This window comes from Homo sapiens, chromosome 7, assembly GCF_000001405.40.
Source record: "Homo sapiens chromosome 7, GRCh38.p14 Primary Assembly".
Lineage (NCBI taxonomy): Eukaryota > Metazoa > Chordata > Mammalia > Primates > Hominidae > Homo > Homo sapiens.
Genome location: NC_000007.14, coordinates 119,425,789 through 119,913,375, shown reverse-complemented (window position 1 = coordinate 119,913,375; position 487,587 = coordinate 119,425,789). Strand labels below are relative to the sequence as shown.

At 34.4% G+C, this 487,587-nt stretch overlaps 3 long non-coding RNA genes across 7 annotated transcripts, besides 6 other annotated features; 2 read left to right on the top strand and 1 right to left on the bottom strand.

Annotated features, from left to right (window-relative positions):
* Positions 1-6,000: 6,000 nt before the first annotated feature.
* Positions 6,001-293,946, top strand: LINC02476 (long intergenic non-protein coding RNA 2476). Of its 4 annotated transcripts, NR_131960.1 has the most exons (5): positions 6,001-6,083; positions 96,796-96,878; positions 112,502-112,560; positions 131,019-131,092; positions 292,622-293,946. It is a non-coding gene; the product is annotated as a long intergenic non-protein coding RNA 2476 (long non-coding RNA). The 4 variants fall into 4 exon arrangements; NR_131961.1 differs by lacking the exons at positions 96,796-96,878; positions 292,622-293,946 and adding an exon at positions 161,201-162,567; NR_131962.1 differs by lacking the exons at positions 96,796-96,878; positions 131,019-131,092; positions 292,622-293,946 and adding an exon at positions 208,404-208,820.
* LOC107986840 (uncharacterized) lies at positions 200,526-206,804 on the bottom strand. The gene is made up of 3 exons (XR_001745345.3): positions 206,699-206,804; positions 205,069-205,168; positions 200,526-200,611 (listed from the first exon to the last, which is right to left on the bottom strand). It is a non-coding gene; the product is annotated as an uncharacterized LOC107986840 (long non-coding RNA).
* Positions 292,105-292,650: an enhancer, noted in NCBI's record as "NANOG hESC enhancer chr7:119260780-119261325 (GRCh37/hg19 assembly coordinates)". NCBI's record gives its function as "activates a minimal SCP1, AML or CMV promoter by ChIP-STARR-seq in naive H9 embryonic stem cells {active_cell/tissue: H9 hESC(naive)}" and the evidence as "EXISTENCE:reporter gene assay evidence [ECO:0000049][PMID:30033119]".
* Positions 317,819-318,744: an enhancer, noted in NCBI's record as "OCT4-NANOG hESC enhancer chr7:119234686-119235611 (GRCh37/hg19 assembly coordinates)". NCBI's record gives its function as "activates a minimal SCP1, AML or CMV promoter by ChIP-STARR-seq in naive and primed H9 embryonic stem cells {active_cell/tissue: H9 hESC(naive and primed)}" and the evidence as "EXISTENCE:reporter gene assay evidence [ECO:0000049][PMID:30033119]".
* Positions 325,824-326,421: an enhancer, noted in NCBI's record as "NANOG-H3K27ac-H3K4me1 hESC enhancer chr7:119227009-119227606 (GRCh37/hg19 assembly coordinates)". NCBI's record gives its function as "activates a minimal SCP1, AML or CMV promoter by ChIP-STARR-seq in naive H9 embryonic stem cells {active_cell/tissue: H9 hESC(naive)}" and the evidence as "EXISTENCE:reporter gene assay evidence [ECO:0000049][PMID:30033119]".
* Positions 367,483-368,682: an enhancer, noted in NCBI's record as "CDK7 strongly-dependent group 2 enhancer chr7:119184748-119185947 (GRCh37/hg19 assembly coordinates)". NCBI's record gives its function as "activates an origin of replication core promoter dependent on BRD2, BRD4, P300/CBP, MED14 and CDK7 cofactors, with strong dependence on CDK7, by STARR-seq in HCT116 cells {active_cell/tissue: HCT116}" and the evidence as "EXISTENCE:reporter gene assay evidence [ECO:0000049][PMID:35650434]".
* LOC124901816 (uncharacterized) lies at positions 413,273-453,038 on the top strand. Of its 2 annotated transcripts, none has more exons than XR_007060648.1 (2): positions 413,273-413,402; positions 452,682-453,038. It is a non-coding gene; the product is annotated as an uncharacterized LOC124901816 (long non-coding RNA). The 2 variants fall into 2 exon arrangements; XR_007060647.1 differs by lacking the exon at positions 452,682-453,038 and adding an exon at positions 427,336-427,454.
* Positions 484,938-485,437: an enhancer, noted in NCBI's record as "H3K27ac hESC enhancer chr7:119067993-119068492 (GRCh37/hg19 assembly coordinates)". NCBI's record gives its function as "activates a minimal SCP1, AML or CMV promoter by ChIP-STARR-seq in primed H9 embryonic stem cells {active_cell/tissue: H9 hESC(primed)}" and the evidence as "EXISTENCE:reporter gene assay evidence [ECO:0000049][PMID:30033119]".
* Positions 485,438-485,939: an enhancer, noted in NCBI's record as "H3K27ac hESC enhancer chr7:119067491-119067992 (GRCh37/hg19 assembly coordinates)". NCBI's record gives its function as "activates a minimal SCP1, AML or CMV promoter by ChIP-STARR-seq in primed H9 embryonic stem cells {active_cell/tissue: H9 hESC(primed)}" and the evidence as "EXISTENCE:reporter gene assay evidence [ECO:0000049][PMID:30033119]".

Here is a 487,587-nt window from a genome sequence, read left to right as displayed (position 1 = left end):
GCTGAGGCAGGAGAATTGCTTGACTCTGGGAGGCGGAGGTTGCAGTGAGCTGAGATCACACCATTGCACTCCAGCCTGGGGACAGTGCGAGAGTCTGTCTAAAAAAAAAAAAAAAGAAAGCTCTTTTCATAGTGACATAGGGGTCAATTTACTAAGTGAATATGCAATTATAACAATTGATGCATCTAATCATGAAGTTTCAAACCATATGAAGAAAAAGTGAATCAAAAGGAAGGATAGGATACAAAGGAACTCCCAAATTTATAGTTGTGTGGGTTTCAGCACCCCCTTTCAATAATTAATAGAGCAAGTACATATAAAAATTAAGGATATAAAAGATTTGAAAGAATTATATTAAAAAGTGGACTCTAGATGCTCCTGGACTTATGATGGGGTTATGTCTTGATTAATCCATCACAAATGAAAAATATTGTAAGTGAAAAATGCATTTAATACATCCTAGCTATATAACATCATAGCCAACTGTATCATAAATATGCTCAGAAAAATTACGTCAGCTTACAGTTGGGCGAGATTATCTAACAAAAAGACTATTTATAATAAAATGTTGACTGTCTCATGTAATTTATTGAATGTTGCACTGAAGTTTGGTTTCTGCTGATGGATTTCACTTTCACACTGTCATAAAGTCAAAAAGTTGTAAGTCGAACCATTCTAAGTCTGGGGTCATCTGTAAAAGATCTTTAGAAAATACTCATCCAACCACAGCCGAATATTTATTACTTTTCAAGTGCATACAAAGCATTAACCAAAATAGATCATAATCTGGATGATAAAATAGATGATAATAATTATAGAAGTTTTTATATTATTACAAATGTGTTTCTTGGCTATGATTAAATTATAAATCTAGAAGAGAAAGAGATAAGACATCTCCTAAACATTTTGAAAGAAGCCAACATCTTTGTGTATAGCCCATGGGTTATAGAAGAAATAAAATGAAAAATAAAGCATTATGAACTAAAGAATAAAATAAAAACAGGATATATTAAATTATGTGAGATGCATGATAGTGCTTAGAAGAAAACTTATAGTGCTGAAATACTTACATTTAAAAGGAAAAAAAATTACATCAATGGTTTAAGTTTTCCCCAAAGAAAATGCAAATAGAGTAGTAAAATAAATCAAGAGGAGTATATAAAAATGGTAAGAAAAACAAAGGTCAATATCATTGACAATGAAATTTAATAAAATCAATAAAATTAAAAGTTATTTCTTAATAAGTTAAATAAAAATGAAAACTTCTTTCCAGGCCAATCAAGATAAAAATGGAAGTCAAAGATTATGATTATCATGAATACAAGAGCAGGCATCAGTACATGTTTTATATATATATATATATATACACACACACACACACACACACACACATATATACACACACATTTATATATATTACATATATATAATTGCCTTGAATTTTTAAAATGTCTGCTCTTAAAAAGGGAATGTTAAGATAATTAAAACACTGAACATATATTTGGATAAAACATTTCAAAAAATATGTTTGATAAAGTATTTACATCTAGAATATATACAGAATTTTCAAGCTTGATTATATAAACACAAATTATCAAAAAACATAGGCAAAGCATTCAATCATTCAATTTACTAAGAAAGTATCAAGATAAAGAAATAAGAAAAAGCAGCCTAATTTACAATGGTTACAAAAAATTAAAAAATGCCTGGGAATAAATGTAAATAAATAGGTGAAAGAGCTCTACAATGAAAACTACAAAACATTAATGAAAAAAATTGAAGGAACAAAAGAAGACATCAAATTCTCATGGATTAGAAGAATTACCATTGTTCAAATGACCATATTACTTAAAGTAGTCTAAAGATTCAATGTAATCCCTATAAAATATCAATGGCAGTCTTCACAGAAATAGAAAAAAAAATCCTAACATTTGTATAGAACTACAAAAGACCCTAATCAGCCAAAGCAATCTTGAGGGGGAAAAAGAAGCTGCAGATATTACACTACCTAACTTCAAAATATACTACAGAGGTATAGTAACCAAAACAACATGGTACTGGCATTAAAACAGACAAATAGACCATTGAAACACAATGGAGAACCCAGAAACAAATTCATATATTTACAGCCAATTGTTTTTTGTCAAAGTTGCTAAGAACATGCAATGGAGAAAGACACCCCCTTCAATAAACGGTGCTAGGAAAACTGGATATTTATATGCAAATAAATGAAACTAGATACCTATTTACCATCATACACAAGAATCAACCCAAAATGGATTCAAAACTTAAAAGTAATAACCCAAACTATAAAACTCCCAGAAGAAACTAGGAGAAATACTTCCAAAAGTCAATCTAGGTAAAAATGTTATAGCCAAGACTTCAAAAATCACAGGGGATTTTGAAGTCTTGGCTATAGATATATAGATATAGATAAATATAGATAAATGGGACTATATTAAATGAAAATGCTTCTGCCCAGAAAGGGACATAATCAACAGAGTGAAGAGATAACATTTGGATTCGGAGAAAATATTTGCAAACTATTTATCTGTGAAGACTCATATGCAAGATATAAAAGAAACTCAAGCAACTCAATACCAAAAAAAAAAAAAAAGAAATAAAAATACAAACAACCCCATTAAAAAATGGGCAAAGGACATGAACACTTTTCAAAAGAAGACACATGTGTGGCCAACAATCATATGAATAAAACCTCAAAATCACTGATCATTAGAGAAACGCAAATCAAAACAACAATGAGATACTGTCTCACACTACTCAGAATGGCTATCATTAAAAAGTCAAAAAACAACAGATGCTTGAGAGGTTGCGGAAGAAAAAGAATGCTTGTGTACTGTTGATGGGAGTATAAATTAGTTCAACCATTGAGAAAGACAGTGCGGCAATTCCTCAAAGACCTAAAGAAAGAAATACCATTCAACCCAGCAATCCCATTACTGGGTAAATACCCAGAGGAATATAAATCATTCTATTATAAAGACACATGCATGCATATATTCATTGCAGCCCTATTCACTATAGCAAAGACACGGAATCAACCTAAATGCCTATCGGTGATAGAATTGATAAAGAAACTGTGGTACATATATATCATGGACTACTATGCAGCCATAAAAATGAAGGCGATCATGTCCTTTGTGGAGACATGGTTGGAGCTGGAGGCCATTATCCTTAACAAATTAATGCAGCAATAGAAAACCAAATACTGCATGTCTCACTTATAAGTGGGAGTTAAATGATGAGAACACACAGACACAGAGAGAGGAACAACACCACTGGGGTCTTTGGAGGGTGGAGAGTGCGAGCAGGGAGAGGATCAGGAAAAGTAACTAATGGGTACTAGGCTGAATACCTGGGCGATGAAATAATCTGTACAACAAACTCACATGACACAAGTTAACCTATGTAACAAATCAGCATATGTACTCCTGAACTTAAAAGTGCAAAAAGTCATAAGAAATCATAAAAAATAAACCAGAAACTCCCAAACAAATAATCTAATAAAAAAGTGGGCAAAGAGTGAAATGTCTGAAGAGATATTTCTCAAGAGAAGACATACAAATGGCCAAAATATATCTGAAAAAATATTTGTCATCAATAATCATCAAGGAAATGCAAATCAAAACCTCAATGAAATAGCTCACCTCAGGTAAAATGGCTATTATAAAGAAGACAGAAAATAACTAATTCTGGCAATGGTGCAGAGAAAAGGGAGCTCACATTGTACATGGGAATGTAGATTAGTACAGCCATATAAAAAAACGTGTGAAGATTTCTCAAAAAATTAACAATAGAGCTACCATATGATCTAGCAATCCCACTACTGGATATTTATCCAGAGAAAAAGAAATCAGTATGTCAAATGGTCATCTGTAACCCCATATTTAATATAGTACTATTCACAATAGCTAAGATATGGGATTAACCCAAATTTCCATCAACAGATAAATGAATAATGTGTATATATAATATAAGAAACATATACATATATATGACAAAGAAATACACACACACACATTGATATGGTTTGGCTGTGTCCCCATCCCATTCTCAACTTGAATTGTATCTCCCAGAATTCCCACATGTTGTGGGAGGTACTCAGTGGGAGGTAATTGAATCATGGGGGCCAGTCTTTCCCGTGCTATTTTTGCAATAGTGAATGTCACATGAGATATGATGGGTTTATCAGGGGTTTTCACTTTTCTTCCTCATTTTCTGTTTCTGCTGTCATGGTTCTGAGGCCTCCCTAGCAATGTAGAACTGTAAGTCCAATTAAACTTCTTTTTCTTCCCAATCTTGAGTATGTCTTTATCAGCAACGTAAATACAGACCAGTACTGCAAATTGGTACCAGTAGAGTGGGACACTGCCGAAAAGATACCCAAAAATTTGGAAGTGACGTTGGAACTGGGTAACAGGCAGAGGTTGAAACAGTTTGGAGGGCTCAGAAGAAGACAGGAAAATGTGGGAAAGGTTGGAACTTCCTACATAATTATTGAATGGCTTTGCCCAAAAGTCTGATAGTGATATGGACAATAAGGTCCAGGCTGAGGTGGTCTCAGATGGAGGTGAGGAACTTATTGAGAATTGGAGCCAAGGTGACTCTTGTTATGTTTAAGCAAAGAGACTGGCAGCATTTTGCCCATGCCCTAGAGATTTGTGGAACTTTGAACTTGAGAGAGATGATTTAGGGTATCTGGCAGAAGCATTCTGCCAGATTTAGGGTATCTTGCAGAGGCAACAAAGCATTCAAGAGGTGACTTGGGTACTGTTAAAGATACTCAGTTTTATAAGGGAAGCAGAGCATAAAAGTTTGGAAAATTTGCAGCCTATTTGATAGAAAAGAAAAACCCATTTTCTGAGGAGAAATTTAAGCTGGCTTCAGAAATTTGTATAAGCAGCAAGGAGCCAAATGTGAATGAATTCCCAAGACCATGGGGAAAATGTCTCCAGGCCACGTCAGAGACCTTCATGGAAGCCCCTCCTGTAACAGGCCCAGAGGCCCAGGAGAAAAAAGTAATTTTGTGGGCCAGGCTCAGGGTCCCCATGCTGTGTGCAGCCTGAGGACTAGATGCCCTGTGTCCCAGCTGCTCCAGCACTGGCTGAAAAGGGCCAATGTCCAGCTCAGGCTGGCTTCAGAGGGTGGAAGCTGCCAAGCCTTGGCAGCTTCCACATGGTGTTGATCCTGAGGGTGCACAGAAGTCAAGAATTAAGGTTTGGGAATTTCTGCCTAGATTTCAGCAGATGTATGGAAATGCCTAGATTCCCAGGCAAAAGTTTGCTGCAGGGGCGGGGCGCTCATAGAGAACCTCTTCTAGGGCAATGTGAAAGGAAATGTGGGGTTGGATACCCCACGTAGAGTCCCTACTGCAGCACTGCCTAGTGGAGCTGTGAGAAGAGGACTACCGTCCTTCAGATCCCAGAATGGTAGATTCCCCGATAGCTTGCACTTTGCACCTGGAAAAGCTGCAGACACTCAAAGCCAGCCGTTAAAGCAGCCAGGAGGGAGACTGTACCCTGCAGAGCCACAGGGGCGGAGCTGCCCAAGACCGTGGGAACCCACCTCTTGCATCAGCGTGACCTGAATGTGAGACCTGGAGAAAAAGGAGATAATTTTGGAGCTTTAAAATTTGACTGCCCCACTGGATTTTGGACTTGCATGGGCCCTGTAACCCCTTTTTTGGGGCCAATTTCTCCCATTTGAAATGGCTGTTGTGTCTAGGAAGTAACTAGCTTGTTTTTGATTTTACAGGCTCATAGGTAGAAGGGACTTGCATCGTCTCAGAGACTTTGGACTTCAGGCTTTTGGGTTAATGCAGAAATGAGTTAAGACTTAACGGTGATTGTTGGGAAGGCAGTACCCCAGGGAGAGGTAATTGAATCATGAGGGCCGGTCTTTCCTGTGCTGTTCTCCTGATAGTGAATAAGTCTCGCGAGATCTGATGGGTTTATCAGGGGTTTCCGCTATTGTTTCGTCCTCATTTTCTCTTGCTGCTACCATGGAAGAAGCGACTTTCGCCTCCCGCCGTGATTCTGAGGCCTTTCCAGCCATGTCAAACTGTAAGTCAAGTTAAACCTCTTTTCCTTCCCAGTCTCAAGTACGTCTTTATTAGCAGCGTGAATATGGACTAATACACACACACACACACACACACACACACACACACACACACATCTGAGGCACAGAAAGAGAATAGCACATATTTTCACTAAAAATTAAAAAAAACAAACTTCAGCTCATGAAAGTACAGAGTAAGCCGGGCGCGGTGGCTCACGCCTGTAATCCCAGCACTTTGGGAGGCCGAGGCGGGCAGATCATGAGGTCAGGAGATCAAGACCATCCTGGCTAACACGGTGAAACCCCGTCTCTACTAAAAATACAAAAAATTAGCCGGGCGCGGTGGTGGGCGCCTGTAGTCCCAGCTACTCCGGAGGAGTATGGCGTGAACCTGGGCGGCAGAGCTTGCAGTGAGCTGAGATAGCGCCACTGCAGTCCGGCCTGGGCGAAAGAGCGACACTCCGTCTCAAAAAAAAAAAAAACAAAACAAAAAGAAAGTACAGAGTAAAATTGTGGGTTTTAGTAGCTGGGGAGGGTAGAGGGAGGGAAGAATGGGGAGAAGTTGTTTAACAGGTATCAAGTGTTAGGGGATTAGAAAGAAAGTAGTTCAGTTGTACTGCATCCCTGTAGGGTGAATATAGTTGACTACAATTTGTTGTTATGTTCTTAAAACTTAAAGGAGAGAATTTTAAATGTTCACAACACAAAGAAATAACCAAGGTTTGAGGTGATGGATATGCTAATTACCCTGATTTGATCAGTACACGTTGTACACAAAAATATCACCCTGTGTTCCATAAATGTGTACAATTAATACATATCAAGTAAAAATAAAAGGAAAGAAAACGTGCTCAACATCCTTAGTCCTTAAGGACATGTACGTTAAATCACAATTAGATACCACTGCATAGCTACTGGAATGGAAAACGAACAAAACAAGCAAATACCTGGAAATACAAATGCTAGTGAAGATGTGAATTAAATATTCATACACGATTGATGGGGATGCAAACTGATGCAGCCTCTTTAAAATGCATTTTGGAAGTTTGTTACCAAGTGAAACATATACTTATCACCTGAACCATCAATTCCACAACAAGCTGTTTATGGAAGATAATTGAAAACATATGTTTACCCAAAAACTTCTATGTAAATGTTTGCGTGTGTTTGTGTGTGTTTGATAAATATGGAAAAGAAAAAAATTAATGAACAAGAAACAAATAAATTTCAGACATGAATTTTGCATGAAGAAAGGGGTTGACAACAATGGGATATCGAGAAATTTTTTTTGCGATAGAAGGTTCTATATCTTTATTATTGCTTGGTGTACACGACTCTATATGCTTGTGAAAACTCATAGAACTGTACATTACATTAGGTGAATTTTATGTAAATTAAACCTCAAGGTTATTTTACATAAAAAATAAGTCTCAATTTTCCAAACATACGTTTCCCAAAGGTTTTTCTTTAACCTAGAAAACATACAAGTATACGTTTATATAATATGATAATTATGACATAAGATTTAGTAATTATTTTAGGGTTTACAGTATGTCTTAATGATCATATTCAATGTTCAGATAATATTGCATCACTTCATACATCGGATAAGTATACAACCATACGTGTCCCTCTCCCTTTACCTGGTATTTGCTTTTTGCCATACATTTCCCTTCTACATATGGTCACATATCTCTTGGGTAGATATCTGAAAATGATATGGTTGAGCTACAGTGCACATACATGTTTACCTTTTTGAGAAACTTCCAAATTCTTTTCCAAATGAACTGTACCATGTTACATTCTCATGACAGGTATGTGTAAATTCTAATTGCTCCAAATACTCACCAAAATGTGATATGGTCAGTGTTGTTGTTATTTAATTTGAGCTTTCTAGTCAATATGTGACCATTATGGAATATTCTGCATTTTTCCTAATCAATATTAATGTTCAGCACCTTCTTATATTGATTTTGCCATCAAAGATAGACTATTAGGAATAACAGTGAATTTGGCATCATCATACATGCAACACTGGTATAAAAATTTGCATTCTATGTACCAACAAAAGCACAAAGAATGAAAGACAAACTACGACAGATTTCATGTCTAATTATTAAATATAAACAAATCATTTATAAGAAAACAAATGAATGCTACTTCATAACTAAGACAGTTAAATATATCTTAAACAGAATTTTAATAGTGCTATTGATAATAAAGATGTGTTGAAATAAATTAATATTAAGAACTGCTTTTCATCAAATAATAGAAATAAAAGCATAAAGTACAAACCATATGAGAGATGTTTTCATAGTGTATCTAACATATAACTACTATATTTAGTATATTTTTAAAACTCCCACAAATCAGAAAGTCAGAGAAAACACAAAAGAAACATTTGCTAAGTATACGATCTTTTAAAAGCTTTTCGCATAAAATCATATTCAAGTGGCTGAATAACATGAAAAGTCACTCTATATAGACATCAAAGAAATGCAAATTAAAACTTCATTTGCTAGCACTACACACCCACCAGCCTGACTAAATTAAAAAATAGACAATAAATTCAAATGTTTTGATGATGTATACAAATTTAAATTCTCATACATTGCTGGTGAGATCATAAATTCTTCAAATAACTGTTGGCCAGTATCTAGTAAAGATGGACATGTGCACACTTTATAGTCTGGAAATTAAAATCCAGGTATATACTCAAAGAAATTTCCAAAGTAAAAATTGAAAAATCTGGTAAAATATCAAATCTTCATAGCAACATAATATGTTAATATCAACAATATATTAGACAAATTATGGCACATCTGTCTAGAATATAATGATATATAACAAATGGAATGGAAAATTCACTATGTGCAGCAATAGAATTGAATTTCATAAACATAATAATAAGTAAAAGAAGCCAGACATGAAACTACATTTTATGATCCCCTTTATATGAAGAGTACAATCAGGTAAACTAATCTATGTTAGAAATCAGAATAGTGATTATCCTAGTGGCTGGTGGTGAGAGAGGGAGGTACTCAAAAAGGAGGCACTTGAGGGATAGTAACATTCTTTTCTTAATCATGGGATGATTACATGGGTATGTTCAATATGAAAAATTCATTTTCTTCTTCTCCTCTTCCACTGTCTTTATCTTCTGTTAGCTAAAATGCAATGTAGTGTGCTGTGTACAAGGACATGCAATTTGGATTTCTAAAAGAGTATTTGGATCTTAGGCATGTTATCTAGGGGTGGATTAGTTGGGCTGTAGATGGACTCTTTGCTAATCCCTTGGGATATCAGCTGTGACTGTCTTTTGATGTAATTTAGTTCCTTTGCAGAACCATGGCTTTGATTAGTGACTCAACATCCACATGTGAATATTTGAGTGAGGGGAATCATTTTAAAGCTCTCAATTATTCATTGATAGCTCATTGTTCAGCTATCTAGGATTAAATTTCTTTCTTTGTCAAATGTGCTATTCCAGGTAGTACATTAAAAAGTAGTTCCATTATAAACCAATCAAAATTATACCAGACTCTGTGCATGTGAAGTACTGTACTAAGACTTTTAGTTATTTATTGAATAAGTAAATATCTGGTATAAAAGTCATTTATCATCACTACATTTTAAAATTATTGAATTTTTTGAACAAAGTATTATAGGCAATTAAAAAATTACAGAAATCCAGAGAAGCAAGATAAATTCTGTGGCCTCTATTACATGGAAATCTCTCTTGAAACTCTGTTTCATACTGGATTTGCAGAAATGTATACATTTCAGTATCATCCTTTATTACTCTCTGAAGTGCTCCTAGAAATTGATTGATTTTGAGCATCTAATAAATTTAATAAATAAAAAATATTGAGAGAAATACTGCTGTGGTAAGGAAATTTCCTATCTATATACCCATTAACTTGAGTTATGGAGTAATGGACTTTAGTTGAGTTCAAAGGCAAATCAATGTCATGCAGAATGGGGTAATAAAATTGTGCCCCATAAAGTTCTTGAATATCAGCCAAATCACAAAATATTTGGCAGAATTCCTAGAGTTTTCTTACAGAATATTGCTTCAGGATGTTTTAAAATGCTCATAAGCACATTTAATGTACATGTTGCCAGTAAACTAGGGAGCTATAATAGTGTTTCCTTATTCTGATAGACGCTAATCGCTGTATACTCTAGTAGTTCAAAATGTTTAAATCAGAAAATAAGTGGAATTTTTTAGAAAACTAAATTATTTATATCAAGATAATTCACTAATTTCTTATATTAATGGAATAGAAAGTACTCGGGTCTAGAGTATATGTATAGAAAGGGAAAATAAGGGGTTGAATCACTACTGAGGGACTAGAGAATGTCTAAATACTTCTGTCAGGCAGAAGACCACATATAGTTCTTATGGTCTGGTCTGAGAAGTTTGAATAGGATGTGGGAGTTATCCAGAGCAGTGAGTAGACTGAGACTGAAAAGAAGAGACAATTGAAAATTCAATGGGAGGACGTAAGTTGTTAAACTAAAGAGAAGGATTAAAGTGAAATGAAACCTTGGAGCATGTGAGATAGATATTTAGGCCTTGTGTCCAAATTTCAGAAGTATATAAGGCAGTAAGATACATATGAATAGAAGACTCTCAATGGCATATAAATTAAGGATATTAAACAAAAACTAAATAATTTTGGACAGGACGAGGACAGGTGTTTCTTAGCTATATGTGAGTTTTTCAGATAACTCTTTGATAAATAATTGGAAGTTAATATAAGAAGCATATATTGCTTATTTTCTATTCATATTTAGTGAATCATCTACTTTTCTATTAATGAGTAGTATGGGAGAAGCTATAATTAAAGAAACGTTCACTGTCTTCATGAAATGCGAAAGATAAGCTTTCTGACAAAGAGCCACAAATGTCATTATTGTGATGGCTCCAGTGCCCAGAACATACATATCTGTCAAGTGACACAGTGCTCACCCTTTATGAATGGTGCTCTTATAAAATATACTTCAATCAGAATATGATATATGTTGCCTTAATACAACTACTCTAGAAAGGATTACATGTCAGTATTTAATAACGGTGTTTTGGTTTTTTATAGTGGAAATGCATTATTTCTGTTTTCACAACTTTGCAGTTTCTTGTGAGGAAAGGATTATTTTTGTGTGCAGAGCGATTTTGATATTAGTAAAAAGTTGCCAGATGGGTGAGTCAATATGAAAAAGCTGGAGAAATAGATGAAGCTTCTTTAGTAAATGCTTAATTATTTATTGAACTCAGGACTATAACTCATCTCCACCATGAAAATGAACTGAGATATTGCCTCCTTAAAAATATCAAAATAAAGTATATGTTTTGAAAGAAAAAATAAGAAAATTTGCTTTTACCATTACAGGAAGATGTTTAGCCCTAGAAAATATTTTCAGAAATTATCAAGATAGACGTGGTTGATCTCAACTAAATTTCTAGTTAAGGGAAAGGTAACAGCTGAATAGAAGCCCTTACTTATTGTCCCCCAACCCCAAACAGGAACATCAAAGTTGATATCTAGACAAAAAAGCAATTTCATAAGAATAAAAAATCAAGTGAGCAATCACAGTCCTGGTTTTAACTTCATATCACTGAGAGAAGCACTGAAGACATTAGGAAAGACAGTCTTGAGTTGCTGACACTACCCCTTCTCCATGTTCTGGCAGTGGATGTGTGGCATGAAGAGGGAATCTCAGCTTTTCAGGGAGGAAGTGAGCAATGCCTGTGGGAATATGCATTGAACTCAGTGCTACCCTATCATAGTAGAAGGCAAAACCAGATGAATTCAGCTGACACCCACCCACAGAAGGAGTGTGTAGACTACCCCAAGCCAAAGGGGAATCACCCATCCCAGTGGTTTTTTATTCCAGAAAGCCTTGTTACCATAGGCTAAAGGGCTTTGGGGTTCTAAATAAACTTAAAAGGCAGTCTAAATCACAAGGACTGCAATTCCTAGGCAAGTTCTAGTGCTGTGCTGGGCTCAGAGCCAGTGGACATAGAGGACACATGACCTCGTGAAATGCCAGTCAGGGAGGCTAAGGGAGTGCTTGCACCGCCCCTCCACCCAGCCCCAGGCAACACAGCTTGTAGCACTGAAAAAAATGACTTATCTTCTGCTTGAGTAGAGGCGCGGGAAGAGTAAAGAGAGCTTTGTCTTGCATCTTGGATACCCGCTTAGCCACAGTAAGAGAAAGCACTAGGCAGAGTCTTGAGGCCCTTGTTCCAGGCCCTAGTTTCTGGATGACATTTCTAGACATACTGTGGGCCAGAAGGGAACTCGCTGTCTTGAAGGAAAAATCCAGTACTACAGACACGATTTATTACCTGCTGACTAAAGAGCCCTCAGGCTAAGGTGAGAGAACTCCATCTGCTTGAGAAAAGCAGAGAGAAAAGTAAAGAGGATTTTTTGCATCTTAGGTACCACCTTGGCCACAGCAGGGTAGAGCACCAAATGTGTTCTTGGGGCACTTAATTCCAGGCCTTGTCTCTTGAATGGCATTTCTGGACCTACACTGGGCCAGAGGGGATCCCACTTCCCTGAACGGGGAGACTCAAGCCTGGCAGCATTCACCATAAGCTGACTTAAATGCCCTTGGGCATTAAGGAAACATCAGGGGTAGCCTGGCAGTACTCTCTATAGTCCTGCTGTTGTGGCAGTCATGGGGGAGGCTCCTCTGCCTTTGGAAAGGGGATAGAAGAGTGGGAGGAACTTTTTCTTGTGATTTGAGTGTCAGCTTAGCCACAGTAGTATAAAGCACCATATGAATTTCTAAGACTTTTGACACCAGGCCCTTGCTCCAGCACAGCATCTCTGGAACTGCCTAGGGCCTGGGGAAACTTGCCACCTCTAAGGGAAGAACACAAGCCTGGCTGGCTTCACCACATGCTGACTGCAGAGCTTGAGGGCCTTGAGTATACATAGATGGCAGCCAGGGAGTGATTACAGTGGGCCTTGAGTGAGCCCAACTGCTGTGCTAGCTTCAGGTCTGACCCAACACATTACCAGTGGTAGTGGTTAAAGGGGTGCTTGTCTTACCGTACCCCCTGCTCTAGGTGGCTCAGCAGATAGAGAGTGAGAGAAAGACTCTTTTTGTTTGGGAGAAAATAAGGGAAGGGAATAAGAGTATCTGCCTGGTAAACCAGAGAATTATTTTGAATCTTACTCAATATCACAAAGGCAATACCTCTGTTAGTCCACAAAAACAACAGTGTTACTGGGCTTGAGGTACCGTCTAATGAAGATAAGGCATAGATCCTGATATATGGTTTGGTTCTGTTTCCCCACCAAAATCTCCTATTGAATTGTAGTTCCCAGTGTGGAGAAGGGGCCTAGTGGGAGGTGATCGCTATTTTTGTGATAGAGATCTGATGAGATCTGGTTGACTGAAAGTGTGTAGCACCTCCCCCATCTCTCTCTTTTTCTCCTGCAACAGTCATGTAGGATGTACTGGCTTCCCCTTCCACAATGATTGTAAATTTCCTAAGGCCTACCCAGCCATGCTTTCTGTACAGCTTGTGGAACTGTAAGTCAATTAAATCTCTTTTCTTCAAGAATTGCCCAGTGTCGGATATGTCTTTATACCAGTGTGAGAATGGACTAATACAGATTACACCCAAATCCCTTTGAATGCATGGGAAGCCTTTCTAAGAAAGAAGGGTACAAATAAGCCCAATCTGCAGAAACTATAGTCAATACCTAACTCTTAAATGCTCAGACAACGACAAACACCCACCAGCATCAAGAAAATCAGGAAAACATGATCTCACCAAATGAAATACATAAGGAAACAGGGACCAATTCTGGAGATAAAAAGATATACAACCTTTCAGACAGAGAATTCAAAATAGCTGTGTTGAGAAATTACAATGAAACTCAAGATAACACAGAGATGGAATTCAGAATCCTATCACATAAATTTTTAAATGAGATTAAAGTAATTAAACAGAAATTAGCAGAAATTTTAAAGTTGAAAAATGCAGTTGACAATACTGAAGAATGCATCAAAGTCTTTCAGTAGCAGAATGGATCAAGCGGAAAAAGACTTAGTGAGCTTGAAAACAGCCTGTTTGAAAATACATAGTCCAGGAGAAAAAAGAAAAAAAAATAAAACACACCTACAGGATCTCAAAAATAGCATGGGAAAGGACAAATCTAGCAGTTATTGGCCTTAAAGAGGAGGTAGCGAGAGAGACAGGGGCAGAAAGTTTATTCAAAGCTTTCTTTAACATTCTTTCATTTTGACCTTGGAAAATCTGATGATTATGTATCTTGGGGATAACCTTGTGTAGAGTCTGGCAGGAGTTCTCTGTATTTCCTGAATTTTACTGTTGGCCTCTCTAGCAAGGTTGGGGAAGTTTTCATAGACAATACTTTAAAATATGTTTTTCAAGTTGTTTGCTTTCTCCCCCTCCCTTTCAGGGATGCCAATGATTTGTAGGGTTGATCTCTATAAAATTCCATACTTCTTGGAGGTTTTGTTCATTCCTTTTTATTCTTATTTTCTTTAAATTCAAAATTTCTTTATTTTTGACTGACTGTTTTATTTCAAAGAGCCAGTCTTCAAGTTCTGAGATTCTTTCCCCAGTTTGATCTGTTCTATTGTTAAAACTTGTAATTGCATTGTGGAATTCTTGTGTTGTTCAGCTCTGTCAGCTCTGTAAGGTTCTTTTATACTGACTATTTTGTCCTTCAGCTCCTATACTGCTTTTTTGTAATTTTCAGTTTCCTTGGATTCATTTTTTTTTTACCTTCCTGAATTTTGATTATTTTTTTTTCTATCCATATTCTAAATTCTATTTCTGTCATTCCAGCCAGCTCAGCCTGGTTAAGAACTCTTGTTGGAAAACTGGTATGGTAATTTAGAAGACATGACACTCTGGACATTTGAGTTACCAGAGTTCTTTTGTTTGTTCTTTCTCATCTTTGCATGTGGGTGTTGCTGTAACTGATGAAGAAAACGTGGTACATATACACCATAGAATATACTATGCAGTCATAAAAAAGAATAAGATCATGTCCTTTGTGGGAACATGGATGAAGCTGGAGGCTACTATTCTTAGCAAACTTACACAGGAAAAGAAAACCAAATATTGTATGTTCTTACTTATAAATTGAAGCTAAATGATGAGAACCTATGAACACAAAAAAGGAAATAACAGATACTGGGGTCTTCTTGATGGAGGAGGCTGGGAAGGGGGAGAGAAGAAGAATAAATAACTATTGGCTACTGGGCTTAATACCTGGGTGATGAAATAATTTGTAGAACAACATGAATTTACCTATGTAACAAAATCTCACATGTACCCCCAAACCTAAAATAAAAGTTAAAAAAAGAGAGAAAAAACATTGATTAAAGAACTTAAAGAAGACACCAAAAATGGAAAACTATTCCATGTTCATGGATTGAAAAAAATCAATATTGTTAAAATGTCTGAACTACCCAAAGCAGTGTACAGATTCAATGCAATCTCTATCAAAATACCAACATTCTTCACAGAAATTAAACTATCCTAAAATGTGTATGGGGTACAAAAGTACCAGAAGAGCCCTAGCTATCCTGAGCAAAAAGAACAAAACTGGAGGAATCACATTACCTGACTTCAAATTATAGTACAGAGCTATAGTAACCAAAACAGCATGGTACTGACATAAAAACAGACACACCAACTAAAGGAACAGAATAGAGAACCAAGAAACAAATTCATACATCTACAGTAAACTCTTTCTTTTACAAAGATGCCATAAACATATATTGGAGAAGGAACAGTTTTTTTCAATAAATAGTGCTGGGAAAACTAGATGTTCATATGTGGTAGAATGAAACCTAGACTCCTCTCTTTTGCCATATACAAAAATCAAATAAAAATGGATTAAGAACTTAGATCTAAGACCTAAAATTATGAAACTACTAAACAGAAACATTGGCAAAACTCTCTAGGACACTGGATTTTGCTAAGGTTTCTTGGTAATATCCCCTGTAGCACAGGCAACAAGCAAAAATTGACACACGGGATCATATGAACTTAAAAACTTTCTGGAAAACAAAGGAAACTATCCACAAAGTGAAGAGACAACTCATAGAATGGGAGGAAATATTTGCAAACTACCTATCTGACAAGGGATCAATAAGCACAACATATAAGAAGCTCAAACAATTCAATAGCAAAAAATCTAATAATCCAATTATAAAAAGGGCAAAGGACCTGAGTATACATTTCTCAAAAGAAGACATGCAAATGGCAAACAGATATATGAAACGGTGCTCAATATCATTGATCATCAGAGAAATACAAATAAAAACTACAATGAGATATCATCTTACAACAGTTAAAATGGCATATATCCAAAAGACAGGCAACAACAAATGGTAGCAAGGATGTGGAGAAAGTGAAAACCTTGTACACTGTTGGTGGAAATGTAAATTACTGCATCCACTATGGAGAACAGTATAGAGGTTTTTCAAAAAGCTAAAAATAGAGCTACCATACTATCCAGCTATCCCACTGCTAGGTATATATCCAAAAGAAAGTAAATCAGCATATTGAAGATATATCTGTACTACTATGTTTATTGAAACACTTCACAATAGCCAAGATTTGAAAGCAACTTGTGTTCAGCAGAATAGATAAAGAAAATGTGGTACTTATAAACAATAGAGTACTATTCAGCCATAAAAACAGATCCATTCATATGCAATAGCATGTATGTAACTGGAGGTCATTAGGTTAAGGGAAATAATCCAGGCACAGAAAGACAAACTTCATATGTTCTTGCTTATTTGTGGGAGCCAAAAAAAATAAAACAGTTAATCTCATGGAGATAGACAGTAGAATGATAGTTACCAGAGGTTGGGAAGGGTAGTACAAGAATGGGAGAGAAGTGGGTATGGTTAATGGGCATAAACAATATAATTAGAAAGAATAAAAAAAAAACCTAGTATTTGATAGCAAAACAGTGTGACTGTAGTCAATAATTACATAGTATATTTTAACATAACTGTTTAAAACTTGATAGATTATAACACAAAGGATTAATACTTGAGGTGATAGATACCCCATTTACCATGATGTGATTACTAGGCATTGCATGTGTGTATCAATATGTCTCTTGTACTGTACCGCATGAATATATGCACCTACTGTGTGTCCAGAAAATTAAAAATTAAAAGCTAAATGGAATTTTTAAAAAATAATAAAAATATTACAATTCTACTTAAAGCCATATCAAAATAATCTAAAAAGAAAAATACTATTAAATTAAGCTTTAATAATTGCTTAATGAATCTTGTAGTTATACCTAACAAAGTAGGAGATGTGGATCAAGATCAGTCTAGAACTCTGTTAGTTCCCTTTCGTGTTGTACAGGAAAGAATAATAAAAATATTTACAAGGGAATTTTCTGTGTCCAGACACTCCTTTTAAACCAAATATATACAAATCTTCCAAATAGCCTATATCCACCAATATAAAAAATGAATTCATTTCTTATAGAAGTAATTTTAATTACAAATAAAAAAATAACTTTACACTGGAGAAACCTAGGAGTCCTTACCTTGTCATCAATTTGATCAAAGTTAGCATTACCATACATGAGACAAATAGACTATAAACCCAGATATGATGCACTAAGAAGAACACAGATTTACTTTTGTAGTATTCCTGCCCAAAATACAAAACTTTTCACCTTAAAGATCCATAATACTAAAATACACTACACCATTGATAATAATTAATAATTATTAATTAATTAATAATTGATAATAAATAACCTACTCTACACCATTAATAGTCCCCTTATATGATTTGGCTCTGTGTCCCACCCAAATCTCACCTGGAATTGTTATCTCCATGTTTTGCATTTTCCCCCATCTGTTCTCCTGATAGTGAGGGAATTCTCACAAGGTCTGGTGGTTTTAAAAGCGGCAGTTTCCCTGTGCACTCTCTCTCCTTTGGCCTTGTGAAGAAGCCATTTGCTTCTCCTTCATCTTTCGTCGTGATTGTATGTTCCTGGGGCCCCCCCAGCCAAGCAGAACTGTGAGTCAATTAAACCTCTTTTATTTATAAATTACACAGCCTCAGGTAGTATCTGTATAGCACTGTGAATATGGACTAATCCATTTCCCCTTATCGCAAGATTTTGCTTTTGTGGTTTCAGTTTTCCACCATCAACTGCGTTCTGAAAATAGATTACTACAGTACATAAAATAAAACATTTTGAGATGCAGAGAGAGAGACAGAGAAAGAGATCAAATTCATGTAACTTTTACTAAAACATATTGTTATAATTGTTCTAGTTTATTATAAGTTATTGTTAATCTTTTACTGTGACTAATTTATAAGTTAAAGTTTATTATAGTTATGTATGTATTGGAAAAAACATAAGATAGATGGAGTTCAATACTATCTGTGGTTTCAGGCATCCTTTTGGGTGTCTTGGAAAGTATTCCTTGTGGATAAGAATCCCAGGATGTTTGTTTGTACTTTACAAATTGCTTTGTGAAAGCAGCTCAGTAGAGGATCAGTAAAATAAAGTGAAATATACATTGGTAACAATGAGATAATCTAGACCTTAAAAGGTAGTCTATAATTTTGTAAATTCAAATACAGTTTTGGAACACCTACCTAACTGCTATGCAATCTTATCACAATTGGATAAACATACACAAAAGATGTCAAAAGGTTTCAACAGTGCCCTAGTTTAAGAATCTTCTAACACAATTAATTTAAGCAAAAACTAGAGTAAGTTGTTTATGGGACTGGCATCAATACAAAGGGGTTCAGTTTCTGTAGGAGATCAAGAGAAACATTGGGAAATTGAGCTGCAGATAGATATTAAGAGAAATATATTAAATTATTTCTATTGAGTGAACTTCAGAGTAATATTTGTACTAAGAAAATATTAGGAGTCAAGATATACATATTTAATACAAACAAGTATCAAACTTGGAAATCTTTATTGAATCTTCTAATAATAAGCATATAATTCAAAATGAAAGATTTTGGCTATGTTATTTTTTGATAACATCAGTTAATTTTTGTTGCTCAACTTTATGCTTTTTTCTATGACCTTTAAGGACAAGAAATCATCCTTATTCACCTTGAAGTCATCATAGTGACCTAGCACAGTTACCTATTTACTATTTTCCAATGACTGAGGAATTGAAATGAATTGAACATCTATTATCAAGTCCATTAAAAATAAGTTTAGCACTTTTTCTGTTTATAAGTGTAATAGGGAAATGTATAAGATCATGGACTATGCAATCACACTGCTATTGAATTTGCAGTGTAAACATATTGGAACATACTGTTTTTTGTATGTAAATTTTGTATCCTTCAACTTTTCTGAATTTGGTTGTCGGTTCTGATAGATATTGTTAGAGTCTTTAGGTTTTTCCGAATATAAGATCATATCACCTGCAAATAAACATAATTTGATTTCCTTCTTTCCAGTTTGAATGTCTTTTATGTCTTTATCTTGTCTGATTGCTTTAGCTAGGACTTCTGTTAATATGTTTACTAACAGTAGTAAATGTGGGCATCCTTGTTGTGATCCAGATCTCAGAGGCAGGCTTTCCATTTTTTAACATTCAGTATGATACTTGTTGTGGGTCTGTTGTATATGACTTTTATTGTGTTGAGTTATGTTCTTTCTCTATCCAGTTTCTTTTTGGGGGAAGTTTATCACAAAGGGATGTTGAATCTTATCAAATGCTTTTTTAGCAACAATTGAAATGATCATATTGTTTTTGTCCTTATTTCTGTTGATAGTTTGCTCTTTTTTGGATGTGTCTTTGCCTGATTTGATATTAGGCTAATAATGGTCTTATAGAATGAGATTGAAAATACTACAATACTACCTCCTAGTCTACTTCTTTTTTTTTTTTTTAATAGTTTCAGTAGGATTGGCATCAGTTCTTTTTTAAATGTTGCGTAAAATTCCGCTGTGAAGAAAATAAGTCCTGGGCCTTTCTATTGTGGAAGACATTTTATTAAAGCTTTGATTTTGTTTACTTGTTCATGGTTCAATCTTAGTGGGTTGTGTGTGTTTAGGAATTTCTCCATTTGTTGTAGGTTTTATAGTTTATTGGCATATGTATGGTCACAGTGATCTCTAATGATCCTTTGAATTTCTGTGATATCAGTTGTAACGACTCCTTTTTCATCCCTGATTTTATTTATTTGGATGTTCTGTCTTTTTTTTTTTAAGTTGGTCTGGCTAAAAGTTTCTGAATTTTGTTTATCTTTTCAAGAAACAAATTTTCAATTTTTTGATCTGTTGTAGCTTTGTCTTTGTTTCAATTTTATTTGTTTTTGCCTGGATCTTTACCATTTCTTTCCTTCTACTAATGTTGGGTTTCATTTTCTCTTGCTTTTCTAGCTCTTTAAGATGCATCATTAGGTTGTTTGAGGGTTTTTTCTTCTTTAATTTTTTGTTCTTCTTTTCCAAGGGCTATGCAGTAGAAGCTGAGGTCTTCGATTTAGGATCTTCCTTGTTTTCTAATATAGGAACTAAATACTATACATTTTCCTTTAGCTACTACTTTAGAATCATCGCTAAAATTTCAGTTAGTTTCTTATTTTCATTTTCTCTTCTAAAAATTCTTTCACATTTTTGTTTATATTTCTTTGACCCATGGGTTATTTAGAAGTTTGCTAATTTATAATTATTTGAAGTATTTCTAGATAGCTTTATGTTATTGATTTCTCATTTAATTGTGAACAGAGAAATACTTTGCATTCATTAAATGCTTTTAATTGTATGGAGGCTTATTTTATGGCTCAGAGAATTATCTATATTTGTCCCCTGTACCCTTAAAAAATATATTTTCTTTTTGTGAGTGGCATGCTCAGGAATATCAATTAGGTCAACTTGGTGGATACTGCTGTTCAAATATACATGCATACTTATACTGATTTTCTGTGTACTTGTTCTAACAATTATAAACATATAGATACTGATTTTTTTCACAGTATTGAACATTTCCTTACATGGTTTATTATTTATGTAAGTTATTGCTTCAAAAACTAAAATTTAGTTATGACGTACATAATCAGAATTTTTATGTTGTACTTATCAATTGATACCTTTTCATTCAAAACTGATGATCTCTATTTCTGGCAACATTTTTTGCATTAAAATCTATTTTGTCTAATATTAATATAGTCCTTCTAGCTTATTTTCAGTTAGTGTTAGTGTGGTATGCTTTTTCCATTATTTTACTTTGAATCTATTTCCTTCTTTAGATTTGAAGTGTGTTTCTTGCAGTCAACAGATAGATCATTTTGGTTTTTTGTTTTAATCTCATCTGACTTCTACCTTTAATTGGGGAAATTTGACCAATCACATCTAATGTTATTATTAACATGTGTGAATTCAATATCAATATATTGGTATTTGCTCTCTGTTTGCGTCACCTGTTTTTCTGTTTTTTGTAATTTTTCCTTTTTTTGCCTTCTGCTAGACTAATTGAATATCCATTATAATTATAATTTATTTCTTTTGTTGGCTTATTGGCTACAATTACTAATTTTATTATTTTAGCAATTTCTTTAAGGACTTTTATACCCTAATTTGTTATATTATAATTTCAAGAGATAATATACCACTTCACATATAAGAACTTTACTTCGTATATTTTGATTTTTCATCTTCTGAATTTTGGACCATTGATGTTACACATTTTATTTGTATATTTTCATAACACCAAGTTACATTGTTATATTTTTGCTTATTCCTCTATATTTAAAATGAATTTTAATATTAAGAAAAAATCTTGTGTATTTACCGCTGTATTTACCATCTCCTCTGCTCGTCACTCATATGGATAGAAATATATTCAATCTACTCTTAGGTTATCTTTGCCTAAAGATATTTCTTTAACATTTAATGCAGCTCAGGTCTGATAGTGATTACTTTTTTTTACCTTTTCTGGGTCCGAGAGTGTATTTTATCTTTGTTTCTGAAACATATTTTTGCTGAACATGTGTTTCTAGGTTGGCAGGCTGTTTTTTTTTCTTTTAGTAGTTGAAATAATTTGGTCTAGTCTCTTCTTTTTCATTGATTCCTACAATAATTTTACTGTAATATTGTTTTTCCCTGACTTGATGTCTCCCTTGCTTAGAGTTCAATAAACCTCCTGAATTTGTGAGTTAATCATGTTTTTCAGTTTTTAAAAATGTTTAAACATAGTTTTTCTTGTAACCACTTCCTATTTCTAATAAATGTCTAAAATATTCGGATATATATTTTTTGTAACCACTCCCTTTTCCTAGCTTTGTAAATATTAAGCTGATTGAAGTATTTCATAGTTCACTGATATCGTGGGGGATTTTTGTTTGTTTGTTTGCTTGTTTATTTGTTTTGAGGCAGAGTTTCACTCTTGTCGCCCCGGCTGGAGTGCAATGGCGCGATGTCGGCTCACCGCAACTTCTGCCTCCCAGGTTCAAGCAGTTCTGCTGCCTCAGCCTTCCGAGTAGCTGGAGCCTGCCACCATGGCCGGCTAAGTTTTTGTATTTTTAGTAGAGACGGGTTTTCACCATGTTGGCCAGGCTGGTCTCAAACTCCTGGCCTCAAGTAATCTGCCCGTCTCAGCCTCCCAAGGTGCTGGGATTACAAGTGTGAGCCAGGGCACCCAGCCGATATCCTGTTCATTTTATTCACCTGTTTTCCGTGTGTGTGTGTGTGTGTGTGTGTGTGTGTATGCGTATGTGTATTATTGCTATGGTGTAAAGTTCACTAATCTTTTCTTTGGAAATATATACTCTTCTATTAATTCCATCTATTGTATTCTTTATCAGACATATTGTATTCTTTATACTAGAAGTCTTTTTTTATATCTCCCACATCTCTCTAATTATTGAACCTATGGAATGAAGATATAATCATCTTTTTAATGTACTTGCCTACAAAATCCAACATCCAAGTAAGTTCTGTATTGGTTTCAACTGACTGATGTATTGCCTTATGAATTGTATTTTTCTGGTTTTTCTAGGCTAGATTCTTTTTATTGTTGTTGTTTGTTTTATTGTATGGCAGACATTATCAATATAATGTAGTTGTATGCTGATTATTTTTATATTTCTAAAAATGTTTCTTTAAAAATTACATATTTTCATTACTTGTAAATTATTTAAACCTATAGGTTATTGTTTTTAAGATTGATTGGGCAGGGCTGGAATAGTCCTCAAACTAGGGGAAATTATTCTTCAGTACTGAGTGCAAAAATAATGATCTTAGATTCTTTAATTGGGAAACAAGCTCTCTACTTGTTCCTAGCTACTCAAAAGAGAGGTGACAAACATTTTATATTAGTAATAATCGATTACTTTCAGTATCCTTTTCTTGTTAGGCTATATTTCCTATGGTTTATTTTTTAAATTACATTTTTTTCAGTTATATGTAATAAGAAAAATAACTGCCAGAAGTGGCAAAATCAATACAAAACTCAAATTAATCTCCTAATATCTGATAATATCAAAATCCATGACAGATTGCTATACCTGGACACAATAAATCTTGTGTTTGTTTGTTTGTTTTATTTTACACTATTGGCTAACAACAACATAAGATAATTATTACTTTAAAATCATCATTATGGAATAAATAGTTTCTGCTTTCTAAGAAAGACTTATTGTGGAAGTCTCTTTAATGGTTTGATTGAGTCTGTATTTAATCACAAAATTAATTATTGGTTCTTTTTTACCTGGTTGATTTAATAACACTGTCATTGACTATATTTAGAAATGGATGAAATTGATTAAGTTTAGTGATATTATGATATATTCTGTAATTGTTTAAAACATATGTTGAAGAGTAATTGATAACATGAGAAAGTGCTATTTTTTTTAAGTAAAAAGATAAGGCAGTGAAATGGGGTATTGTATCACCATGCATTGCCCAACATTCTTATTAATGCATGTTCCACATTTCAGTATCCCACATATAGATATATCATATTTACAGTAGTATCACAGTCAATAACCTTAATTGTCACTGGCTTGCTTATCAGAAAATACACACTTTGAGTAAACTTTCTCCTTATTTATTCTCTTTATGGGTTCCTTACACAAAGACAGCCATGAATGATTCCAGATGCTGACTGTCATTCTTCTGTTTTTCTGCCCTCATATTGGATACTTTTCTCTAACATGTTACGAGAGCATTCTCATAACAATGTTGATTCCCTAAAGATTGTTCATTTCTCTCTTGCATAAGCTTCAACTTTCTCAGAACCCATAACTTTCAGTGAGAATCGGGGAAGGTGGATTGAAAGAAGAGTAAGCCTGTCTCTCTGTACCTCTCAGGAGGCATTACAACTGATACCACAGAAATACCAAGGATCATTAGAGACTATTGTGAACAACTATGTACAAAACAAATTGGAACACCTAGAAGAAATGGATAAATTCCTGACATATACAGTCTACCAAGATTGAACCAAGAAGACATAGAAAACCTTAACAAACCAATTATGAATAAGGAGATTGAATCATTAATAAAAAGTCTCCTGTAAAAGAAAAGCCTAGGACCTGATGGCTTCACAAATTAATTTTACCAAACATTTCAAGAAGAGTTAATACCAAGTCTCAAATTCTTCCAGAAAATTGAAGAGGAAATAATTCTTCCAAATGCATTCTACAAGGCCATCATTACCCTGATGCCAAAACCAGACAAGGACAAAACAAAAATGGAAAACTATGGGCCAATGTCCTTAATGAACACAGATGCAAATATTTGCAACAACATGCGAGTAAACCATATGTTTGACATCTGGGCACACCATAGCCCAGTCAAGTTGACACATAAAGTTAATCATCACACTCTGTATCTGAAAACACTAGTGTTTCTTCTGGCACTTAACCAATGCTGTCCAGTTGGCCCTATTCTTCCCAAATCCCTAGTTAAGTACACTTTAGCCTCTCTCCTTCTGGATGGGTTTGCTGTAGTATAAATCCAGAGCATCAGAAAGATTTACATGTATGAACTACAGTTGCTAAGAGATGTCAAGTGCTCTTCAAAACAACTCATGGGTCTATGAAGATTAAGGGATATATAATAACAACTGGATCCTGATTCTTCTTTTATAGCAAAGAAGTTTCTCAGTTTTCAGTGGCTGTTAGAGGTCCAGTCATCCTGCCAAATGAATCCATACTCATACTCAAGGGAATTGTTTTGGTTAATAGAATAGTATACAAATACAACAAAATAAAACACGTGACATTAAGTGTGTAGCTGCCTATGTCTATGCCAAGTCTGGAAGATAATGTACTATTACAATGATGGAATAACTTTGATTTTCTTCTTTGCAGTGTTCTGTATCTTCTGCATTGTTTATGTGTAAAATTAGATAAGGTCTTTTCTGTATGCAGCATTCAAAGTCTAGACATATAAATATGTGTATCATAGTTCTTAAGCATGAACATTCTGAAGTTTCATGCCTGGGATCAAATTCTGGCTCCACCATTTAGAATCTATTTGATACCAGGAAAGTTTCTTACTGTCTCCAAACTCAGATGATTCCTCTATTAGGGGAGATCATTGTAAGCATTTCATACACATGTTGTGAGGATTAAATTTAAAAAAAAAGTAAGACACTCAGTACCTGGCAAAAAGTTATGACAAAGAAGAGGTTCATTATAATCACTACAATGATCAGTAATAAACTGATGTACAGCAATTAATGAGGCTGATGGTTCTCCAAGTATTTTGTATACATTAATATACTTAATCCTTCTTTTAAAACTATTAAAATAATTGGCAGTCTTATTCTTCCTATTTTACATTTGAAGAAACTGAGGCACATAGTGTTTGACTTGCTCAAGGTCATAAAAATAGAAGTTGGAACATACTGTTGTTTATATGTTAATTTTGTATCCTTCAGCTTTCCTGAATTTCACTGTTTCTATCTGCAAACAGTGAAAAATACAAAAGAAAAATTAAAAAGTAATCCCGTTTACAATAGCCACACATAAAATTAAATGCCTAGGAATAAACTTAACCAAAAAAGTAGTTTTCTAAAATAAGAACTATAAAACATAGATGTGGTTTGGCTATGTCCACTACCAAATTTCACCTAGAATTGTAGCTCCTCTACTTCCCATGTTTCATGGTAGGAACCCGGTGGGAGGTAATTGAATCATGGGGGCAAACTTTTTTCTGTGCTGTCCTCATGATATCTGAATAAGTCTCATGAGATTTGATGGTTTTATAAAGGGCAGTTCCCCTGAACACACTCTCTTGCTTGCCCCTGTAACACGTGCCTTTGCTTCTCTTTCACCTTCTGCCATGATTGTGAGGCCTTCCCAGCCATGTGGAACTGTGAGTGCATTAAACATATTTTTCTTTCTAAATTACCCAGTCTCAGGTATGTCTTTATTGGCAGCGTGAAAACAGACTAATAGAGCAAATAGGTACTGAGAGTGGGGTGCTGCTATAAAGACACCTGAAAATGTAGAAGCGACTTTGCAACTGGGTAACAGACAGAGATTCAACAGTTTGGAGGGCTCAGAAGAAGACAGGAAAATGTGGGAAAGTCTGGAACTTCCTAGAGACTTGGAGGGCTCAGAAGAAAGGAAGATGTGGGAAAGCTTGGAACTTCCTGCAGATTTGTTGAATAGCTTTGACCAAAATGCTGATAGTGATATGGGCAATAAAGTCTAGGCTGATGTGGTCTCAAATGGCGATGGAGAAATTCTTGGGAACTGGAGTAAAAGTTACTCTTGCTATGCAAAGGGACTGGCAGCATTTTGCCCCTGCCCTAGAGTTCTGTGGAACGTTGAACTTAAGAGATATTATTTAGGGTACCTGGCAGAAGAAATTTCTAAGTGGCAAAGTATTTTTAAAAAAAAAACAGTTTAAAAGTTTACAAAATTTACAGGCTGACAGTGCAGTATAAAAAAAGAAAAAAATCATTTTCTGGGGAATAATTCAAGCCTGCTGCAGAAATTTGCATAAGTAACGAGAAGCCAAATGTTAATCACCAAGACAATAGGGAAAATATCTTCAGGGCATGTCAGAGACCTTCATGGCAGCACCTCCCATCACAGGCCTCAGGCTTAGAAGGGAAATATAGTTTTCTGAGCCAGGCCCAGGGCCTTCCTGCTGTGTGCAGCCTAGGGAGTTTGTGCCGTCCATCCCAGCCACTCCAGCCATGGCTAAAAGTGGCCAACATGCAATCAGGCCATGGCTTCAAAGGGTAAGCCCCGAGCCTTGGCAGCTTCCATATGGTGTTGGTTCTGTGGATGTGCAGAAGACAAGAATTGAGAAGACAAGCATCTATCCTCTGCCTAGATTTCATAGGATGTATGCAAATGCCTGGATGTCCATGCGGGGTGTACTGCAGGAGTGAAGCTCTCATGGCGAACCCCTGCTAGGGCAGTACCAAACGAAAATGTGGGTTGGAGCCCCCCACACACAGATTCTCCACTGGGGAACTGCCTAGTGGAGCTATGAGAAGAGAGCCACCATCCTTCAGAATGCAGAATGGTAGCTCTTCCAACACCTTGTACCATGTGCGTGGGAAAGCCACAGTTACTCAATGCCAGCCTGTGAAAGCAGCCAGAAGGGTGGCTGTACCCTGGAAAGCCACAGGGGTGAAGCTGCCCAAGACCATGGGAACCCATTACTTGCATCAGCATGAGCTGGATGCGAGACATAGAGTCAAAGGAGATCATTTTGGAGCTTTAAGATTTGACTGCCCTACTGGATTTCAGATTTGCACGGGGCCTGTAGCCCCTTCATTTTGGCCATTTTTCTCATTTGGAATGAGTGTATTTATGCAGTATCTGTACCCCCCTTGTATCTAGGAAGTAACTAACTTGCTTTTGATTTAACAGGCTCATAGGCAGAAGGACTTGCCTTGTCTCAGATGAGAATTTGGACTGTGAACTTTTGAGTTAATGCTGAAATGAGTTAAGACATTGGGGGACTGTTGGGAAGGCATGACTGGTTTTGAAATGTGAGGACGTGGGATTTGGGAGGGGCCAAAAGTGGAATGATATGGTTTGGCTCTTTCCCAACCCAAATCTCATCTTGAATTTTAGCACCTGTAATCCCCACATGTCCTGAGAGGGACCTGGTGGGAGGTAATTGAATCATTGGAGTGTGTTTTTCCTGTGCTGTTCTCATGATAGTAAATAAGTCTATGAGATCTTATCATTTTATAAAGGGCAGTTCCCCTGCACATGCTCTCTTGCCTGCCACCATGTAAGACATGCCTTTGTTCCCCCTTTGCCTTCCAACATGATTGTTAGCCTCCTCAGCCATGTGGAACTGTGAGTCCATTAAACCTATATTTGTTTGTAAATCACCTAGTCTTGGATATTTCTTCATAGTAACATGAAAATGGACAAGTAGAAACATTGTTGGAAAAAATTGAAGAGGACACCAAAACATGGAAAGATACTCTATGTTCACAGATGGAAATAATCAATATTGCTAAAATGTTCATACTACTTAAAGAAATCTGTAGATTCAATGCAATGCCTATCAAAGTACCCATGACATTCTTCACAGAAATAAAATAAAAACTATCCTAAAATATACATGGAACCACAAAAGACCAGAAGTGCCAAAGCCATCATGAGCAAAAAGACAAAACTGCAGGAATCACGTTACCTGATTCATGTTATACTACAGAGCAATAGTAACCGAAACAGCATGGTAGTGGCAGAAAATAAAAAGCCACAGTCATACAGACCAAGGGAATAGAATGGAGAACCCAGAAACAAATCCATACATCTACAGTGAACTAAATTTTGACAAAGATGTCATGAATATACAATGGGGAAAGGACAGTTTCTTTAGTAAATGGTGCTGGGATAACTGGATATCTATATGCAGGAGAATGAAACTAGTCCCCTGTCTCTTGCCATATACAAATATCAAATCAAAATGGATTAGAGACAAATCTAAGACTTCAAACTATGAAACTAACCCAAAAAAATATTGGGGAAAGTCTCCAGGACTTTGGTGTGGGCAAATGTTTCCTGAGCAATACACTACAAGCACAGACAATCAAAACAAAAATTCATAAGTAGAATCACATCAAGTTTAAAAGCTTCTGTAAAGCAAAGATACAATAAACAAAGTGAAAAGACAACCCACAGAATGGAAGCAAATATTTGCAAACTACCCATCTCACAAGGGATTCATAACAAGAATATATGAGGAGTTCGAACAACTTTGTAGGAAAAAAATCTAATAATCCAATTACAAAGTAAGGAAAAGATCAGAATAGACATTTCTCAAAGAGAGACATACAAATGGCAAACAGTCATATGAAAAGGTACTCAACATCATTGATCATCAGATAAATGCAAATCAAACTACAATGAGATATTATCTCACCCCAGTTAAAATGGTTTTTATCCAAAAGACAGGGAATAACAAATGCTGGCAAGGTTGTGGAGAAAATGGAACCCTTATACATTGTTGGTAGAAATGTAAATTAGTACAACCACTATGAATAACAGCTTGAAGGTTTCTCAGAAAACTAAAAATAGAGCTACCCCATAATCCAACAATCCCACTACTATGTGCGTACTCAAAAGAAAGGAAATCAGTATGTCGAAGAGATAGCTGCACTTCCATGTTTGTTGCAGTATTGTTCATAACAGCCAAAATTTGGAAGCAATGTAAGTATCCATCAACAGATGAATGGACAAAGAAAATGTGGTTCATTTACACAACAGAGTATTATTCAGGCATAAGAAAGAATGAGATCCTGTTATTTGCAACAAAATGGATGGAACTGGTGATCATTATGTTAAGTGAAATAATCTAGGCAGAGAATGACAAACTTTGCCTGTTCCTACTTATTTTTGGGACTTAAAAAATTAAAACAATTGATCTCATGGAGATAGAAAGTAGAAGGATGGTTACCAGAGTCTGGGAAGGGTAATGCGGGAAGCGGGATGAGTGATGAGGGTTAATATGTACAAAAATAGAGTTAGAATGAATAAAATTTAGTATTTTATAACAGTAATAATTTTTCTACATTTTTAAGTAACTCAGAGTGCAACTGGATTGTTTGTAACAAAAAGAAAGGAAAAATGCTTGAGGTGATTAATTTCTCATTTACCGGGATGTGATTATTGCATATTGTGTATCTGTATCAAAATATCTCATGTACCCTATAAGTTTATACAGTTATTATGTACCCACAAAAATAAATATTTAAAAAATAAATAAGTAAGAAAAGGCTTCAGTAATGAACCTTTGTTATTCCAATCTTTAGAGATTGGGCAGTGAAGAATTTCCTAAAATGAAACTGTGACATTTCCAGTGAGTTAGGTGAAAAACTGAGACCATACAATAGCATCAGGTAACACATGACAATTCCATATTGAGAAAGAGAACATCATGTTTTGTAATGTTTGTAATGCTCCTAAGAACATAAAGGAAAAGTGAAAGTAGGTCAAGTCAGAGATTCTTTTCTTTTTAATTTTTTTATTATACTTTAAGTTCTAGCTTACATGTGCACACCGTGCAGGCTTGTTAATATGTATACATGTGCCATATTGTTGTGCTGCACCCAGTAACTCGTCATTTACATTAGGTATATCTCCTAATGCTATATCTCCCCCCTCCCCCCACCCCACAACAGACCCCGGTGTGTGATGTTCCCCTTCCTGTGTCCAAGTGTTCTCATTGTTCAATTGCCACCTATGAGTGAGAACATGCAGCGTTTGGTTTTTTGTCCTTGTGATAGTTTGCTGAGAATGATGGTTTCCAGCTTCATCCATGTCCCTACAAAGGACATGAACTCATCCTTTTTTAGGCTGCATAGTATTCCATGGTGTGTATGTGCCACATTTTCTTAATCCAGTTTATCATTGATGGACATTTGGGTTGGTTCCAAGTCTTTGCTATTGTGAATAGTGCCACAATGAACATACGTGTGCATGTGTCTTTATAGCAGCATGAGTTATAATCCTTTGGGTATATACCCAGTAATGGGATGGCTGGTTCAAATGGTATTTCTAGTTCTAGATCCTTGAGGAATCGCCACACTGACTTCCACAATAGTTGAACTAGTTTACGGTCCCACCAGCAGTGTAAAAGTGTTCCTATTTCTCCACATCCTCTCCAGTACCTGTTGTTTCCTGACTTTTTTATGATCGCCATTCTAACTGGTGTGAGATGGTATCTCACTGTGGTTTTGATTTGCATTTCTCTGATGACCAGTGATGATGAGCATTTTTTCATGTGTCTTTTGGCTGCATAAATGTCTTCTTTTGAGAAGTGTCTGTTCATATCCTTTGCCCACTTGTTGATGGGGTTGTTTGTTTTTTTCTTGTAAATTTGTTTGAGTTCTTTGTAGATTCTGGATTTTAACCCTTTGTCAGATGAGTAGATTGCAAAAATTTTATCCCATTCTGTACGTTGCCTGTTTACTCTTGATGGTAGTTTCTTTTGCTGTGTAGAAGCTCTTTAGTTTAATTAGATCCCATTTGTCAATTTTGGCTTTTGTTGCCATTGCTTTTGGTGTTTTAGACATGTAGAGATTCTTTTCTAACCTACCAACCAAGCAAAAACACACACAAAGAAGAAAATAAAAGAATTATTGCATATTTGGGCTTAGAAGCCCAATAGGAGTATCTTTGTTTTTTTTCTTTAACTTTATTTTAGGTTCGAGGTACATGTGTGGGTGTGTTGTGTCGGTAAATTGTTGGTCCTAGAGGTTTTGTGTGCAGATATTTTGTCACTTAGGTGATAAGTATAGCACCCCACAGGTAGTTTTTCAATCCAATAGAAGTATCTTTAAGAGAGAATGCAAGGTTTGAAAAAAATGGAGTCAGGCAGAGGAAATAAATTTCTATGTTTTGCTATGGATAAAGGTAGAAAGGTAAACATTTGGTTGGATTGGAATGTGGTGGGAAGGGATAAGTTTTTAGTTTTGAATTCCTTTATACCCTGTTTTATGCTGATATGAAACATGCAATTGAATGGAAGAAATCAATGATGTTTATCTAAAAATAATCAGTAGCTGATTTTAACATTTCACCCCCAAAAATTTATTGCCCTTTACAAAAACTTCCATTTCCCATTTTAAGCTTTGATATTACCTTACTTAGTTCTCAACACATATTGGACTTCAATATTTTTTAATATTATTATTTGGTTGTTATTACTTCTGGTATTGGATAATTTGCTCTTGAATTATTATATCTGTTTTCTTAAATATATCGTCTAGTAATTTTCCTCAGATATGAATTACATGTGCTAACCTTTATGAGACATGCTTTATCAAACAAACTTTTATTTTGCCCTTGGTTATTTGTTAGTTCATCAGGCTACAAAAGTTTGGGTTTTAAATAACTTCCTTTCAGAACAGTGAGCATATGTTGCTTCATCCATAGTTGTAATGAATTTTTTAATCCTTTCCAGTTTAAAAATATTATCATCATTCACCTATATGTTGTGTCTTGATTACTTAGTCCACTTAGTGCTTAGTTTAAACTTTTTTTTTTCATTTTTCCAATTGTGATTTCTTCTACTATCTTCTGTTTTTTTTGTATTTTTTTTCTGGAAGCTCCTATTATAAAAATATGTTGGAACTTCTGTACCCCCATATCAATGCCCCATATTCCTTGAGCTTTTTTTTTCTTACTTTTCATGGGTTGACTTTCACATTATAAATTATTAATAGGTTGAACTGTCTGTTGCAAATGGCAAGAAAATCACTCAAACTTTCTCAATCTAAAAGGGAATTTATGGGCTCATCTAGATGGAAAGTTAAGAGTAGTGCTGACTGCAGATTAACCTGATGCAGTTTCAAAATCCCACGTGTTGGTTCTTAGAGTCTCTTATCTCATCTAAGTTTTTCTGTGATGCCTTCCTCAGAAAATATTTCTCCTTTTCTCAAAAGGGCAGCAGTAGCAGTTCCCCAGTTCCCACTTCCCTAGACTCAGGAACTGAGAGAGGAAAGGTGGATTTTCAAAAGAAAGTAAAGATGTTGTTATCACAAGAAATGGACAGAGGGTAGGAATTCTGCTTTGAAAAATAACAAATAAATAACAAATAACTACAGAATGCACACCATAATTTGAAAGAATTCTTGAGCCTACTAATTTTTATATTTAGCTCTTCCCATTTTGTTATTTAGCTCTCATCACTACCTCTGATGTGGCAGAAGCTATCCTCTGGCTTAGAGGGCTTCCCTGTACTCCTAAATATGTCAGCCAGTCAGCCAGCTCTGTGTCTCTTTCCCTGTGTCTCACCCAACCCCCCTGCTTGGGAGTTGACAGCTCTACTACCCTGGTTGACATTGTTAACAAAATATTGATTTGCTTGTCAGATTCTGCAGTGACACTTCACACATTCACCCAAATGTTAACTTAGCTGGCAACTCTAGCAATTCATATTCATTATATTTTGCATTATTCTGTTTCTGCTCATTTGGAGTTATGGTTTCCTCTTTCGTTCAAATCTATGTATCTTTTCATATAAATATACCTTATTTTTTATATCTCTCACTCTTGGTTTGGAGCAATATGAAGAGGCTATAGTTCCATATACCAGTCTATCTTCACCTTTTGCTTCTATCCACAGCACTAAAAGAAACCCCATATTCTATTATCACCCATTCTGGCCACTATTACTCTCCAAAAAATACTGTGGATTTTCTTTTATAAAAATGAAACTTCTCTTCTTAAATACTTAGTGGTATGTATGTTACTAATTGTAAAACATTATTTTTCAGGATATCTTTCAGTTTATTGCCTCCTCTTACCAAGTTTGCTTCTTTACATACATGTGCTTTACTTCGAATATGGCTGTCATTTATATTGTAGGCTAAAATTAATTCTGTAGGAAGTTTGAAATTATAGTAAAGATCAATAAATGTTATTGTTAGATTTAAACTGATATGATTATGGGTTTTCAGGAAAGTAGTTTTACAACAAGGAACAATCATTTAGTTATAGAAACATAAATAATTGAATTTTGTATATTCTAACTTAATTATGTAAAGTATCTATGTATTAATAGTCATAGATGCCACAAAATAACTGCATGTAAATTGTTTTGGGAAAAGGGGAAATGTGTTTGTTCAATTGTTTTATAGCTGGCATTCTGTATTCTTCCTATGCTTGTTCATCTTTGGAATTCCAGAACAGCTCTTATATCTAGTATTGTGCTCCCACGGTAGGTGGGAATTCAGCTTATTCACAGGCTACATTTGTATGGTTTTTAAAGCTCAGCTGGTATAATTTACAGTGTTCTACAGAGTAGTTTCTCTCTTTATGTGTATAGTATATGAATAGAAGGTACTTGTGAGGGAGACTTAATAATCATACGAAATTACAAGCATAAGCAGCTCACAATACCACTGCAAGCAATTATAAAATTAACATACACTGACTAATCCACTTTGGCAAATCATCAAAGGTCAATAAATAAATAAATAATATATTGCACTATTTTAATGGAGGTAGAAAATTTTGCAAACGTCATTACTGCACTTACGTCCTTGTAGTTACAGTCACAACAACCAAAATATTTAATTATGGGAAATGTTTTAGATTAAGGCTATTAGATTCTCAAATAAGTTATTGACTCTTTTATTTACTGAAACTACTAGTTAATTCCAAATAAATACATTTCAGGAAGTAGTTTCTCCAAATCCCATGTGAAAAATAACTGAAGATTTAATTAACTGTAATTTCAATCTGGTGGTTAGGTAACAGGAGATTTCAAAGCAGAGCAAAGCCTTGGGTTCGTCTTCATGGCTTATTTACTCATTATAACTGGTATAAAACCATACCAAGTTTGCTTCCCATGAGTGAAATAATCACGATTACCTGATTTTTGTAGGAGGTAAGCATTTTTGCAATCCATTTTTCACCGGACAAATACGTTGTTCTTCTGTAAAAGACATGACAGTTTTTCAGTTATAAATGGCTCTTAACTGTCTTTTAACATTTTACTATTTTGGCCTTAGGAAATCAAATCTGTCTGTTGATAAATATAAGATTTTATAGGAATTATTTTTGAGAGCTTAGTAGTACCAAATTCCCATTTGCCCAACTGAGATCACCAGACTTTTACTTAGTTTGAACAAAGTTGAATAAGCCCAGCAGGGTGCTGGACTAGAATAACAGTACGAGAATATCTTATTAATGTATCAGACAAATGACTTCTTCTATGATAAAATAAGACACTCACATAAATTTTGCCATTTTGCCTTTGTCGTGCCATATATATAGGCAATGTAAAATGTGAACAATCTTATACCACTATTGTGATTACATGTCAGGAAACAGCTAGTTTTAATATCTTCTTCCGATCTTATTAACTAGAAGATTTTGGAAAAGACAACTTTAAAGTAGCAGCATAATAAAATATATACCTTCTAAACAGAAAGGATAAATGATGAGCAATGGAAGGCAACAAAATCAAGGAACTGAATAAAAACAGAATTTTCTGAAACCTATTGGGGAAAAAATACTGAGAAATAGAAGGAAGTACTGGTAAAATAACATGTGAGTATGGACAGTAATTCAGTTTGCTTGACAAACATCCTAGAGGAATGGATGAAAATGCTGAAGAATCTAAGTCCTTCTATGTGTTTACACAATTTAATGAAAATATATTATTCCTAGAGAAAATAGTAGCAGTACATTACTATCAAATATCATTTCATGAATGAAGAGCAAAGGAAAAAGAGAACAACCTGAACATCTTCAGAATATTTTCAGAACTTCTGTGGAAAAGAGATTAAAGACATAATAATCTAAAACCAATTAGTCCCTAACTAAAATGCATCTCTTTATTACGGGTTACTGAAAGACAATTATAGCTGATTTGACTATGAAATGGAACTCCTTGCAGGCTCTTTGAAATGTTTGTCAACACTTGAGAGTGAACTCCTCCCAAAAAACCATCTGCTTATAATTTACTTGAATTCCATTACCAGCAATTTGTACCGAATCTATACAAGAAGCGAAAGTATTTATGTGATCTTCCTAAGATATTGTTAACTAATATTTCTTAAACAAATAATCTTTTAATGATCACATAGCTTATTTTTATTGATGATATAGCTGTGCCTTTTTATCTAGAAAATCAGTATCATAGCACTATGGATTCGTATTATAAATTCATGCCATATTATGCAAAATGGTACATTATTTTCACTGTATGGTGCCCAGGTACATTTGAACTTTGTCAGCTGGTCCATTCTGAACCAGGATGACAATCCCCTTACCCATCTCATACTCTCTTAGCGTTTGTCTGGCATTTCCATATCTGTATTGACCAAGACCTTCATTGATGGCCATTCCTCAAAATTGATCATGAAGAAGGTCATCAGAGAAATGCAGATCAAAACCACAATGAGATACCATCTCATGCCAGTTAGAATGGCAATAATTAAAAAGTCAGGAAACAACAGATACTGGAGAGGATGTGGAGAAATAGGAATGCTTTTACACTGCTGGTGGGAGTATAGGTTAGTTCAACCATTGTGGAACACAGTGTAGTGATTCCTCAATGATCTAGAACTAGAAATACCATTTGACCCAGTGATCTTATTACTGGGTATATACCCAAAGGATTATAAATCATGCCACTATAAAGACACATGCACATGTATGTTTATTGTGGCACTATTCACAATAGCAAAGACTTGGAACCAACCCAAATATCCATGAAGAATACACTGGATAAAGAAAATGTGTCACATATACACCATGGAATACCATGCAGCTATAAAAAAGGATAAGTTAATGTCTTTTGCAGGGACATGGATGAAGCTGGAAACAATCATTCTCAGCAAAATATCACAAGGACAGAAAACCAAACACTGCATGTTCTCACTCATAAGTGGGAATTGAACAATGAGAACACATGGATACAGGGAGGGGAACATCACACACCAGGGCTTGTTAGGTGGTGGGGGACTGGGGGAGGGATAGCATTAGGGGAAATACCTAATGTAAATGACGAGTTGATGGGTGCAGCAAAAGAACATGGCACATGTATACCTATGTAACAAACCTGCATGTTGTGCACATGTACCCTAGAACTTAAAGTATAATAACAATAAAAAAAGATACAGGTGCTACCTTCTAGATGCATTTGGTAGTCTGCAAAGGAACATAGGTACATAAATGTGATATTGCAATACAATGAATTAAATCCATAAAGAACCTATTCAATCACATTATTTTATAAATTATTTTCTATTACTTTATCTCTTACTAGATCTTCCTTCTGTCATGTCCTCCATATTTCTATTTTTGTTTATCTCTTTTTCTTCCAGTAATATAGCTGTGGGAAGTGTTGCCATGCATTTAGAAACTGGGAGACAAGCATCTTTCCATAATGAAAATGGGATAAAAATATACTGGAAAGGTTGATTACAGCAAATAAGTATTTATAGCTGAAATAATGAATACATGTTGAAGACATAGAGGAGGAACCCTCCTCTATGCGCCCACAGGTGTTTCTTTCTGGTATCAGCTTTTCCTCAGTTATCGTCATTGCTAATGATGACAGAATATGAGATGGGTCATCTGGGATGTTGAGGTTCTGACAGTCAAACACTGCACCAAGAGATAGCTGCTGCATCTCTGGACCACTTGACCTGACTTTTTTCCATCCTCACTCAGCAACCTTGGCAAGACATTGAGCTCTTCTTCTAGCTTGAAAAGAAAAAAATCATACCAAAGCTATCTCACTTCTTTTTTTTCCTAAAGTCTATGAAACCATACAGAGAAATCAGATTGAACACGGTGCAACCTTGGGTAAATCTTCATTAAACTTCTATTTGTTCTCTCAAGTTCCTTCAGCCATAGGGTTTGTGCTCTCAACATCTCTCTCTGTTAAATGGCTAAGTTGTTTCTTCTTTCCCTTCCTTTTTAAATTAGTTTTTTTATCCAAATATTATCATAAAATAACAAATAGTACATTAATATAATAATGATAAAAATGTAGAAAAGATGTCATTTCATTGATGGCTTTGTAATACCAAATGATAAAATAATTCATTATCTACTCCAGATCCTTACAGGAGTAATCACAATAAACATATTGTATATTATTTCTAAATTGGCCACATAAAAACAACCATTTAGATGAACACATAATACACTTAAAATATATAATTAGGAACTTAGAATATCAATTGTTCTGCAGTTTTTAAATTATAAATGTAGACACACACCTAGGAATTCTTATAATATCAACTTATACAACTATATCATTAATTTAAATAGCTTCTTGGTGTATTTTTGTGTGGTATTAACATATGTGTGTGTCTGTGTGTTTAAATTGGTTACCTTCTAATGGACAGTGATAACATTTAGTCACTTTTCTGTCTACATGAAATTTTAGTGCCAACTTCTTGACTGGCTTATATCTATTAAAAACTCACCAATTACCTTTCTAATGTAGCCAATATTATTTTAAAATTAATTATGATAATTTACTATGTAACTTTCTCTATGTTAAAGAAGTGTCTTTAATTTTTATGGAATGGAATTGGGAAAAATATGGTTTACTGAATCAAAATGACAATAAACTAGAGACAGTGAAAGCATTGCTTTTTACCTGTACCAAAGTCAACTCACATTTACCTCCTAAGAGCATTGAGTTTGTTTGTATGGACATCTTTAAAATTTCTTTACTCTTTTCCTAATATTATATATCTTCGTCATTTTTTCCCATCAATCATTTGTCACTTGATTTGAATTTATAACCCACAAATTCACTTTTTTTGTTTTTTGGTTGAGACAGGGACATAGTATGTTGCCCAGGCTGGTCTTGAACTTCTGGGCTTAAGCAATCCTCACACTTTGACCTCACAAAACACTGAGATTGAACGCATAAGCTACTGTACCTGCTCCACTAGTTGAATTTTAAAAGTCTTAAAGGAAATAAAAATGAAAATGTATCCTCTATTTGTATTTTTCATGTAACAATAACTACATACATAAAATATTGCTAACAATGTTACATCAAATGTTAATAGTTGTTTAAAATTCCAACTGCAAGTGATAATTTATTATTTGATACTATATTTACCTCTATACTAACCAATACCAAGCAAGGCCAAAAATATATGGTTCTTAGGGCTCCCAGTTTAAGAAGGGCTTGGTAAATTAAATTATGATCAGAGGAGAAACTCTGGGATTAATAGACTTTAAAAATGTAAAATAAAACAAAATTATAAAAATTTTGTTCTTTAGCTTTAGAAATTGATTAATGTAAGTTTTAAAGTATTGGAAAATGGCCAGAGGCGTGTCTTTGTGCATACTCTTTTCCTTGTTAGACTGCCATCCCTCACCTTTTCCCTGTGATCTCTCATTCCTAACAGAGTTTAAAGCCCACTTTATAGCTTTCATTAACCTTCTCAAGCTTATCTAGGTGTCACTTGTTTTTCTATCCTACTACCCTATGCACATCATTGTATAGTACTTAGTCCATTGTATTTTAATGATGTTCTTATCTATCTCTCACATTACACCATTTAGAATATGGCTTATATCATGTACATTTCTATAATCTAATTGACATTTAATAAATGCTTACCTATTAAATTAGAAAAAAGTTTACATTTGTTCTGTGTGAGCTAAAGCAATTTGACAGCATTGAATAGAAACAATAAAAAAGTAAATTTTGACTTAATAGAAAACAACATTTAACAATTGTAGTTCATGATAGGAGAAGCCACTCTGAATGGTAATGAGTTCCAAATTACCATAGATATTCCACATACGAATAAATATGAGTAAGTCTGGAAAGGATTGATTCATCAGACAGAAGTGTGAAATTGATGCTCTCACTACTTACTTTCTCTTTAAAGGTCTAGCTCTTGATATACTAAAATCAATCTAAGTATACAATTTGTTCAAGTACATCTTGTATTAATTATAAAAGCAACTTATCAGTTAAATTGAAAGTCAGTTGGCTCCATTTTCTAGGCAAGGCGACTGAGGCATTAGCTGTATAAATGATATATTGGAGCTCAAAAACTTTTGGGGCAGAATGGGAAGGATGATCACTGTATTCAAAGTGCAGCATTCTTTCTTTTAGGCCACAGTCATTCAGCAGAAAGAATATAGAGAGATGACTGTATTCATGGGTGGACAGGTCATTCAAAGCCCTTGAACACAGGACAGCGCTTTTGGCACTAGAAATGAACATGCTGAATCCTCACAGGGACAGATGGATTTGATGACAGCAATACTGCATAAAGGCTTTTATTAATAGCCTTTATTTTTAGCCTAGCATATGCTATTCTTGTATAAATGTTTAATCGCTTTGGAAACTTACTAAGTATTTTTATCTCAGATAATATCTTGTTGGAAAAAATTCTAGTTAAATTATATATTGCTCTATAAAAGATCATAATGGTATAGTGACCTCTGTGTGTCCCAGATGAAAAAGTACTAGCTTGCATGTCAGCCTTAGTTTTCCTAATGCTATTATGGAGACTGTGGCTTATAATAGATAAGGTAGTAGAAAGGGAATTAAATCTGTAAATTTATCAATAAAATGTACATGAAATTAGATAACATATACTCAAAATAGACATAATAAAAATGCACTTGAAATACAAAATACTTCATTTCCGTTCGGCAAGCTTAACAAATCACCCAAGCTTCAGAATGTCATTTATACTCATGAAATTGATGACACCATTACATGGTAGCCCTGCAAAATCATATACAGTACTTCATGGCAACCCACAAAGTAAAAATTTCATATTATGGAGAATATAATTATCAAATATAAATTAAAATGAGCTTTAAACAACTAGAGATAATCATTTCAGATTGCATATCTCATATAATCTTTTACTTACCCTCTTTTGATGCCGTTTGTTTTTCTGAGCAAGTTTAATTGCAGAATGACCCAGTGATTATTTTTAAATACATCAAAAGAGAATTTTATTCAGTGAGCCAGTTTATGATTCTAGTTCTTTCTCTAATTAACTATAATCATTTCGTGTCACTTTTGCTCTTTTATATAATTTGGGCATTGAAAGAGATGACTCAATTGCATTCTGTCTTTATTATAAAAATATATACATTAAATACAATTATGTATATTAATATCTAGAAAACTTACATATTAAATATGATTAACAATGCTGTTTGTAAATTTTAAAATTCATAAAAGCTAAATATTCCATGGTGTAAATTGCAGATTACCCTCAAAATTCTTTTGACTTTTTTTTTTTAACTAAGCAATAAATGTAAAAGTCTTAATTGCACAACTTGGTGAATATTTACAAAGATTGAAAGACTATCTCCTACATAACAAACCCCCAGACAAAGAAACAGAACATTATCACCACCAGAAAATCCTCTCTTGTGCTGGCATGTGGTTATTTATCCTAAAATAATAGGTTGAAGAATAAATTAAAATATATTTGAATATGTAAAATAATAAAAGAAAATATGAAATCATTTTTTACCAAAATAGTAAATATTATGATAGATTAATAATAACAATCATAGTAAAGAAGGTGGAGTGTCTTTCACTTAGAATTTAGATGTGCATGTTTTGTATTAAGTTAATATCATGAAATCAATTGGATTGCTGATTTTAGCAACATTTCATGTTAAGAATTTTTATATTCACAAATACAATACAAATAAATTTAAAAGTAAAAAATTAAAAGGAACAGAGAGAAGAGAAAATTATATTTCTCATTAGTTTCTGTTTCAGCAGTCATGAGGATTCAACCATAAGTTGGGTACTCCCCATGAACTTGGGAGTTAGAAAAAATAATTTTGCACTGTATTTAAAAATTTAAAAATATGTCTTATAGAACTTGAATAACTTCCAGAGCAAGGCTATCAGTGCCTTAAGAATTTTAACAAATCAAATTGTAAATTTATATGTGTAGGGGAGGGGATAGAGTAATAATGTATATGAAAAAGGAGTTTATATGGCATATTTAATGTGTTCTTCATATGATTACAATACCATGAGTAAATAAAACTGAAAAAAACTCTAATCATTTAGTTTTCTAGGTAGCCTGTCTATGAGAAGAGAATGTGGTGGGCCAGTCTAGTGATCCACTTGATTGTGTTTTTCATTAAAAACTTATCAGGAGGCTGAGGCAGGAGAATCACTTCAACTTGGGAGGCGGAGGTTGCAGTGATCTGAGATTGCGCCATTGCACTACAGCCTGCGTGACAAGAGTGAGACTCTGTCTCAAAAACAAACAAACAAACAAAACCTTATATAAGTTTTTCCTAGGCTTATGCATTTACTTAATGAAATTTTTAAGCCTCACCACCAACACTCTCAAGATATTATTTATAAACATTTTTTAAAATGTAAACATTCAAGGATGATTGATAAACCTTGGACCAGCTTGATATCACAAAGTAAATGCCCTATTCTTGGACAATTTTGAGATACCTTTTAACATTCCAAAATTCCATCTGAAGTGCCTTAAATTTACATTCAAATTATGACTGCATAAAAAGCAGAGTGAAAGGAAGAAAATGAAAAATGAATGTTGTTTAAATACCCATACTATCCAAAGTGATCTACAGCTTCAATCCTATCCCCATCAAAATCCCAATGGTAGTTTTTACAGAAATAAAAACAAATCCTAAAATTCATATGGGATCACAAATCACCAAAGTGATTGTAGGAAAGAATAACAAAGATGGAGGCAGCACTCTTCCCAATTTCAAAATATATTAGAAACCTAGAGTGAGCAAAACAGTATGATACTAGCATAAATACAAATATATAGGCCAATGAAACAGAATAAGAGAGCCCAGAAATAAACCAACCCCATTTACTGTCAAATGATCTTTGACAAAGCTACTTGGAATATACAATGGGGAAAGACCATCACTTTAACAAATGGTGTTGGGAAAATTGGACATCCACATGGAAAATGAATAATTTGGACTCTTACCTTATAACATAACAAACAAATCAACTCAAAGTGGATTAAAACTTAAACATAGGATCTGAAGCTATAAAACTACTATAAGAAAACAGGGGAAAAGCTCCTTGATGTTTGTTTTAGGAATGAATGCTTAGCTATCATACGAAGAGCACAAGCGATAAAAGGAAAAATAGACAAGTATGGCTACATCAAACTAAAATGCTTCTGCACAGTGAAGGAACAATCAACAGAATGAAAAAAAAAACAAACTACAAAATGGGAGAAAATGTTTGCAAAGCATATATAAGGGACCTGATATAGTCCGTTCTCACACTGCTATAAAGAACTGCGTAAGACTGGGTAATTTATAAAGAGGCTTAATTGACTCATAGTTCCACATGGCTGGGGAGGCCTCAGGAAACTTAGACAATTGCGCCAGAAGGGGAAGAGGCACATCTTACATGGTGGCAGGTGAGGGAGAATTAGCAAGGGCAGGGAAATTTGCCTTTTAAAGCCATCAGATCTCACGAGAAGTCACTCATTATCATGAGAACAACATGGAGGAAATCGCCCCTATGATCCAATCACCTCCCATAGGGTTCCTCCCTTGACATGGTGGAGATTATGGGGATCACAATTCAAGATGAGATTTGGGTAGGGTCACAGAGCCAAACCATATCCCGGCTAAAATAAAAATATCCAAAATATGTAAAATACTCCTACAAATCAATATCAAAAACCAAAATCCAAAAAAAAAAAAAAAAAGCCTGGTTAAAAATGGGCAAAGTATTTAAACATTTCTCCAAAGAAGACATACAAATGGCCGACATGTATAGGACAATGTGCTCAACATCACTTGTCATGAAGGAAATGCCAACCTAACTAAAATGATATATTACCTCATACTTGCAGCACTTTGGGAGGCTGAGGAGGGGAGATCACGAGGTTGGGAGATTGAGACCATCCTGACTAACACGGTGAAACTCCGTCTCTACTAAAAATACAAAAAGTTAGCTGGGTATGGTGGTGGGCACCTGTAGTCCCAGCTACTCGGAAGGCTGAGGCAGGAAAATGTCGTGAACCCGGGAGGTGGAGCTTGCAGTGAGCCAAGATCATGCTACTGCATTCCAGCGTGGGTGACAGAGCAAGACTCCATCTCAAAAAAAAAAAAAAAATCAAAACATAAATAACAAATAAATAAATAAATAAATAGAAGAGTTGGTGAGGACGTGGAGAAAAGAGATCCCATATACATTGCTAGTGGGAATGCGAAATGGTATAGCTACTATGAAAAAGTAGTATGGACTTTCCCTCCAAAATTAAAAGTAGGACTACCATATGATCCACCATTCTCATTTCTAGGTATATTGCCAAAAGAATGGAAATCATCATCAAAAGAGATATTTGCATTCTTATGTTTATTGCAGCAGCATTCACAATAACCATGTTATGGAAACAACTCACATGTCCATGTTCAGAAGAAAGAATAAAGCAAATGTGATATATTCATACAATTGAATGTTATTTAGCCTTTACAAGAGGGAAATCCTGTCATTTGTAAAGCATAGATGAACCTGAAGGACATTATGCTAAATGGGTTAAGCCAGTCACAAAAGAACAATATTGCATAATTCCACTTTTATGAAGTATCTAAAATAGTCAAACTCACAGAAGCAGAGAATTTAATGGTGGTTGCCAGGGAATGAGAGGAGGGGGAAATTGGGAGTTGTTCAATGGATACAAAGTTTTTATTATAGAAGACGGGTAAGTTCTACAGATCTGCTGAACAACATTCTGCCTATAGTTAGCAATACTGTATTGTGCAACTTAGAATTTTGTTAATAAAGTTTCATGTTGAGTAACAAGGAAAATAAAAGAAAACAGGCACAAGAAAACTTTAAAGTGATAGATATGTCTGTTACCTCGACTATAGTTATGGTTTCATGGGTATATGCATATGTGCAAATTTATCAAATTGTATACATTAAATATATGCAGCTTTAAATACCAATTATGCCTTAATAAAATTGTTTAAAAAATTTTAAAAAGCAGAAAAACAATAGAAAAGACTATTTAAAATATAAGGCATATATCTAACACTATACCAATTATATTTTTAGTATAAATAATTTTTTAAGGTTAAAACAAAGGGCATGCAAAAGTACTAAAAATTATAGGAATCATGCCTTCTTGTCTAGGATACATAATATAAGAGGAAACGTCTTATATTATGATACCTCCAAGGTCAAAACGTCAGTAGGATCTTATAGTGAGAGTCAAAATAACTTAATTTCACATTAGGAAAGAAAGAAGAAACCTACTTACAGAATTGGAAAATAGTTGCTATATTAATTTGGGGATATCAACATTTCTTTATAATTCCTAATCATCAATGTTTTGGGATAATGACCAGGAATAAAATATCAGAGTCTGAAATACCAACAGCTGGAAAAGCAAAATAGAAGAAAAAGGGCTGTTTTCACTAGCCACTAAGATTTTTTAGAATGAAGTTTTTTATTTCCCCTAAGCCTCCTTTCCATTTACGCCTCCTTTCCATTAAGAATTGGTTAAGATTATTAACCAATTCTTCTACCTCTATTATTATTTTTATTTTATTTTATTATTAATATACTCTAAGTTTTAGGGTACATGTGCACAATGTGCAGGTTAGTTACATATGTATACATGTGCCATGCTGGTGTGCTGCACCCATTAACTCGTCATTTAGCATTAGGTATATCTCCTAATGCTATCCCTGCCCCCACCCCACAACAGTCCCCAGAGTGTGATGTTCCCCTTCCTGTGTCCATGTGTTCTCATTGTTCAATTCCCAACTATGAGTGAGAACATGCGGTGTTTGGTTTTTTGTCCTTGTGATAGTTTACTGAGAATGATGATTTCCAATTTCATCCATGTCCCTACAAAGGACATGAACTCATCATTTTTTATAGCTGCATAGTATTCCATGGTGTATATGTGCCACATTTTCTTAATCCAGTCTATCATTGTTGGACATTTTGGTTGGATCCAAGTCTTTGCTATTGTGAATAGTGCCGCAATAAACATACATGTGCATGTGTCTATATAGCAGCATGATTTATAGTCCTTTGGGTATATACCCAGTAATGGGATGGTTGGGTCAAATGTGATTTCTAGTTCTAGATCCCTGAGTAATCACCACACCAACTTCCACAATGGTTGAACTAGTTTACAGTCCCACCAACAGTGTAACAGTGTTCCTATTTCTCCACATCCTCTCCAGCACCTGTTGTTTCCTGACTTTTTAATGATCACCATTCTAACTGGTGTGAGATGGTATCTCATTGTGGTTTTGACTTGCATTTCTCTGATGGCCAGTGATGGTGAGCATTTTTTCATGTGTCTTTTGGCTGCATAAATGTCTTCTTTTGAGAAGTGTCTGTTCATATTCTTCGCCCACTTGTTGATGGGGTTGTTTGTTTTTTTCTTGTAAATTTGTTTGAGTTCATTGTAGATTCTGGATATTAGCCCTTTGTCAGATGAGTAGGTTGCAAAAATTTTCTCCCGTTTTGTAGGTTGCCTGTTCACTCTGATGGTAGTTTCTTTTGCTGTGCAGAAGCTCTTTAGTTTAATTAGATCCCATTTGTCAATTTTGGCTTTTGTTGCCATTGCTTTTGGTGTTTTAGACATGAAGTCCTTGCCCACGTGTATGTCCTGAATGGTAATGCCTAGGTTTTCTTCTAGGGTTTTTATGGTTTTAGGTCTAACATGTAAGTCTTTAATCCATCTTGAATTAATTTTTGTATAAGGTGTAAGGAAGGGATCCAGTTTCAGCTTCCTACATATGGCTAGCCAGTTTTCCCAGCACCATTTATTAAATAGGGAATCCTTTCCCCATTGCTTGTTTTTCTCAGGTTTGTCAAAGATCAGATAGTTGTAGATAAGTGGCGTTATTTCTGAGGGCTCTGTTCTGTTTCATTGATCTATATCTCTGTTTTGGTACCAGTACCATGCTGTTTTGGTTACTGTAGCCTTGTAGTATAGTTTGAAGTCAGGTAGCATGATGCCTCCAGCTTTGTTCTTTTGGATTAGGATTGACTGGGTGATGCGGGCTCTTTTTTGGTTCCATATGAACTTTAAAGTAGTTTTTTCCAATTTAAACAACATTTTAAAATAGTTTTAAAATTTCAGAAGATGTATTTTTCATCAGTACTTTAATTTTATGTACAATATTATTTATTTCTCATTATCATTATTATTATGGTATGTACTTGGAGTTTTGTTTGTTCAAAGGAAGTTTCAGTTAATCATTTAAAAAAATCAGCAATTCCATTTCAAGAAACATAAACTGATCTTTTGTAGCTTTGAAAATTTTCAAAATAAAAATTTGGGGACAACACTCCAAGGTGACTTATAGTGTAATATGACCAATTCCTCCTCTGGCAGCAGCTGCCCAGATAGAAATATTAGAGTGAGTCTAGAGATGCTCCATCTCTTTCTTATGGGGACAAGTGAGGAACATGCTTTTCCTTGCTTGTCCACATAATGTTTTAAGGTAGACTGTAACATTTGTTGGAAATAAAGTTCAGTTGTAGAGTTCAGAATCCAGAGTTGGAAGTGGGCTTAGAGTCATATACTTCAGTAGTTCCAGATTCTTGGATTTTATGGACCAATGTAAATTTAAAAGATACACACACAGTGGGAGAGAAAGAGAGAGAGAGAAAGACAGAATAAAACAAAACAAAAGATGGGAAACTGACAAAAGTTTGCTAACTTTGTCTACTAATGACTGACATACAAAATTAAAAACCCTGTCTATCATTCCATCTATTATCATACTTACATCAAAGAAAAAAGAAAATCTATGTCAAGAAAAATATCAATCTATTATCTAAGAGTAAAGTGTTTTAAATATTGGCTACATTTAACCATATAAATATACACCTTGTTCTTCCTGCCTTCCTTAGTTGACAAATAAAAATTGTGTGGTTACAGTGCAAAAAAAGAAAGAAAGAAACATGAGTTGAGTGCCTGCTAATACATGCCAAGTATGGTGTTAGTCACAGAGATGGGGTGGTTGTTAGGGGAGCAGCCGACTGCGAAAGAAGAATTGAACACACCACTCCACTAGACTTACAATCTAGTGATACATGCACACAAGCACATATATACAAATGCATAATGTTTTCATTTAAAAAGTAAGATAATTTAAATACTGGACTCATATAACAAAGTATATTGCGACTGTATAGGATCAAATATAACATGAAGCAAATTGCCATTTTTTAAAAACTTTACATTTAGTGTATTTATCTAGGGCAGGGATATACCTGACAAAATGATCATTAATGTTGACAATTACCTGTTTCACTGCATGAATTTTCCTGTACATCTTCTTGTTCTAATTAGAGTTTTAAGATAGGTTCTAAAAACCTGCATTTTTTTTTTGTTAACTTGTTTGATTAAGCACTTGTTTAACTGTCATGTATCTATGGAACATACATATTTGGGGTTACAATTTTAAGAAATTCCTTGTTTGATAAGCTATAACTAGAGTTGTGAGTTGCATATTACCATTAATATTCACAAAAAATTGTGGAAGAGTAGTAATATTGATATTATTTTTCTTGTTATTTACAGTATGTGGGAGATTTATTTATGTGCAGAACTAAATACCTAAATTTCTCTATAATTCAGAATAATAAGTATGATGACAACTAGACTATTTTAATATATATTTAGCATAATATACATATAAAATAATATACATATACTTGTGAATCTTACTGTGCTACTGAAGCTAAGTGGAATTAAAAAATATTCACCCATTCAAATACTACATTAAAAAAGGGGAAAAAAGGACATTTGGCTAGGCAATATCAGAATGACACAAAGGGAGAAATATAATAAGGACAAATAATAATGAGTATATTTTTAAGAAAAAGGAATAATACTCTTTTGCAATCAGGCATAATATTCCCATACACTGAAAGAATGCAGCCTTAGAAACAGGCTATCAATTCAAAGGTTTAGAGTGACAATTTTGCCATTTAGAAGTAAGCATAATAATATTCCTGCCTTGATCACTTATGGTGGTTATTAAAATAAAATGAAATAATTTTATATGAAATAACACATTGTAATATATAACAGTGAAAATAGGAGGATTTTGTAGTAATTAAAAACATTTTTTCCTTTCTCAAACACCATACTTCACACACACACACACAGAATCCTTTAAAGAACCACAGTTATATTTTAAGTAAGAAAATAATTAATTTTAATTTTGTTGTTACTACCAGGATTATAGACAGTCACTAACTGAAAAATCTTCAACTACTTTATTTGTCCATTGGGGCTGCTATAACACCATAGACTGGGTGACTTATAAAAATCAGAAATTTTTTTCTCATAGTTCTGGAGGCTGAAAGCCCAAGATCAAAGTGCCAGTAGTTTCTGTGTCCAGCGAAGGTGTATTTTTTGGTTCATAGACATCTTTTTTCTGTAACCTCACATGGCAGAAGGGGCAAGAGAGTTCTCTGAGGCCTCTTTTATAACAGCACTAATCCCATTCAGGAGGGCTCTACCTAATTAGCTCCTAAATGCCTCATTTCCTAATTCCATCACATTAGGGATTACGTTTTTATGTATGAATTTTGGGTAGAAAGCATTCAGTATGTGGCAGTTACTCCAGGTATATTACTTCCTGAAGAACACAAGGCATTCCCCAGGAAAAGACTTCCTGGGTTCCATGAGTTTACTTTCTTACATCTGTTAAGTCTTTACTAAAATATCAACATCTCTGTAAGATCTTTTTGGACTCCTCTATGTAATGCCATAAAAAACTACATACTTTGTAGCATTTTCTGTCCTCTAGCAATTTCATTAGTCACCACCTGACATTGATTTTACTTACTTTTATGTTTATTTTCTGTCCTTCTTCCTAAAAATAAGCTATAATTCAGCAGGAATTTTCATTTGTTTTTTTTTGACTTTTTTAGCAGCACCTATAACAATAAACGACATAGAATAGTTGTTAAATAAATATGTGTTGAATGAATGAATAATAACATTATATATTAAACTATGAAACTATACCAATGCAGAAGGTACAGTATTTTAAAATATAGACATCATTTGATTCAAAGTAGAGACATTTTACTGTCTTTGATAAACTGTTTCAATTCATATATAAATTCAAAGATAGAGGTGGAGTATAGGAAAGGCAGAGATGCAGAGATGCATAAAAATAGTGTTCAGACCTTCACGTCTGAACAAGATTGACTTACAGTGATTAAATTTACACTCCTTCCTGAAGCAACCATAAAACAGACAAAATAAATAAAATAATGGGTTGCAAGACACTGCACATCAGGCAACAAAACAGTGATCCCCAAGAGACAGGAAATAAATGAGGTTAAATCTTACAGTTGCCAAGATAATTGCTTCCTGAGAATTTTCAGACCTCAGCATTAGTAAAGGAAGCCCAATCAGAGCCTAGAAGATACCTTGACTTCAGGAGACAAGACTGAGCATCCATGGTGGCAAAGACTGCTGGAGCATCCAGGGAAGAGCACCAAACAAAAAAGTTTCATAGATAAACTTTTTAGGGACTGGTAGAACGAATCCCTCTAGTATTCACTGGAGTACTCATCAGTACATGAGTGTATGGAAAATACAGGGAAAAACAATAGTATGAATTCTCATGAAGCAAACACTGATAGAACTGCAAAAAATAGACAAATTCAGAATTATAGCAGGAAATTTTAATATCTCTTTTTCAATAAATGATGAATCATTTAAGGACAAGATCAGGAAGGAAATTCTGAAACCAACCAACTTTGACTAAATGACATCTATAAACACTACACCCAAAAACAACATAATATATATTTTTCAACAAAATTTATCAAGTTTTAGCGATAACAATCAGAAAAAAATACTTGATAATGATAGCCCAAATGTCAGAAGGGGAGAAAGTATACTGTTGTAAGCTTCTTACACAAGAAATAGAATGGTATAATTTAGCTTGAAGGTAGACTGTAATAAGTTAAAGAGGTATACTATAAACAATTAAGCAGCAAAGTAGAATAAAGTAATATTTGGTGTTAATAAATATGTTAATTTCCTTGATTATGATGATGGGTTCAAAGGTGTTACACATATGTCAAAATATATCAGATTGTATGATTTAATTGTGTACATTTTACTGTGTCTTTTTATGCCTCAAGAAATTTTTAACATTTTTACCTTTAAGAACTTACATGTCTATTGGAATAATAAATCTTTTTATATCTACACTTCTTCTTGCTTCAAAGTTAGTTTAGCCAGAGATCTTTCTTCTACTTTTCACACTCTAAATTACTAGACCTAAAGGCATGTCAACTGAGTAGATTCTAGAAATTTTTGTTTGGAAGAAGAGAATTTTCTGGACTTATTCTCAAAGGCCTTTGAAAAGGAAAAGACTTATGCTGTGAATGAATTTTGAACTTACAAACCTTCAAGCATTAAACTAAACTAAAATAAAACAATGAGTCAACTTGCCTTTCTATGTGACAGAAAAGTAAGTCTGAAAGTTAGTACTTTAGAATCTTCTTTACCAAGAAGAATTGCACTTGCTGAGGGAATTATTTCCCTTAATTATTTCTTCAAAGAGAAATTTATGTGCCAGTTAGTAGCTACCACCTAATTAATATACATGCATGCATACATATATAGTTATATACAGTATATGCATATAGGTTGTGTATGTGTTTGTGTGTATATGTATTTTGCTTTCATACCTGTCTATCTGTCTATCTATATCTATCTATCTATCTATCTATCTATCTATCTATCTATCTATCTATCTATCTTTGTGTATACATTTAAAACTAAAGAATTGAGAACTAAATGATTGTCCCAAGCTTGTCCTATCTCCCTTCTTGGGATAAACTGAGAAGTGGAAAATAGTGCCAATAGTGGCTTGTGCAATGAAACATACTTTTCACCAGCTGCTGGGAGTGTTGCCCACTGATGGTTTATAGCTGAGTGCTTCTTCCAGAGTTACTCTCTGTCAAAGGAAGCTACCTTCTAAAAGGTTATACTACCTGGGATAGACCATGTCAAATGACCTATTAATTTGATAAGTCTGGGCACCTTGTCTCCATTAGGTGCTTCTTTGAGGGCCATTTCATCCAAACTTCATAACGTATAAGATCCTGTAAGGCCAAAGTTTGAACTACATTGCACTGAAATCTCCTCCTTTAATTTTTTATGTTCTCCTTGTTTCTTACAGGAGTTGATCATGAGATTACTCCTCAATAAACTTCTTGTAGGAAAACGCGTTTATCTCGCCATATGTTTGACAGGACCAACAGAAGAAAATGCTCTGATTCATTATCTGTTAAATTATCTTCATCTGTTAGTATTCTTTAAATTTTAGGAATTATAACTTTAATTTCTTTTTTTTTTAAATTATATCAGTGTTCTTTTTTTATTATACTTTAAGTTTTAGGGTACATGTGCACAACGTGCAGGTTTGTTACATATGTATACATGTGCCAATTTGGTGTACTGCACCCATTAACTCGTCATTTAACATTAAGTATATCTCCTAATGCTATCCCTGCCCTCTCCCCCCACCCCACAACAGGCCTCCGTGTGTGATGTTCCCCTTCCTGTGTTCATGTATTCTCATTGTTTAATTCCCACCTATGAGTGAGAACATGTGGTGTTTGGTTTCTTGTCCTTGTGATAGTTTGCTGAGAATGATGGTTTCCAGCTTCATCCATGTCTCTACAAAGGACATGAACTCATCATTTTTTATGGCTGCATAGTATTTCATGGTGTATATGTGCCACATTTTCTTAATCCAGTCTATCATTGATGGACATTTGGGTTGGTTCCAAGTCTTTGCTATTGTGAATAGTGCTGCAATAAACATACGTGTGCATGTGCCTTTATAGCAGCATGTTCTATAATCCTTTGGGCATATACCCAGTAATGGGATGGCTGGGTCAAATGGTATTTCTAGTTCTAGATCCCTGAGGAATTGCCACACTGTCTTCCACAATGGTTGAACGAGTTTACAGTCCCACCAACAGTGTAAAAGTGTTCCCATTTCTCCACATCCTCTGCAGCACCTGTTGTTTCCTGACTTTTTAATGATCACCATTCTAACTGGTGTGAGATGGTATCTCATTGTGGTTTTGACTTGCATTTCTCTGATGGCCAGTGATGATAAGCATTTTTCATGTGTTTTTTGGCTGCATAAATGTCTTCTTTTGAGAAGTGTCTGTTCATATCCTTTGCCCACTTTTTGATGGGGTTGTTTGTTTTTTACTTGTAAATTTGTTTGAATTCATTGTAGATTCTGGATATTAGCCCTTTGTCAGATGAATAGGTTGCGAAAATTTTCTCCCATTTTGTAGGTTGCCTGTTCACTCTGATGGTAGTTTCTTTTGCTGTGCAGAAGCTCTTTAGTTTAATTAGATCCCATTTGTCAATTTTGGCTTTTGTTGCCATTGCTTTTGGTGTTTTAGACATGAAGTCCTTGCCCACACCTATGTCCTGAATGGTATTGCCTAGGTTTTCTTCTAGGGTTTTTATGGTTTTAGGTCTAACATGTAAGTCTTTAATCCATCTTGAATTAATTTTTGTATAAGGTGTAAGGAAGGGATCCAGTTTCAGCTTTCTACATATGGCTAGCCAGTTTTCCCAGCACCATTTATTAAATAGGGAATCCTTTCCCCATTGCTTGTTTTTCTCAGGTTTGTCAAAGATCAGACAGTTGTAGATATGCAGCATTATTTCTGAGGGCTCTGTTCTGTTCCATTGATCTATATCTCTGTTTTGGTACCAGTACCATGCTGTTTTGGTTACTGTAGCCTTGTAGTATAGTTTGAAGTCAGGTAACGTGATGCCTCCAGCTTTGTTCTTTTGGATTAGGATTGACTTGGCAATGCGGGCTCTTTTTTGGTTCCATATGAACTTTAAAGTAGTTTTTCCAATTCTGTGAAGAAAGTCATTGGTAGCTTGATGGGGATGGCATTGAATCTATAAATTACCTTAGTGAGTATGGCCATTTTCACGACATTGATTCTTCCTACCCATGAGCATGGGATGTTCTTCCATTTGTTTATATCCTCTTTTATTTCATTGAGCAGTGGTTTGTAGTTCTCCTTGAAGAGGTCCTTCACATCCCTTGTAAGTTGGATTCCTAGGTATTTTATTCTCTTTGAAGCAGTTGTGAATGGGAGTTCACTCATGATTTGGCTCTCTGTTTGTCTGTTATTGGTGTATAAGAATGCTTGTGATTTTTGTACATTGATTTTATGTCCTGAGACTTTGCTTAAGTTGTGTATCAGCTTAAGGAGATTTTGGGCTGAGACTATGGGGTTTTCTGGATATACAATCATGTCATCTGCAAACAGGGACAATTTGACTTCCTCTTTTCCTAATTGAATACCGTTTATTTCCTTCTCCTGCCTGATTGCCCTGGCCAGAACTTCCAACAATATGTTGAATAGGTGTGGTGAGAGAGGGCATCCCTGTCTTGTGCCAGTTTTCAAAGGGAATGCTTCCAGTTTTTGCCCATTCTGTATGATATTGGCTGTGGGTTTGTCATAGATAGCTTTTATTATTTTGAGATACGTCCCATCAATACCTAATTTATTGAGAGTTTTTAGCATGAAGGGTTGTTGAATTTTGTCAAAGGCCTTTTCTGCATCTATCGAGATAATCATGTGGTATTCGTCGTTGGTTCTGTTTATATGGTGGATTACATTTATTGATTTGCATGTGTTGAACCAGGCTTGCATCCCAGGGATGAAGCCCAGTTGATCATGGTGGATAAGCTTTTTGATGTGCTGCTGGATTCAGTTTGCCAGTATTTTATTGAGGATTTTTGCATCAATGTTCATCAGGGATAATGGTCTGAAATTCTCTTTTTTTGTTGTGTCTCTGCCCAGCTTTGGTATTAGGATGATGCTGCCCTCATAAAATGAGTTAGGGAGGATTCCCTCTTTTTCTATTGATTGGAATAGTTTCAGAAGGAATGGTACCAACTCCTCCTTGTACCTCTGGTAGAATTCAGCTGTGAATCCATCTGGTCCTGGACTTTTTTGGGTTGGTAAGCTGTTAATTATTGCATCAGTTTCAGAACCTGTTATTGGTCTATTCTGAGATTCAATTTCTTCCTGGTTTAGTCTTGGGAGGGTGTATGTGTCGAGGATTTTATCCATTTCTTCTAGATTTTCTAGTTTATTTGCGTAGAGTTGTTTATAGTATTCTGTGATGGTAGTTTGTATTTCTGTGGGATCAGTGGTGATATCCCCTTTATCATTTTTTATTGCGTCTATTTGATTCTTCTCTCTTTTCTTCTTTATTAGTCTAGCTAGCGGTCTATCAATTTTGTTGATCGTTTCAAAAAACCAGCTCCTGGATTCATTGATTTTTTTGAAGGGTTTTTTGTGTCTCTATTTCCTTCAGTTCTGCTCTGATCTTAGTTATTTCTTGCCTTCTGCTAGCTTTTGAATGTATTTGCTCTTGTTTCTCTAGTTCTTTTAATTGTGATATTAGGGTGTCAATTTTAGATCTTTCCTGCTTTCTCTTGTGGGCATTTAGTGCCATAAATTTCCCCCTACACGCTGCTTTGAATGTGTCCCAGAGATTCTGGTATGTTGTGTCTTTGTTCTCGTTGGTTTCAAAGAACGTCTTTATTTCTGCCTTCATTTTGTTATGTAGCCAGTAGTCATTCAGGAGCAGGTTGTTCAGTTTCCATGTAGTTGAGTGGTTTTGAGTTCGTTTCTTAATCCTGAGCTCTAGTTTGATTTCACTGTGGTCTGAGAGACAGTTTGTTATAATTTCTGTTCTTTTACGTTTGCTGAGGAGTGCTTTACTTCCAACTGTGTGGTCAGTTTTGGAATAAGTGCGGTGTGGTGCTGAGAAGAATGTATATTCTGTTGATTTGGGGTGGAGAGTTCTGTAGATGTCTATTAGGTCCACTTGGTGCAGAGCTGAGTTCAATTCCTGGATATCCTTGTTAACTTTCTGTTTTGTTGATCTGTCTAATGTTGACAGTGGGGTGTTAAAGTCTCCCATTATTATTGTGTGGGAGTCTAAGTCTCTTTGTAGGTGTCTAAGGACTTGCTTTATGAATCTGGGTGCTCCTGTATTGGTTGCATGTATATTTAGGATAGTTAGCTCTTCTTGTTGAATTGATCCCTTTACCATTATGTAATGGCCTTGTCTCTTTTGATCTTTGTTGGTTTAAAGTCTGTTTTATCTGACACTAGGATTGCAACCCCTGCCTTTGTTTCCATTTGCTTGGTAGATCTTCCTCCATCCCTTTATTTTGAGCCTATTATGTGTCTCTGCATGTGAGATGGGTGTCCTGAATACAGCACACTGATGGGTCTTGACTCTTTATCCAATTTGCCAGTCTGTGTCTTTTAACTGGAGCATTTAGCCCATTTACATTTAAGGTTAATATTGTTATGTGTGAATTTGATCTTATCATTATGTTGTTAGCTGGTTATTTTGCTTGTTAGTTGATGCAGTTTCTTCCTAGTCTCGATGGTCTTTACAATTTGGCATGTTTTTGCAGTGGCTGGTACCAGTTGTTCCTTTCCATGTTTAGTGCTTCCTTCAGGAGCTCTTTTAGGGCAGGCCTGCTGGTGACACAATCTCTCAGCATTTGCTTGTCTGTAAAGGATTTTATTTCTCCTTCACTTATGAAGCTTAGTTTGGCTGGATATGAAATTCTGGGTTGAAAATTCTTTTCTTTAAGAATGTTGAATATTGGCCCCCACTCTCTTCTGGCTTTTAGAGTTTCTGCTGAGAGATCCGCTGTTAGTCTGATGGGCTTCCTTTTGTGGGTAACCCGACCTTTCTCTCTGGCTGCCCTTAACGTTTTTTCCTTCATTTCAACTTTGGTGAATCTGACAATTATGTGTTTTGGAGTTGCTCTTCTCGAGGAGTATCTTTGTGGCGTTCTCTGTATTTCCTGAATTTGAATGTTGGCCTGCCTTGCTAGATTGGGGAAGTTCTCCTGCATAATATCCTGCAGAGTGTTTTCCAACTTGGTTCCATTCTCCCTGTCACTTTCAGGTACACCAATCAGATGTAGATTTGGTCTTTTCACATAGTTCCATATTTCTTGGAGGCTTTGTTCATTTCCTTTTATTCTTTTTTCTCTAAACTTCTCTTCTCACTCCATTTCATTCATTTCATCTTCCATCACTGATACCCTTTCTTCCAGTTGATCGAATCGGCTACTGAGGCTTGTGCATTTGTCAGGTAGTTCTCGTGCCATGGTTTTCAGCTCCATTAGGTCCTTTAAGGACTTCTCTGCATTGATTATTTCAGTTAGCCATTTGTCTAATTTTTTTCAAGGTTTTTAACTTCTTTGCCATGGGTTCGAACTTCCTCCTTTAGCTCGGAGTAGTTTGATCGTCTGAAGCCTTCTTCTCTCAACTCGACAAAGTCATTCTCCGTCCTGCTTTGTTCTGTTGCTGGTGAGGAACTGCGTTCCTTTGGAAGAGGAGAGGCACTCTGCTTTTTAGAGTTTCCAGTTTTTCTGCTCTGTATTTTCCCCATCTTTGTGGTTTTATCTACCTTTGGTCTTTGATGATGGTGATGTACAGATGGGGTTTTGGTGTGGATGTCCTTTCTGTTTGTTAGTTTTCCTTCTAACAGTCAGGACTGTCAGCTGCAGGTCTGTTGGAGTTTGCTGGATGTCCACTCCAGACACTGTTTGCCTCGGTATCAGCAACGGAGGCTGCAGAACAGCGGATATTGGTGAGCAGCAAATGTTGCTGCCTGATTGTTCCTCTGGAAGTTTTGTCTCAGAGGAGTACCCGGCCATGTGAGGTGTCAGTCTGCTCCTACTGGGGGGAGCCTCCCAGTTCGGCTACTCGGGGGTCAGGGACCCACTTGAGGAGGCAGTCTGTCCGTTCTCAGATCTCCAGCTGCGTGCTGGGAGAACCACTACTCTCTTCAAAGCTGTCAGACGGGACATTTAAGTCTGCAGAGGATTCTGCTGCCTTTTGTTTGGCTATGCCCTGCCCCCAGAGCTGGAGTCTACAGAGGCAGGCAGGCAGGCCTCCTTGCGCTGCAGTGGGCTCCACCCAGTTTGAGCTTCCTGGCCGCTTTGTTTACCTACTCAAGCCTGGGCAATGGCGGGCGCCCCTCCCCTAGCCTCACTGTCACCTTGCAGTTTGATCTCAGACTGCTGTGCTAGCAATGAGCGAGGCTCCATGGGCATAGGACCCTCCGAGCCAGGCGCAGGATATAATCTCCTGGTGTGCCGTTTGCTAAGACCATTGGAAAAGCACAGTGTTAGGGTGGGAGTGACCCGATTTTCCAAGTGCTGTCTGTCACCCCTTTCTTTGACTAGGAAAGGGAATTCCCTGACCCCTTGCGTTTCCCGGGTGAGGCGATGCCTCACCCTGCTTCCTCTCACACTCATGAGCTGCACCCATTGTTCTGCACCCACTTTCTGACACTCCCCAGTGAGATGAACCCAGTACCTCAGCTGGAAATGCAGAAATCACCCATCTTCTGCCTCGCTCATGCTGGGAGCTGTAGACTGGAGCTGTTCCTATTCGGCCATCTTCTATACCAGTCTATAACTTTAATTTCTAAAAGATATTTTTTATTATCCTATCACTTTTCACAATCACTTATTCTTAAGTTGTTAATTTCCACTTGTGTTTACCTGAGAATTTTCTGGACTTAACTCTCAAAGGCCTTTAAAAACGAAAAGACTTATGCTGTGAATAACCCCACCTTCCAAGTTTCCTTACTTTCTCTTGACCATAACTGAGCATATAAAAGAAACTTTTGTTGCATTGTATGAAATATTTTGTGGTGGTGTCTACAAATCTGTTCAGAGATATTGCAAAAAGCAAACATCTTTAAGAGATTAACGATTTTAATATGTGAGAAAATGTATAAATGCTATAACACTAAAGAAATTATTAATAAGACTTTTTGCATATAAATATACATTTATGTAAATAATATAATAACAGTTGTGTCCTTCAAGAAAAGAATGTGCCCAAAGATTTGTATTTTAATATTGCTTAAAATATTTTTTAAATTATAACTTTTTATAATTTTACGTTTTAAAATAACTCAGTTTTAAAATTTAATAGTTTTTAAAAACTATTAAATTTTTGCATTTTTTCTAAAAGTATTTGATTCAAAGGTTTAAATATCTCCATTTCCTCTAGTTATATTGTTAGAATTATAATTACTTGGTCAAAGTGTATGATTTGATTGACAGCTAGAATAATATAGGGTTCTTTGGTTCTGACATCTGACTAATATGGGTTGAGTCCCAGTTTTTTCAACAACTGTGTGAACTTAGACTTTTCTAACCTTCCATTTGTTAATCTGTAATATTTAGATAATAAGAGAACATGTATAATAGAATATTTGAGATTGCACAAAATAATGCAAGTAAATGTTTAGCAGAGTAAGTATGCAATGTGTACTATGATCATTACTACAACCTTTTATTTTGCATCTGTTGATGCAGGAGTGGTAAATTCATATGACTTTTATAGTGATGAAATTAAGTTGTTCCTTGTTCTTAATTAGTTACTTCCACATATACCTATAAACTATATTTTCAGAATTCTGTGATTCAATTTCAAAGATTTCAACTTTGATGTATTTTCAACTTTTTAAAAGATGAATCCCTCATTAATTTTTTTATTGTGTTTATGGAAGTCACCATTATTCAATTTTCTTTTCTTTCCTCTATGAAGCTTGCATTCATCAGTTGTAAAGAATTGTAAGAAATATGCTGAATATTTAAGGCAGTAGCATTCAATCACTTTCTGTTAACATTTGTGGAAGATCGAATTTAATTCTGTTGTGGATCAGTGACTTGGAAACTTTCCCTAATCCAGCAGCTAGAAGAAGTATAAGCTTTGTTAAACCTTTTACTGAGCCACAAGTTATTCTCAGTGTAATCACGCTATTTAATTCTTTAAAAATATTTGTGAGTTATTAGTCACTTCATACATTTATATGACAGATTTATTTTCTTAATGTTTCCAGTTGAAAAACAATTAGGTTGCATATATAAAAATTAAAACAGCACCTTTCATAAATGCCAAGAAAGTAACACATATCAAACATTGACAGAGGTTCACTATGAAGCTTTTGAGTGATGGGAGTAATATATTGCTAATGATACCAATGGCACTGGGAAAAGAAATTAGCTGGGCTTAGCCGAAGCAGCTGATCAATAGGCATGAATTAATAGACATGAATAATGCCTTTGATATCCATGAGGTCTGATGGATATCATTACGTAAATGATTTAGTTGTTATCAGCCACTAGCATTAATGTTTTCCAAATTGTGCATAAAGGTCAAAAAGCACCATTTAGCTTGATTCATTTTATTAACCAAAAGTTTTTATGATTTTTAAAGAGGTCCCTATCTGATATTGTTCTCATGAAACTTGATACAAATATAACACATGTTAAAATTAGGAGTTCCTGAAACACATATTCCTTCAGAGTTCTTGGCCTTTCTACATATTTGTTCCAGAAGGTCTATTTTAGTACCTGAAAATGACCTAAGAATTATGAATTAAACAAAATAAATAAATCATCAAATACTACATGAATGTTTCTACTAAAGATTTAGAATTTGAGAATATACTTGCTTTTCATAATTTGAGAATTTTTAAAAATACAGACGAAATGGTACAATTCGTTTCTAAAACATTGCTTTTTCAGAATTAAGCAGTTGCTAAAGGTGCCAAATTCATGTAAAATTCTAGTCCAGCATAGTGTTTTGAAATGAAACTTTCTACAATTTATTTTCACCCAAAGTGAATAGTTTGTGCAAAACTGTGATCAATATTCTTTTATCAGTTAGAAGTAGTCTGCTTACTAAAAGGATATATATTTTTTAAAGACCTGGTAAGTTTGTTAAATAAATATGATGCCTTTGGAAAAGTTTTATCTTTTATGAAGTATTCTTTGGGTTTGTGATTATTATCTAAATAATAAAATTTCTTCTAAAATAAAGAATTTATCTGGCATTTAAAATTATTTATTAAATAATCAATTATATATTTAATAAACTATATTTTTTATAGTTTGTAATGAAGCATATTTTTAAAAATAGTCTGTGTGATTGTTCTGAATCCAGTAATGACACAGTAGCATCTATCACATTCATACTCCTGAAGATTAAAACTTTAAACTCTAGGCAAAATTTTTAAAAGACTAAAAATGAAGAATCTGGAAGGTGACCAAAACAGGCATAAACTGTATGAGATTAAACCTTAGAAATAAATAATATCCATGTTTATCTGACTTTTCCTCAAAGGCAACACTGAAGTCTATGCAGTGAGAAATGGCTAAAACTTAAAAATAAAATGTCTCAAGTTGTATTAGAGGAAGACATCATGTTGTCAGAAGAGCTACTAATTGAGAAAGAAGATTCTTTGATGGAGAAATCCCAAAGGGAAGCCCCAAATTCTGCATATACACTCATCTCTCTTCCTGATCTGAATATTGAACTACATTTCAGCAGGTAGATTCTAAAGTCCCCAGAAAAGTGCAGTCTTGAAGAGTTGGAAAGAGCTGAATAAAGATTTAAACAGTTTCCCAAAATAGAAGAGATGTATTTTTGAAATGGAGTTCCACCAAACTTAGGCGTGGGTAGGGTGCTTCAAAAATTAATACCTTTGTCATTAATACACATATAGTCAAAGCTTTGCAAATTCAAAATAACCACCCAGTAATCTGTCTGCCTGGTAGATGAAGACTAACATTGTTTAGGGGCCAATATCAGAATTTAGATTTTCTGCAACATACCAGTCGCCGTATCTAGTATACAATGAATTGCTAACATGTAAGGAAATAGGGCATGTAATCCATAGCCAAAAGGGAACAGTTTTTAGCTGAAACCCAGATGACACAGAATTTGAAATGAGCAGACAAGGATTTTAAACTAGCTATTGAAAATATGCATGTGGACCAAAAAAAAAAAAAAAAAAAGGGTAAGAAAAAAAAAGAACATACGTAAACAAAACAAAGAAAAACAAAAATCCGGGATATTACAGAGGTTAAAATGTACAGCATCATAAAGAAAAATATTACTTGATGGAAATATTAGAAGATTAGAGATGCCAGAAGAAAGGTAAAGATTAGTAGCACAAGTTAAGTTAATCATGTTGAAGAATAGGTGGGAAAATATTATAAAAAAAGTGAAAAGAACCTTAATGTCTTATGAGACAATAAAAAGTAGCCCAACATACCAGTAACTGGAGTCCCAAAGTAAAAGAAATTAGAGATGTTATGAGAAAAAATATTTGAAGAAATAATGATTGCTGCATTTTAGATTCATTATTATAGATCTTACAGAAAAAATTAACATACAAATCCAAGAAGTCAACAAAATATAAGCAGAATAAATACAAAAGACCCACACCTAGTCACATCGTATTCATACAGCTGAAAGTCACATATATAGAGAAGATTTTATAAGCAACAATAGGAAATAAGGCATTAGATATGAGAAGATTTTATAAGCAACAATAGGAAATAAGAAGGCATTAGATATAAGAGAAAACAAACTATGTTTTACAAATCTTGAGCACATACTAGTTGATGTACACAAGAAATGATGATGAAAATATATCACATTCATGACTATAAGAGAAGTCTCAGTTCATTCTAAAATATTGATATTACATCAAGCATATTCTCTGACCACAGTAGAATTGAAATTATGAAGGATAAAATATCCAAAAATGCCAAATGTTTAAAATTAATCAGAATGTTTCTAAATAAGTGAAGAGTTAAAAAAGAAATCACAAGGAAATTATAAGGTCTATTGAACTGTATAATAATGATTTTACAAAATGTCAAAAGTTGTAAAGTGAGTCAATGTACTGGGTGAAACTTACTTATTTCAATCTATAACTTGAAAAAGAATAAAGATCTGAAATGAATGATACACATTTTAATCTTCAAAAAAAAGAGCAAATTAAATCCAAACTAAAAATAGGAAGGAAATAATTTATGTAAGATCACAACTCAATGCAATACAAAGAGACTAACAATAGAAAAAATAACGAGTAAAATTTCATTCCTTAAAACATCAATAAAATCTATAATCATCTAGTAAGTGTGAATCAAGACACTAAAGAGATAATACAAATTATGAAACTCAGGAATAAAAGAGGGATTCTATAGAAATTAAAAGGATAACTTGATAATATTATAAACAACTTTATGCTGATAAATTTGACAATTTAAAATGGATGAATTTCTTAAAAAACAAAACATAAAAACTGATACTAAAAGAAATTAAAAACCTGAATACATCTGTGTGTATCAATTACACTGAATTTGTAGTTTTCGCAAAGTATATAAATGCTTCATATTTTTACTGATAAATTTGAGAAATTGTTAGGAAGGAATAATCACAATCTTAGACTTTGTTTTAGAAAATAGAAGAAAAGAGAAAATACTTCTGTATTTTATGAGACTGTATATGTCTAGCATTGAAACATGAAAAAAAATTATGAGAAAAAATATTTTAAAAGATAAAAATCTGTCATTAACTCGAAGTATACATCCTTAAAATCTAAAATCAATACTATAAGACACACAACTCTCCTTGGACACAGTGTTTTAATACATTAATTATGGTTAGATACTAATTTTGTCAAATAATTTGCCTATCCCTATTTTGATGAGTTTGTGGTTTTACTTTGCAATATGGAAGACCGCATAGATTTTTTTTTCCCAAAAATTAACTGAAAGAAATGATAAAGCCTTATAGAAGAAATGATTGGCCAATTTATCTTAAATATATGCTTCCCTGATATTAGACCAGATAGATTGATCTAATAATTTCATATTTCTTATTATAACTTTAGTGAGTCTTACTTTCACTGAAAGTAGGCTTACTGGAAAGATTCTACAGTTATTTTTAAGCAAAGGTATATGATATATTCATTAAAATCAAAGGGGTTATGGTCAATGATAATCCATCAGAAGTTACATAAGCATAAACCATCCAAGATTACTGAAGTAACAGATTTAATTATTTTGCCTCACCTATGAGTTTAATATTGTGGTATAGTGACAGAGAGATGGTAGAAGGAGAGAGAGACATTTTTTGTAGAGAAAGCGTTCAAATTTGTTTGTAGATTGCATTAAAAATCTTGAATATTTTACTAACAATTTGAGTCATCTGATGTGGACATACATCACTTTAATTTTGTATTGTTTAGGTACCTTTTATCAAATCCACACTGATAACATTTACAGATGGTTTCTTTCCTTGAGGTTTTTAAATAATGGTCACTAAGAAATTAAGCCTACAAAATATCAGATTGTGTCTTTTTGCAATAGATACATGCAGTTCAGTATACCATGCTTCCCTAGTACAAGAGCTAATGGAAAAATAAAATGTGTATTTCAAAGAAGTAGTTGCTCATTCTTTATGAAAATCTTTGTTACATATTTGGCTGTGTTTGTTAGATATCTGCCTTTACCTAAACCCAGTATTTTTCTTCCACATTTGCTAATGAACTACTGAGGATATTAATAAAGTCCAATATAAAAATTGGCTACATTAATTATTAAGGATTGTTGTAAATATCCAAGTCTGACTGAAGAATCATTTACTTAAAGTGGGAAAATTTTAATAGGCTTACTTATACAAATTTACACATTTTAAAAGTTATTTAGGTCAAAATATTTAAATTAATTTTATTTTCAAATAAGGTATTACATTAAAAAATTTGGAAGACCTTGCAGTTGATTGAAAAGTTAAGATATAATTAGGTATTCTTTATTTAAAAATTACCTAAAGGATCATTAGATGTAAACATTTTAATCTTTATTTGTCAGCATTGAGAAATATAAAAATAGCGTATATATCCATGTAACGAGCCATATAGGAGTGTAGATGTGAGGAAATTAAACAATTTCTGTTGATACACGAGGTAGGTGAAAGTGTCAGCTTGAAGAGCTTAAAAATAGAAATAACATTAAAATATATAATAACAACGGCAACAGATGCAATATAAAATCTATACATAAATGTAATGCTCTTGATGTGCCATTATTACCATCTCTGGTTTCCCTAAATAGTAGCAGTTTTTAATTTTCAGTGAGAAATATTATTCATCCATCAGTCTCTTTCTAGGGCCACTCTGTGTTAGTGGACTCTGTAATTGGACAAATTCGTGAAACTTATTAAAGCTAATAGTATCTTTGGACACTTAGACACTGCTATCTCTGTACTTCCTAATATACATCTGTATTTTAGTTCCATAATACTCCATTCTTAGTGATCCAGAAAGTAAGCTTCCATTTTTTTGTGGTAAATTACTTATAAAATCTAACCTCTCAGTAAGTTTTTAAGTATACTTTATGGTATTGTCAACCATATGTATACTTTTTTACTGCAGATCTTTAGACATTTTCATCTTGCGTGACAAAAACTCTGTATCCATTGAAGAATAACACCTCATTTTCCTTCTTGGCAGACAATGGAAACCATCATTCTACTTTATATGAGTTTACTATTTTGGATATCTCATTTAACAGAACCATGCACTATCTGTCCTTCTGTCTGGTTTATTTCACCTAGTATAATGATGTCAGTTTCATCTGTGTAGTATATGGCAGGATTTTTGTTTATTTAGACTGAGTCTCGCTCTGTCACCCAGGATGGAGTGCAGTGGTGTGATCTCAGCTCACTGCAAACTCCACCTCCTGGATTCAAGCGATTCTCCTGCCTCAGCCTCCCGAGAAGCTGGGATTACAGGCACGCTCCACAACGCCTGGCTAATTTTTGTACTTTTAATAGAGAAGAGGTTTACCCATGTTGCCCAGGATGGTCGCGAATTCCTGACCTCAGACTGATGCGCCCTCCATGGCCTCCTAAAGTGCAGGGATTAAAGGTGTGAGCCACCACACCTGACCAGGATTTTATTTTTTAAGACTGAATAAAATTCCATTATATGTTATATACCACGTTTTGATAGGTATTGCATAGGATCTATAATTAGTTATTTTGGTTAGTATGGATATTTCAACAACATTAGGTCTTCCAATCCACAAACACAGGTTACATTTCCATTTACTTGCATCTTTAATTCCTTTCATCAGTGTTTTCGGTATGTATTTTACTTTCTCATTTAAGTTTGTTCCTAAGTATTATATTCCTTTGTTATTATTAAAAATTAGACTTTTAAAAAGATTTTCTTTGTGGATTGTTTGTTGTTATTTTACATAAACACTGGCTTTTGCATATACATTTTGTATGCTGCAATTGCTGAATTCATTTATTATCTTAACTGTGTGTGTGTGTGTGTGTGTGTTTGTGTGTAAGGTGTTGCTTTCTGATATATGGCCTTTTTATGTTGAGGTTATATCCTTTTATTCTTAGTTTGACTTCTTTTATCATAAAAGGATGTTGAATGTTTTTTTCAATGCTTCATTCTATGTCTACTGAGATGATCATGTAATTTTTAACCTTGGTGTATCACATTTATTTTTGTATGTTGAACCATTCTTGCATCCCAAGAATAAGTCCCACTTGATCATGGTATATGGCTATTTTAATGTGCTATTGACTATGGGTTTCTAATATTTTGTTGAACATTTTTGCATCTATATTTATAAGGGGTATTAGCCTGCAATTTTATTTTCTTATAATGTCTTTGCCAGGCTTTGGTATCAGGATAATGGTGGCCTCATAAAATGAGTAAGTATTCTTTCCTCTTCAGTTGTTTTGGAAGAAGTTGAGAAGGATTAGTATTAATTCTTCTGTAAATGTTTGCTTGACATATCCAGTGAAGACATGGTCCTAAGCTTTTCTTTGTCAGGAGATTTTTAATTACCAATTCAATCTCCTTACAAAAAAAAAAAAGATTAGAAATAAACGAAATATATAATAGAGTAACGATTTAAAAATAAAGAGAAATAAAACTTTGTTTTCTGAAAACATCAAGAAACTTGACAATAGCTTTTTTTTTTCCTTCCTACTCGTAACTTTGGATTTTGCTTGTTCCTTTTTTAGAGTTGCTTGAGGTATAAAATTAGGTGGTTTAAATAATATGCTTTCTTTTTCATGTAGAGTTTTACCAGTGTAAACTTTCCTCTTAGTACTGCATTTGCTGTATTTTATCAATTTTTATGCTATATTTTTTCTTTTCGTTTGTATCAAGATGTTGTCTAATTTTTTTAAATTTTTTCTTTGAAGTATTGCTTGTTCAGTACTGTGTTAATTTTCACATATTTCTGATTTTTTTAGTTTTCCTTCCTTTATTGATTTCTTTTTTTATTTTATTGTGGTCAAAAAAGATACTCAGTATAACCTCAATCTTCCTAAATGGGTTAACACTTGTTTTTTGACCTAATATGTGATCTATGCTTGGGAATGTTCTATGCATGCTTGAGAAGAATGTGCATTCTTCAGTTGTTTAATGGAATTTTCCATATATGCTTTTTAGTTCCATTTAATTTATTATGTCATTCAAGTTTTCTGTTTCCTTTTTTGGGTTTTGGTCTTGATATTTTATCCATTATTGAAAGTAGGGTATTAAAATCTTCTAATTTGTGTTGTCTATTTCTTCCTTCAATTCTGCCAATACTTGCTTTATATGTGTGTGTGCTCTGATGTTGGGTGCAAATATATTCATAATTTTATACATTCCTGGTATATTGATCATCTTATTATCATATAATGTTTCTTTATGTCTCTTGTGACAGTTGTTGACTTAGAGTCTATTTTGTCTGATGTAAGTATAGACATTTCTACCCTCTTTTGGTTACTAATTGCACGGAATATTTTTTTACATTCTTTCATTTTCAACCTATGCATGTCCTCAAATGAAAAGTGAATCTTTTATAGAGGGTATGTGGCTGGATCTTGTTTTTTATCCATTCAACCACTTAACGTTCTTTGATTAGGTTGTTTATTTACATTTAAAGTAATTATGGATAGGGAAAGACTTAATATTGCAATTTTCTTCATTGTACTCTCTGTGTCTTATAGGTTTTCTTGTTCCAGTCTTCCTCTTTTGCTGTCTCACATTAGGTTTAGTTGATTTTTATAGTGATATGCTCTGATTCCTTTCTCTTTATTTTTGTGTATCTGATATAAGTATTTTCCTTTTGATTACTATGAAGTTTTCATAAAACAGTTTTTAGTTATAACCAGCTAACTGATAACAATGTAGCATGAATCACATACAAAAACTACTTTTTTTACTCCCGCCAGTTTATTAATATCATAAATTTCATTTTTATATTGTGCATCCATTAAAATATTTATATAGTTATAGTTATTTGTATACTTTTATTTATTAACTTTCATACCAGAATTAAGTGATTTATACACACTTGTTACAGTATTGCAGTATTCTATTTTTATGTGTGTGTGTGTGTTTGTGTATGTGTGTGTGCTCATGTATATCTATCTTTATTGACATAGTTTGGATTATTTGTCCCCACTCAAATCTCATTTTGAAATATAATTCCCAATGTTGGAGGTGATCTCAGTCCTGGTGGGAGGTGTTTTGATCATGGGGGCAGATCTCTCCTGAATGGCTTGGGCCATCCCCTTGGTGATAAGTGAGCACTTTCTCTGAGTTCACACAACATCGGGTGTTTTAAAAGTGTGTAGCACCTCCGCCTTCCACCCACACACACACACTCTCTATTACTCCTGCTTTTGCCATGTGCCACCTTCTCTCTCTTCAACTTCTTTTATGATTGTAAGCTTCCTGAAGCCTCCCAGAAGCTGAGCAGATGTTGGTAACATGCTTCCTACAAAGCTTGCAGACTGTGAGCCAATTAAAGCTCTGTTCATTATAAATTACCCAGTCTTACGTATTTCTTATAGTAATGAAAGAATGATCTAACACAGAAAATTTATACCAAGGAGAGAGGCACTGCTGGAAAGATACTTGAAAATGTAGAAATTGCTTTGGAATTGGGTGAAAGGCATAGGTCTGAAGAGTTTGGAGGGCTCAGAAGAGGACACAAAGATCAAGGAAAGTTTGGAACTTCTTAAGGACTAATTATTAGGCCATTCTTGCATTGCTATAAAGAAATACCTGAGACTAGGTAATTTATGAGAAAACTGTAATTGGCTAACAATTCTACTGGTAACATAGGAAGCATAATGCTGGTATCCACTTCTGTGAAGGTCTCAGGAAGCTTTTCTCATGGCAGAAGGCAAAGCAGGAGCAGGCATATCACATGGCCAGAGCAGGAACAAGAGAGAAAAAGAAAATGGGAGAAGAGGTGCCATATAGTTTTAAATAACCAAATCTTGTGTGAACTCAAAGTAAGAACACATTTATCGTGAATGAGATGGCTCAAGCCATTTGTGAGGGATCCATCCTCATCATCTAAACACCTCTCACCAGGACCTATATCCAACAATGGAAATTGCATTTCAAAATAAGGTTTGGAAGGAGACATACAAACTATATCATCTGCTCCTCACCTCTCAAATAGTATGTCTTTCTCACATTTCAAAATAAAATCATCCCTTCTCAATAGCCTTCCAAAGTCTTAACTCATTCCAGCATTAACACAAAAGTCCAAAGTCTCATCTGAGACAAGGAAAGTTCTTCCACCTATGATCCTGTAAAATCAAAAACAAGTTATTTACTTTCTGTATACAATGGGAGTTTAGGCATTGGGTAAACATTATTATACTAAAAGAGAGAAATTGGACAAAAATAGAGGTTACAGTCCCCATGCAAGTGTGAAATCCAGCAGGGCAGTTATTAAATCTTAAAGTGCCAAAATAATCTCCTTTTACTTAATTTCCCACATCCAGGGCACACCGATGCAAGGGGTGGGCTGCAAAGGCCTTAGGAGCTCCATCACTGAGGCTTTGCAGGGTTCAGCCTCTGAGTCTGCTCTCGGAAGTTGTAAAGTGCCAGTGGCTATTCCAGGTTCAAGGTACAAGCTGCAGGTAGATCTACCATTTTGGGGTCTGGAGCATGGAAAACCCCTTTTCACAGCTATACTAAGCAGTGTCCCAGTGAGGACTCTGTGTGGGGACTCCAACCCCATATTTTCCCTTGGCACTGGCCTTGTAGGAATTCTCTGAGGCTGTTCCAATGCAGCAGGTTTCTGTCTGGACAGCCAGGGTTTTCCATATATTCACTATGAAATCTAGATAGAGGTAGAGGTTGCCAAGCCTCATTCACTCTTGCACTCTCTGTGCCTGCAGAATTAACATCACATGGAACCACCAAGGCTGAAGGAGTGGCCCAAGTTTTACCTGGGGGCCCTCTGAGCTGAAGCTGTAGCTGGAGCAGATTGGATGTAGCAAGCATTATCCCGAGGCTGTGCAGGGTAGCAGGACCTTGGGCCTAGCCCATGAAACCATTTTTACCTGCTAGGACTCTTGGTCTGTGAGGGGTGGGGCTGCCAAAAAGGTCTCTGACAGGCTTTCAAAGCCTTTTCCCATTGTCTTGGATATTAGCATTTGGCTCTTTTTTAGTTATGTAAATATCTCTAGAAGTGATTGCTCCACAGCCTGTTTGGATTCCTCTACCAAAAGAGCTTTTTATATATGGCCAGGATGCAAATTTTCCAAACTTTTGTACTCTGCTTCTCTTTTAAATATAAGTTCCAAATTTAAGTCATTCCTTTGATCCTAGATAAGAGCATAGGCTGTTAGAAGCAGCTGGGACACATCTTCAATGCATTGCTGGTTAGAAATTTCTTCCACCAGATACTCTAAATCGTCATCCTCAAATCCAAACTTCCACAGATCCTGAGGGCATGGATACAATGTAGCCAAATTCTTTGCAAAGGCATAACACAAGGCAGTTTTGCTCTAGTACAAAATAAGTACCTCATTTCCATCTGAGACTGTGTAAGCTTGGATTTTCACTTTCAGTATCACTATCAGCATTTTGGTCACAATTAACCAGTCTCTAAGAAGTTTCCAACTTTCCCTGATTTTCCTGCCTTCTTCTGAACCCTTCAAACTCTTCCAACATCTACCTGTTACCAGTTCCAAAGTTGATTTCACATTTTCAGGCATCTTTATAGAAATGCTCTACTCTCTGGTACCAATTTTTGTGTTAGGCCTTTTTTTAACTATATAGAAATACCTGAGAATAGATAATTTATAAATAAAAGAGGTTTAATTGGCTCATAGTTCTTTAAGCTTTACAGAACACATGGTGTCAATATCTGCTCAGCTTCTGGAGAGGCCTCAGGAATCTTACAGTTATGGCAGAAGTTGAAGAGTCACATGGCAAAAGCAGGTGTAAAAAAGAGAGTGAGGGAGGTGCCACACTATTTTAAATAACCCAACGTGTGAACTCAGAGCAAGTGCTCACTTAACACCACAGGGATGGCCCAAGCCATTAATGAGGGATCTGTCCCCATGATTAAGACACCTCCCAGCAGGCCTGAGCCAACCTCCCACTTTGGGAATTGCATCTCAACATGGTAGGGGCCAAACATCCAAACTGTGTCATTCTACCCCTGGACCCCCCAAATCTCATGTCCTTTTTACATTGCAAAATACAATCATCCCTCTCAACAGACCCCCAAAGTCATATATCATTCCAGCATTAGCTCAAAAGTCCCAAGTCTCATGTAAGAAAATGAAAGTCCTTTCCATTGATGAGCCTGTCAAATCCAAACAAGTTATTCACTTCTAAGATTCAATGAGGGTATAGGCACTGGGTAATCTTTCTCATTTTATTAGCCAAAAGAAAGGGGCTTTAGGGCCTGTGCAAGTTTGAAACCCAGTATTGTAGCTGTTAAATTTCAAAGCTCCAAAATAATCTCTTTCGACTCCACTTTCCACATTCAGGGCACACTGATGCAAGGGGTGGGCTCCCATGGCCTTGGGCAGCACTGCCTTTGTGGCTTTTCAGGGTTCAGCCCCCATGACTACTCTCACAATTTGAGTGCCTACAGCTTTTCCAGGTATAGGATGCAAGCTACCAGTGGATCTACCATTATGGGGTCTGGAGGATGGTGGCCCCATACTCATAGCTACACTAAGCTGTGCCACAGTGAGGACTCTGTGTGGGGTCTCCAATCCCACATTTCCCCCTGGGACTGCCCTAGTAGAGATTCCATGTGAGGGGTCTGTCTCTGCAGCATGCTTCTGCCTGGGCATCTGGGCTTTTTTATATATCCTGTGAAATCTAGGTGGAGGCTTCCATGCTTTTTTTACTCTTACACTCTGCATACCCACAGGCTTAACACCACTTGGAAGATGCCAAGGCTTTTGGCTTGCTTATACCTTCTTGAGCTGGAGCAGCTGCTCGAGCTGTACCTGGGACCCTTTGTACCACGGCTGGCATTGGAGTGGATGGAAAGTGAGGAGAAGAATCATGAGGCTGCTCAGGGCAGCTGGTCACTGGGCCTGGCCCACAAAACATTTTTTTTTTCTTCTAGGCTTTTGGTCCTGAAATGGGAGGGGATGACATAAAGGTCTATGAAATGCCTTTGAGATATTTTCCCCATTGTCTTGAATATTAGCTCTTGACTCTCTTTTAGCTATACAGAAATCTCTAGCAAATGGTTTCTCCACAGCCTACTTGAACTCCTCTCTCCCAAAAGCTTTATATTTCTCTGTCACATGGCCAGGATGCAAATTTTCCAAATGTCTCCCCTGTGCTTTCTATTTAAATAGAAATTCCAACTTTAAGTCATTTCTTTGCTTCCACATCTGAGTGTAGAGTATTAGAAGCAGACAGGCCACATCTTGAATGCTTTGCTGCATAGAAATTTCTTCCATCAGATATTCGAAGTCATTACTCTCAAGTTTAAACTTCCAGGGATCCCTGGGGCAAGGATAAAATATAGCCAAGTTCTTTACTAAGGCATAACATACATGACCTTTGCTCCAGTTCCAAATAAGTTCCTCATTTCCATTCAAGGCAGTGTCAGCCTGATCTTCACTATCCATATCACTATCAGCATTTTGGTCATGGCCTAATACACCTACGATGAAGCATTATACTGTTATATACTTTTGTATTGTCATCTAGTATTATTTCATTTCAACTTTAGAAACTGCCTTTAGCATTTTACTCCAGTAGTGATGAACTCCATCAGCATTTCTTTATCTGGAAGAGACATTATTTTTTCTTCAGTTAGGAGAGTAGGTTTGCCAGATACAGTATTCTTGGAGTGTATTTAGTTTTTTTCTTTTTTCTTTTTCTTCAATACTTTATATATCAACCCATTCCCTTTTGGCCTGCAAGTTTTCTGCTGAGAAATTTGCTGATAGTCTTATGGATGCTCCCTTTTATGTGACAGATTGCTTTTCTCTTGCACCCTTCAAAATTTTCTCTTTGTGTTTAACTTTTATCAATTTGACTGTAATGTGTCTTGGTGTAGAATTCTTTGGATTTATTCCAGTTGAAGTCCTTTGGGCTTTCTGAATCTGAAGATTAAATTTCCTTCCTAGATTTGAGTTCACTTTGTCATTATTTCTTTAAATAATCTGCATCTCTCTTTCTTTTTCTCTTCTTCTTCTGGAAACTTCATGAGTCTTTTAGGGTTTCTTTACTTTTTTAAATTAAAATATTTTTATCTGAATAATTTCAAATGACTTGTTCTTAAGTTTGCTAATCCTTTGTTCTGCTTGCTCTAGTCTGCTGTTGAATGTCTCTAGAAAACATTTTAGTTAGTTCTTACATATTTATGCACCAAAATATCCCTTTGGTTCTTTTTATATATTTTCTATCTCTATGTTGATATGACATTTGGTTTATATATTTTATTGAATTCATTGAGCATCATTATGGTAATTTTGAATTTTTGTCATGTAATTTACATAATTCAATTATGTTCCTTTAATTGAGCCATGTTTCTCTGATTTTTCATGTGTTTTATAAGTTAGTGTTGAGATCTGCACATTTGAAAGAACAGCCACCTCTGCCAGTCTTTATAACCTGACTTTTTATGGGTATAGACCTTTATCAATCAGAAAAAGTAGCACTTCTGGGGGCCTCTCAAACCCTTTTTGTGAATGCATCTTCTCTGGACTTGGGTTTGTTCTTTTCTTTTTGCAGAAGATCATAATTGTTTTTTCCCTCTGGTGTCTGTGGTCACGGTTCTCCAGAGCTGCTGCAATCTATCCAGCCCTCTTTTGGTTTCAGAACCTCCCAGGCTTCTAGAGTATTATGGATCTCATTAATGCTCTGACTTACGTGTGACAGAAACCATTTCCTTGGGAAGCTCCCTGAAAAGCAACATGGTTGCATGCATACTCTGTGTCAGGCCTCTGAGCCCAAGCTAAGCCATCATATCCCCTGTGACCTGTGTGTATACATCTAGATGGCCTGAAGCAACTGAAGATCCACAGAAGAAGTGAAAATAGCCAGGTCCTGCCTTAACTGATGACCTTCCACCATTGTGATTTGTTCTTGCCCCACCCTAACTGACCAATTGACCTTTTGACAGTATACCCTCCCCGCCCTTGTGATAATGTACTTTGTGATATTCCCCTGCCCTTAAGAAGGTACTTTGTAATATTCTCCCCACCCTTGAGAATGTACTTTGTAAGATCACCCCCTGTCCATAAAAAATTGCTCCTAACTCCACCGCCTATCTCAAACCTATAAGAACTAATGATAATCCCACCACCGTTTGATGACTCTCTTTTTGGACTCAGCCCACCTGCACCCAGGTGATTAAAAACTTTATTGTTCACACAAAGCCTGTTTGGTGGTCTCTTTACACGGACGCGTGTGACACTCTACCCTTTTCTTTTCCTGATAAATGAGAGATTGCGAAACTGTATTGGTCTCTGTGTGCTATATGTCAGGTCCTCTAGAACAGCAGTAAGGTGCTCAGCTCTCTTTTGTTCTCAGAGGCCCTCAGATATATATAATATGCCAGATCCACTTAGTGCTTTAAGACAGGTGAAACAGAAACAAGTTTTCTGGTCATCCCCCCAAAACTGAAACATTTGATGGAGAGTTTAGCTCTTTTCCTTTCCAAGGAGAATCTGGGAGATAGGGGTTTTCTCCTACTCATTCCACCCTGAACAAAGGGTAGTGCATTAGGTGAGTTGGTACATGCTAGTCCAAATTTTCACATGTGTTTTCATTGGCCCCTAATCTGATGCACTTTTCTATTGGTCCTTGATTCAGGCAAGATGGGAACCAATTTCTCTGGCAGACTCTCAAAAACTTTGCATCTTAGATATACATTTCAGGCTTTTCTATCCTTCCTTAGGGAGAAGCTCGGAGTTGGGAGTGTTTTCACCAATCACACCTGGCTGAACCAGGGAGAGTGACTGTGACTATGGTGAAATTCATGAATTTTTCTATCAGCTTTTGTGCAGCTTGCTTTATGGTTCAGGAACTTATTTTTTTTTTCTTTTTTTCTTTTCTATTTTTTTTTGAGACAGAGTCTCACTCTGTCATCCAGGCTGGAGTGCAATGGCACAATCTCAGGTCACTGCAACCTCCACCTCTCAGGTTCAGGCCATTCTTCCTGACTCAGCCTCCTGAGTAGCTGGGATTACAGGCACCCACCACCACGCCTGGCTAATTTTTGTATTTTTAGAAGAGATGGTGTTTCACCTGTTCGCCAGGCTGGTCTCGAACTCTGGTTCAGGAACTTCTTAACAGTTTTCTGGATTTTTCACACAGGGTCTTTTTTTCATGTATTGTTGAATTGAAGTGTTTGTTTTGTTTTGTTTTGTTTTTTGTTTTTGTGGGGAAGAAGGGTCTGGAACTTCCTATTTTGCCATTTTGCTGAAAGTAATTTTGCCATTTTAGAAAGTAATTATATAAGCTTTAGATTATTTTTATATGAGTGAGACTCAACTATTGTACGATTTTTTTTTCTTTTGTGACATTTATTTATCTGCAATTTGAAACTAAGGAAAGTAGCAGCTGACCCTCAAAGCTCCCAAGCAGATAATTTAAGTCTTTTTTTGACATTAGTTATGAACATCAGAGAGATGGAGGCTGAAGCTTAATTAAGTTTCCATATACTCACAGACTAGATGGAGTTTTCTTTGGTAAAATAAAAATGAAAGAAAAATTCATCTGTGGACTGATTTCCCTGTGCTCTCTTTCACTGCTCATGTTCAAAAGTTCCAAGGGCTAATTTTAAGATGGAAAAAAATAGAAAAGGAAAGTAATAAATATAAATGAGAAGTCCTTCAAAATTATGAAACTATAGTCATCTCTCCTTATCTGTGGTTTATTCATCATTTGAAACAGAAATGTTTCAAATCTAAAACATTTGAAAAAATAAAATTAATACAAATTTTAAAAAATGATATGACAACTATATAACATTTACATTGTATTAGGTATTATGTCATCTAGATATGATTTAAAGAACAGGAGAGAATTTGCTTTGTTTATATGCAAAGAATACATCATTTTATATCAAGGACTTGAGCATCCATATATTTGGATATGCACTGGTGAGTAGGAGGGCTAGGGAGGGTCCTGAAATCAATTTCCCACAGATATTGAGGAATGACTGTACAGTGTACATTTTCAGTCTGAAAGCAGCAGGTATTTTATGAATGTATGAAGAATACCAGATTACCAGAACAAAATTACATGCTTTCCATACCACTCCAATTTTTTAATCTCATTTTTTATAATAATTTTTTTAAAAGTTTGACTAAGTTTTTTGTTTTACCTCAGCCTTCACACGATACCCAGCATAAATTTACCATTACTAATTTGAATTTCCTGTAATTAATAATAATACATAATACTGGAAATGGATTCATCTTAATAAGAAAGCTGAACTACATCTGAAATTTTTATTCATGTTTTATGATACACAGAACAAAATGACACTTTTGTACCTAGCCACTTCTAAGTAAATGGTTTATTGTCTACTACAAAAAATTGAGACCTTTCTTACCGTTGTATGTTCTCAAACTAAGAGGGAGGTTTGAAGTTGGTGGATGTTTGTTATTCCAAGCAGTATATTGTAGTTTGTAATTCTGTTGCCTTCTGAGGTATTTATGAACTATCCCCTACTTGTTATTTAAGGAACTGATTTTCAGTTAATGGTCCTTAGATTAGCTGAGGCAGATACTGAACCACTGAAAATGGACAGTTAGCAAAAATTGGAAACTCTTAGAATCTCAGATCTCACTCTGGGTAAAAAATCACAGATAATATGTACTAATAGAGACACCTGAAGGTCTCCCATAGCTCTATGCCCTTTCAAGGTAATACATAAATAAATGAGACTTTGTAATCATTCTACTGATTTAATAAAGCCAATTTATGTATTTTGGAAAAAAATGATTAAAGCACCTTTTAATAAAATAATGTCCCAATTGCACATGATAGTTTATTCACTACTTAAGCTATAGTAAACTACTATTAAACAATATAAAATATATGTATGTTTATGTTTATTGAGTGCACTTAGTTGACATTTAGCTTGTCACCTAGAGAATTCATTGACAGGCTGTTATATGTATTCAATATCATCACTTTCTTTTCTTGCAATAAGCGAAAATAAGAAATGAAATGTCCTCATTAATGTTTAAATATCCCATAAATAATTTAATTTACGCCTTAATAAGTAAATGCAAGTGGATAAGAAGCTAAATCAATGGCATTTTCTACAACTTAGTCTCTTTCTTTCTTTAAGCAAACTTGTGCCAAATTAAGTGAATTATACTAAGAAGCATTTTATTGCTCTATTTCCCTGTTTACTTGGATTTTGGAGGGTTTAAAAAAACTAACATTGAATTTTAGATACAAATAAGATTTTTGCAAAGGCTCCTAGATTGTGGTGCATGCTCATGTTCTTTATACTAAGTAATAGAGCATTTGATATAGGTAGATTCCAATCACCTAATTCAGGTGAGCCTAAGTCTAATCATGGCTTTTGGTCATCTCTTCATCTCAAGAACTGGATAGTTAGCAAATTACTAGCTGCTTCCTTCTGGTGTCACCTTATTAATAAGAGAAATTTAGTTATTCTCACCATATTTCCTCTATTGATGAGCCATTGCCTTTAATACATTTCAAACCATGTGGTACAATGTAAAAAATGAGTGGAGGCATCACTCATTTATAAATAAATTTATAAATAATTAACATACTGCCTAAACCATGGCTTAGGTAGCTCTATCTCTATGGAACATTAGGAATCAGTTGTAGAAGTCTACACATTTCAGTCATGATATATTCGAAATGCAGTCCTTTTAAATGATTGTCCTTTTTTAGCATATTTATTTTATAGGTTATGCAACACAAATTATTTTTCCAAGAAGTCTATGTGTCCTCAAAAATTCAAATGGTAGATGCTTTGAGATGTGCAATGTACTTTAAAATATTTCAACATAGGCAGTATGGTATTGTGTATTCATTCATTAGTTTAAATTTCACTTAGGATTCTTCAGTTTCCCTAATCAGAAATTTACATCTAAGATGTGGTTCATTAGCATTATAATTAGAAAGTCTCACTCTGTAAGTGACTTCCAGAAGTGCTTCATTTATCTTTATATCTGTTCAAGTTTAGCAACTTTTTTATTAGAACAATAGATATTAGAAGTGTGTGTGTGTGTGTTTCTAACATACAAATGATGTGGATTTTCTAACATATCATTGAGTCAATCTTTCTCCTTGCAAGAATGGCATTTAAAACTCTTGAACATCATGTAGCTTGTATTCTTAGGGATAACACATGGACCTTGTTTTTTAAAGGTCTTAGGTTATCTGCAATTGAAGGATCATGGTTATGGTTGAATGAAGCCAATAAGGTTAACTGAACCTGCCTCCACAATATGGAAACGTTTACCTGAAATAAATTTTTATTGAAAAATGTGATTTGAGCAGTTAAACTATAGGCAGCTAAAACTTTATTCAGATGATGAAATAATTTGAATAACTTTTTATGCTTGTTTTATTACCTAAGTTTAGATTTAAGTTAGAATTTAATCTGATATGACATGCTTTTATTTTACCTGGTTGCTAGATCTTTAGTTAGTAGCTGATTTTAACCAAAAATTAGCGACTCTATACTCTCATTTGCCAACAATGATCTGTTAATTATACATGAAATGATATAGGCTACTTTGTAACGATACGAGACTCTTGTATGCAATACTTAAAATATTAGATTGAACACTTTTGTGTTCCATCTTTCTATTGTATGTACTTGCTCCACAAAGTCTTAGGCAAAATTTTAAGGTCTAAAATTTTTCTAATATTTATTATATAATCAATGATATTTTCTTCCTCATGGGAAATAAATAAACAATGTATTACAAACTTTCCATGAAGAAAGTCACCAAGTTATTTTCTCCTTTTCTAGCAAGATAAAATTTGCATTATTGCAACAAATAATATGTAAAATATGTAATGTTTCTCTGAGAAATCTGCCAAGAAATTGTGCCACTTTACTGTATAATTTAGTCCATTCAGGTTCTGGAGACAAAAAGGACAAGATCAAAAGTGCAGGAAGAATCCATGTTTGGTGACTACCCATTCCTTATAGATCGCGCCTTTTCTCGCATGCTCACATGGTAGAAAAAGCAAGGCAACCCTCTGGGCCTCTTTTATAAAGTCACTAATCCCATTAATGAGGGCTTTGCCTTCATCACCTAATCACTCCCAAAGTCCCCACCTCCCAATACCACCATCTTTAGGGTTAGGTTTTCGACACATTAATTTTGAGGAAACATAAACATTCAGACTATAGAAATAATATTGCTATTATAAATGACCCATCCATTGTACTGTCAACTGAAGAATGATGAGGTTCACAAATTTGGAAAGGAGAGCTTTTTTCTCATAAAGGGTTGTAGCTTGCAAGGTGGCCATGCTGACAGACTGGGCAGCATAGCCTCTGGTCAGAAGCTGGAAGCAGACATTTCAAATGAGGAGCAAAGGGAACAGGCATTTATGCTGAGCAGGATGGCCAAATACACATATTCATTAAGCCACAGGAGGAGTCATGGATATTTATGAAAGGAGAAATGTGTGCATGTGCAATGGCACTTCATGCCCCTTCATGGGTCTCATGTTCAAAAAATGACAGTGTTAGCAGGATCTGACAGTGAAGTTTTCCACCTTCTGACATTAAAGTGTGAAGCAAAGGACGTGAAAACCCTTACTGTGCATTCTCTTTAGACTGGCCAGAAACATCCCGTGATTGGTGGTCTCCTATCAAGTAAAAATGAAGGGGCAGCATAAGATGGTTGGCTGATATCCGTGGTAGAGTCTTTTGAAAAAGCTGGTTTCTGTTTGACCCTTAGGGAAGAAAGGCCAATTGTGGTTAGCAGGGGGAGGCAGTATAAGGAGGTATGTCTTACACCCCTTCCAATCATGTCCAAGAATTTAGTTTTCAAGATTGCTCTGGCATCCCCATGGCCAAGAGATGGTCTGCTTACAATTTTATCTTTAGTTTACAGTACCTATCTCAAAGGATAAAATAACTTTGTGAAGTTATGAATAGATTTCAAACTAGACAATGTATCAGAAGAGTGGTATCTAAGGACTAAAACATGCTGCTTTTCAATTTCAAGCAGAACTCAGACATTTCCCCACGTTCCTAAAAAACCATTAATAATTTAAGATGGTAAGAAATTAAAATAAAATTCTGAGCCCTTAAGTGACTGAAGAGGGCCCCTCTTGGCCATGAGGACCACAGGGAACCCTTGGAATCTGAGTTCCATGGCCGCCACGAAATGCTGGACAAGCCTCATCATACCCACTCCCTGACTAACCCTATTAGATTTTCATCCGTAAGGGGCCAAATATAACCCAAACCTTTCAAAGACTCCACAATGTTAAAATTGATTACTAGCATATTGTCCCAGGTACAGAACACAGACAAGATGAAATTAATCATTCTTTCACCCTTTCCTGAGATGTCTGCTTCCTCTATTCTCTTTTTCTTCAGATATTCACCTTATTCTTTGTAAAATGTAGATTCGTTGGGTGCTAACTACAGTCTCACAAGTGTGTAATCATGCATTGCATTCTTCCCCCTTTTAAAGGAAAATGTATAAGTACTAAATCTCCTCGCACCTCCATGGAAAAAAAAAAATCCCTGTGTGCCACAGATGTGTCTGTGACTTGCGTTTTTTTAAGGCACACCCTCAAACTGTCTCAATAAACATTGATGATTTGAGACTCAAGCCTCAGTCACTCATTTTGGTTGTCAGTGGCAATACAGGTAATAGTTGAATGTTGGTAATATTTTTTATAAGTCTAAAATGGATGTTTTTAACTGACTAGTGAAATTATTTTTGATATTTTAAAAAATCTACATTCTTTCATATTTAAAGAAACAAAAGTAAGCCACTTTGAAAGGATCACCTAAGTATTTTTAATCTCATGCTATAAAATGTTCCAGTATAAAAAAACTGAGAATTCATATGGGGGTTAATTTAGTGTACTTTGTATTTTAAAAGTTTCTAATGGACAAATTATTTAGGTTGTTGCAAACAATGAGGAAAGAGGAAGCCCACGTTGGCTTTTTAGGATTTGGCTTTGTACGTAGGTAAAATCCTAAAATAAAGACAACAGATATATTCATACATTATAGAGCATTGATGATACTGTATTTTAAAATTAAGCATTACAGTAAAAATATAATACAGTTTAAGTAGCCATAATTTCTGTTACTTTTGGGCCTGGTAGCCAATGTACCAAATATTCACTTTGTCAGTAGGCTGGAGTCATCCCACACAATATGTAATTTATCATTCTTTCTCTCAGAAGGAATTCAGTTGTCAAGGCAAGACCAACGTCTTGGCCTACTGGTATTCTATAAACTTAATATTCATACTGATTTCAGATCCATTTAGTTCATGGAAACAATCCGTATTTCATTTATTGACTCATAACAGAGTAACACAATTTATAAATCCTTAGAATAACTACTCTAGAGAAAGAGAGAAGGACAGAGAGATGGACACACACACACACACACACACACACACACACACACACACACACATACACACAGAGAGAGAGAGATAGAGAGAGAGAGAGAGAACAAATTACCAGAAGCAGAAGGAGGGAAACATAAAAATACTAAAAGGATGAGGCGATAAAATGACAATATCATGCCAATATCACTGACATCTTGGATGAAATAAGAAAATTCTTTGGCAAAGCATCCTACAGAAATTGACAAAAGAAGAAAATAGATCTGAATAGCCTTATATCTGCTTAGGAAATTAAATCTTTTATAGGAAACCTTATCTTATAAAAACAGATATAATTGTTTCCACCAGAAGAAATAATAATAATCTGAAACAGAATTTTTCAGGAAATGCATGGCGATGAAAAAAGTTTTTAACTCATTTTATGATCCCTGAATAACTCCAATATCAAAACTTGTAGGGACATTACAAGAAAAAAACTTATCAAAAGCAATGCCACTCATAAGCACAAGCACAAAATTTCTTTTAAAAAGCACAGCAGATGTTGAAATAAATAAAGAGAGTAATAAATAATGATCAAGTGAATTTACCTAAGGAATGTTAAGATTTGACATTCACAAATCAAACTTTGTATTTCACACTAATAGATGAAAGAAGAAAACAATATGATGGTCAAAGTAGACTCATTAAAAGCATTTGACAAAATCCAAAGCCTACTCACAGTAAAAGTTTCAGCAAACTTGAAATAAAAGGAAATTTCCTCAGTATGATAATGACATATACAGTGTAATATTTTAAATGGTTTCTATTTAAGACCAGAATAAAAAGTACCTGTTCTCATCATTTTTATTCAACATTGTTATGGAGTGAATTATGTTACCCCACAAATGTATATGTTGAAGCCCTATTTCCCAATGTGACTATAATTGGGAAGTAATTAATGTTAAATGAGATCATAAGGGTGGAGCCCTAAGGCAATATGACTGCGGTCCTCATCAGAAAAGAGACACAAGATACGCATGTACCCAGAGGAGAAGACCATGTGAGGACAGAGTAAAAATACAAGTATCTGTAAGCCAAAGAATGAGAGTCCTCAGGAGAAATCAAACCTGCTGGCAACTTATCTTGGAATGCCAGCCCCTAGAACGGTGAGAAAATCAGTTTCTGTTGTTTAAACAACCCAGTTAACCATTTTTTGTTATGGCAGTCCTAGCAGACTAATATAAGACATATATTATATCAAAGATTTTAGCCAGTGAAATAAAATAATAAATAAATCACAAACATTTTGGAATAGGAGACATATAACAGTTTTTACTTGCAGGACGTATAATCCAGTATTTAGACAATCTTAGGATATCTCAAAAAAATAAATAAAATAATAAATTTTTGTAAATCTTGAGATTCAGTACAAGCAAAAAAAAATTGCAAAATTAAGTACATATAAATAGAAGATGCATCAAAAGCATGAAAAGGAATAGGATCAAATGTAATAAAAGAGCTATAAAACTGCACCGCAAACCACAAAACAGTGTGGAAATAAGCAATACTAAAGTAAATAAATAAGCACTCTGTTCATGGATAGAACAACTAAAAATTAAGTTGTTAATTCTGCCCTAAATAAAAAATCCAATAATTGTAGAAATTGGGTAGGCTGATACTAAAATTTACTTGGGAATACAAATAACACAAATAAGCCACACCGGGTTTAAAAGGAGAGAATAAATGGGGCAAGGTTAATACATTTTTCTATTAAAAAAACTTACTATAGAGCTACTGAAATCAAGATATTAGAGATAAGAGCAGAAAACTAGATCAATGGAATAGAACACAAAGTCCAGGAAAAAGAAAAATAGGTGCAGTTAGATGATATTTGACTAAGACTTTAAAGCAATTCAGTAAAGAATAGTATTTTAACTGGTGATAATGGGCAAGTACACACACACACACACACACACACACACACACACACACACGTGGGGGAATGACCATCTCCAGCTGACAGTATACACAAACCTTAATTTGAGCTAGACAATACACTTAAAAGTTAAAAAAATTTTTCTAGAAAAAAACATAAGAGAATGGGTTTGTGGTCTTGCGGGTAGACATAATTTTTAGAGACAAAAAAGTTGACAAATTGAAATCAATTATTTTAAAACACACAACTTCTGCCCTTCATAAAAATTAGTTAAGAAAATTAAAGCACAAATGACAAACTGGGAATTGGCAGTTTCTTATAAAGGTAAACATGCACCTAACCTAAGACCTAGCAATTTACTGTTCAGTATTAATTAACTCAAGAGAAATAAAAATATGTATCTATGAAATGACTCATAAAATAATGTTTATAGTATATTTATTCATGATATCTACAACTGGGAACCACGTTAAGGTATATACTCACAGAAGAATAAATAAATTTGATAAATTCACTTGTTGGAATATTTCTCAGAAATGATAATGAATGAATAAATGCTATACAATTTGGCTAAATCATAAAAATGTAATGTTGAGCAATAAATTCAGAAATGAAATATAACATTCTCTATGTTTTCATTTATGTGCGTTTCAAGAATAGGCAAAACTAATCTCTGGTGATAAAAAAGTATCAGCACAGTGGTTATCTATTGGGTATAGAAGATGACTTCAAAAGAGAGAAATAGCTTTCTTTGTTCATGGAAATAGTCTATAGATTGATAAAGGAACTGGTTATATGGAGATATTTGCCAAAATTATCTACTTGAGTATTTAAGATTATGCATTTCACTAACATAAATTTTATATCAGTTAAAAAATAAAACAAGACTTTGGATTTGATCTATGTGCTTGAAAATTTGTCCTCTAGATATCTGGAGTCTAGAAGAGTTTACTGATTCTGATATTTCTTGCAACTTCCAAGGATACTCTAGCTAAATATTTACTGCATAATTTCCTAGGCATACCATAAGAAAATACTGTATATTGGGTGGCTTAAACAAGAGAAATATGTTTTCTCACAGTTCTTGAGGCTGGAAGCCTAAGATCAAGGTGTCAGAAGTTTTAGTTTCTCCCAAGTGCCCCCTCCATGGCTGCCTTCTCATTGCATCCTCACAGGGTCTGTTCTTTGTGTATACATCACTGGGATCTTCTTCAGCCTGTAAGTTCACCAAATATATGGTATTAGTAATAATTAAAGCCATACCACCCTTATGATCTTTTTGTTGAAAAAAAAAAAAAGCTTTGTTGAGATTCGATTCAGAAACCACACAATTCATCCACTTAAAACATACAATTAAATGGCTTTTATTTTGTTCACAGAGTTGTGCAACCGTCACCACAGTCGCTTTTAGAACATTTTCACCATCTTAAAAAAAACCCTGTATCCTCACACCATCACCCCCTACATCCTCCTACCCTCATCCTATCCCTCAGCAACCACTAATATACTTTCTATCACCATAGATTTGCCTATTCAGGACAATTCTTATGAGTAGAGTTATATAATTTGTGGCCTTTTGTGATAGGCATCATTCCCTTAGCATAATGTTTTCAAACTTGTAGCATATGTCAGTACTTTGATTCCTTTTAATGGCTGCATAGTATTCTACCATATGGATATATCACATTTTGTTCATTTATCACTTCTTAGATATTATGGTTATTTTAACATTTTGGTTCTTGTGAATAATGCTACAAGGTTTTTATGACGAATACTGCAAAAGCAACTGCAACAAAAACAAAAATTGGCAAGTGGGACCTAACTAAACTAAAGAACTTCTACACAGCAAAGGTAACCTTACTAAACTAAAGAATTTCTGCACAGCCAAGGTAACTATCAATAGAGTAAACAGACAATCTACAGAATGGGAGAAAATATTTGTAAACTACACATCTGACAAAAGTCTAAAATCCAGAATCTATAAGGAACTTAAATCAACAAGCAAAAAACCAACAATCCCACTAAAAATGGGAAGAAGATACGGACACATCTCAAAAGAAGACATACACATGGTCAATAAGCACATGAAAAAAATGCTCACCATCACTAATCATTAAGAAAATGTAAATCAAAACCACAATGAGATACCATCTCACACAGTCAGAATGGCTCTGAAAAAAAAGTCAAAAAATAACAGAAACTGACAATGTTTTGGAGAAAGGGGAACAGTTAGACACTGATGGTGGGAATTTAAATTAGTTCAGGCACTGTGGAAAGTAGTTTGGAGATTTCTCAAAGAACTTAAAATAGGACTACCATTCAACTCAGCCATTCCATTACTGAATATATATACCCAAAGGAATATAAATAGTTGTACTATAAAGACACATGCACACATATGTTCATTACAGCACTGTTCACCACAGCAAAGACATGGAAGAGTGTAAGAAGGTCATTGCTGTGCTAAAATAATTCATCTTTCAGAATACAACAGAGAAACTGATTAGTAGCACATAGCCTGAGATTCTTATTATTTTGATCTCCCTCTACATTTAATATGTCTTTTGGAAGAGTTATTTGTTGCTTTGTTGGTGCTGTTGTACAAAACAATAATCTGGCTGGAATTAGGCTCATATTGTGAAGAATATAATCATTGTAAGAAGAGGGTAAGAGTGAATTACTTTATGTGTTAAATCATAGAGGATTTTTGAACCTCTTGAATTTTGAACTTCAGTTTCTTAGGAATATTAATATTAGATTAATAAAAATATCAAGTATACCATAATAGAATAAAGTTTATATGCAAATTTCAAGTATTTCTACATTTCTAAAAATTGAAATATCAAAATATGTACATTTATTTCCATTGCGTAATCTCTGATGAGAACAATGCATAACATTGGTTGTAGGTTACACTATGGTCCTTTGGAGAGTAAAGTCAAAACTGCCTACCAGTGGTCTATGGAGTGTCTATGAAAGACTGGCAGCTGATTGTGAGTAGTCCCATGAAGGAAGGACACAGGGTCAATTCTAAATTGTAATATTTAAGAGATCAAAAACCTATGAAATATTCAGGAGGATGCTTATTATACCCTCTTATTTTCTTAAGGGGGGATTTTTTTCATGAATACTCTTGGTATCCTCCCCTTCCTTCTTATGTTTCTACTGGGGATTAGATGAGTCATGTAGTTGGTAGCTGTCTTAGTCTATTAGTATGGCTATAACAAAATACCTGAGACTAAATAATTTATAAGTAATATATATTTATTTCTTATAGTTCTAGAGGCTAGGAAGTCTAAAATAAGGCACTGAGAGTCTGGATGCCTGCTGAGGGTCTCTTCTAATCTCACAGATTAGGTGGCTCCTCTTCTGTTTCAGCACATGGTAGAACTAAGTTGTTCTCTTCTTTGATACCTCCCTAACACCTGGCACATGTTGGGTATATATTATAGAAAATTAATAAATATTTATTTGACTGACTTGTATTCAATTTGATTTAATTACTCAACTTCAATAATCATTGAAATAATGAATTTCTTTTAGGATTTTATTTAAATTAATTGTGTTATTTTAAACTAGGCATTTTTAAAATGTCCTTTTATTTATAAAATTTTTTTTCCTTTGAAACATATTTAAAATGTTTAAAAAACTGTCAGCAAGTACGTTTCATGTAAGTGCTGCACACTAACCAATTGCGCTACTGGAGCTCCAGTAAGTACATTTAAAATATTCAGTTGTTTTACTTTTTAATGGAATGGAGCACATTCTTATGGGTAAAGACAAGAGAAACACAATTTTATTTTTCTCATATTAGTTTGTTTGCATGCACAGATGGAGCTAATGAAAATGGTCTTTATTTCCCATTTGTATTTGTTATCTCCATAAATTGATGGACTACATAATAATTGGGCTATAAAATTGTTTCCATTCATTATAGGAGAATTGGGTAGAAGATATTTCAGGTTGCAGAGCACGGTACACAATATTTCTGTAAGGCTTTCTTTTCTGTTTTTAAGCTCTCTTCTATTTTTTTTTTCTTTCTAAGCTGTTCCAGGGCTCAGAAGCTAAGGCTAGTGCTATGTTCAGTCTGTTTTTTATACAAAGAATTGGAAAGTGAACAAAGAGTCAGAAACACTCTCCCCCACCTCTTCTCTGCATATAATATCATATAATTTCTGTTTAGGATGCCAGTGCTGCTTATGAATATAAACCAACCAATTAAAACAGATGGGAATCAGAAGTCCAAGTAAATCCTTTTATGTAGATGCCTAGAACGTAGATCCTACATTTAATAGAACAAACAAACCCAGTTTTCTTTCTATTCCTTTTGTTTGCCCCTCCACAGCTACAGTTTGTGAGTTTACACTTCAAATAAAAAACAATCAGACTGAAAATATAACTATGCCTTTTCAGCTTGCTTCCAATGTGAGATGAATACTAATATTTCACTCCCTTCAAACAGTGTGAAAAATTGGCCACTGAAAACACTGCGTATGTTAGTGGTGCTCTCACTGGGTCCACTGCTTCATTCATCCTTACTTTTCTTTAAATTGAATTTCAGCTCACAAAACAAAACACAAAAGCAAAAGAAAAAAATAGTGAAAATAATGAAAAGTGTAGAGAACAGTCAGTCAGCTTCCTTACATTCTACCAGAAAATATCAGAAATCAGATTGATTTTTTTTTTTGCAGTTATGCATTTGTCAGGAAATTTAAAAAATCAATTTGTGTTTTTTTGCAACCTAGAATGTCTTCTTGATTAAAAGAAAGTGTGTAAGAATTAGTTTCATTTCTCAGAATTGTGTTGGAGAAATAAATAAATGAAATTGATTTCATTTCCCAGAATTGTGTTTTGAAAGTGCTGAGGAAGTAAAAGTATCCTAGGTCAATGCTTAAATAAAATTTCAGTTTATTGAAAGATATAGGTGAATATTTTGATGTTATATGATTATATGACCTGTTGCTACACACTTTTGACCACTTCTGTGTTCTGAAAGCACTGTCTTCTATTGTCTATACTTCTACTAAATTCACTGGGTTTTTCTAACATTTCACTGGCTTCTACTTCTGCATGAACCTTGCAGACTTCATGTGCTTGGTGCATCCTTGATAGATGTTGGTGTTCCTTTTCAAATATTCTCACTCTCCAGGCATCTGAAACTATATTGGCTTCACTTACAATATATGTCTGATGGCTTTCACATTTATTTCTAGTAACTAGATAGATATGCCTCATATACATCCAACTGTTATTGGACATCTCCTCTTGAATACATCGCATCAACTTCATCCAAACCCGACTTACCAACTTGCTTCTCCTGTATACCTTCTCATTGAAAGTATTAAATAAAACTGATGGAGCCCGGGTCACCATCATTTATTCTCCCATATTTCTCCCTCTTCCTCATTCCTTAAAATCAATAAACAGAAACTACTGATCCTATATTCTAATTATTTTTCTCAAGTTGCTTTACTTTTCACAATACCCCCTACTTAGAATTTTATAGCTAATAGCCTCCTAACTGGTCCCACCACATAGAGTGGTATTTGTAATGTGTAAAACTGTGTTACTCCTAATCTTAAAATTGTCTGTTTTTCCATTGCTGAGCTAAGCTTTAAACATTCCACTGGCCCTTGTTACATCTCCAGATCCTTTTATCAGTCATTTAATAGTACACTCTGTATTCCTACCAAATTAAAATGTTTACTTGCTTCTTCTTTCTTGAAGCTTTATCATGTGTGACATTAAAGTCAACTTTTATCCATTTTCTATGTATTATTTATATCTCAAATTAGAAACTGCCACCTCCAAAATATTCTTCATGATCACTCCCATGTATCCGGATTGGTTGGCTCCCACAGACAACTCTATTTCTCTATCACATCACTTACCACATTTAAAGTAAATAACTATTTGCCTATCTGTCTTCCTGACATACTGGAATTTTTATTGCATAAGTAACTGATCTATCCTTACTGTTGTGCCTACATTAAATGGATAATTTTAAAATTTGTTCAACATGTGATATTCCAGGAGGAGGTTAATAAATATTTTATTAGTTAACATTAACTGAAAGGACACACTTTTCCCTATGTCCTTTGGACTTGACAGTAGGGTTCGGAAAGCACTGGGAATCTTCATATTGCCCTCCAGAGGCACAGAGAGAAGAGGCAAATGTTTAGATATATTTGGCTGCATGATGCCTAACCTTGCTGAAGAACACTCTACTATCTCCTAAGCATAGTAAGAATGACGCAGAGCTGCCAGATCCAGAAGAACCATGCAGCCCGGGGGTGAGAGTTTTATTGGTAACCAGTCAGGAATTATAAAGTGAGAGTTTGTCCCTAATGTTTGATTATTAGTTAGATGCTTGAGTAACTGAGGTTTATTGATCACCATTCTGTAATGGTATTGGAATGAGGGTGGGTGACACTGGAATTTTGTGGACTGTGATTCAAAATTGCCAAACATCTAAAAAAAGCCCAATTATTTCTGACTGTGCATACTGTTTATTAAAACATATTTTTTAAAGCTTAATATTTCCAGGTATGCTAGGTGCTGAAGAGCTGAAAAGACACAGTTCCTCTCTAAAGTAATGAAAAATATAGCAGAGGAGACAAACATATAAACAAATAATCATAATATAACAACCTAAGTACAATAATATGTGCAATTTATGGCAATGGAAGAAATCAACTCTGCTTGATTACTAGAGTAATATTTGTAAAGAAGAAAATGGCTTTGAATTTTGATAAATAAGGAGGAAATTGCAAAAAATAAAACATGAGAGATGGCATCCTGGGCAAAGGGTATATATACATATAGTTTAAAACAGCATACTATTTTTAGGGAATGATAAAGGGTCCTTATTTCCTATTTTCTTGACTCAAATAAACAGCATTCTCTGTGTTCATTCACATTTTGTTTATTGTTTTCTTGTTGTTTTGCAAGTCTTTAGTTCATTTTTCCTTTCTTGCTGTCTTGCTGTGTGATTTGATAATTTTTGTAGTGGTATGCTCTATTTTTTTTCCCTTTACCTAAGTAAAGTAAATACTTTAGTAGTGTATCTACTACTAAGTTTTTGCTTCATGGTTACCATGAGGCATACGTAAAAACCTCTTATAGTTATATCAGGTTAGCTGATAACTTGGTAAGTTTGAGCATATTTAAAAAACTAGATTACTTTACCCCCAATTATTATATGTTTTGTGTGTCATCCTTTATATCTTTTTATATTGTATATCTTTTAATAAATTATTATAGCTATAGTTATTTATAATCCTTCATCTATTAACTTTTATACTAGAGATATACGTGATTTCCCTTTATAGTGTTAGAGTATTCTGATTTCAGTTATATACTTTTACCAGTGAGTTTCATACTTTCTTATGTTTTTCAAGTTACTAATTAATATCCTTCATTTCAGGTGAAAGGACTCCCTTCAGTATTTCTTGTAAGACGGGTCTAGTGGTGAAGGATTCCCTCCGTTTTGTTTGAGTTTGACAGTTTTTATTTCGCCTTCATTTATGAAGAATATTTTTGCCAAGTATGGTATTACTTTTTGGCATAATTTTTTCCTTGGCACTTTGAATATATCATCTCACTGGCTCCTGGTCTGCAAATTTTCTGACAAGAAATCTGCTAAAAACCTTACTGGGACCAGGTGTGGTGGTCAGGCCTGAAATCTCAGCATTTTGGGAGGCTGAGGTGGGCAGATCACTTGAGGCCAGGAGTTTGAGACCAGCCCAGCCAACATAGTGAAACCCTGTCTCTAGTAAAAGTACACATATTAGCTGGGTGTGGAGATGCACCCCTGTAGTTCTAGCTACTCAGGAGGCTGAGGCAAGAGAATTGCTTAAAGCCAGGAGGCGGAGGTTGCAATGAGCCAAGATCATGCCACTGCACTCCAGACTGGGTGACAGAGAGAGATTCTGTTTCAAACAAATAAACAAAAAACAACCCCCCAAAAAAACCTTATTGGGGTTTCCTTGCATGTGAGGATTTTTTTTTTCTCCTGCTGCTTTCAAGGTTCTCTCTTTGTCTTTCATTTTTGTCCATTTGATTATAACACACCTTGGGGTAATCTTTGGGTTGAATCAGATTGGAGACCTTTGAGTTCTTTATACCTGGTTGTTTATATTTTTCCCAAAATTTGGGAAATTTTCAACCATTATTTCTTTAAGTAAGCTTTCTATTTCATTATCTTTCTCTTTTCCTTGTTTAGTACTTATAATGTTAATGTTAGCTCTCTTGCTATTCTCCTGTAAATCCCATAGGCTTTCTTCATTCATTTTCATTGTTTTTTTTAATTTTTTCTCTGACCTCGTATTTTCAAATAACCTATTCTGGAGTTCAAAGATAATTTCTTCTATTTGAACATTTCTACTGTTAATGTGCTCGACTGGATTTTTTATTTCATTTCTTGTATTATTCAGCTCCAGAATTTCTGCTTGGTTCTTTTATATAACTTTACTCTCTCAGTTAAAATTCTCATTTTGTTTGCTTATTATTTTTCTGATACCATTACATTTTCTCTCTATGTTTTCCTAAGTTCATTGAGCTTTATTTAAACAATTATTTTAAATTAGTTGTCAGGAAATTTATAGATCCATTTTTAGGGATCAGTTACTGGGAAATTATTGTGGTCTTTTTGTGGTGATGTTTCCTTTTATTTAAAAATATTTCTTATTGCATTTCATTAATGTCTGCTCATTTGATAAAGTAGTCATTTCTTCTAGACTTTCCAAGCTGTCTTTATTGGGAGAAGACCTCCCCTAATGAGTGAGTGTGAGGACACCCACTGGGTTGGTTGTGATGGTTCTGGCTATACACTTAAACTTGTAAAATATTGATGAAAAAAATTGAAGGAGAAAAATATGTGGAAAAATACTTTGCATTCATGAATTGGAAGAATTATAATTGTTAAAATATCCATACTACACAAATTGGTACAGACTAAATGCAATCCTTCTCAACATCCCAATGGCATTTTTCATAGAAATAGAAAAATAATTATAAAATATGTAGCCAACCACCAAACACTCTAACTAGCCAAAGTAATATTGAGTAAAAAAATAAAACTGGAGACATCACACTACCTCATCTCCAGATATACTGCAAAGCTATAGTCATAAAACAGCATGGGACTAGCATAAAAACAGACATATCTACCAGTTGAACAGGATAGAGAAGCCAGAAATAAATCCAGCATGTACGGTCAATTGATGTTTGAAAAAATTGCCAATACACACAATGGGGAAAGGATAGTCTCTTCAGTAAATGGTGTTGTGAAAACTAGATATTCACATGCAGAAGCATAATATTGGACCCATATCTCACATTATATATAAAAATCAACTCAAAATGAATAAAGACTTAAGCATAAGATGTAATACTCTAAAAGTACTAGAAGAAAAATAAAAAAAAAAAGCATCCTTACTGGGTGCTAATACACCCTTGCTGGGTGTATTAGTTCATTTTCACACTGCTGATAAAGACATACCTGAGCCTGTAATCCCAGCACTTTGGGAGGCCGAGGCGGGTGGATCATGAGGTCAGGAGATCGAGACCATCCTGGCTAACAAGGTGAAACCCCGTCTCTACTAAAAAAAATACAAAAAAAATTAGCCGGGCGCGGTGGCGGGCGCCTGTAGTCCCAGCTACTCGGGAGGCTGAGGCAGGAGAATGGCGTGAACCCGGGAAGCGGAGCTTGCAGTGAGCCGAGATTGCGCCACTGCAGTCCGCAGTCTGGCCTGGGCGACAGAGCGAGACTCCGTCTCAAAAAAAAAAAAAAAAAAAAAAAAAAAAAAAAAGACATACCTGAGACAAAGAAATTTACAAAAGAAAGAGGTTTAATAGACTCACAGTTCACATGGCTGGGGAATCCTCACAATCATGGCTAAAGGTGAAAGGCATGTCTCACATGGTGGAAGACAAGATAAGATAATGAGAGCCAAATAAAGGGTTTCTCCTTATAAAACCATCAAATCTCGTGAGACTTACTCACTACTACACAAACAGTATGGGGAAAACCATCCCCATGATTCCATCATTTCACACTGGGTCCCTCCGACAACATGAAAGAAGTATGGGAGCTACAATTCAAGGTGAGATTTGGGTGAGGACACAGCCAAACCATATCATTCTATACCTGGCCCCATCCAAATCTCATGTCCTCACATTCAAAACCAATCATGCCTTCCCAACGGTCCCCCAAAGTCTTAAGTTATTTCAGCATTAACTCAAAAATCCATAGTCCAAAGTCTTATCTGGGACAAGGCAAGTCCCTTCCACCTATGAGCCTGTAAAATCAAAAGCAAGTTAGTTACTTCCTAGATACAATGGGGGTACAGGCATTGGGTAAATATAGTCATTCCAAATAGGAGAAATTGGCCAAAACAAAGGGGCCTATAGCCCCTTTGAAATCCAGTGGAGGAGTCAAATATTAAAGCTTCAAAATGATCTCCTTTGATTCCATGGCTCACATCCAGGTCACACTGATGCAAGAGGTGGGTTCCCATGGTCTTGTGCAGCTCCACTCCTGTGATTTTGCAGGGTACAGCCTCCCCCATGGCTGCTGTCACAAGATGGTGTTGAATGTCTGGCTTTTCCAGGTGCACGGTGCAAGCTGTCTGTGGACGTATCATTCTGGGATCTGGAGGATGGTGGCCCTCTTCACAGCTCCACTGGGCAGCACCCCAGTGGGGACTCTGTGTGGGGCTTCAACCCCACACTTCCCTTCAGCACTGCCCTAGCAGACGTTCTCCGTGAGGGCCCTATCTCTGTATCAAACTTCTGCCTGGACGTCCAGGAATTTGTATACATGGTCTGAAATCTAGGCAGAGGTTCCCAAATGCCAATTCTTGACTTCTTTGCACTCAAAGACTCAACAGCATGTGGAAGCTGCCAATGCTTGGGGCTTGAACCCTCTGAAGCCACAGCCCAAGCTTTACATTGGCCCCCTTCAGCCCCAGCTGTAGCAGCTGGAAACAGGGCACCATATCTCTAGGCATTACACAGCAGGGGGACCCTGTACCCAGCCCACAAAACCATTTCTTTTTCCTAGGCCTCCAGGCCTTTGATGCGGGGGCCTGCCATGAAGACCTCTGACATGCCCTGGAGATATTTTTCTTACTGTCTTAGTGGTTAACATTTGTCTCCTCATTACTTACACAAATTTCTGCAGCTGGCTCAAATTTCTCCTCAGAAAATGGATTTTTCTTTTCTATAACATCATCAGGCTGCAAATTTTCTGAACTTCTGTGGATCATCTCCTTCAAGTTCAGAGTTCCACAAGTCTCTAGGGCAGGGGCAAAATTATGTCAGTCTCTTTGTTAAAACATAACAAGAGTTACCTTTGCTCAAGTTCCCAAAAAGTTCCTTATTTCCATCTGAGACCATCTCAGCCTGGATTTCATTGTCCAATCATTATCAGCATTCCATTCAAAGCCATTCAATAAGACTCTAGGAGGTTCTTAAGTTTCACTCATTTTCCTGTTTTCTTCTGAGCCCTTCAAACTGTTCCAACCTCCACCTGTTACCCAGTTGTAAAGTTGCTTTCACATTTTCGAGCCTCTTTTCAGCAGTGCCCCACTCTTCTGATACCAATGAACTTTATTAGTCTGTTTTCACATTGCTGATAAAGACATACCGGAGATTAGGCAACTTACAAAAGAAAGACGTTTAATGGACTCACAGTCCCACATGGTTGGGGAGGCCTTACAATCATGGCTAAAGGTGAAAGGCACTTCTCACATGGCGGCAGACAAGAGAAGAAAATGGGAGTCCAGCAATAGGGCTTTCCCCTTATAAAACCATCAGCTCTCATGAGACATTGACTACCACAAGAACAGTATGGTGGAAACTGCCCCCATGATTCAATCATCTCCCACTGGGTTCCTCCCACAATACATGGGAATTATGGGAGCTACAATTCAAGATGAGATTTGGGTGGGGATACAGCCAAACCATATCACTGGGAAAAGATTTCTTTGAACGTAACTGCTATAACACAGACAACAATTGTAAAAATAGACAAATGAGATTAGATCAACCAAAGTGCTTTTACACAGCAAAAGGAACTGGCATTAGTGTGAAAAAGCAACCTAATGTATGGAAAAAATATTTGCAAACAATTTGTTGGAAAAATGGTTAATAGTTAAAATACATTTAAAAATTCGACAGCTTACAACTCAATAGCAAAGACAAGATAATAACCCATCTTTAATCAACATTTTTTAAAAAATACAACATAAAAATGACTACCAGATTCATGAGAAAATCTAAAAATCATGGATCATCAGAAAAGTGTAACTCAAAACTAAATTAGATGTTTTATCACACCAGTTAGAATGTTCATTATAAAAATAAAATAACAAGTGCTGGTGAGGATGGGGAGAAAAAGGAACACTCATACATTGCATGTGTGAATGTAAATGAGTGCACTCATTATGAAAAAACAGTAAATAAATTTCTCAAAAAAATAAAATGGAATTACAATAGATCTCCACTCTTTCAGGTTTTTGCTTCCCTTGTCTCAGTTATCCCCAGTCAACCTCAGTTTTAAAATATTCAATATACAATTCCTGAAACAATTCATAAATTTTAAATTCAATGTTTTTCTGAGTAATGTAAGAAACTCTCATGCTGTCCCACTCTGTCCCTCCCAGAACATTAGTTATCCCTTTGTTTAGCATATGCATGCCGTATGTGCTATGTGCAATTAGTCACCTAGTAGCCATCTTGATTATCAGATCAACTGATGTGTTTTGCAGTGCTTGTGTTTAAGTGACCAGTATTTTACTTTAACAGCTGCAAAGCACAAAAGTAGTGATGCTGATAATTCAGTTATGCCAAAGAGAAGCCATAAAGTGCTCTCTTTAGTGAAAAAGTGAAAGTTCTCTACTTAATAAGGAAAAAATAAACATTCTGAGGTTGATGAGATATATGGTAAGACTGAATCTTCTGTGAAATTATGAAGAAGGAAAAAATAAATTTGTGCGTAGTATATATAGGGTTTAATACTATCTGCGGTTTCAGGCATCCACTGAAGGTCTTGGAATGTATACCTGATGGATAAGGAGGAACTACTATTGCATGTGATTCAACAATTCTACTTCTGAGTATGTATCTAGAGGAATCAAAATCAATATGCCAAAGAAATAGCTGCACCCCCAGGTTCATGGCAGCATTATTCATATTAAATTAAATTAAATTTGTCCTAAACCTTCCTTTATACACAGCAAACTGCAACCTAACAAAGTATGTTTTTGTAACAGATAGCTAAGTCATAGCCAATCACAGGCTGCCAATTGGTCACATAATGACCAAATAAGACAAATGTTGAGCTGTAACCAATCAAGTTGTTTTTGTATGTTACTTCCTTTTTCTGCCTATAAATGCTGCCTACTCACATTGCTGGGTATAGCTGTCTGAACCTCTCCTGTTTCTGAGTGTTGCCCTATTCATGAATCATTTTTTGTTGAAACAAACTCTACTAATTTTAATTTGTCTGGAGTTTTTCTTCTAACATTTACAATAGCCAAGATATGGAATCAATATAAGTGCCCATCAGTGGATGAATGGATGTGGAATATTTGGTGTGTGTGTGTGTTTGTGTGTGTGTGTGTGTGTGTGTGTGTGTGTGTGAGATGGAATACTATTCAGCCTTAAAGAAGAGGGAAATCCTGTCACTTGTAAAAAACATGATTAAACCTGGAGGACATTATTGTAAGTGAAATAAGCCAGGCACACAAAGATAAGTTCTGCATGAGCTTACTTTTAGGTGAAATCTGAAAATGTCAAACTTGTAAAAGCAGAAAATAGAACAGTGGTTGACATTGACTTGGAAGGGGAAAAAGAAGAAATGTGGTGAAGTTGGTCAAAGGCTAGAAAGTTTTAGTTAAACAGAATGAATACGTTTTGGAAATCTATTATACAGCATGGTGACTATAGTTAATAATAATGTATTTTTATTATAATAATTTATACCTGAAAATTGTTAAAAGAGTAGATGTTAAATGTTTTTACTACAGAAAATGATTAAGTATGTGAGGAGATGGATATGTTATTTAGCTTGACTTCTTCATTTTGTAATCTATACATATATCAAAACATCATGTTGTACACCAAAAATATATACATTTTAAAATTTGGCAATTATACCTTAATATAGCTTAAAAACATAACAGAAGTAAAAATAATCTCAAGCCTAAATAAATATAGAATGAGTATAGTCAACAACAGTAACATGACAGTCAGCTGATAAATGGAGATAAATTATGTAAAGTTCTAGTATTGTCTATCAATCAGTAAAAGTAATAACTTGTAGTGTAATAAATAAGTGATGCATGTTTTATTCCTTAGTGTAGCCACTAATGGAAAGTAAAACACAATAGGAATAATACATTCAATAATTTAGAAAAGAAGTAATTCAAAATAGATGTCCATGAAAGAGGTAAGAGAAACACACACACAAAAACATAGGGTAAGACAGTCATAGAAAACAGAACATGAATACATTAAATGGTAATGTACTAAGTAGAATAAGATCAGATTGGTTTTAGAGCAACGTTTTCTTCTTAAGATTAATGCTAAATCAAATTCATAAATTGGACAATTTAATTTTGATTTAAAGTTGAATTATATACATAAATTGAGTAACATAACATTTGAGACTATATTTGTTAGTGTATTAGTCAGGTTTCTCTAGAGAGACAGAACTAATGGAATACATTTTTACATATATGAGGACTGCATATATATATATATATATGAGTTTATTAAGTATTAACTCATATGATCACAAGGTCCTACAAAAGTCTGTCTGCAGGCTTAGGAGCAAGGAGAGCCATTCCAACTTTCAAAACTGAAGAACTTAGAGTTCCATGTTAGAGGGCAGGAAGCATCCAGCATGGGAGAACGATGTAGGCTGGGAAGCTAGCTCACTCTCCCTTTTCACATTTTTCTGCCTGCCTATATTCTAGCCGTACTGGCAACTGATTAGATCGTGCCCACCCAGATTAAGGGTGGGTCTGCCTTTCCCAGCTCACTGACTCAAATGTTAATCTCCTTTGGCAGCAACCTCACAGACACACCCAAGATCAGTATTTGTAACCTGCAATCCAATCAAATTGACAATCATTATTAACCATCACAGTTAGTAACTTCCTATTCAAATACTGTATGTATATATGTATACATGCAGAAAATTATAGTTCTCAAATATAAAGCATGATGAATTTGCAAAACTTAATATACCCATGTAAGAACTCATCCATAGCAGAATATTATTATAAAACTGAAAATGTAAATATAATGGTTTGAAATGTTTTTTATAATTTAAATTATAATTTCTTCCTTAACCCATAGATTATATAATAATTCTATATGCAATAGGAGACTTTTCAAATTTTTTTTTAAATCGTCTATGTCTAGTAGGATCTCTGTTGTATCAAATAATAACTTCTGAATGATTGAAAGCCTTTGATATTTTTTGCGGCTTTTCTTACTAACTAGCATATTGTTGACTTTGGTAAACAATCCATAGGCCCTTGAAAGCATTTGAATTCTGTAGAAATTGAATATATATTTTTATAGTGTCAGCTAGTTCAAGTTTCCCAATTGTGTTATCAGATCTTTTAAAACCTTAATTAATTGTTTTTATTTTTTTAAGAGAAGTCCATTTATAATTCATGATCATATTGTAGATTATTTAACTTTTTCTTTTAGTTCTGCCAAGTGATGATTAATATCCTTTGAAGCCATTTATTGTAAGCTTATAGATTGAATATTGTGATGTCTTACTGTAGGATTAACTTTCTTATCATTTTGAAATGCCAATCTTTCTCAATTAATTTTTTTTCCTAATTATTTACTGGGTCTACATTTGTATAGCTAAAAAGATAAACTTTGGTCAGAGTTTTCATTATAGTTTTTTAATGAACATTTGTGCTTATTCTTTCTACATCTTTATAGTTTGAGTGTGCCTTGTATTATGCATATAATTGTGATGCTGTTTTCCCAGACTCAAATCTTATTTTTTTTTATTTGGAATAGTTAGTCTACATATATTTTAATTACTAATATAGTTCGTTGTATATTTAGCATTTTTCTACTTGTTTTCTCCTTAACCCACCTATTTTCTGTTACTCTTTCTCCCTGTCATAGTATTAATCACATATTTTATTATCATATTTTTCTAGTAGTCCATTTGCTACTTGCACATTTTTGTTATGATTTAGTGGTTACCCTACAGCAGATTATTTCATTCTTGGTACTGTTGATATTTTAGTTGAATAATTCTTTGTTGTGTGGGTGCTATTGTGTTTTGTATGATGTTTAAAAGTATTCCTGACTTCTACTCACTAGATGCCTGTTAAGTACGCACTTCATCTCCCATTGTTCCATCCAAAAGAGAGTTTTACACATTACCAAATATCCCTTGGGGACAAAATTTCCCCTCAGCAAGAGCCACTACCTGAAAAATACAATATTCATTCTTGAATACTATAGTCAATGAAAATTATTTATTTTGACGATCCTATGATAAAATAGAATATTGAAACACTTCAAGTCCAATTACTCCTTTCAACTTTGCATTATATTTTCACGTATTTCAATAGCACACATATTTTAGTCTCTACTATGTACATAAATTGATGTTAAGTCAATATTAAGCCAATATTGATTTAAATCAATTTAAGTGAATATGGAGTTATCTATAGCTACACGCACACACACACACACATACACACACACACACATATATACAATGTCTACCTTTCTTTTATTTATTATACTCCTGAGTTTAGTTGGTTTGGACTGTTAAAATGTACCCTCTACCAGAAGAACTTCCTTGGATATGTTTTTAATGCAGAATCACTTATAACTTTTTTCAATTTTTGTTTGTCTGCAAATATCTTTATTATATCTTCATTTTTGAGAAAATTTCACTAGGTTTACAATTATAGCAGTTATTTTCCTTCAGTACTTTAAATGTGTTATTCCATTGTCTTCCAGCTGTCGTTGGTTGAGTTGTGCAGTCAGTGCAAGGCATCTTAAATCTCTAGGCTGCATTTAAGTTTTCCCATTTTTACTTTGGTTCTTGAAAGTTTTTCTATAATATTCCAAACCTCTCTGCATACCATGAGGTTGATGAATCTGTAGGTTGATGTCTTTTAGTTTTGGAAAAATCCTCTGCTGTTACATATTCTAACAATGCTTCTGTCCCAGATACCATCCTGGTCTTAGTATTTGAAGCCACACATTTCTTAGCCTATTGTGCATGTTCTACATATTTTTTACACATCATTTTTTTACATTATTTTGCTCATAGAGCATCAGGTGGTACCCTTTTTTTTTGGCTCATGTTTCTGATGACTAATCCTGTGTTTAGCTTTGATCAACTTACTTTAAGACATTGTTGAGTTGATAATATCAAATATTATAAGTTTTAGCTCTATAATGACTTTTCTGTAAATAAATGCTAATTGCTGGGTAAAATCATCCATCCTTTTATGTGTTTTATATATACTTTCCATTATGTTGTTTTTATTGTACAGGCATACCTCATTTTTTCACGCTTTTCTTTATTGTGCTTCACATACATCGTGACTTTTAAAAATTGAAGTTTTGTAGCAACCATGCATTGAATAAGTCTATTGGTGTCATTTTTCCAACAACATGTGCTCACTTTGTGTATGTATCATATTTTGATAATTCTCACAATATTTCCATTTTTGTTATTATATCTATTATGGTGATCTTTCATATTGCTATCGTAATTGTTTTGGGATGCTACAAACTGCACCCATATAAGATGGCAAACTTAATCAATAAATGTTGTATGTGTTCTGACTGCTCCAGTGACCAGCTGTTTCCCCATGTCTCTCTGGCACCTCAGGTCTTCCTATTCCCTAGACACAGCAATATTGGATTTAGGCCAGTTAGTAACTCTACAATAGTCTCTAAGTGTTCAAGTAAAGGGAAGAGTCACACATCTCTCTCTTTATGTCAAAGCTATAAATGATTAAGCTTAATGAGGAAGGCATGCCAAAATCCAAAATAGGTTGATATCTAGGCCTCTTGTGCCAAATAGCTAGCCATGCTGTGAATAAAAAAAGAAAATTGAAAGTGATGCCCCAGTGAAGACACAAATGATAAGAAAATGAAACAGCGTATTGTTGAAATAGAGGAAATTGTAGTGATCTGGATAGAAGATAAATCCAGCCACAACATTCCTATAAGCCAAAGCCTAACTTCAATGAAGACCCTAACTCTTTTCAATTCTATGAAGATTGGGAGAGGTAAGGAAGCTGCAGAAGGAAAGTTGAAAGCTAGCAAAGGTTGATTCATGAGGTTTTAAAAGAAAAATCCATCTGTATATCATAAAACTGCAAGGAGAACCAGCAAGTGCTGATGTAGAAATTGCAGCAAGTTATCCAGAAAACCTAGCTAAGATAATTTATGAAGGTAGCTACATCAAAGATTTATAATGTAGATAAAACAACCTTCTTTTGGAAGAATTTGTCATTTAGGACTTTCATAGCTAGAGAGGAGAAGTCAATGCTTAGTTTCAACCCTCAAAGCATATTCTGACTCACTTGTTAGGGGCTAACACAGCTGGTCAAATAAAGTTGAAGCCAGTGCTCATTTGTCATTCTAAAAATTTTAGGCCTCTTAAAAATTATGCTAATTTAACTTTAGCTGTGCTCTAGAAATGGAACAATAAATTCTGGATGACAACACATCTATTTACAGCATGGTTTACTGAATATATTAAGCACATTTTGGAGAGTACTTCTCAGAAACAAAGGTTTTTTTTTTTTCTTTTTTTTTCAAAATATTACTGTTCATTGACCATGCACGTAGACACCTGAGAGCTCTGATGAAGATGCACAAGGAGACTAATGTTGTTTTCATGCCTGATAGCACAACATCCATTCTGCAGCCCATGAATCAGGAGTAATTTCAACTTTAAAGTCCTTTTATTTAAGAAATACATTTGGTAAGATTATAGCTGCCATAGATAGTGATTTCTCTGGGGGATCTGGACAAAGTTAATATAAAACCTTCTAAAAAGGATTCAACCATTTTAGATGCCATTAAGAAAATTCATGATTCATGAGAGGAGGCCAAAATAACAATACTAACTGGAGCTTGGGATAAATTGATTTCAACTCCAATGGAAGACTTTAAGAGAATCAAGCCTTCAGTACAGAAATTAACTACAGATGTGTTGGAAATAAGAGAAGTAGAATTAGAAGTGGATCCTGAAGACGTGACTGAATTGCTGCAATCTCAAGATAAAGCTTTAATGCATCAGAAGATTCTTATGAATGAGCAAAAAAGGTGGTTTCTTGAGATAAATCTCCCAATGAAGATACTGTGAACATTGTTGAAATGACAACACAGATTTTGAATATTATATAAACTTTGTTGACTAAGCAGTGGTAGGGGTTGAGAGGATTCACTCCAATTTTCAAAGGAGTTCTACTGTGGGTAAAATGCTACCAAACAGCATTGCATGCTACAGAGGAACCTTTTGTGAAAGGAAGAGTCAATCAATGCTGCAAACTTCTTTGTTGTCTTATTTTTAAAAATTGCCACAACCACCCTCACTTTCAGTAGTGACCGCTTTGATCAATCAGGCACCATCATTGCAAGACCTTTAATCAGCAAAAAGATTACAATTTGCTGTAGGCTCAGATTTTTATTAGCATTTTCTAGCAATATACTATTTTTAAATTAAGGTATGTACATTTTTGACATAATGTGATTGCACACTTAATAGACAATACTATATTGTAAACACAGCATTATTTAAACTGGGAAGCCAAAAAAATGTGTGGCTCACTTTATTGTAGTATTAGCTTTATTGCAACGATCTGGAACTGAACACACAATATATCTGAGACATGCCTGTATATTATTTTTAGTTATTTCAAAGTCATTTTTTAACATTACTTCCTGCATTATTTGTTATGTTAATGATCCTGTATGTTTTTATACTTGGTAGTCAATATATCTTTGTTTCTTTGCATGTTTGACAATTCTTAACCATATCTATGCACCTTGTATAGAAGAACTATGGAGGCCCCAATAATGTTATCATCTACCAGGGAACATCCCTCTTTTCCTCCATTATACAAACACAATGAGAATCTGAGCACATTGATAAAGCTTCAGATTGAGCTAGGTCTTGGCAAAAATACAGCCTTGGTAAGTTTAGATTTTCTCCTCCTTATTTTTAAGAGGCTGGCAGGATCTGTTGTTTGTTTTTATTTGTTTGTTTGTTTTCCTTTGCTTTTCCTACTTGTTCCTGAAAGACTGTGGGAAATTCAGTTCTGCCCATTAGATATTTTCAGCTTAACTCTTTAGCTTTTGGGATTTTCAGCCTTTAAATTATAGCAAATAAATTAATGATAGGACTGATAGTGTATTTACTTGAGATTTCTTTCATATCCAGCGTTTTTTGCTCCATCTCTACAGAACCTCTAAGAGTTATTTCTTCTTGCTCTATCAGCTTACTTTCTCTACCAAAGCAAGAGTTTTAGCCCAAATCCAAGAAGCTCTGACACACTTATTTAAAATAGAAGTGGCTGCATGTTGCTTAGCTCACCTCAGAAGATATTTTCCCTTTCTGGAATTTTAGTTCATTTAACATTTTTTTTCATAGCTCTCTGGATGCCTTTAAATATGTCTTTAAGATAAAACCCATAGTTTTCTCTATAAGTCAGTATGAGTGTTTAACTGCTAGAACATTCTGTCTTGAAGCAGAGGTCTCTCATAAGTATTTTAAGATAGAAAAAAGACATAGATGAAGTCACCTGACCATGACCTCACAGTTAACACTATATTTCAGTGTAATGGTAAAGATCAACACAAGTCTTCAAAACTGAATTAAGTTCTGTTGACATTACAGCATGATTTGTGGAAAGTAAAATATACTGCTGACTACTAATTATTACTTGAAATAATGTTAATTAGCCTTACATGTAGAGAAACTCTAAATTTTAGAAAAGATTGACCTTTTTATGTTTTAATGTTTAATTATATTTTAAATATTATTTACTGTTGGTTTATTTAAATTACATTGCTGGTTTTATTTCTTACCCAAAAGATAGAATTTTAAGATAAAGCAAGTCATACATCTTACAAAACAATTTTGAAATTCATGTGGGTCACCAGATTCAATATGTTTTATGGCCATATATATATATGGAGAGAGAGAGAAAGAGAGAGAGAAAGTTGAACTTTTTAAATTATGCCTGCAAGATAAAATGTTTGTTTTAAATCATCTATAATGTTTACCAATTCTTTAGGTGTTGCAACAAGAGAAATGACTAAAATTGTAAAGGTGAAATTTGAAAAAACAAAAGATTTATGTATCATAGTGACAGAAAATAAAATTGGATAAATGTTGCCAAAATCAAAGTATTTCATATAATAACTCTTTTTCTTACTATAGGATAGAATTTGTGTTTATTTTATCTCAGGGTTTAATTCTATTACTATTGATCAAAGCTCAATTGTTAGCTGAGAGGACTGTAGAAATTGGAGTACTCAGCTTGCGAATAGTCGATAGGTAAAATATTTTGTTTTGCTCTTTACGTATTCTGTTCAAAAAATTACTTCATCATTAGTATAGGGTATATATATGAAAGAGAGGAAAATGACAAGATAAACATACCAAGGGTCACAGGAATTAATGTACAACCATAATAAGCTGGGATAGTTACTATTTACAAAATGTTAAACTGTGGCCTAAAATTGTAACTTATACTCAGTCTAAGAATACTGATTATTTAATGGCCATAGGTTAGAAAACAATACCCTTCCATATTAATTTTCCCAATGTTTGTTTCTAATTCAAGATTTGTCAATTAACTTAGAGTATAATAATAGTATCACAACGGATAGCAAGGAATGTTCTTCACATGAATGGCAACCGCTCTTCAACTGAAAAGCCTACTTTGAGGTTAAATGTGGGAAAATGAAAGATGTCTCTACGATTTGTTTATTTTTTTCTTGGGTTGAAAAACATTGAATTTAATTTGATGCCACCTTTGGTTGTACCTTTTGATCCAATATCTAATGTTCTGAAAATAATTCATATGTTTTTTATTTAACCTACATCTCTAGGATACTTTTATAATTTTCATTTATCATTTAAGGAATAGTATAGATTATCTGGAAATATTACTCACATATTTCTTACTTGCTTCTAGGTCTCTTCTCAATCCTGACTTCCTTTGCAATATTTAATTGAAACAGGGCACAAATATAACTTAAAATAAAATTTAATTAGAAAATACAGATAGTGGAATGAAGATATATTTCACTGGAACAGAATGTAATTAAGAGAGCCATGAGAGAATAAGCGGGACAGAGACAGAACAAAGAAAGGGGAAGAAAAGCCATGTAGAGTAGTCTGAAGAAATCAGGACAGCAGATTGAGTCAGTCCTCTTGTAAGTAGAATGATTCTTTAATTAGCAAGACCATGGATGAATAATCAGGGAATAGAAAAGGTGTTCTATGTTCCAATGATCCCAAGCGACATTTCTGAAATTGCTTGAATATATATAAATTATACCTGCTTGAAAATAGAAGTTTATTAAAGTTAATTAATTCAAAAAGTAAGAAAAATTTCCTTTTTGGTAGTTAGGCTTATACTTTGCAGAATCTTCTAATACCATTATAAAAGTCCCTTGTTTTGTGCACCGAGAGTTTGTTTTGACATATGTCTTTACTGTGGAGATACTTGAGTAATACAGTAAAAGATGATTTAAACACCCTTTGGGATATAAAATTATGCAGTGCTTTGTATACACGCTTAACACACATTTAATAATTTTAACAGTTTTATTTAACACACACCATTAGGGCAGATATGATGATAATCTTGATTTGTTTTATTATACAATTCAAATTTATAAATATGTTTTATTAATTTAAAAGTGATATAGTTTGTATTTTAATCAAACAGATAGTTAGTAAAAAGTGGCTGCCCCCTGAAAAACTTTTGAATATATCTATTTTTGTGTTTCAATATTTGCAAGCATATCCCTTTATAAAATGTCAATAATGTATGTTAAGGTAGAATTTACTTGAAATATACTCTGAGAAAATGTCTAAAGCCTTTAATTAGATGTAATTTTCTCACATTAGGTTTTTCTTTTAAATGAAGATCATTTGAAAATTGTATTTTGTAAATTATTTTTATATTTGTATTTATTTCAGTACAATTTTTATTTATTGTTAATATGTGTTAGCTTTCCATCAGATATTTTTTAACTGCATGATTGTCTTCAATGGGACAAACAGCTTTAGACAGTCTAATTATTTTAATCATCAAATTACAAACATATATATTTAAAAAGCATCTTAGTTATCAAAGACACAGTCTAGTAGACAACTGTAAAGAAGAAAGACACCATGGCAGGATCATGTTTTTGAAAAAGCCACTTTCTGGGCACTGTTTGCCAGAATCAGGACCACGTCACATTATTAAAGCCAACACACAGTACGATAGCTGGTGCATGACTAATATTAATACCATTGAAGAGGTAAAAATGGATAGTCACTTCTGCTAACTGGAAAGAATTTGTGTTTATATAGCATGAAAATCAATAAAGGCATTTAATGTTGGTAGATCATTTAATGTTGGTATATCAGTTAAGAATCTGTCTTTCTGGTACCACATTGCACCTTAACCATTTCCCATGAGCATATTAATAGAAACTTTGTTATAGACTAACTTACAGATAGGAATAAGCACATATTCCCAGAAAACTTCTGGGAAAATTGAAGGTGTATGCCAGTAAAAGATGCTTTTAAAAGACAGGCATGTCTTAAAGAGACTGTCTTCTAAACACATAGTTTTGGGAGATTTTTTAAAAAGGCAAAGTGAAAGAAATAGCCAATCTTCAGCAAAGAAAAAGAAAAACAAAAGTTGAAAACCACAAAATCAGAGCTAACCTCTCTGGTGTTGTGGGCAACCCATACCCACCACTAAATTAAAGAAGCAAACAAACAAAAATATTGCCAATAAAGTACTAAACTAACAGAAAAAGGTGCCAATAAACTAGAACTCTTGTAAAACACACTAATATAAAAATATTTTAAAATAAAAAAAAGTTGATGTAAGCAAGGAGACAATTTCACACATCAAATCCTGCCCCTTTCCACATTTGATAACAATGTATAAAACCTAGGTGAAAAAATATTTAAAATACTGTTAAAATGTTAAAAAATAATAACGGATTTGAACAAATGGAATAAACACTGTTCTTGGATAAGATTTTAGAATAAAGATATTAGGTGTCTCTAAATTAATTTATAAATACAACCTAACTCCAATAAAAATTCCAACCAGCTGTTTTTGGAGTTGAAGATGATGATTCTGGAGTTTATAAGGAAAACCAAACATTCAAATCAATAATAGCCAGGTAAATACTGGGGAAAATAAACAGACAAAACATAAAACTATGATGTGTTGGTGGTATTACGGGTTTAATTTTGTCTCTCATTAATATATATGAAATCGTAACCCTTTGGAACATCCATGTATGACATTTGGAAATAAGGTTATTGCACATATAATTAAATCATAATGGAATAGGTTGAACCCTTAATCTAATATGACTGGTGTCATTAAAAGAAAAGATACAGAGATAGACTCACAGGGAGAATACTATGTGTTGATGGAGGCAGAGATAGTAGTAGTATGTCTACAAGCTAAAGAGTGCCATGGATGTGTAGCTTCACCAGAAGCTAAGAGAAGGGCATGGAACAGTTTCTTCTCTAATACCCTCAAAGATAGCATGGTCCCTCCAACACTTTGATTTAGGACTTCTAGCTTACATTATTGTGAGAGAATAAATTTCTATTGTTTTAAGCTCCCCAGTTGGTGGTACTTTGTTACAGCCGCCCTAGGATCAAAAGCTCTACTAATACCAAAACACAGTATAAATATTTGCTGTAATGAAAACAGTGTACTACTGGCACATGGATACATATATGTCTATCACCTATCTATCTATCTATCTATGAAATTTGAGTAATTGACACAACAAACATTTGAAATCACTGGAGAAAGATGAGCTTTTAAATAAGTGGTACCATAACATCTGACTGCCTTTAGATAAAATGTCTCACACCATACATAAACTCCAGATGGATTAAGCCTCTAAATGCAAAAAAAATTTAAACCATAGAAGACTAGAATAATAGATGGGCAAATTCCTCTTTAAATGTGAAGCAGTACAAGTCTTTGTAATATGACTAAAAATCCAGACAATATGTGATTTACTGTGGCTACATAAATATTAAAACATTTGCATGACACAAATAAGTAAAGTCAAAAGGTAATTGACAAACTAGGACAAAACATTCAAAATATACAATAAACAAGGAGATTTTATTGCTAATAGATAAAGAACTCAAAAAGTGAAAGAATTAAAGATCAAAGATCCAGTAAGAACGTACATATCTTCAACCTTCTTGCATTTTGCCAATTATCTTAGTCTCACTTTTTTGGTGTGAAAAGAGTGTTTGCTGGTAAGGACTTTTTGCCACAGAAGACCATGTTTTAATATTGAATCAAAGTGAGAAATGAATTTGTCAAGAAAACTTTTGATAGAAATAAAGCCAAATAATTATAATAATGCTAATTGTAAATCACATTAGCTTAAGCAAGACAAGTCAGAGGTGCTTTAAAGAGCAGAGACAAATAGAGGGGTTGCTTGAGAAAACAGGAGTGTGAATTTAATATAGAAAACCAAAGCGTGTGTGTGTGTGTGTGTACACATCTGAAATGTTTACATCTGACAGCTTTTATAGATATGCATCGTATGTATCTTCTAATGGATAGTTATATAAATTATGAATTTATTAATCTAAGTGAGGATTTCAGTTATACTGACCAGCATCAATTTTAGGCCAAATGTAGAACATGTAGTGCATAGTGACTTTTGATGCTATCAATATTCCCTTAATCCCAACTATCAAATTCAATTCTTTTTTTCTACTCTTTAAAGTCTGTTGTAATATCAGTTCACACACACTAAATATTTCTTGACTGATTATGGCTTAGAAGACTGTCAGAAGGGCATTTTCATTATGCAAGGTATTTGAAGTATGAATATCTTGGGTCAGATATTTGAGGGACAATATGGAAGCTCTCAGATCTTCCCAGAGGTCTTGAGAACCATGTTATGGTATCCCCTTACCCCTGAGGGAAGATGCCCTGTGCACATTTAGTTTAGCCCAAAGGATGGTTATACATATCAACGGCTTTATTTCTCAATCTACTTGAAGAATGAACAGTTTCTGAGTCATGCTATCTTTCCTCCAACCACCTTTGCTCTATTTTAATTCAAAAATTCTAATTTTCCCTATAGTTTGTAGCTACTTAATTAGATTAAATAATATCCACTTACCCAGCTTTAATAAAAATGAATTTTGACAAGTGTCACATCATAAATGGAATATATTTCATTCTTCAACTTTCTATGCTAATTTGCTTCATAAGAAGCTTGTCTATGTAAATTGTCCCAGTCACTCTACTTCTGGCTAATTTTGTCAGACACAGGAAAGATCATCTCTAAAATCACACTTTAATAATGACATTTAAAGCTAGACTGTTATTCAGTGCTAGAATAACAAAAAGGCTATCAATTTCATTTCTCTATAGCATTTATATTTTTGGTTATTAAAATTATGCGAGGATGACAAGTATATTAAGAGAAACTACACATGCTTCTGATCCCATAAAACTTGTCTAAATGGCCAGAATTAAGACTAAAGGACTATATATAACGTCAACATAGGTGGTTTATTTTTTTTCTCCTGCCAAGCTTTTATTCACTTTATTGCTTATTCTCAGAACAGAAATAAGCTTAAAGAAAACAAGTTTAAAAAGTCCGCAGATATTTATAACAATGTAAGATTACTCTTAGACATGAGGAGATAGCACGTGTGTGTCTGTGTGTGTGTGTGCGTGCACATGTGAGTGTAATTAAAATTCATTTTACTTTTTAAGATCAAAATCTTTATTTGTAACTTATTCTCCAGTGGATATAAAGTATTAAGATAAGCAATTGACATTCCTTTTTCCTCTAATTTTTATTTATTGTGGTAAGGAAACGACGATTTATCCCTTTAAAATTTTAAGTGTATAATACAATATCATTAACTATAGGCACACTATTACACAGGAGATCTCTAGAGCTTACTCATCTTACATAAGTGGAACTACATTCCTGAACTCAGTGCGATGGAGGAAAAGCTTCTGGGAAATTCCACTGCTCTGTGTATGAGTGAATGTTTGCACTTACCTGAAAACGAGAATTGACTTTGGTATAATACGTATACTGGTGAGAGCAATGAGATTGCTTCTTTCCTGAATTTGAGTCTAAACATTGCAACGTACAAAATGTATGAAATTATGATTGCCTCCTACAATCTTTAAAATAGGCGTAATAGAAACTGACTCTCAGAATTATTGTGAGGAGAGAAAAGGTAATAAACATAAAGGTTTGGTTTTGTTTTTAAATGAGGATTACTAAACAAATGTAAGTTAATGTATTTCATCAGAATTATATCTGATGGTTTAGATGCATAATATTTTTATGATATTACAGTAGACAATTCAAACTTGACACTAAATGATTGCTTTTTCTAGTATTATGGTAACAATGTTGTTACTTGACAGAACAAGGAAGAATGATACTCATAAGGAGATTCAGACCAATGATACTAACTTAAAAATTAATACCTGTTTACATGAACATCCATAGATTGTATGTTAGACTGCATATCAGGAAACATTTTCAATTCCAGCTCTGTAACTTATTTGCGTATCACTGGACCTCGGTTTTCTTCAAATGTAAATATCCAAAGACACTAGTTTTATTCAAACTAAACAAGATAGTGACCAATGGACAAACAAGGAGGGCCAATATGAGAATGCAATGTAGGCTTCAGGGACCCCTGTCTATCTCACTTCAGTCAAAATGGTACTACTTTTATCCTCTTCAGTGTCACGAAGGATTTACTATATAAAAATCATTCAAAAGATAAAAATATAAGAATCCTCGTGGCTTTTATCTTCTATAATAAGAAAATTCTATATAAAGCTCTGATGTGGAAAACTGAAAATCCACACAGAAGTTTCACATAGACAAGTATAGTGATAGTATTACTTTCAACCAAAAAAATAAAAAATCTTAGTCTCTATGATTTACTATTGTGGTATGTTGAGCGTATATTCAGACAGATGATATCATGCTTATATCTCCTCAAGTGCTAGATTTTACATTGATGACAATGAGGCAGTTCTATTTAGAAAAAGTCTGAAATATTCTAAAGGCAAAGCAGTCAAGAAAGACCTACATGCATTAAAATATCAGTCAAATAAAAGGGAGCAGATAAATAACAAGACTACTAAGAAAAATATGGGGGTATCAGGTAATATAGATTTAAGTCAACAAGATTGGGAGTCCAGGTGGAAAGAGGATCAGTGACCTCTTTCAGAATCCCTGTAGCATGGAATCTAGTTGTAGCAGCTGTGATCTCGGAAAGGTAGAAGAAAAGGTGTTATTGGGTGGAGAAAGTAAGAGAAGTGAAATTTTTATTGGTGAATATGCTTTCTACTTTGCATTGGTATCTTTGACATTTCCTGAATGAGAAATACTGGTAAAATAGTGACTAATGTCTAAGGTAATTTTTTTTTTTTTTTAGCAAAATGTGACTGAAAAACAGAAGCATTTGGAATACGTAACAGAAGTCATTAAAAAGAGGTATGATGAATATGATGAACTTAGAATGATACTGATCTTCACAATGAAGCATAAAGTTAAAAGCAGATAAGTATTGAACCTTAAAAACTCCTTATATTATATAGATTTAATCCAAATGTGAGTATTTTGTGGACTTAAAGGAGGCAAAGTGATTTTTATAGTACGTAGCGAGTGTTTTACAAGTGTAAGGGGTGACTGGAGAGAAAAATAATTTAATAAAATTTAGAATTTTTAAAATGTTTCCTCTTTAATCATAAACTAAGTACCTAGTTATGCCAACCTCTGGAGTAGGGATAACATGATGAATAAAAGGTTTTACCTGCTCCTGAACAACAGAGTCTAAAGCAAGCTTGTCTAACCCATGGCCCACGGGCTGCCTGTTGCTCGGGACAGCTTTGAATGCTGCCCAACACAAATTCATAAACCTTCTTAAAACAGTATGAGCATTTTTTGCGATTTTTTAAAGCACATCAGCTGTCGTTGGTGTTAGTGCATTTTATGTGTGGTCCCCAACAATTCTTCATCTTCCAATGTGGCCCAGGGAAACCAAAAGATTAGACACCCCTGGTCTAAAGGATAGGAAAAGGAGATAAATGAAATTTAATATGTTAAGCTACACAATAAAAAATAACAAAATGCTGTGCTAGCATATATGGAAAATACTTTTCCCAGTATTCATCTGACATCATTTAAAATTTTACAGGTCAGAGGACTTTAAATGTTCATATTTAAATGTAGATAAGATTTCAGCTGGCCACTCTAAAGTGAAAAATCAATTGGACATAAATAAATGCCCTACCCTGTGACTGGTTTAACAGCATGATGTATGTTATATTGGAAAAAAGCCAACCTGAAGTTTTAAGATATCAGCATGTACTTTGGTGGAAGATGAACTGATTGCCCTGTCTTCAAACAAGTATAAATTCTACTGGAATTCATTATTTAAAAAAACAATAAATTTGAAATAATTTTAGGTAGTAACATAATAGAAATTCCTTATTTTGCTTTCTCTTTGAGTAATTAGTTGAATTTTCTTTTTTGTTCTTTTTTAAAAAAAATACAGAAAGCAAACTTTCTAGTAATTGGCATTTTATTGTAATAATAAATCCGTGTTTCTAATATAAAAATCACAGAAACAGTTTTGGGACATTAAGGTTAAGGATTTTTCAACTCTGATTTTTTAACACATGTGCCAGGATATCATTCTTCATTGGCAGAATTAGAAATCCTTGGCAGAGTACACTTTACCAATTAGAAAAACTACTACATTCCATCATATAGACCTATGTTGTTTAGTCATTTTCCTAATAAAACAATGAGGTTTGCAATATGATTGGGGTGAGGTATAACTCCATTAATATTCTGTGATTATGACTGCCTTTTAATCCCAATTTGTGGCATGGTAATAAAGGGCTTATTAGGAGATCAGTGATGCTCAAAATGACATGTAGTTTGAAAGTCAGGTGTGGCCACATATTCCTTGGATGTCACCAAAATTCGTATATTACATTACTTCCTCCAGCAGCAGACCACATATGAGATGGTACCTGTATATTTTTCCTTACTTGGTCCCTTCAGGTTGGAGAATTGAGATAACTTTATTTAATGTGCATCCTTAAATTGTGACTTCTTTGGAGATCATAGCAGGTAAATTATTAGCTTGCTAGCTTCTTCATTTGTAAATGAGAAAGAAAAAACTTCTGGAAGTAAAATCAGGACAATTTTTCTAAATGTACTTAAAATCCTCTATACTAAGGTTTTGTGAAATCGGAGAAACTGTAACTACTCTTAAAAAAAAGTATTTGTTTTTATATAATGTTTCTGTGTTTTGGACAGTGTCTTTAATTCAGTTATGAAGTTCAGTCTTTTAAATACAGCTATCCCTTAGTATGCCCATGGAATTGACTCCAGAACCTCTGTGTAGACTAAATTCCACACACACTCAAGTCCCACAGGTGACCCTATGGAGCCACTTAAGTGAAAATTTGCCCCTCTGCCTATGTGGGGTTTGCATCCCATGAACAGTATATTTTCAATCCCTCTTTGGTTAGAAAAAAATTCATGCATAATTGGACCCTTGAAGTTCAAACCCGTGTTGTCTACTTTGGTCATCTGTTCATGCAACAAAACAAAACAAAACAAGAAACAAAACATGGACATACACTTTTTTTTTTTTTCAAAATAACTGATTCACTTACCACCAACGCTTAGAAAGAATGAAAATGGAAGTATATCTGTGTACAAGTTAATAATGCACATGCTTTTAGTAAAATGCTATTATGATAACCATGATATTAAAGTATTTGTCATTAGGATTGTGCACATGTGGTAATAATAACTAGCATAATATGTTTGAAAAAAGTACCAAGCACACCTCTCTCAGTGGAGAGAAATCATCTTTGATTGGCTTTGTCATTTCCTATGATTTGCATACAGTCACCCCTGTATACTGGGGATTGGTTCCAGAACCCCTGTGGATACCAAAATCCATGGATAAGCAAGTCTCTTATAAAAAATGATGTAGGGATAGAGGTGGAGCAAGATGGGATAATAGAAAGCTCCATTTATCATGCCCTTCACAAGAACATCCAGTTAACAAGTATCTACACAGAAAAAAATAAAAATAAAGAAAACCACCTTCATAAGAACCAAAAATCAGGTGAGCACTCATAGTACCTGGTTTTAACTGCGTATCACCGAAAGAGGAACTGAAGAGGTGGAAAAAGCAGTCCTAAATCTCTGAGGCCACCCCTCCCTCACCCTTGGTAGCAGCAGTGGTGTGGTGTGGAGAGTTTCCCTGGATACTAGGAGAAATATAACACAGCAATTGTGAGGCATTGAACTCAATCCTGTCCTGTCCTGTTAGAGCAGATCCTGTCCTGTTACAGCAGAAGGGAAAACCAGACCAAACCCAGCTAACACCTGCCCACTGGGGGAGCACTGAATCCAGCCCTAGCCAGCGGGGAATCCCTGGTCGCAGTATTCCAAACTTGAGTGCCTGCAAACCCCATCACCGATAGTTACAGCACTCTGTGTCTCCAAGTAAACTTGAAAACCAGTCTAGTCCATAAAGACTGCAACTCCTAGGTCAGTCCTTGAGCTGAACTAGGCCCAGAAACAGTGGACTGAGGGGGTGCGTGACATAACTGAAACACCAGCTGGGGAAGCCAAGGGAGTGCTGGTACCACCCCTTCCCTAACTCCAGTTTACATAGATCAAGGCTCCAAAAGAGACCCTTCTGCTTGAGGACAGGAGAGGGAAGAGTGGGAAGGACCTTGTCTAGCATCTTCGATACTAGCTCAACCACAGCAGAATAGGGAACATGTCAGAACTTTGAGGCCCACACTTCAGGCCCTAGCTCCCAGACAACATTTCTAGACACACCTGGGCCAGAAAGTCACCTATTGTCTTGAAGGAAAGGACTCAGTCCTGGCAGCATTCATCACCTGCTGGCAGAAGAGCCCTTGGGCCCTGAGTAACCAGCAGCAATACTCAAGTGCTACATTGAGAACCTTGGATAAGCTTCTGAGACATGCTGGCTTCAGATGAGACTCAGTACATTACCAGCTGTGGTAACTATGGGGCAAAACTCCTTTTGCTTGAGAGAAACAGAGGGAAAATTAAAGGGGACTTAGTCTTGCACCTTAGGTGTCAACATAGCCACAGGGAGATAGAGAACCAAGTGGGCTTTAGGGGGCCCCAATTTTAGGACTTGACTCTTGAATGGCAGTTCTGGACCTGTTCTGAGCTAGAGGGGAGTCCACTGCCCAGGGTGAGTCCCAGGTCAGGCAGCATTCAATGACCAGCTGACTTAAGGACCTTGGGCATTAAGGAAACGTCTGTGGTAATCTGGCAGTACTCTCTGTACTGGGGTGGTGGTGGCTGCAAAGTGAAATGGTGCTGGGGAAACTGGCTAGCCGTATGTAGAAAGCTGAAACTGGATCCCTTCCTTACACCTTATACAAAAATTAATTCAAGATGGATTAAAGACTTAAATGTTAGACCTAAAACCATAAAAACCCTAGAAGAAAACCTAGGCAATACCATTCAGGACATAGGCATGGGCAAGGACTTCATGTCTAAAACACCAAAAGCAATGGCAGCAAAAGCCAAAATTGACAAATGGGATCTAATTAAACTAAAGAGCTTCTGCACAGCAAAAGAAACTACCATCAGAGTGAACAGGCAACCTACAGAATCGGAGAAAATTTTTGCAGTCTGCTCATCTGACAAAGGGCTAATATCCAGAATCTACAATGAACTCCAATAAATTTACAAGAAAAAAACAACCCCATCAAAAAGTGGGCAAAGGATATGAACAGACACTTCTCAAAAGAAGACATTTATGCAGCCAACAGACACATGAAAAAATGCTCATCATCACTGGCCATCAGAGAAATGCAAATCAAAACCACAATGAGATACCATCTCACACCAGTTAGAATGGCGATCATTTAAAAGTCAGGAAACAACAGGTACTGGAGAGGAGGTGGAGAAATAGAACACTTTTACACTGTTGGTGGGACTGTAAACTAGTTCATCCATTGTGGAAGTCAGTGTGGCGATTCCTCAGGGATCTAGAACTAGAAATACCATTTGACCCAGCCATCCCATTACTGGGTATATACCCAAAGGATTACAAATCATGCTGCTATGAAGACACATGCACACGTATGTTTATTGCAGCAGTATTCACAATAGCAAAGACTTGGAACCAACCCAAATGTCCAACAATGATAGACTGGATCAAGAACATTTGGCAAATACACCATGGAATACTATGCAGCCATAAAAAATGATGAGTTCATGTCCTTTGTAGGGACATGGATGAAGCTGGAAACCATCATTCTCAGCAAACTGTCGCAAGGACAAAAAACCAAACACCACATGTTCTCACTCATAGGTGGGAATTGAACAATGAGAACACATGGACACAGGAAGGGGAACATCACACACCGGGGCCTGTTGTGGGATAGGGGAGGGGGAGGGATAGCATTAGGAGATATACCTAATGTTAAATGACGAGTTAATGGGTGCAGCACACCAACATGGCACATGTATACATATGTAACTAACCTGCATGTTGTGCACATGTACCCTAAAACTTAAAGTATAATAAAAATAAAATAAAATATATCGGATACATAAAAAAAAATAAAAGGGAAGGGAAGATTAGGAAGGTCAGCGTCTTGTGACTTGAGTGCCAGCTCAGCTGGCATACAATAGAACATCAGGTAGACTTCTAAGGTTTTTGACCCTAGTCCCTGACTATCGGACAGCACCCCTAGGCCCACCCAGTGTCTAGGGACCATACTGTTCGGAAGGGAAGGCCCAGGTCTGGCTGGCTTTGCTCCCTAATTGCAGAGCCACAGGGCCTTGAGTGAACATAAGCAATAGCCAGGGAGGGGTTACAGTGGGCCTTGGGCAAGACACAGAATTGTGCTGGCTTCAGGTCTGACCCAGCAAAGTATTATCAAGAGTGGCCCTGAGGGTGCTTATGTCACTCCACCCGCAGTTTTAGGTGGCTAAGAACAGAGTGAGAGACTCTGTATGTCTGGGAGAAAGAAACAGGAAAGAACCACAGTCTCTGCCTGGTAATCCAGATAATTCTCCCAGATCGTGTCTAAGACCATCAAGATGGTCCTTCTATGAGTCTACAAGAACCACAGTTTTACTGGGCTTGGGGTTCCCCTTAAAGCAGATAGAGCTTAGATAACAACATGTAAGTCCTTTCAAATATCTGGAAACTCTGCTAAAGAAGAATGACTATAAATAAGCTCAGAGAGTAAAGACTACTATAAATACCTAACACTTCAATGCCCAGACACCACAGAACATCTACTAGCATCAACACCATCCAAGAAAACATGATATCACCAAATGAACTAAATAAGGCACAAGGAACCAATCCCGGAGAAACAGAGATATGCAACATTTCAGACAGAGAATTTAAAATGGCTGTTTTCCGGAAACTTCAAGAAATTTAGGAGAACACCAAGAAAGAATTTAGAATTCTATCAAAAAAATGTAGCAGAGATTAGAAGAATTAAACAGAATCAAGCAGAAATTCTGAAGCCGAAAAATGTAACAGGTATCCTGAAGATTGCATCAGAGTCTTTTAATAGTGGAATTGAAATAATTAGTGAGCTTGAAAACAGACTATTTGAAAATACACAGTCAGAGGAGACAAAGAACAAAAAGTAAAAAACAATAAAGCACACCTACAGGATCTAGAAAATAGCATCAAAAGAGCAAATCTAAGAGTTACTGGCCTTAAAAAGCAGGTAGAGAAAGAGATAAGGGTAGAAAGTTTATTCAAAGGGATAATAACAGAGAAGTTCTCAAACCTAGAGAAAAATATAAGTATCCAATTACAAGAAGGTTATAGAACACCAAGCTGATTTAACCCAAAGAAGTCGGCCACAAAGCATTTAATAGTCAAACTCCCGATGGTCAAAGATAAAGAAAGGATCCTAAAAGCAGAAAGAGAAAAGAAACAACAGACAATGATGCTCCAATACATCAGCAGACTTCTAAGATGGAATCTTATAGGCTAGGAGAGAGGGGTATGGCACAATTAAAGTGTGGAAGAAAAATAACTATTACTCTAGAATAGGATATCTGGTGAAAATACTCTTCACACTAGAAGGATAATTAAAAGACTTTTCAAGACAAACAAAAGCTGAGAGATTTTTTTTTTTTAACCAATGTCAGGTCTCCCTACAAGTAATGCTAAAGAGAATACTTCAGTCAGAAAGCAAAAGACATTAATGAGCACTAAATAATCACTTGAAGGTACAAAATTAACTGGTAATAGTTATACACAGAAAAACCCAGAATATTATAACATTGTAACTATGGTGTGTAAACAACTCTTATCCTAAGTAAAAAGACTAAATGATGAACCAGTCAAAAATAATAATTGCAACTTTTTAAGACATAGCACAATAAGATATAAATAGAAACAAGAAAAAGTTAAAAAGCAGGGGGTTGAAATTTAAGCATAGAGTTATTATTAGTTTCCTTTTTCCTTGTTTGGTTTGTTGTTTATGCAAATAGTTAAGTTGTTATCAGGTTAATATAATGGGTTATAAGATCATAATAACCTTCATGGTAACCTCAAACCAAAAACATGCAATGGATACATAAAATATAGAAAGCAAGAAACTAAATCATGTTAACAGGGAAAATCACCATCATTAAAGGAAGACAGGAAGAAAAGAAAGAAGCAACATAAGATCATAAAAGAACCAGAAAACAAATAACAAAATGGGAAGAGTAAGATCTTACTTATCTATAGTAATTGAATGTAAATGGACTAAATTCTCCAATTAAAAGACATATACTAGATGAATGAATGAAAAAACAAGACTCATTGATCTGTTTCCTACAGGAAACACACTTCACCTGTGAAGACACATATGGACTGGTAAAAAAGGGATAGGAAAAGATTTTCCACATCAATGGAAACAAAAACAGAGCACAAGTCATGATACTTATATCTGACAAAATAAGCTTCAAGACAAAAACTGTAAGAAGAGACAAAGAAGGTCATTATAAAATGATAAAGGGGCCAATTCAACTAGAGGATATAACAATTTTAAATACATGTGCACCTAACACTGGAGCACCCAGATGTATTAAAAAAATCATTAGAGCTAAAGAGAGAGATAGGCCCCAATACAATAATAACTGAAGACTTCAAACCCCACTTTTAGCATTGGACAGATTTTCCAGAAAGAAAATCAATATAGAAATATCAGACTTTATCTACAGTATAAACCAAATGGGTCAAATAGATATTTACAGGACATTTTATCCAAGAGCTGCAGAATACACATTCTTTTCATCAGCACTTGGATCATTCTCAATGATAGACCATATGTTAGGTCACAAAACAAGTCTGAAAACATGCAAAAAAATGAAAAATATCAATCATCTTTTCTGACCCCAATGAAATAAAACTAGAAATTCATAACGAGGAATTTTGGAAAGTTTACAAGCACACAGAAACTAAACCATATGCTCTTGAATGCCCAGTGGGTAAGTCAAGAAATTAAGAAAAAAATTGAAAAAGTTATTTAAACAATTGATGATGAAAACACAACATACCAAAATCTATGGGATACAGCAAAAGCAGTACTAAGAGGGAATTTTATAGCTATAAGTTTCTATATCAAAAAAGAGGAAAAACTTCAAATGAAAAATTTAATGGTGCATCTTCAAAAACCAGAAAAGCAAGGGTACATGCCTAGGAATTAACCAAAAAAGTGAAATTTCTGTAAAATGAAAACTGTAAAACACTGATAAAATAAATTGAAGAGGACATCACAAAAGAAATTGAAGCAGACACCGTGGATTGGAAGAATCACTAAAATGTTAAAATGTTCATACTACCCCCCAAAACATCTACAGATTCAATACAATCCCTTTCAAAACAGCAGAAACATTTTTCAGAGAAATAGAAAAAACAATCCAAAAATTTATATGTAACCACAAAAGACCAAGAATAGCCAAAGCTATCTTAAACAAAAGGAACAAAACTCAGGAATCACATTTCTTGACTTCAGATTACACTACAGTGCTATAGTAACAACAAACAGCAAGTTACGGGCATAAAAACAGACCAATAGACCGGAAGAGAGGACGTAGAAACAAATCCACACACCTACAGTGAAACCATTTTTGAGAAAAGTGCCAAATACTTACATTGGGGAAAAAGCAGACTCTTTAATAAAAGGTGCTGAAAAAACTGTATATCCATATGCAGAAGAATAAATGAGACCATATACAAAAATAAAATTGGATTAAAGACTTAAATCTAAGACCTCAAACTATGAAACTACTAAAAGAAAACTTATTTTGGAAAATCTCCGGAACTTTAATCTGGGCAAACATTCTTGAGCAATACCCCACAAGCACAGGCAACCAAGACAATAATGGACAAATGGAATCACATCCAGTTAAAAAGCTTCAGCACAGCAAAAGATACAAGCAACGAGGTGAAGAGACAACCCACAGAATGGGAGAAAATATTTGGAAGCTACCCATCTGTCAAGGGATTAATAACCAGAATACATAAGGAGCTCGAACAACTCCGTAGGAAAAAGCCTATTAATCTGATCAAAAAATGGGCAAAATATTTGAATAGGCATTGCTTGAAGACATACAATAGCAAACAGGCATGTAAAAAGGTGTTTGACATTATTGATCATCAGATAAATGAAAATCAAAACAATAATGAGATATCATCTCACCCCAGTTAAAAATAGCTTACATCCAAAATTCAGTTACCTTTATCTGCCTTGTGTTATCTATTAGTAAAATAAACATTACTGTGGAAAGATACATGTGAGGCAGGAAGACATACAGGAAAGACTTAAAAAGAAAGCTATCAGATAATGAGAGTGAAGGAGAGTTAGAAAGGTAGTCCGCAAAGCATGTCATAATATAGGTTTAGCTTGAAGAAAGCTAATGATCAGGAAATACTTAAAAAATTAGAATGCGGAAAAAGAGTGTAGAGGAAAAGACTACTGGTGACACTATGAAACTCGTTTGTTTCTTCCTTAAATTCTCATGTTTTAAACATATACCATATCCAAAGAGAAAGAAGGGTTCTAGATAATTTGATGTTTAACCACATTGATCAATAGCATACATCTAGTAAGAAGCAGAGCCAGGATTTAAACCAAGATAAGCACTCTTTCTACTCCATCTCACTACTTCCCCCATGGGGCTATTATTTGTTCTAGACAAAAAGGATTTAAAAATGGCTGACTGTAAAATCTGATTGGAGAGTATATATAGGCCAAAATGGACCACATTATTGAATTTGCAAATTATTTCTTCCTTTAAAGCATTTAGGCACTATTAGAATTAAAATAATACTGGGAAGTTGAAATAACATATTAAGCCATTATCTGCTTATCACATGTAATTTTTCATTGGGTTTACTCTCTTAAGAAAATGGATCACAACATATACAGTTTTTGATCCCATAAATGATTAGAATGAATGTACTTTTTAAGAATATGCTATGGCTTGAATGTCCCCTCCAAAAGCCATGTGGTAATGTAATCTCCATTGTGGCAGTATTAAGAAGTGATTAAGCCATGAGGGATCCACCTTCATGAGTGGATTAATGACATTTTTGCAGAAATAAATTTCTGATAAAAGTGAGCTCACCCTCCTCTACCCTCTTGCTCTCAGATGGACTTTTTTGCTATTTCACTTTCTGCCATGGGATGACATAGCAACAAGAACTTTATTAGATAGCTCCAAGACCTTGGACTTCCTGGCTTCAAGAACTCTAATGAATATTTTTTTCTTTATAAGTTACCCAATCATGGTATTCTGTTATATCAACACAAGGTAGACTTAGATTGCAACTTTAAGAAGATGTCTCGATGAGTTCCCCAGAAGTTTAAGCAACATTCTTATACTAATTTTTTAAGTGAAAGTTAACAGGATGCTACCGAACCTAAAATGGGAAATGTACATGGATTAGACTGACAGAACAATAATCTCATATGTATTGAAATTTTGCTTGTAAGTGGTTCAAATAACAAAAATACACCATACACACACATATATGTACATGTGCCCACATACACTTACATAAATGCAAATACAAATATAACTTTCCTTATATTTAAAATATTTGAGAATCCATAACTTATTTTTCTAAACCCCACTATATCTCATGTGTAAAATAGGTTCTACACTGTTTTTCTTCTCTCATGTTTTCTGTTTGGCCTATGTTATGGAAGTTAGTGGATCCCTTTGCTAACCTTCTGTAATTCTTGTACAAATTTCTAAGATAACATTTATTACCTTTTAGCAATTATTTACTCATGGTGCTATCTCTCCCATTAGACCTTTAAATTCAAGAGGGCAAATGAAATTACTTATTTGGAATTGTATTCCTTGCTCATAGCTCATTTCAGAGCACATATCAGAAAAGAAATATTTTTTATGTATAAATGAAAATGATAAATAATGGTGTAATTGATGGACTATAAAGACATTTTAGGTCATTTTAGATTGTAGACAGTAAGAACAATATTGGTATATATTGTATTTAAAAACTCGATCACATACTTGTTCAGCAATAAAGCACTCAATTCCTTTTTAAAAAATATCTTGCCATAGTTTTTTGCTTGATATTGACTAATGTGGGATATAGCCAGAGGCCTGAAGAGAAAATCTGTGTCTTTGATAGCTACTGGTGATCCTGTATTTCCTCTAAAAAGTAGACCTTATGGTCTTAAACCAAATCCCAGTGAAAATAAATTTGACGCAAACCCAAAAAGCACTTAGATCACAGGGAGTGATTTAGTGTTATATCATTTATTTGATTTTAGAAAAATACTCGTAATACCTAGACCCACTATAGTATTATTGAAATACATTTAAGGTATTTTTAGAGAGGGAACATTGTTATAATCAATAGTCAGAAGTATGCTGTACTTAGATTATAATAGGCATTGAGCCATGTGTAACAAACCTAGAAGATGAAATAGAGGTGGATTTGGCAGACTCTTCTGAAGGACCACATTCCAATGAGCTGCTGTAGCCAAAATGGCCAACAAAATGGTGGGATTTGTTACAAGGAGCATTATGAACAAAACAACTTGCATATTACTCTCATAAACCCATGTGTCCAGTCTACTAGAATACTGTGTGCAGTGATGTTTTGGTTGATGTATATCAAAAATATAGAAACATTCCAGAGAAAAAGTAATACTAGAAAAAGACTTTTGTTTGTGAGAAGGATAGACCCAAGAATGGTTTATTTAATTGTAGTAGAAATAACCCCTTTTACTGTATCATTATAAACTGGTGTAAACAATTGTTTGCTCAAACTATCTAGGAGTTCCACAGCAAAGTATCAATTTTATCTCAACTAAACCTAATTTGCATCATAAAAAGTTATTCTATTATTTCGTTTTTGGTTCTAGAGAGGGTGTTTTATGGGGCAGAGGGGAGTTTATTTCACCTAAAAATTGTGATGAAAATGAAAAATGTATCTTCTGAGAAACTTCTTATTCATGGCTGCAAATAACAAAATAGTTCTGAGTAATTGAAGGGTTTCTAAAGGTGGCAAAATATTGGAATAAATATTATTAGCAGCAAAGATAAATAAATCTAATATGTTTTTAATTACCTGGGCAACACATTTCAAAGTTGTTGTTGTTGTTGTTGTTGTCCTGGGCTATACATTTCAAAGTTGTTGTTATTGTTGTTGTTGTTGTTTTGCTTTTAAAAAATAAACCAGTACAATGCAGTGTTGGTTACCATAACCATAGCCTTATAGTATAGTTTGAAGTCGGGTTATATGATACTTTCAGCTTTGTTCTTTTCGCTTAGGATTGCTTTGGCTAGTCCCAAGCTCTTTTTTGGTTCTATGTGAATACATTTTTCTAGTTCCATGAAAAATGTTGTTGGTAGCTTGCTAGGGATAGCGCTGAATCTGTAGATTATTTTGGGAAGTATGGCCAGTTTTTTTTCATTTTTACCGATTTAAATTTATTACAATTTTAGGAAGTTTTGAGAAAGCTTCAGTAATAGAGTTTTTATTATAGTAAAAAATATGTAACATAAAATGTATCACCTTAACCATTTCTAAGTGTATAGTTCAGTGGTGTTAAATATGTACATATATGTATTTATAAATATATTTAATTTTTAAATTTTGTGGATACATAGTAGGTATATGTATTTATGGGGTACAAGACATATTTTGATACAGGCATGCAGTGTGTAATGGTCACATCAGGTTACATTGGATATGCACCTCCTCAAGCATTTTACCCTTTGTGTTACAAACAATTCAATTATACTCTTTTAGTTATTTTAAAATGCACAATTGCATTACTATTCACTATAGTCACCCTGTTGTGCTAACAGGTCCTAGATCTTATTCATTTGTTCTACTTTATGTTCCCATTAACCATTCCCGTGTCCCCTCCACCATCCCTCACTACCCTTTTCAGCCTCTGGTAACCATTATTCTAGTATTTATCTTGATAAGTTCAGTTGTGTTGATTTTTAGATCCTGCAAATAAATGAAAACATCCAAAGTTTGTCTCTGTTCCTGGATTATTTTATATAACATAATCAACTCCAGTTTCATCTATGTTGTTACAAATGACAGGATCTTATTCCTTTTGATGTGCTGCTGGATTCAGTTTGAAGGTATTCTACTGACAGAGACATAGACGAATGGGACAGGATAGAGAAGCCAGAAATAATGTTGCAACCTTACAGCCATCTGATCTTCAACAAAGTCAACAAAAAGAGACGATGAAGAAAGGGCTGCTCCCTATTCAATAAATGACACTGGGAAAACTGGCTAGTCATACTCAGAAGAATAAAATTGGACCCCTTCCTTTCATCATAGACCAAAATTAACTCAAGATGGATTAAATATATTTAAATGTAAGAACTCAAAACTATAAGAATCCTTGAAGAAAACCTAGGAAACAATATTCTGGACACCAGCCTTGGGAAATAATTTATGACTAAATTCTCAAAAATTAGTTGCAACAAAAAAATTGACAAGTGGAAATAACTAAACTAACAAATCTTCTGCACAGCAAAAGTAACTATCAACAGATTAAACAGACAACCTGCAGAATGGGAGAAAATATTCACAAACTAAGCGTTTGAAAAACGTCTGATATTCAGAATCTATAACAAACTTAAACAAATCAGCAAGCAAAGAACAACCCCACTAAAAAATGGGCAAAAGACATGAAAAGACAATTCTCAAAAGAAGAAATAGAAGTGGCCAGTGGACATTGAAAAATGCTCAACATTACTAATCATCAGAGAAATGCAAATCAAAACCACAATGAGATACCATCTCAGACCATCAGAATGGCTATTATTAAAAAGTCAAAATACAGCCGATGCTGGGGAGGCTGTAGAGATAAGGGAATGCTTATACATTGTTGGTGAGAATGTAAATTAGTTCAGCCACTGTGGAAAGCAGTTTGGCAATTTCTCAAAGAACTTAAAACAGAACTACCATTTGGTCCAGCAATCTAATTACTGAATATACATCCAAAAGAAATTAAATTATTCAATCAAAAAGATACATGAACAGGTATGTTGATAGGATCACTGTTCACAATAGCAAATATATGGAATCAACAACCTAGGTGCCCATCAATGCTAGATTGGAAAAAGAAAATGTAGTACATATACATTATGGAATATTATGTAGCTACAAAAAGAACAACATCATGTCTTTTGCAGCAACATGAATGCACCTGGATGTAATTATCCTAAGTGAACTAACACAGGAACAGAAAACCAAATACCATAAGTTTTCACTTTAAAGTGGGAGCACAACATTGGGTACTCATGGACATAAAGAGGGCAACAATAGACACTGTGGACTAATAGCGAGGGAAGGAATGGAGGGGGACAAAGATTGTAAGACTCTTGATTACTATGCTCAGTATCTGGGAGATGGCAACAATTGTACCCCATACTTCAACATCCTGCAATATACCCAGTTAACAAACCTACACTTGCATTCCCTGAATCTAAAGTAAAAGTTGAAATTATAAAATACAATAAAAATGAAAGACAAAAAGAGTTAAAAGTGTCACATGTGATAGAAATCCTTGTTCCCTAGAAATATTTAGGCCTTTAGGCCTAAAGGTAAATAACCTTTAGGCCATAACTCTGTATACAACAGCTGCTTGATATAGTCATTTTTATCATTAACTACACAAACGATCTTGCCTCAATATCTATATGTACTTTAATTCTTACTCATTTTGTGTCACCATTCCCATGCAGTAGAATACAGCATGCAATTTGAGAAACTGCCCGAAAAATTGTACAGTATAAGAATTTTTTATACAAATGGTTATAATAAAAAGTTGGAAGTGCATCATAAGTGTAGTACAAAATTATAAAGTACTGGTTTTGATAAAAGAACTTAATGAGCTCTCCCTTTACTCAGGAGTATGCTTTATGCAACTTGATTTTATTTGATTTCTGTCTGGTAATATGGAGAGAATTTGAGTATGAGTTGGAACAGGAGTGGGTATATTTGAGAAGCTGGATGTATAAAGTAGAAAAAAATACATGGACAAATTCTCAAGGAATATGTTTTGTGTGTGCAATAACTAGTTGATAGTTAATTTGGGAAGATACAAAAATATGTCCAAATTGTGAGAAGATTTAAACGTAAGGTTTAGTAAAGGAATTCTAAATAAACAATATTAAAGTGGAGATGAATACATTTTGTAATCTATGTAATCTCATGCATCATTTAATTAAAAAAAGATAGCATTTCAGGTTTGGACAATATGTTATATCTTGCATGTCATTTTGCATAAGATGTACTGGTTCCATAGCTTTACCTTTAATGTAATTGAAGCTATGGAACCAGTACATCTTATGCAAAATGACATGCAAGATATATTGTCCAAACCTGAAATGCTATCTTCTTAAAAATGTTTATTTCAAGAGATGAAAATTATGGTTTTCATGTTTTGTACTGTAGAATGAGAAGGAAACACTTTTGAAAAATTTTAAATGGACATTTAAGTATGAGCCTTTTTCCCCCAGATAACTGACATACCTTAGTACTTCTGAAATATTTGAGACTGAGACCTCATTTAATTTGTGGGTCAATAATACACAATTTATATGTATAATACTTAGGGTATATGAGAACCTATATGCATATGTGAATCAAAATTATTTCAGGACAAAATTATAACAAGGACAATACATTCCAGTAAAGTCACAAGTAAAATATAGATATAAAATGGATGATATAGAACCTCTAATCTTGTTGCCTATTTGAGTAATGACTATTCACTTTTTCAAAAAATTGGTATTTTTGACATTTATATTTCCATTTACAATTTTTTAAAGCCAATTTTAGTAGTAGTTTTATGTCTGCCATATCAATTAAAATACTTGATACCAATATTTTAATAACTTAATTATAAAGAAGTTATATACATATATTAATTCAATTATATATAATCATTAATTTTAAAAATCAACAATGAAGAAACTGCAAATTATGCTTGCTTTCAATGAAAATATTCAGATAACCTAGGAATAGCCTGTACATAACAGATGTTAATACATTTTGCAAAGCAGTACTATTTCAATTAAAAATACAAATTCTTTGCCAGAGATTTAAATTGTATCTCAAAATTCATTACAGTTATTTTTTTATTCAAAATTTTTAATGCTTTATTTGTTTGCTGGCTTGTTTGGAACCTGCTATAAAGGAAACCCTTCTCTTGTGTTAAGGCTCCTGTAAGCAGTAGTCAACTTTTCAGGGAAGACTAGCTCAGACCACAGATAAAGATTAACGTTCTTTGTTTCCATGTGGTGGCTGGCCTCTTGGTGGAAGGTATGTAGTCATTAATTATTTAGCACTTCTATTGAAATATGTTTATTTAGAACTTGATATCTCATACATGGCTACAAAGTAGATTGAGACTGTAAAGTCCAACATGCTTATAATGGGATTTTTTTAATCAATTATAAAATTATTAAAAATACAAATAAATTATGAATAATCCTGAAGTCAAACCTAGCTTAAAATGTTTCATAAATAGCTTAATAAATGGCATAAATTGAAAGCTTGTTGTCACAATAATATTTAATGAGGATTCCATACCTTTGTATTAATCAGGATTCCACCAGAAAAAAAATAACTATTAGGATATTGCATAGATAAATAGACAGCCAGACAGATAGATAGTGTTATACACATTGGCTTATACTATTGTGGGGACTGATGAGGCATGTTTGCAATCCATTGGGCAGGCTGCCAGAAAGGACAGGCTCTCAGGAAGGGCAGGCTGGAAACTATGGCAGGAGCTGACGGTATACTTTACAGGCAGAATATTTTCTTCCTTCACATAACCTCAGTTCTGCTCTGAAGGTTTTTCAACTGATTGGATAAGGTCTACCCAGATTATCAAGGATATTCTATGTTGCTTAAAGTCAGCAGATTGTAGCTGTTAATCATACTTACACAATAACTTCAAATAACACCCAGATTAGTATTTGGTGGAATATCTGGGGATGATATCTTGCCAAATTGACCCAAAATACTGACGAGTATACCCACAAATATTAAGAAGAAGGCAAAGATATCCTGTGGCATTACCCTTTTTCAACATTGTACTGGAAGTCCTAGCTAGTGCAAATAAGGCAAGAAAAAATAAAAGTTATACATATTGAAGAAAATATTTACAATTCTTATGTCTAATAAACAATTTTTATCTAGAAGATTTAGTAAAACCCCTAAAACTTAACAATACGAAAATGAAAACCCCAATTAAAATTAGGCAAGAAGTATGAACAAACCATTCACCAAAATTATACAGATGACATATAAACATAGGAAAGATGGCCATGTCATCATTTATCATTAGAGGAATGCAAGTTGAAATCACAATTTAATACCTCTATCCACTTATTGGAATGGCTGTAGAAAATCACACGATGATGTTCATTGCTGGAGTCGATGCAGAATAAGAGAAATCCACATTTATTGATGGTGGGAATGCAAAAATGGTAGAGCCACTTTGAAAGAGAGTTTGTCAATTTATTATATATTCAGAAATAATCCTACCACAATACTTGGTATTCCTGTTCCTATGTATTTATCCAACATACTGAACAAATTCTGCCTACACAAAAGTAGGTATGTAAACATTTTTAGAAGCCAAACCTGGAGTGAATGTATAAACTATGGTACAAATATACAATGGAATAATATTCAATAATAAAAAGTTAGTTATTTATTCATGGAGGAACATGAATGCATCTTAGATTAATAGTGCTAAGTGGAAGAAACCAGAGAAATGCTGCACACTGTATGATTTCATTTATATGGCATTATGTGAAAGGCAAGCTATAGATATGTAAAATAGATCAGTGTTTGCCAGGGATTTGTGAAGGTGTGAATTTTGAGAAGGGGGTTTTATTAGAATGGAAGAACTAATTTTTTGTGTTACTGGAGTGGTAAATATAACTCAATGCATTTTCAGCATCCATAGAAATTTTCAGCACAAAGTGTGAACATTAGTATGTGCAATTAAAAAATAAAAGTCAAAATAGGTGTCAGAGGATCCTGGCATAGAAGGTAGACTATAACAAGAGAATCCAACTGTTAGAAGTGTATAATATAACCTAATTAAAGGAGTGTAGAAAAATGGTGTAAAGTCACCCAAGTGATATGGTTTGGCTCTGTGTCCCCACCCAAATCTCATCTCAAATTCTAATCCCCACGTTTTGAGGGGGGGACCTGTAATCCCCATGTGTTGAGGGAGGGAGGTGATTGGATCTGGAGGCAGTTTCCCCTATGCAGGTCTCATGATAGTGACTCAGTTCTCATGAGATTTGATGATTTTATGTTTTTTGAAGTTTTTCCTTCACTCGTCCCTCTCTCTTGCCTGCAGCCATGTAATATGTGCCTGCTTCCCCTTCTGCCATGATTGTAAGTTTCCTGATGCCTTCTCAGCCATGCAGAACTGTAAGTCAATTAAACATCCTTTGTTTATAAATTACATGGTCTTTGGTAGTATCTTTATAGCAGTGTGAAAACAGACTAATACACCAAGTAACTTTGCAAAATGATGTTTGACTGGCAAGTATAAGACAAAAGACAAAGGAAATTACATATCAATGCTGTACTTCAGTTGATAAAATTTGTTTCTCAAAATAAAACACAAAGAATTTTATAAAGGATCTCATTATTGACTCACGGCTACACCATCTCTAACCTTAACTTCTTCTATTTTATCCATGCATTCCATACCAGCCCCGTTGGCATTCCAAATTCACTATGTGTGCAAATCATGGAATCATTTCCTGCGATAACTCCAGGTTCTAATTCTGTCATAATATTTTGGGTCTTTGACTTCATCTTTCTGATATTTTCTAGTTCCCTTGGATTATGTGACTTTTGATTTCTCTTTGTTCTTTCAAAAGTGGATAGAGCCTCCAACAACTTAACCTGTGCCTTATTTATGAAAACTGTGCAACTACAGTTTCTTTATTTATACTTCAATTAGTTTCTTATTATTGGTGTTTCCTGCCCTCTGGCCAATTTTATGTTTTTAAATCTTAATTTGTCTGGAGCATGCTTCAACCTCAAACTCTCATGTTTAGCATTTTCATTGATATTACACAGTAAGTAGTACATTTTATTGACATATTTAAAGTTTCATTTGAATATTTAAAGTTGATTTTCAGATATGTGCAATTTAAATATTGTAAGGTATTTATTGTGTATTCTACTTAGGTATCAAAACACCCATTAACATATTTTACTTCTTTATCTCTCATTAACAGTAATATATTTTCCAATATTTTATTTTAAAATGTATAGTAACTTAGAAGTACTTTGGCAATGAAACTTAAGAATACAAGTTCTTTTTCTCCTCAGAAAGTTTTACTTAGTCAATATTTGACTACATAACGTGTTAAAGATAATAAGCCTATCTAAGTCTCAGCAGATCAAATTTACTTTCCAATTCCCTTCCCTACATGTGAATAAACTCAGTACAAATTCTGGATTTTGTCAAGCCTTGAGGCAAAATCAGAATTTACTAATAGAAACTGAAGTAGAAAGGTTCCTTGTGACAAATGCCAGAAGAACTAATTCTTTTCCTCTACATTAAATAAAAATAAAATCACTCTGCTAATGGGATACTTGAAGTTGTTATATCAGAAAATAAAATGGTGAATTCTCCTTAATAAAACTTGGGACAATAAAAAATGAAACAAAAAAAGAAAGAAAACTTCTTGAGTCATAAATTATCTCAAAAATATGCCATACACACCAATTCTGTTTTCCATATCCACAACACTAAATGCTCCCTTTTATTTCAAGCTAAGCATTAAATTTTTCATTCTGTCAGACAACATTGTTTCTATCAACTGTACCTAAAAAAGGACTTTTCAGAGCAGAAGGAAAACAACCAAATATACAAATGTAATTTGTATGATAAAAGCTGTAAAAAAGTGAAGACTTATGCAGAAAATCATCTCTGAAATGTATCTGAATGAATATAAATAATGATGTTCCGATTAAACTTAGTATGTGTGTCATGAGAAGGGCATAGCATGGGTACTGTATTACTTGAGCTTAATGTTTCTAGTGTCTGTTTTCTATTACAACTTATCATTGTACATGTACTATATTTTAACTATGAAAATAAAAATATAAGCCAAAAAATAAAGAGAATATAACTATTTCTCTTTTGCATAGTATGTGGTACCCACACATATTAGGCTCTTAAGTGACATATAGTTTTGTGTGTTTTTTTAAAAAAGAGGAAGAAAACACAAAGTCTCGCTCCATCACCCAGGCTGGCGTGCAGTGGGCAATCTTGGCTGAATGCTACCTCTGCCTCCCAGATTCAACAGATTCTCATGTATCAGCTTCGCTAGTAGTTTAGATTACAGGCACTTGCCACCACGCCCATTTTTTGGGTTTTAAAAGAGGCCAACAGATGACCTCTCTACCTGCTACTGCGACTTAATTCATTGCTGTGTCACCACTGCAAAGTGCCTAAAAAGCCACCAACCCTAGGATGAGACATTGAATTTAGTTATCATCTTTCTCCAAAGACCATCTAAATAAATTCTATCACACACTTCGTCACTATTTATTCTCTTTTACTTTTAATAAACTATTTTAGAACAATTTTAGATTTGCAGAAAACTGTGAGGATATCATAATACAGAGTTTCCAATTTCCACATACCCTGCTGCAAGTTCTCCCTATTATTAAACTCTTATGTAAGCATGGTACACTCATTGCAATTACTGAAATGATATTGATTTTTATATTATTATTGCTATCATTATGTAAATGCCGTGCTTTATTCGTATTTTCTTTTTATGTTTCATGCATAAGCCCATTCAGGATACTGCATTGTATTTAGTTGTCATGTCACATTTGCCTACCTTAATTTTGACGATTTCTCGGACTTTTCTTGTTTTCGATGACCTTCACAATTTTGAGAATAACTTGTCAGACATTTTGTAGAATATTATTCCGTAATGTTTGTCTGGTGTTTTTCTCATAATTTGACTTGGGTTATGGGATTTGGGGAGGAAAGGCATAGATGTAAAATGCCATTTTCCCGAATATCATATCAGTGGTCCAAACTATCAACCTGACATATCACTCTTGATATTTACCTTGATCTCCTGGCTGAGGTAGTTTTGTCAGGTTTCTGCATTGTGAAGGTATTCTTTTTAGTCTTTTTACCACAGTCACCTAGAAGGACATCTTTATGTGTAGCTCACACCTAATAATTAAAGTTATGTTCCACTTTCTTGAGAGCTGCCTAAATTATTTGAGATTCTTCTGCATAGGAGATTTGTTTCTTCTCTTCCATTCATTTATTTATTGAATTATTTATTTATATCAGTATAAACTGATGGATATATATTTTATATTATGGGTTATATTTTAATACAATTTTATTTTGTTCTTCAACTTTTTTCAGATGTAGACAATGGGAGCTCTTTCAGTTGGCTCCTGTGTACCTTTGACATATCAAAATCAATTTGTGTGTGTGTGTGTGTGTGTGTGGTGTGTTTTGAGCATGCTTTACATTATGGCACTCTGAAATGCACCAGCTTGTCTTGTATCTTTTCTTTCCTAGTCCTAGAATCAGCTGTTTCTTCAATGAATCCTATCTCCTTTTATTGGAGAATGACATTAGACAGGAAGATTTTAGGGTATGCATACTGGCTCATGCTTGTAATCCTAGCACTTCTTGGAAGCCAAGATGGGAGGATTGCTTGAGGCCAGGAGTTTGAGACCGCCTTGGCCAACACAGGGAGACCTCATATCTACAAAAAATTTAAAAAAAAATAGCCAAGCATGGTGGCACACACATGTATTCCTAGCTATTTGAAAGGCTGAGGTGGAAGGATCCCTTGAGCCCAGGAGGTTGAAGCTGCAGAGGGCTATGGTCATGTCACTGCACTCCAGCAAGGGTGAGAGAGATCCAACTGCAATAAATAAATAAATAAATAAATAAAATAGAAATGAAGATTTTAGTGTTAGGTGTACTTCTTGCTTCTGGGGGTTTGTTACTGTTAGTTTCAGTTGATAGAATAGGAAATGTATGTATGTATACTAATCTATGTATACACGCATATGTATAAATTTATACATAATCATCTGTATCAATTTTAAGCTAAGCATTAGTTCATACCGATGATTCTAATGTTATTACATGGATCATTCTAGCATCTTCCTTTTGCTTATCTGGAGCTGTTTCCTCCAACAGTCAGCTATCTAATTCCCATCCTCCCCCATTCATTTACCAAATTGCTCCTTTCCAGTATACTTGTATAAGCATTTCAGAATTGTTAACCCAATTCCACATGAAGTGATTTATTGAGAAGAGTCCAGTGCTTACATACAATTCTTATGAACAGTTTCTTTTCCTTTTAGTTATTTAGCTAGGCAACTTTTTCTCCTACACTTTCAGTGAAATTCTTTCATACATCTGTACTACAATTAGATTGTTTGGACATATTCTGTATTAAATCCGGGGATCTGCCAACCACCTAACAGATTATCTATTAATTTACATGCATGAATTTGGTCTTAACATTAAGACTAACTCTGAGCTATAATTTTATGTAGATTTTTAGATGAAAATATTTAGTATATAATACGTTTGTAACTGATTTCTATTAGTCACATTTATTCTTTTTTTCTTTTCCTTCAGTTTTTATCTTTTTTGGTTGTAATTTTTTATGACTCCATTTTATCTTATCCCGTAGCATATTAATCTTACTCATTTTAAAAATTATGTAATACTTCTTCTAGAATGTCCAATATACATGTTTGACAAATCTTATTTCATCATAAATTAACATTATACTACTTCATGGATAATGAAGGTAATTTATATCAAGGAATTCCCAGTTCTTCCCTTTCATCATTGAAGATATTATTGTCACATTTATGTCATTTATTTGTATGCTTTAATCATTCAATACATTGTTACTGTTATTACCTTACAAACAGCGTTATCCTTCAGATAAATTAAGAATAAGAAAATTGTCATCTTTGTTTATTTTTCTTCACTTACCTTCTTTCTCTGCTGCTTTTTTGTTTGATAGATTTGAGTTTCTGGCCTATGTCATTTTTCTTCTCCCTAAAGAACTTCTTATCAACATCTTTGCAGAGAAGTTCTACTGGTGATGATTTCCTTCAGTTGTGAGTGTGTGTGTGTATGTGCATGTGCACGTATGTCTGAAAAACTCTATTTTTCTTTTTTAAATTTTATTATTATACTTTAAGTTTTAGGGTACATGTGCACAAAGTGCATGTTAGTTACATATGTATACATGTGCCATGCTGGTTTATAGAATAATAATTTCATTGGAAATATACTTCTAGTTTGATGGTTTGGATGTTTTGTTTGTTTTTATCAACACTTTAGATGTTTTGCTTACTCTTACTTTGCTTTCATGCTTTCTTATAAGAAGTCTACTCTAAGTCTTATTATTACTCAGTAGGTAAGGTATATTTATATTCATTTTATTCCTCTGATTTCAATCAAGGTTTTCTCTGTGTCACTGGTTTTCTGCAGTTTAAATATTAAACGACTATAAGTAGATATTTTGATATTTGTCTTCTTTGGTTTTCTTTGATCTTCCTGGCTCTGTGGGGTGTTGACTGTCATTAATTCTTACCCGTTTTTACTTCAAATAGTTCTCCTTTCTCTCATAATGTAACATGTGACCATGCTTTTAATTTCACTAAGAAAATAAACCCAGTAACATTACAATCTTATTCCCCCACCTCAAATTTTACTAGCTTAGCTTACCTACAAATTCTGAATCTTACTTACAAATTTTGCCTTCATTCCAGTTTTATTAGAAGTATGGGACATAATTGGTAACAGTATTCTATCTCTTACCTACTGAATGGCTTCTCCTATAATTAACTCCTGTACTACATTATTGGTTTCCTCTCTCTCTTCTTAACATTTCTGAAGATATAATGAATGCTGTAACATTCTTGATGAAAAATTCAACCCTTGCTTTCTAGCTACTGCTCTGTTTTGTTCTATACTGTAGAAAAAATACTCAAGCAAGTTGGCCATGCTTCCTACTTTTACTTTCTCACATTTTGATGTTCCATCAGCTTTTAGCATAGCTAACCAGTCAGTGGTTTTAAGCATCGTGTTGTACAACTAATATTTAATGAATGCCTACTTGATGTTTTTTGTTTGTTTGTTTGTTTTGACAGAGTCTCGCTCTGTCGCCCAGCCTGGAGTGCAATGGCACGATCTTGGCTCACTGCAACCTCCTTCACCTCCTGGGTTCAAGAGATTTTCCTGCCTCAGGCTCCTGAGTAGCTAAGGTTACAAGTGCATGCCACCATGCCTGGCTAAGTTTTGTATTTTTAGTAGAGATGGGGTTTCACCATGTTGGCCAGGTTGTGTCTTTCACATCTCATCCTCCCCTGCTATTTACCCAATATTGATGTCCCAAATATCAAACTAATCAGATTGCTTTTGGTAGCAACTTGACCACAATAAGCACAGCTTAGAAGTGTGTGTATAGAGGAGAATTAAATGTTCAAAAGTTCCATTGCTCATAAACTAGGAAGAAAAGCTGGCAAGTAAATTGCCCAGTGTTGTCTTTTATATGGCTATACGAGATATGTAAAAAAGCATTCTAAACACTCCCCTAGAGATCTCAAAAGAATCAGTTTCCGAGATTAGCATATCTTTATATTGCCTTGTCTTCCTTCTCTGTCTCACTGTCTTCACTCCTTCACATATCTTTTATGAGATTAATTCATTAAAAATCTGAAATTCTAATATTCTTCTCAGGGTCTGCTTTTAGGGAAAATCCAAATTAAGTTAGTTATCTTTGATTTATTTTAGACTGACCATCTACCCTTAAGCCGTCAGCTTAAACTTCATCTACAACTCTATTTTCAAAGTATATCTCTTAAATTCAACCATGTCTCATCACTTATACTGTGGCTCTGATAAATCACAAAACCCTAATTTTTTATGGTTGAACTACATGTACTGCATTCCTTGGAGTAAATCAGTAGCCATAAACAATACCCTTTCTTCTCTTTTCCCTAGCGCGTTTCTCTGTAAAGCAGTACAATTTGAACATTATAAAGTCAAAATAAATCAAATCCTTTATTTATATGTAATTTGCCATTACAGGTAAGTCTATTTTTTAAAGGCCGGCATGATTTCTTTCATTCCTTCATGTGTGACTTCCCCTCAAAACATTCTTCTCCTTTCTTATTATGTCCCAGTCTTTCTGTTTGTTTTCTTCTATTTGTCAAATGTACCAAGTTTGTCTCTGAGAAGGACCATCATATTTGTTGTAACATGTGCCTTTTCTTTTCCATCTTTACTTGACTCTTTCTCTTGACTTTGTTCTCTCCTCACATAGCTACACACCCCCGTCCATCCAATCTAAAATATTCCACTCATACTCTTTGCTTATCCTTCTTTCTTTTTTATCCCTTTGTATAGCATTCCTGACAATCTGAAATTATACTCTCATTGTTAGTTCATGTGTTAATTGTCATATTCTTTCACTAGCATGTAAATTCCTTGAGGCAAAAACTTCATCACTTTAACAGAAGGAATAAAACCTCTGATGTAAAATGTGGGTAAAGCAGCTGAAATCAATCATAAAATACTTTTTAAATTTTCAACGTAAACAGCAAATATTGTATTACAAATAATTATAAAGAAATTATATGAAGTTATGATGGCAAAGAGATATTATTTGGAACATAAGGATTATAAAACAAACAACATAAGTATATCCGAGTTGAGTTTACTCTAGGTAGATATAAAATATATACTTTACTTGGGGACTTAATTTTAATTGAACTCTGGGGGAAATGTGAGAATACAAATTCCGGTCATTTAAACGAAGATGATAAGTTTTCAGGATGATAAAATCTTTAACTGAGTTAGTTGAGTTTAATGTGAAGTCATTTATTGGAAGAAAGTAGTACACAGATCAATAGTTTCTCTGGGAAAAAAACACATTCTGCTCAAAAGCATATAAAGATTTAGCAGTATGATCAGTGCAGAAACCTTTTATCACCTAGATTATATTTTATTTTATATCTTTGTTCTGCAGATTTAAAACATGCATTGTGAAATTGTCAGTTACATTCATCTCATTCATCTTGTGGATGATTAAAATAACCATTGGAAACATAAATGTTCACATACATAATTTAAACTGATGTATACTATATATTCTGTAAGCTGAATGAGAAGAAACTCAATTTATCAATACTAGCATTTGTGCAAAAGACCTCTTAAATTAATATTGACACAACTTTTTAATAGTAGCTGATGTTATCTTTTAGAAAGCCAGACACTTTGCCTTGTGGCCTGTAAGTACTGGTAGGGAATTTTGTAGGTAATAAACCTCATGTTATTTAACTAACCTTAGAGTCTAAAAAATATATGATTTTGTGTGGGATATAGAAGAGTGAGGTAACGGAAAACAATGATTTTAGTTTTTTTCCTTCTTTTGGTAATGTTAATTTTTCTCTGAATGCATTAGTTTTCTATTGCTGTGGCAACAAATTACCACAAACTTAGCAGCTTAAAACAATACCAGTGTATTAACTCACAGTCTGTATGATAGAAATCAGACCATGAATACAGTATACCAGGCTTCCCTGCTTAGGGTATCACATGGTAGAAATCACAGTGTCACAGATAATGTCTCACCTGGAGCTACAATCCTCTTCCAAGTTCCTTCAGATTGTTGGTAGAATTCATTCCCTAGATTCACTTTCTCTAAGGACTGAGGGGTTGTGCCTTTTACCTTTAGAGCCAGCAGCAGAAATTTTCAGACATTGTTGAATCTCTTGTGCTTAGAATTCCTGACTTCCTGTCTCTGACCTCAAAATCCAGGTTTAAAGGGCTCATGAGATTAGGTCAAGCCTGGTTGGATAATCTCCCTTTTTAAAAGTCCATTGTGACATATAATGTATCCTACATATGGGAATATGACCCATTAAAATTGCCATGCCTGAGATTATGAAAGGCATATCCACCAGAAGGCATCAATCTTGAGATTGACCTTGAGAGGCCATCTTAAAATTCTGCCTGAGTTATGAGTAATGCCACCTGACAGAAATACTTGTTTTTCCTTCTCCAGTTAGGAACAAGAAATATATTTGATTACATTCAAGCTAAATATTTATTAAAAATCTTTACTGTATTAAGGACTTCAATAGTATTTGTAGAGTCATATAAATATGTATGTTAAAATAACTCTACCCTAGGGGAACATTTTTTTATTTGTATGTTTTTATAAGTAAATGAAAAAGAGGTAGTATGGGAGTTATAAAACAAATGTGCCTCTCTAATATAAGTATGTAGAAAATATAATTTCCTTTCCATGGAAAGTATTCACATTAATTCCTCTTGCTCACCTATATTTATTATCACACATGACATTCTTTTTCTGTTGTTTAATAATTCAAAGAACAGTTAGAAGATACACTTGCCTCAAGATAATTTCTCATATCTCCCAAAAGTATGCTCCATGTTATGGAGATGATGTATCACTTTTGTTTCTTGACATTCTAAAACTAGGTAGATAAGTTTATCTTATTATGATATTCTGACTAGAAAGCCCTTCCTCTAAACATTCTACTTTGCCTAGGCAATTTTTAGACATTTTGTTTAAATAATATGCTCATGAGTTAGACTCACAATTTTGGGGTGAAAGACTAGAATTATCATAAATAATTTGCATCTCCTTGCATTAAGAGGTGGGTTCCATTTCCCTATCTATTGAGTTTGTGCTGGATTTGGGAACTGCTTTAACCAACAGAAGGAAGCAGAAGTAAATTTTGTGCAAATTCTGGGAAAGGGCTCAAGAAGCCCTGCTTTTTTCTGCTCTGATTTTCCTGCTGCTCTGAGATTACCGGGTAAAAACAGCCTGAAGTATTAGGAGAGAAGATCACCTGAGAGCCATCTAGGGCCATTCAGTATTTTTAGCCGCTACCTAACCTAATAATAAATTAAAATAAAACACTTACAACCATGTATTTAATTTTATTAAATGATTTGAAATTTTTATATACATTTTAGATAATATGATTGGCTTGACGATAAAAAAATGTTTTTGTGTTATATTAGTCAAAACCATAGAAAATAGAGTTGAATCAACAAAAATAACTCATAAACAAAATAGAATCAACATATAAAGAAGCATTAGTGTTCTTGGTTAATAAGTCAGTCAAATTTTCAGAAACATTTTTTTAGCAAGGAAATACAGCAGGTTGTTAAAAACAAGGGCTATGGAAATAGCAGTCCTCATTGGTAATCTTGGCTCTGATAATGATCAGAATAAATTACTTAATCTCTCTTTCTTTAGTTTTCTCATCAGTAAAACACAGACTTCTGACTCATAAGGTTATTGGAAATTTGGCCGTGTTAATATATGAAAATCCATATAGTCATTGTTTATTGCCACGTAACAAATCATCAAATACTAAGCAATTTAAAAATAATACACATTATCTTCCGGTTTTCTGTGGGTTATGGTCTGTCCATGGCTTAGCTGGGTTCTCTGCTTCAGATTCTTATTAGGCTGTAATGCATGTGTCAGCCAGTACTTTGGTCTTACACAAACTCAACTGGAGAAAGAACCTTTTGCAAGCTTTCTCAAATTAGCAGAATTCATTTCCTTTTTGGCCACAAAGCTGAGGCTTTTAGTTTCTTGCTGATGGCCACACTCAATTTCTAGAATCCTTCTGAAGTTCTTTGCCATGTGGGCTTATCCAACAAGGCCACTTAATTTATGAAAATTTACTTCTTCAAATCCAGCAATAGAAAGAGAGTAAATTAACTATCAAGATGGAGTCTTGAGAACATACCATAACCACACAGTAGTATCCCATCATATTTGCCACATAATTTACTTAGAAGTAAGACACAAGTACTATTCACACCAGAGGGGAGAGGATTATTCAAGGATGTAAATATCAGAAGACAGGAATTATTAAAGGTCATTTTAGAGACTGTCCACCGAAAGCCCTTACCTCCGTGTGTGGAATAGAGTAAATGCAGAATGAATGTGAGCTGTCTAACAATTGCTATAAAAATCTCAGAACAAAATTGCAATAGAATATATAGCAATTGAAACAACAAAAATTTTACTAGAACAGTCATTATTTATTCATCTTCCTCCTGTGATTCTTAAAGCACATGTGCACAAATAAATAGTAACCAGTTTAAAATAGTCTAATAGAAAGAAGATTTGGAAAGATTAGACGTCTTAAAGATGTTGATTCAGCCACTTGTCACTGAGCCGATAATCAGCAGCTAACATCTTTGAGAGCTTGGCACTTACTCATTCTGGCTAAGCTTAAATGCACAGAATTTGTGAAAATGTACCTAAAACAATATATTTGATATAGGGGCTGAAATCCATTGGTCATTCTCATAAGGCTTAAGATGATCTATGACTCAAATAGTTATCTCTGAAATAAACATTTTGTATATTATTTTTCAAAATCTACTCTACATGGCAAAATAACTGAGAATCTGATAACTAGTTATAAGAGGATTGTTGTTTATTTTTTTCAGAATAAGTTTAGAGAGTTTTACCAATTTCAAGTTTTTGGACACAATGTCTAAGATTAACATGTATTCAGTGGCTTTTTAAAGTAGAATTTAAACATTCTTATTTTGTTTCCTAAGTAAAAGGCATAATTTTCACCATTTGTACTTGTTTTTGTATTTAAATGAGCAAATTTTTTGATACTGCTGCTTCCTTAATTCACCTTTTAATTTATGATTTATATCGTTCTCATTATGTAAATTCTAAAAGGGGGAAAATATCTCTTCAGGAGATATAATAGAGAAATATATCTGCACTATCCATAGCAGTAATATAGGTACCACTGAAGGTGCTGAATAAAAATCTAAAAACTGATTAGTTTTCTTCCCAGTTATACTTCTCAGTAGAAAAACACTAGAAATTTAGAGGCATTTGTACATGCTGGTTATTCCTTGTAGCATTAAATGAAGCCCCCAGTAGTATATCAGTGGTTTCCATGGCATAGCTATGATTCACTTTGATGACATACAGCTTCCATAGTGAGAGAGACATGGGAAGAGGGGCAATGACATTTCTAAGTCAAATTGAAAAATGTCTTCAGACATGATTTTCTGTGTTGTGCTATGAATGTCACACTAATTCTAGAAGTATAGCTTTTATAAATTCAGTGATATGAATTTTTATATTTTATTTCTAAGCCAAAACAGTTATTATATTAAAAATTAAATTATTGGTGACAGTCCATGAAATTTTATTTTCAGAGGATTTTAGGTGTAACCTAAAGAGATGCATAAAAATGATACTATGAAATCATAGCATTATATGCTCTATATAATGAAAAATTATAGTTGTATATATTTAAGGGGCACAAAACGATATTATGATCTATAAATAAAATGTGAAATAATTAAATCAAGCTACTTAACATGTTCATCACCTCAATTACAAATCATTTTTGTAATGAGAATATTCAAAATTTACTCTCAGCTACTTTGAAATGTACAATACACTGTTATTTACTATATTCACCACACTGTACAATAGATCTCAAAGAAAAAGTAAAAATTAATCCTCCTGTCTAATTAAGGCTTTGTACCCTTGGATCACCATCCCCCCATTCCCTCCATCCCCTAGCCTTTGGTAACCACTATTCTATTCTATTATTTTATGAGTTCGATTGTTTAAGATTTCACAGAGAAGTAAAAGGAGGCAGTATTTGTCTTTCTGTGACTGGCTTATTTGTCTTATCTGTGACTATAATGACTTAACATTATAGTGTACAACTTCATCCATGTTGTTGCAAATGATAGCATTTCTTTCTTTTTCCATGGCTGAATAGTATTCCATTGTTTATGTATACCATATTTTCTTTATGTGTTCATCTGTTGATGAACACTTAAGTTGATTCTATAACTTGGCTACTGTGAATAACACTACAATGACTATGGGAGTGCAGATATCTCTTGGATTTACGGATTTTAAATCTTTTGGGTAAATACCCGGAAATAGGATTTCTGGATCATATGGTGATTCTATTTTCGTTTTTTTTTTTCAGAAACCCCATGTCTATGATGGTAATACTAATTTTGGTTCCCACCAACAGTGTGCAAGGATTTTCTTTTCTCCACATCCTCACCAAAACTTACCTTTTATTTTCCTCTTATTAGAGCATGGGAAAAAACCTCCGTTGTAATTAGCTTTATATAGCCATTACAGCTTCTAAAAACTAATTTTAATACAACTTTTATGATACTGTGGTAATTTGACATAAATAAGTTGAAGACCCGGATATGGTTTAGTATCTGAATTAGGCACATAAGGAAAAATACAAATAATGCTTTTATAGAATAATTGTGAAAAATGACCTAAAATAAATTATACAGACGGTCTATCCAAACCACATATTGACTTTTGCATTTGTGATAGCAGAGACTTAACACATTTCAGCATAATATCAATGAAGAGAGATGACTTTTATCATGTAATACCATCCCATAGTCATACTTGCTGGAAAGTGCTATGCATGCATGCTGGCAAACAGGAAATCTCACAAAGCTTCTCTCTCTCTTTTTTAATTAAATAGATCGTGTCAACTCCATAGTAAGTAAAGGCTTCAGGAAGCAAGTTAATTAGCACATATGGTCAAAATCCTTAATTTCTTATATAAAAACTGGCTGTGCTCTGGGAAAAATATAATTATAACTTTGCTTCAAAATTTAGGAATGTACACATACACACAGACTGCACACTTCTGTAAGGACTATTTCATGTAGGATCTCCATGTTGCTTATCAGTGAAAGATTGTGAATAATGATTTCCATAGCATGACCATCAGTTTTGCTTTAAACCTAGACACATGGATAGGTAGGTACATTATGAAGCTTATGAAAACACTCAACTAGAAACAGATGCCACATTGTGGTGGATAGGGCATTTTGTTAGATGAGAATTCATTTAAGTAATATGAGAGTGCTAATTGTGACAGACAGAAGAAAATAAAGAGAAATCATGGCATAGCCATGAAACTAGACTTCAAACGTGAGCAAGGCCTTCTACAAAGTACAGAAACTCAAATAAAACAGTAAGTCATTTGAACTGGGATTCAAAGGCAATTCAGAAAATAATTCAGCACCATCAATTGGATAATCATCCTTGTTCCTTTGGAGATTCTGACCAAGATAGTTGTACTATTAATGTGAATTAGTTTTGTCATGTAGGAGTTTCTCTCTCCTTCCATTGTCAACCATTTCCTGGTATCTCACATATAAATTCTCAAATGTTAGAGCTTTTAGGCAAAGCAATTTCGCGTTCACAGAACAGAGTATAGATTAGCTTCCTATAGATATGCTCCTGCCCCAGTATATTTTACAAATCATTTTTGTTCATCATTAGTAATCCCCAGTTCCTTAACAGCATCTCGTAGTATCAACTGTGACAATTTAGAACTTCTAAGTAATGCCAATATTATACTCACTCGTGGTATTAGTTATTGTTTCTTCCAAAGGGATGTCTTCTAAAATTTTCCTGGAAATTGCCAATGTATTTCTGACACTTTCATTCCATACATTGTGGACCATATCTTTTCCCAATATTTCAAGTTGTATTCCTGCATTGTGTTAAGACAGGTTCCAGGAACATTAAACTTTGGGATATGGATTGTCTCTGTGTCAACAATCTTCCCTTTCTTCAGATTTATACTTTGCTTTTCTTAGTTCAGGACATTCAAGATCACTTCTAGTGATGCTTTGCGAAGTAATTATCCAAGAATTAAAGTGGGAGAAAATATTGAGGAGTACAAGTGTTATATGGTAGAGCAACTACACAGACATCAGCAAAGAGGACCCTGCTATTTTCTAACATTGGGGATGGGAATCAGGGGGTCAGTATATTCAAGCTATTTACCCATATGGCCCCCTCCCAACTCTTAGGGCTTAACTACTTTCATGTGAGGATCCAGCTTGTAAGGTAGAAACATGTTGAGGCCCTGAATACAGGCTTTTCTGAAATTCTGATGGTTTTATAATCAAGTTATGTGCCTGTTATTTAGCATAGTCTGTCTTCCAGCTATACAAGAGGAGCATCTTTATTAAACACATCTGCTTTTATCCCAGACATTAAATTGATAATTTTATGACATTTGTCTCTAAATTTATTTTTTCAATACAAATTGTTAAATAAAATTCTTGGTCCTTATAATTACTATTTGTACATACCTCTTGAATACTAGGATGTATCAAATAATCCAGTGCTTTTAGCTTTTCTCTGATTTCTGTCTTTAGTGCCCAAAACATTTGTGGAATATAATGTTATTTATAAATAAAATAAACACTCTAATCCTTTGTTGCTAGAATGACATGCTCCTCTATTACCATTTCCATTTTATCGGTGAGTGCTGCCTGGCTATTCCATCCTGATTAGAATTTCTCTGCTACATTAGTCATCATGTAATAGTAATTTTGAGTCAGAATTTTGTGATAGGTCAGTGCTAGAAGCTCTTTCTCCCAGAAAGCCCAGCAACAGGCCAGTTATTTTACTTTGAAGGAAATATATTTAGCTGATGTCTCAGGTAACTTGCATCAGAGGTAGAGAACACTACTGAATATTGAAAATAAGCAAACAAAAATGATGATTTACTTGCACTCCAAGCAGCAAGAACTGTATTTGTGAGGCAGTGATTCTTGGGTTCTACAAAAATCTTATAGCAACTGAAAAGTTAGTTTCTTCGTGAATTCTGGAAGGAGACAAAAATGCTCTCTGCTCTTTTATTCAACATTTACTGTAGCAGTAAAATAAAACAGGGATTAAAATAACAAAATAAGAAACAGACTAGTCAATATTAACAGGTGTCATTATTATGTACATAGAAAACTCAGATTAATCTACAAACAACCTACTTAAATACATGAAATGCATTTGAAAACTCAATGTTGTAACAATATTGATTCTTCTTAAGTTTGTCCATGGATTCAGTGACAACCAAATTAACATCCTAGTCAATGTGTATTGTGTGTGTGTGTGAGACTCTGTATTAGTCCGTTTTCACACTGCTATAAAGTAATGCCCAAGACTGGGTAATTTATAAAGCAAAAAGGTTTAATTGACTCACAGTTCTGCATGGTTGGGAAGCTTCAGGAAGCTTACAATCATGGCTGAAGCACTTCTTCACATGGCAGCAGGAGAGAGAAGAAGTGTGTGAGAAGGCAGGAACTTATAAAACCAACAGATCTTGTGAGAATTCACTCACTATCATGAGAACAGCATGCGGAAATCATCCCCATTATCTAATCATTTTCCACCAATTCCTCTCTTAACACCTGGGGATTACAATTCAAGTTGAGATTTGGGTGGGGACACAAAGTTAAACCACGTAAATCTTCTACTCTAAATAATTTTTAAGTATAGAAGAAATCATAACAGAATCAAAATAATACTCAGAACTAAATGGTAAACTTGGCATTTCATGACTGATTTTAAGTAAATTAGTTTGAAGATTTTAATAAAGCAAAGATGCCTATTAACATCATCTCTATTCAACATTGTAAGATGGAGAGCAGGGCACAGTAGCTCATGCCTGTAATCCAGTACATTGGGAGGCTAAGGCAGATGGATCACTTGAGCCCAACAGTTCCAGAGTTCCAGACCAGCCTGGGCAATATGGTGAAACCCATTCTCTCCAAAAAATAAATAAATTAAATAAATAAAATAAAATAAAATAAAAATAGCCGTGCATGGCGGTGCATACCTGTAGTTCCAGCTACACAGGGGGCTGAGGCAGGAGGATCACTGAAGCCCCAGAGGTCAAGACTGCAGTAAACCATGATCTGGCCACTGCACTGCAGCCTGGGAGACAGAGCAAGACCCTTTCTCAAAACAGAAAAACAAACAATGACAACAACAAAACATGGTAAGATACTACCTCTCCAGCATTATCAAAATGGAAATACAAACACAGAATTAGGAAGAAATTAATCGAATTGTCTTTCTTCAAGGGTAGTTTAATTTGCTTCCATAAAACCCTGAAAATCTGAAAATTGCTAGAATTATACAGAAAGCTTAGTAAGGTGGCTATATATAACAACAATAAAAACAAATCACTTGCATTTCTATAGACCAGCAACAAAGTAATATAGAAATCTAATTTAGAAGAGTTATTATTTATCCTGGCAACTAATATCATAAGGTACAAAGAAATAAATTTAATATGGTGTACAAAACTTTAATTAAGAAAATTAGAAGTCATTTTTCAAGAAAGTCAAATATTTGACCAAATGGAATGGAATATTGCTTTCATATATGAAAAACTTCAATGATGACAAAATTTCCCAAAATAATTTAAAGACTCAGAATTCTTCCCATATAATTTCTCAAAGGAATATGAATGAAACTTAGAATGGCAATCCTTAATTATTATTAAGAATAATGGTCCAAGGATACACAAAAACATTTTGAAGAAGAAAATAAGGGATTTTTCTTATATTGTATCAAGATTAATTATAATGAAATAGTAATTAACGCAAGTGAATTTTACAACTTTTACCCTACACACCTTCCTGCTTAAAATTAATGTCTATTAATTTCAATTCTAGTAGTCTCTTTTCAATATTCAGAAAGTATTTTATCCATTTCCTTTTTTTTGCTATACAAAAGTGATAAAAACCCCTAACTCTCTTCTTTATCCAGTGGTCCTGTCCCTGAGATGTTGAATCCTTTTTGAGAACTTTTCCCACTGGGGATACTTTCTGCCCATTTAAGTAATGGTCATCAACCTTAACGAGACTCTAAATATTGTAATCCTGCTATTAAAAATTTCTGAGTTTTCTAATTCTATGTAGTGAGTACTAGATAAAAAAATTCATTATCGTTTTCAAACATTTATCCTATTAACATCTCCCTATATCTTTACCTTTCTTAAAGGAGATGTCCCAGTTTCTTAATTCACGGAATAAAAAAAATCAAGCCATCTTATTCTGTCATGATACCCTTATCTTCTTTCAGCCGTATTACAAGTGTGTAAGTACATTTCCCCAAATTTGATGTATTCCCATGTTTGCCTATACTCCCTACCCTTTCACCTCATTAGGGTCCTTGTACTTTAATTGCATCCCTCTTGATGTCATATCTTCAATTTATCTTATTTTATTAAGTTATTGTAAACAGCATCTATATATTCTGTCTCAGATATAAACTAGTAAGACAAATAACAATAAAATCCTTTTCAACCTCACTCCACCTTGTAGGCACTCCCCGGTATTTGTTCCTTTCTTCAAAACCAAATTTCTGAAATAAATTTTCTATACTTACTATTCCAATATCCTCACAATCAACTTCTCAGTGCACCAGATCTTGACTCCACCTTTCTACTTCAACATAACTTTAATTACTCAAAACTCAAATTATATCCATGTCACTAAATGCATTAAAACTCTTTCACATTGTCATCTTACTTGAGCACTCATGGAATTTGTATTACTTTATTTACCAATTATCTTCTATTTGTTAGGCAGTTGGGTTATTGTAATACCATGATGATCAAATTCATGCATAATTCTTACATTTAAAGCTCACAGGCAAGAGGTAAAGAAATATATTTACCTAATAATCAACGATTCAGTATGTCAGAGGAAAGTTACAGGGTACATTATGAATATAAAATAAGGATAGTGGCAGTCTATGAACTGATACTTGAAAGAGAATTAGGACAAAGAGCAAAGAGAAGAGTATTCCAGGCAAACACCAAAGCTTATACAGTTGTCAGAAAGCTGAGAGAAGCATGGTGAAGCTGCAGAACCCAAAGAAGACCAGTTTAACCACAGAAACAATAGTGACAGGGCACCTGTAGAGAACAGGTTAGAATTACCGGAATAAAATCTGCAGTTAAATGTAGTAAAAGATGCATGTATTAAGCACAGTGCCCAATACTTACCTTTTCTGCTCCTCTTCCTCCTCCTATCCTCCCTTTTCAGGTAGACCCCAGTGTCTGTTTTTTGCTTCATTGTGTTCATAGTTCTTATCATTTAGCTCCCACTTATAAGTGAAAACATGCAGTACTTGGTTTTCTGTTTCTGAGTTAGTTTTCTAAGGATAATAGCCTCCAGCTTCATCCATGTTCCTGCAAAAGGCATGATCTTGATTGGATAAAGAAAATGTGATACATATACACCATAGAATACTAGGCAGCCATAAAAAAGAGCGTATTCTTGATTGAGTGCTTTAATCTGATTATTAAAAATGACCAATCCACACCAAAAAAGAAAACTATTGTGATTGTTTTATTAATCTTTAATTTGTCAAGTGATATATCCTTCTTCTTAGAAATCAGAACAATAATACAGTGTTAAATTTCTCTAGACATCTGAACCCTCATAACATCCTGCCACCTTTGCCTTATGATAGCATTTTATTGCATTCAACATGTCCTTTCATAACCTCTTTATTTGGTAATATAATATGGATAAAAATAATATATAGCACTAGTTTATATTTTAATGAGGTGTAAGAAATTGTCTTTATGTAATGGAGGTCTTAAAGCTACTGTAAAGCAAGCTATTCCAGAAGTTATGGAACAGAATGTATCTCAGGCCAAACTAAAATTCTTGAATGACATAGTTTATAAACTCAGTTAAAACCATATAGTAAAAGCAAGAGGAAAGCAATAGGATAGGATGAAAGATTATACTACCTGAACCCTGGATTATGCAACATTTATTTGTGTGTCTATTTCTCTCCACCATATCAGTCTTTCCAACTGATGGTGGTTAATGGGGACCAGATTTAAGATTTGATTGAGGAGTCCAACAGAATGATTGTACCAACACAAATATACTTTTTTTCCATCAAAGAGATGCCAGGGCAAGCAGTCCTGGTCATAGCTGTAACTCACGAATTAATCTAATGAACAGTAACTGGTAGTTAGCTGTTTCTTGGAAAGAGCCCAGGAGGGGCCAAATTAGAACATAATGGAAGTCACAAGCAGACGGCCAATTTAGGGATAACAACTGTCAGCCCAGTGGTGCAATAATCATAGCCTATGACTTGATCTTTCCCTTTATATCTATTTGAAAGTAGCACTCTTGTTTATTCCACTTATTTCATCTATGTTTAACATGTCTTAAATATTACTAACTTGCAATATATACTTAAGCATATCATGAATTCTATCTCACAGGCAACTTCTTTAAACATTACACACACACACACACACACACACGAGATATTACCTGTATCTCATAAAATACTCGCTAATTTTTGCTTAACACTTAAGTGTTGTATCAATTCCTTGTGTTTTTCTAGTGTTTTTGAGCAGTCATGAATATCCTCAAATAACACTTCAGAGACAAACTACATTTTATATAAATTGTATCAAACTCTCTGTATTATTTGGTAACATTTTTTCTGTATATTACATTTGTAAATTATCAAGATTGTTCTATACATATGTATCTGGATCTTACTTCAAATGATTTATACTTATAAAATTTTGCATCCATCTAGTTAGCTTTTTCATTATATATCATATTTAGACACAACTTTCCTTCTTTCCATCTTCTTTCCTACATTTTCTTCCTTCTTTCTACAAATATAAATGATTCAAATAATATAGAAAATTTTGAAATGGAAAGAATGGTTTAAGACGTTGCCCTACTTGGACAAGTATACATTACTATAGACAGTGGTGAATCAGAGGTGGTGAAACAATTACTAACAGAACATTTTGTTCCAGTTCCACATATTCCAAATCCCCATGGGGTGAAGGAATAAAAGAAGAAAGTCACTCCATATATTTCAGGGTATGTATCAGAGGAGGATAACTCCAAACCTATGAAACTGGGAACTTATATAAGGTAGCTGGCAATCTACCTCTCTAGAGATGAAAATAAATTGATGTTTGCTCTAGATATAAAGAAATGCTCTCTAGAGAGAGCAGAAGGTCTCTAGGTTTATAAACCGGTGAATGTAAACAAATGGCTTCAGGGAAAATTGTTTATAAATCTCTCAGAAGGTCCCTATATTTAATTTCCAAGGCTTGTTTTTCCTTCAGTCATTCTTTAACATAGGTTGTCAGTAATCTTTTCTCAGTAAACCATGAGTGTGAAGAAACGTGAAAATATTTATTGATCATTGTTTCCTGACAGCTGCAACTAGTGTCTTCATAATTTTTTCCTTGTAAATTGACCTTTTATTTGTTACTTTCTTAAATAAATTGTACAAGTAAAAATAGATCACTTTCAACAAGATAAAATCAAGCTAGGTACATATTTATTCCTTCAATATATCAATTACAAAGAAAATAATACAGAATTACTATGGTAATTCTTAGAAGAAATGTCATAACTCTAGATTCCTGTGTGCATTCAAGATTTCATTCATGTGTTAAAAGAATGAGAAAGTTAAGAATATTTGAAAACATATTTTGACACCTACTGTCTTCTCCAGAAATACTTGATGCAATAATTGCAATGAATATACAACTTTTGTTTTACTACCTGATGCTGTGTATTAATTATTCTCAATTGTTGGCAGAGAGAGGTAAGGATAATATGTTTCTTATTCCACAATTTACATAGTTTGAGAAATTGTAGAGCATTATAAAAGTACTTTTATTTCAGGTAAATGGAAAATATGTACCCACTCTTTTTGGTAATGCAATATACAGAAAGGGTACAAGAATATTATTTCTTACTAAAAATACTCGGGTTAAAGAAGAATGAGTAACACATCTATGTACTGCTGAAAGAATAAGCCGTGTTAACTCCTAATTTAACTTAATAAGCTCTTTACTTTTCAAACTACAAGTTTGTTTAAATGTACTTTTCAAAATAAAGTTTGTTTAACTCATGAGAAAGAATTAGAATAATTTATGTAGGAATAAGATTTTCTTCTAAAGTTTCCTGATGTCTGCTACATATTGAATGTTAGGAAGGATATAAAAAGGAAATTTTCAATAGCTTGAAGAATCGATTGCTACTTCTTATCTAATGTATGGTAACAAGAATTGTATATTCCTCATCGTGTACATTTTATTGTGTTATTTCTTGTGATACCATTTTTACAGATATATGTGGGTAAATATAGCTTTCTCATATGCAGATATGCTAGAGCACCCTTTTTGCATGGATACGTAGAGAGGACACAATGAATAGAAATCAGCATTTTGGCTACCAGTTAGATTACAAAGAATTGCATGGCCTGTGATAGTAAAGACAAGCTACAGTGAATAAAGTACTAAGGATAATTCATAGCGGGACAGGCTTCAGATGTATTAACTAAGAGAGTTTTGTCTTTGTGGCTTGTTTTCGGTTGAATTGTATGTCCCGTCCCTAAAATTCATATGTTGAAGTTCTACATTTTGGTACATCTGAATGTCATAATTTGTTAAGAAGAGGTCATATTGGAGTAGGATAAGCTTTCTGATACAATATGGCTTGTGCCCTTATAAAAAGAAACAATTTGGACATACACACACACACACACACACACACACACACACACACACGGAGGGAGTAAACTTTGTGAACATGAAGACAGACATTCACGTGTCAAAGCTTGCCAAGAAACACAAAATAGTAGGAGAGAGGCATAGAAAAGATTCTCCCTCAGAGCACTTGGGAAGAACCAATATTACCAGCAACTGGATTTCTAGACTCCAGAACTGTGAGACTCTATGTTTCTGCTGTTTAAGTCACCTTGTTGTGGTACTTTGTTATGGCAACCCTAACAGTCATATATGACCCCTGTATCTTTTCTTTCTGCTAAGAGTCAATGACATGCATCACCTAATGGGCCCTAGTTAATTCACTTCATGGAAGAGGAGCTGATAAAATGACCTAAAAAAGAACAAATAAGTCAACTTATCTTCTAATCAGATGTTTAATATTTTAATATAAATTAGAGTTTTGAAAGCAAAGATGCAATTATTTACAAAGAACTAAGGTCTTGAGAGAGAAAAGGTGAATGACATTATTTCAACACCAATACTGTCTTTGTTAAAGCAAAATATAATATTTAATCAAAGAGAACTTTCAGTTTACTCTTAACAGAGTTCAGGGAAAGGCACTGGTATGTGAGAGTGAATTTTTCTAGTTTAAAAGGGAGAGTCAGTATGCTTATAGGATAACTAAGGATAAAGATAGTAGCTTATACTTGGGAAGCTGAGACAGGGGAATCACTTGAACCCGGGAGGCGGGGGTTGCAGTGAACTGAGATCGCGCCACTGCACTCTAGCCTGGCGACTGAGCAACACTCCATTAAAAAAAAAAAAAGTAGCTTAATGGAGGTCACTCTTTTTCATGTGGTTATCTTAAAAGGGTTTTTGGTTTCTTCCTCAGTAAAAAACTTTAGGGAACCTCAAACTTCTGAAACCAAAGATACCTATGGCTAGGTTCCAATGGGGTGGACTATGGAAGTGAATCTCTCATAGAAGAGCCCACTCCACACCCAGCAGCACACCAGTACTATTGACTGACAGTTGTTGGATAAAGCATCTAGGTAAGTACTTGATGGCAGCCTCACAGAACACTGAGCATCCCATATATTATGAAAAGAACATCCAAATGTCTGTTCTCTACAGTAAGTAGTGGAGAAGTTTCTGAGAGAGAATTAGAGAATCTATATAAGCCTTAAGTTTGAGATGAGAAAAGTGGGATGACCAGAAATGATGAGGAGATAGGGTTATCACAGAACAATCCAGAATAAAATATGAATGCGTAAGTCCATCAGGCATTTTTTCATTTCAGCAAAAGCCTGATCAGATAGGTGCTAACAAGTGAGAACCAGACTTCTATTGCTAGTTTTATGCATGGGGAGTTTCACAATAAAGAGAGATGTGAAAATAAACTTCCCAGTCTACAAAAAGACATTGGTAAAACAGAACTAAACAAAAAAGTTAATAGGTATAGCTGGAAGAGAATCACATATATACTATACATGTATGTACATGTACAAATAGACACTTATAGATGTAATTCAGAGTATATGAAATTCTGTTAAAACCCAAAGTCTTTAAACTGTTAAAATCATATACCAGGTATTATTAGAATACCTATTAGATAGAGTACTTTGTATACTTTTACATGTTTCATTTCATTTTGCTTTTTTGCAGTTTTGTTATTTGATTCTAGTGAGCTAGTAAGCTCAGATATGATTAATATCATCTGACATCTGAAAATAATTAAACTCTGAAAGGTAGGGATGTTACTTAAAACTGCACTTCTAATAAATCACAGTGGCAGAACTAGCACATCACTTACTGTACAGTGCCATAAAATTGTTAGGTTCCATTAGGCATTTTAAGCCATGGGTCAGACTGAGCCCCTGTTTTAGCTTTCAAAAGAGAAACCAGATCTTTCTCCAAACATAGTGCATTTTAAAAATCTTCTCCAAATACTATTGCAATCAGATTTAGACCTAAGATTATACTCTTTACCACCCTCCTTATAAAAGGAGAAATTATATCTTTTCCTATTAAGTCATAATCCTGTGGGAAGTAGTAATTATGTTGCATATTCTTTGCCCATATTATTCAAGTTATTTGGGTTCTTCCCATTAAGGCTTCTTCTGAATGCAATTGTCATCAAGGGCATGGAGCCCAGCACACGTGAAGTACCATGTCACTCTGCCCTTAACATCAGTCCTTCAAAGACTGGATGCTTATCAATGTACTAAAAACTAGAGAAGGAAAAGGTAACTTGGTCCCAGAGTAACAAAAAATAGAATCAATGTTTATATTTTATTCACTTTAGTTAACAAATATGAAGAAATGTATCTGGAAAAATTACTATATGTGATTTTATCATTCATGAAGAAAATGATGAATAATTCAATCCATAATAATAACATGATGATGATAACAGCTAAATTTGGAGTTTAAAAACTATGTCATGTACTATGCCAAAATTTTACGTGAATGGTACAATTTAAATCTCAAAACTCCTATGAGGATTTATCCTTATTATCATCTTTTTATAGATAAATAAATTAGTCTTGAAGAAATTAAGCAACATTCTCAAGTGCCACATAGTCTGTTCCTGTGGCCACGATTTGAACTTTGATCTATCTGAAGTCAGACTCCAACCCTTAACTGATAAAAATCAATTGCCATATATCCATTATCACAAATTCCTACTTAAAAGTATTTCTTTATTTTTTCTCAATTATTAAAATATAACTCTCAAGTAGTTTAGTGTCATAAAAATGTATACTCAATTTAGTCTTTAGTAAAAAGTGGTAGCTGATATCTAAATTAAAAAAGCAGTATCTGTTAAATTCTTCATAAGTGTGAACTAGTCTTTGAGTTTGTTTAGGTTTATTTATATCTCAACTTAAGAGAATAATTCTGATTACTATCCTATGATAGATAAAATGCTCTGAAAACTAAATAACTTTATAAAGAGCCTCATATTAGAGACTTCAAGTATTCAAGTTTTAAATATACTAGAAAACAATATCAAATACCTTAGATTTAATTAGCTCCAAATTGTAAACTTCCTACAGTGATAGGCTTATTCATATACAAAGCCCTGTTATGGTTTGAATGTCCACTCCAAAACTCATTTTGAAATTTATTCCCCAATGTGGCAGTAATGAGAGTTAGATCCTTTAAGAGATGAATGCATTATGAGGGCTCTGACTTCATGAGTGAATTAATCAATTCATGGATCAATGGATTAATGGATTAATAGGTTATGAAAAGGGAATTGGTGGCTTTATAAGAAAAACAGACCTGAGATAGCACATGAACAAGCTCAATCCCCTAACCATGAGATGCTCTGCACTGTCTTGAAGCACTATGGGGTTCTCATCAGCAGGAAGGGCCTCACCAGAGGCAGCCCCTCTGCCTTGGACATCTCACCCTCTATACCTGTAAGAAATCAATATTTTTTCTTTATAAATTACCCAGCTCAGTTATTCTGTTACAAGCAACAACAACAACAGAGATTAAAGCAAGCACTTACAAACCAAAGAACTACACATTAGTCCCTGGAGGATTAAAATAAGACCATTAAAAATCTGACAACACTTAACAGAAGACAACAAACCCTAGACCTGAAAAGGGCAAATCCAGCGCCTGTCAACAAAAATGATTCAGAAATTCTGAAACTCTGGCATAATGAGGGAGCAGGTGAATCTCTGGAGAATCCAAATCCTGAATTATTTTTAGCTCAAAACCACCACCCAGAATTCTATTCAGTCTGCTGGGTGGGCATCCTCAAAGACGAAACAGATACACTATCTAGTGGCTAGAGCAAATGTGTGTGTGTGTGTGTAGCTACTGATCCATAATGTTAAAACCTGTCAAAGACATTCACCTGAATGTTTTCAGTTGTGTAAGCCTATCTTCCCTAATATTATTTTCAATATATCATTCTGATAAAAAGAACAGTTAATTTCAAGTCTCTCTAACATTTTTCATCTTAAGTTACCTATAATTTTTTAAAGGCATTAAAAATCTTCCCTTTTAAAAATACCATTTTGTTTTTATTTTCTAGGGAAAGTTTGCCTCATTTATATTGAATAAGAAAGGTTGCAGCTAAACCTATCCTTTCTTGCATTAAAATGATAATACGGAATGGTATGTTTTTATCTAAATATGAATTGATTGAGAAGACAAATACATTTCCTGCTAATCTCAGCAAGCTTTGTGAGACTTGCAGGGGGTCGGGCTATTTCTTATGGCCATCTGTGGACTCCTGTGATGTGTTGTGAACAGTAAATTACATTCACATTGACACTGTTATACCTTCATAAAGCATCTTCCATTCTATGACTGGCACTGAAATTAATTTAAAAGTGTAAGTAACTGTCTGCTTTCTAAAATATATCATTTTAAGCCCACCAAAACTACTATGGCTTCTGTTATTCATATTGTAACAGAATCTTATTTTAAACTTTTAGAGAATGGAAATTTTATTTGAATCACATTAACTCTGTACCTAATGAAACAAGGGAAAACTCTAACAGAATTATTTACTAATAGCAATTGATATAAACAGTACTTATTTAAAGCATTACAAGTTAAATATTTATGAATAGCTTGTGGAAATCAGAAATTTTTTATGATAATTTTGTTTTTTATATACATGATAAAAGACCCACTTATATTTCCCAATTCTCTAAAAATCTGTTAAGTCTAAGTTAATCAGAATATCCTGGCCTATAATCATTTTGTCAAGTACAAATGAATGTGTACTATTATACTATTTTTTTCTGTAAAGTATACATCTCCATAAAGACTACATTTTTATGATTTTAGATAATGTACTATAAATAATCTCTTAGTAAATGTGCAATGACCTAGAAAATAGCTTCAGATTTTGAAGACACTTTTAATATTTGAATAATTTTGAAGTAAAATTTTAAAATGAAATTTGTATTAGAATCAAAAGACTGCTAAAAGCTTTCAGATAATTACTTTTAGAAAATATTCTTTTCCCAAGACAAAATAATTCTTACTGGTATTTCTCGAAAACATACCTTCCTCTAGACAGTTTGTTACATGGTTGATTTCTCTTGCAATATAAACTCTTGGACAATGTATATAATCAAAAATTAAATAAATAAAACATTGCATAAATGTTAGCCTTTTTCCTATACTGTTTTGAAAGGACATTTCTGGGAGCTTTGTATTTGTAAAGCTACAGCAGTATTCACTTAGAATATTGTTATTGTGAAAAAACTGACGGAGCACATAAATCTTTGTTCCCAATGGGAAGCTGACTGACCTTACATGATGACTAGAATGCTGTGAGATTTTGATGCGCAGCAGAAATATGACCAGAGAGGAGAGGTGTAGGATCGGATAGTCTGGCAAATGAACTGGCCTCACCTGCCACAATGAGCACGCAATTGTAGAAACTGGAATTTACATAAATCTTGTTCTTTATGTATCCTAATAGCATATTTGTGCTTAGTAGTTTATCAATTTAGGCAATCGATTTCACTAACTCTTCCACAATCACCTCCCCACTTCTTTTTTATTTGTTTACTTTGGTTTTGTTTCTGATTTTTATGATAACATCTTTATTGCTTAATGATCTGGTTTCAATACAGTTAAAAGGGAAATGACAGAAATGAAAATAATCTGGTTTTATTTGGAAGCTAATAAATATTTATTTATACTTGATACAATGACATTGCAAACTTGAAATGCTGGCACTCCAGATAGCCTTAATCTTTTCTTACTGTCACTGAAAATAATTACAAAACTATGGAATGTTTATGCAAAGATAGATGTTAAGAAAATTTCCACTTGCATTGTTTTCTTTTCAATTTTTAATGAGTAGTGACCATGCGTGAACTCGAAATTATAAAAGGACTAACTATTTACCAGCAGGTTAAAAGACAGAATTGTATCCCATTAATTGGTAATTAGGTACTTGCCAGAAAAGTTGCAGTTATCAATACTCATGATGGCTGAGACTAGCCATACACTCACTGCCGGAAAATGCTTTGATATTAGGAAAATTTGATGAAAAGTTTTTGCCTTTGAAATTAATCACCAGGATTGTGGGATTTTCTATAGAAAATTTGAGTCTAGTGCAAATCTCAACTCCAATAGTCTTTCTTCAGCTTCATAACCAATCTCCATTTCTAGAGATTCCATTCCTAAGGAATATCTTATACTCTGGTCTTTCTTCACATAACTTAGGTTATTTTTGTTTCTCATTTAAACACTCTCATAGTCACATGCAGAACTTACAGAGCCAGAATCTACTCCACCATCAAAATCTGTATTTGTAACCCCCTTTCCCCCCACCACCATTCTGCTCACTAGTTCCTAGAGTCACCTCAGTTTTTCAGTTTATTCATATTCTACAATTTTTTGATCTTATGGAGAATTTCAATACATATTCTTCACCATTTTGTCATCATTTATTTAACTCAAGTAGGACTTTACTTTTTCTTCCAAACACCACTTTGGACTTCTCCACATGAATTGAGTAGGACTTTATTTCCTCATCATTTATTTTGTGTATCAATAAGGGTTCAAGAAGAGAAACAGAATTACTAAGGTATTTATCATACATATTTGTGTTTGTGTACATGCATATATACATATACATAAATAGATGATAGATAGGGAGACATATGGATGATAAAGTGAGAGAGAGAAAGAGAGACTGACTTACCATACAAAATTGACTTAAGTGATTGTAATGCCTGTCTAAGGAAGATCAAACCCTATGGACCAAAGATCATAGACAGGATAGAACATATGGGCATTAGAGAAAGCTATTGTTCACAGTATTCAAGAAGCGATCGGGAGCAGGATGGAGCTCCCTGGGCCCAGGCAGAAGCTGTTGTGCCTTAGTGACATCTGCAAAATTCTTCATAGGAACACTGAAATTAGTGCTTAACTGAATGACTAGGACTGTAACCTCACCAAATTGACATATCAAAGGAAAGTCAGTTTCTGTAAAGATACCTGTTACTGCTTTTGTAAAGGTTTAATATAATATACTTGTGAGGTCATTTGGAACTGGAGATTTCATTTTAAAGTTCCAGTAAATTACAAATCTGTTTTAAATAATATGTAGGAATATTAATATTTTAATTGTATTTCTTTGTAAGTTTTATGGATTTTTGATTTTCAGGGAATTTCACTATATTGAGGTGAATTTTTTAATGGTATAATTTATATATTATTATGTATGGCATTGAGGCTAATTTAATGGTATAATTTATATATTATTTTGTATGGCACAAGTTTTCAAATATTCTTGCACTCACTTTTTAATGTCTGTGGGAGCTTTAGTGCTGCTGTTTCTTTGTTTCTCTCCCTCACTTTCTCCGTGTCTCTATTTCTCCACTTGTTCATTCTATCTAGTTGTTTATCTTTTTATTGTTATTTTTATAGAAGCACCTTATGATTTCATTTTTCCTACTTTGTAAATTATCTATTATTACTTTTCTAGATTCTTTTTAAAACCTATTTCCTTCCTTCTGTATACCATGTATTCATTTTGCCCTTAAATTTCTGGCTTCTGAAAAAGCAGCTTAAGTTCCTGATCAATAACTTTCTCTGTTTTTCCTAATATAAGCATTTAAATCCTTAATTTTTTTTTCACATTGCCTTAGCTGCTTTTCACAAATTTTGATATCTTGTGATTTTATTTTCTTTCAGTGGTATTTTCTCATTTTCTTAGCAACTTATTCTATTTTGGGACTATTTAGAAATATAATTCTTAATTCCTCACTATGATGAGTCATTTCAGGTACTATTTTTTTATTGTTTTCTAATTTAATTCCATTTTTATTCATAGAACATGCTCTGCATGATTTCAAACATTTTATGTTTTAGGATTTATTTTATGTCCCAGAATGTAGTCAATCATACTTAAAGTTTTGTGTGTACTTGAAAATAGCATGTATTCTGCAGTATTTCAATGTGTATTAGTATGTATACATATTTGTAGTACTATAAATGGTAATCCAATTAAGCTACTACAGAGTTCTAATAAAAGCTGCAAATCCATCTGATATTTTGCCTACTTATTCTATCAATTTTTTTTTTTGACAGAGTCTCACTCTATTGCTCAGGCTGGAGTCAGTGGCGCAATCTCAGCTCACTCCAACCTCCGCCTCATGGGTTCAAATGATTCTCCTGCCTCAGCCTCCCAAGTAGATGGGATTACAGGCACATGCCCCCATGCCCAGCTAATTTTTGTGTTTTTAGTAGAGACTAGGGTTTCACCATGTTAGCCAGGCTGTTCTCAGACTCCTGACCTCAGGTGATCCACCTGCCTCGGCCTTCCAAAGTGCTGGGATTACAGGCATGAGCCACTGCACCAAGCCTTATTCTATTGATTATTATAAGAAGTGTTAACATCTTGAACTATGATTATATATTCATCAATTTAAGCATATACATTTGATTTTGTTAAGTCCTCCTGAAGAAGTCTGTTTATAATATTAAATATCCTAGTTGATCACTGTTTTAAAATTTACTTTTTTATATATTTTTTTTCACTTAATGTAACTCTGATCAATGCTACTTCAGTATGCCTGGAAGTGGAAATTACAATGTGGATATTTTTAATGAGGAAAAAACTGGCTTTTAATTTTCAAGTGAGTCTTATGTACTCCCCCACATATTTAGACATATATGTATGTGTGCACGTGTGCCTATATATACTTATATACTTCATATATATATACACACACACATATATGTGAAGAGAGAGAGAATATGTATACACACATACCACATTTAGCAAGTTTTTAAGTACTTTAGGTGTCGAGCTGTGAATGAGAAAAAAGAGCAGGGAATTCAAATAAAAATAATGTGGACTTAATATAATTACTGGTAATCTTAGATTTTGTTTCTATTTACTGTTGAATTTTAGGTAAAAATTCAGAATATCTTAGAATAGCTCATCAAATTTCCAGTCCATGATATAACCCAGCCCCATCCCATAGAACATGATACACTGATTTTTACATATTATAGTTCTTTTATATATTTAGTGAGAAGCATTATTTATCAATTTTCTTTAATGTCTTATTGTATTGTGTATTATATAAATAATTCTATCAGTATATTCCTGTTTAAAAATGATTTTTGTAAGGCTTCACTAAGTTGAAATTTCCAGACAAAGAAAAAGTTGTACCGTCCCTTTTTTCCTTTAACGGAATCAAGTAAATCTGAATGTGTTAGTGGTCTACATTTCCACTGAGGATAATTGACAGACACTGAGGTCTCTCCTTTTAAGTAACTGTCAAAGAGTATCCTAAGAGGCTCTAGGGAATATGGTAAGCGATTGCTAATGATGTTTATGTGTCTAAATATCATCCTAACAATGTAACACTCTCCCATTAACAAAATTGTTTCTACAATTACCATCAACATTATTCCAATAAATGTAATCTTGTTATTTCATTATGAAAGTGGTATTTTGTATTTCTTTATAAACATTAATATAAAATGATTTTTTCTTTCTTTAAGCCATTCATGTGTTCTACATAAACTGAGAAAATATTCCCAAGGATAAATATAATTTGTGCTAAATAATCTACTAGGGCCCTTGAGAACAATTTATAAGCTAATCTTTATTTTTTCCTTTACCTAAGAAATAAAAATTTAACATTAAAACACTTTATAATTCTCAAGTTTAAAAAACATATATTTGAAAGCTTCAATTCAGATATATGTACTTAATACATTAAATTTTAACTACATATAGGTAAAACAACATCTATGTAATAGAATATTTATTCATATATATATAAAATGTAAAGTCCATCTGAAATTACTCAGCTTGTTACAAAATCAGATGTTTAGTAGTTATTGTTGTAAGAATAAATCTGATAGTGTGAGCACAGACTAGACTCAAAGATAGATTCATTTATAAAAATAGATTTGAGTCTCTATTGTGTGCTAGAAAATGAAAAACAAATAGGTATTAGGAACCAATAGTAAGAGAGACAAATAATCTACTACTGTCATTGAAAATGAGCTTAAGTTTACACCCTAATTTTTAGGATAAGAAGGCCACAGACAATAGTCAAGGGGCACTAAGAATAATGGGAAATAGTCTGAGTAGAGAAAATGCTCAGACCACATATGTACCAAACACGTACCACATCATATGTAATTCCTGCTAGACTTCATTCTGGACTTCTTATATGCAAGGTAGTTTTATTTGTACACATAAGTTTTATTTGTACACGTAACTGACCTTGAAAAAAAGCAAATTAAATTGCAGAAATCTGAAATACAGAATGGCAAGCAGAAATTCCAATGTTAATAGACATGCAAAAGGCATGACCATGGCTCGGGGCCTGTGAAAGATGGAAAGCTAAATTGGAGGGTCACATGAACCCACAAATGTTAAGTCTATCAATGAAAGTATAAATAAGAAAAGAATAATCACAAAAAAATTAGATGGTAATTGAACTTGGTATCATAAACTTTTACACTGGTAAGTTGAGGAGAAGAAACATCCTCCACTAAAAATTCAAAATTATAAACAAGACTTCATGTTGGATTGCTGTCTGAAGGTCTAAAAAAATCCAAGTAGATAATTTGATTTTAAGAGTTCATGGATTTGAAAATGCTTCCAAGATTTTGGGCAAAGACATTCAAACCTTCTACAAAACAGTTTCACCTCCTACAAAATCCTAAGAAAGAAGAGCCCATGATGGAACATTACAAGACAAGAGAAATTAGTGTACATAACCAAGAGGAAACAGAAATATTAACAGCAGAATCAGCTGCTTCTATTCTTGGGTCCACCTTCCTTTCAGGCTTCAGAGTCCCCTATAGAAACCTAGAAGATAGAGAAAGAGAGTATAAAGGAAGTAAAACTTCTCAATTATCTTTGCTCAAATGTGCCTTTTATCTATATATTTTGCTGCCATTCTATTAATGATTTGTGTTGTCATTTTACTCATTTAAAAAGTGGTGGTGGAGGAAAGCCTATTGGGCTGGCGAATATAATCTCTGACTTGACAAAGATTTTTTTTGTTATGAATACGCTTCAAATTCCTGGAGTTATGCCAGCCATCTCTAGTGTCTGATTGATGAAAATGTTGGAGAAGAAACAGGAATACATGTGCAACTCATTATCACTTAGCAGATGCTATTTTAAAAGTATATTTACAAAAATATTAATGAGACTCAATATCTCTGTCCATTAGTTACTTTTCTCTCATAAAAATTAAAAAATAATAATGATTATCATTTTATCACAGGAATGTTGTGAAGACTAAATTGATGCATATAAAATATTTAATCTAGTGCTGGCTCATGGTGAGAAATACGTATCTTTGTACCACTATTATTATGATCTTTGAGACTCTGTGTTTTCTGGGTTAGTATTTAGAAGACAAACAGGACAAGGGGATGCAAAATGAAGGCACAGCTTGCCTTATACAGGATAGTCCATCAATTCCTCTATTGAAACAAGAGCCCTCTGTCTGATTCCCATTTCTGTGACCTTGTTGACATCTAAGCCTTCAAAATATGATTAAAAAGTCCATCACAGTCCATCACACATGAAATATTGTGAGATAAGTTGCCCCCGAGTAAGGCCAGAAGAATGTTTCTCTGAAAGGCTTAGACCTGATGCAAAAATGTAAATAATTGCTTCACTTGTCATAAGTAGTGACATGAAATCCCACAGATTTTTACTCTAGTTAAGATGAAGTGTTACTATTAATCTAATAAGAGAATTATTAGCATTACAGACATTTGGCATTCATTTCCTAAAAAATTAGCACATAGTTAAATTTAACTAAAGAATTTATTCAGCATTCTGCTAAGACCAGCTGTCACACAATGCCTGGCAATGTTGCAAAGCTCCTATTTGCATGCACATTCACAGATAGTAGGAATCCCTCCACTTTTTATAATGGATGTTGCATTTTTAGTGAAACATCTGTGTTGTCTTGAGTGTGTTATGACTTTTAATCTTTGAGTTAATATGTTTGTAGATGTGTTGTTTCAAATTTGGTTTAATAATTATTTAAATTTGTTTTAAATGTTCAATCTTTAAATATTTGATTAAATTGTTTTCAATGTGATTTGATTTCCCAATGGAAATTAATGTACCTTATTTTGATTATGATCTGTTTAAATTTACACAAAAAAAAGTATTTCAGCAATATTCTTAAGATACTGGTGTATTTTCAGTTGTGATTGTCATAATTAAAGTTCGACTGAAACTTTTTCATTAATAGTAGGATATTTAGTAGCATACATATCTTTGTACCATTATTGTTATTATTTTTGAGACCCAGTGTGTTTTCTGGGTTAGTATTTATGTTCACAGGGTATGAAGTAGTGTTTTATATACATATATATATGTATATGCATTTATATACATATATATATGTATATGCATTTATATACATTTCAAAGTAAATGCTAGGAAAATAAAGTTCTCAGATACAATAACTCAAATTTAATTTTTACATGCTGAAAACCTCCAAAAGAATATTGCACCTACATTTCCAGCTTTGGGGAATTCTGCAAGTTTATTTATTTTCTTTTTAATTTTTTGTCTGTCTACTTTTACCTATTAATTTGGAAATAATCATATATTCAAAGAAAGTTGTGAAGCTAGTACAGAGAAGACCCTTGTACTGCTCATCTGGTTTCCCCCAGTTGTTATGTCTCACACAGTTGTGATATCAAAACTAAAAATTTGACACTGGCAAAATGTACATTCTATGCCATCTTATCATATGTATAGATTTGTGTAACCAGCATCACAATCTACATACAGAATTGTCCCATACCCCACAAATGTCCCTCGTGGTATTCTTTTATAATTGAACTTAGACTTCTCCCCAGCAGATCACTTCTAATACTGGCAAACCCTAATGTTTTTTCAATTTCTATAATTTTGTCATTTGAAGAATGTGATGTAAGTGAAATAATATATAATGATACCTTTTGAGACTGGCTTTTTTTCACTCAGCCTAATACTTCTAAGATCCAATGAAGTTTTTGCATGTATCCATTACATTTTATTTATGAGTAGCAGTTCATGATATGGATGCACCAGGGTAATTTTTAATCGTTTTCACCTATGGAGGAAAATTTTGGTGGTTTCCACTTTCTGACTGTTGAAAATAAGTGGCTATCAACAATTACGTACACCTATTTGTGTGGACATAGGTTTTCATTTCTCTGGGATGAAAGCCTAGGAGGGAAATTGCTGGATTGTGTGAATGGGTGTGTTTAGCTTCTTAAGAAACTGCCAAAATGTTTTCAAGAGTGACTGTGACATTTAACTTGCATCTCACCAGTAATAAATGAGATGTAGTTTCTCTGCATTAGAAACACCATTAAATATTTTCTAGTTTTTTTTTAAAGCTGTTTTAATTGGTTTGTAGTGATATCTCATCATAGTCTTAATTTGGATTTCCTTGATGGCTAATGATATTGAAAAGCTTATTATGTGCCTACAAGCCGTTATATGTACAGTACTTTCAGAAAAATATCTGTTTATGTATTTTGCCCATTTTCTACTTGGATTCGATCTTTGAGTTTTGAGAGTTTATTATATATTCTAGATATAATTTCTATTGTCAGATTTATGGTTTGCAAATATTTTGTTCCAGGTCATACCTTGTTTTTTCTTCCTCTTAGCATGATCTTTTGCAGAGAAAAAAATTCATCTTGATGAAGTCCTGTTATCAGTTATTTTATTTTATTGATAATGCTTTTGGTGTCCTATTTCATCTAGTGCCATACCTTCGCCAAGATCTAGATTCTAAAGATTTTCCACACTTTTAAATCTTCATTATTTCAGATTTTGTATTTAATTCTATGACCTGCTTTGAGTAAATTTTTAAATAAGTTATGATGAGGCAAGCTTATTTTTTATTTTTATTTTTTGCTCATAGATGTCTACTTTCAACATTATTTGTTAAATAAAGCTATTGCCCCTCCATTGAACTGCTTTTTCACATTTGTCAAAAAAAACATGTGGCTAGACTCCTGCAAGAGCATTACTGAACTTTCTATTCTATTAATCTATGTCTTCTCCTCTACCAATGTCATGCAATCTTTGATTACTGTAGCTATATAATGAGTCTAATAATTTTATAGTGATTATATCTTTAAAAATTATTCTAGCAATTAGTTTCTTTACTTTTTCATATATTCTTTGAGAAGAATCTTCCTTATATCTAAAAAACCTTGTTGAAATTTTGATAAGAAATTTTCTTAATCTAACTGTAAGAAAAATTGTCATCTTTATCATGTTGAGTCTTCTGATTCACGATCAAGGCATGTCTCTCATTAATTTAGATATGGTTTGATTTCTTTCATCAGTGTTTCATAGTTTTCAGTAAAAATAACCTAGACATTTAAAAGTTATACGTATTTCATTTTTTAAATAACTAAATAATATTGTAGTGTTGATTTTGTTGTCTACATGTTCATTGCTAGAATATAGAAATGCAAAAATTTTTGTATGTTGATCTTGTACCTTGTGACCTTGCTGAATGCACTAATTAGCTTTACGAAATTTTTGTAGATACTTTGGGATTTTCTACATGGATATTGATATGGTTTGGTTGTGTTCCCACTCAAATCTAATCTTGAATTCCCACATGTTGTGGGAGGGACCTGGTGGGAGGTAATTGAATCATGAGGGCAGGTCTTTCCCATGCTGTTCTCATGATGGTAAATAAGTCACCCAAGATCTGATGCCTCTATAAGGAGGAATTTCCCTGCACAAGCTCTTTCTTTGCCTGCTGCCATCCATGTAAGACATGACTTGTTCCTCCTTGCCTTCCACCGTAATTGTGAGGCCTCTTCAGCCATGTGGAACTGGAAGTCAATTAAACCTCTTTTTCTTCCCAGTCTTGGGTGTGTCTTTATCAGCAGTGTGAAAATAGACTAACACAGACATTTGTGACATCTGCACAAAACAGCAGTCTTATTTCTTCTTTTTGAAACTGTATGCTTTAAATTTTTTTCTTGCCTTGTTTTCCTGTCTAGAACCACTTGTATCAAATAGAATTAGTGGTGAAAGTGAGCATCCTTGCTTTGTTTCCCATATTAGAGGAAAGTCATTCAGTCTTTCACCATTAAATATGATGTCAGCTTCAATTTTTATGTAGATATTCTTTACCAATCCAGGGAAGTTCCCACATATTTATTATTGTTCTGATTTTTTATAATCAAGAATGGATGTTGAATTTTGTCAGAGGTTTGTTCTTTATCTATTGATATGATCATGTGATTTTTTTAAAATTAGCTTGCTAATTTCATAAATTAACTACTTTTCAAATGTGCAATCAGCCTTGCATCCCCAAAATAAACCTAATTTAGTCATAGTGTATATAGATATTTTTGTGTACTAAGTACTATTTGCTAATATTTGGTATAGAATTTTTGCATGTATATTTGTGAGAGATATTGGTGTGTAGTTTTTGGATGTGTGTGTATGTCTGTGTGTGTGTTTTATCTAGTTTTAAAGTCAGGTTAATACTGACTTTAAAGAATTATTTGGGAAGTATTTACTTCTTTTCTGTAAAAAAAAGGGTATAGAATTTGTTTTAATTCCTTTTTAAGTGTTTCTTAGAATTCTTCAGTGAATATCAGGGCTGGAAGATTTCTTGTTGGGTTGTTTTAAAAATTATGAATTCATGTCTTAATAGTTGCAAGGCTATTAAATTATGTATTTTATACTGAAAGAATTGTTTTAGTATGTACTTTTAAAAGAATTGGTTCATAGAGTCCAAATTGTTCAGTTCAGATATGTAGAGCTACTTCTATTATTCCCTTACTATCCTTTTGATTTCTGCAGTGTCTGTAGTTATATGAACTATTGTATTTCTTATATTAGCAATTTGTCTTTACTCTTGAATTTTCTCTTTTGTGAGACTTTCTAAAGGTTTATCAATTTTATCAGTCTTTTCAAAGAACTTTTCCTTTGAATTTAAATAATTATTTCTCCTTATTTATTTATAGCGGTTTTCATTTACATAGAACCCTCAAATGTATCTACACTATGTAAACCACACTGTAATGCCATACTAGCAACACTATTTTGTGAGACTGGATGAATACCTCTAGTACCATAAGTAATTATTATCCTGTGTAATGCATCTCAGCCAGATGCATTATACCACATTCTATGTCATATTAATGAGGGTCTACATTTTTATTAATTATTCTGCCACATTTTAAGTCACAGTAAAAAGAAAATATTATATCAATAAATGAGGCTTTATTCACACAGCAGAAAATATGATTTTATGAAACAATTTATATGCAACTCTCTCGTTATATTTAACCAATGTTTTAATTTACAAAACTACAAAGTACCTTTGTCTTTTCACTATGGCTTTTTGTAAAGATTTCAAGTATTTCTGATGAACAGTAATTTTTTCAGTGTCTACTTAATGTCATTTTCAACATAGTTTTAGGGACATATTAGTGTGTAAAATAGTATTTTTAGAATTATTATTAATAATTACTATTATTCAAGCTAATTACCATTACTATTAATAATGGTAATCATGCTGGTGTCATATTTAGATTGCAACTGACAACTGAATTTAAGTGAGAAAAATATTCATAAATATATTTTTAAATTAACATTACCTCATTTTCTGTAACAACAAAATATGGATATTTAAAAATGTATATTGATTTATTTGTTCATTTATATTCTGTGTCTTTTGTGATAAAAATAACTCATTTAATTTTTTTCAGAAAAAAAGACTGGCAACTTTGTGTGCTGGTTTGTTTTTATATGAATTAAAACCATTGAGTCATAAACTCGTGACAAACTGCACTTACAATAGAATGATGCCAGCAAGATCTGCTATAATTTTTAAATAACAATAATGACAAAGTAAAATAATAGTTTTCATGTTCATCTTGAGTTTAAAAGAATCTTTAACTTTCAGCACTAAATGATGAAGACTCATTATTTTCAATGAGTTAAATTAATAAGAAAAGAAATCTTGTAGCAATCACATTGTAAAACTTTTAGATTTTTGTCTCTGTGTAATAAGCTTTAAGTTTCACAAGAAATACTTATATCTAGTTAGCAGGTTGTAATCTTATTGACTAATAATAGCCATTAGTACTTTCTTTAAATAAAAAAAAAAATTCTCCCTAGAGTAAATTATCATTGCCCACCTTCTGTAACAATTTAGAACACCATTACTATTTCTTTCAAGCTACACAGTGGAATAGAAATGTTTAAACAGCTAGTTGATTCAGTCAAAGCTTTTCCCATTGACATTGTTTAAGAATTTTTTGTTTGTTTTAGTTGAGAACGAGAAATTTTTCAGATGGATTTGCACTGTACTTCTAGATATATGTTCAGTTCACTTTTTAGGTTGTATTTGGAAAAAGTAGCTTGGGGATCCTAAATAAACCCACGCTAATTTCCTGTCATATCATCTACAGTTAGAAATAGAACCAGTTCTTTCATTTTCATTATTATACTTGTCTTTTCTAATGTCATTTAAATAATTCAAAAATAATATCAAATGACAGAGATGACATGAACATGAAATTACAATTTGGAAATTACCGTTTGGTAATTTCATTGCCAAACTTGAAAACGATCCAGATGTCTTTCAAAAGGTGAATCTATAAACTGCTAAATACTATTCTTCAACAATAAATAATGTGTCACCAATAAACATTACAACATAGATGCATCTCCAGATAATTATGTTGAAGGACATAAGCTGGAAAAAACACTACTCTCTGAATTTATTTACATAAAACTCTAGAAAATGCAAACTAATCTTTATTGACAGAAAACTCATCAGTGATTACCTTGGTAAAAGAAACAGAAAGAAAAGGATGGGAGCAGTTATTACATAGGGACACAACCATTATCTTGATTATTATGACAATTTCATAGAAGTATATACACATCTCAATATCTATAAATTTGTACACAGTATGTGCAGTTGATTGTATGTTAATTATATCTTAGTAAAAGTGCTTTTAAAAAGATAATTGGCTATCTCAAGCAAATATAGTAACATTCTATTGTGAGGATTTATCATAAGTAGAAATAAAATGACAACAATAGCATAATGAGTAGGTGGTAAGAAACATTAACTATATTGTTGAAAGATTATTATACTATTTGGTATAATTTTTTTTGTAAGTAAACTCAACTCAAAGATGTATAACCTCTAGGGCAAATGTTAAAAATAAGATGGTTTATAACTAGAAGGTCAAAACAGAGAAAAAATGAAATAAAAAAATTGGTCTCTAATCTACAAGAATGCAAAAAGGGAGGAGAAAGGAGCAAACAAAGATGGGACAAACAAATGTTCATGATATGGTACTATTAGATCCAATCATATTAAGAAGTTGTTGCATACAACTTATATAAGTACGTAGATTTAATACCAACTATACTAATAACACATCAAGTGTGAATAATATGAAAACATTTCAAATGAATGGATTTTCAAATTCATAAATAAAGGATAACCCTATAGATAAAAATCTAGTTACATTGGAAGACAAAAGCTACTCTCTCATTTATTGATTAAAAAAATAAGAAAATCAGTTAGAATCTAGAAGACATGCAAAACAAATCAATCCTATTAACTTACTTGATTTTCATAAGATACTTCACCTACCAGCAAAATATAAAGTTTTTCCAAGTAATATGAAATATTAACAAGATAGACTGCATTCAGACAAATAAAATATACCTTAATAAGCTTAAAAGAACTAAATTATACAAGGTATGTTCTCCTGTTATAGCAGAATTAAACTAGAAATCAAAAAGTGTGCAATAGCTGAATTCTTCCAAACACTTAAAATTAAACAGCACACCTAAATAAAATATAAATCAAAGAAAAATTCCCCCAAAATTTTAAATTATTTTGAAATAAATAAAAATTAAATCATAGCCAAAATTTGTGAGATACAGAGATATCAGTGATTAGAAGAAAAAAAAAAGAAGAGGAAATTAAATCTAAAGCAAACAGCGATAAAGAGATGTGGACTAAAAAAGCAAAAATCAATAAAATTGAAAAAATAAAAGCAAATAAAATCATTAAAAATAAAAGTTGATATTTTAAAAGGATTAATAAAACTGATAAGTCTCTAAAGAAACTGAGTAAGAAAAAGTTACAAATTGACAAATCAAGAATGAAGAAAAAGGTTACTCCATATCCTACACGTATTAAAATTATAATAAGGAAATATTGTAGACAATTTATGCCAATAAATTTGATAAAACAGATGAAAGTTCAAATTCCATGAAAGATAAAAATACTAAAGCTCATTGAAGATAAAAATGTATGTCTTAAATAGCTTTATATCTATTAAAGAAAATGAATTAAACATTAAAACTTTGCAACACAGAAAACTCCAGGATTAGTTTCCTTCCCTGTCAAATTATACCAGACATTTAGGAAAGAAAGAACAGCCATAGCACACAAAATATTCAAGAAAAAAGAGAAGGATGAAACCCATTCAAGTTCTTTATAAGGGCAATACTATCCACTACCACAATCAGAGACAAAGACATCGGGAAAAAAAGAAAACTACAAACAAATAATCTCTCATAAATATTAGACAAAAATTTTTTACCAAAATATTATCATATTGAATTCAGAAACATAAAAAAAGATACTACTTAATGGCTAATTAGGTGTTATCCCCAACAAGATTGGTTCAAAATTCAAAATTAATCACTGCAATTTGATATATTAACAAAATTAAAAAGACATATTAAATTAGGGTCGACAAACTATTTCTGTAAAGGCAAGATAGTAATAGAAGATATTTTGGTTATGGGACCACATATACCTTGTTGCATATTCTTTTCTCCTCCTCCACTTCTTTCCTTTCTCAATATTCCTCTGTCTCTGTCTTGCTCTGTCTCTGTTTCTGTCTCTCTGTCTCTCTCTCTCTCTCTCTCATGTGCACACACCTTTAAAAATGAAAATCTCTCCTTAGCTTGGAGGTCATACTGAAAATAGGCCGCAGGCCTGATTTGTCCTACGAGCTGCCGGTCCTTAAGCTAAAGAGAATTTTTATAAATGCAAATTTAACATAAATTCAGGATAAAAACCTGCAAAAAACTAGAAATAAATATGTATCTTCTCAATACATTTAAAGTGACCTATATAAAACATAGAGGCACCATCATATGTAATGGTGAAAAACTAAATACTTTTTGTCTGATATCAGAAACAAAGTTAAGATGTTAACTCTCACCACACTTACTAAATAATTAACTACAATTTTAGTCTACACTGCTGGTGCATGTTTTCTTAACATATACCATGACCTTATTAATCAATTTGTTATTAATAAATAATTTATTAATAATACCTTAAGGCAAAGAAAATAAAAGGCATACAGATTGGAGAGCAAGTCCTTGTGAATGTCATGTTCATCTAAATAGACAAATATTCTGCTACACATTCTAATGGGAGTCATGAATAAATTTAGCAAGGCTCAAGGCTGCTAGATACATTTAGGACTTAGGACTCCAGTTTTCTTTTTTTTTTTTCTTCTTTTTTTAGACGGAGTCTTGCTCTTGTCACCCAGGCTGAAGTGTAGTGGCATGATCTCAGCTCACTGCAACCTCTGCCTCCTGGGTTCAAGTGATTCTCCTGCCTCAGCATCCTGAGTAGCTGGGATTACAAGGACCCGCCGCCATGCCCGGCTAATTTTTGTACTTTTAGTAGAGACGGGGTTTCGCCATGTTGGCCAGACTGGTCTCGAACTCCTGACCTCAGGTGATTCACTGAAAAAAAATACCTTTGATAATAGAAGCAAAATATGTAAAACCATTAGAGCTGTATCTGATGAAATAATTTCAAGATAAAGGCTTCAATTAATGGGTGTATATCCTAGATTTATGGATGAGTAGACTAAACATTTTCAAGATGCCAGTTTTCTATGTATTATTCTATCAGTCAAATGCAATTCAACTCATACTGTGGTCTCTTTATACCTATTTGGCCTCACACCCATCTTGGCCATGAACTTATATTTTAGTCAGACATCCTTTTTTCAGTACCACAAAAATGACTGTTCCTTACACCCTTATGTTTTTCCACCTCTGTATTCCACCTTCTTGCCCGTTAACTCCTTCTCATCCTCAGATCCCTACTAAAATCTCATTTTCTCATTGAAGCCTTCACTAACCTTCAGACCAAGCCATGTACCCTCTTACAGACTCTCATGAAAACTTGCATATTTTCTTCACAGCACTTCTAATTCTTATTTCACATTTAAAGTAATATGCCTCTTTCCCCCTAAACTGTAAGTTTCCTTACAATAAAAATTATCTTATTTGTTGTTATATTTTTCTTCTCATATAGCACATTGTCTTGTCCAATGTAGAGACTCAGATTTGTTGAAGCAAGGGAAGAATTGAGAAGACAACATTCGCCCTACATTGGACATATTCGTTTGGTGCAAAAGTAATTGCAGTTTTCACCATTAAAAGTAATGGGAAAAACAGCGATTATTTTTGCACCAACCTGATAGATACATATACATATATACATGTGTATATATATACACACACGTGTATATATATACACACACACACGCAGAATCTAGGCATGCGTGCACGTGCACACACACAGAATCTAACATACAATCTGATTTATATCTCTGCTACAATATCAAGTTAAGCTGTCCTTGGTAGAAACCTTTTCTAAAGCTGCAATATTATGAATGGAGATTTTGTTCTACATCTTTTATTATAGCATAGTAATCAAACTAGATAAAGTAAATTTGAAAATAACATGAAATAATAATGAATGGTTTTCAAATATTTATTAACTATGAAAAGTAAAATACTCTAAAAATCTGTCAATATGTTCCCTTGGCAGAATTTGTATATTTCTGCTGCTGGCTTTACTGAGGCCACTTAAATGTGAACTCATTTGAATTTGGGGTAGAGATAGTATGTACTCTCCCTAATAAATTTTTATGTGATGAGAGTAAGCATTCTTGTGGATCCAAAGAACTTCTTAATTCGTTAAAATTTAAATATTACTTTTTAATGATTCAAACATTTTACAATGGCAAAATCCTGTGAGAAGATTATTCTATGGAAACAACTTCTAGGAGAATTGTATTCCATGTTACCACTACCTTTTTTTTCTTCTTTTAAACTTTATATTTTAATGTCAATATGATCCTCAATAGTAAGCTCCTGTGAATGAAATATCAACCACTTAACAATCTTTAAAGCAGAAAATTCTTGTTTCACTTGATATATTAAATACATGATTGATCAGTTTTGATGATGCCTGTTACAGGGTTCCAGACAAAGTATTTAAAATTCTCTTAAGACAACAAATTATATTCTACAAAATTATGTTAATGCTATTTCAATGACCACCTTTCAAGCTTTGTTACTAGTTATTTAAATCATTCATTGAATGTCTTTGACAGTACTTTGATCTTTTCACTGTTTTTCTTGTCAATTAATCCAGACAGCCTTTGAAAAGTTATTTGAAGGAAATAAGACCTTGGCAACAAAATGATGTTAATTCACATGTTGATGCTTTTAGGGCATATAAAAACAATCTCTAATTTAGGATATTGCTTGTGAATTCAGGATGATCTGAGATATAGGCCTAAATCAACTTTGTTTAAAAATGATGACTATTGTAATAAAATATGTTGCAATATCTGAAACAAAATAATGAAAAAAATCTTTATATCCTTACATTCATTATATTGGAACTAGTGACTTGATGTTTTTATTTTATTCAATTCTGGAATGCTCTAGAGTTCTCAGAACAGCAAAATAAATAATGCTTTCAACTTGTCTTTACTTTTTGTATCTGCCCTCAGTAATATAAATAACATAATCAATCAGTTCTTTTCTCTATTTAGAGAATCATTGACTTGATTTTTATTCCTTGCCTTGTAGCAACTTGCAAGAATTTGTTTACAAAATGATAATAAATATAATAAATATTAACACCTTATTTTGCTTTAGGCTGTATTCTATATTCTTTATACAAATTATGTAACTTAATCATCATAGTAAACACATTAGGTGTGCACTAATATTGTTCCATATTAAAGTTGATAAAACTAAGACAGAACTTTTTAGTAATTGCCAAAAGCCACAACTTCAATGTGGCAGATGAAGGGATCATATCACACGATGTGAATCCAGTAAGATGTAGCTATCTTATGCACTACACAATAATCCCTCTCTCTTCCCAAAATGTTACTATATTTATCATTTTAAACATCTATTGGGAATATATGGAAGCCTTCTTTCTAATTGATGATTTCAGTTAAATTTTTAAGAAAAAAATTGTGAAGCTGTATTGATATTTAAATATTCCCCTGAAATTAAGAATAAGGCATTCCTTTCTCTACTGGAGCTGAAACTTTCTGTGTTGTCTCATCAAACTCAATAGTTGAGAATTTAAAAACTAGATTATATCTTTGCTGAAAATTGTGCCTGCCTCAGAAAAATATGGAATTACTTTATCTAATCATGGTTTCATAACATCACATTTTTCCCTATTGCCAATCAACCCATCATAATTTTCATAACAGATTTCATTGAATTGACCTATTAATCTTCACTTTTTCTCACTTTTCAATTTTCCTTTGACTTCTATTTATTACTACTACTTCAATTACAATTACTTTTTTATTATACTTCAAGTTTTGGGGTACATGTGCAGAACATGCAGGTTTTTTACATAGGTATACAGGTGCCATAGTGGCTTGCCGCACCCATCAATCTGTCATCTACATTAGGTATTTCTCCTAATGCTATCCCTCCCCTAGCCACCCACCCCGCTACATGCCCTGATGTGTGATGTTCCCCTCCCTGTGTCCATGTGTTCTCATTGTTCAGCTCCCGCTCATGAGTGAGAACATGCGGTGTTTGGTTTTCTGTTGCTGTGTTACTTTGCTGAGAATGATGGTTTCCAGCTTCATCCATGTCCCTGCAAAGGACATGAACCCATCCTTTTTATGGCTGCATAGTATTCCATGGTGTATATGTGCCACATTTTCTTTATCTAGTTTATCAATTATAGGTATTTGTGTTGGTTCCAAGTCTTTGCTATTGTGAACAGTGCCACAATGAATATACAACACAATCAAATTAGTTTTAGCTAGTGTTACATACTGAAATGTGTTTCTCAAAATTCATATGTTGTAGCCCTAGCCACTAATGTTAAGGTATTTTGAGATAGGACCTTTAGGGAAGTAATTAAGCTTAAATCAGGTCATAAGGTTGGGGCCCTAATCCTATGGATTTGGTGTCTTTATAAAAGGAGGAGGATTTCCAAAGAGCTGTTTCTCTCTCTGACCATGTGGAAACATAGCAAAAAGGAGGCTTCTTGCAACTAGGAAAAGAGCCCTGACATGAAATAGATTTCTAGCCTCCAGAACCATGAGAAAATGAATGTCTGTTGTCTAAGCCACCCAGTCTGTGGTATTTTTTTATGGTGGCCCAAGCAGGCCAATACAATGAGGAAGGTAAAAGTGGTTCAGTGTTAGAAAATATATACAAAGAAATAACCACATTAATAGAACAACTAAAAATCTATTATGATCAATTAATAAAGAACCAAAAGCATCTAACAGATTGTAACGTATTTAGATAATCAATGTTAGAAAACTAGGAATAAAGAAATTTATTTGATGTGTTAAAATGTTAAATACCAAAAGCCTTTAGCAAAGGTATCCTTAACAGATAAAAAATAAAATGATGTCCTGAAGTTTCGGAAACAGACTTGCATAACACCATAATTGCTACTGCTTAACGAAAGAGTGACGGTCTTAGACAATGCAATATGTCAAAACCAAACAAACAAACAAAATAACAACTATAAAAACAAACTTGTGTGGGCTTTATAAAATCTGAATAAAGGACATAAAATTCTCAATTTTGAAAGATGACATTATCCTCTACTTTCAAAAGCCAAGAGAATCATTAAGTTGTTAATCATATAACTTAGCAAGGTTGACTGAAACCAGATCAAGTTATAAAATGCAATAGCATTTCTCTAAAAATAAGTGAATGTAATTCATGGTGTGATGAGTATCGTGCAGCAACTAGTTTACAATAAAACATATTAAGAATAGCAAAACATTCACAATAGCATCCAAATAATAAAATCTCTAATAATTAATTTAATACTTCACAAGTTCCCAAAGGATAAAAATTTACAGATTGAGAAAATAAAATAGAAACTATGATAAATTTGTAAGTACTCTTGGATGAAGTGACTTAATATTAGATATATGCTTGTTCTCTCCAAACAAATTTATTAGATAACAAAATAAGAAAATATTTCATGTGGAAATCGAAAACCTATTTCTAAAATACTTATGAAAGAAAAAAGTTGTATATATCACAGTATAGACTATTCCATTGAAATACACCACACCTCCAATCCCAATACTTTTCAAGATACACTTCTCCATGTCTGAGCTTCTTTAGAATAGGACTCTTTTTAGAAATTATCTTACTTAACTTAGATGGTATATAAGGCACCACCACTTTAAATTTTTCGAAGGTTTTATCATAAGGTCTTATAGACACAGGCTTACCATGATTTTTGTTCCTAGGCCTTGTTTCATTTTGAGCATCTTTTACTGACTGGTAAAATTGGAGATGAGAAACACTTATTTTTCAGTGCAGCCATTGCAGAATCTTCAGTATTCTCTCCAAAATCTGCTTACAGACCAAAAAGTTCTTTACCTAGCTCAGCATTATGATTTTCCCTTTAGAGGGCATTTGGAAATGTCTGGAGTTAGGTTTGATGCCATGCCTGGGGGTAATGGTGCAACTGGCATTTAGTGCTTAAGACCAGGAATTCTGTCAAACATGGACTATTCAACTCCTTCCCCCAATATAGACTTATCTAACCCCAAATTTCAATAGTGCTGAGTTCTAGAAACCCTAATTTTAACTCATCTTTCTTACCTTGTATCTGAACATAGGAAGCAGAATAAATCCAGCAGATATTTCAACGTTCTATATTGGCATCATCTTGCCGAATTCCCCAGGTCCATTAGGCGCATTTTCTAACTTCCAACTTACCGAAAATGTTAGATTTAATTGCTCTACTACTGTATGTCATGAATTGCCACATTTCAAGCCTATTTTAGCACTTTCCTTACCACATTTTCTTCTTCTGCCCACATTTTAGGCTTTTCTTTACAGCAGCACTTCAGGTTCACGTACCCATTTCTATACCATTTATCTGTCATTGCATTAAAACTAAAAAATTTTAACACTGCAAACAGTGTTAAAACTGTTTAACACTGCAAACTCTAAACATCAATCCTTATGCATTTCATAACAGAATTGAATTCAGTTGGACATGTCCTTTGGTAATCTCAGCTGGACTTGCTCAGTTATTTGTAGTGCCTTGTAGGTACATTAGTCTGCTGTGCCTCAGTGAGTTTAATTGCTCTCATTTGGACTGACTTTGGTGGCTAGACCTTGTATCTCATAATCCAGAAGGCTAGTCCAGGCTTGCTCATGGGGCGCTGTCCAAAATATCAGTGGAGCAAGCTCTAATATGCAAGTATTTGAAAAGTCCCAGCCTGCAACACATTTACTATTGTCTCTGGCCAAAGCAAGTCGAGGCTAGTTCAGATACAAGAGTTAGACAATGAGACCATTTATTTGCCAAGTATGGAAAAAGTTAAGAGGAAGAATTTGTGGCCATTTTGCAACTCATCACACTACTATCCAGAAATGTATTTTATCCATATGTTTGTTAAAGATATATCACACATATAGTACATATATGAGAATATTTAATGAAACATAATTATGGAAACGAAGAAGAATTTGAAGTATTTGTCTTTAAGGAAGCAGCTGTATAAAATATTTGAAATGCATGTCATGAAATGCTGAGTATAATGCAGTTGCTAGGAGTAGTGGATGAAATACACACATAACAATATTGAGTTTTTAAAACAGTGTTGAGTGAAAAACAAAAGACAAAAACAGAAAGAAATGTATATCATGATAGCATTTACACATATTCAAAATAGATACATATGTTATGCGAAGACCTACAAGCAAAATAGGACACATTAAACTCAGAAGAATGTTTGCCCCTGGTTTGGACTGAATGAGGGTGGGAGTATGATGAGAGAGGAAGACAGGTTTTGTGGAGCTCATATGTAAGGCCCTGCTGTAATGAATAATTTAGTCCCTTCCTGCCCCAATAGCTATGCTCCAGATCCATTTCTTTCTGTGCTTGCATTTTAATCAAACTGGTTTTCAGAAGTGCCATGTCCTTTATACCCCTGGGTATTTTCACTTGATATCTCTCTGTGTTAAAAACTTTCTGTATTTTTGCATAGTTAAATGCTACTTATTCTTCAGATTTTAATACAAATGCCACTTTCTTTGTGAGGGTTTTTTTTTTTTTTTTTTTTTGAGACGGAGTCTCACTCTGTTGCCCAGGCTGGAGTGCAATGGTGCGATCTCTGCTCACTGCAAGCTCTGCCTCCTGGATTCATGACATTCTCCTGCCTCAGCCTCCCCAGCAGCTGGGACTACAGGTGCCTGCCACCACACCCGGCTAATTTTTGTATTTTTACTAGAGATGGAGTTTCACCATGTTAGCCAGGATGGTCTCGATCTCCTGACCTTGTGATCCGCCGGCCTTGGCCTCCCAAAGTGCTGGGATTAAAGGTGTGAGCCACTGCGCCTGGCCCTTTGTGAGGCTTTTCTAAGCCCTCAGATGAGGCCAAGTGTCCTCTTGCAGATGCACATAAGACTATGAATAATTCCTTCAGAGCACTTGTCAGTTATTTTACATATAAATTAATATCTCTCCCCTGAGATTAAATTTTATTATAATAAGGACTATCTTATTTGTCACCATGTTTTTCTCTTATGCAGTACATTGTATGATGCAATGTAGAGACTTAAAAAATAGTTGCTGAAATAAGGAAATAGTAGAGAAGTTCAAAGTCACTCAGTATTGGATGGCGACACACACACACTGTCACAGACACCTCCATATATGTACATAAGCACAGATATGCATATATGAAGAGTTTGGATTATAATCCCAGAAAACACAATCCAAAATGCCATAATCCCCAATGCTGAAATGATGAAAGATCAAAATTCCTAAAGATCAAAATCTCTAAAGTCTAAATCCCTAAAATAAAAAGTCCCTAAACGCTAAAATCCTGAAAAATCACAATCACAGAATAATTGCATCATGTTAGGTGTGTCACCCGTTACTTTATTTATTTGGAGATTAAATGTGGTTTAAGATGTGTATTAATGCCACATTGACAAGGGGTGAACTTGTGAACTTAATTTTGTGTATCAACCTGACTGAATAAAAGAATAGCAACTTGGTAAAGTATTATTTTGGGTATGCCTGTGAGGGTGCTTCCAAAAGCAAATAGTGTGAGTCTGAGTGGATTAGGTCAGGAAAATCTGCCATCTAATCAACTAGGGACAAAGAGAGAACAAATTCAGGTTAATTGGTGTCTGAGATATGGGACAAACTTCTCCTGCTGCCTTGGATATCAGAACCCAGGCTTTCCGGCTTTGGACTCCAGGTCTTACATCAGTAATCCTTCAGGTCCTGAGGCTTTCAGTCTGAGCCACACTACCAGCATCCCAGGGCCTGCAGCTTGCAGATTGCCTGTCCTGGAACTTCTTGGCCACCATAATTGTGTGAGTCAATTACCATAATGAATCCATGTTTATATATATATATATATATATATATATATATATATATATATTTATTTATATATATATCCTATTGGTTCTGTCTCTCTGGAGAATCCTAATAAGAATTTTGCACTGGGAAAGCCAAATATCATTATTTTTTACTATGTTTCTTAAAACACAGTGAAAGGATCTGTGAAACTGTTCCCTCACACACACACACACAAAAAAAAAAGCTGTGACAAGTTCAGTGTATGAGGCTACTTAATGGTAAAAGATAAAAGTTTAAAAGCTAATTATTATTGGTGCTGAGAAAGCAGAAAAACACTTAATTGCCACAGTCAAACAATAACTAGACTTTCAAATGGATAGCATATACTTAAAAGATGTGTAGACCACAACCACTCTCCAAATATAAGTGTAGGGAGTGTTTGTAAATCATGGAAGAATTAAAAATGGCAACAATACAAGAAATCTCACCTCCAAAATTTTGCAGTCATGTATAATGTCTTCCCCTTCACACATAGTGCCATGCTTGCCTTCAAAAAAAACACCCTTCATTAGAGAATAAAAAGAATTCAACAAGTTCAGTGATCTTCTGAACCAAAGGCACTTGCTCATATTGTGGTCCCCCTTGTATTACAAAACACATTGACTGGTGAACTATTCTTGGTTAAGCATGGATTTGACTGTCAAAGAAGATATACTTCTTACATTTACCACTAATTCTATCATAGAAAAACTAGCACATACTTCACTTTGACTAATGGATGGCACTTTTAAAACTGTCCCCAGTATTTTTTTAATCAACTATATACAATTCATGCCGCCATTGGATTAAAAAATTCTAGAACTTATCCACTTGTTTATGTATGAGTGACTGAAAAAAAGTGAATTACTTTATACAAACTTATTTAAAGATTTGGTCGATTTTACAGAAGAGAATGGATTTTAATTGAATCCTTAAACTATAATGATGGATTGGGAATTAGGTGTGATCAAGGCTTCTAAAAGTGAATGTCAAGGTGTTACCAATAAAGTTTGTTTTCCCATTAAGCCCACTGTGTTTGATGGAAAATCATGATCAGCGGATTGGCAGCATGATATGGCAATAACAAAACCTTCGATTTAAAAACATATGATTTGCCTGAAGTGGCATTCTTTCTAGCTGTTGACATTGCAGGAGCTTTTAATGAATTAAAGCTGCATTTGCCAGAAGAAGCCATTGAAGTTACTGGTTTGCTGATAGTTATGTGCCTGATACGAAGATACTTATGCAACAGTGTTGCTGTTCAATCACCTGTATTGTTTCCACCTAATTTGCGATATGTATGTGAGTGCGTGTGGTCTGTATAAGAGTGTGTATAGATTTCTGCATACCAAAAACAACATAGAAGCATGGCTCAGAAGATGAAAATATTTAATATGGAATGCTCATGTTATTGTATATCTAATCATTGAAGGATTTCAAAAAGGGCAGTCTCCTAGAAAATAAATGTCAAGGCATTCTCTGAGGAACACAATGTCCTAAAAAATAAAAGAAAACTAAACTGAAAACAAGCAAACAAAAACCAAAACAAACAAACAAACAAAAGGCAACTATTCATCATGATGTAATACTTCAACATACAATGATTACAAAATTCAGCTGGCTCTTCTGGACAATCTTCAAGCAATTGCCCATAATCTATCATTACAATACACTTTTTCATAGGTCAAATTTTCTGTTTTAGTTTTTTTCTTTTCTTCTTTTAGTATTTTAAATTGTCAGAATTATTTTTTACAATTTGCTATACTACGTATTTATCTTTTGCATCATTTTCAATACTGGAGCTCTAAATTGTGTAGATACTTTAGAGAGTTCTAATTCATTTTATGCATTTTTTGCTAATTTGTCTATACAAAAGTGTATTAGTGTATATTGACTATGCATGAGCATTGCTAGTGTACATAAAAATGTTGAAACTTCCTCAGTAAATGAAAAGATGCCCTTTTTGCACATCTGTATTTTTGAAATAAAATTTCTCAAGACTTCTGCTCTTTAAGCAACTGCATATGAAATGATGACCCATCATGATTTTTGATTAATCTCCTAAAAAGAATGAGATTGTCACAATATTTCAAAGGACAACAGTTAGAAAGCTGGATGCACAAAAATATCAACTGTAGTAATACACATTTATTCATTTCCCCCTTTGACCTACTTCTTTACACACAGGGTATCTGCTCATATCTGTTGGATGTATGAAACCATCATTAGTATAGCTGAATGTTTATGCTTACAAAAATCTGTATGTTATTACTGCCTATTTTATTGTGTGAAGTGGTCTATGAAGTGATCTATCATGTTCTCTATGTTTGTCAAATCTCCTTTTAAGAAATGTGAATAAATATCTTCTAAAGAGTTCTAAGGCCGGGCGCGGTGGCTCAAGCCTGTAATCCCAGCACTTTGGGAGGCCGAGGCGGGTGGATCACGAGGTCAGGAGATCGAGACCATCCTAGCTAACACGGTGAAACCCCGTCTCTACTAAAAGTACAAAAAAATTAGCCGGCATGGTGGTGGGTGCCTGTAGTCCCAGCTACTCGGGAGGCTGAGGCAGGAGAGTGGTGTAAACCCGGGAGGCGGAGCTTGTAATGAGCGGAAATTGCACCACTGCACTCCAGCCTGGGCGACAGAGCAAGACTCCGTCTCAAAAAAAAAAAAAAATAATAATAATAATAAGAGTTTTAATTATTTTTTCCAGAATTTTATTTTGGGAATCAAAAATCTTTTGGGATTTCAACATTTGGTATTATGGCATTCAAGATTATGTTTTTTTGGAATTATGATGAGTCCCAAATGAACACACATATATATGACATCTGAAATAAACCAGATTGATATTTGTCCAAACGTTTCATGCTAAGCTTTCCTCAATAGAATACTCTTCCTTTTGCCTAGTTAACTCTTATTAATGTTTTTGTCTTTCCTGGATTTATTGCTTAAATATTATTCTCTCAGGAAAATAAATTAGATCCTCAGACTCACATGTTATATACTACATTTTTTCTTTTACCACATATTATAATGATAACTAAGTGTATTTTGATATGTACATGAAATATATATTTACTATAAAAATGAATAATATATATATAAATATATACACACACATACATGAAATTACACACACATACTAACACACACAAAGTATTGGTATTTGGAAGACTGCTAGCATTTGATTATTTGGTCATTTCATAATTTCCTGATCCTGGATTCTGTGGTAAATTTCAGCTTTCCATTGATTTTGGGAAGCTCGCAGTGATAAACTCTTATTTTCACAATTATAAAGCCTTACTCGTTGTTTTTAAGAAAAACGCGAGAGTCGTTTTAAATTTGAATATGAATACCTACAGATTGATTTTAAAAGATCTATCATATATTATTATTAGGCTTGTCAATGGAGAAAAATGATAAGGCAAGTCTCAACCATTTTAGGAAATTTATTTGCCAAAATTAAAGACACACACCCAGAAGACAGGTCTTTGCCTTTCTCTGAAGATGATTTTGGGGGCTCAAAATTTAAAGGGTAAATGGCGGGATATTGAGAAGTACACAATTTGCATGTAACAGGGAGTTAGGGAAAAATAGTCATTCATGCCTTTGTCTGGCTCAGTGAATCTACAATTTTTTTTTTTCATAAGATGACCTAGACAAATGGGGCAGAGGAAAAATGCAGAGAATCTGCATTTTACATATGATAACACAGGCAAAAATGGGGTAAGGGAATAATCAGATATGCATTTGTGTCTGGTGGGCTGTGGGTAACTGCACCTGTAAAGATAAGCTATCAATTTGCATTGCCATGGTGAAATTTTAACAGAAACACCTTAAAAGATCTTGCAGCTCATCAGGAATTTCCTTGTAGGCAAAATATAGGGGAGGCATGTAGCTTTTCATCTTGTAGCCATCTTACTTAGGAGCCAAATGGGGGAGGCAGGTTTGCGTGACCAAGTTCCCAGCTTGACTTTTCCCTTTGGCTACATGAGTTTGGGGATCCCAAAATTTAATTCCCTTTCATTGGCTCCATTTTCATTCTGCCTGAAAAATGCAAGAAAGAGAAATAATTTCCCCAAAAGGAGATTGAAAAAAATACTTTTGTAATGATGGGGTTATTTGAGAAATGTACTGTTCTCTATTCTTTGACGTGGGTCACAACGCTTATTCTAGCTGTGATTTTTGGACCATTAAGAAAGAGGATTATGCAGAAACTGGCAGAAAATGCTAGGCCACACTTACTGTGAAAGATTTTAGATAGTGCTCTGATGTTTTCCTGTCCGTCCCCCTGAGGAACTTCTGTGGGGTTGAGGCAATGACTGGAGCACCTGTGGCCACACAGTCTGATGGCATCAGCTGTGGGGAATGAGGACCACATTCTCTGCTTTTCAGAAGAATTCATTATTAGAACTTAGAGTCTTAGGGATATCTGGGGGTTAAACTCCTAAGGAAGTTAAACCTATAATCAAAGAAGATTAGATTTCTCATAATTTGTAGAAAGGAAACTCAGAGTTAAAACATGAATAATAGGCAGAGGTGAGGGATGAAATAGACCAAGCTAGTTATTTCTTTAATATCTGAGTGCCCAGCTAGGTTTCAAACTCTGTTAGGAAATATCTTGTTGAGGGCTACATCCCAGCAACTACATAAAGCCTCATGCAGAGAAATGATTCAGAGCCTATGTCATCCTCACAACAAACTATTTAAATCTCTTTTGTAATCTATATTTTTACATATGGTATGGCATTGATTTAAGCTGAAATGAATAGTGTGGACAGTGTTCTTGAGTTAGAATGAATAAAAATATTCCCCTAAATTAAACAATGTACATACACAGATAAACATGGGAATGGACAAAAGCGAAAGAATTGACTTTGAAAAGTGATCTTAGCATGGACAGAGCTAGAGTGCAAACTGTCAAACTTATCTGACAGAATCTGACTTCCCAGTGAGTATAACAAGACCACCATGTTACTTATAAGGCAGGTTGATGATAGCACCCTGGAACTATGGTATCTGATTTGATCCAGTATCTCCATACATACACATAATCATAGGCTAGTATTTAGCTATAACTTTTTGATACATTTCAGTTCCATGTCACATCAACCATTTCCTAGCCTTGATGGCTAATTCAATGTTCCTTTAACACATTTTTCTGGATGGAGTTTTATGCTTATGTAGGCTTGAGGATTCAATGTAAATGGTTGGCACATGTTATACGAGAGGACGAAAAGATATATTAAATTCATCTATGTTTGGATGTATATTAGAGATAGCAAATGATATTATAGAATGTTTAGTTTTACAACTCTACTTTATCTGAGTCATAAACTTCTTAAAATTTCTTTTTCAGTTTAAGCTTTCTATGCTTTTATTCAACCCCAAGATAATTTTCTTCTAAGATTAAGGAAAATCTATTCAGCTGTTTTAAAGCTAAGTGAATGTGAAAATTACATATTTTTTATCATCATAGGAAAGGCAATCTATTGTAATAGCTTTCTCAGTAAAACGCAAAAAGGCTTCTTTTGAAAAAGTTCCAATCCAAATACAAATGATACCAGATAGAATAAAAACTATCTTGTCAGTATGTGAGGAAGAAAAAAAGTTCCCAAATTTCTACTTAAAAAAAATCCCATTGTCTGAACTCCCGATACTTAGAAATACAAATCAGTGAGTGACTTTTTTAAATAAGCATTACTAGAGGTGCTATTGTCTCCACAAATAAATATGTACAGGAGCCTTTTGCCATTATGTTAGAAGGACTGATAGTAAGTGCATCAAGAAAATGTGAAAGATGAAAATGAATAGTGTAATGCTTATTAAAATTTTAAAGATAAAAAGGATCTTGGTGTTCATGGGGTTTAGTTGTCCTGAAAATTGATTATAATGTGAAGTACTTGGAGGTCATGGTGTTCTTTACAGAACTCTTAATTACTGATGTAGTGCACCAGTGTGACAATCATGATTGTAATTTTTGCAAGTGAGATAACATGATATTTACTGATATTAAATAAGGAAGCAGAACTGAATATTAATGTTTTAAGACAAAAATATTATGGGCAAGAAACAAAATTACAACCATTTTATTTATTAGCTTAATCTTTTTCTTTAAAAAAAAACATTTAAATCAAGTGTCTGAATACCTTAGTTAAACTCAGAAAATACAACTTTCATTGAAATTATGTTTAATGACTCTTATGTAGCTCAATTCTCGAATAGTTTTTAACACACAGGAGTGATTGTCCTTTTCATGGCCATTTACTTCCCTACTCTGTCTCTCAGAAACACCAGATAGATTATTGCAGATGTGACTAGACAGTGACAAGGAACTCACTTTTTATACAAAAGTTAGAGGCTGAAAAGTAAAAATTCAAGTATCCTCATTATTACTTCTACCCCCTTATTCTTGGACCCATTTATTTACATACCTGCATTGGTTTAAGAGCTGTCCACATCCTAAAGAGTTGTGACCACTCATCATGGGGTATCACTGAGCTGCTGGCATCTAACATGCACCTTTAAGAGGCCAGTTTATCACTGTCAGCTGGCAACTTCTGGAGTTACATGGTACAGTGGATCCCATGAAATAGGCCCATCTCTCCTCTACATCTTCTTTGCTGAAATCCTGGGTAGCAATTTTCAGGGGTTTTTTCTGTCCTTTTGATATAGGAAGGAGAGAGGGAAATACTGGGTAGAAGAGGGTGGTTCCCCGGCAAAGGCCCCATGCTCATGCCTGGAGACTGCGGTTCTAAATGGGAACTGGCATTTCTGTTTTCGTGCCCAAAATGTTGCCTTTTGGCTTGCCATGCCTCCCATCCTGTGCCTATATAAACCTGAGACCTTAGCAGGCACACACACAGGTGGCTGAACATCCAGAGGAGCAGAGGAACAGAACAGCAGAGAACAGCAGAGAGTGGTGGAGAGTGGCAGAAAGCAGCAGGGCAGCACGCCAGAGAAAAGGAGGGGTGTCTAGACACCCAGAGGAGTTCGGCTGGGGCAGTCGGTGAGGGGTTTGGCTGTTGGAAGTTCCAGCTCCAGGGGAGAATCACCTTCTTACTCCATCTCCCTGCTTCCAGCTCCCCATCTATCCTGCTGAAAGTCACCTCCACCATTCAGTAAAAACCTAGCATTCATCTTTGGAGTCCATGTGTAACTTGATTTTTCCTGGATGCTGGACAGAAGCTCAGGATCCAGAAAGCTGTCACACTGGCCCTCTGCCCTTGCAGAAAGGCAGAGGGTTAATTGAGCTGATTAATACTCAAGCCATCCTCAAACGGCAAAGCTAAAAGGGCACATTGTAACACGCGCCCACCTGGGCTCCTTCACCTGCCAGTCTGTGTGCTCCCCCTCTTGCAAGGCGTTTGAGCAGCCAGGCGACTCAACAGGCGAGCCACACCCTGTCACATTTCCTGCCGGGGGAGTCAGGGAACTCTCCCATTTTACTTTCTACTACCATAACTCGTATCTTAGAATCAAAGGATTAGTGTGGAGATTCTGGTGACTGTTAGGTATGTCTATATAAAACGCATGTTTGAAAACAGGAAAGTGGCATACAGGTAGATCGGCTGAGCATAGTGAACCTAATTCTATAAAATCATGTCTTACCATCACTCCTGACCGTCAGAGGACAACTGCAACTGAGCTCTCAGTCATGAAGCCATCTGGTTACCAGTTTTGATTTTTGTTGTTGTATAATTTTTATTTGTATTCTTTTTTGAAGGATTACTTTATAGACCTTTAGTGGAGTTCTAAGGATGCACCTTTACAATATAAAGATACCCTCTTGCTACTTACCCTTCATACTTTGCATTTCTTATTCTCCTCTTAATTACCAACTATATAAAACAACCTGTAAAAGTGGATATTATTCTCTGTAGAAAAGTTTGTGAAAATAAAATATTTGACTTCACATGTCTTGCCTTGAGATGCAGAACTAGAACAACACAATAAATAGAATAAGCTACTGCTATGGTTTCAATGCATATATTTTTCCAAAATTCTTAGATTGAAATCTAAGACTTAATGTGATAGTATTAAGCATTGGGGCCTTCTGTGAAGTGATTAAGTTAGGTAGGCTTTACCCTCATGAATGGATCAGTGACCTTATGAAAGAACTGGAGGGATTTAATTAGGTCATTTTGCCCTTTTGCCTTCCACCACATAAGGACACAGCAGGAAGGAACAGTATAAGAACTGTTGACAGTTCTGTTGACATCAACTTTGCCAGCCCCTTAATAGTGGACTGTCTATTTCCAGAACACAGAGAAAATTAATTTCTCTTACTTATAAATTACCTAGTCCGAGGTATTTTGTTACAGTAGCATGAACAGTCTAAGACAACTACTTAGCAATATTAGTATTGATTCTAAATGTCATAGAGAAGAGTTGCAGTGTTTATTCTTAATGAGATTAAAACCAACAACATGAATTAGCAAGATACTACATATTCATCATCACCATTCTCTCCTTCAGTTTTAAATCAGCTTTAGTAAAATATAATTTACAAACAAATCCTCCAACTTTCAATGTTTGATTTGATGAGCTGTGTGTATAATAATAGAAACACCAACACGAATATGATATAGAATATTTCCATTAACCCCCACATTTTTATGTGCTTTTTGACAATCAAGGTCACTTCTCATCTCTTACCCCCAACAACCACTTACTTGCTTTCTGGCACTACACTATTGACATATTTCAAACTTTATATAAATAGAATAAAGAATATATAGCAATAATAATTGGCTTCTTTCAAATGGGTTTTTAGAGTTTTCCATTTTTTATCTGTTATGAACAATCAACGATAAGCATTTGTAAATATGGCCACCTTTGCACACATATACTTGTCTTTCAGGGTACATATTCAGTAGAGGAATTGCAGCATAGATAAATTATTTTAATTTTAATATATCTTGACAAAAATGGCTTACAGATTTATGTTCCTAAAAGGTGATCTAAGAACAAAACTTTGTAGAAAAAGCAAATTTATAGCAGTGTCAGATAATTATTTTCTTACCCACTCAGGGAAACTTGATATTATCTGCCTTAGTTTGGGTCCTGCAAAAGCAAAGCCTGAATAAGAGATTAAAATGGTGACATTTTATTTGTTATGGATGAACCATGGGAAATTAGAATAACTAACTTATTTTATAAATAATAAAAGTGCCTGGGAAAGGGAGGCAGGTGCTGGGTGGAAACACAGAAGAGAACAGAGGCAAAGCAACACAACATCAGTCATTATCAGCCTGACCCCTCTTCACAACTAGCCTCTAAATAAATAAATATCTTTCAGCTGATAAACTTGGAAGGTTTGCACACATGAACTGCACCTTGTGATAGTGCCCAGAGGGGAGAACAAACAAATTTATCCATAGTTTTTTTGTTTTTTTTTTTCCTGTTTCTCTGCTTGCTAAGGTTCTCCCCACCAGGAGCTGATTCTCAGTAACTTACAGTTTGCGTTAGCCTGCTCCTTGGCAGGCACTCTGGAAGCAAAATCTCAGGGCCCTCACTGCAGCATTTTCTCTGAGTCTGAAAGCTGAAAGACTCAGCCAAGATTTGCTTAGTTTGGTATCCCAGTGGCTGCAAGATAAAAATTTTCCTTTGAGAATCATCAATAACCATTTATTGTCCTGAGAGAAAGAACGAGGTGGTGCAGGGAAAGTGAAAATGTGCCCAAGATGTATGTTCAATACATTAAATGGATGAAGACTTACACCTGCTGTTGGTTTAATTGATTGATAGGGAGGTTGAACATATTTTCACGTGTCTTATCGCCCCATGTATACATTTTTTTCTAGACTTTTATTTACTTGTGGAATATTTTTTCTTTATTTGTTGATTTTGTAATATAAATTTTGGCTGTTAATTTATTGTCTGCATATTTTAATATTTCCCTTTAGGTTATATTTGTCTGTTGGCTTGCTTATGTTTGAATTTCATTCATGATGTTTTGAATATTACAGAAGTTACAAATGTTCATTTAGACAAGTGTATCATTTATTTGCTGTTAGAAATTTATGAAAAATTATTTTCTGCTGTAACTCACTAAATTTTCTTCAGTGTTCTTACATATTTGTTGTTTAAGTGTTTATTATTTGCATTCTTTTTATGACAGCATATAACATAGGATATACGATTTATATTTTTTCTAAATAGAAAATCAGATCGCCCAACATCGGGTAATTTTAAACTGTTATTTTCCCATCCAATTGAGATGCCATATGTATCATGCACTAAAATTCCATTCTTGAATTCCTTTTTCATTTTATTGATCTATTTCCCCATTGCAGCTTCAAAATTAAGGCATTTCAATGACTACAATTTTTAAACTTGTTTTAATATTTGGGAAGACAATTACTTTTTGCTCTTCTTAAAAAATGTCTTACAACTTTTACTTGCCTTTCTAAGTGAATTTTAGGTTGAGCTTGGCAAGTTCCTTAAAAATCTGTTGCTGGAATATTTATCAGAAAGTATTGAATTTATAGAGTAATTTAAAGAAAATTTAAAAGCCTTTATAAATGTGATTTTTTTTATCTGGAGTCTCAGCATATAAAAAAGATAAAAGGGGAGACATTTGAGATTATTTGAAGGGTCAGACATACAAATGATCTATGAAGAACTTGTGGAACATAGTTCAAGAACCACTTTTAAAATTTCTTTCAGGAAAGAAATGGCATAATTTTTATTTTCTCATGGGTCAGAAATTACTGAGTAAAGATTTCCAAAGAGTGAAAGCCAGGGGAAATTCAGAACAGATGGAGGAAGGAGATGAATCATTCATTAGGAATTTGACTGACGTTTGGTGATATAGCTCTGGTCATTTGCTGAGTGGATGTCAAGATCCCTGTTCCAGTAATAGCCTAAGCATTTTCTGTCTGTGTTTAGGATGAAGACATACACATATCCCAAAAACTTGACAGTTTTTTTTTTTATAAATAATGTAATTAGATAAGCAATATTTTAGGAAACATGATTATTAAAAGTCAAACACCTATTATTAAATGTATTGCAACTATGTGTATTGTAATCACCTTGAGAAGTATTTGAAAATTATATAGAACATGGAATTCAATACCCCACAATGAACCTTACTGAATTCTCTGTGACAGACTGTGTAGAGTTTCAGAATCTCTGAGGAAAAAGGAAGGGTGATAAAATATTACAGACATGCTATCATACTTGGTCAGAACTTTTTAATACATAGGTAAAACTTGACTTTAACTTTGGTATTAGGTCTAAAACAAAGCTTTTTTTTTAAAGGGGGTAAAATTTAAGCTTTAAAAATACTGTGTTGAATGCCTTGCCTTATTACTCTTTTTCGTTTGATTCCCACACCTGAAACTTCTGTCTTGAGTTTGAATTCCATTAACATCTTCTTTAAGTACAAATAACTGGATTCTGTTGTTAGTGGTAAAATTGGAAATGTTGAAGGTGTTGTGGTATTATTGTTCTTTGTAATTATTTTAAGGAGCAGTTTGTATGATATTGTATGTAGAAGTTACAAATACACATAATTTGTTACTCATAACCATTAATCTGCAAATACTACCCAGTTGGACAAACCATGAAAAACATACCATATGTACTTTAACTTTAAACGTCAGTGTTTCTGAAACAGTTACTAACTTTACAATTATTTTCCAAGTTATCCTTCTTGATTGTTACCACCCCAGTTTTTTCTTTTTTTCTGCAACTTGGTGAGGCCTATTACTAAAATATTTATTACTAATAATTACTAAAATTTCTGTTTTTCTAATTGAACCTTGACTGATAAAGATGGCTCTAGGCCTTTCACAATCTTATCTCTACTTACTTTTCCAACTTCATACATATTACACTTATCTTGGTGGTTCTGTTTACACTTCTCTCTCTACCTATAATTGTGAAAATGCTCCTTTTACTTATATCTGCTTGCTGGAATTCCATACATCTTTCATGGCACCAATTTACACACCACTTTCATGAAGATTTCTAAACACTCCAGCCATTGACATTGTCTAAATATTGTCCATTTACAGTCTGCATTTGTAACTTGCTTCTGCTTTCATTGCAGTATATCTAGAAACAGGTAAGACATTACCTGTTCAATAATTTAATTCCTTAATAATTAAATATTTGAAACAACAGCATTGGTATATTTTTTGTAAGCACAGTTTGTTTAATTGTGATTATTCCACTAATATTCAGCACAATACAGGCCTAATAGCTAATTTTACATCTCTTTATCATTATATCATAAAGAAGAATACTTTTTATTTCAAATTTATTTATTAAATTTATTACAAGTTTATTACAAATAATTTATAAGTTTCTGAATTTAATGATAATTTTTTTCTTTTGAATATATTACTATATATGCACATACTTTGTGGAATCCACTGTTTTGTATTATTTTGTTATCGTCATTTCTGTCTGTGACTCTCCAGGAATCCCTGCGACTCTTATAAGTAAAGTTTTACTCTCACTCCACGAGAAATTTGACTATACTCTTAATGTGGCAATATTTCTCTGCTCTAAATTGATCTTCAGTGTGTTATTCTTGTTAAAACTAGGAAAAGTAGGTCATGTTATGAATATCAAAGCAGACATCCTTTAAGGAAGACTAAAGAAAAGAACAAAAAGCATAAAGGTCATATTTTAAATTATTTAATTCAACTGATGGCTATTGTATCTGACAGCACTTATTTTCTACTGGTGGTATGAAAATTACTGAAATAAACAACTACTACAAATAAAATTAAATAAAATGTTTTATATAACTACTACATTCTCTCAACAAGTTTTACTGATATTGAAAAAAATTTACACAAGACTTTAAGGCAAAGGTTACTATTCAGATTTGTAGAGAGTCTCCATTGTACAACAATTTGGAAATAAATTATTCATTCTCTCAACTAAATTACAAAAAAAATATAAATAATTACACAGAGAAAATATAAAACATAAAATAAACAGCAGTGGGTACACTAATATCACTTGAAATCTTTACCTCTGTATGATTAGTTAGCTAATAAAGTTATAGCAGGTCATAAAGTTAGTTTTCTTGTAAGAAATGCATTATTACAAAAGCTTTTACAGAACAGCATTTGAATAAAAGAGGAATATTACTTCCATGGGGATTACTTTCTCTATGTTCACAACTATTTTGCCCATAATTTTCTTTGGTCCGGTTTTGTTGTTATTGTGGTACAAAACACATAATGTAAAACTTACCATCTAAACCATTTTAAGTATACCGTACAGTAGTATAAAATACATTCATAATGTTGTGTAATAATCATCACCATCCATCTCCAGAATTCTATTCATCTTGCAAAGCTGAATTTCCATACCCATTAACAATAACTGTACAGTTTATTTTTTCCTCAGCCACTGGCAACTACCATTATGCTTTCTGACTCTATGATTTTGCATACTCCAAGTACCTTGTATGATTGCAGTCATATAATATTTGTCTTTTTTCTTTCTTACTTCACTTAGCATAGTATACTCAGTTTATTCATGTTGTAACACATGTCAAAATTTCCTTTCTTTTTCAAGCTGAATAATATTATTGGGTATAATAATGAATGGGTAAACAGAATGTGGTATATACATACAATTAATAATATTGTATACAATGAATAATATTGTATCTGTATGCCACATTCTGTTTACCCATTTATCAGTCAATGATTCTTGGACTGGCCCCACCTTTTAGCTATTGTGAATAATTCTGCAATAAACCCAAATGTACAAATATTTCCTTAAGAACCTGGTTTCAATACTTTGAATACAATCATATTTTAAGTTTTTTGAGGAATGACTATACTGTTTTTCACAGTTGCTGTATGATTTTATATTACATATATATATGTATCCCAGAAAATAAAAGTCACTGGAGCGTTGGTGTGGCTATGTAGTAATTGAAATCCTTGTGACCAGTTAGTGGTAATATAAAATTGTACAGCAACTGTGAAAAACAGTATAGTGGTTCCTCAAAAAACTTAAAATATGATCCAACAATTTCACTTCTGTGTATACACTCAAAAGTATTGAAACCAGGTTCTTAAGGAGATATTTGTACATTTGGGTTTATTGCAGAATATATGTATATATATACATCCTAATATATATATATATATATATATATATATATATGTCATCCTAATGGGTGGCTTCTCTTTATACTTTCAATTGCATTTCCTTAATGATCCATGATTTTTAGCATATTTTCATGTGTTTATTAGACATTTTTTTTTTTTAGAAAAATGACTTCAAGTCTTTTGCCTATTTTTTAAATTAGGTCTTTTTTTGTTGTTGTTGTGATTTAATAGATCTCCATATATTCTGGCTATTAATTCCTTATCAGATATATAATTGGCAAATGTTTTCTCCCATTCTGTGGGTTGCCTTTTTACTCTTTGGATAGTGTCTTTTGATTTACATTTTTAAAGAAGTTTCATCAACTCCAATTTGTCTATTTTTTTTTCTTTTCTTTTAGTGCCTTTGGTGTCATATCCAAAATTTTATTGCCAAATCCAATGTCACGAAGCTTTTACTGTATGTTTTCCCACCAGATTTTAGTAGTTTCAGGTCTTACATTTAAGTTTTCATTCAATTTATGTTAAGTTACACATGTAGTGTTCAGTAAGGGCCCAAATAGGTTTTTTGTTGTTGTTTTGTTTTGTTTTTTGGCATATGGGTGTCTACTTTTCCCAGCAACATTTGTCTGATAGACGTGGTCTTTCTCCATTAAACTGTCTTGAAACTTTTGTAAAAAATTACTTGACAATATATGAGAGGGCTTATTTATTGATTCTTTATTGCATTTCATTGTTCTATGTGTCTTTATGCCAATGCCACAACGCTTTGATTACTGTAGTTTGTAGTAAGTTTTGAAATTAGAAAGTGTGAGTTTTCCAGGTTTGTTCTTTTTCAGGAATGTTTTGGTTTTTGGAGTGTCTGAGATTTTATGTGGATTTTAGTAAGGGTTTTTTATTGCTACAAAAAATGTTATTGATATTTTAATAGGGATTGCATTAAATGTATAGATTGCTTTGGGTAATATTGACAACAATATTAAGTCTTCCAGTCCATGAAAAGTAGATATGTTTTCATTTATTTATGTCCTCTTTATTTCAGCAATGTTTCAAAGTTTTTGATCTATAAGCTTTTCACCTCCTTGGGTTAAGTTTATTCTTAAGTATTTTTTTATGCTATTGTCAATGGTATTTTTTTCTTAGTCTCCTCACAAGGTTTATTGTTTGTGCATAGAAGTGTAATTTGTGTGTGTGTGTGTGTGTGTGTGTGTTGACTTTGCGTTCCGCTACTTTGCTGAGTTTATGTATTATTTCTAACCGCATATGTATGTGTTTGTGTTTGTGTGTGTGTAACACTTAGAGTTTTTTATATATTAGATAATATAACCTATGAAAATAGATAATTTTACTTCATTCTTTCCAATTTGGATGACTTTATTTCTTTTACTTGTATAAATGCTCCAGCTAGAATTTCCAGTGTTGTGTTGAATGGAAGTGGCAAAAATGAGCATACTTGCCTAATTCCTAATCTTAGAAGAAACACTTTCAATCTTTCATTACTTAGTAGAATGTTCATTGTGAGATTTTTGTATGTGACTTTTATTATGTTGAGGTAGTTCTGCTTCTACTTTATTGAATGTTTGTCCTATGTAAGGGTGTTAAATTTTGTCAAATACTTTCTCTGCAACAATTTAGAGTATAATGTGCATTTTCAAAATTCTGTTAATATGGTATATTACATTGATCAACTTTTGTGTATTTAACCATTCTTGCATTCTGGAAATAAATCCCATATTGTCATGGTATATAATACTTTTAATATGGTGCTAAATTCAGTTTAATAGTATTTTGTTGAGAAGTTTTACATAAATATTTATAAAAAACATTGATTTTTTTTTCTTTAGTGTATTTGGTATCACAATAATGCTAGCCTCATAGGATGAATTAAGACATGTTCCCTCCTCTTCAATGTTTTGGAACATTTTGAGAAAATATTATGTTCTTGTTTAAGTATTTTGTAGACTTCACCAGTGATTACATCAGGTCCAGGGCTTTGCTTTGTCAGAAAATTTTAAATTGCTAATTCATTCTCCTTACTTTTTTTAGTTTTATTCATTTTCTTTTTATTTCTTCATGATTTAGTCTTGATAAGATTTGTGTCCTGGGAATTTATTCACTTTATGTAGGTTATCCAGTTTTTTGGCATACAATTGTTCATAGCACTCTCTTTTGATCCTTTTTAGCTTTATGGAATAAGTATTAGTCTTCCCTCTTTCATTTCTGACTTTAAGTCTTCTATTTTTTTATTTTCTGTAACTTGATTCTTCTGTCTCTTTTTAGTCCATCTGGGTAATGATTTGTCTGTTTTGTTGAACTTTTCAAAGAATTATCTCTGGGTTTCATTGATTTTCTCTATTTTTTTCTACTCTCTATTTAATTTGCCTCTACTCAGTTCTTTTATTATCTTTACTTTTCGTAACTGTGGATTTAATTGTTTTGCTTTTACTATTTTGTTAAACTGTAAAGTTACATTGCTGATTTGTGATCTCTCTCTCTTTTTTTTTAATATAAGAATTAAAAGCTGTAAATTTCCCACTTGGCACTGATTTTGCCATGTCCCATAAGTTTTAGTATGTTATGTTTTTAAGTTTAATTATCTCTGAAGTATTTTCTAATTTCTCTTGTGGTTTTCCTTTAATATTTTGTTTGTATATTTTTAAAATAATTTCTAAATATTTATAAATTTTTCATTTTCCCTTATATTTTTTATTTCTAAGTATATTCTTCTGTTGTGGTTAGAGAGGATAATTTGTATAATTATATATATTTTTAAATCAATTGGGACTTAATTTGTGGCCTAAATTGTGGTCTGTCCTGGAAAATGTTCCATGTACACTTGAGAAAAATGTGTATTATATTGGTGTTGGCTACGGGGTTATTTAAGTGTCTGTTAGATCTATTTGGCTTATTATGCTGTTTAACTCTTCTATTTCCTTATGAATTTTCTGCCTGGTTATTCTATACAATATTGAGGGTGGGATATTAAAGTCTCCTATTATTACTGTAGAACTATCTATTTCTGTCCTCAATTCAGTCAGTTATTGCTACATACATTTTCATGGTCTGCTATTAGGTGCATATAAGTTTATAATTGATATTTTATCTTGCTGTATTTAACCTTTTATCAAGACATAATGTCTTTATTTGTCTCTTGTTAACTGTTTTGGTTTAAAGTATTTTTTTTCTCACATTAGTATAGCCATCCTTGTTCTCTTTTTGTAACTATTTGCATGGAATATCCTTCTCCCTCCTTTTATTTTCAATCAATTTGTGTCTTTAGATCTAAAATGAGTCTTTTGTATACATCATAAGTCAAAACTTCTATTTTTTACTCTGTTTTTTGATTGAAGAGTTTAATTCATTTATATTTAAAGTTATTACTAATAAGGAGGGAGTCATATGTCTCATTTTACTATTTACTTTCTATATGCCTTATAGCTTTTTTGTCCCTCGTTTCCTACATTACTATATTTATTTGTGCTTAGTTGATATTGAACATTGAAAGGTCATATGGTTTGGCCCTATCCCCACCAAAATCTCATCTTAAATTCCCACATGTTGTTGGAGGGAATAGCTGTGAGGTAATTGAATCCTCGGGGCTGGTCTTTCCCATGCTGTTCGCGTGATAGTGAATAAGTCTCATGAGAACTGACGATTTTATAAGGGGAAGTTTCCCTGCAGAGAGCTCTCTCTTTGCCTGCCACCATCCACGTAAGACCTGACTTACTCCTCCTTGCCTTCTGCCATGATTGTGAGGCCTCCCCAGCCCTGCGGAACTGTGAGTCCATTAAACCTCTTTTTCCTTATAAATTACCCTGTCTCAGGTATGACTTTATCAGCAGCGTGAGAACAGACTAATACAGTAAATTGGTACCAGTAGAGTGGAGCACTGCTGTAAAGAAAACTGAAAACATGGAAGTGACTTTGGAACTGGGTAACAGGCAGAGGGTGGAACAGTTCAGAGGGCTCGGAAGGAGACAGAAAAACGTGGGAAAGTTTGGAACTCCCTGGAGACTTGTTGAATGGCTTTGACCAAAATGCTGGTAATGATAGGAACAATGAAATCCAGGCTGAGGTGTTCTCAGATGAAGATGAGGAACTTGTTGGGAACTGGAGCAAAGGTGACCCTTGTTATGTTTTAGCAAAGAGACGGGCAGCATTTTATCCCTGCTCTAGAGATTTGTGGAACTTTGAACTTGAGAGAGTTGATTTAGCGTATCTGGCAGAAGAAATTTCTAAACAAAGCATTCAAGGGTTGACTTGGGTGCTGTTAAAGCCATTCAGTTTTAAAGGGGAAGCAGATCATAAAAGTTCTGAAAATTTCCAGCCTGACAATGTGATAGACAAAAACTGATTTTCTGAGGAGAAATTCAAGCTGGCTGCATAAATTTGCATAAGTAATGAGAAGCTGAATGTTAATCCCCAAGAAAATGGGGAAAATATCTTCAGGGCATGTCAGAGATTCTTGTAGCAGCCCCTCCCACCACAGACCCAAAGGGCTAGGAAAAACAAAATGGTTTGTGGGCCCGTCTCAGGGTCCCTCTTCTTTGTGCAGTCTAGGAATTGGTGCCCAGTGTCCCAGTCACTCCTGCCATGACTAAAAGGGGTCAAGAACAGCTCGGGTGTGGCTTCAGAGCATGCAAGCCCCATGCCTTGGCAGCTTCCACATGGTGTTGAGCCTGTGGGTGCACAAAAGTCAAGAATTGAGGTTTGGGAACCTCAGCCTACATTTCAGAGGATGTATGGAAATTCCTGGATGTCCACACAGAAGTTTACTGTAGGGACATGGCGCTCATGGAGAACCTCTGCTAGAGCAGTGCAAAAATGAAAATGTGGGGTCAGAGCCCTCCCACAGAGTTCCTACTAGGGAATCACCTAGTGGTGCTGTGAGAATAGGGCCACCATCTGTCCTCCAGACCCTAGAATGGTAGATCAACCAAGAGCTTGCACCATTTGCCTGGAAAAGGTGCAGATGCTCAATGCCAGCCCATTGAAAGCAGCCCGTAGGGAGGCTGTACCCTGCAAAGCCACAAGTGCAGAGCTGCCTAAGACCATATGGAACCCATCTCTTGCATCAGCATCACCCGGATGATACATGAGGTCAAAGGAGATGATTTTGGAGCTTTAATATTTGACTGCCCCAATGGATTTTGGACTTGCACGGGGCCTGTAGCCCCTTTGTTTTGGACCATTTATCCTATTTGGAATGGCTGTATTTACCTAACGCTTTTTGCCGTTATTGTATCTAGGAAGTAGTTAACTTGCTTTTGATTTTACAGGCTCATAGGCAGGAGGGACTTGCCTTGTCTCAGATGAGACTTTGGACTGTGAACTTCTGAGATCTCTGAAATGAGTTAAGACTTTGGGGGACTGTTGGGAAGGCATGATTATTTTTTAAATGTGAAGACATGAGATTTGGGAGGGACCAGAGGTGGAATGATATAGTTTGGCTGTTTCTCAACCTAAATTGTATCATGAATTGCCATGTGTTGTGGGAGGAAGCCGGTGGGAGGTAATTGAATCATGGGGGTGGGTCTTTCCCATACTATTCTCATGACGGTTAATAAGCCACAGGATCTCATTTCTTTTTTTTTTTTTTTTTTTTTTTTTTTTTGAGACAGAGTCTTACTCTATTACTCAGGCTGGAGTGCAGTGGCACGATCTTGGCTCACTGCAACTTCTGCCTCCTGGGTTCAAGCAGCAATTCTCCTGACTCCGCCTCCCGAGTAGCTGGGACTACAGGCGTGCTCCATCACGCCTGGCTAATTTTTTTATTTTTAGTAGAGATGGGGTTTCCCCATGTTGAGCAGGCTGGTCCCAAGCTCCTGACCTCAGGTGATCCAACCTCCCTGGCCTCCCAAAGTGCTGGGATTACAGGTGTAAACCACCACACCAGGCAAAGAGACAGATTCTTAATGCTTCCTACATTACAGCCTTCTCAGAATTTTCAGCATAATTTTCTTTAAATCTAACAAAGTCATTTTTCTTCTTAGGTAGAAAAACGATATTTTTATAATCAGCAATATGTACAAATTTCTTTTTTAATATTTTTTGATTATGTATTTCTCTGTCTCTCTTTCTCTCTCTCTCTCTCTCTCTGTGTGTGTGTGTGTGTGTGTGTGTACATGTAGGAAGGTACGTGGTATGTGTTTCAGTATGACATACTCAAGTTTCAGTTTCAACTTATATGAGTTTTATTATCTTCTTCTTTCCTGAATAGCTTCTCAACTTTCTAAACAAAAGCTCTGTCCAATGTTAGTTAGCTTGTTTGAAATAAACTCTCTTGCACACAGCGAAAACAGAATCATTTCAGCATTCAGCCATATAGAAGAAAACCATTATTCCCAGTAATTGCATGTTTTTTATTCTTATTCTTCATAATGAACTACCTGTCCACAACTATCATTTCCAACTCATTGTCTCATGGAATTTGGCAGGTTTTCTTTCTCAGATGACTGGCTAAATAATTTGTAATGAACTTTAAATATTGCATTCTCCTCTAGGAAAGAAATTTATGCATCTTTTACTACTCAAAATAAAATTCAAAGTCATTCAGCTGTCAGAGATATAGTGGCAATTGTAATTGAGAAACAGCTGTGTTTCTATTAATTTATTCTAAAATATTTGCTAAATATCTAAAAAATGTTAGAATAAAAATTCCATACATTGGAAATTAATGCCAAAATATCCTTGATATTAGCTATGACATGGAGATCACCCACGATTTATTTCAGCATGCTTGGTAAGTAGTGTGAATATTTAGCATCATAGACCCTACATGGTTTAAGCGAGATTAGGTATGTGGTAGATATGGATAAGCCTGTATTTCACAAATAAATAAATCACTTTTTCATGTCTTCATCCTCATGGCTACATTTATTGTGCCAAATATGAAGAGCTTTATACTTCTTAATGACTTTTCAATACAGATTAAGTTAGAATTACAAATGGTTATCCCTACAAACACAGTGCTGTTATAAACATAACACAATATTCAAGGTACAGGAGATTCAAGCTAATGAAGAAGGATCTCAATGCTTTTTCATTAAAGGTAGTGTAAAAATACAAATTTTATGTTTGGATTAGATATATTCTCAAAACTGAGTGAAACTAGATTCTAGACTAGCACAAGAAATTTCTTTAGTATTTTTGCTATCGCATATATAAATACTATGTAAATTCAATAGCATTCTGGAGATAGCATTTCCAGATCTATGATGAACAAAATAGCATAGTTAACATTTAGCAATATTTTCATGTTTTGAAAATGGATACAGATCTTCATTTTAATGAGTAACAACTTTCCTCAGGAATTCATAGAAAAATCCTCCATGCTATGAACTAAAAAATATCTCCTTATCTAAGTGGTGAGACCTAATAAACAAATCAGGTTTTAGAAAGTATGGTTAAAAAAAGAAAGACAAAGAAAGAAAGAAAGAAAGAAAGAAAGAAAGAAAGAAAGAAAGAAAGAAAGAAAAGAAAGCCTCTATCGAGACTTTTTTTTAATTGCAATTGCCTGGATAACCTCTTTAGTTGCCATTGTATAGCTTTCTGTAACAGATAAAAGTTTCTAGCAAAATTACTATGCCTTTAAGCTGTTGAATATATGTCTTCTAAATTCTTATTTATCTCATGGGAAACAGTGTTGTGTCAGAGGCCCTTAAGACTGCTTTAGATTCTATGAGCTAGAAGGATTCACAGGACTCAGATACTGTTACACTTAAGGTTATCATTTATGACACCACAAAGATACAAATTAGAATAAGCAAAGAAAAAAAGGCATATGGAGAGAAGTTCGGGTCAAAGCAGCACAAACTTCTAGGTATCCCCATTCAGTGGAGGCATACAAGGGAAGACCTGATTCTCCCAGGAATGCTATGTGAAAACATACACAAAGTGTTGCCAACCATGGAATTTCACTAAGTCTTGATGTCCAGGCTTTTACTGTCAGTCATATAAACATGGAGTGTCTGCATGACTGGCCTTAGTTACTCAGACCCCAGAACCCCTTTATCCAGGGGAAGAAAAAAAAACAACAAAAAACAAACAAAAAAAAAACCCTTTACCTTTATCTAGGGTAAAAACAGGCATTCGCCATAAATCACATTTGTTAGCATAAACTGTTTTGTTATACTGGTCACTGTATGATCAGGTTTAGAAAATATATTCACCATTAATTGTATATTTAGCATAAACTCTCTGGTCAAAATAGTATAGCACAGCCTAAGTCTTCAGAAATATGAAAACACTCTTAACAGGCAGAATATTCTACAGGCTCAGCCATCTTAAGGATCAGTGCGAAATACAAGCTTTTCTTAGGAATTTGCAGTATTGGAGAAACCCAGGTCTGCCCTTTCCTGCACAGCCTATCCTTCTGGCTCTTGTCCTTGGCTGTTTTCCAGCAAAATGATCATATGTTTCTGAGCGTCTACATTTAATATAGCATTTATATAACAGAGATAACAGTAAAATCCGCCTGGTGAATTAACCCTTTCTTGCACAGGTGGTTAGAATTTTTTCTTGCCATGAAAACTTACCATTGTAACAGCTTTGCCTTTTAACACTGAAACTAGTGTACTATTGTGCATTGTAGTATTGCTTGGCAAGTCACTGAGGCATAACTGTATTTGTGAAAGCATCAACTAAAATACCTGGAAGCAATACATGAACCAAAAAAACATGCTGAAATTTGTTGCTGTGTGGCTACCCAAGCAACACAGAGGAAGAAATTTAAGAAGGTATTGCATATCAAAAGTGGCTGTCATATAATATAAAGTATGGACTTAGATGGAAGATCTTGTAATTTATAGTTGTGTAAGTAAGTAGAATCTGGTGTGGGACTTTTTAACTTTTTAGTGAAATTTAGATTTAGAGTTTTCCATGACTATGAAAAGAATCCTTTGATATACTTTGTTAAAAGTGGCAATACTATGGCAAAATATATTGTTCTTAAATGCTCTGTTCTTAGGTGACTAATAGGAACAAAATAAGCCTCGTAAGCCTGCCCAATTGTATTTCATATATTTTGTTTCTTCTCTGGGCAATAGATTTTATGCACATACAATATAATCTATAAGCTCATAGATCAAATAAGCCATTTCAATCTGGTTCTATCCAAATTTTGAGAAATTCTTACCTTAATATCCCATTTTCTGATTTGTACTGTACAAGATCATCCTGGGTGATGCTGAGAGTAAGCATGTTGAATCTATAAAGCTTATAGTAGCCTTTATTATCTGAAAAACAAAAATATAGCCCATTAACATTGATAGATAAAAGCAGCCTAAAGTAACAAAAGTTGTATATATTCCCAAGATTATTTGTCAGTCTTTACATATGATTAGGCTTCTATATATCCTGAAAAAAGTACCAATACAAATATATATTCAAACGAATAGTGTAAATTATAACTAAAATAAACTTGTAAATGCCATCACTTTTGCATTTTGCCATTTTTTAAAATTTAGGTCTAATAAAATAAAATGCATAGATCTTAAATGATCAATTCTATGGGGTTTGAAAACTGGAAGCACCTATGTACTCATCTGTTTAAGACTTAATTATTATATTAATAACAGAAATAAAATAATTCCATTCTACCTGAAACCCTTGGGATTCCTTATAGTATGCAACTTTATAAACTTGTTTTAACATATAACAATTTGGATAATTCCTCAAAATACTTTTTGTATATTAATAAGGTTTATTAGCAATTACCAACAGATAAAGAAACAGATTTTTTTAAAGATAAACAGGTAGTGATAAAGATGAATAGACTGATGCTCTAACAAACTAAGGATTTCAAGAAAACCATATGCTTTATCTCTATTTGTAATTCTATTCTTGATAAATAACATGTAAAGATAAGATGATAGTGAAAATATGAAATGAAAAATAAGAGAATTTAGGCTTAAAATGAAGTCATATCAGTTTTCATGACATCTAAAATATCTTTTTGAATTGATCTTAACATTTTATTCTGTTTATTTGCAAGTATCATTTATTTTCATCATTAAAGCATTATTAAATCCATACTTTATATCAGTGAATTTTATTTTCCTAAAGTAAGGCATTAGAAACAAAATTTTTAAAGAAAAACTACAATAAAAAAGTGTATCCCACATAGTTGTCTCACATTAACTTTTTCCCGTATGTTTGTGTCTTTGATCTTTAATATAATCCAGAAAGTCTGCATCTGGAAGGTGCTAATTCCCAGATCCACATTTCAAAGCAAGGCAAATTAAGGTGCTAATTGCAGAAATCTAATTTCAGGGAGTACAGTTATCACCATACATTTAGAAATACAAACGTTACATAAAGAGGGAAATGTCACTAGATTGCATTTAGAAATAAAGCATTCTAGAACTTTTTGGTGGTTTCTTTGCATTTTATAAGTAATTCAATACAAATATTAGAGAATTCTAGTTTCTACTTTGAGATATAAAGAGCTTGGAATCTGCTGTTTTTATTTTCATAACAAGAAAAAAGCTGAACACACTGAAAACCAACAACTCTTCTTAGATTCTTCTGAAAATTGAAGAGAAATAATAAACCACTGTCCTGAAAACTGAAGAGAAAGGCAGATACCGAGAATCACAGCTTACTCGAAATAGAAACCCAGGAGCAGAAATCTACTCCTGGAGCCACTACTGGTAGAAACACTTAAACTCTGATACAATTTGAATGCTTAGTGTGTTCTAGCTTGAGAGTTAAAAACTCCAGGAGACTTAGTGTTAGAGGGAGCCCCAAATTTTCATAAATTTTACCTCCAGGAACCCCACCAGATTTTTGTGCTGAAGATTGGTGAAGAAATCCCATTATGCTTCCAATGCAGAGAGAGAAAAGATGGCAATTTTGAAATACACACCGAACTTTGTGTTCTCCAACTGCCCTCAAGGGAAAATACCCAAGCCTAACTATTGTGGGAAAAAGGAAGTACCTAAGTTGAGGCCGCTCTACCCTTCCCAGATCAACTTCCTGTATCAACTGAGTTTCAGACAAGGAGATCAAAAAAGCATTTATGAAGGTAACGGCTCAGACACACAGACCCACTGAAAATATCTGGACCTAATAAAAGGATTATAGAGCATTTTCTTTTTCCTCACCTTTCACCACAATACCAATAATGCTACTGTATAAAACAGAGGATTACAGCTGAAAGAATTGCAAGTGTCAGACTATACATCAGGAAGTTTTGTTTCTAGTAAAACCTAAAGACCACAGGGGGAACAAAAAACAACACCTGAGAGTATTAATGTCTCAGGCAGCAACAGCTCTAGAAAACTATAATCACAAGTTACCTTCTAGGAAGATCTCCATAATCTCTCACAACAAAGACCCATTTTTCTTAGTTTCTGTTATCAGATACATCATGTCTGACTTTGAACCAAAAATTACAAGGCATGCTAAAAGGCAAACACACACATACACAACAGAAAATGCCAGCAACAAAACACCTCTGGAGTGTTAGAGCAACCAACAGAACCAGACTCAGATATGACACAAATTTTGGAATCACCACAGCGGTAATTTAAAGTATCTATGTATAATATGCTAAGAAATCAAATGAAAAATTGATGAACGTGGAAGAATAGATCAACTCTTCAGAAAGAGTGCAACTCTAAGAAAGAATCTTAACATGCTAAAAAAAAAAAAAAAGGAAAATCTGCTTTTGATGGAATAACACATTGAATTGTGCCTAAGGAAAGAATCAGTAGGCTTGAAAATGACAATGGAAACTTCTCAAACATAAATGCAAAGAAAAAGTATAGTTGTAAAAAAAAATGAAAGAGAACATCCAAGATGTGTGGGACAATTACAAAAGGTGTAATATATGCATAATCTGAAACCAAAGAGAAAGAGAAAATAAAGCAGAAAAAATATTCGATGTAATAACAGTTAAGAGTTTTTTTTCAAAATTAATGACAAAGACCAAACAACAAGTCCAGGAAGCACTGAGAAAATGAAGCAGGATAATTTTGAAAAAAAATCTAAATATGTAAATAGCATATTCAATCTGTAGAAAAACAAAGTCAAAAAGCAAACCTTGAAAAATACCAGAGTATGAAAATGTTACCTATAAAGAAATGAGAATAAAAATTATAGTGAATTTCTTGTCAGAAACCATGCAAGCAAGAAGATAATAGAGTGAAACATTTAAAGCATTGAAGGAAAAACCCCATGAAACTGGAATACTGAATCTGGTGAAATTATCTTTCAACAGTAAAAAAGAAATAAAGATTTTGCTTTGGACTGAATTGGGCCCACCCTGCCCTCCCTCAAATTCATATGTTGCAGCCCTAACACCCAAAGTTAAGGTATTTAGACATGGGGCTACTAGGATGTAATTAGGTTGAGATGAGTTCATGAGGGTAGGGACTTCATTAGAAAATCAGTGCTCTCATAAGAAGAGATAACAGAAAGCTTAGCTTCAACCTGTTTCTTTCTGTCTTTCTGCCTCCTCCTAAACAGGACTAGGAAAGGCCATGTGAGGACACGGTGAGAAGGGAGCCATCTGCAAACCAAAAGGGGAACTCCAAGCAGACAGTGACTTTGCTACCACCTTGATATTTGACTTCCAGCCTCCATAACTTTGAGAAGTTGATTCCTATTATTAAGCCACTCAGTCAATGATATTTTGTATGGCAGCCAAAGCAGACTAATACAGACTTTCCCTGGCAAACAAAAACAAACAGTTTATTTTCAGCAGAACTGCCTTATAAGAAATGTTGTACACGACAGTGTATTATGTGACTATAGCTTATGGAATAAAAACAACATTGTAAGTAGTGAGAGGCAGGAATTGAGAATATTCTCTCATAAAGTCCCTGTCCTACCTAGGAAGCAGTACAGTGTTGTTTGACAGTGGACATAGATTCGTTTTAAGTGTATATAGTAAACTTTAAATTAACAACTAAAATATGTAAAAAATATAATTGATATACTAAGAGTGGAGAGAAAATGGAATCATAAAATATTCAATTTAAATATATAATGAAGAATATGAGAAGGTACAAAAAGGAAAAAATGTAGAAATGAATACAAAACCATTACAAATATAGTAATTTTAGAATACTTCCTAACTAATTCTATTATGTCACCATTACCCTAATATAAATATTAGATAAAAACACTGAAAGAAAAATTAGAAACCATTATCTTTCATAAACATATATACAAAAATCTTCAATAAAATATTAGCAAATTTAAGCGAACTATATATTAAAAGAATTATATACCAAGACCTAGGAGAATTATTCCCAAGTATGCAAGTCTGTTTCAACATTCAAAAACCAATTAGTCTGTCACATCAATAGGCTAAAGAAGAAAAATCATATGATCATCTTAATTGATGGAAACAAAAAATTTAACAACATCCATTAGCCCTTCATGATAAAAACTCAGCAAAATTAGGAATAGAAGGAAAGATTCTTGACATAACTAAGGAAATCTGTAAAAAATCCTGCAGACTTTTATACTTAATAGTTAGAAATTGGTTGCTTTCCTTAAGACTGTGAATAAGGCAATAATATTTCCTCCCACTGTTTCTTTTTAACATTCTACTGGAACTTCTACCTAGTATAGTAAGGAAATAAAGGAATACGGATTAGCAAGGAAGAAATAAAACCATGTTCAAAGATGACATGATTATCTATTTGGCATGATATAATTATAATACAAAATTTTAAGGAAATACTTATGAGTCCACATTAATTTTAATAAATTAAGGGAGCAGAGATAAATCTCTCATACAGAAGAGTTTCCAAGAAATTGTGTAGATCTTTTATTTTAAAATAGAGAAAGCATATTTCCTCACATTTTGAATGTGGGCTGTGTATTGTGACTTCTTCCTAAAAGTACAGTTTGCAAAAGGGAGAAAAAAATGTGCAACATCACTCTGGAGAAACTTGACAAAAATCACTTCAGCCATGTGAGCTAGCTCAACATTCATAGTCCCCAATGACACAGACAGTAGTATGCATCCTTATTAGAATGTGGTGAAAATAGCAGCTTACCTATGTGAACCTCCCTCAAATCCTGTAACCCACATCTAATCATGATAAAGCTCAGAAAATATTAACACAATTTCATTAGTTTTAAAATGTCTCATTATTTTGTTGTATATAAATGAATATCTAAAAGCTATAAAACTGAGAATAAATTATGGTTAATAACCAGTTAACTTTAGTATTTTTAGAAATGTAGTCTAACTTTCTGTACTTAGATTCAGTAGCGTATTTCTAAATTTAATCTAATTCAGTGTGTATTTACACTAATTCATTTATAAATAGAAAATATTAACTTGATTGAAATCAAGTAAAACACTTTTGACAAGCCTTCATGAAATTTTTGTCAGTTTTCATTTTAGTGCACTTAAACTCAGAATATCAAAAGAAACTGAAAATCTAAGTGATTTCTAAATTGTATAACTGTAAATGGTGTGAATTACAAGCCTGAGGAATATGATAGACTCAAACACGTATCCAAGAAGGCCCACATCAGGAGCATCTTATGTGTACTCATACAATATGAGTTTGAGAGAAAAGTCCCTTTGAAATCAGGCTACTATATGATGAGTAAACTATTTAAAATATCTTCGTTAAAAATTTATATTTTTAAAATATTCTATTTAACCACACATTCAGTCATTGCACATAGAAATTATATTTGCACCTGAGATTTTTGTGGACTGAAATTTATGTCTTCATACATTTCATATGTTGAAATCTAATCCCAATAGATGGTATTTGGAGGTGAGGCCTTTGAGAGGTAATTAGGTAATGAGGGTGGAGTCCTTATGGATGGGATTACTTTCTCTTTAAAAAGGAGGGAGGAAGATCACTTGAGTCCAGGAGTTTGAGACCAGCCTAGCCAACACTGGGAGACTCTATCTGTAAAAAAAAAATAAAAATAAAAACAAACAAAAAGCAAGCCAGAGCTCTAGCTTGCCCTCTTTCTGCCATGTGAAGATTCAGGAAGATAGCTGTCTGTAACCCAGAGGAAGACACTTACCAGAACCTGACCATACTGGCAACTCATCTCAGACTTCCAGCCTCCAGTACTTCCAGGAATAAATGTATCTTGTTTATAAGCCACCCAGATTATGGTACCTTTGTTATACCAGTCCAAACTGATTGAAACAGACGGTTTATTTATTTATTTTTTTTTACTTTTAAGGCATTGTTAATGTCTTTAGATTAAACAAACAAATTATTTAAATTGCTTAAGGGAACTTTCATCAGCCCTTGGAAGAGGATATGCTCAGCACAATTCTCTCAGCAAAAATATTTGAGTAACAAAGAAATTGATTCATTTATAAACATTTATTTTCTCATTCTTAAAAAATATATTCTGCCATGTGGAAATTAACAAAGAGGTTTTTAAGTGATTTTAAGAGTGGCTATGAATAAACAAAACTCAAATTTCAAAATCTAGCTAAACTGAGGAAGGGGGAAAAAGAGGAAGAGAGGAAAAAGACACAAATTACACATTTCAGAGACAAAAGAGGGGGCATCTCTACAGATCCTGCAGACATTAGTATAATAAGATAATATTATGAATACTTTTATATCAATAAATAAAAGTTTGGATGATGCCATGGGTTAAATTGTGTCTGCCAAACTTCATGTCGATGTCCTAACATTTGGTACCTGAAAATGTCAACTTATTTGAAAATAGGGTCATTGTATATATAATTACTTAACATGAAGCTCTTCTGGAATATGGTGGGTCCTTATTCCAATATGACTTGTGTCCTTGTAAAAGGAAGCTCATGTGAAGGGAGACACATATGAAGGAAGGATGATGGAAAGATGCAGGGAGAAGTTCAAGTACAAGCTGTGGTCATCTATAAACCAAAGAGAGAGCCTTGGAAAAGATCATTTTCATACAACCCTCAGAAGGAACCATCACTGCCAGCATCTTGATTTTAGACTTGTAGGCCCCAGAACTGTAAGGCAATACATTTCCGTTATCTAAACTATTCAACTTGGGATACATGGTTACGGCAGCCCTTGACAAACTGGTATCAGATGAAATGGACACATTCTTGAAAGGCGTAAGTCACCACAACTGGCACAAGAAGAAACAGAAAATCTGAACAGTGCAATATCAGTAAAAAAGAAAAATCAGAATTAAAATATTTTTAAAAAGAGACTCAAAGATGAGATGCTTCTTTTGAATCATATTATTTAAAAACTATTAATATCAAACCTACATATGCTCTTTAAGAAAATAGACGAGAAGAGAACATTTCCCAACTCATTTTGTAAGAATAGCCTCATGTTGATACCAACACCAGTAAGAAGTCATCAGAAAAGATAAACAGAGAGCAATACTTCTCATGCACAGGTATGCAAAAATTCTTGGCAAAACTTTAGCAAATCAAATATAACAATGTGTAAAAAAAGATACTTAATCATGATGGGATTTTAAACTTGGTTATAAAACAGAAGTAAATATATAAACATACATTTATGACAGATTTAAAATAAAACAAACATACGGTAGAGGAAATCAAAATCAAAAGTAGGTTCCATGAAAGGGATTACATTTTTACTGTTTGTAAAATTGATGAATTATTAGCAAAATTTATTGAGAAAAATAAAAAAGAAACGGAGTACCAACATTAAGAATGAAAAAAATAGACTTTACAACAGACCTTACAGACAAAAAAAGAGTATTAAATAGATATTATAAACAACTTTGAGATTATTTGAAATTTTAGATGAATTGACCTAAATACATGATATAACCTCAATTAAATCACAATATTTAATAATGAATAATGTTATATATGATATATAATAAATAGATATATAAATCTATCATCACACAGAGTGTGAATATAGGAAAAAATGAAGTAACACCTACTCCATTTAAAGGTTACATGGTTGGATACATAGAAAATCCAAAAGGATACATATATATGCATATATATACATATAACTAGAAGAGAGGAGTAGTTTTTGAAAGGTTATCAGCTCTGAGATCCTGAAATTCTAGGAATTAATCTAATGAAAGGTTGACAAGACATTCAGAACTACAAAACATTGCTGACATTTTAATGTACCAGAAAACTCAATATTTTAATGTAAAATCTTCCAAAGTGATCCATAGATTCCAGGCAATCCCGATGAAACTCTCAGAAGTTTTCGTGCATTTGTATGTATGTGTTCATGTGTGTGTAAATTAACATGCTAAATCAAAACTATATATGGAACTGCAAAGACAAGTCATAGTCAAAATTTTCTTAAGAATAATAACTTTGGAGGATCTTACCAAATTTGAATACCTATTCTATAGTAACAGTAACTAATTGTCTGTTATTGGTACAAGCATGGACAAATCTTTGTATTTGTTGGAACAGATAGGTTATGGAACAGAAGAGTAGTCCAGAAATACATTGACATATATTAGATTATTTAATTTATGACAAAGGTGCCACTGTAATTCCTTGGGGAGAAAGGAATAGTTTTCAATACATGATGGCAATCTCCCAACCCTCTTTGCCTGCAGGAGTATCAGGTGTCACAATTTGTATGCCCTCACAAAGCAATTTCTGGCTTCTTAATAACCAAATTACCAATTGGATGGTTCATGTAATTTTGTTTTTCCTTTCTCCTCTCCTTTTGTTCTTTTTCACGTTTATTTTCTTTTGTATCTCTGTGTATATCTTTTTCTACAGTTTATATTTTAATTTTTATTTTTAATATATTTTTGATCCAAAATTATTATATTTAACTGTCTACCTAAATTATATGAAAATATTGTTGATGTTCTTTGACATTCTGAATTAAAGTGTATATATCAACACTAAAAAATCCTGTGGCTTTCTCTGTGGTTATTATTTGCATTTAAGTTGAAATAATATCATCTCATTGCATTAAATTTCTCTGGTAAGAAAATTCATGTCTTTTGGAATCCACACAAGGTCTTTGTATTTTTTTTCCGTGGGAAAAATAGGCAGTGTATAACAAAATGCCTTTTGGTAATTTTCACTACATGTTAATGTATCTTATAACCTTGATGAAAAGTTACTTTTCAAGCCTAAGCTTTAAACTTCAATCCAAGTGAGACTTTAAGTTACACACACACACACACACACACACACACACACACACACACAATATAAAATTAATTATTGTTTTGTTCTTTTTTCCTATTGGTCATTTTTCACAAAGTATATGTTTAAGTAAGCGAAAGAAAATACTAACACCTTAAGAGTTACACAGGTATGTATATTCCCTTTCTGTTTAATTAAACACTTTAAAGATAATTTGAACTAATATTTTAACAGGATACTGTTTTGGAGGTGAATATTGTTGGATGCTTTAAAATTTAAGTTTCTTTTAATATTCCACTCCAACTTCATATTAAGGCATTTTACTTTTCAAAGAAAATAGGCATAATACATCTTAATCATCATCATTTTTTATATTTGTCTGCATTCACAGGTATAAAATGATATATTGTATTTTGTTTAATCTTAGAGGCAGCTGTGCTAACATATGTTTCATCGTTTAAAAGATGCCCCGTACATTTTTATGAGAAATAACACACTATGATGTCATTGTGAGCTAGTAACATTTTACCCCTCAAATGTATGCAGGCAAAAATACATATACAAATGGTTTAATCATTTGTTCACTAGCTTTAAGGAAGGCATTAAAATGATATAAAAATTTCTTTTCAGCTCCAATATCTTATACTTCAATTGGCATATCATATTCGGATTATACTCTTATTTTCCGTCTTACACATTTCTGATATCAGGGCTACTTTGAGCTTTTACGCTTCCTCTAAACTTGTACAAATATCCTGCTTATTTTGCTTTCTAATCCATCTTAAACTCAATCTGAGCAAACTAGTTTTTCTCATGACTGTTTAACTGAGGGACCCTGTTAATCTTTCAAGTTTCTTGATGATTTGGCACTTAGATGAAATTCAGTCCATTATCATGGATACATAAATACAAAAATCTACCTGATAATGTCCTATTGGTCACTATTGCCTTTTGGTGACTTTACATTTTTATCTTCAGTGATTATACTCACATACTCATTTGGCCACCAATACCTATGACAACACTGTAGACCTTGAAATTACCTGCAAATACTTATCTTCTAATACACAGATTCAAACATCTCATTTTTAGAACACATAGTATTCTTCCATTTCACTCACTTTGTTACTCTTTCTACACCTATTCTTCAACATTCATCAATATCTTGGAACTCTAGTCTTCAGACCACTGCTATTTTCTCCCTTTATGTCACTACATTTACTTCCACTTATCTAAAGTAGAGTCTCCCCTACCCTGAGCCCAAGAAACTCCTGCCAGTTTATTCAACTTTTTACCTTATTTTGTCATCACGTATTCTTGGTACAGGACCAAGCTTGAGTTAATCCAGAACTCACCCTTCTCTTCACTTACACCTAGAGCCTGAAGTGCTAAATGAAAAATTCAACACCCGTATCACTTAAATTTCCAACTCCAACATCATCAGTGTCCTTGATTTACCAATGCTCCAGTTCATTAGATAGAATTGTTTCATTTTTTTCACTTGTTTGTTCTTAGCAGATGACACTTCCTACATCACAGAGAAAACAGTAGGGTGAAACTCTCAAAAGTTATTTTTATGAAAACTACAAGTATAGATGACTTTTGATCCATTGTTTATCCTTCCATTCTATTACAGGAGAAGTGTGACCACTTCCTGTGTTTGAGACTACCTTGTCTTACGTGATCTATATAACTATATTACTTTGCCCTTTGTTATTGGGACTTCATTATTTCATTAGTCTCTATTTTCCAAATTTCCCTTCCCTTTAGCTCCTTTCATTCCATCCTGAAATTCACTCCAATAAGGCAATAAACCCTTATTGAATTCTTTTCATGTCTCTCTCTCTCTCTTTTTTTATTTTATTTTATTTTTTTTTGAGACAAGGTCTTGGTCTATCACCTAGGCTGGAGTGCAGTGGCGGGATGTTGGCTCCCTACAGTCTCCACTTTCTAGGGTCATGGGATCCTAAGTCTCAGCCTCACATGGAGATGGGTCCACAGACCTATGCCACCACACCCATCTAATTTTATTTTATTTTTTGGTAAAACTGTGGTCTCACTTTTTTTCTCAGCCTGGTCACAAACTCCTGGGCTCAAGTGATCTGCCCCCCTCAGCCTCCCAAAATTTTGGGATTACAGTCATGAGCCACTGTGCCCATCTTTTACTAAATACTGAGACATCAAGTTTCTGTAATTATTTCTTACCTTCCTAATCTTTTAATTGCTTGACTATAAAATGAGAAATTCTGGTATGAAAAATTTAAACCATAACATGAACATAATCTAAAAAAATTAAAAATCAGATAAAGATGGTAGATGAAGCATGTATATCACTTTCTTCTTTCTCAAACACACACATTTATATATATTTTTTAAAAGAAAATGATACTATAAATCCATCCTAAAATATACTTTTATCAACTTCAGATAGATCTTTAAAGTGATCTCTGAATTATATACTGTAAATGGGGTTAGATTGCTGGAAAATCCATAGCAGAGAAACCACAACACAGGCAGGTAAATACCATCCTAAAGGGAATAAAAAGTTGTATTCTAACAACATTTTAAAATATACCACCTGAAGGAAGACATCAGCAAAAACGCAGAGAAAGAAACTCCAAAATTCTAGTCTCCTTAAAAGCAATGAAAAAATTGGCAAAAATAGCAAAGTCAATTTTTCAAAACTCTGAAATTAAGCAAAGTATTGCAGCAACACAGGAACCTCTTATTTAAGAAAAACGGGTAATCTTAAAAAAAAAAAGCAAGTTTGTAGTATGTTGACTAACATAGCTCTGTCCCCTAATCCCCAGTTCAGTGGTAGTTGTGAATAACAGCCTGCATATGGAGTACCAGAGGGAGAAGAATGGAAGTAATTAAAAAATAATTTTAATGATGTGCTTTCTCCTATCTCATGACTCTGTGGGACACTTGTTGAAAAGGCTAGTGTTTATTTTACTGGACTGTTGGAACTAGCCCTGTCCGAAAGCTGTTATGTGTGTATATGGGGTGCGTGAGACCTTTTCCAAAACATTTACAGGGAAATGTTTTAGTCACAGCTGCCTGAGGTGACAGGTAGTAGTGAGGGCAAACAAAACATTAATCAAAATTCGGGGGAAAAAGTGCTATAGTAGTCTACTTGAGATGCTATAACAAAATACCAAAAACTGGGTGCCTTAAGTGACAGAAACTTGTTTTCTCAGAGTTCTAGAGGCAAAAAATATCAGATCAAGGTCCATCAGGTTCAGATTCTGCTGCGGGCTCTGCACCTTCCTTGCAGACAGCGGTTTTCTCACCGGGTCTTCACCTGGTCTTTGCTCTGTGCATGTACAGGGGGCATGGAGAAGAAAAGCCCCTAATGTCTTTCCTTTTAAGAACACACATCCTATCAAATCAAGGCCCCAATTTTATATCTCATTCAACCTTAATTACTCTTCCTTAGAGGGCCCATCCTCAAATGCTGCCACACTGGGGATCTGGCTTCAACATATGAATTTTGAGGGGACACAAACATTGAGCTCATAACAAATGTTCTGGAGTAAGATATCCTAAAAGTCTTTGAGAAGTTCTGATGTATTACTGGGATTGTAGAAGGCCACACACCTAGCAATGGCTGTGCACATGCTCAATAAATAACTGAGAAGTTTGTAAGTTCTCACCTGTAGTTGACCTTGAGGCTTAGTAAATGAAGACTAAGACAACGTTTTAAACTCCTGGGTGTTGAAAGTTAAAGCCAGCACATTCACAGAGTCCCTTAGTAAAGTTTGGAATTTTTTTTTTTTTTTGGTCTCAGGCACTTAATGAAATAATCATCTAATGATTAGAATTTATTTGGAAAAATTAATAGACAATATAAACTACAATAATTAGTAACAGCAACAAATCATGGGGATAGGAGAGATATAATTTTCAAATTTATCACATTATAATATGCAATATGTCTAGTTCATAACCAAAATAATTATGAGGCATGCAAAGACCCAGAAAAAAAAGGTCAACACATAGGAAACAAAAAACAATCAATGTAAACTATACTTGAAGAAGCCCAGATATTGGACTTCCTAGACAAAAGCCTTAAATCAACCAATTTAAATATGTACAAGGAGCTGAAACAAACCACATCTAAAGAAATAAAGAAATGTATGAGAACAATTTCTCACCAGAGGATGTAAATAAAAATACAATAATTATTAAAAAGAATTGAATAATATTCTTGTAGCTAAAACATATAATAAATAAAATTATTACCAAAATAATTTCAATTAAAAATCACAGCAGATTTGAACCGGTGCAAAAAGAATTAATCAACTTGAAGATAGATCAACTGAGATCATTCCATCCGAGTAACAGAAAAAAGGAATGCATGAAGAAAAATAAACAATTTCAGACTCTTCTGGGACAGCAGCAAGCACACTAACAATATACAATGGGATATCAAAAGAGCAGAGATTAAAACAAAAAAGAGTAGAAAATATTTGCATAACTAATGGCAGAAAACTTGACAAATTTGATGAAAAACCTAAATCATCTAAGAAGTTCCATGTAGGGAAAACTTACTCAGATCTACATCTAGACATATAGTCAAACTTAAAAAGACAAAGAAACAAAGAGAGACTCTTAACAGCTTCAAGAGATAAATAATTCATCTCGTGTAAAGGATTCTCAATAAGATTAACAGCCAATTTCTCATCAGAAACCATGAAGGCCTGAAAGCAGTGGGATGAAAGTGCTAAAAAAAAAAATCACTGGATTCTTGTATTAACTAATGATTTAAATACAATTTTTGACACATGTTCATTTTATATTTACCTGTAAATTATTTTAACTTTCTGAAAAATATACTTTAATAATGACATTAATATGTTACTCTATTTTTTATTTTTAAAATTAAAAAATTTAAAAAAAATTTCTGCCACTGTAACAAAATACCTGAGACTGGGTAATTTGTAAAAAAAAAAAAAAAAAAAGGTATTTAATTCTCACCCTTTTGGAGGCTCAGAAATCCAAAATCAATGTACAAGCCAGTTCATTGTCCAGCGAGGGTTCTCTACTTTCAGTGTAGAGGGTTCTGTAATTTCAATGTAGCACCTTGTTGCTACATTGCCTGGAAGAAACAAACACTGTGTCCTCACATGGTGGATTTAGAAAAGCAAAATGGCCTGAACTAGTTTCCTCTAGCCCTTTTTGACAAGGCACTAATTCATTCATGAGGGCAGAGTGCTCATGACTTAATTACTTCCCCCAAAATTCCATCTCTTAATACCACTACAATGGAGATTACTTTTTAATACGAATTTTGGAGGCGACACATTCAAACCATTGCACCCAGATAGCAGATTAAACATTATTTCTGGATGAATCTGTGACAACGTTTCTGGATGAGATTAGATTTGAATCACTGGACGCAGTAAAGTAGATTGTCCTTCCAGAGTGTGTAAGTATCATCCTATCTATTGAAGGCCTGAATAGAACAGAAGGAGATGAAATAAATCTTTCACTCCATTTAGCATTGCTTCTTAAGCTTCTTCTGCCTTTGTATGGGAATTTACACCATCAGCCCCGCTGGTCTTGGGCTTTTGGACTATGACTGAATTACACCACTCAATTTTTGGTTCTCCAGTTTGTAGACATCAGATAGTGGGACTTCTCATCCTCCAAAGTCATGTGAGCCAATTTCTCATAATCTCTCTCTTTATGGATAGGGAGGTACATAGATGTATATATCTATACCTGTATGTCTACATAAATGTATCTATCTCTATATCTCCTACTGGTACTCTGGAAAACCTTGCCTAATATAATTCTTAAATAGAACTTGTGGTCATTTTGATTGTTATATAAAAAGGTAACACGTGATGTGTTATTTATAACTGAATTTACAAAACCATGGAAGACACATCCATGGTGGAGGGCTACATTGTATATTTTGGGTGCCAGAGTTACAGTCTTGATGTGCATGATCTTAAACAAAAGTTATTATTTTAATAATTGTTTGTTTAAAACAAAACATGATTTTACAACATAGCTTCATATATTTAAAAACGAGAATGATGCAGCTTACCTCACTATTTGTAAAGCAAATGCTCAAATAATTTTTTAGAGTTGAAGAGAAAAATACACATCTGATAGGAAAGACAGAAGACAGAGAAAGAAAAAAATTAGCAGTAAAGAAGTGCAGAAAATGCCACAGAAGGAAAAAAAAAAGAAGTAATGCTATAGGTTACTTCTCCCAAAAGATATGTTGAAGTCCCAACTCCCAAGATGTGTATGTAATTTTATCTGGTAATAGGTTTTTTGCACGTGTAATCAATGTAAAATGAGGTCATACTGGATTAGGGTGGGTCCTAAGCCAATGAATGATTTTCTTATAAGAGGAGCAATCTAGATGCTTGCTAAGAGGCAGACATAGAGAGAAGGCCATGTGACAATAAAAGCAGAATCTTCTGCTGCACACCAAGTAATGAAAATGACTGCCAGCAACGATTAAAAGCTAGGAAGGATTATTTACTAGAGCCTTCAGAAGGAAAATGACTTTACTGATACTTGAGTTTGGACCGCTCTGCCTTCAGAACTGTGAGAGAATAAGTTTCTGTTGTTTTAGGCAAATCTGTTTGTGGTATTTTATTACAGCAGTCTTAGGAATCATATTATAGAAATGTGAAGGTGCCAGACACACGCTTAAATCACAGTTTTTCTCTTTCAAGTGTCTGGAGTTGCTTTTTTTTAATGTTTAATATGTAATTTATTTAGCTGAACAGATACATTAAAGTTTGAAGCAATGAGGGAAACTAAAAAATAATTGTTCCTTGATAGCAGAATAAATAAATTAATAATTTAGATCATGGCTTTTCTCTGAGGACAACATAAAACATAAACTGCCATATTCTTTTTTCTTTTTAAAGTAAGTGACTATTACAGGGATTGGGATAAAATAAAGCACTTGCATATGGAGTTTCTAACTCTAACGAAAGAACAAATCATTAATTATTATTATCAGCCACCAAATTTGTAATCAAATTTTACATGCATCTATTCTAACATTTGTTCCTGTATTAATTCATTTATTTTCTTAGATGAAAGTAGTTATTTTAAGACAATTACTACAGTAGCTCGCCAAGACCAACGAATTTTAAATACCAGTATTGTCACTACAGTAAATACCAGTATTGTCACTACAGTAAATACCAGTATTGTTACTACAGTAGCGCGCCAAGACTAATGAATTTTAAATACCAGTATTGTTGCAATTTACTTGCCCTGTCTTGACTTTAGATCTGTGATATTAAACTCTATTAATCAAATATATAGGCATTGGGTATGTTGATATGTTAATTTTTCATGATTTTCATCATAAGATAGCTCATAGGAAATTGAGAAATAAACAGATAAAATCATAGTAGTCAAGGGATATATCTACCTCTGAAATAACATTAATGGTAACTCATCGGCTATTGGTATTCAATACTGTTACTGGATTCTTCAATAATTTTCTAGAACATGCTTACTATATAAACAGAGTATTTCTAATATTTAAAAACATAAAATAATCTGAAGCCACCTATAAAATTGATGTTTACCAACAGTTTCCTAGTGGTAATAAAAGGCAGATGGGATACAAATACAATTATGTTCAAATAAAAGTAAAAAGGATTAATGCAACATTTAGGAAGGAAAATAGCAATTAAAATAATAGCTGAATTAAGTAAAGCATCATCCTGCATATTATTTGAAGGCTTGTAAACATACAAATGAAATATGCAGATATTTATTTATAAATATCCCTGAGTATTTAAAAATTTTTTAAAATGTATAAGCAAAATATATTTTTATCTGGCATATAGCCTAGAACTATACTGACAGATTGAATTAAAGAACTTTGTCTATTTATCTTTTTCATCACATATAGTTATATAATGTTTATGATGTACCAGACACTACTTAAACAACATTACTAACAAAACTTTATAAATATTTAGTTCTCATAACCACTTAATGTGGCAAATTTTCTAAACATACATATCTAGTAGATAATAAGGTGGATTTTGAAACTAGTAATAATTTGTGTGTGTGTGTGCTCTTTCTCCCACTATATCTATTTATACAGATATTTATGTAATGTGCATAAACACTATTTATATAAATATATTTAATATTTATTGAAATATATAAATATATGATCTATGTATTTATGTATATATGTGTATAAGATGTATACATACATTATATAAGTGTATATGTATTATATATGTATATGTACATATGTGTGTATATATGTATTAAATTTGAATATTATGAGAACCAATTCCAATTAAGCCGAGGCTGTTAAAACGGAATTCATTAATTTACTTGTTTTCAAGGTCTTAATTTAATTAGATGTTGCTGTGAAAACAAAGCATAATTAAGAGACAAAAATAAAATGGACGACTTTGTAGTAAAAGCACAGTTTAAGGAAAATAGTATAATACATGTTTGTGTCTATATAAATATGGTAGAAAAATAAAATGATTATTCAGATTCACCTCATAATCTTTATTTTTTAAATATTGATAAACAAGTGGTTTTGAACACATCTTTATGAATAATTGGTGAGTAAAGCAAAGATTAAATAATAAGTATTAGATTATATAAAATTTCAATTAATTTGATAATTGACTTAACATTTTCATGTAAAATTTATACCCCCAAATAAAAGAGTTTCTTACCTATATGTGGAACAGAGAAAGTGAGGAAGGTTGGATCAGAAATCATTTTGAATTCATTTTTGAGGAAGCCATTCCAAGACAAAACAAGAAGGTGCTGTGAATGGCAGGGGTTGTGGGATTTCCATTAAATACTGTGTCTAATAGAGTACTTTTTAGTGGCTTTTCTCATAAAATACATATTGTCATACTGAAAATTGATTATAAATATGAAAATATGACATAGATTAGTTTCAGTATTCAAAACTGTGCTTGTAATTAATTGATCTGACTGGAATAGAAACTCTCGTTTTTCTTTACCAAGCATAAAATACTTAACAATATGTACCAAATTAGTCATATACTGTACTATAAAACATATTTATAAATGTCAAAGTTTAATTTCATGACCTAAATTTAATAATGATTTTGTACACTATTTAAAAAATGAATCAGTATGGCCAGGTACGGTGGCTCACACCTGTAATCCCAGAACTTTAGGAGGCCGAGGCAGGCAGATCACGAGGTCAGCAGTTCGAGACCAGCCTGGCCAACATAGTGAAATCCCGTCTCTACTAAAAATACATAAACTAGCCAGGCATGGTGGCGGGCACCTGTAATCCCAGCTACTCCAGAGGCTGAAGCAGGAGAATCGCTTGAACCCGGGAGGCGGATGTTGCAGTGAGCCGAGACCATGCTATTGCACTCCAGCCTGGGTGACACAGCGAGACTCTGTCTAAAAAAAAAAAAAAAAAAGAAAATCAGTCAGTATGACAAAATCTAGCAATCTCTATACGCCTACACATAAGCACACACACACATATATATATGTGTGTATATATATATGTATGTATGTGTGTGTATATATGTGTGTATGTATGTGTGTGTGTGTATATATATATGTCCTATATATATGTCCTATATGTATATAGTCCTATATATATATGTCCTATATATGTGTGTGTGTGTGTGTCCTATATATATAGGACCTTCCAAGTGTGACAACACATAGTTTTAGATGGATTATAAACAGTGTCTACTATAATTGAACATATATACATATGTAGTTGAATATATGTAGATTTTCTATTTAAAGATAGGCTATAGCCTTTTGAAAACTTTAGCAAGTATCTTAAGTATAACTCTTGGGTCTGCTACTCCAGCAACATAGTTCTGATCATGATATTACTGCCATTTCCCTCAACATTACTCAGAATTCTATTAGAAACAGTAAGGTATGACCCCAGCTTCAGCACCTCTCACAAAAGACACCATTCAACTTCTTCAGATATCTTCTCTATCATGCTCCTGAGACATTACTCTCTCTTTCTCTAGGGAAGTTGAATGTCCCATGACTGCTGGTGTAAACAAGTAGGTGAGATTTGACTGCCTGACTTTGGACATTTCTCTAACAACAACTACACTCAATTATTTTAACTGAACTAGGATCCCTAAAACCTATTAGCTGACCAGGAGGCCACATTGGAGGCACTGTCAACTTCTGCTTACCAGCAAATGTCCCCCATTTTCGGAGAGGGTGGCAATAAAGTATAGCCAATACATTTCTTTCTAGGGTCACCATGTATGTCCTCAAATTTGCACTTCTTTATATGAAAACCAGGCATTAATGCACTCCTATTTCAAAAATATAACAGCTCATACATTATGTGGTGTCGTAAGAGATCTTTAAGTGTTTATAGAAATATCACATCTGCCATGGAAGACATTCAGGTCAGGCTCAACTCAGTGGCCAAGATTGTTTTGGGTGCTAGAATTTCACTATAATTCATTCTTGAGGGCCAAGGTAGTTTGTGATTTTTTTTTCACCTGGTTGAATCTGGAAACTTAGGGGGAAGTTTCAAGGTTAATATGACAGATTAGCCTTATTTTAAATTTGGAATTCTGCTGATAGTCTGAATTAAATGCTGTATGAAACAACTGAGATTATTTTTTCCCGACTGTCTGTCGTTTTTATTAATCAGAACGGTTGGCAGAACAACATTCTCATGGGACAATTCACCAGAAATCAAGACAGTGGAGAAAAGTAGAATGGGCCTCTCGCCTTTACATGTGTGTTATAAGCAGAGGCACTCATGGCTTTTGTTCTGTACTGTCTTTTCAATGATTTTTTCATAGCACACAAACATCATTGAAAAGGAGATGGAGATTTTGCTTTATTCCAGAATTAAGGCAGGTTTATTTACTCCTAAGTGTAATAAAAATGATGTTTCTCTTTGGGACAAAGTTCAGCTATGTTTGCTTGTGGTCCAGAAAAGGTCATGAGGCAGCAAAGACAGCATCCTCCTGGTCCATTCTCCATCACCCTGTGGGACTCACGGGACAAGCAAAGCTGGCATGAACTTCAAGATCATGCTGTCTGCTGTGTCCTGAGCAATAAAGTTCTATGACTGTCCCAGGAGTCTTGAATCTTCTGCCAACATATATGAACCTGCAACAGGCTAAATTGTTAGCTTACACGTTAGTTAAAATTCCAAGAACTCTTCACGGTTATTGAAATGAACCTCATATATTCAACCTCAGTAATTTTGGGGAAAATTCATGATCTCTTGATATTAGAACACTTTATAGTAGTGACTTACAGATATTTGTGGTAAAATATGTGCAGAGGCAAAGGAATATATTTTGTCGCAGAAGGCTAAGAGTAGAATCTGAAGTTTGATTTCCATTTCTCTATACCTTGAATCTTCTTCCAAATCAGATTTTCACATGAGAAAGAGTCATGTTAATTTTGCTTTCCTCTACATAATGAATTCACATTTGTTTTTATATGAAAATTATACATTAAAAGATTCTTCATATTCCTACTTGTCCTCTGAGCCTCTCCACCATGCAATCTTCATGTTGTATATATGGACTTAATGCTCACTGGCATAATGTTCTTTGTAACTAGGGAACACAACTCAAATTCCCTGAGGATTTGTTTGACTAAGATTTCAAATGGTTGTTACTAGGTGGCCATGAAATTCATCATCTCAAGCCCAGATTTTCTGATTATCTGGAGTCATGTAAAAATCCAGTAATATTCATTTTTAGAAATGAATACCTTGCACAGCATTTTCCCTTTGCCCGATTGTCTGCTAATTTTTCAGTGCTCCCAATGCTGAACTAAAACATGGTCAGCCACCATCATGTTCCCTGGGAGTCATGAAATCATGACATCTTGGAGACTCCACCACTTTCTTTAATAGCCTATTTGGAAACACTTTTATAGCTGGCAGCTTCTAGATGAGATTTAATCTGACTTTTTCCCTCTCATTGTATCTGGATGTTTTGGTTGTAAGTGGATTCCAAGTTAGAATTTAATTTTCACTGGCATTTATTAGTAGAATATACTTCTAGATTCAAAATGTTAAGATATACACAAATTGGAATTTTATAAATGGACAAATTTTAAGAGTGTTTTGTTGATACAAATTTTGCAACACTATTATACATCAACCATAGAGGATAGGCAGAAACAGAATAGATAACTTTTTTCAAACCTGTACATACTCCTAAAAATGGAGAAAATGTGAGGGCATTTAGAAGACTTTATTTTTCCCCATGCCATTTTTATGCAGTGGAAATGCTTAGATAATTTATGCAGTGGAAATGCGTAGATAATCATAGAATTACATTGAAAATTTGGATTCAAATACTGTGAACCTCCTGAGATGAAACTCCTAAGATGATTAACATATTTAAGCTCAACCAAAATAATAAATTATGAAAAATATAGTAAATAATTGATAGGACTTTAGAACATGTTGAAAGTTCTATTTGTGTTGATGTGTATTTAATGACTTATGTGGTCATATTTTAGGGTAGAACAATGCAGGAACTATTATTTTTATTCATCGTCAATCTAAATATAATTTCCAAAATGATCTGTAAGTTTATTATTTAAGTGCATTCATACCTTTATGATTTTTAAGGAAGAATTGGATAAGAAACAGTCTTTTAATGAGTTCTGATTTTTTGAAAATATCTGTAGTTCATACTCTGGGGTATTTATAAGTTTAAACATTATATTAATAGAAGATAATTAAACAGTAGGTTTAAGTCCCTGATCAGCTCAACACTTCTTGAGGGTACTAGTGCAAATGTGTTGTCCTGAAGTGTTTGAAATTGGTACATACAAATGTAAAATACATTTTGAGAATATCAAAAGTCGTATGGATTAGTTATTGATAAATTTTCATTGGGGCACAGGAATATATACTAACTGACATTTTAGTGAGGGAAACAGAGTTGTCGATGGTGACAGGGAAAAATCAAGAGTGATTGATAAAGGAAGTGGCATTTAAGATACACCTTGATATCTGCCAAGATTTTGACACTTAGAAATTTAGAGAGTATGTTCGTCGTGGAGAAACTATTATCAGTCATTAACATCTAGGCTGCTTAGCATATAATTTTTAATTGTTAAGAATAAAAGGGAAAATAAACCCTTCAGTGAAATTTGATCTCTAAGGAATTATTTTGGAGAGAATGCGGAAGAGTGAAAACAAGTTTTTACTCCTGATGTAATGGAAGGCAACAGGCACAATATGGGAATGAGAAGCAAACATAAGGTAAAAAGGCAGAAACTGGGCACCAGCTTGAAGGTGACGTACTAGAAAGTAATTTTAGCCTGTTGGTGCTTTGTGCTACTCAGGAGATTCCTTTATACCAACTGTTTCTGCTCAGGAGATGTTGCCTTGTAAATTAGAATCACAGATCATTTTATTTCCCTTTAATTCTAATCAGGTACTTGTCATTTTAAAGGATTCATATGAAAAGGTAGCTTGCATTTTCATCCTCAATTTTAAGAAAATAAACTTGTGAGAATTTGGTAAAATGTTATGTCACACTCAGTAAATTAATAACTCATATTTTCTCTATTTACATAAGTAAACTTTGAGGGGACTGACAGATATGTCCTGGATGTGAAAGTGCTACCACACGGGGCCATCTGGCTAATCAGATGTCAGCTTTCTTTTTTTTTTTTTTTTTATCAGAAAATGTGTTTATTTTTGTTAAAAACGAAGTGAGTATTGCTAGCAAACCTTCAGAGATAAGATTACCAAACCCTTATCAGAGCCCTTGTGTAATAATGTTTTTGTTCTGCATTTCTTTATATCAATTTTACATTTCTTCTTCACCTACAGTTGTTGAAGGTTAGTCAATGACTTGGAAAAAAAGTATATCTGACTATAACGAAAAGGAAATTAGTATAGTTAAAATACATGGTATAGGAGAAATATTAAAATTACTCCTGGATATGAATATAGGCTTTGCTGCTCAAAAATCATGACATTGAAAGTAATTTCCTCCCTTTTTTCCTTCAGTTTCCATATATGTAAAGCATTTCAATATTATGAGAAATTGTAAGATGTATCTCCTAGCATAATATAAAGTTATCCTCAGAGGTCTCCTTGCCAGCCAGCTGGATAGTACAGAAATCACATTTCAATCTGTAAACTCAAGAAAAGAAGAAAATATACCTTTATTCTTATTACTAGCTCTTGCTTGCATAGTATTCATAAGTAGGGGCTACATAAACATTAGTGGAATGAATATATGAATAATGCAACCAGCCAAATAAAAATTTGAATTCTGAAGTCCATTTGGTAACACTGATTATGAATTTTCTATTTTGATATTCTAAAACAGAGAATCTGTTTTAAAATTACATCTGCAATCCTTACTTCCAGTTTCTGGGTAAGGTGTTTACACAAGAAATTCTTATAAATATTTGTAAAATGATTAATGTCATCATTTCAAATTCAGTCCTAAATTTGGAAAGTTTGTGTTTTAATTCTTGGGGATTCAATGCTAAAGTATGTTTGGTTAAATTGATTGTGTATCTTCAGTTTGGACCTTCCAGAAATTTGGCCTCTTGAGTGGGATATTTAGTCCCATAAGTGTCTTTCTTTTTATCATATTTATAATTTGTACTAATGTCATGTAATAACTTTATGCCAAAGTTTATTTGATACTTGTCATTGCTTTTCCATTGTAATCAATCATTGGCTTTGGAAAATAGAAAGGTTAAAATGACATATGACAGAAACACCTTGAACTTTTGTAAATCCCATAGATTACATATTTTGCAGTATACATACAATGTAATGTATATTGCATTGTAGTTTGAGACCTTGTTAAAACACACAGCCTATAAATTTTAGTGATAAAAAATTATGGAGATGCATTTTGTTGTGCTAACCAATTGATTCATTCATTTATGCATAGTTTTGGAAACTGCTTTCAATCCTTTTCACAGCTTCTCCTTTTGTTGAAGAACAGTTTGTCTTGATTAAATCAGCAGTCTACTGATTTGGTCATCTTCTCCAATGTTGCCTGCCAACAATGCACTATTTTCACTTTTGCTAAAGTAATAGTTCTAAGGTAAACATACATTATATCTTTTGACCCCCATACTTGTATCATTCAAAATTGTCCTTCAGGAAAACAAAATTTAGTCTGTGATGGAAAGTAATTTATGATTTGGCTTCTGTTGATCACTCCAACTACATCCTATTAAAGTCCTGCTACATATACAACCTTATCGGCATACACTTTTCATATTAAATATATTGCAGGTTCTCGACTACTACATGCTTTTCCATACCTCCATGCCTTGGCATACACTGTTCCTTCTTTTTGAAACATATCATTGTTCCCTTACCTTTTAATCTCTGGCCTACACACATTTACCCTCCAAAATGCAGCAGAAACATCACCACTGAGGTTTCACAGAGGCCTTAACATGGTCTTACTTGCTTCTACTTCACTTTCTGATTGTACTACCTACATACACATTGAGCACTTTCAGTATGGCTAATGAGACTGAAGAGCAGAACTTTTCATTTTGTGTAATTTTTATAAGTTTAAATAAACATGTATGGATAGTGGTTACTTTACTGGAAAACAGAATTGAAAGAAAGGTTAATTTCTTACTGATGCAACTTCTATGTATCTCCTTGAGTAAGTCATTTTACTACTCTGACTACCATTTACTTCAGTGTTAAAGTGTACATTTTAATATTAATATCCTTCACAAAGTTTAGAGGAGTCTCAATTGGATAACATATGTGAAAACACATCAATAATAGCAATTTATGATACAAATGCTAGTTATGATGACCAAAAAGACTATACAACTGACTTTTAAAAAATATAACTTTCAGCTATTCTTTATCTCATGCTCAAGTAATGGGCAAATAGGTGAACTGCCTATTAATTTAATCATGGCTAATTAATATTTTGCTATATAGTGTTATTGCCCTGTGCTGCCAGTACATAATTCAACATTTCTTTCATTGTTGGAGAGCCACTGACTATAAAGGCAACCAACAAATACGAAATCCATTTTTTTTTACATTAACATCTTTCTTTTGCTGAATAGCATTATTTTTTCATGCCTCTATTTGGCTTTTAATAAAACAGAATTTTAAAATATGTAAATAACCAGAATGTTCAAGAGATGTAGCTTTATTACATCATTTTGTTTGTCTCTTTTTTGTACTCATATGAGGAAAATAATATTCAATTTAAATATGTTATTCAATATTCTTCAGTGTAAAACATTCTATTGAAACATTGCATTTCATTTAATAACTTGGGAAATATATGTATCTTAAATACAATAATTGTTATAAAAAGATTTTTAGTATATTAAATGGGGTAACTTGGAAACAGTTCTAAGACCTTTTCGTAGATAGTATCTTGAACACAAAAAAGTAGGATACTATTTATTGTAAGTGAATTGCTACCGGAAAGTTAATAGCAATATTAAAGTTGTTGTAAAATTTTGATTTTGCTATACTATTGATAAGCTTATGAAATCATGGTAATTTAAAAGCCATATATGCTCATAATATAATTTGAATACACCTATAATTTACAGAATGAGAAATTTAGACAGCTCTGTCAGAAGAGATCACTGTCCATTAAGGTAAGAGATTGTATTAGGTGGCACTTCTTAGTTAAGACAGGACTGCATGTGAAGACTTAGTATTTACAATTTTAGTTTTACCTTTTTGTTGTTATATTTTGATAATACTCTAGAGTTATTTTTTATTTAGAATACTGACAAGTACGAGTTAAAGTTTATTCTAAAAAGAAAAAGGCATTTCATTTGTATATAAGTATTCAGTAGTAAAGTTTAGTGATTATCTTATGATGTTAAAATGTAAAATAAACTCAGATATTTAATTAATTTACTTAGACATATATACAGTATTATCTGTCAAAATAAGATCAGTTGCAATTAGCATTTTCTGACCATGATAAAGAAAACTGGACAAAATATATTGGGAAAAAAAGATGTTTAGAAATTGGAAACAGGCAAATGGAATATTAGTCTTGAGAGATTGTTTAAAAGAGAGGCAACCACTATGGCAGTCCATGTTTGCTCCCGACAGCATTTTCTAGACCATAAAAGCCAGGGGGAGATAATAAAGTTTTTTTTTTCTTTTCTTTTCTTTTGTCTTTTCTTTTGATGTATAGTGGAAGTGGTGGACAAGGGGAGAAACAGTTGGTGTTTTCAAGTAAGAGTACCAGAAAGGCAGAAAGGAGAGACCTACTTAAATAAAGAAGAAGAAAAAATGTGTTTGAGTATCTTTTGGATTATTGCTAAATATTACCTTGTACATATTGAGAATGAGATTCCACAGTGGCGATCCAAGAACAACTATCATGGAGCAATAAGCTGGAGAACAAGAGTTTGTGAAATCCTGGGAGATGCTGGAGTCTCAATTAGCCACAGAAAAGAGATATTGTTGAAAACCTGAGTATAGCTAGAGTTGCGTTAGAGTAATAACTATCCTTTCTGTACTCTAAAAAGTTTAGAAAAGAAGGTCTGGATGAGTCAAGTTTATGCAAAAGTAAGTTAACTATCTGAAAATACTTTTTAAAAGAAAACGTACCCGTTCAAAATATCCAGTGTACAATAATGACATTAATAGATATTCAAAATAGCAAGAAGTGTAACACACAACTATGAGAAAAACCAATCAGTAGAAACAGAACCAAAAATTAAGATGGTAGTATTGTCAGTCAAGGACTTTAAAATATATATTTAAAAGATATTCAAGAATTTAAAGGAGCCAGGTGTGATGATTCATTCCTGTAATCACAGCGGTTTGAAAGGCCAAGGTGGGAGGATCCACTGAGGCCAGGGTTTCAAGACCAGCCCTGGAAACATAGTGAGCCTGGTGACAAGTGCCTGCAGTCCCAGATGTGGGAGGATCACTTGAGTTAGAGGCTGCATGCAGCAAACTATAAACGCACTCTTTCACTACATGCTGGGCAACAAAGTGAGACCCCATTTCTAAAAAAGAAAAAAAAAAAGAATTTAAAGAAAAGCATGAATAGAGTGATTATAGAAATAGAAGATATTGTAATTCAAAACATAACATTTCCAGATCTCAAACAGTAATACCTGAAATGAAAAAAAATTCCTCAACAGGCTTAATATCAAACTGTATAATATAGAAGAAAATGTTTCAATGAAAAAGAGGGCATTTGAAGCCTTTGAAATTGAAATATCAAGGGGGGAAAGGCAGAAAAAAAGGAAACTAAAGGGAGACTCAGTCACTTGTGGGAGAATAGCTAGTAGTTCAATATCTCTGTAATTGGAGTTCTTTAAGGGGGCGGGGGCAGAAGAAATATTTGAATAAATGATTTTTTAAAACTTCCAGACTCAATGAAGAAAATTAACTCATAAACTAAGCTCAATGAACAATAAGCAAAATAAACAAAGAAATACCAAGATGCATTAAAATAAAATTATTATAAAAATCCTTGAATAAAACAATTTAAAATTGGCCAGAAAAAAACGTACCATTACACGTAAGGAAATTAAGGGAAGAGTAACCAATAGAAATTAGCAAAAAACATCCAAAAAAGCAATGAAATAATAACTTAAAAATGCATAAAGACAAAAAGCCTGTTAACATAGAATTACATATAGTTAGTATGTTCTTATATCAGTTATCTATTGTTGATATTATGTATGTATAATAGGAAATGTTGATACTCAAGTGAGAAATCTTTTGGGATAGATAATTTGTTTGAAATGGCTCAAATTTCCACCATGGATTATTTTTAAATATATGGTTTAACTTTAAGAAGATTATGGCCTTCCTAGTTACCTTTCTGTTATTGATTTCTATTTGATTCCATTGTGGTTACAGGGAACAAGACAAATGAGTCCAATCTTTTAAAATTTATTTAGGTGTTTTTATGGCTCAGTACGTTATCAACTTTGGAAAATCAAACCAAGTGTTCTTTAAAAGAATGTGAGTTCTGTTATTATTGATTGCTGTGTTCTCTATACAGATGCTGGGTAAACTTATTAGTGTTGTCTGGATCTTCTTTATCCTTGGTGGTTTGTCTTTCTGCTTGTCTTACTAGCAATTGGATAGGTGTGTGTATTCCTACTATAATTGTGGATTTGTCTGCCTCTACTTTTTATGTCAGTTATTGAAATTTTTATTTTGATGTAAGATTAGCTTTATATGTAGTTGTGAAAAATACAGAGATTATATACATATGTGAATGTATATAATGTACATATTATGTATTATTTTATATATTTAGTATTATGTAACATAACAATATTACGTTATATATACACAACATATATTTTATGTCACAATGTACTTGCATTGGCATTTTACTTCGAGTACAGTATAGAAACCTTACTTCCATTAAATTGCTTTACCCTTCTGACTTTTAAAATATAACTGACTTAAGTATTTCCTCTATACACGAGAACCACATCATGTAGTGTTATAATATTTGCTTCAACCTGTAAATATGATTTAAGAAACCCAGGAGAAGAAAATATATTTACAGATGTTTTTACCCAACTCTGTGTTCTTCTTTCATTCCTGAATTTCTAAAACTTCTGCTTTCATTTCTCTTCTGTTTAAAAAGTTCTTTAGCCATTCTTTAGAAGTAACAACTTTTTTTCTTATCTTTCCTTGTAATTTCTTTGTTTCCTTTTCATTCCTGAAGACCATTTCAGCAGCTATCAAACACAGTTGACAGTATTTTTCTTTCCGTAGTTGATGTTGTACCACATCCTTCTGACCTTAATAGTTTTAGATAGGAAACCTACTGCAAATTTATATAAGTAATATGCTGTTACCTTTTGGCTGCTTTCAAAATTTTTCTCTGTATTTCGTTTTCAGAAGTTTATGATGTTTTGGTTTGAACTTATTTTACTCTGTATGAGGTTCACTCAACTTTGAAATCATTCATATCTGTCGCTAAATTTTGGACGTTTTAGCCATTATCTCCTTGAATATTTTTTTCAGTCTCTCTCATTTCCTTAGATATGGAGAATATATACAACTATTCATGTTATCTTCCCCCATGCTATGAGTGTTAGTTCTTTTGCTGTTTTTACACAGATCCCTGAGACATCTTTTTTTTTTTTTCAGTTTATATTCTGGTTTTCACATTGTGTAAATTCTATTGATCTGTAGCTCACTGATTATACTATCTATCATCCGCATTGTGCTCTTGAGCAAATTCAGCACATTTTTGTTGGTGTTATTTTATTTTTCAATTCTATAATTTCCGTTTGATTCTTTTTATGACTTCTATTTTCCTAAGATTTTTATTTTTTCAAACAAATATGTCATTGCTTGTTGAAACATTTTTATGACATTTTCTTTAAAATCCTTTTTGTTTCTTTTTTTTCTTTTTGAGATGGGGTCTCACTCTGTCGCCCAGGCTGGAGTACAGCAGCTCGATCTCAGATCACTGCAACCTCTGCCTTCTGGGTTCAAGTGTTCCTCCTGCCTCAGCCTCCTGAGTAGTTGAGACTACAGGCACATGCCACCACGCCTGGCTAATTTTTTGTATTTTTAGTAGAGAGGGGCTTTCACTGTGTTAGCCAGGATGGTCCCGATCTACCGACCTCATGATCTGACCACCTCAGCCTCTCAAAGTGCTGAGATTACAGGCGTGAGCCACCGCGCCTGGCCCGAAAGTCTTCTTCTTCTTTTTTTTTTTTTTTTTAATCAAAAAGACCCTTTTGAAGCTGCAGCAAACTTCTAACCACCCTACTCTGCCCTATTGATGCTAGGTGAGTGTGTAGACACAGCACCTACTACTGTGCCCTTCAGGAGCCAGGTTAAAGATTACTGGTGACTAGCCTTGCCTTTCATCACCTATTAAGTAATTGTAATTGCTGGATGCAGGAGACTCAGCTTGTTGATGAACCCATTGATTGTTTCTGTAAGAAGTAAAGAGGTAGGTAACTGAAACATCCAACTTCATTTTGGTTTATGATAATTTTCACTGATTTAGAGAGAGAAAAAAGAAAATTAAACTGTTAGAAGAATTCATATGTGCTCATAAAACTCCAATATTTCTGTTTGTTTGTTTTACAGAATTCGGCCTAAGTAAGAAAGAAATGTATTTATCAGGCTAAAAAGATCCATAAGTGAAAATTTAGCTTGGGTTCAAAAGGAAGGTATCTGAAATAACTTTGCTGCTTTGGCACTAAATACTTATTTTGAGAATAGGAGGATTTTGAGATTGGGATTGGCTTAAGGAAAATGAAAAGCTATTACTTACATTGCTTACTCATTGACTATTAGTAAGAAAAAGAAAAGGATAGACAACCTACTTGTTTAAAGGTTTGGAATTCCTGCAAATAGAAATAATCTTTGCACAAAATATCTGTACTGTTTTTGTTTTCCATATTCAAATCATGATTGGTAAAATACGTATCATGGACACACATATTATTCATTTCTATATTTAATATAAAAAGAAATACTGTTTTTTTAAAGCCTTCATCTCATACCTGAGTAAAAGTGAAAATATAAGACTCCAAAACAGATGACATTTTAGATATTTTATCAGTCTAAGTGATCTCAAAACTTTACACCTGAAAATGTGAAATAGAAGAAACAGATGTTTAGTGTTCACTAAATTTCCTCTGTTCTATAAAAGTATAATGAATATAAGAATAGATTCAGTAGAAGTGAGTCTTCTAATAAATGGAATACAAAGTATCCTTATTTCTAAAATCCCTTTCTAAGAACAATTCCTGAAAAAATTAGATGTCAACATATGTGAAAGCCTTGTGATTTTATGAGACAAGTCATGCTGATAAGTCTTTGCCTGCAGTTGTGAAAAATAATGCAAGCGAAATATTTGCAAATTGTCCTATCTGATTTACAGTGTGTCATGCAATTTGATCAAGCGAAACCTGTCAAATGTATTATTCATAAAAAGGATCATATCAATATGATGTTTTATTGTTAACATTCAAAGTATAGGGAGAAACAACAGTTATTTGAGAATTTTTCTTTAATTTAACAAGCAAATATGTACATAATTGCAGGAAGATGATACACTTTGAGTGGCAGCCATGGTAATGATTTCAAACAAACAAAATAAAATGTATATTGTGGCCAATGCATAACAGAGAAAAACGTTTAAAGGGAATAGAAGTTGCACACTTCTATTATATGTACAATTTGACATGTCTCTCCCTCTTTGTTAATTTCTCCTACCTGTTTAACCATTACAGCTTAATCACACACAGGATTTCTTTTTTTCATCACTTTTGTTTCTACACTGGTTTTACTCAGAAATTTGTACTCAGGTTCCTCTCATCCCACACATCCACTATTTATGGTCTCAATAATAATTACATTGGTAGATAGACAGACATATAATAGGTAGAGATAGATGATGTAGACATAGATATTCTAAATATATATATTAACTATGGATTTGTATTTACAATTACCTCCTAGAAAGACACAGAAGGCAACAGAAATTGAAAGAAATAATATTCAATAATATTGTGTTTCATATGGCAAAATCTCTAAAGGTTTCTTAATCATTATGTATCTATATTGATTTCTTTTACACCTTTAGTTAAAAAGATTGATAAGAATGCAAACATGGTTTAGAGATAAGTGATGCAAAAATTTTAGAATAAAAAGTAATATTTTTCACATTTTCATTGAATTCATGAGCATGCCTTGAATTATTAGAAAAAAAGTGTCATGAGAACAAAATAACAATCATTTTGTGCTTTAAAAACTAGGCTATTAATCAACTTATATCAAAATGAGAGTATATAAAGATATAAAAATAATTCTGAACTTCAAACTATTTTTAGGAGATTTACCGTTGCCAGGGAAAACAAAATTATCTTCTTTTTGAAAGCACTAAGTAATGAATAGATTAAGTCAGCTGATCCTAGAAATGGAGATGAGACACACTGACTTCTCTTTTATAAAGCTTATTTCATAAAAATATTGAACATTCCAATCGCAAGATATAAAAACACGGTGTAAGTATTTTTCTTTTGTCAATTTTTTTCATTAGCCTTTGAACAGGATACAAACATGACAACTTTAAAAGTAATTTATGATTTCCTTTCAATGAAGTTTCCTTGTAGATAGAGCTTGTATCTCATGTCTGACTCTGAAATACTAGACTTATGTAATGATACAGCAAATAGAGGCACCCTAGAGGAATCTGATGTAAAGTTTGCTGCTGAAAGAGAGTTTTTACAAGGTGGAAGATCATCTGAAGCCCTGGAAGCCAGTGTGTTATTTGTCTCAAGTAGTTAAAACTCACATGTCACCACAGCCTCTCGGATACATTGTCTGGAGAGAACATGTAAAGAGAGAGTCTGCTAAAATAAATAAATAAGCAGTTGTACTATTTTGATACCCAGGTAACAAAGTATGGGGCAGGTAGAGACAGGAGAGTTCTTTCCACTTCAAGGTAGAATAGGGCATGGCTTAAAACCATGACATGTCAAGGAACAGAAGGACTTTTATCAAAGCTTTCCTTTGTTATAATGGAGGACTGGTAGCAGTAGCAGAATACCATCTCAATTGGCTTCTGAGACAGAAGTCAATGAGGGAGGCTGGAGTAAAAGGACACAAAAGGATTATGTTTGTGACATACCCCTGTTGGACGAATAAATAATTTGAAGAGAGAAATTTGAAGGAATTTGATATTCTAGTTTACATAGATAGTGAAATGCTCTTGGTTACTTTTAATGTGGTCTAATTTATACCTATATAAGAGGGAAAATCACATCAGTAATTACAATGTATGTCCATTACAAAACATTTCATCAAAGCACTTTTGCTGAGGCATATTTAATCTGGATAAGACATTAAATGTGTTCACAATAATGAGAACTACCCTATTTTTGCCACCGAACACCATGAGTCATATTATATTTTTGTCTCTTTTCACATCTGTAAAGTAAACATAATTGCAATGAACTCAGTTTGTGTCATTAACATCTCTAGCAAAATATATAGAATAATATAGTAATACTGTATCTGAGCACATTAAAGAAATGTTGTTTTGTGTTGGCTGCGATGGCTCATGCCTGTAATCCCAGCATTTTGGGAGGCTGAGGCTGTAGGATCACCTGAGGTCAGGAGTACAAGACCAGCCTGGCCAACATGGTGAAAACCGTCTCTACGGTTTCTAAAAATACAAAAAAATACGTCTCTAAAAATACAAAAAAAAAAAAAAAATTAGCTGGACGTGGTGGCGCATGCCTGTAATCCCAGCCACTCTGGAGGCTGAGAAGGGAGAATCATCTGAGCCCAAGAGGGGGAGGTTGCAGTGAGACGAGATCGCACCACTGCGTTCTAGACTGAGTGACAGAGTGAGACTCTGTCTCAAAAAAAAAAAAAAAAAAGGAAAAAAATAAATGTTGTTTTGTGAATATTTTAATTCTTATATGCTACATTTATTATATATTCACATTGGATGCAAATTTTCACCATTTAATTAGTTAATTTATAATTATTAACTGTTTGGCAACTGTACATCATAAGAACACATCTTACACTAAGGAAGCATTGCTATTTGTGGTATATTCTATTTCATAATAATAAAAAGTAAATATACAGTAACTCTTTGCTGCCTGATAATACCATCTGCACTTTTAAATGCATCATCATTGAAGTACCAAAGTCATTACTAGGAATGATACTTCCCATTTTTAAAGATCCAGACATCCAGAAAAGGTTTTTCAGTGAGTATAGTTGAGTCAAATATGAGAGATAGATTGTTCCTGCTGCTGAGAAAACATTAATATTTTTCAGTAATCAGATGACGTATAGACTAAATTAGGTTCTGGAAACATTTTTTAAGACTGTTTTAGATGTTCTACATTTTGATTAATTATGTATTTATTACAACATTTATTAAATTATAATCAAATACAAGGCTGTGAACCATAGAAAGAAACCACCGTGTATACAGAGTAGCCAAATTGAAGTAATATATGAGGTAGCATTTTTGCTAAAATTATAAGACAAAAAGATGTCACAAAATAAAAATACCCTTGTAATCATCTCAAGAATGAAATGTGAAAGGAACGATGATAACATACACTTTATTATGTCAGAATAAATTATTTGAGAATATTTTCCTGCTACATTTTGTCTGTGAAAACCAACTACTCATATTAAGAGGTCGTCAAGGGAGGAAGAAATTATACTTAATTCTTTTCAGCATCTCTGAACAACCTCAGACAGCCATCAGCCTCCTAAAAGAAGAAAAGCAAACCGAGTTCATAGAGGCAGTTCATGGACAGGCCTAATTACTGAGGGGAAAATTGTCAGTAAAAATCTATTTTGAAACAATTTCATTATTTAAACAGTCAGCTCTGGGATAGCTTGAAGAAAACCATAATAGTCTCCTAGTAAAGCTATAGAATTGAGGAACAATTACACTCCAGCTCTTAGACCTATTAGTAGCTGTATCCAGCCTCTAAGGACTGTGCTCAACTTTGTCAAACACAGTTCAGAGAAGAGAACAAAGGAAAAACAAACAATTTTTAAAAGAGAAAGGAGCACAGGATTTAATCAGGCAAACTTAGTTGGTGACACTTACAGAAAAATGACCTAAATTATATTACACAAACTTCATGAACTGAGATGAAATTGGAGCTTATACTAATGACTACTTTAAAAAATATAAACTACAAAATAGTAGAAGCATTATTTATTTGTACATTTGAGTTTCTGGCATTGTCCTAGGTGTAATATGTCCATTAAATCCTTTAAACAACATACTAATCATAAAAGTAAACATTTTTATATCTTTTTTTTTCAGTGAAGAAATTGATGCTTTGAAGCACTCCATGTCTTGAATTATTTATACGTAAATTTAGCTCCAATAGTTCTCCTGTTTCAGATTCACAAACCTTCACTGTATGAACGATTCAGAAGGGGGGTATTTAAATAAAATTGAAGTAAATTAAGGGATATTTCAATAGACTTCCTAGGCTTGAGAGCTGTGGTGGGGCCTAGATTTGATTTAATAATTCCCCTCATTGTATGGATACTTTACAAAACACTATGTCATCCCTTCTTCCCAACTATTAAATTGCATATAGAAATGCTAGCCCAAGGGCTAATACCCAAGAACAGACTTTAATTAAATACTGAAAAGTGTATATGAATATTCCAGATGTTTTTATTTTCAAATAGTATACAATTCCTGAAGACAGGCATAGTATCTTTTTAATGTGTAGCTTTCATAATCTCTACTCTAGTATCATAGGAATAGAAGACTGTAATTTGTTTTGAATTTTTCTTTTCTACTATTTTGGTAGTCCTAAAGACAGGAGTTGGATTTAATCCTTACAGGTGCCTTTGGTGGAGGCACTGCAATGAATATATTAGCTCAATATTAGCCTTTATGTAAAAACAAAACATTTTATAGAGGAAAATCATGTATTTTAGTGCCTTGGAACACTGTCTTCCCTATCTGACTTCCTTTGTTAGAATTCTAGCTTTAGTCTTACTACATCTGTTTGAGCCAGCTATATAGACTCTCAAGGTCTCTATTTTGACTTTGTAATATGGAAATAATCGCCAAACCTATATATAAATAATTGATGATTGTTAAATTGTACATAAAATGTATTAGACTTACTGCTTAGCACACAGTAGTAACTCAGCAATTGTTCATTTTTATGTTGCTCTCATCATCAAGAGTATCCCATAATTTTTCAATTCTGTGTGTAGTATTTTATTTTGCCTCAGTAACGAATTGCCACAAATTTAGTGGCTTAATGCAACACAAATTCCTCATAAAGCTCTGGAGGTCAGATGTACACAGTAAGTTTTACTGGTCTAAATCAAATTGTTAACAGAGCTTCATTTCTTTTGTTGATTCCAGGGGAGAATCAGTTATCTTTCTTTTTTTTTAGCTCCAGAAATCCACTTGAATTCCTTAGCTCATAGTCCCTTCTTCTATTTTCAAAGCTAAAAGCATAATATCATCAACTTTCTCTCAAACTCCAACCCTCTTGTCTTTCTCCTTTACCTACAAAAATCTCATTTGGGCTCATTTGTATAACCCAAGACATTTTTCCAATTTCAAGATTTAATTAATCACACCTTCAAAATCTTTTGCCATGTAAGTTTTAGGAGATTAGGAAGTAGATATCTTTTAGAGAGGGAGAGGGAAGTAAAAATTCTGCCTACCATAATGCCCCTAGTGGATTCAATGCTGGCTTTATTGCCTTCAATAAACTTAGCATGATCTATTCAGGATATTTTACTTAAGTAAAAAATATTTGGTCGAACATATAAAGCATTTTGAAATGCTAGAATTTATAGTTCCCCTAAAGCAATACAACTGCGAAAGGTAGGCACAGATTGATTATATGCACAAGCATAAAATCTTAATGACATCTCATTGATATCCACTTAATTGTATCTGGTATCCAGGGGACGTCTCAGGGAGTGCTACTCCATTATTCAATAGGGTAAAATACTTTGTGAATGCCACCAAAATGAATTACTGTTTGTCCATTTGAGGCGGGGGGGCAATGAGGCAAAGAATTAACCTCCAACTAATTTCCAGTCATTTATGAGCTGATAGTTAAATAATTTACTGCTGTAGGCATCGGACCCATGGAGCATTTGCAAAAATGCAAGTTGTAGGATGTAAGAAACATTATCACCTGTGTCATGACAGTATTTAAAACCTATTTCCTTATTTATCTTAAGATCTCAATATCTCCTGAGCTTCAGGACATTTACATTTTAATTTTATTATTAAAAATGTTTCTAAAGCCAACAAGAGCTTCCCATGTTCTCTAAAGCGAACTAAATTCTTTTAGTAGCTTCACTAAATCATTCCAAAATTTAAATTGATGTTAACGTTAAAATCTGAATTCTGGTTAATATTACATTAAATTTCTTTGACAGGAAGCATAAACCACTCCTATAAATTTTGACTTGTATAGATGATGAGTTATGATAAAGGAATCAATTGCCTAAGATAAACACACTTCATAATGTCCTAATAGAGTTTATGCCCCAGTTGTCTATTAAATTCTAAGATAATGAAGCAGATCTTACAAATATATTAATTGAAGTTCTACTTTGGTCAATAATTGCATGGACTTTATAATTTGTTTTGACTTTTTAAATATTAAAAGAAAGCACCTAGTGCCTTCCCACCTGACATAGAAAGAGCTTGAAAGTCACTATGTCCATCTTATCAAACCAGAAAAACCTGCAGAATCTGAAAAGTCAAGAACTCTTCTTAGATTCATCAGAGAATTAAGATCATAGACAAACTTGTATCCCGAAAACCAAAGAAACAGACAAGTAGATATGGAGAATTACAACTTACCAGGAGCAAAAGCCTGGGGACTAAAGCCCACAACTGTAGCCAACAAAAGTAAGGAAACTAAATTGTGATTGAGAAATGGCTGGAGGGTCAGTGAAGACTAGCTTGAAAATTAAAATCTCATAGGAGCCCAGTCTTGGTAGGAGCCACAGTTTCATGAGTTTTACCTTCAGGAGTCCAACCAGGCCCTCACAGTAAAAATCTGCGAAATGTGCATTCCAAGCAGCCGGAGAGGAAAAGGTAACCATTGTGAAATAAACACAGATATTTCCACTCACCTTAACATGGCATAACTCAAATGAAATTACTTAGCCAAAGCCAAACTGGTTGAAGTTTTCTAGAATCGAACTGATTTGGGGGATGTGAAATACCCAACTCTGGCTCACTAAAAGGTTGAGTACCTAATCATAAAATTATATAATGTTTCACAATGTCCCACACCTTACCACCACATCAGTAGGGTTCCTGTATGACAGTAGGGTTTATAACTTAAAAACCTTAAAGCCTCAAACCCTATTTAACTATATAAAAAGTCTCTAGGTAAGTTAGCTGACAATGAGGGAGACAAAAGCAAGTACACTAGGAGAAATTTTAGCCTCTGACACACCATAACTACAGCAAACACTAAAAACAATTTAATTTCTAGCTGAATAAATATAAGATCTCACACCAGAGTTCTGTCTATATCAGTCCCCTTTGCTGGATACATCACTTCCAGCTTTCAACAAAATTACAGGAATGCTCAAAGACAACACAGTCTGAAGAGACAAAGTAACATTAGATAAAGACTCAGATATGGCAGAAATTGGAATTATCACATAAGACATTTAAACTGCTAAGATAAATATTCTAAGGGATCAAATAAGAAAAATATACAACATGGTTATTGTAAGCAAAGAGATGAAAACTAAAAAATCACAATGAAATGCTAGAAATCAAAATACTGTTAGGAGAAATTAAAAATATATTGGATGAGCTCATCACTAGACTACACATGAAAAAGGAAAAGATCAGTGAGCTAGAATATTGTAAATAAAAAGAAACTTCCAAAACTGTAAGCCAAAGAGAAAAAAGGAAGAGAAAAGATAGAACAGAATACCAAAGAACTGGGAACAAATTCAAAATGCATAACATGTATAATGAAAATACCAGAAACAGAATAGAGAAAATACAAAAAAGAAAATAGGGTAGAAAAAATAAGAAATGTTTGCAGTAATCATAACAGAATTTTGCAAAATTAATGACAGATATGAGCACAAACTCAGGGGTTTCTGAGAACATCAAGAAGAATAAATACTAAAAAGCTATACTTAGGCATATTATATTTAAACTGCAGAAAATCAAAGACAGGAAAAAATGTTGAAGGAAGCTAGAGAAAAAAAAAATGCCCTTATCTACAGAAGAACAAGGGTAGGAATTATATTGGATTTTTCTTCAGAAACCATTGCAACCAAAAAGAGAGCGGAGTGAAATATTTAAAGTGTTGAAAGAAACAACCATCAACCTACAATTCTGTATCAAGTAAGATTATTCTTCAAAAGTGATAGAGAAATAAAGTCTTTCTTAGTAAAACAAAAACTGAGGGAATTTGACAGTAGATTTGTCTTGCAATAAATGTTTACAATGGGTCAGAGAGAAGAAAATCATATTGTTCAGAAACTCAGATCTACATAAAGAAAGAGGGTTCAAGAAGAAATAAAAAAGGTAAAATATAATTAATTATTACTGCTTTTGATATATCCCATACATTTTGGTAAGTTGTGTTTCCATTATCATTTGTTTCAATAAATTTTTAAATTTCTTTCTTATTTTTTCCATGGACCTACTGGTCATTAGGGGTATATTGTTTAATTTCCCTGTATTTGCGTGGTTTCCATAGTTCCTCTTGTTATTGATTTCCAGTTTTATTCCACTCTGATCAGAGGAAATGTGATTTCAGTATTTTTTAAATTTTTTAGGACTCGTTGTGAGGCCTAACACATGGTCTTTCCTTGAGAATTATCTGTGTGCTGAGGAGAATAATGTGTATTTTGCAGCTGTTGGATAAAATGTTCTTCAAATATCTATTAGTTCCATTTGGTCTGCATTACAGATTATGTCCAAAGTTTCTTCGTTGATTTTCTGTCTGGATGATCTGTTTAATGCTGACAGTGGAGTGTTTACTCATCAACTATTGTTATATTGAAATCTATCTCTCTAATAATATTTGCTTTCTATATCTGGGTGTTTGTAGGTACGTATATATCAGCATTGTGTATATATATTAGAATTGTTCTATCTTCTTCCTGAATTAATCTCTTTATCATTACATAATGACTGTCTCTTTTTATATATTTTTTTGCCTTGAAATCTATTTTATCTGATACAAGTATAGCTACTCCTGCTTTTTTTTTTTTGTTTTTTGCTTTCTATTTGCATGGAATATCTTTTTCCATCCCTTTATTTTCCATCTCTGTGTGTGTTTATAGGTGAAGCATGTTTTTTGTAGGTAGCAGATCATTGGAACTTGATTTTTATCCATTCAGCCACTGTATGTCTTTTGATTACTGAGTTTAGTTTATTTAAATTCAATGCTATTATTGCTAAGTAAGTACTTACTCCTGACATTTTGTTATTTCCTGTTTGTTTTGTTGTTTCTTTTTTCTTCCTTTCTTTCTTCCTTTCTCTGAAAGTGCTTTTCTCTGGTGGTATTTTAACATTTATTGCTTCATGTTTTTGTGTATCAGTTGTATGTTTTTCTGATTTGAGGTTACTCTGAAGCTTGCAAATATCTTATAACCTGTTATTTTAAACTGATGACAACATAGATTGCAAAAACAAACAAAAAAGCAAAGAGATAGCTAATAGAACTTTACACTTTAACATCATCTCCTCACTTTTTAATTTTTTTGTTTCTATTTATGTCTTACTATACCATCTATGTCTTAAATGCTTGCTGTTGTTATTATTTTAGATAGGTTAAATTTTATTTTTCCTACTCAAGATATTAGCAGTTTACACACCACCATTATTGCCTTATAATATTCTGTATTTGTCTGTGTACTTGCTGTTACCACTGAATTCTGTACCTCCTGATGATACTGTTCATTAACATCCTTTTCTTTCAGGTTGAATAAGTCCCTATAGCATTTTTTATATGATGGGTCCGATGTAGATAATTACTTTTGCTTTTGTTTCTATGCGAAAGTCTTTAATTATCTTTCATGTTTGGAGGCTTTCACTGGATATAATATTCCAGGATAAAAGGGTTTTTTTTTTTCTGTTTTGTTTTTTCCTTCAACTCTTTAAATATATCATGTAAGTTTATCTTCTGACCTGTAAGGTTACCACTGAAAAAGTCAGCTGCCAGACGTACTGAAACTCCTTTATTTTTCTTTTCTTTACTCTTCCTGTTTTTAGGACATTTTTTGTATCCTTGACATTTGGGAGTTTGAGCTTTAAATGTCTGGACATGGTGCTATTTGTATTAAATCTGTATTATAACCTTCTTTTACTTGAATATTTATATCTTTCTCTAGATTTGAAAATTTCCCTGTTATTGTCTCTTTGAATAAACTCTCTTACTCTGATCTTTCTCTCTACCTTCCCTTTGAAACCAATAAATGTTAGATTTGCCCTTGTTTGAAAAAAAAGGTTATTTTTCAAATCTTGTAGCTGTGCTTCCTTATTTTTTCTTTCTTTTTTTTTTTTTTAATTTTACTTTAAGTTCCAGAATACATATGCAGAACGTGCAGGTTTGTTACGTAGGTATACGTGTGCCATGATGGTTTGCTGCACGTACTGACCCATCATCTAGGTTTCCTCCCCTCACCCCCTCCCCGCAAACAGGCCCCAGTGTGTGTTGTTCCCCTCCCTGTGTCCATGTGTTCTCACTGTTCAACACCCAATTATTAATGAGAATATGTGGTGTTTGGTTTTCTTTTCCTGTGTTAGTTGCTGAAGATGATGGCTCCAGATTCATCCATGTCCCCGCAAAGGGCATGATCTCACTCCTTTTTATGGCTTCATAGTATTCAATGGTGTATATGTACCACGTTTTCTTTATCAAGTCTGTCATCAATCAGCATTTGGGTTAGTTCCATATCTTTGCTATTGTAAACGGTGCTGCAATAAATACACGTGTGGATGTGTCTTCATAGTAGAATGATTTCTATTCTTTTGGGTATATAAATCTAAATCCCAGTAATGGTTTTGCTGGGTCAAATGATATTTCTGGTCCTTGATCCTTGAGGAATAGCCGAACTGTCTTCCACAATGGTTGAACTAACTTAGGTTCTCACCAACAGTGTAAAAGCATTCCTATTTCTTCACAGGTTCGCCAGCATCTACAATTTCTTGACTTTTTAATAATTGCCATTCTGACTGGCACGAGATGGTATCTCATTGTGGTTTTGATTTCCATTTCTCTAATAATCTGTGATCTTGAGCTTTTTTTCATATGTTTGCTGGCCATATGAATATTTTCTTCTGAGAAGTTCCTTTTCCTATCATTTGCCCACTTTTGGATGGGGTTGTTTGTTTTTTTCTTGTAAATTTGTTTAAGTTCCTTGTAGATTCTGGATATTAGACCTTTGGCAGATGGATAGATTGCAAAAATTTTCTCCCATTCTGTAGGTTGCTTGTGTCCACCACAGCTGGGAATGTGCTGGATCATGCCTGAAGCCAGCACAATACTGGGTCTTGCCCAAGGCCTGTGGTGACTCCTGCCTGATTATCATTGATATTTATTCAAGGTTCAAGGGCTTTTTCATCAGCAGGTGGTAAGTTCTGCCAGGATTGGCTCTTTCTTTTCCGTTTCCTTCTAGCCCAGGGTGGGTCTATATATTTCATTCAAGCATTATGGATTGGAAAGGAGGCTTCAGGACCCTGCTTGGTGCTTTATTTTACTGTGGCTAAATTGGCATCCAATTGCAGTATAAAGGTCTTCTTACTCTTCCCCTTCCTCCAGAAGCTGTTAGCTGTGCTGTCTGGAATTGGAGGAGAGGTGATAAAAGGACTCCCTTGGTCACCCCAACTCAGTCTGACCAGGTCATTTACATCCCAAGTCCACTGGCTCTGAGCCCAGCACAGCATAAGAACATGCTGAGGAATTGCAGTCTTTGTGGCCTAGACTGCCTTCCAAGTTTGTTTAGAACCCAAGAGCACTTTAGCCCATGGTAGTGGGGCTAGTTGGAACTCAGTTCTGGGCTGCTGGATGGGCAATTTCCCTCTGGTTGGGATGGCCTAAATTCTCCCTTTGTGGGCACTGGCTGAGTACTGCCTTGTGTTGCTTTCCACTTTGACAGGTCAACAATGAGCACTAATGCAAAGTCCCACAATCACTGCACCTTCCCTCTCTAAAACACACATTCTCTCTCTGTGCCATGCAACAGCTGCCAGGGGATTGGGGAAAGGTGGTGTAGGCAATTCAAGACTGTCTTTCTTACCCTCTTCATTGTCTTTTTTTTCTTGATATGATGTTAAAACCAGGTGCTATGATCACTCACCTATTTTTTTGGTTCTTATGAAGGTGTTGTCTCATGTGGATAGTTGTTCAATTTGGTATTCATGCAGTGGGTTGGGAAAGGGCAATCGATGGAGGGTTCTACTCAGTCATATTGCTCTGCCTCCTTCTGTAGTCTTTCAGATGTGATGTTTGCATAAAATGAAATATAAAAATCTTACCTGTACATTGTCTGCATTTTCAAAAATCCTTACATCCTCATAACCCACTGTCAAGATACATAGTACTACAGCAACTCAAGAGAGTTATTTTATTTTATTTTTTCAGCAATCCCTCTTCCCAGATGCAATCATTGTTCCATTTTTTCTACCATGGATTACTCTTTTTTATAATTTTCTAAAAGCTGAATTATAAAGGTGTTATTTTATGTAAGACATCTTTCACTTAACATTATATTTTTGAGGTTCATTAATTTGGTGTAAATTAAAGTAAATCATTAATTTTTATTTCTTAGTAGTATTCTATTTGCAGTTATACCACAGTTTTTAATTCATTCTATTTATGATGCATATGGAGGCTTTGTGACGACGTTGTGGAAACTGAATTTTGTCACTTTTCTTTGAAGAGTGTTTAATTTCCTTTTTTATCAGGCAACTAACTTGACTATACTGATATTAGAAACTCAGTCTCTTCAATGACAGCACAAATCTGTTAAATGATTAAATGTGTAACTAGGTTATTTTCAGTCATTCCAAGGAATGCATTTTTCAAGGTTTAGTCAGGGATGAGGACATGGTTTATGCTCATAATGTGGTGATTCATCTCTCTGTCTTTCTCATCTCTCTGGCCCCCAACTCATTTCCCGTAGTTGTTGTTGTCCTGATTTATTTCCAGTAGTAAATTGGTCCAGAAAAACTGTGAGATTTCATTCAAAATTTTAGTTCACCTGCTTAGTGTAGACTTTATTTCCTATTAAATCCAATAAAACAGGAGAATCTTGCCTTGCCATTCCTTCTTAAAATTCTTACCTCTTTTTATTTTTTTCTCTTGGTACTTTTCCTTTAACTTCTACTTTTGTTTGTTATTTTTTTTACTTTGTATTTTTTCAGAGTTGTTGGATTATAACTCATTTTCATGAAAGCGTGGCACACTAAAATGTCAGCATTAGCAATAAGTTCAAATTTGCTCCAATGTCTGCACATTTTCTCAACTTAATTTCACTAGTCATAATATTAGATTCTACAGACTAATTCCACTGAGTATACATCACCATGATAATTAAGCATTCAGGTTCTAGAACAATTTGTAACATTCTTTTATAAATCAAAGATAATTGACTAAATTGCATTATATGTGAATTAGTGGCTATTTTATGCACAATTATACTTACAGTTTTTAAAAATATTGTTAATTTTTGTGGGTACTTAGTAGATATACATATTTATAAGGAACATGAGATGTTTTAATACAGGCATGGAATGTGTAAAAAATCATATCATGAAGAATGGGTTATATTTATCCCCTTAAGCATTTATCCTTTGTGTTACAAACAATCCAGTTAATACTCTTTTAGTTATTTTAAAATGTGCAGTTATTTTTGACGATAGTGACCATATTGTGCTATTAAATAGTAGGTCTTATTCATTCTTTCTAACTTTTTTTTTGTACCCTTAACCATTCCCACCTGCCCTCAACCCTCTACTTCCCCTCCCAGCCTCTGGTAACCATTCTATGGTTTATGACAATGAATTCAATTGTTTTGATTTTTAAATCTCACAGATAAATAAGAACATGTTATGTTGTCTTTCCATGCCTGCCTTATTTCACTTAACATAATGATCTCTAGTTCCATCAGTGTTGTTGCAGATGACTGGATCTCATTCTTTTTCATGGCTGAATAGTAACCCATTGTGTATGTATATATATATTACACTTTCTTTATCCATTTATCTGTTAATGGACACTTAGGTTGCTTCCAAATCTTGGCTATTGTGAACAGTGCTGCAGTAAACATTGGAGTGCAGATATCTCTTCAATATACTGATTTCCTTTCTTTGGGGTATATACCCAGCAGTGGGATTGCTGGATCATATGGTAGAGCTATTTGTAGTTTTTTTGAGGAACTTTCAAACTGTTCTCCATGTGGAAATAATAATTTATATTCCCACCAACAGTGTATGAGGGTTCCCTTTTCTCCACATCCTTGCTAGCATTTGTTATTGCCTGTCTGTTGTGTAATACATAAGCCATTTTAACTTGGGAGAGATGATATCTCATTGTAGTTTTGATTTTCTTATCTCTGCTGATCAATGACGTTAAACACCTTTTCATATGCCTGTTTGCCATTTGTATGTATTATTTTGAAAAATGTCTATTCAGATCTTTTGCCCATTTTTGATGAGATTATTAGATTTTTTTTCTTACAGAGTTGTTTGAGCTCCTTATATATTCTAATTATTATTTCCTTGGCAGATGGGTAGTTTATAAATATTTTCTTGCATTCTGTGGATTGTCTCTTCATTTTGTTGACTGTTTCCTTTTCTATGCAGAAGGTTTTTACTTTTTAACTCATTTGTTCATTTTTGCTTTGGTTAACTGTGCTTGTTGGGTCTTACTCAAGAAATCTTTGTGTAAATCAATGTCCTGGATATTTTTCCCCAATGTTTTGTTTTCATAGTTTAGGGTCTTAAATTTAAGTCTTTAATTCATTTTTACTTTGATTTTTGTATATGGCAAGAGATAAGGGCCTAGTTTCATTCTTCTGCATATGGATATTCAGTTTTCTGAGCACAATTTATTGAATAGAATGTATTTATTTCCCCAGTGTGCGTTCTTGGCACCTTTGTCAAAAATGAGTTCATATAGGTGTATGGATTTGTTTCTGGGATCTTTCTTCTGTTCCATTGGTCTGTGTGTCTGTTTTTATGCTAGTATCATGTTTTTGTAGTTATTGTAGCACTGTTTTGTAATTTGAAGTGAGGTCATGTGATTCCTATGGTTTTTTTTTTTTTTTTTTTACTTAGGATAGCATTGGCTATTCTGTGTCTTTTATGGTTCCATGTAACTTTTAGAAATTTTTTTTTCTATTTCTGTGAAGAATGTGATTGCTATTTTGAAAGAAATTGCACTTAATCTGTAGATTGTTTTGGGCAGTATAGACATTTTAACAATATTGATTCTTCCAATCCATGAATATGGAATATCTTTGTACTTTTTGATGTCCTCTTCAATTACTCTCATCAGTGTTTCATAGTTTTTTTTTAATAGAGACCTGTTACATCTTTCATTATGTTAATTCCTTAGTATTTAATTGCATTCATGACTATTGTAAATACAATTACTTCTTCATTTCTTTTTCAGATTGTTCACTGTTGGCATATAGAAATGATACTGATTTTTCTTTGTTGATTTTATGCCCTACAACTTTAATGAATTTGTTTATCAGCTCTAATAGATTTTTGTGTGTGTGTAGTCTTAGGTTTTTCCAAATATAAAATTGTATCATCTGTAAACCTGGATAATTTGACTTTTTCCTTACCAATTTGGATGCCTACAGTTACATTTTATTTGCTATTTTCTTCTCATGTAATCTTAAAAATCCCTTGAAGTAAATATTATTGTTACTATCTCATGACTAAAGTCACTGAAGTTGGAGAGGTAATGAACAACTGTAAAGAAACTATAACACAGATGATCTTTTTACCATAAGCCCTGAAATCCACCTTTTTAAATAGACTATTACCTCTGGTCAATACTTTGTAATTTTTTTCAAAGATCACGTAACAATGGGTCATAATTTGAGATTTTCTGATTCAAAATTTCAGAAAACCAAGGGTAATCAATAGTGTTTTATTTTTCTGTGAGATTATGTGCGTCTGTTTTCTGTATGCTTAATTATGTGAATTTGATGTTTAAAATATTGCAAAATTTGTTTTCAATTTTTAGTTTATTGCTTCCCAAAATCATTTTGTAGGGACACAAATTATGAACATATTTGTAATAGAATATTTAAAAAGAGGTATAGTATTGTTTGTCACTGGAGAGTGAAAAATTACATTACATTATTGTTGGCTCCTAGTGTGTATGAATGTAGACTTTGGAGAAAATAAATACATTTATAAATAAATTTATCCTAGCTACATGTACACGATTTAAGAAAAAAGCTGCAGTCTAACTGAATGTTACCCTAAAATTTAGAACATCCTATTTTCTTTAGATAAGGATATATTTCCATCCTTTTCTAGGATAATAACTTTTTCTTCATATAAAAATATTTATTGAATAAAAGTAGGCTAGGGAGACAATTACCAAAAAAGATGTCTGGTAGTTCAGGATTAAAGAATGAGAACACTTAACAGTGTGATTATTGTCAATATTTCTATAAAATCTCCTATGCACTCTAGCAGTTAAATTAATCCACATCAGACAGAAAAGATAAACAAATGAGGGTGAAAGTAAAAGGAAATTGAAACTAAATGAGGAGGAAAAGAAAAATGAAGAATTTATTGGATTGTATTTGGACTACTCTTACCAAAATTGGGTAATCAAATAAGAGTTTAAATATGTGCATTTTCAAAAAACTGAGGACACTTTAACAGTGTTTTTTTTGGCATAGGATTACCAGATACAATATTTACTAATATCATCTAGTAATTTTTATTTAATTAATTTGAAGTGTTATTTACTTATTATCTGAACCTTTTCCTGCTTAAAATTATCATGTTGTACATGTAGAAAGCAGTCTCAGTTGCAGATGGTTACTACATCAGGAAAATATATTTGGAGGGATAATGAAATTAAAAATTTTAAATATAGATATATAGAAAATGAATAGTACAATTTGAGAGTTACTAAGAAATTTGCATATCCTTTAATAACTACTCCAACACTTGAAATGCTATTAAAACCAATAAAGGATTAATGAATAAAGTTCTTGCTTAACTCTAGATGGCTAAAAGAAAGCAGCACTTGTGACTTGTGAAAAACTCAGCAGCAGGGAAGATGCAACCTGTACTGGGAAAGGGAAGTGAGAGGGTTGGAATGGTAAGATGCTAGAGGTCAGCCTTTCCCTAAAATGAGAGTGAGTGACAAGATACTTATTAGATTTCTCATAAGCACTATGCCAAAAATAATCTTTATTATCTAGTTTTCTCTAGAATAATAGATGGGAATCTTAATGAAATAATATCCACCAACAAAAAACTAACATTTATCTCAAATGTAATATATACTAGAAATTGTTCTGAGCACTAGACTCGAGATATATTTTATCAATGCTGTACACTGAGAGTTTAGGCCTGTGCTTCTTAACTGGAGGTACTCAGCAGCTTGCCAGAAAGATATGTGTATCAAAATAGAAATGTTGGCATGTTAGCTCTTCCCAGAACCTCAGTATATTTAAGTTTCAGGGAACGTTTAAAGTCCAAGTAATTTGAAATGAGAAAAATGGTAAAAGAAACATGCTAACAAGAATGGAAAAATGCCTTAACTTTTTGTGACATTAATATACTTTAAAGAGCTTTTAGTTTGCAGTGGGATGCTTTAGACTAAGATTCCCCTACACACACACACACACACACACATACACACACACAGTGGCGTGTGCATGCACCTGTGTGCACACATATATCCCATTATTACAGGATACTGTGCTTCAACTAGAGGATTATTTCATTAAAAAATTTGCAAATTATTTTCAAACTAATTTCACAAGTAGCAATTTAATTGACTTTAAGCAGAATTTTATCTTTTCGTATTTAAAATATGTATTCAATACATATGTCGAAATTGCTCCCTCAAACAATGATGCACCTAACAAAGATAATGCAAACATACAATCTCCTGAAAATATTTTATGTATTAGAATAAGGAAATTAAGTATTCCCCAGTGTATTCAAATTTCTTCCATTAAATAGTAAATCACCATTGAATTAGATCCTGCAAGTAAAACAGATGGCAACAATAAACTGTTGTATCAACACATATCACATGGAAAAGGTTAATTGAAATACACCATTATCAGTTCAGAAAGCAAATATACAATACTAGTCTCAAAACATTAGACATAAGTCAAAGTTTTGGTTTTTTTTTCTACCTCAGTTCTACTAGTATGGTTATATTAATTATAATGGTTTTAGCTTTATTAAAAATAAGCATATAAAAGATTGATTTATTTTAAAAGTAAAATGTTCTTTGGCCCCTTAAAAAAGCATGTTATGCTCATGACATTTTAAATGACATTCAGATATGCTTTTAATCACAATGTGATTAAAGAGCAACTCTCATCTAATGATGGTAACAATTTGTTGATCTGTTTCATGTGCAAAGGCCAATAAAAATACTCAAGCCCAGGAAGTTTCTCAGGCACAGTTTTTTCAGAAAAGCATACAATTTTGTATCTATTCAAAATCACATGAAAAAGATAATGTTACTGTTGGCTGGCTCTTGCCCCCGAAGATTGGAAAAAAAATTGGTAAGAAAGTGGTCACCTTGTCACAAATTTCAACTTTGTAAACAGTACACATCTCAGTTATTTCATTCTTATGTTTCTTTCTCTTTTAATAATTTTTATCTCATTATTTCTTTGTGTATTTCATTTTTATAATTGTAGATAGCTCTATAAATGGAATTATTCTATGAAATTCTCAAAGATGTAAGATTGTAAATAGGTATATTATTTGTTTGTGTGTGTCAGGGTGTATGTTTGTGTGTGTGTGTGTGTTTGTGTGTGTGGTGGGAGGTGGTTTTTAAGCTTAAAGTCTTCAAGCTCCTTATTAACACGTTCCTCATTAACTTTTACTTATTCACATCTCAACTAATATTTACAGCTCCACTCCCTATGGTAGCGACTGACACTTCATAGTTGGTTTAAACTATTTTCAACTAAATAAATTAATATTTAAGTTTTTAATGTGCACCTATTTCAAGAATGCTTAGCAGTACTAGGAAAAATTATATATGACCATGTTAATTAATTATTCACAATATTTTTCTCAAAGTTCTTTTTATATTTTACAATTGCTGATGGAAATTACATGAATGTTCTAGTTGAGCTATAATATTTCACTGTCTAAACCAAAGCATACTATTTTTTTCAAATATGTAGTATTCATCACTCTTCTAATGTTACATCTCTAGTCACTGCACATATATCTGAATGTGGCCCCTATAGATTTCCCAACTACTGCCTAAACTGTCCTCTTAAAAATTAAATCTGTTCAGTCCATTCCATTGCCTAAAAAGGTTGATTTTTTAAATCTGTTCAGTCCATTCCATTGCCTAAAAAGGTTGATTTTTGTGGCAAAAAGAGAGATCTTGTATCTGTTTGTGGGAATATAGATTGGTATAGTCATTATGGAAAACTATAAGGAGGTTTCTAAAGAAATTAAAAACATGAAGTCCTTGCCCACGCCTATGTCCTGAATGGTAATGCCTAGGTTTTCTTCTAGGGTTTTTATGGTTTTAGGTCTAACGTTTAAATCTTTAATCCATCTTGAATTAATTTTTGTATAAGGTGTAAGGAAGGGATCCAGTTTCAGCTTTCTACATATGGCTAGCCAGTTTTCCCAGCACCATTTATTAAATAGGGAATCCTTTCCCCATTGCTTGTTTTTCTCATGTTTGTCAAAGATCAGATAGTTGTAGATATGTGGCATTATTTCTGAGGGCTCTGTTCTGTTCCATTGATCTATATCTCTGTTTTGGTACCAGTACCATGCTGTTTTGGTTACTGTAGCCTTGTAGTATAGTTTGAAGTCAGGTAGTGTGATGCCTCCAGCTTTGTTCTTTTGGCTTAGGATTGACTTGGCGATGCGGGCTCTTTTTTGGTTCCATATGAAACACCAAAAGCAATGGCAACAAAAGCCAAAATTGACAAATGGGATCTAATTAAACTAAAGAGCTTCTGCACAGCAAAAGAAACTACCATCAGAGTGAACAGGCAACCTACAACATGGGAGAAAATTTTCGCAACCTACTCATCTGACAAAGGGCTAATATCCAGAATCTACAATGAACTCAAACAAATTTACAAGAAAAAAACAAACAACCCCATCAAAAAGTGGGCGAAGGACATGAACAGACACTTCTCAAAAGAAGACATTTATGCAGCCAAAAAACACATGAAGAAATGCTCATCATCACTGGCCATCAGAGAAATGCAAATCAAAACCACTATGAAATATCATCTCACACCAGTTAGAATGGCAATCATTAAAAAGTCAGGAACCAACAGGTGCTGGAGAGGATGTGGAGAAATAGGAACACTTTTACACTGTTGGTGGGACTGTAAACTAGTTCAACCATTGTGGAAGTCAGTGTGGCGATTCCTCAGGGATCTAGAACTAGAAATACCATTTGACCCAGCCATCCCATTACTGGGTATATACCCAAAGGACTATAAATCATGCTGCTATAAAGACACATGCACACGTATGTTTATTGCGGCACTATTCACAATAGCAAAGACTTGGAACCAACCCAAATGTCAAACAATGATAGACTGGATTAAGAAAATGTGGCACATATACACCATGGAATACTATGCAGCCATAAAAAATGATGAGTTCATGTCCTTTGTAGGGACATGGATGAAATTGGAAACCATCATTCTCAGTAAACTATCACAAGAACAAAAAACCAAATACTGCATATTCTCACTCATAGGTGGGAATTGAACAATGAGATCACTTGGACACAGGAAGGGGAATATCACACTCTGGGGACTGTGGTGGGGTCGGGGGACGGGGGAGGGATAGCATTGGGAGATATACCTAATGCTAGATGACGAGTTAGTGGGTGCAGTGCACCAGCATGGCACATGTATACATATGTAACTAACCTGCACAATGTGCACATGTACCCTAAAACTTAGAGTATAATAAAAAAAAAAAAAAAAAATTTCATTGTACCAAAAAAAAAAAAAAAAAAAAAAAAAAAAGAAATTAAAAACATAGAACTACCATATGAACCAACAATCCCTTTTCTGGGTGTATACCCAAAAGAAATAGAATCACCACCTCATGAAGATATCTACACTCCCACATTCATTGCAGCATTATTCACAATAGCCAAGATGTGAAAACAACCTGTGTCCATCAACAGATGAAAGGATAAAGAAATGGTGGTATATTTTATACAATGGAATATTAATCAGCCCTAAAAAAAGAATGCCATCTTACCACTTGTCACAAGGTGGATGAGTCTAGAGGACCTTATGCTCAGCAAAATGAGCCAGATGCCGAAAGAAAAATATTGCATGATCTCACTTATATGTAGAATTTAAAAAATTCAAGTAAACAGAGAACAAACCTAATTATCAAGGGTAGGATGGGGTTGTGGAGCAAAATGGAAAGATGTAGGTCAGAGAATGAAAAATTGAAGATATGTAAAATAAACAAATCTAGAGATGTAATGTGCAATGTGAAGACACACAGGTAATAAAAACTGTAATAAATATGGAATTCACACGAAATGAGCAAATTGTAGCTGTTCTTGCCAGAAAACAACAAAAACATGAGATGATAGATATATTAATTTGCTTTACTTATAGTAACCATTTTACACAACATAATTTTGTATGCCCTAAATGTAGAATAAATGTAGGATATGCAAATATAGGGTATAGGTAAAGAAGAGCAGAAAGTTACTTTGATTTCTCAACACCACACTCTCTGACAAAGTCCTTAGGATTCAGTCTATAGTTAAAAATTAATTTATTTTATATGAACGCAATAAAATTTATTTTATACAAAAAGATGTTGATTTGGCTTCTACAATTTGTGCTAGCTTAAGTTGAACTACACTTTCTTTTTCTCATATGCTTCTACTACCAGCCACTATCATTTTTTTATAAAATGTCCTGGTCTTCCACTTCTAAACCTTTCCTGAAATTGTTTCTTCTCAGTGGACATTCTTTATTTTTACCTCCATACGTCCCATGTAAACCCATATAAATCTTTCAAGCCCAACTAAAATGCACTTGACTCAGCTGGCCATTCATCCATTCATTCATGCATCTCTAAATAGCTACCTAACTGGTTATTCTATGACAGGCACTGTGTATGCCATTTGGAATAAAAAGATAAAATAATCATACTGTTGTTCTGCAAAATCTTGCAGTTTATCAAGAGAATATACATGGAAATATAAAACTGGAATATATTTATTTTATCATCTAACAAAATAATATTTTAATGGATCTTGTACCAAATCTAATCAGGGGCAGTTACTAACTAACCTTCAGACTTTTCATTCACTTCCAGAATTCCTTGAAATAGTATTACAAAGATGTTTTCCCAGAATAACAAGCATGTAGATATTATTTATACATTGTTCTGAATTACCCAGGTGGTGTGACATGGAACATTTTTAGGGAGGCATTCGACAGGGAGAGCAAAATACAGAGCATACCTGAGAAATCTGTAATTAGAAGTATCCCTTCTAATCTATTCCATTATGATAAATATTTATATATACATATAATTACAGATATAAATATGAAATAAAACTGAGAAACATACTCATTAGAGAAAGCCTAAACAGATCTTTTCAGTTGGAATATATTTCTCTTTTCATTATATTACCATGGCAATTTTTCTGTACTATGAAATTACCTTGGTCTCTTAACTGTAAATTTCTAGAAGTAATTGCCACTATCATTTCATGGAAACAGCTGTTGTCAAGATTACCGAGCACATTTATCTCTTCTCTGTCCTCATCTCATTTTATCCTTCAGGGTCAATTGCTATAGTAAGGTAAATACTGCTTTTTTTCAGCACTATTATTTCTGGTCTTTTCTGAAAACATCCTTCTTTTTTTTTTTTTCTTTACTCTGTTTTCTATGCACTATTCACTTTTATCTGTGAGAAACTCCATCTTGTTCCTGCTCTCCTTTCCCCTCCCCACTTCCTCTTATGTCATCAATTCCCATAGATTTTCATATGATTTTAATGGTTGATGACTCACAAACTAATAACACTGTCAGATCTCTAAATTTAAATATGCAACTGTATTTGGATGTCTCCACATTGGCATTTAACAAAAGTCTCATCATTTACATTGCCACAGAATTTATTTTCCCTCAAATGTGATCTTAAGTTCCATTTTCTGTTGCCTCCTCAAACAGGAGGATTATGCACCCATTTTTCATGCATAAATATAATATTTTGTCTTGTTTCTCTCATTACTTTGTTTAGTTTAGTTTAGTTTAGTTTAGTTTTGTTTTGAGACCAAGTCTGGCTCTGTTGCCCAGGCTGGAGTGCAGTGGCATGATCTCAGCTCACTGCAACCTCTGCCTCCTGGGTTCAAGCGATTCTCCTGCTTCAGCCTCCTGAGTAGCAGGGATTACAGGTGCGCACCACCATGCCCAGCTAATTTTTGTATTTTTAGTAGAGACGAGGTTTCACCATATTAGCCAGGCTGGTCTTGAACTCCTGACCTCAAGTGATCTGCCTGCCTCGGTCTCCCTAAGCACTGAGATTACAGGCATGAGCCACCGTGCCCGGCCTCTCTCATTCCTTTCTTTTCTTTCAACATTCCCTGCATACAATCCATGACAAATTTATTTCAACTCTGTCATCAAAATTCAATTTTTAAGTATACTCTCTGTGTTCTATCTGTATTACTACCATTTAAAGATTCTTATTATTACTTATTTGCATGAATCAATGGCATTTTAATAAATATTCTTGCCACCTTTTTTGTTATTCTCCAATTGAGTCTGCAAAATAGCAAAATTACTATCAATATAAATTTAATTTTTCATGCAATTTTTAATATAAATTTATCCAATGGCTTCTCAATGTAACCAGAAATGAAAATCTCAACTGATTACCATGGACTACAAATTTCTGAATAATTTGTCTTCATTTTATAATTTTTCTCTCCTTTTGTGCAAGTTCATTACTGCACACCTTCAAAGACATTAATAGATTAATAGCTAATTTACTCCATACTTTTTTTTTTTGTTTTTGAGGTAGAGTCTCACTCTGTCACCCAGACTGGAGTGCAATGGCTCAATCTCGGCTCAGTGCAACCTCTGCCTCCCAGGATCAAGCTAATCTCCCGCCTCAGCCACCTGAGCAACTGGGATTACAGGCACCCACCACCACACCCAGCTAATTTTTGTAATTTTAGTAGAGATGGAGTTTAACTACGTTGGCTAGGCTGGTCTTGAACTCATGACCTCAAGTGATCTGCTTGCCTCAGCCTCCCAAAGTGCTGAGATTACAAGCGTGAGCCACGCACTGGGCCCCATACTTTATTTTCAAGGATGTTTGCATACCAGGCTGCCTTGAGCTGAAGTAGAAATAGAGATCTCTTTCTTCCTAAAGCTGATTTTCATGATATTTCAGAGTCATAGACAGAAAGACTCTCTCCAGAAGATGGAGATAGACCAATTTGCCAGTAGTCCTTATACAATGTTCAGTTTCTAATATTAGTATTCCCACTCTGGGTATAGGTAACATCTGAACCTTCTCACATTGCCCTGTGGGAATTGGGGCTTACACTGGAACTAAATGTCACCCTGGCTCCTGCTATAGCTGTGAATAATAAAATTGTATCTTCATCCTGACACAGATATTTTGTGTCTTTTGACAGTACCTGTACAATTGTGGTAGGCTAACCCATTAGTCTGCAGGTGCTAACACCTCAGATACTTGCACAGTTTCTGACTTGACAATTAACATTTTTATAATGTTCACTTTTCAGTTTAACCAACAGTCATCCTCATTCCTATGTCAATCTCTCTGCACATGTTCTTTCTTCCAGCTGGAATTATTTTTTCTCCTTCTGTGATATGGTTTGGCTGTGTTCCCACCCAAATCTCATCTTGAATTGTAGCCCCCGTAATTCCCATGTGTCATAAGAGGCACTCATTGGAAGGTAATTGAACCATGGGTGTAGGTCTTTCCTGTGCTGTTCTCATGGTAGTGAATAAGTCTCATGGTATCTGATGGTTTCATAAAGGGGAATTTCCCTGCACAAGGTTCACATTCTGTCTTGCCTGCCACCATGTAAGATGTGCCTTTTGCCTTCCACCATGATTATGAGGCCTCCCCAGCCACTTGGAACAGTGAGTCCATTAAACCTATTTTTTCTTTATAAATTACCCAGTGTCGGGTATGTGGTTATCAGCAGTGTGAAAATGTACTAATACGTTCTGTGTAACATGTTTAACTCTAATTAGGTTCCAGCTTTATGTTTACGTCTCAGATAGCCTTTATCTAACAATCCTACTTAAAATAAATTACTTTTATTATTGCCTCTATTTCAACCCATGTTCACACAATAAAATCTCCAGACTTTTTTTTTTATTTTCCTGCTTTTGTTCTGTCTGTAACAGTAACTAAAAAAGAAAAAGAAGATCAGAAAATTACTTTGGTTTCTCAACACCATATCTTCTAACATAGTCCATAGGATTTAGCAAGCAGCCTGATCTTGTGTAAGAAGATATACATTATTATAAATGCTTATATATTTATCAATTTTATGTCAATTCCAGCTGAATTTCAAATACATAGAAGTCATAAACCAAATAAAACATCAATTTGAGAGAGGAAAAATTATGAATTACATTATCTGGTTGGATTATATATAATATAAAAATGTGTCAGTATATTTCTAGTGATAAATTTGTTTTCTGTAGCAAAATATTAACTGATTCCTTTTTTTGTCAATTTTACTGAAATATTATAGAAGGAAATTTAAACTGTCAAGATTTGCTATTTGCTGTCAAGAATTTAATATTTCATTTATGATCCAGGTTTTTATTATTTAAAATTTAAAAAAGAATAGCTTAGTAAAGAAGAAATAATTAGTATGTAACCATTGTTGGAGAGGTTTAAAAGCAATATATATGAATGAATGCCTGCATAATTACTTAATAAATGAGCACTAACATAGATACATATTTTGTTGGTAGAATTGGGTTACCACTTAGACTCTTAGTAATAAAATAAAGCTCACTGATAGTTGATATATGTATTTTTTATAAATATTAATATGGCAGCTAAATAGCTTATTTTCATTATATTATTTCCTATGCAAGAGTGTTAGGCTAATATTGTTATCAGCTCTCCTGAAAAACATGCAAGAGACCTGAGAAAAAAAATCCTCAGGTTGATAGTTATTCACCCATTTATCCTCTGAGTGAAAATGGTTAGTTCACAATGTCAATTATGGGTTCAAATCTGCAGTGAAATCAAAACGGGAGAAAAACTTTTTTCTCATGTTGTTGGTTATATAAAATAATAATTCCTTACCTGTAATAATTTAATTTCATCTCTCTTTGATAAATCTTTGAGAACATTTGGAAATTTAACTTGAAAAAGTTTTATCTTATATTTACTGCTATGTATTTCATTTTTATTATTATTATTATACTTTAAGTTTTAGGGTACATGTGCACAATGTGCAGGTTAGTTACGTATGTATACATGTGCCATGCTGGTGGGCTGCACCCATTAACTCGTCATTTAGCATTAGGTATATCTCCTAATGCTATCCCTCCCCCGTCCCCCCACCCCACAACAGTCCCCAGAGTGTGATGTTCCCCTTCCTGTGTCCATGTGTTCTCATTGTTCAGTTTCCACCTATGAGTTAGAATATGCGGTGTTTGGTTTTTTGTTCTTGCGATAGTTTACTGAGAATGATGATTTCCAATTTCATCCATGTCCCTACAAAGGACATGAACTCATCATTTTTTATGGCTGCATAGTATACCATGGTGGATATGTGCCACATTTTCTTAATCCAGTCTATCATTGATGGACATTTGGGTTGGTTCCAAGTCTTTGCTATTGTGAATAGTGCCGCTATAAACATACATGTGCATGTGTCTTTATAGCAGCATGATTTATAGACCTTTGGGTATATACCCAGTAATGGGATGGCTGTGTCAAATGGTATTTCTAGTTCTAGATCCCTGAGGAATGGCCACACTGACTTCCACAATGGTTGAACTAGTTTACAGTCCCACCAACAGTGTAAAAGTCTTCCTATTTCTCCACATCCTCTCCAGCACCTGTTGTTTCCTGACTTTTTAATGGTTGCCATTCTAACTGGTGTGAGATGGTATCTCATTGTGGTTTTGATTTGCATTTCTCTGATGGCCAGTGATGGTGAGCATTTTTTCATGTGTTTTTTGGCTGCATAAATGTCTTCTTTTGAGAAGTGTCTGTTCATGTCCTTCGCCCACTTTTTGATGGGGTTGTTTGTTTTTTTCTTGTAAATTTGTTTGAGTTCATTGTAGATTCTGGATATTAGCCCTTTGTCAGATGAGTAGGTTGTGAAAATTTTCTCCCATTTTGTAAGTTGCCTGTTCACTCTGATGGTAGTCTCTTTTGCTGTGTAGAAGCTCTTTAGTTTAATTAGACCCCACTTGTCAATTTTGGCTTTTGTTGCCATTGCTTTTGATGTTTTAGATGTGAAGTCCTTGCCCATGCCTATGTCCTGAATGGGAATGCCTAGGTTTTCCTCTAGGGTTTTTATGGTTTTAGGTCTAACATGTAAGTCTTTAATCCATCTTGAATTAATTTTTTATAAGGTGTAAGGAAGGGATCCAGTTTCGGCTTTCTACGTATGGCTAGCCAGTTTTCCCAGCACCATTTATTAAATAGGGAATCCTTTCCCCATTGCTTGTTTTTCTCATGTTTGTCAAAGATCACATAGTTGTAGATATGCGGCATTATTTCTGAGGGCTCTGTTCTGTTCCATTGATCTATATCTCTGTTTTGATACCAGTACCATGCTGTTTTGGTTACTGTGGCCTTGTAGTATAGTTTGAAGTTAGGTAGCGTGATGCCTCCAGCTTTGTTCTTTTGGCTTAGGATTGACTTGGCAATGCGGGCTCTTTTTTGGTTCCATATGAACTTTAAAGTAGTTTTTTCCAATTCTGTGAAGAAAGTCATTGGTACCTTGATGGGGATGGCATTGAATCTATAAATTACCTTGGGCAATGTGGCCATTTTCACAGTATTGATTCTTCCTTCCCATGAGCATGGAATGTTCTAACATTTGTTTGTATCCTCTTTTATTTCCTTGAGCAGCAGTTTGTAGTTCTCCTTGAAGAGGTCCTTCACGTCCCTTGTAAGTTGGATTCCTAGGTATTTTACTCTCTTTGAAGCAATTGTGAATGGGTGTTCACTCATGATTTGGCTCTCTGTTTGTCTATTATTGGTGTATAAGAATGTTTGTGATTTTTGTACATTGATTTTGTATCCTGAGATTTTGCTGAAGTTGCTTATCAGCTTGAGGAGATTTTGGGCTGAGACAATGGGGTTTTCTAGATATACAATAATGTCATCTGCAAACAGGGACAATTTGACTTCCTCTTTTCCTAATTGAATACCCTTTATTTCCTTCTCCTGCCTAATTGCCCTGGCCAGAACTTCCAACACTGTGTTGAATAGGAGTGGTGAGAGAGGGCATCCCTCTCTTGTGGCAGTTTTCAAAGGGAATGCTTCCAGTTTTTGCCCATTCTGTATGATATTGGCTGTGGGTTTGTCATAGATAGCTCTTATTATTTTGAGATACGTCCCATCAACACCTAATTTATTGAGAGTTTTTAGCATGAAGGTTGTTGAATTTTGTCAAAGGCCTTTTCTGCATCTATTGAGATAATCACGTGATTTTTGTCTTTGGTTCTGTTTATATGCTGGATTACATTTATTGATTTGTGTATATTGAACCAGCCTTGCATCCCAGGGAAGAAGCCCACTTGATCATAGTGGACAAGCTTTTTGATGTGCTGCTGGATTCGGTTTGCCAGTATTTTATTAAGGATTTTGCATCAATGTTCATCAAGGATATTGGTCTAAAATTGTATTTCTTATTTATGTGTAATCAATTTGCCTTAATGATGGAGACAAATTAGTTTAATAATGTATCTATCATCTTAAGGTCTCTTAATTGCTTTGGGTTACATCTTTTTTTTTTGCTTAAATTTTATTTATTTGACAAAACTGCATTTTAAATGTAAATGTATATTTAAATAATTAATATGAATATTATTTATAATATAAATTATTTTAAAAGTTTATTATACCATTGCAAGTACAGATGTATAGTGCACTGCTATATGTCTAAAGATTATTTTTACTGATAGGTAACTCCTGTGTAAATATAATAACAATTTCTTAGAAAGTTTAGAAAAGTTCCTGATTTCCAAGAATATTTAAAATTGTTAAAAATGTGTTTTTCTAGTAGATATTTTCTCTGATTAAGCTATTGATATCATAAAATATGATTACTTTTTTCTTCCAGTTTTTTAGTATACATAGATTAATATTTTATCTCATTTTTTAAATGCTCCCTTTTGATGCGATATCATTCTAAGCAAAAATCAGTAAGCAAAATTTAGCACAACTTTTTTGGAATAAAGGCTAACAACGGATAAATTTGTTTATGTCAGATTTCTAATACTTTAATACTATGCTCTTTCCATTATAATAATGTAGTAACTTCATTGTATGATTTAGAAAAGTAACATGAGTAAATAGAATTAGGATACATTGATTTTATCTCCTGCAACTTATCACTATGTTAACATAATAACTTAGTTTCACCACATATTTAATCTCCAGATTTATATCCACATGTTATCTAAGACTTTATTTTATTTATTTTTTGAGATAGAGTCTCGCTCTGACACCGAGGCTGGAGTGCAGTGGCTCAATCTCGGCTCACTGCAACGTCTGCCTCCAAGGTTCAAGCAATTCTCCTGCCACAGCCTCCAGAGTAACTGGGATTACAGGCACGTGCCACCATGCCTAGCTAATTTTTCTACTTTTAGTAGGGATGGGGTTTCACCATGTTGGCCAGGTTGGTCTCAAACTCCTGACCTCAAGCGATATGCCCACCTTGGCCTTCCAAAGTGCTGGAATTACAGGTGTGAGCCAACACGCCCATCCTCTGAGATTTACTAAAGTGAGAAGAAATTAAAGTATTCCAGGATAGAAAATGATTAATTTACAAGTGAACAATACGAGAAGAGAGCTTCTTTCTACTTTTGGCATATATTTAAACTGTTAGTCATAGTTAATACTTATTGAGGACTTACTATTGTTACCAAAATGCCAGGAGTTTGATGTAGGTCATTTTGCTTGCTGCATGGTAAGCCAGTCACTGAAACAACAAATATTGTCAGAGATGGCTTGATTCAATTATGAGTGATGTCAGCCTGAGAGAGAAGAAACAAACCTCAAATCTGACTCTCCTCCCTGACTAAAGTCAAGAGTTTATATAGCTGGGAAGAAAGTTAGTTGCATTCAGGAAAACAGGAATTAATCCTGGATGAGGAAAAGCAGTTGGTCAATGGAGGATAGGTGGTAGGTTGGTGTATTAGTCCATTTTCACGCTGCTGAATAAAGAATTTTATAGCACTGAATGCCCACAAGAGAAAGCAGGAAAGATCTAAAATTGACACCCTAACATCACAATTAAAAGAACTAGAAAAGCAAGAGCAAACACATTCAAAAGCTAGCAGAAGGCAAGAAATAACTAAGATCAGAGCAGAACTGAAGGAAATAGAGACACAAAAAACCCTTCAAAAATTAATGAATCCAGGAGCTGGTTTTTTGAAAAGATCAACAAAATTGATAGACCGCTAGCAAGACTAATAAAGAAGAAAAGAGAGAAGAATCAAATAGACACAATAAAAAATGATAAAGGGGATATCACCACCAATCCCACAGAAATACAAACTACCATCAGAGAATACTATAAACACCTCTATGCAAATAAACTAGAAAATCTAGAAGAAATGGATAAATTCCTCGACACATACATCCTCCCAAGACTAAACCAGGAAGAAGTTGAATCTCTGAATAGACCAATAACAGGCTCTGAAATTGAGGCAGTAATCAATAGCTTACCAACCAAAAAAGTCCAGGACCAGATGGATTCACAGCCAAATTCTACCAGGGTACAAAAAGGAGCTGATACCATTCCTTCTGAAACTATTCCAATCAATAGAAAAAGAGGGAATTCTCCCTAACTCATTTTATGAGGCCAGCATCATCATGATACCAAAGCCTGGCAGAGACACAACCAAAAAAGAGAATTTTAGACCAATATCCTTGATGAACATCGATGCAACAATCCTCAATAAAATACTGGCAAACCGAATCCAGCAGCACATCAAAAAGTTTATCCACCATGATCAAGTGGGCTTCATCCCTGGGATGCAAGGCTGGTTCAACATATGCAAATGAATAGATGTAATCCAACATATAAACAGAACGAAAGACAAAAACCACATGATTATCTCAATAGATGCAGAAAAGGCCTTTGACAAAATTCAACAATGCTTCATGCTAAAAACTCTCAATAAATTAGGTATTGATGGGACATATCTCAAAATAATAAGAGCTATCTATGACAAACCCATAGCCAATATCATACTGAATGGGCAAAAACTGGAAGCATTCCCTTTGAAAACTGGCACAAGACAGGGATGCCCTCTCTCACCACTCCTATTCAATGTAGTGTTGGAAGTTCTGGCCGGGGCAATCAGGCAGGAGAAGGAAATAAAGGGTATTCAATTAGGAAATGAGGAAGTCAAATTGTCCCTGTTTTCAGATGACATGATTGTATATCTAGAAAACCCCATTGTCTCAGCCCAAAATCTCCTCAAGCTGATAAGCAACTTCAGCAAAGTCTCAGGATACAAAATCGGTGTACAAAAATCACAAGCATTCTTATACACCAATAACAGACAAACAGAGAGCCAAATCATGAGTGAACTCCCATTCATAATTGCTTCAAAGAGAATAAAATACCTAGGAATCCAACTTACAAGGGATGTGAAGGACCTCTTCAAGGAGAACTACAAACCACTGCTCAATGAAATAAAAGAGGATACAAACAAATTGAAAAATATTCCATGCTCATGGGTAGGAAGAATCAATATCGTGAAAATGGCCACATTGCCCAAGGTAATTTATAGATTCAATGCCATCCCCATCAAGCTACCAATGACTTTCTTCACAGAATTGGAAAAAACTACTTTAAAGATCATATGGAACCAAAAAAGAGCCCACATCGCCAAGTCAATCCTAAGCCAAAAGAACAAAGCTGGAGGCATCACGCTACCTGACTTCAAACTATACTACAAGGCTATAGTAACCAAAACAGATGGTACTGGTACCAAAACAGAGATACAGATGAATGGAAGAGAACAGAGCCCCCAGAAATAATACCACACATGTACAACCATCTGATCTTTGACAAACGTGACAAAATAAGAAATGGGGAAAAGATTCCCTATTTAATAAATGGTACTGGGAAAACTGGCTAGCCATATGCAGAAAGCTGAAACTGGATCCCTTCCTTACATCTTATACAAAAATTAATTCAAGATGGATTAAAGACTTAAATGTTAGACCTAAAACCATAAAAACCCTAGAAGAAAACCTAGGCAATACCATTCAGGACATAGGCATGGGCAAGGACATGTCTAAAACACTAAAAGCAATGGCAACAAAAGCCAAAATTGACAAGTGGGATCTAATTAAAGAGCTTCTGCACAGCAAAAGAAACTATCATCAGAGTGAACAGGCAACCTAAAGAATGGGAGAAAATTTTTGCAATCTACTCATCTGACAAAGGGCTAATATCCAGAATCTACAATGAACTCAAACAAATTTACAAGAAAAAAACAACCCCATCAAAAAATGGGCAAAGGATATGCACAGACACTTCTCAAAAGAAGACATTTATGCAGCCAAAAAGCACATGAAACAATGCGCATCTTCACTGGCCATCAGAGAAATGCAAATTAAAACCACAATGAGATACCATCTCACACCAGTTAGAATGGCGATCATTAAAAAGTCAGGAAACAACAGGTGCTGGAGAGCATGTGGAGAAATAGGAAGACTTTTACACTGTTGGTGGGACTGTAAACTAGTTCCACCATTGTGGAAGTCAGTGTGGCCATTCCTCAGGGATCTAGAACTAGAAATACCATTTGACACAGCCATCCCATTACTGGGTATATACCCAAAGGATTAAAAATCATGCTGCTATAAAGACACATGCACACGTACATTTATAGCAGCACTATTCACAATAGCAAAGACTTGGAACCAACCCAAATGTCCAACAATGATAGACTGCGTTAAGATAATGTGGCACATATCCACCATGGAATACTATGCAGCCATAAAAAATGATGAGTTCATGTCCTTTGTAGGGACATGGATGAAACTGGAAACCATCCTTCTCAGCAAACTATCACAAGGACAAAAAACCAAACACCACATATTCTCACTCATAGGTGGGAATTGAACAATGAGAACACATGGACACAGGAAGGGGAACATCACACACTGGGGATTGTTGTGGGGTCGGGGGAGAGGGGAGGGATAGCATTAGGAGATACACCTAATGCTAAATGACGAGTTAATGGGTGCAGCACACCAACATGGCACATGTATACATATGTAACAAACCTTCACGTTGTGCACACGTACCCTAAAACTTAAAGTATAATAAAAATAAAATTAAAAAAAAATACCTAAGACTGGGAAACTTACAAAACAAAGAGGTTTTACTGGACTGACAGTTCCACGTGGCTGGGGAGGCCTCACAATCATGGCAGAAGGCAAGGAGGAGCATGTCACATCTTAGGTAGATGGCGGCAGACAAAAAGAGAGCTTCTGCAGAGAAACTCCTGTTTTTAAAACCATCAGATCTTGTGAGACCCATTGAGTATCAAGAACAGCATGGGAAAGACCCACCCCCAGGATTCAATGGTCTCCCATCCGGTCCCTCCCACAACACGTGTGAATTATGGAAGCTACAAGATGAAATATGGGTGGCGACACAGAGCCAACCCTTATCAGTTGGGCCATCGTGAAGAATGGGGTTCTGGTGTCTAATTGGATGTGGTGATCTGGTAAGTTTCACTTCCCTGATGGGAGGGCTGAAAGTTGATCTCCTGTGAAAGGGACTAAGATAAAACAAATGTTAAGTTTCAAGCTTTAAGACTGGGAGGGTCAATTTCTATGTATTTTTTTTTTTTTTTTAAAGCGAGCGTCAACATCTGTTCATCAGTTCTATGGGGAAATTAGTCTCGTTTCACTCTGAATCAGACACTCTAAGTATATTCCCTTTTATTTGCATTTAACTAAAATCCTATATGAAGGTGCTATAATTATCTTTATTGAACACATTTGGAAACTAAAATTTACAAAAAGTTTACATAAAGTATTCATGACCACATGGGCACATGTATCTGAGCTTGATTATCACAGGAGACATAATTATTGAGATACTGTCCCATGGAGAAGAAAGAGACTAGCAACATCTACGCATCATATGAAAGTATACTAAATGAACCTTCAAGGTAAATATCTACCCCTACCATTTTAGAGATGTAGTAAATTCCCAACACTAATGTTAAGGGAATGTAAATTCAAAATGACCTATAAGTAGTTCATCATACCATTATCCCAGAGGGTATCTTTCCCTGTTTCTGCACAGCTATTAAGCATTTCATCTTCTCTGCTAACATACTGTTCTAAAACTAGTTCATTTACACCTAAGACTTAATTTTTTTTTAATTTCAGTTAGGAAGCTATTTTTTTATTCATTTATCCTTTAAGTTTCTCCAAAAATATAATTCCCTGGTTTTGATCATTAAGCTTCTGCATTATTCCTTGTATTAAAGACATATCATTGTTCCTGTAAGATGCTCCCAGAATAAATTTGTATATGCTCTGCAATGTAAATCAAAGCTTTTGTGCCCATTCTAGGGTCTAATTAGTGCTCTACTTATTTAGCATCTGGACACTCCCTAGGATAACACTTCCTTGATTTGTGATTTGCATATGCTGAGAGTAGAGACTTGACTTAAAGTACATGGTTGAGTGTACTTTGTCTGTCATTTTATTATTTTTTCTGCATTTCCATGCCAGCAAGGTGATAGATGATGAATAAATACTACTTCTTTCATAAATCTGTCTTACCAATTTTTTATGTAAGTAAGCTGCCCAATAAAACTGTGAAAATGAAGCCCTATTATCAAATATATTATAGATACTTTTGTTTAAAAAGTTGTTTTGTGAATTATGATGTATTACCTGATATTAGACATACCTACTCACCATGAACAAGTGCAAAACTACATAATATGTATTAAAAAACTATTTTTAGGCATTGTCCAGACAATGCATGTCCGTAATCTTGTCAAAAAAGACAATACATCAAGTGAGCCTCATGTTCTAGGTGGCTTTTTGTCTAGAACAATTGTATTGATATCAGTATAAAGAAGATAGAACCAAATATAGAGGGAAAAATCACATTTAAGGTGGGAGCAGATTGGAGTATGAGGCTGCTGAAGCTGACTTTGTGGAATGGTCAATAAGAAAGGAGGAGTCACTAAAGCTTTATGTAAAATCTTCCCTATTTCACCTTAAATCCTAGGCAGGCAGCTTTTAATCCCCAGCTATGATCAATATTGATAGCTTATGTTCCATCTGAACTTATGACTATATGTTTTAACAATGTATGTTAACAGAGGGATTCTCAATTGATTAGTGCTTGGAAAAATAATCAATTATGGCCGAGAAAGTAAAAGAGAACAGTGAAAATCATTATCAATGGCTGGTAAGTCAGGGGATACTAAAGAAGATCAGAGTAAGAGGATATTAGGATAGTATTTGGATTAGGCTAATTGAAAAAAAATAGAAAAACAAACAAACAACAACAACAAATAACAGGACAAATCCAGAGTGTCTTCTGGCCTATGGGGAACTGCCTTGAGTCCTTACATGGATATGTATTGGGGTAAGGTGGCTATCTTCATGTTGAACAGTTTTTATGCTTGATATCTCTTGGTAGCTTAAGAACTCAACTGAATTTAAAGAGAGAAGAAGGAGAAGCAGAAGAAGCAGCAGGAGCAGGGGTAGCAGCAGCAATGAGAGAGCACTGGGAGAGTAAGATTCCTTGTCATAGAAAACCATTTTTTTTTTCCAGAAGCAAAATAACAGACTTACAAACTCAAATTGTATAGATTATTGTTCCTGAGCAGAACCAAGAGACCATTAAAGACCATGATAGGCATTATTAGATCACAGTTAACCAATCACAAATAAAAACAACTAAGGTAAACTGTGAGCAAATGAGTAGTTCCCTATGAGTCAATAAACTCATATATTAATTTATAAAATACATGTACATAAAAAATCTTATATATTCTAATGCTTATTTATGATTGGATTCCAATGATGGGCAAGTTCCTTTCATTAATATTGTTCAGTATTTAATTAATATGTTTAGCAGTGATCCCCAACCTTTTTGTCATCAGGGAGTGGTTTTGTGGAAGACAGTTTTTCCATGGATGTTCAGGGAGATATTTTCGAGATGAAACTTTTCTACCTCAGATCATCAGGCAGTAGATTCTCATAAGGAACACGCAGTCTACATCCCTCATGTGCACAGTTCACAGTAGATGTCTCACTTCTAAGAGAATCTGATGCCATCACTGACCTGACAGGAGGTGGAGCTCAGGAGGTCATGCTGGCTCACCCAGGTGCTGCTCACTTCCTGCTTGTGGCCCGGTTCCTAACAGACCAAGGTCTGGTAGCAGTTGGTGGTGCAGGGATTGGGGACCTCAGTATGATAGCATAGATACTGTTGATAATGATGGCTAAACTACTGATGTGATATATGTGGAATAGCTTTGAAAAGAAGAAATTTTTAATCTTAAATATAGCTCGGTAGACCTGACTTTTTTATTATTACCAACAAACACACATTCAAATAACCAAATTTTAGGTTATATTTTTGTTTCTTTTTACCCTCTAAGGTATTTCAGAACTTGAGTTACCAGAATGTGAATTATGCGTCTACTTACCAGTACTCTGCATTATTAAATTTTACAAGAACTGCATCTAAAATGTATCTGACAAACATATGTAAAAATCTTTTAGACGTATTCTGTGCGTTAGAAAGGGATAAGCATTTCAAATAAAATGATTGTTCTATTGACATACACACAGTGTGAAGCTGCATTGGTTCTTAGTGATACCATATCTTATTTTTGAGGTTTAACTAAAACTGCTCAGGGCAAGAGATAAGAAAGGTGAGGCAGCTTGTAGCTATGTCTGCGTAACTGAAACTCTAAAAATGGAAATGATAGCATAATGCAATTATTAGAACCATGTTAAAAACATATTGCTTGAAACCAGGCTGAATGCATTCAAAATAAAATATATTCACAATCTTAAATTTCTTCAAGTCAAAACGAAGAATAATTGAATTTTATAAAGCAAATGTCTAGGCATTATTAGTGTTAACTTGCCTTAAATTCATGTAAAAAAGGTAAAACATTTTTTCCTTGAACATGGTCTTAATTCTGTTATCTTTTATACATCCCATGTATAATACTATTAATAATATTTCTGCATCTACTTAAACTTTCATTTCATCAAAGTAGCATTATGAACATGATCTAATGTATTTAATTTTCTTAATTGAAACTTTAAAAATTTCTCTGCTTCCTAGTGAGAATACACTTGGTATTTTCAAAAACATAACTTCAGCACCCATTAATAAAAAACAATGTAATGTAACAGAATCCATGTAAATGTGGACTAAATCTCCAAAACTCTTTCAATATTAGCACGACTCATTATGAAAACTAATTATGATTATAATAATAAGCTGTGCATTCTTATGTCTGTCAGCCCCTTTCCACAGGACACATGGTTCTGTCCAGCAAAATGAAGTTAAGATTTTATGGTTTATACAGATAATCTGAGCCCTCAATAGATATTTTGTAAGTTTCTTATCCCACCAGGATTCCTACTAGGCAGTTGTAATTCTTCTTACTGAAGATAACAATAAAATATTAGCCATCTTCTCTATGCAATCCCCATACAGGAATGCAATTAGAGATGATTAATTCTCAAGGCAGTGTGCTCTGAATATTTTAAAGAAAGGAGTGAGGACTATCTTCTGACTTCAGATAAGGCTTTCACTGCTGTCCCCATCAAGGAATCCTACCAGCTCCTTTTGTCCTTTTGACAACAATTCAGCAGCTCCTTGTCACTTTTTTTGTTTGTTTGTTTTGTTTTTCTTTTTGTTTTTTTGTTTTGAGATGGAGTCTCTCTCTGTAGCCCAGGCTGGAGTGCGGTGGCGCTATCTCAGCTCACTGAAAGCTCCGCCTCCTAGGTTCACACCATTCTCCTGCCTCAGCCTCCTGAGTAGCTGGAAATACAGACAGGCGCCCGCCACCATGCCTGGCTAATTTTTTTGTTTGTTTGTTTGTTTGTTTACTTTAGTAGAGACGGAGTTTCACCGTGTTAGGCAGGATGGTCTTGATCTCCTGACCTTGTGATCCGTGGAAAGCATTTTTATCCTGAATAATTAGCTCCTAGATTCAAACCTATAATTTCTAATATCCCTCCTTGAAAAATCCCTGGATTATCTGTAGCTATAGATTGCAAGGAAACCTTTTCAGCAATTCACCATAATAAATAAATAGTTCATCTGAGCAGACTAATAAAGAGTAAGGAGATTGGTTGATAATAAAAGTCTCCTGTCAAAGAAAAGTCTAGGACCCAATGGTTTCACTGTTGAATTCTACCAAACATTTAAAGAAAAACTAAAACTAATCCCCCTCAAGCAATTTCCATAAATGGAAGAGGAAATACTTCCAAATTAATTTTATGAGGCTAGAATAACCTTGATACCAAAGCCAGACAAAGACACTGAAAGAAAAAATTACAAGGCAATATCCTTGATTCAGAGAGATGTAAAAATCCTCAACACAATACTAACAAATCAAATTCAACAGCACGTTAAATGGATAATTTTACCATTATTAAGAGGAATTTATCACAGATATGCAAGGATGCTTCAACATATGCAAATCAATAAATGAGACACCACATTAACAGAATGAAGAACAAAATTCATATGACCACCTCAGTAGAAGCAGAAAATACATTTCACAAAATTCAATATCTCTTCATGATAAAAAGCTCTCAACAAACTATGTGCAGAAAGAATGTACATAATAAAGGTCACATATGACAAGCCTACTGCTAACATCATATTCAATGGTGAAAAGTTGAAAGGTTTTTATATAAGATCAAGAAGAATAAGACAAGAGTGCCCAGTCAGGCCACTTCTATTCAACATAGTACTGAAAGAACCAGTCAGTGCAATTAGGCAAGAGAAAAAAATAAAAGGCCACCAAATAGAAAGGAAGAAGTCAAATTGCCTTTTTTGCAGATTACATGATCTTATACTTGAAAAACCATAAAGACTCTATCAAAACTATTAGCACTAGTAAATCAGTTCAGGAAAGTAGGAAAATACAAGATCAACATAAAATAATCAGTAGCATTTCTATAAACTAACAATGAACTATCTGAAAAAGAAATAAATACAGCCACCTGATTAACAACAACTACAAAAAATAAAATACTTAAGACTAAATTTAACTCATGAGGTGAGCTTGTACGCTGTACACTGAATCTATAAAACCAACTTGTATGCTGAACTAATGTGTCCACTGAAAACTGTAAAACATTGATTAAAGTAATTTAAGATGAAACAAATAGGTGGAAAATTACCCAGTGTTCATGGTTTAGAAGAATTAATGTTGCTAAAATGTCTATATTATGCAAAGCAAGCCAAAAATTCAATGCAATTTCTACCAAATTTTAATGATTATTTTCCTAGAAATAGAAAAATCAACCTTACAGTTTGTATGAAACCACAAAAGACCACAAATAACCAAAGCAAACTTGAGCAAAAACACAAAGCTGAGGGTGTCACCCTACTTGATCTCAACATCTACTACAAAGATATAATAATCAATACATGATACTGTCATAAAACAGACACATAGACCAATTGAACATTACAAGCCCAGAAATAAATACACACATTTATTGTTAATTGATTTTTGACAAAGATACCCAGAAAACACAAGTGGGAAAGGACATTCTCTTAAATAAATGGTGTTGTGAAAACTAACTGTTCCTAAGCAAAATAATGAAATTAGACCCTTATCTTACACAATACATAAAAACCAATGCAAAAAGCATTAAAGATTTAAATGTAAGAACTGAGACTATAAGACTGTTAGAGAAAAACGTAAGAAAAAAGTCCCATGGCATTGGTCTGGGCAATGATTTTTTGAATATGAATTCAAAAACAAAGGTAATAAAAGCACAAATGTACAAATAGGATAACATCAAACTAAAATCTTCTGCACAACAATTGAAACATAAACAGATTGATGGGACAACCTATGGAGTGAGAGAAAAATATTTGCAAACCATACATCTGATAAGAAGTAAAGGCCCTGAATAGACATTTCTCAAAAGAATAGATACTAATGGCCACCAATATGTGAAAGATATTCAGTATCATTAATCATCAGGGAAATTCAAATTTAAATCACAATGAGCTATCACCTCACACCTGTTAGAACGACTGTTATCAAAAAAGACAGAAAGGTTGCCAAAGATGTAGAGGAAAGGGAGCCATGTCACACTGTTGATAAGAAAGTAAATTAGTCCACTCATTATGAAAAACAGTATGGAGGTTCCTCAAAAAACTAAGAACTACCATATGATCCAGCAATCCAACTGCCAGATATATATCCAAAGGAAGTGAAATCAGTATGTCAAAGGGATAGCTGCACTCCTAGGTTCGTTGCAGTACTATTTACAATAGGCAAGACATGGAATCAATGCAAGTGCCTATCAATGAATGAATGAATAAAGAACATGTGCTATCTATACACAATGGAGTACTATTCCACCTTAAAAAGAAGAGAATTCTATTTTTTGCAACAATATGTATGAACCTGGAGAACATTATGTGAAGTGAAATATAAAAGCTAGGCACAGAAAGAGAAATACCACACGATCTCACCCATATATGAAATTTTTAAAAGGAGAATTTATAAATACTGGGAATAGAATGGATTTTGTCAGATTCTGGAAGTGGGAACAGGGGAGATTGGGGAAAGGTTGGGTAAAGGATACAAAATTTCAGTTAGACAGGAGAAATAAAGCTATCTACCATACAGCATAGTGATTATAGTTGATAACAATATTGTTATTTTATATTCAAAAATCATTAGGAGGCTAGATGTTAATTGTTCTTACTACACACCAAAAAAGATATGTGATGAGGTAATGCATATGTTAATTTGCTTAATTCAGCCATTTCACAATGCATACATTATTTAGATGGCATGGTGTGTATTAGTTCGTTTTCATACTGCAATGAAGAACTATTTGAGACCGAGTAATTTATAAACAAAAGATGGTTAATTGACTCACAATTCTGCATGCCTGAGGAGGCCTCAGGAAACTTACAATCATGGCAGAAGGTGAAGGGGAAGCAAGGCATGTCTTACATGGTGTCAGGAGAAAGAGAATGCAAACGTGGATGTGTCACACTTTTAAACCATCAGATCTCATGAGAACTCGCTATCACAAGAAGAGCATGGGGAATCCAGTCACCTCCCACGAGGTCGCTCTCTTGACACATGGGGATTAATTTGACATGAGATTTGGGTGGGAACACAGAGCCAAACCATATCATGGTGTATACCATAAATATATACCGTTTTATTTGTCAATTAAAAACATGTTCTCGACATGATTGTATATCCAGAAAACCCCATTGTCTCAGCCCAAAATCTCCTTAAGCTGATAAGCAACTTCAGCAAAGTCTCAGGATACGAAATCAATGTACAAAAATCACAAGCATTCTTATACAGCAACAACAAACAGAGAGCCAAATCATGAGTGAACTCCCATTCACAATTGCTTCAAAGAGAATAAAATACCTAGGAATCCAACTTACAAGGGATGTGAAGGACCTCTTCAAGGAGAACTACAAACCACTGCTCAAGGAAATAAAAGAGGATACAAACAAATGGAAGAACATTCCATGCTCATGGGTAGGAAGAATCAATATCATGAAAATGGCCATACTGCCCAAGGTAATTTACAGATTCAATGCCATCCCCATAAGCTACCAATGACTTTCTTCACAGAATTGGAAAAAACTACTTTAAAGTTCATATGGAACCAAAAAAGAGCCTGCATTGCCAAGTCAATCCTAAGCCAAAAGAACAAAGCTGGAGGCATCACACTACCTGACTTCAAATTATACTACAAGGCTACAGTAACCAAAACAGCATGGTACTGGTACCAAAACAGAGATATAGATCAATGGAACAGAACAGAGCCCTCAGAAATAACGCCGCATATCTACAACTATCTGATCTTTGACAAACCTGAGAAAAACAAGCAATGGGGAAAGGATTCCCTATTTAATAAATGGTGCTGGGAAAACTGGCTAGCCATATGTAGAAAGCCGAAACTGGATCCCTTCCTTACACCTTATACAAAAATCAATTCAAGATGGATTAAAGACTTAAACGTTAGACCTAAAACCATAAAAACCCTAGAAGAAAACCTAGGCATTCCCATTCAGGACATAGGCATGGGCAAAGACTTCATGTCTAAAACACCAAAAGCAATGGCAACAAAAGCCAAAATTGACAAATGGGATCTAATTAAACTAAAGAGCTTCTGCACAGCCAAAGAAACAACCATCAGAGTGAACAGGCAACCTACAAAATGGGAGAAAATTTTCGCAACCTACTCATCTGACAAAGGGCTAATATCCAGAATGTACAATGAACTCAAACAAATTTACAAGAAAAAAACAAACAACCCCATCAAAAGGTGGGCGAAGGACATGAACAGACACTTCTCAAAAGAAGACATTTATGCAGCCAAAAAACACATGAAAAAATGCTCACCATCACTGGCCATCAGAGAAATGCAAATCAAAACCACAATGAGATACCATCTCACACCAGTTAGAATGGCAATCATTAAAAAGTCAGGAAACAACAGGTGCTGGAGAGGATGTGGAGAAATAGGAAGACTTTTACACTGTTGATGGGACTGTAAACTAGTTCAACCATTGTGGAAGTCAGTGTGGCGATTCCTCAGGGATCTAGAACTGGAAATACCATTTGACCCAGCCATCCCATTACTGGGTATATACCCAAAGGACTATAAATCATGCTGCTATAAAGACACATGCACACGTATGTTTATTGCGGCATTATTCACAATAGTAAAGACTTGGAACCAACCCAAATGTCCAAGAATGATAGACTGGATTAAGAAAATGTGGCACATATCCACCATGGAATACTATGCAGCCATAAAAAATGATGAGTTCATGTCCTTTGTAGGGACATGGATGAAATTGGAAATCATCATTCTCAGTAAACTATTGCAAGAACAAAAAACCAAACACCGCATATTCTCACTCATAGGTGGGAATTGAACAATGAGATCACATGGACACAGGAAGGGGAACATCACACTCTGGGGACTGTTGTGGGATGGGGGGAGGGGAGATGGATAGCATTGGGAGATATACCTAATGCTAGATGACGAGTTAGTGGGTGCAGCGCACCAGCATGGCACATGTATACATATGAAACTAACCTGCACCATGTGCACATGTACCCTAAAACTTAAAGTATAATAAAAATAAAATAAAATAAAATAAAATAAATAAAATAAAATAAATAATAAAATAAAATAAAATAAATTAAAAAAAAAACCATGTTCTCACTTATAAGTGGAACTAAACTATGAGAACACATGGACACATAGAGGGGAACAACACACACTGGGCCTTTCAGAGGGTGGAGGGTAGAAGAAGGGGAGAGGATCTGGAAAAATAACTGATGGGTACTAGGCTTAATATCTGGGTCATGAAATAATCTCTACAAAAAACCCCCATGACACAAGTTAACCAATGTAATAAATCTGCACTTGTACCCTTGAACTTAATATAAAAGTTAAAAAAAGAAAAAATAATAATTATTATCTGAGAAGACACACAAAGTAAAAACAACAAAAATCCCATAAACAGTTAATCACATACAATTTTAAACTTGTGTTTATTACTTTCATTCATCCAGCTGTTAGTTGGTAAACTCATATTCTTGTTTTAAATGATGGATTCATTCACCTATAGAGTTTTGGCCACAATATTTTTGTGGCTACAGTATTACACACATAATTACCACCAATAAATCTTCATAGGCATGTCTTCCTTATGGGGAATATATGTCTCCTTGAAATAATTGTGTTCTCAGATTGAAGGAGAGATGACAAAAGGAGGGAAAGAGAAAAAAGGGAAAAAATGTAGAGAAGAGGACAGGATAGAAGAGGGATTGAGGAAGAAAGTATAGAGACTGAGCACTGTTGATTTTATAAAGCCCAGCATGGAGCTAGGCAAAGAGTGGTTTAGTAATAAGCACTTATTGCACTACATTTGAAAGTGAAAAATAATTCAAATGCTCATCTGATAAGCAAAGTCTTGGAGCTAGAATTTGTCAAAATGTAAACAAAATTATATAAAGATATTTTTGAGTTAGAGGGAAAGAATAATATTTAGACATAGAAGCCTAGCATCTGAGTGCACTTTCTGTGTGGGGTGAGGAGGGTGTCCTAGTAAATGTAATGCTGAAGAATTTGTCTTTGTGGAAAAGGCACAACATTATTGTAATATTGTCTAGCAGATAGAATTCATTACAAACACAGGTTAAAGGTTAAAGTATAATTTCATTTGTATCTCTTTCAATTTCTTTGGAACAGGCTATTTTTGGTTAATTGATTTTCACAGATCTTTGAGTCATGTTCACCTTCTAAATGTTAACTTATTTTTTTATTACTTATTTGTGTATGAATAGTCTATGTTGCCACCCGAAGCATAGTTTGTATTATGGTGCTACTTTTAATTTCTATTTGAGGTGTAAATATTCCAATCTTACTATGTCTGTCTTTCCTTGAAATATTAACACATTTCTAATTCTTCTGCATCAAATCATCTTTCCTCAGTATGATTGCTTGGAATCAAAGAGAGCATAGCAAATTTTCCAGAGGTATATGCTGGCTTGAAATCCAAACTATATAAGAAGTTTTTAAAGAAAAGAGGTTTTTCGAAGTTTAATATGCCAAAAATACATAAATATTTTTGATAATTTTAAAGTGGTTTTGATTGCTGTAAAATGTCTTTGAAATTTAATGAGTATTGGCTAGAAGTGCAATATATCATATTCCTGAATTTTTCTTTGAATATTAAACTATATCATGTAAGTGACACAGAGAGATACAGAAATACATTTAGAAACTGAACTAAACAAAATAGAAGGAAAAAAGTTATTTTCTCTGCAGAAATTAAATACAGATAGGCAGAATTAAAAGGTGAAGAAAATTGAGTGCTAAAAATATTTGTATATCTGTGATCTATAGGTACTGCTAAAGGAATAAAGCAAAACATCTCCTCAAAAGCTAATAGTTAGGTATATAACATTTTCTACATTACTTGCAAATTGGAAACTCTAAGCAATGTGAACAATATATGTCACCATTCAGGAAACAAAATGACTTAGCTATAAGTAACCTCATACACAGTATTAACTATGTTAAATGCACAATGCATATGGATAGACACATTGTGAATTATGTCATTGGTGGTCATGTTGCCTGTGATTTGGTGGTATGAAGAAAATTTTGCATCCTTGACATCTATGAGCAGAGAAAATTATCTAACTGTATCTGATTTTGTGAGTCTATACCTGGGGCAGTGCAGATGGTCATCATAGACTCACAAAATCTAGGAAGACTCTCTTTTCATAAACTAGAAAGATTCTATTACAGCATCATTCACAAAATGTTGTGGTAACAGGTTTATCTGCTTCTTTATTTTCTGAAAAGCCTATGAAAACTAGGACTCTTTCCCGTTCCTTTTCAAACCTTGACACTTGCACAATTCCTGCTGAATTAGGCTCTAGTAAATAATTACTAGATAAATATAGGAATTAAATCAATCTACCTAAAATATTATTCTTTAATTTCAGAACTAAACTGAGCATGATATCTTTGTCAATACATTTATCCTCTATCTCTAGGTACATGTTTTAAACATCTGCAAGAAGACACACTGTATAACTGTATAAGTAAGTTACTATCTACTCTACTTGATTTCTTAACCTAACATATCTTGTTACTGCCCTGCTAAGAATAAACCAATAACCACTAAAGCCTAAGTGGGTATTTGGAGAACAGAAGTGATAGTTTCTTCCAGTAATCATCTAATATTATATTGGCAATTCACTGTGTAAGCAAGTGTAACATCCAAATTAATATTCTGGTAAAATGTAAGTTAACATTTCTAGACATAGATACTAACACAGTCATAGTACCATGACTAAGAGAGTTCTAGAGTATAGGTCAACTGTACCTTGAGATATTTTCAAAATTGGATTCATCCAAAGGTAGACTTAATGTTTTCCTTTAAGCTGATTTAAACATAAAAGATGACAGGCTTATTGAGCTGTCTTGTATATCCTACCCTTGGAAAAGCCTGGCCCTTAACCTTTGGTATAGTACAAACCTGGAACTCAGTCACTCTAAATTATTCAAGATCTTATAAATTATGATCCAAAAGTTATGGTGAGGAATTTTCTGGTATGTCCAAGTGAGGAGGTCAGCAAATCATTTCCACAAAACAGCCATAAAGATGGTCAAAATTTATAAAAATAACCATTTTAGCTTGCTGGATATCAACCAAAGGCCTGCAAATAATGTGACAAACATTTATTATTAAAAATTGCTGAACTTCAGGTAAGAGCAGAAGAAATAGACATTCTTGTTGGGTCTGTTTCTTCTTGATCCCCTCCCTTTCCAGCTCAGTCAGCACAGAGGCTCTGCCAGTACAGGGCAAGGGGTGAGTATAGGTAAGCTTCTTTTCCACAGGCACAAAGGGCTCACTCAATTTGCATTGGTGTGTTAGTCCATTGTTACACTGCTGTAAAGAACTACCTGAGACTTGGTAAAGAAATTTAATTGAGTCACTGTTCTCCACGGCTGGGGAGGCCTCAGGAAACTTAAAATCATGGCAGAAGTTGAAGGGGAAGCAAAGTAGCATTCCACAGCGGTGAGAGAGAGAGAGAGAGAAAGAGAAAGAGAGAGCAAAAGAGAGAGAGAGAAAGTGCCACATTTTTAAAGCATTAGATCTCATAAGAACTCACTCACTATTATAACAGCATGAGGGACACTACCCTCAAGCTCCAATCACCTCCCACTGGGTCCCTCCCTCAACACATGGGGATTACAATTTGCGATGAGATTTGGGTGGGGACACAAAGCCAAAAATCATACACACATCCAGTAGTACTGTTGATGGAAGAGGCAATATTTCTGGCAAACGTCAGGGAAAGCCAATGACTCTTCTAGCTTAAGGATGCTGTCTTTGTTAGAGAAGGCATATTGCTGGATAAGGCAATATGTATGCAGGGAAGATATGCTAAGATGCATATTTTGACCTCTAGAGAAACAACCAAAATGTAACTAAGAAATATAGTACAAAACATCAACAGAGAAATTTTAGAAGTATGCTAAAAATAATGATGTAACATAAATGAAGGCAGTACATGAGAAACAAAGAAATGGAAAAAATACAGAAAACATATAAGAAAAACAAATAGCAATATGCCAAATGGAAATAAATCACTAATCACCTTAAATATAAAAGTTCTATTATATTCAAAAGGCAGAGATTATCAGACAGATTAGAAAAGTTATATCCAACTACATACTGTCTAAAAAAGAAGACACCCACTGGATTTAAAAACACAAATTGGTTCAAAGTAAAAAGATGAAAAAAATATATACCAACCAAAGGGAACATATGATGGAGATGGAGTAGTTTTTCAATGGCGGTCAAAATAGAAACAGTATTACCATATATAGACTTGTACTATACAAAGATCACTGTATTATCAAGAAAAAAAAGAGTGGTAGTTCATGGAAATTAAATATTCTATTTATTAGGAAGATACAATAATTATACAAACATATACACCTAACAAATTCTCTAATTACATGGAACAAAAATGATGGAATGGAAAGAAAAAAAGAAATGATTTAACAATAATCATTTAAATACTTCACTCTCTATAACTGACAAAACAACTAGAAGTATAATTAGCAAGAAGTCTAGAGAAGCACTATCATTGAAGTTAGCCTAACTGACATATAATATAAAGAATAAATCACCCAATAACTTTAGAATCTGCATTCTTTTCACAAGTCATGAAACATTCTCCAAAACAGGTCGTACGCTATGCTATAAAAATTCTCAATAAATTTCAAATGATTTAAGTTATACCAGACATGTTCTCTAATAAAAAGTTGAGTTAAACAATAGAAAGGAATGTGTGAAGTCTTCAAATATTGGTAAATTAAACAAAATGCTTCTAAATAACTCATAGCAAATAAAACAGCACAAGGAAAATTAGAAAACACTTTGAATTGAATAAAAAGACAGGTAATATACCAACATTTGTGGAATATTTATAGCTTTTATATTTAAAGTCTATCAGGGAAGAAGAAAGATCTCAAAACAATAATTTAAGCTCCCGGCTTATGAAACTAGAAAGAAAGTAAAGCAAACAAAAACCAAGCAAAGGGAAGAAAGTAATAAAAACTTAAAAAGACATCAAATCAAATAGAATGGAGAAAACAACAGAAAAAGTTATGAAAACCAAGTTTGTTCTCTGAAAAGATTAACAAAACTTACTAACTTATATCTGGACGCGAACTGGAACAATGTGGACAAAATTTGAATTACCAAATTAAAGAGAAGATACCTTAAAAGAACATTTAGTAATTAAAACATTAAAAATTTATATGAGGATATTGTGAAAATCAAAAATAATAAAATAGCTTTGATAAAATGGAAAAATTTCTAGAAGAGGACACTTTGAAAACCAATTCATGAAGAAACAGAAAGCACAAATACATTATATAAGACATTCAAAAATTGAATTAGTCATTAAAAATCTGCCCACAAAGAAAAGCAGAGATATTTTAATTGGTGCAGTCTATTTAATAATTGAAGAATAAATAACGTTAAGTCACCAAAACACTTCTAGCAAGTAAAGGAGTGAATACTTCTCAACTAGTTTTTATATGAGGTCAGTATTGCCCTGATACCACAACCAGACAACTATGTTGCAAGAACATAAAACTACTGTCCAAAGCCCCTCATGAATACTACCTCAGTGGTATTCATATGTTCTTTCAGCAACATATAAAAGAGATTATGCACCATGAGCAAGTTGGATGCCAAGTTAGTTTAATATCTGAAAATTATTTAGTATAATATGTTAACATAATAATGGTCAAAAGATGCATTTGACAATATTTGACTAAACAGCAGGAATGAAGCAAACACAACCCTCCTAGCAAATTAAGAGTAGAGGGAACACCTCCCACTTCATAAATGACATTTGTGAAAAACCCGCAGTTAACATGATACTTAATTGTGAAAATGCTGATTTCTCTACCTGTAATAAAAGAAACAGGAAAGAGCTTTTTTTCTTCATCAGTGTGATCTAACATTTTTTTCTTGAGGTTTTAGATGTAAAATAAGGGAAAGAAAGACAAAAACAACAAAAAAGAGCAGGTTGAGAGAAAAGAAGTAAAACTCTTATTTGCAAATGACATCACCTTTTATGTAGATAATTTCAAGCAATTAAAGGAAACAAGTAGTAAGATCATAGAATATAATATGGATTTACAAAAATTAAGTGTATTTCTATACACTTATATTCAAAACAATTCAAAACTAATATTAAGAAAGTAATACCATTTATAATACAATAAAAATTTAAATGCTTGGAAATAAAAACAAAAGAAGTACAAGGCTTGTAAAGTTAAAAAATAAAACATTGCTGAGAGAAATTAAAGTTCTAAATAAAAATTCATGGGTTGGAAGATATGATGCTTTCAAGATGGTAATCCTCCCCCAATTGATCTAAAAATTTAATGCAATTCTTATGAAGGTACCAGCAAATTTTTAAAAATATAAATTAACGAAATGATCTTAAAGTCTTATGGAGATGTAAAGTACATAAAAAAGCCAAAATAATTTAAAAAATGGAACAAATATGAAGTTAACTATCTTTTTTCAAAGTCCTTATGAAGTCAGAGTAATCAAACATTTGATATTGGGGCAAAAGTTTGTATATGAACAATAAAATATAATTGATAATTTAGAAATAAACCTTTATATTTATGATGACCTAATTTAACAAATGTGCCAAGACAATTCCCTGGGGAAAGGATAGGCAGTATTACTTTTCTCCAAATGGTGTTAGGATAATTGAATGTCCAAAAAAAAAAGGAAAAAAAAGAAATAGACATAAAACCCCTGAGATTTTAACCTTATACCATATGAAATATTAACACACAATATGCCATAGATCAAAATGGAATGAAAGTGCTAAAATGATAAAACTTCTAGAATAAAACATACATCTGGATTATAGTCTAGGAGTTTTATATTTCTGTGTTTGATATAGGATATTGTAGAACTCTTACAAGATAATAAGACAAATGTTACACAATTTTAAAAATGGGTAAAACTATTAGAAATTTTATCAATGAAGATATGCAAATGACTAATACATGAAAAGATGCTCAACATCGTTAGTGATTATGGAAACACGAATTAAAACCTCTGCAAAATATTATTTTACATAAATTAGAGTGACTATAATACAATGACAGAAAATATTAAATATTGGCAAGCAATTGGAAACTAGACCTTGCTGGTAATGAAAAATGGGTGCAACCATTCTGAAGAATTTGTTGGTTTCTTAAAATGTCAAAGATTAACAAAAATCCTAGCAATTTCACCTTTAGGATCAATGAGAAATAATAGTACATACACACACAAATACCTGCGTGCAAATATTCATAGCAGCAATTTAAGTATTTCATAATAGCCATAACCTGGCAGTTACCTAGTAAGTGGAAAACAAAATGTAACATCGTTATGTAATGAACTGCTATTCAGCAATGGAAAGGATCTGACTACTGATACATTGCACAAAATAGGTGAATTCAAATATATTAAGCTAAAAGAAAAGGGCAGGACGAAAGACCACATTCTGTATAACTCCATTTATATCAAATATCCATTAAATGCAAATTACAGAGGTAGAAAGAGATCAGTCATAAAGTAGAGTGGGGTGTGAGAGTGGGAATTAACTAAAAATTCGTTTAAGGCAGATATTTGACTGAATGTTTTAAAACTGAATTATGGTTATAGTTGCAGAACTCTATAAATTTTCTAAAAAATATTGACTACCCATATAGGAGGTGAATTATAAAGTATGTGAAATTACATGGTATTTAAAATATAAAGCTGTTTTTTTGCAGTTCCTGCTGTACTCTAGGATAAGAAAGATTAGAGATGATATGTATGTGATGTGATCAACTAAATTAAGAGAAGAATGGCGAATTAGTTGCCAAAAGTGGGACATTCTTACCACTGCTATCATCTCCTGAACCCAGTATCAACATTTTAATTATAATTTTAAAAATTATGGCACGTTTTGACAAAGTGTATAGAGGAGCAGTAATCCTTTTCAACTTAAATCTACAGGTTACTATTACCTATTGATCTGTATTAATCTGTGTTTCTTGGTTTGGATAGAATTTTCACTTCTTTTCCAAATCACAGAGCTGCTATCATTTCTTGATTTCAGTTCTCTTTCCCTATCCACACCAGTAGCACAAAAATTCAATACCCAATACATATTTTTACAACCATTACTTCCTCTGTCTCTATTAGTCCTAGCCTAATTTTCCAGATACAAAACACCCCTGTTATGTTTTACAGCTGTAATATTGTAGTCTTCTGGCCTCTAGTTATTTTTCTATTCAATACATTCTCCACTCTATGTTTGGAATACTCTGTAGAATGCTAATTTGCTTATACATGTCACAAAGAAAAACTCCTCTGTGGCTTTTCATTGGAACCATTATACATTCCACTTTTCTTAATATGGATGTTATGCTATCTATGCTTACTTGCATCACACTCTACCTGACATCCTGCACGCCAGCCAAGCTGAAATCAGAATATGCTACGTCTTTGCCCCAGATCGTTATTTATGTTATTTTCTCTTTCTGAAACATCCACTTCTGTATCATCCAACATTTGTGGCCCTCTCTTGGCTGCCTTTACCTGGTTAATTCCTAACCATCCTTTTAGACTTAGCTCAGATATAATTTCCTCTGGAATGCCTTTCTTGAAGTTCTTCTGAATAGAAAATCCTGCTATGTACCTTCGCTATCTTATTAACTTGTGGGACAATTGTAGATCTCAAAAGCATTGCAGATAACAGATGTTGAATAATTATTTAAAGAAAGAATGTATTAATGAATTAATGAAACATTGAATATAGTGTTAATATTTCAGTTGAGCAGTTTAATGTTAAGCCCTGTGAAACTTGGCATTTGGTTAAAGTATGTGCACATTTTCCAGCTCAGACCAACTTCCTATGATTAAAACCATAAATTAAAGAAGCAAGTTGCTGACACTTTGTCAGCATTCAATCAACTTCCCCCAGTGATTATCTAATTTTCTTCTCAAATAAATTTTCTCCTTCAACACTCCCTCAGGCAATAGATTATGTAAACAGATGAACCTTGAACTGAATTCTGTAGGTCATTTAGGCTATTTTAATATGGAAAATGAATTTCAGACTTAAAAAAATTCACATTCTTGCTTTATTTGTATTTATATCGCTTTACCTGTAAATGAAATAACCTCCTCAACTTATTTTGTCATTGGCATATTAAATATTTGTCATAATGTTATCAATAATTTACTTTCATACTATAAATAGCTAGGAATTGGTATTTGGGTATGTTCTTCATTGCTAATAAATATGTTCTGATGGACAAGCTATCGAATGACTTTATGAGCACAGGAATAAATTATTAGCTTAGTATATTCTAATCCTTGTACTTAGGGTATTTAAGAGCTCTGGAGTGAACCTGTCTGATAAAGGCAGTAGACTGACTCCTTGTTAGTGACTTATTCTACCTGGAAAATGATAAAAGTTGTTATAATCACAAAGCACTAAATCTTAGATATTAATATCAAAACTATAAATGCCATATTAATATCTGAGAATGACATGTATGTCTATTAGTAGGGACTAAATAGTGGATTGCACCTGAGTAGATATTTTCAAATATTTTTTTTATTTTACTTTTTGTTGTTTGTTTGGTGATGGTAGCTGTTTCCTTCAGTAAATAAAATAATGCTAAAATGGTACAGTAACAGTTTTACTAGCGTCAAGAAGAGAAGCAGATTTAAATGGTAATTTTGATATATTCTATTATATGTATACTACATATTTATCAGTGAGAATATGGAAAAGTAATCTCTTAAATAGTAATTAATGCTTAGAGAATCCATCTAAATCAATTGAGGCACATTCTGCTAAATTTAATAGATGCTGAGTGACAAGTAGATGATGAAGATGACCATTATGATAGAAATTGTGTCCCTTTAAATACCATATGTTGAAGTCTTAATACCCAGTATCTCAGAATGAGATGTTATTTGGAAATAGGGTGTTTGCAGACATAATTCATTAAAATAAGGTAACACTGGAGTAGGGCGGGTCCCCAAATCAATGTGACTGGTATTTATTTGAGAAGAACACCATGTGAAGAAAAGAGAGCTACAGAGAAAGACAATGCGAAGGTACAGGGAGAATGCCTTCTACATGCCATGAATGACAAAGACTGATAACAAAACCCCAGAAACTAGGAGAAAAGGATGGAACAGAATTTGTTTTATGAATCTGCTGATACCTTGTTCTCAGACTTCTAACCTCCAGAATTATAAGACAATGACTCTCTGTTGCTTAAGCCAACTGGTATGTGGTACTTTGTTATAGTAGCCTCAACAAACTAATATACTAATTAAAAATCAATGTTGCATATTTATCTATCTATCTATCTATCTATCTATCTATCTATCTATCTATCTATCTATCTATCTTAGATGCTAAATGGCTAGTGAAAACAATAGCTGAGCTCTAAATAGTTAAGTCAAAGAGGTAACAATGCAAAGATAGGGTATGGTTAGCTTGAACAACATGCATGCAGCAGTGTGACGTACACATCAATTTTCTGTAAGTGAGTATAAACATGAATGATCATAGGAAAAGTGTCAGATGAAATGAAAACCAAAATGCAACTATGAGACTGCCTGTTGATTTTGAAGATGGGCTTATACGAATGCTTTAGTGACTTCGGTTTGACTTCAGTGACTTCAGTTTACCTGCTGCTGAAATCCACTATCCTATGTATCTTCTTCTCCTTTTATTCCCCCTATTTTTCCAACTACTTAGTATCTTATAACATACTCTACAACTTTCTAATGTCTGTTTGCTTGTTTATTGTCTGCCTCCTCTCACTAAAATATAAGCACCATAGGGTGGGATTTTTGGTATATTTACTCACTGCTGCATGTGCTGGGATCACGGCAAGTACCTATAAATATTTGTTGAATAAATTTAAATTGGATTGAGGATTTCATATTAAGAAGAAAAATGTGGCTTAAAAATTATTTTAAAAACTTGAACTGTTAAATATTTATTTTTTATTTATTTGCTTTTTAAACACTTCTAAGCTTTGTATAAAATGAAGCCTATTTTCTTTTAAAATTATGCATGTCTAGCAAGTTCACATTTTAAAATATTTATCCTTATAACTTTATTTATAGAATGTGCTTCAGCTACATAAAAATATACAAATCTTTTTTTTGCTGAAAATTATTATATATTGATTACCACAGAATCATCATAACTACATGTGATTTTTTCATGTTTATTAACCTTTGCCCAGTTCTATGAAAGGCTCCTAGTTATATAAATATCTGTCTCCTCTTGAAAAATAACCATTAAATGTAAATTATGTGTGAAAACACAATCAAAATTGTAAGCCAATCAAAATCAATGCCACAATATATAAAAGCGTGTTTCATTAACATTTGTAAAAAGTTGCAATCATTGCAGATAGTCTTCCCCATTTTTCTTATTCTTTTTCATTATTTAGAGCTAAAATACAGAATTACACTTTTTAAAATTTCAATAGGATTTTGGGGAATGGGTGGTATTTGTTTACATGAATAAGTTCTTCGGTGATGATTTCTGAGATTTTGGTGTACCCATCACCCGAGCAGTGAACACTCCACCCAATGAGGATTACACTTATTAAGGAAATGAAACACCAGTAATTAAAATAGACTGGATAAATATATTAAGACAGACTTAGGGCTGGTATATATTTATAATCTGATCTATTTCAAATACCTTTGTTTAATACCATTTTCATGTATCTGATTAACATTACACATTTTTATAGTTTGGAAAGTTAGAAAGTGTTAATATTCTGAATTATTTCCTATTAATACTATTAGTAGCATATGAGGATATCAAATATATTGTTTTTTTGAATAGATGATCACAACTTTGTGAAGTAAAAGCCAGCCAGAGAAATTACATGACTTAATTTCCAAACCTAGAAGGGCAGCGGATAAGCTTGAACTGAGTTTTTCTGAGTCAAGCTCTAGCTTCTGTTTATGCACCATTTCATCTTGACACATGAAAGTGTTTAGGTGGCAAATCAGAAGGCAGAATGAAGGTAGGTATATCTAGTGGTCTCATCATAGCATGCACAATATTGGCAAAGCAGTTCTGGTAGCTTTCAGGGTTTCATTTTATGTACTATTTTACACAAAAATATTCTCAAGCTACCATGGAGAAACTTTAATACAAATGCAAATAAATAAAAAATTGATCCAAGGAAAAGACAGCATATTCCAGCTTTGTGCCACAATTCACTACTTTCCTGATCAAGTTTCTGTGGCCTTTATAATTATTTAGCAAACATGTTTTCAACATGAGTGTATCTTAAGGTGATGCAAATGTTCTCATACATTACAGAACAGGTACGGGACTAGAGAGATTCACAGAAATGGTTCCAGCTATCATAATCTGATTGCTGAGATAATCAGAGTTGCTCCAGGATATCTGTGGACATATTAAGGATGCTTATCTCCAAATATCACTGTCTGTTTAACTTTTTTTTTAAATTCCCTACCCAAAGTTAATTAATAATTCTTTTCCATTGCAAACCACCTCAGCACTTTGCAGATATCTCTATTACAACTTGTAAGCTTTTAGGGGACTCAGCTTTTTCCCTTTCCCAATTCTACCTAATTCTGTTCCTAAATAGGTAGGAGGTCATTCTCTGAATTAGCAGGAACCATGGTTCACCTTTCAGATGGTCCTCTGAAATACTTTATTTGTCTAGAAATGGGAAGGTTTCAGGCTACCTTCAAGAGAGAATGGTCGGTGAGCACCTCTCTCTCTCTCTCTTTCTCTCTCTCACACACACACACACACGCACACGCACACACACACAGACACATTCTCTCTCTCCCTTGCTGTCCTGTCTGTCTGTATTCCTAGACCCTTCCTTCCATGAGTCCTAAGAATCACGAAAGCGTGAGACTGGTGCTCTACGTTTCTGCCCTCAAGTTTCAGGGCAGCAATTGAAGACCAGCACTGTTAAAGGTAAGAAGCAAATCTTCCTGAATCTCTTGCTCTGTTTGCATTTTCTTTTATATGTTTTGTTTTTCCTCTGCAGGTTTCTTTATAACCATCACTGTGTTGAAACAAAAGGTGCTAAAATCCAATTGCATGCTTTTAAAACAGTGAAAGAGGCCATTCTGGCCTGCTTTGTTTCTTGGCGCTAATCTGACAACTGTTTTTACAGAGGGATGTTCTTTGTATGTTCCAGTGTCAGTCACCAGGAGCAGATTCTTAAGATTTTAGTCAAAAAAGCCCAAGTATAAACTATTTGTTTTGTTTCTCTCTCTTTTTTTTTAGACAGAGTTTTGCTCTTGTTGCCCAGGCTGGAGTGCAATGGCACGATCTCAGCTCACTGCAACCACCGCCTCCCGAGTTCAAGAGATTCTCCTGCCTCAGCCTCCCGAGCAGCTGTGATTACAGGCACCTGCCACCATGCCAGGCTAACTTTTTTGTATTTTTAGTAAAGACAAGGTTTTGCCACGTTGGCCAGGCTGGTCTCAAACTCCTGACCTCAGCTAATCCACCTGTATAGGCCTCCCAAAGTTCTGGGATTACAGGCGTGAGCCACCATGCCTGGCCAACTATTTGTTTTCTTGATCTTGTCCTGTGTGTGTGTGTGTGTGTGTGCACGTGCACACGCGTGTGCTATGAAGCATAGAATTCATAGATTTAGAAATCTGTATTCTAGGATCTATTTTTTCACACTTCAAATATCCCACTATGAGTTATATCATGATTATTTGTTCACATATTTGCCTTCTCCTGAAACTAAACTTTTGGAAGATGTGAATCACATGTTATCTACGTTTTGTCTCCCAGAAACCTATATGTCTAGTTGGTAGTTGACCGTTGCCGGGTGAAAGCTCTAAAGCCTGACTGAACTCCTGAATGAACAAATAAATGGATAGGATGATAACCTAAGTAGTCTAATATCAGCACTTAGGTTGTTCTCTAAGTGAAGGAACTTAGAGAACTGCTACAAAGTCATTGTAATTGTATACACGTGCTACACTTTGGAGATTACTGCTAAATAAAGATCAAGTTAGTGTTTGTATTTCCCCAGAGAAAATAGAGAATTGAATCTCAAAGACAAGTTGTTGCTTTGGAGGTAGAAGAGGGTTTTAATCAGCAATGAGAAGAAAAAGAGTAAGAAATGTAATCTTCTACCCAATCTCTAAGTTAAATCATTTTACCCTTTTAGACATATTCCTCATAGTTTTCACAGAGGGAAAAGGGAAAAAGTAATTCCCATCATTGCTTCCTGTTCCCCTGGCAGTCTCTATATTAAAGATGCTGGACTGCAGATCCTCACTGCTGAGGGAAAATATTAACCTCATTCTCTCCAAACACAGTATGAAGCCTAGAAAATGTCCTTCCTCATTTTGGAACTTAAGGTTGTGTACAGAACAGTCTTACAATGACAGTGTTTAGAACTGTAAGAAATCATCAAAATGAGGTAAGTCTTTGTGAGGTAGCTGTGGAGCTGATTTTTGAAAGTATTGCTGCCTATGATTTTGGAGGTGCATCATATTGTCAGGAAAGGTCTAATGTGCTTTTTAAGTTATGAAATTTTGGTGTCACATTTGTCTTGTGGGCTGCAGAAATAAAAAATAGGTTGATAATTATCTCTAAACTTTTTCTATTTTTTTTCACATTTAGGTGTATGAAAGCATTCTAAGTAGTATTGACATTTTAAAACTCAAACTATCATAAAATTAGGTAATCTATTTTAAATACTAACAATGACAACTTTATGTATTTCATTATTTAAATTATAATTCCAAAATATTATTTCAAATGCAAAACATAATATTTTTAAATAGCTATAAAATACTTTATAAATACAATCAATTGACATAAATTTATATTGTAATCCTTAAAATCAACTGATAGTTGCTATTTAGAATATTGAATTCTACTTCTTATTAGTGTTATTATAAAGAAATAATATTAATCAACAAAACCCATCCTTCAACCTCCATCTTAATTTTGCTTTAGTGCAAGTGTCTCATTCTCAGAATGCAATCCTGCAGGCTGCAATGACATGATTCCTCTTCTCAAAGTCCCTAAATTTTGCTTCTCAGTGTGTATTGCTCTCAGTTATTTTTAAAATTTTTTTTGTTTCTTCATTATTGGCCTTTGGAAAACTGAAAGTGTTGATATTCACTATTTCACTGTCACCTAGATCTGAGAAACTTTTCTGCATCCAAAAACTCCTCTCACTTATTTTTCTTTTGCTGATATATTGCACAAGTCATAGTAGAGAGAGAGAAGGCAGAGTCAACCTGGGGAGCATTTGACAGGTGGCATTGAAAATCTACTGCTTGACAATATTGATTCTTCCTATCCATGAACATGGAACGTTTTTCCATTTGTTTATGTCATCTGTGATTTCTTTAAACAATGTTTTGTAGTTCTCATTGTGGAGATCTTTCATCTTCCCGGTTAGATGTATTGCTAGGTAGCTTATTCTTTTGTGGCTATTGTGAATGGAATTGAATTCTTGATTTGGCTATCAGCTTGGATGTTGTTGGTGTACAAGAATGCTACTAATTTTTGTACATTGATTTTGTATCCTGAAACTTTGCTGAAATGGTTTATCAGATCAGGGAGCTTTGGGGCAGAGACTATGGGGATTTGCAGGTATAGAAGCATATCATCTACCAACAGAGATAGTTTGACTTCCTCTCTTTCTATTTGGATGCTTTTTATTTTATTTCTTTCTCTTGCTTGATTGCTCTGCCCAGTGCTTCCAATTGTATGTTGCATAGGAATGGTTAGAGAAGGCAACTTCTTCTTGTGCCGGTTTTCAAGGGGAATGCTTCCAGCTTTCGCCTGTTCAGTATGATGTTGGCTGTGGGTTTGTCATTAATGGCTCTTACTATTTAGAAGTAAGTTCTATCAGTGCCTAGTTTGTTGAGGGTATTGAACATGAAGGGAGGTTGAATTTTTTCAAAAGCCTTTTCTATGTCTATTGAGATAATCATGTGGTTTTTGTTTTTAGTCCTGTTTATATGATGAATCACATTATTGATTTGCGTATGTTGAACCAATGAGGCATACCAGGGATAACACCTACTTGATCATGGTGAATTAGCGTTTTAATGTGCTGCTAGATTTGGTTTTTCAGTATTTTATTGATCATAAACACTTATGTTGATCAAGAATATTGGCCTGACGTTTTCTTTTGTTGTTGCTGTGTCTCTGCCTCTTTTTGGTATCACCATGATGCTGGCCTTATAGAATGAGTTAGGGAGGGGTCCATTCTTTTCAATCTTTTGGAATAATTTCAGTAGGAATGGCACCAGTTCTTCTTTTATACTTCTAATAGAATTTGGCTGAATCTATCTGTTCCTGGGCTTTTTTTGTTGGTAGGCTTTTTTTTATTATTATTACAGATTCGGTTTTGGAACTTATTATTGGGCTGTTCAGATTTCCAACTGCTTCCCGGTTCAGCCTTGGGAGCGTGTATGTGTCCAGGAATTTATCCATTTCTTCTGGTTTTCTAGTTTGTGTTCATAGAGGTATTTATTGTAGTCTCTCTAACGGTTTTTTTTGTTTTGTTTTTGTTTGTTTGTTTTACTTCCCTGTGGGGTCAATTGTAATGTCCCCTTTGTCATTTCAAATTGTATTTATTTGGATCTTCTCTCTTCTTTTATTATTCCAATTAGTGATCTGCCTTATTAGTTTTTTCAGAAAAGAAACTTCTGGATTCATATATCTTTTGTATGTTTTTTCACGTCTTATTTTCCTTCAGTTCAGCTCTGATTTTGATTACTTCTTTTTTTCTGTTAGGTTTGAGGTTCGTTTGCTCTTGTTTCTCTAGTTCCTCTAGTTATGATGTTAGGTTGTAATTTAATCTCTTCCTAACTCTTTGATGTGGACATTTAGTTCTAGAAACTTCTTCATCGAGTTAGCAAAAGCTATTTTAAAAATTAATATAGAACCACAAAGGAACCCAAATAGCTCAGGTAATCCTAAGCAAAAAGAATAAAGCTGGAGACATCAAGTTACCCAACTTCTAACTACACTACAAGGATACAGTAACCAAGACAGCATGCTACTGAGACAAAAACAGACACATATACCACAGGAAGAGAATAGAGAGCCCAGAAATAAGGCCACACAGCTGTAACCATCTGATCTTCAACAAAGTTGACAGAAGCAAGTGAAGGGGAAAGGACTCCCTAATCAATAAATGGTGCTAGAATAAGTTTCAAAAAATTTCTTGATTTCTGACTTTATTTTATTATTTAACCAAAAGTCATTCAGGAGCAGGTTGTTTAATTCCATCCAATTGTATAACTTTGAGTGATTTTTTTGGTATTGATATGTTTATCTATTTCTCTGTGATCTGAGACTGTAGTTGGTATGATTTCAGGTTTTTTGTTAATTTGCTGAGGATTTTTTATGTGCAGAAGATTGAAACTTGATTGCTTACATTTACTGTATATAAAAATCAACTGAAGAGGTACTAAAGATTTAAATGTAAAACCTGAAACTATAAAAATCCTAGAAGAATATCTAGAAAACCTAGGAAATACCATTCTGGACATAGGTCCTGACAAAGGCTTTATGACAAAGACTCCGAATGCAATTGCAACAAAACAAAAAATTAGCAAATGAGACCTAATTATCTAAAGAGCTTCTGCATAGCAAAAGAATCATTCAATCAATAGAGTATACAAGTAATCTACTGAATCAGAAAAATATTTGCACATTATGTATCCAACAAAGGTTTAATATTCAGAATCCCTAAGGAACTTAAATAGATATGTAAGCAAAAAACAAACAACCCTATTAAAAACTGAGCAAAGGACATGAATAGGTGCTTTTCAAAAGAAAACATATACGCAACAAACAAGCATATGAAAAAAAGCTCAAAGTCACTAACTATTAGAGAAACGCAAATCAAAACTACAATGGGATACCATCTCACGCCAGTCACAATGGCTGTTACTAGAAATTCCAATCATGACAGATGCTGGTAAGATTGTGGAGCAAAGGGAATGCTTATACACTGTTGGTGGAAGTTCAAATTAGTTTAAAATTTACATTTTAAAATTTTAAATGTAAATCACTGTGGCAATTCTTTAAACAACTTAAAATAGAATTACCATTTGACCTAGAAATTTCATTATTGGATATATACTCAATGGAATATAAATTATTCTAACATAAAGACACATGTGTGCATGTGTTCATTGAGGTACTCTTCACAGTAGCAAAGGCATGGAATCAACCTAAATGTAGACTAGATAAAGAAAATGTGGTATGTAAACAGCATGGAATACTACACAGCCATAGAGATCATGTCTTTTGCACCAAGGTGGATGCAGCTGGAGGCCATTATTCTAAGCAAATTAACGCAGTGACAGAAAACCAAGTACAGCATATTCTCACTTAAAAGTAGGAGCTAAATAATGATAACACACGAGCATAAAGAGGGGAACAACAGATAATGGGGTCTCCTTGAGGAAGGAGGATGGTAACAGGTGGATGAGGATAAAAAAAAATTACCAATTCATCACTATGCTTATTATCTGGGTAACAAAATAATCTGCATACCAAACCCCAATGAGAAGCCATTTACCTATATAACAAATCGGCACACATATCCCTGAACCTAATTTTTTTTTAAAGCTACAATTTGTATTGTCAACTCACACAAAAACACACTCTAAATAAAATACTTGGCAAATTTCTGAGTCATGTGGCTTCTAAATAAAGTATGATGTAATAAACTTAAAATATATTTATTTTTCCTATTTTTATATATCAAGAAAGCACGTCACAAACAATAATTAAGTGACTAAAGAGGACATTAAAATATGTGAAAATGAATCAAATTCCTTTATCATACAGGATCTAAAAGTCTACTAAGATGTTACTTTTCTCCAAGCCAAACTTTATATACTATTTATGGATTATTTTTCTAGCAAACTTTAATAAATCATAATAGACACAATATTTGCTCTCATTTTATAAAGGAATAAGTATCAGATGTTCCAGGATTGATTTTTTTTGTCATTTTGTTATACAATATTGAATAATACATTCAAGCTCTGCTGTAGGAGAAATACATTTATGGGAGCAAAGGTTTATTAGGAAATGTGAATGTAATTTACAGTGGCTTTATCTAGAAGCTTACTTGTAGAGGGATATTGATAAACTTTAAAAAATTATGACATTGAATTATTTCTCTGCATTTTTTTAACATTAATGACCATTTATGTAGGTGTTTTTAGAGTATATTTATATTTGTTTCAGAAAAATTATTATATTATGTATTAGGAAATCACCTTCTCCTAAGTATAATAGAGAACACAAACCTGACATGAATAGAACTAAGGGTTCTAGGTTAGCCAGAAACAAAGGCAGTGATTTGCCAACCCTGGGAACAAGGGGAAGTCATTGTGAGCTACGGGGAAAATAATAATAAAAATAATAAGGTGGTTAGTTGTCAGCCACAATATTCACCCAGTGCAAGTCATAATTTGTATCCAAATATATTATTTTGATGTCATAATAGTCAATGAAGGAATTTGTCTGCTTTAATATTTTGAAATATAAACTCTGTATCCCTTTTCATTGGTGTAAGCCTTCCAGCTATAATGGAATCATTAACCAATGAGGTGCAATTTCAACAGTTTTGATTGTCTCTAAAATGATTATTCAGTCAGCCAGGTGGATATTTTGCAATAATTGCACTGGGATGTCTCCCACCTGATGGGTTGTTTTCTCTCTGACTGATTCTGTTAGAAAATGTTATTTTCTAGCTAACTCTTCTGCCCTAAAATATCTTGTGTTGGCTCAGGTTACCAAACACTGATTTGTTTAGATACTGCTCTGTTGAATATAATTGTGCTGAAATGACCTGCTTCAGTTTTAGAAGGTGAGTGTGTTTATGGTCATAAAAATGTAATCTTAGAGACCAGCAAATAACTCCAAGTAACTTCAGCCAGATCTATTGCTGGTGCCAAATTATCAGTAGTTAGCTTACCTTACTTATTTCAAAGACAGGTCTTTTTGGCACAAGAGAAATTGTACTACTCATCCTAAAAGTCTATTTGGTACTTTTATTTAAAGATTTGTTATGTAATGGTATTTATCAAGTAATTTTAAAGTTTTCGCCACTCATTCAGCTTTCCAGACTATTTTTGGAAGATATCTCATTAACAACAGTCATGTAAGATTAATGGGGAGGCAAATTTTGAAATTATTTCTGATATTCTTCTGATATGGATCTTCCATAAAATATAATAACTGAATGTCTATTTTATCAAGCAATAATTACTGTTTTAACATTTAATAAAGATAATCTGTATAAGTGAAATATATATCCGCCAAAACACAAAAATTTTTAATTGATTCTCAAATTATTAATGCATTATTTTACAAGAACTTTGTATAATTTACTCATGGCAAACGTCCCTTTTAAGGAAAACAGTCTATGCATTAGTTTCAGGAGAAAGAATGTTTTCTTCAAGAGATTATTGTGTTTCAGTTTTTTGCATATACAATATCTGCTGAAGACATTCATGTTCATGAATCTATTGTATTTTTCTTCTAAAGGATTTAGTGTCATAAAACAAAAACAAACATCTAAACAAACAAAAGCAGTGCACTTTCAGAGGTCACATGACCAGTGTCTGAAAGCCCAACCTCCATCATTTTCAAATTGTGTGTTAGTGTGTGTGTGTGTGTGTGTGTGTGTTTATGTGGGCATGTATACATGCTCCTGAGTGAACTTGTGTAAGAAAGATGTGGATATATGGGGTTGTGTGAAGATGAGAATTATTACGATAAACACCCTAGAACTGGTATTAAACATCAGGCTTATGAGAATAATGTTTCAGACTCATGTGTATGAACCCAACAAACATTTAGTTTTTTAAGAGGACTATCTGCTGTAGTTAGAAAGTGATGGCGAGGAGGCAATACTTGGAGCCTGGGCTGTTTCTTAGGCTAAACAAAAGGGCTTATGTTTGAATTCTTTATACTTCTGTACAATTATTTTACCCAGAACTCTGAGGCAATACAAGCCTCTAGTATAATTTGTAAACATATATAAACATGCTTTATGAGGCTTGAATTTGGGGACTCTAGCCTATCATTTTGTAGGCTTCACCACTAACCTAAATTCAATGGTCTTGTGAAAGTTCTGAAAACCATTGCCCTCTGGGCTACAAAAATTGAATACCCTGACAAAAATACACGTGTGTATTCTGATGTAATTTTTCTAACATAATTACTATATTATAAAAATGTGTTTCACTAAAGGAATTGCAGTTAATTGCAAACTCTCATGAAATATCCTGTATTTAAACATGTATAGTTTTCTAAAGGATATTTTAATTGGCAGCTATGTGTGCTCATATTTTGTCCACTCACGTAGCTACTAAGGAATATTTAGAGATCTTTGAACCAACTAATTTTTCAGGGATTTTTGCAGTTGTTTTTACATAATAAACATGCTTTCTATAGATGACTCAAATCAATAACTTAGAAATCACAAAATTGTACTTTTAATAAGTTTAACCCTTTTTTATTATGCTTTAAGTTCTGGGATACATGTGCAGAACGTGCAGGTTTGTTACATAGGTATACGCGTGCCATGGTGGTTTGCTGCACTCATCAACCCATCATCTAAATTAGGTATTTCTCCTAATGCTATCCCTCCTCTAGCCCCCCACCCCCGACAGGCCCTGGTGTGTGATCTTCCCCTCCCTGTGTCTATGTGTTCTCATTATTCAACTCCCACTTATGAGTGAGAACATGTGGTGTTTGGTTTTCTGTTCCTGTATTAGTTTGCTGAGAATGATGGCTTCCAGCTTCATCTATGTCCCTGCAAAGGACATGAACTCATACTTTTTTATGGCTGCATAGTATTCCATGATGTATATGTGCCACATTTTCTTTATCCAGTCTATCAAAATGTTGCTAATATTTATAAACCCTTAGATTTATGTATGTCTTAATGGGGAATAGTATTCTTATTTGATAATATATTGAATTATAAAGCTTAAGGTACAATTATGTGTAAATAAATATATTTTATATATATGCCTGAAAAGCTAACATTACAGAGAAAATGGACAATGGGATCAACTTTAATGAGACTGTTGTATTTTTCTCAATTTTGGTCTTCCTGTCTCTCTCTGGAGAGTGACTATAAATTTCAGCTCTGCCCTGACAGGGCTCGAGGGAAGGTGGTCATGGATGTTTACAGCATGTCTTTCACAGGAAACTTTGTTATCCTGGCAGACAGCCTAATGCCCAGGTGCTCAACCTGTGACCAGGTGTCCCTCTCACCTGGTTGATATCATCAGATGCCCTTGTGGTTTTTTGTCTGACCTGTGTCCAGTTTGAATACCAAGATAGACACTCTAGGAGAGGCCTGACAGGGAGGAGAGTTAGATTTGAGTGTGTCTGTCTGGCAAGACACAGAGGAGGCAGCATGACAAAACACATGAAGGAATAGAAGCACTTTATGACTCATAGATCCATGAGAGAAGAGGACTGCCCCTGATGACCCATGGGAAGTCCAGAGATAGCTGGGTGCTTGACCAGGGGGAGAGGGAGAGGGAGAGGGAGAGGAAGAGGGAGAGAGACCGGACCTGTGGGACTTTAATAAGGTCCCTGAGCATTATCTTTAGGCTTTCCCTAGGGTTATAAATTGGCTAGGTTAAGGAAATCACACCCAAAAAGAGAAAATTATTTACATGACTCTAATGTTGACCATTAGGTTTTATTGTGGTTAGCAGCTGTGGGTGTGTTGTTTTGGCCTCACGGGAGTGAGGAACAAGCAGACTATATTGCAAAGGAGAAGTTTCAACTAGACCAAGTATGACAGGTACAACTGGGTTTCAAATAACTATGTTGGCCTAAAAATAGATGCTGAGGCAGCCACTATATTAAACACATTTATGACAGAGACATGTTTATAAAATATATGGTCAGAAAAGATTGGAAATAATGAGACAAATGATCGTAAGCATTTTGGTGGGAACCATAATGAGGCCTATGGGTCAGTGAAGGCGTGGATAGAGAGGAGCTGTGGAGGCCGAAACCTGAAACCTCACTGGGGAAGCGGGTCAATGTGAAGCTTGGCTTAAGAGGATTAATCGAAGGAGATGGCAGAGAACAGCCCAGGGGCAGTGAGATATTTCCAAATCTATGGAACTGTCCTCTAAAATAATGCATTTGCAAAGGCCTTATCTGCATTTTCAGGTGTGATTATTGATCATTCATTTACATGTTATAACACTTCTCTCCTGGAAGTCTCTCTACTCCAAGAGAAACAAACATACAAACATGTACATGTGTGCTTGTTACAGGTTTTCTTAGTCTATAATCCATTTCCAAATATCCTTGAAATAAAACAACAATGGAAAGAAGAAGAAAATACTTCTTCATATATATTAACTATATATAACTATAGATTTTATCTCTTATGAGATTAGCTTGGTTCTTTTAATTTTTACACATTTCCCGTGTTTGATGTAACAAACCAAAACTGAACTTTAACTGAAGACTTACATTCTAATTCTACCTTCTGCAGTTACTTTCATGAAAGTAACTTAATTTCACCAAGATTTAGTGTTCTAATATTGATAGAAGAGAGTCGTATCTTATCGTATATTGCAAAAATCAAATATCACGATTTTGCACAACACTTGACACATACTTCTAGAATTATTTCTATTTTTCTTATAAATTTTTACATTTTCAGGACTGTTATCTAGATGAGTTATACCCATATGGCGGTATGTACAATATATTTGTGACTGACACTATTTGATGATTTAATGCCCTGCTTTGACAAGATCATACATGTATAATTTTACTGTTATTAAATATTTTGAACATCACTCTTCTATGTTTATTTAATTGATTAATGAGAGGAAAACAGTTGTTCATAGATGAGAATGGGGTGAAATGGGACAAGGTGTGGAAAGTCAAAGATGGGGACTAACAAGGCCACATCTAGCTTATAGGTCTGGATAGCCTATATTTATTTCCTGTATTGCTTTTTAAGGTAAGAGTAGGGTAATACTGAATCTTGTTTTGTTTTTTAATTTTTCTTTTTTTTTCTTTTTTTTAGTAGATGTATTTATAAGCTCAAATACTCACAAATGAAAAAAGAAGAGTGATTAATGTTAAATGCAGGCATATGAACAAGATTATGTCTGAGGTTTTTTCCAAGATTAAAATTTTGTGAACACCTTTCTAAGCGTTTGCTGCTTTATAGGCATAATTAGACTGGGAGGTTTAGATAGTATTCTAGGTACTTAAGAAAAAACGTGAACAAGACATATATGTTACAAAAGAGTTTAATGTCTAATTACAAAGTTCTCCATATATACTTAAAAATGAAACTTCAATTATTATTAAATTTTATATATCATACAAGAGGCAGTATCAGAAATTAAACTACAAGTCCAGTTTATTTATTTATTTATTTTATTTTATTTTATTTTATTGTTTAGATTATACTTTAAGTTCCGGGATACATGTGCAGAATGTGCAGGTTTGTTACACAGGAATACATGTGCCATGGTGGTTTGCTGCACCTATCAACCCATCATCTAGGTTTTAAGCCCCACATGAATTAGGTATTTGTCTTTATGCTGTCCCTCCCATTACCCCCTACCCCTCACAAGTTCAATATTTGTTATGGTGCTTATTTAGGCTGTAGTCTTGGATATATGTCCTTGCACATATAATTTACCACCACTACTCCTGCCATACACTACTCTGTGGTAAATGGTATGTACAAGAGCATATATTCAAGGCATATATCCACTCTGGTAAATGAGGCAAAAAGTATTCATGGTAAAAATCGAAACAACATTTGATAGTTTAAAAAGATAAACTAGTATTTCCTGCTCTAAGAAAAATATCTTTTCTAATAATTTGTTTATTGCTGATTTTTATTAAACTATTCACCTTTTGTTTTTTGACTAAATAAAATATATATAATATAAAAATAAAATAATTGTTTAGATGAGCTATTCTACTAAATAAAATACATATGATACAAAAATAAAAGCACTGATTGTCTAGATGAGATACATGAGTTTATACCAAAAAAAGATGATTTCCTACAAGAAGAGTTTACTTCTGGTTTTTCATTTATCTAAATACTACTTATGTAAGTTTTCTGTAAAAAATCAAAGGAAAACACAAGTAATTTTTTCAATATAAAAGTATTTAGCTATAACTCACATTAGTTTAAAAAACAGTGGAATAGAATACTAAAACTGCAAATCAATTATGATCTCTAAAATATTTTAAGAAAGAATGCTATTTTAAATATTTTAGTAAAATATATTTTAGTACAGAAATCATCAGAGGGTTAACCAGGTAAATCTTCTGTCAATAATCTGTTATTATTTTTATTCTATGAGGATAAAAAAGGTAAATATTCGTGTTTTCTAGTGAATTGTGTTTTTTTGTGTATTGTATTTCTATTGCATTTAAGAACCAGTAAATATTCAAAAGGTTACACAACCCATTCTGAAAACTCCTACTAAAATTCTTGTGAAACAGAAGAATGACTGCATAATACAAAGTTAAAAGAATAAATACATCCTATATCCTGCTGTGATAGTCAAATTTCAGTTTTCTTTTTAATCTCTGTGAACAATCTAATTAGACACAATTGATTTCTAGGTCCTTAAGTAGGAGTTATTTAATTGAGGGAGTAGTGATTTTTCATAAGAAAGTGGTTATCTTGAGCTGTCCAATGTAGTAGCCATTAGCTATATATGGCTATTTAAATGTATATTAAGTAAAATTAAATAAACCTAGAATTTCAGTTACTCAGCTATATTACAAGCGCTCAACATCCACATATGCCCAGTGGCCACCATATGGGACACAGAAGAGTGATAGAACATTTCCATCATCGCAGGAAGTTCCACCCGGAAGCACTAGTAGAAACCTTCTGTTGCATTGTATCTACCTCGACAGGTTTTAGTTGCAGAGCTGAAATTCCCGATATGTTAATGCATATCATGTAACAGCCTTTAACATATTAAGCATAGTTATGTTTACTTTCTTGTGTGACAGACCCCCTTCTTTTGATAGGCCTTTAGTGTGAGGAGTTGACATGATCTAGTCAGGAGTTGAGCTTATTTTCATTTTTGTTGTCATTGTGAACCTCCGCATGCTTCAAACTCTTCTAATGTTTCATGTATTTTGGATGATTGCTGGGTTGCTTGACTCATTTTCTCAATATTTCTCTTCTACCTCAGCTTTAGGTTTCCCCTATAATCCTGCACCTCAAAGATGCTCTTTCTTCCTTCTTCTTATTCCTTAATAGTGGACTAAAGTTTTTTGTTACTTGGAATTCTATTTGCTCATTTCAGCCTTAGTCTTAGGCATGTGGTCCATCCCTGGGTGTTAGGAATGAGAGAAAATCAATATTTCTCACATCTGCAATGATAGGGGATCTGCTATGGTCTGGGTCCCAAAGCCCAAAGTTTCTCTTTCTATTTATTTCCTCCAGTGGTAATGGTCTTCACCCTATACCCTGAGTATGGTAACGTTTACCATCCTACCCCAGTGTCTTCAGGCTTTTGTTCAGAAGGAAAAATAAGAGAGTGGGTCTCGGATCCCTCCAGTCAATTCATCCTGCAGTGGCTGTTCCTTGGCTCTCCTAAGCCTGCCATGTGTGCGAAGCTTTCTCTAGTCCCCTGCCTTGTGACCAATCTTTCTAGTGAGCGCCTGTGAGATGTATTGCTAAAAGATGTAGGTGGGTGTAATTTCCCTTGTTTTTTATGCTCCAGTATCAGTATACTCTCAGCCTATCCCACATTCAGCTTTGAAACATTCATTAAATATTTTACCTGAATTATTATTACTAGTTTGTATAGCGCCCAGAATCTGCCTCAGGTAACAAGAGCTTACATTCACATCTCTCCCTGGTAGTGTCTCTCTTGTCTTAGGTTTAATGCTAGTTTTTTGCTGTGTGACCTCAGGTATCTGATGGGATGAAGAAAAACTATGGTTACATAGATTATATCGCTTTTCTTCTTGTCATAGTGATTGGAGGTATGTTCCTTTCAGATTTTTCTATCTTAAGTAGAAGTTGGGAGAAAAATGTACATTATCATGTAAAATAATATATTTCTTTTAATTTCAGCTCATTTCTAGTGCCCTACAGTAAAATATACTTCTGGTCCTGTTTTTTTATTATTATTATTTTATTTTTTATTTTTCTTCTCTTTCCAAAATACTTTCCTCTTCTCTCTTTTTTTTTTAAGCTAGACATGGGTGTGGAGCTGGTTGACTGTGCACTGGTTATCAACTTGTCTGAGCCTAGTGAGACAGAACACACTCATAATCAACAAATTATATAAATCATGCTCATTACATACAGATAGGCAGGAAGAGACAACAGCAGTCTGGGATTTATTGTGAGCCAGTACTTCAAGGGTCAGAAAGCTGCCTGGGGCAGATGAAGTCTTTGCTGCATGTTTCCCACTTGAACTGCAGCTGAGGGACCCTGAAAGGTATCCCACTCTGGGTTATATACCTTGGGGTAATATGAATCACTGAGCTAAAGCACTGAGTTACATCCTTTTCTGGGAGGAAGCTAAAACACATCCCGGGCCATTACAGCCAGCTCTACTCTTATTTCAGGATGTTGCATTCCCAGTACATTTTATAGTTATTCTTGAGAATTTCAAACTAGAAAGTGGGGAGAGCCAGGCTGGTCAATCTAAGACCACCCAGGAAACTATCCTGTAATGGGTTCTGATGTTGATTAACAAAGTGTGATATATATACTTACGTTACAAAGAAAAATAATTATTTTGGGGCGAAATTTGATTTTACTTATTTTTATTCTCTTTTCCCCACACAAGTACATGCTCAGAACTACACACAGACACACACACACAACTCATCATTATCTATGTTTAGTTCTTTAGAGGTTTGATCAGAACATTCAGTGACAGCCCCACATTGTGTGCATATTTTATTTTTATTCAATATTCAGTAGGAAAAAGACACGCTCTTTTGGATATCTGTCTGATGTATTTGTATTATTTTGTATTTAGTATAAATTCACATTTCTTCTGCTGGGATGGTGTCTTTAAGTTTGTTTTTGTTTTTGTTTGTTTGTTTGGTTTGGTTTCCATTGTTAATAAAAAAATTACTGTATTGTCCTCTAGTGTAAATATAATAATATGGCAAAATAATGCAGTTATAATAATCTAGAACTTGTGGGGTTTTTTTAATTACTCCATAAGCCAGGACTAAAGAGATTCTTCTGGATTTTAGTCTCTCATCCTACCCCAGATTGCTCACTTATGGGTTTTGGATTACATTGAGTACAGGTCAGAGGATGCCAGAGAGAGAAAAGTGGTACACTCACAACTGGTTTGTTACAGTACAAATTCTGGTTTTCTTCCCTGATTTGTCTGCTCATATTTTCTCTTTAGAGTTTTCAAATAATTGTCCTCTGAATTAAGGGAGGTGTGTATTTACTCCATCTTATCTGTTTCTGAAACACTGGTTTTACATTTTAAAGATTTGTAGAATTATATACTGTTTTATAACTCAATTAGGCACTTCCAATTTTGTTTAGATGTTATAACTATAAAAAAGAATCACATATTACAATATTATATTTGATAGATACTATTTTTAATCTAACCAATTAGTGTAACTGGATCCATAGATTTAGAATCATATGCCTTTAAATCTTTTATCCAGTCAAAGAATAATCTTTTAATTCTCAGTTCTTAATGTATTTTCTTTTCTTTTCTAAGAGAAAGGAGTTAAAACAGTTGACCTGAAATCCATTTACTAACTCTTCTAGAGGAATGCATCTAGGGAAATAAGATAAGAAGCCATAGGAGCTAGTCTAATCTTCTTGTCAATTGCACTGGTAAAGAAAGAGATTAATAATATTTGCTCAGAGAAAGGTACCTCATCTCTGAAATGCTGTTAGTATAATATCCCTGGCTAACATGTGGTATCTAGTAAGTAAAACCCAGGACCTATAGTTCTGTGAAGTAGAGCTCCTTGAAAAATATCACTTGAGATACACAATTCTCTAGGTAGTATAAAATGTCTTTGATGTCCTATACCATTCTATGCCTTGTCAGAATCCCTTGATTTTCTTATTCTTACAATTAATTAGTAAAGTTTGGTCTGATTCATATGAGTCTGAACTGACAATCAAATCCTATCTAGTCACACACATTTCCACTTTTAATGTTTTCAGGTCACATTCACTTATAACTCTTTTTTACTTGCCTCCCTATTTGATTTTATTAGATACATTTTTCACTTTGCTGGGGTTGTTTCTTGAGTGATTACTTTTTCCCCATGAAAGAGATGTTCTTTAAGGGCTTAGAACTTCTTCACAGTTGGTGTGTTCCTGAAACTCACTAGGGACAAAAGGTATATAAAACTTTAAAAGTGTGTTTCTTACCCTGTTTCCAAAATTAAAGGTTGATGCTGAGGGTGCAGGAATAATTCTATGCTGAATAAAATGAACTTATTTAGTTCCAAGTTAGACAAAATTACTTAGATATCATATGCATGTGATGATATTATGTATTTTTTTCAAAATTTTAGTAGAAGTATCTGTTTTTGAGAAGTGTCTGTTCATGTCTTTTGCACACTTAAAAAAATTATTTATTTGAGGTTGTTGAATTTTTAAAATTCTTTATAGATTATGGATATTAGACCTATGTCAGATGCAAAGTTTGTGAATATTTTCTCTCATTTTTCTTATCTGTTTGCTCTGTTGATAGTTACTTTTGCTGTGAAAAAAACTCTTTGGTTTAATTAGGTTTCACTTGTACATTTTGGGTATAGCCTAGGTTTTCTTCAAGGATTTTTATAGTTTGAGTTCTTACATTTGAATCTTAATCCATCTTGAGTTAATTTCCATATATGGTGAAAGGTAAGTGTACAGTTTCATTCTTTTGCATATGGCTAGCTAGTTAAACCGGTACCATTTATTGAATCAAGAGTCCTTTCCCAATTGTTTGTTTTTGTCAGCCCTATGGAAGATCAGATGCTTGTAAGTGTACAGCTTTATTTTTGCCTTGTCTTTTCTGTTCCATAGGTCTATGTGTCTGTTTTTGCACCAGTACCATGCTATTTTGGTTACTGTAGCCTCATACTATAGTTTGAAGTTCATTAGTGTGATGCCTCTGGGTTTGTTCTTTTTGCGTAGGATTTCTTTGGCTATTGCTCTTATTTGGTTCCATATGAATTTTAGAATAGTTTTTTATTCTAATTTGTGAAGAATGATGTTGGTTGTTTGATAGAAATATCATTGAATCTGTAATGACCATTGTAATAATATTAATTCTTTCAATCTATGAGCATGGGATAATCTTCTATTTGTTTTTATCATCATTGATTTCTTTCAGTGTTTTGTAGTTCCCCTCATAGAGATCTTTCCCCTCCTTGGTTAGCTGCAGTCGTATTTCATTTTTGTGTGTGTGGCTATTGTAAATGAGATTGTGTTCTTGATTTGATTCTCAGCTTGATATAATTGGTATATAGAAATGCTACTACTTTTTGTACATTGATTTTGTATTCTGAAAACTTGATACATTTATTTGACAGTTCTATTAGACTTTTGGTGGAGTCTTTAGTGTTTTATAACTATAGAATCAGCAGCAGCAAAGAGATAGTGTGATTTTTTCTTTTCCCATTTATGTATGCCTTATTTCTTTCTCTTGTCTGATTACTCTGGCTATGAATTCCAGTACTATGTTGAATAGGAGTAATGCAAGTGTGCATCCTCATCTTATTCCATTTCTCAAGGGTAATGGTTCCAGCTTTTAATCATTCAGTATGATCTTGGCTATGGATTTTTTGTAGAAGGCTCTTATTATTTTGAGGTATGTTTCTTCTATGTCTAGTCTGTTGAAAGTTTTTATCACAAAGTGATGTTGAATTTTATTGACAGCTTTTTCTGCATCTATTGAGGTGATCATATAGTTTTTGCTTTTAATTCTGTTTATGTTGTGAATTACGTTTGTTGATTTGCATAGACTGAATAAGTCATACATCCCAAGGATAAAGTGTATTTGATAATTGTGAATTAACTTACTGATATCCTGCTGGGTTCGGTTTGCCAGTATTTTGCAGAGAATTTTTGTGCACGTGTTTATCAGGAATATTGGCCTGAATTTTTCTTTCCTCATCATGTCTCTGTCATATTTTAGGTTGATGCTGGCTTCATATAATGAATTAGGGAGTAATCGTTTCTCCTAATTTTTTTCAGGATGTTTTCAGTAGGATTGGTAGCAATTTTTTATACATCTGATATAACTTAACTGTGAATCCATCTTGCCTAGGGCTCTTTTTGGTTGGTAGGTTTTATATTACTGATTCAATTTCAGCGCTCGTGAACGACTCCTGGGTAAATAACAAAATTGAGGCAGAAATCAAGAAGTTCTTTGAAACCAATGATAACAAAGAGACAATGTTCCAGAATCTTTGGGACACAGCTAAAGCAGTGTTAAAAGGGAAATTTATAGCACTAAATGCCCACATCAGAAAGCTGGAAAGATCTCAAATCAACCCCCTAACATCACAATTAAAAGAATTAGAGAAGAAAGAGCAAACAAATTCAAAAGCTAGCAGAAGACGAGAAATAACCAAGATCAGAGCAGAACTGAAGAAGCTAGAGACACAAAAAACCCTTCAAAAACTCAATGAATCCAGAAGCTGGTGTTTTGAAAAAAATTAACAAAATATACAGACTGCTAGCTAGACTAATAAAGAAGAAAAGGCAGAAGATTCAAATAGACACAATAAAAAATGAAAAAAAGTATATCACCACTGTTTGCACATAAATGCAAACTACCATTAGAGAATACTATAAACACCTCTATGCAAATAAATTAGAAAGTCTAGAAAAAATTGATAAATTCCTGGACAAATACACCCTACGAGACTAAATCAGGAAGAAGTCAAATCCCTGAAGAGATCAATAACAAGTTCTGAAATTGAGTCAGTAGTTAATAGCCTAACAACCAAAAAAATCCCAGGACCAGATGGATTCACAGCCCAAATCCACCAGAGTTACAAAGAGGAGCTCGTACCATTCCTTCTGAAATTATTCCAAATAATTGAAAAGGAGGGACTCCTCCTTAACTCATTCTAGGAGGCCAACATCATCCTGATACCAAAACCTGGCAGATACACAACAAAAAAAGAGCACTTCAGACCAATATCCTTGATGAACATTAATGCAAAAATCCTCAATAAAATACTGGCAAACCAAATCCAGAAGCACATCAAAAAGCTTATCCACCATGATCAAGTTGGCTTCATACCTGGGATGCAAGTCTGGTTCAACATAAGCAAATCAATAAATGTAATCCATCACAAAAACAGAACCAATGACAAAAACCACGTGATTATCTCAATAGATGCAAAAAAGGCCTTCAACAAAATTCAACATCCCTTCATGTTAAAAACTCTCCTTGAAGAGGTCCTTCACATCCCTTGTAAGTGGTATTCCTAGGTATTTTATTCTCTTTGTAGCAGTTGTAAATGGGAGTTCACTCATGATTTGGCTCTCTGTCGGTTATTGGTTTATAGGAATGCTTGTGATTTTTGCACAGTAATTTTGTATCCTGAAACTTTGCTGAAGTTGTGCATCAGCTTAAGGAGTTTATAGGCTGAGACGACGGGGTTTTCTAAATATACAATCATCTCATCTGCAAACAGAGATAATTTGACTTCCTCTCTTTCTGTTTGAATACTTTCTATTTATTTCATTTGCCTGATTGCCCTGGCCAGAACTTCTAATACTATGTTGAATATGAGTGGTGAGAGAGGGCATACTTGTATTGTGCTAGTTTTCAAAGGGAATTCTTCCAGCTTTTGCCCATTCAGTATGATATTGGCTGTGGGATTTTCATAAATAGCTCTTATTATTTTGAGATAGTTCCATCAATACCTAGTTTATTGAGTGTGTTTAGCATGAAGGGGTGTTGAATTTTATCAAAGGCCTTTTCTGCATCTATTGAGATAATCATGTGGTTTTGTCATTGATTCTGTTTATGTCATGAATTACGTTTATTGATTTGGATATGTTGAACCAGCCTTGTATCCCAGGGATGAAGCTGATTTGATTGTGGTGGATAAGCTTTTTAATGTGCTGCTGAAATCATTCTACTATAAAGACACATGCACACATATGTTTATTGCAGCACTATTCACAATAGCAAAGTCTTGGAACCATCCCAAATGTCCATCAATGATAGACTGGATAAAGAAAATGTGGCACATATACACCATAGAATACTCTGCAGCCATACAAAAGAATGAGTTTATGTCCTTTTTAGGAAACCATCATTCTCAGCAAACTAACACAGGAACAGAAAACCAAACACCACATGTTCTCACTCATAGGTGGGAGCTGAACAATGAGAGCTTATGGGCATAGGGAGGGGAATATCACGCACTGGGGCCTGTAAGGGTGTGGATGGCAAGGGAAGGGATAACATTAGGAGAAATACCTAATGTAGATGACGGGTTGATGGGTGCAGGAAACCACCATGGCACATGTATACCTATGTAACAAACCCGCACGTTCTGCACATGTATCCCAGACCTTAAAGTATAATAGAAATTAATTAAATAATAAATAAATTAATAAAAATAAATTTTAAAAACTCTCAATAAACTAGGTATTGATGGAACATATCTCAAAATAATAAGAGCTCTTTATGACAAACCCATAGCCAATATCATACTGAATGGGCAAAAGCTGGAAGCATTTCCTTTGAAAACCAGCACAAGACAAGGATGCCCTCTCTCACTCCTCCTGTTCAACATAGTATTAGAAGTTCTGGCCTACACACTTAGGCAAGAAGAAGAAAAAAAGGTATTCAAATAGGAAGAGAGGAAGTCAAATTGTCTCTGTTTGCAGATGACATGATCCTATATATAGAAACCCCATTGTTTCAGTCCCCAAACTCCTTAAGTTGATGAGCAACTTCAGCAAAGTCTCAGGATACAAAATCAATGTGCAAAAATCACAAGAATTCCCATACACCAACAATGGAAAAGCAGAGAGCAAAATCATGAATGAACTCCCATTCACAATTACTATTACTACAAGGAGAATAAAATACCTAGGAATACAGATTACAAGGGATGTGAAGGACCTCTTCAAGGAGAACTACAAACCACAGCTCAAAGAAATAAGTGACAACACAAAAAAATGGAAAAACATTCCATACTTATGGATAGGAAGAATCAATGTCATGAAATGGCCATACTCCCCAAGTTAATTTATAGATTCGATATTATTACCATCAACTTTCCTCACAGAATTAGAAAAAAACTACTTTAAATTTCATATGGAACCCAAAAAGAGCCCATATAGCCAAGAAAATCCTAAGCAAAAAGAACAAAGCTGGAGGCATCATGCAACCTGACTTCAAACTATACTACAAGGCTATAGTAACCACAGCAGCATGGTACTGGGTGCCAAAACAGACATAAAGACCAATGGAACAGAACAGAGACCTCAGAAATAACACCACACATCTACAGCCATCTAATTTTCGACAAACCTGACAAAAACAAGCAATGGGGAAAGAGTTCCTTATTTAATAAATGGTGTTGGGAAAACTGGCTAGCCATGTGCAGAAAACTGAAACTAGACCCCTTCCTTACACTTTATACAAAAATTAACTCAAGATGGATTAAAGACTTAAACGTAAGACCCAAAACCATAAAATCCCTAGAAGAAAACCTAGACAATGTCATTCAGGACATAGGTATGGGCAAAGACTTCATGACTAAAACACCAAAAGCCATTACAACAAAAGATACAATTGACAAATGGGATCTAATTAAAGAGCTCCCACACAGCAAAAGAAACTAGCATCAGAGTAAACAGGCAACCTGCAGAATGGGAGAAAATTTTTACAATCTACCCTTCTAACAAGGGTCTAATATCCAGAATCTACAAGGAACTTAAACAAATTTGAAAGAAAAAAACAAACATTCCCATTAAAAAGTGGGCAAAGGATATGAACAGACACTTCTCAAAAGAAGACATTTATGTGGCCAACAAACATATGAAGAAAATCTCATCATCACTGATCATTAGAAAAAAGCAAATCAAAACCACAAGGAGATACCATCTCACACCAGTGAGAATGGCAATTATTAAACAACAGTCAGGAAACAACAGATGCTGGAGAGGATGTGGAGAAATAGGAACGCTTTTACACTGTTGGTGGAAATGTAAATTAGTTCAACCATTGTGGGAGACAGTGTGGCAATTCCTCAAAGATCTAGAATCAGAAATACCATTTGACCCAGCAATCCCATTACTGGGTATGTACCTAAAGGAATATAGATTATTCTACCATAAAGATGCATGCACATGTATGTTTATTGCAGCACTATTTACAATAGCAAAAACATAGAACCAACCCAAATGTCCGTCAATGATAGACTGGATAAAGAAAATGTGGAACGTATACACCATGGAATACTATGCAGCCATAAAAAGAATGAGATCATGTCCTTTGCAGGGACATGGTTGAAGCTGGAAGCCATAATCCTCAGCAAACTTACACAGGAACAGAAAGCCAAACACCATATATTCTTACTCATAAGTGGGAGTTGAACAATGAGAACACATGGACACAGGGAGGAGAACAACACACACCGGGGCCAGTTGAGGGGTGGTTGGCAAGGGGAGGGAGAGCATGAGGACAAATACGTAATGTGTGTGGGGCTTAAAACCTAGATGATGGGTTGACAGGTGCAGCAAACCACCATGGCATATATGTACCTATGTAACAAACTTGCACATTCTGCACATGTAAACCCGAACTTAAAGTAAAATTTTAAAATAAAATAAAATAAATAAACTGGACTTGTAGTTTAATTTCTGATACTGCCTCTTGTATGATATATAAAATTTAATAATAATTGAAGTTTCATTTTTAAGTATATATGGATAACTTTGTAATTAGAAATTAAACTCTCTTGTAACATATATGTCTTGTTCACGTTTTTTCTTAAGTACCTAGAATACTATCTAAACCCGAACTTAAAGTAAAATAATAAAAAAAATTTGAAAAAAATTGAAACCTTTAAGAAATATGGAATTATGTATAGAGACCCAATATGTGACTCATTAGCATTTATGAGAAGGAAAAGGAGAGAATAAGCAACTTGAAAAATATATTTGAGAATATAGTTCATTAAAATTTCTATAATCTCAATAGAGACATTCATATACAAATCCAATAAAGATGGAGGACCCCATCTAGAAACTATACAAGATGACTATCCCCAAGGCACATAGTAATCAGATTCACTTAGATCAATGGAAAAGAAAAAAAAAGATCTTAAAAGCAGCTAGAGAAAGGGGTCAAGCCAAGTACAGAGGAGAATTCATCAGGCTAACAGCAGAACTCTCAGCAGAAACCTTACAAGACAGAAGTGATTGGGACCCTATTTTATTTATCCTTAAAGTAAAGAAATTCCAACCAAGAATTTCATATCCTGCCAAATTAAATGTTATAAGTGAAGAAGAAACGAACTTCTTCTCAGAGAAGCAAGTGCAAAAGGAAATCATTTCTACTAGACTAGCCTTACCAGAGGTCCTAAAAGGAATGCTAAACATTGAATCAAAAGAATGACATCTGCTTCCACAAAAATACACTTATGCACATAGACCACAGGCACTCTTTGTTTTTATACTTTAAGTTCTAGGGTGCATCTGCACAATGTGCAGGTTGGTTACATATGTGTACCTGTGCTGTGTTGGTTTGCTGCACCGATTAACTCATCATGTACATTATATTACCGCATGTTCTCACTCATAAGTGGGATGATTTAACTGGGGATGTAGTAAAAATCTCTAAAAATGATTCTTCCAAGTTATTAATATCAGTGTTAATCTCTGCAAATCCCCCTAATAATGCAACTTTTTTTTCTTTTCTTTCTTTTTTTTTTATTTATTTATTTATTTATTTATTTATATTGTCTCACTATCTTTTTTGGGATGAGAATAAGTGGCAGGTGTGAGTGTCAGCTTCAGTTTCTTTCTGCCATAACAGGACTCACTTCATGTGTCAGGGAACCATGTTGGGGATTCTGCTGGTTATATGATGTATCTATTATCAGTGCACAGTCTGATAATCAAGGGAAAACCACAAAGATAAATCCCACAGGGAATCCACAGTGTGATGAAATCAGCACAGGAGTCAGTAAATTCCCTTTCTGTGCACCGTGATGGTGTTTCAGTTTTGTGATGCTTAGTAGTATTTCAGAGCCACTGTTTATATATGCCCTGTCAGACCTATGTTTCCTTTTTGTCACTGCACAGTAACCATAGTTAATGGTCTCAGGTTTGTATTTGAAAACTTAGATGAAATTTCACATTTAAAATCCCATTGCAGGAACCTTTTTGAAAAGTATCTGGTCTTGTGTTCATGGTGGTCATCTGGTTATGTGAACTGATACCTGGGTAAGAAGATATAAATTTCCACAATGGTGACATGGTGACTCGAGACATATTCACTACATCTACACACACACACACACACACACACACACACACACACAGCTTCCCTCACATAGATCAAGTTTCTTTGATCTACCTATCACTTGCATACCTCAGAACACTGTACTCCATTAGCTATCACTGAAGATCACTGCTTTTCAAAACATTTTGTTTAGGCAACTTTCTGCTTTGCTGTCTATGGATAAGCAAAGTCATATAGCCTCTACCACTGTAAAGTACATTATTTCCTTGAAATCAGGGAGCTGTATTTTATTATGTCATCTCCCACCATCATGCTTCTCTTACAGACAAAAAAACAAAAAAAGCAATGACAAATCATTTAAAGGATTCTGGAGCTCCCTTTACCAAAACATTTCTTAGTGTCTTGAACAGGGTGTGTCTTCCTGATCTTCTAAGGAATATAATGAGGTGGTATCTGAGTGGTTGCACATAATACGTTAATCTTAATAGAAACATCACTGAAAACTTTAAGACATCTGCAGTGCGTCTAGAAAATTACAGCACTTCTATCTCATTTACTGTAGACCACATTTAAGTCTAGGAATTAATCTATGACACCAACACATTGTTAATTCTATTTTCTGAAGCTCAAGAAAGCATGCTAACTACAGATTTTGTGTGTGTGTGGGGGGGGCACCATAATGTACATTTGACTAGGAAAAAAATCCTCTTTTATCTAATATAGTTAGACTGCACTTCTACAACATGTACCCTATAGTTGCTGAAAAGATCTACCACTCAGTTAGTACATATAGGAGATTGCCTCCTTGTACCTCTTCCTCTTTGTTATGATAGGACCTAACTCTTATTATGGGATCAGAGGCAAGGGGAAATAGAGAGAAAAGTTACAAATATAGCTGGCTTTCTCTAGTGAAGAAACTGTACGAGGTAATGTAAAATTTTGCAATTTTGTTACAAATTACAACAGGTAATATAAAATTTTGACCTCCCCTAGAGGATATGTAGAATGGGTAAAGAGAAGGCTGCTATTCCTGGCAGAAAAAGCAAAAAAGCGCAGGAGAACTTGAGAGGTCAGAGTCATCTGCCTAATCTCTGTCTACCCAAATATATTCAACCCATGTTTCGAGTTTCACATTTCTCAAGCTTAGCATAAGGGTTCTGGAGTGGTTTAACATTTAACTTAACTGGCACTATAACACTGTGACCCTTACCATTAGGCCTGTGATACGGTTTGGATGTTCATTCCCTCCAAATCTCATGTTGAAATGTGACTCCCAATGTCATAGGTAGGACCCAGTGGGAGGTGACTAGATAATGGGGACAGATCTCTCATGAATAGCTAAACACCATCCTCCTGGTGATAAGTGATTTCCTGCTGTTAGTTCACACAAGATCCTTTTGTTTAAAAGAATCTGGGGCTTCTCCTTTCTCTCTCGCTTACTTCTCCTCTTGCCATGTGAATTGCCTCCTCCTGATTTGCCTTCTGCCATGAGTAAAGCTTCCCAAGACCTCACCAGAAGCCGCGCAGGTGTCAGCACCATGCTTTCTGTACAGCCTGCAGAACCATAAGCCTATTAAAACTTTTTTTTGGTAAATTATCCATCTTTGGGTATTTTTTTATAGCAATGCAGGAATGGCCTAATACAGTGTTTGCTTGATGATTTAGCCACAGCTTCTTTGTAGAACCATTCACTGCTGTCAAAAGCCTACGATTTTTTTTCACCTGTGCCCAGAGATGTCCATTCAAGTTATCCATTAATTTCATGTTACATGTGTTCTCCCCAGAGACATTAAACAATCATGGCACAATCAGTGTTATCATCACTACTGTGATGATGACTGACTGCTCAAGCACTTGGTCTCTCAATGCCTTGAACTCTACCAGAGTGGCATCCCATGTTACCACAAGTGATGATGTAAGTAATTGTGAACTACCACTCAAGCCATTAATAAAGTGTCTCCTTTCCTTTTTTCAAGGAATGAGTAACTCGATTTTTAAATTTCATTTTGAAAATCTATTTCTTCATGTCACTATTACAATTAATATTTTTTCAGTCTGGTCCTGATGTAAAACAGATGACACACACAAAAATAAAATTATTAAAGAAAATTTAATAAAATAATTTTAACTATATTTATTAAAGAGATTTAAGAAAAGCAACAACAATGACAAAAACTTCAAAGCGAAAGGAAATCCCAAAAAGATGCTGAAGCACCACTGGCCTAGAAATAGTGGAAAGCTGTTACCAATCCTTAGGCTTGCAAAAGCAAAGACAAGGAGTGGTTACAAGAATCCAGAAATAATTGTAGATGTCATAGTAGATGGCAGGGCAGAAGATGTGACCTTAGTAAAGACAGAGTACTACTAACAGTCTGACGTCCAAAAGAGGGCACGATGAAAATAAATGCCCCAACTTCTTCTTCTTATTCTGGTCTCCTTCTAATACCTTTTATAAGCTTTTCTAAACTGTGAGCTAGTAGGCAAAACAGCAAAGTTGAAGCAAACCACGGATGTCAGGCTTCCGGTTCTCATGACAGAATGTAGAAAGGTGAAAGGGTGATATGGAATCTCCAGCACACTGCCTAATTAATATGAAAAAGTCTTTCTACCCTCAAATTTAAAGAGCCTGTTTTTCCAGCTGAAAGTGCCAGTGCACATTGGCCTAGTCTTCAGTGTGTTTTGTGGTAGAATTTAGTTGTTTCCCCATATGATAGTTTCATTTTGAGCAATATCTCATCTAAGTCAGCTTTCTCTTGCTCCCTATGTAGAACCTTTATGTCTGAAAACTAATAAACATAATTTCTGTTCCATCAGAGCATATCTCTGTATTCTCTTAATCTTGATAATGAACTCTATCGCTCTGTCTAGACAAGGCAGTGCATAGGCAGAAAGTAGGGGCAGACAGCTTAGTTAGGGTCCCAGGAACCTGGCATGTTCTGCTGCACCGAAAACCAAAGTTTTTGTGCCAACTCTTCATTTTCCAAGTTCTGGATACTAAGTTTTATTTAAGTGACTTTTAAAAATCTGTTTAACAAATGTAAGTATGCTTTCCCATTCACCCACATACTTGAACTTCACTTGCATATTTTTTTCTATGGATACATTCATTATGTCTAGAAATACAAGCCCCTAACCACTGATTAAAAAAACATGCTGAGTTCACCAAATTACCAGAAAATGCCTATAAATAGACAAGAGTGTGTGCCTCCCACACACTGGACACCCTTGAACCTTGGTAAGACGCCCAGCCAGATTCCTCATTATTTTACTTTATGAAGATGTTCTTTAACTAAACTATTTCTTTTTTTTTTTTCAAATTATGAATTAATGATTTATTGCCTTGTTGGTTTCAAAGATAATCAATTGTCGATTAAGGCTAGATCTTGGCCAGGTAGGTGACTTTTGAGGTCTCTCATGGAATGGCTTTTAAAAATTAATAGCTTTAAGGCAGCTGTAGACATAGCCTTCTTAGGTCTTCCCAGCAGAGACAGAGGCTTCAAATGCGGGGAGATTATGGCAGGAGAAGAGGTGGCTCCGTCTTCCTTGTGTCTGTGGCTGGGTGGGAGATCCTGCTGGGCAGGGAGCCCGTGGTCGCAAACCTGCAGTTGACACTCTCCAGGCCACTCTCAGCAGAGAACATAGGATCTGGCACATAGAAGGCACTCAAAGCAACTGAGCATTCAAAGATGAGTTCATTTACCTCTATGGTTTAATCAAGGCATGGCCATGTCCTTTAAAAATAAACAAATCAAGCATATAGATACAATTTAACAATCGCCTGATTTGAGTCTTTTTTCTTTTTCTTTTTTTATTATACTTTAAGTTTTAGGGTACATGTGCACATTGTGCAGGTTAGTTACATATGTATACATGTGCCATGCTGGTGCGCTGCACCCACTAACTCGTCATCTAGCATTAGGTATATCTCCCGATGCTATCCCTCCCCCCTCCCCCCACCCCACAACAGTCCCCAGAGTATGATATTCCCCTTCCTGTGTCCATGTGATCTGATTGTTCAATTCCCACCTATGAGTGAGAATATGCGGTGTTTGGTTTTTGTTCTTGCGATAGTTTACTGAGAATGATGATTTCCAATTTCCTCCATGTCCCTACAAAGGACATGAACTCATCCTTTTTTATGGCTGCATAGTATTCCATGGTGTATATGTGCCACATTTTCTTAATCCAGTCTATCATTGTTGGACATTTGGGTTGGTTCCAAGTCTTTACTATTGTGAGTAATGCCGCAATAAACATAACGTGTGCATGTGTCTTTATAGCAGCATGATTTATAGTCCTTTGGGTATATACCCAGTAATGGGATGGCTGGGTCAAATGGTATTTCCAGGTCTAGATCCCTGAGGAATCGCCACACTGACTTCCACAATGGTGGAACTAGTTTACAGTCCCACCAACAGTGTAAAAGTCTTCCTATTTCTCCACATCCTCTCCAGCACCTGTTGTTTCCTGACTTTTTAATGATTGCCATTCTAACTGGTGTGAGATGGTATCTCATTGTGGTTTTGATTTGCATTTCTCTGATGGCCAGTGATGGTGAGCATTTTTTCATGTGTTTTTTGGCTGCATAAATGTCTTCTTTTGAGAAGTGTCTGTTCATGTCCTTCGCCCACTTTTTGATGGGGTTGTTTGTTTTTTTCTTGTAAATTTGTTTGAGTTAATTGTAGATTCCGGATATTAGCCCTTTGTCAGATGAGTAGGTTGCGAAAATTTTCTCCCATTTTGTAGGTTGCCTGTTCACTCTGATGGTAGTTTCTTTTGCTGTGCAGAAGCTCTTTAGTTTAATTAGATCCCATTTGTCAATTTTGGCTTTTGTTGCCATTGCTTTTGGTGTTTTAGACATGAAGTCCTTGCCCATGCCTATGTCCTGAATGGTAATGCCTAGGTTTTCTTCTAGGGTTTTTATGGTTTTAGGTCTAACGTTTAAGTCTTTAATCCATCTTGAATTGATTTTTGTATAAGGTGTAAGGAAGGGATCCAGTTTCGGCTTTCTACATATGGCTAGCCAGTTTTCCCAGCACCATTTATTAAATAGGGAATCCTTTCCCCATTGCTTGTTTTTCTCAGGTTTGTCAAAGATCAGATAGTTGTAGATATGTGGCGTTATTTCTGAGGGCTCTGTTCTGTTCCATTGATCTATATCTCTGTTTTGGTACCAGTACCATGCTGTTTTGGTTACTGTAGCCTTGTAGTATAGTTTGAAGTCAGGTAGTGTGATGCCTCCAGCTTTGTTCTTTTGGCTTAGGATTGACATGGCGATGCAGGCTCTTTTTTGGTTCCATATGAACTTTAAAGTAGTTTTTTCCAATTCTGTGAAGAAAGTCATTGGTAGCTTGATGGGGATGGCATTGAATCTGTAAATTACCTTGGGCAGTATGGCCATTTTCACAATATTGATTCTTCCTACCCATGAGCATGGAATGTTCTTCCATTTGTTTGTATCCTCTTTTATTTCCTTGAGCAGTGGTTTGTAGTTCTCCTTGAAGAGGTCCTTCACATCCCTTGTAAGTTGGATTCCTAGGTATTTTATTCTCTTTGAAGCAATTATGAATGGGAGTTCACTCATGATTTGGCTCTCTGTTTGTCTGTTGTTGGTGTATAAGAATGCTTCTGATTTTTGCACGTTGATTTTGTATCCTGAGAGTTTGCTGAAGTTGCTTATCAGCTTAAGGAGATTTTGGGCTGAGACAATGGGGTTTTCTAGGTATACAATCATGTCGTCTGCAAACTGGGACAATTTGACTTCCTCTTTTCCTAATTGAATACCCTTTATTTCCTTCTCCTGCCTAATTGCCCTGGCCAGAATTTCCAACACTATGTTGAATAGGAGTGGTGAGAGAGGGCATCCCTGTCTTGTGCCAGTTTTCAAAGGGAATGCTTCCAGTTTTTGCCCATTCTGTATGATATTGGCTGTGGGTTTGTCATAGATAGCTCTTATTATTTTGAAATACGTCCCATCAATACCTAATTTATTGAGAGTTTTTAGCATGAAGGGTTGTTGAACTTTGTCAAAGGCTTTTTCTGCATCTATTGAGATAATCATGTGGTTTTTGTCTTTGGTTGTGTTTATATGCTGGATTACATTTATTTATTTGCGTATATTGAACCAGCCTTGCATCCCAGGGATGAAGCCCACTTGATCATGGTGGATAAGCTTTTTGATGTGCTGCTGGATTCGTTTTGCCAGTATTTTATTGAGGATTTTTGCATCAATGTTCATCAAGGATATTGGTCTAAAATTCTCTTTTTTTGTTGTGTCTCTGCCTGGCTTTGGTATCAGAATGATGCTGGCCTCATAAAATGAGTTAGGGAGGATTCCCTCTTTTTCTATTGATTGGAATAGTTTCAGAAGGAATGGTACCAGTTCCTCTTGTACCTCTGGTAGAATTCGGCTGTGAATCCATCTGGTCCTGGACTCTTTTTGGTTGGTAAGCTATTGATTATTGCCACAATTTCAGCTCCTGTTATTGGTCTATTCAGAGATTCAACTTCTTCCTGGTTTAGTCTTGGGAGAGTGTATGTGTCCAGGAATTTATCCATTTCTTCTAGATTTTCTAGTTTATTTGCGTAGAGGTGTTTGTAGTATTCTTTGATGGTAGTTTGTGTTTCTGTGGGATCGGTGGTGACATCCCCTTTATCATTTTTTATCGCGTCTATTTGATTCTTCTCTCTTTTTTTCTTTATTAGTCTTGCTAGCGGTCTATCAATTTTGTTGATCCTTTCAAAAAACCAGCTCCTGGATTCATTAATTTTTTGAAAGATTTTTTGTGTCTCTATTTCCTTCAGTTCTGCTCTGATTTTAGTTATTTCTTGCCTTCTGCTAGCTTTTGAATGTGTTTGCTCTTGCTTTTCTAGTTCTTTTAATTGTGACGTTAGGGTGTCAATTTTGGATCTTTCCTGCTTTCTCTTGTGGGCATTTAGTGCTATAAATTTCCCTCTACACACTGCTTTGAATGTCTCCCAGAGATTCTGGTATGTTGTGTCTTTGTTCTCGTTGGTTTCAAAGAACATCTTTATTTCTGCCTTCATTTCGTTATGTACCCAGTAGTCATTCAGGAGCAGGTTGTTCAGTTTCCATGTAGTTGAGCGGTTTTGAGTGAGATTCTTAATCCTGAGTTCTAGTTTGATTGCACTGTGGTCTGAGAGATAGTTTGTTATAATTTCTGTTCTTTTACATTTGCTGAGGAGAGCTTTACTTCCCAGTATGTGGTCAATTTTGGAATAGGTGTGGTGTGGTGCTGAAAAAAATGTATATTCTTTTGATTTGGGGTGGAGAGTTCTGTAGATGTCTATTAGGTCTGCTTGGTGCAGAGCTGAGTTCAATTCCTGGGTATCCTTGTTGACTTTCTGTCTCGTTGATCTGTCTAATGTTGACAGTGGGGTGTTAAAGTCTCCCATTATTAATGTGTGGGAGTCTAAGTCTCTTTGTATGTCACTCAGGACTTGCTTTATGAATCTTGGTGCTCCTGTATTGGGTGCATATATATTTAGGATAGTTAGCTCTTCTTGTTGAATTGATCCCTTTACCATTATGTAATGGCCTTCTTTGTCTCTTTTGATCTTTGTTGGTTTAAAGTCTGTTTTATCAGAGACTAGGATTGCAACCCCTGCCTTTTTTTGTTTTCCATTGGCTTGGTAGATCTTCCTCCATCCTTTTATTTTGAGCCTATGTGTGTCTCTGCACGTGAGATGCGTTTCCTGAATACAGCACACTGATGGGTCTTGACTCTTTATCCAATTTGCCAGTCTGTGTCTTTTAATTGGAGCATTTAGTCCATTTACGTTTAAAGTTAATATTGTCATATGTGAATTTGATCCTGTCATTATGATGTTAGCTGGTGATTTTGCTCATTAGTTGATGCAGTTTCTTCCTAGTCTCGATGGTCTTTACATTTCGGCATGATTTTGCAGTGGTTGGTACCGGTTGTTCCTTTCCATGTTTAGTGCTTCCTTCAGGAGCTCTTTTAGGGCAGGTCTGGTGGTGACAAAATCTCTCAGCATTTGCTTGTCTGTAAAGTATTTTATTTCTCCTTCACTTATGAAGCTTAGTTTGGCTGGATATGAAATTCTGGGTTGCAAATTCTTTTCTTTAAGAATGTTGAATATTGGCCCCCACTCTCTTCTGGCTTGTAGGGTTCTGCCGAGAGATCCGCTGTTAGTCTGATGGGCTTCCCTTTGAGGGTAACCCGACCTTTCTCTCTGGCTTCCCTTAACATTTTTTCCTTCATTTCAATTTTGGTGAATCTGACAATTATGTGTCTTGGAGTTGCTCTTCTCGAGGAATATCTTTGTGGCGTTCTCTGTATTTCCTGAATCTGAACGTTGGCCTGCCTTGCTAGATTGGGGAAGTTCTCCTGCATAATATCCTGCAGAGTGTTTTCCAACTTGGTTCCATTCTCCCCATCACTTTCACGTACACCAATCAGATGCAGATTTGGTCTTTTCGCATAGTCCCATATTTCTTGGAGGCTTTGCTCATTTCTTTTTATTCTTTTTTCTCTAAACTTCCCTTCTCGCTTCATTTCATTCATTTCATCTTCCATCGCTGATACCCTTTCTTCCAGTTGATCGCATCGGCTCCTGAGGCTTCTGCATTCTTCACGTAGTTCTCGAGCCTTGGTTTTCAGCTCCATCAGCTCCTTTAAGCACTTCTCTGTATTGGTTATTCTAGTTATACATTCTTCTAAATTTTTTTCGAAGTTTTCAACTTCTTTGCCTTTGGTTTGAATGTCCTCCTGTAGCTCAGAGTAATTGGATCGTCTGAAGCCTTCTTCTCTCAGCTCGCCAAAGTCATTCTCCATCCAGCTTTGTTCCGTTGCTGGTGAGGAACTGCGTTCCTTTGGAGGAGGAGAGGCGCTCTGCTTTTTAGAGTTTCCAGTTTTTCTGTTCTGTTTTTTCCCCATCTTTGTTGTTTTATCTACTTTTGGTCTTTGATGATGGTGATGTACAGATGGGTTTTTGGTGAGGATGTCCTTTCTGTTTGTTAGTTTTCCTTCTAACAGAGAGGACCCTGAGCTGCAGGTCTGTTGGAGTACCCTGCTGTGTGAGGTGTCAGTGTGCCCCTGCTGGGGGGTGCCTCCTAGTTAGGCTGCTCAGGGGTCAGGGGTCAGGGACCCACTTGAGGAGGCAGTCTGCCTGTTCTCAGATCTCCAGCTACGTGCTGGGAGAACCACTGCTCTCTTCAAAGCTGTCAGACAGGGACATTTAAGTCTGCAGAGGTTACTGCTGTCTTTTTGTTTGTGTGTGCCCTGCCCCCAGAGGTGGAGCCTACAGAGGCAGGCAGGCCTCCTTGAGCTGTGGTGGGCTCCACCCAGTTGGAGCTTCCCGGCTGCTTTGTTTACCTAAGCAAGCCTGGGCAATGGCGGGCACCCCTCCCCCAGCCTGGCTGCCACCTTGCAGTTTGATCTCAGACTGCTGTGCTAGCAATCAGTGAGACTCTGTGGGCGTAGGACCCTCCGAGCCAGGTGCGGGATATAATCTCGTGGTGCGCCGTTTTTTAAGCCCGTCGGAAAAGCGCAGTATTCGGGTGGGAGTGACCCTATTTTCCAGGTGCCGTCCGTCACCCCTTTCTTTGACTCAGGGAACTCCCTGACCCCTTGTGCTTCCCAAGTGAGGCAATGCCTCGCCCTGCTTCGGCTCGCGCACGGTGCGCGCACCCACTGACCTGCGCCCACTGTCTGGCACTCCCTAGTGAGATGAACCCAGTACCTCAGGTGGAAATGCAGAAATCACCCGTCTTCTGCGTCGCTCACGCTGGGAGCTGTAGACCGGAGCTGTTCCTATTCGGCCATCTTGGCTCCTCCCTCTAACTAAACTATTTCTAAAGTGAAAAAAGAGAGATAGTTAAGATTTTAGTTGTATACTGCTATAAGAATTTTAATTTAGTAGAATCTGAAAGTATCTCATCATGGGATTAAGTAAGATAATAGACATTAATTTTTCACCTGGACTGGGATGTATAAGATAAGGTAAAATGCATGAGAAAGATTAAATATAGGGTGCATATATTTTTAAAAAACAAATTATATATCTAATTTATATGCATATGCACAAGTAAAATTATTTTAAAGTTTATCAACAATCTAAAATAAAATCAAAAATAATAAAAATAAAATGAATACAATGAATTCATGGGGCTTATAATATATATAGATCTCAAAGATAAGAGAACAGGAGTATAAATGATGTGAAGAAGATAAGTGAAATTTTAGTTTTTGCTCAAAGGTTCTTATATCACTACAAAGTAATATAATATTATTTGAAAACAGACTATGATAAATTAAACATGCATATATTATTCACCACAGCAACCACTAAAACTTTCTGAAAGAAGTATGAGAAAATATTTTTTTAAAAAATCAAGAGAGAGTTGAAAACATTATAAAGTGAAAAAAATAGAAAACAAATACCTAGATGTTAGACTCATCTTTCTATAACAGTATTTATATGAAATATACATTAACTAAATTCTACCACTAAAAGGCAGTAATTGTCTATTTGGATAACAAAGCAAGCACTAAATATATCTACAAGTGACACATTTTAATTCAATAAATCAATAAATAATAGACATTGATTATAAAAGACTAGAACATATATATATGTATAAAACATGAAAACACTAAGCATATTAAGGTAGGTTTATGTTTTTTAATATAAAACTAATATATTTCAGTACAAGAAATATTACCAAGATAAATAGGGCCTTCATATTGCAATTCATTGAGAAGACATACTAATCTTAAATATGTGTGCACCTAATAAAGAGTTTCAAACTATATAAAACAGAATAGACTAAGAAGAGTAATAAGCAAATTCATGGAATAGTTGGAGATCATAACTCTCATCTTACAGTAATTGATAGAACAATAAAATTAAAAAGTGCAAACAGATGGGATATGAATAACACTGTGAAAATATTTACCTCACAGAGACTTATAGAATACTACATACTAAAATGAACATATTCAAAACTTTTAGATGTGCCCATGAAGTATTCATCTAGACAGACCATATGCTGAATCATAAAATAAGTCTCAATAAATTTTAAAGGACCAATATCATACAGATCATGCTCTTTGGCCACAATAAAATTAAATTGGGAAATAAAAATAATCTCAATATATTTTGAAATTAAGCAATTCACTTATTAATATGTGATTCATATTTTAAATGACAAGAAAAAAATAGGAAATGTTGTAATATAAATGAAATAAAAGCAGCACATGGACATTATTGAATTTATTTAATGATGTCCTAAAGCCTCAAATGCCCATTTTAAGGGAAAAAATGTAAAATCCATGATTTTAACTTTCATCTAATGAAAGTATAAAATGAAGAGCAAATTAATCCACAAGTAAATAGAAGTAAATGAAAAGTAAACAGAAGTAACAAAAGGAAATAAGAATGAAAATCATGTAATAAATAAAACCAGTAGAGATGACACGATATTTGTCCTTCTACACCTGACTTATTTCACTTGGCATAATGTTCTTAGCTTCTTTTAGTCTTTGCCTCAAGATCTGTTTTGTAGAGAACCTGGATGTGAGAGACATAAAAGATGCAAAATCCAAATTACCTTTCAGAATGAACTTGTTCAGCTATTAATAGTGCTAACAGCAGAAAGCTCTCCCGCTGTTTCCTTTAGAGTCAGCCTCAGTTTCAATGAGTGACCTTGCCTAAAGTCACGCAGGACATCCTATGTTCAGTGACTAAATGGTCGACAGGTATAAAACCAGCTATTTTGGCTCACACAGAGAAGACTCTGATGGATAGTATTTACTCAAGTGCTCCACCAAGTTAATGGGTATCTGTTGCAACTAAATTCCAGATAAACTTCCTCCTTTATCTAATCCTTCCCACCCTCTTCCTTTCATTAATGTTTTTTAAATTTACGGTCCAATTGCCTTCTCTTTTATAGAAATTCCCCCAAATTTCAGATCAACTATGGATTCTATTTCTTATTTTCTATCATTCTTATGAATTTATTTATTATTGTACTTTATTAATGGATTTGTTGCAAATGGAATTTTGAAGAGAGTGGAGAGAGGATTGTGTACTCAATCATCTCTTTGACCTAACATTCCTCTTTTAAAATTGCATATATTTTATAGTAATTATTTTATTCTTTCTCACTATAAAACTGAGAATGCAAATAGATTATTAAGTCTACATAATTGAATTTATACAAATGTAAACATTCAGTGGAACAGCAAGGTATGACATCTAATTTGATAGAAAAAAACATAGCAATTTATTTTGATACTTTGAGATATATTACTTTTTAATTTTCTTACAGTGTTTAAATTTGTAGAATGTCCTTTCAGAGCACCTTTTCCCTCTAGTTGAAAGTTTAAATCCAATCTAATTATTCTTATATTTTCTTTTTAGTTTAGGCTTCAAGACATTGACCATGGTTTCTTGATGCTAATTACATTTAACATCAACATTAAAACGAGTATAAAAAGGGCTCTGAGTCCACCGTTTCTTTGTTAGGCAACCTTGCATGTAATAGCTTTGAAAATAGAGGGAACTAAAATCTAATAGCAATAAACATTGCCCCTTTGGAAATCCTGTTATGAGGAAGGTCTAGTCATAACTTCATTTTATCTTCACTTGTTTCAAAAATCCTTTAAAATTAAATTCTGTGTTCAGTAAACCAAAATGTCTCCTTGGTACATTTTAAAACACATTTCCTAGTGTGTTTATCTTCCCTAAAAGCCACTCAGCTGAAGTCATTAAACACATCATCGCCATTACCACCAGGGTCGTTTCTTGTGCTTCAGGCTTTGTTGGTTCATTACCAAGCAATTGCTGGACCTATAAGATGGATTTATTTTTGATAGTATTCCATCCTTTCTAAACACTCGTATGGGAATCATGTAAATACCACCTTATTGTAAGAGTCTCATTAAATTATGTGGTTTACTTGTAGTTTATTAAATTAATAAATATAGACAATCTGAATAATGTCTTTATTTTGATGAATAAGGACAGTGTCAAAAGGAAAAATAGTACTAGCTCGTAATGTGTTGTAATCAGTCAAAAAACTCAAGGAAAAAGTTTCATTTTAGCTCTTACTGTGGATGCACCTAATTCTTATAAATTAATTTTCTAAAGATATTTAGTCCTCAGCCTGAAATATTTGCTTATTTACCATTTTGGTTTTGATGCCAATTTTGAGGTAAAGGGAAATATATATCGCTTTCAGATTCATGGACTCATTCAATGGTTAAAAAAAAAGTGATATCAAAATAATCTGTCTTTAAAATTGGTTATATTAAAACAATTCATTCACATAATTGTGAGCTTTTAAAAATTTTAGGTTTTACTCAATAGATTTTTGAGACATGAGTTTTGAGAAATGAATTATATCATTTTATTTCTTTGGAACTCAATTTTAGTCATTATTATTATGATAAACAATTTTATATTCACCTATCCAACCCAGGCTTAAGAAATTAAATAGTTCAATGCAACTTAGAGATCAAAAAGTAAAACCACAGTCATAGTTATTGCTTCATGGGCAGTTTAATTTCCTTCAGTAACAGTTTTCATCAAGGAAATAAGAATAAATTAGTTGTTCCAAAGAGGAAGTGAAAAGCTCAATAAAGCTCAGAGAAGACTTGAACAAAGGTGTTCGGAAGGAGCCTAGGGCCTAAAAATGAAAGTCTGAGAGAATCACATTAAGCGATAGGTGGAATGGCTCTTGACTGGTGCCTACTACCAATATTCCATCTGCATTTCATCTTGCTAAATTGTAGATCTATGGAAAAATTTGATAACGTAAAAATTTTCAACCTTCCCTGGAGAATATACTAATTTCTAGATTTTATGTCTATATTGTTTTTGTTATTAATTCATAAATCAAATAAAGGTGGAAAAAGAAGAAAAACTTCAGCTTTATAAAAGATATCAGAGAAGAAAGACTACAAAAAGATTTCCTTGCTATTTCCCTGTTTTTAGCTTTAAACTAAGCAGTATTAAGGGCAGCAATCATGTCATATTTGAATTATAAAAAGGTGATGCAAATTTCTTGTTAATAAAATTTTTCTTTTATTAAAATACCTGGTCATATATAACTGAGCATCATGTCAAATTACTTTATTTTATTATCTGGAAATGAGAGCCAGAGATAATGTACAGCAACAATGAAACAATTAAAGTTTAACACAATTATAATAGAAAAATCACAGCAAGTGATTGTATGTTTGTGTGTGTGCGTCTGTGTGTGTGTGTATGTGTGTATGTACCACAGAAATAAACTGATATTATAGATTCTGAAAGAAAATTACTGCCTTTCAAAATATTTTAATTAAAAATAGACTTAATGATTTATTGTTGTTAATGAAATAGCAAGTGGTGGCTGCATTTGATCAGTCTGCTATGAGTAGTCAGCAGTGATAATGAATACAAATATGAATTAGCTCAATATAACCATTTAAAATATATGTGTATTTCAAGACATCATGTTGTACATGATAAACATAGCAATTTTTGTAAATTAAAATTTCATTCATTAAAAATAAATAAGTCAATAGTTTTTTAATTCATTGTCATCTGTCTTAAATATAACAGTTAAAATAAAAAATGCATGAACTTAATGTGAGTATCCTCTATCAGATTGATTGACCACTATAAATTTCAAAAAGTCAATAATTAGTTTCCTCTTCTACAGTGAAGCACCTATGGTATTTGTGTTAACTGGCTGTCAGTTAAAAAGTTAGAAAAGGGGCCGGGTGCGGTGGCTCACGCCTGTAATCCCAGCACTTTGGGAGGCCGAGGCGGGTGGATCACGAGGTCAGGAGATCGAGACCATCCTGGCTAACACGGTGAAACCCCGTCTCTACTAAAAATACAAAAAATTAGCCGGGCGTGGTGGCGGGCGTCTGTGGTCGCAGCTACTCGGGAGGCTGAGGCAGGAGAATGACGTGAACCTGGGAGGCGGAACATGCAGTGAACCAAGATCGTGCCACTGCACTCCAGCCTGGGCAACAGAGCAAGACTCTGTTTCAAAAAAAAAAAGAAAAAAGGAACGACATATTTAAATAAATTATTTTGTGTTGACCATATTACTAGGTGGTTAGATATAATACATTATTTTCATAGAAAATCTCAGAGGTAGAAAATTATCTTTTTACCTCTTTTTATGCCTCATAGATATAAATCTAACACAACACATACAGGATATATATGAGAAAAGATATAAACACTGAGAAAAAAAGAACTAAATAAATTGAGAGATTCCATATTTATGAATTAAGATGATTCAATATTATTAAAGATGTTAGTTCTTCTCATCTTGATCTACAGATTCAATACAATTCCAATGAAAATACCAGCAAGTTATTTTGCAGATATTGATTAACAAATTCTAAAATTTTTATGAAAGGGGAAAGGGTTTAATACAACACAGGAATTATTAAAAAAAGTTACAAGACTCAAACTACTCTATTCTAAGACTAATAGGATGCTACAATAATCAAGATATTATTGTATGGAGGAAATAATTGGCATAAATAAATAGAACAGAATGGAGAACTCAAAAATTGATCCACAAAAATATGGTCAACTGATTTTTGACAAAGGCAGAAAGGAAGTTATTGCTACCCAAGTGTCATTACTTTTAGACTACCAGTAGAAAGAATAAGACAAGCATGTGTGTATACTAACCTGTGCACATATCTATATTTGTAATATTTCTTCAAGAAATGATGCCAGAATACTTGGACATCATATGCAAAAAAGTAGTAATAACATAGGCACACATTTTATATCTTACATAAAAATTCTTGATATGGATCATAGTTTTTATTTTTTTCTTTTATATTTTAGGATTTTAAAACTAACCTATAATTATACATATTTATGGAACACATAGTGATGTTTACATATAATGTACAGTGATCAGATTAGTTGTGATTAGAATATCCATCATCTCTAGCATTTTTTATTTATTTTGTTTTGGGAGCATCTAATATCCTCATTCTAGCTATTTGGAGAAATTTATTATTGTTAACTATAGTCATCCTTCAGTGGTATAGAATACTAGAACTTACTTTTCCTATCTAGCTGTAATTTTGTATCCTTTAACCAATCTCTCACTATTCCTCCCTCTCCCTAAACTTCCCAGCCTTTAGTAAACTCTGCTCTACTTTTTACTTCTATGAGATCAACTTTTGTTTGCTTCCACAAATGAGTGAGAACATATAGTGTTTGGCTTTCTTTTCCTGGCTCATTTCACTTAACATCATATCTTTCAGTTTCGTTCATGTTGCCATGAATGACAGGATTTCATTCTTTTTTATAATTAAATAGTATTCCATTGTGTATATATGCTCCCTTTTTTCTTTTATTCATTCATATGTTGTTGGACACCTAGGTTGATTTCATATATTGCTATTGTAAATAGTAATGCATTAAACATGAGGGCACAGATGTCTCTTTGATAAATTGATTTCCTTTCCTTTAGATAAATGCCCTTTATAAAATACAAATCTATAAAATATGTAAAATTAAACAAAGAAGAAAGTCTATGTGGCCCTAGGTTTGGTGAGGGGTCTTTGGGCACAGTAACAAAATCACAATTCACAAAAAAATCAATAATTTGGACTATATTAAAATTTAAAATTTTTGCTCTGTGAAAAACATTGTTAAGAGAATTAAAAGACAGTCGCCACCAGGAGAAACATTTGAACATCTGGAAATAATATGCAATACAAAGGATTTATATCCAAAATATACAATGGACTCTTAAAATGCAACAGTGTATATTTTTTAAATGCACCAACGACCTGAGCAAACAAAAGCAAAGGAGATATATGGGTGGCAAATAAGCATATAGAAAGATATTCAACATAATTTGGCTTCTAGGAAGCACAGTTTCAAACAACAATGAGTTAATCATTAAACATTAAGTGTGATAAAATACAAAAATAAACTTCACAATATCAATTGCTAGTGAGGATGCAAAGCAACAGGAAAACATAGTTCTTCTATAAGATACAATATTCAGTGATCAGATTACTCATTCCACATGTATAATGCGAGAATAATGAATGGGGCAACGTGTTAAGAGTGTTTAGAGAAAATTCATCCTAGGAATGTGGAAGACTTACTCTATCATAAACCCCTGCACTCCAGCCCTAACATTTAGCAATTCACACATGCTTAAAATAATTAAGAATATATTTAATACTAAAATCACAGTTCTTATAAAACCATATTGAAATACATATACTTAATTTGAATATTTGATAGGACATTACACCTAGGATAGTATATACATTTTTATTGCATTCAAATGTAACAGTTTAAAACTGTATCCATTTATTGTCTGATACTTTTCCTCCTAGCACTCCTATTCCTCCTAGGCCCTCCCATAACAGCTTTCTGATTTCTGAAGGGGTAAGGGGACCAGGGAGGCTTCCCATTTGCTTTAAAGAATAGAGGAGTTGGGTGCCTGGCAGCGATTAGGGCCCCTACAGTGCATATCTTCTTTATTCAGATGAACTACTCAGAACCAACTACTTCCAGAGGATTTTTTTTCATTAAAACAAAGGCATACAACTGAAAATAGGAACCCAGTTCTAGTTTAAGCCATCTTATACAAAAAAAGACATTGACATTAATTATTCCTGCAGCTCAATCATAAGGATATAGAAAGTATAACTCAGCTCTCTCTGTCCTCTTTTCTTTTAGAAATTTGGTACATATAGGAAAGACCCATTCTAGTCAACACTAAGTTTAATGGGGCTAGACCCTCACATGGACAGCCTAGTCATTGACCAGTGGTTCCTACGTTTGTGTAGGGCAGTTCATCTAATGTGGGGGTTCATCATTAGGCCTATTTGTGTTGCACATCTAACTTTCATCTTCTAAATCAGCACTTTTAGTGATGGATTTGGTCCCAGTTTACACTCCTCTGCCATTCTCAACTTATTCCAAACCAAGGTGGGAAACACAGGGATGATATTAATCAGGACTCCCTCAAGACTCAGCTGCAGACTGGAGAAAACTCATTTATATGTATTTATTTATACTTTTATTGTATTTTATTTTAGTTCGCTTGTTCTTTGGAAATTAAGTTCTGATGTTGAATGCCATGCATTGTGTTTTGTGATAGCTCAAACAATAGAAAATAATCTATGGCCAACTTTGTTCCAGCAGGCATTTTGCCAGTGCCTGTCCAGATACAAGGAGGACTCTCTCCTCCCCAGCCTTCATGTCATCTCCTAGTTACAGAACCAGGGAGGAAAAGACAGCCAACTTGTTGAGCTTCTTCTCTGCTCCATATAACGGGAGACTAGGGACACTGAGATTTTATCTTTAAGGGCACAATTAAAACAATAAATATCCTGTCTGATATTCTGGGGCTTTAACTGCTGCATTTTATTCACACTGGAAAGGGGAAAAATGCCTGTGCTTGCTGACCTTATTAAATTCCAGCAAACTTTGAAGGCTCACTCACACACTCCATGTCTAGCTCATTGACCTGCTGGGGTCAGAAGCTGCTTGTCTTGAAAGATGAAGATAAGTTGGATTTAAAAAAGAGAAGAAGATAAAAAATACTTGAGATGCTGTCTTCACCAAATCCTGTACTTATTTCCTCTGCAGTCCATCTACTTTAAAAACAAATCAAATTAATTTTCTCCTGTAAAACTTGATGATAATCGTAGCTGTAATTTTCATGAAAGTGGAAGGTGCTAAGGAATGTGGGGTGGTGGTGAGAGTGTAACTACTTAAATACCTTGGAAGCCCCAATTCAGAACATAATGCATTTTACTTTCTCTCATTTCAATCAAGTAATTATAAACAGATATTTAAGATTCTGTAGATAGGATGACTATTTGCATAAATATTCTCATTTTATCCTTGAATACATCAATTAGTACTTGCTAATTGTGTTTAGCTCGTGATTTATGTCCCCACCCAAATCTCATGTCAAATTGGAGGAGGGACCTGGTGGGAGTGATTGGATCATGGAGGTTTGTTTCCCCCTTGCTGTTCTTGAGATAGTGAGTTCTCATGAGATCTGATGGTTTAAAAGTGTGTGGCATTTCCCCCCTCGCTCACTCTCTCTGTCTCCTGCCACTATGTTAAGAAAGTCCTTGCTTCCACATCCCCTTCTGCCATATAAGTTTCCTGATGCCTCTCAGCCATTCTTCCTGTTAAGCCTGTGGAACTGAGTGCACATTGTATCTTAAGTGTCATTGTTTGAGTGATAAATTAGTTACCACCCTAAATATAGAAAAAGTTTCTCATTTCTTTCTTAACAATTACAGAGAGAAATAATTATAGTCATAGAAAATTGTTTTCTTTATAATTAACCTATAGCTAAAACATCCTAAATATATTTATAATTATTACATTCTAGTACAGCAAAGTTATAATCTTACAAAAACTTCAGTGTATGACATATTATTTGGACTTCTCAGTATATAACAAATAAGTAGTGTTTAAAATGTACATATTCAAAATCCATTTATTATATTTCATATTAAGTTTCTGGTTTTTTTTTCACAAGCACCAAGTGTTTTGGTATTTTTACAGACTTATCTTGCAATAATTGTTTTGATTCTTAGCAAGTCATTGCTTGGCAGATTGCACATCTTTCCTACTCTCACAATAAAGCTAAGAAAAATGTCTCATTATTATTCTCATTTTACAGGTTTATAGTTATAAGTAAGAAAGATTCATTAGCTTTTCCAAAGACACTCAACCAGTGAAAGAGAATCTACTTTGAAGCTATGATCTGTGTACTGGGGCACTGAACTCTGAAGCACCAACCTTTATAGACTTGCGCCTTCTAACATATCTGCCTATGTTGGCATGCAAAAACCTTTATATCAGACTATCCCCACTCCATTCTATGGAGACCACTCATTAGCTCATGCCCTAGAAGACTGCCTTCATTTATTAATTACCTTACAAAATTTCAATATCTCTATCTGTCTAATCCAGCACCTAACCTCAATACTGTTCTGAGAGCTTTCCCTGATGAATCCCCACTGTTTACATCATTTTGGACTCTCCCAACTATACCCTATGGAACCCCTTCTATGCTCAATGACTTGACTGAAGTCCTTTCCCATTCTTGGACATAATTAATATTTGATCCCTCATCTATATACCTCTACTTCCCTTGTCATTGTTATTGAACAGTTTCTATAGATATTTCTCTCTGTACAGAAGTACATTGTCTCCTTAGGCATGGTATTCCTCTCCCAAGTCACATGAGGACATGGGATATTTTGTGGAATACTATATTAAGTTTTAAAAATGTAGTTTAACATAGATTTGAACAGTCCCAGGAAACATAGTGTTCTCTCCCTCTTCCATTTTTGCTCTCCTCAATATTTATGGTTTTTTTAATAGCCCTATAGACCAACTTTTTCTGCTTATTAATTCATATATAATAAAACAAGACTTTATGACAGTTATTGAGTTTTACATTTCTATCATTCCAAAACTGGAATGAATGTTATTTTTCCAATTCTTATTGAAGGCACTTTAGTGCAGGCTGAGTGAATATTCTGTTTTATGGTAATCAACTGTGTAGAGAGTAATGATTTATTATTGTACAAATGAAGTCATCTGGAAGTGCGTTATATATGGGGATAAGACAATCTCTGTGTTTACTTGGGAAAGACACCTCACTAGCTACTTGGCACTTAATGAGCGCTGGACAATTATCAGACTTTGATTTCATTCTTCTACACTGTCTTCCTAATTCTCAGGGGAGGATCTCACTTCTGTATCACTGAAGATACCTACACGATTAGGTGAGAGTTGCCATAAATCTCTCCCCACTGGAATTAAAAACTCATTTCCAATTGTTGCCATTCTATTAGTTTTCTATTATTGTATAACACGTTATCATGAATTTAGACGCTTGAAATGACACTCCCTTAGTGGTATCGCAGTGTCTACAGAAGTTCAGCACAGCATGGTTGGATTCTCTGCTCCAGATTTGAAAATTTGAAATCTACAATAAGAGTCACAATACACTGGTGAAAGGAATAAGAGACAACACAAACAACTGATAAAACATTCTGTGCTCATGGATAGGAAGAAGTAATATTGTTAAAATGGCCATACTGCCCAAAGCAATTTACATAGTAAATGCCATTCCTAGCAAACTACCAACTACATTTTTAACATAATTAGAAAAAAATACTCTAAAACTCATATGAATCAAAAATAAAAATAAAAAGCCTGAATTGCCAAACAATCCTAAGCAAAAAGAAAAATGCCAGAGGCATCACGTTATTCAACTTCAAAATATTCTACAAGGCCACAGTACCGAAAACCACATAGTGCTGGTACAAAAACAGACAGACAAACAGAACAGGTTAGAGAACCCAGAAGCAAAGCTGCTCACCTACAACCCTCTTATCTTTGACAAGGTCAACAAAAACAGGCAATAACAGAAGGACTCCCTGTTCAATAAATGACACTGGGACAACTGGCTTGTAATATGCAGAAGATTGAAACTGGACCCTTCTTTTCACAATATAGAAAAATCAATTCAAGATGGATTACAGACTTCAATGTAAAACATAAAACTATAAAAATACTTGAAGAAAATCTAGGAAATACCATTCTGGACATAAGTCCTGGCAAAGATTTGATGACAAAGACTGCAAAGGCAATTGCAACAAAAAGCAAAAAAAAAAAAATTTGAAAACTGTGAATCCAACCAAGGTCTAATATCAATAATCTAGAAGGAACTTAAACAAGTTAAAAAGCAAAAACCAAATAACTCTATCAAAAAGTGGGCAAAGGACAGCAATAGACAGTTCTGAAAAGAAGACATACACATGGCCAACAAGCATATGAAAATGTGCTTAACATCACTAATTATTAGATAAATACCAATCAAAATCACAATGAGACACCATCTCATGCTAGTTAGAATGGCTAATATTAAAACGTTAAAAAATAACAGGTGCTAGTGAGATTGTGGAGAAAAGAGAATGCTTACACACTGCTAGTGAGAACATAAATTATTTCAGCCACTGTGGAAAGCAGTGTGATAATTTCTCATAAAACTTAAGATAGAGCTACCATTTGACCCAGTGATCCCATAATTGGGTATATACCCAAAAGAGTCTAAATCATTTTACAATAAAGACACATGCATATGTTCATCACAGCAGTGTACACAATTATCTGAGTGTTATTATTATCTGGGTGATGAAATAATCTGTACACCAAACCCCTTTGGCACACAACTTACCTATGTAACAAACCTGCACACCTGTCCCTGAAACTAAAATAAAATTTGGAAAGAAAAAAAAATACTAGAATCAAGATGTCATCTAGGACTAGTCTCTTATTTGTGCTTTGGGTTCCTTTTCTGCAGTCACTAGTTATTAGTCAAAGATATGAAATCAACCTAAATGCCCATCAACAGTAGACTGGATAAAGAAAATGTGGTAGATATATACCATGGAATACTACACAGCCATTGAAAAGAACAGGATCGTGCCTTTTGCAGCAACATAGATGGAGCTGGAGACCATTAGCCTAAGTGAACTAATGCAGGAACAGAAAACCAAATATTGTACATTCTTACTTACAAGTGGGAGCTAAACATTGAGTACACATGAATACAAGAAAGGGACTATAGACACAAGGAATTACTTCAGGGTGGTAGAGGGTGGAAATGTTAAGGGATTTTTTGGGGTGTCACTTTTCTGGCAGGAATCTGTGGCTGGTGGTGCCAAAGGTAGAGTTGTGCTTGGGCTTGGTGGGCTCATTCCCCTCACTTGGCCTGGCAGGCTGCATTTGGCTCATGCTACAACCCTGGATCCCATGCCTGCAAGGGAGATTGGAGTCAGGCATGGAGTGGCAATGGGTGTGTGAGCAAGTGTGGGGTCCAGCCTCTGCATGCTGCTATGGGGTGGGCAGCTCCAGGTTCCAGTTCTATTTTAAGGTCCAGCATAGGTGCCAGCTCCCTGGAAGGCTGTGGCTTGAAAGGTGCATCCCAAAGTGCCTCCCCAGCTGGCACTAGTGGATGTGGTGGCACTGGGAAGCTTGGAGGTGCCAGGAATCACAGGGCCGCAAAGAGGCAGTCACAGCCCTGGCTAAGGGAGTTTCCAGGTCTGGATTCCCCGAAAGGCCACAGCTCTTCTCTTTTTCTCTTTGCCCACAACATGGTGAGCAATAAGCATGTTTCAGCCTTGTTTGTGTTACGGCAGCTCTTGCAGCCTCACCATTCAGTAGGTCATGAGTTCTTGTCCTACAACCAGGAAAAATGAAGTATACAGAGAAGTGGAGGGTGAGCAAGACAAAGAGGGGATTTACTGAGCAAGAGAACAGCTCAGAGAAGACCTGCAGTGGGCAGCATCTCTCCATAGCCAGGGTCTCTCAATGAGTGTTCAGCTCCTAGCAGAGAGGGTACCCCCTCTCTGCAGCTGTTTGTCCTATCATCTGCAGCTCTGGGGAGAGATGGTAGCTCTGCTTGCAGCTGGTTTCCCCATTGTCTTTGCTCTGGCTGATCCTGGGGCATTTATGTGCCTCAGAGGAGAGGAAATACATGGTAATTGGTGCACAGACATCCATAGGTGAGCACAGGAAAGTACCACAAGTTCCCACTCCAGTCCACGAGACCGGCAGCTTGGCCCTCAGCCTTCAGCCCTGTCCTTTCCTCAAGGTGGGGACTCACCAGGGACCCAACCCTCCTGCCCAGGAGCCTGGCTATCTCCTGTCGCCATCCATGGCACCCAGGCTGCTCACATCAAGGGGCACCTGAAGGCCAGCACTGAGCCACTCTCAGCCGCCCCCATCAGCTTCCCGCCATACTTCACAGATCCCAAAGTCTGGAGGGGACCAAGGTTGCAGGGCCTGAGCATGTGCACACCCTGCCAGGCTGTGACAGTGCCTGGGCTCAGCCCCAAGCCTGCTCCAGAGCAGGCACTAGGAGCAGGGAGAGGCCAGGAAGCAGGCACCTCCAAGTCTGCAAGGGCAAGGGGGTGACTTCCTGGGCCCCCAAGAGTGCAGGGATTCCTAGTTCCACAATCCTAGTTTTGGCAGCTGCAGCTGTGCCTGGGAGGGTGGAGCTCCTGCCTGCTCTGTGGAGTGGGAGGCCCAGGTCAGCAGCCACGTTTTGGGCAGCTGCGGTGGCACATGGAGAGCTCCCACCCTAGCTCAGACAGGGCGAGGCTCCAACTTATCCCTGGCTGCTGTCAGTACCACTGAGGGTGCAGCCCCAGCCAGGCCTCCCTGCTGCTGCTGGCATGATGACAGTGGCCACTCCAGATGGCCCACTGCTGCCATCAGGAGGAGGGTGAAAATCAGAAAGCTACCTACTGAGTACTATGTTATTATTATCGGGGTGATGAAATAATCTGTACACCAAACCCCTTTGGCACACAATTTACCTATGTAACAAACCTGCACACCTATCCCTGAAACTAAAATAAAATTTGGAAATAAAAATAAATACTGCAATCAAGATGTCAGCTAGGACTAGACTCTTATTTGTGCTTTGGGTTCCTTTTCTGCAGTCACTAGTTATTAGTCAAATTTATTCCCTTTGCAAGTTTTCCACATGGTCACTCCATGTCATTTTGATACTTAAAATATCTCTTATTTCCTTTTCTGCCACATCTGACTGATGTCTTCCTTTCAGGGCTTGAGTAATTACATTGGCATCTACTTCATAATCCAGGATAATCTTCTATTTTAAGGTCAGCTAATTAGTAACTTTAGTTGTGTATTCAATGTTTCTTTTGCCAAATGTAACCATGGGAGTGACGCTGAGGTTGAAATTCAGGGGCAAAAATTCTGCATAAATATCAAAATATGAAAATATGTACTCAAAATTAAAAACAAAGTTTGAGGTTTCTAATTGATGTTATGAATTGAGCATAACACCAACATCAAATTTGACAAAAATAATACAAGGAAACAAACAGCTGTGAAATATCTCTAATGGTTATAAATGGAACTCTTTCAAATAACGTATAGATGAATTTCAGATATGTATTTTTTTCTCCCATTTTTCTGGTCAAATAGTGGCTCAGATGTATGTATTTACAGTTTCTATTACTCATTAAATTGCACTCAATTTGGCAATACATACTATCTTGTTTTGGCTGTGAAAGGACATTTGCACAAGCAATGATCTTCTTCATCCTTAACTATTGTCTATTTATATGATAATTATTCCCATCCCTCAAATAGTCATATTTCTCTTATCTCAAAACAGACAAATACAAATATACAAACTTTTTTCTTTATATATATATAGAGAAAATATATTTATATATATAACTAAATATATAGAGATATATCTCTATATGTAACCCTACATAAAACTATCTCTCTCTATATATATATAACTTTGTATGTAGAGAGGGTTATATATATGTATTTATATACATATAATTATAAATATAACTATAGAGAGAGGGAGAGAGAGATGTTATATATATATGCACACATACACACACACACACACACACACACACACACACATTTTCCTCTGCATGCTTCTCCATTTGGTATTCTTTATAGCAAAATACCTCAAAATAATTGGCTATAGCTCATTCTTTCTGGAACTCACTATTCTACTGACAACAATCTTAGCAGGACATCAATGCCTCCCATGTTTCTATAATAAATAGTAAATTATCAGTCTTCATCTTACCTTTCTTTTTCTTTCTTTTTTTTTTTTTTTGCAGTTGCATGTCTTAATAGAGTGAAAACAGAGCTCCCATACAAAAGAAGGGGACCCAAAGGGGGTTGCCATTGCCGGCTCGAATGCCTGGGTTTATATCCCAATCATTGTCCCTACCGCTGTGCTCTCACACAACAGATGACTGGCTATTTCTTTACCTCCTGTTTTTGCCTAATTAGCATTTTAGTGAGCTCTCTGATTGGTCAGGTGTGAGCTAAGTTGCAAGCCCCGTGTTTAAAGGTGGATGTGGTCACCTTCCCAGCTAGGCTTAGGGATTTTTAGTTGGCCTAGGAAATCCAGCTAGTACTGTCTTTCAGTCCCCCCTCTCAATAGGAAAACCCAAGTGCTGTTGGGGAGGTTGGCTGACAACCACTCTTACTGCTTCCTGCTGAATTGGGGCGTAGTAGGGGTTGTGCAGTTGAGATTTCCTTGGGAGGGGTGCCTTCAATGTCATTAACATCAGAGCACGGGCTAGCAGGCTGGTCCAGGGGTCCGCGGTAGATCTTAGTCATGGACTGCATCTGGGGCTCCATTTGAAGAACTATTTGTAGTTTTACAGCTTTTATTCTGGAAGAGACAAACTTAACAAGGAGGTTAAACACAGGGATTGAAATGTGTGGCCTGCAGTGCAGGGGATTATTTCTTTGTCACACTTCACAGGCCCTGACTATTTGTTTGATAGTTTTGAAAAGGCCTGGTCCAGTAAATAATAATTTGGCCATCTGATGGGTGCTATCAATGCCTAAGTGGAAGGTTTGGTGAAGGGTTTTAAGTAATTTCCATTGGTTAGCTGCAAGCAAAAGTATTCTTCCTTTGTCAGCGGCTAGCCATCCTGATGGGAGGAAACTATGTCCTTGTGAGGTTCGCCATTCTATTTCTTCTTCTGAGTACTGGGGCTTGGTTTCCCGGAGGGAATTACCCCATAGTAGGGGTCCTTCTATAAGCATTTCTAATGGAGGGTCCTGCCTTGCGGCTCTTTTGACTTCAATATCCACTTGGCAGTTACCTTCTATTTCCCTTTCCTTTCCTTTCTGATGACGCTGGCAGTCTAAGACTGCCACCTCTTTAGGTTTCTGTACAGCCAATAATAATTTCTTAATGGCTTCCTGATGTTTGATAGGTGTTCCCTCGGAAGTTAGGAATTCCCTTTCTCTCCATATTGCTGCGTGGGCATGAAGGACTAGGTAAGCATACTTAGAGTCTGCATATATATTTACCCTTTTTCCTTCTCCTAATTTTAGTGCCTGAGTGAGGGCTATTAGTTCTGCCAGCTGAGCACTAGTTCCTGGAGTGAGGGGATTACTTTCAAGTATTCCATTATCACTGACCACAGCATAGCCCACTTTTCAAAGTCCATTTTCTACAAAGGAACTTTCATCAGTATACAGGTTGAGGTCAGGATCAGTCAAGGGAACCTCTAAAAGGTCCCCTTCAGTGGGGTAGGTTTGAGCAATTACTTGTTGACAGTTATGTTCTTTTTTTCCTTCATTGCCTGGAAGAAATGTGGCTGGGTTAAGAGTTGCACAAGTGCGCAGTTGCAGCACTGGCCCTTCAAGTAATAGAGCCTGATATTTAAGTAAATGGTTGTCTGACAGCCACAAGTCTCCTTTAGCAGTGAGTATGCCATTCACATCATGAGATGTCCACACAGTAAGATCTCTTCCCTGTATTATTTTAACTGTTTCAGATACTAAGACTGCTACTGCTGCCACTACCTGTAAACAATGGGGCCAACCCTTTGCCACTACATCAATTTTCTTACTCAGGTATGCCACGGGTCGCAAGCTCATCCCTTGGACCTGTGTAAGGACTCCTAGAGCTATTCCTGTTTTTTTGTGACATATAAAGAAAAGTCTTGCCCCGTTGGCAAGCTTAACACTGGGGCTTGGGTTAGGGCCTTCTTTAGGGCCTGGAAAGCCGCTTCTGCTTCAGATGTCCATCTTACTAAATGGGTATTGGCTTTCTGAGTTTCCTTAATTAGTGTATATAATGGTCTGGCTATTTCGCCATACCTGGGAATCCATATTCGACAGAAACCTGTTATGCCAAGGAACACTGTTGGTTGCTGTAGGGTTTGGGAATGAGGATAAGCCAGTATAGGCTGGATACGTTCCTCACTGAGGGCCCTGGTGCCTTTGGATAATTTTAGCTCTAAGTATTTAAACGGCTGTGAGCAGACCTGAGCCTTTGGTTTGGAAACCTGTAGCCACAGGTGATGAGGAAATTAAAGAGCACTTGGGTGGCTTGATGGCACAAGATTTCTGAACGGGTGGCTAAAAGTAAATCATCCACATCCCGAAGGACAAGAGTGTGGAGGTATGAGAATTGGCTCAATTCTTGGGCTAATGCCTGGCCAAATAGATGGGGCTATCCCTGAACCCGTGGGGTAAAACCGTCCAGGTGAGTTGAGACACTGGGTTCGAAGAATCTTCAAAGGCAAACAAGAATTGAGAGTCAGGATGTACAGGGATGCAGACAAAGGCATCCTTAAGGTCCAGGACTGTAAACCACTCTGCTTCCTCTGGTATTTGGGAAAGCAGAGTATAAGAATTAGCTATAGCTGGGTATAGAGGAACAACAGCCTCATTGATAATCCTGAGATTTTACACTAACCTCCACTGTCCGCTGGGTTTCTGTACTCCTAAAATTGGAGTCTTGCAAGGGCTATTGCATGGTTTTACTAGGCCTTGGGCTTTTAGGTCCTTAACAATCTTTTGGAGTCCTTGTTGGGCCTCAGGTCTAAGGGGGTACTTGCCTTTTGTAGGGAAAGGAGGCGGAATCCTTTAGTTTAACTTGAACAGGACAGGCATTCTTTGCTCATCCATATTGTCCTTCTGTTGCCCAGACTTCAGGATTAATTCCTTCCTCAAGCAGGGGACAACAAATGGGTGTTCCTCCTCCTATGTTCAGGTGTATAATGGCCCCTGCTTTTGCTAGAATGTCTCTCCCTAACAAGAGAGTGGGGCTTTCAGGCATAATTAGAAAAGCATGTGAAAAGAGTAAAGTTCCCCAGTCATAACTTAGTGGCTGGGAGAAGTATCTAGTGACTGGCTGTCCTAGGACCCCTCAGATAGTGACAGATTTGGAAGACAGTTGTCCAGGACAGGAGAGTAAGACTGAGAAGGCTGTGCCAGTGTCCAGGAGACAGTTAACCCCCTGACCCTCAATGGTCAAGCATACCCGGGGCTCTGTGAGGGTGATGGCATGGGCTGGCGCTTGCCCTGGGCACCCTCAGTCCTGCTGCTGGATCATCTGGTTAGTGTCTTCTGACTCAGAGGACCTTCGTCCCCTGGGGCAATGGGCCTTCCAGTGATTCCCTTGACATAAGAGGCATGGACAAGGCGGCGGCTTATTTCTACTTGGACAGTCTTTTTTAAAGTGTCCTTGTAGAACACACTGGAAGCAACCCCTATTAGGCATTCAATTTGCCCAGCTTTTCCCTTTTCCAGAACCTCCAAAGTCTGCTTGCCTGAGGGCCATGACTAAAGCAGTGGCCTTTCTTTTAATCTCATTTGTCCCGTTCCACCTGCTCCTCCTGATCTCTATTATAAATAACCGAGATTGCCAAGTTCAATAGGGTTTCTAAGTTTTGCTTCGTGTCTAAGGCAGACTTTTGAAGTTTTTTCCTAATGTCTGCAGCTGACTGAGTGATAAACTTATCCTTTGAGATTAGCAGTGGTCTCAGTGTTTTCAGGCTACGCCCTTGTTTACACTGACAACAAGGTAATATTGAAGTATTATAGGGTCATGGAGAAGACCTTCAATTATCAATTATAGTTTTAAATTTACCCTGGCTTTTAAAGGAATAGGGCACACTGGTTTTTTTCTTTTTTTTTTCTTACTATTTTTATCTTTCTCTTTCTTTTCCTATTTGACTCCTTCTTTGTCTCTGTCTCTCTCCTCCATTTCTCTCTCTCTCTCTCCCCCATCTCTCTCTCTCTCTCTCTCTCCCCTCTGTCTCTCTCTCTCTCTCTCCCCTCTGTCTCTCTCTCTCTCCCCTCCATCTCTCTCTCTCCCCTCCGTCTTTCTCTCTCTCTCCTCCCTCTCTCTCTCTCTCTCTCCATCTCTCTCTCTTAGTTATTACAAACTTGGGGCCCTGGCAAGGGTGGTGGGGAATGGGTCCCACCTGGGTTATAGCCTAGGTGCCTAAGGACACAGCATAGAGCTTCCTTGGATCCCTTTGGAAATACAACTTGCTAGAGGAAATGAAAGTCTGAACCATTAGTACCCAGGAGGCAGGGATCAGTAGTAGATTCAGAGGTAAGGAGAATTTTGGGGCTACACTTTCAAGAAAGTTGTGGTCGGGACCCAGGAGGTATGGGTCAGAAGGAAAGGTAGGGGCGCAGGCATGGGCGACTGTTGAGTAGAGACTTCTGGCTGCGCCATGATCTCAACCAGCTAATGCCGGGAATTTGGGACAACAGCTTTCTGCCTCTAGTCGGCCCTTGGCTTCCCCAAGAAAATTGAAAGTGGAAGCTGGCTCCAGGCAGACCAATGTCCCCAACCCAGGTTGTTAGAAAGTCCTTCCCCAGATAGCTTCACACATGAGTCTTAAGTCCGGTGGCCATGCTAATCGTTTTTAACTGGCCGACAGGTGCCCGGTATTTTCCTCCAGTTCTAAGGAAGGATAAGACAGAATAAGTGGTGAGTAATATTGGACCACTTTCATCCTTCTTTTCTATCAGAAGCACCTGATGCAGTTGCTGTACCTTCTTGTTCTAACAGCAGTACCTGATGCAGATGTGATACCTTTCTTTACCACCTCGCTCAATTTCCAGGACATCTTGCTCTCCCAGTTTTTCTTTCATATTTCACTGCTGCTCTTTCTCAGCTTCTTTTGATCTCCATCATATTGCAGTATTTGGGGCTCAGCCTTTGGCTCTTGTCACTATTTACAGAAACTCCTATGAAATTTTATTGTGTCTTTTTTTATGGCATGAAATGCCACCTATATAATAATCCCCAAATGTATGACTCTATCTAGTACCTCTATTTGAACTTCTAACTCAGATATGCAATTGCCTAATTGAAATCTAGACTTAGGTGATAATGAGCATCTCAATGCTAACTTGTCTAAATCAAACTCTGGATTTCCATTCTCTTCCCTTAACCTTGTTTCTTTGTATCTTTATCTCAGTTAGCTCCAATTCCATTGCCCTAGTTCAAAATCTTGCAATCCTGTATGATGACTCTTTTCTTCTCATGTCTAATATTTGATATATCAGTAAATCTTATCAGCTGTATTTCAAAACATCTAGATTCTAGTCACCTCTCATCAGCTCCATGACACCTACACAGGTCTGACTTTTCCTTATTTCCTACATGGGTTACTACAGTTGACTCTTAACCAGTTATCTGAGTTCACCCCTACTCCCTTTATTCTATTTTAATCACAACATAGTAATTATTTTGAAGTTAAATTCAGATTACATCACTTTTCTTAAAACCTTCAAAGAAGTCAGTTACTATTTGCCTCAGAATAAGCCATTGCTGTTAGCTATATGATCTTGCATCCTGTTACCTCCCTGACCTCATCTCCGTTTAAATTCCCAACATTTTTATTCCACTCCATTACTTTATTTTTCTTAATAACAATTATCATGTAGTATTTTGTGCGTATGTCCTGTCTTCTCATTCCAAAATATTAACTCTATGGGGGGATTGTGGCTGCCTCTGCTATGTTATATAGTTCTCCAGGTTAGTGGGGAATAGCCAGTAGTGGAAGGCCTCACTCAGCTCCCGTGCAGTTGGCAAGGCTGGTGTCACTCCTGCAGTGCCCCACTCAGACTTTGCCCCAGGCTATCAGCTTCCCTCCTGAGAAAGCAAGCACAGGTTTCAGGCCTCCCTCTTCCCTCCCTGTCTGCCCATACTGTCAGTGGCAATTCCTGTGCTCTTAACTGCAGCAGTTTCCGTTCATCCCACAAATTCTGCTCAATAAAATTTGTGTTACAAATCTCAGTTTGAAGCTTCTTTCATCCTATAACTTCTTCCTAATTCCACTGGCTGCCTTCCAAGAGATCCCCTGTGAGATGTAGTCAGGGATGGCTTCCCTGGGTTCAAGCTGGAGACTGAGAGTGCCTACAAGGCTCTTCCCACTGCTGCTTCTACTTTTTTTTTTATTTTGCCCAGCTTCCTAAATCTCCTTCAGCTCTAGGTTAAATATTTCTCTTGTGACCTGGATTTTCAGATTCCCCAGTAAGGATATGTGTTCAGAGGCAGGATTCCCTACCTCACACTTGGGAAACTCAGTTTTTCACTTGTCTCACAGAATTTGCAGTGGTGTGCTACTTCTTTCAAAGGATCTGTGAATTCTTTCAGTTTTCCTGGTATGTTCCTGTCTTGGCTCTTTTAGCAAAAGTTCATGATGTGAATCTCCACACACTGTTCTTCCCATCCAAGTGGGAGCTGCACATTAGCCCTGCCTGCTACTCATCATCTTCCTCAGACTCTCCTTCAGATTGCCTTTTTTATGAGGTGAAAAAAGGGGCCTTTGTTTGTTCTGGGCTCTCATATTCCTTAATTCATAAGAGAAGAGAAGGGTAGACTCAAGTCTAAGAGAGAGAGGGAGAAAAAATTCTGGGGAAAGCTTTTGCTGATGTTTTATGGCATTCTTCCTTTCACACCAACATCTGAGGCCAGAATGGATGCACCATGAAAGAGAATGGTACTTCTCTGCATATGGTCAGAGCTTGGATTAGAGAAGGAAGTTTCTGAAAGAAGGGTGCAGGTGCAATTCAGAAAGCCCACTGGAAGATGTCATGCCAGCATATAGCCACTGAATTCACTAGAATATACTTTCCTTCTCTTCATGCTCATATTTTTGTAGGTAAAATTTTTCAATTATTTTCATTTCACTGTGTTTTTAATGCATGTTGCCTCAAAAATGTTATGGAAGAAATAAATACATTTGAACAAAAATTCAGTTGAACTGGGGATTCAGAAGCTGTCAGTGAAAAAATGAAGCTTTATGTGGGATTTAATCAATGTGTAGGATATTTGAAAAGCAAAATATAACTTGGAGACTTTAAGTAGACCAAACTGGAGAAGATGAAATGTGACTAAGCCTTGTGGGGGCTACTTATCTCAAAGTGAAAATACTGATTGGACGACACAAATGAGCAGATAAAATAAACAAGACAATGTGGAAAATTAACAATTTCTTTGAATTAAGAGTGATAGGACTGAAGGCTGCATGGCCAGGTGAAAAATCAGAGCTTGACCCAATCATATCCATTTCACTATTTTGAACACATTCATAGATTCTGCATATTCTGGGAATATAGATAGATAGTTATAAGACAATTAATGTTTTAAAGGGAAAATAACACTTATCTACAATTATGTATCATTAAGTATTCTTTACTATGGGAAGAGCTATCGTAGGTACTTTGTTATTACAATACAAGTCAAGCTCATCTTGCTCCAAAAGAAGCTCCTTTTTAAACTATGAAAGATCACCCCAAGAAAAAACTTGGAACATAGTAGTATAAAGAAAAGTACATTTTAGTAATCTAACTATTGGTCTTTATAGAACTATGTGTGTTATTAGACAATATACATTCCCAATATAGTAACTAATTTGTCCTTATATGTAAATAAAAGAGTCTAAGAATAGAAATCCACCACTAGACATTTTACTCTCATAGGTACCTTTGCTTTATTTTATTCTTATACAAGCCCTAAGTTAAAATTGCACAGAACAAATGCTCGGCAGTTTGGAGTGCATTGTCTATTGTTCCTCAAGTACCATCTGGCACAGCAATCTTGACTGCAGAAAGTGCTTAATGACCATCCTGACTGATGGTTATAATAGATGCATCTCTGCTACTTTTGCAAGATCTATGAGTAATTATAACCAGAAGGATGACAGTCACAAATCTCAACGGAGTGTTCAGTTGTTTCCAATTCCTAAGACATTTTAAGAATGTGAAATTCAGCAAGACAAACAAACGAACAAAAAAAAAGACTTGTTAACAAAGTTATCATATATAATAAAATATCAAGTAAACAAAAAAATCACGCCACTGAATTTTTGTTCTGTGCATGACTTGTTCTGTTACATGACTTCTTTTCAGGAAGCTAAAGGGAAAAAATTGTTTCTATTTCATGAACAAAGGCAGCATTTCCCTGAACCTTCTCAAATAATAATATCTAACAAATTCTATGTGTGAACCATGAAATTAATAATGGCAAAGATAGAAAGGAGACAAAGTAAATCAACAGGGGATGACAAATAGCACAAGTGTGTAGTGAGACTCTTGGAAGCATGAGAATTATATTGAATGCTAATTGTCACTTAAATACTTACTTATGACTTCTACATTCCTAGTCCAGATCCCTCAGAGGACTTATAAAAAACTGTAAGTACACATTTTGTACATGAACTCAGAAATCTTACTTTGAGAAGTAATACCTAATATTTTGCATATTTCACTTTGTTACATAAATATATTTCAGATCTCAAGAAATTAGTCAAAATTAAATTTAACTAAATAAAAGAATCACCATACTTATCAAATTTTGCCCAGAGCTAGTAATTACCAGTAATAAAGAAAAATCACCTTTAGTATCTAACTAGTATTTTGTAAGCCTAAATTGCACTACAAAGCTGCATTTATTATTTATGATGATAATATTACATTAATACACTGAAACTAGCTATGTTGTTTAAAATAAATGTCATGCTCATATTTGTAGATGATATTACTGTTCCTCCGTTGTTTCCTTTTAAGAAGTGTCTTCTATATATTACATGTGCTAAGTCATGCAAAGATTAAAAAGATAAGACTCTTGACTCAAGGAACACACAACTTAGGAATCACGTAGTCTAAATATTTTCCAGCAATGTGAACTAGATGGATGCACTAAATCATCTATCTTCTCTGGATGCTTGTCATCATGACCAGTGCTGTAGCTTTGCCAAGCCACTGGCTACCATACCTATCACACTCACCAAAATAAGGATACAGCCAGGGAAGATAGATAGTGTATTATTATTAGACAGAACTATTTTTAGATATGCAAGATATCTCTACAATCTACTTTGACTTAATTAACTTTATGACATATTCTAGACAGAGCCACAGCAGCAGAGTTCTGTAACACACAAAAGGCCAAAATTGGCTGTGTGTGTAAACAACAAAAGTACAATCCATACAAATGTGCTTGCTGCCATTAATCAAGTTAGAGCAATGTCAATCATTAAAAATTCTGATTCATACCACAATCTTTGACCACCGTGGAAATCTATTGAATGTTAAAATTACTTGCAAGAGTCTGAGTTGGAAAGTAAGGTTGTCTCTATAACTTATCACCAGCCCTCCTTTCTGTCTCAGGCTCTGTGCACTATTTGGTAAGATCCTAAAGAGCAGACTCTATGTCGTATTTATTAATTCAGTATTCAAAGTATTGAAGACAGTATCTGAATTGGAAGGGTGGCACATCATGATGAAATCTAGTCTGAGGATAGACTATAAGATGCTTGAGGCGGAGTATGTTGTTAGACATCTTCTCACATTAGATTAAATAAATCGCATCTGTATCTCTTTTCTGTACAGGAATTCTAAGGCAAGCTATTTCATCAGTAGTAGATTTTGATATGTAGAAGTCCATATCATGTCTTAATATAATTACTAAATTCTAATTATAATCATATTCTACATATGTAAATTTTATATCTTGCAAAGATAACCCATGTAAGGGTGATTCTATACTTGTACTTAACTTCCTAGGTTTTGTTTATTTCTATCGCTCCCTAGATTTGCACCTTTTAGGTGTGTTTATGGAAATGTGGTTGTATATCAGAATTCATGTATAATTCTATATGTTGAATACCCAGGAAATGTAATGGGGTCTCAGAAAATTCTTTAAAATGTAATATTTTTTACCTCTCATTATGTTTCAAAAATGAGCATTAAATTATTATGTAACAAAAACACCCCTTCATTGTAAAATATTATCTGAATTTTATAGACATCTTTTAAAACTTTCAGATACATTCTTTTTTGCTTAAATAATACATTCTGAGTAGAGTTTGTGTGTGTGTTTAGTCACTAATAGACTAATATATGTCTTCCTTTATTTTCTTTTCTTAGTTCTGATTCAGATCATAATGGTCTGGATTACGGTTATTGCCCCTTAATTATCCAATACACCATAAGCATTTTCTCATGCTAATACATTTTAGCTCCGAAAATGAGTTTTCTGTAACATGAAATAGAATACAGTAATACAAAATAATACATGCTGGTGCAGTGTCTCATGCCTGTAATCCTAGCAATTTTGGAGGCCAACACAAGAGGACTGGTTGAGGCCAGGAATTCAAGACCAGCCTGGGCAACACACAGAGACCCTGTCTCTACGAAAAAAAATACAAAAATTAGCCGAGTATGATGTTGCATTCCTGTAGTCCCAGCTATTTGGGAGGCTGAGACAGGAAGATCCTTTGAGCCCAGGAGCTTGAGGCTGCAGTGAGCCAAGATTGTGTCACTCCATTCCAACTTGGGTAGTGGAGCATTACCTCATCTCAAAAAGAAAATAAATAATAAAAAAAAAACACCTGCTACAAACACAGAAAAAACAAATAACAAACAATATCCAAAAGCCACACACACACATAACCGAAACTTAAAACACTCCTATATTTTACATACTATGTAAAGAATAAAGTCCACATTTCTTAGTAAAACATACAAAAGCCTTTTCAATCCAACAACCAACCCAATTATTATCTATTAGTTTCTCAATTGTGCCCATGTTCCAGCTATATTAAAATGAATCCATTTTCGGAAAGCAACAGTTAATTTAACCCTGTGGAAAACTGATATAAAAATGATTATTGAACATCTCTATTTTTTTAAAAAAGGATTATTTCAATTATTTTATATGACATTTCCTCTCTTTGGAATGCCCTTCACTGCTGGTCATTGATTTGCCAGTCACTGACCTCTCCTACTTGTTTTTATGACTTAGTTGCATTGTCTACTGTATTAGTCCATTTTCACGCTGCTGATAAAGACATATCTGATACTGGAAAATTTACAAACGAAGGAGGTTTAATGGACTCACAGTTCTACTTGGCTTAGGGAGCCTCACAATCATGGCAGAAGGTGAAAGGCATGTCTCTTATGTCTCTTATGGTGGCAGACAAGAGAAGAGAAATTGTGCAGGCAAACTCCCCTTTTTGAAACCATCAGATCTTGTGAGACTGTATTCTATTTCATGTTATAGAAAACTCATTTAGGAGCTAAAATGTATTAGCATGAGAAAATGTCTATGGTATATTGGATAATTGAGGGGCAATAACTGTACTCCAGACTATTATGATCTGAATCGGAACTAATGAAAGAAAATAAAGGAAAACATATATTAGACTATTAATCACTAATTATGTTTCTAGCACTTTACATTATGATATATTATTTACACATCTATCTTAATGTGAGGATGTCAGTTTTAACTTCTGTTCTAGTTTTACTGATGGTCGTGTACTGAGGGCAAAGCCGATTATGATTTTTAAGATTTGTTGGATTCTAGGTCCCAGCAGGAAGTGAAACCATTAATGGTGTCCATCACTTGAAAAACATGTATGTAAGAAGAATGTTCATGGAAACCAAATGAAGAAAGGGACTCATAAGTTAACTGAAGAAGGAGACTCATTCTTCATTATCTCTCGGTAATGACTTTAGAGAGTAAAGAGGTCTAGCAGATAACTTTTGCTTAGGAACTTGTAAAATGGTAATTTCGAATATGAAAATGAAGAATAGCTTGCAAGTAAAGTGTCCAAGCTCCTGAAAGGTTGTGGAAACTCTTTAGGAACAGAGTTGAACCTACACACATAGTAATTGGGTTGGCAAAGGATTCTCAAACTCTGAGGATATGTTAAGTATGAGAAATACAGAAATGTGCTTTTTTAAGCTGTAACTGTATTTGTCTCATTTATAATGTTTATTTTCCAGTAGATCTTCTTTGTATTTAGAGAAAGTTTTAAAAAATTTTTAGGCTTTCTCAGCTAAAATAAGAGGAACCAAAGGGGGAGGGTCTTTTGCCCATACTGGAGCAAGAGCTGTAACCCAGAATCTCTCAAACGTGAAATGAAGTTTAAGGAGGCTGAATTGAGCTCACTGCTACAGTAGCCCTTCCTACACTTAGTTTCTATTTTGTTCCATGGAGAATGTGAATTTTATTTCTTAGAAAACTGGTAATAAATTATACTTTATTTAGTTTCTCAACAGTAGTTCTTCAAGGGTCTGTATTACATTTGTTCTTACTTAGTTGTATTTTTCTTGCTTTTTCTACACAGATTGTCAATAAGAAATTTGTTAGAAATACAAATAAATGAAGCAATGATTTAACATTTTATATATATACATCTCATATACTCTTCTTTAATAGCAATATCCATACAATCTACTGAGGTAGTAGAGCTCATGCAGGTGTATGCTAGCACATAATAGTAATACAAATGACTATGATTTGTTACTAGATTTTTATTTCCCCCCCTAGATGTTAGAGTAGTCATCTTTCCTTTTAACTACTCTCACAGAAAATTGTTTTAAATGCAAGTTTCTCCCTCCCTGATTTATGGCACATTTGGAAACCAAGAGGTTGATCATTTGTGGAAGGAATTAAAATGGTCTAAAATAAACAAATACAATGATATCAATTCAGCTGTTTACAGATCATTTGGGTTGTTTTTCTCGATTATCTCAAGTGCAGTCCGCTTACTTGAGACTGACAAATAAACGTTGGCCTTGCTAGCAAGATTCAATTTTAACAATAGAATTTGGAGTTAAGGATTTCATATATGCTTCATTCAGGGAAATTTGTGTTATTAAAGAGGCTAAATATTATTGTTGATAGTTGATGGTAACCACACTGATCTGCTGGCTTCTCCTTTTTCTATATGACTCTGTGAATTGATAAGGATGTTTTATCTTCTTAATAGAGATAAATTAATTACTTCTGTACTTTCCATCAAATAGAGTCCAGACATAGCCAGGAATAGAGATTCTTGTAAATGAGTTAGGTTGAAAAGTCAGCATAATGAATTTTTACTTCAGTTCTATTACCAGTGAATATATCCTAGTATTGTGTGTATAGATGTTAGTATTTTTAGGTGATGCCTGATGCCTATACATATCAGACTATCTGCTGACCTGACAGAATGGATTTGGTTGAATTTGTATGTGTCATTGCTCATTCTACCACAAAACATACTACCATATACCCATTTCCTTATTGAAGTTGAAAAGAGATCTGTCCAAGAAGAGAATTCTAAGGCATCATTTGAAAAGTGCCTCTCTTTAGTGGAAAGTTTATATTTCTACATTAAATTTTTTTCTGCTATTGATAATTTGAAATGTTTATGACATTTTAGCTGATGTACCTTGAAATGTCATTTTCCAGCTTCTGTCATATAACTGTTGTGTGCTCTTGACCATGGATATAAATTTCTTGGTGGTACCCAGCTAAAGCCTGTTATTTGATTTCCTGTCTTCTTGAACGGTTTGTTTTATTTACTTGAAGAGAGATGTGGGTGGAATAACTGTCCCTAGTTCTATTACAAAATTGGGCAATGGGAGGCCGAGACGGGCGGATCACGAGGTCAGGAGATCGAGACCATCCTGGCTAACACGGTGAAACCTCGTCTCTACTAAAAATACAAAAATTAGCCAGGCATGGTGGCGCGCGCCTGCAGTCCCAGCTACACGGGAGGCTGAGGCAGGAGAATGGCGTGAACCCGGGAGGCGGAGCTTGCAGTGAGTCGAGATCGCACCACTGCACTCCAGCCTGGGCGACAGAGCAAAACTCCGTCTCAAAAAAAAAAAAAAAAAAATTGGCAATATTTGCAACTCAATCTCTGTGGTTGCCTTTGTAAAGTTGTCTTTGTAAAGTAAAGAAGGACATTTGAATTTGTAATCAATTATTTATTTCAGCTTCAAATAAGTGTCTACTTGCTGGCTAAGGAGCCAATATCTGTTTAGATGACCAGCTATAGTGCTGTTACATTCAAATGTAGAGAATGCTCAACAATATTAACATCAGCAGAAGGATATGTATTTTGGCTCTTAAATTTTAGTATTTTTGCTCTTGAAATGACCTGGCTGAAGGTTGCACATTTTTACACTCTGGCTCACTTTTGTACAGTTTTAGTAACTAGAAAACCATTTCCAAAATATTGTTGTCAGCTGCTGGCCTATTGTCAGTCTAATCTAATTGCTTGGCCAAGATCCCAAGATCCCTTGTTTTTGTTCTGTTGGTCTTTCTTTTTTTTCCATGCAAAACATAGAATTTCTTTGTTCTGTTCTGCAATCATCAAAAGGGATTGGACTTTGATACGCCCTGTTCAAATAGCGTTATTAGATATTTTGCTGAAGACAGTAAAAGGCATTATTTAGGACAATATTAACTTTATTTCTTAAACTCTTGATCCTCCAGAGCAGATTTCTTGAAAGCTATTGTCAGAGGGATGTGAACCAGAGCACCTCCATTTTGAATAGGAGCTGAGTAAAATTAGGCTGAGAACTCCTGGGCTGCATTCCCAGATGGTTAAGGCATTCTAAGTCACAGGATGAGATGGGAGGTTCGCACAAGATACAGGTCATAAAGACCTTGCTGATAAAACAGGTTGCAGTAAAGAAGCTGGCTAAAACCCACCAAAACCAAGATGACGATAAGAGTGACCTCTGGTTGTCCTCACTGCTACACTCCCTTTAGCATCATGAGAATTTTCAAATGCCATGGCAATGTGAGGCAGTTACCCTATATGGTCTAAAAAAGGAGGCATGAATGAATAATCCACCCCTTGTTTAGCATATTATCAAGGAATAAATACAAATGGGCAGCCAGGAGCCCTCAGGGCTGCTGTGTCTATGGAGTAGCCATTTTTTTTGTTCTTTTACTTTCTTACAAATTTGCTTTCACTTTACTCCATGGACCCGCCCTGAATTCTTTCTTGTGGGAGATCCAAGAACTCACTGTTGGGGTCTGGATTCCGACCCCATTCCTATAACAGTATCAATCTGTTAACAAGCATTGAATGTGGCCTTCAAGGAATTATTGATAAATGTTTACTTTCATTGTTTTATTTCAGGCTTTCTAAATCTTCCAGTAGACACATATGTTGGCATCCTGCATCTGATTTATATAGTTATTTGTTTTGTTACTCATAGGAAAACAAACGAATCCATTTGTTTTTTAAAATTAGTGTGGACATATAAATCTGCCTGCATTCATGCTACTAATTTACATAGGGACTTTGTTAGAAATTTACAAATTTATTCCAAAATCTGTCTGTGTACTCAACGTTTACTATCAGTTCTTCTCACAGAGTATGTAGTAAAGAGATGAAACCATAAAACTCATGTCAATACTGTAACACTGTCTAAAGTGTTTTGTAAATGGTAAAATTATAGCAATACACTTTCTGTAAATGAATTTGGTTTTAATAGCACAGGACTCTAGAGATCCTTTGGTTTCTGATTTAGAATGCTAGCCTAAAGCAGGTTGAAAATTAAAGGTTGAAATAGCTTGGTTATCCATGACGTTTTACTACTGTGTTACTGCTGTGGATATAGAACTGATTATTAAAATATTTGTTTCCCCAGTGGGATTTTCATTTCTGGTGTTTTGATCGTGATAAGAGCAGTATTCCTTTAACTGTCCCTTTGGGTATGATAAAATTATTTCAAGTAAATGAGAGTTAATCATAGATTTCATATAAGCTGGACGATCTTTTATCACTACACTGAGAGGTAGTAGCTGACATCTGCATTTCTTGCTTTCCTTTGTCTATTGATTTTATTACCAATGATTATGTGAGTACACACCATTTCTATTTTATTTTGATAGGGTCTGCTCCTCTTCTGTTACAGTTTGCAGTCTACTCTGTGGGTAAAGCTATTCTCTGAGTATTGATGTAAGAAGAAATATTACTGAAGTAATAGGTATGCCAGCTACCTATTGTAAAAGTGATTAACAGCAAAATGAAGCTTACCTGTAATGACTGGAATAACAGAACAAATGTGTACACGTTTGTAGACACACACATGTGCACACACATACACACACAATTGCTTCTGAAGCACTCAACAAACTATTATTTTATAAATCATCTATTCTGGTGGGTAACAAGTTTGTGAATCTTCTATTTTTTTTGTTTCCTGCAGTAATTAAAGGGTCATGACTTCTTCCTCATTCCTGGTAGTAATTCACAAATTCGTGACATAGGTATGTGCTACTGATTGTTTACATAATCTGTTTTTGATGAGGGTGTGCAACATAGCTACACACTGTCTATCTCCAAATGGCCGAATCTAAACTGAAAGCTGACTTGGGCAGGCTGACATTTTGCTGGCTTTCAAATTGATAATTTTTATACTTACTACTTACTTCAAGGAGATAAAAATTAGGAAAAGACTGAGGTTATGAGCAGTGTTACATATATGAGAAGAAAAAGAGAGAGAGATTAGTTATCTATGTTACCTATTAGTTATCATCATCTTTCCTTAACCACAGAGATATATGGGAACAAGCTATAAAAATACAGAAAAGCACCTATCTTGGCAAAATAAGCATACTCATGAAGAATTAAATGTATAACAAATAAGATAGAAGAAAAGAAACAGCAGCTATATAGCCAGTCACACATGTATGTAGGTATGGAGGGTGTGTGTATGTGTATATGGTTGCATAAAATATAACTGAAAATCAGACACATATTAGCTGAATAAAGTATTTATTCATTCATTTATTTATTAATCCATCCACTCATTCATTCCGCATCCATTTTGCACTTGTGCTAAGTGCCTGATGGTGAAATCAGTGTTTTTTAACTAATATTGAACAGTTGCTCTTTTTATAAATGAAATTATATTTTCTTAACAGGAGGTTCACAAGAAGAACCATTATGGACTAAATATAATAGATAAGAAGTTATCTAGTTTCACTATGCATAGGTAAAATTTACCTTTTCTTCAAAGGAGTCTGTGAGGATTTTTATAAAGGCATATATATATATATTTTTTTTCTGCTAAAAGGCCATACATTTTCTCCAGTGTAAATCCATATTAAGTAACAATAGGACGGAGTTGAGTATATAGGATAAAAATTACATAAAAATTGTAGACTCTTCTGTATATTGGAGTGGGGATACCTATGCCGGAGTTAAAAACTTGGAGAAATTGTAACTTGTAGTGATAGACAAATGACATTGTATTTAGCCTGGCTGAGCTGGAACCTGAGTATTTACATCTTTGATGTGACCTTGGGAAATGAGTTAATGCTTCTGGTCATTCATCTGTTAATCTGTATAATGGGAATGATAATAATAACCAGCTCCAAAGGATTATGTGAAGATTGAATGAGATCATGTATGTAAATCCCTTGACCTATAATAAATCCACAGTATATAGTATATGTTAGTGCTCTGTCTCTCTCATATATATTATACATATATATAAACACATATCTGTAATTATAATAATAATAAAAAAATCATTGGTTTAGCATCTTCAAAACAATTTTTAGTTGGGCTGTTACTTAGGACACAGATATTCAATATCAGCATTTTCAAAGATCAGGAAATATGACAACCTTTATGGCAGTGCCAGATATGTTTTTATGAAATGATAAATGGTCAATTAAATATATTTAGGGTGACATTATTGGGAAAATATTATGAAGTTTTGATGCATTTCACTTTAAGTGACTGAAAATGAGGGTATCTTTATTCTTCGTCTACCAAAAATGCTTTACATAATAAAGCATTCTAAAAAGAATAGTTGAAGATGAGTAGTCACAATGGTTGTTTTATTTTAAAATTAAATTGTAACTATATTCTTCCACTGACTTACCTAGAATCATTTAAGTATGCTCCTAGTGGAAATGGATGATTTGGATCAGCAGGAAGGGAGTATATTTTCAAAAACTGAGGGGATGAAAAGCATCAATGAAATGCTATATATTCTTTAACATTCAATTCAAGTATTATTTAATATTTGTACCCTGGAATTTTCTCTAACTACCTTCTTTTAAAAGTTTGCTATTTTTTCAACTCTACTTCCGTAACACATAGTACCTGACCTTTTTTATATCAGGTATAGCTCTTTTTCATATACCTATTTTCTTGACCTCAAGGACAGAAAATTAATCATGTTTTAACAGGTTTTGTTGCTCCAGCTTCTTAATGGTTTTGGTAGTTCTAGGTTATGAAATTTTCTATAACTCTTTCATTTAAGAATTTATTATTTCTTCTCTACTTCAATAATAGTATAGAAACATCTTTTATAGTGTGTGTAGGTCTTTTCCTTATAGCTATCTTCCAAACCTCAGAGACAAAACTTAATACTGTTTTAATGGGCTTGGTAGCTACAGTTTCTAATCCAGTCATGTAGTATGAATGCTTTTCTACTTTTTCTATAAATAATTTGTGAATATAAAACATAGCAGTATAAAATAATGTTAGAATGGGACAATTCCTATCTTAAATATAACACACCAAAGTGACTGTGTGAAAAGCACAGCTCCTACATACAAACATTCACAAAGGAATAGTAGGGAAATTTTTTTTTACCTTTTGAATCTCTTGTAGAGAAATTAGAGAAAAGAGAGAACACTGTTCTAGAGATCTCTTTGGAATATTTTTGTCCTGCATCACATGCCCACAGTAGAAGGAAGATGGTGAGGCAGTGATACCTTCTAACGTCCAACTTTCTTTTATTAAATGCTTTTATAAATACATAAAAATTGTACCTATTTATACATAGCAAAGTAGCACATGTATGCATATGTATATATTTGCTATACATATATGTAGTAGAATAGCATGAGTGCGAATGTGTGTGTATATATATACATATACATACATATATATGTGTGTATACATATATATTTTATGTAATGATTAAATCAGGGTAATTGGGATGGCCATCATCTCAAACATTTGCTATTTCTTTGTTAGGAACATTTCAAATCTTCTCTTTTCACTATTTTGAGACGTATAATAAATTATTGTTAACTATAGTTGCCCTACTGTTCTATAGAATATGACAACTTATTCTTTCCATCTAACTGTATTTTGTAGCCACTAAACCCCCTACAATTTCCATCCCCTGGTAACTATCATTTTACTCACTACTTCCATGAGATCAATTTTTTTAGGTCCCACATATGAGTGAGAACATGAAATATTTGTTTATTGCAGCACTATTACCAATAACCAAGAAATGGAATCAATTTTAGTGTCCATCAATAGATAAATGGATAAAGACAACATGATATGTACACACAAAAGAATATTATTCAGCCATAAAAAGAATAAAATTCCATAATTTGCAGCAACATGAATGGAACTGGAGGACATTATGTAAAATGAAATAAGCTAACATCCAACTCCTGAGAGATGTTTCAAGGTAATCACTTGGGCAGTTATGATATCTCTTACCTCCACTGAAGAGAAAACATATTTGTGTCTGACTTAGCGTCTCTAAGAAAGCTAAAGTGCACCTTTGGGGTCTGAAACTTATGGAAACCTAGAAGTTTAAAGAAGGGCTGAACTGAGTAGCTGCTTGAAGGCAGGGGAGTTCAAAAGTCATGTTGTTTCGATATTACCCTGATATCATGGAGATTTTTAACATGGGGTAAAATAACCATGAATAAGATAAGGCAGAGAGGGAGATACTGAGTTTGGTCATCTTTTGTCCTGCCTAATTTTTCTTGGAAGGGACTGGACCCCCAAGAGAAAGAAGAGGATCTTTCAGATATTGAGAGGTGTGTCATACAAGGCCTCACCAAGGTCACTGGAACTGGAAAGAAAGTAGCATAATGAGGAACCTTGAAGGAAACAATTGTAGTGCCATCAGTCGAGTAAGAATTGCTCTACCTCTCCCTACTTTTCTGCCAACCTTTGCCTTAGGTCCTGTAGGAAAATAGAACTACAGCTAGTGAATAAGTTAGGGTTGTGCCATAAGAGAGTAGAAAGCAGAACAATCAACCATTCGTTTTTACTTAAATCTTGCATCCAGTAGGTGACCCAAGCTGGAAGAGGAAGAAAAGATTTAATCCAAAGTCAAGTTCTAAATTTTGATTAATGCATAAGACTAGACACTTCCGTGTGTCAGCAACTTAGAGACTGGTAGTACTGTTTTAATATCTGAGAATCAGCAGAGAAACAAAAGGCAATTTCATCCAGGGATAAGGAAGATTAGCTTCAATGAAACTATTTTTAAAAAGCCTTTAGAGGCTTTATTTTAATATTGGATTCTTATTTATCATGAGTCATATTGGTACAACATAAACTGCATATAGTTATGAAAATAGGGAAATGGGTTGAAGATTGAATTAATAATCTTAAATTTGTCATAAAAATGCATTCCCAAGACATGTTAAATAGTTATTAGAGATAGGTCATAATTTTGCATGTCTCCTAGCCGACCTGTCTTTAGAAACTCTTATCAACAATTTTATCATAACCAAACCCATCTGCTGGTCATCACTTCCAAACTGTGGTCTTTATCCTAATGGATAAAACAACCTTATTTTTAAACCAATGATTCTTAGCTGCTCCCTTATTCTCATTTCAAATTTCTATTAATCACTGAGTCCTAACAATTATGCTTTCTGTCCATCCCCTAAATTGCTCCCTTCTTTCCCCTTCCCATGTCTAATTCCTTAATTTAGCTTTCTATCACCTTTTGTGTATACCAGCTTCCTAGCTGGTCTCTCCATTTTTGGTTTTTACTTATTATACTACATACACTTGCTATCCAAGAGAGTAAATGAATCACATAATGATTGTTTAAAATGCTCTCATGTGATGTTTGTTTTAAACCACACAGAAGCTTATATTTGACCTAAACAGGATAAGGACGACATGGATTACAAATTATTTAAGGATTTGGCCTTTGTCCACCTATCCATAATCTTTTCTCAATACTGAACTCACTATATATCTGAGCACCATATATAGAGCTATGAATAACCCTATATATCTGGTTATTTATCCATGCTGTTTTCCAAACCTGAAACACAATATTCATGACTCTTTTGTTAATCTGGATAACTCTACTAATTCTCCAAATTCAACTTCTACCTCATGCTATACATTACATCTTTAGACTTATCTATCCTACATAACTGCTAGTTTTTAAACTCCGGACCTACTTCTCATTTCCTCCATCCTGACTAGTTCTCAAAAGAAGCTAAATCCTGTTTCTTGTGGACAACCATAACCTAGGAACCACCTTGTGACTTAGAACTGCACTGCTCCTTGCATCTATCTGCTCCCTGAATGCCACCTACCAGCATATTGAGCTTCTGGGATGTCAACAACCATTTTGGAGCTAAAAGTTGATTTGACATCTTTGAACAGTAGTATAGATCACTAGTCCTACTCCTCTTCCCCAGGAACTATTGAATCAGTGTTTTCAGGGATCCGTTCTACCTGCACTGCCTTCCTCTCCCTCCACACACACTAATCTGGTGACTGTGCCTATGAGATGTGATAGCCCCTACCAAGGGACCTGCTTCAGAGAAGATTTGGGCAGAAATGTCAGCCAAGACGGTGTTTCAGCTTTTCTAGGAGAAGCAGAGACATAGTGCTGAGTTCTGTCACTGAACCAAGGCCCACCTCCTGGAAATATGCCAGAGAGAAGGGGCTCCTGGGGAAATTTGAAAGAGAGAATGACTAAGGTACCATTGGAAGAGCATTTTAAATAGAATTTGGAGCAACCAGGCAGAACAGAGAACTACTCTGAAGCTGTGTAGTCTGCTCTCCAGGATGTCAGTCAGTGAGGAACAAGGAATATGGTCATCTGAACATTCCAGAAAACTAGAAAAGAGCCACCAGGAATTAATATCTGGGCCACTTGGACAGTGCATGGGATGTGGGTCTTAGGATGTCTTTCCTGACCTCCCTATGTTCCAGAACTTGAGAAGATATGTATCGTATTCCCCTTCAGTATTGTGACAGACAGTTAGTGGGGACTCATCAGACCACATTGACTTTCTCCTGGGCACTCAGTTAAACGGCATTTTTTAGGTTCCCGTGCCATTAGTGGAGCCTGTGACAGGAGGCAGGCCATCAAACTTTCTGCCCTGAAACCTCTGGTGCCTTTGCTAGCTCCCTTTCCTGGCCTCCCTTCAGAAGGAAAACTATTCACTGGAACAGTAGGGATCCTAGAAGGGAATGGACCCACTAGATGGAAGCAGGCAGCCTGGTTATCTGAATGACTGAGTGGAGAAATAGCCCCTCATCATCACTGTCTCACATTAGACGGTGACTATGTAAGTAACACTTTTATTATGATAAGCCACTGAAGCTTGGGTGGTTATTTGCATAGCTGTTTGTATGTTCTTGGTACTAAGAGTTAATAGGAGTCAACAGGATTGTGGATAGTGCACCTATTGCCAATTAGTGGTACTAATTCCAGTTATAGACTATTACACACAATGGTGCTATGAATATTTTTGTACATTTAAAAATTGCCCACAAGCATACATCTTTGTTAAGAATATACTCAGAGGTAGAATTGCTGGTTCACATGCACCTTTGTTACATTAACATTGACATACAGCACATTCCCCTTTGCTCCACATTATTGGCAGCACTTATCTGTCTTTCTTTCCTTGATTAATCATGAAAAAGTGTAACTTAACTCATGTTCCTGGCTCTTTGACTATTTTCTTTTACCAGTTTTCCTAACAAGTCCATAGTATTTCTTGTCTTGGTATATCAGAGCAATCTGTATATTCTAATATAATTCATTTCTATATAGTACATGTTTCAAATGTTTTCACTTTTTTCCCACTTTTAAAAAAATACATGGCAGTTTTATTTTAATTTGAAGGGAAAAAGAAAGAAAACAAAAAGATATGTATGCCTGGAAGAATGGCCACTAATCATGATTTGAGGCCTGTTTTAGAACTATGAATGAGTTTATACTTATTATGTATTTACTGAATGCCAGGCACTATACTAAATAGTCCATACTTATCACTTTTAACCTTCATGAGAACCTACGAGGTAATTACTATTACTGTCTATAATTTACAAGTGAGAAATATGTTGTGTAAAGATTAAATAATGAAAAATATCATCCTGTCAGGATTCAAACCCATACAGTCTGAATCTGTGTTACTTGTTCACCTCATGCAAACAAAATAGACACCTTCCCTTCAAAGTACAGTTTCTCACAGAAAGACAAATACTGTATTATCCCACTTCTAAAAAGTATCCATAATTGTCTAGCTCATAGAAGCACAGAACATCATAGTGGTTGCCACTGTTATGAACTGCTATACAGCATAGTGGTTATGGTTAACAATACAGTATTGTGCACTTCACAATTTATTAACAGAGTAGATATCTTGTGTTTTTAACACATACATACACAATACAACATACACATACACAAAAGGAAAAGGGCACAAAAATACTTTGAGGAGCATTGGATATGGTTGTTTGTTTGTTTGTTGTTGTTTTGAGACAGAGTCTCTCTCTGTCGCCCAGGCTGGAGTGCAGTGGCTCGATCTCAGCTCACTGCAACCTCTGCCTCCTGGATTCAAGCAATTCTCCTGCCTCAGCTGCCTGAGTAGCTGGGATTACAGGTGTGTACCACTATGCCCGACTAATTTCTGTATTTTTAATAGAGACGGGGTTTCACCATGTTGGCCAGGCTGGTCTTGAACTCCTGATGTCAAATGATCTGCCTGCCTCACCCACCCAAAGTGCTGAGATTACAGGCATGAGCCACTGCGCCCAGCCGCACTGGATATGTTTATCTTGATTGTGATGATAGTGTCATTGGTATTTGCATATATTCAAAATCATCAAATTGTATATTTTAAATATGTAAAATTCTTTATATATCAATTTATACATCATTTTACCTTTACGAAGCTGTTTTTAATAAAAAAACAAATAGAGTTTAAATGTTCTTCCCATGCCTGAGGCCTTAGTGAAATGGTACTATTTTCAATTTGGGTTGAGTTATACAAAGGTAAATAATTGGAATTTCTTATTAGATATGATATGACTCCCTTTTTATTTTATGGCTGACAATAATTTGCAATTTTTCAGAAGCTCTCTGATCATTGAGACATTTCTGTGCCTCCTTGTGAAATTGCAACAAAAGCTAACGACACAGTGTTTACCTCTGTCAAAGGCTATTTCCCAGAAAAAGGAACCTAAGTCACATTGACTAAAATTCTAGAGCATAAAACCCAAGAACCCGGTAACTCATATTTTCTATTATGTGAGTCACTCATATGTTCCAATAAATATTTTGGTGTCTCTTATCTGGATTCACTTCTAAAGTCTATCCTCCTTCATTGTCACTTTCTCCTCAAGTGCTAATATTGAAAAGCAATTTTATCCCATGCTATCACCATTCAGATACTGAGGTTTAGCTGCTATCCTAAAATGTAGGAACATGCTGCAGCAGAAATTAAGAAGTCAGAAGCAAACTAGATTGACCTTGTTGAGATAACTGAGGTGTGCTTACTTTCTAAAACAAACATGCAATATCTAATTATCTTATTTAGTGTATTCTAAGAAAAAGCCCATGAAATAAGGGTGACCAAGCAATGCCAGCCGTGTCTAGGGAGGCCAAGAAATAGATCAGGAATCTTCTGACTGTAGCTTAACATATATTATTATACCTGATATAATAATAGTGATATTCCTAATCAACTTCCTCATGAGTGATAAGTAAATAAACTATCATTTTATATTCTGCAAACATAACTGCTAGGTCCAATGCAATTGCAGAAAATATTTGGAATAGTTATAACTTAATAAGAAAAGGGCAAGATAGTGCCCCATCCCATGAAGAACTGAGTCCAAAGATTTTAGATAGAACAAGCTGAAGCCTTCACCAGAAATTAATTTAAAATTTTTATAATGCAGAGACAATATAAGTGACCAGTGTTTTTCTATTTTATGACAGATTTGTACAGAAGTTTCCCATTGGGTTCCATGGGAAATAGACTGAGACAGAGATTGTCAGGCATTATGTTTATGTAAGTGTATTCTCAGTGACATTACCTATGTGGAAGTAAGTGAAACAGAACTGGCTAGAAGGAGACATTGAATTGTGCTACTTTCACAATAGAAGCCTCAGCTTATCTCCTGGAGAGCGATGGAGTTGGGATGGCCCTTCAGAGTCGTCCCAAATGGAGGAAATGTGGGAGGGCCTTCATACTTTCATGTAGCATCAACCAGGCATTGTATAAGTGCTGCAACCAGAAAGGAGGCAAAACAATGAGTGAGAAAATTTCCTTTCACCAAGGTCAAGGCAGTACAGTTCTTGCAGGTAACTCAGCTTTGGGCTTCAGTGAAAACATTTATACCAGCTAAGGAAATGAATGACTTGGCCCTGTAGAAGGTTGTCTAGGAAGTACACCCACAGTATTCATTACAAGAGATATGAGTTGTAAGCTCAATGGTTTCAAAGCAAACATTACCAATTACTCATTGCAGTCATTTAAACAAAAGTGTTATTGACACCAGTGAATCATCACATTTTAAACAATACATCTTCCTGATAAGGCCTCAGATATACACTAGTTATGGTTGTGATTGTAAGCAGCTGAATTCTTTGGCATGCTATATAGAATATCTGGAGTTGAGTCCATTGGTTTTTCAAGACATACCAGAAGTTAATGGTTTTGGTTTCAGTGGAATTTATATTGTCAATCTTTCTGGCAACAAGTAATTGTAGTGTTGGTTATTTGGTTTGGCTATCTCTGGTATTTAAGTATAAAACTATTGCATCAGCAGTGAGAACAAATTGCTTACATTTCTAGTCTCAATAGCTTTGATACATGCATTTAGTTTGTCTCATATCAAATTATCTAATGATTTGGTTCAAATAGCATGATTAAAAACAATCTATAAGATTAAGGATAAAAGCACATTTATGTTATATGTTATTCAGTGTATTACATTTTCTATATTCAGTTCAAACCAACACTGACCAACAATGTAGTAAAAAAAAACAGCTTTTATTAATATTTCTATCTGGACATCAGCAATGAATTTATGTAATACAACACTGAATATTCATATAATTCATAACCACTTCTGATTCACAAAGTAAAGTTTAATGCCATTCCTAAATGATGCCTCTACCAGGCTGAGAGAATAATAATGATTAGTTGTGGAATAGCCAGAGCTGAAACCCACCTGAGTTTCACGATGAATATTTATCTGAGAAACATGTAGTTATAATTTGTAATGGTAGAATATGATGGAAGAGAGAATGGTAGGTTTATAATTTTATTGACTGCCTTTTAAAAATCTGGGATTATAAAGAGTTATTCATCCAGGCAATCGATTTATAGATTATAATGTAAGGTGAATATTAAAGTATTTTGGTTCTAGAAAATCCTTAATTGGTCATTTTGAAGAATTACATATGAAAAATGACTTCAAACATCCAATCAGAAGAGTGTCTGGAAACTAAATTTTAGGGTAGTTGTTCTCATGGTAAAAAATATAAGAAAGGTAGAAGCTGCAGATATTAACTGTGATCTGGGATTCTACAGTGTTATTAGACCCATATCACAATTCAGAATTCTCCCTTGTTCCCAGATATGTTATCTGAAATGAGTTTGGGCCATGATGATTGATTTTCATTTACATTTTGGAGGGGATAAAATGATTAAAGTAGAATTTAAACTTAACCTAACAAAGTTTCTAAAAATTCTTTAGGACATGTTACCTCACCAAGATGGAGAATAATTTATTGTAGTTCATATTTTGTTTTATTCTTCTGTTCACAACTGTTTTTATCAAGCTATGAGCAGAAAAAGCTAGTCTTAGGTTTTTTTTTATTACAAAACTATTTCATTTTATCTACTGATGAAGCACTGTAAAGAGAAACTTTTTTTTTTCTTGAGAAAACTCAATACAGTTTCAATAGCTCTTAAATAGGATTCAAGTGGGACCATGCCTGGGATTTTTCTGTTAATAAGTTGATAGTAATAAAGAAGCTATTTAACCAGCTGCACAGACTAGGCCTCATATGGTTTTTAAATCTTATTAAAGCAGTCTAAGCTCTGTACTGGTCTTCAGCTTTGTAAAATTCAGAATAACAACTTTATCCATTTATTCAAAGACATTAGCTAATGCTTAAATTAACTAATTTATAAATTAGAAAATCAGTGTATTAGTTTATAATTTATATGTATACAGAAAAATAAATGTTATTTCTGATTTTTCTAAGTAGATTGGTTTATGAATAAATCTAAATTGCAAGACCTACAGGCATATTTCTTTTACAAAAAATGAGAGAGATGGTTATTACAATTTTTTGTTACAGGGTCTTATTCTGTTGCCCAGGCTGGAGTGCAGTGGTGGGATCATGGCTCACTGCAGCCTTGATATCCCCAGGCTCCAGTGATCTTCCTACCTCAGCTCCTCGAGTTGTTGGGACTATGGGTGTGTGCTGCCATGCCTAGCTAATTTTTGTATGTTTAGTAGAGATGGGTTTTTCCATGTGTTCTGGATTGCTTTCAAACTCCTGGGCTCAAAGGCTCTGTCTGCCTTGGCCTCCCAAAGTGCTAAGATTACAGGCATGAGCCATGACACCTAGCCTACTGGGCATATTTTTTATATTATTTCATCATCACCGTGTGCCAGATTACAGCCATGTTGCAAATCAACAATTTTTATTTATTTTTAAAACATTAAATACTGATATCTTTGGCAGCAGTTTGGAAAATACTTACAGTCCTTTGAGGAGCTGTGGTGATACCCTGCTCTTGTGTCCCCATCCATGGGCTTCTTCTACAGACATCTAATGTCATTCTATTTGTACTCAATCTTATTGAATTCAGCTTCACCAGGCAACATTTAGAAATAAATTAAATTTTGGAATTGTGTTGTATTTGGAACACAGTTCATTGTATAAATTAATACCCTACAATACCTCTACTGTACCAATATTTCATTGGTCTCATTAGGAAGCACCCAGAATATTTGTTACAAGTTTCATTTTATAGCATAAATTAAAAAAAACAGAGTGCTTTATCGCTTGTTTTTTTATTCCCTATGTTAATTTCCAAAAAAAATGCTCCTTCATTCTTTTAACCACACAGTACAATATGTCAACTAACTTCATATTCAAAGGAATTTTTCCTTATCTCCAAAAACATGTGGAAGAGAATAATGAACCACCATAAAAACAAGATAATTTTAATCAGAAAGTAATCCCCCTAATTCTAACTATTCTAAGTCACAGATATGTTTATTTAGATAATAAAAGTGACACTGAACTTTAAAAAAGTTAATTAAATAAATCATAAAGCTTATTGATCTCATATCACCCCCTTCAAATACCTATAAACATGAGGTGATAGCAGTAAATCTTTCCTGTATAACATTACAAACTTTGTATATAATAGACAGTGTCTATGACTCTAGTTTTTATAGTAAATACAGAATGATCACTCTCTATATGTCACATAAGATTTTTCCATTTAAACATGTATCTTTCATATTCTTTCAGATTAATATATATAAATCTACTTTACTTTTAAATAGTTATTTAGTGTTCTGTTGTATGGAAATAATATAACTATTTCTCTATGAATAAGCTCTTTCCCTATTTTTTACATTTTATAAATTATGCTGTAATGAAAACCATATTCATATATCTTAGTGCATTGTGCAAATTTATCTTTACAATGCATTTTTGCAAGATAAATTGTTGGAACTGTGAATATGAATGCAACCTGGAAAAGTTGGTTATTTGTCAGATCACCCTCCAAACAAGTTATTATTGCCTGCATTCCAACCACAGGCCTGTTCCCTCATACCTTCTTTATGATTTATTATTTTAAAGCTTATTTTTACCAATTTACTGGTAAAAAGTGGGGCAAAATGGATTTTGATGTATCACTAATGGATAAACCAATAGTACACGGAGCCAATACATCTTCCTCTCTCCCTTACTTCCTTTCTTTCTTCCTCACTTTTCTCCTTCCCTTTTTTTCACCATCAACTTTTAAAACTTACAGTTCGGCATATTACTTAATGGATATAATTCATGTTACTTGCTTTTTACTTTATAATTATAATTATAAAAGGTATTTATTTTAAAAAGTAAATAAATTAGCAGTTACAGGGTATGTGTTTATTAAATTCTCCTCTGAATTAACCTCACAAAAGGCTTGGAAGAGCAAAAATATTGCAGATATGTATTGGATAGTTATTTTGCCTTTTTGGGGTAGAGATTCCCAAATTGTCTCTCTTACATTGTCACCCTGTACATCACATTATATTTATGGATTTCACATTTTTGTCAGAGATTATCTGAAATAGGGAAAATTATTTCTGTATATAAAAAGGTAAAATTGTCCATGCCTTCTGTTTAAGGTGTATGTCTATTGGAGTAAGAGAGTGCTATTTTGTTTTTAAGACTGTTATTTTATCTCTGTGTGTGATTTGATGAAAAAAGGAACAGATAAGTTATAAAATCATGACAAATTGAGATTTGAACTTATTAATACTATACTCTGAAGTCTCAAGAGGTTTAATCAGGTTCTAACATTTTAAGTAATCTCTGGTCACGTTAAGTTACAAATTAATCTGGGCAGTTTATTGGCCTCATGGGTTTAATTTATTCAGTGTCACAACTTAAGAGTAAATACTTCTAAAATACAATTTGAATGCCTAATCAGATGTGATTATTTACATGATAGAAAAATACAGTCTAGCCACATGGCAGAAGCAATAGTAGGAAGTACAATAAATGCGTATATTGGGATTTAAAGGACATTCTTTTTCTCCAGAGCTGAAATAGTAGACAGGAATATAACATTTCTATATTGCTTGGTGGAATTTTAGAATTAATGGATTGTGCTTTCTCTAACTAAGAATGTAAGCCAGATAGATATTGAGCCATTCTCCTAAGCAATCATTCTTGGTTTAAATCTGTACTCACCTCAACAATTGACTAGTCATTAGTGAGACCACTAAATTCCTTAAATGAAAATGATGTCTGAATCCAATTCCTCTCAGTAAATAGGTTTGCATTGCCAAACCAACTCTGGGAAGCTTTACAAAAAGAGGTAATGTTGCAGGAACTTGCTCAGTTAAAAATACATTAAGAGCTACTACACAAGAAATACACTTATGCACAAACATACACATAAACTCTTGGATACACATAAACTCACACATACAGACACACAACTTACTTTTTAACAAATGTGTCAGTATTACGTCTTCTCAGTGTTGTAAGTTGTCATTGGATACTGGATATTTAGTATGGTTAAATTCACTGGGAAAATGCATTCTTGAAGTTGTAAAACTGAACTATTTAGAATAGGTTCATAGGCATTTCACTCAAAACCATAGATAGTTCTTTTTTCCACCTTGATCAACTTAATAAAGAAATGTAGCCTTTAAACAAAGTTATGGAGCAATATAAACAACCAAAGGGAGTTTTAACAAACCACATGCTGGTAGAGTATTTCAAAATATTGAACTTGAAAAGCAAATGGAACAACACATTGATTGAGGAGGAAGTAAAGACAAGTGCGAACAAGAGAACGGGGAGAGACCAGTGTTCAAAAACAAGTAGGGCACATCTTACAGAGAGAATCGAAGGAAGACTGAAAAGATAAACGTACAGAGAGGTTTTAAGGTGAAACTAAGGGAATGTTTATCGAATAATTTTACTTTAAAAGTATAAGGTGAGCTCAACAGCAGATAATAAAGTTTTGAGAAAAGCCACAGAAGCAAGAAAAACGCAAAAATAGATATGGTTTAACATATCTATATGTCTCTATATATCTATATATCTCTCAACAGAGAGGGCTTGAGAAAGTCACATAATCTCACTAAGTTTTAGTTTTCTTGCATGTACATTAAGAAGCTTATCTAAAACAGTGATTTCATGTTCTAGTCACAAGACTGGCACTGAATCTAACCCTTAGATTTCTCCTAGGCAGAACCCATTGGGTCAAACAACTTATATAAGTTTGTTTCAAATTCTAAAAGGCCAGTGTGTCTTAGGATAAATTCTAATCAAACATTACTAAATCAAAAAGCACCTCTATATTATATTGATAACAATATAATACAGAAAAAGTAATTTAAAAAACAAATAAAAATACAGTCTGGTTCACATTTTGGATACATTATCCTGATGAATGGTTCCACTGTCTACCCAATCACCAAGTCCACAAACCTGGCAATTATTCTAGTCTCTTTCCTTTCTCTCTTCTTCCCCTATTACCAACAAATAATCACATGCAATCAGTGACCACATCCTGATAATTTCACCCACTTACTTCTCAAATCTGCTTCGCCCCCAATCCACAAAGCTAATGACAAGTTCCTGCACCTATAGTCTCCCGCCTAGACTACCATAATTATCTTTCCCTGGTTTCCAATCTCACAATGTACTTCAACACTTCCCTGCTAGGAGAGAAATCTTTCTAATGTCAAATTTACTTCACAGACACAGTTTAAAATCTTCCATTATTCCCTATTATTAATAACTATGCCATCCAGTATGGTGATGACAAATCACATATGGCTATTGAGCACTATAAATGTGGCTAGTTCAAATTAAGATGATCTGTAAGTATAAAATACACATCACATTTGAAAGACTTAGTAGAATAAAAAAGTAAAATATCCCATTTTTTATTTTTATTATTAATTGATTTGTATATATTTTGGATATATTGGGTTAAATACTTTATTGTCAAAATTAACATAGCCATATTCACCTTAAGTAATCTCTCAGCAAGAGTGTTTTGAAAGCACCCAAAGCCATGACTCCCTAAGCCCACAGAATAGGTTGTCTGAGTATTTCGTTCCTGTTTGTTTATAAATTTATGTGCAGCAGAATTAGGTCAAAGAGGACACTTGTACGCTGACACATGTCAAGTTTTTAGGGACTACCTTGCTATCACCTACCTCCGGCTATTGGAGATCTACCAAAAGAGTAATTCAAAATAGCAATGGAGGTAGCAGATAAAGGGGCTGTGGAAGAGTATCAGAAAAGGCTCACAGAAAAGATGGTATATTGGATATAGTCGGTTAATACTTCATTATCAAAATAAATTGTGCCTGTTTCTTTTTATTTTATTTAAATGTTCCTACCAGAAAATTAAACATTGCCTATGTGGCTTGCATAATATTTTAATTTGACAGTGCATTTCTATAAGACTAGCAACATATTTTGAGAGGCAAAAATAAAATTCAAAGTATGGTAACCTTTGTACAAAAAGTAGAAAACGTGCTGTTAAAGGTACTAACTTTTTTTTTCTCCCATATTCTCTCTCTCAGTCTGTCATGGTGTTTCTTATTTGCTATTTAATGTAGCATTTTCTTTGACATGTGCATGTGTTGTGCAAGTGCACTGGTGGGCAAGAGAGGACAATTGAAGACCCCTGTAGAAGCCCCCGTGACTCGACTTGGGTGCGACCCACCAGCTGCTGGATTAGCACTCCTCACTCTAGTGATTGCACACTCATGAAGCTGGTTATGTTTTCTAGGAAAATGTTTATCAAACTGCGTGTTTTGCTCTATTGGTGTCCAAGAAATAAACTCATTGGTTCAACGTCAGCATTTCAACAAAATAAAATAGAACGTATAAAAGAAAACAGTAGCAAACACAGTAATAGAGTACATATTAATCAGCGAGTTATAAATATTTTTGTAACATTCATATTTCCATTGTGTTTCTGTCAGGTCATATAATAAAAAAATGTGTTTTCTGTGAGTTGTGCTCAAAAAAGTTTAAAAAATACTGAATTATACCACATAAGCCCCTTTAAAATCCTACCTCTCCCTGCACCATTATATTAAAATTCTTAAATTTCAGCCACAGTTTAGTTTCCTGGAGAAACCATATTCTCTAAGCCAGTCTCCATAATATTACCTTTGCTGAATTTGTTCCTCATCAGTCCTAGTCAACATGGCAAAGTCTTACTAGCTTTGCAATACTGAGTTAAGGCACCATCTCCTTTGTGAGCCTTTTCTGATACTCTTTCCACAGCCCCTTTATCTTTTACCTTCCATTGCTATTTTGAACTACCCTTCTGGTAAATCTCCAATAGCTGGAGATAGGTGATAGCAAGGTAGTTTCTAAAAACTTGAAAGTGTCAGCATATAAGTGACCTCTTTGATCTAATTCTGCTGCACATAAAATTATTAGCAAGCAGGAATCAAACACTCAGACAACCTATTCTGAGGGCTTAGGGAGTCATGGCTTTGGGTGTTTTCAAAACACTTTCGCTGAGAGATTACTTAGGGCAAATATGGTTACATTCATATTCTTAGGGGCAAGTTTTGGAAACCAAAATCCTTTGTACTATATTCTTTAACAAAGACCCAGAAACTGATAATCAAGTATATTGGACACATGCAAGTCTAATCAGATTTGAATGACCATTAATGCTGGGGGGAAAGGGAGGGTGTCTGAAAGATATTTTAGTCAGTCACCACATATTTAATATTTCCAGCATTTTCTAAGACAGCCAGTTTCAAACATACACTAGCTAATAAGTAATTAATTTTACCAATAAAAAGCTAATTATATTTATGAAAGATAGCAAAGTCACTAGTGTAGATCAAGGTAAGGATAGCTGAGCTCATGGCAGCTGTCTATAAAGAACGGTCTATAAGGAGTCTTCCTGGAAAAATTAACCTGGACTGTGAATTTTTTATTATATCAATCATCCTTAAACAGTAAATTAAACTATTATATACATGATTTCATAATCTCTTTGTCTAATCTATTTTAGGATTAATTTCATACATAAAAAACTCTAAAGAATAGTTATAGGCAATGTGGCTAGACTGTTAGTCAATCATGATATATCTTAAAAGTTAATTTAGGTCACAGTTACACTAGCACCAATAGGTATGAATGTCCAAAAACAGGGAAGAATTCTGTTAATTAGTATTAATATTCTTTAATTAATTAATTAATATATTAATTAGGTTAATTAATATATTAACCTCCAATAATATATGATTTAAAGATGACAATAAATTATTTTTTGAAATTTCCTGAGACTTTTAAAACCTGTGATCTACCTTCCAGAAAATTAAATTGTTGATCTTCTATTATCCCAAAGCATTATGATTATTCCATAATTGGCACTTATTGTAAATTGAACACATGGTTAAAATGGGATATTTTTGTTATCACTTTTGAATACATTTTCAATAGTATATATGGTGTAAAAGCAAGGTTAATGTGAGGTGAATATCTTCCTTCTATGTGAAAAGTTACAAAGTTTTCCAGAGCTTCTCTCATGCCTCATTGACCAAAGAATAACAAAACAGATATAAGAAGGAATCAGTGACTAAGAGAAAGAAGAGTGATTTGTGAAAAAATTTATTTGGAGAAGGTTATTTCTCTAAAAAAAGGCCTCACTAATGCATGTAGGGTTGGTCGTCACATGCTCTGTTCAATAGGGTTATGGTCTTGATGGTGCAGGAGGAAAGGAAACAATGAAAACTCAGCAGAAGAGTCTGAAAGTAGAGCTCTCAATGCCCAGGAGCTGGAGCTGTGGCAAGAACTTCAAAAGACCCCCCAAGGTAGACATGTTTCTGACTGGGTCAAAGGAATTGTTGAAGAAAAACAAACCCAGCAAGAAACTTTCCAAGAGCACAGAAACATCTCGTGATGGTTGACTTGTCCTACCAGCCGAGAACTTGCAGAGGGGCTTTTTAAAATATCTGCATGTTCTGGGAGCATGAAAGTAATCATTCACATAAAAATTGTCCTATCTCTTAATTTCTCCGTAGTTCCACAGTTTTGAGCCCCCAGTGAGGTAACAACAACAGTAAGAAACAAGGTTAGGAGGAGGGAGTAGAGAGAATCTCTTATCTCTTTTATAATTAAGATAAACACAGGTACAATGCAACAAGAGACAAGATATACCACTCTTCAGTCTGATAGAAATCATTCAGAAGACCCATGTACTATCATACGTGTTTATTTTGGTTCATTTTGTTTCCATGATTATACATATAACCATACCCATCATTAAAAATCTTATGTGGTTGGAGAAAGGGAGAAAAAGAAATAACTGAAATTACCTAGTGCTTTTCAATATCTCTATCACATTACACAAACATACCCACACATACCCTAAGAAGGTCTTAGCCTCCACCTATATTATGATCACTGCCAGTAATGAATTGTTGTGACATACAAAATGATCCTGCCAGGTTGATGTTTTCTCCTTAAGAGAAATACATTGGCAATGCTTTGTTTCTAGAAGGGTCAGGCAATGCAAAGATAATTTGTGTAACAATAAAAAGACAAAACAAAATGAAAAACTCTTTAGGCTCCCTGCTTCCAAGGAAGCATTAAATAACAAATAGAAATGGGAAGCAAATAAGGACTGATTTCAGTCATGTTTATATACATATTAAAAGATGGGTGAAAGTGGGTTTATTACTGGAAAACAGCAAGACATTTATATCAAATATATTCCTGATGGCTCATAAAAGCCTTTAATGGCACTGGAATCATTTCTGAAATTATCTGCTTTTCAATTTTAGACCATAATTATCTCACTGGTATCTCATTTTATCCAAACAATAGAAATGGCCAGATACAAAAACTTGCTAATTATCTACTCTTTGTCTTATGTGAATGTAATCAGTAGATTCAGCCATATCTTTGAGGGTAATAAATTTATATTTATATCAGTGAATAAAAACAAGTTTATCCCATTGTAACTGATACTTATTTTTTAATTGTCTACACAAGAAAAATTTCAAGGCATCATAATTGCTCGGTATTGTTAGGGCCTTGTATATTTAGTAACTCACAGTGATTCAAGTTTTTTTTTTCAATTTTGTCACTATTCCCAGCTCATATTTTTAAATAACACACATAACTGTATTTCTAGCTAAACATGGTGGCAATCTTCTCTTCTTCCAGAGACCCCAATACAATATTTGTAAATTAAAAAAAAATAGCAAATGAAAATTTCCAATTATATTTGTAAGATGAAGTATTGGTAGAAATGTGCCATCTCTCTAATTAGTATGTTGAAGTTACAACCCAATACTCGGAAAAGAGATGATTTACCTATAAAGCTACAAAGGTAACAAGTGGGATCAAGTTCAAGAGTGAACAACAGCAACAAAAATAGTTTGTTTAAAGTCTACATATGAATGGGGTCCTGACTGCCTTTATGCCAACTGGGACAGGCAAGCTGAGAATACCAGAGGCTACCATTCCTATCTAGCTCCATGTTCCTAAAGCAAGTGTGTCACCCTGAAAGAAGCAGGTCAATGTCCCACCTCTGGAATAGTGACTAAGAGATTTTGCCCAAAGGTGAAAGCAAGCCTAAGAACATAGAGCTCTGACATTCTTTCCAAAGACACTAACTTTATTTGGGATAAAATATGAGGCAGTGCAATACTAAAAACCAATGAAGATTTCTATCATAAGCAATTAAAATGTGACTAGTTGACTCCATGAGAGCAGAAAAATAAATCAGTTGACTGGTTTAGTAGAGAAAACCAGTAGATTAGTGTATTATGATGATCTTACATTGCTATAAAGAAATACTTGAGACTGAGTAATCTGTTTTAAAAAAGAGGTTTAATTGGCTCACAGTTCTGCAGGCTGTACAACAAACATAACATCATATACTTCTAGGGAGACCTCAGAAGGCTTACAAGCATGGCCAAAGGCAAAGTAAGATCAGGCACGTCACATGGTGAAAGTGGAGCACAGGGATGCAAGGGAAGTGTCACACATTTTTAAACAACCTAGTATTGTGGGAACTCAGAGCAACAGCTCACTTATTACCAAAGGGGTGGTCCAAGCCATTTATGAAGGATCTGCCCCTACGATCCAAAAACTTCCCTGTAGTCTTTTCTTTCAACATTGGGGATTTACATATCAACATGAGAATTGGGTGAAGACAAATATCCAAATGATATAATCCACACTTAGCCCCTCCCAAATCTCATGTACTTCTCACATTGCAAAATACAACCATACTTTCCCAACAGTCCCCCAAAGTCATAACACATTCCAGGTTAACTCCAAAGTCCCAAGTCCATAGTCTCATCTGGAGGTGAGTTTCTTTTATCTATAAGCCTATGAAATCAAAACAAGTTATTTACTTCCAAGATACAATTGGGGTATAGGTATTGGGTAAACATTCCTGTTCTAAAAAGGACAAATTGGCCAGAAGAAAGGGGCTACAGCCTCCATGCAAGTTTAAAGCCCAGCAGGGCAGTCATTAAATGTTAAAGCCCCATAATAGTCTCATTTGTGTCCATGTCATGCTTTCAGGACATACTAGTGCAAAAAGAGTGGGCTTTCAAGGCCTTCGGCAGCTCTGCCCCTGTGGTTTTGTAGTTTTGTCTCCCACAGCTTCTGTCACATGTCGAAGTTGAATGCCTGTGGCATTTCCAGACACAGGGTGCAAACTGCTGATAAATCTACCACTCTGGGGTCTGGAGGATGGTGGCCTCCTTTCCACAGCCCCACTAAGCGTGCCCAGGTGTAGGGCCTCCAACCCTACATTTCTCCTCTAGTAGAAGCTTTCTGTGAGGACTCCACCCCTGCATCAAGCTTCAGCATGGGCATGCAACCTTTCTTATACATCCTGTAAAATCTACGTAGAGGCCAAGCCTCCTTCACTCCTGCAATCTTTGTACCCACAAGCTCAATATTACATGGAAGTTGTCGAAGATTATGGCTTCCATTCTCCAGAGTGGCAGCTCTAGCTGTACCTGGGCTCCTTTGAGTACCTGTTGGAGCTAGAGTGGCAGGGTGTGGGAAGCAGTGTCCTGAGGCTGTGCAAGGCAGTGGAGCCCTGAGGCCTGGCCCACAAAGCCATTCTTTCCTCCCATGCCTCTGGGCCTATGGTGAGAGTTTGCCACAAAGGTCCCTGATATGCCCTTGAGGCTATTTTCAAATTAGCTGAGCTGTTAGCACTTAGCTCTCTTTTGGTTAAGCAAATCTCTCCAGCAAGTGGTTGCTCCACAGCCTGCTTGAATTCCTCACCCAAAAAAGCTTTTTGTCTCTCTGCCACATGGCCAAAGTGTGAAATTTCCAAACTTTTATGGTCTGCTTCCCTTTTAAATATAAGTTCCAACTTTAGATCATTTCTTTGCCCACGTGTATGAGCATATGCTGTTAGAAGCAGCCATTCAACATATTGAACACTTTGATGTTTAGAAATGTCTTCCACCAGATACCCTAGGTCATCACTCTCAAGCTCAAACTTCCACAGACTCTTAGGGCATAAACAGAATGCAGCCAAGTTATTTACTAAGGTATAATATGCATGACCTTTGCTCTAGTTCTCAACAGGTTCTTCATTTCCTTTTAAGACCTTGGCAGCCTGGAATTCACTGCCCACATCACTATCAGAATTTTGATACAACCATTTAACCAGATTCTAAAAAGTTCAAAATTTTCCCTCATCTTCTGCCTTCCTCAGAGCCCTGCAAACTCTTCCAACCTGTTACCCAATGTCAAAATCTCTTTCACAGCATCAAGTATCTTTATAGCAATACCCCACATACAGCATAAATTTTCTGTTCCTGCATTGATATAATGAAATGACTGAGACTGAGTAATTTATAAAGAAGAAAGATTTAATTGGCTCACAGTTCTGTAGGCTGTAAAGGAAGCATAGTGACATCTGCTTCTTAGGAGGCTTCAAGAGGCTTATGATCATAATAGAAAGTGAAGTGGGAGCAGGCTACATCACATGGCAAAAGCAGAAACAAGGAGGCAGGGGTGCCACACATTTTTAAATGACCAGATCTTATGTGAACTCAGAACGAGAACCCACTTATCACCAAGGCGATGGCCCAAGCTATTCATGAGGCCACTGCCCCCATAATCCAAACACCTCCCATCAGGTCCTGCATTCAACATTGGGAGTAACATTTCAACATAATATCTGGGCAGAGACAAATATCCAAACCATATTAAACTAATAGCTAAAAAAGATCCTTTTGGAGTCAGAATAAACCTCAAATTTGGCCTCAAAAATGACTCCTGCCATGGAACCCATATTTAATTAAATCAAACTGTGGAGCAATGTGTATCCCAGGGCATTGTCAACACAATAAAGCAAACAGTGACAATCAGTGAAGCCTGACAATGGAGTGTGATTAAAACAGAGGCAGATAGTTTAATAGAGATATAATAGAAAGGGACAGTTAAAGAGAGCCTTGCTAAAACTACTATCTTCCCAGTATAACTGCATGCATACATAAGGATTTGTACTCTGGGGAATGACATCAAAGAATTCATACTGTGAGAAAGGTAGATTACAGAATTGACTAAAGTAGTTAAGGTAAATCAATACACAAGACCAATGATAACAACAAGTCTGAGGGTGGGTACAGGTCAATATTCAGAGTGGCTAAAATATATTATCTAAAATGTATAATTTTTCAATGAAATTTATAACACATGCAAAGAAGCAGAAAAGTGATCTATGTACAGAAAAAAGAGAATAATAAAAAATGTTTGCAAAATAATACAGATGTTGTATTTGCAGGCAGATAATTCAAAGCAACTATTCTAATATTTTATGCTTGAGAACCAAAATAAAATATGCTTAAAGAAGTAAAGGAAAATATAATGACAATGTCTCATTAAAAAGAAAATTAGTCAAGAGGTTGAAATTATTAAAAAGAATCGTGGAAATTCTGAAATTAAAAAATAGAATAATTGAAACAGAAAATTTACTAGTGGGGTTCAAGAGTAGATTTGAAATAGCAAAAGGGAAAATCAGTGAGATTGAAGATAGGTAGAGGTTGTGTAATCTGAAGAGCAGAGAGAAAAATGAATGACAAAATAAGCACAGATTCAAAGAATTGTGGGACATCACTAAGTGCACCAACATACATGTAATGGAAGAAGAGAGAAAGAAAATAATAGAAAAATATCCAAAAAAAAATGGCCGAATGGCAGAAACTTCCCCAAATATATTGAAAAACAATTATCTGCACATCTAAGAAGCTCAACAAACTCCAGTTGGGATAAATACAAAGAGATCTACACACGGACACATTATAGTAAAAATAATAAAAGCCAAAGATAAAGAGAAAATCTTAAAGGGAAAAAGAAGAAAACTACTTGTAATCTACAATGAAAACACAATATGATTAATAACTTACTCCCTGGCTTCAATCTTTTGATTTAATTTCTTTTTTTGATTGCCATTCTTTTTAAAATTTTATTTTTTTTTATTTGTTAACTTCAGTAGGTTTTGGGGGAACAGGTGGTGTTTGTTTACATGAATAATATCTTTAGTGATGATTTCTGACATTTTGATGCACCCATCACCTGAGCAGTATACACTGTACCCAATGTGTATTCTTTTATCTCTTGCTACCCCCTCCCTTTCCACAAAGTCGTCAAAGCCCAATGTATCATTGTTATGTCTTTGCATCCTCATAGCTTAGCTCCCACATGTAAGTGAGAACATATGATGTTCGGTTTTTCATTCCTGAGTTGTTTCACTTAGAATAATAGTTTCCAGTTCTATCCAGGATGCTGCAAACCATCATTTCATTCCTTTTTATGGCTGAGAAGTGTTCCATGGTATGTGTGTATTTATGTGTATATATCTATAAAATATATATTTTATATATATATATATATAGTCATTTATGCATGTGTTGATTCATGGGCATTTAGGCTTGCAATTGCAAATTGTGCTGCTGTAAACATGTGTGTGCAAGTATCTTATTCTTATAATGACTTTCTTCTGGATAGATACCTAGAAGTGGGATTGCTGGACAAATGGTAGGTCCACTTTTAGTTCTTTAAGGAATCTTCACACTATTTGCCATAGTGGTTGTTCTAGCTTGCATTCCCATCAACAGCGTAGAAGTGTTCCCTTTTCACTGCATAATCCACACCAACATCTATTTTTTTTATTTTTTTTGATTATGGTCATTCTTGCAGGGATGAGGTGGTATAGCATTGCTGTTTTAATTTTCATTTTTCTGATAATTAGTGATATTTAGCATTTTTCCATATTCTTGTTGGCCATTTGTATTTCTTCTTTTGAGAATTGTCTATTCATGTCCTTAGCCCACTTTTTAATGGGATTGTTTTTTTCTTGTGAGTTGTTAGTGTTCTTCATAGATGCTGGATACTAATCCTTTGTCAGATGTATAAATTGTGAAGATTTTCTCCCACTCTGGGTTGTCTGATTACTCTTCTGATTATTTCATTTGCTGTGCAGAAGCTTTTTAGTGTAATTAAGTTCCATCTATTTATCTTTGTTTTTGTTGCATTTGCTTTTGGGTTCTTGGTCATGAAGTCTTTGACTAAGCCGATGTCTAGAAGGGTTTTTATGATGTTATCTTCTAGAATCTTTATGGTTTCAGGTCTTATATTTCAGTTCTTGATCTATCTAGGGTTGATTTTTGTATAAGGTGAGAGATGAGGATCTAGTTTCATTCTTCTACATGTGGCTTGCCAATTATCCCAACACCATTTGTTAAATACAATGTCCTTTCCCCACTTTAAGTTTTTGTTTGCTTTGTTGAAGATCAGTGGCTATAAGTATTTGGCTTTATTTCTGGGTTTTCTATTCTGTTCCATTGGTCTTTGTGCCTATTTTTACAGCAGCACCATGCTGTTTTGGTGACTATGGCCTTATAGTATAGTTTCAAGCTGGGTAATGTGATGCTTCTAGATTTGTTCTTTTTTGCTCTGTCTTGCTTTCACTACGTAAGCTCTTTTTTATTGCTTATTAATTTTAGGATTGTTTTATGCAGCTGTTGTAAAATGGATTGAGTTTTTGATTTGATTGTAAGCTTGGTCATTGTTGGTGCTTAGCAGTGCTACTGATTTGTGTACACTGATTTTTGTATTTTGAAATGTTACTGAATTCATTTGTCAGATCTAATAGCTTTTTGGATGAGTTTTTAGGGTTTTCTAGGTATACAATCATATCATCAGCAAATAGTGACAGTTTGACTTCCTCTTTACCAATTTGAATGCCTTTATTTCTTTCTCTTGTCTGATTGCTCTGGGTAGGGCTTCCAATACTATGTTGAATAGAAGTGGTGAAGGTAGGCGTCCTTGTCTTGTTCCAGTTCTCATGGGGAATGCTTTCAACTTTTCCCCAATCAGTATAATGTTGGCTGAGTGTTTGTCATAGACGGCTTTTATTACCTTAAGGTATGCCCCTTCTATGCCGATTTTGCTGAGGGTTTTAATAATAAAGCGATGCTGGATTTTGTCAAACGTTTTTTCTGCATCTATTGAGAAGATCATGTGTTTTCTGCTTTTAATTATGTTTATGTGGTGTGTCATATTTATTGACTTACATATGTTAAACTATCCCTGCATCCCTGGTATGAAACCCACTTGATCATGGTGTATTATCTTTTTGATATGCTGTTGGATTCGATTTGCTAGTATTTTGGTCAGGATTTTTGCATCTATATTCATTAGCAATATTGGTCTGTAGTTTTCTTTTTTTCTTATGTCCGTCCCTGTTTTTAGCATGAAGGCGATACTGGCTTCATAGAATGGTTTAGGGGGGATTCCCTCTTTCCCTATCTTGTGGAATAGTGTCAATAGAATTGGTACCAATTCTTCTTTGAACATCTGAGAGAATTCAGCTGTCATTCCATCTGGTCCTGGACTTTTTTTGTTGGCAATTTTTTATTACCTTTTCAATCTTCCTGCTTGTTATTGGTCTGTTCAGGGATTCTATGTCTTCCTGGTTTAATCTAGGAAGTTTGTATGTTTCCAGAAATTTATCCATCTCCTCTAGGTTTTCTAGTTTATACACATAAAGGTTTTCATAGTAGCCTTGAATAATCTTTTGTATTTCTGTGGTATCAGTTGTAATATCTACAGTTTTATTTGCGTTTATTTGGATCTTCTCTCTTCTTGGTTAATCTCACTAATGGTCTATCAATTTTATTTATAATTGATCATTTTATTTATCTTTTCAAAGAACTAGGTTTTGTTTCATTTATCTTTTGTATTTTTTGTTGTTATTGTTGTTTTAATTTCATTTAGTTCTGCTCTGGCCTTCATTATTTCTTTTCATCTGCTAGATTTGGGTTCGGATTGTTCTTGTTTCTTTGGTTCTGTAAGGTGTAACCTTAGATTGTCAATTTGTGCTCTTTCAGACTTATTGATGTAGACATTTAATGCGATAAACTTTCCTCTTAGCAGCATTTTTGCTGTATCCCAGAAGTTTTCATAGATTGTGTCACTACTATTATTCAGTTCCAATAATTTTTTATTTTCCTTCTTGATTTCACTGTTGACCCAACAATCGTTCTGGAGCAGGTTATTTAATTTCCATATATTTGTATGGTTTTGGGGGATCATTTTAGAGTTGATTTTCATTTTTATTTCACTGTGGTCTGAGAGAGTACTTGATATAATTTTGATTTTCTTAATGTTACTGAGACTTGTTTTGTGGCCTATCATATGGTTTATCTTAGAGAGTCTTCCATGTGCTGATGAAAAGAATGTATATTCTGCAGTTGTTGGGTAGAATGTTCTGTAAATATCTGTTAAGTTCATTTGTCCTATGGTGTAATTTAAGTTCATTGTTTCTTTGTTGACTTTTTGTCTTTATGACCCATCTAGTACTCTCAGTGGAGTAAAGTCCCCCACTAATAGTGTGTTGTCATCTTTCTCATTTCTTAATATATATTTAGAATTGTGATAGTTTCCTCTTGGGCTAGTGCTTTTATCATTATATAACGTCCCTCTTTGTCTTTTCAAATTGCTGTTGCTTTGAAATTTGTTTTGTCTGATATGAGAATACCTACTCCTGCTGGCTTTTGGTGTCCATTTGTATTGAATATTTTTTTCCACCCTGTTATCTTTAGTTTATGTGCATCCTCATGTGTTTGGTGAGTCTCCTAAAGGTAGCAGATATTTGGTTGGTGAATTCTTATCCACTCTGCCATTCTGTATCTTTTAAGTCGAGCACTTAGGGCATTTACATTCTATGTTAGTACTGAGATGTGAGGTACTATTCTATTTGTCATGCTATTTGTTGCCTGAATACCTTTTTTTTCATTGTGTTATTGTTATATAGGTTCTGTGAGATTTATGCTTTAAGGAGGTTATATTTTGGTATATTTCAAGGATTTGTTTCAAGATTTATAGCTCCTTTTAGCAGTTCTTGTGTTGTTGGCTTGGTAGTGGCAAATTCTCTCAGGATTTGTTTGTCTGGAAAAGACTGTATCTTTCCTTCATTTCTGAAGCTCCATTTTGCTGGATACAAAATTCTTGGCTGATAATTGTTTTGTTTAAGGAGGCTAAAAATAGGATCCCAATTCCTTCTAGCTTGCAGGGTTTTGGCTAAGAAATCTGCTGTTAATCTGGTAAGTTTTCCTTTTAGAGGTTACCTGATGCTTTTGCCTCACAGCTCTTTACATTATTTTCTTCATCTTGACTTTAGATAATATGATGACTATGTGCCTAGGAAAGATCTTTTTGCAATAAATTTCCCAGGTGTTCTTTGAGCCTTTTGTATTTGGACATCTAGGTCTCTAGCAAAACCAGGGAAGTTTTCCTCAATTATCTCCTCTAATACGTTTTCCAAACTTAGATTTCTATTCTTCTTTGGGAACATCAATTATTGTTAGGTTTGAATGTTTGCTGTAGTCTTAAATTTCTCTGAGGCTTTATTCATTTTTTAAAATTCTTTTTTCTTTGTATTTGACAGATTGGGTTAATTGAAAAGCCTTGTCTTCATCTTCGAGGTCTGAAGATCTTTCTTTTTCTTGTTTGATTCTATTGTTGAGACTTTCCAGTGCATTTTGTGTTTCTCTACGTGTGTCTTTGATTTCCAGAAGTTGTGAATTTTTTTTTATTTGTGATCTCTATTTCATTGATTTTTAAAAATATCCTGTATCATGTTTTTAATTTATTAAAGTTGCACTTCACCTTTCTCTAGTGCCACCATGATTAGCTTAATTTGACCTTCTGAATTCTTTTTCTGACAATTCAGAGATTTCTTCTTGCTTGGATCCATTGCTGGTGAGCTGATATGGTATTTTGGGGGTTTTAAAGAGCCTTGTTTTGTTATATTACCAGAATTGTTTTTCTGGTTCCTTCTCATTTGGGTAGACTATGTCAGAGGGAAGATTTGGGATTCAGGGCCTCCTGTTCAGATTCTTTTGTCCCGCAGGTTGCTCCTTTGATGTGTTCTCCCTCTTTCCCTAGGAAAGGGACTTTCCAAGAGCCAAACTGTAGTGATTGTTTGTGCTTTTCTGTGTCTAACCACCCAGTGGAGCTACTGGGCTCTGGGCTGGTACTGGGGAGTATCTGCAGAGTCCTGTGATGTGATCCATCTTCAAGTCTTGCAGCTGTGGATACCAGCATCTGCTCCAGTGGAGGCAGTAGGTGAGTGAAGTGGACTCTGTGAGGGTCCTCGTTAGTGTTTTTGTTTAGTGCACTGGTTTTATGTTAGTTGGCCTCCAGCTAGGAGGTGGCATTTTCAAGAGTGCATCAGCTGCAGTCCTATAGGGAGGATGCAAACTTATCCGAGAGACACCTGGTTAAGTATTCAGGTTTCTCAGGGTGTGGGCAGGGCCACAGAACTCCCAAAAGATTATGACCTTTGTCTGTGGCTACCAGGGTGGGTAGAGAAAGACATCATGTTGGGGGCAGAGCTTAGCCTTTCCTTAGCCTTAGCCTTTCCACAGTGGGGTTTGCTGTGGCTGCTGTGGGGGATTGGGTTGTGGATCCCAGTCCAATCATGTTATATTCCCAGGGGAATGATGGCTGCCTCTGCTGAGTCATACAGGTCACCAGGGAAGTAGGGGAAAGTTGGCAGTCACAGGCCTCACCTGTTCCCATGCAGCCTGAAGTCCTAAAGGCCAGCCTCACTCCCACCATGCCCCGCAATAGCACCAAGTCTATTTCCAGGCAGCTTGTGACCAAGGCTTATAAATTACCTGAGACCATGAGCCTCACATTGAGGAAGCAAGCAGACTCACACTTTTTTGGCATCGCTGGGAGCCTGCAGTGGTGATCCATTTCCATCAAAGTGTTTGTGGATTCTCTCAGCTTTCCTAGTATGTTCTTACAATAGTTCTTGGAGCAAAAGTTTATGAAGTGTGTCTCCACATGCTGCTCTGTCCCTTTTGACTTAATTTGTATTTATACTTACTGTTGGTGATATTAAATCTCAATATTTTAAATACTATTTATAATCTGATGGCTTAGAAATATGTATTCTTGGGCTGGATTATCTGCTGAAATGTAGATTCAGAATCTATCTCTCTAGTTGAATTATCCATCTTGATATCTAGATATCTCTAAACCTACTTCATGTGTATTTCTCAGTTCAGAGGTGGGGCTTGAGTAGTGGCTCTTAAAAATTAGGTTTCAGGATGAAGAGATACCATGTGCCATGAAGATAACATCAATTTTGGTAATATTGTCATCAAAATGCTAAATTCCAAGGGTATCCTAGTATGAGAGTGGAGAATCTGCAAACACAATGGATTTTCCACAGACTCATAGACTCTTGCATGTAGACCTCCACTAACTCCAGTGAAATCAATGGAAAAAATAAAAGAATAATAGCAACAAAAAATAAATACCATAGGTATTTATGAAAAATATTGGCCGGGCGCGGTGGCTTATGCCTGTAATCCCAGTCCTTTGGGAGGCCGAGGCGGTTGGATCATGAGGTCAGGAGATCAAACCATCCTGGCTAACATGATGAAACCTCATCTCTACCAAAAATACAAAAAATTAGCCGGGTGCGGTGGCGGGCACCTGTAGTCCCAGCTACTTGGGAGGCTGAGGCAGGAGAATGGCATGAACCTGGGAGGCAGAGCTTGCAGTGAGCCGAGATAGCACCACTGCACCCCGGCCTGGGTGAAAGAGCGAGACTCCATCTCAAAAAAAAAAAGAAAAAAAAAAAGAAAAATATTAAGTTAGAGCTGTGATAAGGGTAAGACCTTCTGCAGGTATTGCTGACATAAAAGAAAAATAGGAAAATATAGCATAGAAAACATAAAATACTTGAACATAAATTTAACAACAAAGAATTATATGTCAAAATATGCAAAATGCTTATGAGAAGAATCAAAAAGAAAATCATACATAAATTGAGAGACCCACCATCCCATGGACTAAAAGTCTCAATATTGTTAAAATATCAGTTATTCCCTAATTTATTAATCAACTTTAATCAATTTCAATAAAACTTTCACAAGGATTTTTTGTTTTGTTTTTATACAAATCCAACTGATTCTAAAAATTATATGAAAAGGCAGAGAAACTAGATTTGTCAATGCAAATAGATAGAATAAATTTGGAGGAGTCTCATTACCTGATTTCTAGCCTTGTCATAAGCTACTAATGAAGATAATGTAATATTGACAAAAGGAAAGGCACAAGAATCAATGCAACATATATCATGGTATATAGATATGTATATACATATAGTCAACTGGTTCACAAAAAATTGGGAAGTGATTTCAATGGAGAAAGTATAGACTTTTCAACAAATTGTTTTAGAACACCTTAATATCATATGAAAAAAAAAAACCTTTGGCAAATTTCCTGCATTATTCAAAAATAGCTCAAAATTGATTATAAACCTAAGTATAAAAATAAAACTATAAATATTTTATAAGAAAAAGTAGAAAAAAAAATCTTATTTTTGTGACTTTGGCTTAGGTAAAAATTTCTTAGATACAACTCAGAAAGCACATCTGAAAAAAAGAAAGGATAAGTTGTGTGATATGGTTTCTCTGTGTTTGCACCTAAATCTCATCTTGAATTCCCACATGTTGTGGGAGGGACCTGGTGGAAGGCCATTGAATCAATGGGGTCAGTCTTTCCCGTGCTGTTCTGCTGATAGTGAATAAGCCTCACGAAATCTGATGGTTTTATAAGGGGGAGTTTCCTTGCACAAACTCTCTTTCTTCGCCTGCTGCCATCCATGTAAGACGTGACTTGCTCCTCCTTGGCTTCCACCATGATTGCGAGGCCTTCCCAGGCATGTGGAACTGTAAGTCCAACTAAACCTCTTTCTTTTGTAAATTGCCCAGTCTCAGGTATGTCTTAATCAGCATCGTGAAAACAGACTAATACATCACATTTCATCAAAATAAAAGACTTCAGTTCTTTGAAGGAATATTGTATGAAAATGAAAAGGCAAGCTACAGGCTGAAGGAAAATATTTTCAAAACACATAATTGAGTAAAGACTTATTGAGAATATACAAAGATTTGAAAAATGCAATAATAAAAAATGAATCAAAGAATAAATGGTTAAAAGACTTGAAAAAACACTTTATGAAAGAAGATATTTAGATAGCAATTAAGGAAGTGAAACATACTGCTGTTCATGGCCACAGCCCAAATTCTGTACACTTATCTGATCATTGACAAGGGTTCTCAACTGCTTTCCCTCTACCAGACTCCTAGCACCCCATTGCTTACTAAACACTGGTGGAAAAATTTTTCTCTTTGTTCAATGTATCCTTTCTCTTTTTTAAAGATGACACTGTTCGCATAAAAAATGATATTACTCATCATAGGGCCTATAATTTTCACTGTCTGCTGAGCATTATTTACACAACCCTGTTCTCCTATCTTTATAATTTTTGTCCAGTCAAGTCTTACCAAACCTTTAACTGTAGCCTCCTTTCAGAATAAATGAAATTATTTTTAAGTCTTCTACTCACATGTGAATTATTTTTTTTTTTAAGTGCAACACATCTTAAGCCCATCCAGGCATCTCACCCAAAGTATTTTGAATGTTCTTTCCCACCCACATCCCCAGTCACCCAAATGATACATGTCTATCCTTTTTAAGAATGCTAAGACATTTCACATTCCTTGTTGAATGAGCTATTAATATGGAGTATCTAATCTAATCAAGGTTTTATGTTCTAATTAATTCCATTTTTTATTCTCAAGTTTATTTTATCCTTAACTTGCATTTTGAAACTTGTTCCTTTGGCAAGTAAAATCTTAATTTACTTCCTTTATTATTTTTTTGTTTCTTGAGAAGTTTTTGTGATTAAGATTCTCACTTATCTACTACGTACTCATACATTGTTTTCAATGATATATTTTACGGGAGCCAAAATCTAGTTCTGCACATATAATGGAAATTATCTTTGGCTCATTGTCTTGTTAGAGAACAGGAAATATAGGTATACTTTTGAATATTATAGTCTTTCTTATATTTCTGATTATCAGTCAATAATAAAAGAAAACAAAAATAAAATTTGGTTTTTGTTAGCATCAGAATTTCTAGGGTTTATACTAAAGAAGTCTGTTTAGAAATTTAAATGAAATAAAATATCAGAATTTAAAAAATTCCAAAAAAACAATGTCAATTAATTTACATTTAAACTAAGCTGATAATATATGAGTAATACAAGTGTTCAGACATACCATGCAACTGTTAGGGCTGCAACAGTGCAATGAGAGACAGGGAAACATGAAGTTTAATAGTGGGTATCAAGAAAACTCTTCTTTGCCTTTATTAAAAGAACAGTAAGTGTTTCAAACAAAAACATGTAAAATGAATAACCATGTTAAAATCAGGACTGAACCACTAACTATAGGGTAGTAATGTTTTTCTTAAAAAAACAATAACATTGAATATTTAAAAATAGTTTTAAAGCATTTCCTGATAACTAAAAGCATGCTGTTGATATTGCATTTCTGAAGAGACATAGGAAAGACTGCATTAAGATAAACTAACATGCAAGAAAAAAGTATAATAATTATGTCTTGAATTTACTATTCAAACAAATTTTATAATGAATCATTTTTCCTCATGAGTATATATTGATTATATAGGAATAGCCATCAACAAACATAATCATTGTTATTACAGTTAAATAGATGAGAAAATTTTAAAAGTAATTATTAAATATAAATATGACTAAATAAATTGTATAAAATATAACAACTCAATCTTGTGTGAAATAAAAATGTAAGATAAAATAAACTACATTAAAACGTACAGTATATACATTTCTGAAATATTAAAACACTGATGGCCGGGTGCGGTGGTTCATGCCTGTAATTCCAGCACTTTTGGGGGCTGAGGTGGGCGGGTCACAATGTCAACAGATCAAGCCCATCCTGGCCAACATGTGAAACCCTGTCTCTAGTAAAAATACAAAAAATTAGCTGGGCATGGTGGTGCGCACCTGCAGTCCCAGCTACTCAGGAGGCTGAGGCAGGAGAATTGCTTAAACCTGGGAGGTGGAGGTGGCAGTGAGCCGAGGTCACACCACTGCACTCCAGCCTGATGACAGAGCGAGATGCCATTTCAAAAAAAGAGAAAATGATAATTGCACAGTTGGATATCTAAAAACAGTTTTAAGGAGCAGTTTTAGGTTTACAGCATAATAAAAAGAAAGGTACAGAGATTTTTCATATATCCCCTGCCCCATATATGCATAGCCTCCCCTATTATCAACATCTCCCACCAGTGTGGCACATTGGTTACAATTGATAACCCTACACTTACACAATATAATATGCCAAAGTTCATAGACAACACTAGGGTTCACTCAGTGTCCTCCATTCTATAGATTTTGACAAATGCATACTGACATGTTGAACCATTATAGTATTATACTGAGGGAAAATACAAAATAAATCATGAATGTTCCCCCAGAGAAATATAAGGAGGAAAAAAATGGGCAACAACAAGAGGTAGTGTTTCTACAGAAAGAAAAGAGCTAGTTTTAAGATTCTTGGTTTCAAGATGAAGCAATGTCACATGTTCCAGGTGTCAAATAATGAATAAAATTATTTTTGATTTATAACTAGAAAATTCATCAACAATTTTAAGAAGAGCTATTTTGGAAGTTAAAATTTTGAGTGCTGAAATTGAGATATGAGAGATATAAAGGAGGGGAAACTATTGAGTTATTGAATTTTTTTATTTTTTATTTTTTTTGAGACAGAGTCTTGCTCTGTTGCCCAGGCTGGAGTGCAGTGGCGCGATCTCTGCTCACTGCAACCTCCGCCTCCCAGGCAGGTTCAAGCAATTCTCCTGCCTCAGCCTCCAAAGTAGCTGGGATTACAGGCGCCCGCCACCACGGCTGGCTAATTTTTTGTACTTTTAGTAGAGACGGGGTTTCACGCCATTGCTTGGATTACAGGTGTGAGCCACCGTGCCCGGCCAACTATTGAATTTTTAATGCAAAAAGGATAAGATGGAGTTAATAGGTTACTTGAGATAGTGTGAATTTTCAATGTAGAGCATTTGAATGCTGAATACAATGTACGTAAGGAGAGGATGAAGGCAAAAGAAAAATGGATAACTTATTATGGAAAAGGTATCTGACAGGTTTAGTGGAAAATTGAATCAGGCAGAGGTAAAAGGGTTATTGTTGATCAGGAGATGAAAATCAATTAATATATACTAGAAATATAACATTTCTTATTTTGGTTCTAATATTTCTTTTCTATATAGTATATTTGTTGTTTTTGTTCTAATATGAATTTCCTCTTTTTCAAAATTCAGTAATTGCAAGTGTGAAAAAGATGTAGGATTCAGAATTCATTCCAAAAATGATCAATTACAGAAGGCTGTGAGGGAATAATGAGACTTAATTTAGCATAAGTAAAGTTACACATTTGTATAAATATGAAAATAACAGCAAATGTGTTTAACATCCAAATATTTGGATAATTTATCATACCTAAGCCACTCTTTAAAAAAGGATTAGAAATAAATGTAACACCACTCAAAGAATAAATCAATTCAGTCAGATTCTAAGTGATACCTTCAGTGGTAATAAGGATTACCTTATTTATTTAGTTTTAATTTAGAACTGAGGCAAATTCAATTATGGTAAACAGTATAAATAATATAAAACTAAAAATAAATTGGAATGTTATTCTTCTTTATTACAAAAATGAGAAGAAAAGTAAAGTCTAGATTGTTCATGAAAGAAAACAACAGGGGATGAGAGATCATTACAACTATTAATAAAAATATATTATTTGATTGAATATAATTATATTATTAACAAGACAAGTAAGTTAAAATCCACTAGAAATCATACTTGCCTTTTAAATAATGCTGAGGTAGAAAGTAAAATAAAAATGACATCAAAATACATAAAAAACAATAATGAGAAACAACTACACATTAGGACCTATGAAAGCAATCAAGCTAAAACACTCAATGTAAAACCCAAAGCTTTAAATGTTCACACTACAAAATACTAAATTATGATGAAACAATTAAGAAATAAGAGTATCTGTCATCATATTTTATCATGTTGATGGCTCAAAAGTAAGATAAGTTATAAGACTATATTAATGAAATGGAAGTTTTAAGTGCCATTGTGTTGCTGTTAACAAGAGTTATCAGCAGTTACTTACACTTGATTGTAAGTTTTGCCTTCCCCTCAACCCCTTTTACCATTTTTTAATGATCCTTTCTGATTTTTCTCAAATTCATTTTTGTTGCACTGAAATACATACAAATAGTCCTTCAGAGGATACTGATAATTAATAAATTATGTGAGTCTGAAAATCTGAAAATATTTTAATTATATCTCATTGAATTATGTAATAAGAAATTACAGGGTCAACTCAATTTTCCAAAATCTTTTCTAGGTATTACACTGTTGTCATCAGCAATGACATTGCTATCTTAAAACATGACTGGATATTAGCCCTTTGTCAGATGGATAGATTGCAAAGATTTTCTCCCATTCTGTAAGTTTCCTGTTCACTCCGATGATAGTTTCTTTTGCTGTGTAGAAGCTCTTTAGTTTAATTAGATCCCATTTGTCATTTTGGCTTTTGTTGCCATTGCTTTTGGTATTTTAGTCATGAAGTCTTTGCCCATGCCTATGTCCTGAATGGTATTGCCTAGGTTTTCTTCTAGGATTTTTATGGTTTTAGGTCTTAAATTTAAGTCTTTAATCCATCTTGAGTTAATTTTTGTGTAAGCATAAGGAAGGGATCAAGTTTCAGCTTTCTACATATGGCTAGCCAATTTTCCCAGCACCATTTATTGAATAGGGAATCCTTTCCCCATTGCTTGTTTTTGTCACGTTTGTCCAAGATCAGATAGTTGTAGATGTGTGGTGTTATTTCTGAGGCCTCTATTCTGTTCCGTTGGTCTATATGTCTGTTTTGGTATAAATATCATGATGTTTTGGTTACTGTAGACTTGTGGTATAGTTTGAAGTCAGATAGCGTGATGCTTCCAGCTTTGTTATTTTTGCTTAGGATTGTCTTGGCTATGTGGGCTCTTTTGTAGTTCTATATGAAATTTAAAGTGGTTTTTTCCAATTCGGTGAAGAAAGTCATTGGTAGCTTGATAGGGATAGCATTACTTTGGGCAGTATGGGCATATTCATGACATTCATTCTTCCTATTCATGAGCATGGAATGTTCTTCCATTTGTCTGTATCCTCTTTTATTTCATTGAGCAGTGGTTTATATACACCATGGAATACTATACAGCCATAAAAAAGGATGAGTTCATGTCCTTTGCAGGGACATGGATGAAGCTAGAAGCCATCATTCCCAGCAAAATATCACAAAGACAGAAAACCAAGCACTGCATGTTCCCACTCACAAGTGGGAGTTGAACAATGAGAACACATGGACACAGGAAGGGGAACATCACACACTGGGGCCTATTGGGGGGTGGGAGGCTGGGGAAGGGATAGCATTAGCAGAAATACCTAATGTAAATGATGAGTTGATGGGTGCAGCACACCAACATGGCACACGTATACCTATGTAACAAACATGCACATTTTGCTCATGTACCCTAGAATTTAAAGTATTATAAAAAAACATTTTTTAAAAAAGAAAAAAAAACATGACTGATATATTTCTAATTTTTTATAGATATTGTTTTCATTTTTTAAATTTTAACCTTGGTACTAAAATTTTACTAAGATGTGACGTGATGTAGGTAGCTAGACATTCTGCCCAGTGTTTCTTAGGCCTTTTAATCCATTAAAAAGGCCACTAAATGTATTGGCATTTTTTCAGTATTAAGCTATGTTCTGTTACTGCTTATATCCACCCTCTTTCTTTTTTTCTCTTATCATGATGCCTGTTTGATTGATAATTAGATTTTTGGAGGTGTATCCTCCATTTTTTCTAACTTTTCTCAAATATTTTCTTTATATTTATAATATTGGACTGATTTCAGGGAGGGTTCTGTGGCTCAATTTTCTAGATTGCAGATTTTCTCTTCAGTTTTTTCTACTCATCTATTGAAACTTTTTATTGTTTTTCTCTCTCCTCTTCCCTGATTTTAACTTCCAACATATCTAACAATTTTCCATCTTTAAGAAATGCTGAATGAGAAACTCTCTTGAAAGAAAAGCATTCTATGGGAAAAGACGGACATTGATGACTAAGAAAACATTATTAATAATTAGTCTTGGAATGTGAATAAAGTTCAGCTATAACATAACCAATTAATTATAGTTAAAACTTTATTTTATGACATGTAAAACATAGTCTATTTTTACTTTATAATTCATACCTAAGAGTCTAACAGTATTTTTTTCAAAAGCAGAATATAAAATATTAAAATAAAGAAACGTTTGTGCCATGATTTAAAAATCTAAATGTCTTTCTTTTTAGTGGCATATAAAATAGTGATGAATCATAGATTCAACAAAATACTATATTCAAATAAAATGCCATGGTAAAGGACAGCCAGAGAGTTAAAATATGATGTAATGTTTTACACTTTGCAATTAAAGCACGGTTGATTTATGTAAGTATGAATTGCTTGGTTCACATGCAACATTGCTTTTGCTATGTCTGATCCTATAGGCTTTTATTGTTGTGTTCACACCGTGTCAAAAGAGGCAAGTTCCTGCAAGTGTATTTCAAAAAGTTAGTTTTAATTTTTATATAACCTGCTTATCTAAGTGAAATTATTAATCTCTTTATATTACTCAGAAGTCTCTGTTAATAAGCTACAGTCATAAATAGGAAAATTAGAACATCAAATTTCTATTTTGAATGGAAGTGATACTTTGAATTTAGGTAGTGGGAGGTTGAATTTTTGAAATCCTTTATTTTGCTTCTAATCCAAAAGTCCATTCGAGTTTGGGCAGATAAAACATACATTTCAATTACATTTTGAGAGAACTCTATTCACCCTGCAAGCAGCTAAAACCTTTAATTCTAAAGAGTTTTTTTTTTTTTCTAGTTTAGTCAATTATTATTCTGGCCCATAGTCCACAGAGCATGAAATCATCTCCAGGCTATCTTTTCTTCCTTGGTCAAATAAGAGTCTCGCTGAAATTATCAATGTTGGGGCAGGGAAAATAACGAGGAAAATTAGGTAAGTAATCTAAGTTACAGGCAGCTACTGGCACCACATGTGGTAAAGTACCAGTTTTGATACAAACAAGAATCTTAAAAAGAGCTTCCTTTCCCACTATTTTTAGATTGTTATCTAGGAAACTTTGACTCGTTTCAACATTCCTTCACGTGCCTGATTCTTACACTAGAAATTCAATAACAGCAAAGGGTCAAAACTGCTGTCAATTTAAGGAATTATTAACTATATTAAAGTTATCAAATGTGCCTAGAGGTGAGATCTGATTATTCAAAAATGGAGTTTGCTGGTCCATAAACATCGAATCATGCTAAACTGGTGTATTGCGTTGGATAAAAACATCAGGAAAAAAAGGTATTAAATCCAAGAGACAATCCTAGATGTCCTTCATAAGTAGCTTTCTATGACTTAAAGTATCATTTTCAAATATCTAATTTGTCTTCAAGGCATCATGCCAGAGGTAAAAGTTTTCTGAGATCATTGCCTATGGTAAGAACAATTGCTGCCTTGCCAACATCTTACATAGAAGAAGGTTTGGAATATATAATATATGTTTCCTCATGCATACCTCAATAGGATGCGGTGATTTCTTCCATTCTCTCAAGCTGCATTATGGCTCAGTCTCTGGGAACATTACCTACACTCAACTCAATGGCAAGGCCTTGTTCCTATTCCCATCAACCTTATTTCAGACCAAAAAAAAAAAAAAAATCCTAGAATGAGGCAGATGTCTGTAATTACTATTAGCTTCTTTTACACTTCAGAAGCTGTACCCTCCTTATCTACTAATTTCCAATTTCTCCCATACCTGCTCTGTTCTCAGTACTAGCTTAGTGCTGAACCAGATTTGATGAATACTTTCTTGCATATGATCTCATCTTTTTGGCTTCTTACCAGCAGCTGATATTTATTTTCTGTCATTGCTTCATCTACCACTCCGTCCATTTTCCCTTCTCTAAACTTTTTCCCTGTGTGCTCCCAAACACTGGGAGTTCTATTCTGTGGGAGGTACATTGGAAATTACCACGTGAGTTTAGAGTTATGACAGTCACTGAGAGGTCAAAGTGTCCTTACTGAGGACATTGCTAGGGGAATACGATGATAAAAAAGAAATCTAAGCTTTGCTCATTTTGTTCAGTGTATTATCTCATTTAAGAAAACTTTACTGCATACTGAATTAAACAATAATACACATGATAGAAAACAATAACACTACACCATCTATAAAATTTAATTTTGTCTGAGATGATTGCCTTTAGAGTGGTGATGGCAAATAGCAAGAACAATTAAGGAAGATGACAAGAATATTAGCAAACACAGGATAGCTTCACTCCTGAACAAAAAATAGGTTTGCCATTTTATCACTTTTATTCTCATTTATAAATTGAGTTTTGTATGTATGACACTTTAAAAAATTAAACTTGTTACTTGTGAATAATTATACTCAAATAGAAGTTGCTTTTAAATATTGCTGATGGATCTTGTGTTTCTTTTTACATAGATTTCCCCAATGACATCTTACATAATCAAAATATAATTATCAAAACAAGGAAATTAACATTTAGTTCGTGCACTACTATTAATACAATACTGTTAACTAAACTGCAAGCATTATTCAAGTTTCCCAGTCTTTTCTTGCCCGTCCTTCCTTCCTTCCTTCCTTCCCTCCTTCCTTCCTTCCCACCTTCCTTTTTTCTTTCTTTCTTCTATATCCCTCTTTTTTCTGTATAGTTTTATGGAATTTCATCATATGTATAAAGTCATGTGACCACTAGCACAAGGGGAATAAAATAGCTTAATCATCTAAAGGAAACTCCCTTAGTCTACTCCCTTTATGGTCACACCCTTCCTCAAATCCCATCGCTAGTAACCACACCTCTGATGTGCATCATCAAAATGTTGCCATTTTGAGAGTGTTACATGAATGGAATTATGCAGTTTGTACACCTTTAAAATAGGCTTTGTATTTCAATAAGATAAATATACAGGAGTAAGATTGCTCAGTTGTGTTGTAAGTGTACATTTTGCTTTATTAAAAGAAAACTATGAGCTATTTGACTGTTATCTTTCACATTGCCACCAACAACGAATGAGTTTCCATTCTTCTGCAACCTCATCAGCACTTGAGCTGGTAAGTAGTATTTAGTTTAGCCATTTAATATGTGTGTAGTGTTATTTTATCATGGCTTTAACTTAAATTTCCCTAATGTCTAATAATGTTGAACATGTTTTCCTGTGTTTGTTTGCCATCCACATATTATCTTTGGAAAAATTCACTTTTATAGTAAATTTATATTCCCAAATGTTTCCAAGTACAGTATCATGTTGTGAATGAGATATTTATTAATTCAGTGAGCAGACATATAAATGCAACATTTATCAGGCATTCAAAAATGGGTTATAATTCACTTAACCATTTCAGATAAGAGTATGCTTGTGGTAAACAGTTCTAAGAAAAGTGAAAAAGTTAATATTTTGAATTACTATAATGAATAAAAGATTTATAGCTAGTTAGCATTAGTGTGTTTTTGTGGTATTTCCATATGATTAGAGCATCCTTGTGATATTTCCATGTGAAGTTTTTCTCAAATGATAGGATATTTGAGGTAAAGTTAATTTTTCATTACTGTTGTCTTTAATTACATGCCCTAAAATTCCAGTGGTGAAAATCATAACTCAGTGGTGGATTTAAATTTGATGGATTTAATTTACTGTAGCCAATAATTCAAATACAAATAATATAAAATGTATTTATAATTAAATATTTTATCAACTAAGTGTTTGCTAGAAAGAGCCCAATCTTTTAAAATCAAATGTTAAATATACTATTTGCTTTGGCATTTAACACACTTTGAAAAAAAAAAACTCTTCACTTACTACCTTTTTTAAAATAAAATTATTTCTATGTGTTTTTTCCACATATTCCCAGTCAATTATTGTAATATTATTTATTTGTTTGCTTACTTATTTTCAACATATAGATTTTATTTTTAATGTTTGTATATACATAATAGGTGTATGTATTTATGGGGTACATGAAATATTTTGATGGTGTTATGCAATATATAATAATTACATCAGGGTAAATGGTGAATCCATTACCTCAAGCAGTTATCCTTTCTTTGTATTAAAATATTCCAATTATACTCTGTTTGTTATTTTTAAATGTACAACAAATGATTGTTGATTGTAGTCACTCTGTTCTATCAAATACTAGATCTTATTGATTCTGTCTAACTCTATTTTTGTACCCATTAACAATGCACATTCCGTCTGCTCCCCACTGCCTTTCCCAGTCTCTGGTAAACATGATTCTACTTTTTATCTCTATGATTTCAACTGTTTTTTTTTTTAACCTCCCACAGATGAGTTAGAACATACAAATTTTGTATTCCCCTGTCTGGCTTATTTCACTTAAGCTAATGTCTTCTACTTCCATCCATGTTATTGTAAATGACAGAATCTAATTCTTTTTCATGACTGAATAGTACTCCACTGTGTATATGTACCATTTATTCTTTATTCATTAATCCATGGATGACACTTAGGTTGCTTCTAAATCTTGGCTATTATGCCATAATGCAGCAATAAACATGGAAGAACAATTATCTCTTTGATTACTGATTTACTTTATTTTAGTATATACTTAGCCATGTGATTGCTGAATCATATAGTAATTATATTTTTAGTTTTTTGAGGAGCCTCTAAACTGTTCTCCAAAGTGGTTGTTCTAATTTACGTTCCCACTATCAGTGTATAAAAGTTCCCTTTTCTCCACATCCTCACCAGCATTTGTTATTTCCTGTCTTTGGATATAAGACATTTTAACTGGGGTGAGGTGATATCTCATTGTAGTTTGTATTTGCATTTTTCTGATAGTCAATGATATTGAACATCTTTTCACATGTCTGTTTGCCATTTGTATTTCTTCTTTTAAAAAATGTCTATTTAAATCTTTTGCCCATTTTTTATAAGATTACCAGACTTTTTTTCCTATAGAGTTGTTTGAGCTCCTTATGTATTCTGCTTATTACTATCTTGTCAAATGGATAGTTTGCAAATTTTTTGTACCATTTTGAGGGATGTCTCTTTACTTTTTGGATCGTTTCCTTTGTGGAGCAGAAGATTTTTAACTTTTTAACTCATTTGTTTATTTTTGCTTTAGTTACTTTTGCTTGCGGGGTATTACTGGATTAATCTTTGCCCAGTCCAATGTCCTGGAGAGTTTCCCCAGTGTTTTCTCATAGGATTTTCATAATTTGAGGTCTTAGATTTAAGTCTTTAATCCACTTTGATTTGATTATTGCATATGGTGAGAGATGAGGGTTAAGTTTTCTTATTTTGCATGTGGATACCCGGTTTTCCCAGCACCATGTGTTTCACAGATTGTCCTTTCCCCATGTATGTTCTTGGCACCATTTTCAACAATGAATTCACTGCAGATGTATGGATTTATTTCTGCATTTTATATTGTATTCTGTTGGTCAAGGTGCCTGTTTCTTTTATGCCAGAGCTATGCTGTTTTGGTTACTAATGCTATGTAGTATAATTTGAAGTCAGGCAATGTGATTCCTTCAGTTTTGTTCTTTTTGCTCAGGGTAGCTTTGACTATTCTGAGTCTTTTGTGGTTCCATATAAATTTTAGGATTGTTTTTCTCAATTTCTGTGAAGAATGTCATTGATATTTTGATAGGGATTGAATTCAACCTGTAGATGCTTAAAATAATATTGAATTGCTTTTAACAATATAGATTCTTCCAATCCAAGAACATGCAATATCTTTCCATCTTTTTTGCATCCTGTTTAATTTCCTTGGTGAATTTTCTACAGTTTTCATTAAAATGACCCTTAACTTCTTTGATTAAGTTAATTTCTAGGTATTTAATTTTATCTGTGGCTATTGTAAACGGCATTACTTTTTTATTTCTTTGTCAGATTGTTCATGTTGGCTTATAGAAATGCTACTGATTTTTGCATGTTGATTTCTTTTTCTGTAACTTTACTGAATTTATCAATTCAAATGATTTTTTTGGTGGAGTCTTTAGGTTTTCCAAATATAAGATCATATCTTCTGCAAACAAGGATAATTTGACTTTTTCGTCTCGAATTTGGATGCTTTTCATTTATTTATCTTGTCTGCTTGCTCTAGCTAGGACTTCCAGTACTATGTTGAATAACACTGGTGAAGTGGGCATCCTTGTTTTGTTACAGATCTTAGAGGAAAGGCTTTCAGTTTTCCTGCATTTAGTATTATACTAAATGTGGGTGTATTGTATATGGCTTTTATTCTGTTGAGGATTGTTCCGTCTATATCCAGTTTTTTGAGAGTTTTAATCAGGAGAGGATGTTGAATTTTATTAAATGCTTTTTCAGCATGAATTTCAATGATCATACGATTTTTTACTTCATTTTGTTAATATCACATTATTTGATTTGTTCAAGTTGGAGCATCCTTGCTTCACTGAGATAAATCTTACTTGGTCATGGTGAATAATTGTTTCAATGTATTATCAAATTCACTTTGCTACTAATTTGTTGATAATTTTTGCATAAATGTTTTTCAGGAATATTGGCCTGTAGTTTTCTTTTTTCGATATGTCTTTGTCTGACTTTGGTATCAGAGTAATACTGGCCTTATAGAATGAGTGTGGAAGTGTTCCATCCACTACTATTCAAAATATTTTGAGTTGGATTGGTATTAGCTTTTTGTACAAATGTTTGGTAAAATTCAGTAGTGAAACCATCAATTCCTGGATTTTCTTTGCTGGAAGGCATTTTTATTAGGGCTTCGATCTCAGTATTTGTTATTGGCTTGTTCAGGTTTTCTATTTCTACATGGTCAAATCTTGACCATGAAGGTTTTCCAATTACTTGACATGTAGCTGCTCATAGCAGCTTCTAAGAATCCTTTGAATTTCTGAAGTATCAGTTGTAATATCTTCTTTTTCGTGTCTGATTTTATTTATTTGGATCTTCTCTTTTTTGGGTAGTCAAGCTAAATATTTGTCAATTTTATTTAACTTAAAAAAAAACAACTTTTGGGGTTTTTTCTTTTAAATTTTATTTATTTATGCTGTGATTTTATTATTTCTTTTCCTTTACTGATTTTGGGTTTACTTTGCTCTTTCTTTTCTAGTTCTTTAAGATGTATCATTAAGTAGTTTTTTGAAGTTTTTCTACTTTTTTGATTGAAGCACTTGCTATAAACATTCGAAGTACTGCTTTTGATGAATACCACAGGTTTTGATATGTTGTGTTTCCATGTGCATTTGTTTTTTTTTTTTAGATTTTCTTCTTAAATTTTGCACTGACACACTAGTCATTTGGGAGAATATTATTTAATTTCCATGTGCTTGCATAGTTTCCAAAATTTCTCTGTTATTGATTTCTAGTTTTACTGCCTTGTAGTCAGAAAAGATATTTAATATAATTTCAGTAATTTTGGAATTTTTAAGGCTAGCTTTGTGACATAACATACCCTTCAAAATGATCCATGGGCTGAGGAGAAGAATGTGAATTCTGCAGTCATTGGATAAAATATTCTGTGCAACATCTATTAGGTCCATTTGGTCTATAGTCCACCTTCAATCCGATGTTTCATTGTTGATTTTCTGTCTGTATGATCTTTCCAATGCTGAAATGTGGTGTTGAAATCCCCAGCTATTATTTCATTGAGGTCTAGCTCTCTCTTTAGCTCTAATAATATTTGCTTTATATATCTGTGTGCTCCATTGTTGGGTGCACGTATATTTACAATTGTTATATTCTCTTGCTGAGCTGACCCCTTTATCATTATATTCTGACATTTGCCTCTTTTTATAGTTTTTGTCTTAAAATCTATTTTGTCCAATATAAATATAGACAACTTTTTTTCTTTTTTTGGTTCCATTGGCATGGAATATCTTTTTCCATCCTTCTATTTTTAGTGGATGTATGCCTTTATAGCCAAAATATGTTTCTTGTAGGCAACATAATTTTGGGGCCTTGGTTTTCTTCATCCATTTCTCCTCTTTATGTCTTTTGATTGGAGAGTTTGGTCCATTTTCATTCAATGTTATTATTGATAAATAGGAATTGACTCCTGCCATTTTTTTATTTGTTTTCTGGTTGTTTTGTGATGTTTTCTTCCTTCCTGTCTTTATTTTAATGAAGGATATTTTTATTGTGATAAGCCTTAATTTATTGTGTTATATTTTGTGTATATCTCTGTCTCTCTTGAATTGATCACTGATATCTTATATAGTTCATTCGGTGAGATCATATTTTCCTGGATGGTCTTGATGCCTGTGGATGTCCATCGTTTTTTTTTCTTGGCATTGAAGAGTTAGATATTGATTGTAATTTTTGCAGTCTTGGATTGTTTATACATGTCCTTGGCAAGTTTTTCCAAGTATTAAAAGGGACTTGGGTGTTGGGACCTTAGTCTTTGGTCACTGTAGCCATGTAGGCATTAGGGAGCACCCCATGCACAAAAATACTGTGGCTCTTTCAGATTTATACGGGTACTATCTTGGTCGTCTTGGGTGAGATCTGGGAAAATGTCCTGGGATATCAGGTAGAAACTCTTGTTCTTTTCCTTTACTTCCCCCCAACCAAACAAAGTGTCTGTCTCTCTGTGCTGAGCTGCCTGGACCTGGGGTATGGGTGACACATGCACCCCTGTGAGCACCAGTAGTGGGACTGTGCTGAGTCAGATCCAAAGCCAGCACAACACTTGGTCTTGCCCAAGGCTTAAGGTATCTACTGCCTGGCTACCACTTATGTTTTCTCAAGGCCCAAGGGCTCTACAATCAGCAGAAGACAAATTCCACCAGGTCTGTGTCCTTCCCTTCAGGGACATGAATTGCCTTCAGCCCTGGTTGGGTCCAGAGATGCCATCTGATAGACAGAACCTCGTGAAAGGAAGCATGAGAATCTACCTGGTGCTCTATGCTACTGTGGCTGAGCTGGTACACACACTGTAAGACAAAGTCCTTTCCACTCTTCCTTCCCTTTTCCTCAAGCAGAAGAGTCTCTTCCCATGGCCACCACCATCCCAGGTCTGTGGCAATTACTGCCTGGTTACTGCCAATGTTCATTAAGGGGCCACTGAATCCTGCCTGATCTGATTCTGTCTCTTCAGGTCAGCAGGCTCTTCTCTCACCTAGGGCAGGCCCAGAAATCCTGTCCAAGAGCCAGGGCCTAGAATTGGGGACCCCATCAACCTACTTGTTTCTCTACATCACTGTGGCTGAGCTAGGAACTAAGCTCTAAGACAAAGTCCCCTTCATTCATTCTCTTGTTTCTCTAGCAGAAGGAGTCTCTCCCCATGGTTCCCACAGATGAGAATGTGCTGGGTCACCCCTGAAGCCAACATGGCCCTGGGTCTCACTCAAGGCCTGTGGTGAGAACTGCCTGGGTACCACTGATGTTTATTGAAGGCCCAAGGGCTCTTAAGTCTGCAAGTGATAAATCTTGCCAGGACTGGATCTTTCCCTTCAAGGCAATAGGTACCCTTCTGGCCCAGGGTGTGTCTAGAAATGTCAACCAGGAGCTAGGGCCTGGAATGGGGACCTCAAGACTGTTCCTGATACCCTATTCTTCGGTAGCTACACTGATGTCCACGTTTCAATACAAAGTCCTCTTTATTCTCCCCTCTCCTCTCCTTAGGAGGAGGGAAGGAGTCTCTTCCAGAGCTGCAAACTGTGCTGCCTGTGTTTGGGGCAGCGATGATGCAAGCACTCTCTTGGATGCACTAGCTGGTGTTTCACTAGGTCATCTCCACCCAATATCCACTAGCTTCAAGCCCAGCACATCACCAGGACTTGTCCAGGAATTGAAGTCTCTTTGGCCTAGACTGCCTTTTAAGTTTATTTAAGACCCCTGAGAACTTTAGCCCATAGTGGTGGGTCTTGCCTGAACTCAGGCTCCTACCACTGAAATGGAGAATTTTCCTCTGGCTAGAGAAGCTCTGTCTGTAGGCACTGGCTGAGTTTTGCCCTGTGTTGTTTTCTGCTGTGACAGGGCAGTACTGAGTTTCAACGTCAAGTCACACAATTACTGTTTGCTGCCTCCCCTGAATGCACAGATTGTCTTTCCATACCACTCAGCCATTGCTGGGGGATGAAGGAGGGCTGGTGTAGGTGATTCAAGATTGTCTTTCCTCTTCAGTGCCTCTTTCCTTAATATAATGTTAAAACCACACACTGTGATTGTACTCCTGATTTTTGGTTCTTATGGAGGTGCTTTGTTTTGTGCGGATAGTTCTTCAATTTGGTGTTCCTATAGGGCGGACAATTGTTGGAGCCTTCTTTTCATCAATCTTGCCCCACTTTCCTCAGTTATTTATGTTATTGGCCTTCCTCAAATAGTAAGGTGTAAAATAGCATATTTTAATACATGGAAGTTATTATATTGAAAAATAGCAAACTTTAATAAGATAGGCAGATTTTTAAAAAAGAAAATGTCTCTGTGGATAGACAAGATGGACAAATTAATGAAAATAAAATTGGTGAAAAATAGCCTTCATGAATAGAAAAATTAAAGGGGTCAAAAGGAAAGAAGGCAAGTTTATTAGCCATTAGAGTCCCTGAAGAAAGAGAAGGAAGACCACATCACCTCCATCTGGAGATAAAAATCTCATGAGGGGGTGACATTTGAACTTGGAACAGGAGGAATGACTACCAATTTTTTAGGTAGAAAAGATGTAGTAGGCAGCATAATGCCTTCTAAAATATGTCCATGTCCTGACTTGTAAATATGCTACTGAAAATGAAAAAGGAACTTTGCAAATGGCATTAAATTAAATATCTAAAATGGATATTATCCCACCATATGGGCCTGATGTAATCAAGAACCCCAGAGAGAAGTGAGAGGATCAGCCTCAGAGAAGAAGATGTGACAAAAGAGGCAGAGGTTGAATTGTTGCAGGGCCATGAGCCAAGTAATGCATACATCTTCTAGAAAATGGAAGAGGCAAGAAATTAATTCTCCCCTAGAATCTCGAGAGGAACTGCTGTCCTGTTGACCCATCTTAGACTTCTTCAGAATTGTAAAATAATAATTGGTGTTGTTTTTAAGCCACTAAGTTTGTGAAAGTTTGTTACAGATAACAATAGGAAACTAACACAGATGGAGAAAGACATGCTAAGAATATGAAAAATGCAAAACTTGATGTACAGCCTATTCAGAGAATGAGAGAAAGTTTGAAGTGTTTTGACTCTATGGTATTGTAGAAGAAGGTCTGGAGAAGAGATTTGTATAAATCAAAACAGGTAACGTTACTTAAAGCCAGACAAAGGATCTTGTGTGAATATTTATAGCAGATTTCTATCATAGAAAATAATTCTAGCAGTAATGAGCTGCGAACACTGGAGTTATAAGACTAAGAAGATTTTTATATTCTATATAATTTTATTGTAATCTGGTCATATAAACCCTTCACAAATGCTTAAATTAGATGAATAGAAGAAGATAGGTTTAGTTAACTCTAATAATATTCTCTGCTATACTTTTTTCTTTGCTCATAATGATTCCTCATTTCCTCTTCTTTTATATAAAAATGAGCATAAGAAATCATTATAATAAGAGTAGAAGTGTACTGTAGTTTCTCCTAGGAAGCTTACCATATGGTACCTGTCTCTTTGTTATTTAATTTAACTTGATCTGTTAAATATCAGACTTGTAAGAGCTCATGTGTCATACTCATTAAAGTGTCATATTCTTTTAAGGATCTAATCCCAAAGAGACATGCATCCTCTTGATAAGATAAAAAATATTTTTATATGCCACAACTAAGAAATAAAAACTCAATATGTGCTCAAGGAATAAAAGGCATTTTAAAATAGTATTGCAGATATTTTTTTTCCTACTCTATCTTTGTTTTAGAAATTCATCTGGGAAAAAATGTAGCTAATGACAGATGCATGCAATTAGGTATTTAATTTGCCTACTCATAAGAATGAATAACTTAACAATTTCTCCAATGTAATTTACGAAAGTAAATAACATTGATGCTCGCGAACATTAATAATCAAAGAAATACAAATAAACATAATTGGATTACTAAAGTGAATTATTTTAAAAAGTATTTAATTTTTAAAATATCACATTAAAGGCCTTTTCTGCATCTATGAGATAATCATGTGGTTTTTGTCTTCGTTTCTGTTTATGTGCTGGATTACGTTTATTGATTTGCATATGTTGAAGCAGCCTTGCATCCCAGGGAGGTATTGATGGGGCATATCTCAAAATAATAAGAGTTATTTGTGATAAACCCACAGCAAATATCATACTGAATGGGCAAAAACTGGAAGCATTCCCTTTGAAAACTGACACAAGACAAGGATGCCCTCTCTCACCACTCCTATTCAACATAGTGTTGGAAGTTCTGGCCAGGGCAATCAGGCAAATGAGAGAAATAAAGGGTATTCAATTAGGAAAAGAGGAAGTCAAATTGTTCCTGTTTGCAGATGACATGATTGTATATTTAGAAAACCCCATCGTCTCAGCCCAAAATCTTCTTAAGCTGATAAGCAGCTTCAGCAAAGTCTCAGGATACAAAATCAATGTACAAAAATCACAAGCATTCTTATACACCAATAACAGACAAACAGAGAGACAAATCATGAGTGAACTCCCATTCAAAATTGCTTCTAAGAGAATAAAATACCTAGGAATCCAACTTACAAGGGATGTGAAGGACCTCTTCAAGGAGAGGTCAACTGCTCAACAAAATAAAAGAGGACACAAACAAATGGAAGAACATTCCATGCTCATGGATAGGAAAAATCAATATCATAAAATGGCCATACTGCCCAAGGTAATTTTTAGATTCAATGCCATCCCCATCAAGCTACCAATGACTTTCTTCATGGAATTGGAAAAAGCTACTTTAAAGTTCATATGGAACCAAAAAAGAGCCCACATCGCCAAGACAATCCTAAGCCAAAAGAAGAAAGCTGGAGGCCTCATGCTACCTGACTTCAAACTATACTACAGGGCTACAGTAACCAAAGCAGCATGGTACAGGGACTAAAACAGATATATAGACCAATGAAACAGAACAGTGCCCTCAGAAATAATACCACACATCTACAACCATCTGATCTTTGACAAACCTGACAAAAACAAGAAATGGGGAAAGGATTCCTTATTTAATAAATGGTGCTGGGAAAACTGGCTACCCATATGTAGAAAGCTGAAACTGGATCCCTTCCTTACACCTTATACAAAAATTAATTCAAGATGGATTAAAGACTTAAATGTTAGACTTAAAACCATAAAAACCCTAGAAGAAAACCTAGGCAATACCATTCAGGACATAGGCATGGGCAAGGACTTCATGTCTAAAACACCAAAAGCAATGGCAACAAAAGCCAAGATTGACAAATGGGATCTAATTAAACTAAAGAGCTTCTGCACAGCAAAAGAAACTACCAGCAGAGTGAATAGGCAACCTACAGAATGGGAAACAATTTTTGCAATCTACTCATCTGACAAAGGGTGAATATCCAGAATCTACAAAGAACTCAAACAAATTTACAAGAAAAAAAAAACCCCATCAAAAAGTGGGTGAAGGATATGAACAGACACTTCTCAAAAGAAGACATTTATGCAGCCAACAGACACATGAAAAAATGCTCATCATCACTGGCCATCAGAGAAATGCAAATCAAAACCACAATGAGATACCATCTCACACCAGTTAGAATGGCAATCATTAAAAAGTCAGGAAACAACAGGTGCTGGAGAGGATGTGGAGAAATAGGAAGACTTTTATACAGTTGGTGGGAGTGTAAACTAGTTCAACCATTGTGGAAGACAGTGTGGCAATTCCTCAAGGATCTAGAACTAGAAATACCATTTGACCCAGCCATCGCATTACTGGGTGTATACCCAAAGGATTATAAATCATGCTGCTATAAAGACACATGCACACATATGTTTATTGCAGCACTATTCACAATAGCAAAGACTTTGAACCAACCCAAATATCCATCAATGATAGACTGGATTAAGAAAATGTGGCACATATACACCATGGAATACTATGCAGCCATAAAAAATGATGAGTTCATGTCTTTTGTAGGGACATGGATGAAGCTGGAAACCATCATTCTCAGCAAAGTATCGCAAGGACAAAAAACCAAACACTGCATGTTCTCACTCATAGGTGGGAATTGAACAATGAGAACACTTGGACACAGGAAGGAGAACATCACACACTGGGGCCTGTTGTCGGGTGCGGGGAGCGGGGAGGGAAAGCATTAGGAGATATGCCTAGTGTAAATGATGAGTTAATGGGTGCAGCACACCAACATAACAAACCTGCACGTTGTGCATTTGTACCCTAGAACTTAAAGTATAATTAAAAAAAATTAAAATTAGTATAAATATTTACTTCAAGAAGGGCTTATAAAATGCACATTTCTGTTAAATAAAATGGCCTTGACTAGCAAGAGTCATAAGCCTTTGTTTTTTATTGATATGAAAATTAATGAATTATTATAATATTAATAATTCAAATGAATAATTATTTCTTTTCTATATTTTCCAAAAATCACTCAAAAACAAAAGTAAATTATCACAAAAATATTACTCAATAATATGTATTAAGTAAAATTTGAAAATTCAAAGTAATCTAATTATCTAATGTTAAGTGTTAAATCATAGTACACAAATACTATAAAATATTATACATGTAATTAAAATAATGATTATGAAGATCAGGTATAAAAATAGAAGTGTCCTACTGTAGTGAAATGAAAATGGCAGATTATTTTGATTACTATGACAAGAAACCTGGCTGTATGTGTGGATTTTAGGATGTCAAAATGAAATGCATTCAAGGTGGTCGCATTTTTATTGTTATTATTATTTTCTATTACAGATTCAGGGAGAAAATTTTTTAACTAATAAAATTTCATTTAAATCACAAGTGATTATTTTTTTTCACTGTGAAATTGAGATTTATCTTGAAAATTCTGATTTGTAACACTAAATATTAGTCATTTAAATATACAGAATATTGAAATAAACTTCCATCTTTAATAATCTAAATAGATTTTAGACTTAGCTTTAAATTTAGAAACAATCCAAAATATTAAAATAATATCCTGAAATGTTTTTCTATAAAATAAACAACTATCCCTGCTTTTAGGCATAGCATTATCCTGGTCTTATAACCTGCTTCCCTGAAATCTAGGAAAGAGATCTTGGTATCCCCACAGCAGGTGACATGGTTTCAAGGGACTCAGAGAGACAGGGTCTCACTCTGTCACCCAGGCTGGAGTAAAACGGTGTGATCAAGGCTCACTGTAGCCTTGACCTTCCAATCTCAAGCAATCCTCCCACTTCAGCCTCTTGAGTAGCTGAGAGTAGAAGCAGGCACTACCACACCCAGGTGGTTTTTAAATTTTTTTTACAGATGGGATCCCACTATGTTGCCCAGGCTGGTCTCCAACTCCTGGGCTCAAATGGTCCTCCTGCTTCAGCCTCCCAAAGTGCTGGAATTACAGGCATGAGCCATCATGCCTGGCCTTGAATTTAATGTTTTACTTTTATTATGATGTGTATGATTAAATGTTGGCAAAGATGCTTTATCATATTTGGACATTTTTCCTATATTGCAATTTCACTTTTATGTTTTAAATATTGGCTGATTTTTATCAAATATTTTCAGCCCTTAACTATGTGTTTATAACATAACTGATTAATTTGTGTTAACAAGGCATCTGAAATAGGAAATATTTTTATATGAAATGCACAATCCTAGTCTTGTATTTGTATCAGCTAAACCTTAGTTGAATATGGTGAATTATATTATTTAAACTCTTTTACCTTCAATTTGGTGTAATTTTACTCATTTTTAATAATTAAACTGGTAACTAAAATGTATTTACAGAGCATATGTATTATATTTGTCAACCTGTGATATTAGCCTAATGAGGGATTGGTATTTTTCTGTAGGCTGTGAACATTTGCATAGCATTGAACATTTCTGTTCTTTGAAACTTAACTAAATTTCTCAAAAGAATCATATGGTAGTTATGACTTAATTACTAATGGGCATTTCTAAACACCTTCCTGATGGAGGATATTATTCCCTCATTACCATATGTCTCGGTGTTCTACATTTTAAAAAATTAACTTTAATTATTTTTTGAATATTACCCATTTTCTCTAAATTTCCAAATATTTTAGTCTTTATTCTATTGTGATTATATATCCCTTCTTCTGACAGTCATTTCTTTATTTTGTACTTATTCTGTACTTATTAGGTATTTGTCTATTTTATTTATCTATTCAGGTCACTTTTCAGTAGTTAAAAATCCATTAATTTTACTGTTTAGTTGAATTAATTGCATTCTCCTACTTTTATGTTTCATATTTTTGTGCTTAATTTGTTTCAATCTTTTATTTTTCTTGTTAAAAGGAATCCATTATTGTTTGCATTATCATTGACGACTGTGAGAATCTGCAGAAAAAAACAGTATGGAACTACAACTTCACGTTCTTGAGAAAAGCTTGCAGTGTAAGATGCGTTTGTTTGTGGTGCCTGAGGAAGAGAGGTTGGTGAAATTGGAGTTGGACTCAGTGAATCGGAAATAGTTTTGTTTTTTTTTATTATACTTTAAGTTTTAGGGTACGTGTGCACAACGTGCAGGTTTGTTACATATGTATACATGTGCCATGTTGGTGTGCTGCACCCATCAAATCGTCATTTGGAGTTAGGTATATGACAGGAAGGGGAACATCACACACAGGAAATAGTTTTAATTCTCCAATGGAACTCACAGTGAAGTTGTCAAGTCCCCTGATTTCTCAACTATACCAACTAGTTCAATAAGCAAAGAGAGTATGCTTGTGCCTACTTGTTGCACAATGAAAAAATCAAATAATTTCATTGATTCCAGCAGCAGAAAAGAGAGTTGGTAGTGCTGAGCTGCTGAAGGTTCATTACTGCCTAGCCTTGAGAATGGAGGCCCCACTGGGTACTCTTCATAAGAGATGCCCCAACTCGTCAAAGGAATTATGGTAATCTCCTTATTTTCTGTTTTACATTCTTCCCTCTGCTAATCTCAGTACACTCATATACTAAGTTTCTTGTCTGTTAAGTGATCTCACATGTTTTGAAACCAAGTTCAGATAAACTCACAAGTGGGTTAAGGGGCCAGAATAGTTTAAAAGAAATACAATTACTTCATTATCTCCCTTACACGTGAACTTTAAAATGTTGACCTTATAAAAGTAGAGAGCAGAATAGTGGTTACCAGAGGCTGGCAGGTAGGGGCATGGGAGGTGTTGATCAAAGGTAAGAAATTTCACTTAAGGAAGAGGAATAAGATTTTGAGATCTATTGTACAGAATGCTGACAATACTTAATAATAATATATTGTATATTTCAAAATTACTGAAACAGTAGATTTTAAATGTCCTCACTACAAAAAATGATAAGTATTATAGGTGATTAGATATGTTACTTAGCTTGATATAATCATTAAATGATGAATATATATCAAAACATCAAGTACAATTATTATTTATCAAGTAATTTTTTTAAAAAATAAAAGGAAAGACAGGCAGAAGGAATTATCATTGCTGTGTTGATGAAACAGAATGAACAAAAGATAAATTTTGTTTCTGGAATTTAAAAATGAGAGTTTCTTAATTTTAAAAATGTGATTCTGTAAGACAAGACTTGGAATGGCAAATAAAGATAACATTTTACAGAAATAATAAAAAATGCAATGCTATAAAAGAACTAATAATATCCCATGAAATAAATAGAAAATATTCCAAAAGTTCAAACAGAATTCAAATAAACAGATGAGATCAGAGAGAGAGAGAGAGAGAGAGAGAGAATGTTAGAATACGACCGTAACAGTGAGAAATAAGATCTAATTATTCATGTTATATTTAATTGCTTGCTCAATCTTAGAATGTGCAATAAAAAATTTCAGAAATGCTAACCTAAATTCTGCAAAAATCTTACTAACTAGACTTTAATATTTGTTTAAAAGTGTGTTTGTTTTGAGCTTGAGGATATATAGTCCAAATGTAATCCTCATGCTTTAGTTAGGTTAGTTCATTAGCTATTCCAGGGTGATCATATTATTTATTTGAATTTAGTTTGGTTCATCTATTTCTGTTTGAATTTTATTTATGGTACCTTTGCCATAATTATTGATTATTTTTGTTCTCTCACACTCTCTCATACCTGAAATATTTACATGGTTCCAATTATCAGAAGCATACCATAATGTATATTCAGAGAACTGACATGTTACCCCCTTCATTCTATTATTTTCACTATGTTCCCATCCACCTCTGCTCTCTGGCTTAGTATTCCCACTTTTGATTTTAGAGGAGCCACCAGAATGTTTTATTATCTCCTCCCATTTTTAAACACCACATAGAGTATAGTTTTTTATACTTTTATTTTACCTAAAAATAGCCTGCTACATATAAAAATTATATATACAATTATAATGTAATCATACTATATTAACTTAAAGAAAATTTTCTCTTTTTTTTTACAGTTACATAGTACTCTTTTGTGTCTGTATACATTTCTGATTTAGTCAATCTCCCTTGTTTTGACATTTAGCTAATTTTAACTATAATATTTTAAATAGTTTAAACACGAGGGCTCATGCCTGTAATCCCAGCACTTTGGGAGGCCAAGGCAGGTGGGGATCACGAGGTTAGGAAATCGAGATCATCCAGGCTAACATGGTGAAACCCTGTCTCTACTAAAAATACAAAAGATTAGCAGGGTGTGGTGGCACGCATCTGTAGTCCCAGCTACTCGGGAGGCTGAGGCAGGAGAATCGTTTGAACCTGGGAGGCGGAGGTTGCAGTGAGCCTCACCACTGCACTCTGGCCTGGTGACAGAGTGAGACTCTGTCCAAAAAAAAAAAAAGAAAAAAAAGAAAATTATGATTGTTGCATACACATACACACACACACACACACACACACACACACACATATATATATCCTATCTTCTGCTTAAATTTGTGATATCCTATCTTTTACTTAGATTTGTGGAAGTGAAATTGCTTAGCCGTAATATACTATGTAGATTTTTTGGATAAAACCAAATATCCTTCTTTAGGAATGTGCAAACTGGCATTTCCTCAAAAGTTCATGGGAGTGCATTTTCCACATATCCTCACCACAGAGCGCTGTAATTCCTCCATCAGCCTCTCTCTCTCTCTCTCTCTCTCATCTTTCTATCTAAACTTGGCTAAAATGGCATAAAATAAATAATATCTCAGTTTATATTTATACTTCCCTTATAATAAGAAAAGTTAAATGTTCATATGTCTAAGAGCTTTTGACATATTTTTGTGAGTTGTCAGTTTACATCTCTGCCCTTATGTTTCTATGAAATTTTTAGTCTTTTCCTCTCAATTTGTATTAATTAAGAAAGTCTTTTATTGTAAAAATAATGTTGCAAATATTTTCTCCCAGTTTTTCAATTGTATTTTGGTGTTCTTATATGGTGTTTTTGCTTTGCAAAGTTTTTCTTTTTCTTTTCTTTTTTCTTTTTTTTGGGATGTAGTCAAATGTTCCACTAATTTTTTTCATTGCCTCTGAAATTTTATTCAGACTTAGAAGAATTTTACCTACATAGGGTTATATAGGAATTCATCTCTGTTTTCTCTCATCCTGGAATGCTTTGATTTCTTTAAAAGAGTAAATGCTACATTTATTTTAATTATTATTTTATATAATGTGAGAAGGGATTTAATTATATCTTTTTCAAAATGGCAAACTGATTGATTGATTTATCCCAGAGCCATGCATTACAAATCTCCTCATCATCTCAGTGTTTTAAGATTCTACCTTTATCATAAACTAAAGTTTATTTTTTACTTGCATTTATTTCTGTTATATAATTACTTCTTTATCCTATTTCACTGTATGTCTGCATGCACCAATGCACAGTTTTAATTGTAAGGTTTTATATAGTATGTTTAATATTGGGTAAGGCTAATTTCTTCCCCTATACTACAACTTTCTTTTTAGTATTTCCAAGTTAATTTTGTATATTTACTTGTATATTTTTGTACATTTTGTATACTTTTATATGTTTATTATCTTTCTTTTGTATATTTTATATATTTATTTTGTATGTTATTTTTACATATAATTTCAGTATCAACTTGTCTAATTATGTAAAGAAACTTATTAACATATTACAGAGATTGCAGTCATATTATAAATTAACTTATAGGGAGCTAAGCTGTATTCTATAAAGTTTAAGCATTTTACACAAAAGTAAAAGACTTCTTCCCATTTTAATAATTTTAATTTTATATTTTTCAGGCCTTTTAAATTTTTTTCATGTAGATTTTGCACATTTCTTCTTACACTTATCTCTTAGTATTTTATAGTTATTGTTGAATATTGATTTTATGTGTTATTATATTACCTGTTATTGCTTGTGTATATGTATTAGATATTCTATTTTAATGTTTGCTGTTCTATTGAATTGTTTTATTTTAATTTAGTTTTATTACTGAATCTCTAGGGTTTTCTAGTTACAAAACCTTATCATCTGCACATGTAAATAGGTTTGCTTTTTGTTTCTGATTCTTATGTCTCTAAATGATTCATTATGTCTAATGGAATTGGCTAACCTCTACTATTAAGTTGAACATTAGTAAGAAGAGTGCAATACATTCTTTAAAATCTTAGGAAATACAAGTAGTGTTTCTGAATTAAGTAAAATACTGATTCTAGGACTAAGATTATATAAAATTCCCATATCATGTTAAGAAAGTAAACATCAATGACCAATTTTGTACTTTTTTTCATCTCTCAGGAATAAATTATACATTTTGCAAAGGACTTTCCATCTTCTATAGAGGAAAAATAGCTGATTTTTACTTTTAGATGTATGAATATGGTGTGCAGAAAGAGTTAACACATAGCAGACCTGATTTCTATCCTTCAAAAGGCCTGTTTAAAAGATTAGGCTTGGCCGGTGCTGAGAACTTAGATTTTGGAAGGATTACCATCACTCTGATGGATAAGAATGGCTCACTGTGCCTAAACTGCTTGTACAAACAATGCGGTTTATGCTAACATTTTTCTTTCCTTCTAGGAGTCTGGAATTTTGATAGGTGCTACGCAGAAGGTGCCTTATGACTATCCCCTAATAGAAATCCTAGGCACTAAATCCCTAATGAGCTTCCCTGGTGGACAACATTTCATATATGTTGTCAAAAGTTGTTGCTGAGGGAATTAAGCAGAGCCCATATGATTCCACAGGGAAAGGACTTCTAGAAACTTTCATAGCTGGTTTCCACTGGACATTGCCACATATGACATTTCCCTTTACTTATATGCTTTGCATCCTTTTACTGTAGTATATGATAGCCATGAATAAGACTATGAGTCCTCCTAGCAAATCATCAAACCAGAAGATTCATGCGGTTTTTATATCAATGGATTTCCTAATATTGTATCAACATCATATTCCCAGAATAAATCACACTTGATCAAAATGTATCAGTTTCTTAATGATGTGTTGTATTCTGTTACTAATATTTTTACATTTCAATCAGTATTAATAACTGATATTTGTCCATAATTTTCTTTTCTAACTGTATTAGGTTTAGGTATAAATGCCATGCTTACTTTACAAAAAGTATTAGATTTTCCTTAATTTTTTGAAATTTTCTTTTTTATAAGGTGCAAAAAATTTCAAAATCATTGGGACTATCCAGGCTTTGAAATTTTGATACAAGTCTTCCTTGAAATCATCTGGGCTTAATAAGATTGATTTTGAGGAAGTGTCGTGATAAATTTTTCTTTTCCTAATAGAGAAATTAGCTTATTTAAATTTTTTACATATAGTAGGGTCTATTTGGGCAAATTATATTTCTGTAGGAAATTATCATTATATCTTTCAAATATATAGCAGAGAGATTGTAGGATTTTTTAAATGCATTGTATGTCATGTCAATGGTTACTTCCTCCTTGTCCTTTATTATACATATACCTCGGTTAAGGTAGCTAGTAATTGGTCTCTCTTGAAAATTTTTTACCAAAAAATATTATTTTTATTTAGTAATTATATAATTTGTTTCTCAATTTAGATAAATTGATAAAGCAAATATTATTTTTTGCTTTATCTTTCCTTTATTTTTTATCTGTTTTTCTTTTCTCATCTTGTTTAACATGAAAATTTCATTCACTTATAATTTTTATTTTTATTCATAAAAGGGTTTAGGCTATAAAACTTTTTCTGGCTACATTCTTGAATGTATTACAGGTGTCCTGATATAGACTACCTCCATTATCCATGATTTTTATTAAAAAATACTTTTGGATTGTATTTTACCTTTAACCCAAGAGTTTAATTTAAAAAGGGAAAGAAAAATGATAGAAGTAGGCCAGGCACAGTGGCTCACACCTGGAATTCCAGCATTTTGGAATCTGAGGCAAGAGGATTCTTGAGCACAGGAGTTACAAACTGGCCTGGGCAACATAGTGAGACTCTGTTTCCATAAACCAGTTTTAAAAGTTAGCCAGCTAATTTGGAAAGATGGCTTGAGCCTGAGAGGTCAAGGCTATAGTGAGTCATGACTGTGCCACTGCACTGCCGCCTAGAAGACAGAGTGAGACCCTATCTTAAAAAAATCATAGAAGCAATAATATCATAGTTATATACAATTAAAATATATTGCAAATACCAAAAATTTTACTCGTTTTAATTTTCTACACTAATCATGTACAGCTGTAACAGTTGTACAGTAAACAGCTGTATATAGCCTTCACTTCTCGCTAGACGTCTTATCAGAAAAGAACTTAAAATTTATGGGAAAACCTTGCACTTTGTGTTAGAAACTTAGTTTCTTGGCTTTCTTATTTCTATCTGATGGAGGGCAAAGAACTTCAATAGTTCACAGGCTATGCTGAGACAAATTAGAAAAGAAACATAAAACAGAAATATTTTGTGTATAGCACATTGCCCAAAGATGAGACAAATTGGTCTTTCTAAAAATGATATGGTGCAATGGAGACATTTAAGAGCTTGTTAGCAATTCCTACAGGTCCCAAGAGGCTCAAAACAGTTCACAAACAGAACAGAATATGATTTAGTATATTTTCAAAGAATTCAAAAGTTTTTGTAACACTCACTCATGAAATCTTCAGGGAAAAACAAACTTTGCTACTCTTTTTATTTGGTAACTTTCTATATTCTCAGAATAAGCTTGAAAACCATTTTATGTTGGCCCCAATATCCCACAAATCTGGCAACACTGACAGGAGTCATGTCATTCTGACAGTTGGACCTGACTAAACTAAGTTAGTGGCCATGGGTGTCTGTCAATTTTAATGATGGTAGGCAGATTTCCCAAAATGGTAATCACTCCGAAGATGTTTTTTTTTTTATTTTTTAAAAATTAATTAATTAATCAATTTTTGCCTGTTTTTGGCACTTCTAGCAAGTATTCTCTTAGTATTCTTTTTTTAATATACTTTAAGTTTTAGGGTACGTGTGCACAACATGCAGGTTTGTTACATATGTATACATGTGTCATGTTGGTGTGCTGCACCCATTAACTCATCATTTAACATTAGGTATATCTCCTAATGCTATCTCTCCCCTCTCCCCCCACCCCACAACAGGCCCTGGTGTGTGATGTTCCCCTTCCTGTGTCCATGTGTTCTCATTGTTCAGTTCCCACCTATGAGTAAGAACATGTGGTATTTGGTTTTTTGTCCCTGCGATAGTTTGCTAAGAATGATGGTTTCCAGCTTCATCCATGTCCCTGCAAAGGACATGAACTCATAATTTTTTATGGCTGCATAGTATTCCATGGTGTATATGTGCCACATTTTCTTTTCTTTTTTTTTTTACATTTTTTTAACATTTTTTTAAAATTTATCATTATTATACTTTAAGTTTTAGGGTACATGTGCACAATGTGCAGGTTAGTTACATATGTATACATGTACCATGCTGGTGCACTGCACCCACTAACTCGTCATCTAGCATTAGGTATATCTCCCAATGCTATCCCTCCCCCCTCCACCCACCCCACAGCAGTCCCCAGAGTGTGATGTTCCCCTTCCTGTGTCCATGTGTTCTCATTGTTCAATTCCCACCTATGAGTGAGAATATGCGGTGTTTGGTTTTTTGTTCTTGCAAGTGCCACATTTTCTTAATCCAGTCTATCATTGTTGGACATTTGGGTTGGTTCCAAGTCTTTGCTATTGTGAATAGTGCCACAATAAACATACGTGTGCATGTGTCCTTATAGCAGCATGTTTTATAATCCTTTGGATATATACCCAGTAATGGGATGGCTGGTTCAAATGGCATTTCTAGTTCTAGATCCCTGAGGAATCGCCACACTGACTTCCATAATGGTTGAACTAGTTTACCGTGCCACCAACAGTGTAACAGTGTTCCTATTTCTCCACATCCTCTCCAGCACCTGTTGTTTCCTGACTTTTTAATGATCGCCATTCTAACTGGTGTGAGATGGTATCTCATTGTGGTTTTGATTTGCATTTCTCTTAGTATTCTTTGTATTCCTACTCTTCCTTTTTGCAAATTGCCTATGTGCAATCATCAAGTATTTTAATGATAATTCCTGTCTTTATTTCCCTTATATTACTCTATTCTCTCCATGTCAATGACTTTCCTTCCAATATCATGCACTTACTCCATACAGACCGTTTCAAAACTTGTCCATTCTCCATTCCCTCCAGCTTCCCCTCAGTAATTGGTCAGTTAATAAGCCTTTCTGATCAAGTCACCATCTGTCACTGGAATTGTTGCAATAGCCTCTTGACTGGCCTTTCTGATTTTTGCCCTTGCCCCTCTAAAGTTTATTCTTAACAGGACAACTAGTGTGACAAAACAATCAATCAATCAGTCAGTATTGTCCTTCCTATGATGAAATGCTTCTATTCCAATGGCTTCTGTTGTCTCTAAGAGTTAAAGAGAAATTATTAAAATATCTATTAATGCCCACATTCTAGTCCTTTAATATATGCTATATATTAAATGTTATATATTTATAATATTATATATGTATAATATTTATATTTCCCTCCTCCTTTATAGCATTTCACACTACCTGTGGCTTCACTGGAGTTATTGCATTGAATTTGCTGCCCTTTTCTTAAGTCAAACTTTTTGCTCATGGTGAAAGGAATAGAGAAAGAGTTTCTGAGATTCCTGTAAAATGTATATTATTTATTAACATAATACAGCACCTAATAAATTTTGGTAGGTCATCTTAAAATAAATAATGGGTCAATTTTTAAAATATGCTTTTTGAAAAAATATTAAGATCTCAGTAAGGCAAAGTGATTCTTTAAATTTCATATAATAACCACATATCAGAACTAAAACATACATTTATTTCTCTCAAAATATAAATTATTGGCTCTCTACTGTATCACACCATGGTTATTTAAAAAACAGTAATTATTCTTGATATAGTAACCACAAATTTGTATTGACTGGTTTTAAAATCTATACTAACCAGGAGAACATTTTAATATACACTAACATTTTAAGTTGAGTTTGTTAAAACAGAAGGGAATTTATATACTCTCTGATATATCATGTAAACATTTTAAGTGTAGCTTTTTTCTTATAAGAAGATTTTGTCAATTAAATAATTTCAAAGAAAAACGTTTTTTTCTTTTATGGCATACAGTTAAATTCTTTCTCTTTGATGTACAGTTCTCTAAGTTTTTAAAAATTCAATTAGTATTGTACCTACCACCACAATACAGATACACAACTCTTTCATCACTGCAAAATATCACACTTTGCATTTGTGTGTTTCAACCCTACACACACCTCTAACACCTGACAATCACTATTCTCTTTTGATCTGTTTTCTGTTTCTACAGCTTTTCCTTTTTAAGAATGTCATATGATATGGTTTGGCTCTGTGCCCCCACCCAAATCTCATATAAAATTGTAAGTCCCAGTGTTGGAGAAGGGGCTAGGTAAGATGTGATTAGATAATGGAGGCAGATTTCTGCTTGCTGTTCTTGTGATAGAGGTCTCAGGAGAGCTAGTTGTAAAGCGTGTGGTCTCTGCTCTCTCTCTTCCTTCTGCTCCTTCCTTCTGCCATCTTCGTGAGAAGATGTGCTTGCTTCCTCTTTGCCATCTATGATGATTGTATGTTTCCTGAGGCCTCCCCAGCCATGCCTCCTGCATAGTCAGTGGAACTATGAGTAAATTAAACCTCTTTTCTTTATAAACTTCCCAGTCTCAAATAGTTATTTATAGCAGTGAGAGAATGGACTAATACAGAAAATTGGTACCAAAAAAGTGGAACATTGCTATAAAGATACGTGAAAATGTGGAACAAGCTTTGAAACGGGGTAACAAGAAGAGATTGGAACAGTTTGGAAAGCCCAGAAGAAGATATAAGATGAGGAAAATTTGGAACTTCCTAGAGACTTGTTGAATGATTGTGAACAAAATGCTGATAGTGATATGGACAATAAAGTCCAGGCTGAGGTGGTTTCAGATCGACATGAGGAAATTATTGGGAACGGGAGTAATCGTCAAACATTTTGCTCACTGTAATGCTTTAGCAAAGAGATTGGAGGCGTTGTGTCCCTATTCTAGAAACCTGTGGAACTTGGAACTTGACAGCGATGTTTTAGGGTATCTGGAAGAAGAAATTTCTAAGGAGCAAAGCATTCAAGATATGAGCCGGCTGCTTCTAATACCATATGCTCATATGCACAAACTAAGAAACTGGAACTTATATTTAAAAGGGAATCAGAGCATGAAACTTTGGAAAACTGGTAGCCTGACCATGTGGTTGAAAAGAAAAAAACAATTTTCTTCGAAGAAATGTAAGCTGGCTGTAGAAATTTGCATAAGTAAAGAGGAACCGAATGTTAGTAGCCAAGAAAATGGAGAAAATGCCTCCAAAGCATTTCAGAGACCTTTGTGGCAGCCCCTCCTATCAAGGCCTGGAGGCCTATGAGGGAAAAATGGTTTCATGGGCCAGGCCCAGGGTCCCACTTCTCTGTGCAGCCTCAGGACATGGCACCCTGCATCCCATCTGCTCCAGCTTTAGTCATAACTAAAAGGGGCCAAGGTACAGCTCAGGCCACTGCTCCAGAGGATGCAAGTCAGCATCCTCCAATGTTTCCATGTGGTGTTAAGCCTGTGTGTGTGCAGAGGGCAAGAGTTGAGGCTTGGAAACACCTGCATAGATTTCAAAGGATGTATGGAAATTCCTGGATGTCCAGGCAGAAGTCTGTTGCAGGGGCAGACCCCTCATGGAGAACCTCTACTAAGAGAAATGTGGAGCTGGAACTCCCACACAGAGTTCGCACTAGGGCACTACCTAGTAGGGCTATGAAAAAAGGGCCACTGTCCTCCAGACCCCAGAATGGTAGATCCACTGACAGCTTGCACTGTGCACCTGGAAAAGCCACAGGCACTCAATGCCAGCCCATGAAAGCAGCTGTGGTGTCTGTACCCTGCAGAGCCACAGAAGTGGAGCTGCCCAAGGTCTTGGGAGTGCACCCCTTGCATGAACATGGCCTGGATATTAGAAATGGTGTCCAAGGAGATTATTTTGGAGCTTTAAGATATTTGACTGCCCTGCTGGGTTTCAGACTTGCATGGGGCCTGTAGCCCCTTTGTTTTGGCCAATTTCTCCCTTTTGGAATGGGAGCATTTATCCAATGCCTGTACCTTCATTGTATGTTGTAAGTAACTAACTTGTTTTTGACTTTACAGGCTCGTAGATGGAAGGAACTTGACTTGTCTCAGATGAGACTTTGGACTCAGACTTTTGAGTTAATGCTGGAGTGAGTTAAGACTTTGAATGATTGTTGGGAAGGCATGATTGTGTTTTGAAATGTGAGGACATGAGACTTGGGAGGGGCCGGGGTTAGAATATAGTTTGGCTCTGTGTCCCCATCCTAATCTCATGCTGAGTTGTAATTTTCAGTATTGGAAGAGGGGCCTGGTGGGAGGTGATTGGATCACGGGGGCGGATTTCCCCCTTGCTGTTCTTGTGATAGAGTTCTCATGAGATCTGGTTGTTGTAAAGCATGTGTCACCTTCCCCTTATGTCTCTTCTTCCGGCTCCTGCTATGGACACATGTCTGCTTCTGCTTTGCCTTCCACCATGATTGTAAGTTTCCTGAGGCTTCCTCAGCTATGCCTCTTGAACAGTCTGTGGAGCTGTAAGTCAAACAAATATCTTTTCTCCATAAATTACCCTGCCTCAGGTATGTCTTTATAGCAGTGTGAGAACAGAGTAATACATCATCTAGGATGTAACCTTTTGAATCTGGCTATTTCACTTAGCGTAATATATTTGAGATTTATCATAGCTATTATATGTTTCAGTATTTTGCTGCTTTTCTTTGCTAAGTATGGATATATCACAATTTGTTTATTTGTTCACCCATGGAAGTTTTTTTTTTTGGTTTAGACAATAATGAATAAGCCACTATAAACTTTGTGTAAAGATTTTTGTTTTATGATAAGCTTCATTTATCTTTGGTAAATACCTAAGAGTGGAATTACTGGATTTTATAGTAAGTGTGTAACTTTATAAGAAACTGCCAAACCATTTTTCAGAGTGAATGTACCTTAAAGGTACATTTAATCTTGAATTGCATGTCTGTGAAATAGCAGAATTTCCTGATACTTATAAGATGTTTTAATCTCATATGAAGAGCTATGACCTAGAAAATTTCAGCCTTTCAGACTAAACATTTTCCAGATTTGTCAAGTTGATTTCACAGTATTCTGACTTGTATCTTAATAATGGAGACATAGAGCTAATAATGAATAACAAGTTAGTGGTAAGTTAAAATATTTTTTAAATGAATGTGTCCTTCAGTATTTTTCTCATTTAAATGATTAATATGAGCTTCAAAATTTTAATTTAATTCCAATATTAAAGTATAAATGAAACTAAACATTTCAAATACATTAAATATATTAAAGTTGAACTTGAGAAAACTTTGAGAGTAATTTTTAACTTGAAATATTGTAACAGTGCAGCTCTTACTGTGCAGAGCAAATCTGGTGAAATTAATTTGACACCAGTCTTAAAAAACTACATTTTGTTTTCAAGTGACCATTCTAAGGGAATTTTAACATTTATAATCATTGTTTTTCTTCAAGAAAGCTCTAAAATATGGAACACATATGGAAATATTCCAGCTTCATTAGGTGAAATATCCATTCCACCAAATAACCAAAATGGATCTAACTTTGGTATATGTTCGTATCTGCTGAAGAAGAATTTCATGAAGGTCACCTGAGTCTTAGTATTTCACTATGATTATCATCTCCATATGGTGTCATTGAGAAAGCCAAAGCATTTGTAATGGTTTGCCAAAGATTCTCTCTTAAACCTTTAAGCACCATTTAAGGTGTTTTATTTTTTCTGTGATTATTTCTTTTACTTAACTCTTTATTAACTTTTTAAAATATCATGTACCTTAAAATTTTACCACCCGATGACATTCTCTTTCTTATATTCTCCTAACAATTTGAAATCTTATATTGTCTTATTTTAACTTGTATTTTGTCATCATCTCTTTTAAATAAGTCCATTCTTCTAATTCTTAATAGGTAGACATAGAAAATGTCTTCTGTATTTGTGTTTTACATGACCTTTGGCTTATAAGGCATAATTATTACTTGCTGTTAGGCAGAAAATTTGCAACTCAAACCCAACTGTTCATGTAAAATATGAAGTGAAATATTATCTCATAAAAATGATTCTTCTCTGGAAACTTAGCAAAATTTATCCCGTTGCACAGGCTTGAAACATTGACTTCCCTAACTTTCCTCTCTCCCTAATATCTACTCAACCGTTGTTCTATCAGTTTAAGATCCTGTATGTCCTCCTTCACTGATGCTCTTCATTACAGATTTTTTCTGCCCTCTTTCTAAAATAACATTCTCATTTCAGTTTTCTGCCTACTTCCTTGATTATTTAGTGTTCTGTTAACTTATCTCATACTTCTGCATTCATATACACCTTATATTATCCTCCAAATAAATGCTTATTTTACTCAGTTATATTTCAACAACTGCATTGGTTCCATATTAATAATCCTAGATTGGTTTATTTCATTTTAATTAAGGCAAGCTAATGCCTTTTTTTGAATTATTTTCTTTTCACCGCACAGGAATGAAGTGTGCTTTTTAAATAGATACTTTTTCTATACTTTTTTCATGCTTGTTAATTCATGTTGTTAACATCATGATCTCTCAATATTTTGCTTTAATAAAAATAGCATGCAAATTTTACACATGTATGATTCCCACATTTTAAAATGTTTCTGGACTATATTATGCATTTGTTTTCAACAAAAAAAACCTAGCTAATTTTTTGAAGTCTTATGATAAATTTTAGACTCTAAAAGTTAAAATTGATAGGGTAGCATCTTTAAAAAGTGATTTTATTTTATTCATTTTCATTATGACTCATGATCCTTTTATTATATTCCAAGAGAAAAAGAAGAAAAAGAAGAGGAAGGAGGAAGAGGAGGAAAAGGAAGAGGAAAAGGAGGAAAAGGAAGAGGAGAAGGAGGAAAAAAAATAAAATAAATAAAATACTACCTATAGTAAAGGGCATTTCTCAAACTTGGGTCTGACCCAGATGGCCTTAATCTTTCCCTTAGCTTGACTAAATATTACACGGACTTCTTGCTGCTTCTAGATTTCTGGACTTCCTCTCACTCTTGCCTTTATAGAATCTAGATGGTCTAAATTCTAGATTTTAGAGAATTTAAAATCAGAGAGGCCCCTCTTCTCTCTCTTTTTTTTTTTTTTTTTTTTTGACAGGCTTGCTCTGTCACCCAGGCTGGAGGCTGGAGTGCAGTGGCGCGATCTTGGCCCACTGCAAGCTCTGCCTCCTGGTTTCACGCCATTCTCCTGCCTCAGCCTCCCAAGTAGCTGGGACTACAGGTGCCCGCCACCACGCCTGGCTAGTTTTTTGTATTTTTAGTGGAGTTGGGGTTTCACTGTGTTAGCCAGGATGGTCTCTGTCTCCTGACCTGGTGATCTGCCCACCTAGGCCTCCCAAAGTGGTGGGATTACAGGCAAGACCCACCACGACCGGCCTCCCTTTTCTTAAAATATTTACTTTGGAAATCTGATGACTACAGATTTTTTTCCTCTGGCCCTTTGAGAAAGGGTTTTCAAATTAAGCAATTGACTTTTATAGTCCATGAATGTCTTAGCCAAGGACCTAGGAGACATCTCTTTGAAATATAATCATCAATGGAGATAGTACCTCTGTCTTCCAGTTTCTGTGGGGAGAGTTGAAGCCTAACTTCATATCAAGTCTAGCTCCAAATAGTAAAACTATCCCCTATCATGATGATACAAGAAACTTTACCTTTCACTTGAGTAAGCCCAACTAGCAAACACAGATGGCTTAAGGTTCTTCCAACCTCAGCTCTTAAAAACTCTCCAGGCCTTTGTTTCAACAGAGCTTAATTCAGACTGAATTTTGCTCCTCTCCTATATCACAGTAGCCTTACATAGTCTTCCTTACCTATGTGGCTTTCCAATGAGATTTTTACTTTAACAATGCATCTCTATCAAGATCACCAGGATCCTTGTCCAAAATCTCAATTTCTTCTGGCCCTGATACAGACCTACATAAGTAAAATTCCTGTGACTTGGCATTCTGTATTTTTTCATTAAATTATATGGATAATTACAGACTGAAAACAATTATTATCAGACCCCCACCCTGATAAGCATATCTTCAAATTTCTGGTTCCTAAAATTAAGTTCCTTTCTATATAAATTTATTTTCCAATTATTTGTTGCTTCAATATATGGTTTAATTAGTATTGAAAACACAAAAACACAAATTAACAAAAAAAATATATTTGAGTGCTACTTATCTTTTAAAGCCTGGCGTCCATGGAGCTCATTTGCATGGGTTTCTGTAAAAAAGTACCACAAACTGGATGGCTTAAACAACAGAAACTTATAGAGGCCAGAGGTCCAAGATAAAAGTGTCAACAGGATTGGTTCCTTCTGAGGTCTATGAAAGAGAACATTATTTATGCCCCTCTCCTAGTGTCTAGTGGTCTGTTGGCAATCTTTGCTATTCCTTGACTTGTTTGTATTAGGTTGGTGCAAAAGCAATTGCAGTTTTTGCAATTACTTTTAATGGCAAAAACTGCAATTACTTTTGCACCAATCTAATAGACATATCACCTAGAATCTGCCTTCACATTCAAATGATGTTCTACTTGTGTATGTTTGTGTTTAAATTTCCTCTTTTTTATAGAGACACCAGTTCTATTGGATTAGTGGCCCACCCTACTTCCATATAACCTCATCTTAACTAATTACATCTGCAACTACCCTATTTCCAAATAAGGTCACATTCTGAGGCCCTGGAGTTATGACTTTAACATATAAAGTCATATATATTTTTGCAGGATCCAATTCCAACCATAATAGATGCACATCTCTAAAGAAGTACAAAGACTTCAATCCCATCCTGTTCCTTCTTCTTACTGTGGAAACATGTCCCAATCTTCATTAGGGAGTTTGAAAATTGCTCAAATCAACTTTGCTGGCTTTGGGTATAACAACAGGTTTTATGCATAGAGGTGAGAAGAAAATTAGTTTTATTTCCACATGCTTTGTTTCATTACTACCACCTTAAGGTCCAAAGTAGACGGATAAGTGATGGAGAAGATAACAGGCCCATGGAATGTTTCTTATGAGAAAAACATGGATAAAAGAAAACTTACATCATATTTCCCAGAGGGCTGAGTAGAGCAAGGAGTGTGGTGAGCTTGAGGCATGCCAAAGAATAAGAGAAAATGCTCCGAAGAAAGAATGGGAGAAATGAGTTTTGATTAGCAAAGACATGGAATCAGCCTAAATGCCCATCAATGGTATACCAGATAAAGAAAATGTATATATACACCATGGAATACTATGCAGCCATAAAAAAGAATGAGATCATGATATTTGCCACAATATGGATGGAGCTGGTTATATGCAAACTAACGTAGGAACAGAAAAACAAATACAACATTTCTCATTTATAAGTGGGAGCTAAACATTGAGTACATATGGAAACAAAGAAGGGAACAACAAACACCAGGGCCTACTTGAGGGTGCAGGGTGGGAGGAGGATTGAAAAACTACCTATGAGACACTATGCTTATTACCTGAGTAATGAAACAATCTACACCAAGCCCCCGAGACATACAATTTGCCTATGTAACAAACCTGAACATGTAACTCTGAACCTAAAATACAATTTGAAATAAAATAAATACAAAGGATCCTTCCAATAAATAAAGTTTTTCTCTTCATTTATTAATGGTTTATAATTTTTTAAAAGTCTTAACAAGACATTTGTGTTAGTTCATTATCACGTTTCTGTAAAGAACTACATGACACTGGGTAATTTCTAAAAAAAAAAAAAAAGAGGTTTAATTGGCTTACAGTTCTGCAGGCTATACAGGAAACATGGCTGAGGAGGCCTAGGTAAATCATGGCAGAGGGTGAAGAGGAAGGAGGCACGTCTTACATGGCCAAAGCAGAAGGAAGCAACAGTGAAGGGGGAGTTGCTACATGCCTTTAAACAACCAGATCTTGTGAGAACTCACTCACTATCACAAGAACAGGAAAGGGGAAATCCGACCCCATGATCCAATCACCTCCCACCAGACTGCTCCTCCAACACTGGGGATTACAATTCCACATGAGATTGGGGGGGTGGGGAGAGAAATGAAAACCATATCAACACATTGTATTTTCATTCAAAAGTGATACTTTTAGTAAAGAAAAAAAAGAAAATGTATTTTCTAGGGAATGCTACCTCATGAAGGAATTTTGATTTCTATATGTTTTTATTTTAAAAGTTCATGGCATGGCAAAACAATGCAAGTGGAAACAGTAAAAAAAAAAAAAAAAAAAAAAAACAAAAAAACCCGACAACAACAAAAAACAAAACAGTGTTTCCCAGGGACTGGGTGCATGCAGAGATAAACAGGCAGAACACAGGATTTTTAGGGCAGTGAAACTACTTTGAATGTTAATACTGAAACACGAATTTTTGCTTACTCAGCCTGCAGTTCTTAACCTCTGGCAGGAGGGGGAGAATGCAGTTGAGCGGGTGCAGGAGCTGGGACTAGTGCTTCTGGGTGCCAGCAGGAGCAGAACTCTGTGCAGCTCCACGGCAGCATCTAGGGGGGTACCTGCAACCCCTGGAGCCTCAGAGGGGGTGTGTTACAGTGCTGTTTTAGCTTTGCCATCTGTTGACAGCTTAAATGTTAAACAGCTCAACTGTCTGCCCCTGTGGCTCCCAAGCTCTTGTTTGGCCTCCAGGAAGATTTAAGTCACAGGAAGGAATTGGAGTGTAGTGAATACAAAGGATTTTATTGCTGATGAAAGTGACTTTCAGTGGGAAGCAGAGCTGGAGAGGGGATGGAGCAGGAAGGTGGTCTTCCCCTGGAGTGTGGCCCTCCCCAGCCAGGCTCTTCTCCAAAGTCCCACCATCAAGCCATCCCTCGGTTGTCAAGCTGCTTCTCTCTGATGTCTGGCTGCTTCTCTTCTCTCCTTCTCTGCTGCTCTTCTGCCAGTGGAGCCTGGGGTTTTATGGGTACAGGCTTGGGAGTAGGGCAGGCCACGGTGCTTTTGGAGAAGGCAACATTTAAGAGGGAAAACAAGGATGTGAAATTCTCACTTTGGGTTGCAGTTCCAAGCTTGAGGGTGGGGCCTTCCTAGGGTCCACCCTCTTTTACTTAGCATTTCCCTGCCTCCAGTCCATATTGCTATGATGGTGGATACATGTCATTATACATTTGTCCAAACCTACAGAATATAGAATATCAGAGTGAACCCTAATACAAACTATTGATTTTCAGTGATAATGGTATGTCAAGGTATGTTCATCAGTTGTAACAAATGAACCACTTTGGTGGGGATAGTGATGATGGGGGATGCTATGTTTGTGTGAGGGCAGATATTATATAGGACATGTTTGTATCTTCCTTTCAATTTTGCTATAAACCTAAAACTGCATTTTTAAAAGTCTAAAAAACAGAAAAGTTCATGGTAAAGGACAATGTCATTTACAGAGCAGAAAGCCGCACAGAAGCATGAGGAACTGAACTATCTACAAATGTGCAAGACTCCACATTAAGGGCTGCTTTGGAATCTGAGGCATAAAGGCTGATCTCGTTGCAGGCCTGTGTGGCTATACTAGAGAAAGCTCAGGGAAACATAATTGGAGTCTGAAAATGATGTGACCAATTTATAGACAACATCAGCAACAGAGTGAAAAGCCCTCTGCCTTTATATTTTTGTTAAATAAAATAGTCACGACATATCCCTGGGGTTTTAGGACGCAATTGGGAAACCAGGAACTACATCAGCTGAACTTGAATATGGTTAGTGTAAGTTCAGGAATGAATAATTCTTACTGTTGCTGAATATGATTTAGGCTAAGAAAACAAAACTTAATTTTTCATCAGGGAGTCAAATCAGCTAACAGTGTACTAATCTGACATTCAAGAAAAATAAGGCATTGTGAAGCTAGGATGGCTCCTTCTCTTTACATTTCTCTTCAGTAAGAAAGACGCAAGCAAATGGAGTGAAGGGGATCCCTGAGCTTGATCAGGATTGGCCAGAGCCAGGGAAGGTTGGAGACAAAAGTCTCTAATATGCCTCTTGGGTAACCTGCATGGTCCACAATGAGGAGTGCTGTAGTCATTATGACATTAATCCATTACATATTTCAGAGATTATACTGTGGAGGGAAGGGAAATTCTCCCACGAATGGTAGGAGGAAAGGATTAAATGACAATTGTGATGCACTCTTTCATCTGAAAGTTATCCATTTTCCAGACACAACATTTGCCGAAAGTTCACCTGTATCTGAAAATACCTCCAGGCAAACGTGAATTACTCACATTTTTATCTGAAGAAGAAGAAAAGAGGGATTTGGAACTGATAAATGAAGTTGAGGAAACAAAAGATGGAGAATTAAGGGCATCAGATAATGTCATTACTCAGCTGGGATCTACATGTTTACCAAGATTGACCAGGAGGATATGTTAAGATAATGAGAGAGAAAGAGAAAAAAAGAGAGAGAGAGAAGAAAAGGAAAAGGAAAAGGAAGGAAGGAAAGAAGGAATTGATTATGGAAGGAGAGATGAAAAAGATGAAGAGAAATTAGGAGTTTTTGAGCACCCATGTAAGCTCAGCTACTGGTGTTTCTGGGCTTATTTCAGTTTTAGGTAGTGAGACTGGGGAAAAGAGGATTGGGGTAGCCAGATAGTTGAGGAAGAGCAAAGCAAGGGTTTCATAAGATTTTCTGTGTACTATGTATGTCCGACCCCATCAAGTAATACAAGTAAAATGTCTGATATGTATCTAAATTCCCTTCTCTCCCTGTGCTTTCTTAACTATGATAGTGTTCTTCAACTAAATCCTATGGATTTCTTGGTTCATATACATTTACACATTTTCAGTTCAGTTTTCATACTAGGTTATTCATTCTTGAATTTTTGCACAACCACCTAAAGCATACTTTACCCTTCCATTAATAAATGCAACACTGTGCACCAGCAATTTTTTTAAATGTTAGATGTTGAAGAAGGTAGAAATTAATATGCTTACTCCTAAGCAACTCCTGCCCCTCAAGTGGTTCTTCCTCAAGTTTGGGGAGTGCATGGTAATATGTACTTTGAAAAATCTCCCTGTGCTTCTGATATGCCTTGTTAAAAGAACAACCTCCTTGTCTTCCACACTTTCTTTTAGCATTACTGTTAATTACCTGCAGAAAATGATAATTATGAATATTCATTTTCTAAAACATTCTAATATTCTATGGTTCAATGTAGTACCCACTACCCACATGTGGCTCTCTCAAATTGAGTTGTGCTCTAAGTGTAAAATACACACTCGGTTCCAAAGACTTAGTACAACAATTATTGTATCAATATTCCCTATGTTGATTGTATATTGAATAATACTATTTTGAATGTATTGGTGTAACCTAGTAAAAGTCTTATTTGAGATGCCACTTCATACATTGTTCATTTGTGAAATTGTAATTCAACTGACTTGAATAGAATCTAGGAAAATTCTTTCTACTTTATTTAATTTTGCTCAATAAGTAATTATGATAACTATGATAGTGTTCTTCAACTGAGTATCCAGTTTCTCTGGCTCTTGTGTGTATAAACATGTTTGTTCATTTTATGTATTTGCTTCTATATTTGCACCTATATTTTAAAGAAAAGTTTATACCCTAAGGTCTTGCAGAGTCAAAGAAACCATAAGGAAAAAGTGGCTTCCCTAATATTGTGGTGAGTAAAGTCGTTTTGGGGCAGAACAAATAATACATAATGTATTTTTTCAGGAATTATTTTTTCAATGGTTTCTTGTGCCACTTAAAACCTCCTGAGTAAGCTAAATACAAATCAGGCGAGAAATTGAGTAGTCTTGTTTCTCTGCACAGAGGCTTGGATGCTATATTTGATGAAAACCGTATTTGGATTTTGTAGCTACAGGAACAACCTCAGAGATTCGCTCATGGGGATAAAAATATTAATATATGAGACAACATGAAAAGCAATTCAAAAACAAAAAGCACAAAACCAAACAGATCACAAAACCACAGAAATGCTTTTTTAAATTTATTTTTATTTTTCCAAGATAGGCTTAACTAAGAAATGCATAGTTTTTTTCAAAATTATTTGTTTATCATTTTAGATGTATTTGTTTGTAAATTGACAATCTTCCCATATGTGTAAATCATATCATAACTGTTAATAACAACACATACAACTAAATGTGATTACTCCAAAATGCTTGAAAAAAATTAATGTCAATCTGATATGGATAAAAGGAATAATTTATTTGAGGGTTACATAAGTCAATAATTCACTCCCAACCACTATCTTACCTTTCTTAATTGTTAACTAGAATTTTTATAAAAAATGGTACCTGACAGACACCTGAGAATAAATTTAAGTGCCAACCATATTTTTAAAGAAAATAATTAAAATATTGTCACCCATTGTAAGCTGTTGAATCCTCCTGCTAAGACTAGATTGATTCTCAGTGTACAGTGTACTTTTTGGTGTTTTGCTCATGAGATGTAGTAGCCTTTGGGATGGCACAGCTACTATTTTTTCAAAATATTATTCCACTCTATTTCTGCTCATTCTTGTAAGCTTTGCCAATACATAAATATAAGATTATTTCTTTCTGGCTACAATCAGCCATTAACACATAGTAGTAACAAGCTGGATGAATAGGCTTTTATAAAGAACAACCTTACTTATAGTTAGTATCTTGAATATCTATGGAATATCTATGATCATTTTGTACATAAATTATAATACTGAATGTAATCATTCTTTCTTGAAAATTGTAGACTCACATTTATCCTTACTATTCTAAATTTAATCCGTGCTGACTTTAATTCACAGACATTACACTGATATTAGCAAAAATGTATAAAGTTTATATAATCAAAACTTCATCTCAACAACTATTGATAGTGCCACTACATTTTGCATGCTTTAAAATTGATTCAATATGTAACCTAATACATTTAAGTTGCCCTCTTACCTTGCATTTGGCCACACATTCTCATTTGCTGGATCCATTTGTACTGCCCCACTTCCTCTTTGTTATTGGTATTATTCCTTTCAAGAAATATGGGATTTACAGGATATCAGAATTCCTGGTTCCTGAATACAAATGTAGTAGCACTTCCCCCGATGACAATTAGTGTTGAGTAAGGGGAAAAAAATGTTTGCTTACGTCAGATAATGAGATTGATGCTCTGAGAGAGATGTAAAAACTGAATACAGAGAAGGCAGTGGAAAGCAAATATGCACCCCCACGACCAAAACCAAGAATAACAAAATGGTGAATTCTGAAACAAGTGCCAGTTTTGAATGTAAGAAATATAAAAAAGAAATTTTCTTACCAAAAAATTAGGGATGCCTTAAAAATAAGCAAGAGGCTTTCAGGTAAACATAATTTGAACAATATGTCTAAGTAGGAAAGTTTCTTATTGTTCTAAAGATGAGGGGGTACAAGTATGGTGAATACTGAAAAGGTTTACCACAAGCATCTAGGCTCAGAGGAGGAAGTCTTAAAAATGGCAATTAATGAAAGCAATAAATAGCAATGAATGAAATACTGACACCACAAAATTAGACATATATAAAAAGTTTGTGTTTGTTAAATTTATGGATATTATGTTAGTTTTTTTCTGCAGAACCAAATGTTATGGAAAACTTTAATGAATTCATTTCTGGTGATGTTCAGAAAAAGAAAATTATGATTAAGCAACTACGTCTAAGGTTTGCGAGTACTGATTGTTTTAGGAACCATTATCTTTTCTATTCACTCATTTTGTTTTTTTTAAATAACAAAACAGTAATTTTTACATCCTGAATTAAGCAAATCTGTGCTCAATTACATCACAAGTATAAGCAATTGATATAATAAAACATATGGCAAGAATAATTTTACATTGCCTTATTGAAAAGGGTGTCAACATCTCCATCTTCCATAATTGAACATCAGAGCTAAATATGAAAGCATGGTTTCATAGTATATAAAGATGTTAACACATTTCAGTACTTTATTTCTACTCCTTATGCAGAGATAACTAAGATAAAGTATTTGTCATCAAGTAGTGTCTAGTATAGTAAGGACATATAAACAGATAAACATCTACAACATGATGTGATTCTTGATTAAAAAAAAGATCGCACGAGTTCCACTAAAAACACATTTAGAGTACTATATTTAATTTTAAGAAGGCTATGATATTTTTAAAAGGCTGTCAATGATCTAAACAGTTTAAAAGAATGTGACCATGCTGGTTAAAGATTAAAAATAAAACTAAATCAAGAAAGTTGAAGAACTACGTTTTATTTTGCCTGGAGAAATGAATACAAAAGAGAAACATTACAGTTGAGTTTTCTTATTTAAGAAGCTATTATTTTAATATTGGAAGCAAATTATACTCTTCCAGAAGAGAAACAGCTGACTAAGTATGATTAGATACAACGAGGCACAAAATCTTTTTACTTTTTAAAAATGCATACTTCCCATCAAAAAAGGGTTACTTATACAAGTATTTCTCTCTTTTAAGTATATTAACTACTTCAGTGGAAATTTTTGAGCAGCTTAGGTAATCATGTGAATGATGCTATAGAAGGAGGGGACTTGTTTTCAAATTGGCAGAATAAACTAAATAATCTCAATGACCTCAACTAAATAATCTCAATGATCTCAACCAAATGATCTCAACCAAAATCAACAAAGATGTTTTAAATCAAATTGAGATTTCTCCTCAATTAAAAATATAAAGTTCTGTCATTTAAACTCCTTGGTCTTCATTTCTCCGACCTGTAAAAGGAAATCTATACCCCTTGTATAGAAAGCACCAATACCCAAATAATGCAGTAAATATAGATACGGTCCCATTCATGAAATCATCTCAATAAGATGGTGAATTTGTCATTGGAAAGCTCCAAGTTTTTCATTAAAAATCAGTAATTTAACAGACATATTGAATGATTTACATGCCAGGTACTGTTCTCGGCACTAATGAATGACACACTCACTGTCTGGGAACAGAGGCTCTGACACTGCATTGTAAGCTTTATAGTGATTCGCAGGAGAGCACAATAATATCTTCTAAGAATTTTTCAAAGTAATAGGATATTTTGTGATTGCCATAATGATTGGTGAGGGATATTCCTAGAATTAGATATGCCAGAATCACAAACACTAAATAGTTTCTTTAACCTATAAAGCTTTGAATAACCTGCCAGATGTTCATAGTCATCAAAAATCTGCTAAGATTTTCTATACCTAAATCTATACTTTATAATTTTATATATAATAAAATATGTTAAAATAACCATACTATATAATTTTATTATAAAGTATAAATTTAGCTATATATATATGCATATATATATACACACACACATATAGTCAGAATTATATATAGTATATATATAGTCTTAGTTTACTATACAGTATATACTCTATACTTATATATACACTGTACTATACACACTGTCTCTATATACTTACATATAAATATTTAAATATTTTTATATATTTCATAGATATATATAAAATTTTGACTACTTGTCCAGTATACTTTCCAATATAAGTCTCCTTCATCTACAAAATCATTTTAAATGGATAACAACACTGTTCCTTCTACATACTACTAATGAATAATCTAAAAGTAAACTACAAATATATTTCAATTATCAATCTCATGAAAAATAAAATATACTTGAGATTAATTTTAACTAAAGAAGTACAGAAATGTGTACATAAAAATCTATAAAATATTGCTTAGAATTTTTTAAAAATATATAAATAAATGTACAGATATCCATATTCATGCATTGGAAGACATAATACATGCCAACACTTAGATGAATCTCAAAAACTCTATACTACATTAATGATGCTAGTCACAAAAGACCACATTTTTGTGTGATTGGGTGATTTCATTACTATGAAATGTTCAGAAAGGACAAATCTAGTTACACAGAAAGAAAGACAACAGGAAGTCACTGCAAATGGACACAAGGTATCTTTTAGTGGTAAGAAAGTGTTCTCAAATTGGATTGAGGTATTGAGTTTTACACTCAAAAATGAGTGAGTGTTACACCATGTGAACTGTATTTCAGTAACCCTGCTAAATGCCCCTATACGCATGCACAAAAATGCACAAACTATCAAAATTACTTTTCAAAAAATTTTTGAGCCTGACCAAAAATCCAGAAACCTGAAAGAAAATAATTGAGAATTTTGACACCCTTAAATAACAACAAAAACAAAATGCTTCTGCATGAAAATTCCCTAAATAAAATCAAATGGAAATAATATATTTGGGGTGGAGTCAGAGGTGGCAATGCAGCACTAATGAGATAAAGAGTTAAGTGTTACTAATTTAACACTGCATGTGTGTGTCTGTATATATAATTTTTTTAGGGAAGCAAATGATCAAATTTGTGCTGTATTTCAGATAGTCTAAAAAACTTTAGCATGTATAGTTTTGCAGTGTTTTGAAACCATTAGGAATTGTGACAACATTTGTAAAAGTTACAGATAAAGACAAAATTGCTTAACAACAACAACAATTTTAAGTAAATAAGGTAATATGGAGGCCTGGAATTAGAGTGCTGTCTCTGGAGATGTGCTTGAATACAAGCATTATTATAGTTAAAATAGCACTGAAAATGAGAACGGGTGTTAGTTTGTCCAGTAATGTTAGAAAATCAATAAAAAATAGAGTAGCAAAAATCAGTAGGTTAAAAAACTGTTTTTATGTCAAGAAACAGAAATGGCTAGTAAGCATCTGAAAAGATGTTTCACCTCGTAATTAAGACACTATATCAAACAAAACCATGTTCTCTCATTCAACAACCTAATTGGTAAATATACTTTTTAGAAGTTTACATAGTACTCATTGTTGGAAGGGCTGTGGAAAATAGGTACTTTCATACACGTTTGGTCACATTTTAACTTTTTTTGGAATTGTTTTTGAAGGGCAATTAGCCAATAGCTGTTAAAATGAAATATGACTATCATTTTCCCAAAGGTTCCCCTCTGAGGAATTCACCCTACAGAATATCTAAAGGGCCCTCTTGACTAGTCCAGCATAGTAGAATTAATGGCTCTAACAAAAATAAAAATAATAAAAAATGGTTAACAACTTATAACCTGTAAAATAAATCATAGTGTGCCCATAAATTGAATATTCAACATTCAGTAGAATGTATCAGATATGATTGTGTACACATTGTTAAAATTATTGAAATGAAGGAAATGTACAAAGATAAAATAATATCCTAAATATTCTATTGTTTTAAAAACATTTAAAAAAATATTAACAGTGGTTTCATTTGGGGTCAGTAGGGCTAAGAAAAAGGAAGAAAACAGTTATCCTTCCTTATATAATATTTATTATGAATGATTTACTTAAATCACAATATAATTATTTCCATTAAAATAAATAGTATAAAGCAATATTTTAAGGAAATTAATTTGAAATGTACTTTGTAGTACTTTTAATATTTTGGTATCTACTCTCATTTAAAATTCCTGAGCCTTCCAGAATAAAAGTCCATAAGTGGGCTTTTGAAAATAAACTGGGGAATAAATACATATATTTATACCATATAATTCAATGATAGTAGAATTCTATATTCATTTTTTAAATATAATATTAACTGCTTACTAAAAAAAGGTAATGATGGCTGAAAATTGCTATAAAAAACTGGATCCTGTAACTGTAAATGATATAACTGGAAAAAGCAGTCAAATTTACATAAAGCCTATAGTGAAATTAATAGTGTGGTAACAATTTTGATTTTTTTAGTTGTGATAATTATAATATAGTTGTTCAAGGTATCAATCTGAGGAAAAGCTAGGTGAAGGGTAAAGTGCAGCTTTTTGTTTTATTTTTAACTCTGATAACTCTAAAATCATTTCAAGTTAAAAATTTAAAAAACTGATATTGTAACATGGGTTTGATATGTTTATATTTGTTTTTATGATGGGAAGTACATTTATATCAGAAGAGAAAGAGGAGGTGATCCACATTTAATACACATTGTTTCCTGTCACCTGTACACTCATTGCACAATATCTCTGGAAAGAGAGACTGATTGTTTAAAGTACCGACTACAAAGATCCTGGCTGCTGCATTGAGGCTTAAGGGTTTGACCTTTTAAATAATTAAACGCAAAATTGAGTGTCTCTCTGTGCCCATACAAATGTAATAATTGCAGTCCTATGAACCTCACAGGTTTGAAGTACATTCCAGATTAAGCCAGCTCTGCAGTCATGTCTGACAACAGAGCTGCAAATGGCAAACAGCAACCTCCGCCATACAGCACCTGCCAGGTTGCACAGAACGTCCCTGTCCCAGGTGCTGTTTGCTAACAACGTCCCAACTTCACACCACGTGATAGTTCTCTCCCAGAGAGAGTCTCAAGGCCAGGCCAAGCACAGCTTTTCTCCTTTCATTTATCCTTTCATGCATTTGCTTTTTCTTTCCTTCCCTTTTGCTTCCGATAAGAGCTATTTGGTAAGGTCCTTTATTATTTAACATTAAAGAGAAAATTCAGTGAATGAAGGAAACTTTAGTATGGCTTCATTTAATTAAGCTGAGAAAAAATTTACTACCCAAGAGATATGCAATAATAATGCACATATCCAAAGCATAGAAATACTGACAAGTTTCAGGATTTTTAATCGTATGTTAGGAAAAAATTGTTTTATTACAATACTTGCTTTATTTAACTACAGATTTGTTATTACACTAAAGATTAAAATATACCCTGAATAATTACAACTCCATTTAAGCTTAAAATTTAAAATAACAAAGACAATTTCAAAAATTTTAAATTTTAAAAATTGTAAAAGTTAACATTCCTTAGATATTTATTATGTGTCAGATAATACACGGTAAATTAGAGACTTACCGTGTATCATCTATTTAAATCTCCATGCAGCCATTACGAAGGAGATATTATTATTTCCCCATTTTACAGGAGGCAAGGAAAACACTGATGATAACCTTTCGAAGATTACATAGCTGGTAAATGATGGAATAAAAATAAAGCTCAAACAATCTGATTTCTAATCTGTTCTTCTAACCATTGTTTTATATCACCCACCCCTTTCATGGCAATGAGTACTTTAGTATTCTCGATTTTTTTTTTTACAAAATAGCACATTTATGATTTTTGTTATTATAAAAATATGTGTGTACATTTGTATCTTCCTGGTCTTACATGAAAACAAAATTTTTGGCTTTAACCTCTGTATGAAACAGGCTGTTTAATTACACATTCTAAATAAAAATAGGACTGGAAAGCAAAAAGTTAGAAAATTTTGATAGAAATACAAATGCATATGTGATTATGCAACATATAAACCTTTAAAATAAAAAAATATATATTTATATTTTAAATAACTAATATGCAGTTATATATAACGCCACATTATACTAAGAGAAAGAGTTAATCAAAGTTTTTACAATTTAAATAGTTGGGAAGAAATACAAAAGCATTCTCTAGGATTGCTTCTTAATTGCACTTTTGATGAACAGACTTTGAGTCAAAAATTGCTCCCATACTCCTCATTCTTTTGGAAATACATTGAGGCTTTCATTAGTGAAGATAAATCACGAAGATGACAAGATCAGGAAGAGAGTTTGGGAAAGAATGAAATTAAGAGTTCCAAAAGTAGCTAATTTTTCTATTTTTGCTCTATTGATCATTCTTATCAATCTTCTTATCACCTGATGGTATTATGAAAATGGAACCCAGGTACTCATGCCATCAAAACGAGGCCATGCAAATGGTTATGGGGGACCTTATTAATGGGAAAGCAGTAAAGCACACAATGATATTTGGATGTAATATGGGTAACTGCAGCCACCATGGGAGGATCTAACTGGGCTTATTTTTCCTGATGTGCTAAGTGAGCCTATAAAAAATGGAAACTATCCTGTAGGATTTTTTTAGAATTAAAAAATGAGAATTCATCCAAAATTATCAGACCTTGCCTAACATACCACACATTTGCCATAATTAGAATAATAAGTATTATTCTTGCTATTTTGTAAGCATTATTCTGTACTTTTGCTCCAAATGAAAGACGACTGATAAAAATTCAAAGCCAAATTCAGTCAGGGCTATAGCACCTAAAACTGCTGAGAAAAATACTGCAGGATGAACAGGGGTTAGACCCCCTATCACACATTCTTTTACTTTTTGTCCAGCCTTTTAATGTAAGATTAACTTGTCCCTTCTAATATCCTATATGATAAATAAAAGGCATATGAGAGAAGGCTATGTCATATATCTGATATCATGTAGCTCAATGATCCCCCAAAACCAGAACAGTTCTCAGCCTGACCCATTAAATCTTAGGGGTAGGTACTTCTGTCAAAAAGAAAGAAAAATGTATTTGGAATTAATTACGGCAGAAAGAACCCTTAAGGATAAGCTGAAATATATTCTAAAGCAAAATACATCCATTGAAAGGTAGGAAAGGTACAAAAAAAGATGATCATGATAAAAGCTATAGAATAAGAGCTATTTAGTCCCATTTTAAAGTGAACAAGTAATCATTGCAATCATTAGAAATTTGTGGAGCTCTCTATTCATATAATTAAGCTATTGCTGTCTGAACTAAAAAACTCAACCAATGTGTCAAACAAAATTCACATAGACAGGACTTCTTCTTTGCTTCCAGGTTATAAAAGAATCTGAATTAGAGGTTACTTAATTTTTGTAGAATAAAAATGGCAGGTGTCTCTCATATCTTTGAGAAAAACTCGGTCATGATGTAAATTACAGGAGGCATATGCAAATCATTTCTAAAACATATATTTACAAAAGCCAATATAGATATTATTATCATTAAAAATGTTCTAACAGAGAGTAGCTTAGACAGTATTAGAAATTTTATGAAACCTGAGGTCATGAGATAGCATTCAGCATGCTAATTTTAGTCTGGTGGACTGAAAGCTTATAATTTACAGACACACACACTAAAACACACAGGAGCACAAATGCCCTAAGTAGTTATTTAGGTTACATAAGTTCATCAAACTCTCATGTCTACAAACATATCACAGAACTTTATATTTTAGGTAAGAAGTGAATAATCAAGTGTCATTCTGACTGTTAAATTATAATCTTTATTTTACAGATTAGACAACTGTAGTCCAGAAAGGGGAAAGGACCTCAGTGACATCTCAAAAGATCCAATGAGCTGGAGGACTTCAGTTTTTCTATTCACTGATGTATTTTTTCTCCACCTGATATAAATTTCTGATTAAGATCAGTATCTTTGATGAATCCAAGAATGAAATCAAAATTCCCTTGTTTTGTTAAGAAGTATGCTTAAAATAAGCCATCTGAACTTTTTGATACATAGAACAAATCAAACATTATTTTGATAAATATTCAAAACATCTATTTTGATAAATAGAACTAATCAAGCCACTTTTTGATTAATAGAATTCCAAGCTATAGGTTTAGATTTTATATTACATTCAAATAGAAAATGTCACATTTGTGATACTCTTCTCTGTTTTTGAAACAGCAATAATATGACTTACCTGTCTTTATGTCATGACTCCTTTAATGGGTGTAGGTACAATGCTGTGAATTACCTCACCCAGGCATCAGGGATGTATCCAAGGATCTTCATGGCAAAACATCACTTCCCTTGTCATGTCAATTTAAACACTATCAGTCCCACATAGTCTTATCACTGTTACTTCTATTGTAAAAGGTTATGAATGATGATTACAGAATATGTTGGGGACGTGAAGAACTCAAAAGATGTCAAGTCTAATGAGTCACACACTCACAACGAGGATAGGAAAAGTTTACTTTTTCAGAACATAAGACTTTCTGTGGACAGAGGGGCGAACTCCCAAGCAGATCCAAAATTCACTTGAGAGAGTAGGAAAGGGAGACTAGCTTGGCTTTGACTGTGGTTAGAGTTTCTTAAGCAAGGGAGCTAGGACTTGTGTTGTTTCGGTCCCAAAAGAGAGGGCATCAAAAAAGGGGCCCCAGTTAGTTCAGGTGTGAAGCAAAGGAGAAGAGGGAGTGGTGGAGCTTGAAGTCAGTTAGCAATCCAACAGCAAAAGTAGAGTCATTTTTTTTCTATTATTATATGTACCTACCCCTAATTGTTATCAGATAAATTGCCCCATGGAAAATCTACAGAGAATTCAACGTGTGATGCTTCTTTTAATGAATAGCTAAAATGTCTTTATTTTTTTCACAGTTTTACATATGTCTGCTGAGGGTAAAGCCTGCAGATAGAAATAGGATCTTGTTCTAAAATAAGACATTTGGCAGTATAGGAGTGTGTATGCAATGACGATTTTCTTTTAATGACTTTACATCTTTCATTTGGAATACAAAATGTAAATCCATTGAGAAAGAGAGGCCTGTGAGAACAAAGCAAAGAGAGCATCAATAAAACATACTGAATGTGCACATACATGTATACACCCACATACGAGTGTCCACATTTTGAAAAGTAAGCAATTCCTTTTTGCAATTTGCAGTAATCATCTCTAGAATGTGTCATTATCTGTAAATAAAATTTGAAAACCAAAGAAATATAGTTTGGTAATGCTGATTTAAATTAGATTTAAATCATTTGGATACTTCTCTGAGTCTCTTGAATTTTTCTAAATACAATGAGTGAAATATTTGCTTTTTTCAGTATTTGTTCTCTTTAGAAAGTCATTTCAAGGTTATACTGAGTTAAACAATTTGCCTCAATGAATAAATAACAAGAAGGATTAATAGTCCATTATTACCACATCTTTAGTATAATTGTAAGAAATTAAGATTGTTAATGACTCTAGGGCAAACATAATACATATTTCGTAAGCTGAGTAATTTGCAGTAATTTGATCTAAATACAATTGAAAAAGAACTACACAAAACAATCAACTGCTCATTAAAATAACTTTGCTAATATCAATATGTGAGTTTTGTTTTATAACTCAACAGAAGTTTAGTTTAATTGTGTTAATACAACAGATCTCCCTTCATGCATATCTATTTGTGCACATATAGAAGACTTATTCTTCCTTACTTCTATGAAGTTGAAGAATGATGCTGACTCTTGCTTCTTTCTAGCAAGAATATCATAATCAGCCATGAGTTATGAGCTTAAAAAACAAGGTACAGTTATTCAATAAGGAGATGCATTTGTAATAATATTTTTTGTTTTTGTAATTATTAATTATATGTTTAAAGTTTTATTTTTCCTATCTGATAACAATTGTGGTTATGGCAGAATCCTAAAATTTTGATTTAGAAATTAGATTTTTATAATTAAATAAAATAACTCACTTAATCACAGTTTCATGGGGATTACATGCTAAATTTGACATTGTTAGCATCTGGCTCTTGGCCCTTGGGCCACCCCAGGGTACAGTTTGGTGGACATGGCCCTCATACAGTGACAGCATCTTGCCCGAAGTCTTGCATCTTGCTAACTTAGGGTTTCCTCTGGCTATGGGAGCCTGTTTAACTCAAATTTGGAAAGACAGGGAAGGAAGTGCCTTGAAATTGCTGCCTCCAGGAGAAATCCTCTACCAATAAGGGATGGAGGTGAAGAAATAAGCCATAGTTATTTTCTTTTAATGAGATGCTTATATTTTACTAATCTGTTTTCATACCACTGATAAAGACATACTCGAGACTGGTCAATTTACAAAAGAACGAGGTGTAATTGGACTTAGAGTTATGCATGGTTGGGGGAACCTCATAATCATGGTGGAATGCAAGGAGGAGCAAGTCATATCTTACATGGATCGTGGCAGGAAAAGTGAGAGAGCTTGTGCAGGGGAATTTTTCTTTATAAAATCATCAGATCTCATGAGACGTATTCACTATCACAAAAACAGCACAGGAGAGACTTGCCCCCATGATTCAATTACCTCCCTGCTGGGTACCTCCCACAATATGTGGAAATTCAAGATGAGATTTGGGTGGGAACACAGCAAAACCATATCAAATATATATACTACTCAGTCGTTAAGAGCAATTTCAGCAGAACTGAGCTACAATTGTCCATAGCAGTAACTCATTCATTAACCCCACTCCCTTCTTCTTATTTACTCCCTTTCCCTTCTGCACTTCCTCAATTCCTCACCAGGCTTCCTGGAAAATATGTGGTAATTTTATGTTTGATATATCATTAATTCTTATAAGCCTTTACTAGTAACCTTTTAAACTTTAATAATGGAAAATTACAGAAGTCAACTAAAATGTAAATGTTGATATACACTTTCAAATTTATTTTAGGGAGTACATGAATAAGATAACTGAAATTTTTTAAAAAGTGTTTTGTCTGTTTGAGAAGGAACCAAAATGAGATTAGAAATATATGAAATGGACATAGGGCAAAGGCATACAAAAGCAGTTGTAGTAGAGGAAAGTAATATATCTCTTTAGTTTGGACTTTCCATTCTCCACTTCTACCTTTATTTTAAGGCAGTTGACCTTGTATAGAAAAGGTGAGGGAGGAAGAGAATATGAAAGGAAGAATATGAAGAAAAGACCAACTGCGCGTTTGATGTCTGTCATTATGTAAACATCAACTTTTTAAAAATCATTAAACTGTAATGATAAATTTTAATATGGAAAGATTCTTATAATATTAGTTTTTTCAAGTAAATACTTTTGAAATAGTTATTTCACTTAATAGTAATTAAGAGTACTACATATGGTAGCTTTTCATGTTTGTTTGTTTGTTTTTCCCCCTGGCAAAATGTGGATAAGCTCATAGGGCTGTAGTGAGGATAAAATGAGTTCATTTATTTAAGGTACTTGGCCCTGTGCCTGGCACAGGGTAAGTGCTAAAAATCTTATATAAACAAATAAACAAAAGATATTCTAGAAAGTATGTTTAAACTTTAACTTCTTGGAGATAAATTGCCTTGTCTCCCACGTGACAGTCATGTTATCAGAAACTCAGTATCTGAATGGGTACATTTTAGTTCCAAAAGTCATTTCTTGTGTTCTTATAACACTGCAAAGTAAAATATTTGCATTTAATTCTATACTTCAGAAATCTGGGAAGGGAAGTACATGTTAAACAGAAATCTGTCCTCTGCTTGATTTAGTTGCCAACATGTGAGTAAGACTTTAACTCTCTTTTAGCATACAAAATAATATAATTTATACAGTCTTACAAAAGTAGGACATTCTGTCTTTTCCAAAAGCATGAATAAACCTGGAAGACATTATGCTAAGTAAAATAAGTCAGGAACCGAAAGACAAATATTTCATGATCTTACCCATATGTGAAATCTGAAAATGTGAAACTCACAGAAATTTTGAGTACAATGCTGGTTACCAGAGGCTGGTGGAAGGGTGTGAAAAAGGGGAGATGTTGGTCATTCCATTAAATAGCAGGATAAGATTTAGTCATCTATTGTACAGCATGGTGACCACAGTTAATAATACTTTCATACTTCAAAATTGCTAAAAGGGTGGATAGTAAATGTTCTCACCACAAAAAATTATAAGTAAGTGAAGTGATGGATTAATTAGCTTGATTTAATCATTTCACAGTGTATAACTATATTGTACCTCATAAACATAATTACTATTCATTAAAAATACAAAGCAATAGAATTTAATTATTCTTTATTAGTTAAAAACCTTTATATTTTTCTGTCTTTATGTTGGGTCCTCACTTTTGTAGGTGCCTCACACATGTTAGTGCCGTTGAGAGATTAGGAGGTGTTATAGTATAAAAAACATATTACCTTACAATATACAGTATACTCAAGAACATTTACTATGATAATGAGAAAAGGTATATCAAATCATGTGATAAAAACTCATACAAAGAGGTGTTTTGATGGATTATGTTCTCCATCTATCAGATAAAAATCTTGAATGGTTTCTCTCAGCTTCTCCTCCATTCTTGCTCAGTGAACTCTGAAAAATCTTATTCTGCCACCCTACTTTTATGCCTTAATTGAACAGCCAAGTAAATAATTCTGAAAAAGAAGGGTATTTTGATAGGGATTGCTTTGAATCTGTAAATCATTTTGCATAACATTAACGTTTTAACAATATTACATTTTTTCAATGCTTCTTTATTTGTCTTGCTAGCAGTCTATCAATTTTGTTGATCTTTTCAAAAAATCAGCTCCTGGATTCATTGATTTTTTTGAAGGGTTTTTTTGTGTCTCTATCTCCTTCAGTTCTGCTCTGATCTTAGTTATTTCCTGCCTTCTGCTAGCTTTTGAATGTGTTTGCTCTTGCTTCTCTAGTTCGTTTAATTGTGATGTTAGGGTGTCAATTTTAGATCTTTCCTGCTTTCCCTTGTGGGCATTTAGTGCTATAAATTTCCCTCTACACACTGCTTTAAATGTGTCCCAGAGATTCTGGTATGTTGTGTCTTTGTTCTCATTGGTTTCAAAGAACATCTTTATTTCTGCCTTCATTTCGTTATGTACCCAGTAGTCATTCAGGAGCAGGTTGTTCAGTTTCCATGTAGTTGAGCAGTTTTGAGTGAGTTTCTTAATCCTGAGTTCTAGTTTGATTGCACTGTGGTGTGAGAGACAGTTTGTTATAATTTCTGTTCTTTTACATTTGCTGAGGAGTGCTTTACTTCCAACTATGTGGTCAATTTTGAAATAAGTGTGATGTGGTGCTGAGAAGAATGTATATTCTGCTGATTTGGGGTGGAGAGTTCTGTAGATGTCTATCAGGTCTGCTTGAAGCTGAGCTGAGTTCAATTCCTGGGTATCCTTGTTAACTTTCTGTCTCATTGATCTGTCTAATGTTGACAGTGGGGTGTTAAAGTCTCCCATTATTATTGTATGGGAATCTAAGTCTCTTCGTAGGTCTCTAAGGACTTGCTTTATGAATCTGGGTTCTCCTGTATTGGGTGTATATATATTTAGGATAGTTAGTTCTTCTTCTTGAATTGATCCCTTTACCATTATGTAATGGCCTTCTTTGTCTCTTTTGATCTTTGTTGGTTTAAAGTCTGTTTTATCAGAGACTAGGATTGCAACCCCTGTTTTTGTTTTGTTGTTTTTTTTTTTTTTCCATTTGCTTGGTAGATCTTCCTCCATCCCTTTATTTTGAGCCTATGTGTGTCTCTGGATGTGAGATGGGTCTCCTGAATACAGCACACTGAGGGGTCTTGACTCTTTATCCAATTTGCCAGTCTGTGTCTTTTAATTGGAGCATTTAGCCCATTTACATTTAAGGTTAATATGGTTATGTGTGAATTTGATCCTGTCATTATGACGTTAGCTGGTTATTTTGCATGTTAGTTGATGCAGTTTCTTCCTAGCATCGATGGTCTTTACAATTTGGCGTGTTTTTGCGGTGGCTGGTACCAGTTGTTCCTTTCCATGTTTAGTGCTTCCTTCAGGAGCTCTTGTAAGGCAGGTCTGGTGGTGACAAAATCTCTCAGCATTTGCTTGTCTGTAAAGGATTTTATTTCTCCTTTACTTATGAAGCTTAGTTTGGCTGGATATGAAATTCTGGGTTGAAAATTCTTTTGTTGAGCATAGAATGTTTTTCTTTTTTTGTGCCCTCTTCAATTATTTTCATCCATGTTTCGTAGTTTTCCTCATGGAGACATTCTACTCTTTAGTTAAGTTTATTTCTAGGTATTTTATATTTTTTAGCTATTGCAAATGGGATCGCTTTCCTTATTCCTTTTTCAGCCTGTTCCCCATTGGCAAATAACTGCTGCTGATTTTTGTAAGTTGATTTTATATTTTGCACATTACTGAATTATTAGTTCTGGTTTGCTGGAGTATTTAGATTTTTCTAAGTTCATGTCATCAGCAAACAAAAATAATTTTTCTTCTTCCTTTCCAATTTGTATGGCTCTTTTTTTCTCTTGCCTAATTGCTACAGGTAGGATATTCTAACTCATATTTGGGAGCTAAGAAGGCGGATTCCTTGAAGACAGATTGGTAGTTACCAGAGGCCAGGAAAGATAAGAAGGAGAAGAAGCTAAAGAGAGTTTGAGTAATGTATACAAATAATAGCTATCTAGAAGAAATAAGACTTAGTATTTGATAGATCAGTAGGGTGACTACAGTTTAAATAATGTATTGTACATTGCTAAACAGCTAGAGGAGAATTATTTAGATGTTCCTAGCATAAAGATAAATGTTTAAGGTGATGAATATACCAATTATCATTATTTCATCATTACATATCATATGAAGTGGTCAAATTATCACATGTATCCTAAAATATGTAGATCTATTATGTATTAATGAAAAATAATTATGGAATAATTCTAAAATTCTTATGCTGATTTACAGTTGGAAAGGGAAATTTAATAAAAAGAATAGACCAGGTATGATAGGTCACAGAGGAACAGGTAGAGAAAAAAGTATTTTTTTTCCTTTGAGGAAGAATAGTTTGTTGAATGTAGCACAGAGAAGTAAGATTGGGGACATGTTCCAGGAATGAGAGATTGAAACAGCCAAGAAAAGATTTAAATTTATTTTTTGTTAAAGATTGCAAGAAAGATTTGCATACATTTTCATTGATTTTTGATATCAGATAATGGCATACCAAAAATGGGACCAGGAAGAATAGATGTATTGTGTTTGTGTATGTGTGTCTGTGTGTGTATGCAAATGAGTGCACATATATATTCATAAACAGCATACTCAAGAGAATCCTTCAATATATAACTGGTCTCTCCTCATTGCTGCCCCTTTTGAAATGTTTAACTGCTATCATTGTACTTTTTTATTACTCTTTAAATAGAAGAGTTTGCCTCAGGTTATGTTTTTCTTCTCAAGTCATTTTGTTGCTGTTGTAGCTGTTTGTTTGTTATTTGTGTAATTTTGAAACTGGGAAATGTTTTACTTCCAGGAATTCTAAATCTACTCAAATTATTGCTATCTCAATAATAAATTTCTTCCATTTACTTGTTTTTAAGAAATGTGAAACTTGCATATGCCATTTGACGATGCTTTTTTGCAGGTGAAATAAAATGTTTTAAATAAATGCAAAAAATTGTATTCAAAATTAGAGGTTTTTATTCATCCAAATATATCACATTATATAATACATACATTAAGCAATACTGCAAAAATTCTATTTAATTATTAAGTATTAAGGTTACATATTATTGTTAAATATTAAATCTGCTGTACATAGGCTGAAGCAATCTATTTCTCATAATACTATCCTTGTGTTTTTAAAAGACATTTTAGTTTGTTTCTTTTGGGATGACTCTGAAATCATGATTGATAAAATAGTGCAATTCTATTATTTTATTGGCCAACTATTTTATGAAAATATGACCTCAAAATGTAAATCTTGGGAAATTACCCAAGTGTCATTTTACTTAAAATGTGAATATATTAATATAAGAACTTGTTAAAAGTTTATTAGGAAAAATTAAGCAGTAACTTCAAACTCTAACCATATAAGATTTAAACATTTTTTAGGTTAAGATTTTTATTACCTGATCATGATGAATTTGTCTACACCTCATTAAGCCTAAGGTCTTTTCATGAAATTTAGGCACCTGTTATTGCTATGATTCTCAAATGAGAAAGATCCACATTAACTCTCCCAATTGCCACTGTCACCCTCTGCAGAAAATACATTTATTGTGTCAAGCAACAAATGAAATCAAAACACACACACACAAGAATATTTTAAAGGAATATACAACAATTGCCTTCATATGTTTCTCCTGATTTGGAATATAGAGTTTAATTTGTTAATTAAAAAACTATATATATTTAAAATATTACTCTCAGTACAGTTGTTTCTAGGGGTGCAAGAAAATTCTGTATTCATTTACTTACTATTTGACCTCTATACCTGGTTTTAGAGTGAGGGGCTATAAATACTGACTATCAACTTGAAGATAAATATTGATCTCAATAAATGCCATAAGATGTTAGTAATATCATTCATTTCTACAAAGAAATATGTTTGGAAATAATGAAATAAATTATTTTGTTCCTGGACTGAAACTTTCTATTTAAAGCCCAATAGGTTAAAAGTTTTCTGTTGTAAACAATATTCCAAGATGATCTCTCAGATTCTTACTACTTGGTATAAACATACACCTTGAATTAATATTATCTCATTGAGTGTGGGCAGAATCTGTAGATATGAAAGTATAATTGCTCTGTAGCTTAGATTATGTTATAAGGCAAATAGTGAAGACAGAGTCACTCCTGGGATTGTGTGTGTGTGTGTCTGTGAGTATTTCTTTTCTTCCTTTGTAGAATACTGGAAGAACATTAAAAGTCAGAGAGATGTGCTCCTGTTCATCTGGAAGAAAGCAAAGAATCATGCTCTGAACTCCTTTTGGGGGCATGTGGCCAGGAACTGAGCGTGACCTCTAGAAGTTGAATGTGGTCTCTATTCAGAAGTCAGTAAGAATATGGATGCCTTAGTCATACAACTTCAGGGAAATGAATTTTGTCAACAATTAATGAGTTTGGGTAGTACGCTGAGGCTCCAATATGAATTGGGAGCCCAGATGATTTTTAGCCGGGGGTCCTGAGCACTTTGTTACCTTGTACCATAACTCCCGTACCATGGAAACTGTGAAATAAATTTCTGTCATTTTAAACCACTAACTTGTGGTAATTTGTTATTCAAAAACAGGAAACTAATGAAATCACTGTTATGCGATGAGGTGGCAACTAAAAACCAGTTAGCTGCTTTTTCCATTGTCAACGATTTTTACTGTTAGTTATTAGCTAAACATTCTCTTTTATAGATTTGTTTATCAAATTTTAACACAGAATTAAGGGGCTATTGGAGGAATAAGAGAAAATTAATCATTTTATTTTAATTGTATATTGCAGTGTAATTCTGACATAACATTGTTTCATAATATGCAGATATTGATAATCTAAATTCAAACCATATATTGGCAAGTTAATTTTATAAAATATGTGTATGTTATTTGACAGAGACTAACTCTCCCTACTACATTTGTAGCTATTTTTGGTGATATTAATGTGGATATTCTTAAAATTACATCTATTTAAAAATCTTGGCAAAGGGAAGGACAAGACGTTGTGTTATAAAATTTAATATTGTGATGATAAAAGATGTGCTTATTAATATTCACCACAATGCCAGAAATTAACGAAGGAATGCAGAAGCTCATTCAAAAGTATCATAACCTTCTATTATCTAAAATGGAACCAATAAAAATATACTGCCTTTATGGTTGAAATCATGCTACTTTATTCCTGATTTCTAAGCACAGCTCTGCCAATGACTTTCTGATGTTTGTATTTTGCTTCAAGTATGACCATGGGGAAGCTTATCTTTGATTAGCTTCCATATATATCTCATTATGCACTAATAGATTATTTTATCTTTGAAGAATAAGGAGAAATGTCAACTTTTTAAGAATAAAAGATAAAATTTTCACAAGATAATATAGTTTCTCTTGTCACATTCATTATCAGGAAGATTCACACTAAACACAACAATCTAGGTAACTTCTTACATACCTACCAAAATATTAGAGATACATCAAAAGTGAGCTCCTAAGAACCTAGTTATTGCTTATCATAGACAAGTTTAATATATAAATAGTTTTTATATGAGATTTATCTTCATTGACTAACAATATATAAATAAAAAGTGTGGTAGAAATAAGCAGAAATAGTTGATAAGCTATAGTGTTGTTATTCAAATATTAACAATTTCCCACTGTCCTAACAGAAAGTATGAAAGGTACCTGAGATTTGTGACATTTTTCTTACTCATTATTCTATTTCACATTATTCCAAACAATAATAGGAAAAATCAAATTAGATTATGTCACGTGCTATATGATGTTCTTTTATGACCTTCCACTTGCTACCTATAAACTTAGTCAAATTGCATTTGTGAGAAAAATGTAATTGTTTTACATTGTTTTCAAATCTATTTAATGTCTTCCTTAATAGAAGGCAGTTGAATTCTCACATCTGCTTTTCATTAAATTTTTTACAATAAATTGGCTGAGGTATATAAAGAAAATCAAAGTTTCATGTAGATATGTAGATGGAAATAAAAAGAGGGGAACTTTAATGATCTTCTCAGCTAATTGTTGGTAGTGTTCTTCAAGAACAGATAAAAGTTATTTAAAGGTTAGTTTCAAAATGGAATCTGAAAAAATCAAAATAATTTTATATTCTGTTACATTAGAATCAGTTGACCTAAGAAGAACCTTGAATGGACCTTTTATTCACAGATAATTTTATAACATCATGCATTTGTCATTTGGAAAACATGAGTTCATTGATTTATGAACATCTTCCAAATGTAGGTGAATTTCATTTTACAATATCAAAAATTAACATTGTTTAATATAATTATTAATTTAATTGGAATATTCCTTTATGTAGTCACAGGCCATCAAGTTCACAGTGATGGAAACAAACCCCTAAAATTCTAATTCTTCTTTTCTAAAAGTTTATTATTTTCCACATATATTGTCAATTGTCTTCTGTGATAGGCTTATTTTGTTCATTTTTTGAGGAAACATCTTCCAAATACCCAGACACGAAGTAGTATAATTTGTCTGTAAGTCATTGTCGTTAGTAAAAGTTCCAATCTATGAAATAAATGGTTAGTTTTTCTGGCTACTCAAAACAAACCACTGATATTCCTTGAGACAACCATCATATTTTGGTAAGGACTGACTTGCTTTAAGTGTACATCTCCTTTTGTCAAGCAGATTGTTAAAAATAGATGTATGTGACTTAAGGATCAAGTTTTTGTTTATAAATACTATTCTTTGTTATTTAAATATATTCTTAAGTTAAACTGATATTGGATTATATGGCGGTGCATGGCAATGAATAATACAGTAATTAGTAATAAAATATGGGGACACTGTCTTGCTATAAGTCACTGGCAGTTTTATCCCCCATTGCTTTTCACAATCAGTGCACTTACTGACACAATAAAAAGGCAGATAATATCTTAGAATTATTATGAAAATAGATTGTATTTCCTTGAACCCCTAAAAGGGCCTGATAATTCTCTAAGGATTTAGGGACAATAATTTAAGAATTAATATTTTAAGAGTGCCCCACCTGCTTCAGAGCCATGATTTTGTCACAGAAGATTTGATAAGGCTAGAAGTCTTGTGCTTCTGATCCATTCTCCACAATTCCCCTTTACATCTTCCTCCTCTAGAGCAATCGCCATAGGGCTGTTTCACTTAGCTAATCCAGCTCACCCAGTTCACTTTACAGTCATCCACGGTGAATATAGATAGCTAAAGAAGCCATGTCCTCATTTTTTCCCTTATGGTCCTGTTCTCAGGAAAAAAAAAAAAAATCTGATGTTCACAAAATACGAATGTCCTGGAAAATTACTGTAATGAAACTTGAGCTGATACTTGGAAAATAATCATATTATGTCAATATCAAATAGAAAATGTCTATTTTAGCTGGAATTTTAAAAGTAAGTAAAATCTTACTAAGGCTTCTATCTGGAAAGTATTCCATGCATTAGTACTCTAAAGACAATAAAAGATTAGTCAGAATTACTCTATGTTTGTTTCTATTATATTAGCATTAGATAATGCACAGAAAAGAAGTAATAGAAATAAGGTTAATATGGAATAGAGGGTCAGTGCCTATAAGAGAATTTAAAAATACACTGTCATGAAAAATGTAAATTATATTGTTACTTTTTTCCTGTCTCCTAACCAGGTAAAAATGCAGTATTTTAGAAAGGTTTTATTAAAAAAATTGTCTATGTGGAATGCATAAAGGGAAGAAAACAGTGAACTCAAAGAGATCATTTATAATTTTTGATTTCATCTTGACTTGTGCATGAGAATAATCTCCTTAGGTGGTATACTGTGTTCTTCCATAGGTGTATAAAAAGCAGTGCATATTTAACCTGTTTAAGCATGAGTTTAAATACAGATCCAATCTTATTGTATAGTTTTCTACTTCATAGGAAAATTAACCATTTTATATTAGAAACTTATAGTCTATGGAAAAACAAATTAGGTTGCCACAAAATTTGTTAACTCATAATGTAAAATTGGTAATATCTTAAGGGAAAGATAGTTCACTTATCCTTGCATATACATTGTTTTTGTTTCTTTCATTAAAAATCAAGTTTCTCTACCACCAAAGTCTAAGTTTCATGTTGTTAACCTCCTCTTTCAAGGAAAATAAGGCTAAAGTTACTACAGTTGTTTGAATTTCTTTTCTAGAATCCTGTAACCAAAGGTAAGTCAGAGATGGGAAAAGTGAAATAGGAAATAATTCATTAAATTTTTATTCTCTAATCCCTATGTCTATATCTTTGTAATCATAGCTAAAATAAATAAATTTAAACTTAGGAGAATGTATAGATTACTCACATTAACAACATGAAAATTTAAGGGTTACTGCAGAAATATTTCATACTGAAATATTTCCAGAAACTATCGATGTGTTAGTGTGTTTCAAGGAAGGCATAGCAAACAGATAGTGTTTGCATAAAGGACATAATGCAAATTAACTCATCAAAAATGTTATGGGGCTGTTTATTTTAAACTGTAAAACGTAGTCCAATTATCTCTGCACACATTTGCAGAAGCTTTTTGGTTAAATTAGGTAGATCAATATGATGGTGAGGGTGTTGATGGAGGTTAAGAGCAGTCCTGGCACAGTTGTTTGGTCCTCTTTCTTGGCAGCCTTCTCAGAAAGAAATGCCTTTTTCCTCACACACGTTTGTTGTCCAATCAACCCCCAGGCATCTGCTACAGCAGACGGGCTCTGCCATGTACCTGGAACCATGAAGCAAGTGTAACCAGTGCTTTCTCCACCTCTGGGTGAATTTAGACAGGCTTTAATAGTTAGCATGAGTTCATCCAGGAAATAGTTATTGAGCATCTGATATATGGAACATTGTGGTAGTTAAAGAGTTGAAAGCAGATCTGAGTCTTAACCTCACGAAGCTTTGGTCTAAAATGCTTTGCCCAACTTAAGATTTAAATTCTGTGTGATTTTTTTTCATTAGATTTACCTCTGATCTCATAATCCAGATACTTTATGCCATAGTACTTTCATTTTTATTTGATATTTTTTCTTTTATTTCCGTATTATTTTATTTTCATGCATTCCCACAGGAAGAAGAAAACTTATTACTTCATTCACGAATTGTCTAGAAGCTATTGCATACATATCATGAAATGTCAGCAGCAAAACCCAGACAGGAAGCAAGTAGACAAGCATCACTCTCCTTAGGTACCTGTTCTGCTTTATCAGCTATCCAATCTCCATCCCTTATTGAACCTTCAGATCTTATTTCCCTTCCTGTGTGTATTACCAACTCTAGGGGTTTCGTAGTAATTTTAAATTATCTAAAGACCTTGTTTTTCAACGTGAACATGAAATATCTTGATCCAAGAATATCTGAGGGAGTAGGCCTTAGGTAGGCCTTAGTAGTCATGTGTATTCTGTCTAGTGTTTACATACTGATAATACTGAACACATAATCACTGATTTTAAAAAATGATCTCAAGATTATGATGGTATCCCCTTTAGGAATGAACTTTAGGAATGACATTTCAGTGGTGGAAGCAGCAGTAAAAATATGCTATGACTTCATGGTAGTAGCCTTGCACATTACTACATCGTAGAGGTATGGAGGGGGATTCTATATGCAAGGTTCTAGTATAATGGATTAAAAAAATCCTTTATGTTAGGGCAGCAGTTTATTATCGTGGTATAAGTTCTTGCTTTTAAAAATGTATATATACACACATTTATACATATATGTATAAATATACATATATTTATATATAATGTATATATGTATATATACACATATATTTATATATAATGTATATATGTATATATACATATATTTATATATAATGTATATATGTATAAATATACACATATTTATATATAATGTATATATTTATGTATAAATATATGTGCATATACGTTTATATTCACATTTATATATTATATATTATATACTATATATTGTTATAGACATATAATGTATAAATATAAAGATATAAATGTAAATATAAATACATATCAATGTGTATATATATACACACACACACATATATACATATATCTGTGCTCTCTAGAAGGTTTAGGCTAAAAATATGCACTGATTTGTACTGTATTGATATCTATCCACTATTTATAAAAAAGGAACAACTTATTACTTTTGCTTTTATGAAATAAGTAAAACAACCTGCAAAGTAAATAATCCCTAATATCTATGACAAATAAGAATCATTAGACAATTTAACTGAGCACATAATTTAAAAATTTTAGAAAGAGCACAAATTAACCAATATTTCAGATCTCTTTTGTCTACAGAAAGTGTGTGCTGATGTTACCTTCTCCCTTTCTATTCATCTCCACCTTTTTCAATAGCTTCTTATCTATTGAGACTGAAGAATGCAATGATTGGCCTTATAAAATTATACTGAGTACTGTCCCTCATAGTTTGGAGTACTATGAAACTTCAGCTAAATACATTTGAAGGGAAAATATAACATTTTAATAATTTTGATTTGTCACATACTTTTTATTTTATCCTTTCAAATCATTATCTTTCGTTCATGAGCTTATTCCTCCCACAGGAAGATGAAAGCATATTACTTCATTCATGATTTGTCTGGAAGCTATTGCATAGATACCATGATACGTCAGCAGCAAAAGCCAGACAGGAAACAAGTAGACAAGAATCACAATGATCTCTGCAATTACATTTTCAAATAGAAACTGTTGACAATCTACATACTGTTGAAATTAATATTTACTTCTGATATTTTAAACCATGCTTCAGAGAGGACTGAAATATTTAGTAGATGTTTTCACTTTAGTCATGCAATTTTGTATTAAAGGCAATAAGACGGTATTCTAAAAACAACATATTTATTTGTTGTAAATTTGAAGTGTTTGGATTTTCTGTATTGTATCAAATGGCAAAATATCATTGCTGAAACAGTAAAACAGAAAACATCAACAAAAAAAATCACACAAAAATGAATAATGGGTTTGTCATCTGAAGCTCAGCAAGATTTTATGACTAAAACATTTTAAGAAATCAACACATCTTGCCATGTTTTTACCTACCCCAAGTTCTGATTGCCAGACTGAAGTTTTGCTAATGAAAGGCCCTCATTTGCTGCCTCTTGTACATCTTTTATCTACCTCCCCAACCATGTCTATTGATACTCTGTACCACAATCAGGACTTTTCATTTAAAAATAGATGATCTGATGAAGACACAATAAAATTTTAAACCTGTCCAGTACTGCCACTTCCTCATCAGGGCATCCTCACAAAGATGTTCTCCTCCTCTCCTTTTGCACTCTCTGGTTTGGCCCAGTACGTCCATCTTCACAGCACACATGTTCAGCACTGCAGATTCTTTTTTGCCAACCACTGTGCTGTGATATCAGAATAATCATCTGCTCATTTGAATCACTCTGAGATACATGTAAGCCAAAATAAGCCTAATCAAAACTAATATACTTATAATAATCTTTGTGATATACATGTGTCTAGGTAACAAAAGCAATTGATTTTTTAGTGAAAGCAGATAGCCTAAGCGTCATCATTAACTATCAAATATACCTTCAAAACATCTAAGAAATCTTTCCAGATAACTCAGTAAATCATTTATTTTTGCATTTTTTTGTACTAAACATTTTATGTTTCCTCTTTTATATATAAACTCCCATATTACATCAGAATAGAGATAATTTACAAAATCATTTAAATATAGGTAATGAAATTGAACAATGCAAATACATAATGGGTGCAGGGGAAGTATACATAAGACAGAAAATATTAGGAGGGCAGATATTACAGCATCATACAATAGGGCTGCAAATTTAGCTCTGCACTTTTCTGGTATCTTTGGAAATAAATTGAGATTTTAAATGTGTCTTTAATATTTGGATGCATCACAAATGATGCTATATATGTGTGTGTGTATATATATATATACACACACACATATATATATAAGCTCCAACCATCAAACATGCATTCCAAACAAGAGCAGATTCAATAACCATGAAAAATCTTACTCTGCAAGTTTGCTTTCACAAATGTGTGGTCTTTTTATAAGAAAGATATAATTAAGTAGTCAAGTTTTAAAGAATAAAACTTTAAGCAAATAATAATCTAATTTATTAGCATTATTATAATGCTATATCTCTGGCAAATAATTCATAGCTAAAGCTAATAACATTTCATAAATTTTAATAAAATAACTGAATTTAGGACACAAGTTATGTTAGTGATGACTAATATTAAGGGTATAGCTCTAGAATTAAAATGAATTATCATTTCAGTGGAATCACTAGTATGAGGAAGCATAATTCATATTTGTCTTATGAGTAATTGTGTTCATTTATGCTATTCCCACTACAGAAATACTCGCATTAAGTTGATTTGAGGAAAAGAAAATAAAGACAAACTCTTAAGAGTTGCTTTCTACCATATTTAACATATAACGAAGTTTGCAGAGGACAAAAATGTAACAGCTACTCTGAATATAACTTAATGATATTCTTTCAATTCCTGAAACACATTAATAGTACAGTACACAAACACACACACATGTAAGTACATACAATATTGAAAACAAAGTCTTTGTTTATCCCTTATTTTTAACGTATATATATTGCATTAAATTATTATTGAGACACACAAAACTACCTATATTTAAAATGTATTATTGGATAATTTTGACATATGTATACATCTATAAAATCAGGACCACATCAAGGTAATAAACATAATCATCACTTTAAAAATTTTCCATGTATCCCTTGTAATCCACCACTCTCACCTCTTCTCATTTCCTCAACTAGGTAAGCACAGACCTATTCTTTATCGCAATGAATTTGTGCATTTTCTAGAAATGCATTAAATCATATACAATATACTCTCTTTTTTACCTGACTTCTTTAACTCAGCATAATTATTTTGAAATTCATTTACATTTTTCTAAATAGCCCTTACATTTTAGTCCTGAGTAGTATTGACACATTTTTTTATCCCTTCACTTGTTAATGGATATTTGTATTGTTTCCAATGTTAAGCTGTTAAAAAGAAAGTGGGGAATGGTAATTTGTATATAAGTATTTGCACGGACACACGTTTTATTTCTCTTGGAGTTCCTGGTTCATATTCTAAGTGCACACTGACAAACAAAACTAACAACTATTTCCTAAATTAGTTGTACCATACTATGTTTCCACCACCAGTGTAAAGAGAGTCCGAGTTGCTCCACATCCTTGCCAACTCTTGGTTTGGTTAGTCTTTTTTTTTTTTTTTTTTTTGTGATGGAGTCTTGCTCTGTCGCCCAGGCTGGAGTGCAGTGGTGCGATCTCGACTCACTGCAACCTTCGCCTCTTGGGTTCAAGTGATTCTCCTGCCTCAGCCTCCCGAGTAGCTGGGACTACAGGCGTGTGCCACCACGCCCGGCTAATTTTTTTTGCATTTTTAGTAGAGACGAGGGTTTCACCGTGTTAGCCATCTCAGCCTGCCAAAGTGCTGGGATTACAGGCGTAAGCCAGCCACCGTGCCAGGGCCCTCTTAATTTACTCGTGTTATCAAAAATTAATTTTCGATTGCTTAGTGCTACTATATAGAAACATAATTGATTTTTCGTGGTAATAGTTTATTATATAGTAGTTTTTATCCTGTAATCTTATTGAACTCATTTAGTAATACTAATATCTTTTTGTCAATTCCATAGAATTTTTTTCATCAATGATTATATCAACCATGAATAAAGACGTTTTTTATTTCCTCATTTTCAATATAGATGCTATTTATTTATGACATTACAATATCAAGAACCTCTTGTACAATATTGAGTAGAGAAAATGTCAAGATGGCTGACTAGACACAGCCAGGAAGAACTTCTCCCATTGACAGAGACCAGAGTATCAAGTAGACTGGAACACTGTAAGCTGATGTTTGGAAAGAAGACATTGAGAGTTGATAGAGGAAAGATGCAGACCCTGGGACTGAAGAGAAAAGAAACTAAGAGCTCTGGATGGGGTTGCCAAGAACCAGGATTAGTTTCTGGCCTCAAGTGACTCCTAGCAAAGGGGTGAGTGATACAGGTATGGAGCAGCCCACTGTCAACAGAACTCTGGAATCCTAGAAGTGAGAGATGCCCAATACCACCACAGATATCTGAGTTGATAGGGAGAACTTTCCAGAGAGTTGGCAGAGACAGAACTCTATTCTGTGTGGAGCCATGGAGCCCAGATGGTTTGGCATGGGGATGACTGCAGTGGAGCACAGTCATCAGTACCCATTCACTAAGGCTCTCCATATTCCTTCAAGTGGTGTTAGACTTTGCCAGACCTAGAGAGAGCATGGCTATCTTGCCCTCAGGACAGGGCCAGTCTAGTCTAAATGTTCTCCATATGCTGGCCTCTCCCAAGGTCTCTGCCTGGCCACACCAGGTTACAGCGTAGCCTCAGCTGCCCTATTAAAGCACTTGACACTGATCAGTGCCTTAAGTCTTTTGTTGACAGCACCTGCCTTCCTCTCAAGTCAGTTTCACAGACGGACTCCCACTGGTGAGTACTTTCCATAGCTTACCCCACCAGCATACACTTGTCTTCAGTTTTCCTCAGCCATCTGGCTGGCATGCAGGCAAGCAAAAACCCAATACCACCCCATTACAGTGCACATGCCCTTGGCTCCCCCACAACCCCCATTAGTGTGCAGTTGCTCCTGGACCCCTCACTGCTGCCATGCCAGTGTACAATCACCTATGGCTGCACTGGGTCTCCACTGATGCACACACACCCACTGCCTGTTCACTACTTCATCAGGCTGCTTTTGCTGGCAGCATCCATCAGTGTTGTTTCTAGTGGACTGGGAGCACCTCAGCCCCTCCAAAACAGCATCTCCTTAACCTCAAGGGGCCAGAAAAAAGAGTCATGGGCCTGATTTCAGGACTGCAGGATTAGAGCACACAGCCCAGGAGTGTTGAGCTCAGTCTGTGAAGACATCCAGAAATGAAGCCAATTGACTAAATCCAACTTACACCAGAGTCAGAACCTCAAGGGCATCAAAGAATATAAAAGCAAAAAAGCCCTATCCAAAGTACAGCAACTTCAGAGAATAAGGGACCATCACCCACACAGATGAGAAAACAAACAAACAAACAAAAAACAGTGCAAGATTACTCGCAATTCTAAAAGCCAGAGTGTCTTCTTTTACCTCCAAACAATCACACTAGGTTCCCAGCAATTGTTAACAATCAGATAAAAATGGCTGATATAATGATATAGAATTCAGAACCTGGGCAGCAAGGAAGCTCAATGAGATATAGAAGAAGGTGGAAATCAAATTCAAGGAAAACAGCAAAAGAATCCAAGGGTTGAATGATGACATACCCAGAAAGAACGAAGCTGAACATCTGGAAATAAAAAAAAAATACATGAATTTCATAATACAATTGGAAGCAATAATAACAGAATAAAGCAAGCTAAGAAAATCACAGAGCTCAAGACTATTCCTTCAAATCAATTCAGACAAACAAAATTAAAGAAAGAAGAATTTTTAAAAATGAACAAAACCTCTGAAAAATAAAAGATCATGTAAAGAGACGGTACCTATGACTCATTGGCATTCCTGGAAAAAAAATGGGGAGAGAGCAAGCAACCTGGAAAACATATTTGAGGATATTATCTATGAAAATTTCCCCAACCTCACTAGAGAGGTTGACAGGTAAATTCAGGAAATTCAGAGAACCTCTGTGAGATACTACACAAGGTGACCATTCCCAAGACACATAGTCACCAGATTCTCCAAGTTCAATGCAAAAGGAGAAACCTTAAAGGAGCTAGAGAGAAGGGGCAGGTAAATTACAAAGGGAGCTACATTAGGTTAACAGCAGACCCTTTAGCAGAAACTCTACAAGTCAGAAGAGATTGGGGGCCTATATTTAGTATCCTAAAGGAAAAGAAATTACAACCAATAATTTCATATCCAGTCAAAGTAACTTTCATAAATAAAGGAGAAATAAAATCCTTTTGAGACAAGCAAATATAAAGAGAATTTATTACCACCAGACCTGCCTTACAAGAGGTCCTTATGGGAGTGCTAAACATAGAAACAAAAGATTAATATCTGCCACCACAAAAACACACTTAAGTACATAGCCCATTGACATTATGAAGCAACTATACAATCAAGTCCACATAATAACCAGTTCACAACATAATAACAGGATCAAATCCTCACATATTATTTATTGACTTTTCACTGGGCTAAGCATCCTACTTAAAAGACACAAAGTGAAAGGCTGGATGAAGAAACAAGACCGAACTGTCTGCTGTAAGAGACACATCTCACATGCAATTACACCCATAGATTCAAACTGCAGGAATGGAGAAGGATCTCTCAAGCAAATGGAAAACAAAAAAGAGCAGAGATTGCTATTCTTACTTCAGATGAAATAAACATTAAACCACCAATGGCCAAAGAAGATAAAGAAGGGCATTACATAATGAAAACAGATTCAATTCAACAAGAAGATTTAACTATTCTAAATATGTATGCACCCAACGTTGAGCACCCAGATTCCTAAAATAAGTTCTCAGATATCTACAAAGATATTTACCCACAAAATAATAATAGGAGGCTTCTACATCCCATTGTCAATGTTAGACACATTGAGTCAGAAAACTAACAAAGATATTCAGGACTGAAACTTGATGCTTGACCAAATGGGACTGACAGACATCAACAAAATATTCCATACAACGACCATAGAATATATATTCTTCTCATCTTCACAAAGCACATACTTTTAAGATTGAGCACACACTCATCCATAAAACAATTCACAAAAATTATAAAAAAAAAGGCAAACACACTCTAGGACCACAGCACAATAAAACTAAAAGTCAACACCAAGAAGATGTCTCAAAAGCATATAATTACATAAAAATTAAACAACCTGCTTCTGAATGATGTTTGGTTAAAATATGAAACTAAGGCAGAAATAAAAAAAAATACTTTGAAACTAATGAAAACAAAGACATAACATTCCAGAATCTCTGGGACACAGCTAAAGCAAAGTTAAGAGGAAAGTTTAAAGCATTAAATGCCTACATGAAGAAGTTGGACAGATATCAAATTAACAACCTAACATCATACTGAGAAGAATTAGAAAAATAAGAGCAAACCAATCTCAAAGCTAGCAGAAGAAAAGAAATAACCATAAAATCAGAGCTGAACTACATGAAATTGAGACATGAAAAAAACTATACAAAAGATAAAGAAAACTTAAAGATAGTTATCTGAAAGAAGAAAGAACATTGATAGACTGCTAGATAGATTAATAAAGAAAAAAGAGAGATCATCCAAATAAACAAAATTAGAAATAACAACAAAAATACAATAAAACACTTGGAGACTATTACAAACACCTCTATTCACACAAACTAGAAAACCTACAAGAAATGAATAAATTTCTGAAAACATACAACCTCCCAAAATTGTACTGGGAAGAAATTGAAACCATGAACAGACAAATAATGAGCTACAAAATTGAATCAGTAGTAAAAAATAAAAAAATACCAACCAAATGAAGCCCAGGACCAGACAGATTAACAGCTCAATTATACCAGACATAGACAGAAGAGCTAGGACTAATCCTACTGAAATTACTGCAAAAAATTTAGGAGGATGGAGGGACTTCTCCCTAACTTGTTTTATGAGGCCAGCATCATTTTGATACCAAATCCTAGAAGAGACAATCAATCAATCAATCAGTTAATAAAACTTCAGGCCAATGTTTCTGATGAACAAAGATGAAAAATATCCTCAATAAAATTCTATCAAACTGAATCCAACAGCACATCAAAAAGCTAATCCATGACAATCTACTGGGCTTTATTCCTGTGATGCAAGTTTGGTTCATCCTATGCCACTCAAAAAATGTGATTCATCACATAAATGGAACTAAAAAAAAAGACCACATGATCATCTCAATAGACACACAAAAGGCTTTCAATAAAACTGAACATCTCTTTATGTTAAAAACTGTCAGGAAACTAGGCATCAAAATACACACCTTAAAATAGTAAGAGCCATCTATGACATACCCACAGCCAACATCATACTGAATGGGTAAAAGTTGTAAGCATTTCCCTTCAGAACCATAACAAGATGATAATGCCTATTCTCACCACTGCTTTTCCACATAGTACTAGAAGTCCTAGTCAATGCGACAAGGCAATAAAAATAAATAAATGGCATCCAAATAGGAAGAGAAGTAAAAATGTCTCTCACTACAGTCTATATTATTCTATATTTTGATAAACCCATAGCTTCTGTCTTAAGGTTTCTACAACAGAAATAATTTCAATAACGTTTTAGGACACAAAATCAATGTAAAAAAATCAGTAATATTTCTATACACCAATTACATGCAAGCTGAGAGCCAAACCAAGAACACAATCCCATTTGCAATAGCCACAAGAAGAATTAAATACTAAGTGAGTGCAAAAGTAATTGCAGGTTTTGCATTGTTGGAATTTGCCGTTTGATATTTGAATACATTCTTAAATAAATTTGGTTATGTTATACATCATTTTAATGGGTATTTCCCACTTTGTGGGTTTTTCTTTTTTCACTTGCTGTTTAGTGTATGTCTATTTTAGACTATGGAAATGATATTAGACAAAAAGCAAATTTGAGTGGTTTTTTAATTCAAATTCAAAATGGAATGTAAAGCAGTGGAGACAAGTCGCAACATCACCAACATATTTAGCCCAGGAACTGCTCAAGAACATACAGTGCAGTGGCGGTTCAAGAAGTTTTGCAAAGAAATTGAGAGGCTTGAAGATGTGGAGCTCAGTGGCCAGCCGCCAGAAGTTGACAGTGACAAATTAAGAGCAATCATCGAAGCTGATACTTTTACAACTACAAGAGAAGATGCCGAAGAACTCAATGGTCAATGTTGACCATTCTATGGTCATTCAGATTTGAAGAAAATTGAAAAGTTGAAAAAGCCCAGTAAGTGGGTGTCTCATGAGCTGAGCTGAGGGACCATTACAATCAACACATTTTTGCCAGTGAAAAATAGGTTTGTTTATTCTTGTAGCATAAAAATCCATGCTTCAGGGTTAGATGAACTCTTCAAAAGCATTTTTTGCTTCCTGCTGGTTTTGGAAGCAAATCCCTGCAGAACGCTGTCGAGATTGTTGAAGAAGTAGTAGTCAGTTGGCAAGAGGTCCAGTGAATGTGATGAATGAGGCAAATTTTGTGGCCAAATTCCTTCAACTTTTGTAGTGTTGGTTGTGTGATGTGCAGTGGGGCATTGTCCTGGAGAAGAATTGGGCCTTTTCTGTTGACCAATGCTGACCACAGGCATTGTAGTTTGTTCAAGTTTCTTATAGATCTGGATATTTGACTTCTTTCAGATGTATCGTTTGCAAATATTTTCTCCGATCCTCTGTGCTTTCTGTGTACTCTGTTTATATTTCCTTTTTCTGTGCAGAAGCTTTTTGGTTTGATTGGGTCCACTTGTCTATTTTCATTTTTGCAGCAATTGTTTTCAGGGACTTCATTGTGAAATATTTGTCAAGGCCTATGTCCAGAATGGTATTTCCTAGGTTTTCCTTTAGAGTTTTAACATAATTAGGTATTACATTTAAGTCATTATTCCATTTTAATATTTGTATATGTTTCCTATTTTGATTAATAAAGACATGCTTGAGCCTAGATATAATGATTTAAAATTCATGTTCCGAAAGTGCAATTACTTTTATACAAACTAAATATATGGGAATAAAAAATAAACAGTAATTTGAAAGATCTCTACAATGAGAATTACAAAACACTGCTGAAATAAATCAGAAATAATACAAACAATTGGAAATACGTTCCATGCTCATGGATAGGAAGAATCAATATTGTTAAAATGGCCATACTGCCCAAAGAAATTTACTGATTTGATTCCTACCAAACTGTCAAAGTCATTTTTCACAGAATTAGAAAAAATGTATATATTCTCAAATTCTGAGGGAATCAAAAAAGAGCCCAAATAGCCAAAGCAATCCTATGTTTCGGTACTGATACAGAAACAGACACATAGACCAATGGAACAGGTTTGAGAACCCAGAAATTAAGCTACAAACCTACAACCATCTGATTTTTTATGAAGTCAACAATGACGACATTGAAAAGAGGACTCTGTTCAACAAATGGTGCTGAGAAAAAAAATAAGCTAGTTACATGCAGAAGATTTTAACTAGATCCCTTCCTTTCACCTTTTACAAAAATTAAAATGGAATAATGACTTAAATGTAAGACCTAAATCTGTTAAAACACTAGAGGAAAACCTAGGAAATACCATTCTGAACATAAGTATTGACAAAGATTTTACAATGAAGTCCCCAAAAACAGTTGCAACAAAAACAAAAATAGACAAGTGGGACCCGATTAAACCAAAGAGCTTCTGCACAGAAAAAGAAAATATCAAAGAAAATGATGCCTGTAATTCTAGAATTTTGGGAGGCTGAGGTGGGTGGATCACCTGAGGTCAGGAGTTCGAGATCAGCCTGACCAACATGGTGAAACCCCATCTCTACTAAAAATACAAAAAAATTAGCTGGGCGTGGTGGCGCTGCACTCCAGTCCGGGTGACAGAGCAAGACTCTGCCTCAAAAGAAAGGGAAAAAGAGAGAGAGAGAGAGAGGAAGAAAAAGAGAAAGAAAGAGAAAAACAAGCACAGAAAAAAAGGAGAAAATATTTGCAAATGATACATCTTAAAGAAGTCTAATATCCAGAATCTATAAGAAACATGAACAAATTAGCAAGCAAAAATTAAATGAACCTGTTGAAAAAAGAGCAAGGATATGAACAGACACTTCTCAAAAAAATACATACACATGGCCAACAAGCATATGAAAAAGATGCTCAAGACCATTAATAATTAGAGAGGCGTACATAAAAACCACAATGAGATACCGTGTCATACCAGTCATAATGGCTATTATTAAAAAGTAAAGAAACAAAACAAATCATATGTTAGTGAGGTTATGGATAAAAGGGAATGCTTATACACTGCTGATATGAATGTAAATTTGTAGATTTGTCAAAGAACTTAAAATGGAAATACCATTTGACTCAGAAATCCCATTACTGGGTATACATCCAAAGGAATATAAATCATTCTAACCAAAAGACATATGCATTCATTATATTCATTGCAGCACTCCTCACAGTAGCACAGTCATGGAGTCAATCTAGATGCCCATCAAAGACGGACTGGATAAAGGAAGTGTAGTACATATACAGCATGGTATACTACTCAGCCATTAAAAATAAAATAAAATCATGTAATTTGCAGCAACATGGATGGCTCTGGAGGCTATTATCCTAAGTGAATTAACACAGAGACAGAAAATCAAATACTACATGCTCTCACTTATAAACGGGAGCTAAGTGTTGAGTACACATGGACATAAAGACGGAAACAATAGAAACTAGGGCCTACTTGAGTGGGGAGGTTGAGAGGAGGGTGGGAGTTAAAACAACTATTTATTGAATACTATACTCATTACCTGGGTGACACAATGATTTGCGTATCAAATCCTAGCAACATGAAATCTACCCATGTAACAAACCTGTACATTTACTCCCTAAACCTAAAATAAAATTTGAAAACAGCAAAACAAACAAACAAACTAGACAATATTAAGGAGAAGTGGTCAGAGAGTCAGCCTTGTTTTTTTTTCCCTACCCTTAGATGGGTGGAAGGAGATGCATTAATAGCTGCACCATTAAAAATTATGTCACTATTAAGTTTCTCAGAATGACATTGATCAATATGGGGGAATTCCCAACTGTTTCTAATTCGGTGACGGTTATTACCCGGAACGTATGTTGGTATTTTCACATGGTTTTCCTGCTTCTATTGAGAAAATTTAATGTTTTTTCACTTCTAATCTATTAATATATTGTATTAAATTGACTTATCTTTAAATGCTAAACCAACTTGCATTTCTGGCATAAACCTCATGTTTTATATACTGTTGTAATTGATTTCCTAAATTTTGTTAAAAATCTGTTCATTCATTTTCTGGGGAATATTATATATTAGTTTGCTTGTCTTGTAATACATTTGCCTGCTTTTGGTACTATCGTAATACTGATATACACAGTAATTTGAGAGGCATTTCAATCTATTCTATTTTCTGGAGGAGGTGGCATAGAATTTCATCAGTTTTTTTTTCAGTGTTAGTGGATTCTACAATTGGCTCTGTCTGTCTCTGTTTCTTTGTAGAAAGATCTTTAACTCAAATTCAATATTTAAGAAATAATAGGGCGATTCTTACAATGTTTTCATTTTTGACTGAGAATGTGTTGCCTGAGTGAAAAACCAACAATACAAATAGCATGATATTAGAGGATTCTAGAATAGCACTTCAAGTATGGTCCACTTCAACTAAAACATAATTCAGATTAAAAATAAGTACATAACATAAAATTGTAGTATATTTTGTCACACATATAATCCTTAATAAATTAAAATAAATATAAATTAATTGAAGAAATATTAATAAAATATCAAATAATAAGTTATTTGAAGGCCTAGCACAATGGCTCATGCTTGTAATCCCAGTGCTAGGGCCAAGGTGGGGGCATCACTTGAGTCCAGGAGTTTAAAACCATCCTGGGCAACATGGTGAGACCATGTGTCTACAAAAAGTATTTTAAAATATTATTCAGGCATGGTGTTGCATGCTTGTAGTCTCAGTTACTCAGGAGGCTTAAACGGGAGTATTGCTTGAGCCCAGGAGTTTGAGGCTACAGTAAACTATAATTGTGCCACTGCACTCCAGCCTGAGTGACAGAGTGAGCAAACCGTGTTTCTTAAAACAAAGAAAAAGTTATTTGAAACAACACAGGGATGTTGCCTTACAACTCTGCTATTTAACATTGTACTGTAATTTCTAGCCACAGCATTTTCAAAAGAAAAATAAATCAAAGTCCTACAAACTGAAGAGGAAGATAAAAAACTATTCTGTTCACAGATGGCACATTTCTCTATATAGAAAATTCGAATTAACATACAAGAGAGCCACTAGAGATGATAAACAAATTCAGCATCAGCAATGTGGCATGGTATAAGATCAATACACAAAAATCAGCAGTGTTTCTATATACCTGCAATGAAAAATCCAAAAAAGAAATTAAGAAAGCAATTCCATTAACAGTAGCATAAAAAGAACAAAATACCTATGGATAAATATATGTAGGAAGGTAAAAGAATTGCACACTAAAACCTACAAAACATGCCTGAAAGAAATTAAATATCTAAATAAATGAAGAGACAGCTTATGAAGTGAAAGTCTTAGCATTGTTAAAAAGGTCATACTACCCATAAAAATCTACAGACCAATAAATTCCTACCAAAATTCCAATAGCTTATTTTGGGTAGAAATGGAAAAAACAATCCTCAAATTCATATGGAATTCAAGGGCCCCAAACAACTAAAATAACCTAGAAAATGAATGACAAATTCGGAATACTTATACTTCCTTATTTCAAAACTTGCTACAAACCTACAGTGATCAAACCAGTGTGGTACTCGCATAAGTATAGATAGATGAACGAATAGAAGCAATAGCCTGGAAATAAAATAGTGCATCTACGGTCAGTTTTCCACAGGATGCCAAGACCATTCAACGGAGAAGAAATATTCTCATTAGCAAATTGTGCTGGAACTAAAAAGAAATCTGCACGTAAAAAAATGAATAACTTTGGACCACTACCTGATATCATAAACACACACACACACACACACACACGGAAAAAAAAACTCAAAATAGGTTAATATAAATGTTAGACCTAAAACTGTAAAAACAAACAAACAAACAAACAAACAAAAAACCTTAGCAAAACCAAGGGTTAAATAATCAGGACCTTGGATGGTGCAGTAGATATTTAGATATGAGACAAAAAGTACAAGATAAGAGAGAGAGAGAGTGAGAGAGAGCAAGAAAGAGAGAGAGAAATAGAACTAATAAAAATAAAAAAGTTGTGGGCATTGAAGGGCATTATCAAGAAAATGAAAAGATAACCTACAGAATAGGTGAAAATATTTCAAATGTTTAAAGGTCTAATATCCACAATATATCCATTTCTCCTAATAAGATACACAAGTGATATGGTTTGGGTGTGTCCTCACCAAAATCTCATTTTGAATTGTAATCCCCATAATCCCCATGTGTCTAGGGGGGGTTCTGGTGGGAGACAATCAGATCATGGAGTGGTTCCCGCATGTTGTTCTCATGATAGCGAGTGAGTTCTCACGAGATCTGATGGTTTTATAAGTGTCTGGCATTTCCCTTGTTTGTACTTCTCTCTCTTGCCACCCCTTTGCCTTCTGCCATGATTCTAAGTTTCCTGAAGCCTCCCCAGCCAGATGGAACTGTGAATCAATTAAACCTCTTTCCTTTATAAATTACTCACTCTCATGTATTTCTTTATAGTAGTGTGAAAATGGACTAACACAACAGGTAACCACCAAACATTTGAAAAAATGCTTATGGTTATTAGTCATTAAAGAAATGCAAATCAAAACTGCATTTAGATACCACTCTACACCCGCTAGCATCATTGTAATTAATAAAACATAAATAAACGTACAAAAGCCCAGAATTTAACAAGTGTTGGCAAGAATGCAGAGAAATTACAAACTTTGTACATTATAGCTGGGAATGTAAAATTGTTTAGCCATTAAGAAAGCAAAAAGGAGTTATTTTCAAAAAAAGTAAACAGATAATTACATACGACCCAGCAATTCCACTTTGAGATATGCAACCCCCCAAATTGAATACACATACTCAAGCAAACACATGTGTATACAACTTCCAAAACCAATGTTCACAATAGCCAAAAGATGAAAACAAACCAAATGCCTATCAACGGATGAATGGATAAAAACATTATATGTAACTGCATGGCATATTATTCAGCCTTTAAAAATAATAAGATATTGATTCATATTTCAATATTTACTTCCCAGTTGGAAGACAGAAGCAGGAATCAGGTTTAGCTATAAACAGGCAGTTCAGCATAAGCCTCCCTGGTGAATGTATTTAAAAAATAACAAAGCAGATTTGAAAGCTCTGGGATAGACGGTTTAGCATTTATTTTGGAGAATTGCATTCCTGGCAGAGTACAACTAGAATAAGGGTTACACTTCTCCGAAATGTTGGAGAAACTCTATAGAAGTTATGTGGCTTAAGGGTTGTGTTCAACTGGCAGAGCAGTAGGATATATTACCTCAGTGTTTTCAGGAAGCCAGATAAGTAGATAATTTTTGGTCATTTTAAGGACTTCATTTTTATTGAGAAAGGGGATCCACGATAAGATTTCAACGGAGGATGGAAATTATCAAACTGATATTTAAATGGATTAGTCTACTAATGTACAGTTGACAAAAAGGCAAACATAGAAAAATCAAGACTCTGGGTAAAAACAGAAGCGTTTGTTTGACTTTGATCAGGCGAGGTGGTGAAACATGGTCAGATTGTGCATAGATTGCAGGCAGCATTTTAATGTGTTGTGAAAGGACATCAAGAATAATTCTGTGTTTATCAGCCTGAGCATCTGTATGGCTTGAGTTACCATGAACTGAGATGTGAAAAACTTGCAGATGGATTAAATAGTGTGAAGGAGTATCAAATTATTATAAATTGAAAAAATATATCACTCTAAAGCTTATGGACTTTTCTCTATCAAATTATCACTTATTTACTTAAATATATTACTATTAATCATAGAACTCTAGAAATTTTAGGTCTTATATATGAATTCACAAGTCTTATTGTGATCTTCAATAAATAAATCTTTCTTTCACAATAATGCTATACTTAGGAGTAATTTTTTTTGCCATATTTGAAAGTGAGGATGATACATCACTCCAAGTTTTCTTTTTCAAAGAAAGATAAGCAGTATTCATGGAATAACTTATATTCTTCAGTCTTCTCTAGGTCAGTATCATGACCCATTGTGAGAGGTGCAGCCTTATGCCATAAAAGAGTTTCTTTATTTTTGGGAACTTCTATATTAAACCTGCTTCAAACATTTATTAATCAATTGATCACCATGTCAAACGTGTTTAGGAAATTGTATTAACTCCCGTCTTACATTCCTAAAAGATACAGACTTTTAAAATGTCACAAAATTGTGTCTTTTGTGAGCACAAAACATTTAGGTCTAAATAAACCACAAAAAAATAAGGAAAATAAAAAATAAATACTCTGCATTAGCACACTCCAGGGAATTTTTGCTCATTCCAATGGCTAAACATGCATCAAGAAACAGCACTCTAGGGTTGTTTCAGCCTAGAACATAGTTCACAGAGTTTACTCAACGACAGACAAGCCTTAACTTGGACAAATAAAGTGAAATAGCCTTTTCCTCCCATCTATATCCTAGATGGAACCCTACAGAAATGAAAAGTTAAAGAGTTACTGGATTTGGTATTGTGCAACCAATGAGAAAAACTTTTTCACTGGCTTTTGGTCTTCTGAATACTAACTTCAAAAGTAACTGAAATGTATTCAAATACAATTTTAAAGATCAAATATAGCAGCCAAAGAGAATAAATATTAATCACTGAGAATTAAAAATTCAACTGAAAAAAGAATGGATTTGAGTAAGATATAACATAACATTATTGTGTTTTGTATGGCATGGAGATTAAAGAGTAGAGAGTATAATATTTATAAAGATGCATTCATTCTCATAATTTTTAAAATAAATTTATCATTTTGTAGAATGCTTTCTATAATAGGGAGTATTGTGCTCATACCATCTGCCTTGTGACCACATGCAAATTAAAGAGAAAACTATTAAGAGACATTAATATTATATTTGCATTATATAACTCTTCACTATCCCCTCATTTAAAGAGAAGCCAGTCTACAAAACTTTCAAAGTGCATACAGAATGATTGACAGTGATGTAAAAATAATATATTTATATTATATTTATAGTTTCTTTGTCTGACAGAAAGACAAAACATCTGTACTAATATGTGAAATTTTGGATTACCACTAACAGCAAGAAAGGTGACACTACCCTGCATATTATGAACTGTGTGGTAGGGTAAAAAATGACTCCAGTAAAGATGTCTTACATACTTCCACCTGGAACCATGAGTGTTACCTTATATTGTAAAATCTTTGCAATCACATATATTTTTTCTAAGAGCAAGTCACAGCGGGGCTGCCATCTTTCTGATGGTTTATGAGAGAAATTCATTGCATGCTTTTTCCAGTTTCTGGTGTCCACAGGCATTCTTTGGCTTCATGCTAATCTTCCAGGCCAGGATCTTCAAATCTCTCTATGTTCTGTCTTCACATTAACTTCTCCTCCATGTATGTCCAATTCTGCCTGTGCTTTGCGTTTATGAGGATACATGTGATTGCAGTGAGAAACCTCCTGGATAAGCCAGCTTAATCTTCCCACCTCAAAATCATTTTGGTAAAATTGTAGCACAGAGGAATCATTGTGCATTCCCATTGTTTCAAACATTATATATTTTTGGTATGTGTATTTATCTAAGTTGTATATTTATTTATTTACTTAGTTGATTTTGTGAGCACAATTTTTCTTAGTACTTCATGAATATAATTCAAACCTAAATAGAAATATAATACAAAGTTTATTTTTCGTTGTAATAGGGACTTAATTTCAACACTTTTTATTAAAAAAGCCTTTTTAAAATAAAAAAAGATAATTAAAATAAAAAAAGAGGGCTCAAATATATGCTGTTCCTAAGAGACTCACTTTACATTTAGGACACATGAAGAATGAAAGTGAAAGAATGAAAAACAGATATTTTATGCAAATGAAACCAAAAGACAGCAAGAGTAGCTATTTTTTTTTTTTTTGTATTTTCAACTTTTAAGTTCAGGCACACATGTGTAGGATGTGCAGGTTTGTTACATAGGTAAAGCTGTGCCACCGTGGTTTGCTGCACAGATCATTCCATCACCTAGGCATTAAGCCCAGTATCCATTAGCTATTCTTCCTGATGCTCTCCCTCCTCCAACTCCCCATCTCTGACAGGCCCCACATTGTGTGTTGTTTCCCCCCATAATGTTTGGCTCTGTGTCCCCACCCAAATCTCATCTCAAATTGTAATCCACACCTGTCAAGGGTAGGACCCGGTGGGAGGTGATTAGATCCTAGGGGCAGTTTTCCCCATGCTGTTCTCATGATAGTGAGGATGTTCTCATGAGACCTAGTTGTTGGATTACTGTTTCACATTTCCCCTTCAAATACTTTCTCTCGCCACCATGTAAGATGTGCCTTGCTTCCCCTTTGCCTTCTGTCATGATTGTAAGTTTCCTGAGGCCTCCCAGCCATTTGAAACTGTGAGTCAATAAGACTTTCTTTTTTATAAATTACCCAGTCTCGGGTAGTATCTTTAAGGTAGAATGAAAGTAGACTAATACAGAGAACTGGTACCAAGTGTGGGGTACACCTATAAAGATAACATGGATATGTGGAAGTGACTTTGGAACTTGGTAATGAAAAGAGGTTGGAACAGTTTGGAGGGCTTAGAAGAAGACAGGAAAATGTTTGAAATTTCGGAGCATCCTAGAAATTTCTTGAATGATTGTAACCAAAATGCTGTTAGTAATAGGGACAATGAAGTCCGGGCTGAGGTGGTCTCAGAAGAAGATGAGGAACTTATTGGGAACTAAAGAAAAGGTCACTCATTCTACGCTTTAGCATTTTACCCCCCTCTAGAGATCTGTGAAACTTTAAACTTGAGAGAGATAATTTGAGTTATCTGATGAAAGACATTTCTAAGCAGCGAAGCTTGCAAGATGTGACCTGGCTTATTCTAAAAGTGTTCAGTTGCATGCATTCACAAAGAGATGGTTTAAAATTGGAACTTATATTTAAAAAGAAGCAGAGCATAAAGGATTGGAAAATTTGCAGGCTGACCATGTGGTAGAAAAGAAAAACCCATATTCTGGGGAGAAATTCAAGCTAGCTGCAGAGATTCACATAAGAAATGAGGAGCTGAATGCTATTAGCCAAGATGGTGGGGGAAATGTCTCCAGGGCATGTCAGAGACCTTCATGGCAGCCCCTCCCATCACAGGCCCGGAGGCCTACGAAGGAAAAATGGCTTTGTGGACTGGACCCAGGGCCCCAATTCTCTGTGCAGGACTTGTTGCCCTGCATCCCGGCTAATCAAACTCTAGCCTTGGCTAAAAAGGCCCATGGTACAGCTTAGGCCATTGCTTCAGAGGGTGCAAGCCTCAACCCTTGGTGGCTTCCATGTGATATTGGGCCTTCAGGTGCTCAGAAGACAAGAGTTGAGATTCCATAGCCTCTGCCTTGATGTCACAGGATGTATGGAAATGACTGGATGTCCAGGTAGAAATTTGTTGCAGGGTCAGAGCCCTCACAGAGAACCTCTGTTAGGGAAGTGCAGAAGGAAAATATAGGGTTGGATCCCCCACACAGAGTCCTCATTGGGGCACTGAGTAGTGGAGCTGTGAGAAGACGGCCACTGTCCTCCAGATCTCAGAATGGTAGATTCATCTACAGCATGCCCTGAGCACCTGAAAAAGTCATAGGAACTCAACACCAGCCCCTGAAAACAGCCAATGGGGATTTACTCTGCAGAGCCACAGGGGTGGAGCTTCCCAAGGCTGTGGGAGCTCGTCCCTTGAATCAACATGCCCTGAATGTGAGAAATGAGGTCAAAGGAGATTTTGGAGCTTTAAGTTATAATGACTACCCAGTCAGGTTTCAGACTTGAATAGGGCCTGTTGTTCCTCTTTTTGGCCAATTTCTCCCATTTGGAGCAGGAACATTTACCCAATGCCTATAGCTCCATTGTATCTTGCAAGTAACTAACTTGTTTTTGATTTTACAGGATCATAGTGGAAAATGACTCGCCTTGTCTCTGATGATACTTTAAACTTGGACTTTTATTAAATATCAGTTAATGCTGGAATGAGTTAAGAATCTGAGGAACTGTTGGGAAGGCATAATAGGTTTTCAAATGTTAAAAACAAACACACACCGATATATGGGAGAGGCAAGAGGCAGAATGATATGGTTTGGCTGTGTGTCCCTAGCTGAATCTCATCGCATCTTGAATTGTAACCCCACATGTTAACGAAGACATGTAGTGGGAGGTAATTGTGTCATAGAGGCATTTTCCCCCATGCTCTCCTCATCATAGCCAGAGAGTTCTCACAAGACCTAGTTGTTTGATAAGGGTCTGGCATTTCCCATGCACTCTTTCTCCTTCCTGGCAACATGGTCAGAAGTGCCATGCTTCTCCTTCACCTTCCACCATGATTGGAAGGAAACTGAGAGGTTTCCTGAAACCTCTCAGCCATGCAGAACTGTGAGTCAAACCTTCTTTCTTTATAAATTACCCAATCTCCAATAGTATGTTTGTATCAGTATGAAAACACTCCTTATGTGTCCATCTGTTCTCATCATTCATCTCCCACTTATAAGCGATAACTCGTGGCATTTGTTTTTCTGTTTCTGTGTTAGTGTGTTGAGGATAATGGCTTCCAGCTGCATCCATGTCTCTGCAAGAAACATAACCTTGGTCCTTTTCATTGCTGTATAGTATTGCATCCTGTTTATGTACAAAATTTTCTTCATCCAGTCTATCACTGATGGGGATTTAGGTTGATTCTGTCTTTCCTATTGTAAATAGTGCTGCAATGAACATATATGTGCATGTATCTTTAAAACAGAATAATTTATATTCCTTTGGGTATATACTCAGTATTGGGATTGCTGGTAAAATGATACTTCTGCCTCTGTGTCTTTGAGGAACTGCCACACTGTCTTCCATAATGGTTGAACTAATTTCTACTTCCACCAACAGTGTAAAAGTTGTTTGTTGGCTTGTTCCCCCACAACCTTGCTAATGTCTGTTGTTTTTTGACTTTTTATCATAGCCATTGTAAGTGGTGTGAGATGGTATCTGATTTTGGTTTTGATTTGCATTTATCTAATATTCAGTGATGCTGAGCTTTTTTCCATATCTTTGCTGGTCACATATATGTCTTCTTTTGAAAAGTGTCTGTTCATGTTCTGTTCCCACTTTTTAATGGGACTGTTTTTTTCTTGTAAATTTGTTTAAGTTCCTTATACATGCTGGATATTAGACCTTTTTTAGATGGATAGATTGCTAAAATTCTCTCTCATTCTGTAGGTTGTCTGTTAACTCTATTGATAGTTACTTTTGCTGTGCAGAAGTTCTTTAATTTAATTAGATTCCATTTGTCAATTTTGCTTTGGTTTTCCATTGCTTTTGGCATTTTTCTCATAATTTCTCATCTTTCCCTGTGACTATGTCCTGAATGGTATTGCCTAGATTTTCTCTAGGTTTTTTATACTTTTTGATTTTACATTTAAGTCTTTAATCCATCTTGAGTTGATATTTGTATACGGTGTAAAGAAGGGGTCCAGTTTCAATTTTTTTGCATATGGCTAGTCAGTTCTCCCAGTACCATTTATTTAGCAGGGAATCCTTTCCCTATTGTTTGCTGTTTTTTTTTTTCAGGATTTTTGGAGATCAGATGATTGTAGGTGTGTGGTCTTATTTCTGGGTTTTCTATTTTGTTCCATCGGTCTATTGTCTGTTCTTGTACCAGTACTAATTGTTTTGGTTACTGTAGCCCTGTAGTGTAGTTAGGAAATGGCTGATGTGATGCTGCTAGCTTTGTTCTTTTTACTTAGGATTGTCTTGGCTATTCAGGTTCTTTTTTGGTTCCTTATAAATTTTAAAATAGGTTCTTCTAATTCTGTGAAGAATGTCAATGGTAGTTTAATGGGAATAGCGTTGAATCTCTAAATTGCTTTGGGCAGTATGATCTTTTCACAATATTGATTCTTCTTATTCATGAGCATGGAATGTTTTCCCATTTGTTTGTGTCATTTCTAATTTATTTTAGCAGTTGTTTGTTATTCTCCTTGTAGAGGTCCTCCACTTCCCTTCTTAGCTGTATTACTTGGTATTTGTGTGTGTGTGCATGTGTGTGTGTGCATGTATGTGTGTGTGTTTGGCAATTGTGAATGAGAGTTCATTCATGCTTTCGCTCTCTGCTTGCCTGTTGTTGGTGTATAGAAATGCTAGCAATTTTTTTTTTTTTTTTTTTTTTTTGAGACAGAGTCTCACTCTGTCTGCCAGGCTGGAGTGCAGTGGCACAATCTTGGCTCACTGCAACCTCTGCCTCCTGGGCTCAAGCAATTCTCCTGCCTCAGTCTCCTGAATAGCTGGGATTACAAGTGTGTGCCACCACACCCAGCTAATTTTTGTATTTTTTTTAGGAGAGACAGGGTTTCACCTTGTTGGCCGGGCTGGTCTCGAACTCCTGACCTCAGGTAATCCTCCCACCTCAGCCTCCCAAAATGCTGGGATTACAGATGTGAGCCACCATGCCTAGCCAATGCTAGCAATTTTTGCACATTGATTTTGTATCCTGAGAATGCTGAAATTGCTTATGAGCTTAAGAATTTTGGGCCAGAAATGATGGGATTTTCTAGCTATAATATGTCATCAGCAAAAAAAGATAGTTGATTTCCTCTCTTTCTATTTGAATACCATTTATTTTCTTCTCCTGTCTGATTGCTCTTGCCAGAACTTCCAATATCATGTTGAGTAAGAGTGGTGAGAGAGGGCATCCTTTTCTTGTGCAGGTTTCCAAGGAGAATACTTCCAGCTTTTGCCCATTCTGTATGATATTAGCTATGGGGTTTTTATATACGGCTATTAGTTTGAAGTATATTCCTTCAATATCTAGTTTATTGAAAGTTTTTAACATGAAGGGATGTTGAATTTTATAAAAACATTCTCTGCATCCATTGAAATAATCATGTGGTTTTTCTCTTTAGCTCTGTTTATGTGATTAATCACATTTATTGATTTGCATATGTTGAACCAAACTTGCATCCTGGAGACGAAGCCTACTTGATCCTGGTGGATAAGCTTTTTGATGTGCTGCTGGATTCAATTTGTTAGTATTTTGTTGAGGATTTTTGCATCGATGTTAATCAAAGGTATTGGCCTGAAGTTTTCTTTTTTCTGTTGTTGTATCTCTGGCAGGTTTTTTCTTCATCAGGATGATGCTGGACTCATAAAATGAGTTAAGGAGAAGTCCCTCCTTTTCAATTTTTTGAAATAGTTTCAGTAGAAATGGCATGAGCTCTTATTTGTACCTCTGGTAGAATTCAGCTGTGACTCTGTCTGGTCCTGAGCTTTTTTTGGTTGGTAGGCTATTTTACAGCCTCATTATCTGAACTCAGTATTAGTTTATTCAGGGATTCCATTTCTTCCTGATTCAGTCTTGGGAGGGTGTATGTGTCCAGGAATTTATCCATTTCTTTTATATTTTCTAGTTTGCGTGCATAGAGGTGTTAATAGTATTTTCTGATGGTTGTTTGTATTTCTGTAGGGTGAGTGGTAATATCCCCTTATCATTTCTATTGTGTTTATTTGAATCTTCCCTCTTTTCTTCTTTATTCTTCTAGCTACTGGTCTATTTTTTTTTTAATTTTTTGAAAAACCACCTTCTGGATTTATTGCTGTTTTGATGGTTTTTTGTGTTTCTGTCTACTTCGGTTTAGGTCTAATCTTGGTTATTTCTTGTCTTCTGTTAGCTTTGGGGTTTGTTTGCTCTTGGTTCTCTAGTTCTTTTAGTTGTGATCTTAGGTTGTCTATTTGAGATCTTTCTAGCTTTTTGATGTGGACATTTAGTGTTATAAATTTCCCTCTTAATACTGCTTTAGCCATGTCCCAGAGATTCTGGTATATTGTATCTTTGTTCTCATTAGTTTCAAATAACTTCTTGATTTCTGCCTTAATTTCATTATTTACGCAAATGTCATTCAGTAGTAAGTTGTTCAATTTCCATGCAGTTGTATGATTTTAAGTGAATTTCTTAATCTTGAGTTCTAATCTGATTGTGCTGTGATCCAAGAAACTGTTATTATTTCAGGTATTTTGCATTTGCTGAGTAGTGTTTTACTTTCCAATGATGTGATCAATTTTAGAGTAAGTGCCATGAGGGAAAGAAAATAATGTATATTATTTTGCTGTGGGGTGGAGAGTTCTGTATATATCTATCAGGTCCCCTTGATCTAGAGCTGAGTTCAGGTCCTGAATGTCATTGTTAATTTTCTTTCTCCATGATTTGTCTAATATTGTCAGCAGAGTATAAAAGTCTCCCACTATTATTGTGTGGGAGACTAATTTTCTTTGAAGGTCTCTAAGAAGTTGATTTATGAATCTGGGTGCTACTGTATTGGGTGCATATATATTTAGGATCGTTAGATGTTATTGTTGAATTGAATACTTTACCATTATGTAATACCCTTCTTTATCTTTTTGTGATCTTTGCTGGTTTGAAGTCTGTTTTTTCAGAAACCAGGATTGCAACCCCTGCTTTTCTCTGTTTTCCATTTGCTTGGTAAATTTTCCTCCATCCATTTATTTTGAGCCCATGTGTTTCTTGGCATGTGAGGCGGGTCTCTTGAAGACAGTATAGCAATAGATCTTAGTTCTTTATCCCAATTGTCATTCTGTGTCTTTTAATTGGGACATTTAGCCAATTTACATTTAAGGTTAGTATTGTTAAGTGTGTATTTGATCTAGTCATCATGATGCTAGCTGGTTATTTTGCAGACTTGTTTATGTAGCTGCTTTATAATGATACCAGTCCGTGTACTTCAGTGTGTTTTTTGTAGTGGTTGATAATGATATTTCCCTGCTGCACCCCCCTGCCTTCCGGTATTTACTGCTTCCTCCAGGAACTCTTTCATGGCAGGTCTGGTGGTAATTAATTCTCTCAGGATTTGTTTGTCTGAAAAGGATCTTATTTCTCCTTCACATATGAAGCTTAGTTTCCCAAGATATGAAAATTGGGTTGAAAATTCTTTTCTTTAGAATGTTGAATACTGACCCCCAATCTCTTCTGACTTGTTGAGTTTTTGCTGAGATGTTCGCTGTTAGTCTGATGGGCTTTCCTTTGTAGGTGTCCTGGCCTTTCTCTCTGGCTTCCCTTAACATTTTGTCTTTCATTTTGACCTTGTAGAATCTGATGACTATTTGTCTTGTGAGAGATCTTCAAGTGGAGTATCTTACTGGGGTCCTCTGCATTTCCTGAATTTGAATGTTGGCCTTTATTGTTAGGTTAAAGAAGTTCTCCTGGATTATATCCTGAAGTACGTTTTCCAAATAGGTTCCACTCTCTCCATCCTTTTCAGGTACTCCAATTAGTCATAGGCTCTGTTTCTTTACATAATTCCATATTTCTTAGAGATTTGGTTCATTCATTTTAATTTTTTTTTCTCTATTCTTGTATATCTGTCTTATTTCAGAAAGACAGTCTTCAAGCTCTGAGAATCTTTCCCCTATTATTGGCCTATTATGCTATTAATACTTGTGATTGCATAGTGAAATTCTTGTAATGTGTTTCTCAGCTCTATCAGGTTGGTTGGTTTTGTCTCTCTAAACTAACAATTTTGGCTCTCAGCTTCTCTATTGTTATATCATGATTCTTAGCTTCTTTGCCTTCAGTTACAAAATGTTCCTTTAGCTCAGCAAAGTTCGTTTTTATCCACATTCTAAAACCTACTTATGTTATTTCAGCCATCTCAGCCTCAGTTCAATTCTGAGCTCTTGCTTGGAGGGCTGTTGCAATCATTTGGAGAAAAAAGGGGCACTCTGGCTTTTTCAGTTTTCAGCATTTTTCCATTGATTCTTTCTCATCTTTGAGGGCTTATCTCCCTTCAATCTTTGAAGTTGCTGCCCTTTGAATGGGTTTTTGTTGGATTGTTTTGTTGATGTTGTTGTTGTTTCCTGTTTATCTGTTTTTCTTTTAACAATCTGGCCTCACCTCTGTAAAGCTGCTGCTGTTTGCTGGGGGCTTGCTCCAGACCCTAGTTGCCCAGTTTTTCCTGTACCTGGAGATATCAGCAGTGAAGCTTGTGAAACAGCAAAGATGGCAGCTCACCCCTTCCTCTGGATGCTTCATCCCAGGGTGGTACTGATTTGTTGCTGGCCCCTGTGCTCCTGTAGGAGGTGGCTTGAAACCGTGATTGGGAGGTCTCACCCAGTCAGGGGAACAGTATTAGGGATTCACTTAGAGAAGAAGTTTGGCTGCTTTTTTGGTAGAGTAGCTCTACTGTGTTGGGGATCTCTTCTGCCCCCAATCTGTTTGGGCTCTCCAAGGCCCACAGGCTTGACTGGATGAGAAGCCAGAGCAGCCAAGTGGCAGCCTGCCCCACGCCCCAGGCAATCCAACCCAGGGAGAATGTAGAGCTCTGTAGGCCATAGAATATTGAAAAGGGTGACTTGAAGCCCTTGCTGGGAGAACCTGCCCCATGAGAAGTAGTGAATCTGTGTCTCACTTAAAGAAACAGTCTGGCCAGACCTTGATAAGACAACAATGTTGTTCTGAATAACCACCTTTGCCCCATCAGCTAGGAGTCCCCAAAATCCACAGATTGGAATGGCTAAGTCATTCAATCAGCCAAGGCGGTGGTGCTTCCCTCTCCTGGGCACTGCATCCCAGGGAGAGATCAGAGCTCTATCTGTAGAATACGTGTAGAATACTTCCTGGAGGGCCCTCCCGGAAGTTTTCACCCAGTGAGGAGGAATGGATCAGGGTCCCACTTAAAGAAGCAGTCTGGCCATGACCTGGCAAAGCAGATGTGCTGCTCTGGAGGAACCCTTCCTAATCCGAATCACTTGGAGTCTCCAAAGCCCACAGTCTGGAATGTCTGAGTAAACCAAACAGAGGAGATGGTGGTCTGACCCCCAACCCAGGGGTTCCATCCAATCTCAGGCAGGCTCCAACCTGTTGCTGGTGGATGGTTGGAATTCCAAGCCAGTAGCTCTTATATTGTCAGGTGCTGTGCAAGTGGGGCTCTCAGAACCATGCTGCTTCGCTTCCTGTATTCAGCCTCCTTCCTACTGGTATGTGTGGACCTCTCACCTTGCCTGAGTTGCAGACATGTTTGTTGGGGATCCCTAGGCCAAAGGATGTAAAGCTCCTGGGTTTCTATGTGTGCCTAAGCAGCAGCTCTGCCAAAACTCTACACAACTCTGTGTGTTGGACCTAAGGCCCTGGTGGCATGGACTAACAAGGGGATCTCCTGATCCATAGGTGCAAAGATCTGCAGGAGAAGCATGGTTACCGGAGGCCAACACAATCACTCACCGCTTCCCTTGGCTGGGGTTTGGGGTTCCCTTGGCTCCAGGTGGCTCCCCGGTGGGCCATCACCCCATTCAACTTTTCTTCAATCTCTGTGGGTTCAGTTGTTTTCCTGATCAGTCCCAATGTAAGTACCAAGATACTTCAGTTGCAGATGCTGTATTAACTCACCCCTTTCGTTCCTCTTCATGAGTGCTACAGACCACAGCTACTTCTAATCAGCCATCTTCACCCCCTCAGCTATATTTATATCAGATTAAAAATACTTTAAGTTTAAAACTTAAAGAGAAAAAATATATGATGATATGAGAGTGAATTCATCAAGAGAGTATATCACTTCTAAGTATGTATGTACCCAACATTGGAACACATAAATATATAAAGTAAACATTAACAGATAAGAAGGAAGAGCTAGAGTATAATGCAATAATAGTAGAGGATTCAATAACCCACTTTCAGCAATAGACAGATTGTCCAGTCAGAAAATGATTGAGAAAACATTAAACTTAAACTACACTTGATACCATTAGAACCTAAAAGACATATACAGAATATCCCCACCGATAGCAGCAGAGTACATATTCTCCTCAAATGCACATGGAATATTCTCCAGGTTAGATCACCTGTTAGGCTGCAAAACATGTCTAAACAGATTTTTTAAAATAGAAATCATATCAAGTATTGTTTCCAACAACAATGGAACTACTAATTAATACGAGGATGAATTTTGGAAAATTCACAAATACATGGAAATTTTAAAAACATGCTCCTGAACAACCAATAGGTAAGAAGAAATTAAAAGGGAAATTTAAAAATATCTTCAGACACACAAACATAAACACACAACATGCCAAATCTTAAGGGATGCAGCAAAAGCGGTTCTAACAGGAAAGTTTACAGTAGTAAGAATGTACTTCAAAAAAGATTTCACTTAAATAGCCTAATATTACATTCATCAGAAATTTAGTATAAGAAAGGAAATAATAAAGATCTGAGCAGAAATAAATGACACAGAAATTTAAAAAAAACAGAAAAGATCAATGTCACTGAGTTTATTTTTAAGATAAATAAAGTCTACAAACCTTTATCTGGACTGGAAAAAAAAGGAAAATCAAATTTAGAAATCAGAAATGAAAGGAAAAACATTACAACCAATACCACAGTAATAAAAAGGAACATAAGAGATTATTATGAGTACTTATATGCCACAAATTGGACAACCTTGAAGAAATGCATAAGTTCTTATAGAAATACAACTTACCAAGATTTAATTTTGAAGAAAGAGAAAATCTGAACATATCAATAATTGCGAGTAAAAAGATTGAATTCGTAATAAAAAGTCACCCATCAAAGAAATGCCTAGGGTGTGATGGCTCTCTCTATATACAAATCACTAAATGTAATACACTACATTAAGGGAATGAGTAACAAAACCACATAATTATCAGAATAGATACAATAAAAGCATTTGATAAAATTCAACATATCTTCATGATAACAATTCCAAACAAATTAGGTATAAAAGGAAAATACCTCAACATAAAAAGGCTATATATGCTAAACTCATAGATAATATTATTACACTCAATGGGGAAAAGTTGAAAGCTTTTCCTCTAAGATCAGGCACAAAACATAAAAGTGGACTTCCCATACTTCTAGTCAACTGGGTACTGCAAGTCCTATTTAGAACAATTAGGACAGAAAAAGCAAGTAAAATGTATGCAATTGGGAAAGCAGTTCAATTGTCCCTAATTGTAGATGACAGGATCTTATATGTAGAAAGCCCTTATGACTAAACAATAAAACTGTTAAAAACAGTAAGCAAATTTAGAATAGTTGCAGGATTCAAAATCAACATATAAAAATCAGTAGCACTTATATATACTAACAGCAAATTATCTGAAAAAAAAA